The sequence below is a fragment of the Myotis daubentonii genome, chromosome 3 (assembly GCF_963259705.1).
Source record: "Myotis daubentonii chromosome 3, mMyoDau2.1, whole genome shotgun sequence".
In the NCBI taxonomy this organism is placed as follows: domain Eukaryota; kingdom Metazoa; phylum Chordata; class Mammalia; order Chiroptera; family Vespertilionidae; genus Myotis; species Myotis daubentonii.
In genome coordinates this window covers 8,477,633-9,035,586 of record NC_081842.1, presented here as the reverse complement: position 1 = coordinate 9,035,586, position 557,954 = coordinate 8,477,633, and the positions used below count along the sequence as shown (strand labels likewise).

Sequence of the window (557,954 nt, the reverse complement as noted above, 5' to 3'; positions counted from 1 at the left end):
AACTAAACAGTGTGCGGGAACATGGGGGTTTGGCTCACTGAGCAGATGGGCTGTTTGCCGTCTCGAGCTGGTTGGCCAAAGCCCTGTGCTCCACATTCTCCTCATCCAAGACCCAGAGAGACTCCGTAAGGCCTCGTGCACCGGTGCGTGCTCAGGGAGGGGGCTTATTTGGGTGGCAGAACGCCCCAGAGAGATGGCCTCCGAACCACTGCCTAGGGCAGTGATGGCGAACCTTTTGAGCTCGGCGTGTCAGCATTTTGAAAAACCATAACTTAACTCTGGTGCCGTGTCACATACAGAAATTTTTTGATATTTGCAACCATAGTAAAACAAAGACTTATATTTTTGATATTTATTTTATATATTTAAATGCCATGTAACAAAGAAAAATCAACCAAAAAAATGAGTTCGCGTGTCACCTCTGACATGTGTGTCATAGGTTCGCCATCACTGGCCTAGGGCCTGGCATCCCCCTACCCCCTGTGCCTCTGAGGCCTGTGTGCCCGGTGCTCCTGGGGGTCCCGTGATCCTCCCAGCACCCCTCCAGGAGCCCCACTCTGCTCAAGGCAAGCAGTGGAGGGAACTGGAGCACGTGAGAGAAGCAAGTCTCTTCTCGGGGGAAGGTTCAAGTGACAAAAAAGTCTCGGGGAAGAATCTCATGTTTGTCATTGTCCCCTAGGGGGTACTGGCCGGGGAGAACTCATCAGTGAGGGTGTGGGGTCACTGCAGCCCATTTGGATCCAGGCCAGGACACAGCGTGGGGGGAGGGGGGACGGAGAACATGAGGGCCTGGAGGGGGTCCGGGTGGCTGAGCTGGCGCAGGCCCAGAGCAGGTCCCAGACTCCCTTATGTCCAGGGTCCAGGACCTCAGGAAAACCCAGGCACACATTCCAGAAGGATGAGAGCATCATAGTCTATGCGGGTTTGTCTGAATGGCAGACATGCATAAGCCCAGCTCGTCTTGCTTTCTAGAATTCCACTTCTATTTTTGGTGGAATATAAAAGCTTCGACTATTTCCCAAAATGGAAGAACATATTTTTTCCTTGACTGCCTTATAGTATCTTGGTTGCCCATTCAGTCTGTGGGTGCGGGGTGAGGCCCCCTGTCCCGGTTCCCGGAGCAGGAGCTGGCTGAGTGCACCACGACGGCTTTCCCGAGCCCAACGTGTATTTCATTTCGGTGTTTCATGATCAGCATTTAATCCATATTCCACAGGCGGCTTTGCAGGAGGGCAGCAGGCATGCCCACCATCCTGTAACGGGGTGCCAGGGCAGCTTCTCGGCGAGGATTCCAGGCCTCAGGTCACAGCCTGTCCCCCAGGAGGAAGGGAGAAGAGGAGGGGGAACTGGGACAGTCCGCCCTCTCACTGCATTGCCCTAAGCACGTGGGTGGCGGGCACTGGGCACTCATGTTATGAGTGGAGATAGTTTAACAGGCTGTTTCAAGAAACTCTCAGCACCCATCAGGCTGGTAAGTGTAAGTGAAGGTGCCCAGCTTGGCTCACTCCCATTAGCGTGTCAGCCTCCATCACAACCGGTTGATTGACGGAAGGATCTGAGCTTAGTTATTTAAAAAAACCTTTCTAGAAAGTAACAGAAACTTGCTAACATCCTATCTAATAAAGAGGGAATATGCTAATTGACCCTCATGCCATCACAAAGATGGTGGCGCCCATAGCCAATAAGGAGGGAATATGCTAATTGACTGCCCCACCCTCAAAGATGGTGGCGCCCACAGCCAATAAGGAGGGAATATGCTAATTGACTGCCTTGCCCTCAAAGATGGCAGCGCCCACAGCCAATAAGGAGGGAATATGCTAATTGACTGCCATGCCCTCAAAGATGGAGGTGCCCACAGCCACAAGATGGCTAGCAGGGGAGGGCAGTTGTGGGCAATCAGGCCAACAGAGGAGGGCAGTTGGGGGGGACCAGGCCGGCAGGGGAGGGCAGTTGGGGGGGACCAGGCCTGCAGGGGAGGGCAGTTGGGGGCGACTGGGTCAGCAGGGGAGTGGTTAGGCATTGATCAGGCGGGCAGGGGAGTGGTTAGGTGGTGATCAGGCTGGCAGGCAGAAGCGGTTAGGGGCAATCAGGCAGGCAGACAGGTGAGCAATTGGGAGCCAGCAGTCCCAGATTGTGAGAGGGATGTCCGACTGCCAGGTTAGACCCGATCCCTGTGGCAGTCGGACATCCCCTGAGGGGTCCCAGATTGGAGAGGGTGCGGGTTGGGCTGAGGGACACCCCCTTCCAGTGCACAAATTTTGCTCACCAGGCCTCTAGAGTTAAAATAACAGATAGTTCATGTTTCACCCAAAAAAGAGCCTGAAGCAAGTTTACCAGAGAGGCTTCCCCCACCTCTGTTTCTCAGCAATGTCTGATGGGCATCATACCCCAGCCCATCAGACCCTCTAATCCACTTAGAGGCCTGATGCACAAAATTTGTGCACTCAGGGTGGGGGGTTCCTCAGCCCGGCCTGCACCCTCTTGCAGTCCTGCAGTAGGACATCCTTAGCACTGCCGTGGAGGCGGGAGAGGCTTCCGCCACCACTGCTGTACTTGCCAACTGTGAGCCCAGCTCAAGGCTTTTGGCCAAGAGGCGCTCCCCCTGTGGGAATGCACTGAACAACTTCCCCCTGGTGGTCAGTGCGCATAATAGTGACCAATCATTCTGCTGTTCAGTTGATTTGCATATTAGCCTTTTATTATATAGGACTAGGGGCCCAGTGCACGAATTCGTGCACCTTGAAGGACTGTGGTGGGCACAGGGGCGGGTCTCAGCCCATCCTCTGCACTCCCACCTGGCCCATCCTGCCACGGCCCCCCAGTCCCCTATCTGCTGACAGCCCCGCTCCTACTGCCGCCACTCCCACACACTGAAGGCACTGGCCCTGCTCACACATGCTGACAGCGTGGAGTGATTGGGGCTGGCGCCATAAGCGGGTGTGAGCGGAGGTGCCGGAAGCCGGTCCATCCTTGCTGCTTGACACAGTCGCTGCAGGGAAGAAACATCTGCCCAGTGTATGTTTCAAGGGACCTGACGTATATGGCATACTATTCTTAATATGTTTGCTCACCTTCTTGGCGCTATGTGTTTTAACCAAGGTCGCCTCTCCGAGAAAGGTTGTTTCCCCAGGTAGGGATTTTTCCCTGAAGTTAGGGAGGGGATAAAACCCCTTAACTAAGTGCCAGGCAGGTAGTTAATCACTTTAACTACAAACAGTCACGATTAAGCTACATAATCTTTACTCCCTGGAATGGAGATAAGAAACGTCCTAACCTTTGGAATAGAAATTGACAGGATTAAAATCAACTGGTATAAATACAGATGTAACAAGACAATAAACAACAGAACTTGGCTGGAGATCCTGGCTAGAGATCCTGGCTAGGCTGCTGATCAACTGAACGCTGTCTCCGTGTCATTCCTTCTTCGCTGACTCCGTCCACACCTTTGGGGACCCCTGGACCTGCTGGGGTTGGACCCCAACACAGAGGCTGCTGCCTCGATCGCCCCTCAGGAGCAGGGGGAGGTAGAGAAGCCCTGAGGGGCAATCGAGGCCAGCAGCCACCGCTCACACCCGCTGATGGCGCCAAGCGATCAGGGCCGGCACCAGACACCAGCAGTGGGTGTAAGTGGGGCCGGCATTGGCAGCAGGTGTGAATGCCCGGCAGGACTGCAACGCATGGGAGCAAAGAATTTTCAGTAACCACCAGAGGCTCGTCCCAATGACAGCAACTGGCGCCCCACCTTGGTCTGGCTCACCTGCTCCACCATCCCACCACGGCCAATGCCTGCCATGTTCCACGTACACCCTCTTTTGGTCAGCACACTTCATAGCAACTGGTTATTTGGTTGTTCAGTTGTTCAGTTGTTCTGCCATTCGGTCTATTTGCATATTAGGGTTTTATATAGATTGCATTGGCAGACAGTTTACCTATGGTAAAAAGCAAGTACCTCAGTGGCCTAGCTGGATAACTTGTGACAGATATATACACTGTATAACCAGAATCCTGATCACATTACAGCAGCTACCCTCAGCCCCAGAAAACCCTTTTTTAAGTCAAGCCAAGAGGAAGCCATTCTTGACATCTCTGACCTGTGGTGGGTCTATTTCTGGACTCCATTCTGTCCCCTCACCTGTTGTTCTCGTGGCTGCCTTGATTCCTGCAGCTTCGCAGCCAGCGCTGCTGTCAGTCCCAGAGGCTCTTTGTCAGCTCCGTTGGGGCTCCTCGGGGCCCTTTGTGTCTCCGTCACACTTTTAGAATCAGCTCCTCAATTTCTACAAAAAAAGCCTGCTGGGATTTTGATGAGGGAGGCATTGATCAGGAGGTTATTTTGGGGAGAAAGACGCTAAAAGGTGCTGAGTCTTCCCCCCATGGTCGTGGCACGTATCTCTGTTCATTTACTGCTTTCCTTTCTCTTGGCAGCATTCTTTGGCGTTTTCGGAGTAGAAGTCTTACATCTTACATCTTTTTGTTAAACTCATTCCCACATACCTTATGTTTTTTGCTGCTCCTGTAAACGGTGTTTTTAAATTTAACTTTCCTCTTGTGCCTTGCTAGCATTTATAAGCGAGATTGGTTTTGCATGTTGGTGTACCTTAGCCTTCTCTATGTTCAGTTACTAATTCCACTGCTTTTTGTGGGTTTTGAGGGATTTTCTATATCGACGTCTACAGCTGTGTTGTTCATGAACAGACACAGAGTTCCTCCTCTCCATTCTGTGTGCTCCCTTTTCTTTTTCTTGTCTCATTGCATCGGCCAGGACTGTGACACAGGGTTGCAGATGACACTCTTGCTGTGCCCACATGACTGAGCTAATGGGGGGGTGGAACAGATGGTGCAGGGACCCCAGGAAACCACAAGAGGAAGGTAATACAGGACTTTTCTTTTGGGGTCTGGCTGACGTCTCAATGTTCATTAAAGAGCAAACCCTAGAAGAATATCACATATTGTATAATTCATGAGACGCAGGCCAGCTATATAATATGCAGGCCCAGTGAAAAATGAAAATGTTGGCACCTTGTTCAAAATGCAGGACAAAAGCCCTTTCATTTCTTTCGAAGTCTCTCTCCCGCCCGCCCTCCTTTCTTTCCTCCCTCTCGTCTACTCTTTCTCTGTCATGATCCCTGGGGCATGGGAATATTTACAAGGCAAATGCAGACCCTCATAGGCACCAGGGATCCCACTCTACCACGTAGTATTCCGGTCCACGTGCTCATCTCCACGGCTTCCCACCCTGTGTTCAGGCCTCTGATAGAGCAGAGGTGGCAGTGGTCACTGAGTGCGGGTGGGCGGGTGATGAGAGATGTGGCCACTTTCGAGGCCAGGCTCCAAGCCCAGAACATGCTCCATCTTCAAAACACAAATTCAGCAATGAAATTACTAAACTTTCAAGGCAGTAACCACAGAGCATTAAAATTGCAAGCAGGGTCCTCCTGAGCACAGACACCCCTGAGGATGGGCCCCCCTGGGTGTGGACCTCCCTGAACATGAACCCCGGAAATGCCACCCTGATCAAACACTGACTTCCCTGCATACCTGGGCCAGTTTCCGGCTTGCTCTTCTCTCCCGGGTCTGTCTGTTCGTGCACCTGACCAGGCATGTTGTGCCGAAGGGAGGGCTGGTCCCAACACAGAGCCTTATTTTCAGTGTCTGATGACTATCTTTGAGGGATCATTCAGAAGCTATTTCTTGTGACAAAGATTTATTTATGTACCATTTAGCAGTCCTCAAATTCACTCCATGCCTTTTTCTCCTGTTATAGTCAAAGAAAATCCTACCTGCCTCTCCCTCTGCCTTCCACCTCCTCCATGAGCCGGTCATTCTTCCTTCAGTGGCGGGTGTGGGCCTGCCTCACCGGACAGACACAGGAGTTTCTCTGGCTGTGCCATTGGCAGTGAATTTTTTGGTTCCTTATCGCTTTCTCTTCGATAACTTTTGGAATTGGTGGACTCTACACGTGCACACGCCCCTCCTATAGAGAACAACCAAGTCATTATTCTTAAAAAAAAGGATTTAAAAGGAGGGAGCCACGCACCCAGATGGTTCGGGTGGAGGAGGGGCAGAAGCCGGTGGCAATCCACAAATTGGGGCCCCGTGCATTAATAGCGCCTGGAAATATCTCTGGTTCGTATCTCTGACAAGCAAAGGCTTTGTGGGAAAACCATTTTTATTTCAGGATCTGCCGAGACCGCCCTCCCGTTGGCCCTGCGTTTCCTTTCATTCTGCTGCGGCTCCATTCTGTCCTTCCACGAATAGAAGAAGCCAGAAGGTGCAGGAAGAGAGATAAACGCCGACAAACGGAGCAGCCTCTGCCCCGTGTGTCAGCTCTCAGGCTTTGTCTTCCTTTTTCGCAGAGAGGTGCCTTTCTGTTCTGTTGGCCTCTCACGACTAATGTGAGATCCCGGTTATTGAAGAGATGGGAGTGGGGGACTTAAATCTGGGCTGGGGGGCTTCCTTAACAGCCCCTCGGCGCGTGGGAGCCGGTCCTGCCCGGCCTTGCTGGGTGCGGTGTGGGCTTTTCATGCCCGGTTATGCTAATCCTGCTCGAGCCACTCGGCAGAAAATAGTCTAAAAATACCCTCCCCATCACGGTGGCTCTGGCTCAATAAAACCAGCAGGGCCCTTAGGTTGACGGCATCTGGTTATGGAAGGGCGGGCGCCGACACCACTGTGGTGTGGTGGCTGCTGGGCCCGTAGTCCAGGATGCCAGCGTGGCGGCCGCTACTCCTGCCTCTGCAGCTGCACCTGGAGTCAGGGTTCCCTCGCACCGCCCTCTGCTCCTGGAGTTCCCCCACATGCTCAGCTCTGCAGCAGCGTCCTTTCCCAGAGGCCTGGGCGCTGCCCCACTGGCCAGTTTCAATGCGGCGCCTCCCCCACCTCTCCCAGGGGCTCAGGACCCCCACATTGTCGAGAAGGACTCCCTGGGGCAGGTCCGACAGGTGCCCTTTCCCGCTGACTGAGGGTCCGCTAGGCTCACGGCACTTCCTGAGCACTGTGCCCTCACCATGACCCACTGGCAAGCTGTGAATGAAGAAGGGACAGGCATGGCTCCCCTTCCTGCACTGCCTTCCTGTCAGCCTCGCTGACAGTGACCCTGTAGAATTCTCCTTCCTCCCTGCCCTCACGTTCATCCATTCCTATCCTGGAACCCTAGTCAGGAGGCTCTGCTCACCCTCACCCCCTGGTTTCACCTGCTCGGGAGGGTAGGACGCTGCATAGTGCGTAAGCAGCAGGCACACGACTTAAGAAAGTGGCTTCCAGCCACTCCCTGCGGTTGGGACCCTCCCTGGGGGCCACCCTGAGCTCTGAAGGTTCAGAGGCTAGCTTCTGGGTCAGCTGGCTCCTCACAGCTTCTGTCCAGACGGGGGAGGACCCTCCCCTCTGCACTCCCAAACTGGCAGGCGCTGATGCTCATCCTCCACTCAGGAGCTGTGATGGTTAATTTCACCCGTCAACTTGATATTTGGCTCAGATATTTGGTTCAGCATCTCTCTGGGTCTGTGTTCGAGGGTGTTTCTGGTGAGATTAACATTTACACAGGTAGACAGAGTAAGCAGATTGCCCTCCCCAGACGGTGGGCCTCAACTGATCAGGTGAAGGTTTGAGGATGGCAAAAAGACTGACCTCCCCCAAGTGAGAAAGGACTCTTCTGCCTGCTGGCCTTTGAATGGAGACACTGGCTTTTTCCTGCCTTCAGCTGGAACGAAACCTTCAGCTCTCTTGAGTCTCCAGCCTGCTGACTCAGCCTGCAGGCCCTGACGTGTGTGAGCTTCCATCATCCCGTGAGCTAAGGCCTTATGATAAATCTCTCCCTATGTATACAGCTGTTAGTTCTGTTTCTCTGGAGAGCCCCGAGAATACAGGTGTGCCAGCCAGGAGTTCCATGGAGAGGTGTAGGCAGCAAACCTGAGTTACCACTGCAGCGTGATGAGGTCCCATGGGAGTGGCTGTAGGAGAAGCAAAGGGGTGCACGGATGAGGTCAGGGCAGAGAGAGGGGGCTGCGGGGGTGGCCAGCAGGGGTGCTGTGCTGGGAGCTGCGTCCTCTCCCTGGTCCCCACACAGAGACGCTTCCTGTCCTGTAAGGGCTTGTCCATAGTTTCCAGTTCTTTCCTCTGCAAACAGCACAACCTGAGGACCTGACGCCACTTCCTCTGGACTTGCCAGCAGTGGCTGGCAGGCGGACAGGGCGTGCTCACTCGGAATCCGACAGTGTGGGAACTCCTGCCCGCTCCGTGTGAGTTGAGCTCATCGCTTTAAGATGACAAATTGAGCAAAATTCTACAACCTAACAACTCCTAGAGTGGCCTGTGTCCACCTCGGTCGATGGGCTGTGGCTGCATTAAGGCTCCTGGACACCCGCCTGTTTGGTTATGCTCAAGGCTCTGGCCTATTACCATCCAGGCTGGGGAGCCAAGTTGGCGCCCAAAGCATGTTTCTTTGTTTAATGGACAGTCTCTGGAGGGCTCCAGCTCTCTTCTAGGTTTCCCCCTCCTCGGGGCACCATCTTTGCCAACCATTTTCCTACCACGAGGCCGCTAGTCCCCAAGGACTCACCCACCTGCAGCTCAGAGTGTCCCCTCCTCCACCCACAATCCAGGTCCAGGGTCTCGCCATGGGAGGAACAGCTATCAAAATGCAAACTCCAGTTGTACCCAGTAGGTTCCAGTTGTGTCCAGGGTAGCCTATTTGGAACTGATGACTTGAAGACTTTCAAGAGGAGCTCATAAAATATGAATTTGTGATTGAATGGAGTGAAACAACCATATACCTTAATTAAATTAAGACCAGACTCTACGATAACGTTTCCATAGTGCTTACTATGTGCCAGATGCTAATAGAAGTACATACTTTACATATATTTGCATATTTGATCCTCAACACAACCCACGAGGTTGCCATGATTACGGTTCCCACTCTCGGATAAGTAGATTTAGGTACAGAGATGCCACGCAGCCCTCCACTCAGGCACAAACAGCAAGTGGTCAATTACCATGAAAACCAGCCAACTTAGCTATAAAATGGTAAAATTAAAGGAGTAACCAGGCACCAGCTTTAGGCACCAGATTAGCAAATACTAAAAAGAATGTCATGGGGGGAGGACACTTCGGGGACATGGGCGCTTTTGTCGCTTGTCTCTGTGGGATACTTGAATGTCACCTACCAGAAACCTTAAAAACGAGTCCAAATTCTTAGAATTTGTCCTGAGGATATGAGATATGCCCCCAAATATAAGCACAGCCGTATTTTCACAGCTTTCTGACAAAAGCTAAAATCTGAACAACTTAATTCTTCATGGTCAACAATGAAGAATTAGTCAGTAAATTGTATTTCTTCAAACCACGTCAGTCTACGCAACTCTCCATTTACTGACCTTGAAAACTGCTAGTGATGTCATTGTTAAACGAAAAATCCATAGGACAGATGGTATATTACACACTCATATAGCACAACGTGCAGAGTTATCTGTGCTCAGATAGAGACAGGCATATGAGGCATTTTCTGTGGGATGGTGTTATGAGTGTCTTCTTCTTTTTGTTTATTAATTCTACTGTTTGCCATGAAGATGTGTAGCTCATGCAGCAAGCGTGGAAAAGGTGCCTCCCATGGCGTGAGCAGACTCCGTGTTCCATTTCTTAGGTCTCAGGTCTCTGGAAAACGTGGAACAGCCGACCCTCTGCAGTCTGGATCCTGCCCTGGCTCCTGCTCGGAGCTCTGCCAGCGCGCCGAGCCTTCTGGAAGGAAAGGCCTTGCCAGCTCCCTTTGCTGGAAGAGTCTGCAGTTAATTAGAGGCTCTCCTCTGAGCACACCTGTCTGGAGTCTGGTCGCTCGGCCGCAGGGAGCGCCTGCCGGGCGCTCGGGCATCCTGGGGATGGAATGTGCTGGATGTGCAGGAGCAGGTCATAGCGGGAGCTCTAGCCCAGGACGGAGGGAAAACAGCGAGTGTGAGCTGAGCCTCAACGATGGCTGCTGGGAGGACAATGACCACAACGCAGTGCTGAGAACACAAGCCCAGTGTCTGAGGACGACGCTTCTAGAGAGTTCCAGTCACAGAGCAGAAGCTGGTACCATGAGGTGAACAGAAAACCCAGAAATGCTCAGCAAGATCTCAGGACAAAGAGGTAAAGGAACTCTTACAATTGACTGGGCGTGTGGGGTGGGCTAAATGCTCCAACCAGTAGTCACAACAGTGCTTCATTGGCTCAAACACATGACCAGTGTGGTCCTTGAAAGGGGTTCATCTGCTGGGCAGCAGGGTGAGGGCCGTGGGAGGGCCTGAGTAGCACAGAGGGTCCCTTCCCCACTCAGCCATTCAGGGACCAAGCTGCCATCTTCCAAGGGACTTTGCAGGTCGCTGGGCTGCCTCCCTTCCCACCAGCTGTGGCTGCGAGGAAGAGAGCGGGGAGGCGAGGGCCCCTGGGAGCATCCTGCTCCCACAGTTTGTTGGCTAGAACTTGGTCCCGGGCCACTGGCCACAAGGAGGCTGGGAGTTGCCCCCAGAGCGCGGCCCAGGCAGGATGACGGGGTCTGTGAAGCAGCAGCTGGCATCTGTGTGCATTAACAGTTAACCGTGGAATATGCTGACCCTTGAGAAGTTGCAATGTTTTCTAGAATAAAAAAATGATTAAGGAAAGTTTGTGTGTGGCCGTGACAGGTATAGCTTCATGAGCGGCCCTGTCATTAGACAGGGTGGGTCACTGCCGCTCTGCCACAGAAAGCAAGCAGCAAGGGCACTTCTGGACCCACAAACCTACCATTTATAACATCTTTTCTCCTTTAAAAGAGCAAATGTAAGTAGTATAATTATTTTGTGAGCATAACAGAGAAACAATGATTTTAGAATCACAGTTACTGAAAGTATTTAATTATGTGGTTCTTTACCAAAATTAATGCAAATATCATAAAAATGTGAACTTGATTCCCCGGGGCCGGTGTTGCTCGGTGGTTAGAGCGTCAGCCTGCACACCCTAGGGTTGTGGGTTCGATTCCCAGTCAAGGGCATGTACCTGGGTTGTGGGTTCCCTCCCCACCCCCAGTCGATGTGTCTCTCTCACATCTATGTTTCCCTCTCTCTCTCTCCCCGCCTCCCTTCCATTCTCTCTGAAAAAGGTTTGGAAAAAATATCCTCAGGTTGACTTGAAGATTTTGTTTCTAAAAAGCGCTTTTGTGGCAAACATTGCATATCTTTGAATGGCTTTTAATTTTTAAAACACATTTTCCTGTTTTTCTTCCAATGTGTTTTTTTCTGGTTTCTTTTCTTTCTTTCTTTTTTTTTTTTTTTTTTTTTGATCCCCGTACAACTTTGCTCTGACCACACTTATTTTTCCAAATTCTTTTGTAATTGAATCCTGTATTTTCAGTTTGTACCAAAACTATGTGAAAGCTACCTCGACCAAGAAGTCCCTGGGCTAATGTTCACCAGATGGGCTGCCACATGGCCTTCTCTGCAGGACGCATCGGACTCCCGCCCAGATGGGCAGGACGCTTCCTGAAAATGGACAGGGTGGGGGCAAGACGGTGTGTTATTGCCCCTAGAGCCGCCGACACATAGAAATGAAGAGAAGAAACCGTTCCTCTGTCTAAACTGTTTTCAGGTTGAAGGACATTGGATGGGAAATCCTGATCAGAGGAAAGTACCTTTAGCATCATCATTGATAACTATTTCCACTCAACATATTTTTAATATGGGTAACCCCCCAAATATAAAATTTTTAAGTGCAGCTATTGAATATGGAACTACTTTCCTTGCAAATTATTTCTTACCAAAAGGACATGTCAATCTAGTGATGGGAGTCTATTTTAAGGGCTTACTTTCTCTCCCCAGTGGAATGCGGGGAGTCCACAAGCAGATGGAGAAAGCCGGATCCTGGTTTTACTGTAGCAGGCGGCCAATTCCTCAGGCTGAGGAGTTTTTAAATGTTGAAATGTATTCTGCAGAAGAATCTTAGGCGTTAACTATCCAGCCTCGTGTTGGCCTGTGAAACTTAATCTTCAGCAAAGAAATAAAAGCAACTCTAGGCTTCTATTGTATTGAGCTCCTCTGAGAGTAAAATTATGCAATCACATAATGGAAGTGGCTTCTTTTTTTTTTTTGGTTTTTTTTGTTTTGTTACAGCTTCTGGCTACCAGTCTTCACCACCACCGCTTTGGACACAAAATCAAAAAGACCAGCTGGAATGGAATGATATGCATACCAGCAATATTTCTTACTCTCATCACATTTTGTGCAAAATAAACACCTAATAGTTTAAGAACAACTTTGGATATATTTGGTTTACTTCTAATATGTATGTGGTTAATGTTTGCACTTTATAAGAGTCCATTCTCCCATCTTAAGCTCTGCATGCTGAGCGCCCCCACGAGTGGTGCCCAGAGGGGTGTGGTGTGGGCTCCTGGCTTCCCTCTCCTCCCCACCCCTCCCCCACCTTTCTTCATGCTTACATTTCACTTTAAATATCCTTGCACCCCCATCACCTGCTTTATTAACCTCAAATAATGCCTTTGGGCCGCTGGCCACACAGATGTGGACACGAGCACACTCTTTCTCCTGCCCACCTGCTTGCCCCTCTACGCTCCAAACCCTTGTGAGTGTTAGGATTTATCTATGGTCAGAAATTTATGACCTAACATCCTCACACATTTAGTCACTTTGTTCTGGCCTTCGTCCTGTGGTTAAACGGATTCACAGCTCACTGCTAGTTATTTTGATAATGTTTTAAAATTCATTTTTAGTTGGCTGAAATATACCCGCTAGCGCATAAGAATCCCATCTCCTGAGTGTGGCATGTTGAAAAATGTTTGTAGTTGCCTGTCCCTTAGGACACACATACGGACTATTTCTGCACTTATTTCGTTCTTTGTTGTCTGTTTGTTTTTTCATCAAAGCTTTGTGGTTTTCCTCATAATAGATCTTGTACATATTTTGTTAGATATATACCTAAATATTTCATTTTTGTGGTGCTAATGTAAATGGTATTGGGTTTCTAATTTCAAATCCCACCTGTTCATTGCTGGTATATAGGAAAACAATTGACATTTGTATATTAACCTGTGGGGAGCCGATATAGGGTTAAGCCTCGGACTGACCTGTGGGCAAAGTCACAAACAAGTCCTAGCTTAGAGGGCACAGTCCTCTTAGCATAATTAGGCTTGACCTTATAACACTCCCTAGATCTTATCTGGGAATCTAATGGGCTGAGGAAGTGCAGGAAGTATAACCATGGTGTAAACAAGTGAAACTCACAAGAAAAGTGTAATTTTGGTAACCACTACCTTGTTTACCACTCACTATAAAAAGCTTGGTGAGGCCTGAGCACAGGGGAAGTCCTTCCTCTTGAGTTGGACTCGCCGGCCTGGTCCCCCAATATTCCCAAATTATCTCTTGTCTTTTCTTTTTCATTTGTTGTGCGGCTCCTCTTCCAGACCCGAACCCTGAACCACGCAGGATGTGGAGGGAAACACAACATTAACCTTGTATCCTGCAACCTTCCTATAATTACTTATTACCTCCAGCGGGGTGTTGTTGCTTTTTAATCTTTTGGATTTTCTACAACAGGCATTCATGTCATCCACAAACAGTTTTATTTCATCTTTCCCAATCTCTCTGCCTTTTGTTTCCTTTTCTTACCTTATTGCATTAGGTAAGACTTCTGGTATGATGTTAAAGGAAGTGAGGGGGGGACACCCTTCCCTTGTACCCGATGCTAGTGGGAAAGGTTTGCATTTCTCACCATTGAGTATGATGTCAGTTGTAGCATTTTTGTAGACATTCTTTATCAAATTGGGGAAGTCCTCCTCTATTTCTAGTTGACTGAGAGTTTATACATTGTTGGCTTTGCTCTGGTAATTTTTTGTGGAGGATTTTTGCATCTATGTTCGTGGGAGATATTGGTCTGTAGTTTCCTTTTCTTGTAATGTCTTTGGTTTTGTTACTAGAGTGATGTTGGCCTCATCAAATGAATTAAAAAATAATTTCCTCTGCTTCTCTATTTTAAAGAGATTGCAGAAATTTTGTATAATTTTTTCCCTTAAATATTTGGTAGAATTCACCAGTGGACCCATCTGGGCCTGGTGCTTCTGTTTTGGAAGGTTATCAATTCTTCATTAGGTTTCCTTAATAGTTAGAGGTCCATTCAAATGGTCTATTTCTTCTTGTGTGGGTTTTGGCAGATCATGTCTTTCAAGGAATTAGTCCTTTTTACCTAGGATACCAAGTTTGTGAGCATAGAATTGTTCACAGTATTCTTTTATTATCATTTTGATGACTGTGATATTTGTAATAACGTCCCCTTTCTCATTTCTGAGATTAGTGATTTGTGGCCTCTCTTTATTCCTAGTTCGCCTGGATAGAAGTTTATTGGTTTTATTGCTCTTTTAATGAAATAGCTTTTGGTTTTGTTGATTTTATCTATTGATTTCCTGTTTTCAATATCATTGATTCCTGCTCTAATTTTTATGATTTATTTTTTCCTACCTGCGTTGGATTTACAACTTGCTCTTCTTTTTCTAGCTTCCTAAGGCAGAAGCTTAGACGCTGAACTTTAGATCTTTCTTCTTTTCTAATATATGCATTCGAGGCTACAAATGTGTCTGTAAGCAGTGTTCTCACTGCGTCGCAAACATTCTGGTACGTCGTGTTTTCCTTTTCATTTATCTAAAAATATTTTAAAATTTCTCTTGGGATATCTTCTTTGACCCATGTGTTCTTTAGAAATGTGTTGTTTAATCTCCATGTATTTGGGGATTTTTCCAGTTATCCTTCTGTCACCGATTTTTAGTTTCACTCCATTGTGGTTTTGCGAGCAGATATGATACGATTTCTCTTCTTTTAAATGTGTTAAGGTGTGTCCTTGGCCCAGAATGTGGCCTCCCTTGGTGAATGGCCCATGTGAGCCTGAGAAAAATGTGTGTCCGCTGTTGAGGGAGTCAGTAGATGTCCAGAGTATCTGGTTGATTGATGTTGTTGTTGAATTCAACTATGACCTTGCTGGTTTTCTGCCTGCTGGAGGCTCCATTTCTTGAGCCCATTATTTGAATCACTGTGACCAGTGTGCTGTGTTCCTATGGCTGCTATTGTGATTTTCTACTGATCTTTGGTTTCCAGTGATTTTACTATGAAGTACTTAGGTGTGGTTTTTATATATATATATATATATATATATATATATATATATATATATATATATATATATATATATAACTGATTTTTTTACAGAGAGGAAGGGAGAAGGATAGAGAGTTAGAAACATGGATGAGAGAGAAACATCAATCAGCTGCCTCCTGCACAGTCCCTAGTCGGGATGTGCCCGCAACCAAGGTACATGTCCTTGACCGGAATTGAACCTGGGACCTTTCAGTCCGCAGGCCGTTGCTCTATCCACTGAGCCAAACCGGTTACGGCTGTGGTTTTCTTTATATTTGTTCTGCTTAGGGTTTGCTGAGCTTCTTAAATCTATAAATTTATTTTGTCCACCAACATTGAGAAATTATAAGCTGTTACTTCTCTCCCTTTCTTCTCAGACTATAGTTAAATGTATATTACTATACTTTTTAGTATTACCTACAGGCCCTTTAAGACACACTTCATTATCGAAATCTTTTTCTGTATCTGTTCTTCTGAATGGATAAGCACATTAAAAAGTGATCAACGACATTATGTATCTGAGGCCCTGTGAACTAGAGCCTGCCCTGAGGCTGGGGAGTGTAAAATACAGGAAATTCACCCAGTGCAATCCTGTCCCCTAGTGTCCCCCCACCCCGTCCCAATCTGCCTCATTTGGGTCACTGCCCAGTGCCCTCATGGAGCTGCCTTCATCTATCATCTGAGTTTCTAGTTGTCATCTGGGACGGGAATGGACAGATTAGGAGCTGCCTGGACTAAAAGCGGAGCCTGCTAAATTTCTTCTTTTGTTCACAAGTTCCCAACGAAAATATCCTAAAATATGAGGTAAAACCAGCAGGGGGAAAATCAGCCATCGTCTGAAATTTCTCAGAGAAGAATCGTGTTCCCTGATCAAATCTTTATTAGTCCACATTCAAATTTCTTCAGATGCAAATAAGAAGCTGACATTTTACTTTTTAAATATATTTTTATTGATTTCAGAGCGCAAGGGAGAAAGAGAGAGAGAGAAGCATCAATGATGAGAGAGAATCATGGATCGGCTGCCTCCTGTGCATTCCCCACTGGGAGTCGAGCCTGCAACCGGGGCATGTGCCCTGACCGGGAATTGAACCGTGACCTCCTGCTTCATAGGTCGACGCTCAACCACTGAGTCACACCAGCCGGGCTGACATTTTATTTTTAATGTTGAAAATAGTTGGCTGATTTATATTTAGAGGGACAACTAAACCCTCCTTACACCAACGACAGTAAAGACCGTTCTGTGTCAGGCAGGGGCAGGTTCCCTCGGGCTCTGTCACATCCACTCGGGGCTCGGCATTCCCAGGGAGGCCCCGGCTGGGACGGGAAGGGCGTCTGGTGGTCACCCAGCTTTGTGGCCTCATGAGCCCTGTTGGGATAGATACAGTCTGTCTTGTTATTTTCCACTTTCTTTTGGTGTTAAATTCACTAAAAAAGGAAAAGAAAAAACCCAAAGCTGAACATCCGCACGTTCCGCATCGCTATGCTCACTTACCTCTGCTCGCCTCAGAGCCCAGGCTCCGGAGGTCACAGGTCGACATCGGGTCCCTGCCGGCTCCTCCCAGCCTCCCCAGCACTGGGCAGAGCCTGCGTCACCTTGGCCGTGTTCTCCCCTGCCTGGGTCTCCCCTCCTCTCTAATCAGGGAGGTGGGGTCTACGTCAGAAAACCGCAGCGCTGCAGTGACGCCCAGGGGCGCAGAGAAGGAGTTGGCAGTTGGCTTTGAGTTGACGGGGGTCTCAGGGGAGGAAATGGGCCTCGAAGCCAGCCTTGCTAGCTTCCCACAGGATGGATTCGGTAGTCCTGGCATGCAGGGTCCCTGACATCGAAACCAGGCCAAGAGAGAAGCGGTGAAGGCAGGTGATTTTACATACCCTGCTAAGTCAGCTCACCCATGTTACACAGCGGTGCCATCATACCCACAAAGGCCTCCCAGAGACTATCAAGTGATAAATGTGCAAAGGCCATTGGCCAGCTAACGGTTCCCTTAAGGCTGGGACAATCCCTGTGAAGGCAGTAATGTGTCAGGAAGGTAACAAGGCCTCCGGTCCACCTCACCTTGACCGTGCCTCCCTTACCTTACCAGGGGCCACCTATACAATTGCTCAGGCGGGGCCTCTGGGTACATGAATGAAGTATCCTGGTTAAAAGGATCACCTTGAAAACTTACTTGATTTTTTTTAGATTTTCTTACTCTTTCAGATTTTTACGATCCTTTTATTGTAACACAAACACATACTAAGAAAACCACACGAGACAAGCACAGCGGAATGAATTGTAAAGTGAGCACCCATGACGTAGAACGTTGACCCCGGCAGCCCCTCTGAAAGCTTTTGCAGGCTCTACCGCCCTCCTCCCTCAGGAGCCACGACCCTGACCTTTACAGTGATCACTTCCTGCACTCTGTCTAGTTTCATCACCCAGACACTGCAGTTGGGTCTTGCCTGCGCTGCCTTACAGCACTGTGTGTCGTCCAGGCCTCCTTGAACCTACAGGGCCTCCCTCCGTCCCCGTCTTGGTGCTGCTCAGCATGTTCCTCTCCCTCCTGAGCGTAGTGGTGGAGTGAGGGACAGAAACAGGCGCAGGCCCCACCCCTTTGCCAGGAGCCCAGGAAGCAGGGCAGGCCGTGTTTCTGCGGGATGTCCGCAGCCACTGATGCTTCGTACTTAACATCTCTAAATTCATTGGGTTTACAACATGGTGGCATTCTCATTTTATTATTTCTTTACCATTTGTTAGTTGTAATCTATAGTAATAAAAGCATAATATGCTAATTAGACTGGACAACCAAACGACCCTCCAGACGTCCTTGCAGATGACCTTCTGGACGAAGCCAGGGCTGTGAGGGCCGAGTCCCTTGCATGAATTTCGTGGATCGGGCCTCTAGTACTACCAAAAGAGGCGTGCCTCCCTTCTAGTATCTGGCTGCACATGGGACTGCTCAGATAAGAAAATCTTGACTTTTTCCTTCACTGACCAATTTTCAAGAAACAGATTGGTACACTATCCCTCTGATGGTGACTAGTTGCTTTTATTAATACCATTAGAGGCCTGGTGCATGACATTTGTGCACTAGCGGGGAGGGGTTCCTCGGCCCAGCCTGCACCCTTTAGCAGTCCGGGAGCCCTCGGGGGATGTCCAGCTGATGGCTTAGGCCTGCTCGTGGGGAGTGGGCCTAAGCCACAGTTGGACATGCTTAGAGCTGCAGTGGAGATGGGAGAGGCTCCCGCCACTACTGCTGTGCTTGCTAGCCGTCAGCCTGGCTTGTGGCTGAGTGGCACTCACCCTGTGCGAGCGCACTGACCACCAGGGGGCAGCTCCTGTGTTGAGCATCTGCCCTTGGTAGTCAGCGTGCGTCATAGCGACCGGTTGTTCCACCATTGATTTGCATATTACCCTTTTAGTATAAGGATTATGAATCTGTGGCATTATTTAGATTGGTTTAGACCACTGCCGTGTTCATTATTGAAGCTCAAATTGTTCCAGTAAGAACCTCTTCAAATGGGTTCCTGGGTCCTTTTTAAGTACATTTTTAATTTTCGTTTCTTTTAGATTTATAGAAGAGTTACAAAAATAGTACAGGGTGTCCATATGCCCTGTGCCCCATTGTTAGTTAAGGTTTTACTACAGCATATTTGTCACAACTAATGAACCAATATTGTTATGTTACCAAGTTTATGCATTCCTTAGATTGCTTCAGTTTTTATTTAATGTCCTTTTTTCTGGTCCCAGAATCCCATTCAGGGCACCACCCTGCATTTTGTCATCATGTCTCCTGAGGCTCCTCTTGGCTGTGACACTTTCTCAGACTGTCCTTGTTAGTGACCTTGACAGCTGAAGGAGCACTGGGCGGGCATCTTATAGAGCGTCCCTCAGTGTGGGTCTCTGTCTGCTGTTCCCCCGTGTCCTTCTGATGTGACCCCTGTGGGTATCTGAACGTCTGCTCAGGCAAGTCCTCACTCTTGGCTCTTCTCTTTCAAACTTGACTCACGTCTGTGTCAATCTCTCTTCTTTCCTATGCAGATATAGAATGTTCTATCCAAAAGAAATTCAGCTAGAATCCGATGGGGTTGCATTACCTTCACAGATCATCTTGCAGCGAATGGACAGCATTGCAGCACTAAATGTTCCACTCAAGAGCATGAGGTGACTCCATGTAATCACATCTTTTATGAATAAATTTAAATGCTTGTCTTCTTAGAAGTCTTACGTATTCTTTGTCAGGATAAATCCTAGAGATGTCATAATTTTTGCTGCATTTGAACGGGATATTTTTAAAGTGTATTTTCTAGTTTGTTACTTACTGTCTAGTGTACTTCCTAGTTTATTAGTGGAGAGAAATGTCACTGAGTTTGCAAGTTGGTCTTGTATCTGGTAACTCTGCTGCAGTCTATTATGAGACCTAACAGTTGTGTGTCTATACTGTTAGCTTCCCACCAGAGATGATCCCTTCACTGACAGATGATGAGTTTTATTCCCACCCCCCTTTCTGACCCCTACTTACCTCATTTCTTTTCCTGTTTCTTCAAGTGCAGGCCAGGACCTGTAGCCGTGTTACCCCGAAGCAGCGACACTGGGCAACCCTGGTTTCTTTCTTTCCCAAGCTGAAAGGGAAGGTGTTTCCTCACTGAGTGTAATGTTTGCTGTAGTCACTTGCTAGATACACTTGGCCAGGTTGAGGAAATCCTTCTAATTCTAGTTCCAGCCCCACCTGTCTGCCTCCACACCTGGCCCGTGTCCATGTCTGTGCACTTGACTCCCAAGGGCTCTGCCCCGGGTGCAGAGAGTGATGTGGAAACAAAGGCTGGACTCAGACTGCTTTCCCCAGTTTTATTTTTCTATAGCTTTGTTCCCCCCACCCAGACTGTAGTCACCACACACATCCATGCACACGCACACGTTCACATGTGTGCACGCGCACACCCATGCATGCACACAAGTTCACCAGGCAGCCTTCTGACCCACTAGGGCCTGGACTAGGCTGATGAAAAGGCCCAAAAATGTCAAGGGGCACCAAAAACTCAGGAATCGGGATAAATAACGTTTTAATGCAATGTCTTACAAGATCAAATTGAATAGAAAGAAACCGTGCAGAATAGAATATCAACACAGTGGGTGAAAGCAGGAGCAGTGTGACTGACCCCTTGGCCTCAGGCCCCAGTCGGCCAGGCCCTGCCAGCTCTCCCGGCTTCTCCACTGTGATTTCTAGGTGGCAAGACATTCCCGGACAGTCCCTCAGGGCCAGCTGGGACAGGAGCCAGCAGCAGCCCAGGCCGGGCCAGCATCTTGGCAGGGCCCAGAGCCGGGCTTAATTCTCCTGGTTCCTTTCTCCTAAAGTGGATTTCTGGGAAAGGGAATGAAAAGGGCATGAAGGGGGGCTGTTGTGTCCCTTTCCTCCATCACCCCAGGAGACCCGTCCCGGATCGGCTGTGTCAGCCTCCGGAAGGGGACGCGACAGTTACCACAAAACTTCACCAGCACAAACAGCTCTGACATGAGTGAGATCCCAAACTCACCCTAGCCAAGCGATTTTTCAATTACTTATAATTTTGTTTTGTTTTTTTCTTCCCAGAACCCCCGAGGAGGAATCTCAGAGAAGACCAGACAAATGAAAATTTTCAACATTGAAGTCTCGGCTCTTTTAGATTTATCTGTAGGCAAAATATCAAAATCCTTAAGACGCCTTTCAAGTACAAGCAGGGAATGAATGAATCACCTTATGTAAATTTTAAAATGAAGGAAATTGATTCAGTTTGACTCTAAAATGTGAATTTAGACTGAAACCTTCAGGCTGGAAATAAACATTCGTGGAGCCTTAAAATAAGAGTGACTGTGTGAGGGCTGTTTCCACCTTAATTACCACCTTCCCAGCCACAAATAGAGGCCTCTGTGCCGGGTGCAGGACAGAAGCCACGGGCACACACTCTTGGTGGCTTTGTCATCTCTGGCTACTGTGCTCAGTTCTCTCAGCACCTGAGCACCCAGTGTGGGCCAGGCACTAGGGAGTTTTTCACCCTTTTTCCCAAATAAAATCTTACCCCATCATATAAATCAGTTCAGAGGGAGCTCTCAGGCCACCTCTTCCCCACCCACACATGAGAGAGAGAGAGAGAGAGAGAGAGAGAGAGAGAGAGAGAGAGAGAAGAAAGACGAGAGAAGAGAGAGAGATATTGGTTGCCTCCCATATGGTCCCTGACTAGGGATCAAACCCACAACCTAGGTATGTGCCCTGACCAGAAATCAAACCTGCAACCTTCGGTGTACAGGACGATGCTCCCACCAGCTGAGCCACCCAGTCAGGGCGCAAGCCTCACGTTTATTCAAGTCCTCACTGAACCTGACCACCTGTCAGAACGTCTCTGGTTCGCCCTGGGCCAGAAAGGTTACTTCACCTATAGCTTCTCTAATCAGCACAGAAAAGAGATTTATAATGTTTTTTAAGTACCATCAGGCCCAAATGATTCATTTCAGGTTTATCTCTGAAAATTAGGCTTGTGTCCCTGTGTCCTAATTTCCATTGTCACAGAAAGGGCTGGTTTCACTCTTACTTCAGACCATGACCATGAGAAACACGTCTTTTCACGCTTTGATTTGAGTCGTGACATGGCCACGTGCCATTCGAGGCAGACCCGAGCCTGGGGCACAGGCAGGCCCTGTCACCTCACAGTTCTGCAAACTCTTGCCACATGGGGTTGGCTTCCTAGTTGGATGTCAACTCACTTGAATAGCTTGTGTTTATCTCGGAATTCCTAATTGCATTTCTTTTTTCTTGATGACAGAAATATGTCCTCACCCAGCTCATTTTGCTTCTTAATTATCCTGTTGTTGAAGGACTCTGCCTGCATTAAGAGACATCACTGGGAGGCCCAGACTCCTCCTGCCTGATGTGGATGCTGCCATAGGGACCTGGGCCACATTCCTTGACCCGGGTTCCTCTCTGCTTTGGGGTGAGGCCACTTTTGCTCAGGTCCCATGTCCTCCTTCCTTTTCCTTTCAGATTTTGTCTCAAGTAGGATGGGCGTCTGTGTCTGAGCTCTTGCATGGCTACACAAGTCTCTACTTTGTTGTTGGTCTTGGTGGCCTGTTGGGCTGGGTATAGAATTCTGGGTTCTAAATCCCTGGTTATCAGAAGCCCAGAGACCCTTCCACAGAAATCTAACACCTGCGATGCTGACGGCAGCATGGTTCCTTCCTTTGTCGATAGCTTATCCTTTCTTTCTCTTGCCAGGCTTTAGAAACTTCTCTTTGTGCTCCACATTCCATAGTTTCCCCAGGTGTGTCTGGTGTGGGTGTTCTGTCCTCACCCCACGTAGACACCAGGGGCCCGCAATCTGATAGTCTTTCTTAAACTCTGGGACATTTTCTTCTATTAATTGTTTTAGTATTTCCTCCCCCAGATTTTCTGTCTTCTCATTCTGGAACCTCTATCAGGTAGTTTTCTGAGTACCTAAATTAAGCTCCCGTACTTATTAATTTTTCCCTCATTTGTCCATATCTTTGTTTATTCTGCATTTTAGAATTTTTCGTCCTCTTCCATCCTTCTCACTAAATTTTTATTTTGAAAATATTGTTTCAAATTTAAATCCATATATGAGGGGATTCATGCATTTCAACTATAGTTATGACTTTGAGATCATGTGATTCTTTCTAATGGTTTCTTAAAGAAATTAAATCTCTAAAAAATAAATCTATTTTGTGTAAATATTAAATTACAAAAAAATATATTATTTCAAGAAACTTTATTTTTTTATTTTATTTTATTTTTTTTTAAATATTCTTTTTTTTTAATATATTTTATTGATTTTTCACAGAGAGGAAGGGAGAGAGAGATAGAGAGTTAGAAACATCGATGGGAGAGAAACATCGATCAGCTGCCACCTGCACATCTCCCACTGGGGATGTGCCCGCAACCCAGGTACATGCCCTTGACCGGAATCGAACCCGGGACCCCTCAGTCCGCAGGCCGACGCTCTATCCACTGAGCCAAACCGGCTTCGGCTATTTCAAGAAACTTTAAAATGAAGTATTTTGACTACATATTCCTCGTGGGAAATATTCTAAGGACTCAAAGAATCATGTACTCATATTGTTAGTTCCATTATCAGTGCTGTCGTTTTGAAACTATTATAGATAAACTGCCCAACAAAAGACAAGAAAGATACCCTGAGATACCATATAAAGTCAATGAAATGAAATAAAACTTCTTTATAGTAAACTTGAATAAATAGCAAGCAATGATGCTTTTATTCTCTTAAAAATATGTGCATTCCCTAAATCTGTCCACTGATACAACTCAACACAATAGAAATTTAGCAGCAATAGGCACACGGAGCACCCAAATCATGGTTTCTAAAGACCACTTCTCACTCTGGGAAGCCAGGACTTCTTAGAGAAATGACTCTTTCAGGCTTAGAACAGGAAATGTACACCATCAGCCTGGCAGAGAGCAGGGAAGGGCTGGGGGCCTGCAGGGGAGCTCATAGCGTGGCATCTGACCCATGAAGGGTGGGGCTACAGTTCAGACTGAGGACCCAAGGGTGCACCATGTGCCACACAAGGTGAGGGTCTCACACCCTCTAGGGACCCTGACATGGGCTCAGGTCATGGACAGTGCTTTCTATTTCCAACCACCCTTACTCTGGGAGACAAGAGTATTTCCACGCAGGTCTGGTTGTATGACTCTCTAGGCAGGAGTGGGGGGTGGAGGGGGAGGCACACTGCATATCCCATCATCTCTTCACAGCATGGTTCCCATCTCAGAAGGGGTCAAGATTGGGGCAGGCGTGTGACTCCAGTTCTAGGGCTGAGTCTCTCCCATGGGCTCTGCTCAGAAATGGCAGCCATTGAAATGCTGGTGAATGAAGATGGCCTGGCCACTCAGAGGGAAACACAGGGAGTGGCTACTAGTACGTGTCGGGGGTCTGGGCGTGATCCCAGTGTAGTGGTGGTTAACGACAGCAGGATGCCGTGCACAGGCATGGAGGCCCCGACAGGCCCAAGACACCACACTCAGCTCTGCCCGGGCTGTAATCCTGCCCCGAGGGAAGTGCTCCCCTGACTCGCACCCTCCACACTCTGTGATCCCCAGGAAACCCAAAGGCCCAGAGGAGCCTGCCTGCTGCATGCTCAGCTGCCGGCACGAGTGGGGCGGTTTCCTGGTCTGCAACCCATCACCCTGGGGTCGGTGATGGTCACCACTCACAGATGGCCCCTCCAGTGGGGGAATCTGTGCCCCGGCCTGAGAGCCCAGCCCCTGCCCCAGCCTGGAGAGTCGTGTGCTGCCTGGTCCCACAGAGCCTGGTCCCTCCTGGCCGGTGGTCGGGCCTCCGGACACGCGGGAAGCAGAGCATGGGCAGCTCCTGTTCGCCAGCGTGGAGCTGTGACCCCCTATAAACAGGAGCAGCCTGGGGTCAAGGGATATAGTTCTCATCTTAAAGTTGGCCCATCTTTAAAAAAATCCAAATCCTATCAAGCATCGCATTCCTAAAGCTAAAAATAAAAGTGCAGCCCGACATTTCCTAAGACCCAAACGTCCTGGCCAAGAACTTTCGTGGCTGCAAATCCCACTGCAAAGCGAGACTCAGACAGGACAATAAATCACCGTGCTCCACAACAGACACGCGGGACCAGCTCTTCGCCACCACTGGGCTCTTAGGAACTCCGCCTGTCCCCTCACACACGTCTGCAGCCATGACCCGTCCTCGGACCGCTCTGCTCAGGCGTCAGTTGGGCCAGGCTTGACCCGAGTCTCCCCGTGCCCACCGCAGGCCTGGCGTTGGCCTTGAAGATGCCCCAAGTCCTAGAATATGGGTGTCCCCACTCACAGGGGGCTGCGAACCCCACAGTGAAGCATGAAGACTGGGCAGGCTTCTGACTCATGATGTGGACGCCTCTGGCTTTTTTCCTCCCACCTCCCCAGCTCACTGGAATCACCCAAAGGGACAGGAACCTCTGTGGGGGACGTGTCTCCCATGGAAGACATTACTCAGAGTTTCTAGAACATGCGCACAGCCCAGGGTGATCGCGGGAGCGCGCTGACCCCATAATTCCTTACACTCAGGAATGGAGATGGGTTCAGTGGAGGCCCCCAGGTTCACCCCAGGTGGGGTGGGAACGAAGGAAGGCGGCAGCAAAGGGCTTCCCAGACAGTCCAGCCCCTTCCCTGGCTTAGCACGTTCTGGGGGGGACATCACCCCACAGGGGGGCCAGTGCCTACCCCGACCATTGCTGCCCCCCCACACTGACTGGAGGTTGAGTCCCCCATGAGACAGGGCCAGCCAGTGGGGCCTGAAGGTTATGATACCCCACTCCAGCACTGGGCACAGACTCTGCTTAAGCCACCCCTCAGGGAGGGAGGGGGCAGGAACCCCCACATGGGAGAGAAGGGGCCCATCCAAGGAGGCAGGACCATGACCTCTGACTAGGCCCCTCCAGGACATGGGAGCAGGGCTCAGAAACGCCACCTGTGCACCCAGCATGTCTCACAGGGAGCTCGTGTCTATAACGTGACTGCCGACGGTTGAGCGGGACTCGCTCTGAGGGGAGCACAGGGTCTTGGAGAGAAGAGATGGGCTTGTCTCCTCTGAAATGCAGCGGGAACAGCTCAGGGTGGCTTGGCCACCCCAGAAAAACAAACCCAGATATTTGGAGATGTTCGGAGATCCTCTCAGGACTCAAAAGATGGACGTAAAAAGCTGGATGTGGCAAGGGGACCCAGCTGTCTGCAGGGACAAGAGGACCCCAGTCTCTTACACAAGACTGGGGTGCTCTCTTGTCCCTGCTGACCTGGCGACGAAGCCGGGACGCAAGGCATACACCGCAACGCCTACAAACAGGGGAGGCAGAGGTGGAATCAGAGACGGAGGCCTTCCCTCTAAGGTAGAGGCAGACGTAGGTCTCAGGTTGGAAGGGCCCCTGCGAACAGAACTGATTATAAAGTATAACCCTGGCCGGGTGGCTCAGTTAGTTGGAGCATCGTCCTATACACCAAAGGGTTATGGGTTCAATTCCCAGTCAGGGCACATACCTGGGTTTGGGGTCCAGTCCCCGGTTGAGTCACATCCAGGAGGAAACCGGTAAATATTTCTCTCTTGCATTGATCTCTCGCCCCCTCCTGCTTCTTCTCGCTCTAAAATCAATAAACATGTCTTTAGGCGAGGATAAAATAATAAATAAAATAAAAAGTGAGAGAGAAGGAGAGGCAGACAGAGACAAAGAGAAACAGACAGAAAGAGAGAGAGACAGACAGACAGACAGAAAGACAGACTTATTTTAAAGGATTTAGAATAAAGAAACACCCGGAAGCACATTGCTGGTGATGAGGGATCAGTCCTCAAAGGGTCAACCCAGCTGGCTTCTGGGCCTCCACACAGCGGCACCCTCAGGCCTGGGGAGAAGGCGGGGGCGCCTGCCTGCTCCCCACACGTGTGTTTGCAGAGGTGCCTGATGAGGATAAACCTGGGGTGACCTTCTGTGGGAGTGGAGGGCGGGCCCCTGGCTTCCCCAGCAAGACCAATGGAGTCAGCGCCCCAGGAGGGGAGGCACTAAGCCACCGTCAGCTCCTTAGAAGGACTGGGGAGAACCCTCCCCAGCCTGACATCACCTTCCAGCTATGTTACGACATGTGCTGCTCGAGAGAAATTTCAGATTCTGAGACCATCAAACAGGTCCTTGCCCGCCTCAGGGTCTCAGACCATCACTCTAACTTGTTCGAACGGTTCGCGGTTTCAGTGGTACATTTAGATCCTTAAATATCAGGCTCGTTTGGGCTGCGTACGTGAGCTCGCACCTTCTGAGAGACACGTGCAAACTGCTGTCTGCTTACCCGTCATTTGGATCCTCATGGGGCCCTTGGCAGCAGCCTGCGGTGGCAGCTCCACGGTGTGGGAGGACGGGGTGCCTACGGGTACAGGGTCCATGGGCCAGAGCAAGCTGGGTGCCCTGGGAGGCAGGGACAGAGAGTGTCGCTGGTGGGGTCCACCCCAGGCCATGTGATGAGGGGGCCAGGCACACTCGGGGGCAGTGGGAGCCCATGTGGGCTCAAAGGGGAGTGGGCAGAGGGACCCTGAGTGCGCAGAACAGTGCTACAAACAGGCCTGGGGGGTGACATGCCCCATGAGAGAACGAGCAGTGTGGGGGGTTCTCCCCCAAGGGAAGTCAATGCCCAAAGCCATCCCAGCCTCTGGGTGAGTATGGTCACATCTGTGGATCCTGGACCCAAACACGGCGGGGGGGGGGGGGGGAGATGGGGGGGGTCGGGCGGGGGCAGGCTGTCTGGGGTCCTGGTGAGACCAAACCTGAAATATTCTCTGCGTTTCTCCCTCTCAGAGCCCTCAGGCCCCTGCACCCCGAGTTCAGGCTCCTGTGGACACGCTCCTGCCCGATGACCGCAGGGTTGGCTGTGTAAGAGACTGGGGTCCTCTCTTGTCCCTGCTGACCACTGACCCCACCGAACTGCCCAGAGGCAGGACCTCACTCTCCGAACCTGAATGCGAACTCCCCAAGAACTGGGCACCTCAATCCTTTCTTTGGAACCAGGTTTAATCTCTCCTGAGTTCTGGGGGGTCGGGGGGCATCCAGGACACAAGAAGCATGACATGGTGGGGTCTCTGTCACAGCAGCCCCTCCCCAGAGAGCTCATGCTGGATGAGGGTGCAGGTAGCCTGGGAGGAGCCAGGGTGTGGATGACAGCAATGGGTAAACGAATGGGAGCAGCAATTGTCCTTCCTCAGTGGCCACCAGCCCCGCCAGGTGGGGGATGGACGGCGAGGTGTGTGCAGAGATGTGCTCCCTCCGGCTCCGCTCCCTCCAGGAGCGCTCGCCCGCCTGGGAGCGTCTCCTGGCTATAAATACATGTGTGAGTCAGAGAAGGAACGCTCCGCAGCCGGCTCTCCCAGCAGCGGCTCCGCAGCCCTGTGAGGGTCAAGGCCCCTCGCTAGCCAGCCTGCCCTACTTTCCGGTGCAGACGGAGGACCGTTAACAAAGGGAGGATTTCTGCTCCTCTGCCCCGCCCCGCCCCAGGCTGGGGAGGGTAACTGTGCGCCCTGCACCCTGGCTGGAGCAAAGAGGGCCCCAGGGGCCAGCAGGGAGGTGCCTCGCTGTGCAGGGCTGGCTGCCTTGGGACCCTGCAGGCGACTGTGGGACCCCCTCTGGGGAGAGCCAGGTGTCTGTCTCGATCCCTGCCTCCCTGATTCCTTCCTCCAGACAATAAGTTCATCCATCAAAAACCAACGGAGTCTTAATGTGTCCTGGTCCCACTGTCAGGAGCCCAGCTAACAGGAGTGCAGCCCGGCTACTTCAGGGCAGGCAGAGCCAAGACCCAGACCGGCCTGGAGGGAGCTGGCCTTGTGCCCCCATACCCCCCTTTCCCTCTTCCCATCCTGCCCCAACCTGTCTTTCCTTCCTCTCCCTCCTTCCTCCAGGCTCCAGCAACACAATGGAGCCCTGATGTCCGGGACTGGTTCCATGGAGACCCTGACCTCTGACCCCTGACCTCCAAAGCAGCAGAGAAGGAGGAGGTGGGCAGAGCCTGGTTTTCAAGTCTCACAGCCTCAGAGTCTCGGGTACTGGGAACCCCGGATTTCGTGGGCTCTTGCCCCCGGCATTCATACAAGCAACTTGCAGCATTTAGAGGACACTCGGGCGCCCCATCTCTCAGGTGCCCCATGTCTTAGGGTTTGGAGAAACAGCTATTTTCCTGTCCACACCTCTCCCTGGGTCCCCTTCCCCGAACCCTGCTTCCCTGAGCCACTGACCCCAGTGGACACTTGGCCCCACCCTAGTCCCTGCAGGTGCATCCATTTAGGTGAGATCCCCAAATCCTGGACAGAATTTTAAGCCAATCTGGACGGTGTTTATACAACCACGCACATACTGTGGGACAACTGTGGGGACCACATCAGAAAATCACGTAACATAAAATGAAAGGCTGGTGTGACTTCTCTGTGTTCTCACAATGTCCCATATTCTCCACGGCCAGCGTCACCACCTGCAAGCACAGAAGGAGCACACCAGTTTCCCATGCCCTGCCCGCCGCCTCTGCCGGGTCCTCCCTGCTGCCTCTCCCCCCGCCCCATGCCCAACACCTGCCCACAGGCAGCATCTGCGTCTCCAACCAGAGTTCCTCCTCCAGGCTCCAGATGCCACCCCCACGCCTGTCGAACAGGAAGCTGCGTGTGCTCCTAAGTCCCTGGGCACGGACTCTGCTGAGGTGGGGCCGAGGGCCCGTGAGCTGCTCCCTCACCCCCAGACCAGAGCCAGAACCTACATTTCATCCAGATCCCAGCCACTCGTAGGCCCACCAGCGCCTGCGAGTTTCAGAATTCCCATCTCAGAGCTCGAGAAAAGCTTACCCGCTCGGGGCAGGGGGACAAGACCTTTAGGGAGAGGTGGAGACACCTGGCGTACCTTTGGGGGACACCTTTACAATTCCAACGCAGCTCTCTCCCAAGGCCACCGTGTCTGTGACTGCGCCAGGACGGGCATCAGCGGTACCTGGTTACACCTTCACCTTTGAGTTTGCCCTTCGCTCATTTAAACTGTTTCAAAAGGGGCAAGAGCTGCCAGGCCTGCGGAAGCCACTGCCTATTTGCTGTGCCAGTTTAAGAGGGAGATGAGACACAAACAGAACGTTTGCCGCCATGGGAGGCGCCATGGGAGGAGGCCAGGTTGGGGCTGGAGTCCCGTGGGAACAGGCAACTTCAAATAATGGGCTCAGCTCCACAAAACCCAGTCAGGCGAGGTGACCAGATGCAGGTTGGGGGAGGGGGGGAACTTGCAGAGCTGGGCACTCGGGACTGCTGACCACCCAGCCGGGAAGGATCTGCCGCCCCAGGACGTGCTGAATGCCACCTTGTCGGGCAACGCCGTCATTAATTCCATTTTCTGAGCTGTCACACAGCAGTGTCTGCCCGTCTGGGGCCTCGTTGCATTCATGGGGACGGAGGGAGGTGGGTGGACGCTCCTTCTGGGCACATGCTCAGACGTGTCCATTCAGGAGCGGGGGCTGGGGGCCCCACGGCCAGGTTGTACTTGAGATGAGGGGCTGCCCGTCACTCCTGCTCTTGGGGAGGAGAGCTGCGTCCTTGGACAGGGGCCCAGATACAGCCCGATGGGGTGGGGGGCAGGCAAGGCCGTCACCACCTGTGCCCTGGGCTCTGTGTTCACTATTAAGTCCTTATACGAAAAGGTCAGCACCTGCCCCCAGACACTGAGTGCCCCACGGCTGCGGAGGGTCCACGCTGCCCCCCACCGAGGGTGGGGCCTCTTCCCTGCAGACCCTGGGCCAGGCCTCTGAGGCGGGTGGGCAGAAGCCGGAGACAGGGTCCTGAGCTGGGCGGCGGGCTCGGTCCTCCCGCCTCTGTGGGACTCGGTTCACTCCAAGTGACCCGGTGACCCCTGCCCGTCTGCTCTTGTCCTGGCATCCTGGGCTTTGAGCTTCCAGGTGTGGGCTCACCACCCCATTCATGAGTCTGGACCACACCTGCACCTCTCAGATCCCACCTGCACAAGAGAGACCAGCCCAGCTGCTTGCCTGGCCCGCGGACAGACCCCCTTCCTCCCGAGCACGCCGCCCGCTTGTCACACCAGCGCCATCCTTAACCAACACTCGGGAAATCTGCCAGCCTGCGGCCCACGGCTCCCTGCACAGCCGCCTTCCCGTGGGCCTGCAGTGGGGACAGGGGTTCTTCTACAAAAGGGTGACTGCGGCCCATGTCGCTCCCAGGTCTCGCCCCCTCCGCCTGTCCCTGCCACCTCTGAGTGTCCCCGTGTCCCCACACTGCCTCCCGGTCCCCTCTGCTCTGCCGTGGCAGGCATAGCCCCCGCTCCAGTGTGACATGGGGCTCGTCTGTCCATGAGTGTGTGACAGACCCCTGAGGCCTCTGGTTTGGACCCTTCTGATGGGGCACGTGTGGCCTCAGTGGGACCTACAGCCGGTACCTGGGCTCGAATGGCACCACCTAGGCTCTGGTCTGCACAGTCAGGTTGCTCCTGAGTCCTCGAGCTAAAAATACAGTTGCTGAAATTACGACAAAACACAACCGTGCTCTGCGAATCTGCTAACAGCCCTCCTGCCAATACATGGACCCGGAGGCAAAACAGCTGCTCCAAGTCTGCTCCTTCGGTGATGCTGAAACCAGTGAGGTCACATGGCGCCTTCAATCCCAGGTCAGAGCTGTGACCCATCACCTCCATCACATGGCCACCCTGGCCTCCTTCCTTAGTCCAGCAAAGGGGCTGGAGGTGGGGTCGGCAGTGGATGGCAGCGCATGGCATAGCTCCTGGGTGGGGGCAGGGGGACGACCTCTGGTCCTGGCCTGGGCCGCCAGTCTGCCCCCTGCCTGGGCTCTCCCCCAGTTCCGAGCGATTGTCCCTGGGCCCCTGGCCTCATTCTCCATTTGTTCTGATGCCAGAATCCAGGTGACAAGTAAGTCTGACAATATACTCTGGCCAGTGGGGTGGAAGTGGTCAATATGCCTCTCAGGTCATGTTCAAACATACTTGTCAAGAGCAGACATACTTCCCTTTCACACAGCTTTCTCCCGTTGGCTGGAATACAGATGTGATGGCCAGCACTTGGCAGCCGTCTTAGGCTATGAGTTAGCAACCAAGTGAGGAGGAGACTGCGCAGCAGGATAAAAAGAGGATGGTGCCCATCCCAGCCCAGGGACACCAGCCTTTCTATGAAAATTCTGTCTAAGCTGCCTTTTATTTCTTGTCTCGTCTTTCCTACGAAACTTTCCTAGGACTTATATAACGTTGACAAGAATGGTGATGGCTGGCTCCTCTGCCTTGTTCCTGATCTTAAGAGGATGCTTTCAAAAGTTTACCATTCACATATGGTATAGGCTTTTCTAAAAGTCTTTTTTATATACCCTGAAATAATGAGTTCTTTCTTAAATGTTGGTAAAACTTGCCAGTAAAACCATTTAGGTATTCTTTGAAAGGTTTTTATCAACCCTGACCCCATTTAATTTGTTTATAGAACTACTGGGGTTAGTTATTTCTTCTCGGTTTGCTTTTAAGTTACACTGTCCTAGAATTTTGTCCACTTCACCCACGTGTCCAACTATAGCAGCATACAATTATTCATAACATGTCATCTCTGGAGCTCCTGTGTTGTCCTCTTCTGTTCTCACTCCCTTCACCAGGGTCACCAGAGGCTTGTCAGTTTTCTCAGCCATCTTCAAAGATCAGCTCTCAGCCTTGCTGATCCCACATGGCATGTTTATTTTAAACTTGACATTTATCTCCCCTTCCCTGTGTCTTTTCCCCCTCTCCTTTTCACCGTCTTTGAGTAATTACACTGTTCTCACTCCTTCCCTGCAGCCTCTTCCCTTTAACAAGTTTCAAAGCTGTGTGCTTGGCGTTAGGTTCTTACTGGTTATGTAACCCACCAAGATCTAAAGTGAGCCCTGCCCCGCCATCTGTGCTCTTGCGCATTCTGCATTAGCTTCATCTTGGTGGATGGGCATTCTGGCTATTGTCTTAGTCTACTTTTTAGGTTTAACTGTACATATTTGCTAATTTCTCTCCCACTAACCATGTACTCTTCACGTTTCCCATGTTTTGTTTCTGCTGAATTTGAAATAATTTCTTCAGATCTACCTTCCATTTCACTAGTTCTTTCTTTAACTGTATCTAACTGCAATTAAATCAATCCACTGATCAATGAACCTTTATTTTTTAATTTTATTTATTTTTTTAATCCATTGAGTTTTATTTCCATTCATTATATTTTTCATTTCAAGAAATTCTAGGTGGTCTTTTTTAAGTTGGCTTGATCACTTTTTTTTTTTTTTAATGGTCACACACTCTTAATTCGTATGTTAAATCCTTTTTGATTTACTTAAGCATACCTCGCTTACTGGCTATTCTGCCCTGAAAATCCCATAGTCGAAGTACTTGTGAGTCACATTCTGTTGCCTCTGGCTTTTCTGTGATGCCTTATTGCCTGCATGCTTTATGATTTTTTGCTATGATTTCATGTGTCTTGGGCTTTTACCTGCGGGAGCCCCTTGAGATGGGGCTGAGGTTGGGTCCTCCCACAGTCACTGACTACCTAGAACAACTTGAATTGAAATGCGGGGCTTTGGACCCTCAGGTACCGTAATTTGAGATGCCAACCTCACGAGGGCCAGCTGGTGGGCACAGGTTTTCTCCTCCACGCAATGCCAAAACTAGGGACTGGCATTCCCCTGGCTGGCGGGGTCAGGATGCTGTTCTAGTTCATCCTTACATAGAGGGTGTGGTCCCTTGAGTAGCAGAGGTCTCCCACTAGCCTGCCCTCCTCCAGTTGGCTTTGATCTGTCATCTTCTATCCAGGCCTCCAGGCCAAGCTCAATTCAAATTTTCAGTCCAGCAAATGCCCCCTAGGCACAGAGCTTCCCCCAGCTCCCCAGGTTCCTATGCACACTCCAGGGTCAGCCTGTGAGTGCGCATTCCTCACCGGCCAGCTCACTCAAGGGTCTGAGTAGACACCACTCATGTTTTATTCAGCACTTCTGCTTCCAGTGGGAGTGATGATGGGCAGGGAACCAAGTCCCCAGATCTGCCAGAAATCGCAGTCCTCTCTGTGTGTAAGACCCCTGGTGCTAGAAGGGCTCCCCTGCCGGGCCTGGGTGGGGGAGGGGAGGGGAGAGGATGCCTCTGCCGCCCCCAGGTGACCTGTGCTGCTGGAATCAAGGATGTTCCCGGGAGAAACGCTCTTGGTAGTTGCCACATAAGAAAATGTAAAGGCCCCTGGAATACACAGAGTGCCAGGCCAGCTTTGCTTTATAAAATGCACGTGCTGTAGCTGTTTATGTTTGCTGGGCGGGTGTTTTTGTCGCTGTTCTCACCTCACAGCATTTGAGGGGCCCGGCCCTTGTTCCCTACAGGCCGCATGCCTGCTGCTGGGATCCCACTCGGTGTGGACAGACGCTCACCCAGCCTCAGCCTCTCTGTTCCTGAGGCAGCCCAGCGAGTCATGAAATGACCTTGTATCACCCGCAAAGGCCACTGGACAAAAAGCCCCTCTGTTGGGCCACGGTGGACAGGGCCACTGTTTGCTGAGAAGTGCCTGGGTGACCCAGGGAGGGGCCTCCCTACCTGGGAGATGTGAAAGGCACAGCCACAAAACGCAGAGGAGTGCAGCCGGCACAGCAGGGTGCTCGGTGATAAAAATAAAACCGTTTCTGCACACATAGCACTGGCTGCTGCAGCCACTGCGCACGTCCTTTTGTCTTCATTCCTCCCCACTGTTCTCAACGACTTGCCAGGCTTTGCAGACTCCCCAGGAGGCCCACTTTGCAACAGTCCCAGGGCCACGTCTCCCTGGTGGGCAATCCCAGCCCAGAGCTCCTCTTTCCTCCGGTTCCACCCAAGTCCCGGGAGGATGCTCATTGGCTGGGGTTGCCCAAGAGGCTGCGTATGTATGTGGTTTGTCGTGGGCAAAGGCGACCTGCTAGGTCCAGCTGGCCGTTCATCTTGCCAGTCCTGGTCCTCAGTGTCCTACATGTCTGCGGCCTCCAGTCCAGGCTGGTGCAGTTTGTTAGCTATGGCTTTCTAATTTTTGGACACCTTTCTGTTGTCCCCCAGTTGAATGTGGCTGGGCTTGGGGGAGTGGGGGATCCCTGGGCTGGCTGGCCGGAGGAGGGGAGTGTAGGGAGTGGGGACTCTTGGGCTCCCCTGGCACTGGTCCCACAATCTCCCTTTCATTTGGCCCTTTGCTCCTGTTGGTGGGAAATCCATCCCCTCTCCCAGGGCTTACACTTGACCTTGGTGCTCCAGGGGCATTAGCCAGAACCCTGGGACATGAGCAGAGGGTCCTCCCTCCTTTCCCTAGCCCCCTCCCCACAAGCCTGACCATGGCTAAGGGGTCCCAGAGCCTCCTTCTCCTGACTTTGGCCTGGGCCTCCTGAGTTGCATTGGAGGAGGCAGGGCAGGACCCAGACACATGTAAGCCTGGCCCAGGGTCCAGCACCTGGCCATGGCTCAGGTCCACTCTCCTGGAAGTCACCTGTCCTCCTGGGGATAGGAGCAGCAGCAGCCCCTCCTCTCAGGCTGTGTGACAAGGAGCTTGCCTGCTCAGTGGGGCAGGCATGGAGCAGGACCCTCCCACAGTGAGAAACACACAGCACATGTGGTGGGCATGTCCTTGCCCCTCCTGTGAGTCCCAACACCCTGATTCCCATGGGGGTTTCTCCCCATTCTCACCTGATGAGGTTCTCTGGGATTGACCCCACCGTCTCTGCTCAAGTGATGGGCAGTGTCCTGGCCTGATTAATCAATGCACTCTACCCCTGGCCCCACCACTGTGATTGGCTCAGGATGAGCATGTGACTCAATCCTGGCCAATGAGCTTCTTCCCTGAGACTTTAGCTAGAACCAGAAGGAAAGAGGCCCTCTCCACTAGAATTGCCCTCCTGGGAGAGAGGACCTTGGGGCTGGCTGGGGCTTTTGAGAATGAGCCTAACAGAAAGTTACCAGAGCCGAGGAAAAAGCAGACAGATGACCCCTGGCGTGAAGGCACATCTATTCCTGGGGAGAGTGCCCCCTGCGTGCACTTAGCTGATTATAGCATCCCTGCCTTGAGGGTGAGCAGCCAGGGTCTCATGTCCCTGCCGTGACAGGTCAGAGTGGTGGTGTGCAGACCTCGCTTCCGGATTTGAGGCATACACCAAACATCAACGGATGAGCAACAGTACGGCCTGTAACTGTCAGAGCGCTCCACAGTCAGCAACGATGCTCTCCGGAAGAAGCAAGTGCCAGGTTCTGTCAAATCACACAACGAATATATATTTGTTACAGGAAAATGAGAAAACGTAGGCAAGCAAAACAAATATTTAAGGCCATCACCATTCCAACGTGACAGTGGTTGAAGCTTGCCCTTTCTAGACATTTTCCTGTGCAAAAATTACACCTGTCAGCATGCGCGTATTTATAGAAACGGGCCACTGCTCTGCATGCTGTGTTATAGTCCCACCTCTTTCGCTTTACGTGTCATGAGCGTTTTCCTATGACGGCAAGGATATAATGCAGCCATCATTTTTCATGGCTACATGGACTTCATCGTGGAAATCAGCGATAATTTACATGAACAATCCCTTGTTATCGGGCTTTTGAGTCTTGTTGCTTTTCCTTGTTTTCACTTTGAACATCTTGTAACTGCATCACTTTGCATATTTGTGCAATTAATTCCTTGGAGTTAACGACAGACGTGGAATCACGTGTGTCTACTGGTCGCCATAGATGGCAGGCTCACAGGCTCCGGGGCCCGGTTACGCTTTCTCATGATATTAAGACTCCACCCATCTCGAGGGTGAACTATGACTTCCCATTAGAATTTGCAATTCTTATTTCCCTGCGCATTCTTGTGGAGTTGCTGGATATTTGTGTTTCTCTTTTGGGGACGTTCTGTTTATCACTTTAAATGGGAGATATGTTTCTGTTTGATTCCCTCCGGACTAGATCCCGAGTCTTCGCAGGGTTTGCCTGTCAGTAGTTTGTTTGGGAGGTGGTCCCAGGACCCACCAGGGAGTGAGAGAGTGAGCTGGAAAGAGAAGGCAACCAGTGAGGGTTTTATAAGCTACTTGCCCCAGTCCCCCCTGGGTTAAGACATCCCTCCCAAGAGTGAGAAAGCTGGGGGATTCACACACACACACACACACACACACACACACACACACACACACACCTGCTCCATCAGGCTCTGTCAAGGCTGCTGGCTTGGGGGTGTGGGGGACATAAGACCCAGGACTCGGGCCAGCAGAGGGCAGGCCCAGAAAAGAGGCTCAGGGGGGTGGTGGCAGGTGGGCGGGTGGGGGCACCTGACAGGGTCAGCCAGGCTGCTTATCTTTCTCTTGGTCATTTGAAAGCTCTCTTTATAGCTCAGTCTTGATTGCATCCTCATTTTATGTCATAAAGGCTGAAATTCTTGCCCCCCACCAAAGTCACTTGCTGTTCTATTTTGTTCATGGGATACTTCTGCCACCCCAAAAAATTAATTAATAATTTAAATCTTAATCCTTATAGTTTCTGCCTTTATGCTGTGTTAGAGTGTATTTCTTCACTCTGAGAAAACACAAACGTTTATTTCTTGTATTTTAACCATTTTGTTTTAAAAATAAATCTTTCACCCACCTAGCACTTGGCCTTTTGAGTCTTCACTGGTTTTGGGGGGAGGATTGGGAAGAGGTGCATGCAGGGCTGCGAGACCCCAGTGACCCAATTCCGATTTTGTATCTGCAACAGAAAAGGGGGTGAATCTAGACAAAGATCAATGACATGAGATGAGAAGTCCTTCTTGTCAGCAGTAACAGCAAACATCTCTGCACAGGTTGTCCCTCCTCCGGCCACCTGCTTGGACCCCAGGGCGGGTGGTGGAGGGTGGGGGGGGCTCCAGGCTCAGGAGGAGCTGAGGCCCCCTCTGCTATCTGCCTGCAGGGGGTGAAGGGCGATGGCACGCTGAGGCTGCCCATGCGGGCGGTTCCTGCCTTTTCGGGGCAAGGCCAAGGAGGGAGCCACGCAGCCTCGGAACTGCTCCCAGACCGCAGTGGGCTGTGCTCTGCTGCCCCTGCGGCTGGGAGTCCCTCTAGGAGGGGCAGGAAGTCCGTCTTCAGGCCCTGGGGCATGTGGCCTCTCGCAGCCCCTCAGCGGCACGGTTGCAGCACAAAAGCAGCCATGGACGGTGCACACACGAGTGGATGCAGCTGCGTGTCGGTAACACTTATGAACACAAAACTAGAATTTCATGTAAATGTCACATGTTGATATTCCTGAGTCGGCATCCTCGCAGCCTCCCATCCTGTTCTTTTTTTTTTCCCAGGGAAACCTCGGAGCCCTCCGCCGAAGGCAGTGTCCTCTCAGACGACCTGTGAGGCTCTAGGCAGCGGTTCTCAACCTGTGGGTCGCGGCCCTCTCACAGGGGTCGCCTAAGACCATCGGAAAACACATCTATAATTACATATTGTTTTTGTGATGAATCACTATGCTGTAATTATGTTCAATTTGTCACAATGAAATTGGGGGTCACCACAACATGAGGAACTGTATTGTCTGTCCCACGTCTCTCCCACCTTCTCTCCCCCGAACACGTCACAGAGGGGCCTTGGATGCCGCCGGCCGGACCTCCCCGTGGACATCTCGAGGGTCATGTCCCTCCGAGCAAGGACTGCAGATGTCTCCAGGGCGCAGACACCCAGGGAAGGTGGCCTCAGACGGCGTGTGGACTCCGCACATTGGCCCACACGTGCTGCTTCTGGGACACAGCCCCACCTCTCCCCGGGGAGCTCAGGTCACAAGCTGCCAGCCCTCGCCAGCACGGCCCCGTGATGCTCACACCTGGGTGCCTGCTCTGCTCGGTGCTGCAGGAGGCACGGCACGCCACTGTCCCGCTTGGTGAGGTGGCTTAGCTGCGCCCTGTCCCCACCGGGGCTCATCCTAGTTGCCAAGGGTCAACACACAGACCCTAGGGACCCAGGTGGCATCTGGCCTGGTCGTGCGCGGAGAAAACAGACTTCCCCACGGCCTCTGCACAGACACCGGGCATCAGCGCTGGCCGCAGACTCCGCACCCCAGTTGGTCTCCATTTCCTCTGCCGGTGCCAAGTCCAAGGTCATGAAGCTTCCCCTGTGTTTCCTCCCAGGAGTTCTATTCCTTACATGTGGGTCATTGGTCCATTTTCAGTTAATTTTTGTACAGGATGTTAGGGAAGGGTCCAACTTCATTTTTGCATGGGGGCGCCCGGTTCTCCCTGCACCACTGTTGAAGGGACTGTCCTTTCCCCTCTGAGTGGTCCGGCATCCTTGTCAAAAATCACTAGACATAGATGTGAGGGTTCATTTCTGGACTCTGTGCTGGTCCGTTGATCTGTCTGTCTGTCCTCAGAAATCAGAAGGAGCCTCCGTGAGTCCTCTTCTAAGTGTGCCTGGGAGCAAGCCGTCAGGGTGCTCACCTCTCCCCAGCCACAGCGTCCCTCCCACACCCCCTGCACACCCTCCCCCCACCCCCCGGGGCAAACCAGGCAGGAGGAGGGAGACGGAGCCCTCCCTCCCGTGAGGACGGGGTGGGGGAGTGGGCCTGGCTCTCCTTGAACTTCAGAGACTGTGGGACAGTGCAGAGGGACCTGACCTACCAGGGCCTCGGGGCCATCGCGGTGACCCCTGCATCTCTCCTGTCTGGGCACTTGCTGCTCCCAGTGGGCAGTGCTGCCTGTTCCATCCCTTACGCTGCCTGCTCACCTTTAGCCGCAGGAGCCCAGTTGCTCACACTGGCCAGCCTCGGGTCCCTGCCTCGTCGTCTCATGGTCCCTTTCTCCTGTCCCCTCCTGCTGGGCATGTGTTCTGTGGCCCCACGAAGACCTGCCAGCCCCTCGCTGTTTCCTTTGCACACGTGTGTCTCCATGAGCCACGGGTGTGTGGCCTTCTCTCCATGCCAAGGTTGGCGTCCACATAACGGTCGGGGCCGGTGCCACATCCCATCGGCATCAAGTTTTGTCATCGGCTCTGTTGGAACACGCAGCGTCCAGGCGGTGCTCTGGGCTTCTGGATAACCCTCCAGAAGATGCTGGCCGCAACGAGCCACGTCGTCCAAGTTCCTGCCCGGAGGACTTCAGGGGCCGGAGACAGACAATGAGTGAGCAGACAGGTTGTTGGAGGAAAGTTTGGAGAAAGATGGAGCCGGCTGAGACAGCCAGGGGTGCCGGTGGGCCAGGCTGGGGCCCGGGAAGAGCACCTGTGAGTTCCCATGTGAGCAGACAGCTGAAGGGGGATTACCAGGTGCGACAGACGCCTGGCCAGCGGGAGTGAGGCCGGAGTGGGGGTGCGAGGTCGAAAGGGTTGGCAGGTGAGGAAGCAGGTTCTCCTGGGAAGTAGCAGCCCTGGGAAGGGGCTCTCTCCAGATGTTGTGCCCAGGATGGCAGGGGGGGGTGGGGGGGGAGGGGCTGCAAGGACAGAGCAGAGGTGGCTTGGCCTGGGAGGACGGGTGGCAGTGGGGAGGGTTCTGCCGCAGTGTTTGATTTCTCTGTTGTGAGGCTGTTTTCAGGGTCCAGCTGCTGCCAGTGGCACGGCCGTGGAGCGCGTCCTTGTCCCAGCTTCAGGAGAGGCACCCAGAGCAGAACTGCTGATGTCGGATGTGCAGGCTCAGACACGCTGGGCTTGACTCCAAGTCTCAGACACGCTCTGGACCACGTGGAGGCTGTCCTTGGTTCTGACTACCGACCTTTCTGGGCGCACCTAGCTACCGCCCCTGCTCCACCCCTTCCTGCTCCCAGCGAGGTTTCCTGCAGCATCACCGGCACCACTGGGAGCTGCTTAGAAACGCCGCCTCCCAGCAGCCCGGACCCTGCACCAGATCCGCATGGAGCCCAGGAGATGTGCACGTTACCTCTGAGAAGCTGCGCTCCATCCCGACACTAAGCGTCGCCCGCATCGTTGACAAGCACTCGGGTGATTTGATGCAGGTTGGAGAGGACCCTCCTCCCAGGGGCGCAGGTGCAGCCCCCTGCGCTCTTGTTAAGCCCCCTCCTTTTGCCCAGCACCCTGGGGCCCATGGGTGAGGTCTCAGCCCCTCCCGATGGCCAGTGTCCTCTGCTAGGTCCCAAGGCCAGCACTCCTGGGTCCCGTGCAGTCCCAGGGCAGAGCCCTGATGACGGTCGTCAGCAGAATAGCGGCCCCAAGACAGCCACGTCCCAATTCCTGGAAGCTGTGAGCCTGTTAGGTTCCATGGCGAAGGGGAGTGCAGGCTGCCATCAGCAGACCGCGATGATGGAGGTGCTGAGCGTGGAGGAGGGAGGCAGGAGAGGACAGTGACCCGAGCCGAGCCGAGCTGAGGACTCGCCCAGTGGCAGCTGTGAGATGGAGGAGGGGGCACAAGCCAAGGAGCACCGCAGCCTCAGCAGCTGGAGGAGGCAGGGAGGTGGCTCTGCCTGGAGCTGCCAGAGGAGCCGCCTGCCCACACCTCCTTGTCAGCCCGGGGGACTGTCTGAGCCACTGGCTCCGGCTTGTTCGGTGCAGCAGGAAACGCAGAGTCGATCTGGAGTCGGGACCGACCAGCGGAGGCTCCCCAGCTGACCTCTGCTTGGGGACTCTCTGCTTGCCCAGGACCCCCTCCCCGAGCCCCAGGCTACCTTCTGTCTCCCCACTGCACCCCAGCCCAAACATGCCTGCCTAGAGCCATGGGGCAGGGCAGCCCCCAGCCCCTGGCCTCGAACCCCCAGGTTTCCTGCCAGTGACCCACAAACGGGACCATAGAAAACACCAGCTCCAAGGGCAGGGACTGGCAGGAATGGTGGCCTTTTAAGCCCTGGGTGCCCCCGCCCTCAGAGATTCAAACCTTCGAGGATAGGGCTACCAGCTAGAAACACCTCGGTGACCACACCCACCCCCTAGGGAGACAGCCCACCCGGATGGACGGTGGCAGCATGTCTGCAGCACCCTCGGTCCCTCAACCACACCCACAGCCCTGCTGACATCACAGGACGACTGTCCACAGACTGGGCTGGGCTGGGCGGCCGCTGCCGGCCACGTAGGGATGAGGATGAAGGCTGGTCCCGGGAAGTGAGGCACAGACCAGCCCCGGCAAGCGGCCTAACTGCTCTTTGGAGGAGAACGTATTTCTATTTCTATTTTGCTAGGTCTTCCTGTCCAGAGCACATCACATGGCTGTATTTTTCCTGAGGTCATCCTAGTCCCACTAGGACCTCGGACTCCTTTTCATAAAGGCACCACCGAGTGCATGAGGCCACCGTCCCCTGCCTCCCTCCAACCCGGCAGCTTAGTCTCTCCATCCATGGAATCCAGGGAGGGGAAGGAGCTGCAGAGCACTGCCCAGCCTCTGCCAACTGCCCAGCTGCCTGGGCGCCGGGGCCGGCCAACCCCACACCCGAGGCCGTGGAGCTCCCAGCCAGCTGCTCCCTCCTCAGAGCCGTTCCCTGCCTGTCCAGGCAGCGGTGGCCCATGCACAGGGCTCCTCAGGCCAGCCAGGCGCTGGGGCGCAGGGTGGGAACGGAGCCCCTGGCCGTGCTGCCCACGAAAACAGAGCGGTGACCAATGGCCGCCGTGGTGACAGAGCTGGGCCTGTGGGAGCCGGAGCCGGGCCCTCTTCCCAGCACCGCCCACCAGGATGCCAGGGGCCAGGGGCCCCAAAGTGTCTGGGAATGTCCAGTATCGGCCGGGGGCGAGAGTTTCCAGCCGCCCTGGGTGCAGCGAGCCTCCAGGAAAACAGTCTCAGATAAGGCCGGCGCGCTTGCCTTCCGGGCCCTGCTGCTGACTTTGGCACTGCGAGCGCCCACTCAGGGACCCGGCGCTGGGGACAGTGGGACTGGAGGCTGGAGGGAGCTCGAACCTTCCACGTCCAGGTCCAACTCACAGGAGGAAGGGGGTCCCATGGGGGGCTGGGCCCTGCCCAACCCACACCTCACACGCTGCTCCTGTGTTCCCACCACGCCCCATGGGAGCCACTGACCCTTGTCTGGCCATAAAGGGCCTGCTGACAGCCGCAGCCTGAGCACCAGTGGAGGACAGGACAGGAGGCTCACTGGGCCCGGGGACCCTGAGCTGGGTCTCGGGCTGAGCACACTCCTGGCGGTGGGCCTTCTGTGGTGTGTGCTTTTACTGTGCTTTTAGTTTGTCAAAGCCACACCAGCACATGGGCGTAGAAGTCCCAACAGCACTAAGGAGAAAACCCACGTGCCGGCCTGGCCCCGCCACCGGCAGCTGCCTCCCTCCGCCTCTCCTGCCACCTCCCGCCTGGATCCGTGCTCCCCAGGCCCACGCTGTCTTCCTCCCTGCTCCAGGTTTCACCGAGCCACGGTGCAGTGCCTGCCCAGGGCAGTCCCTGTTGCCACACGAAGGAAGTCTGAGCCCCACTAACCACCCCCATGCCCCCACCCCGAGCTCAGAGGCCGCCAGGAGCTCAGGGCTGGCCCTGGTGACCTGCGACCCCAAGGGCGATCAAGATGGAGCAACTCAGGCCCAGCGTTGCCAGGAAGGGGTCGGGGCCACAGCCCGGCCAGGAGCTGCCAACAGCCCAGCTGGATGGTCAGAGGGGGGGCCCCCAACATTTCTGCCTCATCCTCTCAGGGGCCATGTGCAAAGTTAGCTGTCCAGTTCTCACACTGGGGGCAGGGGTCCAAGGCCACCCAGGGCTGGAGCTTCTCAGCTGCTTGTTTGTAGAACTTGGGGTTCCTGTGGTTTGACTGCATCGACTCAGTGGGGGATGGGGGCCATTACCAAAAGGAGAAAATGGTATTTGACCTCTGGCCGAGACTCTGCCTGAGGCCCTGCCTGTGTCCCTCGGCCCAGAGATGAGGGGCCACAGGCTGGGAAGGGAGGGGAGGCCCCATTCATGCACCCAATGGAGAGTGGGGCCTCCGGAGGGCGGCCCACAAGGGGGAACAGTAAGGGACCTGGGGGAGGAGGCTGTCCAAGGGGTGGGTCCGGCCTCGTTCTGGGCTCAGGCTTCCTGCCCTGGCCTCGCTTTGGAGAAGAGCACCTGCTTTCCCACCCTGAGGGGCACAGCCTCCCGCCCGTCCGCTGGGACCCCCGCCGTCCCCTGAAGGGGCTTCTCCCTCGTGGCCGTGTTCTCTCCCCCCGCCAGCGCCTGAGCAGAGCTGGGCCGATAGGAGTGCGAGGCTCCGGGAAACGGCCAAGAGAACATTCCTCCGTAAGCCCCTGGGCCCAGTCCAAGGCCCAGCGACGAGGCAGGAGGCGCACTCCGCCACGGCCTGGCGGGGCTGCCCTGCCTGGGGCCAAGGAGCCCCCCCTTGCCGGCCCCCTCCGGCGCTGCCATATGCAACACCCCACTCCTGGTACCACTTACCTGTGTCCACATGCTTCCGACTGCAGACCCAGGTCCACTCTGGGTGTGTCTCCTGCCGGCTCAGGCACAAGCAAGTGCCCTTGACAGCTGTCACAGCGACACAACGGGGACTCGGATTTGGCCCTGCTAAGTCACCGGGCCCTGTCCCCTCACACTCAGGGTCTGTTTCTCCCTCCATGGTGGCCCAGAGGCGCCCCCACGGTTGGCATGCTTCAGGAACGGCGGGCACCTCTTTCCCAGGAGGGTTCTGATGGCTGGGCTCAGGCCACATGACCATCCCTGACCCACCTCCGCCCGGGAGGAGTGGTCCAGCACACCCACATCTGAGAATGGGGATCGCCAGTTACAGGTCAAGCAGATACAAGACCTGCAGGATTCACAGAGTGAAATCTGGGAGAAACGGAGTGTGTGGCCATGGGGCTGGGCCACACTGACTCGGGGACATGCACCCAACGGAGAGTGGGGCCTCCTGTCACAAGGCCGGAGTGCAGATGGACAGGCGCTCGTATCGTGAAGGAGGAGATGGTGCCAGACGATATAAACAGTGGGGAGCCCCACATGGCTGAAGTGCCGTGTGATACAGCAAATACGCAGGGATTCTGTCTGAGTAGTTGGAATACCAACGAGTTTTAGTGTCTTCCTTTGGCCAATCTGTACTTTCTCAAGTTTCTCAAAGGAATGCGCACACATTTTGTAATAAAAAGGGGGAGCAAGGCTACTGATGACACCTTGGCAGAGGGCGGGGGGGGGGGGCGGGGGGGGGGAGATCCTGGTCCTCCCCTGGCTTTCACAGGACTGGGTGCCCCTCTGGGGAACCCGTGGCTCTGTCTTCACCCGTGACGTGTGGGCTGCAGTGGACGCTGGAGCTACTTGCTCGCTACTGGCCATCCTCCCATACGGACAAGGCGGGCCTCCAGCCCAGGCCAAGGGGCCTCACAAAGGCCCATCTCCACCAACGGTGAGCCCAGGCCCTCCCCTGGCCATGGGACTCCCCGCTCCCTGATTCACCTGGCAGGTCCAGAGGTCCCATCTGAACCTGAGGGCAGGTCCCCATGACTGTCCCTCCCACTGTCACCCATCCGCTGCTGAGCTGTGTCAGCAGGGCCCAGCCATCCTGACCCCCACAGCCCCCAACAGTGGAAGATGTGGTTATCTCGCCAGAAATGCGCCCCACTACGCACACCACCTGCCCCTGGTGCCCCACAGTTCCACGGGCACAGTCACCCCAAACCCTAGCTGGCCACGGGCTGCTGCTCAAAGCCTCTCCCAGGATCACTCAGTGGTTCCTCGCTGCCCCTGCTTGCCAGCAATTAGCGATCCTTTTAGGAAAATAAAAACTCAGAACCCAAGTATTGATCTCCTGGGAGGCTCGGTCCATTTCCTGATGAATAATTCACTGTAAAGCAGGCCCACTGCTTACATTTAAGATTCGCATCAAGCAAATGGATGGAGATACTTAATTTGACAGAGAGCATGTGCTGGCACTGGGGAGCCACTGGCCTGAGCCCAGCTGCTCTGCGGGTGAGGCCATCTGTGGCCAATCCCTAACATCTGGCCTCTTGGCCTCCCAGGGTGACAGCGGACTCCTAGGAGACAGGCTGAGTTCATGCAACCTGCCCACAAAAGACAAAGAAAGGTACGTTTTGCCTCAGAGCTCTCAGACAAATGCATCACTGCGGCGTTCAGGAACACTCCTACTTCCAGCCAAGATGGAGTGGCAGGGATCGGATTTACTTTCCTGTCAAAGAACAGACGAACCATGTGAAACCAGGGTTTTCAAGGTGCTGGACACCAGGCGACAAAGAGCCAGGAAGCCCGAGGGAAGGGAACAGAGGAGGTGAGTGCCCCAGCTGTGCCTGGGGGAGTTTCCAGGCCACAGGGCAGGGAGGGGAGCCTGGTGGACTTGCTGAGTTGGGGATGCTGAGAATCGGGGATACCCAGGCAGCTACAGTTTGCAAGATGGAGAACCAGAGAGAATCATGCTGCACTTAGGGAGACGTGGAGTTTCCCCAAGCAAGCAGCAGAGGACCATCAGCAAACTCAGTTAAAAACCTTCCCGTGAAGACAACCCCAGGCCTAGATGGCTGCCCTGGGGAATTCCATCAGACAGTCAAGGAAGAACTAGTAGCAATTCCACATAAACACTTTCACCGAATTGGAAAGAAAGAAAGCATTCCCACGTCATCCTATGAGACCAGCATTTTCCTGACACAAAAATCAGACACAACATTACAGGAGAAAAATGCAGACCAAAACCTCTCATGACGTAAATAAAATTCTAAATAGACGTTTGTTAAATGGAATCCAACAATATGCAAACAAGATAAGACATCAGAACCAAGTGAAGTTTTAGCCCAAGAATTTCAGGGTTGATTGAACATTCAAAATTCAATCAACAGAATTCACCATATTAACAAACTAAAAGAAAAACAATACGATACTCTCAGTAGACACAGGAAAAGCACATGACAAAATCCAACATTCATTTTGATAAGAATTCTCAGCAAACTAGAAATAGAAGGGAACTTCCTCCACTTGATAAAGGGTGTTTACAACAAAACCTCCCGACTGGTGAGACTGAACGCTCTCCGTCTACGATCAGGAACCAGGGAAGGATATCTGCTCTCTCCACTTCCATTTAGAATCCCAGCCAGGGCGATAAGCAAGGAGGAAAGAAAAAGCACTGTGATTGGAAAGGAAGAGATAAAACGATCTCTATTTGCAGATGGCATGTTCATCTGCAAAAAAATTAATGGGATCTACAAAAAAGCTACTAGAGCTAATGAGTGAGTTTAACAGGTTTCCAGGATCACGGTCAATATACAAAACAACTGTATTCCTATAGACTAGCAATGAACAAATGAAAATGGAAAAGAACAATGCCATTTATAATTAAGTAAAAAGTGAAATGTTGAAGGATAATCAGACAAAAGATGCATAAGACTTCTACACATAAAACAATAAAACACTGCTGAAAAAAATTAAAGAGAACCTAAAAAAAAATAGAAAATTTTTGTGTCTGTATGGGTTGGATCACTCAACATTCTTAAGTTATCAGTTCTTCCCAAATTGAGCTGTAGCTTCAAAGTCAGTCCAGTGGAGAAAAGGGAGTCTTATTTTCTAACAGATTTTTCTTTTGGCGAGAGAGGAAAGGAGAGAGAGAGAGAGAGAGAGAGAGAGAGAGAGAGAGAGAGAGAGAGAGAGAGAGAGAAACATCAATGTGAGAGAGACACATGGATCGGTTGCCTCCCCAATGCCCTGTAAGGGGGAGATCCAACCGTGCCCTCACTGGGAATCAAAACAGCAACTTTTCGGTGTGTGGGACGACGCTCCAACCAACTGAGCTACACCGGCCACGGGAGTCTTTTTAACAAATGCTGTAGGAGCAACTGGCGGGCCATATGAGGAAAAATAAACATTTATCTACACCCTGTACCATATGCAAATATCAGCTCAAAATGGACCACGGATCTAAATGTAAAACCTGTAACTGTAGTTTTGTCTTCTTTCTAGAAGAAAAAATAGGAAGAAATCTTTGTGACTTTGGGTTAGACAAAGATTTCTTAGATTCAATACCAAAAGCATGATCCTTAAAAGAACAAACTGATAAACTAGATTTCATCCAAATTTGAAACTTCTGCTCTTTTTAAAAAAATTTTAATCCTCCCCCAAAGACATGTTCATTGATTTTTTTAGAGAGAGGGGGATGGAGACACAGAGAAAGAAACATCAATCAGTTGCAACCTAGGTATGTGCCCTGACTGGGAATTGAACCCATGCCTTTTGATGTATGGGACGAAGCTCCAACCAACTGAGCCACCCAGCCAGGGCTAAAACTTCTGCTCTTCAAAAGTCTCTATTAAGAGAATAAAAGACACACCACAAACTGGAAGAAAACATTTAGAAACTATGTATCTGATAAAAATTGTATCCAAAATATATAAAGAACTCTCAAAACTCAATAATAAAAAGAAAATTAATAACCCCTTTCAAAAATGAGCGAAGAATTTGAACATACAATTCACCAAAGAAGATACTAGTACACATGTAGTAAATTAAAACGCAAAAAAATTGCTCAATATCACTAGTCATCAGGGAAATTAAAACCACAATAAGATACCACTATCTACCTATTAGAATGGCTAGAAATGACAGTCTCAGTGTTGGTGAGGATGTGGAGCAATTTATACACTGCTGGTGAGAATGTGCATCTTTTAAAAACAGTTTGGCAGTTTCTTAAAAAGTTACACATATATTGCCCTAACTGGTTTGGCTCAGTGGATAGAGCATCGGCCTGTGGACTCAAGGGTCCCAGGTTCGATTCTGGTCAAGGGCATGTACCTTGGTTGTGGGCACATACCCAGTAGGGGGTGTGCAGGAGGCAGCTGATCGATGTTTCTCTCTCATCGATGTTTCTAACTCTCTAGCCCTCTCCCTTACAATATTGATTTATTGTAAAAAAATCAATAAAATATATATATATTTTTAAAAAGTTACACATATATCTCCCATATGATCCAGCCATTTTACTCCCTAAGGTAAGTTAAGGCACACACCCAAAGAGAAACTAGTACATAAATGTCCATAACAATTTTATCTGTAAAAGCCAAAAACTAAAAGCAACCCCAATGTCCACCAACAGGGCAATGGATAACCAAACTGTAGCATATCCATACAATGGAATTCTAATCGGCAACAAATAGGAGTGAAACATGGAGTCACACAGCAACACAGATGGATCTCAAGGTAGCGATGCTGAGGGACAGAATGACTCCACTTAGATCAGACGTAGCAATGCCAACCAATCTCCCATGACAGAAAGCAGACTGGTGGTTGCCTGGAGATAGGGGGCGGTACAGGGGCGGTACAGGAGGCAGAGGGAGGGATCACAGAGGGGCACGAGGAGATTTTGGGGGTGATGGGCATGTCATTATTTTGATTGTGATGATGGTTTTATAGGTGTATACATGTGTCAAAACTTGTCAAATGGTGTACTTTAAATGTGTGTAGTTTCTGGTATGTCAATTTTATATCTATAAAGCTGTGTTTAAAATTCTGAATAATGACATCTGTAAAATGGCAGAATAAGAACATCCAAAGAGCCTCTTATTCATAAAAGCAAAGAGAACAGTGGCAAAAATTCAGTGAGTTCTCACTAGCATATCTGAGCAAGCAGAAGAAAGAATCTGCCAACTTGAAGAAAGGTCGGCCTATCCAGTCTGAGGAACAGAACAAAAACATAACGAGGAACAATGAGCAGAGCCCAGACCGGTGGATCACCACAAAGCAGACCAAAGTACACATAAGAGGGTCCCAGAAATAGAAAAAAGGAGCACAAAGAATATTTGAAAAAATAATGGCCAAATTTCCCCCAAATTTGATGGAAAACATTAATCTACACATTGTAGAAGCTCAACAAACTCCAAGAAGGATAAATGCAAATTACTTCACAACTGGACACATTTAAATCAAGCTATGAGAAGTCAAAGTCGGAGATCTTAAAATAGCAAGAGAGCAGTGACTCATTACATACAAGGGATCATTAATAAGATCAAAAGCTGATTTCTCATCAGCCATGGAGGCCAGAAGACAGTGGGAAGCCATACGCAAAGTACAGGAAGATAAAGACAGTCAACTAAGACTTCTATATGCAGTAAAACTGTCCTTCAGAAATAAAAAGAAATTAAGGGGAAACAAATCACAAAATAAAACAATAAAATTATTATTTCACTTATATTTTCACTGTAAATATATAAAATGAAAATATATAAAACTTTTCATGAAATGAACAAAATTAAATAAAACCTGAGAGAATTCGTTGCTAGCAAACCTGCCCTGCAAGAAATAGTAAAGACAGGCCTTTAAGCTGAAATGAAAGGACACCACCGGGCAACGAGAATCAACAGGAAGAAATGTAGAGCATTGTTAGTACAGGTAACTCCAGAGGTAGAGATAAAAGACTCTGTAAATGTGTTTTATCATTTGCAAACTCAAAAACAGTTAACAGTTCCCGTATGAGCCAGCAATTCCACTCTGAGGCATACACCCAAGAGAATGAAAATGTCCCCACAAAACCTTGCTCTGTATTTTTGTTGCAGCATTACTCATAATGGTGAAAACAACCCAGGTGTCCCTCGACTGGTGAATGGATAAACAAAAGGTGGTCTATCCATGCAATGGAATCTTAGTTGTGAAAAGAAAAGTGCTGACATGTTACAACATGGGTGAGCCTCAGAAACTTGATGCTCAGTGAAAGAAGCTATACACCAAAGATCACATGCTATATGAGTGCATTCATGTGAAATAACCAGAAGAGAGAAATCCGCAGAGACAGACAAGAGATTCGTGGTTGAGGGACTTCGAGGAAGAAGACGAGTGGGAGGGATTGCTAATGGGTACAGGGCTTCTGTTTGGGGTGATGAAGAAGCTCTGGAATGAGATAGTGGCGAGGGCTGCACACCTGTGTGTGAATGTTCTAAATGACACTGAACCGTATACTTTCAGGTGAATTTCAAGATCGGTAAATTATACTTCAATCTTGAAAAATGCCATAAGAGGTGATTTTCTTTTTAAGTAGGTAACTATGATTAAAGGGATGCACCAATGATAGGCCATGCCCCTCTGCTCTGTGGTCCCAGGGGGTGGGTGCTGGGCCTGACATCAGGGGAGCAATCCACCTGTGCACACAGGCAGACAGGCAGCACGTGGGGGCTTGCCCAGGGGCACGGAGGGACCCACAGAGCTGGTCTCCTCCTGTGACTCTCAAGGAGCAGCTGGCCCCATCCTGACCCCGGATGCCCTTGTGCCAAGAGCTCTGGCATCCCGCCACAGCAGCGGCAGTGTCTGGCGGGCTCCCGGCCCTCTCCTCTGCCCTCCAAGGCCTAATTTACTCTCATCTGCTATCGATTTCTGATTCTAAGGATGCTGTGTTTACAGTGCGGTGAGGTGAGTGTATTCCTGCAGGAAATTCTAGAAGCCAGTCCTCAGGGTGAGGAAGGTGGTAGGCTGGGTACCCCCTGCCCCTTGGTAACTGCCCATCCCTGGAGAACCTGACCTCAGTCCTGGGCACCTGGTGCAAGAGGCCTTGGGGTACCAGATCAGGGGGCGTGAGAGCTGGGAGCCTAGGACCATGGTTCATCCCTTCACCTTCCAAGAAAGAACCGAAGGCGAGAGGCAGGAACTTGGCCAGGTCCTCGGGGCTGGGCAGTCAGCCTTGAATCCAAGCCCCTAGCTCCCGCTCCTGGGAAATTGTACAAGAGGACTTCAAATTCCCACGTTTTAAGAAATCACGTATCTGGGCACACAGTTCCTTGGTTGTCTTATCTTCTTTCTGGGTCATGCCTAACTCTCTTGATCTCTATAAATTCTATTCTTTCTGGCATGAATGCAGCCAGGGCAGCCTCCACAACCCCCCACGTGCCAGCCCTGCTTGTGACCCCTTCCTTTTCCGCCTCTGGTCTTGCTGAAGACGTGCCCTGGAAGCTCCCACCTGCCCTCAAGGGCATCTCTTTGGTTGCAGGGGGATGCAGACGGAAGCCTCAGCTGGGCCCCTTCCAGGCAGGGCCCCCAGGGCTACCCGGCCGCCTGGTCCCAGCCCTGTGAGCTTGGCCCCACCACAGTCTCTCATTTTGTCCACAGGGGGCTACTGCAGAATGGAGGGTTTTCACCTGTTACCTTGTGTGACCCCACAACAGTGAGGCGGGGATGGTCGGAGATCCCACTTGTGGGTGATGAGACAGCCTCGGTGGCCCCGGTGGGGCCAGGACACTCGACTGGAGAGGAAAGCGGTAATAGCATCTTACTGACCTTGTGTGTTAGTTCTATTTCTCAGCCAGTTCTCTCGGGCGTTTGGAGTTAGCCGGGATCCAGCCTGCAGCAATGACTCATCCGTCATCTGTCCTGGCTGGTGGCATCACTGCAACTCCTGGGCTGTGTCTGACCCGGACGCGCTCCTTGGCGGTTTTACTGTTGGCTGCGATGCGGGCCAACGGCTCACGGTGGATTTTCACACTGTCTTAAAGGGTGTCTCTCATGCCTAATTCTCTAAGATGTTTTTATACAGAATTAAATGATCAGGACAGGGAGTCTCTTTATTAGGGGATGATCACCAGAACGAGCCCTTTATTTGCACAAACGTGAGATTGAGGCCACTGAGTTTTTTGGAGGGAACTGTAAAATCACCCTCAGGCTGCCTCTGGCTGTGTTGTGCCAAGGGGCTCACGTTCCCAGCACTGCGCCCGCCTGGCCATTCCACTCCCTCGGTGTTGATGCCAGGTGAGCAGGACACAGGGTCCCCTGCCCTCTGCAAGAAAGTGGCTGGGCTGCTTGGAGAGAACGTATGTCTTGGAAAACATCACGGCAAAGGTCTGCTTGCTACTGCAGAGTTTGCAAATATCACAGAACCATTGGAGATCACCCTGGCCTGGAAAACATTTCACACAACTGACCCACCAGCCAAAAACTGTGAGAGAGAAGACAGAGTGAAGTCCAGGCCATGGTCGTCCAAAGCTCCCCACACCCCAGAGGGAGCTCTCGTTTCGTTTCCCTCAGTTTGAAAACCCCGGTGCCTCTGGTCCCCAGCGCCAGGCGGAGCCACGGCGCCCATCCTCCTGACCCCGCTGCCTCAATCCCTGAGGCAGTCACGGTGGGCTGGGTCGCACTCAGACTCGCTCCCGGCCTGCGTGGCTGCTGGGGATTCACTCCAGGCCCAGGCGGCCAGAGCACGACCACCTGGCACATGGGGGCAGCAGAAAGAAGCAGAAGGACCCAGGGCCCTCGCGCCCCTGCCCAGAAGGGACACTTCCTTCCCCTCATTTCATCCACAGAGCGATGCCAGTGCCCAGGTGGGTGGGCCGCCAGAGACCTCCAAACGTAAGTCTGCCAACGCCCCTCTTATGGGCTGAGCGGTGTCCCCCCAAATCCTATGTGGAACCCTAGGCCCCAGCACCTCAGAACGTGACTGTATTTGGACACAGTCCTTACAGAGGTGATTAAGGCAAAATGCGGTCTTTAGGGAGAGGCCTGATCCAATTTGGCTGGTGTCCTGAGGCGCGGAGATCGGGACACAGACACACACAGGACAACCGCGCGAGGACACAGGGAGAAGACGCGCCTAGCCCCAAGGAGAGGCCTCAGCGGAACCAGCCCTGCTGACACCTGCATCGTAGACGTCCAGCCTCCAGACAGGGAGTCAAGAGCTGTCTGCTGTGCAGTCCCAGTCTGCGTGCCTGGTCTGTGGTATCTGTTACAGCCGCCTGCGCCGATGAAGACAGCCTTGAACTCTGGCAAAAGGCAGACAGAAAGAGCCAAGAGCCCGATTCTCTTCTTAACAACCAGAAACAACTCGGGGCTGCTGTATCTTCACCATTTAGCCATTTGGGAATTTGGGGACAGCTGGACAGCATGACAGACCCTGGCCCAGCCCCAGCGCCAGGCTGTGCCCTCCTCTGCACACTCAGAGCTGCTACATCACCTTTAGTAGCTCCCTCGCCTAAGAGAGCCTGGGTGCCCATAAGCCCAAGGCGTCTCCAAGAAGCACCCACCTTCGTACAAAACGGCACTCGAGCTGCTCACCCCATCCCTGTTCCCAAGCCCTCCTCACCGGCAGGAGGAGGGGCCGCCAGCACAGGGAGCCAGGCTTCTTGGCGTGGGCCTCCTCTCCCCCCAGCTTCCCAGGCCTTGTTGGCTTGGCCCCTCCCTGCAGGCCCAGTGGCCCTGGTCCCAGGGCATCAGGGTGGTGCCTGGCAGAAGCGAGGTGACTGCGCAGGCAGAGGCCAGCAGTTCCCTGATGTCCCAGCCCTGTGCAGGGAGTGAGGGTGCTGATGGGTCCCGCAGGGAATGAGGGGTTTTGTCTGATTGTCACATGGCCCTGCACCCCATGGGCTAGGCCAGGCTGAGGGGACTGCCTGTCCTCAGGGAGCAGATGACCCCAGAGCCGCCAGGGGGATTCCTGGGCCGAGGGTAAGGGCAGGGAGGGAACAGTCAGCCCTGGGGGTAGCGCAGGGACAGCTTGCTCAGTCTCCTGCAGCAGTGCCACCTCAGTCCTCACACCCCGCAGAGCTGCAAGCACAGCCTAAAAATAAAGGTGTTTCTCCTGGAGGCGCCACGCTTGTGATGCCGCCCCCACCGCGGCCAGCTGCTGGCTACACAGAGCCTGTGCTGGAAGGGGCTCCGGGGACCATGTGACCCACAGAGAGGGAACCCAGAGTGCCACTGGAGGCTGAGGGACCGGCCACAGAGCCCGGCCCAGCGGCTCGGGCATCGCCCCTTCCGGGCCCACAGTCACCTCCCCCAGGAGCACGACTTGGGGGCGTTTCCCTCCCCTCCCTGGCTTAGGAGGCTTCAAATGCAGCTGCACGTGAGTCTCACTGGGAAGAGGGGTTCAAATCTGGATTCCAGTCCCCGCCCAAGCCCTAGGGCAGTGATGGCGAACCTATGACACGCGTGTCAGAGGTGACATGCAAACTCATTTTTTTTGGTTGATTTTTCTTTGTTAAATGGCATTTAAATATATAAAATAAATATCAAAAATATAAATCTTTTACTATGGTTGCAATATCAACAAATTTCTTTATGTGACACGGCACCAGAGTTAAGTTAGGGTTTTTCAAAATGCTGACACGCCGAGCTCAAAAGGTTCGCCATCACTGCCCTAGGGTATCAGGACCTCAGGGGCCGGACCACCAGAGTTAAGTGGGAGCTGGGGCCTTGGACAGAGGCCAGGTGAGTGTGGGACTCAAGGGCCAGGAGGGGGTGGGGGTACAGGCTGATCCAGCACTGGCACCGGGCAGGGCAGCCCCTCACTGACTCTCTCCCCGGACACGGAGGTCCTCTCAGCCTGGGGCTCAGTGCAGGGCACAGCGGTTTGCAGAACCTTCCCGGACCCTTCACTCACCCCTCCCCATGGCTGCCACCTGGGCCCACACAGGAGAAGGTCCTGGGAGAGCTGGGCCAGGCTCTGCTTCCACATCTGGCTTCCAGCTGCCAAGGGCTGCAGCCTCAGCAGACAGACCTGGGGCCGAAGCAGAGCGGGCCTGCTAGTCAGAACTGTGGCTCATGTGCAAAATGAGCGAAGGTCAAAAGCCAAGAAGAGGCAAAGCTGTGTGTGGGCCGGCCTCCTGTCTCCCCAGCAGGGCTGAGGGTTAGAAAAATCCATTTTTCTACAGAATGTCTGTCCTGGGTGCGTCCTGACAGGGCCCAGGCATCGTCCTCCCCTGGGAGGCCACCAGCAAGGCAAGGTCCAGGGAGGAGGCCATAGTCCCGTCTGAGGATCCAGGCCTCCTTGTCCTGCAGCGGGGCCCATGCTCAGAGGGACTGTGAGGGCAGAGTCCCCTCTGAACAGGAGCAGGTGCTGAGGCAGAGGCTGCAGGTCCTCTGGTCTCCATGTGGCCCCAGCTCTGCCCCAGGCCACCTCTTTGCAGATGTCATCTGGGTTCCTGCTCATCCTTCCTCTGGCCCCAGGGGACAGGCTGGTGGAGCTGAGACTGGAGCAGGCCTCGTGCCCACCTGCTCCTGGGCCCAGGCAGCAGCCCTGAGTCTGCCACTGACGTTCGCAGGGCCTTTGCATGTGCAGAGCTGCCAAGCCCAGGCTCCTGTCACCGAGGTGGCCGCCGGCTGTTCTAGGTGTGGCAGCCGGCAGCTCCTTGTTTACCTTCCTCTTCTGAAAGACGGGCTGTTCCTGCTGCTTCCGGAAATTGTTATTTGGATCCTGGAAACACCATCTGATCCACCGGGCTCGCCCCGGCCTGCCAGTCAGAGGCTGCAGGCGCCCTGGGGCCTGCGGCAGAAGGAGAGGCTCTGACTTCCCTCCTGACTGACACTGAGACGGGGCTGTGTCGACAGGGAGAGGGAGGAACTGGGGAGTCTCTCAGAGAAAATATCCCCGGGACTTACCCGCCATCAACCCGCTGCAGACGCTTACTCAGCAGGTCATATCCTTAAGCAAATGAGCGCCCAGAGCCCAGGAGTTCAGGTTTAAAAACCAGCACATGGAAAGGTTGCCGGTCCACACCAAGGTTTCGGAGCACATACAGGAGGCAACTGATGGATGTTTCTCTCCCCCATCCTCTCTCTAAAAATAAAAATAAAAACAACACAAGAGTCCCATTTGCACACATGTGGATGTGCACACACACATACACATGTGCATACAAGGGGCACATTTATGCATTGTGTGCACCCCACATGCAAACAGTGCACATGTTGGGACGTACATACATATGTATGCATACAGGCATATGCATGTGGGACTGTCTCAGCACTGTAGTGCACTTATAGAAAAATTGGCCAAACACCTAATAAATAATTGGACAGAAATGTAAGTTGTTAATAAAGCCTCATCAATGGAAATCAATGGGAATGGTGTTTCGGATGCGTGGGAATGCAGGCTACACTGGCAAACACCTCCCCCATCGCCGACCCGCAATGCTTGACAGCTGTCCCCAAACATTCCTTCTTCTCTCCAGGTGCCCCAGCCCCCCAACCACAGCCCATAGCCTCGGGGACAGACCAAGACCACAGCCACCTCGCTCAGGCAGGAAGGGCTCCTTGGGAGGGACCGGGTCTCCCCTGGGCCAGTCATGATCTGGCCACGGCTCACATAGGACCTGCGTCATTGCCACATGGGAGGGACTGCACTAGGAGGTGGGGGCGACGGGGCCGGCCGCCAGGCTCCTGTGCCTCAGTTTCCTTGTCTGTAACATGCAGCAGTAATGACACCCCTGTGTGGAGCCGACAGGGTTCTGAGATACTCGGTCAACATCCCGGCACCCACTTATCACTCTTACTGACACCCAGTTAACAACCCGGATGCCTCCCACCTCCTTTCAGTCCCGCGGGGAGCAGTGACTCCAGCGGCCTTTGGAGTGTGGGCGCATGGAGTCAGGTCTTGAATGACAGCAGGGAGGCTCCTGGAACGCGATGCTCACTGGGCTGAGGTCGCGCTCACATTTTTCTAGGTGCGCATAGTGGAAACAGAACCAAAATATTATTACAAGGCTAAGTTCTGCTTTACAGTCGTCATTAATACATGACAGTCTTGTTTTAGTTTCATCTAAACACTTTCCCTGCGCTCCGGGCAGCTGCTGGTCTCTCCGCTCAAGGCCCTTGAGCTGGACACAGGCAAAGGATGGCGGTGCTCAGGCCACTTGCTCAGCTAGGAGAGAAGCCACAAGCAGACACAGGGTTCCCCAGCCAGTGTTGCCCCCAAAATGCCGGAGACCCCTGCTTTCTCCTGAGGGGGAGGGGGAGTGGTGCTTACTGAGCACGTTCCGCTCTTGGTGTTGGGAGGGAGGGAGAAGGGACCTTTTTCCTTCGGTGTGGGGGTCCCTGTGCTTTTGGAGCTGCTGGGCAGCCTACGGACTCTTGAGACGTCTATGGTCAGCTCTCCTGGACAGAACAGAGAAGACGGGGTCCCAGGACTCACCTTGGCATGGCTGTCGCGGGCACTGTTGGGCACCAGCCCCCCGCCGGACCCCCACCCCAACTGGCCCTGGATGCGGGTGCACAGGGAACCCTCCTGCTCCACAGCCCACTGCGGCCCTCAGACACCCATATGCTCAGACATCAGAGCCTCCGGCGCTCTGCTCATCACTGGGGGACCACTTGGCCATGAGAAACGACCCCTTTGGGCAGCGCAGGCCCTTGACCCCCTGCAGCATCTTGGGAGCCCCGCTTCCTGCCAACCCTTCTCCTTGGTAGAAATGGTGCCCACTGTCTGCCCTCTCCCAGCATCACCGAGTGGAGCAGAGCACTCCTGGCCAGCGAAGCAGTGTCAGGGGAAGGCCCACGCGTTCCTCCCAGCAACATACAGCGGCCACACAACCAACGCCGTCCGACTAGGAATGACGTTTGTAGAACCCGTCACTGCCCCCAGTGACGGGTATGGGGGCTGAGCGAGACACTGAGGGGTTGCCTGGCTGTAAGGGACAGACTGGACTGTGGTCCTCTGACCCCAGGGCTGGTCCCGGCAGAGCGAGGCCCACTTTCCTCACAGCCCCCAGGTCAGAAAAATCAGGTCACGAGATTCCTCGACAGGCAACTCCCAGGGGCCGTTAGGTCTTGGCTTGATGGATTCTAAGTTCTACCGTTTTCCTGTTTGCCAAACCGGCCACTTCTCTCATTTTTCCCCCACATCTTCCTCCTGCTTCCTTGGGCCGCGGGCTTTATCTCATTTTTCTTCTCGGCAGCCTGGGAGTGAGTGCTTAGCTCATGTGCTATTTATGCTCTCTTGTACATAATGAAAATATCTGAGATGGAAGGTCCCTCCTGAAGGCTCACTGGCCAGCGGGTTCTGTACTAGTGTTTCCTGAACGGGCTGTCGCGGTGTTTCCTCCGCTTGGACCACTGTCGCCTGGAAGCATGTTCCTCTCCCAAGCTGTCTGCTGGCCTCAGGGAGGCTGAGGTCACGTCGGCTCCACCAGGAGGGGCAGAGCATCGTCCTTGGTGCAGCTGGGCCCAGTGTCTGCCCGTGCACAGGCTCCTGCAGGCAAGGGCTGTCTCTGAGCTGCCTCCACAGGGGACAGCAGAGGACAGCATGCGCCAGGCCAGGGTGGGAGCCAGTGGAGGCTCCTCTTCTGCTGCTCCCCGGAAGCCTGACTTACCGTTTCTTCCAGAAAGTTCTTGTTTCTCAGCCCTCTGGCCTGACTTGATGATGGCACCCCCCCCAACCTCAGAATGGAGTGACTATTCCTCCATCTCATTGGGAACCAGAGGGGATGTGTCTCTATCACCACGTGCTGGGATGTGCTGCGTAACAAACACTACCACACGGCTGATGACTTCTTGCTGGCAGGGAGTTGGCTGGCAAGCCAAGCGGTCCGAGCAGTCCTCATACCAGGACCCGGGGCAGGCCACCATGTGAAGCATTGCCGGTCACCACGTGAGCACGGGGCATCGTGTGCTGACTCAGGAAGCTTCCCCAAAGTGTCACATGTCATGCACATGCACTTGTGTGGGCAGGTCAAGCATATGGCTGTGCCTGAGTCCAGGTGGAGCAGAGGGCACGGGCCGCTCTGAGCCCAGGAATGCCAAGCCGATTGGCACCACCACTCCCCAGGCCCCACCGCCCCTGGGCTCGGCGTCTCTTCTTGATAAAAGTGCTTTATACTTAGGCCTCACTCCTACGCAGACAGAGCACCCACTTGGACACAAATGCCTTCCTAGTACCTGCTTGGCTTGGCCCCTGAAACAAACACTCACACATGTGCATGAAACACGTGTGCACACAATGGGAGCTACACAACCACACACATGGGTACCCTTATGTGTGCACATATACACATGTACACATACACACACTTGCACACTCAGGAGCACACACAACCACACCCTCATACCCATGTGTGTATGCACATCATATATGCGTGCCCACACACACCACAGCTATGTTCCCAGGAGTGTGGGTTGATGTCACGGAACAGCCCCCTCATCTAAACCAGGGGTCTCTGTGTGCAGGAGCAGTGAGGGAGTTGGCTGTATGGCCATGTTGGGGTACCTGATCCCCTCAAGGCAGCCATCAGCCCCATCCCACAGGAGCCACCCTTCCCAGGGTGCTTCTTCCCTCCCTCTCACCCTCTTTCCCTCCCACCACATTCTCCCTCATTTAATCCCAGTAGCTTCTTTCCCATCATTCCCGTTTGGGACTGGGCTGCCCAGGATCCCCGAGGGGCTGGTGTAAGGATATGAGGAGGCCTGGGCACCAGGGTGGGGACTGGTGCTGGACATGGCAGGGTGTCCAGTACCACTCACCCAAGTCTTATTTCCAACAGTGGGTATTTCTTTTCAGCTACACAAACCGTGATCCAGTGCCCAAGCGACTGACCAGGCCCCTCAGATGGGGCATGGGGTGGACCCCGGTTTCTCTGGCCCCCAACCCACGGCCTGCCATCCTTATCCAGTGAGGAGGGCGGCCCCAGGCTTCGGAAGCAAACCTAGACACCCCCTTTAGGTGCAACAAGGGCTGTTTTCAATAGGAACTCCCCCAGAATAGGACAAAACCATTATTTCCCAACTGTCCAGCACTGCTATGAGAGAGGTTTGCATTTTAGTTTGTAGGCTTGACATTCTGATACCATGTAACACTTTACATAATTATAGAACAAATTGAATGTATAAGAAGCAATCCCTAAAAATCAAATGAGACGAAGAAAGCCAGCTGACCGATGGCAGGCAGAGTCGAGTGCTCCGAGGGTCCTGAACATGGAGAAGTGACCCCAACAACGGCCAAGAAATGGGACACTCACACGACGTGGAGGCAGAAGACCGACAATAAGACACTGTCGTTCGTGTTGTCTGGTTTGACACGGGGCCTGTGGTCGCACTTAGGAGCCCTGCCTCTGAGATGCCTGGAAACACTCCAGGGGCGGAGGGAATGCCTGCGTCTCTTCGGTGGGGCTGGGGTGGGACCTGAAGGTTTGGACACGCAGGACCGCCTTAAACTCCTCTGGCTTCTACGTGCCTAACACCTACACAACAAAGAGCTAAAAGATCCACTCAGACTGTATTTTGAGGAGCAAAGGACTATTTTTGGAAAAGACGTCCATATGGGTAAAGGGTAGGCTTTCTGGGGAGCCTGTGGAGCAGGCGCTCTGGGCTCGGTCTAAAGGCTGCCAGGGGGATGCAGAGCTGACCCCACACATTGACCCTCCCCAAACTGGGGAGGGGAGTGGGGAGCAGGGCTACCTCTGTGCTAGTGTCTTCTCATCAGGCAGAAGACACAAACAGGCAGCACGTGATCCTGGAGCCCCTGAGGCCCGTTAGGAGGCCCAGCTCCGGGCTGACCCTGGCCCCAGGGCTGGGCCCAAAATACACTTGGATAGACCCGGGTCTCTCTGAATGAGTGAGACGGAGCTGAAGATGGGTCCTGCCACGTGACAGGCCAGAAGACGAGGGGCTCATTAGCCATGGGGGGGGGGGGGGAGGAGCACCTGCAGGAGGCAGAGGGAAGGCTGCGGCTGGTCCCGAGGGAGCCCAGCAGCCAGAGGGCTGATGGTACTGGGTCCTCTAATTAAACTTTGTGATGTAATTAGAATCAGCTCCCCAGCCCAGGAGAGACGCTGAGGTGGGAGTGATCACCGCTGTGCTAGAAGCCCAGGCACAAAGGCAGGGAGAAGGCATTCCTCCCAGGGCACCCTGAGCTCCGTGCTGACCTAAACTGAGGCCAGAGCTCAAGTGTGCAAGTGGTGGTCAAGGGGGATCAGGAAGCTCTGAGGGCGGCATCGGGGAAGGCACTGACAGCTCCCAGAGCCCGGCCACCACTCAGCCTGTCACGGGAGTGGGGGGTCTCCTCCTCTCTGTGCCTCAGTTTCCGCTCGGAGAGAAGGTCCTAGCCAGTGCCCAGCCTGCCTGGCTCCCAGGGCCACCCCTTGGGTACAGGAGACAGTAAGGGTAAGGCTCCAGGCCTGTCATGAGGCCCCATGGAGACTCCATGGTCCAAAGCCTCTGGTACCAGGAAAAACACTTGTGCTCAGAAACACAAGTAATCACTGTTTTTGTACCGAGAATCTTACAATTAAGATGTCTCCAATCTTAAGAAAAACTTAAGAAACACAGGCCAACATCAGGAATATGCATGTAATTGTCATTTTAACCAACATTATTTGAACATCTTTAGAAGAAAACAGTTTGGCCAAGTCTCTCTGACTGAAATTAAGAAGCGTCTTTCTTCATGCAGACGCGCTGTCTCAGGTCCAGGAGCAGGGGACCAGCTGCCCTAGGAATACATCAGAGAAAGGCCCGGAAGGCCGGCGTCCTGCTATCTCCGCCAGCCAGCTGGCTCTCCCGATATCCTGGAAGCAGGCACCCTGGAAAACCCCAGTCACCGGGCGAGAGCCCATGGAAGCATGAAGGGGCTGAGCCCCCATGTCTCAGCACAATGACCTCAGCCCAGACTGCCGGCACCGGCTTTATCACTGCACAAGGAATGTTCCAGAAGCAGCACAGCCGCCGTTTGTACAAGAATTGGCTTCAAGCAGCACAGGACCTTGAGGGGTGCACCCCACTGGCTGATGTTGCATGGGCTCCATGCACCCCCCTGTCCAGGACAAACCTGGAGAAAGCCAGTGCGTGGAGCACACATGGGGACTGAGACCCTCTGAGGGCTGGCACGTGACACGTCAGCATGTTGGATGCCGGGAAGGTGGCCACATGCAACCCCAACGCAGCCATCAGTCCAATCGTCCAGCCGTCTGAGGGCGGGCCCCACACACCAGCCAAGGCTCCGAGGCAATTCCAGCAACCAGTGACCAGGGACCTCGAGCAGAGGACCCAGCGCCCACCCTCCTGAGCCACATCCTCCACTGCCCCTGAGGTCATGATCAGCTGGTCCCCGCACAGCACAAACCCCATCTCATTCCCGAAGGTCTGAGAAAGGCACCCACCCCCTTCCACATCCTCAGACTGAAGGGTTAAGTCAATGTTTCTACAGTCCAACCTTCAAACCCGGGACTTGTGACAATAACCGTCTTGCTCACGGAACAGCCAAGGCACAGAAGGAGGCGCGGTCCCGCTGCCTGAGTTCATGGCGTTTATTCACCCTCCAGAGGGGGCAGGAGGGCGAGGAGGCTGCCCCCAGGATCCAGGTGATAATGGCGAGGAGTCGACCCTCTCTGGCACCTCATGTGCATCCTTGGGGCTCACGGCACACCCCAGGCCAGGTCAGAGCAGGCCACCGCCGTCCAGCTGCATCTGCCGGGCCAGCTGCTGCCCGATGGTCTGCAGGGGGCTCGCTCTGTAGGCGGGACTGGCCAGTAGGTCCCGGAAGCGAGTCCTTTCTTCCTCACTGAAAAATTGAGGTTGGAGGTCAGCAGACTCCACGCCCCTGGGGCGGTGGGATGAGTATTCAGCACCCAGGACCCACCTCAGCTGGGCCCCCCCACACCCAGGCGCCACAGGGCAGGCTGAACCCTGGATTAGACAGGAGAGGCCGAATCACCATGGGAAGGGGGGGCGGGGACACCAGCAAAGGGCTGGGCGCGGGGTGGGGACTAAGGAAGGCAGCCTGAGCTTCTTGAGGGGGTGGGGCAGGCCAAGGGGGCCAAGGGCTGAGCAGGGCTTTGGGTAGGAGAGGAGAAGCTGCCTGGGCCTCCTCATGGTCAGGCAGTGACCCTGGAGCCACTGGGCCCACCCATGGGGTTGGGGTGCTAGTATCCCTGCCCCTTCCCAAGGGAGGGGACGCAGTGACCCTGGAGCCACTGGGCCCACCCATGGGGTTGGGGTGCTAGTATCCCTGCCCCTTCCCAAGGGAGGGGACTCTAGGCTCATCCCCAACCTTGACAAGGAGCTGCTACTAAAAGCGAAAGGCTGCCAAATGCAGGGAGGCAGCAGCCTGCACACACCCTGCAGACACACAGCCTTACATAAGAGGCGCCCTCCCTCCCTCTAGCGCTGCCAAAATAGACGCGGCCACTGCAGGAACGAAAGGCCAGGAGTTGTGAGCACCCACAGCCCCAGGTGGCACCACTGCCTCACAACAGAGAAGGGAGGTGATCCTTTCCTCCTGCAGGAGCCTTGAGCCCGAGTCCACAGTGCAGGCTGCTTTCCCTACACGCCTGTCTCTGAACCCAGCCGGCCCCTGGGTGCACGCTCGGTCATCCCACTTCCTGGAAGCGCTGGGACAGCTCAAGCTCTGCAGGCCCTGAAGCCCAGACATGGTCCCTGCTGCCCTGGCTAGAGGTTCCTGGGGGACAACACCTCTGCCCCCAAAGCAGAGGTGACCCAGCCAGAAACCTCAGGTGGCAGCTCCAGGACAAGTCCACATGGGCCTGCTGTGGTGGGAATGACCTGTGTGTGGTGTGTATGTTGTGTGTGTGTTGGGGGGGGGGGGGGTGCAGCCTGTGCTCTATCCTGCATGTGTGACTGTGGGCAAGGCCACACCATGCCACCAGGCCCCAGCTTTCCTGGTTGTTAACAGGAGAACTTGAACCCCACTGGACGAGTAATTACCTGAACCAGGTAACAATATCTGGGATGCCCTCCCCACCCCAAACCCAGGACCGGGCCCGAGGGCAGCCTCTGAGAGCCAGGAGCTGCTCCCCTCCCCACCCAGGGGAAGGGGCTTCCTGACCTCCCCCTGGAAACAGGCTACTTCATGCCAACCAGGCTGTGCCCCAGAGGCGGCCTGGCTGAGCTGCCCACGGCACCCGAGTGGACTGAGGTTGGGGGCCCTGGCCAGAGCCTCACTGCGGTGGGGGCGGTACTCACAGGAGCTGGAGCCTCTGCGCCGCGCTCATCCGGCTGAGCTCCGCTGGCCGGGGCTTGCTGCTTGTCCTGTGGACAGAGAACCAAGTCAGGGCCACGCCCAGTTCACCTGGACTGTCTGCCAGAGCGCATCTCTGAGGCTGCAGCCACAGTAAGGCTTTGGGATGGTACGGGATCAGCACCCTCCCCTAAGGAAGACTCTGTGAGCATGAGGCTTTGCGGAGAAGGACCCAGATTGGGGCAGGGGGGCGGAGAGAAAAACTGCCCAGTCCTGACCAACTCAGCTCCAGGTCAGAGGCCCTCATCTTTAATTGGGATTTCTTTTAAAGGAGGAATGAAAAACATTTCTGGCCCACCCAGGGCAGCACCTGCACCGCATGCTCCTGTCACCCTGGCTCAGCCCGACTTGGTCCCAACTCTGCCTGTCCAGGACATTGCTCTGCTCTTCCAGCCACTGACCCAGTCCCTGTGTCCACCTGGGTGTGGGCCCCTTGCTGAACACCCACAGCTCTCCCAGGCCTGCATGTGCAAAACTGGGCTCAGGGCTCCCTTCCCCCCGCCAGAGCCCCAGAAGGTGGCCATGCGCTAGGAGGTCCAGAAAATAGGGTCCAGCATAGCCCTACTGGCCGAAGGCCTAGGGCCCTGGATCTCCACCCCCCGTTACTAAGGTAGAATGAGAGGTGGGCTGAGGCCTCCCGCAGGTCCTCACAGCCCCAAGGTGTCTCGTCAGTGAGAGGCAAGAGGGAGCAGGACCCTCCCCAGCCTCAGGGCCTGGTAGGCAGCTCCCAAGATAGGCACAACTTCCTCCCCAACGGGCTTCCCAGGAGTTAAGGACACTGCAGACAAAGCCAGGCGGGTAAATCCCTCACTCGGTAGCATGGGGCGGGGCTTTCACCCACGGTGCCAGCCCCAGTCCTGCCCGCTGTCCTGGCAGGTCTGGGCTTCGGCCCTGGGACGTTTTTCCAGTGGAGAACCCCTGGCTGGGCTGACTCCCTTGAAGCTGAGCCATCGCAGCTTGGAGCTCTCCAGGTAGCTAAGACGGACACTCACCCTCGGGTGTGTGGCCGCCGGGCGCCAGCTTCCAGCTCCAGCAGCTCAGGGAGGGCGTCCCGGAGGGGCTGCAGGTCCCCCACCACCACCGTGGCCCGCCGCCTCCGCTCTGCCTTGAGCTTCTGCTCAGCCAGCTTTATGGCTTCGATTTCTGAGGAAGGGAAACAAGGAGTTAGCGAGGGAGCAGAAGGCTGAGGAGCCCAGCCGTCTGAGCCCAGGTCTGGGCTGCTCCCTTCCTGCCCCCCGTTTCTGGCTGGCTGGCACTTCCAAGCCGCCTGGGAACTGGGGGGCAGGATGGCTCCAAGCTATTTCTCCCCTAATCACAGAGTTACGCTTTTAAATTACAGGGTTGATGATGAGACATGGAGGACTTTTCCTCTTGAAAAGGGACTTGGTCACAGGGCCTAGGCTCGTAGTGGCTGCGGAGAGCCACACAGTCACAGAGAGGTGGTGGGCACATCCCATTCTTGCTCGCTCCCCGAGCGCCTCCTGGGGATGCACATGAAGGGAGAGTCCCCGTGGGAAGAGGTGACAGTTTGGGGAGAGGGGAGCCAGCTTCCTAACACTGAAATGGGTGAGGGGCCGAGTGCTGCGGGGGTCTCACAGCCCTGGGAAGGAGAGCGGGACAGGGGAGAAGGTGGCGGGGCAGAGCAGGGTGTAGAAGAGCTAGAGGGAGAGGCTGAGGTCAGTGGCATGCAGCGGCCTGTGCCCTAGAAAGAGGTTTGGGCAGGGCTTGAATGGAGCATGGCCTTGCAATTTGATTTCCACTTAAAAATATATTTATTTCAAAATTGCTAATAAAATACATGCTGAAAATTGCTAATAAAAAACATGTGATTTCCAGTGTGGCTTGTGGAAAATGCTGGCTCGCTGGTGGGCATGCTGATCTTGCACAAAGGCCCTCCCTTCCCCAGGGATGCAGGGGCCAGGCCCCCGACTGGCAGCCTAGATGGGCCTGAGGAGGGCCAGAGGCCGCTCTGCTAACTGAGCCTGTGCTAACTGATCTTTAACTGGCTCTGCACCAGGTTTCTCATTTATAAAAAGGCTCTGCGCTTGGAAATGAGGACAGCGATGGGCTTGGTGTGAGACCTGAGCTTGACACTCATCTCACCCTGCTTTGTTGGGCTATAAATAATGGGGTGTAGACTCTGAATCACATGTAACTGGGAACTAAAACCCCCTTCCTGACAAAGGATCAGGACAATTCACAGCCAGCTCCTCACAGAGCACCAGGTGCCCCTGGAGGGAGGCAGCCAGTGCCCAGTGAAGGGAGCGGCCTGCTCCCCCTGTGCATTCCTGTGACTCCATGGCCAGGGCCATCAGAGCGCTGCGGCTGCCGTCAGCCCCACAGGGCGGATGCAGGAGACAACGACAGGCACAGAGCAGGCACAGCACAGGGTCCTGGCTGGGAAACCCCGTGCACAAGGACAGACTCAGGACAGCCCACTGATTAGTGCAGAGAAAGTGTGCACGGCACAGGCCCCCGGCAAGTGTGTGAAAGTGAGAACCCTAACAGGCGTTTTCAAGATGTGACTTTCCAGAAACCGACACCACTCATCTACCAGGGAGAAGTGCCTGGCAGGCTTCCCAAAGGCAGCTCCTCTCCCAGCCCGCAGCCGAGGCAGCACTGACGACCCTAGAGCCCCAGGATGGCCAGAACAAGCTCTGGACGGCCCACCCTGACCAAGCCCAATCAGGGACACATCCTCTCCCTCCCCGAAGGGCCCTGTGTAGAGAGGGTTTTCTCCTGGCCCCAGATAGCTGAGTCCAGGGGACAGACTACCCACCCTCCCGGGTCCTTGTGCACCAAGCCCCATACCATCCCTCAGAGCTCGGAGTTATTAGGGCTCATGAGGGGACAATCCAGGTGTTCCCATACTTCCCAGTCAAGGGCAAACTGTTTGCCCAGCACCTTGTCACACCAGATGCCTCTTCCCGAGAGCTCAAGCACCCTGGAGGGCGGGGGTGGTGGTGTCTTAGGGTCTCAGGGTGGTGGCCTCAGGCAGGGGAAGGAGATGGGAAGGAGAGAGGATGGGTGGCACCCTGGACCACAGGCAGGGCGCCAACGCCACACCAGGACCAAGCACAGCCTGTGGCTCCCAGGAGGACAGAAGCAAACGCTAAACCAATGAAAGCCAAAGCTTTTTAAATTAACGTGTGGTGCCCAACTGGGTTGTGTCTGAGGCAGGCAAGTCTGACTGACCTGGGGACAGCTGGCAGGCAGTCCACTGCAGTGGCTGCTTCAGAGGGGAAGGCCATTAGTTTCCACAAAGTGCCACTCATAACGACAATGACAAACCACAGAAGAGGACCTTAATCTGACACATGACCTCCCAGACAGGCCGGCAGTAAGTATCACCCGTGTTGGCAAAACACTAGCCACACTCGTCACACAGCAGAGCAAGGAGAGGAGACTGCAACCCCGTGCCAGTCCAGGCAGTCAGTGTGGTCCCAGGGAAGGGGTGGACGGCAGGCCTCCGCCTGAGGACACACCAGCTGCCGTGACAGCCTGCAGGGCCAGCTCTGCAGCCCACCAACCCCAAGTCTGACACAGCCTCAGTCAGAGCCCACAGGAGTCTTACCCAACCAGGGACAGTAGTTCTATCCCAGGCCCTGACCAGGGGAGGCAACCAATTGTTGTCTCTCCCACACGTATGTTTCTATCTCTCTCTCTTTCTTCCCCTTTTCTCCCTCCCTCCCTTCCACTCTCTCTAAAAATCAATGGAAAACTACCCTGGCGGGGAGGGGGGAAGCAAACATATGCAAATCAGGTCTCTAAAACCAACCACACTGGCTATGTTGAACATGGAAAATTTTTATTGGCTGAAACCTGCATTTCAATATGGTGCCCAGGATGGCTGGCACCAGCTCCCTGAAAGCCCACCCATGCCCATAAGAGAATTCAGAAGACAGGCGACAAGAGAACGTCCCTGTCATTCCTCCTGACTTCCCACCCATGTTTGCTCATCTACAAATAACTGAAGGGAAGTTCCATGTAAATAGGGCCTGAAACAAAGCACTTGACTGCAAGTTGCCTTATGCAACACGTGCCTGGGATTCCTCCTCCTGAGCAAAGCAGGCTGGTAGGACACAGCACGGCCTCAGCCCCTGGGCCCCAAGACTAGGAACGATCCTCACAGCTTTTATCACTGCACCAAAGGTTTGAGTCACTGCAGTCAGATGACAAGAAGACTCTGAAACAAAGCTTGGAAGGACGATATACAACTGTCTCTATTTTAAGTCACATGAGTATTAGTGTAGAAAATTCTAAAGACGCTACTACCAGAACTAATATGATTTTAGTAAGGTCAAAGGACACTAGATTAATATTTAAAAATACTTTTACGTACTAACCAAAAACTGGAAAATGTAGATTCCATTTATAATAGCTTTAAAACTAGAAAACAGCAAAAAAGTTGTATTTTAAAAAAATGTGAGACCTTTACCTAGATAACACTGATGACAGAAACTACAAGAAAAACCTCAGTAACTGGGGAGCTATACCATGTCCACGGACTCGAAGAGTCAATATTGTTAAAACAAAAATTCTCCCAAAGTTGACCTATAGATTTAAAGCAATCTCAATCATAATGCCAACTAGATTTTTGTTGGGGATGGTGGTTTTTGAAATTGACTAGCCGATGCTAAGATTTATAGGGAAATGGCGAGGACCTGGAGTATTCAAAGCAACCTTAAGACTGAAGGACTTCCATATCTGAGTCCAAGACTTGCTCTGAGGTACAGCCGTCCAGGCTGCCCAGGACCTGCTCAAGTACAACAAGCAGCAGGAGGCCATTTGGTGTCACAAAGACACCAAAGCAATTGAATATCCACATTGGGGGGGGGGGGGGGGTGCGGCTCTACCACAGACAAACATTCAAGATGGATCAGAAACCTAAATATAAAAGCCAAAATGATGAAGTTTTTAGAAGAATAGGAAGTCACAGAGAGAAAATTATTTGCGAAACACACAGCTGACCAAGGACTGGTGTGCAGGACACTGGGATCCTTAGAGCTCAATGATCAAAAGGCAAAGAGCCCAGGAAACACTCGAGGGAAGAGGATGCACAAACGGGCAGCTAAGACATGAAGAGGCTGGTTCATGGCAATGAACGTGAATCCCACTATGAGCTACCACTTTGTGCTGAGCAGACGGCCACCACCACATGCCGGCAAAGCCATGCCACAGCCAGAGCTCCCAACGTCGTTGGTAGAAGTGTAAATGCACAACCACTTTAGAGAAACATCTGGTAGTTGCTTGTAAAACTAAACATACAACTACCCTATGACCCAGCGTTCCATTCCCAAGTATTTACCCAGGAGAAATGAAAACATATGTCCACAAAAAGACTTGTAAAGAATGTTCATAGCAGCCTTAGTCATAGCAGCTAAGAGAGAAAAAAGACCAGGTGTCCATCAACAGGAAAGTGGGCACTGAATACTATGTCCATATAAAGAAACGCTTCTCAGCAACAGACCGGCATGGACCACAGCCACATGCAGCACGGATGAATTCTAAAAACACAGAAAGAGTACATCCTACATGACCCCACTCACAGGAAGTCCAGAGCAGTGGACCTAAACTGCGACCCAGAAAGAGCCGCAGTGGTCACCCCTGGGCAGTCATGGGATTTCTGGGTGGGGAGGTTCTGAAGTGGAAGAGATTATGGCTGCACAGGTGTGCACAATTGTCATAAATCTCTCAATGGCACACTTAAGATCTGCATTTAATTGCATGTAAATTTTATCTAAAAATAAAAAGAACCATAAACAAATACTGAATCCTAGCCAAATTATTTGGGAGAAAGTGTTCCGTTGTCTGCACTTACTTAGGAATGAAAAGATAAAACATGGATTGGAAGATGGATAGGCAGACATGAATGAACAGTTGAACAGACGTGTGACAAAGAGTTTAAAAAATTACAGCACATACAACTGCGTACAGTACATAATACCTGATCATGATAATAAACAACTATGTTACTGGTTTATGTATTTACTACATTATTTTATTGTTTTGTTTTTAATCCTCACCCAAGGATATTTTTCCATTGATTTTCAGAGAAAGTAGAAGAGAGAGGGAAAGACACAGAGAAATATCGATGTGAGAGAAACACATAGATTGGTTGCCTCCTGCATATGCCCCGACCAGGGCCCGGGCCCAGGAGGAGCCTGCAACCGAGGCACGTGCCCTTGACCGGAATCAAACCCAGGACCCTTTGGTCTGTAGGCCAGCACTCTATCCACTGAGCCAAACCAGCTAGGGCTACTACATTACTTTAGAGCAGCCGTAGGCAAACTACGGCCCGTGGGCCGGATCCGGCCCGTTTGAAATGAATAAAACTATTGAAAAAAAAGACCGTACCCTTTTATGTAATGATGTTTACTTTGAATTTATGTTAGTTCACACAAACACTCCATCCATGCTTTTGTTCCGTCCCTCCGGTCCAGTTTAAGAACCCATTGTGGCCCTCGAGTCAAAAAGTTTGCCCACCCCTGCTTTAGAGTATCCTCTTTCTACTTCAAAAAAGTGTTATTCAGTGGTTAGAGTAGCAGCACAGGCACCAGAGGGTCTCGGGTTCAATTTCTGGTCAAGGAAACATATACTGGTTGCAGTTCGATCCCCGGCCCCAGTCCCAGTGCGTGCAGGAGGCAACCAATCAATGTGTCTCTCTCATATTGATGTTTCTCTTTCTCTCTCTCTCTCCCTCTCTCCCACTCTCTCTAAAACAAGATCAATGGAAAAAAATTTCTTGGGTGAGGATTAATAACAACAAGTTTCCTGTAAAACAGTAGCTGTGTCACAGCAGCCTCATACATGAGGTGTTTATCTCATCTCTGACGGCGTCATTTCTCCTGTGCTTGATGTACTGTAATCTCCTACACAGGCTTGCAGCCCAGGAGCCAGAGGCTGCACCATACAGCCTAGGTGTGTGGTATAGGCTGTGCCATTCAGGTGTGTATAACTGCCCCTGTGATGTTCTCCCTAATGAGGCCTTTCTCTGAGCTGCCCCATCAAGTGGCATGTGACTGCATTTTCAATCAAGGTTGGTTGAATCAAAGGATGGACACAGAAAGTCAACAGAATCACACTAAAAACAGTAAGGAAAAAAAATTACAAAACTATCTCCACAAGAAAATATTTAGAAAAACATTAGCATATACTCAGCATCATGAAAAATAACTACTGTATTTTCCAAAACAAAATTAGTGGGAAGAGTGGCATTCGACCTGTCACAAGATGTTTAGCCAGCAATGCATGAAGGAAATCCACCTTTAGAGACAGGAACTTGGAGAGAAAGGCCCTGCTGACCCCAGAAGACTCGGGACCCAGGAGTCCTGGGATCACACAGAACGCCCCGCACAGGGCATCTGCGTGCCTGGAGGCCTGAAAGGACACTCGCCAAAGGGACATGACTTCATCTACCACTTTAGACAGTTCTGTGTCCTAAAGGACTCACGACCAGCATGTGTCCTTCTGTAATTACAAATTCATCACGGAACTAAAAGCAATCATTTTTAGATGCAAGAAGCTGGGTGCAGCACCTTCGTGAGACCATTTTCTTAGGGAGAAGTAAGCCAAGGCTTTGCAGAAACTCATACAGAGCCACCTCCTCTGGGGCCATCCGCCTGTCACATCACAGGCCATCGCAGGCCCCAGTCCCCCCACTCACCAGCCATGGTGGGGCCTTGTAAGGGGTTCCAAGCCAGCCCTTGAGCATGCGTCCCCACCCCGGTCCTTGAAAGGTGCAGAGAATGAGGAAGCCTGTGCCCTCCGGGCTATGAGCGAGCCATGTCACCGCCAGGAGACAGGGGACGCACTTACTCTGCAGCCACCGCTCACGCCTCAGCTTCAGTTTCTCCTTCTTGGGCAAAATCGTCTTCGCCTCGGCACCTGAGGACAGAGCACACGTGCAGTGAGTGGAGCATCCCATTCCCGCAGGACAAAGTCTAAAGTTCCCCACCCACAAAGCCTGGGAACAGAACTGGGCAGGTTCTGACGGTGCCAGGCAGCACTGCCGCCCCATGGGCCACCGTGCCCACAGCAGCCGGGCTGCACCTGGGGGTGAGAACAGCCCCAGCCTCTCACAGACCCCAGGGAAAGATGGAGCAGCGGCCCTGCAGTGCTGGGGACACGACACTGCACGTCAGCACAATGTCAGGAGGGTGCCCTAAGCACAGGGTCCCCCTGAGGCAACAGCCTGGCACTTACCACGGGGCTGCCCCAAGATGCCAGGCAGGCCTTCACCTACCATCCTCGCCACCCCAAACCCAGGATGACCCTCAGGAGGGCTGCTGCATAAGCATGCTGACAAGAGAGGGCCACGCAACTCAAGGAGGAGCCACAAGCTGTCAAGACCGGGTGAGCACCTCAGAGCACCAAGACGTCCCTTCTGCCGAGCCCGGGACCTGAGCACACTGGGCTAGGCTCACAGTCCCCGACTGCTTGGAATTCCTCTGCACAGGTGCTGCCGGAAGCCAAGAGGACGCAGGTGAGATCAGTCTAAGCAAGTGGTGGTCCCACCTCTTGTCACTGAAATCAACCAGGATAATAAAACCCACTCCCTTCAGACATGCCTTCTCCCAGAGCCCTCTGTCCACCCTCGCCTGCCGCGTGGGGATGTCCCCAGCCTCACCTCCAGCATGTGTGGGGTACAACACACACCTTCTCCTTTGTTCCCAGCTCTGTCGTTAAACACTGGCCACCTAGCTGACCCTCCCAGTGCCCACCCTACTCCTCTCAGCTCCTGTCCCATCCCCCAGCGCTGTCTGCTCTGACTTTGTGGTGACTTCAACTGCCCAGGTCTGGGGCCTCCCCTTCTTTCATGACCCCCTCCTCACCACCATGGCCTGTCTGCACATCTCTACTGTTATGGTCTAAACTGTGTTCCCCGAATTCACATGTGGAAGACCTCATCCCAGTACCCCAAAACATGGCGGTATTGGGGGAGAGGGTCTTTAATGAGGTCATTAAGTTGAAATGAGGTCACATGGGTGGGCTCTAATCCAGTAAGACTGGTGTCCCTATCACAAGAGGAGATTAGAACACAGACATGCACAGAGCGATGACCATGTGAGGACACAGGGAGGAGGCGGCTGTCTACACACCAAGGAGAGAGGCCTCAGGAGGAGCCAGCCCTCCTGTTTGAGCCACCTGGGCTATGGTGCTTTGTTATGGCCACCTGAGCTAACTAAGACAGCCATCTTCTCTTGAATAACTGGGAGCATCGTGCTTCCCGCACTCAGGCAGGCCGAGCTTCACCTCCCCACCCCTCCCCTCCCTGTAAGCAGCCACCTGTGACCCTCATCGGCCCGCTCCCCACGAGGAAATGCAGCAATCAGTTGCCAGGCGCCAAGACCCCGTCACACTCACTAGCTATGACATTGCTAACTACCTGGAGGAACCTGATGACCGTTAGGAGCCCTGGGCACATTGTGCCAGTGACCCCGTGACTAGTCCCATTTTACAGTTGAGAAAAGCAAAGCTTAGAGGGGGCCAGGCCACGGGGAACTTCTGTGGCTCAGGCCTGGAACAGAGTGTGAGGTGGGCCCACAGCCATCAGGCCTCTGCAGCACCATGTCCTTGGCTGGGCCCCGCTGAAGCACCACTGGGACCAGACCACTGGAGGGGTGCTGGGGACATGGGATTCGGGAGTTTATTCCCCCAAATAAACTATGAACCAGGGTGTGTACGTAGGTGCAGCTCCTCAGAGCACCCAGATAATGACCACGGCCCCAACTGCAGGACACGGAGTGTCTCGAGTCTGCCTCGCTGGTCCCCAGGCTGCCATCTCCTCCCTGGCAGGCAGGGGGTGGGGAGCGAGATACAGACCCTTTGCCCCAACAGGCACATTCGGGGTGGGAGGCCCACCAACACGCGGCATGGTGCCCGCTGCACCGGGTGCGAGCCACGCCCCATGCTGGCCAGACCTGGGTCCCAGCTGAACAAAGACAGTCAGTGTGTCTGAAGCCGTGGGGCCCCAAGGAAGCTCGGTAGTGCCAGCTGGCATGTCAGGTGGCACTGGATTCCGTTTGGACAGGCTGGAGCACCCAGACAGAGCCCCCACCCCCACCCCACCCGCGGGAATGTGCGCTAGGGGGAGCAGACGGTGCCAGGCTGGCAGGTGCGCCACTCTTGGAGCACAAAGACGATGCAGTCTGACGACTGTCTGCCCGACGTCAGGGCTATGGCACGAGGGCACGCACGTGGGAGGGCGGTAGGTCAGAGACGCTGGACCTACTGACAGCTTCTCTGCTTCCAGCTCTAAAAATGGAGCAAACTCCAGGCTGCTGCACTTCCTTGGCCTTAACTGGGTCCCCAGAGATAAGGTGGCGTAAGCCCAGGACGTTCTATATGCGATGCACGTCCTGACATCTTTACTTCCCGCAGATGTTCTTGGCTGTTACAACAGATCCATGACATCTAAGAAAAAACAACGAAGGAACAAGTTCTGTCGAGAGCCAGGTGGAGATCCTGCTCATGAATAAGCCTGGGGCACATGACTTCATGGGAATGACAGCCCTTTTCCAGGAACGAGGCGCTACGTGTCAGGCCCCATGTTACCTTCTGGACACACCCCAAGTCGATACTGGCCACGGGGGAGAGGGACAGGGGAGGGGGATGAGGCATCCGAATGACAAAGTGAGAGTGACTCCACACTCTGGGCAGGTCATCCCAGCCTGAGGGCTCAACCTGAACCTGGGCAGGTACCAGGAATGCCTAATCCAGGGCAGGCCTGGCCAACCTGGAGTGTCCATGTGACCCAGCGAGCAGTCTGTTCTTATCTTAAAGATGAGTAACATTCTCCAGAACCTGAGACAAAAACATTTAAAACCATCAACCAACCAAGCTGAGCACAGGCAGGGAGGGTGGGGCTGGCCACCCTGGGCCTCCTGCTCAGCACAGCAGGCTTCTCCCAGTGCCCGAGCCTGCCCTAAGCCCGCCCTGAGGTGCCTCCATGCCGCTGGGTGCCAGCAGTAACCCTGGGTGTGGACCCAAAAGGCACCCAGCAGCCCACAGAGAAGGCCTGGTGCAAACTCAGGCACAGGCTGCTTTCGCAAGAAAAGTAGAAGGTAAGACCCTGCTGTATATAACAGAACAATGAACTTTGGAGCTTTGATTGTAGAGACACAACTTGGGCAGCTAACTGAGCCTCAGTCTTCTCATCCAGAAAACGGGAGTGCAACTACAGCAGTGTTGATGAGGTCAGTAACCCTCTGCTCTGTTCTCATAAAGGAGCCTCGAGGAACGGAATGCAAAGTTCAAGCAAGGAGATGCCCGTCTGCCTGCCCCAGTGCCACCCCTGTACCCGGGAGGCCCACCCCTACTCCCAGTCCTTGTCCAGTCACCACAGCAGCCGCCAGTGGGGATAGTCAGAGGACAGAATACGGTTTCACAGGTGTTGCATTTCAGGAGGATATGGTTAAAGGGATATCACATGAGTACATTCTAATGGAACAGTAAGGAAAATCAGTTTGTAATCAGCCTTTCTATCAACAACATCAACAACACTGTGGGAAAGGACCTGGGCACAGACAATGAGAGATAACTATAGGTTATAGCTGATGTGACCGAAGTCATAAAATACAAGGCATCTGGGATACCGACTGTCTCCTCACCACAATGGTAAACACAACCTAACACGTAGGTTTGGGAGGAAAATAAAGCAGGAATCGTTTACCTCCCTCTGTAAGGTCCCAACAGATTAATATGTAAATAAAAAAATAAAGACACAAAAGTACTACAAAAAACACAGAAGAATTACAAAACACAAATTTGGCTACACACAATTTTTTTTAACATATGTATATTTTTATTGATTTCAGAGAGGAAAGGAGAAGGAGAGAGAGATTGAAACATCAATGATGAGAGAGAATCATTGATTGGCTGCCTCTGACATGCCCCCGACTGGGGATAGAGCCACAACCTGGGTGTATGACTGGGAATCCAACCATGACCTCCTGGTTCATAGGTCGATGCTCAATCACTGAGCCACACCACGTGGGCAACCACATGCAAACTAAAAACCTCTGCAGAGAAAAAAAATTATGTGAACAAATTCAAAAAATTATGTGCAATACCAATGAGGAGGGGGGGAGGGCGGAGGGGAGACAAACACCTGCAAATAACAAACAGGTTTTTCCTACAGCTCTTTCAAACCAGTAAGAAAGAGCCTAGACGAAAACTAGGAAAAGGACATAAATGGGCCCTTTACAGAGAAACACAGCTAATGAAAACTCATACTAGCCCCTAGCCAGTTCAGCTCAGTGGATGAAGCGTCGGCCTACGAACTGAAGGGTCCTGGGTTCAATTCTGGCCAAGGACACGTGCAGGCTCAATGCCTGGCCCTGGTCGGGGCGAGTACAGGAGGCCACCAATTGATGTCTCTCTCTCACATCGATGTTTCTCCCTCTCTGTCTCTCCCCGTCCCTTCCACTCTCTCTAAAAGTCAATGGAGAAATATCATTGGGTGAGGATTAACAACAAAAAAACTCATTCTACCACTAAGAGCACATTTTACAAACCAGACCCCACTGTCCACCCTTCATATGGCAGAGAACCGAGTCTGGAACCGCTGGCACAAACCAGAGGCAGACTTGTGTGCACTGGGTAGAAGCTCCATGGCAGTGCCTTCACCAGGCAAACTGGCACCATCTACTGGCATGTTCAATGGCCGCACATATGCCTCAGCAATTCCACCCCTATGGTTTTATCTGCAAATGTATTCACTCGTGTTGACAGATGTGTGGTCCCGTCAACCCACAAACATCAACACCTGGAAAAGGAACAAGGCCTTCGTGTGCTGACCATCGCCAAGCCTGTGTGTGGGGACGTGGGGGTGGGCATGCCCGCGTGCAGGGAGAGGGGCAGAGACGGAGACCCCTATGGTGGTGAAGGCCGCACCAAGGCCCTGCGCCGAGTTTTCACACTCACGTGGGCCACATCCCAACTTACTAACGAAAAGGCAGTGGTATGGGTATCAGCTCAGGAGCCGTCAGTGGGTGAGCTCCACAGGGAAAGCCGGGGCGAGAGGACAGCCCAGCATCAGGAAGCCAGAGAAGCAGCCGAACACAGGAGGGCACAGCATTACCCGCTATGGGCATGGCTGGACACAGGTGATCACCAGCAGAGGGTGCAGGTGTATGGACTGTGTTCCCTCGTTTTTCTGTTTTCCAAGTTTTCTTCATTATTTATACTGCACACTGACCTCCCAAAGCCCTGACGCAGAAAAGCCAGGAAACAGGCCCCTCCACCACCAAGGAGGCAGGGAACCTCGGGCCCAGCCCCACTGCCATTCACCCTGCTCCAACCCCTTCCCTCTCAAAATGCCCAGGCAGTCCTCCTGGGGGTCCTTCCTTGCCCTTGCCCTTTCCTGCTTCTGTCTGTTAAAAAGAACGGGCTCCATGCAGACGAGGCGAGAGCAGCCCGGCAGCGGGGCCCCTCCCTCCTTCCCCCTATGCCACAGCAGGGTCAGAGCCACAGCATGTCCACGCCTCTGGTCCTGCACTCGGCCAAGCACACAGGCCTTCAGGCCCTGCTGGCCAGGGTGGCCTTGGAGACAGTGGATGACCTCCCCAGGGCCTGGTGGAGGCATTCCCACCGAGGACCTACTCCCCAGAGCAGACACCAGGCCCAGGAGGCATGCAAGAGCTCACAGCCAGCAGCTGCAACCACAGAGGATGTAGCCCTCTCCGACGGCTAGCAGCACAAACATGGCAGAGACAGGCTCCCAAATGCAGTAAATGCCACCCACTCGACGTCCATCCCCTGTCCTCAGGGACCCACACACAGCTACAAACAACTCTGAGGCAGTCATTCCCCCTCCATAGCCCCTCTTTGTTGGTTCCCCTTTTACAGCTGGGGGGGGGGGGGAGGGAAGCGGTCTAAGGGTCTGTACTACCCTGACTGCAAGGCTGGAGGAAAGGTGGAAAACTCCTGAACAACCCTGGAGAGCCTGAGGGTTCCCCGGGTGCTGGAGCCCGGCCTTCCCCAGCTCTCTCAGAGCAGGGCCAGCCTCTCCAACCTGGGCTCCGCTGTAGAGAGGATGCAGCTTTGCCGCCCTCTGCCGAGCAGTCCTGGGCCTGCACCTGCTTCGGACTCGGTTTCAGAGGGAACCCGTGCGGAGGTCAGGCACAGCGGGAAGCTCCAGCGTGTGCACAGGGAAATGCACGCGCAGCACTGTGGTCTGCACGGCCGTGAGGCCCGGAGCTCTCTCCGCTAGGGGGACACAGGGGTCTCAGCAGCAGTCCTGGAGACAGAGAAGGCGGGTGCACGCACTCCAGGTGTCCCTGCAACAAGGTCCCTCACCGCTTGTCCTTGTCCAGCACCACCGCCACTCACCACTGCCACTTCCCCGAGCTCTCCCGCCAGAGCCCAGCAGACATGCTTCCACCGCCGCCCCTTGGTGGCCTCCAAGTTGTCCAGCGTGCTGACCGTCCAGCGTACTGCCCAACCAGCATGGCGGCAATGCTGACGCTCTCCTCCATACTCTGCTCCTGCCTCCCTAACCAGGCCTGTCCTCCTCCAGTCCCACCCCACCCTGCCCACCTTACGCCCGGGACTAGTGATGCCCAGTTGAGGCCGCAGGATGGAGTGCTGGCCTAATACCCCAGGTGCTCATCTGAGAACTGAATGGGCTTATTCTCTGCAACCTTCCAGCATAAAGGAATATAGGACTAGAAGTAGATGGGCAGAGCAGCAATCTGTGTGGGGGAGGAACGCACAGCCACACGTCCCCACATAGGAGAGGACACAGAGGAGCGAGGAAGCTGCTTCACAATGCAGCTCCATGAGCCCCGGGACCCTGACTCTCAGGGCAAAGCCAAGCTGGCTGGTGGTGGAAGGGGGAGCTGGGCTGGTGGTGGCTGGGGTCCGTCTGCAGGGGGAGCTGGGTGGTGGTGGACGGGGTCATCTGCAGGGGGAGCTGGGTGGTGGTGGACGGGGTCATCTGCAGGGGGAGCCGGGTGGTGGTGGAAGGGGTCATCTGCAGGGGGAGCTGGGTGGTGGTGGACGGGGTCATCTGCAAGGGGAGCTGAGTGGTGGTAGACGGGGTCATCTGCAGGGGGAGTTGGGTGGTGGTGGACGGGGTCATCTGCAGGGGGAGTTGGGTGGTGGTGGACGGGGTCATCTGCAGGGGGAGTTGGGTGGTGGTGGAAGGGGTCATCTGCAGGGGGAGTTGGGTGGTGGTGGACGGGGTCATCTGCAGGGGGAGTTGGGTGGTGGTGGAAGGGGTCATCTGCAGGGGGAGCTGGGTGGTGGTGGACGGGGTCATCTGCAGGGGGAGCCGGGTGGTGGTGGAAGGGGTCATCTGCAGGGGGAGTTGGGTGGGGGACAGCCTCTAGCTTCGTGGTTCCCCCACAGGAAGTATGGAGCCTGCAAGAGAGATCGAAGGGAAACTGCGGACAGACTGGGCTCCAAAGGCTGCAGGGCTCCAAAGGCCGCAGGGCTCTGTGCAGAAACCCTGGCACAATGCCACCAGCAAAGCAGGTCCACCGGGTCCTAAGGCTGCAGGGAGTGTGAGCACATCTGCCTGAAGGAGAGGAATACACACAAGCACATGGGAGATGCACAAGGGACATTCACCCATCAGGGTGATGGACCCACAACCAGGCCAGGCTCACCTGAGTGGGCTCAGCCTCTTCCAGTCCATACCGGCTACAGGGCAGTGGCACAGCAGCCGAGACGCAGGCATAGTTCTATTTGTGACTCAGCCCAGGGAAAGATGCAAAGGAAGGACGCCTCTGAGCTAAGCAGCCAGTGTATGGGTCATCGATACGCCTTTCCACATGACCTGCACCTGCCCAGGCCACCAGCCCGGCTCAGGCCTGGAGACTACAAGACCCACTGTTCCCCTGTAGGATCAGGCACTGGCCAATAAGGAGGAAGCAAGGCTGAGGAACAAGCCAAATCAGAAGAGATGCTGAAGAGGGAGGCTCGGGTGGGGGGGAGGCTGAGACAGTCAGTCCCCTGCCACCAGGAACCTGGGGCATCTTGACTCCTTGGGGGCTCCATCGGGAGCTGCAACAGCTGTGACAATGTCTCACAGAGAACCATCCAGCAGTGCTGGAGGGAGGGCCACAGGACCCCCCTTCCCAGATGGGCTTCAAAGCTCTGAGCTCAGCAAAGGGAGGGGCCGGCACCTATGATGGGGCTTGGCCTCCCCCTGCACGGCATCCTTGTCTGTGAAAGGGGGCAGACTGGGCCAGCCCCTCAATGATATGGGGGTACCGCTGGGATGACCCCAGCCACCACCAGCCCAGCTCTCCCTGGAGATGACCCCCAGCTACCACCTGTAGTGGGCATGACTGAAGGCCAGTAGGACTTCCAGGCAGGCCCACGAAGCACACTGCCCAGCAGATGCCACGCTCATTTGATGCATGAGGAATTAACGGTCCTGGGAAGCCACACAGATGCCCCCAAATCCAACGGCCAACAAAGCAGAGCACCGGGACCTCAGCTTGGCTCCTCTGACTGCAAGCTAAAGCTTTGTCCCCTCCACTCCCTCCAAACTGCTCGGGGATACCGGCTGTAGCACAGATGGCTTCTCCTTCAGAGTGTATGCACCACCAACAGGCAGGGCAGCATGCCAACCTGGACCAAGAAGGCAGAGCCCGTTCTATGGACAGAAAGCAAACTTGGCCCCACAACCAAGGAGAGAAAGGTTGCAGAGGTGACAGGCAGGAGGGGTGAGAATAGCTGCCACAGGGAACTGTCAGGAAACGACATTGTCAGCTCTCTAGGGAAGTAACTTCCTCAGCAATTTTTAAAATCCTAGAAGAGTTTTTTGTATGAAATGACAAACAGCTAACCTCTGTAATAGGTAAAGCACTCATCCAAGGTTAAGAAAGGTGATCAGCGCTGCCCCAAATACACAGATGAGCCTTAAGAGAATTGGTGAACATACAAAACCCTTGATCGAATTGGTCACCAAAGAAATTTCTGAACAGGGGGGCAGGGTTGGGCTGGAGAGGGTCAATGAGGGGAAAAAAGGGACGTATGTAATACTTTCAACAATAAATAATTATTTTTTAAAAAAAGAAAGACGCTTCTGAAAAACGAGGACTGCTAGGAATCCCCTCTCGGAGGAAACTCATTGTGAAGGTGAGGGAAGGTCACAGCCCAGATGGAGCCTCACAAACACCTTCCTCATTCATTCCCCGTGACTTACCTTCCCACGGTTTGTGCCCTGCAAGGCTATAAACATACTGCTTGTTGCTAACATGCTATAGAAGCCAAGTTCTCACCACCCCTTTGAGTTTCTCATCACACCCGTTTCTCCTGGGTGAAGTGCACTGCACACATTAATAAACTGCTTTCCCTTGATCTGTCCTTAGTGAATCTAATTTGCAGGATCCCTAGGAGGGGAGAGGGAAAGCGTTTGCTCCCTGCAGTTTCAATGCACAAAGAATGGCAAGGAGAAGCACGTGTATCTCCCCAGTGACATGAAAAAATCCAGAGCAATGATGCAAACAACATAACCCCACAGAAGATGCTTGATGTAAGTCATACCTGTGAAATAATCACATCTTACAACTCTGAGCTGTTTGCAAACGACAGATGGAAACCTGGAAAATGATACTAAAAACCTGGATGCTGCTGAATCCTCCAACAAGAAATCATTCAATTCACTAGAGAGCCCCAGGAACACAAAGACTGTTAAAGCAGTAAGACAAAAAGGACAGCCACTTACAACTTCAAAGATGAGAACGTACAGTCAATTAAACCAATGGAAATCGATGTGCAGGTAAAGTACAGTAGGATTACAGAGACTGAGGCAAACAGCCCTGCCCGGGAGGCCTGAGTGTTCTTAACAAGGTCACACACCTCTCTTATTTCACATGCTCAGCGGCATATGTGCAGCTCACACCTACGCAGCAGTAAGGTTTCCCTCCAGGCACGGTGGTGGTGCACCCACCCAGGCCTTGGGAGCTCACTCCACCTCCAGGGCAGTGTGACGGGGAGCAGAGCTGCTCTCCTCTTCCAGGGAAGCTCAGCCAAAAAGCTCTGGCCAAGAACTGGGCTGGGTCAGAGAAACATGGTAAAGACACCAGGAGAAGGCAACCAGCAAAATCCAAAATGGGAGAAGTGCAGTCAGAAAAATGCCTTCCCCACATCATAAAAACATGAGGGAAAAGGTTGGGAGGGGGCACGTTTGCACCCTGATTTTTACAAACAACTTGATGAGGCGATCAAAAAGGTGTGAGCACTGCGTGTATATTTGATAAGAAATTACTGCTAATTTGTTTAGATGTGATAACGGCACTGTAGGTATGCTATTTAAGAAAGAGCCCTTAGAAATAGATACTAAAGAATTCATGAGGGAACCCGTTTGCTTCAAAATAATGCAGTATGTGTGTGTTGAAGATGGGTGCTGGGCACAGGGAATTTCTTTATGCCATTCTTTCTATTATAGTATATTTTAAATTTTTCCATTAGTAAAAACCTTTTAAAAATATAGTTAGCCCTAGCCGGTGTGGCTCAGTGGATAGAGCGTCAGCCTGCAGACCAAAGGGTTCCGGGTTCAATTCCCGTCAAGGGTGTGTGTACCTTGGTTGCAGACTCCTCCCTGGCCCAGGCCCTGGTCAGGCTCATGCAGGAGGCAACCAATCGATGTATTTCTCTCACATCGATGTTTCTTTCTGTCTTTCCCTCTCTCTTCCACTCTCCCTAAAAATCAATGGAAAAATATCAAGTGAGGATTAAAAAAACAAAAAGTAGTTAACTGAAATTTGCTCTTGCCTACGCATCTGAACAACTCAAAGCCAGCCAGGCACTGGAGCAGGCAAACCCTAAGGTCTCTCACCTCTCCTCATGGAAGCAACACTCCTTGTGTCCAAGTCCAGCTTCTGCACCAAGGCACTGGGGTCTATCTTGGTCCTGGCAAAGATGTCCGTGTTCACAAAAGCCCATTCCTAAGAAGGAAAGAAAGAAGACCAGGTAAGACTTGCGCCATGGCTTTGTGGTGAAATGCAAGGCCCGTCACACGGCAGGGAGACCCCTGGGCGAGAGCCTCCAGATGCACAAGACTGGCTACCACGGAGGAGGACGTGGAGAAACCAGCCTCGCACCCCAGGGAGGAGGCCCCAGGACCCTCGGAAGCTCAGACTCCAGAGCGATACGGCAGCACCTCCCTGCCCGCCTCACATCACTGGGTGGGCTGTGCTTCTGCTTTAAGAACCATCTTGGACCAGATTCAGGATCTCCTTCCAAACCTCACACCTTCTTACTTGTACAGCCCTCTCCTGTGTCACATCCCTTCCTGCACCTCACACTGTCTCTCCTAGGTCTGTTTCTGACCTGCATTCCTCCCTACATCAAAGTTTTAAAACCCTCCACGTCACTCTGCCCATCACACCGTGCTCACCCAGCACCCACTCCCCATGCCCATCTGGCTCGTTCCAGGGCCAATCTCCAGGACAGGGGCCTCGGGAGGGACCTCAGCATCCACTCCCAGGAGTCACACACCAAAGGACAGAATGGGGATGATGCAGAACTCGTCTAAGTGCCAAGAAGGTGTCGGGCTGAGTGCGCCCACCTAGCACCTGACAAAGCAGCTCTGGCTGGCTCTCCGGGACTTCTCAGGAGCAGGAAACAAGAGAGCTCAGAGAAACCGAGGGAACAGTGCTGGAGCGTGGGGGACGCAGGGCGGGCGAGGAAGGCCATATCCGCTGACACCTCCCAGCAAAGGGGAGCCCAGGTCACATACATAAATCTGTACACACTGGTGCTCAACTTCTCTCTACTCCGTCACTTGGACATTTTCTGTAGTGGTAATTTATCTCTCATAACTTCACATTTTGGAGCTTAATATAAAAGGTACTAATGGCACATTGACTGTTTTCCACAAATAACCATGTCATTATGTGACTAGAAATCAGAATTGTTTGTCTATTCCATGTTAAAGTTCAATGACCATACCCCCCTGCCCCCCTCCCCACCCCATCTTCCAAGAAGGTGAGGGCAGAAACCCAGGACTTCCTTCCCCTGCCCCCCATATTAATACAAGGTCTATGTACTGCTTTTATTGCGAGTCTTATCCTCTTTTCTCCTATTTGGTTCCTTCATGCCTTTCATATTTCAGGCACACCTATCTTGTAGTCTCTAACAATTCCGTTTTCTGACTTTACAGCTTGCACTGTCTGCTGACTCTCACTTCTGGTGGGTTGTTTCCTTATGATGTCAGCTGCAGTCTGAGTCCGGCAGGATTTTATCTGCTGAGGGAATCCCAGCTGACCTGGTCAACACAGGGCAGGGTGAGGGTGTGGCAGACCATCTCCCCAAAAACCATTTAACTGGAGAAAAGTTTAAGTCTCATTAAGAACAGAAAGAATTTACAGCATATCAGAAACTACCAAAGAAGCTTTATCCCTTCCCCCAGCTCCCAGCCCATGACTATGGTTTCACCGGGGTCAGGGGAGAGGGGAGGGGAGGCAGGCTGCCAGCAAGTTCCCTTCACCCCACCCCACCCCACCTTCCAAGAAGGTGAGCGCAGAAAACCAGGACTTCCTTCCCCTGCCCCCCAACCCCTCTTGTTGGATAGACACTCCACCCTTGGCGGAGCAGGGAAGGTCTAGAACAAGCATGTCAAACTCAAAGGCTAACACGGGCCAAATAAACAAGGCTTAAGTTTATGTGGGCCGCAAAAAAAAAAAAAAAGCCTCAATTTTCATAAAAGATTTATTTCGATAGAGACATGCTGAATACAAAGGGCTGAAATAAACGAGTAATCATTAACATAAAATAGAACATTTTAATAAAAATTAATATTTTTCCTTGAACATTAACTTACCAGACACTACATAACTGCACAAATTAATAAGGGTAATGCAAATAAACCTATTTTTCTTGTTCTCCGAAAGCGAAAGATTTCCTGTTGTGCACACCAAACAAATCAGTTCAAGACTAACGACGTGGCCATCGGCTGCTAAAATATTCGCTGCTAGTATTAGCGGAGAGAAATGGTGCGCCTGCACGTAAGGCGCGTAATGAATGCAACACGCTTATAGTAATCAGTCATTAGCGAACGTTGTAATTCGTTATTAATAATTATGTGTAACAGGATATTATAAAAATTAAGTTATGAAATTTTTATTAAAACGTTTCTTACATACCATTATATTGGCTGGGCCGCAAAAATATTCGTTGTGGGTCACAAGTTTGACATGCATGATCTAGAATACTGGGTCCTGACCCAGCTCTGCAGGGTGGAGCTACTTACAAGCCAGGGAGATTAGGGCCCACCCTCCAGCTGCACTCGAGGAGGGGCTGTCACCAGGGAGAAGCTGCACTGTCCCTGCCCCCTTCTCTAGTGTGGGCACAGAGGTCCTACCGAGGAGAGGGTCAGGCTCCAAGGAGGGGGCTGACTCTATCAGGACAGAATCCCATGCCTAAGGGTGTTGTGGGTGTGAGAACCATGCCAGGTCCCCAGATAGTCAAGGCCAGTGGGAGCACAGAGGCCTTGTTATCAGTACACCAGAATGACCAAAGGCCGCTCTGGGCATGAGCCTAAACGGAATGTTCAAGGACTCTGAGCCTGGGAATCCTAATCAGACCAAGATACCATGATGGGCATAAGGACACATGGTACACTGTGCCCTTCAGTAGCCAATATGATTGATGTAACTATTGGCATGAAGCCTTCTTTGTCTAAATGGTATAAAAGTAGGTTACTGACCAGTCTAGTCGGCTGAGGTGGGAGTGAGAAGAAGTCTGCTGGAGTATGGAGAGAGCAGCTAGGATGGAGTGTGTGAAGAAGTCTGCTAGAGAGCAGCTGGGCAGAAGAGACAAGAGAAGCTGCTGAGCCAGAGAGCTCAGGTACCACTATGATGTTAGGCAGTGAGTCTAGGAGGCAGCGTGCGGCTGCTCAGATAATAGCTGTGGGTACAGAGACTGATGCTGCTTTATGGGAAAGATATATGTTCACCAGCCAGTGTCTGGCTGCATGCCTGTATGGACTTTGCAGTGAGGACTGTTCTTTTATTATTATTATTATTTTTATTAATATTTTATTGATTTTTTACAGAGAGGAAGGGAAAGGGATAGAGAGTTAGAAACATCGATGAGAGAGAAACATCGATCAGCCGCCTCCTGCACACCCCCCACTGGGGATGTGCCCGCAACCAAAGTACATGCCCTTGACCAGAATCGAACCCAGGACCCCTCAGTCCGCAGGCCGACACTCTACCCGCTGAGCCAAACCGGGTAGGGCCGTGAGGACTGTTCTTGTCTGGTGGGTATATGGCCACTGGCTTCAGCAATAAAGACTCATTCTTATATACTCACAACCTCTCATGGCTTCTCCATCTACGACCCGGCATTCTAGGAGGTCCAGCCCCAGCAGAGGGGCTCAGACCCAACACCTGTGACTAGCGAGCAGAGGATAAAGGAGGAACTTGGACTAAGTTCCCAACAGTTAGTACAGTGGGCAGGGTTCGAGAAGAACCAGCCCCGGCGCAGCTGGATAGGAGAATTTAGAAGAACCATGGACTCACAGCTCATGTATTCAACTCAGAGCACCGTGCAGGGCTCTGGTTGTGCCCAAGCAGTGGGACACTAGGGATCTGTGCAGGCTGTGCAGCTCATAGTGCCACAATACTGGCAGCAACCAGCTACACGTCAGAGCAAGCAGAGTGTAACAGAGAGAACACCATAAAGACAGCCAAGAGCCCTCCTGGGATCAGAGTCAACCCTGGGGTCCAGGCTGCACCCCCTCAGTAGCAATCTACTGCGAGCCCTTCCCCATCACAACCACCTCTGGATGGGCACGATGGATGGCATTCCCCAAGCAAACACAATGCAGGGCGGAAGGCCCTGGGCGCAAGGGCTTAGGCACAGCTCTGAGCTAGCACTGGCTGAACGTCACCTGCTCTAGACCAGGAGCACCCCCAGGAGTGCACCCATGGCAGTCTGCAGGCCAAGGGGCTCTAGGCCATGATGGTTCAGGACAGATCAGAGGGAAAGTCAAAGCTGCTAGTCCCTGACTGAAGGTGTCAAAAATGTAAACTCCCAAAGGTAATAGCAGCCTACGGGCCGCACGCACATCCAGTGGAGATGGGCCAAAACCTAATGGGACCAAAAGGGCTTTCACACAATCTGACTAGTAAGTGATTTATGCTGATCCAGGTAGCCAGGCAAAAAGATTAAAACCATATAGATATACATCTCCTATATAATAAAAGAGAAACATGTAAATTGACCATCCCTCCAGTCACCAGCCAATCAGGACTGAGTATGCAAATTAACCCGACAAAGCTGGTGGGTTAATTTGCATACACAGGCGCCGGGTGGAGAGCAGAGTGGGAGAGCCAGCAGCTTGGAGGACTTGGCAGAGTGGGAGGCCATGGGATGGAGACAGAGCAGGAAGGGAAAACCAAGAGCACGGGGAACACCAGGAATTCTGGGAATAGTAGTTCTGGTGGCAGCCCCAGGACCGGAAGTGGAATGCTGGAAATCATAGTTCTGGTGGCAGACGGATCTCCTAGACCAGTGATGGCGAACCTATGACACTCATTTTTTTGGTTGATTTTTCTTTGTTAAATGGCATTTAAATATATAAAATAAATATCAAAAATATAAGTCTTTGTTTTACTATGGTTGCAAATATCAAAAAATTTCTGTATGTGACATGGCACCAGAGTTAAGTTAGGTTTTTTCAAAATGCTGACACGCCAAGCTCAAAAGGTTCGCCATCACTGTCCTAGACACTAGAGCAGCAATTCTCAACCCGTGGGTCGCCAATCTGTGGGTCACGACCCCTTTGGGGGTCGAATGACCCTTTCACAGGGGTCACCGAAGACCACTGGAAAATACATATATAATTACATATTGTTTTTGTGATTAATTACTATGCTTTAATTATGTTCAATTTGTAACAATGAAAATACATCCTGCATATCAGATATTTACATTACGATTCATAACAGTAGCAAAATTACAGTTATGAAGTAGCAACGAAAATAATTTTATGGTTGGGGGTCACCACAACATGAGGAACTGTATTTAAGGGTCGCAGCATTAGGAAGGTTGAGAACCACTGCACTAGAGCAAAGCGAGCCTGGAGCAAGTTAATGTTGCGGTAGGGGATGGAGGGAAAACAAAGTGAGAGACATAAGGAAAAATTAAAGGGAAGATATCCTAAAACTTCCAGGAAATCTCCACCAATGAAGCAAAGAAAAAAAAAAGCCTCTATTATTCTGTGAGCAACAAACCAAACTGAGTTGGGGTCTCAGAAAATTTGCTCATATGATTGCAAAGACAGACAGAAACTCCCACATTGGAGAGGGCTCCCCTGAGGGCTCCCAGATTGGAGAGGGTGCAGGTCGGGCTGAGGGACTCCCATACCCCCAGTGCACAAATGTCGTGCACTGGGCCTCTAGTGTGTGTGTGTGTGTGTGTGTGTGTGTGTGTGTGTGTGTGTGTAGAGAGAGAGAGAGAGACAGACAGAGACAGAGAGAGACCAAGAGAGAGATGTGAGGCTGCACACCAGAGGGAGAGTAGAATAGACTACACATAATTAGTTCAGAGCTAGGCCAATGCAAACATCAACCCTTTGGGGTGCACAATGCACTTCCCAAACATCCTGTTTTCCACAACAAAGTCTGATACATGCAGAGAAAAGTGTGATCCAGGTAGTGGCAGCTGCAGTGAGGGGCCACATGTTAGACTTAAGACTTCAAAGCAACCACTGCAAATAAGGCCACAGAACTGAGACTGTGCCTACAGAACTACAGGAGAGTACAATGACATCTCATCAAACAGAGACGATCAGGAAGAGAGAGAAACTATTAAAACATAAAATAAAATCCTGGAGTTAAAAAGTAGTGATCAAAATGAATAATTTCACTCAAGAGATTCAAAACTAGATTTGAGCTGGCAGAGGAACGGATCAGCAAATTTAAAGCAAGATTGATAGGGATGATGCCATCTGAAGAAAAGAGAGGAAAAGAACAGAGCATGACAGAAAAATCAATAGAAATAAATTTATAGAATAGGCTTGCAGAAGTGAAAACAAAGGCAAACCTGACTGAAATGGAGTGACCAGGCCAGGAGGGGAGATCCAGCCAGTACCCACCTGACATCAATCACAGGAAAATAGTCAATTACAGACTCCAACAGAAGAATCCTCCGCAGAAAGGAATCATCAATTACAGGCCCAACAAGAAACGCTGTACACGCTGAACACCGCCTCTCCTACAACAGGGGTGGGGAACCTTTTTTCTGCCAAGGGTCATTTGGATATTTATAACATCAAAATTATCAACTTAAACTGACTCCCCAGCATCTCAGCCCATGAGAAACATCACCTCCCTGAACTCCCCCTTTTCTCTCATGGCCTTTCGTTCAAAACAACCCTTCTAGCTTTCTCCTTTTTCTCCATAAAATAACTCTTCCACTTTGTTAGACTCGCCTGCAGTTTTTGCTGTAGCTAGCTTTCCCAAATTGCAATTCTTTGCTGTTCCCAAATTAAACGATTTTTGCCAGTAAGATAACTTTTATATTTAAGGGCAATGTGGAAAAATGAATGGCTTCTTAGAGTACCTTTAAGCATGCCAACATAAGTAATGGAAGTACCAGATGAAGAGACAGAGAGGGAGATAAAATATTCATAGAAACAATGGTGGAAAACTTGCCAAATTTGATGGAAAACACTAACCTACACATCCAAGAAGCTCAATAAACTCCAAATGGATAACGAACTCCAGACAGAATAAACACAAAGAAATCTACGTCACAGCACATTACAGTAAAAATACTAACCTTGAAAGCAGTAAAAAACAAACACACAAACAAAAACAGAAGAAGATGATTCATCACAATGGAGTGCACCCCTATATGATTAACAGCCGACTCCTCATCAGGAACAATAGAGGTCAGGAGGCAGTGGTATGGCATAGGCAAAGCGTTCAAACTATCTTTCCAGAATGAAAGTAAAACAAATACAGTCCCAAATAAATTAAAGCTGAGAGAATGCGTTGTTCACAGACTTGCCTTCTAAGAAATACTAAGGACGTTTTTTAGGCTGAAAGCAAATGATACCAAACAGTTCAAATCCACAAAAACAAAACAGGGAGTCTAGAAAAGGTAAACACGTAGCTAATTATAAAAGAACAATCATAACTTCAGGCTGGGCTGTCACATATAGAGGAGTGGGCACACATAGGTTAAATTGCTAGGCATCGTAAGAATACAAAATAAAATCAAGAAGACAAACAATACAAATAAATACAACAATTAATAAATAAGTAATACAAGAATAACTGTGTTCCCTGAATTCACAAGTGTAAACCTACTTTTGTCTACCCCTGTATAGATACAAGTTGTATAACAATATAGCAGGACAAGGGGTGACAGGGAATGGAGCTGTACAGATTCTATCTTTTACTGGAATTAAAACGTAAATACTAAAATATATCGAGGGCCCGACAAAGGATAACCGTTGTCAAAGAGTCTCTCCATGACCAAACACTGCTCAAGCTCTCCTGCGATTTCCTCACCTTTTCATAACACCAAAAGCACAAGCAACAAAAGAAAACAAAATAAATTAGACCTCATCAAAATGAAAACCTTTGTGCTTCCAAGGACAGTATCAAGAAAGTAAAAAGACAACTCACAAAATTCAAAAAAATATTTGCAAACCATACATATCTGATTGCCGGAAGCCGGTCCATCCTTGCTGCTTGACACAGTCGCTGCAGGGAAGAAACATCTGCACAGTATATGTTTCAAGGGACCTGGAGTATATGGCATACTGTTCTTAATATGTTTGCTCCCCTACTTAGCGCTATGTGTTTTAACCAAGGTCACCTCTCCAAGAAAGGTTGTTTCCCCAGGTGGGGATTTTTCCCTGGAGTTAGGGATTAACAGGACTAAGGAAGGGAATAAATCAGTAAAACCCCTTAACTAAGTGCCAGGTAGGTAATCACTTTACGAACAATCACGCTTAAGCTACATAATCTTTACTTAGGATAATCTCCTTCAGTTACTTCCTTGTAGCTTAACAGAACAATAGAGTAGTGACCTTGGAATGGAGATAACAAACGCCCTAACCTTTGGAATAGAATGGATAGGATTAAAATAAACTGGTATAAATACAGATGTAACAGGAGAATAAATATAGAACCTGGCTAGAGAACCTGGCTAGGCTGCTGATCAACTGAAAGCTGTCTCCGTGTCATTCCTTCTTCACCGACTCTGTCTACACCTTTGGGAACCCCTGGACCTGCTGGGGCTGGACCCCAACATCTGATAAGGGCTTGCCATCCAGAATATATAAAGAACTGCTAAAACTCAACAAAAAGACAAACACAATTTTGAAATGGGCAAAGGACATGAACACACATTTCTCTAAAGATATACAAATAACCAACAAGCTCATGAAAAGATACTCAACATCAAATGCAAATCAATGAAATACCACGTCACACCCACTAGGATGGCTATAGTAAAAAAAAGCAGTAACAAGAGATGGTGAGGATGTGGAAGAATTGGAACCCTCATGTATTGCTGGTGGGAATGTAAAACAGTGCAGTCACTGTGGGAAATAGTCAAGCAATTCTTTTAAAAGTAAAATTCAGCATTCTATACCACCCAGCAATTCCAATCCATAAATCCACTGGAAGCTCTGCATAGGAATGTTCACAGCATTATTCCCAATAGCCAACATTTAGAAACAACCTAAGTATCCATCAACTTATGAATGGACAAACAAAATGTGGTGGGTATGGTACACTACACCCATACAATGGAATGTTTTTCAGCCATTTAAAAAAAAAAATGAATGCTACAAAAATAATACTATGAGGAACCTCAAAAGTATGCTAAGTGAAAGGACCCAGATATAAAAGGCCACATATTGTATACTAGAGGCCCGGTGCACGAAATTCATGCACTCAGGGGAGGGTCCCTCAGCCTGGCCTGCGCCCTCTCGCAGTCCAGGACCCCTTGGGGGATGACCACCTGCTGGCTTAAGCCCGAAACCCCCAGGAATCAGGCCCAAGCTGGCAGTCAGACATCCCTCTCACAGTCCAGGGTTCTCGCAGTCTGGGACCCCTCGCTCCTTACCACTCACCTACAGTGGAGGCAGGAGAGGATCCTGCCACCACCACTGCACTCGCCAGCTGTGAGCCCAGCTTCTGGCTGAGCAGTGCTCCCCCTGTGGGAGCGCACTGACCACCAGGGAACAGCTCCTGCATTGAGCATCTGCCTCCTGGTGGTCAGTGCACATCATAGTGACCGGTCATTCTGCAGTTGTTGATTTGCATATTAGCCTTTTATTATATAGGATTATATAGGATTCCATTTATATGACATGTGCAGAACAGGTAATCATTGAGACAGAAAGTAGAAACATGGTTGCCTCAATTATTGATAATAGGGATTGCTTTTTAGGGTGATGAAAATGTTCTGAAATTTGTTAAAATAACAACTCTGTGAATATACCAAAAAATGCCCAGTGAATAGTCCACTTTAAATGGGTGAATTTTATGACATGTTAATTATATATCAATAGTTTTGATAAAATCCAGAACACTGGTACCAGACCCTAAGTTCAAACATCAGCTCCTCCATCAGCAGCTGAGTGTCCTTGTTAGTTTAAACACTCAGCTTTTTCATCTGCAAAACAAGGGTTAGGGAAGTGGGGAAGATATAAAGTGACTGGCACTTAAAGTGCTCAAAAAACATGGCTGGTCTCAAAGTCTTGGTTCACCTGGTCTTGTCGCTTTCCCCCTGCCAGCCCTTTGGTTGCACACTAAATGTTTCCACAGCAGCCCAAGGGTCAGCCACTGATAGATAAAATGTAGTCTACCCATACCATAGAGGGTCATCCTGCCACAAAAGAATGACGCACTCATATACACAAGGTACAATGAAGGTTGAAAAACATGAGAAGTCCAAGAACCCAAACACAAAAACCACATCGATGACTCCATCCATGTGAAATGTTCACAGGAGACAGAAAGTAGATCAGTGGCTGCTCAGGGCAGAGTGGGAGGGGAGGGGTGACTGCTACATGGCAAAGGGTTTCTTTTCAGTCCCCTCCTCACTTTTTCATTAACTTTGGAAATTTCCTTCCTATTCCTAGATCAGTAGGGACTTAAAAGAAAAATTCTGCCACATTTGTGTGGCATTTATGTTGTGGTGGTGTTACCGGGAAGTGGCCTGGTCCTGAGCAGGTCTGCCTAGGGCCAGCCTATAGTGTGCAGGTTCTTCGTGCAGGAAAAGTTTCACAACACGAGTCCAGGTGAATTTCAGAAGATGTTTATTAAAGCTGGGGACAATGAAACAAAGGAAGAACTGGGGAAATGAGCCTAGGCTCATTCTCTTAACTTCATCTGTCCTTAGGTATGGTTGGCATGAATGGCACTAACTGGATTTCTGTTACCTGTCTCCCTGAGTAGGGTGACTTAAGCTATGTACCCTCTGCTTGGAGACAAGTGCAAACCATCCTATCCTATATAATAAAAGGCTAATATGCAAATCGACCTAACAGCAGAATGACCGGTAGCTATGATGCACATTGGCTACCAGGGGGCAGATGCTCCATGTAGGAGCTGCCCACTGGTGGTCAGTGTGCTCCCACAGTGGGAGCACTGCTCAGCCAGAAGCCGGGCTCAGCCAGAAGCCGGCAGCACTAAGGATGTCCAACTGCCAGCTTAGGCCAGCTACCCATGGGGAGCGGGCCCAGCCAACAGCTGCCATCCCCTGAGGGCTCCGGGACTGTGAAGGGTGCAGGCCAGGCTGAGGGACGCCTCCCCCCCGCCCCCATCCATGATTTTCATGCACTTGGGCCTCTAGTCCTAATCTATATAGTAAAAGCCTAATAAGCAAATTGTCCCCTGGACTGGGAGTTGAAAGAAAGTTGACCGGGGCGGGGCCTTCGGCCAACCGCAGGAAGGGAGGTCCCAGTCCGCAGCCCAAAGCTGCTAGGGTCCCTACCCATGCACGAATTTCATACCCTGGGCTTCTAGCTTACTCATAAGTGTCCTGGTTGAGAGAAGACAGAATTTACTAGCTAGCTGAAACTGCTTGGCACCTTGACTTTCTAGATGGCTGCACAGTGCTAACTGTCTCCGTTTCCCTGTTCCACTTGCCCTGGCTTAACTGGCCTGTCTCAGTGGGAGGTGCCTGGTTCTCGCACACCTCAAGGCTGGGGCAAGTCAACCCTACCAGCCATCTCAACGTGGGAAGAGCCTGGGGGCCCCCAGACCTCGCCGACGGAGGTCACACAGCAAACACCGCGAGGGCAGTCCCCGGGTCGCAGGAAACCGGCCTGGGGAACCACAGGGCCGAAGCCAGCACGGGACCTCCAAAGCCGCACAGTGTGGCGCCCCAACCAACCCCCGCAGACCCTACCTACCCCCACCCCAACCGCCCAGGGCCGCCTCCTGGCTCCCAGTTTACCTTTCTCCCGACTCCGCCAGCCGAGGGCTGCGGAGGAGCCCCCTCCTGGACCGAAGGCGCGAGGCCGGGCGCGGACTCCGCCGAGAGCCTCACGGCAGCCTGGTGCACGCGGGCTCGCAGCCCCCTCACTTTCCCCATGTCTCTGGGCAAGACCCACAGTGGACCGGAAGCCGCAGGGAGCACGAGACGGAGCCTGCAAGAAGATGCCCGGGCGGAAACTGGAGCCCAGGCAGCTGGGTTCCGAAACTTAGCGGCTGCGCAGTCTCTCGGAAGGGGCGGGGCCGCGGGGGTGTGGCCGTGGAGGGGCGGGGCCTTGTGTCCTAGTCCCGCCCGGTCCCCGCCCCCGGGAACGCCCCGCCTCCCAGGCGGATGCGGTCTAATTGCTGGAATCCAGGCAGCCTCATTGTGATTTGGGGATGATGAATGTGGAGCTGGATGGAGCAAGCTTGTTGAAAACACACGAGTGTGCTCACCGCACGGCACTTGTGCCTTTCATACAGTCTCTGAGGGAGAAAAAGAATCAGAGGACTGGGTGGGGCCCGCATATTATGAGAAGTGGTGACCTGTCTACAAGGGGAGATCTGAGACTGAATGAATATGGTTGAATCTAAGAGGAGCCCCAATAACCCTTCCCTGAGAGAGACCATTTGCTTTATTAACTGTGACTGAACCTTTACTTCGTGTCCATCTTTTTTTTACAGCATTTCATTTACTCCTCAATTCCTGGAAATGGGGTGTAACTCATCTGTTTAAACTGGAAACTACATGGTAGACGAACTTGTTGCAACACACACAAGTCATGTGCTAGGAAACTCCTCGACCCGGCCCTGAGTGAGCCCTGCAGTTCACTTTCAGTCTCCTGTGCATTCAGCCCTGAGGGGGAACAAGCTGGTGTGGGTGTGACTTTCATCCTCAAAGAGCCCCTTGTTCTGTTAGGTCCACACAGGAGTCCAGGCTCAGCCAGGAGAGAGGACACACCTCCCCCTCCCCATTCAAGGGAGGCCTTGGGTACCAGCACACAGGATTGCACCCTGTTTAAGAGCCCAGCCGAAACTCAATACAGAAAATGGGCTTCGGAGAGGAATAGTCAGCCCCACACAGAGCCCCAAAAAGGATGAAAAGGTGCTTGCCCTGGTGTGTGGTCCCCCCACTGCAGGCAAGTCAATGCTCTGTTTTAGTTGTTACAGGTCTGTTCAGGGTGTGCAGGACCTGACCTGTGCAGTTCTAGAAGGTCCAACGTGGATGGGGACGTTTGTAGATGACGAAGGCCCCTGGGTACACCAGGCTGAACATACAGGAGCAAAGTCACAGCATGGATCCAAGCTGAGGCCAGAGAGAAGTGTCTCTGGAAGAACTTGAGAAGCCAGCGCCTGGTTGGGCCATCCCGCTCCTCTGTGAGAGCTCCTGGCTGTCAGTGCTTTTCCAGGCTCCAGGGCACCTTCCCAGCACCTCCCAGACCAGGGGGTTGAAAGGCGAGCCTAGCCTTCTTTGGCTGAACCTCCAGCTGGGCCGAGAGCTAGACTGGAGGAACCTCTGGGAAGTGAGAGCTTTGGCCCAGCCAGTGGGCTTTCTGGAGTGTGGAGAAGGCCATGCCCACCCCAAGTCGGGTCCCCACCAATCCCATGGAACCTCTGACTTCTTTAAGGGGGTGTCATCAGATGTGAAAGAGGCCTAGTTCCAACCAGTTATCCGAAGAAACATCTCGAGTTCCCAGCTGCTCCATGATAGAACAAGAATGCAGAGGTCATTTCTGCTCATGAAAGTCACGCAGGGGTGAGCTACGGGCATAGCACCCAGACTCAGAGACAAAGCCCAGCGGCATCGAGGACTATCCTCTTGGCACCCCTCGCAGGGACACCCCAGAAGCAGCTCCATAGGCCCAGCATCGCTAACCTGACCTTTAACACACTCTGCATCCAACCAGCTTCATTTCCTGAGTTGTCCGAGGCAGGGAGACCCCAGCTTAGCTCCTGGCAGGTGACACGGTCCCCAGCCTGACCCAGACAGTGATGTAGACACCTAAGCAGCTCCAGAGGCCTGCAGGCAGCTCAGTTTCAGGCTCTCCTTTTTGCTCCCTGTGCAATCCATGCTGTCTGGGTAAGAGGAAATGAATGTGAACTGCTCCAAAATGGATCTGTCAAAAACCCTGGGGCCCCTGATTTCCTGTCTTCTCTCATCTCTCTGTGACCAGGGCACTCCATGCCAGAAGGGTACCCAGGCCATGATCTCCCTGGAAAGGAACCCCTGACTTTGGCCTCCACGGGAACTCCCCTCCCCCACCCCACCCCCCTCAGCCGTTCTGCCCTTCCAGGCGCTCAGCCCCATCTTGATCTGTCCAAGGCTTCAGTCTCCAGGCCTTGGTGGTCCCTTGTTCCAACGCCTGGCTGGGGCCCTGCGAGGTAATTCTTTTTTCTCTCTGATTCAATTTTTTGTCGCCGGAGGGCGCTCACGGACCAAGGAAGGCACACTCTTTGCTATTCGGCAGAGGTGAGGGCAAGGGCGCAGACTCAGGGGTGCCCAGAGGATCCCAGCTTTGGGGGGTGGGAGGCGGGGGAGGACGCTTCTCTCCATCACCATGGCCCTCCAGTCCCCGCAGGACGCAGACCACGAAGGAGCCATAGAAAGAGCTCCCGGCACTGGGGCCTGGGGTCCTTCCCAATAAGGATGGTTTCCGGACAGTGCAGTGCAAACACCCCCAGAACATGCAGTGCAAACACCCCCACCAACCCTGCAGCCAGCGCTTCCCTGTGAAGCGCCAGGGTCTGCGAGGTGCGTCCCAAGCCCCCAGGCTAAGCTTAGAGCAGAGACACCTGATCTGCAAACAGCAGGGCCAGTGACAGTCCTGGAACCTGAAGCTCAGGGCCGCCAATCCCAGCCTTGCCTGACCCTGGTCCAGTGCTTAACCACAGGTGCCCTGTGCTCAGTGTCAGGCCACCTTCCTGGTCTGGTCATGGGGGCTGGCCACCAGCGTCCTGGGTGCAGTGCCCAGCCCAGCCAGGTCAACCTGGCTCCAAATGAACCTTTCTCCTCCCAGGGCAACGGTTTTATCAGCTGCTCTTCCCACTGAATCCTCTGGCCCCAATGCTGCCTGATCGGAGTCCAACCTCACTTAGGGAGAGGAGGCAGCCAGGATTGGAGTTGACTTGGATAAGGTGGGACCTTCTGAGCCTCAGTCTCCCCATCTCTATAGTGGGGATGGTAGGAGTCTCTAAGGATCAACAGCTGCAGGTAGCACGTGCTCAGTAGATTCCAGTGACTCCGGAGTCCTTAAGGAGTAAATGCAGATAGCTCCGGTGTGAGGTTTGGGGTGTGGCGGAGCCAGTGCAGGCAACAGGCAGGACGCCCGTGGAAGGTGGAGGCTCAGTGCCCTGGACTTAGGGTTCCTGGTCAGGGGCTAAGTCCTGAGTATGCCCCAGCCCGTCCTGCCCACTCCAGCCCCTGGGGCTTTCTCCCCCTCCCACCTTTTTGGGGACCCTCCCTTGCTTCCCCCAAGGAATCGGCTCTGGAAAGGAGTCACTGTGCTCTAGGACATTCTCTGAGACCTGCCCAAGCCTCAGTGCACCATGGGCTCCATCCACTGGCTACGGGTTGGGAGACAGGCAGAAGCCAAGTCCGCTGTCCTGCGCCAGGCCTGGTTCCGGAAGGGGTGCCCAGCCCCCTCCCCACCACCAGCAGCTTCTCCCTTACACAGTGGGTAAGCAGGTGAGCAGCTGCCCTTGGGGAGGTGGGGGGGGGGGGGGGACAGGTGCGTGTCACCTGTGCCTCCCTGGCCTCCGGGACCCGGTGTGCTGGGCTGCTGGTCACCACTGCCCCCTTGACCTGCAGCCTTTGACTTTGGTTTTGGGAAGCCTGGGGTTTTAAATGACCTGTTCAGTCTCTAAGAAGCAGTTCATTGTCTGAGCACCTCCTTAACTGGGCGAATTTCAGGGCATCACCGCCCCATTGGCTCCTGGGGCAGCAAGGTGGGTGCCCAACCTGTGCACCTCTACCCACAGAGCCTGGGGCCTGGAGCTCCAGGGCCGGCTGCATCCCAGGAATACAACAGGAAGTTAGATGTAAACAACTACAATTCCCAGGCTGTGGAAGTCCAGCATTTGGAACCTCCTGGGGTAAAATTCTGTGCCGGACTCAGACTCAGACTCACCGTAGAATCACTGGGGTGATTCAGGGAAGTGGGTGGGGTAGGAGGAAGAGGCCTGGGAGGAGGTTGCCCAAGCCACGATTTCGACAAGTGGTAGCTCTGCCGCCCCACCAGAGTAAGGCGTGGCCCTAGTGGCTTGTCCCCTCGTTGCCCTCGAGAAGCGAGAAGCGAGGAGCGGCCCCAAAGCCTTCCCCCCCCCCCCGCCCCCCCCCACCCCATCCTTCAGCTGCATTTGTTTCCTCTCCTTCCAACCCTCTCCTAGCTCCTTACAGGCCGGCATGTGGGGCTTGGATCCCCTCGGTTTTGTCCCGTGTCTGATTAACTTGTTTTTATAGTAACATCCTATATTAACTTCTTTTTATAGTCGCTAGGAAGATTAGCTCTTCCTAGTGACCCCCCAGCACACCGCCCACAGTCTCAGCTCTCTCTGCCCAGCCTGGCCTCCCATGCGTGGCTGACCTTCAGCGGGTCATTTCCTGCATGGGTGAGGTCACACCCAGATAAGGACAAATAGATGTTTTTATAGTAACATCTGATTATAAAACTAATATGTGGCCTTCATAGGCAATTTGGGAAAGATAGGACCCTATTTAATTTTTAAATATATTTTTATTGATTTTAGAGAGGAAGGGAGAGGGAGAGAGAGATAGAAACATCAATGATGAGAGAGAATCATTGATTGGCTGCCTCCTGCACACCCCCTATTAGGAATCAAGCCCGCAACCCAGGCATGTGCCCTTGACCAGAATTGAACCTGGGACCCTCCAGTCCGCAGACAGGTGCTCTATCCACTGAGCCAAACTGACTAGGGTGGGCCCTATTTTAAATGCTAAAACCACCCTAACTGGTTTGGCTCAGTGGATAGAGCGTCAGCCTGCAGACTGAAGGGTCCCAGGTTTGATTCCAGTCAAGGACATGTACCTCGGTTTCAGGCACATCCCCAGCGGGAGGTGTGCAGGAGGCAGCTGATCGATGTTTCTCTCTCATCGATGTTTCTAACTCTCCCTTCCTCTCTGTAAAAAATCAATAAAATATACTTTTAAAAAATGCTAAAACCCCTTTGATTCCGTTGCTCAGAGATGGCAGCAGGGCATGTGGGTGGGCAGTGCCTAGGGACCAGCCCCTCCCAGCATCTGTGCTTTCTCTCCCTGGGTCAGGCAGCCTGTTTAACGTGGAATTTTCATTGTTGCTAAACTGTGGAAAGATTCGGTCTTCCTAGTGACCACCCAGCACACCGCCCACAGTCTCGGCTCTCTCTGCCCAGCCTGGCCTCCCATGTGTGGGTGACCTTCAGCGGGTCATTTCCTGCATGGATGAGGTCACACCCAGATAAGGACAAATGCGCCTTCTCCCGCTGAGCTTCCGCTTGACCTCTGCTGAGTCAGCATCAGGGTGAAATCCCCTCTCTCCTCCCCTCTGCCCAGCTTGATCCCTGCTGGGCTGACCCCAGGCACTTGGTCCTGACCCCATCCCCTGCCATGTTTTTCTGTCTGTTGCGAGCCTCACATACCTCATCTCAGCATCCTGAGAGGCAGGCCCCTCACCCCCGTTTTACAGGTAGAAAAAGACACCTTTCCGTAGCTGTCCAGTGGGTGCCCAATGGGTGCCCAGAACTTCAGTCCAGGCTTCCCAGAGTCCAGCCACATGGGCCAGCACTGCTCACATGCCCAGCTCCTTTGTGTGCCAGAAACAAGAGGGCCCATGGGCTCCATGCTGAGAAAGAAAACATGAGGGAGAGGAAGATAGAAGAGAGCCCCCACCCCCACCCCAGTCAGAGGTGGAGCACTTCACCCCCAGGAGGGAAGAGGCCTGCCCGGCCCCCATGTCTGCAGGCGCTGGAGCAGCCACCCTCGAGGATTCTGTGGGAACAGGGGACTCATGAGGTGTTTCAGTCCACTCTGGGGAGAGGAGGTGTCCTGGAAACTGGCAGGAGAGGGCAGGAGAGAAGGTTTAGAAGAGAGGGGAGAGGCCCTTGGGGCTCCCTTCAGTGTCCCGAGGTCTCTGTTCTGCTCCCTGCCTCTCATGTTCTCCCCTTGTTCCTCCCCAGCCCAAGTGCCTTCTACTATATGCAGGCCCAGTGGGGCCGGAGACTCGGTGTGCTGGGCTGATGATCAGACCACCCAGAGTGTGTTTGTTAAACAGACATCAGGGCCAACTGCCATCTGGATCCAGTGGGTTGAGCATGGACCAGTGGATCAGATCGGCATTTCTGACAAGAGCCCAGGCCCAGATTTCCAGTTTCACATGTGCAGCTCCCTGTCCCCTCACACTATCCTCACTCCCCAGAGAATTACAGTCTAGGGCAGGGTTCAATGTTCTACCACCCACAGGCTGGCCCTCCACCTTATTTGTAAATAAAGTTTTATTGGAGCACAGCTATGTTCATTCGTTCACAGGGGTCTGAGGCTGCTCTGGCACCACAGCAGCAGAGCTGAGTAATTGTGGCACGAGCCCTATGGCCAGGAAAACCAAAGTCATGTGCATTCCGCCCTTTGCAAGAAAAGTTTTCCACTCTGCCCTAGTGGAGTCATCACAGCCAAGGTTTGCTGAGTGCTTTCTCTGTGCCAGGTGGGGTGTGTGTGCTTATCTGCTCATAACCTCACCCACAGCGACGTGCTCATTGCTCCCATTGGCCGGTGAGAGGACTGAGTTCCAGTGGGGCTGGGTATCACCATGCCCTTCACCTCTGCACAACTGACATGCCACGTGGGTGTCAGATGTCACCCAGGGGCCAGAGAAGGGACAGGTCCTTACAAGTCAGAGATACAGCAGGATAAGGGATGCCGGGGAGACAGCATTTGGGCTAGACCCTTCAGGAGGGGAAATGGGGGCCCCAGGGAGGGTTTCAGAGCCCATGGTTGTGTGAAACAACACAGGCGTGCTCAGGGATGAGGCAGGTGATTAGATGTGGCTCAAGCAAAGGGTTCCCAGTAGGAGGGGGGTTGAAAGTGTGCTTTCTCTATAGACCTTCCCAGGGATCCAGGTGGGGATTAATGCAAAAGAGAATTCCTCTGGCCCTAGCTGGTTTGGCTCAGTGGATAGAGTGTTGGCCTGCAGACTGAAGAATCCTGGGTTCGATTCCGGTCAAGGGCACATGCCCAGGTTGTGGGCTCGATCCCCAGTAGGATGGTGCAGAGGCAGCTGATCAATGATTCTCTCTCCTCATTGATGTTTCTATCTCTCTCTCCCTCTCCCTTCCTCTCTAAAACTCTCTCTCTCTCTCTCTCTCTCTCTCTCTCTCTCTCACTCTCCCTCTAGAAGCCCGGTGCACGAATTCATGCACGAGTGGGATCTGGCTGACCTGCCCTGATTGGGGCTGATCGGGGCCAGGTGGGCCAGGGGGAGGGCTTAGGGAGGTTGACCGGCCAACCCCACCCCCAATCAGGGTGAGGGGGCTGATCGGGGCGCAGTGCACGTCAAAGCAACCAGTCATTCCAGTTGGTCCAGTCGCTTGGCTTTTATATATATATCAACACTAATAAAAGAGAAAAATGGTAATTGGCGTACGACGATACCCTTTTCATTGGCTAATCGGGGCTATATGCAAATTAACTGCCAACTAAGATTGGCAGTTAACTGCCAACAAGATGGCGGTTAATTTGCATATGTAGGCACAATGCAGGGAGGCGAAAGGGAAAGCAGGAAGAAGCCCCCTGCCACTGACAGTGATCGGAAACCCAGGGGGGAGCTAAGAGCTGGGGGGGCAGGGCAAAGGTGGCCCTGGGGCCGCCTTTGCCCTGCCCCCCAGCCATGATCGGAGAATCAGGCGCCTTTTCCGCCCTGGCCAGTGATAGCAGGAAGTAGGGGTGGAGCCAGCGATGGGAGCTGGGCACGGTCGAAGCTGGCAGTCCCGGGAGCTAGGGGTCCCTTGCCTGGGCCTAAAGCGGAGCCCACGATCGCAGGGCCGCTGCAGCTGCGGGTCCCCGCTGCCCGAGCCGGACGCCTCAGCCAGAGGCGTTAGGCCTGGGCAGGGGCGGAGCCTGCAACCGCGGGGAGCTGGGGGTCCCCTGCCCAGGCCTGACACCTCTGCCGGAGGCCTCAGGCCTGGTCAAGGGGCCGATCCGGTGATTGGTGATTGGAGGGTGATGATGAGGGTCAACTCCTCTGGCCGAGGCATCAGGCCTGGGCAGGAGGCTGAGCCGGGGATTGGGGGGATATGATGGTCCCCTTGCCCAGGCCTGAAGCCTAGGTCAGAGGCGTCAGGCTTGGGCGGGGGGTGGAGCAAGCGATCAGAGGGAGATGGGGGTCCCCTGCCCAGGCATGATTCCTGGGCCAGAGGCCTCAGGCCTGGGTGGGGGCCAAAGCCAGTGATCGGGGGGAGATGGGGGTCCTCTGTCCAAGCCTGACACCTCTGGTGGAGGCGTCAGGCCTGGGCAAGGGGCCGATCAGGCGATCAGAGGGTGATGGGGGTCTACGCCTCTGGCTGAGGCATCAGGCCTGGGCAAGGGGAAGAGCCAGCAATCAGAGGGGTCTGGGGGTCCCCTGCCCAGGCCTGATGCCTGGGCCAGAGGCCTCAGGCCTGGGCGGGGGCCAGAGCCAGTGATCGGGGGGAGATGGGGGTCCTCTGTCCAAGTCTGACACCTCTGTCAGAGGCGTCAGGCCTGGGCAAGGGGCCGATCCTGCGATTGGAGGGTGATGGGGGTCAATGCCTGAGGGCTCCCAGTATGTGAGAGGGGGCAGGCTGGGCTGAGGGACACTCCCCCCCCCCTCCAAAATATCAACCTGCCTCAACTCAGATGTTCCTCCAAAATATCAACCTGCCCCAAACCCACCTTCTCCTGGGGAGGGCAGAGGCAGGGCTCCCACCCCCCCTTTACCTCCTCACCCTGGGGAAGACTTGGATGCCAGGCCTTGCTCTACCTTCTTCCTACTGCACGTTCTCAACGCTCAGAGGTCAGGGTCATGAGTGCTGTGTCCCCTGGACAAAATGGGGGAAAGAATTTGATTCCTATCTATGACATGCAAAGAACCCAATGCAGGAAAACTAAATTGTTCCCCCAGGTTCAAAAGTTAAAAGGTAGAAGCAGAAAATACAATGAGAAGAAATTTCTCTATAAGTCCAGATATAGACACTCCCCTTAAAAAAAAACAAACATATGCTGTGCTCTGCTGGTGTGGCTCAGTGACTGATCATTGACCTAAGAACCAGGAGGTCACAGTTCCATTCTTGGTCAGGACACATGCCTGGTGTGGGGCATGCAGGAGGCAGCCGATCAGTGATTCTCTCTTATCATTGATGTTACTATCTCTCTCTCTCCCCCGCTTCCTCTCTGAAGTCAATAAAAGTATATTTTAAAAACACACATGTTCTGTGATTTTTATCAAAGCTCCATAATCTCTGTGACCACGCCTCATTCTCCTTTTTATTATTTACTAGGGGCCCAGTGCATGAATTTGTGCAACTTGAAAGGAAGTTACCGTGGGCTGTGAGGCTGCAGTGGACACAGAGGTGGGTCTTGGTCCATCCTCTGCGCCCCTGCAGGGCCACTCCCGCAGTGGCCCTGGTCCCCTGTCTGTTGGCACCCCTGCTCCTGCCACCGCTGCTCCCTTGTGGAGCTATTGGGACCAGTGCCAGCAGCGAGTGCGAGTGGCGGCTACTGGCCCCGATTGCCCCTCAGGAGCAGGGGGATGTGGGGAAGCCCTGAGGGGCCATTGGGGCTGGCAGCCACTGCTTCCACCCACTGATGGCAACAAGCGATCAGGGCTGGCGCTGGGTGCCACCAGCAGGTGTGAGCAGTGGCTCCGGCACCGGCAGTGGGTGCAAGCAGGGCAGGTGCCAGGAGCAGGTGCGAGCACTGGGTGGGACCTTGGAGTGTGGGAGCAAAGAATTTTCAGTAACCACCAGAGGCTCACCCCGATGACAGTGACTGGAGCCCCACCTTGGTTGGCACCCCTGCTCACCTGCTCCACCATCCCACTGCGACCAACGCCTGCCATGTTCCACACATGCCCCCTGGTGGTCAGCCCACGTCATAGCGACCAGTTGTTGGGTTGTTGGGTTATTTGGTGGTTCAGCTGTTGGGTCTATTTGCATATTAGGGCTTTATATATACAGATGTCTTTGCATTTCTTGGCATCTGCTGTGTGCCAGGCCCTTTGCAGTACCCTTTCACCACATGTCCCCACAACATGGTGGGGCAGGGGGAGTGGCTATGGGAGGGTGAGGGGTAAGGGAAACTGAGGCCTAGAGAAGGAAAGGGACCCAGTGTCCTCAGGGTGCCACCACGGGCCCAGCCCTTGGACCTCGAGTGCAAGCTCTGTCTCTAACCTCAGCCTCTACCTCCCTCAGCCAGGCCCCTGGGGCAAGAGGAGCTTAGAAAGCACCTGTAGAAACTGAGTCCCTTAATCCAGGGTCAGAAGGGACAAACCCGTTTGACAAAGGCAGCCGGATGTTAAGCGGGCACCCATCCCCAAGGACGTCTTCACGGCTCTGTTCATCAGCATTGCTGGAAACCACAGGCTGCATGGGAAATGACAGGTTGATGAGTCCCAGGATGGAGAGGAGTGCCCTGAGCCTGGGTTAGAGTTCGGTGGCCCCTCTGACCTACCGGAGCCCCCGGGCCAGCCTGGCCTTCACACTGAAGGGAGGAACTTGATTCAAGTGTGGGAAGGCATTACGAGCTTCCTGTTCTGGTAGATAGGGATTAGCTCCTCAGCCCCCACCCATCCCCTTCCTCTCCGGGCAGCTGTATGATGCTTTGGTTTGTTTTTTTAAAAATATTTTTTTATTGACTTTAGAGAGAGGAAGGAAAAGGGATAGATAGAAACATCAATGAGAGAGAAACAGTGATCTGCTGCCTCCTGCACACCGCCTACTGGGGACTGAGGCTGCAACCTGGGCATGTGCCTTGACTGGGAATCGAACCATGACCTCCTGGTTCATGGGCTGACCCTTAACCACTGAGCCACACAGGCTGGGTAATGGTTCGGTTTTTAATCTGTGCCCATTGCTTTCCTTAGTCTAACCATGTAACTGTTGTGCATCACCGGGCAAGGTGGACATACTAAATTACATTTTCTTCCTTCTACAACTTTCTGGTTTCTTCCCAGAGTTAAATTTTCAGCCGGGCTCAGGGCATCCTCAATGATACCTTAATCTCTTTGCCCTGACAGATCTGTAATACACTTTTCAGTGCGATTTCCGACATGGTCATGCCTGTCAGAAAATCTCTGCATTCTTATAAGGATTGGGGACCCCCTCCTCAAGCCAAAGGCTAGCCCCCCACCTCACCCCAACTTTCCTGGCTGCTCTGACACCTTCCTTTGGGTGACTTAGAGAAGCAGGAATGCCACCTCTTCAGCTTGCTCCCACGGAGGGAGGAAGCCAGAAAGAGGAAGGCTAAGGAGAAGTCTGCGCAGTGGGGGTGGGGACTGGGTGGGAGGTGGGCTGAGGTGTCCAGGCCAGCGTTCAGAACAGTAGGTGGCTGGAAACTCCCGGCCTCTGGCATCTCTCCTCTCCTTTCTAAGTCACCTGGCTGCCCCCTGTGTCTACATGGCCCAGATTACACTCAGGGATCTACTGGATTACTTACCGCCTGTTTCTGTGGATCTGTGGGGGTTAGAGTGAGATAGAACTATTTGGAGCTCTTACCACAGGCCACACTGTTTCCTGCTCTGCACCCCCACCCCCAGGGAGTGTGCCTGCCTGCCCCTGCTCCCCCACAGCTGCTTCTGGCAGCTCCTCCCACCCTCTGCCTCTGCTAAGTGGCAAAGGGTGCAACAGTTGAATTCACGCAGGAGGAAGTTACTAGTGGGAAGAAACTTTTTTAAAAAAGCAACGATGGGGAGTTTCTGAGAAAGAGGAGGGTTGAGCGGCTGGGAGAATTTGCAGGCCCGCTGGGAGAGAAGCTGGCACAGAGGCCCAAGAGCGAAGGTGTGAGAGGGAGGAGCTGAGAGCTGGGAAAGGGCTGCCAGCAGCCTCCCTTCACCTGACTGCCCTCAGTCACCCCAGGTGAGATTGCTTTCTGCCTTTTGGGGAATGGGGGAGGGGGAGGAGGAGGGGGGAGCTGGAGGGCAGGCTCAACCCCGGTTTTCCCAACTCACTCAGTCCACCAGCACCCACCAACACAGCATTATGGGTTTCGGGGTCTGACTCTCTCCAATCTTCCTGCCAGCATTGACCGGTGCCAACCCTCCCCCCCCCCCACCCCCACCCCGGAGAATCTCTGTGAAGTGAGCCTAGGTCCCCTTGCTTCACAGTCTCCATTATGAAAACACTTCTAATCTTCCATCCATCACGAGGGAGCCCCCTTCCCAAGCTTTCGGGCTGTGTGCTGTTGACACATGGCTGGGTGGACAGTAGGACTGAGATGCCAGGCCTGTATTCAGCAAGGAGATGAAAAGAGCCTGCCTCTCTCTGAGCCACCCTCCTGGCTGCCCCCTGCCCCCACCACACCTGGATTACTCTCCGGGGACCCCTTCCATTCTGCCTGTATCAGAGTCACTGATACAGAGTCTCCTGACTGGGCCGTGATGTTCCGAGGGCTTGGGCTGTGCGGCCTCCGGGGATCCAGCTCAGTGTCGGCCAGGCTCAGGGCTTCCTCAGTGATGCCTGGAGAAATACAGTTCGTGTTCTGGAAGACCTAAGTGAAAGTGACAGCAAAGGGAATTTCCTGGCACTTGGCTGACTTGGGGGAAAAGGTTATTCCAGAATCCTGCCCCAAATCTCACCCGTCCCTGCCTTCCCTATGCAAGCCTTGTCCCTGAAATCTCTCCCCAGCCTGCGGTGTCTCTTTCAGCAGGATGCCTGATAAGTAGCATTTCGTACACTTCCTTTTTCTTTTCAATTGTGACAAAATATGCATAAAATAAATTTAACCATCTAATCATCTGTAGCATTTTTAAGCGCACAATCAGTATTGTTAAGTATACTCACACTGCTGTACAACCAATCTCTAGAACTTTTCCATCTTGCAAAACTAAACAACTTTATACCTCTTTTTAAAGTTCTTTTCCATCCCGGCTGGCATGGCTCAGTGGTTGAGCATTGACCTGTAAACAAGGTGGTCAGGGTTTGATTCCTGGTCAGGGCACATGCCAGGTAACCGGCTCCATCCCCCGTAGGGGATGTGCAGGAGGCAGCCGATCAATGACTCTCGCTCATCATTGATGTTCCTGTCTCTCTCTCTCCTTCTCCCTTTCTCTCTAAAATCAATAAAATACATAAAGTTCTTTTTTAAATTTACTACAGAAAATTTCACACATATATAAGAGTTGACAGAATAGTTTAATATGCCCGAATGCCCCCAACATCTGCTTTAATAATGATCAACTCATGGCCTATCTTGTTTCCTTTACACCCCTCCCCCACTGTCCCCTATCCCTCCCCACTCAATTATTTGGAAGCAAATAAAAAAAGTCATATCATATCATCTGGGATATTTCAACACGTAACTCTAAAGCAGTGGTTCTCAACCTTCTGGCCCTTTAAATACAGTTCCTCATGTTGTGACCCAACCATAAAATTATTTTCGTTGCTACTTCATAACTGTAATGTTGCTACTGTTATGAATCGTCATGTAAATATCTGATATGCAGGATGGTCTTAGGCGACCCCTGTGAAAGGGTCATTCGACCACCAACGGGGTTGCGACCCACAGGTTGAGAACCGCTGCAAAGGATGGGGACGCTTTTATATAATCACAAAACCTTGGTTACGCCTGAAAATCTATGGGACCTTCACCAGGTCTCTCTCCCTCTCCCCTCTAGCAGCCCCCTCATCCGGTGAAATTTCCTTGCTATCTTTGATGTCCTGTGACAGCCTCAGGATAAACCTAATAACAAGACCTTCTCCCTCCGTCCCTAGGGCCTGCAGACTCTTAATCTGGGTCCTCTCTCAGCTCTGGCTCTTTTGTTGTCTGAGCATCTCCTCCTCTCTGTTCACCCTTCCTTCCCCTGGACTCCTGTGGTCACGTGGACTTTGGGCATCCACAGACAGAGGGACGCGCCTTCCTCTTCCCATCTCCTTGTGCCCCCCAGCTGATCTCTCATCCTGCTCTCTGAATCGCTCACCAACCTTGTCCTTCTGTTCTTTGACTTGTGTAAACCTTTTTCATTTCCATGAGCAAGTGCTTTTCCCCAACACTCCTGTTTGCTTCTCAATGATGGAGGCACTCTCCTCGCTGGGTGCTCAGTCGCAGGCCAGGCCCCTGCTCCTAGGCACTCGCTCTGGGGTTCCCTGTTCCCTGGAGGGCACAGCTGAGACCTCCTCTGTATGTGACTGAGTCCCTCCCTGCCACCAGGGGCCCCTCTTCCCAGTAATCGCGCCTCCTTTCCTTCTCTCTGCTTCTCGCCATGACTTGCACAATGAATGGCACATCCCATCATCTGGCTTGTAAGCGTGTTCCTCTGACATCCCCCCTTGGGAGCCCGTGTAGAGCAGAGGGGCTGGGTTTCATCGGCCACATGTGGTGCAATCACCCACATGTAACTACTTCCTCCCTATTGCTGCTGTAGAAGAGGAAGCCTTGTGCCCTCAACATCCAAGTCTTGGCTGGCCAGGGTCCTCCCAGACGTGCCACAAAACCAGCCTGGTCAAGAGCGGGCAGAGGCCCCTGCCAGCCCACCGGACGCCCTGCCACATCTCCAGGACCTCAAGCGGGGTGAGTGAACGGGGCTGATGTGTCCGGGCCGGTCTTTCTAATGCTGGTCTTTCTGGGGCTCTTCCCTGCAGAGTGGCCATAGCCTTTCCCAGGGGAAGCAGCTCCAGGGGGTCCAGCCCTGGAGGGGCCCTGGCAGCCTGGCTCCCTCTTGCCTGCCCTGGGATCATCCAGCCCAGGCCTCCTGTCACTGAGATCCAGTGAGGGGTGCGGTGCCCACCGCAGGCAGAGCTAGCGGATGCTGGGAACGTCTGTGACTGAGGAGGACGGGGCCCAGCATGGCGAGAGGACCGGCACAGACCCCAGTCCTCGGCATCTGGGTCTGGGGTCTTCCACAGCCACAGACACTTGCTGAGCCCCACATGAGGGCTGCGAGGCTGGCAGAGCCAGAAGGAGGTGGGGGCAGGGAAGATCCCCCCCCCCGGCCCCCGCCCCGGCTGGTGGGTGCAGCACTGGGCAAGGCTGGCTGTGTGGGAGGGGAGTGGGGCCTCACCAGCTGTGCCTTCCTCTTCCTGCCTGAGTCAGTCCCCCTCCTCTCCTCACGCCTCCACGCTGCCTGGGCTGGTCTGTGTCCCACAGAGTCTGTGTGCGTGTCTGAGTGTGAGTGTGTTATGTTTGGTGTGTGTATATGAGGGGGAATGTGAATTTGTGGTGTGTGTATGAGTGAGTGTAGGTACATGTGAAGGAGTGTGTTAGTGTGTGTGGTGTGAGTATGTGTGTCTAAATGTGGATGAATGGGGGTATGGGGGAGCGTGTATTATGAGTGTGTATGTGTGTGTTTGTAAGTATGTGTGAGGTGTGTTTGCGTGCATGGTGCATTTTCTAGGTGGTGGGACTGTCACTTCTCTTGGATTCTCGAGGTTTCACAAGCTCAGGCCTGAGGATGTGAAAGTGCTGGGCGACAGTGCGTTTTAGGGAGACAGGCATTAGGTGTGTGTGATGCCTAAACCAGTCTCCTGGAGGGGCAGTTACTGCCTGGAGATTTCGTGGGGGAAGAAGGGGGAGCCAGTGCCTTGCCGAAGTTCTGCAGAAAAGGCAGCCGCTGTCCAGGGGATAGAGGGGCCCGTTTGCACCCAGGGAGAGTGTGACATGAGCAGGCCGCTTGGCCTCCCATCTGTGAAATGGGAGGGCTGGGCTGGGCCAGCCTGTAGTTTAAATTCCAACTGAATCTATGATCAAAGGTCGCTTCTGAGCAGGTGTGAGGGACACGTGGACAAGAGGCTGATGTGTCCAGGCTGGTCTTTCTAATGGCAACCAGCAACCTGTCAAGGACCCCCGCTCCACCCACAGCCCTCCCTGTTCTGAGAAAAGGTGCTGGGGGGCTCTTTCCTGCCTCTCCAAGCACAGAACAGCACCCCTCTCACCTCTGGCCCAGCTGCCATAGCTGAATGCAGAATCCTGCCAGCCCAGCTTTGGGGGGAGCCCACGTGTAGGGAGGAGGCCCAGCCCTCGCATCCAGTGCAGGTGACAGGCGGCCTGTGTTGTACAAGCTGGTCTTTCTCCGGCAGGTTCCGCTCAGGCCCAGGCCGAGCTCCACAGTGAACAGGGTTGTGAACAGGTACTTGCCCATGGATGGGGCAGCACCAAGCCCGAGGTAATGCCATGTGACTTGGGCCCCCGCCAGCTCTGCGGATCATGTCTGTAGGGCTCACCTTTCTGCTCACCTGTCGCATTGTGAGTGTCCCACAGTCCCACCTGAGGCAGTGTCATGGGCAGCTGGCTCCATTTTGCAGAGAGGGACACTGCCTGCAAGGCGCGGATAGCACTGTGTTCACCCAGAGGATGGGGAGCCTGGCCATGCTGAGAACGCTCCCTTCAGGGGCCTCTCTGCCCATCGCTGGGCAATCTTTGGGTGATGTCTGGGTGACAGCCACCAGGCAGACCCGGTCAGGGGCTCACTGTCTGTTTTCCTTTGCACAAACTGGACCTAAAATGAAAATGTTGAATCTGTCGTCATCTCACCCCAGACCCTGCATGTGACCGTCGGGCTGGGACCCCATTCAAGAGCATCTGCCTAAACGCTCCAAACACACCAAAGGGAAGCAAGCATCGGGGCGGGGGCGGGCCTGGGCCTCAGTGGGCCCTGTGATCTGGAGACCCCACTCGCTGGTACAACACAGGCCGCCTGTCGCCTGCACTGGATGCGAGGGCTGGGCCTCCTCCCTGCACGTGGGCTCCCCACAAAGCTGGGCTGGCAGGATTCTGCATTCAGCCATGGCAGCTGGACCAGAGGCGAGAGGGGTGCTGTCCTGTGCTTGGAGAGGCAGGAAAGAGCCCCCCGGCACCTTTCCTCAGAACAGGGAGGGCTGTGGGTGGAGCGGGGGTCCTTGACAGGTTGCTGGTTGCCATTCGCTTCTATTATTGGCTGGTGGGCGTCTTGGGGACATGGTGCAGGGAGGAGAGGCCTGGCAGGCACAGCCAGGTCCTGGAGCTCCCAGTCTGTGACCTGGGCAGGACTTCCTGTTTTGGCCCAGGGCTCTCTCCTCTGAAAGCTGAAGGTGTCTGGGCCACTCACCCTCCCAGCGGCCAGGTAGCAAGGCCCAGGGGCGTTAGGGAGCAGGCAGACCCCAGCTCCCAGGTCTGAGAAGGGTGTCACGTGGGCTCATCTCAGCTCTGGGGGAGCTGTGATGCCACAGCCCACAGCTCTGATTAGGGGGGAAGAGAAAGGGGCTCAGAAGTGCCCTCGTAGCCTCCGGAACCTGCGGAGCAGGAAACCACGGTGCAGTTGGCTTCCCTCAGCTCGCAGTTGTTAAAAACACCTCTAGCAAGTTTTTCTACAATGGACATATACCTTGGGATCTGCAGCAGCCAGGGTTCTCTAGAGAAACAGCACCAATAGGACGAGCGTGTGTGTGTGTGCAGAGAGAGATTTATTTTTTTATTTTCAGGAATTGGCTCATTGCAGTTGAGAGACCTACCAAGTCAAAACTCTACAGGGCAGGTCAGAAACCTAAGAAACGTTGATGTTGCAACTCAAGTTGGAAAGCCTTCTGCAGGCAAAATCCCCTCTTCCTCCAGAGACCTTGAGGTCTTCCGTTCTCTTTAACAAGGAAGGAAACTGAGGCTGGGAGGGCTGAGGTGGCCTGTCCATAGTCACTCAGCTGCTGAGTGTAGGTTTGAGAGTGTCAACCCTGGGGTCAGGCCGATGTGGCTTTGTAGTTTGGGGAAGGGACTGACCCTTTTGATCCGCTGTGTGGAATGGGGAGCAGGCAGCTTGTCCCCTGGTAGATGCAGCCCAGGGTGCAACGCTCCCAGGTGACCCTCTCTCTGGAAGCTTCCAGTGCGGCGGAGTCATACTACATCGGTCGAGTGTAGCCAACAGGGTGGTGCTGTGGGCAATGCCCAGTCTTGTTCCTGTGAGGTCCACAGTCCTGAGTGGCTATCTGGGCAAGAACCACTGCCCATTGGCAGAAGCTCCCCTGCAGACTGGCCGTGTCTGCTGTGATCCCCATCCCTGCATGCCAGGCCTCCCACAGCCACCGCCCTTCACCCAGGAGGTGTCACAGAGCGAGTCACACCTCTTTCCCTTTGACAGGAGATGTGGGGTTGGGGTGTGATTCGGGTCTTTTGGATGCTCAGATCCAGCCACTCTGAGATGCAGTGACCTCTGTGCCCATGTAGCATGACTCCACTGTCCTGGAAGCTTCCCGACAGAGTGTCACCTGGGAGCATTGCACCCTGGGCTGCAGCTAGAAGTAGTCTTGTTATCGGTGGAAGTGGGGTTCTTGGGGTGCTGTGAGGAAAAGAGTTTCCTGAGGCCCCCACGAGAGGATGGGGTTTTGCGGAAAGCTTTATTGATGATGCAAAATTAAGGGGATTCCCCTCCAAGGTCCCATCTCTGTTTGTCTCGCTATGGAAATGTTGTCTTCAGCAGGGCCAGAATTAAGGGCTCAGCCCAGAGTTCCTGTTCCATATGAAAACACAGTCCAATCCAGCATCTGGCACAAGCTCAGCTTGTGTTCCCAGCTGCAATCCATTGCATGTGGGGGCCCCATGGCCAGGGGCCTTGGAGTTACTTACGGCCACATGGCGATGAAAAAGAAACAGGTGAGCACCCTAGTGAGTGTGGATAAGGGAGCAAAAGAGCAAGCAGGAGAGAGGGAACCCTTTGGGGATTTTAACTTTCCAAGATTTCATGCACTTCTGATGGGGCCCACCCGCTAGCCACTCCATTGTTCCCCAGCTAGACTGGCAGGCACGTACTCCCCCTGCTCCACCTTGACTTCTACTGTGCATGTGCCCATCTCCCCTTTCCCCCTAAAATCCAGTACCAGATGGGGGAGGGCAGGGGCGTTAATCTCTTGGAGGACAATGCTGTGTGAGGCTGTCGCTTCCTGGTGAAGCTTCCCAGGTGACCCACAGTGTCTCACTTCCCTTTACGTTCTTTCCTGAATTGATATTAACTAGCTAGTTACGAGGATAACAGTCTGAAGGGTTTTCTGGTGGCTGAGGAGCTACGGCAGCGTCTAAGGCAGTGGTTCTCAACCTTGGCTGCACATTAGAATCACCTGGGAATCTTTTTAAAATCCTGATTTCTGGGCCCCATCCTCCGGAAATTCTGTTTCTTTGTTATGGGGTGGGGCCACAACATTAGTAACAAAGACACAGAATTTCCGGAGGGATGAGGTCCAGAAATCAGGATTTTAAAAAGATTCCCAGGTGATTCTAATGTGCAGCCAAGGTTGAGAACCACTGGTCTAAGGCCAGCCTCAATGACTTCAAGACCTCACCCAGCCAGGACTCCTGCCTGGGAGGAGCCGTGGGGACAGCAGGCTACTCTGGTGCCTCTGCGAGCATTGGGCCACCTGGGAGAACCCCACTGGGCCACCTGGGAGAACCCCACTGGGCAACCTGGGAGAACCCCACTGGGCCACCTGGGAGAACCCCGAGCAGGGGCCCGGCCGGGTTCTCTCCCAGCGCCTCTGGGGCTGGGGGCACTTGCAGAGTCAGCCCACGGGAGCAGCATTTTAGACAGTGTGGATGTGGCTGTGCTTCGGCTTTGGAGTGCAGAGGCCTCCGAGTGCGATGGACATTCAGTGGGAGTGTGGGGATGGGATGTGTTGAGGTCTCAGCAGAGGGCAGAATTCCAGAATCTGGGAGGCAGTGTTGGAGAAGAGACCAGCCAGCGTTTGTTCAGAGAATGAATGAGTGAGTGAGCGAGCGTGTGGGTGAATGAACCACCTACAAGCCTGTGTTCCATCAGGGAGGGCCGGACGTCGGCGTCTCAGTTCTTCCCGCCACCAGGGAGTAACCGTCCTCAGAAGTGTTGGCAGTAGGAACAGAAACTTCAGGACAATTTCCTCCGCCCCCATAGTTTGGATTTTCGCAGATGAATGGGTATTTCTTAAACCGTTATAAACGTTGACCGTAGAAAGTTTGGAAAATACGAGCAGACATAATGAAGAAAATGGAAAATACTTCTAATTGCACCACCCAGAGAGAGAAACCTGGGCAGTGCTTGCGAACTTACTTTTGCTGGTTTCCCACAGTCAGTTCTTACCGTGAAAACCGAGTCATTCACACGTTCTAATTGCTGCACAGGTTCCGCCGGGCGAGTGTCAGAAATGTTCAACACGTTTGCCATTTGATAGCGAGACAAGAAATCTCATTACCTGACCACTAAGCAGGGTGACTTTCAACCAGTTACTGACCAGGTGCCTTTCCTTGAGGAACTATGGGGTATTGGCCTTTTTGTCATTGGAGAGGAAGATTACCACTCATTTTGTTGTTGTTGTTGTTAATTCTTACCCGAGGATATTATTTCCATTGCTTTTTAGAGAGAGTGGAAAGGAGGGGAAGGTGAAAGGGAGGAAGACAGAGAGAGAGAGAAATATCGATGTGAGAGACACATTGACCAGTTGCCACTCACCTGTACCCTGACTGGGCAGGGACGAACCTGCAACCCAGGTACATGCCCTTGACCAGGAATCAAACATGAGACCCTTAGGTGTGCAGGCTGACGCTCTAACCACTGAGCACACCAGACAGGACACCATTTACTTTTTTTTATCCTCATCTGAGGATATGTGTATTTTTTAATTTATTTTGGAGAGAGAGAAATGAGAAAGAAACATTGATCAGTTACCTTCCTCATATATCCTGATCAGGGGTCAAACCTACAACCTAGGTATGTGCCTTGACCAGGAATCAAGCCCACAACCTTTTGGTGCACGGATGACACTCCAACCAATGGAACCACCAGGTCAGGGCACCATTCATCCTTTTGCATTAGATAGTAATTAAATATTTTCATCCATTCAAATTTTTAATGTACCCATTTGTTGTTTTAGAGTCATCTATCTTCTTGACCTTTTTTCCCCTTAACTTTTAAGCGTAGCCTTCCTTATGGTAAAATACACATTCGTTTATTTCTTCTATCACTTTATTTCCTGAAACGGACTTAACATGCCTGTGTTGAGAGGGGCGTGTTCTTGACAGTCGCCTGGCTCTGGGTGTGCGGTGCTCGGTGAGCAGGCTGCCTGGGGGCTGGTGTGTTCCTGCTCAGCGCCTGCGGAGGCTCCCTCTCACCCCTGCAGGGCCACACACCTTCACCGGGGTCTCCCAGACTCCCTTCTCAAAGCTTCTTAGTGCGTTTAGCGCCCCGTAAACGACACTCCCCATTGGCCTGCCTCTCCCTTTCGGAGTTCCTCGGCTGCCGCCAGACGTTCCCCTTCCAGGTGACCCATTTTCCCTTTTCCCCAGGAAATGGGTTTCAGTGTGACTCCCAGTTTTTGCCTTTGTTTTCTGATTCACCCATTTCCATCCTCATCTGTGTGCTTCCTGCCTCCGTTCCACAGCTCTGCTGCTCTTTCTCTCTCTTCTGGATCCTCTGGCCCTGAAAGGGAATTTTCCTTCCTTCGTGTTCACAATTAGGGCACCTAGGGCATCGGCTTCACGTCCCCGAGGGGCGCAGAGGGCATCACCGCCCTGCGCAGGGGATGTTTGCGTCACCTCCTGGTCTACAGTATCTACTGGTATAGATATGTTCGATTTCCTCTTTAAGACAGCAATTTTCCGCCGGTGTACTGCGGCACACTTGCAAGAAAAAACTTGCAACACCTGACTATTTAGTCAGGGGCTCTGACCTCATTCCCTTAGATTGTCAATTTGAAAATAACAACAGCCAACACAATAGCCACCTGGTGTGACTGAGTCAAAATTATACCTTTTTTTTCTGTCAGATCAGCACAAATATATATATATTGGTGAGCCACAGAATGTTAGTAATTAGTTTATGTGTGCCATGAGATTAAAAAAAAAAGTAAAAGGTGAGAAATTGCTGACTTAAGAGATGATCAGCAGCATTTTAAAATTTCTAATTAATGTGTGTTAGGGAAGGGGGGTCTTGTTTTATTCCATGGGGTCAGAAACTGTTCCTTCAAATTCCTGCTCTCCTACATCACCAATGGTGAAAGTAACAGCTGTGGCAATGTCCCTGCGACTTGAACGATGTCTTCGTGGGGCTGGAGTTTGGGAGGACTGTACGCTGTGTCCTCCTCCATCCTGTGCCCTTTTTGTCCCTGGACCAGTCTGGACCTCTGTGATCCAGGGTGGTGTGTCCCTGCCCCCGCTGGAGGCGAGCCCTGTCCAGTCTCTCTTATGTTTATACTAGAGGCCCAGTGCACAAAATTCATGCACTTGGGCTGGGGGGGGGGCTGTCCCTCAGTCTGGCCTGCACCCTCTCACAGTCTGGGAGCCCTCAGGGGATGTCTGACTGCTGGCTTAGGCCTGCTCCCCATGGTCGGACATCCTTAGCACTACTGCAGAGGCGGGAGAGGCTCCTGCCACTGCCACTGCTCCCGCCAGCTATGAGCCTGTCTCAGGGCTTCTGGCTGAGTGGCGCTCCCCCTGGTGGTCAGTGCACATCATAGCAACCGGTCATTCCACTGTTTGGTTGATTTGCATATTGGCCTTTTATTATATAGGATAAAGCAGATAAAACAGGTCCCATGCTGACACTCTGTCTTTGAGTTTAAAAGGCTGAGGCCTCTTTAAAATCCATTGCCGATGTTTGCTTTTCTTCCCCATAAAACAGCTCTGACTCATCCACCTGGGCGAAGAGGGACCCCTGCCTTCTCTTCCTTCTCACTCTCCTCCCCAGAGCATCATCTCTGCTCACAGCTCCCTGTCGCTTGGTTTGTGGTCTCTTGTCAGCTAGCACTCAGGAGGGCTTATTCTCTGACCCCAGCAGTCAAGGGCAAGCTCTCAGGGCAAGTGCTGACGGTCAGTGTGGCTGTGGCAGCTTGAGTGGCCTCATCTGAGGGTTCGTACTTTGGCAGAGCCTCCATCTTTGACGGGAAGCCTGAACTGACACCAGCTTCTCATCCTGACTCAAACGCAGTGCTTCCCCCTGCTTCTTGCCCAAAGTTGTATTTCTCTTCTAATGTTCCCTTTTTCGTCTGTCATTTACCAAATATGGATATTTTTTCATGTGAGTGAGTATGATTTGGAAGGAGTGTGTGTTCCTTCTGCTGCTCCTCTGCATCTCAGAACCCGACTGGCGCTTTGTTTGTGGTGAGGGAGGACCCCCTGTAGCTGCCTTCATGGGGTGTGGAGGGGGGGAGGGCTCTGGGCCCGGGCTCTGGGGAAGCTGGCTGGTACGGAGGACTTGGGGACACCACCTCCTACAGTTTCCCTCGATTGTGCCATCTCTCTCCTGGTGGGCAGGGTCCAGGTCCTCACTGGCCGGTGGGGCCTGGGGTTTCTCAAAGCGCCTAACTTAGGGATTTGCACCTTGAGTCTTGGTGAGGGGTGCTTCCTGGATCCAGAGAGATTGCGGCCTGGCTGGTGGGAGGGCACTCAGGCCTCTGGCAGAAGAAGGGTGGCAAGGGGCCGCCCATCGGAGGACCACCTCTGGCATGAGCTCTACCGGCCTAGGCTCAGGTGGCCTGGCCGGAGCCTGCGCCCTGCTTCCCCCTGGCCCTGCGCTCTCTCCTTGGCTCAGCCTGGGCCTCCCACTCGCCTGCTCATTCTCCCGCCGGCTGTCCTTGCGAGTCTAGGGCCCTTGGGTGCCAGGTGCCGAGGCCGCTCTACACATGATCACTCTCCAAGCCTGTCCTCTCCAGTCACACAGAGGAAACTGAGGCAGAATGAGCTGCTGAGGCAGGCCTGCCACCCAGGCTCGGGCACTGCGCCTGCTGAGGCAGCCGCAGAACAACGCCCGGAGGAGGGCTTGGTCTCTGTGTGTCCACAACCCGGATTCAGGCAAGGCCCTGGCCTCTGAGGTCTGGTTCTGGCTGGCATGCACAGCCAGTGTGGGCCTGCGCCCCGAGGTCCCATGAGGAGAGTCCTGCCTGGCCCAGCTTGCCCATCGCTGAGAGGAGGGCTGACTCCTGGGCTCCTCAATCTGCCTCCTTCCCTCCATCTGCCCTCTGAGCGCCCAGAGCCACCATGTGCCGGGTGTCCGCCCCCACTCGCCTGTGGGTTGGGGTGAGGCATCCGCAGTGGCTGTCCCTGTGCTGCAGGAAATTAGAAGTAACACTGGGGAGAGGGCAGCCCCCCTACCCACCCCTGCCTGGCTTCCTGTGGTCAAGGTCAGGACCTTGTGGCCTGTGGGCCCTGCCCTAACCAAGGTGCACTCCCCTCACTGTGGGAGGAAGTGCACTGAGCGAAATCGTGCCCAGGTCCTGCTGCTGCTCGGGCCTCAGTTTCCCTGTGTGACGACCTGGGGAGTATACAAGCTGGTTGTGGTGAATATTTGGGGGTTCAGGTCTGTGGCCATAGGAGGGAGGGCAGAGCTGCATTTGCAGGTCCTGCCCCAGACCTGGGGGGATCCGTTCACCTCGCCAGACCACAGCATGGATGGGATGCTTGGGGAGGGGACTCACTGTCTTCTGCTTGGAGCTGCCTCAGCCTCAGAAGTGGGGTGCTATCCTGGGGTCGACTGGACCTTGCACCCTGGGGCAGTGCAGTCAGCTGAGGGTTCAGTGGGCACACTCAGGCACCAGTCCAGCCGCCAACCTTGGGGTGCCCAGATGGAGAGCTGAGACCAGCCTTGGCCTGAGCCCCAGGGCCCATGATTGGGAGTCCACAAATGGGGGGCCCAGAGTGAACTGAAACCGCTTCTCAGGCTGGCCTGCTGTGGCCCAGGAAGCCAGAGAAACAGGAGTTCTGCTTTCAACCCGTTCTGGAAGAATCAAGGGTTCTGCTTTGACATTTCTGGGTCCTAAGTATAACCTTGGTGGGGAGCCTCAAAAAGACAGGAACTTGGGCAGGGTGGGAGAGGAGTGGGGAGGGAAGGATCCACCCACAGGGTGCACCCAGAGACCCACAGCAGGGACCACACTCTCCCAGAATCCTACAGGCCACGGCAGGAGCCACGCAGGCCCCAGAACAGGCAGGTGGGCTCTGGGTTGGGCCTCTGCCAGCCTGGGTAGACCCATACCGACTGGGGGCTCTGAGGCCTCCCTAGAGGCCCACCACCACCTGGAGGCAGGGTGTTGGCGGCAGGGCGCCCCAGGAACCTCAGAGGCCCGCCCCGGGGAGAGCAACTGGCATTTGCATTACCTCCAGGGTGAGCTGCGTTGATGTTTGCTTCTGATAAAGAACAGCTCCTTCCTGCCTGCCACCTCCTGGCTGCCGGCTTCTCAGCACCTTCTCCGCTTCCTTGGTGTCAGATAAAAGGTCACAGTCAGCTGCAGGGTTCTCAGAGCTGGAGACCACTCACCCAGGAAGCCCAGCCTCCCCTCCCTGGTGTTCTGAAGGGTCATTGCTGCTTTGTGCCCAGGCTGGGTCTGCAGCCCCGGCGACTTCCTTTTTCTGGCCCCTGCCCGGTGGGCGGTGGGTGAGAACCAGAAAGGAACTAGAACGCCAGGCCTCCGACCCTGCAGCCACATCGTGCCTCTGGGAGCATCAGCAGTGACCACTGCATGAGCCACTTTCCTCGATGCCCTGTCCGCGCCTCCCCCCTGGCACTGGGTTTGTAAAGACGGCAGGTGTACATCAAGGAAAGCAAAATAATGGCCAGCTACAGCTCGTGCCTTGGACAGGCAGGTCGCGGCTCTGCATAGCCCTCCCTCGCTCCTCAGTGCAGGAGCGCCCCAGGTGCAGAGCGCCTTCTCTGCTGCCGCCACCTGCCCGAGGGAGCTCAGTGCTCAGTTCACTGAGGACTCAGGGAGAACAAAGGGCGCCACGGCCCTGACCCAGCGTGTGTGGCACCAAGTGTGTGTGTGGTAGGTATGCATTTGTTTGTGATGTGTGGGGTGTGTGCACACATGTATGCATGTGTGAGATGTATGGCTTATGTGTGTGCATGTGTGTTCCCTGTGTGAATATGCATATGATGGTGTGATGGGTATGGAGGTGTGTACGTGCATGTGTGCACCTGTGTGCACTTGTGTGGTGTGGGTGTGGGTGTGGGTGTGGGTGGACAAGTACAAGTGGACCCATGTGTGCTATTGGCCTGAGGCCCCCTCTCTGCTCATCCTTGGAGGCCGGCAGGTCAGGGGTCTGATAGCTGCCTTGCAGGGCAGTCACGAAGACAGGCCTGTGCTGGCCTCACCCAGATGCCAAACGCCTCCCGCAGCAGGGACAGGGCCTCCTGGCTCTGCATCTCCAGGCTCGTGCGGAGGGCTCCGTGGGTGGTCAGCCCCAGACTCTGGGTGTGAGGACCTGTCACTGAGACCCGTCCCTCCACAGGAAATGCTGCGGCAGCACGCCCTGCTGCTCACCCTGTGGGCTCTGCTCCTCCTCGGGTCTGGTGAGTTCTGTGGGACATTCCTCGTCAGGAATGACGGGTCCTGCCCGCCAAGCCTCCAGGAGTCCCCTCCCTGGATCCTGGCAGACACACACCCCTGGTTGACCCCATCCTTCCTGGTGCTTCTGCTATCCCTCCTTCTCCTTCCACACCCTGCTAGCGGGCTTGGCCATTTGTCCACCCCGTCCATGATAGCAGCCCCTTGTGCCAACCGGCTTTGATGAGACAGAGCCGGTCTCATCTCGCCCCCAGTCCTCTCCCAGGAGTGCAACAAGTACAAGGTCAACACCTGCCGGGACTGCATTGAGTCGGGGCCCGGCTGCGCCTGGTGCCTGAAGCCGGTAAGAGCTTCCTTCCTGGCCAGTCCTTCCACCTCCCGGGCTGGACCCCCTTTCTCTGCCTCTGAAACTGCGGGCACCCAGGACCATCCCAGGCCCTTTCCTAGCGGGACAGGAGCAGAACCTCTGTGAACAGGTCTCAGGGTGGCTGACTCACAGAGAGACAGACAGACAGGCCCAACCCCTGTCCTAGGGCATCTTGGAGGCTAACCAGAAAGGGAGGCTGTGCTAGGTCAGGACAGGCCCCATGTGGGCTGCTGCTGGAGGCAGTCGCCGACTGACTGCCCCCACACTCTGATGTGGTCTGGGAGCTTGAGGGAGAAGCTATCGGAGATGGGTGTCTCCCTGGGGACTGTCCAGCTCCCCACCTCCTCCCTGTATCATAAGGATGCTTGTCTTGAGTGCCAGGGCAAACGAGGAGGGTCAGCCTCTTCAAGTGACCCTGCAGGTCAGCCTCACGCAACGCCCACAGCGTGGGCCCCCCCTATTTCTCCTCCTTCTTCGTGACTCCCCTCCCAGAACTTCTCCAGGCCAGGGGAGCCCGACTCCGTTCGCTGTGACACGAGAGTACAGCTGCTGTCTAAGGGCTGTGCAGCCGATGACATCATGGACCCCAGAAGCCTCGCTGAGACCACAGAGAACCAGCAGGGGGGCCAGAAGCAGCTGTTCCCACAGAGAGTGAAGCTCCACCTGAGACCAGGTAGGCTTGGTTAGGACTGGGGTTCTGTGGCTGGGGACCCGGGTGTCTTTCAGCCCTATGTTCTGTGTAGAAAGGAGGAAAAAATCACCTGGAAAACACCCTTCTATTCCCCTCTCAGAAGGCCAGGTACTCCTGGCCGAGTAAAGGTTCTGATAAGTCCTGCAGCCAGCAGCCCGAGTAACCATTTACACCAGCTTTGCCCAAACCAACTTGCCCCTCACTCTCTCCCATCCCCACGGCAGGTCAGGAGGCTGTGTTCAATGTGACCTTCCGGCGCGCCAAGGGCTACCCCATCGACTTGTACTACCTGATGGACCTGTCCTACTCCATGCTTGATGACCTCATCAACGTCAAGAAGCTGGGGGGTGACCTCCTCCGGGCCCTCAACGAAATCACCGAGTCTGGCCGCATTGGTGAGGTCAACCCACCGAGTCCTGCTAGACTCTCAGCTGGCCCTGCGGCCCACACACCTCCTCCCACCCACGTCCTGAGGGACAGGGGCTGGGGGCTTCATGCAGTGCTCCTGTGTGCATCCTCACCAAGGCCATACCCGGGGCCGGCTCTCCTGACACTGCCCCCCACTCCTCTCCCTCCGTCTCCTTTTGTTTGTTCTTCAATATGTTTGAAAGACAACAGTCCTACAGTGCTAGTTATTAAAAACTAAAGATCACAAACATATATAGACTGCAGAGTAATCACAGCGTTAATGAAATAACCACACACACACACACACACACACACACACTCACACACAGCCCTGACCTCAGGGCCAAGGGGCCTCAGCGCTTGACAAGCAGGGACTCGTTTACAAAGTGCATGTGTGTGAGGGAAATGGAACATCCCACCCTCATCTCTGCCCCCCTCGGGGCGGTTGTCTCCATATGTGGGGACACACACACACTCACATACATACCTAATTACAGTGGGGCCTTGACTTACGAGTTTAATTCGTTCGGAGACCGAGCTCGTTAAGGAGCTCGTTAACTCAAATTACTCTGTCAACTCAATGCAAAAAATCGGAGGAGAGACAGCTGGTATCTCAAAAAACTCGTTAGTCGGGACACTCGTAAGTCAAGGCCCCACTGTACAGATGTGCACACACTTGGACACACACACCCCACGGGCGATCTTACCTTCTCCCCTGCTCTGTACCAAGTAGGGAAACCAAGGCTCTTCCACCCTTATGGCCTCCCCCCCCCCCCCCCCCGGGCTTGTGGCCCTGTCCTCCCACCGCCTGGTGCCACCTCTGCCTCCCACACTTACCCCTGCTGTCCCTCAGGCTTCGGGTCCTTTGTGGACAAGACAGTGCTCCCCTTTGTCAACACGCACCCCGAGAAGCTCCGGAACCCGTGCCCCAACAAGGAGAAGGAGTGCCAGCCCCCGTTTGCCTTCAAGCATGTGCTGAAGCTCACGGACAACTCCAACCAGTTCCAGACAGAGGTCGGGAAGCAGCTGATCTCTGGGAACCTGGACGCCCCTGAGGGCGGGCTGGATGCCATGATGCAGGTCGCAGCCTGCCTGGTAAGGCCCTGTCCCTGCCCCGTCCCCGGATCTCCCCGATGGGGACCTCAGTCCCACAACCACAGGAGCCACCTTCACCTTGAGCACCTTAGGGCACCCTCCAGTCACCCAGAAATGTCACTATTAGTTGTGGTGTGGGGAACATCTTCTCAAGCCTAAATATAAGCAAAGGATCTTGTATGCCCACCGAGCAGTCAGATCCTGGAGGTTCCTGGAGCAGAATCACCCCAACCTCCGCCCCCCGGGAAATAAGGGCGTCCTCCGAGGCTCTACCATGTTGTGTGGCTTAGGCGGCCATGTCTGGCCTGTCCCTACCCCAGTGGCCTCCCCTGCCCCTGGCTGCCCACTCACCTGCGGAGTCCTGCCTCGTCGGCCCACTCACTGGATTTATGATGTAAATAGTACAATACCACCAACCCCATGTTTTTAACCACTCAGTCCTGATCCTTTGCAAACTGGCTTCCAATCCTCCAGCTTCTCTGCAGATTGTCCCTGCATTGCAGGCACACACATCATTTGCATGTGATGACATAGTGATAACACGCGTGTGGCAAATGTGCCTGACTCATCTCCCGTTTCGGGGCCCTTGAGTTCTTTGCTCTTTGTGTCTGCAGTGTTTTTACGTTGTGATACACATTTCTACGAGTATTTTCTTTTCTTCTTTGGGAATCGTTCCTTCGGATTTAGGCTCAGGTCTGCACTGATTGGGCCTCAGAGGACTACGTGTTTTCATATAAACAGGCATTGCAGTCCCCTCAGTGTCTGTCCTACACATTCACTGGGCATTTGGGAACTTGTCATTGTAGAGATGTACCTCCAGCCCCAGGCCCTGGAACCTGGACCCGAGTTGAGAAGCTGGTCCCGGCCTGGGTTCTGTCTCTGGGTCGTCCCACCTGGAACCCCCCCAGGGGGGAGGAGGGCACAGCACCTTGTCAACTCTCCTCTGTGAGGGCCCCACGGAGGAAACTGAGGCAGGTAACCCGCCTTCTCTTTCTCAGGAGGAAATTGGCTGGCGCAATGTCACACGGCTGCTGGTGTTCGCCACGGACGATGGCTTCCACTTTGCAGGCGACGGGAAGCTGGGAGCCATCCTGACCCCCAACGATGGCCACTGCCACCTGGAGGACAGCATGTACAAAAGAAGCAACGAGTTTGTGAGTGCCCCTCCCCGGGGTCCTCGTTGGGAGGGGACATAGCACAAGGGACTGCAGAGGAAACACTGGGCCGAAAGGGGAAGTCCAGGGGTGTCTATAGATCTATCCAGGGAGACCGGAGACCAAGGTCACTCCAGGCCAGCTGAGAGAGCACATCTGGAGAGTCAGAGGGGTGGGAAAGGGGGGTGCATCGCGGGCCTGAGCCACCACCTTTCACCTGGCCTGCTGCGAATGATGCTCTGCACCCTGAAATCGTAAACTCTGGGTGCTGCGAAGCACCTCTGAGATGGTACAACTCAGGCGATCTCCACCCAGAGCCTATAGATGCAGGGGAGGGTGTTGGTGGGTAGATTTCAGGGGTCCACAACTTGGACAGGAAAGAGACATCACCTGAGGTTCTGGTGAACCTCTGCCTGAAACTGAGACTGTCTCTCATTTATGAAAATAAGGTGCCCGGTGCTGGGGGTGGTGGGTGAGGTTTTGCCCCTGATAGAAGTCCGAGGGATTCCCTGCACCGCACAAGCACAGAGACTCCAAGATTATGTTCACTCTCATCTCTACGTTGCACGTCAGGGAGTGGTGACTGGCCGTTACGTTTCTTCTTTAGGGCACTGCTCAAAAGCAGGCCACATGTTTAACATTTTCATGTCAACGGATGGCTGTCGGTGCCAATTCCATGCCAACGGGAATCACGACGTGCAAACAGCTCAATTATGATAAAGCATGACTGTGAGGTTGCCCAGGGTGGCCCCTCAGCCCTGGTGTTGCAGCTTGGCACCCCTCGGGCTAGACACTCTGCTCTGCTCCAGTCCGCAGTGGCCCAGTCTGCTGAGTGGCTCCGCGCTGCTCAAGGGTTAGCAGCTCCACACAGGGAAACACAGCCTTTGGTGGAAAGGGAAAATGCCTCCCCAACCAGGCTAGAGGGGAGCTGACTTATACAGAGAGATGTCCCTGCCCCTGATCATTGATTGGTTCCTTCTCAGGCAAATGAGGATTCCAAATCCTCACAGTTTGATTGGTCCAAAAAGCACTATCCTGATTGGTCAGAATGGAGCCACTCTGATTGGTCAGGGAAGATGCTGATGGGGATCTATCCGTGTAGCGCCAATTGGACCTGGAAAGTCTCAGTCCAACTAGTTGAAACACAATTCCAGGAGCTTCTTTATGAGGACTGCCTCTGATGGCAGGAGCGCAGTGCAGGCAAGAGGGGGAAAAGAGGATCATCTGTAATATTTTCAACAATAAAGATGAATTTTTTTAAAAAAAAGAGGCAGGCAGTTTAGTACAGGTTTCTCCCTGAAGTGTGTCATGCATGACAGGCCCCTGTTCAGTAATGGCTTCTAGGTTCTGTTTTTAAATTTGAGCCCAGTTACACTAAGAGCCCTTCTTGCAAGTTATTGCTGGGCTCAGTGTTACCATTCTTCACTGTGTTTTGATATCACTGGTTTCCCTCTGAATCCTGCTATTTTATGCATTTGTCAATATCATTCGGAAGGACTCCATGGACAGCACGTGGACGGGCTCAGCCTCTGGGCCCCGGGCAGTCCCCTCTGCTGCGTGGTGTGGGTGGTTGGCCTGGGCAGCTTGCCTGGCCCTGGGCTACCTGACTGGGTGTCTCCTCTTCAGGACTACCCATCCGTGGGCCAGCTGGCACATAAACTGGCTGAAAACAACATCCAGCCCATCTTTGCTGTAACCAAGAAAATGGTGAAAACCTATGAAGTAAGTGGCCTTGAGGTCTTGAGCAATAGGGCAGGATAAAGCCATTTCAGCGTTGCCACAGGCTGAGTTCTGCTTCTGCGTGCCGGGCGGGCGTCTGGGGCAGGAGGCCACGCAGGGCCATGGGTTTCGGAGCATGAACACTGTGTGGTTAGGGAGTTCGAGGCCTCTTTCTGCCACATGATATTTCTGTGTGGATGAAAGAGGATGGTTTCCCTTGAAATTTAGCATATCTGTGGCATACATCTTGGCATTGGCTCTGACATTTTCATTTTGCTTCGACATAGCAAGTGTTGTGGATTAGTCCCGCTTTCTCAAACCACAGCAGAGACCCACAGCTGGGGTGGGGGCGGGGGGGAGGGAGTGGGTGGTGGAGGCTGGAGGGGGTTGGTGGCCAGGCTGTAATGGCCCTCGTGAGATCCATGGAGGTGACTGAACTCCACTCTGGCGAGTCACAGCAGGCCTTTGAGGCAGGAAATTGACCCAACCATCAATTCTGTAAGAGAAAGTGTTGGAGCAATCATCCATGAGTGATGGTGAGACCCTCGAACCAGGCTAAGGCGAGTGTGTGGGAGGAAGTGGCCAAAGGTTCCCTGGAGGCTGGCCTCAGGTCTGCCTGCATTATAGGTGCTCGGGCCTGCTAACCCACGGACATAGCTGAACCAGCTGACCCTGGCCTGCTGGAGCAGATTATCACATTATTCCTAACACGATCATTATTAAAATTGAATTACATCAACTCATTGAAATGCTCCAAACTTACCCCTAGCCCCTGCTTTGGCATATTTCCAATAACCTGTGCCCTGATTGTTTCTGCCGGTCATATCTGCGTGGTGGGAACACTGTCCAAGCCACATCTCTCCACAGCTCTATGTTCAGTGATATCAGTAGTGTGAAATCCACCCAGGGGGAGTATTTACACCAAGGAAATTGGCAAATGCTACAACTCAGGGTTTTTCCCCCTGAGAACCCGATGTTAACAATTTACCAGCACACCACTGACCATGCGCTGTCTTAACTGAAGACTGTAAGAATTCGGGTGGAGGGGGTGACAGTTTGAATCATCTTACAGGCAAGAAGGAACCCTCCGGGGTGTTGCCAACCAGTAGATGTGAGGTCTCCATGGCCCCAGAGTTCCACCTGTGACCCACCTGGTCTTCTTGCCTTGTAGAAGCTCACCGAGATCATCCCCAAGTCGGCAGTTGGAGAGCTGTCAGAAGATTCCAGCAACGTGGTCCAGCTCATTAAGGATGCCTACAATGTGAGTCCTGGGTGCTTTGCTGGGGGCCAGACACTCAGCACAGATGCCACCCCCTGAAGGTCAATAAAAGGGTGGTCTGGACAGGAGTGCATTGCAGGCAACACCCTTGGGCCTTGTCAACAAACTGGCCCTGGGCTTCCCACAGGGCAGCTGTGTCCTATCGTGTTGATGGCGTGGTATGGGCCACATCTGACCCTCCTCACCAGTGCCTTCTCTGAAACATGGACCCCAGGTTCATGGCCAAAGGTCCTGATGGCCTCCCCGAGCCAAGCTCACGGGAGCACCCGATACACACTGAAGCCATTGACTTTAGTTAGAGCCCCATTAAGGAGGTTCTGATGGCTCCTTGTATGCTCTTGGAGCCCTGTACCCCCAAAACGGGACCTCCTGCACCCCAGCCACTGCCTGTGGATGTTCCCATATTTCCTCAAATGATGCTCATTCACCATCTTTCTGCCCTCCCCCCTCCCCCACTCTTTCTTTTTCTCTATTTCTCCCCCTCTTTTTTTTTGTCTCTCTGACTGTCTTTCTGTCTCATTCTCTCTGTCTCCCATGCACTTAAATAGTTTTCCACTCCTACCTGTGCCAGGCACTGGGGATTCAGTGGTGAGTGGGATGGCCAAGCCCCTATTCTCATGGGGGTTGTGGTCAGTCTCCACGTTGGTCCTTTCATTGGCCTGTCTTGAGGGCAGGGCCGTGGTGTTGGTAACCCCCACACTTGCTGCACGGACACAGGACCAAGCACCTACCCAGCTCTCAGTGTGCCTGTGGGCGAAGGGAGAGGGATGCGAAATGGGAAGGTGTGCAAACGCATCGCCTGGAAAGGCCTGGGGATAGCAGAACGGTCCTCCTTACTCAGCAGCCACTCTTTGCCCGCAGAAACTCTCCTCCAGAGTCTTTCTGGACCATAACAACCTCCCCGACACCCTGAGAGTCACCTACGACTCCTTCTGCAGCAACGGAGTTTCGCAAGTCAACCAGCCGAGAGGGGACTGTGACGGCGTCCAGATCAACGTTCCGGTGAGGTTCCACCCCAACATGCCCCCAGGGACAGCTAGAAGGAAGTGCACCCAGGTGTAAGGGAGGGGCTCAGGAACAAGTCAGGGGCAGGAGCCCAAGGCCCACCAGAGGTCCAGTCCCCTTCCTTTAAAATCCCCGAGGAGGCGAAATGGTGGAAGTTTGTATCGTACCTGTTCAGGGGGAGCAGGTGCGGCACTTAGCACCGTCCTCCGCAGGAGCACCCTCATTATCAACACCAAAGACGTCCCTAGTGTAGCCATAATGACCGCGAGGTCTGCAGCGCCCCCTGGGAGCAGACGCTGGAACAGCGTGTCCCCGCAGAGAAGGACCCTCCTTTCACATACTACGCGTCTGGGTTGGGTTTCCTGATTTATGGTTTTGTTTGTTTGCTGAAAACATTAAAGCATGGGCCAAGCAGATGAATAGAAATAAGCACTGGCTTATTTCCCTCCTCGTATTTCAAATTGATTATGACCACAACAATTAAATTTTTCTTTCACTGGCTGCGAACTAATATTTAGCAAAATAGTTGCTTGTATTACATTTTACAACATGGGATGAGGATTTCTTCAAACGTTACTTACTAAATGTTACCTGTGAATTTTTACCAAAATATCTCCTTCTTGCCCTACGTGCTTGCTTCTTTTACACACATTTTCCCTGACATTTCTGCTTTTTGGTAATGTACCGTCTGGAAATTCATTAAAATTGATTTGGGGGTGCCTTTGCTCTCTTTTAAAAAAAATTTTTTTTATTGATTTCAGAGAGGAATGGAGAGGGAGAGAAAGACAGAAACACCAATGATGAGAGAGAGTCATTGATTGGCTGCCTCCTGCATGCATGGAGCCCACAGCTGGGGCATGTGCCCTGACCGGGAATCAAATAGTGACCTTCGGGTTCATGGTCGACAATCAACCACTGAACCTAGGCTGGGCAGGGGGTGCCTTGCTCTCGACAAGCTGGCGCTCCCTGAAGCTCAGTGCTGGTGACCACTTCAAGTGTGCGTGCGGCTGGTGGGGACTCTGCTCTGTCCCACTCCTTCCTCCCAGGCATGATCTTGACCATTTATTCAAGGTCAGAACACAATTCTGCACTCAGAACTTAGGACCTCCTGTGGGATTCGGGCACCTCAGCATGCTGGACTTAGGGACAAAGTATATGTTCTTTACAAAGTCATTTTAAAATCCTTTAGAACGCTTGTGCAATAGAAAGTATCCTAAGAACCATCCCCCCGGCCCAAGTCCCAGCCAGAGACGGGGGTCAGTGGGTCAGGGAGCCCCATGCGCCTGCTACTGCCATGTTCCAGTATCTCGCCGTTTTCTCATCTCTAGTCCCAAGTTCCAGAGAAACCCCTAGCGTTCAGCGTTCTCTCCCTGCCCCGACCTCCATCGACTCCCTCTCGGGACCCTGAGGCCGGCATCCTTCGTGCCTGGCAGCAGGGTCCTGACCTCTCCTGCGCCCTGTTCCCCACACAGGTCACCTTCCAGGTGAAGGTCACGGCCACAGAGTGTGTCCAGGAGCAGTCTTTTGTCATTCGGGCGCTGGGCTTCACAGACACGGTGACCGTGAGCATCCTTCCCCAGTGCGAGTGCCAGTGCCGGGACCGGACGCAGGACCGCAGCATCTGCGGTGGCAAGGGCTCCGTGGAGTGTGGCATCTGCAAGTGAGCCCCCCCACCCCCACCCACCCCCACCCCCACCCTCTGGGGCAGGAGCCACAGGCAGCAGGAGCGGGCCCTGTGGGAGGGGGCCTGAGCGGTGTCCCTCCTGTTCCAGGTGCGATCCTGGCTACATGGGGAAGAACTGTGAGTGCCAGACTCAGGGCCGGAGCAGCCAGGATCTGGAAGGAAGCTGCCGGAAAGACAACAGCTCCATCATTTGCTCGGGGCTGGGGGACTGCATCTGCGGGCAGTGCGTGTGCCACACAAGCGACGTGCCCAACAAGAAGATCTTTGGGCAGTTCTGTGAGTGTGACAACATGAACTGCGAGCGCTACGATGGCAAGATCTGCGGAGGGAGCGGTGAGTTCTCAGGGGTGGTGCTGGGGACAGAGGGACAGACAGACCCCCAGGAGCAGGTCCTGGGTTTGGGCCCTGGTGAGTGGAAGGCCAGCTGGCGGGGGGGCTGGCACCGGGAGGGGGTGACTCTGCGGTGACCCCGCTGTCTCCCAGATCGTGGGGAATGCCGCTGCGGCAAGTGCCTCTGCAAACCGGGCTTCGAGGGCTCGGCCTGCCAGTGCCAACGGTCCACAGACGGCTGCCGAAAGGGGGGGTCCGTGTGCAGCGGCCGCGGCCAGTGCCTCTGCAACGTGTGCCAGTGCGACAAGGAGTACCTGCTGCCCTTCTGTGAGGAGTGCCTGGGCTGCTCGTCACCCTGCAGCGAGTACATGTAAGTGCTCCCTCCACCAGACCGGTGCGCGTGCCAGCTCCCAGCAGAAACCCACCGCCCCGCTGAGGCCCCAGGGGGAGGCGGGGGCCTTCCGCACGCCTGCTGCTGTCCTTCAGCTCCGGGTCGCTGCCCATCTTGGACCCCATCTGTCAGGCTTCCAGGTCCCAGGGGCTCTGCCCACCTCCCTCCCCAGAGCATCACCTCCTCCCCCAGCCACACAGGCACCAGTGTCAGCCCCACAGCACCCAGGACCAGCCCCACCTGCCACCCTGGTGCCCAGACTGGCACTCTCTCATGCTTCACACCATCTCCCTCCCGGTCTCTCGCGTGCTCACACAGTGGCTCTCCCACAGCTACTGTGCCGAGTGCCGGAAATTCAACAAGGGCCCCTACATGAAGAACTGCACTGAGGCATGTCAGGGCCTGAAAGAGCCGAGAGAGCCCCCTAATCCGGGTCGGTCCAATAACCCCAAGCTGACCCGGAAGTGCAGGGAGCGGGACTCAGAGGGCTGCTGGCTGACCTACACGCTGTGGCAGTTGGACGGGAGGAACACATATGAAATCCTCGTGGACGAGATGCGAGGTGAGGCCCTGCCAGGTGGGACATGGGGGCCGGAACTCTGGCTGCTGCGCAGGGCCCTCTCCTTGTGCGAAGGCCGACTGGCGGGGTCAGGAGGGCGTCCCGGACTGTGGTCCGCCTGCCCCAGACCCTCTCCCCGTCTCTGACCTCACCTCCTGGTGCATGATGGGCAGTGGATGGACTGTGCCCTTGGCTCAAGGGGACAGGACGCCACTGGAGGGAATTCATGACCCAAGCTGGTGGTCACCCCGGACACTGACCCGGTCCTGGAGCCCTATCCAGGGACAGCTATGTGGCCTGAGGTGGACAATTTGCATGCTCAGAGCTCAGCCCTGGAGTGGGGGTCCAGGGGCCCTGAGCGACCAGGTGCCGCATTTCCCAAGCGCTGCTCACTGTCTGCTTGCTCAGCTCGGGGTCAGTACCAGGCCCAAAAAATGGTGAAGGGCATGGAAACACCAACCCTGTCATCACGGGTTTCATGTGCAATGGGTTTGGACCCCCTCCACCAACACCCCAGAACACTAGCGCCATGATGGGGAGGAGGGGGGCCTCCGGCTGGGGACCCAAGGTGCAAAGGCCACGTCAGCGGATGCTTCCTGAGGTCAGAGGTTAACAGGTCTCTCCGAGGACGACACATTGCAGCTCAGAGCAGAGGATGAGAGCATCCAGACATGGGGACAGAGGGTGTGCCGTCAGAGGCCTGTCCTTCGAGGACCCTGGGAGCCCTGGGAGGCCGTCGGGTCTCTTTTCAAACATAGTCAGAAGCCCTTAGCAGAATTTCAGGAGCGTGAGGGAACACGTCTGAACCGTGTTTTCAAAAACCAGACGCAGACCCGTCAGGGAGGAGGGGAGGGCGAGTGAACATAGGACTTCGAGGGGCCAGGTGGACACAGACCTGGATGGGCTGCTTGAGGTCCAGTGGCTAAATGTGAAGATGGATGGGGTGGGTTGGGCTGGGTCCTGGAGTATTGAGAACAGGGGAGGGACCTGCCCATAGATGGAACACGGGGACCTAATCAGGAGAAATGAGGGGCAGGGGCAGGATCCACAGGCCATGACAGGTGGTGGGTTAGGTTAATTTCCAGGGGGTACATGGGGTGACAGTGACAAAGCATATGTGGGATGCTGGGACTTATGGTAAACAGAGTCCCATGGGATGGTTTAAGGTAGCAGTTCTCAACCTGTGGGTCGCGACCCCTTCGGGGGTCGAACGACCCTTTCACAGGGGTCACCTAAATACATCCTGCATATCAGATATTTACATTATGATTCATAACAGTAGCAAAATTACAGTTATGAAGTAGCAATGAAAATAATTTTATGGTTGGGGGTCACCACAACATGAGGAACTGTATTAAAGGGTCGCGGCATTAGGAAGGTTGAGAACCACTGGTTTAAGGGCTTTAGACAGGCAGCATGGGGAGCCCACAAACTCTCAGCACCCCCACCCTGTTCCCTCTCAAAGAGGCAGAGGGGACACGAGCTGGGATGCCCGGCCGCTCGCACGACTGCACATGGGCCAGCAGTGCACCATGGCCCTTGCAAGACTGAGACCTTCTCTTGGCTCCCTTCCCTACAATGAGCCCTCGTGTGGCCTCGAGAGCGCAGCCTGTTCACAACCCATGTCCCATCCATGCTCTGCCTGGTTGGCTGGTAACCTGGGCCCTCTTTCTCTGTAAACAAGAGTCCTCACAGATGCATTTGGAACTGCATGGCCTGGCCTTGTCCCCAGCCTTGCCTTGACCTGGAGCGAGTCAGGTTGTTCGCTCAACTACCGGTGGCTGCAAGCTCTGTCCACCTGAGCACTGTGTGGTGACCTGGGAGGTGGGGGGGGGGGGGGGTGGGGACACACACAAGGCCTGATTCTTGGGGAGGGCCTGACACTCAGTGTGCATGTGCTTCCTCCTCGCCTTAGAGTGTCCAAAAGGTCCCAACGTAGGCGCCATCGTGGGTGGCACCTTGGCAGGAGTCGTGCTGATCGGCGTCCTCCTGCTGGTCATCTGGAAAGCCCTGACCCACCTGACTGACCTCAGGGAGTACAAGCGCTTTGAGAAGGAGAAGCTCAAGTCTCAGTGGAACAACGTGAGTGGCCATCCCCGGGGGCCCGAGGCGGCTGGTCCCGAGTGGAGGGTCTTGCCCTCCGGCCCTTATGTAACCCCCTCACTTGGCTTCCACCTGTCCCCCATCCTCAGAGCTGCTGAGTGCAAGCCCTGCCAGTGGGACTAGAACCTGCAGGAAGGTCACCCGATCTAAGCTCTTCCCTTCCCTGCGCTCACAAGTCTCATTTGCTTTTCTCACCAGGATAACCCCCTTTTCAAGAGTGCCACCACGACAGTCATGAACCCCAAGTTTGCTGAGAGTTAGGGGCACTGGAGAAGATAAGGTCGTCTGAGCCGACCTGATGGAATCACCCCCAGACCACATCTCCTCCATCAGGCTGACTGACCGTGACCCTGCTCCATGGACGTGGCTTGCAACGCCTGACAATTTCATCTATTAACTAGAAATCCACTCTTATTTTCTGCCCTCAAAATGACAGATACCCCCTGGCCAGTTTCCCTTAGTCGTTAGAGTGTTGGCCCATGCACTCAAGGGTCATGGGTTCGGTTTCTGATCACAGGCACATACCTTGCTTGCAGGTTTCCCAGCCCTGGTAGGGGCCCATGCAGGAGGCAACCAATTGATGTCTCTCTCTCTCACATCAATGTTTCTCTCTCTCTCTCTCTCTCTCTCTCTCCCTCCTCCCTCCCTTCCACTCTCCCTGGAAATCATTGGAAAAAATATCCTCAGGTGAGGATTAAAAAAAAAAAGACAGATATGACAGGGTGATTATGTGGACTCCTCAGGAGACACAGTTCCACCTTCTGACTGGTACGGCTTCTGATAGAGACTTGCAAAAGGGATCGCTGGAGTCTTATGAGGTTCGATCCATGTTTTCCTGTGTAAAAATGAGGATGGTGGTCTGATGAAAGGCGGTAAAAATATATTTATAGTTGCACTTATCAGGGTATAGAATCACACCCATTGATTCCACTGTTCCCCAATCATATGTATAGAAAACATTAATAAACTTTCCTAGACTCTTTCCATGGGAGCTTGCTCTGCAGGCTATGTCCTCCCTCCCCCACCCCACCCTCAACAAGCTTAAAGGGTTCATGCCAACCTCAATCCCTGGCCCAGGGTTCGGCTTTCTTGTCTCCTTCCTCACCTGTTGGCCATGCATGCAAGGCCTTTCTTGGTCCCATTCCTTGCCCCACATGTAGGCAGACTTCAGAAGACATGCGGCAGCCCCACCAAATAGGGTCCCTACAGAGCCTGAACAAGGGGGAGCAAGCCCAGAAATGAGCATCCCTTACCTCTTCTCCAGGTCTTACCTGCTCTTGGGGGCAAGGGGTATGGGAAGCAAGTGAGTTTAAAGTGAGTGGTTTCTCCCTAGCCATCTCCTAGGGGTACCTGGAAGTCATGGCTGATCAGTGCCATTTGGCCAAGTGAACCAGCCAAGCCTGTGTACTTACCGTCATGGCCTTATCCCAGAGTGAGAACCAGACACGTGGGCACCTGCCAGTTGGCACCGTGTCAGCAAGGTCTGGGTGTAGCCAGTGAGAGCCCGTCAGGGTGGGGAATCCAGGGGTCCCGGGAAAGGGCCAGGGTCTCCAGGACTTTAACACCCTCTGCAACCACATTAGCGTTTCGTGTTGCTCATCTCCATGTCGCACAGACAGGAGAGATGATGGATGTGGACACGGGTTGTGAATTGTGAGTCCACAATCTCATACATAAACACACTTTCAGATAATGTTAGTCCTTACTGTCTTCTCTGGAAACGTATGGCTCTTTATTACAATCCCAGCATAACTCTTGATTTTTAAAACATACATTTGTTCATAAAGCACTAATGGAGCATGGCTAAGTGTCTGTCACCGTGAAGAAAACATGGACAAACACGGATACATTCCTGCCTTCAGGGAGGTGCACGGAACACATAGGCAGTACAAAGTTGCAAATGACATGTGCTGGGAAGGAAAGCACGTGACCGACTTAGAGCAAGATCGAAGGAAACAGGATCCTAGACGGCAGCAGAGTAGGTGGAAGTTACACTCACCTCCTCCCAGGACTAACCTGGAATTACACCAAAAGTATAGATTAGAACAATCAGCCTGAATAAGCAGCTGAGGACCAGCGGAGCAAAAGTCTTATAGCCAAGGATTTACAGGAGAAGCCCCTTGGCAGCTGGTAGGAAGGGCAGAGACATAAAAAGAGCTGGCCCCCAACTCACGTGTAGCAGCTGAGAATCTGGAGGGTCATCTCAGCTGCAAAGGGAACCCCTAAGGAGCTTGGTGTCTCAACCCCACACCAGGATCCCCAGCCCAGAACACCAGGTCCGGGAAGAGGAGCTCAGGTAACATCTGGCTGTGTCAATCAGTGGGAATTCCGTCTGCCGGGGGGAGACAGAGAGTCTGCTAGAAACCCAGCGACTACTCACCTTGACCATGACAGAGATTGGTGATCAATTCATCTTCTGAGGTTACTGCCCATTACTGGTTTAATACAGAGCCCCTTTTTTCCTTCATGGGAGTGTGGTGGGGGGTGTGACTGGAGAGGGGATGGAGGTGTGTGGGTGAATGGTCAGGGATCAGGGTGCCTAGGGCAGGGCTCTGGGGAATTGGGGGGGGGGGTTCAGCGATGAATGGCCCGCTAGCAAGGGCAGCAGAGGGTTGGGGGGTGTCTTTCTTCCAGGCGGGATTCTGGCCAAGTATTTGCTCTGAGTGGCCCTCAGGATCAAGCTAGGGGAGGCTGTGGCACAGTCAGTCCCTGGGGCCACCTTCCAGGGCTTGTTCACCTTTTTAGGGTCAGGGCTGCAGCACATCCTCTACTCTTCCAAATACCACTCACAGCCATGCAGGCGAATTAAGAGACAGTGACCCTAGCCCACGCAATGTGGCTCAGTGGTTGAGCGCTGACCCATAAACCAGAAGGTCACAGCTCCATTCCTAGTCTGGGCACATGCCCAAGTTGCAGGCTCCATCCCCAGAAGAGGGCGTGTGGGAGGCAGCCGATCAATGATTCTCTCTTATCATGGGTGTTTCTCTCTCTCTCTCTCTCTCTCTCTCTCTCTCTCCCCTCTTCCTCTCTGAAATCAATAAAAATATATTTAAAAAAAAAATACTGCGACCCTAGCACAGACCCTCCCTTTCAGCCGCGCAGGGGCACTGACCCACAGGGGGCGCTCCTCGCGGCCCCCTCCTTTCCGCTGCGCAGGCGCACTGAGCCCCGCTCGCGTCCCGCGGGGAGGCGGGAGCACCCTCCGCCAAGGGTGGGCTCGAGGGCGAGGGGCGGGGCGAGTTGGGCTCGCGGCTGCGCACTCGCTAGTGCCGCCCGCCCCGCCCACTTCCGGCGCGAGTCTGTTCCTGGTCGAGGCTGCCGAGCTGACCACCGGCCCGCCGACCAGCTGGGCCATTACCACCATGGGCTCCGGCGGGGCTTGCGGGCGGACAGTGCGCTGGGGGCTGCCCCTCGGCGGCGCCACGCTGCTCCTGCTGCTCCTCCAGGCGGCCGCGCTGCAGGAGTCGCCCGGATCAGGTGAGGACCTCGGAGGGGGCTTCGGTCCTAGGGCGGGGCGGGGCCGCGGAGGGGCGGTGGAGGGGTTACGAGGGTCGGGGGGAAGATTAGGGGGGCGCGGGGTTCTGGCGCCAGGCAGGGGGCGTGGAGGCATAGGGGTTCTGGGACGCGGGGTGGTCACAGCTACGCGGGGTCGCGGCCCCACCTCCGGGCCGCGGTCTGCGGGGGCGGCCACCCGAGTGTCCGGTCACGCGGGTCTCGCCGCAGCTGGGCCCCTGGAGGGGGCTGGCCATCCCTTTGTCTTGGTTCAGCCGCTGCCGCCGCCCCGCGGGAGGGCGAGGGGGTCCGGGCCCGCGGCACTGCCCGCTGGAGGAGGGCCCCTCGGAGTTACCAGGGCATTAGGGTGAGGTGGGGATGCGTGCGCAGCGCCACTGCGGGTCGGGCTGACCCTGCCGCACTCCGGACCCGCGCGGGGCCTTCTGCATGGGTGTGTCCCACCTGTTACTAACCACCTGTGTGTGCGGGTGCTGGGAAACGGTGGGGACCCAGGGTTCCTGTCGGTGCCTGAGAAGCTGAGTTTCTGGGGAGACTGACCATGAAACAAGCTCTCAGGGTGCTGAGGGTGGGGAGGGGTGTAGGTGAGGGAGAGTTGGTGGAGCAAATTGCATGACCTGGGGGCAAAAGAGATGCAGGCCCGGAGGTCTGTATTGGTGGAGGTGCAGGGGAGGGGGCCACAGCCCCCGGCCCGGTGGAAAATGGGGAAGTGCGGGCGCCGAGACTGTAGTGTCCATCTGTTTCAAGCTGGCTGCTGTGTGTGGAGTTACCCATGTGATCACTAGTTGTGGGACATGGAGCCAGGGGCGGGCCTGTGGGTCTCCGTTTCAAGATCTTTACAAGTAGAATTGAGGCAGCCCAGCCTGAGGCCAGTATATTTCTCACCTCATGTTAACATTGTTTGCCGGTAGTTTTTATCGCGCGCTAACAGGTGGCGCGGGCCTTTTTTGCTAATTTTTTGCGCAAATGGCAACGTTCAGTAAAATTACGATAACTTTAGTTTACGTATTTATACGTTACCCGCATTCTGCCGCTAGTCTGTAAAAAACGTATTAATACGTGTCCCGCGCTCTACTACACTGGTAGCACGTATAAATACGTAAAACGTATAAGTACGTTTCCCGCATACAATGTGATTTATTAAGCCCAGGCTTTGACATTGTCTGTTTAGCACAGTAAACACCTTTCCTCTTTGTGACCTTATTGCATCCTTATTCCAGTGCGGGACTGTTGGAGTTTCTTCTGGTCTGCTTCCAGAATAATTGTGTGTGTGTTTGCGACATTGGTTAGCGAAGCAGTCCAGTTGCACTGTAGAGGGAACTTTTGGTCTGAGTTGAATTCTCAGCAGAAATTGGGAATGATTGCTTTTTAGGAAACAGAATGCATATCTGGCAAAAGAATCTAATTGCGCAAGAATCTTCTCAATGGCTGAGGGTGCGTGTCAGGAAAGGCCCTGAAGTGTTTGGGAATTAAACTAAAACTGTCCTAATATTTTTTGGTAAAAAAGCAGCTCCTTTTCTAGCCACAGCGTGAACACTTACTGTCAGTCCAGTTGGAAGCTGCTCTCATTTGCTTCAGCTCACAGTATCCCACTTTTGTCTCCTAGAGGTGCCCAGAGTCCTGGGTCAGTGGTGGGTGAACTGTTGTTTCTCTCATCAACACCCGTCAGATGGGAGCAATGGTGTCGTGTTGTTAGGGTGTTTGCTGTCCAGGTGCCCTTGGGGTCTGCATCCGAGGGGGCACTGTTAGAGCACTGAGGCTCCCCCTTCCCACAGAGTGTGTACTTAGTGTGATATTTTTTTCTGCTTGTAGTACTGTAGGAATGTGAGTACACGATTTAAAACATTGTGTCTTCCTTGTAAAGATATGAGTGTTCTCCAGAACCAACATAGCTGTAGCGAAAGAGAGTTATTGTGAGGGATTGGTTCACATGACTGGACACTGAGCAGTCCCGAGATCTGCCGACTACAAGCTGGAGGCCAGAAAAGCGGTTGGTGTAGCTCAGTCCAGATCAGAGGGCCTGAGAACCGGGAAGCCGGTGGTGTAAGCGGCAGCCTAGTCTGAAGGCCCAGCAACCAGGAACACCGATGTCCCAGGGCAGGAGAAGATAGAAGTCCTAGCTCCAGCAAGTAGACAACACTCACACGTAAGGTTTTACCAGCCCCCTGGGCATTCCTTAGCCCAGTCAAGGTGATACATAAAATTAACCCTCCGGGGTGTGTGAATTCTAAGCATACATCATGCCCATCCAAAACCAACAATTTCTGCTGTCTTCTTGTGTGCTTTGCTGGCGGGAGATGGGAGGAACCCACCAGGCATTGAAGAAACCTCCCTGTGCTTTTGGACCCCACTTGCATTGTGCATGTGTCAGACTCCATCCTAGAGTTTCATCTGCACATCTCGGGGAGAGAAGACACTTCAAAGGACCATAGACTGGTGTCTTAAACAGAGGGACCCAAAGGAGCTACCTAGAGCCTGACCGCTCCTGATAGTAGCAGCTGGGTTGGCAGGGGTCTGCAGCCTCCTTCACTGCCCACCAGGAACTGGGGCTTTCTCAGCAGGTAGTGTAGGTGTTCTCAGTAGGTTCTGTACACGTGGTCCATGGTGTTATGTACTACAGTCTTTACTCTTTTCTACAGGGATAGGAAGGTGGCCAGGGCTTTTTTGTCTAAGAGAATTTCCCGCCCTCATTTCTCATGTGAAATGGACAGTGTCAGCTCTGTCATGTGCAGTGTGGGCACAAAGCCCGAATAAGGGGCTTGTTCCACCGCCTAAGGGCTCAGCAGCTACAGCCCTTTGGCCTCTTGTATGACATATGGACCATAAATAATACACTTACTTGTTTCCTTATTTTTAAAAAACATTATCTCTTTACTCGTGCTAGCGTATGTCCTTTTGTACTTACTCAGTTGACTCACCTGAGAAGAACTGGAAAGTGGGTCATGGGTTAGTGTATCCTACAGAAGAACAATCCAGAGTGAGTGAGACCTGAAGTTCTTTAATTGTTAATAAATAGAATCTAAGTTGAAGATTTTATCAGTCATCAGATTTCAGAAGTCAGGCAGGACATTCACATTCAGCAGTAGACTTAGGAAACAGTGCTGGTGTGGCTGGTGTGGCCTATGAACCAGGAGATCATGTTTCAGTACCCAGGCAGGGCACATGCCCAGGTTGCGGGCTCGATCCCCAGTAGGGGCATGCATTGATGTCTGTCTGTCTCTCTCTCTCTCTCTCTCTCTCTCTCCCCCCCTTCCTTACTCACTGAAATCAATAAAAATATATTTGAAAATAAATAAAAAAGAAAGAAACAGTGTTGTTGTTTTTGTTTTCTCTGGCTTTGAGCACATGGTTTTCTGTATCCTGTGATGAGATGAGATGCAGTGAAGGAAAACTCCCTGTTTGAAGCGGCAGCAAATGGTTAATGTATTGTCTTTTCCTACCATGCGGGAGGATGGGGTGTTTGAGAACAGGATGGCCTTTCCCGGCTCTGAACCTGTTTAACACGGCTGTTTCTGCCTGGGTTGAAAACCTGCCCGGTTCCTGGCTGTGCTGGTGCAGGAGGCGGGCTGGGCCGTTTCCTTGGCCTCCGCCTCCCATGCTTCTTTGTTGACTCATACTGGCCCGTAATCAGAGGCTCTGGGGTGGATGAAGCTTAGGGTGTGTGCTTTGGAGCATAGTTCTTTTAGTTCACGCAAGGCCAGTTCACAAAGACTTTAAAAATGAAAATCCCCGTGGAAAAAATTCCTGTCCCACATCACCCCTGCTCCCTGAGGAGGAAGTGCGCCCTTCCTTGTAGAAGTTTTCACAAAGGACTGGAGGGGGGTGTGTTAGGTGGTATGCAGACTCCCACCTACCTCCCCTGCCTGACTCTTTATTTAGAAAAAGTTCAGAGCCACAGACAAGTTGAAGAAATAACTAGAACAATGAGTTCCGAATCCCTTCCTGCTCCCACAGCGTTTGCCACGCCTGCTTTGCCACTCCTTCTCCCTGTCTGCTTGTTAGTTTTAACCAAACCATTTGAGAGTCAGTTGTGAGACCCCTAAATTCTTGAGAGTGTGTCTCCTGAGAATGAGGACATTCTTTCACATCACGGGAATATAAGACCAAAATCTGGACAATCACCAGTGATAATGATACTTGAATATTTGACTTAACATAGGCATCCTTGTACCCAGTTTCCCAGGAATGTTCTATGTCCCCCATCCTGTCGTCTGGCCTCATCCAGGCTCACATGGTACATTTAGTGATGTCTCTTAATATCTGTTCCTCTGCAATAGCTCCTCAGTCTCCGGTGTTTTCAGAGAGCTGCTTTGTGAAAGACCCTCAGTTTGGTCTTGTCTGGGTTTTCTTTGATTTGATTCCAATGCATTTTGACAGGATTCAACCACTCAGTGACTGTCCTTCTCTCTCACCCTCTGGGAGGCACCTGCTGTCACTTTGTCCCATTGTCATGTGGTCACAGGTTACACTGGTGATACTTCGATCACTTTTCAGGTGCCGTTTCTCATGATTAAGTGATGATTAACATGGGAAATCACCACCAGTGGGCACAGTGGTCTCAGCGTCCCTGTTCACTGTGATGGTTGCAAAGTGGAAATGCTTTCACCTTTGCTAGTTGCCTTCTCTCTATATATTTCATGTCAGCATGAAACCATGGACTATTCAAGAGGTCAGAGTGCATTGCTGTCATTCACTTGGTTGTTTAAATGGTCCCAGTTTAACAAGGAGGACCCCCCACCCCAATCTGCTTCTGGGTCCTTTTACCATTTATCCATCAACTCGTGCCACTTTCTGGCACAGCAAGCTGCCCAAGGCTGATCTTGTCCTTCCTCTGTGCCAACTCTACAATCAGCCGTTTCTCCTGGGAGCCCTGGTTTCTCTTAGTGGGGAACAGCGTCTAGAAACCAAGACCTGGGCACCACACATGCCCCTTGTTATTGGGTGTTGTCCTTTCTAGGACCTTTAGTGGACAGAGCTAGGAACCGAGTTTTCCGGAGTTCATCTCATCCTGACACCACGGGGGTCTCTGCTTCTCCCTTCTCCCAGTGCCCGCGCATTGGGACCTCTGAAATGGCGGTGGCTGTTATCAAAATGCCGCTGTCGTCCTGCCTCTCTTAGTAGTATTTTGAGAAATCAAGGCATTTTAGGGGTTGTCAATTTTCTTTACTTTCCTAAAGCTAAATGAAATCTGTTGTCTGAGTACTTAAAATAGTTTAAAAATATGCTTCAACATAAACCCAATAGCACACCATTAGAGATGCTGAAAAGAACACTATTAGATAATAATTGCTGCAGAATAATACATGAAAGAATGGATTTATGTTTCATTTAAAATAAAATAGGATTTTATTTAGAGAAATGGAATGTAGAAGAACTACACTATTGAATAGAAGAATCAACTGTTTTAGAGTAAGTCCCACTTAGCAAATACAGTGAATAAAAAATGTAACTAGAAACTTAAGCTTTTTTCCCTACATTTTATTATGAAAATATTCATACAGCAAAATTGAAAGAATAGGATAGTCAACACTTATATACCCAAGAAACTCAGCTTTTACCCTTCACCTTGTGCTGTGTCGCCTCTGTACAGGTGTCCCTCCTCCCCCCATCCTTCCGTGAAGGCATTTTGAAGTAAGGTACAGACATCCTACACTTTCCCCAGTACTTCACTGCATGTCATTAGAGTTCAACATTTATTTTTCTTGAGATAACTTGTGCATACAGTGAGATGCAGGAACAGTAGTATGCCTCTGGATGAGTTATAAGATGATGCTAACCTAAAAATAAAAGGCCTTTCCAAGTGAGAGGCAGCAGCATTTAGCTGAGATCAATAAGGATAGTTATTGGTAGATGTACTAATTCAGGCAGAAGCAATGGGTATTTATGAGAAAGGGAAGGGGAACAATAACATCAGTAGAAGGAAGGCTGTTGGTGCAGATAACATAATACACTGACATTAATTCTAAACAGTGGATTTTTTTTTTAATCCTCACCCGAGGATATTTTTTCCATTATTATTTTTTTTTTTTAAGAGAGAGAGGAAGGGAGGGAGAGGAGGGGGCGAGAGAGAAACATTGATGTGAGAGAGACACATCAGTTGGTTGTGGTGTTCTAACCACTGAACCAAACCAGCCAGGGTTAAATAGTATTTTTAATTTTCAGTCCAATAGTTATAAGTATGTGCTTTCTTGTTCTCTTTACAAATAGTTTTTTGAGAAACAAGGTTGCTCGGGCCCAGTTCAAAGGTTATTTTGCCCTGTTCTAACATTCCAGAGATTCGGGAATGAAAACATGCAAGGCAGTTCCTTTGGCGTGGCAGCTCCAGCTCCATGTTCAAGTGGCTCCATTTAGATTATTGGTTACAGGTCCATGCGTGTTTTGGGATATATATTTGTGGCTGAATGGTGTTGCATTGTATGACTACGTTTGTCTGTCCATCCTGCTATACATGGACATCTGGGCTGTTTTCAGCTTTTGGCATATTAAAAATAAATTTGCTATGAACACTCCTGTACAAGTCTTCCTGTGGACGTATGTTCTAATTTTTCCTGGGTGAACTATCTAAGAGTGGAATTGCTGAGTCATAGGGTAGACATATATGTTGTTTTATGAGGAAGTGCCAGCTCTATTTTTCAAGTGGTGGAACCAATTTGTACTCCCAGCAAAACTTATGAGAGTCCCCACTTGCGCTGCAGCCTCGCCAACATTTAGGATTGTCAATCTTTAATTTTAGCCATTCTGATGGTAATGAAGTGGTATTTTATCATGACTTTAAGTTGCAGTTCCTGGTGATTAATGAGTTTGTGCAGAGCTCTTTTCAAAGTGTGTGTTTGTTTTAGGGGATAGGGTGGGGTATTAGCAGCTGCCTGATGTAATACTGGAAATGTTTCATTTATCACACGATCTTGGTGTGGGGTTTGACCCCTCCCTGGGGCAACAGTGCTGGGAGGGTCCCCAGCGCCGCTCCTGGATTGCAGCCAGCTTCTTCCCTGTGTGCCCAGAACATACCCCTCTCTGAGGGGCTGGTGGGACTGGCCAGGGGCCAAAGCCCTGGCGTTAGTCAAGTGGGCCTGGCATTGCTGTGGTCTTAGCTTCCACAGGGAGTGTCTGCTGCTGAGCTGGTGGCCTCAGCTGGCTCGTGGTCCATGGTATCGGACCCTGTGGCTCATCTCCTGAGGGTATGCTCAGTCACCTTTCCTGAAAGGCCCCCTTGGGTACAACTGTGTGTGGTGTTTTCATATACCTCTTGGCGCCCTGCTGCAGCGGGGCTCAGTAACTACTCTGTCCCTGGAGGCTCGGTGCCCAGAGAGGACCCTGTGCATCACTCACTAGCACCCTCCCTGCCCTCCCGGCTGATTTGTTGTTTTTCCCCCACAGTTTGCTCCCAGAACACAAACAAGACCTGTGAGGAGTGCCTGAAAAATGTCTCCGTAAGTAGCACGTGACTGGAAGCAGGCCCACTTTTGCTAACGGGGGTGTCCCTGGTGTGTGTTAAGGGCTCAGAGGGTGGGGATGTGGGAGATTTTTGTGATGGATATTAAGTATTACTTTATCCCTTCTCAGGCATCTCCAGCTGTCCCATGGGGACTGCAGATGCCACCTGAGCATCATTAATAGGCATATTTAACTCCTGAACAGGTATGGGGTCATAAAAGGTGTGCACCAGGCCTGTGGTGGGAGCATGCGTGGCCGGTGGGGAAGCCTCAGACCCCCGAGGTGGTGGTGAGCGTTGGTGCACAGTGCTGTTCAGACAGGGATTGCCGGGACAGAGGAGCAGATGGATGAGCGCCGGACAGAGGGGTCAACCGGTGACGGTTAACCTGTGACTAGGGCCTCATGTTGGTGTCATTAGACCATAGAGGCCCAAAGCCCTGGTCATCCACCGCTGAGGGGTCAGAGGGACATGAGCCGCCTGTAAACCTCTAGCCAGAGTCCTAGCTCTCTGTGTCCCGTGTCTGCACCAGGGCCAGGGAGATGCTTCTCTCCCAGCTCTGCACGCAGGAATGGGGAAGAGAGGCGAGAGCCAGGGGGGACACAGGCGCCAGGTCAAGGGGGGAGTTGGGGGCGTCTGGTCCAGTGGGTCAGCCTGTTCACAGCTCACTAGTCAGGAGGTGAGCCTCGCAGCCAGGATGTTCCAGTGTCTCTGGTTCTTGCAAGTCCCTGTGTGACCTTGAGCAAGAGGGTAGCTGCTCCTGGGATCTAGCACATGGGTGTGTGCAGCAGGCCATCGGGGAGAAGTAGAGAGTCACATGTGCCGCTGGGGAAACCTCCCACCGTATCTGGCCGTCACAGGGCTTGTGGGAACAGTGCTGCTTTGTTAGGGTCCGGTTGCCACTCCTCAGGCACTGACTTCCTGGGCAGCTCCCGATCCAGCAGCCTGTGAGTGTCTGGCTCCGTTTCACCGCAGCGCTGTGTGGTCAGCACCGAGGACCCGAGAGAAGCTGACCCGGGGTAGGGATGGCTGGGAGAGGAAACACCCTTTGTGGGGCCTTGGCCTAGGGCCCTGGGGGAGGCTGCTCCCCGCTGTGGCCGGGTCCTTGCGTGTGTTGGAACTACACAGCCTGTTTCCCGTTCCCTCACATTAGGGTTTAATGACCAAGGGCGGGTCAGGAAAGATGTATCAGGTGATTCCCACTTCAAGACGTGGGGCCATGTTTGGGCCTCGGGTCCCAAACACATCTGTGGGTTATAGGACTTACCTCTGCCGGTTACACCGGAAGGAGCTCGTACTGCAGTTTCAGGTCTTATCGTTGACAACGCTGAACCAGATCGGGGGGCTCTGGTCCGCAGGGTGGCATTTTCTTTTTTTTTTCTTTTTTTTAAATATATTTTATTGATTTTTTACAGAGAGGAAGGGAGAGAGATAGAGAGTTAGAAACATCGATGAGAGAGAAACATCGATCAGCTGCCTCCTGCACATCTCCCACTGGGGATGTGCCCGCAACCCAGGTACATGCCCTTGACCGGAATCGAACCCGGGACCTCTCAGTCCGCAGGCCGACGCTCTATCCACTGAGCCAAACCGGTTTCGGCAAGGGTGGCATTTTCTTGATGTTGCTTCTTTTCAGTGTCTGGGTTTTTCTATTGAAGTCATTTCAGCCATAAAAGTGGCTTAGAGTCTATGTGGCTTTGCAGTTCCCAGAGCACCTGTGCAGCACTGTCCTGTTCAGCTCTCCCCTCTCTGGGAAGGACACTGGGAGGTGCAGGTGAGGGACATGTTCAGATCACAGTGGGGAGGGCACTTCATCTGAAGTCCTGACCCGCACTCTGAACCCAGACAGATCAAGTCAGAGCTGCGGGCCACACGTGCAGGTGGGTGAAAGCCGGGGTAGGCCGTGCGTGTGTGGGTCCAGGGGTGCACAGGAGTCTCTGAAAGGATGGGCGGTGCCTTGGGGGCCTGAAGAGCCTGAGCAGGTTAGAGGGAGGCTGAGGGCACGCTCTGTGTCCTGTTGGTGTCACTCAAATTGTTTACCACGAACATACTCCTTCACTCATGTAACAACAACACCACAGAAGAGAACTTACCCTCCTAGTGAACATCTGTGGCTTTTGGAAAATCATCATATAAAATTGGAAAATTAGACATTTAAAACTTAAGCTTTTTGAAAATGGAAGATTTACCAAACATTGTTAAACCATAACAAAACCACTAAAATGCAAGATATTCTCAAACAGCCAAAATAAAAAGGGTTTTTCCTGCTGTTTATTAAGTATGCTCAACCATTTTAAACACAACACAGTAAAGTAGATGCTATGTAAAGAGGCCTGGGGAGCCTTTGTTTTAATATATTTTGCAGTAGACATTCATCCTAACCTGGGACCAAAAAAAAAAAAAAAAAAAAAATACCATGACTTTCCATCCTATTAAAATCTCAAAGGAAAAAAACACACCATAAAACTGTTACCTTTAAGATCTAAAATAAGAAGCCAAGTTCTTCCTGTGCAGGCACGATCTGCAGCCTAAGCCCCACTTCCTTTGTTGCCTACGCCCATAGTGCCAGCTCCAGACTCCCCCGCACACACGCACTGGGTGAGGTGCTGTCCCTGTCCCAGACCGCCTCTCCCCTGGCACTGTAGGGACTTAGGGGCATCTGTGAGGTTCCAGTAGGTGCCTTTGAGCCTCGGTTGCACTATCTATAAGACGGCTGGAGGAAATACTCACTTGCTGCTCTTGTAGAGGTCAGAGGTAGGATCACGGTCACAGAAGACCACTAACATACTGAGGTCCTGCCATGGGCCAGCCTTGGTCCGCCTGCGAGGGATCCCTCAGTGATGCACATGGATGCCTGTCCTCCTGATGATGGGCCACGATAGGCAGCTTGAGTGTGTCAGGAGGCGATGCAACAGCAGGGGCGGAGGTAAGGGGGCAGTTTTAAGTAGGTTGCCCAGGTTAGGCCTCATGGAGGAGGTTAGAGAGCCACATGCGTCTGGGAGGAATGTTCCAGGCAGAAGGAGCAGCCCATGCAAAGGCCCTGGGCGGGGGGAGCTGCCTGGCATCTTCCATGGCAACACAGAGGCTGTGTGGCTATTCAGGGTGCCTCATGGAAGTGGTTTGAGTGACATGGTTCTTGGTGGGCAGTTGAACCTCTGTGTTGGGGTGAGAGCCCAGGCCGTTACCATCCTCCAAGGGTGAGCAGACCAGGTGGCTGATGGTTTAGGGAATCAGGTCCTGGACCGTCTGGTTCTTTGGTGTTTACGTTGAATTTCTAACATTTAATGTTTATCTCTCTCAGTGTCTTTGGTGCATCACGGATAAAACATGCGTGGACTATCCAGTGGCAAAAATCTTGCCCCCTGCTTCTCTTTGTAAGCTGAGCTCTGCACGCTGGGGCGTTTGTTGGGGTAAGTGGTCATTTTACAAACTTGGCTTCTTGGTTGTGCTCATTAACATAAGCTGCCAGAAAATGTATTCCCAGTAGTTCTTTGATGTTCCCAGTGGGAAGTTGGGGAGCCAGTGAGAGCTTGTGGTGTCTCAACTGGGGGGTCCTTGCAGATCTGGAGGCCCCCTTCAGGCCTCAGCCTTGGCACTGGGTCTCCACACCCTTGGGGGTGGTGAATTGAAGGCTGCTCTTTGGATGGCTCAGCACCTTATGTCTTGGTGGTGTTCGTGGGCCACCTTGACCCCTGTGGTTCCTGTAGGGACTCTGACTTCCCAAGCAAGGAATCCCTGCTCAGCATGGGCCTGTGTCCCATCGTCTCCATGTGGTTGTCATCAGAAATTAGCCCTTTGTGAGATTCAAATTGTTTTCTAGTTTACTTTTATGTATATACTTATTTTTTTAGAGAGGGAGAAAAGGAGAGAGAAAGGGAGAAACATCAGTGTGAGAGAGACACATCCATCAGTTGCCTCCCATATGCACCCTGACTGGGATCGAACCTGCAACCTAGGCATGTGCCTCAACCAGGAATCAAACCCACGACTTTCTGGTGCACAGGACGATGCTCCAACCAACTGAGTCACACCAGCCAGGGCTCTAGTCTGCTTTAAATATATATATATTTATATTTATTAAATATATATTTATATATATATCATTGTGACCTCCTGGTTCATGGGTCATTGTTCAACCACTGAGCCATACTGGACGGACTCTAGTATGCTTTTATTTATTTATTTTTTTATTTTTATTTTTTTCTAGTTTGCTTTTAAATTAGTTGCTGGTATATGTTGCTACACAGAACTCATTTTTATGTGGTTGGGTTTATTAATCCTTTCTTTTTATGGCTTCAGGTTTGGGGTCAAACAGAGACCACCTTCTTTCTATCTATCTGTCTATCTACTTACTTTTAAATTGGTTTTAGAGAGAGAGAAAGAAACACTGATGTGAGAGAGAAACATCAATGGGTTGCCTTTAATACATGCCCTGACAGGGGATTGAATTCACAACCTGGGCCTGTGTCCTGACCAGGAATCGAACTGGCAACCTTTTGGTGCACTGTATACACTCAACCAACTAAGCTACACAGGCGACGGCGAGGCCACCGTCTTAAGCTGCATAAAGGAGCTGTTGTTTTCTTAGGGCACTTTGATACTTCACTTGGTGTGTCTGCAGCTTATTCCTAATTTATCTGTCTTTTTTCTAATTGAATTCCATTTTAGAATCCATCAGCCTCCGTTAGAAATACTCACTTGTAGTGCTGAGGCCCCAGGGAATCCAGGATTGTGTGTGTGTGTGTGTGTGTGTGTGTGTGTGTGTGTGTGTGTGGTTGAGGGGCCTACTGTGTGGGCGTACACGTGTGTGCATGTGCCCACATACCCTTTGTCATTTCCACCCAGTTGACCATTCTCTCTGCTGTCCTCATACCAGAAAGGCTTCACTGGGCCTCACTGCCCTCTGCTTCCGTCCTGTCCACTGTCTTCTCCATGGAACCTGTCCTTGCTCACTGTTTCACAAAGACCACTCCTGGACCGGGGGACCCTGGGACCCTGGGCATGCTGAGCATGAGCTGTTCTATTGGGGTGCACACATCTTAAGTCTCCCTCTATAGACTACAGTCTGCAACATAAACACGCATGTATACACACATACATCTACTCAGTAAACGTTTACGTGAGTATATAGCTGATTCCCCCCTTAGCAAAATATACAGACCATTTCTGGCACCCACAGCTGTTAATGCCAGGACTCCGAGGGTAACTGCTGGACTGACTTGCCATCGCATAGGTAGTGCTGCCTGTCCCTGCCCTTCACATAGAGGAGGTCCTGTGCTGCCTCACCTAACTTCACCCCGTAGTACGTATGCCCGAGGCCCTTCCTTGTGTGTTGTGTGTGCCGGTTTGTCTCCGACTTGGGGCAGTGTTCACAGGTGTGCCTCCATTCTGCTGCTGAAGGACATTTGGGCTGTTTCCGGTGCTGCTGTGGTCTTGTGTTAAATGTGTGCCAGCCCTCCCTCCACAGGGCAAATATGTAGGCGTAGAATTGCTGCCTCACCACGTGTTTATCCTTAGTAGGGCCGCAGGCATTTTTCCAGAGTGGTGTACCAGCTCATGCTCCTCTAAGCAATGTGGGGCTTCCAGTTCCACGTCCCTGCCAGTGCTTGGGCACTCAGTCATCCTCGGTGTGGTCCATCTGGTGGGTGTGAGTGGATCTCACCGTGGTTTTCATGTGCATTTCTCTGAAGGCTAATGATGATGAGCTCCTTTCCAGGTGGAGGGCAGTTTTGATAATTCTCTTGTGAAATGAAAGTCCCCCCCAAGGGCTCACAGGGATGGTCAAACCCGACACTGGACAGACGAGATCCATGGCAGTTTACTCATCACCTGTAGTCACAGCCCTGGGGGAGGGGATACTGGATGAATTAGGGGCTGTGGGAGGAGGCTTTGCAGTAACAAGAGGGTGTGGTGCCTGGGTCAGAGAGGAGATGTGATTGCTTGAGCAATTCCAAGGGCTGACAGGGAAATGACACCTGCACCTGGTTCCCAGAGTAAGGACGGTGGTTTGGCTGGGGGCCTCGCCTGTGGGAGTAAGTGGGGAGGGGAACTTGCTGGGCCACTCAAGGCCCTCCTGGTTTCACCAGCCACCAGGGTACACTTAACACTAATGTTAGGCCTATACCACAGGTGGGTTTTTGGTTTTTTCCCCCCTCACCAGAAGATATGTTTATTGATTTTGGAGAGAGAGATACATCGACCGGCTGCCTCTTGCACCTGCCCCAACTGGGGATTGAACCCGCAACCCAGACATGTGCCCTGACCAGGAATTGAGCCCACCGCCTTTTGGTGTACAGGACGACGCTCAAACCAACTGAGTCACCCGGCCAGGGCCACCACACGTATGTTTTTGTTTGTTGTTTGTTTGTTTGTTTGTTTGTTAATCCTCACCCGAGGATATTTTCTCCATTGCTCTTCAGAGAGAGTGGAAAGAGGGGAGACAGAGGAAGGGGGGAGAGAAACATCGATGTGAGAGAGACACATTGATTGGTTGCCTCCCAAATGCTCTAACCACTGACCCATGCCGGCCAGGGCACAGGCGCTTTTTACTCTTAAAATTTAGAATCCTTTTATCCAGTTTAGGCAAAAGTGTTTTGGAGTTTTAATTATAATAACCTTAAAAATATAAGTGTGCTTGGAGAAAAATGAGGACTTTGCCATTTTGAAATTTTTTCCAGAAGCAAGATGTCACTCCATCATCAGGGTCACCCGGGGTCGTTTTTTATGTCCTTTGGTAGAGTGTCATAGATTGCCATACAGGATAACAGGGAAAGGGCTCATAGTTTTGCTTCCTATTATGATGTGATTTCTGTTTTTATTTTAGGACTGGTTTTAGCTGCTAAGCAGGGAAGCTCTTTTTGGGGTAGATATATTTCAGAGCCAGTTATCTAATTGATCTCCGTCATTTTTAAAGTTGATGGTTGTAGAGTTCTCAAGTCAGAAACGACACCATCTGCTAGTGAAGGTCTCTTTCTAGTTACACCACTATTGCAACTCCAGCGCTTCTAGAGCAGGTCAAGGAAGGAGCGAATACGGTTATTGCTCAGAAGGACTTGGTCAGATGTCACACTGTTCCTGATTGTAAAATGATTGGGTAAACCCTAAGTGAGTGCTATTCTGCTGGGAGCCAATCTGAATGTGAGGTGGGTCCATACCGGCACAGAGCCCTCCACTCGCCTCCCCGTCCCCAGAGCAGAACACTCACCGTCCAAGCCTGACCCAGACCACAAGTGAGATTAGAGATTATCTGCTTCCTGTGGTGGCATTTTAACCTCATTTTCAGAAGCAGCTGGAGCTGGTATGGGGTATGCAAAGCATGGAACCCACTGTTGGCCAGGTGGCTCCTCAAGCGTCTTCAATGGCTGGTGGGGTTTTTTGTTTAAAGATTTTATTAAATTAATTTGTTTAGAGACAGAGAGAAACATGGATGCGAGAGTAAAACATCAGAAGGCTGCCTCCTGCACGCCCCCACTGGGGATCGAGCCCGAAACCCTTTGGTGCAAGACATGACACCCAGCCAACTGAGCCACACTGGCCAGGGCTTCAGTGGCTGTTTTAACTGGATGATTAAAAAACACATTCAGCCCTAACCGGTTTGGCTCAGTGGATAGAGTGTCAGCCTGCCGACTGAAAGGTCACAGGTTCGATTCCGGCCAAGGGCATGTACCTTGGTTGCGGGCACATCCCCAGTAGGAGGTGTGCAAGAGGCGGCTGATCGATGTTTCTCTCTCATCGGTGTTTCTAACTCTCTATCCCTCTCCCTTCCTCTCTGTAAAAAATCAATAAAATATATATTTAAAAAAAACACATTCACAAAAGAAGTATTAGAGTTCAGATGGAATAAAAAAATAGTGACTTGTTTTAATTTATAAATCCTTAAGAGGAGCTGAAAAGAATGTAAAACTTGTGTTAAATTTGTCTTTGTCTCAGAAGTTTGGTCTGGACAGAAAGTCATAAACTCATTGACACTGATCGGAAGCCATTTTCAAACCCCTGGGGAAGATCCCCTGTCCTTCTGCTTGCCGTGGTCAGAATTTAGTTCCTGTGCAAAATAAATGTAATGCTCTTGACTTTGACTTAAGTAATTAAATGAGCTGTATCGGGCTTAAATTTTCTTTCAGGAAAGTCCAAATACACAGCTGAGTATTCTCTTCCTTCCTGGTTTTAACTCTCCTCGGTCTTAAAACTTATCTTTTCAGTATCTGGTGGTGGACCCCAAAACTTGGATCCATCCTGATGAATGGAGAAATTGTTAGATGGCACAGCTGTGTACTAAGAAAGGCCTGCTCCGCAGGCGTGGGCCTCACTCTGACATAGCTCCCCTCCAGGAGGGGGTGTTGCTCCCCGGGGTTTCCTGCTCCAAGCAGCTCTGACTTGGCCGCTTTGCACTTACAGTGAACTTTGAGGCGTTGATTATCGCCATGTCGGTGGTTGGGGGCCTCATCCTCCTGGCGGTTGCCACATGCTGCTGCTACTGCTGCTACTGCAGAAAGAAGAAGAGCCGGAAGCCAGACAAAAGCGAGGAGAAGGCCATGAGGGAGCAAGAAGAGAGGAGAATACGGCAGGAAGAAAGGTGAGGCCACAGACTCATTCCCAGGTGATTCTAATGTGCAGCCAAGGTTGAGAACCACTGCTTTAAGGGGACTCAGATCAGGAAAGTGACATTGATAAGTCACAAGTCGTCTCCATTTTTAAAAGCTATGAACATGTAGTGTTTGTGGGTTTTCTAGGTTGTGGTACAAAGAGTGAAAAGCTACATATGCAGGGACCTAACCAGGGGCCACGACCTTCCTTGTCATAGGCCTGCTGCTTCCCTGTCCGTTTCCTCCAGTCGGTGACATCAGGGTTGCAGCTGGAGGTTGCAGCGGGCAGAGCCCTCCTGCTTACAGTCATGGTAGTGGGTTCTCATGCTGCAGGGGCAGGAGCCTTTGAAGGCAGTTTTTCAGTCTTCATTTGCAAGCAGACCAAGGCTCAGAGAGGGAGGAAAGCCTTTGATCTGGTCACTTGTCTCAAGCCCCTGGCCGAATCGGCCTTGTGCCACCAGTGCTGATCAGCACTTTCCTGGTTATAGAGCATTTGGCAGGTGTGTGTGATGCAGCCCTTGGCCACTCCCTGCCTGATTAGGAACTGAGGTGCTCACATGTCAGGAATGCAGCCAATAAGGCCTAAGGCTCCACAGGTCTCCAGGTCATCATCCTGAAGTCATGGGCCTAAATAAAAACTAGCTTTTGCATGTTCCTAATCATCTTTAGAACCTAGCATAAGGTTTTTACTGAATACTACCTTTTCTTTATATGAGAAAACAGTTTTTTAAAAAAATCAGTATTGGACATTTGAATTGCATTTATTGAAATAAAGAATTGAATAGCATGATATTGGAGCAGCTCAGAAGGCTGTGTTCAGCATCACCTTGCCTGTCCCAGTGGGAGTGTGGCCTGATGGCCAAGCTCAGCCCCACCCTGCTCTCATTCTGGAAAACGAGAACAAACCACAGCTTCTCTGCTGGGGGAAATGGAAGGCGCTTCTTTTAAAGTTACATTGTATGTTGATGCTAAACAAGATTTTGTTTGTTTTTTAGGAGGGCAGAGATGAAGTCAAGGCATGATGAAATCAGGAAAAAATATGGTAAGAATCGACTGAATCTCTGTTTCAGTTGGTGAGAAATTGCTGCCAAGCCATCTTGGTCATTGTTGACGTCCGTGAGGTCTAACTGTAGGTATGGGGACAGAAAGATGGCTCTACTTTCCAAGTGGTACTGTTATAACTAATTTCATGCAATGTCTTAAAAGATGAATATTTTTATCTCAGCCAAACTGCTCCAGGAATACTTGGCTTATGAAGTGTGGGCCGTCACAGGGGTCTGCTGTAGCCCCTTTCCTGGTCTGACATCTTGTTTGCCTTAAAGGTCTGCTGGGGGGTGGGGGGGACATGGAGGGGGTGAGTCTGATCTCCTCTGTGCCTTCCCTCCACCCTGGGGTCTCCCGACTCCTGTATGTGGAGCTGCATTCCTTCTTTAAGGCGTCGGCCAAAACGGAGGCCATGCTGTCCTTTTCCTGTTTCGGGGTGTTTTGTCCTGGGTTTGTTTCGGTTTCTGCTTGGAGAGGTTGGGGGGCAGGTGGTGAGGCTGTCTTTCAGTGTTGGAGAACATTAGGTCTGCTCCTGTGTTTAGTTGGTTCACATCCGTGGACAGCATGAGCGTTGATGCTCTTGCTCAGTGATGGCTCAGTGTTGTTGGAAATGAGAGAAGTGGACTTGCTTGGCCTGTCCTGAGGCCAGGCCCTCACTGATGACAGCCCTGGGGCCTCTAGCCTTGAGCCACTCTGCCTCTCTTGACCTTGTGACCTGGGGATTCGGTTAAGCGGACCAAGCAGCTGAGCTAAATCCTAAATCCGACCAGGAACATGTCAACATCTTATCCAACTAATGCACTTATTTTGAAGTCCTCAGTGTATATAAGGAAATACTGTGTTGTGGTGGAAGATTAGGATCCTACTCACTAAAGTAGTAAATCCTCAAGGTTCAGTTCTCTGACAGGGGCTGCTGGTACTCTGGGCTGTGCACGCTGGTTCAGCCGGCACACACGCTGGACGTCCTACTCACTGTCTCTGCGCCTCCTGAAGGACACCAGTGTGCGCTGTGCATCCTGCCCTGCCTCGGGCTGGGGTTGGCCTTGGTGGCCTCCAAGTGTTGGTTCCAGGCATGAGGCTGCTGCCCCTCTTGCCGCTCGGTCTCTGTTTAAGATGAGCGGTCCGATGGCTGGTAGAGCCTTTTTTTGTGTATTCCCACCCCTTGGCCTCCTCTGGGTGCTGCTGCACAGGCCTTCAGAATTATGTGAGGTCAGAGCCACCAATCTCTCTGCCACCTGGCCACCATGCTCTTCCTGCCCACAGCACAAACCCCAGTGTTGGGCCTTGTCCTGGGACAGGTGATGATGGGCTCCTGTGTGGGTGCAATTCCCTTGTCCAGTGGCGTCAGCACACGCCCCACTCTCCCCTGGTGCCTCTGCCTGGGTGCGTGCCCGTGCCCACCGAACGGCAGTGTGTACACTCCTGTGACGGGACAGCTTGATTTTCCATGAAAGTGAGGAACCTCGAAAGGAGCTTTGACATCTGGTTAATATTAACGTAAATAGCCCTAGCCCCAGTGCAGGCGAAACCCAGGTCTTGTTTTAGAAGGCATTTGCTTTCCGTAGCACGGAACAGTTTTCCTTCTGAACCAGAAGTAGAGCTGGGAGCTGTTTCTTTTCCTGAGACTGCTTGTACTTGGCATTTGACATGACGGTTCTTTATCAAATCTGTGCACTTTCTCCCCAAGGCCTGAGGCTCCCCTCCTCCTCTGACACGAGCACTATGTTGCATCCCCTGCCTCTCTCTCCCTTCTTATCTCTTCCCCACCCCTGCCCTAAAAACCCTGCTGTAAGCAAGTGTGTTGCAGTGGTTCTAGATAATTTCAGTGTATAGTACAGGTTCTTACCGAGAGAGAGTCTGTGTGTGTTTCCACCTGCAAAGAGAACACTCCTAGTCTGGGTATTTACTTAGCATTATAGATTCTACTAGTTAGTAAATGCTTGGCAGTTTAATTGATGATGACCTTCTTAGTTCTTTTTACAGCCTTAATTTTAAAAGTTAATCCACATTTATAAGGACATTTAAAGGAAGGTGCTTTATTTATTTATTTTGTTCTGTATAATGTTAACTAACCACTAATATGGGGGAAGAAATATTGGCTTTAAATTTCTTTTCTTTTTTCTGTGTGTGCACTCCAGTTTTCTCCTTTATTTTTAAATTTATTTATTGTTTCTATTTAATTTATTTTTTTCCCCTGGCTTTAAATTTCTTAACTTCTCTTTGAGCAAGTAAGTCTTTCTTTCTTGGGGTCTGTTTTTCTTAAAATTATTGGTTTGGGCACATTTTATTTCAGTGTTAAAGTCACTGTATTTGGACTTTCAGAAAAGGTTTAGCATAGTATTCAAACCTGCGTAGGATCCCCATTTTCCTATTGGCCTCAGTAAACCTCCTTAGAAAGCTTAGTTGTATTGCTGTCTTGAAGTTTGTTGTTGCCTAGATGCACTTGTAACCAGGTCCATTTTGTTTGCAGGTTTGTTTAAAGAAGAAAACCCATATGCTAGATTTGAAAACTAAAACACACTCCTGCCGTGTCAAGTCCCAAAGGCGCTCCTAGGGACAGCAGTCTGCAGGCCTGGCCGCCCCCATCCTGCCTGCTGACCTCGATGAAGTGAGCGTGACGCAGCTGCCCTGAATGCTGTCCGTTCTTGTGAGCTTCTGTACCCTTTCCTGATTCTGTGTTTAGTCACCTGAAATGTTAAGCCTGTGCAGGTGGGGGAAGGCTGCTTTTGTTTTTGTTGTTAATTTGAGGAGGAATCATGCACATTCCACGTCTCAGTTTATAAGCTGATTGCACACCAATAGCCGCAACACTAACGCCATCCTCCTGCTGCAGCGGCGCGAACCTTCGTCACATCCACCCACTAACAGCTCCACACAGCAGCCAGGAGAGTCATCTCTGCCTGTGACGTGGGAGCATCTGCCAGTCCCTCGCCGTTTCCCCCTAAAGCCACAGGTGTGGGCCTCAAGTCCCTGTTGCCCCGTCTCCCAAATGTCAATTCTGGTGGCTTTCCGCATCCAGGACACAGTGTCAGGGGCCCTACTTCCTAGGCTGTAGTTGCAATGAAGAACATTGAAGAGTGAATGCATTGAAAACCTTTTTTAAACCTAGATTTATTTCCCCACCTAAAAGATTTCACCAGGAAACTTCACTATCAATGTTCAGACCATGTATTGTATATTTTAATTTGTATCTTTAGCAGACCATGAAGCTTGTTATCCAGTGAAAACCTCTATTGTAAATGAAGTTTTGAAACAACCTCCCTAAGGCAGAAGATGGGTACTCCCATGTGCCAGCTTGGCGCTCGAGAGTGCTGTTCACTGCCCTGCTCGCTGTTCTAGCCCCAGTGACACAGGTGTCAGTCGAGTGTGTGAGGCGCTCTGAGATCCTCCCTGCCGTTGGGCTGTGTGCCATCCCTGAGGAGGAAGGGCTCTGTGCCTGAGAAGTGGGGTGTCCAGGGCCAGCTGAGGGGATCTCCACACACTACCCAGAAACAATGGTGACTGTCCTGCTTCTAAGATGACCCTGGCTCTGAGCCGCACTCCTTTGGCTCAGGCGTGTCATGAGACTTCCCTCTAGAGGCGGGTTCTCGTAGGTCACCTGTGGCCTCCGGGTGCCCAGTGGCACCGTACATGATGGTTCCATTTCTTTCAGAGCAAGAAATGTGGCTTCAGTAATAGACTGAACTCATGGCAGGGACAGCAGCAGACAATGAAGTGACAGTGGAAGCAGCCTTTCTTAAATCTGAACATACTCCCCAGTGCCAGATTGCTTTGAATTAAAAAAAACATGTAGCTTTGGGAAAGTAGGCCAACAGGCACATAAAAGAAGCCATGCATTCAGTCTTCACACGCCTGCTGCTCTGCCATCACATAAAGTTCACCTGCAGACCAGGGTGATCAAAACAGCGTGACACGCCTTGAACCATGGAGACTGGTGCTGGGAATTAACGTTTCTACAAAACTGAGAAACTAACCTTTAACGAAGTCTGTAGTCTTATTTCTCTGACTTGGGCATTTGACAGCAATTTACAGTGTTACGAAACATTCCTTAATATTTTAAAGCAGCCTGATAATTTTTACTTTCTGCTGTTTATTCATCGAAGAAACTTTGTAATCGACTTTAATGAACTTTTGTATTGATACAGTAGTTAGTATGTATGTAAAATCACTCAATGTAGGTTCCTGAGCTGACAGTAGAGCTAGGGATTATTAAATACAATGAGTACAGTGTATTCCTCTCACAAGACATGGAGCCCTCACCAGGGCGTCTGAAAGGCCACCCCAAGTCCACATGCTTTTCTCTGAAATAGTTCTAAAAGCAACCAAAAATTATAACCTCAAGAAACCATAACATTTGGAGTGCCTTAATTTTTAACCAGTTTCCAGTAAATGAATTAATACATGCTTTTGCTGAATACTCTGTTCCTTGTGTTTCATTTCTTAGCGGTATTAATATGGCTATAGCTTCTCCTCGACTGACGATGGGGTTGCATCCTGATAAACCCATTCATTCTAAGTTGAAAATGTGTGTGATATGCCCACCTAACAGACCCAGCATTAGAGCTCAGACAAGTTCACCACAACATGCTCAGCAACTCACCTGAGCTTGCAGTTGGACAGAACTGTTTGACAGGGAAGACAGACATGTAGGGTGTCAGTTGTTTTGACCCCTGTGATCACGTGGCTGACTGGGAGCTGCATCTCACCCCTGCCCAGCATCACAAGAGGATCACACTGCATATACTACCCAGGAAAAGACCAGAATTCAAAATGCAAAGTAGTTTCTGCTGAACGTTTCGCTTTTGCATCATAGCAAACTTGAAAAATCGTAAGTCAAAGAACCATCATAAGTTGGGGACTGTCTGAACTTGAGAGTGAGGGCAGTTAGACTTTCTAGATACAGACAGACTTCTGAACCCATCACGTGATGTGTGAGCACTCTCAGCTTTAATACCCTGACTGACGGGGAATGACCATACTATGCCCTGAAACTCCCCATGCCCTTGCCCTCAGCCCCCGCCCAGCCAACTGTTAGCTCTCTAGTCAGTGCACCACTCCCATCCCCACCCCCAACCCAGGCTTCCCTACTACTTAGCTGGGATCAGGTAGAGAGAACCCCAGGAGAAAGCAGTTCTGCCTTTGAGCTTTGCGTCCTTGGCTCCCGTTTGAAACACATAACTACCAACAGGCACTCAGACTCCGCCCCTCTCTTTTGGGGGTTCTTAAATACCTGGTTCACGGAGAGCCGCCCACCCCTCAGTTGCTGCTGAGCTGTTTTTACCATGGCGTCAGTCACTGGGACTCCGGGACTTCCTCTGTGTTGAGTTTGTGTCTGCAGATAGTCAGTCCCGTGGGGAGTGTGAGCCTGCCCCACTGGACCCAGCTGTACTCTACTCACTTCCAGGTGAAAGCACAGGGGCAGGTCAACTCCAGCTCCTTCGCCCTGAAATGTCTAGAGGTCACTGGCCTATATCTAGAATGTGGGAGGCAGGAGGCCATGTCTCCACCCCCAGGTGTGGTCACAGGGTGGCCTTGGGCCTGGTGAGTCCTAGAGTCTCCAGTCTGCGTGGGAAGCTTACATCAACCTTGGCCTCATTTAAGAAGATGGATGATGGTGAGACCTGTTTGGAAAGATAAGGACAGGGAGTGAAATGCTTCGTCATAGTGCCTGCTCTTCAGGAAAAATCACTGCCAGTTAAAAGGTGAAAATTTGGATGGGGAAACAGTGGCTGTGTCCCCATCACCTGGTTCTGGGCATCCTGGAGCTGGTCCGTGTCGCAGGGCTCCATGCACATAGCCACTGCCTTCCAGGTGGTTTCGCAGCACCTGTTCGTCTCCTTTGGGGGCCCTGTGTTCCCAAGCCACGTCTGTTTGTGCTGCTTTGGCATGAGATGTGAGTGAACCGTGGGGTCAGTTCCTAGAAGAAGAATTCTGGCTCAGAGTGTCCATGGTGCTTATTTTAAGTGTTGGTAGAATTCTGCCAAAGTGCCCACTCGCTTGAAGGGGTCTGTAATGCTTTGCAAGATGGGTGCAGGTAAGTAGCTCCAAACCAGAGCCTCATCTGGAAGTCGGTTCTCTGGGTAGACAGGAGCACAGGCCCTGCATGTGTGTGTGTTTTTGGTACAGTTGACCGTACAGGCAGATGCTGGCCTAGGCACAGTGGTCAGCAAACTGCGGCTCGCGAGCCACGTGCGGCTCTTTGGCCCCTTGAGTGCCGGGGTCCAACCCCAGCAGGTCCAGGGGTTCCCAAAGGCGTAGACGGAGTCGGTGAAGAAGGAATGACACGGAGACAGCGTTCAGTTGATCAGCAGCCTAGCCAGGATCTCTAGCCAGGATCTCCAGCCAAGTTCTGTCCAGGGTCTCCAGCCAAGTTCTGTTGTTTATTGTCTTGTTACATCTGTATTTATACCAGTTGATTTTAATCCTGTCAATTTCTATTACAAAGGCTAGGGCGTTTCTTATCTCCATTCCAGGGAGTAAAGATTATGTAGCTTAAGCATGATTGTTTGTAGTGATTAACTACCCGCCTGGCACTTAGTTAAGGAGTTTCATCCCCTCCCTGACTTCAGGGAAAAATTCCTACCTGGGGAAACAACCTTTCTAGGAGAGGTGACCTTGGTTAAAACACACAGTGCTAAGGGGAGCAAACATATTAAGAACAGTATGCTATATACGCCAGGTCCCTTGAAACATATGCTGTGCAGATGTTTCTATCCTGCAGCGACTGTGTCAAGCAGCAAGGATGGACCGGCTTCCGGCACTTGAGTGTGGCTCTTCCACAAAATACCGACGTCTGCGCATGGCCACAAAGTTTCAATCGCACTTTACGTGTGCGCCCACACATGGTATTTTGTGGAAGAGCCACACTCAAGGGGCCAAAGAGCCTCATGTGGCTCGCGAGTCGCAGTTTGCCAACCACTGGCCTAGGGCATCATTAAGAGCCCTAGGGCCATGGCGGCTGAGAGAAGCAGGCCCGGCCGCCTGTGGGAGAGGCAGGAAAAGCAGGCACAGCCAACCAGAGAAACCTGAGTGTCAGGAACTCCATCCTGTCAGCGCTTTGGCAAGGTAGTGCTGTCGGTTTCTGAGAAATAAGACCAGGAAGGAGGCAGGACAAGCCCTGGACCTGCCACTGTGAGTGGTCCCGAGGCTCCCCAACCTCCCCACTCTCCATTCTAGGACCCCTCTCCGCAGCACCCCTACTGGTCCAGCTGCTCCCTGCAGTGCTGTTGTGCAGGTCCCAGGCAGTGGCTGATTCAGTGGTCATTTCTGCTCACTCTACCAGGAAGCACAACAGCTGGCCCCTGAGTCCCCAGACAGACTCACTGCAGCCTGATATTTAGCAGAAACCTGCATGCCTCACGGTCGGCATTGCCACTACTGAACTTTCTCGGCCCACATGTCCACTTGGAGGAGCTGAAGGACCCAGCACCAGTCACCTCTTTGGGGAATGGGGACCTTACTATGTCCCCTGGTACAGGTGCCTGGCCAAGCCTGAGAGGGCACCAGAGGCACCAACTCCCGGGTGGGCGGCTGGGAGGGGCTGAGTGGGCAGTCCACCCCTTGGGGCTGGGTGTCCGGTGGGCTCTTCAAGTCCTGTGTCCCCAGCCAGCAGGTGGGGAGGACAGTGGGGAAGTGACCACTCGATTTCATTGGCAGGAGTGCACTCCTGGCCGGGCAGCCACCTGCCTCACCAGGGCCACATCAGGAGCACATCTAGCTGTCGGAAACTGTCTACTTGAGATGGTTCCATTCTACCAGCACCCCTACTTTCTCGGTAAAGCTGGTTACAGAGGCCCCAGTATGTCCTTCCCTGCACAGAGAGGCAAACTAGCCAGTTCAGTGGAGACTTGCTTGGCTTGATGGGTTTTCTCTGCAGAGCTGAAGAGCATCATTAATCCGCAGTTGGTTCTAAAGCCTGAATACTAAGAATAATTCCTAACTACAGATAAATCACCAAATACAGTCAACATAACATTCTTGAGTAATTTCACAAATTCTAGTTCTCTAAGCTTAGGGGGAGGGGCACTGAGTCCACAAAATGAATTTTCTTTGATAGTGGGAGTTGACTTGGGGTGAACTTGGGGTGCTGGCATGGCAAGAAGCCTTACATTTTTACTAACGTTTCCAAGAGAATGCTGTTCACCAGCGGCCCGTGATGATGGATGGGTGGTGAGCCCTGTCCCTGTCCTCTGCTCCCTGCTGGCCTCTGGACCATGGTGAGCCCTGTCCCTCTCTGAGGATCCCCACCAGCTGACTGGCCTTCCTTGACACTAACTCTCAGCCATCACTAACGCTGTCTCCAGCACTGCCCATCTCAGGGCTTAGCCTTACGCCCTGTGTTTTGTATGTGTTTGCTCCTCTTGTCTACTTTACAAGGGATCACATTTGGTTACGTTGATGAGTATGTCAGACAGGCTGACGTGTGCCATTTTCTTCCTGCCTCATGATTTCCAACTTTGTATCCCAAGTCACAGCGTTGCCGTTTTTGTTTTTACAAAATCACAAAGCCACTTCCAGTTACTCAGTCTCAGGGACTCATGTTCAGAGGTCACAGCAGGGAGGGTGTGGCCCCGGTGTCAGCTCAGGAGTCGGGGCTCTCAGCCGAGGAGCAGCACCAGTTTCTCTGATTGGAACCTAAACTGAAGAGTCGTTAACTCGGCATGAGGAGCCAATATAAACAGTAGTTAACCCAGTGTAAAGACTTGTTAACCAGGCATAATGAATAGTTAACTTGCATAAAGAATATTTAACTAGGTATAAAAATAGTTAACCAGGCACAAAGAATAGTTAGCCAGCCCAGCTAGCCTGGCTCAGTGGTTGAGCATCGACCTATGAACCAGGAGGTCACAGTTCAATTCCCAGTCAGGCCACATGCCTGGGTTGCGGGCTCAATCCCCAGTAGGGAGCATACAGGAGGCAGCCAATCAATGATTCTCATCATTGATGTTTCCATCTCTCTCTCCCTCTCCCTTCCTCCCTGAGCTCAATAAAAATATATTAAAAAAAGAATAGCCTGCTTGCCACAGAGGGTTGCTAACTGGGAGACTGATGGGCAGTGGGCATGCAGAGGCAAGCTGGCATCTGGGAGGGGGTTGGATGATTCACACGCAGGGCCTAAGTAGTGGGGCTGGCCCCAAGCAGGAGGCACCGCTGTCCTGAGCTTGCTTGAAACCTTGCCCCCTCTCTCTCCCTCCCCAACCCCCAGAATGAGTTCGGAAAGGAAACCAGTGGGTGGGAGCATGCAGCTTGCTCAGGAGATCTGAGCCCAAGTCCCAAGAAGGTTGCCAGGGTGTGCCCTTCCCCAGGTGGACACTGACCAAGGGAGGAAGGGAGGGCAGGGAGAGGTGGAGCCAGCCCATGAGAAGCCTGCATGCTTAGCCACAGGGCAGGGACTGAATTCCAAGTGTTCAGACACCTAAACCAGAGGACACCGGAAGCTCGTGCTGTGCTCTGGAAACATATGGTGGTGGGTTCTAGGATCAGAGCCAGCAGGCCTGGGACTGTCAGGGGCTGCAGGTGGCCCACGCCCTCACCCTCCTCTCTTCCCTGGCCCGGGCTCCAAGGCTCCCAGGTGACAGTGACTCCACAATCCTCCTCCACCAACCTCTCCCTGATCCCATAGGACTCTCACCAGGACCAGCCCAAGCCAGACCCTGTCACCAAGCCCTACTGTCTGCAGAGCACTGTAGCATCCCCGCACTGCCCTGACCAGGTCCACATCATATCCATCTGCTCCACTGGGGCACAGCTGGCACTACTGTTCTCCCTGCAGACTCTTCTCCTCCCTGGCCTGAGGGACCCCTTTAAACTGCAAATATGATTGCGGGGACCTACTCAACACGCCCGCCCCCCCATGATTTTCACAGCCCTTAGAAAAAGGCCCGAGTTCTATGAAAGCTTAGAGGGCCCCTTGCTCTCCTCCACCTACATCTCTCTCTCCTCCTCCAGCATCTTTCTCTCCTCCTTCAGCATACCAGCAGCCTCATGCCTGGAACACGCCAAGGCCCTCACCTGGAGCACCTTTCCAGGCATCCTGGCAGCTCCTGACTCCACTCACTCCATTTGAGGTCTGTGAACTTTTCCTGGCCACCTACCTGAAGAGGCCTCCTTTGCTACATTCTGTTCTCTAACTCAGGTCTACTATTCGATTCTTCTGCCCACCTAATGTAGGTTTAACCACAGAAGCAGAACCAGCAGGATATCTGTCTGTCCATCCATCCGCCCGCTACCCCCAACACATCCATCCATTCATCTATCCATTCATCCACCAATCAGTCCATCCACCTTCTATGGATCTATTACAGGGAATTGACTTTCACAGTCACAGGGTTGTATGTCAGATTCAGTCCCTGTAAGACTCTCTGCTCATCTGATGCTGGCACTTACGCTCCACAGGGTGGGCGGACAGGAAGGGAGGATCCTGAGCAGCAGGACCTCTCAAGGAAGGGCTGAGCTCCCGGACAGCACCAGCACCTGCTACGAGCACAGCAAGCACTTGTGAAATGGATTAATAGATGAGATGGGTGCATGAGTACATGGGTGACTGGGTGGATAATGGATGGCTGGGTTAATGGATGGATGGTTGGGTGAATGAGTAGGTGGGTGGATGGTGCATAGATGGATGGATGGGTGGGTGGATGGATGGGTGAAGGGATGAATAGGTGGGTGGGTAAATGGGTGGATGGATGAGTGGATGGATGTTCAGAAGACATTATTGTTGTTGTTTTACTGATTCAGTATTTAATTAGATTTACTTACATATGTATGTTCTTTATTGTATTTCCATGCTTCATTCTCTCTTGTATATCTATTTTTTTTCTTGCGGCACAAGCTTTAATTCAATGGCCAGAGAATGGAGAAGTGGGAGTTAAACTCAGATCAATTTCTCATTCTAGAGAAGCCTGGGGGAGATTATGAGGGCAACATAATGAGAGGGAGTCCTATGCATTAGTTTTCCAGTAATAGGCAGGTCTCTTCGCAGAACTGGGGCACCATCCCTTTTCTTCCCTTATGGTCCAAGTTGGATCTGTCATGGCACTTGCTATCTGTGTCAGATAGCATGCTGATGCATTATAATTAGGGTATAATGAGGTTCAGGTCTCCTGGAGGTCAGATTCAATGCCATCTTGGTTCAGGCTGGCTCTGGTCAGTTTTTTGTTCTTCGAGTCCTCTCCCTTCTTTTGTGTTATTCCAATAAAAATCAACCAACACAGGTGAAACATGATGGTAGAAGTACAAGTCAAGAGAATTGAATTGGATTGTATGTTTGCTGACAGTCTGGTGAGAAGCAGGATAGGAACTGGTATCATGTTGATTAGATTACAACATAAAGTGTAATTATATCTTGGCATTTATCTGGTTTGTTAATCATAATGTTCATATATGCACACACCAGGAACTAAGCAATATTCTTAGTATAGTCAGCCTTTTGTATTCTCAGTAATCTGTATCTTCTGGCCACCTAATGTAGGTTCAACCAACTTTTGAAGTGATACACAAGCAAATTGGCAAGAAGCACTCATTACTTAATACCAAAAACTTAAAAAAAATCTTAATTATATTGTTGCTGGGTAGTAAACCTCTTATATTTCTTTCTATGCTTCGATCTGGGATCAATTTACCTCTGCCAGAAGATATTCTTTTAGTATTCCCCTTCCTGCATGCTTTATGGCAATGAATTCTTGATGATTTACTTTATTTCACTTTTGTACAAAATTTTAATTGTTATAGAACTTTATGTTGGTAGTTATTTTCTTTCAGCATTTTGTAGATGTTATTCCATTGTCACCTGGCTTCCATGTCTCTATTGCAAAGTCTGATGTAAGTCTTTTTGTTTCTCCTTTAAATATCTGGCTGATATTCTCGTTGTCTTTGGTTTTCAGCAGCCTTACTATCATATATGCAGGTGTAGTTTTCCCTATATATATTCTGATTTGGGTTAGTAGTTTCTCTGTAATCTGTGGTGTGTTATCTTTGGTGAATTTTTAAAAATCCTCTTTTATTATCTTTTCAAATATTGCTTCTGGGATATTTTTTTCAATCCTGAGATTCCATTTTACAAGTATGTATGACCTTTTATAACCTTCCATACTTCTTTCCCTCTTTGCTTCAGTCTGAATATTTTCTTTTGACATATCTTCCAGTTTATAATCTTCTCTTCCATTGTGTCTAATCTGTTAAACTCATCTACTGACATCTTTTCATAATTTCAATGATTGTATTTTTGTTTTCAAATTTATATTTGATTCTCTTTTATAGATTCCACTTCTCTACTGAAATTGTATCAAGTAATCTATTTCCTAGAATACATTATTTAAAGCAGGGGTCCTCAAACTACGGCCCGCGGGCCACATGCAAATACAAATATTCTATTTGTTCCCGTTTTGTTTTTTTTACTTCAAAATAAGATATGTGCAGTGTGCATAGGAATTTGTTCATAGTTCTTTTTTAAAACTATAGTCCGGCCCTCCAACCGTCTGAGGGACAGTGAACTGGCCCCCTGTTTAAAAAGTTTGAGGACCCCTGATTTAAAGTGACTTTCAAGTCTGTGTCTGATAATGCCTATTCTCCTGTGGGTTTTAGATATATATTTAATATATAAGTACATTAAAGAGTATATATATATATATATAATCTTCAGTTTTCTTTGTGAACTTTTATTCAGTTCTGGATACCGTGTATGATAATCTTTTAGTTAATTCGAGGCCCTGGCTGATGCCGTTTTCCTCCAGGGATTTCCTTTTGCTTCAGGCTGGTGATGGGAAGGAGAGCCAATCAGCTTAACCCAATCTGGATGCGGGGGTTCACTCTTTGTGAGGACTGATCTACTCACACCTCAGCCCCGCTGCTTTAGTGTAGGCCTCCGTGCTTTCGCTCAAGGTTCCGGTTACTTATCAGAGCCCCCCGTCCCCCTCCCCCGCCCCCACAACAATTTATCTTGCTGTTGCCCAGTTGTTGTCTCCTCCATTCTATGAGACTCAAACGCTGTGCTCAGTGTCTTAACTTCTTGTCCATTGCCTACATTATGGACTGCCTTATATGTATCTCTCACCCTCCCTCCTTCCGTTCTTTCTCTCTTACGCTCCCTCTCTCCATGCACACACAGAGGAAAGGACACAGGGAGGCAGTGAAGAGAGGCTTCACCTGAAATCAACCCTGCTGGTACCTTGATCTCAGACTCCCAGCCTCCAGAATTGTGAGAACAAAAGTGTCTGTTATGTAAGTAACTTAGTCTGTGGTATTTTGTCATGGCAGCCCGTGCTGAATAATACACCATACTAATCACCAAATGTCCCAAAGGTAAAGATCACTTCCCTTCTCTCTGGGATCTTAGCTCCTCAGAGAAATTTTTCTGTTTTGGTAGCTATCTGATTTCTTCAAACAGATTTTCAAAATATTTCATACAGATTTTCTGGTTGTTCAAAAACCACAATACGTTTTTTCTTTCTTTTTTTAAAAAAGATATTTCGTTGATTTAGAGAGAGAGAGGAAGGGAGAGGGAAAGCGAAACATTGATGTGATAACGCAACATGGATTGGCTGCCTCCTGTATGCTCCCTATTGGGGATAGAGCCCAGAACCTGGGCATGTGCCCTGACCAGGAATCGAACCAGCAACCTTTCAAAGTTAGCAGAATAGTCACAAGAGGATCTCCTTCACCAATGTCCAACCAACTGAGCCACACCGGTCAGGGCCACAGTAGTTTTATAATTTGCTTTAAAAAATTTATCATCTATGAGCATCTTTTCCTGTTATCAACTACTGTTTTTTTACATATTTAAAATATGTACATAACCTTTCATTACATGAGTGGGCCATAGTTAATTTCTTATTGTAACACATGTAGATACTGTATCAGTTCTAAATTATATATTTTTCACACATTGTTAAGTCTAAAGCCAGGATGTGTCTTCCATCCACAATAGTTTAATGTGTATGTAGCACATAGGATGTTATATTTTGTCATTGATACTGTCTTAGAGTTGTTGATGGATCTGAACACTGCTACCCAAAGTCACACCATAGCCAACAATTTGGGGCTTGATTCCCATTGTCCATCACTGTCTTGGAAGCGGCTGGTTCCTGAAGGCTCCCCTCTCCTGGAAGCACAGCTTGCGTTGGCCATTCTACCTAGGGGTCCTCTGGCAGAGGAGGGCCACAGTCCAGATTCCAGGGTGAAAGGGACCACACCCTTGGACCTGGCTGAGAGGGGATGTTGGCTCTGACTAGACCTTTCACGGAGAGACTCCGTCAACCTGCGACAGGACAACTCCATTTTGGGGAACCCCCTTCCCTCTCCTAAATGTATCTCTAGCCAAGAAATTGAATTTTTAAGAGTCAAGCTGGTTTGTGAAATTAGAGACCATGAAAACTTGGCTCTATGGCTTAGAGATGTTAACAGGAAATGAGTGGAACCCAGTTGGCTCGGTCTTAGGCTGGAAGTGGTTCTGTCACTTAAATTCAAACCCAGGCCCTGCTATTTCCTAGCTGTCTGATCCTGTGCAGTCCACCCTCTCACTAAACCTTAGTTTCCCAACTGACAACATAGGGATCACGACTTCAACTTTCTGAGGCTTTAATAGGATGATGCAAGCTCGGTACCAGGCTTGGCACACTCTTGAGTGATAAAAGTTGGCCATCACTGGCCCAGTCCTCCTGAGAGCATTAGGATTACAGGCAGGGAGGATAGGAAGAGCCAGGGCTTTCTAAGAACGTGCATCCCAAAGTACTGAAAGAACCTCCTAACTGTGGCCCCTCTTCTCCAGCACATTTCCAGTGTCCACCTGAGCACCCACCTGGTCCATCTTGGCGGGGGGTCTAACCCTGGATTTGCCCTGATCGGTAGGGCACACTGGTCACTCTCTCAATGACCAACTGTCTGCTTTCAAATCCCAGTTGTATAAACTCTGGGGCCTCAGGTATGGAATTTACCCTCTGAGCACCTCAATTTCCTCACCTGTGAAATGGGCTGCTGTGAGGATTGGGTGCAGAGTACTAGCACCTGGTGCAGAGTGTGCACTCCAGAAAAGTTAGCAGAATAGTCACAAGAGGATCTCCTTCACCCATCGCACCACCTCCCCCAGGTGCTCAGCTTTCACTTGCCAGGTTCAGAAGCCTCAAATGGGGACCAGCCAACAGGGGAAGAGGAAGCCTCAGAGGGAAGCCGGGCTAAGGTCAGAGTGAGCACTGGACAGAGAAGGACACTCTACACCCCCAATCCTTGCTTATGCCTCTGTCCACCTGCAGCTCGGGGTGACGGCCAGACTTGAGCGTGTGTGGGCTTCACAGTGAACAAACGCAGTGTCCTCGGTGGACGGAGCCGCTGGAGGGTCAGCCCTGGCCCGCCCTCTCGGTTCCCTCTGCAGTCCTTCGTGACCTGGCATTTGGCACCTGGGTGAGGGCACCTTTTCCAGGAAGCACCCTGGCCAGGGGACCCCAAGCTAGTGCGCCTGCCCTGGCCCCCGACTGCGCACCTGGCCCGGCCTCAAGGCCTACCTCTTTGTAGGCCATTTCCCTCCCCAAACCCTCCCCTGCTCCACGTCCGGGGCGACCCCGCCCTGCATGCCCCGAGGGCCCCGGAGGTCCCAGCGCGCCCTACCCCACCCCCTCAGTGCCTGAGCGCCCCCCGGTGTCGGGGCGCGGGGATGGCGCGGGGCTCCGCCCCGTGACGCATTCCCAATCGCCGGGAACCTCGGCCCGACCGGGCGCGCGCTCCATGCCCCGGGCGCGCGCGTCGTGCACGCGCGCCCGCCACGTGACCTCGCGTCGGCCAACTGGCGCGCCAGGATTTGGGGGGCAAAGCGCGGCCCCGCGAACAGTTGCGGCGGGAGAGCGGCGGGCTGAGAGCGTGACTCGCCCGCTCCCGCGCTGTCTAATTCCCTGCCGCCGCCCCACCACCCGCAACCGCGCGCAGCCATGTCCGAGGAGAAGCCCAAGGTAAGGGCCGGTGGGCGCGGGCCGGGCTCTGCGCTCGGCCCCCGCCCGCGCCGCTCCCTGCAGCCCCCTCCGCGCATTGGGCGCTCTCCGCGGCTCCGCGCGGCCTCCGAGGCCAGGGACCGCGGCGCCGGCTGGGCCTCCCCGCGCCCGGGCCTCCCGCCCCTCCCCCCGCAGTCGCGCCGCTGGGCTCCCCTCCCCCCGTCCGGCCAGGCTCCGCCCTGCCCCGGCCCAGGCTCCGCCCCCACGACCCAAGCCGCTCCGCCCTTCGCTTAGGCCCCGCCCTTCGCCTAGGCCCCGCCCCCGGCCCCAGCCGCTCCCACCCCCGACTTAGGCTCCGCCCCAAGTGCTCGCGCCGGGCCCCACTGCTTCCCCCAGTTCCCCGCGCGCTGCTGGACCTCTCGCCCCGCTTCCCCGGCTCGGATCCGCGGAGCCTACGCGGAGCTCTGAGGTGGAGCGGGGCGACCCCTTGTCGGGGCCCTCCTCGCCCTGGTCCCCCGCAACTGCCGCCTCTTACCCGCCGGGACACGTCGTCTTCGGGACCTCCCGGCCGCATCCAGACTCCCTCTCCCGGGAGTCTCCCGCCGGGGACCCTATCCTCTTCCCGTTCGGACCCCAGTTGCGGGGATTTCGGACACACTCTCCCGCTCCCGCCATGACCCCTCTCGGGGACCGCCCCCCCCAAGACCTTCATTGCGGGGGCCGACCCCCACTACGCCCCTCGCTGGGGACCCAAGTCTGCGATCCTCCGGGCGGTGTGTAGCCTGGTCTGTGCGCGCTGCCACCTTTACCATGCAGCCCTCCGCCTGCCGCTCCGCCGCCCGCCCGGCGCTGTGCGCCCGCTCTCCTCTGCTGTCCCCCAGGGTGCGCCCACTCTCCTCTGCTGTCCCCCAGGGTGCGACCGCCCGGCCTCCCTATCGCTGTACCCACCGGTCCCTATGGCGCCCCCTGGTGTGCACTTCTCTAGGACACCGATGTTTTGTTTTGTTGTTAATCCTCAACAGAAGATAGTTTTAACATTGATTTTTAGAGGGAAAGGGAGGGAGGGAGGGAGGGAGGGAGAGAAAGAAACATCGATGTGAGAGAGACACATGGATTGGTTGCCTCCCGCACACGCCCCAACCAGGCCTGATGGAACCTTTCAACCCTCAACTGGAAGTCGATCCAGGACCCTTCCTTCAGTAGGGAGGCTGATGCTCTAACCTCCGGCCAAGGTTCTTTTTTTAATTTTCTACTTATTTTTTCTTTTTAGGACTCCCCCCACCCCCAGGGCTTCTTTAAATTTTTATTCATTTATTTATTGCTTTTGGGGAGAGAGAGAGAAACATCGATTTGTTGTTCCATGTATTTACGCATTCATGGGTGTGTACCCTAATGCAACCTTGGCTATGCTGACGACTTGCCAACCAACTGAGCTACCCAGCCCGGGCCTAGCACAGTGATTTTCAACCTTTTTTAAATCTCACAGTACACATAAACTTATCACTAAAATTCTGCGACACACCAAAAAATACATTTTTTGCCAAACTGACCAAAAAATAGGTATAATTGTGATTCATTCACACCAGATGGCTATTGGGTTTGCTGTTGTCATTTTATTTGACAATCTAAGGGAAAAGAGGTCAGTGCCCTGACTAAATAGTCAGGTATTGCATGTTTTAAAAATTCTTGTGGCGCACTGGTTGAAAATTGACGCTCTAGGGCAGTGGTTCTCAACCTTCTGCCCCTTTAAATACAGGTCCTCATGTTGTGACCCAACCATAAAGTTATTTTTGTTGCTACTTAATAACTGTAATGTTGCTACTGTTAGGAATCATGTAAATATCTGATATGCAGGATGGTCGTTTCGCCGCCAAAGGGGTCGCAACCCACAGGTTGAGAACAGCTGCTCTAGGGTTTTGGCTGTCAGTCTGTGGGGAGGTCCACAGCTGTTGTGCTAACTACTCTTATTAAAAACACTAGAGGCCAGGTGTACGACATTCGTGCACTGGGAGGGGAGGGTCCCTCAGCCCAGCCTGTGCCCTTTCGCAGTCTGGCAGCCCTTGGGGGATGTCCAACTGATGGCTTAAGAATGTCCAGCAGTTGGACAGCCTTAGCGCTGCCACGGAGGTGGGAGAGGCTCCCGCCACCGCCACTGCGCTAGCCAGTTGGCAGCCTGGCTTGTGGCTGAGCAGCACTTCCCCTGTGGGAGTCAATGACCACCAGGTGGCAGCTCCTGTGTTGAGCATCTGCCCCCTGGTGGTCAATGGGTGTCATAGCTAATGGTCGTTCCACAGTTCAGTCGATCTGCATGTTACCCTTTTATTATATAGGATAGGAAGGATGTTTCCAAAGCTTTTGGTCTGCACTGTCAGTTTGTTTACTGACCAAGAGGAAGATCTGCTGTTGAGTTGAATGCTTTGCACACAGGCTTCCTCTGATACCAGCCTGGTACTAGAGATTGCAGCCCTCAAGCATGTCACACTCGCAGGCATGCCTCGTTTAAGTATTTAAGTAAACAAGGCGTGTGCCCGCTGGCTGAGGGTGGGAGCCAGCCCCCTCCCTGCCCTGCCTTGAGTCAAGATTGCACTGTACTTGGAGCCGCCTTTGCTTTGTACATTTTGGTTCCAACTCAGCCTTTTATACCACTCCTCTCAGCCTGGTCATTTGGCCAAATATAAATGCCTTTCTTTGTTTTCTGGGTGGCTTCCTCTTACTGAAGTTTACATACAATGAGATACACACTATACTCATTTCTCCAGTGGGTTTAAACTTAACTCTCCCACATGGTCAACTTCCATGGTCCTTTCAGTTGAATAAACTTGTTTGAACCGTGTCCAACATGACTAAACAGTGTGCAGTGCCCTTTGTGCCTGCTGAGGGGCCCTCTGCTCTGGACTTGGTGAGGAGGGGGCAAGGGCCCCAGCCCTCCCAGCTGGGAGGGAAGGAGAGCGATATGACTCCTCCACAAAGCCAGCAGCCCTGGCCAGCAGCGCTATGGTGGTCAGCTCTTCTGGGGACGCACCAACAAGGGAGCATGTGTGTCAGCGGGAGAAAGTACAGAATCACTTTGAGTTCCATCAAATCTTTATTTTCAGATTGATTCGGGTCAGTTTCATCATTTTGCTCAAAGATAAACTCTTTATTCCCAAACAGTTAGTGCCAGATAAATGAGGTGGCTCTGTGACTGCAGGACCCTCACTGGCACTGCACCCTGCGGGCACGTCACTCTGGTTCGTAGGAAATGCTTCTCAGACTGAGCTGCTGCTGCAGGACACAGACTTGTGGCATCCATTCCATGTGTGGTTGCTCAGGAGCTGTGAGTGAGCCAGGAATTCCGTAAGATAAAGTACTGTGAGTGTCCCTGACCAGATGGGGCTGATTGAACTACACGGCGTCGGCAGCTAGAAGGCGGAAGGTGCTGCTGCGCAGTCCGCTCCCCCAGGAGGACGGGCATACCTTGGTTTCCCTCTGGCTTCACAGAGTCATCTGTGGCTGACGTGGACTTTAGTTTTTTCTAGATTTATTGAACAGATTTTTTTTTTTCTTTGAATTACCAATCTATGAACTCTGTAGATTTGCATTGCATTTCCTTACACATGAATGCTTAACAAGTAGAAGTTAAAAATAATTTCTGTGTAAAAATAAAACCATCACGAGTGACTGGATTGCTGGAGAGTTTTCGGAATTAGGTTGCTTTTTAATGACTTAAAAAAAAAAACCTCCAGCAATTACCTAAAGATGTGCCCTTTAAAAGAGTGGTTATTTTGGGACATGGCGTTGAGGCCCAGTGTCATGTCTCTTGCAGGAGGGAGTGAAGACAGAGAATGACCACATCAACCTGAAAGTGGCCGGGCAAGATGGCTCCGTGGTCCAGTTCAAGATTAAGAGACACACCCCACTGAGCAAGCTGATGAAGGCCTACTGCGAGCGGCAGGTGTGCCTGTGGGCTGGGTGGGACTCTGCTGTCACCCCATGTCCAGGCTGTTCAGGGCTCCACTGTCCTGGAAGTGCGCATGTGTGTCTGCACATGTGTGCATTGGTGTGATGCATATTTGTGTGTGTGCATGTATGTGTGTCTGCACAAGTGTGCGCACTCCTTGGTGGCCTTCTCTCTTCAGCCCTCTTCATCTCCAGGTTGTGCCCATCAGCTCTTGCTTCAGCAGGCCAGGCACAATGCTGCCTCTTCCTCTGGGGGTGGAGTGTGACCACGTCTGCTCTTGGATCAGTGTTTGTGCGGCTTCCTTCCTGGGAGATTGCAGAACAGGGAATTTGAGTGCAGTTCCCTGGCTCCTTCACACGGTAGCTGGAAAACGCTGTGGAGACACATCCCTCATCACAGTTTGGTTTCCACAAAATGCTTGATTCTTCCCCTTTACTTACCAGTTTTCAAAGTAATGAGCTGACTCACTTGCGTCCTCCCACAGTGACCAGTTAAATTGAGCCTTTTCAGTTGTGATTATTTGTGTTAGTGTCATGAACTTACAGCTCAAATGCATCTGTGCTTCATCCCTGCGTCTGTTTTGCTCTCATCATGCTCCATGGACTCACCTTTGGTCCTGGCCGATCCCCTCCACCTGGGCCCCTCACTCAGTGGGGGAGGGACCTCACTGCTGTGGTGTGATAGGTGCCCTGTCCTCTTCCCCAAGGAGTTCTGGGTGTGCGTGCTGCTCCTCACGTTTCACTCCAGCCCGGAGCTCCCTCTGCCTGTGGACGGCACAGCTCCTGGCCTCTTGGAGTTGGCGGCCCTGACTTGGGGTCTGATAGGAACTTCTAGGCATCACCCAAAATCAGCTGCCTGCTGCACCTCTGCCTCCCAGACCGTCTGTGCCTGCCCCTCCCCTCTCAGGGCTGCATCTTGTTGCCCCCCCTCCCACCCAAAGCATCCGGGCTTTGGAACTTGCAGCCCATCAGTAGCACCTATTTTCTGCTGGCTCGTCCCCTCTTCTGTTCTTTGTCCTGCTGACTATGCCTTTTTAATTTCTTTATTGATTTTTTTTAGAGAGAGAGGAAGGGGGGGGGAGAAACATTGATGTGAGAGAGAGACAGATCGGTTGCCTCCGGCATGTACTCCAACTGAGGATTGAACCCGAAACCCGGGTATGTGCACTGACTGGCAATGTAATTGGCAACCTTTTGGTGCACGGGACGACGCTTAACTAACTGAACCACACTGGCCAGGGCATCTTTTTTATTTTTTGTCTTTTCAGCAGGGTTTCAGGAGGAGCCGAGATGTATGTTTTAATCCCATCTCTCCTGTTTAAGCAAAATCAGAGCTGCTTTTAAAAGGGCAATGTCTTTGCACCCTGACCATGTTTACCATTCCCTCAAGATGCAGAAAGTCTGCATGCGCTCCTTTTTGGATGGAAAATGCCTTTCCCCCTGCCTTTCTCAAGGCCACAGCCATCGGGACTGCTTCCAGTTTCGTGCGGTCTTCTTGTCACATGCCTCTGCCACCTGACCTGTTTCTGTCTCTGAGAATTTTTTAAGGGGGAAGGTGGCGGTGCCAGCCGTTAGGAAATCCTACTTGGCTTCTGGAGGGAAGTGAGAGGGACCAGTAGGGGCAAGTGCCTGGAGCTATAAGTCGCTAGAACAGTAGTTTCTGAAGGTGCTGGTGTTGGCCTCACATTAAATGCATTGTAGGCCCACCAGTAGGTTTTTAATCCACTGGATCATCCACCTGCACATTCAGAACCCTCAGTCCATGTTCTATTCCGTACTTTTTATGTCTGTATCTATTGACTTGCATTCTAGTTATTCCTTTAGCCCTGTTATTCGCTTCACAAAGTCTCTTTTCAGCTGTGTCCGATTTGCTGTTTCAGTTGTCATTGAATTTCTAATTTTAATTTCTAAAATTTCATGTGCTTTTCAAGAAATGATTTCTTGCTAATTTTTGATAAACTCTTACGCAAAGATATTTTATATTACTTTTAAAAAATTATTCTAACATATCCACTTTTTGTAGGTATATTAATACTAAAGTATATTCTTCAAGTTTGTGACATTTTTAAAAGGGGAACTCAAGTGCCTTGAAACTTTATTCTTGAAATTCACTGAATCCTGGTTTAATTAAAGTGTGCTACTCAGCAAAGAACTGTGTTTGCTTCTGCAGCATGTATGGGGCCTTTACAACCTGAGGACCCATTAAATGAAAAAACGGGTTTTGGCCTTAGCCGATTTGGCTCAGTGGATAGAGCGTCAGCCCACGGATTGAAGGTGCAAGGTGCCATTCGGTCAAGGGCACGGACCTGGTCAGTGGGCGTGCAGGAGGCAACCAATCGATGTGTCTCTCTCACATGGATGTTTCTCTCTGTCTCTCCCTCTCCCTTCCATTCTCTCTAAAAATCAATGAAAAAATATCCTCTGGTCAGAATCTTGGTATTTTGGTGTAAATATTTGATGTTTTTGAATTAATGCATAACCTAGAAATATTTAATTATATTTGCCTTTTCTTTTCAGGGCTTGTCAATGAGACAGATTAGATTCAGGTTTGATGGGCAGCCAATTAATGAAGCAGACACCCCGGCCCAGGTATGAAAGCAGCTTCCGCATCTTGAGGCCATTTCAACCTGCATTTGACTAATTGCTGTTTGAAATATTCTTGTTGAGGAGCTACTGATGGGTGTTCATATGGGATACCTTACTTTTTCTTAATGTTCTTAGTTATTAGAGTATTTAACATATTAATCGGGCAGTTCAGTGTTTCAGATGAGAATGATGCCCTTTGTTGGACGTCCTCCAGGCTGGGAGGTGCAGCGGGCGGCCTGGGGGCTTAGCAGAGGGGTCCAGGCAAGATGGGCAGATGCACTCACACCCCCTGGTGGTCTGGACATGGAATTTGTAGTGTTAGTCAATTTGTGGCTAACTTATTGGCTTGCTTCTTGTGCCCTGTAAGCATTTGTGCATAGGGGTATGGATGGAAAGTAGTGTGTACCCCTTCATTATCGGTCAGGAGTTAGCTTTTGCTAAGCCCGTGACACGTCCCCCCCTCCCCCCAACAGTCTCAGTGTCGGCCCAGCATATTGCATTGCATGGCCCCACAGTGAAAAGTTTCGGATGGAGCTGGAGGCCGAGGTTCAGTCTGGTTCTTGTCATTCATCAGCTGGATGACCTGTGATCCAGAGTCACCTGCTATTGGGGTCTCACTCAGTCTTGCCCTTCACAGAGGCAGAATCCATTGGGCCGGCACATGTAAAAGAGCTACGTATTTCTGCTCAGTTGAGGAACTCTGCTGCTGAGATGGTGGTTGGCTTTGTGAGGCTTTCTGGGGGCTTGCACTGGGGTGGGGGGCTGGAACGCTCTTCTCTGGCCTGTCACTCTGGCTCCTGTTCAGGTAGTGTCCACAGCAGCACAGGGCCCGCTCACCCGGACCTACTTCCCTGTTTTTGAGAACGTTTCTGGGAAATGTTACTGCCTCCAGCCCTGTTTAGTGTCTATGATTTGGCAGAAGTTCTTTTGTCCCGAGAATGGACAGAGGTCAGGGCAGATGTCCATTCCCGTGGTGTCAGGAGCAGCAGGTGGGGAGCTTCTGCCCATCTCTGGCCTGGTGTTGAAGGGAAGGGACGGGGAGCAGGGGTGCAGCCAGCAGCTGGCCCCTTACCAAGGGTTCTTCTTTTCTGACTTGGTTTGCTTTGGAATCCGCCGTCCACTGCACCTGCTATGAAGTGCATGGCTGGCCCCTGCTGGTCCTGAGGACTTAGCACCACTCTGTGGATGTTCCTGATTGGGATCTGATTTTGTGTAATTTTCAGTAACAATTTCAGATACTTGTTCATTTTTTAATGAAACCTAGTTTTTCTGTCACTTAAAGTTAGTTTTGAATATTCGTTTGTGAATTTTGTTAGGGGAAGGTTGCAGAATAGTAGCTTATTGGAAATCCTAACCAAAGCCTCTTCTCCCTGATATGACCTAGCGACCCCGGAGCAACCCACAGAGCAAAGGTGTGGTGGGGTGTTGTGCGCCGGTGCGAGGGAGACACTGCAGTGGACATGTGTGTTCAGTTGAACAGTTTTTGTTCCTGTGATGGCGAGAAAACTAACAGATTTCCCCTCTCTCACTGTGCCTGTCACGTCGACCCTGCCAGTTGGAGATGGAGGATGAAGATACCATTGATGTGTTCCAGCAGCAAACAGGAGGCTCACGGGCGACTGGCTGCCTCTTGGGATGTGGTCTGTAGAGGGACCGGCCCACTTTGTCACCGTCCTTGCATTTGCTGTTGAATAGTGAACACGTGACCATGCCAATCACAAAGGAGTCTGCAGGAACCAAGGACATCCACAAAAATTCCTTTCCTCTCTGACATACTGCGGGTGCAACTCAAAACTGTCTGCAGGGATGAATCCTTACCTGAACCGGGCCAGCCAGTGTCATGTTTGTTTAGGAAAATGAGTTGCAAGGTTTTGGGGGTTTGCTTTTGCTCTCATTTTTGTCTTTCCCCCTCTCACAACATTTCCCTGAAGCTTGTTGTGTGAATGTCCCTTTTTAGTCTAGACAGGGATCTTATCCCAGGTATTGAGTAAATCCCCCTGCGTATTCCATTGTAGAGAGCTCACATCATCAAAGTGGGGGTGCTTTGGTGGGCCGTTTTGGGGGCATTGTGGGGAGACAAACTTCCACTTACTGTTTCTTGTAGGTCCACTTCCTGTCTTGTAGGTTTTTTCAATGCTAAATATTGCAAGTTTAAGTTTTGTGAGAATATGGTAAAGTTGAAGGGAGAATACTGGAATGCTTTTTAAAGTAACTGAGTCCCTCAGTAGCACGGGCCTGGGCACTCTGGTCCTTTAGCTCCCCTTGGGCAGGGGCAGGCCCGGGGCCCCTGCTGGTGCATGGGCAAAGCAGGGTGCAGCAGAAATTGGCTTTTCCCCTTCTTTTTTTTTTAATTTTTGAATTACAGTTTATATTCAATACTATTTTGTATTAGTTTCAGGGGTCCCCTTTTAATAGAGGAAAGCAATTGCCATGCTTCTCACTTGGCAGTAGTACTGTGGCCTCAGATTTCTTCCAGTGTTTGCTCTGATGAATAATTATGGTTTCTATATAACAAAGTACGATTAAGTATTGCTGATTTTGCAGTGACTTTTTTTGTGTCAAAGAGCTACTTCAAGTGTGGTTACAGATGGGCCCTGTGCAAAGATGACTTCACTTTGTTCTCACGGATGTGCTCTGCCGCTTTCCTGACATTAGCTGTGATTTCATTTCTGTGAAACATTTTGGAACCTATACCTATTAAACCTTCAGTTCTCCTCCTGCCCTTCTGTATGGAACCCCTGCTGCCTGAGGGCCCTGCTCTGCCTCCTGGTACCCGAACAGTGCGACCTGGACCATCATCTCTTGCTTGCCCGGAATCTTGCCTTTCCTTTGTGTTTTGCTGTTGGGGTGTGGATGTGGTGTCTGCTGGCTCTGCTGTTTGTTCACAATTTGTACATTCTTTGTTGTCCTTTACTACTGTAAACAGTAAATATAGTTTGATATTCTGTCTCTTGTATTAAATATTGCATTTGGAGTTTGCGGCTGACTGTCACAATTCAACATCTGTAATGACCATTCAGCAAGGCCACTCAGAGTTTTGTTTAAAGGCTAGTTGCTGAAAAGTAAGTATTCATCTGTTGCCTCCCCCACTCCCTGCATTCCTGGCAGAGTGCCCGTACTGGGCTGGCACCTTCTGAGGAGTCCACACACTCACGTATCCCAGAGCTCTCCAAAACTAAACTGGCTTTGTGATGCCGCATGCAAAGAGGGTGGGTTTTGGAGGCAGCTGATTTGGACATCCGTAGCCTCTCAAGTTGTTTGGTGCCTTACTGTCCGACTAGTTTTCTTCTGTGTGATTGACACCCTTGCTTGCTTTGCAGCTGAGTGAACTGCTGCTAATTTGACAGAACTTCCCAGGGGACTGTGCTGTGACAAAACCAGGTTTGAAAATGACCTAGCTGTTTTAGTTAGTCCTTCAGGTGAGGTTAGTACAAACTGAAAGATGAAGGGGAGCTGGGATATAGCACGTCCACTCTCGCACCTGATCATTTACACCAGCCAAAGAAGATGGGTTCCAGCACATTACAGGGACTGAGTAATTTGCTAGGTGCCCCGGAGAGTGGAGGTGGGGGCTCTGCATCCGCAGAGAAGCCCCTGCACTCCTCCCTCAAGCGAGGAGAGGAGAGACAGGCTGAGTTTGGGACATCAGAGCAGTGCTGCTTGAATTCCCACCCACTGCACTGAATGTAGATGGAAGAAAGAACAAGGCATGTCCTTGAGGTTATCTTCTCTCTCAAAATTTATGCAAACTGTGCATTTGGAATACTACCTCTTGGTATTAATATTTTAAAAATATTTATAGGCCCTAGTTGGGTAACTCAGTTGGTTAGAGCGTCCTCCTGCTATGCCAAGGTGATGGGTTCGATCCCCAATCAGGGCACATAAGAAACCAACCAATGAATGCATAAATAAGTTGAACAACAAATCGATGTTTCTCTTTTCCTCTAAAATTAAGAAAATGTATTTACATAAATCGAACTCCTAGGATCTTAGAGTTAAATTGATGCTTCAGGAGGAGACAGGCACTATTTATCCTGCCAGTGGTGCCAGGGTCCCAGCGGGCACAGCCCCATTTCAGCACTGAAAGGCCCTCATCCCAGGAACCTCCCTCCCAGGAAAACCCCAGTAGGTGTCACAAGCTCCCAGCTGGGGAAGCAAGATATTGAGGTTAAAACTACCTTCAACCGGGTTCAGCTGTGAGAGGCCTTTCATACTTCAGAACGTTAGTTACCAAAGGTATAAAAGACACTAACTTCATCCTGAACTTGGCCTCCCCCTGTGATGGCCCAGGAAGCCCTCACATATCACGCCTGCTCCTCAGAACCCAGGTCATGCTGGTCAGCGGGCTGGCCGAGGCTGGGGGCCCCGGGGCCCCCCAGGTCCCTCCCTCCGTGGGGCCGAGTCTGGGCACCCCCAGTGGTGGCCGCGCTGGCAGAAAAAACCCGCCACCATCGCCGACCCGCTTTCCAAACCCAACCCCGGTCGGAAGGCATTGGGGGCGTCACTGTCTTGGGAGCCGGTCTCCTTGGGCTGCCGTTGGGCCGCGTCAGGACTGGCTCCTAGCGGCGGTGGCACCACCGATGGCAGCGCCTCCATTCCGGCCCCCTCCTCCCGGTGTCTTGAAAAGACGCCCTGCCCTGGCTGGTGTGGCTCCGTGGGTAGAGCCAGGGCCTGCGGACTGAAGGGTCCCGGTTGGATTCCAGGCAGGCGCACGTGCCCGGGTTGCCGGCTCCGTCCCCAGTAGGGGGCCTGCGGGAGGCAGCCGTCAATGATTCTCTCTCATCGATGTTTCTTTCGCTCCCTCTCCCTTCCTCTCTGAAATCAATAAATATATATATATTTTTAAAAGTCCCCATCTAAACGACGTCTGCCCAGCTCGCGTCCCCCGCTCGGCCGTCGCGCCGTCCTTCGTCCCCGTCCTCCACTGGACCCTCCTGCGGCCGCCGTGACGGAACAGGCGGTTACCAAGCACCCGACCCTGGAATCTCCGGGAAGACCAGGCGCCGCAGGAACGGGGGCTGCTAGAAGCGGCTTGAACCCCACAACGCGGCCGCAGGGCCGAGCCACCCGGGACCAAGGGCCAGAGACGCGCGACCCCCTCCCCGTGACGGGGACGTCCCACTCCGCCCCTGGCCGCACTCCGCCCCTTTCTGCGAGCCCCTCTCACTTCCGCGCCTGCCCCGCCCCCGCGCGCGCCCCGCGACCCGGAAGGGCTTCTGTGCTCCCGGCAGCGACCGGAAGTAACCCCGTCCTCGGGCGGGAGGATACGAGCTTAGCGGCGACGTCCGACGGCACAGCTGTTTCCCCGGCGATGGCGGGGACGGCGCTGAAGAGGCTGATGGCCGAGTACAAACGTGAGTCTGGGGCCTGCCCGCCGCCGAGCCTCACGTCGGGGCGGCGCCCCTTCGTCCCTCCTCCCGGCTCCCTGCTCTGCGCCCCGTCCCCAGTCTGTCGTTGCTCCCAGAGGCCTGGGCGGAGTGCGGGGCAGCGGACTCCTCACCCCACGGGCCTGCCCGTTTGTTCACGGTCAGCGGGCGGAGGCGGGGGCGGGGCCGGGAACCGCAGTGGTCTCCGGTCGCCCTCCGCCACCCTGCCCGCCGCCTCCTTGTGAGGAGGACGCGTTAAAGGACAGAAGTGACCGTTACTGCTGCGCTGGTTCAGAAATGCTTCAGTTACATTCAGTCGTCGTTGGTTTGTTTTCTTTGCCCATTTTAGTAATATGGTGACTGCCTAATTCCAGCCTTGCCCACATGCCGAGAGAGAAGGGGAGGGAAGCCTAACTGCGTAATGAGAAGTTTTTTCTTTAAAAAAATTTTTTTTATTGATTTCAGAGAGGAAGGGAGAGGGAGAGAGAGCTACAATCATTGATCATTGATCATTGATCATTGATCGGCTGCCTCTTGTACGCCCCTGTTGGGGATTGAGCCCGCCGCCCAGGCATGTGCCCTAAACAAGAATCCTAAGGTGACCATGAACCTCCTGGTTCATGGGTCGATGCTCAACCACTGAGCCACACCAGCTAGGCCATACCGAGAAGTTGGTTTTTGTTCTGTTTTTTGTTTTTTTTTGCCTCAAAAATTTTTTTTTTTATTGTTTCATTGCTTAAAGTATTACAAAGGGTATTACATATGTGTCCTTTTTTCCCCCCGCCCTTGACAATCCCCTGGCCTCCCCTGCCCCCCAGTGTCTTATCCTACCGAGAAGTTTTTTTAAAAAAAGTGTCTTAAGAGAAAGAACGTATTGTGATGAGTCTGAGGTGATTAGTCCAATACCTTTATTATCTATTTACTTTTCCAGTGAGAGTTATTCTTTCATATGTGTTCTTGTTACTAACACCCTTTCTTTTTAGCTTGAAGAAGTCCCTGTAATGTTTCTTGTAACGTCTGATTGGTGGTGATGAACTCCTTTAGGTTTTGCTCGCCTCCTTCATTTCTGAATGACAGTTTTGCTGGGGAGAGTATTTTTGGTTGGCAGGTTTTTTTCTTTCAGCCTTTTGAATATATCGTGACACTCCCTTCTGGCCTGTAAAGTTTCTGCTGAAAAATCTGTTGCTAGTCTAATCTGTCTCCTTATTGGTAGGAGACAAGCCGATCAATGATTCTCTCATCTTTGTACACAAGAAGTATTCTCTTGCTGCTTTTAAAACTCTTCTTGATGTAACTTTCCACACTTTAGTTATAATGTGTCTTGGTGTGGGTTCCTCGTGTTTGGAAATCTCTGAGCTTCCTGAATCTGGGTGTCTATTTTCTTCTCAGGGTTAGGAAAGTTTTCAGCCATTATTTCTTCACATACGATTTCTTCCCCTTTCCCTCTCCTCCTGGGAGAGCTATGATGGAAATGTTAATCCATTTGATGTCCCATAATTCCTTTAAACTGTCTTCTTTTTTTAAAGTTTTTTTTTCTTTTTGCTGCTCTGATTGGGTGAGTTCCACTACTTTGTCTTCAAGTTGACAAGTTGGCTTATCTTTTATGCTTCATCTAGTCTGCTCTTGAACTCCTCTAGTATATTTTTAGTTCAGTCAATGAGTTTTTTAGCTCTGTGACTTCTGTTGGTATTTCCTATGTTTCCCATCTCATTGTTGAAGTTCTTACTTTGTTCATCCATTTTTCTCCCCAGTTCAGCAAGCATCTTTATAACCATTACTTTGAATTCATTATCATTTATTTATCTCTATTTCATCAAGTTTTTTCCCTGAAGTCTTACCTGTTCCTTCATTTGCAGTATACATTTCTCTGTTTCTTCATTTTGCTTGACTCTGTGTTGGTTTCTGTACAGTAGTAGAAACAACCACCTCTCCCATCTTGGAGGGAAGTGGCCTCTTATAGGAGATGAACCTTGTCATTCAACCCTGTCATTCAGCTCTTAGTTGTCTTTCAAATTTTTGTGCTTGTCCAAGCCGTAGTTGAATGTGGTCAGTGTCCTGAAGGAAAGGGTCTCACCTCCTGCATTCAGGCTAGTTGTAAGCCACGCTCTCAGGCAGCAGCTTTTAAAAGTAGGCAAATATATATATATATAAAGAGCCAGGGGCCATCACGACCAAACGGATGACCGAACAGGCTGAGTGGGGCAACAAGGCCAGCAGGGGGGTTAGTGAGTGGCAACCAAACAGCCGAACAGCAGGCTGTGTGGAGCGACCAGGCCGGCAGTGGGGGCAGTGAGCGCTGACCAGGCCGGCAGAGGGGGGCAGTGAGGGGGGCGCAGTTGGCGGCAACCAGGCCGGCAGGGGGAGCAGTTGGGGGTGACCAGGTCGGAAGGAGGGCTGTGAGGGGCAATCAAGCTGGCGGGGGGGGGGCAGTTGGGGGCGACCAGGCTGGCAGAGGGGGGCAGTGAGGGGTTATCAGGCTGGCAGAGGGGGGCAGTCAGGGGCGACCATGCTGGCGGGGCGGGGGCAGGTTGGCAGATGGGGGCGGACCAGGCCAGCAGGCAGAGGCGGTTAGGGGTGATCAGGTTGGCAGGGAGGCCAGTAGGGGCGATCAGGCAGGCAGGCAGGCAGGTGAGCAGTTAGGTGCCAGCGGTCCCGGATTGTGAGAGGGATGTTAGGATCGGGCCTAAACTGGCAGTCGGACATCCCCCGAGGGGTCCTGGGTTAGAGAGGGTGCAGGCTGGGCTGAGGGGGACCCCCCACCCCCGGCACAAATTTTGTGCACCGGGCCTCTAGTATATATGTATGTATGTATGTGTGTGTGTGTGTATAGTCCTATGGGCTTGCAAGTATAAGCCTCGCTGCCACCAGAGCCAGTCTCTCTGGACGCGTCCCTTGGTTGGTAGTCAGAGAGATTGTGGCTCCTGACAAATATACACTCTTTTCTGGGTGATGCAGTGAGCTAGAGCAAGGCAGAAGGAGACGGCCAAGATGGTGTCTACAACCTATGTTCCTTGAGAGCAGCTACGTAGGCCTTTAAGTCTGGGCCAAACCTGAAGCCTGCTCCTCAGGCTGAAGCTACTGGACAATTGTGTAAGAAGCCTCCTTCGTAGAAAGACTGGAGGTGTATCTCAGTTCACTATCTGGGCGTTGCCCTGGGGTTGGTAGCCTGCTAATAATCACCTCTTTGATTGCCACAGTCCTGTGAGACCTAATAAGAATGCAAGACACCCCCTACCCATTCCTAACATCACAGCAAGGTGATCAAGGGGCAGCAGACATGTAGAAAGCTCCCTTCCAGGAGACACTGGCACTCTGGAGCTCTGCAGAGGGTGAGCATGATGCTAGCACTTGCCTTCTGAGGTCTCTGGAAAGGATTACAGTTTAATTAGAAGCCTGCCTCTCAGGCTGCAGTCATGATGATTTGTTAATAGGCCTTCTTCACAGAAAGACTAGGCTCCTGGGCCTGTTGCCTCTTGCTGTGCTCTGGGGTTGATAGCTGTTTAAAAAATCTTTCTCTGGCCCAGCTGGTGTCGCTCAGTGGTTGAGCGTCGATCTATGAACCAGTATGTCATGGTTCGATTCTCAGACCAGGCACATGCCCCGCTTGCAGGCTCCATCCCCAGTTAGGGCATGCAGGAGACAGCCGATCAATGATTCTCTCTCATCATTGATGTGTTTATCTTTCGCTCTCTCTCTCCCTCTCTGAAATCAGTAAAAATATATTTTAAAAAATAAATAAAATAAAAAGTCTTTCTCTGTTGGTTACAGTCCAGAGGGCCCACCAGTGTAAGCCCCACTAGCCACCAGAGGTAGGTGATGTAGAGGCGTCCCCTGACAGCATTCACAAATATTGGGGTGCCAGACTGGGGTATGAGCTCTTTTCTGGGTGACACTGATTATTATAGTCCTATGTAACCAGGATCATAGCTCCCTTGGCCTCCGGAGCCAGGTGATCAAGGGCAGTTGCAAAAATTGGGGCATCAGGCATGTGGTAAGGCTCCCTTCCAGGAGATACGGGTGCTCTGGAGCAGGGCCGTTTTTCCTGTTTGCCTGATGTGTAGTCGTCTAGTTGTTTTTTGTTTGTTTATAAGAGGGGAAAATGTGTCTTTTCAGGGTAATGAGTTCAGATATTTCTATGTCACCATCCTCTCATTGTGGTTTTAATTTGCATTTTCCTAATGACCAGTGACATTGAGTATCATTTAATATGTTTATACTAGGGGCCCGGTGCACGAAATTCATGCACTGGGGGTGTATGTGGGGGAGTGTCCCTCAGCCCAGCCTGCCCCCTCTCACATACTGGGAGCCCTCAGGCATTGACCCCATCACCCTCCAATCGCAGGATCGGCCCCTTGCCCAGGCCTGACGCCTCTGGCCTAGGCGTCCGGCCCGGGCAGTGGGGACCTGCAGTGGCAGCGGCCCCACGATCGTGGGCTTCACTTTAGGCCCAGGCAAGGGACCCCTAGCTCCTGGGACTGCCAGCTTCGACCGTGCCCAGCTCCCATCGCTGGCTCCACCCCTACTTCCTGCTATCACTGGCCAGGGCGGAAAAGGCTCCTGATTCTCCGATCATGGCTGGGGGGCAGGGCAAAGGCAGCCCCAGGGCCGCCTTTACCCTGCCCCCCAGCTCTTAGCTTCCCCCTGAGTTTCCGATCACTGTCAGTGGCAGGGGGCTTCTTCCTGCTTTCCCTTTCACCTCCCTGCATTGTGCCTACATATGCAAATTAACCTCCATCTTGTTGGCAGTTAACTGCCCATCTTAGTTGGCAGTTAATTTGCATATAGCCCTGATTAGCCAATGAAAAGGGTATCGTGGTACGCCAATTACCATTTTTCTCTTTTATTAGTGTTGATGCCATCCATAATATCTTTTTGAAGGTGTGTCTTGAGTTTTTTGCTCATGTTTTAGTTATGTTTGTTTTATTAAGTTGCAAGAATTCTTCATATAATGTAACCTCTCCTGAGCATATAGACAGCTGTCTTCTCCCTGTGTCCGTATGTGGTAACCTTTGTGTCTGTGTCCTCATCTCCTGTAAGGACACCAGTCAGATGACATTAGAGCCACCCCAGTGACTTCATTTAACCTGAGTCACTTTTTTAGAGATGCAAGTTACACATTTTCCTCCTCTTTGTTTTTTATTTTATACTAGAGGCCCAATGCACGAAATTTGTGCAAGAGTAGGCATGCCTTCCTCCGGCTGCTGGCACCAGCTTCCCTCTGGCACCTGGGACCCGGGCTTCCCTCTGGCCACTGGCAGGCACCCGGGACCTGGGCTTCCCTCGCAGCCCCTTAGTCCGGAAGGATGGTCAGTCTAATTAGCATGTTATGCTTTTATTATTGTAGATGTCCTAGAGTTTATTCTGTGTTGGTGCATAGAGGTGTTCATCATTCCTTTTTACAGCTGCAGGTATTCTCTAGGTAGATGTAACATGAGTTGACTGGTCCCCTCTGGATAGTGTTGGAATCATTTCCAGTTTTTTTGCCATTACAGATGGTCCTGAAATGAATAGCTTTATGCATGTATCTTTTCTTATTTTTACCAGTTTTTCTGTGGAATCGATTCTGAGACATGGGATTGCTGGGTTAAAGGTTAAATTTATATTTCATTTTGTGTGGCAGCTGTTTTTTAAGCCACTTTTAAAAAATGCTTTTAACAACATTGTCAAGCAATGAGTGGCATGGTCTTTGCAAATTTCTCTGGCATTGTTAAGATTTTGTTTCTCTTTTTGAAGTTGTTTTATCTGTAAATACAAAACTGTAGTGTGTGTGCGCGTGCCTATGTGTGTGTAGTCCACAGCATTCCTTCTATGTAGTGAACTGGGTTACTGTAGTTTCATACTGACCAGTAGATGCCGCTGTTGAATAAGAATGCTGGTGGGAAGGCTGCTGCATGTGGGCTGGTTCTCCAGCTAGTTAGACAACCCTTTGCTCTCTCCCTAAAGGGAGGGTGGCACAGAGGGAAGTTCCAAGGGGGAACTCCACAAATGAAGAAAGCCAGCTCTTTTTGGTGTAAGCTCCTCCTTGAGATTCCATGAGAATTATTGGTGTAATTATTTCTCTGTGTTGCTCTTAGGCACTCTTCTCCATTAACATTGACATTGTCATCCTTCCAACCCCAGCCCCCCTGTTCCCCTTAGCAATTTATAACCCATCTGCCTTAATCTGTTGTTTATTTCTTTTTTGTTGTTGTTGTTTTTACAAAAATGTGATTTGACATAAAAACCAGATGAGATTTCAGATGACTAGGTATATAAAGCCTGGGGTTACTTCTCCAAGTTTACTACTGTGAAGAGATACAAAGAGGGGCTGAGACAGCCAAGGTCTGTCTTGCCAAATCCAGCGGTCTCAGTCTCCCTGGTAATTGACCTCATTTGCACTTGGTTCTTCCCTCCTTGAAGTATTTACTAAAGCACTTGGTGTTTGGAACCAACACTTAATTTGTGTTACTTCACTGGCCTCACCTAACATCTTCTGCTGTCCCTTCCTCTTCATCCTTAGTAACAGACGTCCCTTTACTAGTTTCCTGGGTCACGGTTTCTCCACAGGTGTTACTGGCATTTTGAGTGCGATAATTTTCCCTTGTGTGGGACCCATTTATGGAAGAATGTTAAGTGCTCCTGGTCACTTCCTACCAGATGGCAGTAGCATTCCCCAGTCACTGTGCAATCTAAAAACAACCCCCTGTATTTCCAAATGTTCCCTGGGAAATACTGCTCTGGAGAATCCCATCAGGCCCTGGGGGCTCTGTGCACTCCCCATGCAGTAACTCCCCACTTTCTGCCTCCAACATCCATCCTTCCTGGAACTTCAGACTCATTCTCGACTGCTTGCTAGTCACCTCTGCTTGTCTGTTTACGGATGTCTCGGCCTTCCCATGTTTAAGTGAGAACTCTCCCATTCCAGTAATGGCGCCACCACTCGCTCAGTGGTTTGGACTCCCTTTGTTTGTCCTCACATAGCACATCAACTTTATCACCAAGCCCTGCCACCTCTGCCTATGGGCCACTTTACCACTTTCACAGTTGCCATTCCCGCCTAAGGCATCATCTTCCCTGTCAGAACTGTTGCAGTAACAGCTTTTAAAACTATTTACTAGCTTGAAATATAATGGGACAAAGAAAAAAGTACAAGGAAGGACACATTCAGCTTAGGGAGGTCTCAGAGAGAGCATTCCCAGCCAGGGGAAGTGAGAAGGCTGCCAGCCCTCTAGAACCCCATGGGGTGGGCCTCCCACCCCGTGGCAGCTCTTCCTCACAGGAGAGTCTCCTCCTTGTTTAGCTTTACTTTTCCATCAAAGCATGCATTCTTTTCTTTTTTAATCTGAGGATTTAGGGTCATCACATGCTCACTTGCTTAAGCTGGTATCCTCTGTCTCTTTAGGGAGCATGCCAGAATGTTAAATATCAAGCTCCATAATTAATCCAGTGACATTTCACCTAGTATTTCCCTGTATTTTTCCAGAGGTGGATTCATAGGGGATTTGTTATAATTTGGTATAAGTTGTTCTGCATAGAAGCATGTTGGTTGCTACTTAGAATCTGAAGCTCTTCTGAGTGATGACATCAGCAAGTGGGAAAAAAGATTCATAGACATGTCTCTTGATGCACATATATCTGTGTTCGTACTCCTATGAGGAGTTGCTGGGTCTTAGTAGGTAATAGCAACCTCATTTCCAAAATACCAACTTAAACTCCCTCCAGCAATGTGTTTTCATTGCTCCTTATCTGTACAGACACTTCTTATTTCAGTTTTCTAAATGAAGGGAGAGGGAGAGATAGAAACATCACTGATGAGAGAGAATCATCAACTGGCTGCCTCCTGCATACCCCCCACTGAGTATGCAGGGCATGTGCCCGACCTGGAATCAAATCATGACCACCTGGTTCATAGGTCCACGTTCAACCACTAAGCCACACCAGCTAGGCTGTGGCTTACCTTTTTGCTCTCTTAAGTAATCTTTGGAATATTTTTTTTAAAAAAGAGGTATCTTTTGATGTCAAGAGTTTCTTACTTTTAATGTTCTTAATTTTTTCAGTCTTTTCCTTTATGGTTAGTACTTCTTGGTTATTAACTGTATTATTACTTTTACTAGAGCATGAAGATATTCCCCTATATTATCCTCTAGGAGATTTATTGTTTTATATTTCATAAAACAACTGCAATTAATTTTGGGGGTGTCAGCTTATTGATAAAATTTACATTTTTTTCTAGCGTTTCATATAAATAGATTTCTTTCACTTAGTCTTTTGAGAGTAATTCATTTTTTTGGGTGTGTCAGTGGCTTGTTCCTTCATTGCCAAGTGCTGTACACAAGATCACACCTTGTTCATTTACAGAGGATGGACATTTGGGTTGATTCCAGTTTGGGTTTATATGAATGAACTTGTATGAACATTCATGTGTGCACCTGTGGGGATATATGTTTTCATTTCTCTTAAGTAGATATCCACCAGTAAAATTGCGGGTCTCAGGGTAAGTATACGTTTAAATTGTTTTTATTAGAAATGGTCAAACTGTTTAACAGACCATTTTGCATTTCTGCCAATGATGCATCAGAGATCCAATTGCTAAACTTGCCAATACTTGGCATTGCCTGTCTTTTTTTAAAATTTTTTTTATTTTAGCAATTCTGTTTTGAATGAATAAAGGTATTTTTACAGATAAAGATGTAGAGCCACATCTTTTTGTGGTTTTATTTTTCCTTTTCCTTATGACTCACAATGTTGAACATCTTTCCACGTGCTGACTTTCCATGCATGCCTTCTTTGGATGTCTGTTCACATCTTTTGCAGTGTTTAGAAAACTATACTGTGTGTCACAACACTTGTGAAAGTAGATGTGGGGGGTCTCCCTCCACCAGACAATTCTGTGACACCAGCTGGGTGCCCTCCAGTCCTGACACCATTTACCTGGAGATGATGTCAGATGCCAATTGTAAGTCCAGGTTGTCACCTGTGCTTCTGACTGATTGGCTATAAATTGACCCTCAGAGGGAAGAGATGGGTAGGGCAAGATACGGGGAAAGGGTGTGCAGCTTTGGTGCCCTCTCTGGGAGTGCTACTCTCCTAGCTCCTCTGCGTGGTCAACAGCCTAGAACAGGGGTGGGCAACCGTTTTGTGAGTGCATGCCAAAACCAGCAAAATCTCTGACTCAAAATACTTCCGCGTGCCAACCCTAAGTTTTTGAGAACATGTTACGCCTACTTGATATCTCTTAAGGTGTATGTATGTGAAGAACCTTGAAGAAATAATAAAATTCATTTGAGCGACAAAAACACAGTATATGATGATGAAAAATACATTTATTTTTAATGTATACATGTACACTGATAGTCCGACAGAAAACTTTATGACTCGGTTTGATATTATCACTGAGACTTTTGCTGCTGTATCACTGATGACAGAGATTTTACATCAGGTCTATATTTTGTGACTTTCAGAGATATGCATGAGCTACTACTTTCATCCATCAGGCTACTCCAATTATGAGACTTAACAAAATTCATCACTGAGAACAAAGATTCACAAGCGTATGTGGATAAAACCAAAACACTGGTCGGATCTAGGAAGGCAGGGAGAGTTAAGGCAGAAGCATAGAAATTGCTCTTCCCCTCTTTCGTCAATCCATGTCTATGGTCTTTAAGATAACTTGTTATGTAAAATTATTTATTTATCTAAGATGCACTTACAGTGAATTTATCTGAAAAATAAAAAAGTTGATATTAAGAAAAAAATTGTAAATGGAAGATTATAAGAGAGGGTTTCGCATGCCAGCAAAAGTTACTGGCGTGCCGTGTTTGGCACGCGTGCCAGGGGTTGCCCACCCCTGGCCTAGAAACTCTCTGAGCCTCATGCTATTGGGATTCTATGGAGTCCTCTCATAGGCATGATGGATCATTACCTACATCTCCCTCGGCGGGGGAGGGGGGGCTGAAAGTTCCAGGCTTATATCTAGTCTTATTTCTGTCTTTCTGGGAACCAGCCCTCATCCAGGAGCCACCCAGGAGCCCACCTACAGTCACCTCATTAGAACAAAAGACTCCTGTCACCCAGCGAGTTCAAGGGATTTAGGAGCCTTGTGTCAGAGACAAGGAGTTGGGCAGGACAGGAGCAGAGCCCTAATAGAACCAAAGATACTCCTGATTTTCTTATCACTTAGGAATGAATTTCCCAGGGTTTCAGGAGCACTGAGCCAGGAGCTGGGAACAGAGACCAGCATATATTTTTTATTATCTCACGTGTCCCTTCTCTCCTTTTTCTTATATATTTTGTTTTTTTGTACATAGTGTGAAATGGAGGGAAAGTTTTATTTTTAATAATTTTTAATTGATTTTTAGAGAGAAGGGAGGGAGGGAGGGAGGGAGGGAGAGAGAGAGAGAGAGAGAGAGAGAGAGAGAGAAACATTGATGTGAGAGCGAAACATCTATCAGCTGTACCCCCTATATGGGGGACGGAGCCCACAAGCCAGGCATATGCCCTGACTGGGAATGGAACCGACAACCTTTTGGTGCATGAGACAACACCCAGCCGATTGAGCCACACTGGTCAGGGTGAAAAGTGCTATTTTTTTTGTCTAAAGATTAGCATCATTTTTGGGAAAGCCTGTCCTTTCCATCTGTTCTGTAGTACTGCCTTCAGAGTGAATTGAGGGTCTGTATTTCCATGTGTCTGTTTCTGGTTGTGCTCTGTCCTATTCCATTGATTTATGGAACTCTGTGCCAGCAGAGTAGGGGCACGAGCGGAAGGCAACCAATGGATGTGTCTCTCTCCCATTGATGTCTCCCCCTCTCCCCCTCCCTCTCCCCCTCCCGCCTCCCCTTCTCCCCCTTTCCCTCCCCCCTTCCCCCTCTGTCTAAAAATCAATGGAAAAATCTCAGGTGGGGATTAACAACAATGAAATTATTTTTACATGTTTCCCATTATAATTGGTATCATTTTTATTACTTCCCTTTTCTAACTTGCTAATATATAGAAATACAACTCAGTTATATATACATCAAACTATTCAGCAGTATTGGCAAATGTACTTTTTCTAATAATTTTTCTTTAGGTTCCTTTGGACTTTCTGTGTATATTGGCACAGCATCTATGACTAATGACAAATTATTTTTTCTTTTCCAGTCCTTAGGCCTGTTTATTTAGCAGGGATTTGTTAATTTTATGTCTCTTTAAAAACCAGTGTTTAGCCAGGCAGGCGTGGCTCAGTGGTTGAGCGTCAACCAAGGAACCAGAAGGTCACAGTTCAATTCCTGGTCAGGGCGCATTTCCGGGTTGTGGGCTCTATCCCTGGTGTGGGGTGTGTAAGAGGCAGCCGATCAATGATTTTCTCTCATCATTGATATTTCTCTCTCTCTCTCTCACTCTCCTTCCTCTCTGTAATCAATAAAAATATATTTTAAAAAAACAAACAACGTTCACGTTTATAGATCTTCTGTTTGCATGTTTCTTACTATTTTAGTGATTTCCTCAGCCCAAATGGGGCATGCTTCCTTACTCCTGTTTGCCATCCTTATTGCCCATGAGTTTTCATCTTCTCGTATTTCTGGATTTGTTCACTGGGAGTATCTCATAAAAACTAGGAGGCCCGGAGTTAAAATGACATTTCTTAGTGGCAGCTTCTAAGTCCCAGAGCTGGGCCTCACCGTTTTCAACAACTACATAATAATCTTAAATTGCTGAGCAGTGCTGCCTCTCACTTATTTCTTAGTATTTCTGCTGTCAGTGCTGAAGTCTGATACTCTGTGGAATATTACATTTGTGGGGCTCATAGATTGTGCAGTGATGTTAGAGGCTGGCAGCTGGTCTGTGCAGTGCTCGATGTGCTTGGTTCAGAGTTAAGCTTTTGAAGCCTCAGTTCTCCTCACATCTCTAGTTTGTCAAAAGTTGGCATATAATATACTGTGTTTTTCAGTTGGAAAATAGTATACTGTGTTTGATTTATGAGCTTTAATCAAAATAACCAGCAGGAGTATTTTGGAAAGACAGTTAACTCTTTCTGTTTGTTTCTTCATCTGTAGAATGAAAGGGTTTTTAGTTCTAAAATTCTGCTGCTTTGCTGGAATAAAGAATTATTCACATAATCTTAATCAGAAATGTAACTGGAGCAGTCAGTCATTCACTTTGTACAAAGAATTTTGATCTGCTAATATGTATACTATATAATTTATAGTTTGTATAGTTTTTACAGTTGTTTTGTTAAAATGCCAACGTAATATTCATTCTGTTTCATTATGGTGTTACTTTTTAATTTTATAGAATTAACACTGAATCCTCCGGAAGGAATTGTGGCAGGTGAGACACTAAAGTTAACCTTTTTCTAATTTACTTTTAATAGCCAAAGCTGCCTTCAAAGTTACAATGTGGCTATTTTTCTTTTTCTGCAGGCCCCATGAATGAAGAGAATTTTTTTGAATGGGAGGCATTGATCATGTAAGTTAATCCTATGTGTTGTTAGTCTTTAAGACTTTACTGGAAATTAGATCTGCGCATTATGTTTGGCAGTGCAACTGTACTAAGAAGTGTTGATCAGAAAAAAGGGCAAGTGTGTCTGAAATTTAGCTCTTCTCTAGTCTGATAATCTGAAGCTGGGAAACACAAACATTTATCCATAAGAAATGAAAGTGTTTCCTTAGCACCACCAGTAAAAGGTTTAGTAAGCATTATATATTTGTAGAGTTTAAAATAAATGTTGAATGGTCTGTGTTGTGCTGAATTAGTTTCAAACAGCATGGGTGGCTTTGGCTTCAAGAACTTCTGAGAACCAAGGCTTTGAGGTTGAAAAGGCTCCTTCGTGTGGGGGTGGCCACCCCACCTGCATACCAGGACTGGTCTTGCCCTCTGCCTCTCCTGTGTGCATTGTCTGGCCTTCCATCGTCCCTGACCGGGAGACATGCTCAGTTCTTCTGAGATGACTGACCAGTGCGGTTCCTACCCAGTCTAGAAAGATTGTAACTGTGTTTCATGTACAGTGATGTTGCTTAAAGAGCAACAAATAGACCTCTGACTCTAGAGTCTTCTATGGCTCTATGACCCAGGCTCTTTGTTTGCCTTCTTTATACCTTAGATGTACAATTTTTTGGCTATTCTTAGACTTAGTGTATTTCAAGAAAATGTGGTCAGCTAACGTTTAGGTAGTTGAGATTTATAATCAGTCCTCAGTTTTCTCATGAGATGAGGTCTTCAACTAGCTAGGAAGTTTTCCCGTTGGATGCAGTGCCTTAATGGGAAGGGACTGGGAGAAGCTTGAAGCTGCTGCATCAAGAGTGAACTCTGATTTCCGGATGTAATTTTAAATGTAATCAGACTTTCTAAAATTTCCTGGCACTTGTATGACATTAGTTCCTAATATTTACATGTTAGTTTGAGAAACAAGTTGCTGCTGTCATCTATGAGTTAGATTAATACTAATATGTGAAAATTGATGTGAAGATAAGTTTTTTTTATACGCAAAAATGAGTAAACACTATCCAGAGACAGTACAGCATGCTAATGTTTCCTGATCATTTGTAATATCTTCATTGCTTGGGTCCATGATACCCATAGTGTTCCTGTGTTCAGTGTTTCTGGCATGAGCATGTCTTTGCAGCGTGTATTTGTAACTGCATTGTGTCTTTCACCCCACAGCATGGGCTCCAGGACAGCAATGACCTACATTCAATGGAATACTGTACTCATGTTAGCGTAGCTGTTTGTATTTTTAAAGAAACAAGATATCACACTGTAGGAACTTGTTCTGTAACCTGCTTTTCTCACTTACTGTATCATGTGCACTCCTTTGTGTTAACAACGACACATACACCAGGCAGCAGGCCTGGTTGTAGGGACAGATTTTGGAAGTCCCTCTGAGTGCAGGTCTGTGGGCACCTGATAGGCCTTTTGTCTCTGGGAGGTAGTGACTGTGCACAGCCCAGGAGACTATTTAGAAGCCCTTAAAGGGACACATGAGCCTCTCACTATGGCTTTTCAATAGTGTTTATTGTTTAAAATCTGTTAGGGTAACTATTACTAATTTTAGATAAACAGTATAAAATTAAATCAATATTATGAAAACCTGTCTTAAAAAGTAATTAGAACTGTTTTTTAGGTAGAGCACTTCTCTGTTTGAATAAAGCTTTTGCTTTAATGTGGAATTCCCCTGCTTCAGGATCTTGTGAGTTTGTGGGTTTTGGTCCTGTTCCAGATCCTTTCACAAACAAGAGGCCGTTCACCAGTGTGCTTAAAACATCTATTAAGGAATTAACTGTCCTCCCATTGATTCGGCTCACCCTCCTGTCTTGGCAGACAGCTGGCTGAGTTTCTCTACTTAGTGATAGGTTTTCTTTATTTCTTTTTATTCTTTGACTGTTTCTAGAGTTTCTTCCATACCCTAGTGTTTGTAAAAGTCATGCATGTCTCATTTTCCAGTTTGCAGCTTACCTTCAGAGCCTCCATCCCAAATGTGCCGGGAAGAAAACATCTTTTCACATGTCCCAGACACACAAACACTGAGAGCCTGTTATTAGTACTTGTTCACAGATATAGGCATAGTAGGGGTGACCCTGAACCTCCATCCTGAAAGAACAAGACTGGGGGGCTGGGGTGGGAGCACAACACATTAATGAACAAAGAAGAACTAAATAATAAGATCACCACTGCCCGTTGTCTGGTCAGTAGGGGAAAATAACTCTGGTGACTCTCTGCGGAGCTTATGTTAGAGTTGAAGCCTATATTCAGTAAGAAGGGCAGGGGCTTCCTATCAGACTGAGGGAGGTGGGCCAGCAGGGCATATGGCTGCCGTGGCTTAATGGTCTTGGGCCAGTCACTCTGCTTCTCTTACCTTCACTTATCTGGATCAAAACAAAGAAGTTCAGCATCCTTTTTTTTCTTTATTTAATGTTTTTTATTGAATTTTTTTTTTTTTGAGGGAGGAGGGAGATCTATTGGTTGCCTCCCATATGCACCCCAACCCGCAACCTAGATATGTGCCCTGACCAGGGATCAAACCCACAGCCTTTTGGTATATGGGACGACGCTCCAACCAGCTGAGCCACTTGGCCAGGACTTTAGCATCCATGAACTAGTGGCTTCATGTTCCAGGGTCTGGCTGTGTGACCTCTTTGGCCCCTGGCTGTGGGTTTGGGGAGCTATCTGAGGTCCTTAACTGTGGAGGTTGGACATGCTTTTTCTTTGGAGCCCTGTAGTATGGGGTACAGGACAGCTATTATATCCTCAATGGCTGGAAAAAACATAAAGTTCCTAGGAATTTTGCCACCTTGTTTCTGTCCTATCCCAGCATTCTTTTTTTTTAAAAAAAATATATTTTATTGATTTTTTACAGAGAGGAAGGGAGAGAGATAGAGAGTTAGAAACATCGATGAGAGAGAAACATCGATCAGCCGCCTCCTGCACACTCCCTACTGGAGATGTGCCCGCAACCAAGGTACATGTCCTTGACCGGAATCGAACCTGGGACCTTTCAGTCCACAGGCTGACTCTCTATCCACTGAGCCAAACCGGCTACGGCCCCAGCATTCTTGAAGTAGTTGGCAGTGGTGACCTCCCTGCCTGGTCCATGGCCTAGCTGCTGTCCCCTCTCTAGACCAGGGGGATCTGTCGGTTGTGACAAAATGACAAGGACTTCCTCTTCCTGAATGGTTGGGGACCCTTTGCTGACTCTACCTCCATGTTACTGTGGCACATTTGGGCCCAAGCTGGGTTACCACCATGGGTGCAAGGATCCCCAGGCTGTTGCTTCTCCCTAGGACTGGGCTTGACTTACATTAGGTGTGAACATCATGGTCACAGTAGCCACCCTTACATTAGGCTTTCTTGTTGACAGAAAAGTATCATAGAGCTTCTCTTATGGGTGTTGTGCTACCAAAACAGACCTGAGACATTAAGATAGATGCTTATAATTTGTATTGTATTCTCTGACCAAACAGTCCCAAGTCCAAGAATTTCTTCAATAGAAGTGCTATTGCAATGATGATCTCAGCATGAGCCCTGGCCAGCTTGGCTCAGTGGTTAGAGTGTTGGCCTGTGCACCAGGAGGACACAATTTCAATTCCCAGTCAAGGGCATGTACCTGGTTTGCAGTAATATGGACATGTCATTGTCCAGTGTAATTTACAGATCATCCATACAGTGGAATGCCATGTGGCTCTGGAGGGGCTCAGGCAGAATCCACATACTGCCCTAGAGATGTGTCCACAGTGGCTATGGAGAGGAAGAAGCAAATTATGGAACAGCAGGTATAGACCAGTGGCAACTGAGGTTGATTCCCTCCCCCCCCCCCCCCCCCCAACCACCATGGGACGTTTGGCAATGTCTGGAGACATTTTTGGTTGTCACAACTGAGGGGTAGGGGGAGCTCCACTACTGGCATCTGGTGGGACACTGCTAAACACCGCACAGTGCACAGGATGGCTTCCAGCACAGCACGGGGTTGTCTGGCCCAAGATGCAGCAGTGCTGAGGTCAAGAAACCCTGGTATGGCTTGAGGCGTTGCCCCAGTGTAAAATTTTTCACAGCTTTGTCGAGATGTAATTTATATACCATAAGTTGTCCTGTATTAAGTGTATAGGTCAGAGTTTTTCAGTCATCATCGCAATCTAGTTTTAGAACATTTCCAAGAAGGTCTTCATGCCCATTTGCAGTCAGTTTCCATCCCCACCTCAGCTGCAGGCAGCTCTACTCTACTCTCTACCTTAATAGATTTGCCTTTTCTGGACTTTTCCTGCAAATGGAATCATAAAATACCTTGTCTTTTGTGTCTGGCTTCTGGCACTCGGTGTACTGCATAGATTGCATTCCTCTGGGTCACAGAGTGTCAGTGGTTCCTCCCTTTTTGTTGCTGAGTCGTGTGATGGGCTCCATCTGATGTGTCCGCTCATCAGCTGATGGACACTTGGGTGTCGCCATGTTTGGGCTAGAGTGCTGCTATGAACTGTCTGTGTGGACATGCTTTTCTGTTTCTTTTGGTTGGATACGCAGGAGTGGAGTTGCTGGAGGATAGAATAAATCTGTGTTTAACAGTTTAAGAAACAGTCAAACTGTTTTCCACAGTAGCTCACTCATCATTTTATATTCCTACCAGCCGCAGGTGAGGGTGTTCATTTCTCCACTCTCCCCGCACACATACTTGGTGTTGTCTGGTGTGAAGTGGGATCTTATTGTGGAATTTATCTGCTTTTCCTTGAGGACTACACGTGTTGACTGGGTTGTATTGCCGGTTCCCCTCATGGCCTGCCAGGCTCTTTGGGACCCACCTGGAAGTGGAAGGTGTTATGAAGCCGGGTGCCTTTCTTTTTTATGCTTCAGGCGGTTATGTCTTTGGAGCGTAACCGTCCTTAGTAATCCAGTTCAAGTTTAAGTACTAATGAATGGGTTTACAATCTTTATTATTTAAACCCTTGTCACATGTATGAGACATTTTGTTCGTGCGCTGTGACAAAACTGAAAAAGGGAACAGCAAAAGCAGCTTCTTCACCACCTGCCCCAGCTGGAGAGCCATGTGGGCTGTGGTGCTAGGACATGCCCAAGGGCAGGTGGCTCACACCACGCGCGCCTAGCTGCACAGGTGATTGATTGTTATGGATGGTGCAGAATTGGGGCGCCAGGACTCCAGGAGGAAGCAGCAGGCAGCTGTTCCTCAGGCAGAGCGGACACTATGAACAGTGGTCAGGGTTAGACCTCCATGTTGCTCTCAGTATTTGCTCCTCAGCATCTGACTCACCTGAGGTAGTCATCAGAGGAGCGATTTGGAACAATTTCCTTTATAGAGTGCAGCGTGGGTATTTTGCTTTAATACTCGTCTCAACAAATAAATAAGTACCTATCTCAGAGCTCTGAAATAATTTAGGCCATTATTTTAATTAATAAGATAAAAAATAATTTTCAGGCTTTGAAGAATGTATAGTTGCCTCAGATAAATAAAATGTTTTGTTTCCTTGGTTTTTCTTGTACATTTTTTCCCCCTGAAGATTTTCAGATGAGGCATTTAGTGAAGAAAGGAGGCTATCACTTCTTTATTGCCTGGAGTATGGCACTAAAAGTTGTCCAAAAATAATACTAATTATGTCTCTCTGTCTTGCTTCAGGAATTTACTCGCTAGTGTTTTCCATCAGTCAGCTGGCATGCCACTGCCCACATGGGCCCAGCTGTAGGCTTGTCCCAGGCACCAGCACCTCTGGAAGAGAAAGGATCCCTGGTTTTAAACCAGTAGCGAACCAGAACATTTGAAAATCACTTTGATATTTAAGATGTGGGAACACTTTAGGAAATGTTTGATCATGTTTCTGAGGCTGCAGACGATCCAGTGGATTTTTTATTTTAAAGAAAGCTCTATTATGAGAAACAAAGAACTGTTATCAGAGTATTGAGCAAGTACCATTTGGCTCATTCCAAAAACATTACCCAGACATTTTTTTCCTCTACTAAATCAGAGGTGCCAGAAAGACTGAAGCACTGGCACGCATTCCTGACATAGTAACACTGTTGCTTTTAAAGATAATATCTCTGTTTGCCCAGCCTCTGAGTTAGCAGTTTGAACTGTTCTACTCTTAATTCTGGGACTGAACTGATTTAAGACCTTGACTAAGTCATTTCATCCTTCGATATCCCAGCTTTGCTTAAGTGAAAGCAGCACTTCCTGACAGCTTTCATCAGAAGGACATAAGGAGTGAGGACAGAGTGGCACTTCTGTCTGCTCTGAGGTCTTCTGGAAAAGAGCCGTGGGCCGATGGGAAACCTCACGTGTGTGGTCTGTCCTGACCCTGTGTGCAGAAAGAAAGGCTTCCAGGGCACCATTCAGGAAGAGCACAGCTCCTGGTGGTGGTGGCCTGCAGTCCTGTCCCAGGCGTCTGCCCTTCCCTGCAGCTTTGCTGGGCCACCTCTCTTCCAGGAGCCCACCCCATTCCTGCCTCTTCTTGTGGCTTTCCTGTCCTGGTTTCAGGCCAAGGCCCTGGGCGCTGTTATGCAGTGACACCCTCCAAAACAAAGTACCTATTCACTGTGGCTTCCCCCTAAAGTAGCAAGGACACAGTTTTCAGAATCAAGATTAGCCTCTTAAATTGAAACTATTTAGCTCCACTGAACACTTCTTGCGTTGTTCCTGTCTTGAGCATTTTACTACAGCCCAGCCTCCAGGCTTGTGACTCGGTCCTGGCGTCCACTATGGTGGTGTCATTGAAAGCCCTTAGTGTTGGCACCAAATGAAAATAAAGCTCTTTTCCCCAACCTTCCTCCCTCCCTCCCTCCTTTCCTTTCCTTTCTTTTCCTTTCCTTTCCTTTCCTTTTCCTTCCTTCCTTCCTTCCTTCCTTCCTTCCTTCCTTCCTTCCTTCCTTCCTTCCTTCCTTCCTTCCTTCCTTTAAATATGTTTTAAAATTGATTTTAGAGAAAGGAAAGGAGAGGGGGGAGAAAGAGAAACATCTGTGTGAGAGAGAAACATCGATCCCTCCTGCTCACACCCTGACCTGGGACTGAACTCTCAACCCAGGCATGTGCCCCAACCTGGAATTGAACTGGCAACCAGGACAATGCTCACTCAACTGAGCCACACCTGCCAGGGCTAAAGTTCTGTTTTTGAATTTTTTGACTATTTCCTTTAATTGTAGAGATAAGTGTTGTTTCTGATATTTGCAAATCTACTTAAATTTTTAAAATTTCACTGAATAAAAATAATTTTATCAAGATTTAAAATAAATTTATACTTTTAAAAGACAATTTCTAAATGTATATAGATCGTTTTAGAATATTTTAATTTTTTTCCTGTGCTATATCTTGTATTTATTTATTTTGAGAGGCAGCAGGTCTCCTGTGTTGAACTGCTTCTGCAGTGGCCAAGGCTTTTGTCCTTGTGATGGTACTCACTACCCTGTAGAATTAACATGCTGGGGTCATTGCTTGCAGTGGTTCTCAACCTTCCTAATGCCACGACCCTTTAATACAGTTCCTCATGTTGTGGTGACCCCCAACCATAAAATTATTTTCGTTGCTACTTCATAACTGTAATTTTGCTACTGTTATGAATCATAATGTAAATATCTGATATGCAGGATGTATTTTCAGGGGTCGCGACCCATAGGTTGAGAACCGCTGGCTTAGAGAAAGACAGGTGTTGCTAAAGAGACTTCTCGGTTCATAGGAATAGAGTGGAATTTCTTTTCTTATTGAGTTAATGGGTCATACCGAAAGTGGTTGCTGCTATTGTAGTGTTTAGTTGTTTAGCAATTCTGTTTTCTATAAAAATGTACATAGGAAAAATGGTCTGAAATCTGTTAATGCTACTCTAATGCAGATTTTATAAATGACATTTGTATGGGGTGGAGGCGTTCATCTCTTTTAAGTTTCAAGCTGGTGGCTCTCACTTCTCCTCTCCTGCCGGCCATGGTATTGTATATTGATCAAGAGAGTGTTCGTTTATATGCGTAGAGTTTTAAAGTGATAAGACTTCTGAAGTAGTTTAGTCTGTTTCTGCTACTTTCCACATGAGTTGGTAAACCCAGGTAGACAGGCATGCACGTGCCTGGTGACACTGAGTGCTTAGGTGACCGTGTAAGTGCAGGGTGTGGCCCCGAGCTTAGGCCTGCAGGTCAGGGCTTGCTTGCAACACTGCTGCACGTGTGCATACCTGGCCTTCTGTAGGAACCTGGCAGGGACCACACGTATGCTCTTTACCTGTTTCTGGAAGGTTAGAAAAACTACTTCTGAGGCTCATTTAAAAATTAAAAATAGCCTTTAGAAAACAACTCTCAACCCCTCATTTATTTACTACAATAGAATCTTGCTCTAACATGTGCCATAATTTATATCTTCCTCCTAAAATGTAATTGTATCACATATACAGAAAAGCAAAGTGTCCTCAGGGTCTTGCAGTGCTGGCCTTAGTTGTTTTCTCTAATCCTGTGATGATAGAGGTTCTGTGGCCCCACTGTTACCTCTATTAGTGTAAAAACTACCTGTGACTTTGTCTTTGTGCTCGTACCTAAGATTTAAACCAGGTTGGAACGCAACAATGAGACAGGATTTTCCATTCAGAAAAAGAACCAATTCATCATTAGTATTTAGATAATCTTTTCATGTGTAATTAAGCAAAAATGTCTTGAACTCATTTCTAAAGCGTGGTAGACATTGAAAAAATTACCTTCAAGTTCTGTGTATTTATGTCTTTCAGGGGCCCAGAAGACACTTGCTTTGAGTTTGGTGTTTTTCCTGCCATCCTGAGTTTCCCGCTTGATTACCCATTAAGTCCCCCAAAGATGAGATTTACCTGTGAGATGTTTCATCCCAACAGTGAGTACTTTGGGAAGTAGTTTTAGTGATTCCAGGAGGGGCCTAGAGTGACTCCATGAAAGGTAGTGTCAGTGAGTGACATAGACCACTGAAAACACTTTTATGTTCTGAACTTCAGCAAATTAATCATGGTGGTATTGACATCGTGGTTTCAGTTTAGAAGGACAGTTTAACGTAGATTAAAGGGTAAGTTACCAAGAGAAATCCGGTGTCTTTTAAAAAATACTTAAATAATTTCCGTTGTCTTTGTCCTAGCCATGTGAACATTTCTCAGGGATTTAATAGTAGAATTATTGTGGACAATCCTGATTATATTTTGGTGAAATATTTGATTGCCAGATAACCTTTCCTTTACTCCTTTTGGATGTAATATTTTTAAAAAACAACCATTTGACAGTGGAATTGTCCCATAATGACTAGAACTGGACAGACCAGCCTAGAGTCCGTCAGGGGGTGAGCAGTGACCTGAGCGGTCCGTATAGGCCCACCAGGACCATGTGGCTGGGAGCGTTGTGGATGGGAGCTTGACACTTGGGGCCTCAGGCTGTGTTCCAGCTGTACAGACAGCCGTTCTCGGTGTCTGCACCTCCTGCTCCCTGCCTCTGTGGCTGGGTCACTGGCCCGTTACCGCTCACCTGGTGTGTTCTGGCCCCCACAGTCTATCCTGATGGGAGAGTCTGCATTTCCATCCTCCATGCTCCAGGCGACGACCCCATGGGCTACGAGAGCAGTGCCGAGAGGTGGAGCCCCGTGCAGAGCGTGGAGAAGATCCTCCTGTCGGTGGTGAGCATGCTGGCAGGTGAGGAAAGCCTTGGCCACTGTGGGCTCGCTGCTAGTAGAGGAAGCCAGATAGCTCAGTGGCTGTGCCTCCTCCCTCATTTCATCCTCGACTTCATAATCCAGCTTTATGTCTTTGACGAGTTTATATATATACTTTTCTGCCTTTTCATTTCATGTTATTTGTATACACTGTTCCAAGCATAATCCCTTCTGTGTTTCTGACCTGAGTGCCTGGGCAATGGGGTGCTGTCTTTGGGTACAGGAATCCAGAGGGAGCATAATTTTTGGAAGGGAACAGTTTGGGGCATGAGTGTCTACCCTCCGGAAGCCATTCATTTGAGGGTGGGTCGTGGAAGTGAGGATATGGGATCATCTGTGGATAAGACAGTCGGTGACAGGTAGGACAAAGGGGATAGTGGAGGAAAGGGCACATAGAAGGAGAAAGGTCCTCACAGGAGTGGGGGAAGTGGTCTGGAAAATTAGGAAATGGAGGCATGTCAGAAGGAGAAAGGTGACAGTGCTGTCGGAGGTCCCAGCTGGAGGCCAAACTGAGCGGCCACTAGGTTTGGGCCGTTGGAGGTCCTTAGCTGACTGCTTAGGATTCAGTCAAGTCCAGGAACCTGAAGTCAAAAATTTCAGTGTATATGTTTTTTTTTTGTTTGTTGTTGTTTTAAAGAATAGTTTATTGATTTTTAGAGAAGAGATGAAAGAAGAAGAGGGAAAGAGAAATATCTATGTGAGAGTGCAGCATCAATCAGCTGCCTCCTGCACGCTCCTCACCAGGGATCCCGCCTGCAGCCTGGGCTTGTGCCTTGACCAGGAATCGAACCAGTGACCTCTTGGTGCATGGGACGATGCCCAACCAACTGAGCCACACCAGCATGCGTGTTTTAAGCTGGAGACTCTCTCCATTCTCACATGAGCAAACAGAATCAGACAAAAGGTGTCTGAAGACGAGAGAGAGGCTTTGACTTGGCTATCTTCAGATGTCAGCTATAAGTTCTATTATAAACATTTTTGCTCTAAATTATTTTCCTTTTTTGAAAGTTTTTAATGTAGTCTTTACACACTCCTCTTGGAATACCAGTCCCCTGCTCCGAGCTGCTTTTCCAGCACCGTCACCGCGCTTAGTCTGGCCAGGTGGTCTCCCGTTCAGTTATGTTGTCTGTCCCGGTGCTGCTCTAGGAGAGTATGGTCCTTGGGCCTCTGCAAGCCATTGGGGCACTGGAATTTCCTTGGGCAGAGGCTGTGGACAGGGATTGGGGGCTGGCTCTGTCTGTGCTTAGCTGTTCCCTGCAGTCTGGCTCAAACAGGGGTCCCCTAAGTGCCACATTCTCTGAGAAGCCTGCGTACCCCCAGTCATCCTGCCTCCTGCTGTCCTATTCTTCCCTTTGTAGCACTTAGTTTGACATGAGGCATTTGTGGGTCCATGAGAGGGTGTCTCTCAGAGGGCCCAGGTCATTGGGCCCCCTGCATAGCCAGTGTCCAGAATGAGGCCTCCCACCCAGGAGCTGGTGAGGAAGTGTTTGTTGAATAATGGAAGAAGAGAGGGAAACAGTGCTATTGGTTGGAGGATCACAGACGCTGTGGCAGCTTAGGGAAGGAGGCAAAGGGCTAGAGTCCATGCTAAGCTCAGGACTGTACTCATTGTTCTGCTGGCCTCTAGGCAGCCTTCTCTATTCTGATCTGGTTGCTTGTCGGTTTCTACATGGTGGTGACTGCTTGTACCTCTGTCACTGCTGGTTCCCCTGTCCACTTCCCACCGGCCCTGCCTACCTCTCTATGTCTGCTGATTCTATTCTGGAGCCACTGCTGGCCCTGTGTGGCCAGCCCATGGACTAGTCTGGGGCCAGATGTCCACATGGGCTGAAAGACCATGTGGGGCCACATCTGCCTGGCCATGTACTCTGGTAGTTGCTAGGGGGAGCTGCACCGAGAAGGGCTCTGAGAGAAGTGTCTGCACAGAGCAAGCCCTGGAGGAATAAGCTGGCGGGTGGGTAGTCTGTGACTCGCTGTCTGGGCGCTCCGCAGGTCATGTGCCAGTTGTCCTATGTGCTAAGCGAGGTAGATGACTTCTGTGGGCACATTTAGACGCTCAGAAGGTAGGAGTCATGAGAGTTGATCTTGCCTTGAGATGTGTCTCTCCACTGACCTCACGCCTCTTCTCAGGCGAGGGGCTGTTGTTTGTTTCTTAAACAACAAGCTTCCTCCCCAGCATTTCAGTCATCAGCATCTCTTATTTATTTCTGGGACGCATCTTGGGGGTGGAATGAAGATTTTGTCAATTCAGACCTTACTTTAGGAGCCCCTTTCATGTGGACAACGTCTGCCTTCTCTTCCAGAGCCCAACGACGAAAGTGGAGCTAACGTGGATGCTTCCAAAATGTGGCGGGATGACCGAGAGCAGTTTTACAAGATCGCCAAGCAGATCGTGCAGAAGTCTCTGGGGCTCTAAGGCCTTGCCCGTGTGTGTGCACACGCACCACCAGGCAGTCTCCAGTGTTTCTCCTCCAGGACACTGAGCGACAGGGACACTCTGTGCTGGTACCAAAAAAGGAAAGCTTGTGGAACTGCAGCTCTGGTCTTCTTTTCCACCCCTCCCACCCCAAACGGGCTTCTCTTCTGAAATTACAATTCACGTAGGATAATGACAGTTGGATGCAGCTTTAGAGTGTTCCAGCAAGGTGGTTCAGGTAGATTGTCAAAGCTGTCACCACTACCTCTCCCAGCTGAAGCGCCTGCGAACCCAACAGTTAGTAGCTTCCCTTCCCTCCTGAGTGCTGAGGGGGTCTGTGCTGGCCTCCTCAGGACTGGAGCCCAGGCAAAGGGCAGGGCTGGGCGTCTGTGGTCCCTCTGGCTCCTGTGTGCCCCACGAGCAGTGCGCAGCTGTTTCAGTGTGTTGTCTTTTACAAGCAGGTGTTTTTGTTATCTAGTTACATCTTCTTCATTTGTTGTGAATTCAAACTATCACACTTAATAATACTTTCAGGAAATAAATACTTTTTAAAATGTGGATGACTGAACATTGGGGCACATGGAGAAGCTCACTGCTACCACACAGACCAATGATCTTTCCTGATCACATTTATCAAAGATGACAGTCATGCCTCAGTTACTAATACAGGAAAATAGGAGGCTGAAAGTTTTAGTCACAGTTTCTTCTGGATCTATAGGAGTTTACCTTTTCCAGTCTCAAAACCAGGGAGTTTTAGGCTTTTGCACATTGTGGTTGCAGCAGGAACTTTGACTTATTGGGACAAAATTATTCTTTGCAACTTGGAAGGGATCTTTTGTTAGCGCAGAGCAGAGGCGTGCCTTATCTCCAAACTTGACCTGCGCTCACTTGTGGAAGTGTGGCACGCGGGGTCCCAGGCCCCAGTGGACATAAATCACTTACGTGTGGATTACAGTCAGTCTTCTCCAGTATGGGCGGCTCAGCAGTACGATGCCAGGGGCCATTATGAGCAATAACAGATCTGTTGCTTGCAGAATCACACATTCAGCCTATTTCAAACAGGTTACATTTAAATAGGTATTTCTATTTTTAAAATAAGGGACGGCCTTCAAGACATAGAATAGATCTTTCCTTTGTCCCTTCCTCCCCTTTCATGATGTGTCTGGTGGGTAGGTGTGGTGTGTGTTGCACTGCCACCTCACACATAATTTCTTGGGTTAACAAATACTGGCTAAAGGGGCTCCGTATTGGGCTTCATTGGAAACCAGATTCTCTCCTCAGAAGGGCGCCTTTTGAGATTTGGAATTAGTACAAGGACTTGTATTTGGAAGGGAGGGAAAGAGGTGTTGCACCTAAACAGTATTTGTAGGCTCATTTGCAGGAGGCCGAGCCTTTTCCACAGAGAGGGAAAGTGTGTGGGGATGTGATCTGTGGACACGGCTGGAGCGTGGGCATTGCAGCCACTTTAGCAGGTGGCCACGGGGGCTTCCAAGAAATCTGGAGAAAGAAGAGAGATGGTCTCTTTGCAAAACAAAGTATTTTTATTAATTTGTATTTATTAAATGGAAAGAGAATCCCCTGGTTAAAAATAAAGTTATATATTTTCCCCATTCTGCAGTGTATTTTTATTTGTTGCATCTATACTAGTAAAAGGCTAATTAGACCGGACATCTTCTATACAGCCTTCCGAATGTCCTTCCGTACAAAGCCACAGTGGTGGGGGCCAAGGCAGAGGTGGTTAGGGGTGATCAGGCTGGTAGGGGAACAGTTAGGGGCATCAGGCAGGCAGGCAGGTGAGCGGTTAGGATCCAGCAGTCTCGGATTGCGAGAGGGATGTCCGACTGCTGGTTTAGGCCCAATCCCAGTCTGACAGCCCCAGAGGGGTCCCAGATTGGAGAGGGTGCAAGCCGGGCTGAGGGAACCGCCATTGTGTCTCCTCTCCCCCCCCCCCCCCCGCACAAATTTCATGCACTGGGCCTCTAGTTTTTATATGATGATATGGAGACCCACGACCAAGTGTCTGCTGTGGAATATGCCAGAGGCCCCTCAGTAGAGCTGCCCTCCCATGGGCATTGTGCATGGGCACCAAGACTCCATGTCAGGACTGTTCAGAGGTCACTTTATTCTGGACTTGTGTGAGCCTTGGAGGGGTTCATTCTCTTAGTCCCTTTGCTCCATTCTTCGTGTCTTTCCTTCTGGAGTTCTCGCGTTTCCTAGCTGGGTCTGTGGCAGCATCAGACTGTGAACTTGTCCAGAGGAGATGTCTGTTAACCAGCCTCTGATTCTCATCGTACCATCAAGTCACAGTCCCTGTGGGACTTGCCGCTGAAGCTCCTTGCTTAGTGTGTAAATTAGTAAAGGGGCCCAGGTCCCAGCTTTGCTGACCTTAGTACTGTTTGGTGGCTGTCACGGTATGCTTTTCTTTTTCGTCCCCAGGCCTGGCCTTTCTTTCCCACCCTGGGCCCTGGGCCACCTGAGGTGCTCCAGGCTCAGGTCTTGGATCCCCCGCCCCAGCAGTGCTCACTCTGTCTACTGTTGAAGGGCTTTCATTTCTTTAATGTCTGATCTCTGGTGTGATTTCGAATTGGGGTGCCCAAGACCAGCCCAGGTTTGGTGACTTGCTGGACTCACAGCCATGATGATACAGGACAGTGAAAGCATACGAGGCACGATCAGCACACGGAAGACCTGTGGGAGGATTCGGGGGCACCAGGTGAGTGATTAGAGCCCGTCCTGGTGTTTCATGCAGGATGCACACAGCAAGGAGTGTGACAGCACCTGTGAGATGTCTACCAGGGACCTTGTCAGAGATCAGGGACCAGGGTTTTTATCCGGGGCTGGTCACATGGCACCTCTGCCTGGCACTTCCTCAAATTCCAGACTCCCAGAAGGAGAGCAGGTGTTGGCACAGCCATCGTCAGCACAGACGGTTTAGGCCCAGTGAGGCACCCTAGTCACACATGCTGGGAACTCTCCTGGAATCCACATTCTCAGGTGCCAGCCAAGGGCCCGTGTTGGGCGGGTGGGAGAGGCCATGCTGGCTGAATTTGCTGGTGCTTAGGCCCCTTCAGCAAGTCCCAGGAGGTCTGATTGCAGGGGAGGCACCCTCGTGGACCCTACACCACACATCCCCTTCCATGCAGGGAATGGTGTTCCTAGGCTGAGCTGTGTGGCCAGAGGCCCAGTATTACAGCCCCCCAAATCTGTTCAGGTCATGCTCCCTCCCCCGGGACTGGGCTTTTACAGGGGACAAAATTGTTCACTCCCTCAGAGACCCGTCCCACCACCAAACCAGAACCCCGGCCCAGCAGCACCTTTAAGATCCCCTGCCACCCGGGCCCCATGGGTCATCAGGCCTTGTGTCCTGGGTGTGAACCACCTGGTGTCCACTGCCTCCCCACTCGACTGAAACCCAGCTCTGGTAGATGCTGGCACCAGCCCAGTCACATGGAGGCGGCTGCTCTACCCTCCATATCGAGAGGCATGCCACCCTCCCCTCAAGGCCATCTGCCTTGGCCACCAACACCTGTCACCCCAAGTCCTAGGAACCTTGGTTTTAGGTGTGGCTTGGGCATTTGCCGAGACTTCCTCTCCACCTGGCACCTGCCCTATGGGGTGTGGCACAGTGTCCCATATGTGACCAGAGTCCCCAGGCTACTCGGGGGTGCAAAGATACCCGCAAGTGTTCACAGGTTTTGCCCAGGAAAGCTGGGCATGGCTGTAGATGCGCCCGCCGCGGCCATTCAGCTGTGCGGGGTGCCTGGACCTGCCTGGCCAGAGTGCAGCTCACTGTTGAGTGGCTCAGGTGTCCGGTCAAGGGGCCGTGCTCTGGAGCCAGAAGTCCCTGATGGCCTCCCGGGCAAGAACCAAGGCTCTGGTCCCGGGGGTGAGGGACATGGGCTTCTGCCTCCAAGCGCTTGTCTATAAGTCGGCTCATCAGGCCAGGGTTGGTTTTGCCCTCAGTCTCTGGGACAAAGCCCCTCTGCCCTCCATGGGAGGTGGGTCTCTCTGTGGCTGCCCGAAGCCCCTGGCTGTGCAGCTGGGGCCCAGGTCCATCTCAACCCAGGGACCTGTCTCACTGCTTCCAGCCCCTCCACCTCAGCTTCTGCCGCTGGCTCTTGGCAACACTAACCCTGTCAGGTATCAGCCACTGGCGCAGGGTAGGGTGGGCCGCGAGGAATCAAGACCAGAGTGCGAATCTCGCAGAGTGCAGGTGGCGGGTGCTCAGTGCTCGCCCCTTGGGCCCCAGTGGATGCGCGGCCAGCTGTGTGTGTGACTGTGTTGATGGCACTGACCTCACGTCCTGCCTCAGTCCTCCTGACTCCTGTTTGCTCCAGGGTAACGGTGGCGACAAGTTCCTTTCAAGTTGTGTATGTGTGTGTGCGTGCACGTGTGCGCATGTACATGTGTGTGCGGGTTTACCTGTCTGGCAGAGGACCTGACGTTGGCCCAGATTCAGGTGGAAACCAGGGACTGAGGGATTGTCTTGCTAATGGCTCTTTGAAATCCTGGATAATACACTAAATGAGTTGGAACCACATGAAACAGTTGCTGCTTCAGGGCAGAGCAGGCTGGGGGTTCTCACGGGTTTCTCCCTCTTGGACCAGTTCCCGCCCACGGGAGCAGCTAAGCGGGGATGGGGCGGCAGCAAGGTCCCACCCACCAGACCTCTGGGCGCCACCTCACCCAGCATGGCCCTACCTTCGTGAAGACCTGTGCACACACACGTGAGTGCACATGCACTCACCCGTGTGCACAGCTCATACATGCATACAAATGTGTACACATACATATCACTCAGGGCAAGAAGCCCCAGTGGCTTTGAGGCTGGGTACCCGATTGCCGCCTCCATCTTTATTTTCCCAACAGTGAAGTCCCAGGAGGCTGCGGGCACCTGAGGTCTGCCCGTGCGGGCGAGATGGGGCTTGGCTTTCACAGCTCACCGCTGCCAATCCCTGGGCACTGCCTGGGACCCCACTGGGCTGGCAGGTCCTGGCAGGGACAGATGGACGCTCAATGGGGTACTTGGAGGGTTTGTGGACAGAGGTGTGGGCAGGTTTTGGGGGGCCAGGGCAGGCTTACATGGGCCTGGGCTGCAGGGACAGGGTGGAAGGCGGTCCAGACCTGCTGAGCTGTAGCTGAGGAGAGGGGCCCTGACAGGTGAGGGCTGCAGGGGTGGAACCAACCCCTGCCAACTAGAGCCCAGCGATGCGGAGTGTGGGGGCGAATTCCATGCCCATTCTCTTTCCACCCACAAAACTATGCTGGACCCCAGGAATGCAGGTCCTGAAGCAGGCGGAGGGGTGAGCGGGTGCAGGGAGGGGGAAGGGCTCTGAGCACACAGCATGTGGGTCTGCAGTGAGGCTTCAGGGCAGCTTTCCTGGGCTGGGGCCATGGGCAGTCAAGGGAGAGGACAGGCCCATGGATGTGCCCCAGGGCCCTGGGGTGTCTGAACAACCTCCGGAAAACGCACATCTCTTTGTTCTGTAGACTCTCCCCTTCCTCTTCCCCAACCCATCATCTGTCTGGGCTGCTTTTTAGGGTGTCCTGTCCCATCAGCCCTGACTGCTGTGGTTCCCGGGACCTGGTCCACTCGAGCTCCCCAGTTCTGTTGCCATATGTGGATGGTAGAGACTGGGCTGGAACAGGGCCACACCAGGTACCCACTCCCCTGGGACCCCAGACCAGCACAGCCTGGTGGCCGGCCCACTGTTTGAATAGGTTCCTCTCCTCCTGCAGGCTCTGAGTGGATTCAAGTGTGGCAAGAACTCGACCACTGAAACCAACGGGGTGTGTGTGGGGGGGGTGTCAGGGCATACACGTGCCCTCAGCAGGTCCCTGTGGGCCTACAGAGTTATGTCCAGGGGTCCTCAAACTACGGCCCGTGGGCCACATGCAAATACAAATATGGTATTTGTTCCCATTTTGTTTTTTTACTTCAAAATAAGATATGTGCAGTGTGCATAGGAATTTGTTCATAGTTTTTTTTTTTTAACTATAGTCCGGCCCTCCAACGGTCTGAGGGACAGTGAACTGGCCCCCTGTTTAAAAAGTTTGAGGACCCCTACTTATGTCCCTGGGCCTTGGGGTGGGCGTGGGGGAGGGATTAATGGCTCCTCCTCTTCTTTTAAAACCCTCACCCGAGTTGATTTTTTTTAGAGAGGAAGGGAGAGAGAGAAACATCAGTGTGAGAAACAATGGGTCACCTTCCATGCATGTCTCCACCTAGGTATGTGCTCTGACCGGGAAGGGAACTCGCAATTGACCCACCCGGCCAGGGCGCCTCTGCCTCTTTTAAAGTGTAAGCCTCCCTGTCTCCCTCTGCCCTGCGAGAGCACCAGAGCCTGGGCCACTGCTCCGCCCACAGGGTCTTCCCAGGGCATTTTCCAGGGCACTGCTGAGACGAGGCTCCCTGTGAGCACCTGTGCTGCCTGCCCCACCCGCCGGCATCCTTGACGCCCTCTCTCTGTTCATCTGTCACAGTGAGTTACATTTCTGGATTTTCTGGATTTAAACCAACTTCTTATGTTTCTCGGTAATCCAGTTTGATTGTGGTAAGTTACTTGTTCAGTTTGACTTGCTGGTGTCTGTTGAGGGTTTTGTATTCGGATTCAGGAGTGCCTGGGGACCTGACTTTCCCTCTCTTGTCTGTTTGGTTTGGGCATCAGTTTTACAGGCCTCAGAGACTTGGAGAGTGTGGGGTTTTTTGTTTTGTTTTTTCCCCCTTATAGGATTCCCTATTCCTTGAAAGTCTGGTAGAACTTACCTGTTAAGCCACCTGGGCCTGCTGGTCTCTCTGGGGGAAAACGTTTTTGTTAACATGTAACCCATCTGCAGCATTGTTTTTAAAGTGGGTTTCTTTACTGAGATCATTGGATTTGGGTCAGCAGTTTTACTGTTTGCCTCTCTGTCCCTCTGGTGTTTGTTACTTTGTATCAATTTTCCTGCCTCCTTTTTGGATTATTTGTATGTTGTTTAGTGGGAACAGGAGTGCTCAGCAGAGAAATGGAATTGTACGTAGAATGTGGAAGTTAGGATGGTGTATTATTAAACCTAGAGTGGGCCACTAAAAAAGTAATACAAATTAATACTACATACAATTCATATTTTATTTTACTTCAGATGCTGTATTTTTTTTAGTTCTGAAGTTAGGTTTTTCTAATGCTTTCCATTTCTCTGCTGAGCACTCCTGCTTCCACTCAGTTCAGGTGGCTCACCACGCCTTGTGGAGGGCGCTCGTGAAAACCACCTTCAAGTCTGGGAATTCTGACACCTGCGTCTTGTGGTTGGCGCCTGTTAAATTGTCTTTTCCCGTGGGAATTGTTCATTTTTTAATGTATGTTGAGGAATTTTTTAATTTTACATGTTTATGGGCATTGTCCTGCGGGCCCCTGACCCCGTGTTTATTTCTCTTCAAGCTCCTTTTTCTCTCTTCCTCGGGTTGGTTCGTTTTTAATAATCCGGTGAATTATTCATTTTGGATATTCCAGAACTGAGAAGTAGGATTTGCATGACAGTTTCTGTGTATCTGCGGAGACTCCTTTTCTCCATACCAGCCTCTGCCTCCCTGTGTTCCTGGAGCCTGTTTACCACACCTGCTTTCAGTCTTTCCCGAGTCCCACCTTTGGCCCGTCTCAGGGCTGTTAATTGACTTCCTTATTCCCACTGTCCTCTCCTCCCCCTGCTCCTCCTCATCTCTGCTGAACTTGGCTGCGGAGGTCGTGGAGACTCTGGGTTCCTGTCTTCCTCTGAAGAGTGCTGGTTTTTATCTAATTGGCCCTGGATTTGTGTGAGTTTGGTTTTGTGCTTTGTTGGGTTGGCTCTGAGGCGTGTCCTAGGTGTTCTCCAAGCTCCTGTAACTGGGTGGGACTCCACTGGCAGCCCCTGACCCCGTGGCTTCTTACGGCTTTGTGGGGGTGGGTGTCTAGCATGGTCCTTTCAAATGCTGTCCCCCCTACAAGGCGTGACCTTCCTCAAGTCTCAGGCATGGCTGTCCTGGTGTCTCCGCTGGATTCCCGGGGGCTGAGTGAGGGCCGAGGGCTGTCCCCACGCCGCTGGGCTGGACCAGTTGACTTCTCGGTCTCTGTTCCGGAGCAGCCTCTCCGGCAGTTCCCACGTGCTCACGCTGGTAGGTGCGCCAAGGAGTGGGGGCCCTGGATCTGGGGCCCCATTTGCATGCAGCTTCTTTGGTGCACATTCCCCTCTGAGCTCCACCTGCCATGCTCTGCCTGGAGCCCAGCGCTGAGCCCCGTGGGAGACCGGGCCCTCTCTCCCTCTCTGGGGTCACAGTCTCGCACCAGCCCTCATCCGCTACCTGGAGACTGGCCTGTGTATTCTGTCTAGTGTGTTGGTTTGGCAAAAGCGCTGGTAGGACCAGTTGCCATGGTGGCTGCAGTGGGACGGAGGCGATCACCTCCCTTGCTTTGCATTGGTCCCTTGTTACAGCCGACACGTGCTGCCTTTAAAATTTGATAAAGATTAAGACGTTGGTAAAGCTGGTTCCCACCCTGTGCAGGTGCATCTGACGGGGTTTCAGGCTGTGCGCTGGCGCTCCTGGACGTAGTGAGGGGGAGCCAAGGAATTCCACTATTTACCCGTCAGCCTGCTGCGGGGACGGGCCGCTGGGGGAGGGGACGTGGAAACGTGCAGTTTTGTTTGGTGCCCGAGCTGTCGCGTTACCTTTGGGCTTTAGACCAGCCTCTGAGAACCATGCTCTGTCCGGCCTCACATGGCCTGTCAGTCCACCCGAAGCAGCGTGACCCAGAGCTCACTTGCACGGCCTGTGCGGGGTGCCTGGCCTTGTGGGCCAGGGGTGGTGGTGTGTGGATTTGGACAAGAGGGAGTCTGCTGTCTGTGCGGCACAGTCCCTGGGAGCAGAGCAGGGTTTCTGGCCTGGTGTTTGAGGGAGAGAATGGAGTACACTGGGTCAGTCACAGGGCAGCAGTGGGTCCCCTCGGCTTCTAGAGCATTCTGAGTTGAGACATGGGAAGAGCCTGGAGGGTGTGCCAGTATGGCCAGCGCTCTCTGACTGTGGCTGTGGTGGCCATGTGCCCCTTGGAGCTCCTCTGTGAGGGGGCAGTCCCTCACTTCCATGGTCAGCTGAGGAGCCAGACAATTCTGCCAACAACTGTGAGTCAGAGTGATGGCTGAGCCAGTAGTTGCCCAGCAGAGGCAGGGCTTAGGGAGGCTGAAGTCTAGTGGACGGAACCAGATGAGGATCCTGGGGAAGCCAGGTGAAGTCCTGGGGGAGCCAGGTGAGGGTGCTGGGGGGGAGGGGGGAGCCAGGTGAGGTTGTAGGGGAAGCCAGGTGAAGTCCTGGGGGAGGCGGGTGAGGGTGTTGGGGAAACAAGGTGAGGGTCCTGGGGGAGCCAGGTGAGGGTGCTGGGGGAGCCAGGTGAGGGTGCTGGGGAAGCCAGGTGAGGGTCCTGGGGGAGCCAGGTGAGGGTGCTGGGGGAGCTAGGTGAGGGTCCTGGGGGAGCCAGGTGAGGGTGCTGGGGGAGCCAGGTGAGGGTCCTGGGGGAGCCAGGTGAGGGTGCTGGGGGAGCCAGGTGAGGGTGCTGGAGGAGCCAGGTGAGGGTCCTGGGGGAGCCGGGTGTGGGTGCTGGAGGAGGCGGGTGAGGGTGCAGGATGAGCCAGGGGAGGGTCCTGGGGGAGCCGGGTGAGGGTGCTGGGGGAGCCAGGTGAGGGTCCTGGGGGAGCCAGGTGAGGGTGCTGGGGGAGCCAGGTGAGGGTCCTGGGGGAGCCAGGTGTGGGTGCTGGAGGAGGCGGGTGAGGGTGCAGGATGAGCCAGGTGAGGGTCCTGGGGGAGCCGGGTGAGGGTGCTGGAGGAGGCGGGTGAGGGTGCAGGATGAGCCAGGTGAGGATCCTGGGGGAGCCAGGTGTGGGTGCTGGAGGAGGCGGGTGAGGGTTCAGGATGAGCCAGGTGAGGGTGCTATTGCAGCTGGGGAAGCGGCAGCAGTTCTGGAATGAAGCTCGGAAAGGCAGGGGCGTTAAAGCCCAGACTGGTGGGGCTGGGTCTGGGGGCGGGAGATGTGCTGGGAGGCGCTGGCAGCACAGCTGGGCAGGTTGACATTTCTGGGTTCCAGAGTGACTTTCTGGAAAGTTCAGTTGTGTGGTTGATGAGGAGACCAGGGAGAAGCGTCTGTGGTGGGATCCCAGCTAGAGGGCTCCCCAGGTCCCCATGTCTCCGGGTACTGGCTTATTGGGTGAGGGTCCAGGGGAGGGAAGGGGGCTGCAGGGCTGGGCAGGCAGGCAAACTGCACACATTCATGCCTAAGTGTCCAAAACCCCACACGGCTGCCAGTTGGCATGCTGGACAGCGATGCCTCAGGTTCTCTCAGGCTGGTGACCCCGGTTTCCCCACGCGCAGGGCAGGGCCCGCACCACCAGGCTGGCATCGGGTCCATCAGATAGCAGCGACGGAGCCTGTGGACCGTGTCAAGTATCTTCATGCACCCTCGGGAGAATGGTTAAAAAGTAATTAACCTAAATTTAGCCTGATTGTCATAAAGAAATGAGCCACATGAGTCATCCGTGACTGCCAGCCTGCACACGCTTGCTTCCAGGTGAGCGTCACCCGGGGACAGACAGCTGCCCACCGCCAGGAGCTCAGGCCTGCAGCTTCAGTCAGGGGGGCACGGATACTTGCACACACCTGCTGACTTCTTGTCAAACCCTAGGTGGCCACGCCGGTCACCAGGCTGCCATCATTCCCAGGTGCCTTGGTGGCTGAGGCTGTGGTCGGGCCTGCCGCTCCTGCGTGCCAGCAGAGAGCAGAAGCCCATAGGATTGCCTGGCTGCTGGCCAGCCCTCTGTCCAGCTGATGGCCGAGGGGAGTTCGCACTGCAGCAGGACATCCTCTGGCACAGGACCCAAGGGTCTCAGGGTCTGGCCTGGCTGGCTACTCGAGCTGCCGTCAGATGTCACAGACATGCCCGTGGCTCTGTGGGGATCCAGGATGGAACGTGCTTCTTTTAGCCAGGATGGGCCGGTTCACGCTGCAAAGATGCCTCCAGAACTCAGGGCTCAGGGAGGCTGACTCCCCACGTTTCACTGTCCAGGTGGTCCTCAGGGGTGCACCCCACTCAGCCGCTTCTCCCTCCATGTGCACACAGAGGCTCAGGGCGAGTGTGCAAGGGAGGCCACTGCCAGATCCACACATGGAGACAGCAAGACCCCACAGCTGACAAGCTGCGAAATAAAAAAGCTTTTGTCCCCTTCCTGCACAAAGATGTATAAAGAGCTGGTGTTCCTACCGACAGCAAAGTGTCCACACATGTCCGTTACACTGGACGTGTAATAAAATATAGACACACACTAAAGTTAAACATAAAAATCTGAAAGTATTTTTTCAGTGCTTTCAAAAAGTTATTTGCTTCTGAGGTAGTTAAAGGTATATATTAAAATTAAAATACAAAGTAAATTGATTAATAATTTGCAAAATATGAGTTATAATGATTATAAAATATAAAGCCAAGTTATGAAAATTAGGCTCTTAAAAAGGTAATTCTTTTTAAAACTTAGTTAAATTTTATTGAAGAGGCTTTAAAGAAATATCTGCAATCTGAACATTCACGTGAAGTCACATGTCGGGCATGCCCGCCGTCTACAGGTGATTCATGATGTGCAATGTTCCTGGTGGCAACAGCAGCTTGCAAGTCCTGCACTGGCACCTGAGGACCTGAGCCACCACTCAGGATGCAGAGAGAAGCAGGGCAGCAGCTGCCAAGAGCTGACCGGATAATTCACTAGTGTCTGCTCTCACCTACGACTCTTCCTCCCATCAAGTCAGGCCCATGTCCAGCTCTGCAGCTGAACAAGCCACAGGCCCACCCCATCTCGGGACACGGCTGAGACCCCAGCTGGGCCGTGGTGCCAAGCGCTCCCTCCCTCATCCTGCAATAAGTGTTGTTCCGTGTTTGTGACCTGCAGGCATCTGAAGTGTTCCCCGAACAGCCTCCCTGCTGGTTGAGAGCTGACCTCTGAGCTGAGCTGCTGGTTGTGAGCTGAGCTCTGAGAGGCTGCAACATTGAAAACTCACCCTAGGCCCACACATCTGAGGTCAGACCATGGCGTCCCCATCAGGGCCTTGTAGAGCGGCCTGAGAGCCCGTTAAGAACTTGGCTTGAGAACCAGGTAGACTTGGGTTTGGTTCTGGATCCACCTCAAAAGAGCCTGGTACTTAGGGTGTGTGTGATCAACAGACCATTCTTGTCATTATTATCACTGTCATAGTTGTTATTACCATTGCTGCCCACTGTGGCTCCCCAGGAGACCTCCAGGGCTCAGGGGCTTCGACAGGAAAAGGCACTTTCTATTAAAGTGTCTTCCAAGTGCTGTGCTCCCCTGGATGACGACACAGTGACCGGCCTGTCTGGCCAGAGAGACACTGGAGCAGGGCCTGGGCCCCTGAGCAGCCCCGACAGCGAAGTGTGCGAGTTCCACGGGGGCCCTTCCTTCTTCTTTTATGGGCACAGACACGTGTTGAGACGAGTTGTGAGCCGGCTCATTAGCGATGGCACTGACGACGTCGCTCCCGGTGCTTCCCCCTTCAGAACGGGAGTCACATTCGGAACGCATCCAGCTTCCTCCCCTTCAGCCACCTGGAGATGCAATCACTCACTGTCTGCCAGATCCTATCTTCCCGTTCAAAGCCACAGGCCTGCCCCAGTGCTCAGTTCCTGCAGCAGGAGGTGACTCACGGCCTCGGATTTCACGGGTGGTTGTCCTTACTGGTTAAATGGCCACACACACACACACATGCACATACACACATATGCACATACACGCATGTGTGCACACATGCATACACATCACATACAGACACGTGTGCACAGGGAAGGCTGAGAGTGGCAGCTTCCCCAGGTGGGGGCGGACAGGGAGCAGCCCAGCCATTGGCCTCGTGGGCAGCGGGTCCTGCAGTGTTCTGGTGAGTTGTGTGGGTACCTTCTCCGCATCGTGCATCCCTCCCTGTCCCCAGGTCCCTCACTAGAGGGAAGAACGGCCCCACCCCAGGCCGTTTACCCCAGGGAGCCGCGTTTGGTCGCCTCTGTTTGCTCTGTGCACTCAGGGCCCTGGCCTGCTGTGCTTCAGGAACTCGCTTGGCTGGTGAGCGCACACCTGGCATTTCATTCACCGTTTACGCACACCACCTCACCCAGCCACGGTGGGGCGAGGAATTAGGCTGCTCTATAAACCACCCTAGACTGGAATAGGAAGCCAGCCAGCCTCCTAAGCAATGGTGTCCAGGCACAGACCTAGCGCAGAGCTTGGAGGAAACGTGGCTCAGAGTCACGGCTGATTCACGGTCAGATCATAAGTGGAAACATGATGAGCCAGAGCTGTGTCTGGCGGTTTGACACCTGGTGAGGCCTCTGAATGGCGCAGTCGGGAAGCCCAAGTCCCAGCTCTACCGCTCAGAGCCAGTGTGAGCGGGTGGGGGTTCCTGCTCCAGCCTGGGCCCTGGGCCCTGGGGCTTCCCCGGGTGCGGACGGGTATGGCAAGGGAGTTCCAAATCCAGTGGCGGGCCGTGCTCCCCAGTATCGCCAGCTTACCGGGAGGGCGTGGCAGGTCCTTGCAGAGGAGGTGAGGCTGGAGCAGGGGACGACACAGACACAGGGCGGGGCCGCCTGACAGCCGAGGCAGAGGTTGGGGTGATGCCGCCATAAGCCAGGAACACCAGGGATTCTGGCAGCACCAGGAGCTGGAAGAGGCAGGGGGATCCTCCCCAGGGCCTGGGGGTCAGGGAGCGTGGCTTTGCCCATGCCTGGATCTCCACTGGCTGCCAGACTGTGAGAGGAGGAATTTCTGTTCTGTTAAGCCCCTCAGTTTGTGTTCGTTTTTTCCGGCTGCTCCAGGAAGCAAATACACCTGTCATCTCGTGTCTTATCCCTGCCTACCTGGCCAGCACCTCTCTCCCTGTGGTGCCCACCCGGTAGGCAGCACCCCCAGGACCCCATGGGGAATGAAGACGCTGTGTTTTCTGAGAGCAGCCGACACATGATACACCCGATCGAGAGAGGACAGTCAGTCACTCCTCTCCCACTGCGGACTTCAACTTCGCAGCTTTGAACCGGCTAACGGCCGAGCGGAGGTGTCTCAAGTGGGAAAATCCTCCACAGGCTCTGCCCTGCTTTCGCTTTGGCTCTGAGCCCAAACACAGCATCGCTTTCCCGCCTCCAGGGAGTGGGGGTAAGGGCTTCTGCTTGGTAGATGGGAGCCGTGGGGCCCGGAACGGGCGTTTGCTCAGCCAGGCTGGCTGGGCAGGAGTTGCTGGAGCCCTGGACACCCTCGAAGACCGTCCCCCAACTCTTCATCCGACCCAGAGCACCCCTTCAGACTGCACCCTAACGGCCTGTCTTTCAGATAACTTCAGTGACGTCGTCAGGGGGCCTCACGCAGGTTCTCTGGGTCTCACAGAGTTCCTGGGCCCCCGTTCTCACGAGCATTCACCTGCCGCCCTGGGACGTGGACTCTTCACATTGAGAAGTCGGAGAAGGAACCACAGCTAAGGCCCCTCCAGGACCAGGGAGCCCACGCTGGGCTGTGCACAGGGCGGCCGAGATAGTGAAGCCCCTGCTTGTCCCTCCCCTGTCCCTGCTGCCCCACCGCACCAAGTTCCCCCCTCGCCCCCAGCCCTTTTGCTCAGGAGCTGCCACTTTCCCTGATGGCATCTTGTCGGTTCCTGGAGCAGCTCCCAGGCATCTGCCTCTGGGGCTGGGGTCTCGAAACCCCAGCATCCTGTCCCGGCACTGCACAACGGGGTGGGAGTCTGGAGCAGGCGAGGGAGGCCAGGCAGCAGGGAGGGTTCCAGCTTTGGATAGAGAGGAGGCTCCAGGGGGAGGCTGGGCCTGGGGGGAGGCTAGAAGAGGGAGAGAAATTGGAGAGGCAGGTGGGAGAGGGCAGGGCCAGAGGCATGCACCTCAGAGGTGGGCCCGTCCACCATCTGGCCTCCTTCCTTCCCACTCCAAGTCTAGGGAAGTACAAGAAAAAACGTGTGTCCTGAAGGCCTGGACCATGCCCTGCACCTGGCGTGTGGGGTAGGAACTGTCACATGAGACAGTAAATCCGCATGGAGAGAGACCTCCATGTGCCAGGCGCAGGGAACCGGCCTGTGCCCTGCTTGGGGGACTCCAGGATGGAGGTGTGAGCGTCCAGGGGCTGCGTGCCTCTGAAAGTATCTGCCGCGCTTTGTACTGACAGAGTCAGCCCGATCCTTTGTGGTGATTCCCTTCTCCCTGGAGGGAGCTGGGCGAAGACCCGCCCACAGAGGGCCCCGGTCACCTGCTCTGCATCCACTCAGCCAGGCAGGGCGGCCACCACGGGTGTTCCTGTTGTAGGACCAGGAAATGGAAACAGCAAGGCAAAGGGTCTTGCCCTCCCTCTCACCTGTGGGTGGTGGCCCCCACCCCAGAGGCCTGGCCTCAGGCAGAGAGCCACAGGGCCTGGCAGGGAGGCCAGCTTCCATGGGCGCTGCCCCTTTGATGAAATGCCCTGTCCCCTGCAGGGGAGGTGGATGGAGGTGCGGGCCCCGGGTTGCAGGGAGCATCTGCTTGACTCTGACCAGGGAGAGGGATGCACAGGGGCCCGGGCTCACCCAGAACTGCAGCGCCAGCTCTGCTCAGCCCCATGGGAGGAGCTGGGCCTCCTGCACCCCAGGGTGCCCCTCTCTGGATCCCCATAGAAATGGGCACAGCAGCGTGTCCTGCTCGGGGGCCGGGGCTGTTTACAAGGACGGCCTCAGTGCTCAGGCTGCCTCACATCGCCAGCTATACTGTCAGTAAGAGGAGATGGCAGGAGAGGGTGTGTTGTATGCTGATGACGCATATGCAGTATATTGTAGTATATGATTCTTGCTGCATGCTCCGCCATGCTAAGTGATCACCTGACAGTGGGGTTACGGATCATTTTCATTTCTTCCTTTTGGTCATCGTGATGAGGTTTCAACAACAAACCTACTTTTACTTGTGTCATCAGAAAAATGAAGTTATTTTTAAAAGCACCTGTATGTCCAAGTGAGGTCATTTATTTGCAGGCTGTAAGAGACGAGGACCGTCCTAGACTATTGAGAAGGCCTCTCGGCTGACAGCGCCCCTCAAATCTGTCAGCGGGGAATAAAGCTGTAAATGCTCAATGGCCTTTCTGTCACTGTTATTTTAACAGATTACACAAATAAGACATGAGCGCATGCTTGTTGAGCCACACAGAAGTGTCTCCCTCGCATGGGTAGGACCTGTGCTCCAAACTCAGTGTGATTCCAGAATTCCAGCTGAGAAAATGCAGTCATTCCAGTCACAACACACTCCCTGTATTTGACGTGTGCAGTGTGCAAGGAGCGTGCTTACCGTGGCGCCTGCCGCGCTCATCACGCCTCCACACCCCCCACCAAGGACACCACTCAGCCAAGGCGAATATTTAGTTATCGTGCTGCCAATGTTATTCCTGACACCGAGAAAAGGACTAATACCAGGTGTGCTTTTACGTATTTGCTTTTGTCTTAAATAAATAGTGACTTAACCTCTCTCTTCTAGGATGGTGGTTTTTATGGGCTAAGTTGAAGCCCTAACCCCCAGTGCCTCAGAGTGTGACCGTATTTGGAGACGGGTCTTGGAGAGGCGATGGAGGTGAAATGGAGGTGGAATGGGCCCTGATCCACCATGACTGGCATCCTTATAAGAGGAGGATATTAGGCTGCAGACACTCGGAGGGATGGTCGTTTGTCAGGCACGGTTCACATGGGGACCTGAGCCTCCCTGCCCCCGTGGCCTCTGGTGGCACACAGTCCTCCCATTGCCTCAGGCCCTCCCCTCCCTGTCTCCTGCTTCTCTCCCTCCCCTCCCTGCCAGGGGCTCGGCTCCTTCTAGAACCCTCCAGCTCCTCCTCCTGTCTTGAGGTTTTCCCTTTGCGGGAGAAGCACATGCCAGCTCCGACCCCTGTCCTCAAGAGGGGGGCCCACTCTCCTGGGGGGTGAGGTCATCACACCTGACCTCACCCTCTGCTGGGCGTGCCCCTCTCCCAGCCCAGCCATCACCAGCGAGCAGCCTGGGCCTGGCCATCGGGCAAGTGGCCAGTGGTCGGCCACCAGGAATCTCATGCTTCCTTCTCCCCGCATGGGCCCTTGGGGAGGCACTCCAGCCAGTGCTTCCCCTCTGCAGCGCTCAGGTCCCCTGGCAGGGAGGGTGTGGCCTCTGCTCTTCAGGCCTCTTCCTACGCAGGTGCCCATGGTGGGCCTGACCAGAGAGGAGGTGCGTTGTGCGGGGGTCCTGGGTGCAGGGCGGAGGTGCACACCCTCCTCCCGGACTCTGGGTGATTCACATCAAACACTGGGCGCCTTTGTTCCCGCCGGCTGTGCGTGCGCACGCGGGGCTTTGGTGCCCGGCGGCCTGGCTAATTACAGCTCTGCCCGCGCCCGCCCCTCACGCCTTTGAAGTGGGTGCTGCTGCCCGCAGGCCTCGCACCCTGGTAATTGCAGCTTCCCTCCAGGCCGGCTGCCGGTTGCTAAGTTTCCCTGGGTCTTTTCAGCAGGTTGTTGGGGAAATTACAATGCAGCTCGGAGCAGAAGGCAAAACCTATGCTTTTATCGGGGTTAGATTACTGTAGGTTAAGCTGTAAAGAATTTTAAGAGCATGCTCTGTGTGGTAAGGATAGGTTTTGCCTGGAGGTGGGACTGGTGCCCCTCACAAGCTGAAAATGACAGGCTTGGTGAGCCAGGGACAGGAAGCAGGCTGGCGGCCTCAGTGCGAGGCCCAGGCAGCGCCATTTGTCGCCGCGGCACACGTGTACCCGACACCCCTCGTCCTGCCTTCGGAGCTCAGGAACAGCACAAGGCAGCAAGCCCTCCCGGCTGGGCCACTGGGCCTGTGCTCCCTTCTCATAACCAGCTAATAAGACCAACTCGACTGATTCCACAAATGCAGTTGATGGTATATGAAGCTAAAAGCCAGTTATGGGAGAAAATGAGGGAAATATTTCTTTCTTACCCCCCCCCCCCCATTTGGTTTCCTATGAGAAAGCATCATGGGCGAGGCCTTAGCGATGACCTTCAGCAGAGGGTTTTGGTGTTCAGAAAAGTAGCAAAGAGAGAGTCAGTCTGCTGTCCTTTGTGGGATGGACGGCCTCCTTCAGCGCACGCCACATTTGCTCCCCAAACATGACTGTGACACCCACTGTGAGCAAACCTGGCTGAGCCCAGAGCCTTCGAAGGGAAACTCCCAGGGCCCTCCTTGAATCGCAAATAAGACTCCATTGCTGAGCCCTCGGACAGGGCTTGCCTGGGTGAGTCCATACGAAAGACCTCTTAGACTCTATGGCATGTTATTATAGGACCGAAGGGTGCAGAAGACGGCACACAATGCCTCGGGCACGCATCACCTACTCGGGAAAGAGGGGCTCGTTTAGAAGAGATCCCCCTGCTGGCACCCGCGCAAATGAGTCCCACATCGAAATTCCCAGAACAGTGGTTTCCAGACTTAAATTTAATCTAGGGGAATCTCTCCCCCTAGAGTGACATCACATGGGACTCCAATTTATAGGAGTACTAAAAGCAAGGCTGCTTCACTTTCTCAGCTCAACTTCCTCCGCCTCAGACCATGATTTAAGAAGAACTGCCTTAGCTGTAGTAGTCAGGGTTCTAGAAATAGAACAACAGGAGACATAGCCATATATGGACATATCTATATATTCTATCTATCTATCTATCTATCTATCTATCTATCTATCTATCTATCTACCTACCTACCTACCTACCTACCTACCTACCTATCTATCTCTATCCATCCATCTATCTATCTATTCATCTCTGTATTATCTACCCATCATCTATCTATGTATCAGGAGAGATATTTGAAGGAATTGGCTCACGTGATTGTGGAGGCTAGCAGGTTCACGAAGTCCAAAATCTGCAGGGTAGGCTGGCAGGCTGGAGACCAGGGAAGAGCTGGTATTGCAGCTCAAGTCTGAAGGCCGGTTTCCTCCCTCCTGAAGGAGCCTGTCTTTTTCTGGTCTTCAGCTGATTGGATGAAGTGCATTCACATTAAGGGCAAAGAGGAGACCCTGGTATTACCCCACCTCATAAACACTTTAATTCTAGGTCAGCACTGGGATCTTACTCTACCAGTTCCTACCAGTTCGTCTGTGCAGGCCTCTGGCAGATCACGTTCCTCTCCCCGTAGGCCCCTTTGCTGAGCGCTCTTCCTCTCTCCTTGTGGCGTGTGTGAGGCGCGGGCTCTGTCCATCTTTATCTGTTATTGCTGTGCTATCTTCAGGGAGCAAGTCAATTTCTGCAACATCGAGTGATCCGCCCAGATTAGAAAGAGCACCAACACTGGGCAGCAAGACAAAGGTGCAGTTTTTTTAAAGATACAAAAGAAAAAGGCACCACAACCAAAGCAGCAAAACACGTTCAACAAACCTGTAGAAATATAAGACCTTTTGGATAAAAAGGAATGTTCTGTACCAACCAGGAAAGAAATAACTCAGGAGCATATAGTGATCACAAACATATATGCACCTAACAACATGGCACCGGAATTTATGGTGCAATAATGGGCAGAGTTACAGGGAGACGTGGAACAGGACAGAGAGCTTGGGAACACACACACATTCACACACCGTATGAGAATATAGCATATAAGTAAGTTTAGAGGATATTTACAGGAATAACACTAACATTTTTTTGATGAACTTAATTCAAGATGGAAATAAACAGAGATATATGTGTTATGAGACAGAAGATGTCGTATCATAAAAATGTTCATTATTCTGAAAGTGATCTACAAACTTATACCATACCAATGGGTATTCCTATGATTTTTTTTTAATTGTTTGTTTGATTTTGGTTTGGGAGGTGAAGATGAGAACCAATAATTTTTAAAGTGCGTATGGAAGAGAGAATATGTGAGAATTGCTAATACATTCGTGTAAAGGGAAGGCTGATGCATATGTCCTGTATCTGTAGGCATGAACCCTTACTATAAAGACTGTTATTGAGATAATATGCTGACAAAGGAAAGAGACCAAAGGATTTTAAAACAAAGGTTAATGGACTGGACCCCAGTGTACGTTGGAGCCTAATCTATCCTAAATGTGACATTTCCAGGTGGCGGGGAAGGGGAGGCATTTAATGAACGGTGCACGACAGCTTCTGGAAATGGAGTCCCACTCACTGCATTGCCCATGTTCATGCTCACACTCCAGACAGAATGGAGAGCGAAACATAAACACAACAAGACCCTGGAGACATTTAAAAATTGTATTTTAAGATCCATAGGTCTTAAGAAAATGTTACTGACTAAATAAAAGCTTAAAATACCTGGCAAAAGACAAAAGCACCAAAAAGCATTCCTTTAAAAAAAAAAAAAAAGCAATTAAACCAAAGCATCAAAAAAGAGGTGACAGGGATGAAATATTTGCAGCAACCGTTCAGCAGACAGAGAGTTAACGGCCTGCTGATCCGAGGAAATCTTTTGGTGACCGGAAAAACCAAGTCTTATTCTCTTATTCAATAACCTCACGAGACCGCTCTCATGAAATCACTTTCAAAATGGAATTCTAACCTGCGTCTCCTGGAGACCCCGGACCTCACATGCGCCCCTCCAGGTGTCAGCGGCTGATGGACCCACGCTGGGTGCCAGGTGGGAGCCCAGGTAGGTGGCCATTGCTCACTATCCAAGCCTGCCGCCTATTCTAGTCTATCTAGACCCGTGGTCACATTTCCCCCCAGTATTCCACATCAGTGACAGGTTAACTTCATATAACCCCAAACTGGGGGAGGGCATGGCTTTAGCATCTTATTTTTGTAACATGGAGTTATTTCCAATTTCTCCTTTACCTGTCACTTCATCTCATTTTCCTAGAGAAAGTGTCATTCCCTGGCTGGGGCATGTCGAACAGCCCCCGAGGAGGTGGGGACCCACGAACGGCCACCTTCCGCCACATGGTGATGCTCTCAGGGGTCGCGCCATAAGGAAGCCCAGCCGGTGCCTGCGGGGCAGACTCATCCACGTGGGTAAATAGCCTGTCCCAGCGGCGGCATGGCCCTCCTCTCCACCAGTGAGCGGAACGAGGTGAGAGCGACAGAGGTCTTCAGCGGAAGCAGCAGGATGCGCTGGGGGGGAATTCTTGGGAGATGTCCTATTTTCTCATGGGAAGGCAGCTGGCGGACCAGGGTGGGCTGGTCTTCTGGCCCGATTTGGGGGGCTCTCGGGGCTGTGTCTGGCTCCCGGGAGGAGATGTAGCCAGCCTGCTTCCTGGGGGTGACGCCCGGGGGAGGGGAGGGGAGTGTGCGGAAGGTCTGAGCGGGTTCTGGACAGTCGTGGCAGGAGCTCTGGTCTGTGACACTGTGGCAGGGCACGCTCTGCCCTTTACACCTGGGCCGGTCTAGTGGGTTCCCGGCACCTCAGTGTGTGGCAGGGGGCAGTGAACTCAGCGGAGAAAACGGGCGGGAAACCTGAAGCACATTCTTTGTTGGGGGGCCTCAGAACCTACATCGAGTGGCTGTGCTGGTGTGTCCCCGGGAGGAGACCTGGAGGATCCCACAGCGAGTCTCCTGTCCTCACTGGGCACCTCGGAGCCTGCGTGCGGCAGCGTGTCTGCAGAAAGGCTGGCGCATGTAGATTGCACTCATCACTTAATTTGCAGGCTCTCCCTCCCATGCAGGTCCCCCGACCAGGCACAGAGCCTGCAAATTCAGGGACTTGTCCAGGGCCATACGGGGCCCAGTCTAGAGGAGGCAATTCTGAGCACTCTTCTGCGTGCAGGCACGTCCGTTAGCATTTTAAAATAGGAACGAGATCCCACTAATTACCCCGTATGTCATCAAGAGCATTACTAGCATTACTGGGTCGGATGTAAGAGAGGAAACCTTTCCTGGGAGGGTTCAAGGCACCACAATTCTGATGCTTCAAATCTGGTTGTTAAAAGATGACACATGATCTCATTTTTATCAACCCATTAAAGGTTAGTGAGAGACTTGGAACCAGAGGTCAAGGGTCACCTGGTGAGGTCGACAGGAGTCACAGTGACGGGGCCTGGGTTTGTGGCCTGCACAAGTGACATCTCCCGTCCTGTGGGGAGCCCCCTGCCCTCCTGGCCTGCCCCTGCCCCACCCAGGGCCACTGTGACCCCCAAAGTTCTCAATCGGGAAAGAAGAGGAAAGCTGGATTATCCAGTTTACACAGCTGCCTTTCCCCCAAGGATCAGCCTTTCACATCTGGGGGGCCGTGTCCTTCCTTTGATCAGATAGTGGTTCTAATGACTGTTACTGGGAGTGTGAGGTTCACAGCTCCTAAGATCCAGAGGGTCAGAGAGACTTTGTCCTCACACTGTGTGCCAGCCAGGCCTGCGGGTCCGGGGGGGAGGGGCTCACCTGGGGCTGGGGATGGGGTTCTGTGTAATAAGAGCCACTTCCAGGTTCTCTTCACATGCAACCCCAGATAACTGAGACCGTATGACCATATGACCAGGACGAAAACTCTCTTAGTATCTGTTGAATATATATGTATACATATACACATACACATATACATATATCTATTCACATATATATGTACAGATATATATATATCTTCAACAGATACTAAGAGATACACACACACACACACACACACACGTCTATCATCTATCTGTATATTGACAGAGAGAGAGAGAGAGAGAGAGAGAGAGAGAGAGAGAGTCTCCAGGCACAGAGGTTGCTTTACAGAAAGAGCCTAAGCCTCCCTCCCTCCCCTCCCTCCCTGCCTGTCTCTCTCCTGGTTGCTGCCTCTGTCTCCACCCTCCAGCAAGCCCCAATCTCGGGTGTGTGCTTTTCACAAACACCTGTGTCCCGAGCAGCCTCTGCCCAGACCTGGAGCTGGGGTTCCCCAGGGGCGCTTGGGGCTCACACGGCAACCCTGCATTTCAGGGGCCACTGAGAGGGGTCCCACTGACCCAGGGGCCGCTGCCAGTGCGGGACTGGGATGCCAGGGGTCTCCTACAAGGCCATAAGCCCCTTGCCAACCGCTGGGAACTCCCTCCCAGGCTGTCCCTGAGCCGTTGGGAGGGGCAGGCGGGCAGGCTGCTTTGTAAAGACCAGCCTCACTTAACGGGCGTCCGCCTGGAGCGGCACCTCACGTCGGCTGCGGTTTGGAGAGGTCAGACTGGAGTGACCCTGGGCCTTGAAGATGCGAACCACCCGCTGCACACGCACGTGCACACTCCCCTCCCCCGGGCGACTCTCTTCTCATTAGCTGTTCCCTTGAAGGACTGACTTCCCTCCGGAGGGAAATTCCTGAAACCCAACAGTTGACAAACCCACACACCCTCCGGAGAGCCGGGCACCAGATAAAAGGGGGACGTCCACTGCCGAGAGTGGGGACCTGCCGCTGCCACCGGGGGACCCAGCAGGGCGCGGGCACCTGGGGCTGGGGCCCCGGCAGAGCGTGGGGGCCTGTCGTCGGACCCCAGCACAGTGGGGCACCTGCAGCGGAGCCCAGCCAGCGCCCTCGGGGATCTGCTGCACCCCCCGCCCCCAGCTGGTGGCCGAGCTCAGTCCCAAAGGCTGCCAGCGGAGCGCTGCCTGCGAGGAAAACTGGTTCTCTGAGTTTTTCTGGTTTGCTCTCCGCTCTCCCCTGGACGATCTATTTCTGTCTTTCCTTTGGGAAAAATGTGCTTTGCCAATGACTAATCGAGGCCCGTGCGGAGATGTTATCAGCTGTCACCTGCACCGCAGGACCCGAGCCCATGCGGAAATGAGGAGATAGACGCGGGCGGCTGCAGCCCGACCTGCCAGCACCACCTGCCTCCCCAGCAGAGCGGCTAGACGCGGGCTGCCGCCAGGGCCGCCTCTGTCCCTGCCGCAGGCCCTGGCATGTGGCCATCCCAGTGACGGCCAGGGGCCCCCGTGCAAGGGCTGACCCAGGCGTCTGAGGAGCAGCTGCCTCCCCTCGGGCCAGGTGCGCGCCCTGGATGGAGCTTGGGACCCAGACCCCTCATGTCTATCCTGCTGACGCTGTGCGCCGTGCTCCTGCCCCTGGTGCCTCCAGGCCGAGGTGGCCGGCGATGGGAGCCCTGCACAGGTAAGGGGGCTGCTGCCCTGGAGGCTGGGAGGGGGTTGCTATGCACTCAGTGCCACTTCCTAACGCGATTCAAGGTCCCAGGTGCCCTCGGACAGGTAGGGGTGGGCCGGGCAGAGGTGGAGAAGATGAAAGGGAGCAGGGAGGCAATCACAATGGAAACTCGTCTTTAACTGCTAACAGGGTGGGGACTTGGTTCAAAGAGTGAAGCAGCCGCCATCGGAGGCCCTTCACATGTATTTACCTGCTTGCCCTCCTGGGGAGGGGCCTTACTTACACCTGCTTTAGGAATGAAGCCCTCGAAGGAGGCGGGGAGCCCAGGTCTGCACTTAGCAACGCGCAGGCCGCCCCCCACCTCCCCCCCCCCCCCGCCCGGCCTGGTAGTTCTGTCCCACGAGAAGTGAGGCAGATGGGAACAGCCCCAAACACACCTTCTGGGGTCGTGTCCATCAGAGCGGGGCTCCACTGGCCAGCTCACCAGGGCGGCCGGGTGGGCAAAACGGGAGGGGGGCAAATTATGACTTTCAGAGAGGCCGAGTGGAGTTGCTAATGACCATGACACCGTCAGACCTTCCTGGATTATCTACCAAGAGATTAAAAAAATAATAATTAAACAAAGCAAAGTAACAGGGAAACGAGGCCTGGTAGCCAGAAAGCCGGTTGCTGGACCCTGAGCAAGTGATGTAGGCACGTGCGGCCTCGTGACCGTGGCCATGTGGGTGTCACGGGGCGTCACCGAGAGGGGTTGCTGTGTGCTTCTGGCTTTATTTGAAAATTATTCATCCCGGTTCCCTGGAGTCAGCGAAGCCCCTCCATGTCATGGCTCTCTGCTCTGATGGCACTTGGTTCCCAATGATGAGACCAGGGGATGCCCGATGATGACCTAAGTTGGAGCACTGACTGGCATGGGTGGGGGTGTCTATTACAGCCCCCAGCCCCCACCCTGAACAGCCAGGGCCCCCGAGTGGGAGGTGAGCAGCCCGTGGGGCGCTGGGGCAGCCGCTGCGTGGGGTGTAGGGGCGCCTGAGCAGGGTGCTGCACCTGCCCCTTTACTGTCTTGGGCACCAGATTTGAAAATCATGCAGGAGCCCGGTCAGCCTGTGAGAAATCCCCGGGCTTCCCGTGATTGGAGCCCAGCTCCCTCCCGGGCACAGGGAGCAGCACGCGGGGTCCCAGCAGCCCCGGAAGGACCCCGCGCCGTCCTGAGTTCGCGGCAGTGTCCCGGTGGGGATGAGTCACTGACATGTACCTTCACGTTCCCTTCAGCGCTGGGAACAGAATCAACCTGCATAATAATAAAGGTTATTTATAAAGCCCGCCCCCTCTCCCCTGAAGGTACATTGCAAATAGTTAAAAGATGACCCAGTTCTAAATACCACCATCGAGAGAGGAAAGATAAAAGTCACGTAAGTAATATTGAACTACATTTGGAACACTCCCAAGACACTTGCATAAAGGCGAGTCAGGAGCTCAGGGAGTTAAAAACACCGCTTTGATTGCATTCAGTTTTGCAGAGCGCACGAGTGACGCTGCAGGGGTGTGTGTGCATGTGCAGGGGCTGGACTTCACTGCCCTTTGGGCTTTTGTGCACGGACCTGTCATTGCGTGCATGGGAGATGCCGGGGCCGCGGCGGTGGTGCCGGGATTTGAAATCCTGGCCCCGACTCTGTCCGGGTTGGAGTGGTGGCTGGTGGCTGACGTGCAGGTCACAGGGCAGCGGTAACGGCTTCCGCTTGTGCGCTCCCTCTCGGGAGGGTGCTGGCTGGGAGGAGGCCGCTTTGCTTGCCACCACTGTGCCTTCGCTCTGTCCTGGTCACACTCTCTCCCTAGTATCAGGTTGTAATTCAGGCCACTGCAGGGCTGTGGGGGCCTCCAGGCTAGGATTTTCAGGTCCCCAGGCAGTGGGGCAGCAGAGGGGAGAGAAACGCGCCTTACAAAGCCTGGGCAAATGCAGAGGCTGGAGTGGCCCAGGAGTTGGGAGAACAGGGGATTATGGCTCAGAGGGACTTGGTGTCTGTATGGCTTCAGGAGGTACGGGGAGGGGTGGTGCAGGAGGCCAGGGGTGGGGAGGGAGGGCCTTGTCTGGACAGGAAGCAGGCCACTTCAGCTGGCTTTCGTAGGGTTGGGACTGCAGGAGCTGTGTTCCAGTTGAAGTGGGCATGGGGTCTGGGCAGGGGTCGCTGGGAAACTGGCCAGGACCATTCAGGTGTGGACTGACCAGCAGCTCCCCAACTGATTAGCACACTGACCAGCAGCAGATCACCAGGCCCTTCTCGGGCAAGCTCATGGCCAGGGACACCTCCTGCGGGAAGGCGGTGTGGCTGGGACCCTCTGCAGAGGGGTGGGGCCTGGGGACTGGCTGGCCCTGCCGCACAGTTTGTCTGGTGGTCAAGTCTCCGTCTCAGCCAAGCAGGTGGTCAGCATGAACAAGCCGCCAGGGGCCAGGGGCCAGGTGGGAGGTGCAGCCACTGGACCAGCCTCAGGATGGGAGGGGGCTCCGGGTGGCCTGGGGTGTGTTGGGTGGGCTCCCTGGGTTGAGTGTGGCTGGCAGGATTCTGGGCCAAGATGCCTTTCATGCTATCGGCCTCCCTGACCCTTGGAGCCAGCCTGTGCCCTCTGAGGCTGGACCCCTCAGCAGGGGCCAGTTGCCTTGGGATAGAAAAGTTGAAATAGGGATTGCGAAGATCTACTCAGCTCCTATAAAAGGCCTGTGGTTCCAGCTGCATGACATGTGTGTGGGTGTCCTTTGGGGAGACACCTGGGTGGGCATGTTTTAGGGGGAGCTCTCCATCAGGGAAGGGGCAGCGGTCATGGGTGGGGGCTTGGTGGTGCTGGTGGAAAGTCCCTGTTATCCATCCCAGCTCAGCTTGACCCAACCAGGCAGGAGGCCAAGGTGGAGAATTCTGTGGGAACAGCTTGACCCAATGCATCGGGGTCACTGACAGGCTTAGGGGAGCCGGGCAGGGAAAGGGGTAAAGTGGGGTGTCTGATGGGGATGGGGAGTCAGGAGAACCGTGTCCCGCCTTCTGTGTTGTGTCTGTGAGTGTTGTCTGTCACCTGGAACCAGTCAGAGGTGGGTCCTCACCCAGGACTCAGGGCCTAATCCACACGGCACCCTTCCACGCCCCCTCCTTCCCTCCTTCATTTGTTCAATATCTAGGCAAGGACGGCGGCTGTGCCTGCCGCTGGGTCGCAGCAGAAGGCAGTGCGTCCCAAGGGCTGGGGACTTACACCTCCATCGAACTGCAGCTGTGCAGAGCAAACAGCTGTGGCCCCCTGGGCAGGAGGCCGGGAGAACCCGGAGGCGCCACATGGCCTAGGCTTTCGGCCGGGGCCCCAGGGTGGGCCGAATGCAGGAGCGGGTAGAGCGGTCAGACCTGGTGTGCCCTGCATCCTTGGAGATGGAGAAATACCAGGAAACGCTGGGGACAGATTTGCATTGGAAAGCCAGCTGGCTGGGAGGCAGTGGGCATTTGGCCCCTTTGCAGCTGGGGCAGTAAGCAGGGTGGGGAGCGCCGAATCCTTTCAGGTTCTTTGTCCTTGGACTCCCTTACCAGGAGCTCTGTGCGGTGGGTGCTGCTTCAGTGGGTGACTCCAGGTGTGAGTTCAGGCCCTTTGCTGAGAGGCCCCTGAAACCCGGTCCTGGGAGACGCCCCCTGCTGGTGGCTCACATCCACAGATTAAGCCTTTCAGCCTTTTGCAGTTAAGGAGCCGGTTGCTTCTCTCTCCTGGTCCGCTGTCCTTTGTGCGGTGCCCGCCGGCCCCTGGGAATCTGAGCAGCAGCCCCAGGCCCCACTGGAGGTCCCGGAGGCCGGAGGCCGTGGAGGAGGAGGAGGCTGACCGTTCCACTGGGCCCCGGAGTGGTTGGCAACTAGGGACAAGCCAGTCCCAACACCCGCAGCGCTGACGCTTTTTCACGTATGTCGCTTTCAGCAAAAGTTCATACGTGACATTAAATGTATGACAACCCCTGCCCCGTCAGCGACCTGCACTCGGGAGGAGGCCCCAGCACACCCCTCCCCTTGTCTTGCCAAACACAAGTCTGAGGGACACCCATCCCCTCCTCCCCCCAGCACAGAGGAGGCCACGCCTTACACCAGGGCACTCCGTCACCCTGACACCTGTTTTCCTTTTAAAAATTCTCAGCTGTTAGGACAGGGGTATTTTATAATTTTTTTTGACTGCACAGAAATCAGAAAACAAAGAATATTCATTTTTTCTAATGGAACCTCGTAAAGATCAGAACCGCTGACTCTGTGGTTTCGATCTTTAAAAGTAAATCATGGATTTCCCCACGGTCTTTTTCCACAGTAAAGGCGCATGCTTCGGGTCTGGGCCGGTTTCCTGATGGACCACCCCATTTCCCGTCCCCTCTGCACCCCCTCCCGCGCCCCATCCTCCCAGGTGGATTCTGAGCCCCGGGCTTAGAGAACTCCGTGTTGGGGCAGGAGGCACCCCCTACCCTTCTCATTCAAGTCTGGGTGGGTGGGGGGGGGGTGTGGCGGGTAGGAAGATGGGACAGGATGCTTGGCTGTCACCCTCCGCACCCCAACCCCGCATCTCCGACTGCAGGAGCACCCCGAATGCGGGCTCTGGCCGTTAGAGCCCCTCCCTTCCCTCCCCGCGACTCTGTTAGCCTTTGCCCTGCGGTGGAGAAACTTGCGGGGTGGGGGGGGGGGGGGGGGGATTCTCGGAAGAATCCAACCTAAGGAGCATCTCAGGCAATGCCAGGCGTACTTACCTGCCATTGGTGGTGGTGGTGGTGGGCGGGGGGTGCCAACCTCGCTGCCCAGGTGACTCCAGGGTCAGCGTGCAGCCCGGGAGCCCCCTCCGCGGCCGCCTGGGTCGCTGGCGATGGAAGGGGGAGGCGGGGCGACCTGGAGGCGGGAGCTGCCCCCCTGGGGCGGGGGAGGGTGGGGTGGAGTGGCCCGCGGTCGGGTCTGCGGGCAGGGCTGGGTCCGAGGGGAGCACGGGGGACGGGAGGGTGTCGTGCTACTCAGAGGGGCAGGCGGTGTGTGCGTGTGAATGTGCGTGTGAATGTGCACGCGCGCGCCGCGGAGAAAAACCCGGAGCCTATCCACCCAGGAGATGAAATTCGTTTCACGCTCTTCCGCGGCTGGAACGGCGCCCTGGCGATAGGGGGGTGAGGGGCCTCCCCGGCTCGGCTGCAGCTCCACAGCGCCCCCTGGCGCGGGAGTGAGAAGCCGGTAGAAACGCTGCCCAGCGGGTGGGCGCTCGGGGAACCCCTGCGCCGGGCATCACCTTCCCTGGGAGTCTGCATGTCGCGCACGCGGGGCTCGGGGCTGGGGGGCACTCCAGGGGCACCAGTGGCGGGGGGGGGGGACAGGCCGCGGCCGGCGTCCGCAGAGCGGAGCAGAACAGCGCCCAGGCGGCGGCTTCTCTGGCCACTGTTTCTGCCTGTTGTCAGGGCGGCTTCAGGGACTCTGACTGCGCTGGGGGCACCGGGCGCCGGTGGGGCATGGAATTCAGGGCCGTGAACTGGGGTGGGAGCTACTGCACCTTTGTCGTCGCGACTCCAACCCAGCAGCAGCCCTGCAGGGATGTGCGGGTGTGCGCGGTGCTGGCGGCACCTGGGACTGTCACCCGCATCCTGTGGTAGATTTGGGGGGACATCTGTCCCCCATCCTCACGAGGCCGCCTTTCCTCTTGTTGGTTAATACCTTAACGAACAGGCCACCTCACTACATACTTGTTTTAAAATATTTTGGGCCCTAGTGGACTTCGCTCAGTGGAGAGCGCGTGGATGGCCCTGGGTACCGATGCAGCCAGGTTTGATTCCCGTCAAGGGCAGGCATGTACTTACCTCATTACAGGCTGGAGCCCAGGTCCTGGCCGGGATGTGTCTGGGAGGCACCCAATTGGTGTGTCTCTCTCACATCATGTCTCTCTCTGTCTCTCCCCTTTCCCTCCCACTCTCTCTCGCTAAAAATCAATGGAAAAATATCCTTGGGTGAGGATTAACAACAAAAAAGTATTTTGGTAACTATATTTTCAAACAATTGTCTCCCCTTGAAATCTAGAGTATTATATTTAGGCTAGAGGCCCTATGAACAAATCCATGCGAGAGTAGGCCTTCCTTCCCCCGGCTGCCAGCCCCGCTTCCCTCTGGCACCCAGGACCCGGGCTTTCTTCGCAGCCCCGGCTTCATCTGGAAGGTCATCTAGAAGGACGTCCAGTCTAATTAGCATATTACACTTTTATTATTATAGACTAGAGGCCTCGTGCACGGATTCATGCCCCGGTGGGGTCCCTCAGCCTGGCCTGCAGGGATCTGGCTGAAACCGGCTCTCTGACATCCCCCTGAGGGTTCACGGATTGTGAGAGGGTGCACGATCGGGGCCCGGGAGGGACCGCGGGGGGGCTCCAGGGCATGTCTGGCCTACATGCTCGGTCCCATTCGGCTGGACCCCAGCAGCAAGCTAACCTACCGGTCAGAGAGTCTGCCCCCTGGTGGTCAGTACACATCATAGCAACTGGTTGAACAGTTGAACGGACAGTCAGATAAACGGTCAGACACTTAGCATATTAGGCTTTTATTATATAGGATACCTGTTTCTAAGAAGTGTCTTATGGATTTCCAGTGCCCAGAGAGGTCCAGGCCCACAGGAGGTTGAGTCCCTGGTGGGGGGAGGGGTTGCAGATGAAGTTGTCCAGAGGGAGGCTGCTAAAGGCTACAGTGGACAGAAGTCCAGGGAATTTTCTGGGCCCATAACAGCTGGGGAAATTGATTTCTTACCAGCCCTTTCATAGTAGGCTCCCAGGGGGAAGGGCCAGGGTTCCCCCAGGAGAGTGGTGGGGGTGGGCAGGGCAAGGTCCCCCAGGGAAAGCGGTCTCAGAATGTAGGAGGAAGGACGGTGGGCACCGGTCTGCATGAATCCATGCCATCCAAGTCTCGTTCCACTGGCAGGTTCCCTGAGGACCCCCACTTTGTGTGGGCGACTCTGGAAAAGCCAGCCCAGAGCAGGGGGTCTGGACCAGGTTCTCCAGGGGAGAGTACGTGAGGGTCAGATGATCTCTTAAACCTGCTCTGAGGGTGGGGGCGCTCACGTTGACCCGCCTTTGAAGAGTGTTTGCTGGGTTTCTTGGCCTCCTCGGGGGGACAGGGTGTCATGTCAAGAGCAGGGGAGGGTGGAGAGCGAGGAGGTGGCATTGGCTGGAGTATGGAGGCAGGAGGACCTCAGTTAGGAAATTGCTCTGTCCAGGAGTGAGGGCTGGGCTTGGGAAGTTTGGGAAATGTGGGGCCCCCAACCAGACAGGCAAGGAAGGAAAACCCTCCAAAGGCAGCAGGCCTGGACCCCAGAGTGTGAGCCTTTGAATCACCTCCCCTCTGGCTTTCCCCTCTGACTTCTGCCACACTCAGGCTGGACCTAGGGCAAGGGTCCCCGTGGCTGCTGCCACACCCACTGGACCTGGGGCCGGGGGAAGGATGTTGCCATTGGCCTGTGCAGGCACAGTCAAGTAGGTTTGGGACATTTGAATGAAATGAGGATGTTCGAGGGGAGATGGAGGGACAGACGCAGACATCTGGTTGAGTGTAGAAACCCTCTGTGTCAGCTCTGGCCCAAGAATGTCCTGGTCCCACAGCCTCCTGGCCCAGAAGCCAGCGTAGGCCCTGCACCCTGGGGTCCTCACCCTGATCAGGAGGGACCAACAGCGCCTGGGACAACAGGGTCCTCCCGCCAAGGGCCTGCTGTCCAGGGGGCTGCTGGCCATTTGAATCCCAGACATGCAGCACAGCCGCCCAGAGCTGCCCAGAGGTGCAGACACAGGAGTACGGGCCGGGGACCGTCCTGGGTGGGCCTCAGAGAACACTGTTGGAAAAGCTCCCAAGCTGTGCCTTGTGTCTAAAGATGCAGAAGCCAGGGTTCTGTTAATCTGGAAAGGGGACAAAACCCACAGCTAGGCCCAGAGAGAGGACAACAGTAGCCAGGACAGCAAGTTTATTCACTCAGCTCAAGACACATGTATGAAAAGAGGAGGGCAAACAGCAGCTGGGGTGCAGGGGTCAAGACCAGGCAGGGGCCTCAGTAAGGCTATGGGAGAAAGGCCAGGAGCCATGCCTGTCAGAAACAACCTGGGACCCCCAGTAATGGGGAGCGTCATCTCAGCTTCATGGGGGCCTGATGTGGAGGCTGAGACAGGCTCAGCCTGGTTGTTGGGGTCTGAGGGTAGCGAGCGTTCATGCTGAGACACGTCCCAGTGCATGTGCTGGGTTAAATCCTGAAGGCAGTTGTGAGAGAGTGGGGGCTGGCCCTGGGGGATGTGCTCACTCAGCAGCAGGCCGGGCGGGAGCACACGGGGCGGCAGAGCAGGGACATGCAGGAGGACGGGCGGCAGCAGCTGGGCTGGCAGGAGGAGGCAGGGCCACAGCAGGAGGAGGCGGGCACGCAGCAGGCAGGCCTGCACACGGGGCGGCAGATGAGGGACACGCAGGAGGAGGGTCTGAAGCAGGAGGAGGTGCAGGGGGTGGGCTGGCAGCAGGAGGAGGCCCCAGAGCAGACGGGCACACAGCACAGGGGCTTGCAGCAGACGGGTGTGCAGCAGGCGGGCACACAGCAGGCCGGCTGGCAGGGGGAGGAGGTGCAGCAGGAGGGCTGGCAGCTAGACTGCTGGCAGCATGAGGGTGTGCAGGAGCTGGTGCAGGCTGATTGGCAAGGGCTGGATCCACAGGTCACCTGGCAGCAGGGGCTGGACACGCAGCTCACTGGGGTGCAGACAAGGGTCAGGCAGGGGGCTGGGGCACAGCAGCTGGGGACACAGCAGGTGGACTGGCAGCAGCTGGGGACACAGCAGGTGGGCTGGCAGCAGCTGGGGACACAGCAGGTGGGCTGGCAGCAGCTGGTGGAGCAGCAGGAGGGCTCACAGCAGCTCTCTGGACAGTCGTCCACCTGCCAGGAGGAGTCTGTGCAAGAGTCACCAGAACCAGGCAGGCAGGCACGGTTGCCATAGCTCAGGTTGCTGGAGCAGACGGACAGGGCAGATGCGGCCATGGTGGGGCGGTGGGGCTGGAGGCGAGCTGGGAGGAGGGTGTAGGTGTGTGAGTGTGAGTGTGAGTGTGAGTGTGAGTGTGAGTGTGTGAGGTGCCCAGGGCTGTCAGCTTTTATACCCTCCTCTGTGTGTGTGTGTTGCCCCAGCAGGAAGCTCACCACGCTCTCCCTTCCTTGTTGCTGTTTGGAGCCTGTTCTTGGGGAACCCTCATTAGGGCTGGTTTATTTTCTTAGGAGATGCTGGCCAGCTCGTAAAAGTCCTGCCTGTGCTTGAGGTTGGGTGGCCAGTCCTGACCAAGCCTGCTGAGTGGGCCTGAGAGACCAGGTTGGGGTAGAGCTGAGGCAGGTGGACAGAGGGTGGGCTGCTGAGTGCTCATCGCAGGGACTTGGTGATGGGGGAGGGTAACTTGGATTCTGGGTCCCAGGAATGGCTCCTCATGGGAGTGCCTGTCTCTGGGGCATGTGGTCCCCTTTCTCTTGCATTGTCACCTAGTTCCTGTAGATGACGGAGAGGGGGAGGGTTGTGGCCAGTTCTGCCTGTGGTTGGCGCCAGCTGCCCCGGCCTCGGGTTGTGGCCTGATAGACAGGTGCAGCTTGGAGATGAGTGTCTTTGTGCTGTTCCTCCTCTAGCCGCGGCTCAGGCTGGCGGGGTTATGCTGTGGGCAAGGGCAGGGCAGTCAAGACACATGTAGGAAGGGAGAGGGAGAGAGAGATAGAAACAGCAATGATGAGAGAGAATCATTGATTGGCTGCTCCCTGCACGCCCCCTACTGAGGACTGAGCCCACAACCTGGGCATGTGCTCTAACGGGGAGTTGAAATGTGACCTCCTGGTTCATAGATTTCTGCTCAACCACTGAGCCACCCAGCTGGGCTCAAGGACATTTTAACCAGAATCCTTAGAAAGTATGAAAGCTAGCCCTGACCGGTTTGGCTCAGTGGATAGAGCGTCGGCCTGCTGACTGAAGGGTTGCAGGTTCGATTCCAGTCAAGGGCATGTACCTTGGTTGCGGGCACATCCCCAGTAGGGGGTGTGCAGGAGGTAGCTGATCGATGTTTCTCTCTCATCGATGTTTCTAACTCTCTATCCCTCTCCCTTCCTCTCTGTAAAAAATCAATAAAAAAATATTTTTTAAAAAAGAAAGTATGAAAGCTATATGTATCATGCAAAATTTGTGATATGCAGCAGGTCCTCCAGCAATGATATTTCTCATTATAACGTTGATGAGATGCCGTGGGAACTTAACTCTTGTTTGTCTCGGTGCCTGTGGTTAAGTTGACGTTGTTATTTGTCATTTCACTTAAAACTGCAGAACCTCCCCACAACGCTCGGCGAGGCTGACTGTACATTCGATTCCGTGTCCTGGGGCTGTAACAATTGACCATAGACTTGATGGTTTAAACTGACCGACATGTGTCCTCTCAGACTCTGGAGACCACCTGTGCCGTTTCCTGAGCTGAGACCCCAGGGGTCGCAGCCCCCCCGCCCCCCAGGAGGCCCCAGGGGTGTCTTTCCTGCCGCTTCCAGCTCCTGAGGCTCCGGGCATGTCTGGCCGTGATGCCGGCGCTCCGAGCTCTGCCTCTGGTTCTGTGTCCGCCTCCTTGTCTGTGTGAGAAGGAAGTGCAGCCTCTCTCCCTGTGAAGCACACTGTGAGGCCCCGGGGCCAACCTGGCTGACCCAGGACTGTCTCCCATCTCGAGAGTCTTAACTTAATCAGCAGCCTCTGGTCAGCCCGCAGAGTCCTTCCTCACCAGGTGACCCCCACAGGTGTGGGGTTAGGACCAGGCTGTCTTTGGGGACGTTCTTGGCACACGGCAGCACTCTTCGCAAACACTCCATGTCTCACCCGCCCCACGTGGTCTCTCTCCTGCTCCACCCACCCCTCACTCTCACTGCCTGATTCGGTGTGTCTGACCCTGGCAGGTCACTGTGGGCCCCCACTTCCTCTTCAACAAGATGGGGCCCCAGTGTACCCAGGCCATTGTGCGATTTATTGATTTATTATTTGTTTTTGTTAATCTTCACCCGAGGATATTTATCCATTGATTTGTGTTTTTTAGAGAGAGTGGAAGAGAGGGGGAAAGATAGAGAGAAGCATTGATGTGAGAGAGACACATTGATTGGTTGCCTCCTGCACGCACCGTGACCAGGGCTGGGGATTGAACCTGCCACCGAGGTGTGTGCCCTTGACGGGAATGGAACCCGGGACTATTCAGTCCACAGGCTGATGCTCTATCCACCGAGCCAAACCGGCGAGGGCTGTGGGGGTTTAGACACGTTCAGTGCTTGGCGCTGACTGGGTGCTTCACAAGGCCCCTGGCCTTCCTGCGCTTTCATCGGCCACATGGCAGCATCGCGCTTAGCGGGGCAACTCCAATTGCCGTTAGAAGGACCGGGATGCATCCTGCTGCTGGGCCAGCAGGTGGGTTTGACCAGAACCGGCACAGCAGGGGGCTGAGGCTTCAGGCCCAGTGGCGAGTTCACACTACCCGCCCTGCAGTAAGATTCGAAGCACTGACTTCCTGGGCGTCTGGAGCATTCTGATGGAGCAGGAGGCCTTGCCCATCCTTCCAGACACGTCTTTCCCAGGCAGCTGCCTGCTGAAATAAGCTCCCAGGCTGCTGCTTGCGAGGCAGGTGGCTTTGGGTGGCAGGAGCACCCCAGGCGGTCTGTTCTCTCCGCTTCTCTTGCTCAGACTCCCCTCCATCCTAGCTGTTCCTGCTCGGAACATCCGGTGAGGGCAGGACCACAGGACAGACAGATGGCTCTGCCCAGCCAAGCGCAGTGGGAGCCCGCAGGGCCGCTCCTCTCTGCCGGCGCTCCCTTCGCTCATGCTGTGCTGTGATGATGGGGGACCCTGGATGGCAGTTTCTCCCAAACCTTTCAGATTCGCCATCATCCTTCTCCCGATCAGCATCTCCTACTGGACAAAGGCTCATTTTCTTCCCAAAATGCATGTGCCCCTGGGAGCCCCCAAACACCAGCTCTGCTGGGGAGGTCTCACCCCAGAGCCTGGCAGCGGCAGCCTTGGGGCGCTGAGAGCTGGGACCCGGCCTGTCTGGGCTGCCCAGAGTCGTCTGGCAAGCAGGGGAACAAAGACCAATGGGAAGCACCTCGGGCTCAGTGGCAGGACCGGATGTATGTGTGAGGGGCAGGGAGTGGGGGCAGAGTCCAGAGGTCTGGGCAGGGGTCCCCCTCTGAGGCAGGGGTAGGTGGACTGGCAGAGGTGAGTGTGGAGGAAGTTCCCGTCTGAAGGTGTAAGTGCCCTGAGTCTGGGAGAGGCCCTGGGGGTGTGTCAGGCGAAAGAGCCAAGTCCCCATACCCTAGGGAAGTGGGCGGGTGATGGGCACAGGACGGGCAGAGAGTGAAGGGGCAGGAGGGACACCTCCTGGGGCTGAGGGCCAAGCTCTGCAGGGACAGGGCCCCAGGAGAAGGGACGAGAGCGAGGCTGGTCTCGGCAGTTGTTGGCAGGGGCAGCGGCGCGGTGTGCAAGGGGAAGGGAAGGGTGTGTGGTGCAGGGGTGAGTAGGGGAGAAATGGGGCAGCCCTCTGCAGGGGTGCAGGCAGCACCGAGCGGGAGGGAGGACAGCTGGCTTTATTTATCATTGTTATGTGGGAGGAGACTTCGGGATCTGTGTGATCCCAGCAGAATGCTCCAGAGAGGGGCGGGTTTAGCAGCGAGAGGAGGAAGGTGGGGCTGGAGGGCTTGGGAGGCAGGTCACAGTCTTGCCTAACCCCAATCCTCCAGGCTTGGCAGAGCGGCTGCTGCATCTCCGTGGGGGAGGCACTGAACCCCATGCCTTGCCAGGCCCTTCTGCAGGGAGCCTCCCCCTAAGGGGGCTTCTGAGGGAGATGCCCGGGGCAGTGTGATGACTGTGTCAGGACTGGCCACTGCCAAGTGCCTGAGGACTGACCGCCGGGTGGGCTCCTGGGAAGGGGGCTGCCCACACCGAGGACACCATTCCTGGCCTGGCCCAGGTCCTGCGGGATGGGAGCCAGGGGCCAGGCCAGCACAGGCAGGGCCAGAGTAGGGTGCCTACAGCTGGGGTCTGGCAGGGCAGTGAGGGCAGGAGTCCGGCCTCTGTGGGGACTGGCCGGCAATTCGAACAGAAATGGCCAAAAGAGAGCCAAGTGCCATCAAGGTTAAATGCAGGTGAGTTTATTAGGTTTTCCAAGCAGCTTCTGAGGCGGTGAGGCCACTGAGGCTTGCACTGTGGACAGAGACCCCATCCTGAGCCCTGGGGTCCCAGGCGGAGTGTGGCAGTGGGCCTGGGCCATCCTGCACCTCAGGAGTTCCTAAGTTCCCCATAGTGCCGGGATGGCCCTGGGGGTCGGGGGGAGGGAGTCATGCCTGCTCAGCAGCAGGACTTCTGGGCCGAGGTGGGGACACAGCAGGCCGGGCGGGAGCACACGGGGCGGCAGAGCAGGGACATGCAGGAGGACGGGCGGCAGCAGCTGGGCTGGCAGGAGGAGGTGGGGCCACAGCAGGAGGAGGTGGGCACGCAGCAGGCAGGCCTGCATACGGGGCGGCAGATGACAGACATGCAAGAGGAGGGTCTGCAGCAGGATGAGAGGCAGGGGGTGGGCTGGCAGCACGAGGAGGCTGGGCAAGGGGTGGCCCCAGAGCAGATGGGCACACAGCACAGGGGCTTGCAGCAGATGGGTGTGCAGCAGGCGGGCACACAGCAGGCCGGCTGGCAGGGGGAGGAGGTGCAGCAGGAGGGCTGGCAGCTAGACTGCTGGCAGCATGAGGGTGTGCAGGAGCTGGTACAGGCTGATTGGCAGGGGCTGGCCCCACAGGTCACCTGGCAGCACTGGCTAGACATGCAGCTCACTGGGGTGCAGATGAGGGTCTGGGTGGGGACCAGGGCACAGCAGCTGGGGACACAGCAGGTGGGCTGGCAGCAGCTGGGGACACAGCAGGTGGGCTGGCAGCAGCTGGGGACACAGCAGGTGGGCTGGCAGCAGCTGGTGGAGCAGCAGGAGGGCTCACAGCAGCTCTCTGGACAGTCGTCCACCTGCCAGGAGGAGTCGGTGCAAGAGTCACTGGAACGGGGCAGGCAGACGCGGCTGTCGTAGCTCAGGTCGCTGGAGCAGATGGAGAGGGCGGACGCGGCCATGGTGGGGCGGAGTCTGGAGGAGGGTGTGAGTGTGTGAGTGTGAGGGAGTGGCTGTGAGGTTGTGTGAGCTGCTCAGGGTAGTCGGGCTTTTATATGGCTCAGCGGTGTGTGTTGTCCCGTCACGAGGGCACAGAAGAGCCTGCTTCCTTGTTGCTGGAGCAGGTCCCTGAGGACGCTTGTCATAGACCCATGACTGCTCAGCTCATTAAACCCCTGAGAGGTTGGAGGCCAGGGGCCCTCAGAGCTGGGATGCAGGGGAGGCCTCACCACTGGGGCCGACCTGGGCATGGACACAGGAGGGCCAGGTGTTCCCCACAGCCCCCCTCTGAGCAGCTTTCTGGGGCTTCTTACTATTATTTCTCCTATTTCTCAACGCTCAGTTGAATCATAAGCATGTTTTGTTCTTTTTTATATCCTGTTTATTTAGGGGTGTAATTCTCTCCTGCATCCACAGCAATGAATGGTTTGGGAGCTGTGTTGACTTTTCTTGTATTAGCAAACATTTCAATAATAGCTCTGGCTATGCCAGCATCTATTCTGAGCAACTTCATAAATATTAACTCCACAACCCTCACAACAGCCTTGTGAGGTAGGAGCTGTTGTTATTTCCACTTTACAGATGGGGAAACTGAGGCACAGCTAAGAACTTGCACGAAAGCCACACTAGCAAGCAGAAGAGCCTGGGTCAGAACCCAGCGGCCTGTGTCCTTAACTATAAACTCCGCTCCCCAGAGAACAGAGACAGGGAAAGCCACAAGAAATCTGGATTCTGTGGGAGGGGTGGGGGGCGGGAGAAGCTGGATTAGAACTGCGGTGTGAGGTTTACGTGGAAATGTACCGCGGGTGCCCGGAGAGCAGGGGCTAGCTCTGAGAAAGGAGCCTCTCCGATGGAATTTGAGGAAATGAGCACTAATTTACCTGCAGGGAGGAATGTGGACAATATGCCGGTGAGGGGAAGCCACCACCCAGCGGGGTGTCTAGGAGGCTGGAAGGTTTCCTTTCGGGAGGCAAGTGGTTTGTAAAGTTGAGAACAGAGACATTTTTGTCAACTGTAATCGAAAAATAAAGTAAAATAAAAAGAACAAAGACATTCTACAGCCTTCTGTGTTGAGAACGCTGCGGCCCACGGCTAGGATGGCTAGGACGGGGCTGAGAGTCAGGGGGGCTGCTTGGCGGTGCCCAGAGTCAGAGGGAGCCTGATGCCCACAGGCAGTGGGAGAAGCGAGGGCTGACCGAGTGGACTGGCCCCTCTGAAGTGAAAAGCCCGGACTGGCAGGGTGGCCAGTGACGGTGGCATGAATATTCCCGCCGTGGCTGACTTCAGGCCAATAGTGGTTTAACAACTGGCTTGCAGACGTCCTGACGGTTGCACATCTGGTTCTTATAAACCAATGAGCTGGCACGCCTTGGGGGCCAGGGACTTGGAGATGAAAGGGGTCTCAGATGTGGGGGCCCTGGCACGCTAAGGGATTCTGAGCCAAGTTGGGGTAAGGCCCCTGGAGTGTGGCCTTAGCAGAATGTCCTCAAGGTCCATGTGTGTTGTAGCATGAATCAGACGTTCTTGTATTTTCATGGTTGAATTATATTCCACTGTGTGGACATCCCCGTCGTGTTTATCCATTCCTCCGCGATGGACACTGGGTTGTTTGCACTTCTTGGCTACTGAGAGTAAGGTTGCAGGAAAAGTTGAGTCCCCTTTTTCAGTTCTTGTGTGTATTAACTTGGGAGAGAAATTTCTGGGTCATATGGTAATTCTGGTTCCTTTCTCTGGTTCCTCTCAACACGTCCTCTCCCGTGAACGTTCTGGTTTCCACTGCCTCTCATCCTACTGCATGGACGTTTCTCTTTATTCTCATGTGTGTTGTGCTTTGTGACTCAGAGGTACGTGTTTTTCTCATTCCCTGGAAACAATCTACATTCTCGAATGCTGTCTTGCTGGGGTCCAACCCCAGCAGGTGCAGGGGTCCCCAAAGGTGTGGACGGAATCGGCGAAGAAGGAATGACACAGAGGCAGCGTTCAGGTGATCATCATAGCCGGGTTCTCTTGTCAGGATCTCCAGTGAAGTTCACCAGGTGCCGGGGTCCAACCCCAGCAGGTCCAGGGGTCCCCAAAGGCGTAGATGGAGTCGGCGAAGAAGGAAGGACACGGAGACAGTGTTCAGTTGATCAGCAGCCTAGCCAGGATCTCCAGCCAGGATCTCCAGCCAAGTTCTGGTCTGGATCTCCAGAGAGATTCTGCTTAGGATCTCCAGCCAGGTTCTGTACAGGTTCTCCAGCCAGGTTCAGTCACCAGGTTCTAGTCAGGTTCTCTTGCCAATTTCTGTAGTCAGATTCAGTCCAGGATCTTTTGCCATGTTCTCTCCAGCGAAGTTCTTCTGTCTTTAGGTTCTGTGGAGGTTCTGTCTTCTAAGTTCTGTGTGTAGGTTCTGTCTTGTTACATCTGTATTTATACCAGTTGATTCCAATCCTATCAATCTCTATTCCAAAGGTTAGGGTGTTTCTTATCTCCATTCCAGGGAGTAAAGATTATGTAGCTTAAGCATGATTATTCATAGTTAAAGTGATTAATTACCCGCCTGGCACTTAGTTAAGAGGTTTTATTCCCTCCCTAACTTCAAGGAAAAATCCCTACCTGGGGAAACAACCTTTCTCAGAGACCTTGGTTAAAACACATAGCGCCAAGAAGGCGAGCAAACATATTAAGAACAGTATGCCATATATGCCAGGTCCCTTGAAACAGCAAGCATGGACCGGCTCCCAGCACTGTCTTTTCCCGGGTCTCTCTGGCCTGTTCCTCTGGAATGTCAATTAATTGAATAGTGAACCTTTTCTATCTTCCAAGTCTCTTAGCCACTTTTTAATTTTTAAAAAATACCTTGTTTTTGTATAATTTTCCAGGTCAGCATTCTAATTCATGCAAACTCCATGCAGCCTGTCTATTCTTCCATCTCACCCAGGCAGTGGGCTTTATTTCAATGACTTTACATGTTTTACCTTTAGAAGTTGTATTGGATTCTCTCCAATATATCTTTCTAGAGCAGTGGTTCTCAACCTTCTGGCCCTTTAAATACAGTTCCTCGCGTTGTGACCCAACCATAAAATTATTTTCGTTGCTACTTCATGACTGTCATGTTGCTACTGTTATGAATCGTGATGTAAATATCTGATATGCAGGATGGTCTTAGGCGACCCTGTGAAAGGGTCGTTCGACCGCCAAAGGGGTCGCAACCTACAGGTTGAGAATGTTGTTCTAGAGCAGGGGTGGGCAAACTTTTTGACTCGAGGGCCACAATGGGTTCTTAAACTGGACCCGAGGGCCAGAACAAAAGCATGGATGGAATGTTTGTGTGAACTAATATAAATTCAAAGTAAACATCATTACATAAAAGGGTACGGTCTTTTTTTTCAACAGTTTTATTCATTTCAAACGGGCCAGATCCGGCCCGCGGGCCGTAGTTTGCCCACGGCTGTTCTAGAGGGTATCTTGTCCCTTTCTTATGTTTCCCATTCTATTTTCTTTTCATAAGCACCTGATTTACAATTCTGTGGTCAAGATTCCCACCTCAAGGAGTCCTTGGAACGTCTGTTGTTCTTATGACCCTTGGCCTGTGTGCGTACATGCTCTCATGTGTTTTGTGTTTGGGGTTGTGGGCTCACACGTGAGGTTCTTGCATGATGTATGTTAACTCTGAAAAGCTCAGACTGAAGGTGTGCATGCCTCTAGAAAACGCGAGCCAGGATCTATAAATGGTGTCCGACTGAGCATGACAAGCTCCTGAGCCAAGCACGGGTAACGTGTCCTTGTTCCGGACACACGCTTAGCTGTGTCAGGTGGGGACACTGAGGCCACAAAGAGGCAGACTGTGCCCCAGGTGGCTATGTAGAAGGTAGAGCTGCAATTCACACCCAGCTCCACCTGACAGCACAGCACTGAGCCCCTGGCGAGGCAGATGCCAGCCTCCTGAGGGAAAGGCGAAGGAGAAGGCTGTGAGTCCAACAGTGTGAGAGACACCACTGCTAGACTACAGGCTGAGAGAAGGCCAGGATGACAGACCATGCAGGAGGGCGGGCTCCTCTGTTCTGCTTCAGCTGAACGTTCACCCTGACCTGCGTGGTCACTGAGAGCCACCTCGCCCCCCACTGGACTGGGCTGGGCTCTGCCGTCCCAGCTCACGCTGTCCGCCCTGGGCTGGTGCAGAGGTGCGTGGGAAACGTGGTCAGGCAGGAGGGCCTGGTGTCCTGCTCTTTATCGTTTTGGAAACCATGGCATCCCCAGCCAGCTGATGGCAGAGGCCAGCATACCAGCATGCTGCGCAGGGAGCTGGACGAGGAGCCCATCGGTGCTGTGTTTGGAGAACGCACCACTTCTCTGCCAAGAGCCGGTCCGTGGGAGAAGTGAGCTGCTGGGGAGTGGAGAGGGTCATGGCTGGGCTGTCACCACACCCTGTGCTGTCTCAGTGTCAGTCTCCCGGTGGCGGCCCTGCCCCTGAGTGCTCTTTCACAGGTGTGGCCCAGGGCAGAGGCATGCCAGCCGCCTGCAGGAAGGACAGAGGTGGGCACCAGGCTCTGGCTACACTCACCATCCTCAGGAGGATGGGCCAGCCCAGCCCTTCATCCCCGACCCTCTTTCTGGAGGGTGCACTACCCCTTCTCGCCCCAGGGGAAGGTGCTAATGGCGATTTCCAAGGAGAGAATGCCAGATTAGTCAGTGTCTTAACCAGCCACCGGGTAGTTCCTGGCTCAGTTGTCCAGTTGGAGCCATGCAAAGACCGTGGTCATTAATCAGAGACCAGTGATGGTGCCTGGAAAGGGTGTTCCCCTGCAGGGCACAGCTCGGCTGTCTGACCAGGGAGAGGCTGGTGTGCCGGCCACGGCATCAGCAGCAAACAGGGGTGCAGCAGAAGACAGGTAGGCAGGCCATGGTGACACCAGAGGAGGTCTCGCACATGGCGGGCTGGCAGCAGTCCGGGCTGCAGGCAGGCTGGCAGGAGGCAGCCGACCCGTCTGCGGGCCAGCACAGCAGACAAGGGAGGGGAAAGCAGCAGGAGCTCCCGCAGCCCATGAGAGAGCAGCAGGCAGGGACAGGGACGGCAGATGGTTAGACCTGGGAGCAGCGAGCGTGGCACACGGTGGTGGGGGGGGGGGGGGGAGGGGGCTGGTCTGGAGGCTCCTCCCCCAGGGTGGCCTTTATTACCCGGGCCTTGTGTCTTGGCAACATGTCCACTGTTTGCTGTTATTGCTGATGTCACGTCCCTGTTTCTGTTTTGGGTGCCCCATGAAGCCAGTCCAATAAAGAAAGCCCATGTGTAGAGGGCAGTCTCTGAGCTGGAGTGTCCAGTGCCAGGGTGGGGTTTTATTTTCTAAACTAGAGGCCCGGGGCATGAAATTCATGCATGGGTATGGTCCCTAGGCCTGGCCAGCTATCGAAGCGTGAGCATCTGGTGTGGAAGGACAGGTCCCAGCTGATCTCTGGGCCCTGGGAAGCACTTGGGCCCCCAACCCCCTGTACGCCCCCCCCCCCCCGGCTCCCTCAGCGCCTGGGAGTCACTGCCGCCACTGCAGGGCGATTGGGCCCTGCTCGCGTCCGCCTTGGCCTGGCGCCACCCGCTCACCTACTCCACCATCCCGCCATGGTCCCACTCTCATCAGGGCCAGCAGTGCCTCCATTGTCGCCTGCTGCCAGTGCTGCATCACCGATGCCCGCCATGTTCCATGCCCCCAGCCCCCAGTGGTCAGCATATGTCATAGCGAGCGGTTGAACTCTTGGTCAAAGGGACAATTCGCATATTAGGCTTTTATTATATAGGGCTAGAGGCCTGATGCACGAAATTCATGCAAGAGTAGGCCTTTCTTCCCCCGGCTGCCGACACCAGCTTCCCTCTGGCACCGGGGACCCAGGCTTCCCTTGCAGCCCTGGCTTCATCTGGAAGGTCGTCCGAAAGAACATCTGGTCTAATTAGCATATTACGCTTTTATTATTATAGATAAGTCCACCTGGGACTTGGAGAGCCAGGCTTCCTGCTGCTCCTCCCTGGGACGGCCAGGCTCCACTCTGTACATGGCGGGGTCTGTGTGAGAGTTTCCTGCCCTCCCTGTTGTAGCAATTCTATTTATTTTTATTGTTGAGAGTATTACAGATGCCCCCCTTACCCCCTCCCATTGCTCCCCTTTACCCAGTTCCTGCCCCACCCCAGGCCTTCACCACCCTACTGTCTGTGTCCATAGGTAAGATCTTTTTTTTTTTTTTTTTAATCTGAACAATAAAGATTTAATTTAAAAAAAAGAAAAAAATGGGGCAATGGTATCACGGCCATCAGGGATTGAGCTCAGGCGAGGCAGGGCGGGCGCTGTACCCCTGTCATGGCAGCCACAGCAGCCTGGCGGCAGGGGGAAGGGGGCCTGGCTGTGGGGGGCCTGAAAGGAGCCCAGGCTGTCAGCATCATCCCTGGACAGGAGCGAAGGCTCTGGCCCAGCTGGTTCTGTGAAAACCTCAGGGCAGGCACCTGGTGGCTCCCAGAGCCTCCTGAGCTTAATTACTTAATCACACCCTGGGAGTACGTAATGATACCACGGGAGTGAGCCTGCGAGCTGAGGGAGCCTGCGAGCTGGAGGTGGGTCGGGTGTGAGCTCCATAGGTAAGATCTTTAGTTCATCTCTTCCCGCCCCACCCTCCACCCTTCCCTCTGAGTATCATCAGTCTGTTCCATGTTTCCATGCCTCTGATTCCATTATATTCACCCATTTAGTTAATATTGTTCATTAGATTTCTTGTTCATTTATTTTGATTTTTAGATTTGATTATTGATATATATGTATCTGTTGCCATTTTATTGTTCATATTTTTTCTGTTCTTCCTCTTCCCCTTCTTCTTCCTCTTCCTCTTCTTAAATAATACCCTCCAACATTTCATATAATACTGGTTTGGTGGTGATGAACTCCTTTAGCTGTCTGTGAAGCTCTTTATCTGACCTTCAATTCTAAGTGAGAGCTTTGCTGGGTAGAGTAATCTTGGTTGTCGGTCCTTACTATTCATCACTTTGAATATTTCTTGCCACTCCCTTCTAGCCTGCATAGTTTCTGTTGAGAAATCAGCTGACAGTTGTATGGGTGCTCCCTTGTAGATAACTAACTGCTTTTCTCTCGCTTCTTTTAAGATTCTCTCTTTGTCTTTAACCCTTGGTATTTTAATTATGGTGTATCTTGGTTTGGGCCTCTCTGGGTTCCTCTTATTTGGGACTCTCTGTGCTTCCTGGACTTGTAAGCCTATTTCTTTCACCAGGTAGGGGAAGTTTTCTGTCTTTATTTCTTCAAATAGGTTGTTAATATCTTGCTCGCTCTCTCTTCTCCTTTTGGCACCCCATAATGCTGCTGTTGGTACACTTGAGGTTGTCCCAGATGCTTCTTATACTTGATATTTTTTTATATTTTTTTCTCTTCTAATTGGGTATTTTTTGCTTCCTCATATTCCAAATCATTGATTTGAATCTTAGAATCCTCTACTGTTGAATCCCTATAAATTGTTCTTTGATTTAGTTAGTGTGTGCTTAATTTCTGACTGGTCTTCTTTCATGTCTTTGACATTCTCACTAAGATCCTTGAAAGTCTCATGAAGATCCTTGAGTAACCTTATAACTATGGTTTTGAACTTTGTCTCTAATAGTTTGCTTGCTTCCATTTCTTTCATTTGTGAGGTTTCTTTGTCTCCTCATTTTGGCTGCTTCCCTGTCTTTGTTTCTATGTATTGGGTAGAGCTGCTATGTCTCCTGAAATTGAAAGAGTGGCCTTGTGTAGTAGGTGTCCTGTAGGACCCAGTGGCTCAGCCTCCTCAGTCACCACAGCTGGGCACTCTAGATGCACCCCTGTGTGGGCTGTGTGCAGTTTTGTTGCTGAGCCTTGATTGCTGTTGGCGTCTCTGGGAGGAGTTGACCTCCAGCCCAATTGGCTGGGAGGACCTTCTGTGACTACAGTGGGAGAGCTGCCGTGCAGGATTCAAGGCCCAGCTGTGAAGCAAGGCCGGCTGGTGCTAGTGCCAGGTCTTGGACCTTTTATTCATAGGTTTGGGGCTGCCACCAGCTGCAGCTTGTTTAAGAGATTTTAGCAGAGCCTGAGCCAGGACCAGCCATTCATTTGGAAAAGCTGCTGCATACCACTTGGGTGGGGCTTCAAATTGGATTGGGCAGAACAAACAGTGTGGGCCACACTGATATGGCTGCCAGTCAGCCCTGCGACAGAGGAGACCCCGGTGTGGGAACAATGAGCCTTGTGAGCACCCCTGTCTGGAAGAAAGCCACCCCTGGATTCCTGCCCGGATGCCAGACAGTCCAGTTCCTTCATGTATGTGTCTGGGTCCCCCAGAGCCACCTGGTGCTGGAGCTCAGTGGTATCGAGTCCAAGTAAGTTTGTGCGCCAGCCCTTTAATAGGAACAGCTGGGTCTCCAGCAGCCTCCATATCTCTCAGCCACAATTACTGCTGGATATTACAGCCTGTAGTTATGGGGACTTTTCTTCCCAGCTCTGGACCCTGGGATGGGAGTCTGATGTGGGCCTGGGATCCTTTCCCTTCTCTGGCAGCTTCCACAAAAACAACCTCCCTCCTGATTGAAAAACTGGCACACGTGGGTGTTGTACCAGCCTGCTCAGCCTGGGCTCCCCTCCAACTAGTCTCATTGTGCTTTCTTCTTTACTTCTCTAGTTGTAGGACTTCCATTCAGCCAGCTTCCAGGTGGTTCTGAATGATGGTTGTTCTGTATTTTAGTTGTAATTTTGATGTGGTGTGGGAGGTGGCGAGTACAGGCGTTTACCGATGCCACCATCTTGGTTCTTTTCACCCCTGTTGTAGAAATTCTGGAGTTCAGAGGGCAGTGCTTTTCATCTGCCTCATGCAGAACCTGGAGGCCCGCTGAGGACTGGTTGTGGGAGAGTGCAGGTGCGGCCCGTCTGCACTGGGAGCAGCTGGGGAGGAGGCTCGCGGTCAGCAGCAGGAAGGGGTGTCACAGGAGATGGGTCTGCAGACCAGGGTGGGGCAAGAGGGCTGGATGCACCCAGAGGACTGGCAGGAGGAGGCCACACACACGGCGGGCTTGCAGCTCACGGGCAGGCACACGGAGGACTGGCAGGAGGGAGCCATGCACACCATGGGTTTGCAGCTCACAGGCCAGCAGGGTGCCTGGCAGCTCACGGGCACATACACAGCTGGCCTGCAGCTCACAGGCAGGCACACGGAGGACTGGCAGGAAGGGGCCGTGCACACAGTAGGCCTGCAGCTCACAGGCAGGCACACGGAGGACTGGCAGGAGGGAGCCATGCACACCATGGGTTTGCAGCTCACAGGCCAGCAGGGTGCCTGGCAGCTCATGGGCACATACACAGCTGGCCTGCAGCTCACAGGCAGGCACACGGAGGACTGGCAGGAAGGGGCTGTGCACACAGTAGGCCTGCAGCTCACGGGCAGGCACACGGAGGACTGGCAGGAAGGGGCCGTGCACACGGTGGGCCTGCAGCTCACGGGCAGGCACACGGAGGGCTGCAGGAAGGGACTGTGCACACGGTGGGCCTACAGCTTCTGGGCAGGCAGATGGAGGACTGGCAAGGGCTGGGCGAGCAGCAGCCAGCCTGGCCGTCTGTGTGGCAGCTGGTGTGGCACATGTTGTTGTGGGCTGGCTGGGATGGGAGTGAGGGCAGAGATGTCTGCAGGTTCCTTCTCTGGCAGCCTTTATACCCAGGCTGTGGGCGTCCTGGCAACATGGAAGCACGACTGTTGACTTTCTCCTGCTTCCTCACAGCTGCTTCCTCGTGTTTCCAGCACCTTCTTTCCCGGAATGCGCTCTCCTGTGTGAGGCTCCACATAAACAAGCTTGGCTCCGAGGCCGGGTCCCCTCTGTAAGCAGGGTGTTCTGGTTTGACTCCGTGGGCTCCTTGGGTTCCTCCAGGCCATTATTGTGCACAGAGCACCCTGGCTCGCTCCGAGAACCGTGTCCTTTTAGCCATTTGTGTCTCATGCCCTTAGTGGAGACGTGAGGCAGTCATGTAGGCTGAGCGTGTATTCCGCACAGGAGGCATTAGAGCAGGACTCTGCAAACCGAAGTCTGCAGGAAGGATCTGGCTGCTGCCGTGTGTGAATAAAAGCTTTGTTGGATGCAGTCACGTCCCTGTCCCTGCGTCTGTCTAGGGCTGCTTAGGCGCAAGCTGCTGAGCAGTTATGGGAGAGACCTTGTGGCAGCAAAGCCCGAAATGCTCACTATCTGCCCTTTGCAGAGGGTTTGCCCAAAATCTATGCAGAAATTGACTTGTTTATGCAACAAACAGTCCACACCGTGTGCAGGCAGTGGGGCCATCCTGGCCTCAGGAGCCTTCCAGGGCAACGAGTGAACGCGCGGATGGAGAAATTAATGCGCAAAGTAACTCCAGGGAGGAAAGCAGGGGCAGCAGAGAGTGAGGGTGCTGGCGGGCGGCTGGGCCTCTGTGAGGAGGCGATGCTGAGCAGCACTGGGTGATGTGAAGGGCAGTGTCCCAGGCAGAGGCACCCGGGGATGTGAGGGCCCTGCTGCAGAAATGGGCACGCTCGGGGAGCGATGGGGAACCCCATAGTCTGAGGTGCTAGGGCACAGGCACAGGTTGAGCGATTCAGGTCATGCCACCCGAGCTGATGAAGAAGAAAGAGTTGGTGAACTCGAAGACACTCAGCAGCAAGTATCCAATCTGACGAAGAGGAAAAAGAAAAGAAAAGGACCTCTGAGAGAACATAAAAAAGAAAAAACTAACATAGAGATACTTTTAACCCAAGAGGAGAATGGCATGGAGACATAGGAATGTCTTGAAGAAATATGGACAAAATCCCCAAGTTTGATGTGGAAAACCCTAACTGATAGATGGAAGATCCCAGAACCCCAAAGCCCCAGCGTTACTTGGCACTTCGGACTCCAGAGTGAAACAGCCATTTCGCAGGCCTGCTTCTCTGTCTGCGGTGACCCGGCGGGCACGCGTCACCCATCCCGGAAGAGTGCGGGATGGATACGTAATCAATTAGGAGACAGCGCGTGTAAAACACTTAGCACAGACCTGGCACCACGCTACATCCGTTACTATGTCACTGCGGTGACGTGGTCCTTGCGCTCGCCCTGGGGAGCCCAGCAGCGTTGGGAAGACCTTCTGAATCATTGAGTTTCCACATGTAAACGGGGGACCCCCAGTGCAATGAGTGCGACTGTGCTTACGTGGACAGAGGACAGGGTATGTAAAACTGGGGAGGACCTTGACAATCATTGCTGGGTCCCCTGTCCCCCAGCGATGGCCCTTCGCTATCCAATCTGGGCTCTGGTTCCAGAAATCGTAGGACCACTGGGTCACGGCGACCTGCAGCCAAGAACGAGCTTCCTGAACACCCGGGGTCACTTCAGCCAGGAAGAGGCGCACGAAGCGGGAAGAGGAGGGGAGCCCGGCGAGGCAGCCACGAGGAAGGCGCCATGCGGCTGGTTGCAGGGACACTGCTGCCTGGTGTAACGCTCGCCCCGGGAAGGAGCCTGCAGACCAGCCCTGTCCTCTGCCACCATGTGCCGCACCAGCTGCCCCACCAGTCCCCTGGGCTGCGGGGGCTCCTGCTGTGCCCCCCATGAGGCTCTGCTGTGCCTGCCAGTGTGCAGCTCAGCCACCTCCTGCCAATGGGCCTGCAGCTGCCTGTCCCCATGTTGTCCAGCAGCCCTCCTCCTGCAGCCTGGCCAGCTGTGTGCCCAGCCCCTGCCAGGCGACCAGCTGCATGTCCCTGGGCCTCCAGGCAGCCTCCTGTGTGCCCGTGAGCTGCAGGCCCATGTGTGTATGTCCCCTCCTGCCAGTCCTCTGGATGCAGCCAGCCGTCCTGCCACACCCTCATCTGCAGACATGTTCCCTGCTGCACACCGTCCTGCCACTGAGCCTGTGGCCTCCCAGGATCCCTCCTCATGGGGCCAGGAGCAGCCGGTTGCACGGACTCCTCTGAGTCGGTCCAGACGTTCACTTCCGACCTCCTGGATCCCACAGACCACTCTGTAGCACGGCCACTGGATCTCAGCGAGCCAGGCTGAGGGACTCGCCCCCAGTTCAGCCCACCAGCAGGTGCCGCAGTGCCCAGGCCCCGCACCCTCCAGCAGCCAAGGCCTAATAAATATCGGAGTGTGATGCTCACCGAATGTGGCTGTGTCCCTCCTTCAGTGTCTATCCCTAAACTCCTTCTGGGTGTGGTTTCCGAGGATTCTGGAAAGTTCCTTCTGCAGAGAGGGCAGGGACTGACCCTTTAAAGGCCACCTCAGAGTGATTGGGGTGCTCCTAGTGTCCAGCCACATGGCTTCCTTTGTCCCACATTGTCCCTTGAACTTATGAGTTCGGTTCTTAGCCAGCTCTGGGTGAGACTGAAGGCAAATCTCTAGCTTGCTGACCTGACCCCACTTAGGTAAACAGGTCCCCTGCTCCCCTTCAGCTAAAGCCAAAACTGCACGTTCCATTGAAAAATATGGCTCTGCCTTAGTTGGTTTGGCTCAGTGGCTAGAGCGTTGGCCTGCAGGCTGAAAGGTCTTGGGTTCGATTCCGGTCAAGGGCACATGCCCAGGTTGCAGGCTTGATCCCCAGTGTGGGGCATGTAGGAGGCAGTTGATCAATGATTCTCTCTCATCATTGATACTTTGATCTCTCTCTCTCCCTTCCTCTCTGAAATCAATGAAAATATATTTTAAAAACAAAAAGTAAAATAGGGCTCCTTCCCCCAGTCAGCAGAGAGGGCTCGATGGGCAACTTCCGTGGTCCCCAGAGATGTCCTTGTCCTAATCCCAGAACCTGTGACTATGATGCTTGTAGGCAAAGCGACTTGAAGATGGGAGCCAATGAAGGGTTTTGCGATGGGAGATGATCCCGGGTGATCCAGGGGCCCCAATGTCATTACAGGGACTTATGAGGGGACCGGGCTACAGAACAGGAGGCCCCGGGAAGATGGAAGCAAGACGCTAGGCTGCCGGCTTAGAGCATGCAAATGTGGAATGTGGGGGAGACCTCTAGGGACAAGGGATAGGTTCTTCCCCGGAGCCTCCAGAAGGGTCCAGTCCCGCCCACGCCTTGCCTTCAGCCCAGAGAGCCCCATGGTGGGCTCTGGCCCCCAGAGCTGTGAGACAATACATTTGCTTTGTTGTAGCCACTGTGTTCATGGGCACTTGTTCTGGCCACAGGATAGGCCCAACCTTCGTTGCACAGTCGCCGATGTCCACTCTTCCTCCGTGATGCTGGTGGCTGCCGTGTGACCGTCAGGGGGTGGAGAAGCCCAGGGGAGGAGCAGGTGGCATCCGCAGCGGGTTGCCGCTGGCTTCCCTTGGCCCAGCTGTGGGGACTTTGAGCCCCTTCTACCTCTGTGGGCTCCTCCTGCTGGCCAGGGAGGAAGCCCCACTCCAGGTGATCTGTTCCCTTCTTAGGTGCTTAGCAGCAGGGGGGCTCCTGGTCAGGTCTGTCCTGCTCCAGGCTCTCCCCTGGCCTGCGCGTCCACCCTATCCTGGGCCCCAGGGACTACCCGGATCATGGGGACTCTTGGGCAGCATCGCCCTTAGTCCTCCCACCCACGGAGCCTCCAGCACAGATTCCGGCCGTGTCTGACCCAGGCCGTGGTGGTCCTCCTGCAGGGGACACTGTCACACAGCTCTTGGTCAACAGGGTTTCTGCTGCTCCCAACTCCCCTTCACCTGGATGGGCAGGTGGACAGACATGGGCAGGAGCCCACGTCCCTCAGGGTCCAAGCCTCCAGCACCCACACCTGCCTCCTGGGCCCAGCCTTGGAGGGCTGCCCACTGCGGGGAGGGGGGCCACTGGGTCGGGAAGGGAGACGAGTGTCCAGCTGCTCTGAACTTGGACTGGAGAGCGTCTTCATTGCCTGGCTCCTACCAGACGGAGCACCCAGAGCCCAGATTTGGAGTGGCCCAGGGGGCGCAGGGGAGGAGACAGCAAACACACATTTCCGGCACAAACATTTTATTGATTTAGCAACTGGCTTTTGTCACATGGAAAGCAAGTCACCAGTCCTGCAGAGGAGGCTCCTGGGGCCCCAAGTGCACCCAGTGAGGGGTTTGTGGTTCCTCTCTGCTCAAAAACGCCTGGGGGGCATGTTCAAATCCAGCAGAGGGTAGGAGGGGGAGGGCCTGGCACCAGTGGAGGGGGGGGAGGGGGAGGGCCTGGCACCAGCAGAGGGGGGAAGGGGAGGGCCTGGCACCAGCAGAGGGGCTCTGGGGGCTCCCAGGAGAGGAGACCTGTGCTCAGGAGAAAGGAGAGCAGCTCCAGAGGCAGAAGATGGAGCTGCTCAGCAGCAGGACTTCTGGGCCGAGGTGGGGACGCAGCAGGCTGGGCGGGAGCACACGGGGCGGCAGAGCAGGGACATGCAGGAGGATGGGCGGCAGCAGCTGGGCTGGCAGGAGGAGGTGGGGCCACAGCAGGAGGAGGCGGGCACGCAGCAGGCAGGCCTGCACACAGGGCGGCAGATGAGGGACACGCAGGAGGAGGGTCTGCAGCAGGATGAGGTGCAGGAGGTGGGCTGGCAGCAGGAGGAGGTTGTGCAGGGGGTGGCCCCAGAGCAGACGGGCACACAGCACAGGGGCTTGCAGCAGACAGGTGTGCAGCAGACAGGTGTGCAGCAGACAGGTGTGCAGCAAATGGGCTTGCAGCAGACAGGCACACAGCAGGCCTGCTTGCAGGGGCAGGAGGTGCAACAAGAGGGCTGGCAGCAGCTGGGGACACAGCAGGTGGGCTGGCAGCAGCTGGTGGAGCAGCAGGTGGGTTGGCAGCAGCTGGGGACACAGCAGGTGGGCTGGCAGCAGCTGGGGACACAGCAGGTGGGCTGGCAGCAGCTGGTGGAGCAGCAGGAGGGCTCACAGCAGCTCTCTGGACAGTCGTCCACCTGCCAGGAGGAGTCGGTGCAAGAGTCACTGTAGCCGGGCAGGCAGGCGCGGTTGCCATAGCTCAGGTTGCTGGAGCAGACGGACAGGGCGGATGCGGCCATGGTGGGGCGGTGGGGCTAGAGGTGAGCTGGGAGAAGAGTGTGTGAGGGGGTGAAGGTGAGTGAGTGTGCGAGGTGCTGGAACTGTCCAGCTTTTATACCCCTCCCTGGGTGCCTGTGTTGTCCCCGCAGCAGGCTCACGCCCTCCCTTCCTTGTTGGTGTTTGCGCTGTGAGCACCTTCATTATGGTCAGTCCTCTTGTCATGAGATGTCCTTGCTCAGATCATCAATGTTTGTCCTGGACGGGCTGGTTTCCCGGGCCCGAGTCTGACCCCTGCAGGGATGCCTGGAAGGAAGCCACAGCTTCTCCTTGGCTCACCCTTCGGTTTCCACCTGGAGGGCACCTGGGGCAGCTGGGCCCTGGGGACGCACTCTGTGGGCCCAGCCTTTGGTGCCCTCACCTGGGCTGGAGGCCTGGCCTGTGATTGGAAAAGAAGCTGAACAGGCCTGGCCTGTTCTGAGGGAAAGGCAACGTGAGGACAGGCCCTTCCTGGGGGTGGTCTGTGAACTTTCATGGTGTCAGCCGAGGGCTGTGAGGGCGATGAGGCTGAGGACAGGGAGGGACCTCCTCTCGCCAAGAAGAGGCAGCTTCCAGCGGGCCTGGCCCCTGGGTTGTTAGGGGACCAGGTTCACAGGCGGACCTGTGGGTCCTGAAGCACGTGCCTGAAGCTGTGGGCAGCTCCTGGGAGAGGCACGTCCCGGGCAGCACCTGTGGGTGGGGTGGGTTAACCTGGAGGAGGCAGGCATGGACGAGGCTGGGGGACAATTCATCAACCACAACCCAAAGGGAACCTTCATGAGATATAGATTGAGGATACTGAGCTTCCGGAAAATATTTGCAATATGCATGTTTAGTGTGAACATTAAAAAGTCCTTACAACTAAAGCAGAGTAAGATACAAAAGGATCAAATACAAAATTCAAAACACTCAGATTTTTAATAACCATAGGCAAAGCTATTCACCTTGTTAATAATTAAAATTTCTCAAATTAAAACCTAGCTGTTCCCCCTGTAAGATCAGCCAAGATTTACAATATGCTCATGTGCAGTGCGGCTGAGCGGGGGGCCTCGCTCTTGGGAGCACCTAAAAGGCGTGTTTTCATGCCTGTGTGATAACACATAACATTTACCAATGTAACCATTTCAAAGTATACAGTTTAATGGCATTTAGTGCAGTCACAGTGTTGTGCAACCATGACCCCTCTCTAGTTCCAGAACATTCTCATCACTTAATAGTAAATCCTAAGCTATTAAGCAGTCCCTTCCTGTCCCTGCCAACCACTACTCTGCTTTCCTTCTTATGGATTTGCCCATTCTGCACATTTTTGTGGAAAACGAATCATACACGATATGGCCTTTTGTGTCTGCTTATTTCACTGAGCACAAAGTTTTTCAAGCTTCATCAGGTTGTAGCAGGTGTCAGCGCTTCACTTTATGGATAAATGATATCCCATTGTATGGACATACCACATTTTTTTATCCCTTCATTAGTTGATGGGGGCATTTGAGTTGTCTCCACCTTTGGCTGATATGAACAGTGCTGCTGTGAACATTTTTGTGTAGGTTTTTGTTTGACCACCTCTTTTCAGTTCTCTCGGGTACACGCCTGGTAGTGGAATTGCTGGGCCGGACGGTAACTCTATGTTTAACTTTCCGGGAGCTGACAGACTATGTTCCACAGTGACTGCATAATTTTGCATTCCCAGCAGCAATGTGTAAGCGTTGCATTTCTTCACACGCTGGCCCACACTGTTGCTGTTTATTTAGTTTTTAATTAGAGTTACCCTCGTGGGGAGTAAGTGGCGTCTCATGGTAGTTTTGATTGGCATCTCCCAAGTGACCAATGACATTGGGCTTCCTTCCGCGTGCTGTTGGCTGTTTGTATGTCTTCCTCGGAGAAATGCCTATGAAAGTGCTCTGCCCGTTTTTAACCATGTTGTCTTTTTGTCCTTGAGCTGTAGGAGTTCTTTATGCCTTATGCAGACTGGACTCTCCTCAGGATTATAATTTGCAAGCGTTTTCTTCCATTCTGTGCGTTGTCTTTTCACTCTCTGGATACTGCCCTTCAATATAACAAACTTGAAAATCTTGATGAAATCCAGTTTTGTTGATTGTGCTTTTAGCGTCATATCTAAGAAACCATGGCCAAATCGAAGGTCATGCAGGTTTGCCCCTATGTTTTCTCCTTGAAATTATAGTAGCTTTAGCTTTTATATTTAGGCCTTCAATCTATTTGAGTTCATTTTTTCTTTTTGGTTGTCAAATGATCTTTAATTGAAATATTTTCCTTTGTAGTTCTTAACTAGCGGGGCATTTCCCTGCACCACTGCTCATGTCATCTATGATGTCATGAGTGTGACGGCATCAACATTGCAGCCCACAGACTGGGCAGTCCCCAGGATCCCTTAAATGGTTCCAGAGAGTTCTCTAGCTAAAGATCGGTGCTGCATCCGTTGGGCAGTGCTGACGATCTCATCAAAAGGGGCATTTCCCCTGTGCCTCATGTTTTCTTGCTTCTTTCTGTCTCGTTGCAGTTCTTTGAGGGCTGTGATGATCAGGGCTGAGGCAGAGGCACTACCTCAATCTGGGCCCGTCTGTCCTGAACAGGCAGTTTCATTGTAACCTTAAGATCCTTCCCATTGGTTGCCTTAGTGATGTCGTCACCAACCTTTTTTAGAGACAGGCCCAGAGGTCAGTCTTGGGGGCCAGCACAGACATAGCACCGATTTCCCCCTGCTGCTCAGGTATCTGACTTCAGTCTTGTTGGGGTTAAAATTCGGTAGCACGGTGGAGGTGGCTGATGTCAGATAAACCCAGATTTGTATGAAGAAACTTGCACCTAAGGCTTCTCTGAGCCGAAACTGAGTTAATTTTTATATATGGTGTGAGCTAGGGTTCAACTTCACTCTTTTGCATGTAAATATCTAGTTGTCTCAGTAACATTTGTTGAAGAGACGATTCTTTCTCCATTGAATGGTCTTGACACTACTGTTAATAATCAATTGGCCATATATTTGTGGGGGGTTTTTTCTGGACTCTCAATTTTATTCCATTGATCTATATGTCTATCCTTATGCCAGTACCTCTGTTTGGATTACTGTAGCTTTGTAGTAAGTTTTCTTTCTTTCTAATTTGGATGTCTTTTCTTTTCTTTTCTTTTCTTTTCTTTTCTTTTCTTTTCTTTTCTTTTCTTTTCTTTTCTTTTCTTTTCTTTTCTTTTCTTTCTTTTCTTGCCCAATTGCTCTGTCGAGAACTTCCAGTAGTGTTGAGTAGAAGTGGTAAAAGTGGGCATCCTTGTCTTATTTGTCTTAGATGAAAAGCTATTAGTCTTTTATCGTTGAATATTGTCAGCTGCGGGTTTTTCATAATGTTCTCTGTTATGCTGAGGAAGTTTCCTTCTATTCCTAGTTTGCTGAGCATTTTTTATTGTGAAAGAGATGGTTTTTGTCAAGTGCTTCTTCTGTAGCATTTGGGATGACATGGTTTCCCCCTACATTCTACTGACCTGGTGCATCACACTGATTGGTTCTCACATGTTGAATTATTCTTGCATTCTTGGGATAAATCCCACTTGCTCGTTGTGTATAATTCTTTTAATATAATGCTGGATTTGGTATAATTGTATTGGATACTGGTCTGTAGTTTTCCTTTGTTATCTTTCTCTGGCTTTGACCTCAGGATAATGCTGACCGACCTCATAGGGTAAGTTAGAAAGTGTCGCCTCACATTGTGTCCTTTGGGGTGGATGAGAAGGGTTGGTGCCACGTCTTCTGTAAATATTCAGCAGAGTTCAGCATTGACATCTCTGGGCCCTGGGCTTTTCTTTTCGGGGAAGGTTGTTTATTACCGATTCAATCTCATTGCTTGTTTTATGTCTCTTCAGCTTGTCTATTTATTATTGAGTCAGTTCACTCACTTAAGGTCCAAAGGTACAAAATATATTGAAAACGAAAGATTGAAAATAGATATTTAATGCAAATAGTAGCCAAAAGAAATCTGAATGGTTATAATAAAATGGCAAAATAGATTTTAAGTCAAAATTATTGTCAGAGACAAATAAGACTTCAACTATTGATAAAAGGTCAATATATCAAGAATATTTGACAATTATAAACATATATATCTAACAACAGACTTCCAAAATACATAAAGAAAACATTTACAGAACTGAAGAAAGAAATAGACAATTCCAATTCTATAATAATACTTGGAGACTTCAATAAGTCATTTTCACTAATTAAAAAAAATGAAATGGTAGAACAACTAGATCAAAGATCAGCAATGAGCCCTAGCCAGTTTGGCTCAGTGGATAGAGTGTCGGCCTGCAGACTGAAGGGTCCCGGGTTCGATTCTGTCCAAGGGCACATGCCCTGGTTGCAGGCTCGATCCCCAGTAGGGGGCATGCAGGAAGCAACCAATCAATGATTCCCTCTCATCATTGATGTTTCTGTCTCTCTCTCTCCCTCTCCCTTCCTCTCTGAAATCAATAAAAATATATTTTAAAAAAAGATCAACAATGAAATAGAGGACTTGAAGAACACTATAAGGCAACTAGACCTAACCAACATGTATACAACACTCAACTCAACAGCAGCAGAACACACATTTTTCTTAACGGCACATGGGATATGCTCCTGATTAGACTATATGTTAGGCCACAAGGCAAATCTCAATACATTTAAAAATATTGAAATCTCACCAAGTATCTTATCTGATCACAATGAAATGAAACTAGAAATCAGTTACAGAAGGAAAACTGAAAAATTTACAAATATGTGCAAATCAAACAACAAAGAAACAACAAATGGGTCAAAAGAAGAAATAAGAAGGGAAGTTGAAAGTACTTTGCAATGAATGCAAATGGAAACATAATAAACCAATATTTAAAGAATACAGAAAAACAATACTCAGAGCAAAATTTATAGCTATTGGCACAATTAAAAAGAAGAAAGATTTCAAATCAATAACCTAACTTTACACCTTAACAAACTAGTAAAAGAAGAGCAAACTAAACCCAAAGCAGCAGAAAAAAGGAAATAAAGATTAGGACACAGATTAATAAAATAGAGACTAGAAACACAATAGTGCGTTCAATGAAACCAAAGGTTTATTCTTGAAAACAACAACAAAATTGACAAAACTTTAACTAGATTGGCTAAGAAAAAAAGAAAGAAGACTCAAATTACTAAAATCAGATGTAAAAAATGGGGCATTTTTACTGCCCTTACAGAAATAAAAAGGAGTATAGGAGAATACTGTGAACAACTATTCACTAAAAAGTTAGACCTAGACATATGGGAAAATCCTTAAAACACACACACTACTGAAACAGATACCTTACTGGTGCTCTTTATTTCTTCATATGGCTCCAAGTTACTGATTAGTACCCTTTTATTTCAACCTGAATTATTATTTCTAGTAGGGCAGATCTACTAGTAATCAACTCCTTCAACATTTATTTATTTATTTGGATATGTCTTAATGACTCCTTCATTTTTAAAGGACTTTTTTGCTGGATAGAGACTTCTTGATGGACAATTTTTAATGCACTTTAAATATGGCATCCTACTGCCTTCTGGTCTCACAGTTTTTAGATGGGAAATTGGCTGTCAATCTTCTCTCTTGCGTTTTTTAAGATTCTCTCTTTGTCTTCTAGTAATTTGATTATAATGCATCTCAGTGTGGATCTCTTTGAGTTTATTCTGTTTGAGTTTATTGAGCTTCTTGGATGTAGAGTCCTGTTTCATCAAATTTGGGAAGTTTTTGACCATTATTTATTTATTTATTAAATCATCACTCAAGGATACGCTTTTATTGACTTTTAGAGAGAGGAAGGGAGAGAAAGAAACATTGCTATAAGAGAGAAACATTGATTGATTGCCTCTCATATATGCCCTCATTGGGAGTCAAACCTGCACCTTTTGTGCATGAGACAATGCTCCTACCAACTGAGCCATCCAGCCAGGGCTTGACCACTATTTCTTACAATTTTTTTCTGCTCTTTTCTCTGCCTCATCTTTCTGGGACTCCATTTAGTATATGTGGTTGTGCTTGATGGTGTCCCACAGGTGCCTTAATCTCTATTCATTCATCTTCATTTCATTTATTTTATCTTCTCCTCAGACTACAGTATTTCAGTTGACCTATCTTCACTCTCACTAATTCTTTCTTCTGCCCGCTCAAATGTGCTATTCAGACCCTCTAGTGAAGTTTTCATTTCAGTTATTGTACTCTTCAACTCTGAATTTTCATTTGGTTCCTTTTTATGTTTCTGTCTCTTTATTAACATACTATATTTGGTGAGACATAATTTTCTTGGTTTCTCTTAACTCTTTATCCATGGTTTTCATGAACTCTTAGAGTATATTAATAAAGTTGATGTAAAGACTTTGTCTAGTAAATTCAATTCCTGGATTTTACGTGCCTTGTAATTTTTTTGAAAACATCCTGAATATTATAATGTGACTGGATGCCCAGTGCACAGATTCATCGAGGGGCACTGATGAGGTCCCTCATCCTGGCCTGCACCCTCCCGCAATCCAGGACTCCTCAGAGGATGTTGGAGAGCTGGTTTCGGCCCGATCCCCGCAGGTCAGGCCGAGGGACCCCACCTGTTCATGAATCTGTGCACCAGGCCTCTAGTATGCATATAAGATCTTTGTATAATCTCTTCCCACCCTCCCCCTCTCCCCTTTTCTCTGAGATTCATCAGTCTGTTCCATGTTTCCATGCCTGTGGTTTCCACTCCTGTGTTGAGCATCTGCCCCCTGATGGTCAGTGCGCATCATAGCTACCGGCCAGTCAGCTGGTCACTTAGGCTTTTATATAGAGAGAACTTTTATATAGAGAGATAATTGACATCAGATTCTCCTCCCTCCATATAGTTTGTTGTTGCTGATTGTTGTGGCTTTTTGTTTGTTTGTTTAACAACTCTTTTAAACTATTTTGTAGTGACTGTACTCTTTGTCATGTGTGGTCTCTGTTAGTAGTCAAATAGTAATTTGACAGATAGTTCCTTAAACACCTGGATCCCCCAATTTTATTTCCCCTCCCAGTCTTTTTAGCTGGGTTCTGTTGGAGCATGCCTTCAACCCTCAACTAGACAGTTTACAATTCTGCCTTTACCTTCACTTTCTGCTTGCTCAGAGCTTGAGGTGCAGTCAGAGGTGAGTCTTGAAGGCCTTCTCAGGTCTTTTCTGAGCACGCACCCCCTCATATGTACTTAGGGCGCTTTGAGACTCCCAGGAATTGGTGGAGGCTTTGAAAACCATATTCTTGAAAGCATCTCATTCCCCAGCTTGTCATTCTAGGCTTATCAGGGTGTCTTCTGTTTGCCACAGCTGATACTCTTCCCTCGGGTGCCTTAACTTGTTTACTTGACAAACACTGCCCATGCGCATGCCTCTACGCCTTGAGGAAGTTCTGAGTTGGGAGAAATAAAGGCAAGCCCTTTGCGTGAGTCCTTCAACAAGCCACCAGGCAGGTTAAACAAACAACCACGCGTACAGCGGTTCTCAACCTGTGGGTCGCGACCCCTTTGGCAGTCGAGCGACCCTTTCACAGGGGTCGCCTAAGACCATCCTGCATATCAGGTATTTACATGACGATTCATAACAGTAGCAACATTACAATTATGAAGTAGCAACAAAAATAATTTTACATGAGGAACTGTATTGAAAGGGCCAGAAGGTTGAGAACCACTGCTAAGACAAGGTCTGCTGTGCTCCCTCCAGCACCAGGACTCACCGGGAACAGCACAGGCTGCTGAATTCAGACTGCGGCTGAGCGGGGATGGGGGTGGCGCAAGGGACTGCTAACACGCTGCAAAGTGGTTCTATGTGGCTGCACCTGCTTTTTCTCTTGACAAGGCATTTCCTTGGCTGTTTTAAACCTTTGACCATTTTCCAGAGTTTAGATACAGCTGACTTTGCCCCCCTCCCCGCGCCCCCCCCCCCCCCCCGCCCACAGTGTTTTGGGCAGGGGAGCTTAGAGTTTCCTATTTTCTATGTTTTCTGACATTTTAGTGCACAATTTTGAAAAGCCCTTAGAAGGGCATTTGTCAGTATCTCTCAGAATTTTAAATTGGCGAACATTCCGACCTAGAAACGCCACATCAAGCAATGTAAGCGCCATGAAAACGTGCGCTGGGGCACATGGGTATACTGTACGTGAGGACCCTCACAGTGGTGTTTGTAATACCCAAGACTAGAGAGACCTTAAATGCCTGTCCATCTGTACGGTACATAAATTGATAATGGCGTGCCCACACTTTGGGAGGATGCATACCTCGGCAAAGGAATCATGATAAAATATGTTTCTTATCAAACTGGCAAAGATAGAGAAATGTGAGTCTCCATGTTGCAAATCTGTGCTATTTAAAGAAAAAATTTAATTCCTCACCTGAGGACATGTTTATTGATTTTTAGAGAGAGTAAAGAAGAGAAGGAGAGGGAGAGAGAAAGAGACAGAGAGAGAGAGAGAAACATCAATCGGTTGCCTCCTGTATGTGCCCCAACTGCTGATCAAATCTGCACCTAGGTATGTGCCCTGATGGGGAATTGAACCCACAACTTTCTGGTGTAGGGAGCGACACTCACACAACTGAGCCACTGGCCGGGGCAGTCTGTGCTATTATACAGACCCAGAACCGCTTATGGGCAGTGTGGTGATCTCCACGTCACCAGTGTCTGCACACTTTGCTCTGCAGTCCTAGTTCTGGGAGTCTGTTCTCAGATTTGCTCAATCGTGCGTGAACCTGCATCTGGCCACATCTGGACACACGTGTTCACATCTACCTCCCACTTCATGGTTTGGACTCGCTCCCACACGTTCTGGACGTTCCACACCATTGCCGCCCAGGATCTTCCCTTTCCCACCTGCTCTCCCTCCGCCCAGCCCGGCCCAGCAGGTGGAGCTCTGAAGGCTGCGTCCTGTCTCTGCCCTCGGTGTCCCAGTAGCTGGCTCGGTGCCGGGGCACAGGGTGTGTGTCCCAGTGTCTATGACTGTGTGTGAGTTCCGGGTGCCCAGCCATCCCGAGAGGCCAGTCTGGGTGCTAGGCCAGGCGGTGCCCACAGATCGGGCCCGTAACAAAGCCAGGACCCTGCACAACCTGTGATGGTGGTCAAACAGCCGAATGGCATGAAGGGGCATGGGCTTCCAGGTGTCATGTGCAAGAGCCCTCAAAGTTCCTAAAATGGTGATATCATGACAGCCGAGGGCACAGGCCTCAGCACTGTCCCGCCCACCCCCAGCTGTGTGCAGTCTCATGAAGGGCCTGTGAGGGGAGCAGCGTTTTTATTGGTGCTCAGAGGTTGAGTGACACTGCTCTGTGCAGGACCAGGGTCAGGCAGGGCCCATCCCTGACCAAAGGAGGGCTACGGCCTTGAGCCAGGAAGTGTGGTCTGCAGCCAGGGCAGCCAGGACCATGGTCAGGAGAGGAGCTTCATGAGCTTTCAGGGCCCCAGACCTGGGCTGGGCTGGAGGAAGTGGGGCTGAGCTACACCCAGACAGGGTGAGCCAAGGAAGCTGGCGGGCAGGGGCTTCCAGGGGCTTCCAGGGGCTTCTAGGTGCTGGTGAGTAGGGAGAATCCTTGGGCCTGCTGGCCCTGGAGAGAAGTCTGCTCAGCAACAGGACATCTGGGCCAAGGTGGGGACACAGCAGGCTGAGTGGGAGCACATGGAACGACAGAGCAGGGACATGCAGGAGGACGGCGGCAGCAGCTGGGCTGGCAGGAGGAGGCAGGGCCACAGTAGGAGGAGGTGGGCACGCAGCAGGCAGGCCTGCACACGGGGCGGCAGATGAGGGACACGGGGCGGCAGATGAGGGACACGGGGCGGCAGATGAGGGACACACAGGAGGAGGGTCTGCAGCAGAATGAGCAGCAGTAAGTGGGCTGGTAGCAGGAGGGAACTGTGACCCCAGAGCAGACAGGCACATACAGCTCTCATGGCAATTGTCCACTTGCCCGGAGGAGCCAAGGCGAGTGGTCGGGGTGCAGATGTGGCTGCCACAGCTCAGGTCTCTGGAGCAGATGGACAGGGTAGACGTGGCGATAACACAGGTTCTGGAGCAGCAGGTGTCTGCCAAGCCAGACTTCTGAGTGGGGCTGGTGATGACTGGTCACTGGAGGAGTGTTTGTGCCCTGAGAGCAAGTGCTGAGACGCAGAGATCCCGAAGGACAGCTCAGGAGGTGGGTGTGACTCTGAGGCCTAGCCCCTCTGTGCACCTCTGGCGTGCGTTCCAGGCTCGGGGTGCTTTGCACCAGCAGATGCTGCACTTGTGTCCCACACCGTCCTCCATGGAGCAAAGGGGCCTCGGCCAGAGGAGTGCCCCCTTGCCTGTGACCCACAAACCCCATAGGGTGTCCATGGCTCTTCTCTGGGTGCTTCTCTCCCAATGTCCGTCCCGGACCCTGTTCTTAGTTCCCCTTTTATCTCAAAATTACCAAATACCGTGCACATTCTGTTATTTCTTGAGTTTTCAGTTTCAGATACGAGCTGATTTCTGTGGAGGAGGAAGGCACTCCTTCTTTGCCACCAGCCCCGCGAAAACCCCCTCTTCCCAACCCCAGAAGGCAGCCTGACCCTGATATTGGTTACATCTGTGTTCACACCCGTATTATTTTAACTGAGTGTTGCTCATAGCCACGTCTGTGTAGTGCAGTGGTTCTCAACCTTCTTGCCCTTTAAGTACAGTTCCTCATGTTGTGACCCAACCATAAGATTATTTTCCTTGCTACTTCATAACTGTAATGTTGCTACTGTTATGAATCATAATGTAAATATATGATACGCAGGATGGTCTTAGGCGACCCCTGTGAAAGGGTCATTCGACCGCCAAAGGGGTCGCGACCCACAGGTTGAGAACCGCTGGTTTAGTGGAACAGATGTTAACATCCTTACGTGCACGTGTTTTGCCTCTTGCTTGATTTTCCTTTCGTAGGATTAACGATGGCTCCTTGTGTAGGTTTGCTTGTTGTCCTGTGTGCCTGTCCTCAAATCGTCCCCGAGCTCCGCTCAAGAGGTTCACACGCATCAGGTGAGCGGTCAGCTTCACTGAGAAACCCCTCCTGGAGCCCCTGTGGCTGCGGCTGTCCACCCACCCGTGCAGAGGCGTCCCCTGGCTTCCCGCTCACTGTTTGTCTGGGTGCTCCCTCCTCTCCCCAGTCACGGAGCTCTGACTTCCTGGATGGGATGTGGTTTCCTCCCTGGGTTTTCGCCTTGTTTTGGTGGAGCACACCCTCCAGAAGCTTCTGAAAATGGTGCATCTGAGGGGAATGTTTGAGCCCAGCATGGTGACAATGCCTCTGTTCTGCCTTCGTAGCTGATGGATAGCCTCGATGAGTATAGTCCTCCGGATTAAAGAAGTTTCCCCTTAGACCAGCGGCTCTTAACCTGTGGGTCGTCAACCTGTGGGTAGCGACCCCTTTGGGGATCGAGCGACCTTTTCACAGGGGTCTCCTAAGACCATCGGAAAACACATATATAATTACATATTGTTTTTGTGATTAATCGCTATGCTTTCATTATGTTCAATTTGTAACAATGAAAATACATCCTGCATATCAGATATTTACATCACGATTCATAACAGTAGCAAAATTACAGTTATGAAGTAGCAACGAAAATAATTTTATGGTTGGGGGTCACCACAACATGAGGAACTGTATTAAAGGGTCGCGGCATTAGGAAGGTTGAGAACCACTGCCTTAGACTATTTCTTGGAGATGTGCAACGTTTCCAGAAATGTAAACGTTCCTTGTGCTGTTTCTCAGTTCACCCACCTCCCCAAGGAGAAGTCATGATTCCACCTTCTCTCCTCCTTAGTTAGTTCTGCCTGTCTGTCTGCTCTTTCGTTTATGGCCCATATTGCAAAAAAAGAAAAAAAAGAGAAAAATGCCTATGATAAACACATGTTGCTGCGTGAATCAGTAGTTCTTTTTTTGTGTTTGTTTGCTGTGAGGTAAATCATTGCATTTCAAACCCTGCTTTATGTTATTTATCCATTCTCTTTGTCAATGATGGAAATTTTTATTATTTCCAGATTTTGGCTAATATTAATAATGCTGTTATGAAAAATCTTGTACAATTTGGTTTTGATAAATATATTTAGTAATTTCAGGGTACAAATGCAAATAGAATTATTGGTTCACACGACAGGGATGAGTTTAGTTTAGTATATACTGCCCAACAAGTTTCTAAAGAAATGTACCTTCCCATTAGGCAATTTTATGAATTCCAATTGCTGTATATCCTGTATACATGGAGGTATTATCAATCTTTTAAAATCTTACTCATTTTGGAAAGTGTGTGAGGGAATGGGGTTGTTGCATTAATTTGCTTTCCCTGATTAGTACAGCTGCTCACTGAACATTTGAGTATCTTTTCTTACAGGTGCTTGTTCAAGCCAATTGCTAGTCTTAGTTAAGTAGGGTTATTGTACTTTCTGATTTGTAGAAAATGATTATATATTCTGACTCTGAGTTCTTTGTTGCCTATGTGCGGGGTCTGCTGGAAAATGTTTAATAACTGGCTGCCTGTGAAACAAAAACAACAAAAAAGCCCCGATTGAGGTGTTTGCCCATTTCCATGGTGTAACTATTCTCACAGTTGCTCCCAGTGTGATGTTACTGAACACTGAGCTGGGAAGAGAGGTGCCTGGTCAGCTCTCAGGAGCTGGGCAAGGCGGCCTCGGCGCACCCCTGGGCGTCTCTGCATTGCGAATCTCTCCTCCCCGCCTGGGGCTGTGTTTTTCATCCTCCTGGTCATACTCTTTAAACAAGTCAGTGTCACTCAAGTGGGATTTACATGTTGTAACATGTGCCTGTCTACCCTCTAGGCCTGTTAGTTATTATCAGACTTGAACATTGTTTTCATTCTGACGGGTGTTGGGGTCCTCAGCCCCCCCGTTTCGATGACTCTCTAGAGCTCTTAAGACTCGGTACACAGAGCTAAGTCAGCGCAGGAAAAGGCTCCTGGGGAGGTGGTGGGGACATCAGGTGCAGCTTCCAGGGCCTGTCTCGGTGGATCATGCAGGAGGCACGGAACTGCTCACAGAGAGTGTGACAGCACCTGTGAGATGTCTACCGGGGACCTTGTCAGAGATCAGGGCCCAGGGTTCTATCGGGGGCTGGTCACATGGCACCTCTGCCCAGCACGTCCCCAAACCCCAGGCTCCAAGAGGGAGAGCAGGTGTCATCACCAGCGGTTTCGGCCCATTGAGCACCCTAGTCACATGTGCTGGGGACCTGCTGTGCGAACCCCTTCCTGAACCAGCCCTTCTGAGTGGGACGCTGAAGACAGCCCGAGTCACCCCTGAGGAGTAGCCCCTCCCCAGGGCAGGCACCCCTGTCAGATGACCCAGCTTTTGTGTCCAGAAAGTATTCCACCTCCTGGACATAGATGTGGTCAGAGTGAGGGAGGGCTCCCAGGTCACCACTGAGGGGCAGGAACATGGTGGCCCAGGGAACGGGCTGGGGCCAACCTTACCTGGGGGTGTCAGGTAGGGGACTTTGTTGTAAACAACAGAAATGAATCCTGTAAATGCATCAGCACGGACTTTATTGGAGGCGACAGGCCGTACACAGAAGGGGGTGGGGGAGTGAGGAAGCCAGCACAGGAGACAGTGGGGTGCTCAGCCACACGGGTGAGGTGGCGAGGAGAAACCAGCTTCTCTCCCTTCACTCCTCTCAAGGCCCCAAGGCCTGGAGCGTCCAGCTGGCCTCGCTGGGTCACTGCCAGCCGGGCTGGGTGTCAGGGCCCGTTGCTTTGGGGGAAGTCAGTGGAGACATGGGTGACCTGTTTCCAGAGGGAGAAAGGCACAGCGGAGGCCGGGCGACCACAGATGCCCAGTGCATGGACCCATGAAGGGACTTGGCAGCTGTCCTGGCTCTTAGTAAAGAATCCTGGGGTGCAAATGGCTTGAGCTCTTGAGTGTTTGGGTGCCCTTAAGAAGATCACTCAGCAGCAGGACTTCTGGGCCGAGGTGGGGATGCAGCAGGCCGGGCGGGAGCACACGGGGCGGCAGAGCAGGGACATGCAGGAGGATGGGCGGCAGCAGCTGGGCTGGCAGGAGGAGGCAGGGCCACAGCAGGAGGAGGCGGGCACGCAGCAGGCAGGCCTGCACACGGGGCGGCAGATGAGGGACACGCAGGAGGAGGGTCTGCAGCAGGAGGAGGTGCAGGGGGTGGGCTGGCAGCAGGAGGAGGCCCCAGAGCAGACGGGCACACAGCACAGGGGCTTGCAGCAGACGGGTGTGCAGCAGACGGGTGTGCAGCAGACAGGTGTGCAGCAGACGGGTGTGCAGCAGGTCTGCTGGCAGGAGGAGGAGGTGCAGCAGGAGGGCTGGCAGCATGAGGGTGTGCAAGCGCTGGTGCAGGCTGATTGGCAGGGGCTGGGATCACAAGTCACCTGGCTGCAGGGGCTAGACATGCAGCTCACTGGGGTGCAGATGAGGGTCAGGCAGGAAGCTGGGGCACAGCAGGTGGGGACACAGCAGGTGGGCTGGCAGCAGCTGGGGGCGCAGCAGGAGGGCTGGCAGCAGCTGGTGGAGCAGCAGGAGGGCTCACAGCAGCTCTCTGGACAGTCGTCCACCTGCCAGGAGGAGTCGGTGCAAGAGTCACTGGAGCCGGGCAGGCAGGCGCGGTTGCCATAGCTCAGGTTGCAGATGGACAGGGCGGAGGTGGCCATGGTGGGGCTGAGGTGAACTAGGCGGAGGGTATGAGTGTGAGTGTGAGGGTGAGTGAGAGGGTGAGTGTGTAAGGTTCCTGGGCTGTTGGCTTTTATACCCTCTCTGGCTGTGTTTCCCACAGGATGCTTGCACGGCTTCTTCCTTGTTTGTGTTTGGGACACAGGGAACTCTCATTAGTGCCGGGTTTGTGTTTTTGTTCTGTGAGTTGCTGCTCAGCGATAAAGCTAAAAGGGCAGTGATGGCGAACCTACGACACGTGTGTCAGAGGTGACACGCGAACTCATTTTTTGGTTGATTTTTCTTTGTTAAATGGCATTTAAATATATGAAATAAATATCAAAAATCGAAGTCTTTGTTTTACTATGATGGCAAATATCAAAAAATTTCTATATGTGACACGGCACCAGAGTTAAGTTAAGGTTTTTCAAAATGCTGACACGCCGAGCTCAAAAGGCTCGCCATCACTGTCCTAGGGTGTTGTGTGCTCTGCTGATGCATCCCCAGCTGCCTTTAGTTCATAACATTGAGGAAGAAGGCGTGTGTGTCTGCAAATAGCATGCCCCGGGGTCTGAGTTGGCCTCACGAGAAAACCATCCCTCCTAGTCCTGCTGCCCTTTCTGGACACCTGGGATGTGCTGCGAACACCTGGGGATTCTGAGCGTTTGGGTGCCACGGCTCCCCTAGTGCCTGGCTGGGGAGGCCTGGGCCAGAGAGGGAAGAAGGCGGCAGCATGTCTAACTGTGGTTCCCCAGCATGCCCTCCGGTCAGGGACTCCCCAGGGCCAGGTGGCAAGCAGGGAAAGTTGGCAGGTCAGCCAGTGGCACCTCCATGTCCCTGGGTGCGCAGTGCACACCCCTGTCTCCCGTCCAAGCGCTCAGTGAGGGACAGACCCGGCGCCTGTCCACAGCCTCCCCCCGCCATCGGCATGTTCCCGACCCTGAGAGCTGTGTGTGAGCCAGAGGTCTCTGTGCGCCTCCCTGCAGAAAGCACCGCCAGCACGGCCAGGCCTCTGTATGGAAAACGAGCCTGCTTGTGCCTCCTGTTTACTTTCTTGATTGTTAATCCTACAGAATAAAAGGCTAATATACAAATTGACTGAAGACCAGAACGACTGCTTGCTGTGATGCGCACTGACCACCAGGGGGCAGACGCTCAGTGCAAGAGCTGCCCCCTGGTGGTCAGTGCGCTCCCACAGGGGGAGTGCCACTCAGCCACATCCCCTCAGTCAGACATTCCTCGAGGCCTCCAGGACTGCTAAAGGGCACAGGCCAGGCCCAGGGACGTCTCCCACCTCCCAGTGATCTTCGCATCACCGGTGCCTGCAGGCTTTGCTCTGCAGTCCTCGACCTGGGAGTCTGCTCTCAGGTTTGCTCAGTCGTGCGTGAACCTGTTAAATAGGGTTATTGTACTTTTTGATTTGTAGAAAATGATTATATATTCTGAATCTGAGTTCTTTGTTGCCTATGTGCAGGGTCTCCTGGAAAATGTTTAATAACTGGCTGCCTGTGAAACAAAAACAACAAAAAAGCCCCGATTGAGGTGTTTGCCCATTTCCATGGTGTAACTATTCTCACAGTTGTTCCCAGTGTGATGTTACTGAACACTGAGCTGGGAAGAGAGGTGCCTGGTCAGCTCTCAGGAGCTGGGCAAGGTGGCCTCGGTGCACCCCTGGGCGTCTCTGCATTGCCAATCTCTCCTCCCCGCCTGGGGCTGTGTTTTTCATCCTCCTGCTCATACTCTTTAAACAAGTCAGTGTCACTCAAGTGGGATTTACATGTTGTAACATGTGCCTGTCTACCCTCTAGGCCTGTTAGTTATTATCAGACTTGAACTTTGTTTTCATTCTGACGGGTGTTGGGGTCCTCAGTCCCCCGTTTCGATGACTCTCTAGAGCTCTTAGGACTCAGTACACAGAGCTAAGTCAGCGCAGGAAAGGGCTCCTGGGGAGGTGGTGGGGACATCAGGTGCAGCTTCCAGGGCCTGTCCCGGTGGATCATGCAGGAGGCACTGAACTGCTCACAGGGAGTGTGACAGCACCTGTGAGATGTCTACCGGGGACCTTGTCAGAGATCAGGGCCCAGGGTTCTATCGGGGGCTGGTCACATGGCACCTCTGCCCAGCACGTCCCCAAACCCCAGGCTCCAAGAGGGAGAGCAGGTGTCATCACCAGCGGTTTCGGCCCATTGAGCACCCTAGTCACATGTGCTGGGGACCTGCTGTGCGAACCCCTTCCTGAACCAGCCCTTCTGAGTGGGACGCTGAAGACAGCCCGGGTCACCCCTGAGGAGTAGCCCCTCCCCAGGGCAGGCACCCCTGTCAGATGACCCAGCTTTTGTGTCCAGTAAGTATGTCCACCTCCTGGACATAGATGTGGTCAGAGTGAGGGAGGGCTCCCAGGTCACCACTGAGGGGCAGGAACATGGTGGCCCAGGGAACGGGCTGGGAACAACCCTACCTGAGGGTGTCAGGTAGGGGACTTTGTTGTAAACAACAGAAATGAATCCTGTAAATGCATCAGCACGGACTTTATTGGAGGCGACAGGCCGTACACAGAAGGGGGGGGGGGGGAGTGAAGAAGCCAGCATAGGAGGCAGTGGGGTGCTCAGCCACACGGGTGAGGTGGCGAGGAGAAACCAGCTTCTCTCCCTTTACTCCTCTCAAGGCCCCAAGGCCTGGAGCGTCCAGCTGGCCTCGCTGGGTCACTGCCAGCCGGGCTGGGTGGCAGGGCACGTTGCTTTGGGGGAAGTCAGTGGAGAAATGGGTGACCTGTTTCCAGAGGGAGAAAGGCACAGCGGAGGCCGGGCGACCACAGATGCCCAGTGCGGGGACCCATGAAGGGACTTGGCAGCTGTCCTGGCTCTTAGTAAAGAATCCTGGGGTGCAAATGGCTTGAGCTCTTGAGTGTTTGGGTGCCCTTAAGAAGATCACTCAGCAGCAGGACGTCTGGGCCGAGGTGGGGACGCAGCAGGCCGGGCGGGAGCACACGGGGCGGCAGAGCAGGGACATGCAGGAGGACGGGCGGCAGCAGCTGGGCTGGCAGGAGGAGGCAGGGCCACAGCAGGAGGAGGTGGGCACACAGCAGGCAGGCCTGCACACGGGGCGGCAGATGAGGGACACGCAGGAGGAGGGTCTGCAGCAGGATGAGGTGCAGGGGGTGGGCTGGCAGCATGAGGAGGCCTCAGAGCAGACGGGCACACAGCACAGGGGCTTGCAGCAGACAGGTGTGCAGCAGACGGGTGTGCAGCATACGGGTGTGCAGCAGGCCGGCTGGCAGGAGGAGTAGGTGCAGCAGGAGGGCTGGCAGCATGAGGGTGTGCAGGAGCTGGTGCAGGCTGATTGGCAGGGGCTGGGATCACAAGTCACCTGGCTGCAGGGGCTGGACATGCAGCTCACTGGGGTGCAGATGAGGGTCAGGCAGGAAGCTGGGGCACAGCAGCTGGGGGCACAGCAGGTGGGCTGGCAGCAGCTGGGGGCACAGCAGGTGGGCTCACAGCAACAGGTGGAGCAGCAGGAGGGCTCACAGCAGCTCTCTGGACAGTCGTCCACCTGCCAGGAGGAGTCGGTGCAAGAGTCACTGGACCCGGGCAGGCAGGTGCGGTTGCCATAGCTCAGGTTGCTGGAGCAGATGGACAGGGCGGATGCGGCCATGGTGGGGCAGTGGGGCTGAGGTGAACTAGGCGGAGGGTATGACTGTGAGTGTGAGGGTGAGTGAGAGTGTGAGTGTGTAAGGTTCCTGGGCTGTTGGCTTTTATACCCTCTCTGGCTGTGTTTCCCACAGGATGCTTGCCCGGCTTCTTCCTTGTTTGTGTTTGGGACACAGGGAACTCTCATTAGTGCCGGGTTTGTGTTTTTGTTCTGAGTTGTTGCTCAGTGATAAAGCTAAAAGGGCAGTGATGGCGAACCTATGACAGGGCATGCTATTTGCAGACACACACCGGTGAAGTTGTCAGGTCAGCCAGTGGCACCTCCATGTCCCTGGGTGGGCAGTGCACACCCCTGTCTCCCGTCCAAGCGCTCAGTGAGGGACAGACCCAGCGCCTGTCCACAGCCTCCCCACACCATCGGCATGTTCCCGACCCTGAGAGCTGTGTGTGTGAGCCAGAGGTCCCTGTGCGCCTCCCTGCAGAAAGCACGTGAACCACTGACACGCGAACTCATTTTTTGGTAGATTTTCCTTTGTTAAATGGCATTTAAATATATAAAATAAATATCAAAAATAGAAGTCTTTGTTTTACTATGATGGCAAATATCAAAAAATTTCTCTATGTGACACGGCACCAGAGTTAAGTTAAGGTTTTTCAAAATGCTGACACGCCGAGCTCAAAAGGCTCGCCATCACTGTCCTAGGGTGTTGTGTGCTCTGCTGATGCATCCCCAGCTGCCTTTAGTTCATAACATTGAGGAAGAAGGCGTGTGTGTCTGCAAATAGCATGCCCCGGGGTCTGAGTTGGCCTCACGAGAAAACCATCCCTCCTAGTCCTGCTGCCCTTTCTGGACACCTGGGATGTGCTGCGAACACCTGGGGATTCTGAGCGTTTGGGTGCCATGGCTCCCCTAGTGCCTGGCTGGGGAGGCCTGGGCCAGCGAGGGAAGAAGGCGGCAGCATGTCTAACTGTGGTTCCCCAGCATGCCCTCCGGTCAGGGACTCCCCAGGGCCAGGTGGCAAGCAGGGAAAGTTGGCAGGTCAGCCAGTGGCACCTCCATGTCCCTGGGTGCGCAGTGCACACCCCTGTCTCCCGTCCAAGCGCTCAGTGAGGGACAGACCCGGCGCCCCACAGCCTCCCCACGCCATCGGCATGTTCCCGACCCTGAGAGCTGTGTGTAAGCCAGAGGTCCCTGTCCGCCTCCCTGCAGAAAGCACCGCCAGGGACATGCAGGAGGACGGGCGGCAGTTTTCTGTATGGAAAACGAGCCTGCTTGTGCCTCCTGTTTACTTTCTTGATTGTTAATCCTACAGAATAAAAGGCTAATATACAAATTGACCAAAGACCAGAACGACTGCTTGCTGTGATGCGCACTGACCACCAGGGGGCAGACACTCAGCGCAGGAGCTGCCCCCTTGTGGTCAGTGCTCTCCCACAGGGGGAGTGCCACTCAGCCACATCCCCTCAATCACACATTCCTCGAGGCCTCCAGGACTGCTAAAGGGCGCAGGCCAGGCCCAGGGATGGCTCCCACCCCCCAGTGATCTTCACATCACCGGTGCCTGCAGGCTTTGCTCTGCAGTCCTCGACCTGGGAGTCTGCTCTCAGATTTGCTCAGTCGTGCATGAACCTGTTAAATAGGGTTATTGTACTTTCTGATTTGTAGAAAATGATTATATATTCTGAATCTGAGTTCTTTGTTGCCTATGTGCGGGGTCTGCTGGAAAATGTTTAATAACTGGCTGCCTGTGAAACAAAAACAACAAAAAAACCCCAATTGAGGTGTTTGCCCATTTCCATGGTGTAACTATTCTCACAGTTGTTCCCAGTGTGATGTTACTGAACACTGAGCTGGGAAGAGAGGTGCCTGGTCAGCTCTCAGGAGCTGGGCAAGGCGGCCTCGGCGCACCCCTGGGCGTCTCTGCATTGCGAATCTCTCCTCCCCGCCTGGGGCTGTGTTTTTCATCCTCCTGCTCATACTCTTTAAACAAGTCAGTGTCACTCAAGTGGGATTTACATGTTGTAACATGTGCCTGTCTACCCTCTAGGCCTGTTAGTTATTATCAGACTTGAACTTTGTTTTCATTCTGACGGGTGTTGGGGTCCTCAGCCCCCCCGTTTCGATGACTCTCTAGAACTCTTAGGACTCAGTACACAGAGCTAAGTCAGCGCAGGAAAAGGCTCCTGGGGAGGTGGTGGGGACATCAGGTGCAGCTTCCAGGGCCTGTCCCGGTGGATCATGCAGGAGGCACTGAACTGCTCACAGGGAGTGTGACAGCACCTGTGAGATGTCTACCAGGGACCTTGTCAGAGTTCAGGGCCCAGGGTTCTATCGGGGGCTGGTCACATGGCACCTCTGCCCGGCACTTCCCCAAACCCCAGGCTCCAAGAGGGAGAGCAGGTGTGAGCACAGGGGGTTTCGGCCCATTGAGGCACCCTAGTCACATGTGCTGGGGACCTGCTGTGCGAACCCCTTCCTGAACCAGCCCTTCTGAGTGGGTCGCTGAAGACAGCCCGGGTCACCCCTGAGGAGTAGCCCCTCCCCAGGGCAGGCACCGCGGTCAGATGACCCAGCTTTTGTGTCCAGAAAGTATGTCCACCTCCTGGACATAGATGTGGTCAGAGTGAGGGAGGGCTCCCAGGTCACCACTGAGGGGCAGGAACATGGTGGCCCCGGGAACCACCTGGGAACAACCCTACCTGTGGGTGTCAGGTAGGGGACTTTCTTGTAAACAACAGAAATGAATCCTGTAAATGCATCAGAACAGACTTTATTGGAGGCGACAGACCGTACACAGAAGGGGGTTGGGGGGGGGGTGAAGAAGCCAGCACAGGAGGCAGTGGGGTGCTCAGCCACACGGGTGAGGTGGCGAGGAGAAACCAGCTTCTCTCCCTTCACTCCTCTCAAGGCCTCAAGTCCTGGAGCGTCCAGCTGGCCTCGCTGGGTCACTGCCAGCCGGGCTGGGTGGCAGGGCACGTTGCTTTGGGGGAAGTCAGTGGAGAAATGGGTGACCTGTTTCCAGAGGGAGAAAGGCACAGCGGAGGCCGGGCGACCACAGATGCCCAGTGCGGGGACCCATGAAGGGACTTGGCAGCTGTCCTGGCTCTTAGTAAAGAATCCTGGGGTGCAAATGGCTTGAGCTCTTGAGTGTTTGGGTGCCCTTAAGAAGATCACTCAGCAGCAAGACTTCTGGGCCGAGGTGGGGATGCAGCAGGCCGGGCGGGAGCACACGGGGCGGCAGAGCAGGGACATGCAGGAGGACGGGCGGCAGCAGCTGGGCTGGCAGGAGGAGGTGGGGCCACAGCAGGAGGAGGTGGGCACACAGCAGGCAGGCCTGCACACGGGGCGGCAGATGAGGGACACGCAGGAGGAGGGTCTGTAGCAGGATGAGGTGCAGGGGGTGGGCTGGCAGCAGGAGGAGGCCCCAGAGCAGATGGGCACACAGCACAGGGGCTTGCAGCAGACGGGTGTGCAGCAGACGGGTGTGCAGCAGACGGGTGTGCAGCAGACGGGTGTGCAGCAGGCCGGCTGGCAGGGGGAGTAGTTGCAGCAGGAGGGCTGGCAGCATGAGGGTGTGCAGGAGCTGGTGCAGGCTGATTGGCAGGGGCTGGGATCACAAGTCACCTGGCTGCAGGGGCTGGACATGCAGCTCACTGGGGTGCAGATGAGGGTCAGGCAGGAAGCTGGGGCACAGCAGGTGGGCTGGCAGCAGCTGGGGGCACAGCAGGTGGGCTCACAGCAACAGGTGGAGCAGCAGGAGGGCTCACAGCAGCTCTCTGGACAGTCGTCCACCTGCCAGGAGGAGTCGGTGCAAGAGTCACTGGAGCCGGGCAGGCAGGCGCGGTTGCCATAGCTCAGGTTGCTGGAGCAGACAGACAGGGCGGATGCGGCCATGGTGGGGCAGTGGGGCTGGAGGTGAACTAGGCGGAGGGTATGAGTGTGAGTGTGAGGGTGAGTGAGAGTGTGAGTGTGTAAGGTTCCTGGGCTGTTGGCTTTTATACCCTCTCTGGCGGTGTTTCCCACAGGATGCTTGCCCGGCTTCTTCCTTGTTTGTGTTTGGGACACAGGGAACTCTCATTAGTGCCGGGTTTGTGTTTTTGTTCTGAGTTGTTGCTCAGTGATAAAGCTAAAAGCGCAGTGATGGCAAACCTATGACAGGGCATGCTATTTGCAGACACACACCGGTGAAGTTGTCAGGTCAGCCAGTGGCACCTCCATGTCCCTGGGTGGGCAGTGCACACCCCTGTCTCCCGTCCAAGCGCTCAGTGAGGGACAGACCCGGCGCCTGTCCACAGCCTCCCCACACCATCGGCATGTTCCCGACCCTGAGAGCTGTGTGTGTGAGCCAGAGGTCCCTGTGTGCCTCCGTGCAGGAAACACGCGAACCTCTGACACGCGAACTCATTTTTTGGTAGATTTTTCTTTGTTAAATGGCATTTAAATATATAAAATAAATATCAAAAATATAAGTCTTTGTTTTACTATGATGGCAAATATCAAAAAATTTCTCTATGTGACACGGCACCAGAGTTAAGTTAAGGTTTTTCAAAATGCTGACACGCCGAGCTCAAAAGGCTCGCCATCACTGTCCTAGGGTGTTGTGTGCTCTGCTGATGCATCCCAGCTGCCTTTAGTTCATAATATTGAGGTAGAAGGCGTGTGTGTCTGCAAATAGCATGCCCCGGGGTCTGAGTTGGCCTCATCAGAAAACCATCCCTCCTAGTCCTGCTGCCCTTTCTGGACACCTGGGATGTGCTGCGAACACCTGGGGATTCTGAGCGTTTGGGTGCCACGGCTCCCCTAGTGCCTGGCTGGGGAGGCCTGGGCCAGAGAGGGAAGAAGGCGGCAGCATGTCTAACTGTGGTTCCCCAGCATGCCCTCCGGTCAGGGACTCCCCCGGGCCAGGTGGCAAGCAGGGAAAGTTGGCAGGTCAGCCAGTGGCAGCTCCATGTCCCTGGGTGCGCAATGCACACCCCTGTCTCCCGTCCAAGCGCTCAGTGAGGGACAGACCCGGCGCCCCACAGCCTCCCCCCGCCATCGGCATGTTCCCGACCCTGAGAGCTGTGTGTGAGCCAGAGGTCCCTGTCCGCCTCCGTGCAGAAAGCACCGCCAGCACGGCCAGGCCTCTGTATGGAAAACGAGCCTGCTTGTGCCTCCTGTTTACTTTCTTGATTGTTAGTCCTACAGAATAAAAGGCTAATATACAAATTGACCAAAGACCAGAACGACTGCTTGCTGTGATGCGCACTGACCACCAGGGGGCAGACGCTCAGCGCAGGAGCTGCCCCCTGGTGGTCAGTGCGCTCCCACAGGGGGAGTGCCACTCAGCCACATCCCCTCAGTCAGACATTCCTCGAGGCCTCCAGGACTGCTAAAGGGCGCGGGCCAGGCCCAGGGACGTCTCCCACCTCCCAGTGATCTTCGCATCACCGGTGCCTGCAGGCTTTGCTCTGCAGTCCTCAACCTGGGAGTCTGCTCTCAGGTTTGCTCAGTCGTGCATGAACCTGTTAAATAGGGTTATTGTACTTTTTGATTTGTAGAAAATGATTATATATTCTGACTCTGAGTTCTTTGTTGCCTATGTGCGGGGTCTCCTGGAAAATGTTTAATAACTGGCTGCCTGTGAAACAAAAACAACAAAAAAACCCTGATTGAGGTGTTTGCCCATTTCCATGGTGTAACTGTTCTCATAATTGCTCCCAATGTGATGTTACTGAACACTGAGCTGGGAAGAGAGGTGCCTGGTCAGCTCTCAGGAGCTGGGGAAGGCGGCCTCGGCGCACCCCTGGGCGTCTGTGCATTGTGAATCTCTCCTCCCCGCCTGGGGCTGTGTTTTTCATCCTCCTGCTCATACTCTTTTAACAAGTCAGTGTTACTCAAGTGGGATTTACATGTTGTAACATGTGCCTGTCTACCCTTTAGGCCTGTTAGTTATTATCAGACTTGAACATTGTTTTCATTCTGACGGGTATTGGGGTCCTCAGCTCCCCCGTTTCAATGACTCTCTAGAGCTCTTAGGACTCAGTACACAGAGCTAAGTCAGCCCAGGAAAAGGCTCCTGGGGAGATGATGGGGACATCAGGTGCAGCTTCCAGGGCCTGTCCCGGTGGATCATGCAGGAGGCACGGAACTGCTCACAGGGAGTGTGACAGCACCTGTGAGATGTCTACCGGGGACCTTGTCAGAGATCAGGGCCCAGGGTTCTATCAGGGGCTGGTCACATGGCACCTCTGCCCAGCACTTCCCCAAACGCCAGGCTCCAAGACGGAGAGCAGGTGTGAGCACAGGGGGTTTCGGCCCATTGAGGCACCCTAGTCACATGTGCTGGGGACCTGCTGTGCGAACCCCTTCCTGAACCAGCCCTTCTGAGTGGGTCACTGAAGACAGCCTGAGTCACCCCTGAGGAGTAGCCCCTCCCCAGGGCAGGGACCGCTGTCAGATGATTCAGCTTTTGTGTCCAGAAAGTATGTCCACCTCCTGGACATAGATGTGGTTGCCGGGAGCCGGTCCATCCTTGCTGTTTCAAGGGACCTGGCATATATGGCATACTGTTCTTAATATGTTTGCTCACCTTCTTGGCACTATGTGTTTTAACCAAGGTCACCTCTCTGAGAAAGGTTGTTTCCCCAGGTAGGGATTTTCCCCTGAAGTTAGGGAGGGAATAAAACCCCTTAACTAAGTGCCAGGAGAGTAATTAATCACTTTACGAACAATCATGCTTAAGCTACATAATCTTTACTCCCTGGAATGGAGATAAGAAACGCCCTAACCTTTGGAATAGAGATTGATAGGATTGGAATCAACTGCTATAAATACAGATGTAACAAGACAACAGGACACAGAACCTAGACACAGAACCTACAGACAGAACCTAGACACAGAACCTAGACACAGAACCTACACAGAACCTAGAGACAGAAGAACTTCGCTGGAGAGAACATGGCAAAAGATCCTGGACAGAAACTGGCCACAGAACCTAGAGACAGAACCTAGCGAGAGAACCTGGCTGAAGAACCTAGAGACAGAACCTAGCTACAGAACCTGGATAGAACATGGCAAGAGAATCTGACTAGAACCTGGTGACCTAACCTGGCTGGAGAACCTAGACAGAACCTGGCTGGAGAACCTTGCTAGAGAACATGGACACAGAACCTGGCTGGAGATCCTAACCAGAACTTCGCTGGAGATCCTGACCAGAACTTGGCTAGAGATCCTGGCTAGGCTGCTGATGAACTGAACGCAGTCTCCATGTCATTCCTTCTTCGCGGACTCCGTCTACACCTTTGAGGATGCCTGGACCTGCTGGGGTTGGACCCCAGCATGTGGTCAGAGTGAGGGAGGGCTCCCAGGTCACCACTGAGGGGCAGGAACATGGTGGCCCAGGGAACGGGCTGGGGCCAACCCTACCTGGGGGTGTCAGGTAGGGGACTTTGTTGTAAACAACAGAAATGAATCCTGTAAATGCATCAGCACGGACTTTATTGGAGGCGACAGACCGTACACAGAATGGGCGGGGGTGGGGGAGTGAAGAAGCCAGCACAGGAGGCAGTGGGGTGCTCAGCCACACGGGTGAGGTGGCGAGGAGAAACCAGCTTCTCTCCCTTCACTCCTCTCAAGGCCCCAAGGTCTGGAGCGCCCAGCTGGCCTCGCTGGGTCACTGCCAGCCGGGCTGGGTGGCAGGGCACGTTGCTTTGGGGGAAGTCAGTGGAGAAATGGGTGACCTGTTTCCAGAGGGAGAAAGGCACAGCGGTGGTCGGGCGACCACAGATGCCCAGTGCATGGACCCATGAAGGGAGTTGGCAGTGTCTTGGCTCTTAGTAAAGAATCCTGGGGTGCAAATGGCTTGAGCTCTTGAGTGTTTGGGTGCCCTTAAGAAGATCACTCAGCAGCAGGACGTCTGGGCCGAGGTGGGGATGCAGCAGGCCGGGTGGGAGCACACGGGGCGGCAGAGCAGGGACATGCAGGAGGATGGGCAGCAGCAGCTGGGCTGGCAAGAGGAGGCGGGGCCACAGCAGGAGGAGGTGGGCACGCAGCAGGCAGGCCTGCACACGGGGCGGCAGATGAGGGACACGCAGGAGGAGGGTCTGTAGCAGGATGAGGTGCAGGGGGTGGGCTGGCAGCAGGAGGAGACCCCAGAGCAGACGGGCACACAGCACAGGGGCTTGCAGCAGACGGGTGTGCAGCAGACGGGTGTGCAGCAGGTCTGCTGGCACGGGGAGGAGGTGTAATCACAGGAGGGCTGGCAGCATGAGGGTGTGCAGGAGCTGGTGCAGGCTGATTGGCAGGGGCTGGGATCACAAGTCACCTGGCTGCAGGGGCTGGACATGCAGCTCACTGGGGTGCAGATGAGGGTCAGGCAGGAAGCTGGGGCACAGCAGCTGGGGGCACAGCAGGTGGGCTGGCAGCAGCTGGGGACACAGCAGGTGGGCTGGCAGCAGCTGGGGGCACAGCAGGTGGGCTGGCAGCAGCTGGGGACGCAGCAGGTGGGCTGGCAGCAGCTGGGGGCACAGCAGGTGGGCTGGCAGCAGCTGGGGACCCAGCAGGTGGGCTGGCAGCAGCTGGGGGCACAGCAGGAGGGCTCACAGCAGCTCTCTGGACAGTCGTCCACCTGCCAGGAGGAGTCTGTGCAAGAGTCACTGGACCCGGGCAGGCAGGCGCGGTTGCCATAGCTCAGGTTGCTGGAGCAGATGGACGGGGCGGATGGGGCCATGGTGGGGCAGTGGACTGAGGTGAACTAGGCGGAGGGTATGAGTGTGAGTGTGAGGGTGAGTGAGAGGGTGAGTGTGTAAGGTTCCTGGGCTGTTGGCTTTTATACCCTCTCTGGCTGTGTTTCCCACAGGATGCTTGCACGGCTTCTTCCTTGTTTGTGTTTGGGACACAGGGAACTCTCATTAGTGCGGGTTGTGTTTTTGTTCTGTGAGTTGTTGCTCAGCGATAAAGCTAAAAGGGCAGTGATGGCGAACCTATGACACGCGTGTCAGAGGTGACACGCGAACTCATTTTTTGGTAGATTTTTCTTTGTTAAATGGCATTTAAATATATAAAATAAATATCAAAAATATAAGTCTTTGTTTTACTATGGTTGCAAATATCAAAAAATTTCTATATGTGACACGGCACCAGAGTTAAGTTAAGGTTTTTCAAAATGCTGGCACGCCGAGCTCAAAAGGCTCGCCATCACTGTCCTAGGGTGTTGTGTGCTCTGCTGATGCATCCCCAGCTGCCTTTAGTTCATAACATTGAGGTAGAAGGCGTGTGTGTCTGCAAATAGCATGCCCCGGAGTCTGAGTTGGCCTCATGAGAAAACCATCCCTCCTAGTCCTGCTGCCCTTTCTGGACACCTGGGATGTGCTGCGAACACCTGGGGATTCTGAGCGTTTGGGTGCCACGGCTCCCCTAGTGCCTGGCTGGGGAGGCCTGGGCCAGAGAGGGAAGAAGGCGGCAGCATGTCTAACTGTGGTTCCCCAGCATGCCCTCCGGTCAGGGACTCCCCAGGGCCAGGTGGCAAGCAGGGAAAGTTGGCAGGTCAGCCAGTGGCAGCTCCATGTCCCTGGGTGCCCAGTGCACCCCCTGTCTCCCGTCCAAGCGCTCAGTGAGGGACAGACCCGGCGCCCCACAGCCTCCCCCCGCCATCGGCATGTTCCCGACCCTGAGAGCTGTGTGTGAGCCAGAGGTCCCTGTCCGCCTCCGTGCAGAAAGCACCGCCAGCACGGCCAGGCCTCTGTATGGAAAACGAGCCTGCTTGTGCCTCCTGTTTACTTTCTTGATTGTTAGTCCTACAGAATAAAAGGCTAATATACAAATTGACCAAAGACCAGAACGACTGCTTGCTGTGATGCGCACTGACCACCAGGGGGCAGACGCTCAGCGCAGGAGCTGCCCCCTGGTGGTCAGTGCGCTCCCACAGGGGGAGTGCCACTCAGCCACATCCCCTCAGTCAGACATTCCTCGAGGCCTCCAGGACTGCTAAAGGGCGCGGGCCAGGCCCAGGGACGTCTCCCACCTCCCAGTGATCTTCGCATCACCGGTGCCTGCAGGCTTTGCTCTGCAGTCCTCAACCTGGGAGTCTGCTCTCAGGTTTGCTCAGTCGTGCATGAACCTGTTAAATAGGGTTATTGTACTTTTTGATTTGTAGAAAATGATTATATATTCTGACTCTGAGTTCTTTGTTGCCTATGTGCGGGGTCTGATGAAAAATGTTTAATAACTGGCTGCCTGTGAAACAAAAACAACAAAAAAGCCCCGATTTAGGTGTTTGCCCATTTCCATGGTGTAACTATTCTCACAGTTGCTCCCAATGTGACGTTACTGAACACTGAGCTGGGAAGAGAGGTGCCTGGTCAGCTCTCAGGAGCTGGGGAAGGCGGCCTCGGCGCACCCCTGGGCGTCTGTGCATTGTGAATCTCTCCTCCCCGCCTGGGGCTGTGTTTTTCATCCTCCTGGTCATACTCTTTAAACAAGTCAGTGTTCCTCAAGTGGGATTTACATGTTGTAACATGTGCCTGTCTACCCTTTAGGCCTGTTAGTTATTATCAGACTTGAACATTGTTTTCATTCTGACGGGTGTTGGGGTCCTCATCCCCGCCGTTTCAATGATTCTCTGGAGCTCTTAGAACTGGGTACACAGAGCTAAGTCAGCGCAGGAAAAGGCTCCTGGGGAGGTGGTGGGGACATCAGGTGCAGCTTCCAGGGCCTGTCCCGGTGGATCATGCAGGAGGCACGGAACTGCTCACAGGGAGTGTGACAGCACCTGTGAGATGTCTACCGGGGACCTTGTCAGAGATCAGGGCCCAGGGTTCTATCGGAGGCTGGTCACATGGCACCTCTGCCCAGCACTTCCCCAAACCCCAGGCTCCAAGAGGGAGAGCAGGTGTCAGCACAGGCGGTTTTGGCCCATTGAGGCACCCTAGTCACCTGTGCTGGGGACCTGCTGTGCGAACCCCTTCCTGAACCAGCCCTTCTGAGTCGGACGCTGAAGACAGCCCGGGTCACCCCTGAGGAGTAGCCCCTCCCCAGGGCAGGCACCGCTGTCAGATGACCCAGCTTTTGTGTACAGAAAGTATGTCCACCTCCTGGACATAGATGTGGTCAGAGTGAGGGAGGGCTCCCAGGTCACCACTGAGGGGCAGGAACATGGTGGCTCCGGGAACCACCTGGGAACAACCCTACCTGTGGGTGTCAGGTAGGGGACTTTCTTGTAAACAACAGAAATGAATCCTGTAAATGCATCAGCACAGACTTTATTGGAGGGGACAGACCGTACACAGAATGGGTGTGGGGGGGGGGAGTGAAGAAGCCAGCACAGGAGGCAGTGGGGTGCTCAGCCACACGGGTGAGGTGGCGAGGAGAAACCAGCTTCTCTCCCTTCACTCCTCTCAAGGCCCCAAGGCCTGGAGCATCCAGCTGGCCTCGCTGGGTCACTGCCAGCCGGGCTGGGTGGCAGGGCACGTTGCTTTGGGGGAAGTCAGTGGAGACATGGGTGACCTGTTTCCAGAGGGAGAAAGGCACAGCGGTGGTCGGGCGACCACAGATGCCCAGTGCATGGACCCATGAAGGGAGTTGGCAGCGTCTTGGCTCTTAGTAAAGAATCCTGGGGTGCAAATGGCTTGAGCTCTTGAGTGTTTGGGTGCCCTTAAGAAGATCACTCAGCAGCAGGACGTCTGGGCCGAGGTGGGGACGCAGCAGGCCGGGCGGGAGCACACGGGGCGGCAGAGCAGGGACATGCAGGAGGATGGGCGGCAGCAGCTGGGCTGGCAGGAGGAGGTGGGGCCACAGCAGGAGGAGGTGGGCACGCAGCAGGCAGGCCTGCACACGGGGCGGCAGATGAGGGACACGCTGGAGGAGGGTCTGCAGCAGGAGGAGGCCCCAGAGCAGACGGGCACACAGCACAGGGGCTTGCAGCAGACGGGTGTGCAGCAGACGGGTGTGCAGCAGGTCTGCTGGCACCGGGAGGAGGTGCAGCAGGAGGACTGGCAGCATGAGGGTGTGCAGGAGCTGGTGCAGGCTGATTGGCAGGGCCTGGGATCACAGGTCACCTGGCTGCAGGGGCTGGACACGCAGCTCACTGGGGTGCAGATGAGGGTCAGGCAGGAAGCTGGGGCACAGCAGGTGGGTGCACAGCAGGTTGGCTGGCAGCAGCTGGGGGCACAGCAGGTGGACTGGCAGCAGGTGGGGACACAGCAGGTGGGCTGGCAGCAGCTGGGGACACAGCAGGTGGGCTGGCAGCAGCTGGGGGCGCAGCAGGAGGGCTCACAGCAGCTCTCTGGACAGTCGTCCACCTGCCAGGAGGAGTCGGTGCAAGCGTCACTGTAGCCGGGCAGGCAGGCGCGGTTGCCATAGCTCAGGTTGCTGGAGCAGACGGACAGGCTGGATGCGGCCATGGTGGGGCGGTGGGGCTGAGGTGAACTAGGCGGAGGGTATGAGTGTGAGTGTGAGTGTGTAAGGTCCTGGGCTGTTGGCTTTTATACCCTCTCTGGCTTTGTTTCTCCGCAGGATGCTCGCACGGCTTCTTCCTTGTTTGTGTTTGGGACACAGGGAACTCTCATTAGTGCGGGTTGTGTTTTCGTTCTGTGAGCTGTTGCTCAGCGATAAAGCTCCTAGGGTGTTGTGTGCTCTGCTAATGCATCCCCAGCTGCCTTTAGTTCATAACATTGAGGTAGAAGGCGTGTGTGTCTGCAAATAGCATGCCCCGGGGTCTGAGTTGGCCTCACAAGAGAACCATCCCTCCTAGTCCTGCTGCCCTTTCTGGACACCTGGGATGTGCTGCGAACACCTGGGGATTCTGAGCGTTTGGGTGCCACGGCTCCCCTAGTGCCTGGCTGGAGAGGCCTGGGCTAGAGAGGGCAGAAGGCTGGCGCATTTCTAACTGTGGTTCCCCAGCATGCCCTCCGGTCAGGGACTCCTCTGGGGCAGGTGGCAAGCAGGTAAAGTTGGCATGTCTGCCTGTGGCACCTCCATGTCCCTGGGTGGGCAGTGCACAACCCTGTCTCCCGTCCAAGCGCTCAGTGAGGGACAGACCCGGCGCCTGTCCACAGCCTCCCCACGCCATCGGCATGTTCCCGACCCTGAGAGCTGTGTGTGAGCCAGAGGTCCCTGTGCGCCTCCCTGCAGAAATCACTGCCGGCACAGCCAGGCCTCTGTATGGAAAACGAGCCTGCTTGTGCCTCCTGTTTACTTTCTTGGTTGTTAATAGAAAAATAAAATGCACAGCAGTGTCGACAGTCAGGGTGAGAAGGGTAAACGGAGTTGGTGTTCTGAGGTCTCAGCAAGCTTTGAAAGTGGAAAGAGTACCCATGTGTACTTGAATAGCCAAGACTGCACACTAGGTCACCACTGGAAGGGCAGTGAGTACAGTGGGTAACTAATCGTGAGTAGAAAAAGGGAAGTGGTCCTGGCTGGGGGGCTCAGTTGTTTGAAGCGCGGGCCTGTGTACAGAAGGCTGCGGGTTAGATTCCTGCTCAGGGCACTTAACTGCATTGCTGAGTTGATCCCCAGTCAGGGCATATGCAGGAGGCAATGGATCAGTATTTCTCTCTTACATCGATGTTTCTCTTTCTCTCTCCTTTCCTCTCTCTCTAAAATCAATAAAAGCTTACCCTTGGTGAGGACTAAAAAAAGGGAGATGGATTATAAAAATACTCAATTAACCCCAAATAGTCAGAAAATAATTTAAAAGAACATTTTGGGGCAAATAGAAAACATATAATCAGGGAGTAGATATAATAGGCATGTGTGTTGTTTACAAAAGATTGAAAGTAAAAACATGGATAAGAAGACATCATGCAAACACCAACTTTGGAAAGCTGGCGTGCCTTATTAATATCAGGAGAAATAGATTTTAAGGCAAGAAGCACTATTTGAGATAAAGACATTTTATAGAGCTATAAACCCACCAGGAAGCTATAACAATTCCAAATATGTATGTACCTAGTAACATAGCCTAAAACATAGAAATAAAAAATTGCCAGAACTAAAAGTAGAAATAGATAACGATAAAGTCACAGTTGGGGACATTGATACACCTATCTCAATAATTGAAGGAAAAGGGGACAAAAATAATGTGAGTGGAAGTGGCTCTTTTAAGTTTGGAGTAAAACAGTGGTATCTGTGCATTTTGTGGCCCCTCCCCTCAGAGTGTGGTCAGGACCTGTGACGTGCTTCAGGCACAGAGGTGATGGGATGTGTGTGGTCACATTGTGTAAGATGGTTATGCTGGTCTTGGGGGGAGACTCTGTCCTGTGCTGGCTGTGGGAGTCCCATGTGAACTGTCCATGGACAGGTCCTTGTGCCAAGAAATGAGAACAATCCCAGTTACAGCCACCAGGAAACTGAGGCCCTCAGCCTGACCACCTGCAAGGAACTGAATTCCGATGAGAACGTGAGCTGGGAAGCAACTCCTTCCCCAGTCGAGCCTCCAGATGAGACCCCATGATGTGAACCCACAGGAAACCCAGCACAGCATGACCCCAGAGACTGAGATGACATGTGCATTGTTTTAGGCCAGTAAGCTTGTGGTAATTCGTTACCAGCAAAAGGAAAGAAGCACCCAGACCAATAAGGAATTCTAGGCAGCTATCAACAAGGAAGAGAAGCCTTCATGTATTTACAGGGAAGGAGCTCCACATTATTAAATTTAAAACACACACACACACACACACATAGTGGGTAAACTATGAAGCAATTCGTATTTTAAAAAGTTATACACAGACTTTATCTATACCCAGATAGATAGATGATAGAGATGTGCGGTCAATCCTCATTATTCAGGGATTCCTTATTTGTGAATTCACCTAATCACTACAATTGATTTGTAACCCCCAAATCAACACTTGTGGTGCCTGTGTGGTCATTTGTGGGCTTGTGAAGGGTGGCCAAAAATTTGAGTTCCCAGCTGAGGCTGCACAGGCGACACGGCCTCTTGTGTCAGCTCTCGGTCTGTAAACGTGTCCTTCCAGGGTCTCTTTGGGGCCGTGATTTTCCACATTTGGGGGCTTTATGCTTGTGACTTGGCTGGTTGAAATGGCCCGCAGCATGGAGCCAAAGTGCTGTCTGGTGTCCTAAGTGCAAGAAGGCTGCACTGTGCTTCACGGAGGAAATACATGTTCGCACGGGAGTGAGAGTGCAGATGGCTTTAATCCGATTTTGCATGAGATGTATATTAAATATACATTAATTAAATAAGAAGTCTTTAACCAGAAACATACATCAAACAAGGCTACATATTGATGGGCTGATGAAAATACTGTGCCTAGAGGCACACAGGGTCCCAACCCTGCATTTCCCCCAGCGCCATGGTTCCACATTTGCTAATTCAGTGTTTGCGGCAACTTCATAGAACATAACTACTACGAATAATGAGAATGGACTGTGTGTAAGAGTGTGTGTGCAGCACACACAGACACACAGATGGAGAGGCAGGGACAGAGAAGATATAGGAGTGGAAGTCGCTGCTTCCAGAGCAGGGATGTGGGTGCTGACAGAGTGAGGGAGACACGCTCTTGGCCACATTTTGCATCTCTTTTGTGTTCTGTGGCCTGTTCTTCTTAGTGACCCTGTGGGCTGTCTGGAGTAGGCAGGCGGGATATCCGACCGGCAGGGGGCTGGGTAAAGGCTGTGGGGGGCTGTCTTGGAGGAGAAGCCGGGCTTTCCCACACAGAAGGCCACCCAAGAGAGAGGCCAGAGCACCCAGGAAGCTGTCATTTTCCTGTGGGGAAGGGAGCCACACGATTTTCCCTAGAATACAGTCCTGAGGTCTCCCAAGCTCAGGGACAGGTAGAACGTGGACACGCGGGCAGCTGGCCTCGGAGAGAGGCGCTTTAGTGATAAGAAATCCCCCTGAGCTCTGGCCAAGAGGCCCAGGTCCTGCTGCACCCATATGGCCCTGGAAGTCACCCAACGCCCTGGCCTCTCGGTTCCTCCCACACAAGTTGCCAACAGTCCTGCGTCCCCACAGGATCGGGTGTTTGAACCACAGGGAAACTCTTCCTAGTGTGGCTGCCTACAGAGTGAGCCAGGCACTGAGGCTGCCCTGGCAGCTGACCAGACGATGCCCCAGCACATCCAAGACGGCCTGAGGCAAGACCCCACCCTCCCCTGTCTGAGGACCCAGACTGGGACCTGCCACCCACTTCTATTCCCCTGGGGACACAATGGGGCAGGCTCCTGAGCTAAACAATCTAGGAGATTTACAAGCTGGACAACATCCCAGACAAACAAACATCCTGTGCCTCTGGGAAGCGGAAATGGGACACAGAGCCAGGAGGGTATAAAAGCCAACGGCCCTGAGCACCACACACATTCACACCCACACTCACACTCACACCTCCTCCCAGCACACTCCAGCCCCACCGCCCACCATGGCCGCATCCACCCTCTCCGTCTGCTCCGACTCCTCCTGGCAGGTGGAAGACTGTCCAGAGAGCTGCTGTGAGCCCTCCTGCTGTGTCCCCAGTTGCTGCCAGCCCTCTTGTTGCACCTCCTGCCCCTGCCAGCAGGCCTGCTGTGTCTCTGTCTGCTGCAAGCCCGCGTGCTGCACACCTGTCTGCTGCAAGCCCGCGTGCTGCACACCTGTCTGCTGCAAGCCCGCGTGCTGCACACCTGTCTGCTGCAAGCCCGCGTGCTGCACACCTGTCTGCTGCAAGCCCGTCTGCTGCACACCTGTCTGCTGCAAGCCCGCGTGTTGCACACCTGTCTGCTGCAAGCCCGTCTGCTGCACACCTGTCTGCTGTAAGCCCGCGTGCTGCACACCTGTCTGCTGCAAGCCCGCGTGCTGCACACCTGTCTGCTGCAAGCCCGTCTGCTGCACACCTGTCTGCTGCAAGCCAGTCTGCTGCACACCTGTCTGCTGCAAGCCCGTCTGCTGCACACCTGTCTGCTGCAAGCCCCTGTGCTGTGTGCCCGTCTGCTCTGAGGCTGGCCCCTGCGCAACCTCCTCCTGCTGCTAGCCCACCCCCTGCACCTCCTCCTGCTGCAGACCCTCCTCCTGTGTGTCCCTCATCTGCCGCCCCGTGTGCAGGCCTGCCTGCTGCGTGCTCGCCTCCTCCTGCTGTGGCCCTGCCTCCTCCTGCCACCCCAGCTGCCGCCGCCCATCCTCCTGCATGTCCCTGCTCTGCCGCCCCGTGTGCTCCCGCCCGGCCTGCTGCGTCCCCACCTCGGCCCAGAAGTCCTGCTGCTGAGCAGGCATGTCCCCTGGGCCAGCCGGGCTCAGGTCTTACCCTGTGATGGTGGTTCTCCCAGCCGCCCCTCAGTCAGGTCCTGACCTGTGTTAGATGGCTGTCCCTACTCAGGATGGGGTCCCCCAGTCTCCCCTGTACTGAGCTGACCTCTGCTCCCAGGAGCCCTGAACCTCACTGCTTCCTGGGCTCTTGCCTCCCAGGAGGCATCTCCACCTGCCCCTGGGTCACCTGTCCTTTTGTTCAAGTTTCTCTGTCGATTCACTTGATCTCTCCTCTCAGCCTGTCAGCATCTCCTTGGTCAACCCAATAAACTTGCTTCATCATCTGAGCGCTTCTTTCATCTGATTTTATGGGGTGGGGTGGGGGGGAGAACACAGGGTTTTCACCAGACATTGGCCTCCTCCAGCCTCAAGTATTTCTAGAAATGAGTGAGAGATCCCAAAGGGCAGTGTCCTAACTGTTCTGGGCAAGGCGACCGGGTGGGATTCCTGCCCTGACTGACGAATGTCTGTGTCTGGGGGCCCCTGCCCCAGGCTTACCGGAGGCTGGTCACCTGCAGACACATCTAGGGGTTCTCAAGTCCCCTGGACCATTTCCACCCACTGTCCACCTGGGCAAACCCACCCTCAGAGTTGCCCATCGGGGAGCTGCCCTGGGACTCCGTGCCGCACACCTCTGGCTGTGCCTCCTGGTCATCTCCCTGCAGGTCTGCACTGTTAGCACAGACGGATGGAGTGACGGAGCTCACAGGAGTAAACACCCGGATGTGGAAACAAAATATGAAGGAGCGGGTGGCAGGACCTACAGCCCCGAGGGCCTCCTCTGGCAGCTCCCGCCTCCGTCTGGGAGTGTGAGGGACACCGAGCCACGAAGAGGGCTCCCATGGGACCTGAGTGCTCCTGTCAGGCCTCCACGTACCCAAGGGCTATGGGCAACAGCCTACTCTGACATCAGGATGACATTGACACCACCCAAGGGCACATGTTGACAATGTGCAAATACCCCAGCGAGATCACCCCCTAGGGGCCGTGGCCAGAACTGCTGCAGGAAATAGACCACTGTCCTCAACCCGGAAAGGATCGCCAGTGTTCAGCCCCTCTTGGGTCTACCAGGTGGACAAAGTGCCGCCTCCCTGCTTGTGAGCCCCTCACTCTTCCTGCAGCCAGTGACATGGCCAGAACCCCCAGAGGGAGCCCCTGATGTCCCTGAGGTCTCTGCCTCCTCCCCTGAAACGCTGGCCACCTCCCACCCCACACCATGCCCTGCCTGCTGCACATTGCACGCCCAAACTTCCCTCTTGTCCTGCTGACCAGTTTTTCACCCACTTCTGCTTAAAACCGGCTTTGTTGAGATACAACTTACATGTAATCCAATGCACACAATTTAATTATACACTTCGATGAGTTTTTTAAAAGGTCGCTACCCTGTTGCCTCCACCTGTGTCAAGATATAGAGCCCTGGCCAGTTTTGCTCAGTGGAAAGAGCATTGGCCTGGGGACTGAAGGGTCCTGAGTTCGAGTCTGGTCAAGGGCACGTACCTCAGTTGCAGGCTCTATGCCCACATGTGTGAAGGCAACCAACTGTGTCTCTCACATTGATGTTTCTCTCTCTATGTCTCTCTCTCTCTCCCCTTTCCACTCTCTAAAAATCAATGGGAAAATATCCTTAGGTGAGGATTAACTAAAACAAAAAAGAGAGATGTGGAACATTTGCTTCAGGCCAAAGGTTCCTGGCATTCCTTCCCAACCCACCACTCTCCACCCGGAGCCCAGCCACCGCTGAGCCACCGTCTCACTAAAGACAGGCCACAGGGAAGGAATCGTGCAGGGTGTGCCCTCACTGTCTGGCTCTGCTTACCTGTCTCTGTGGTCGTGTATAACCACAGGTGATTCCTTTTTAACGGCTGAGTTGAGCTTTATTGAATGGATGTACCACAGTTGACCCACTCACCTGTTGAATATTTGGGTTGTCTCCAGGTTATGGGGATTCTGAATGAAGCCACTGTGAACACCTGCACTCAGCGTGTTTTCATTTCTCTTGGGTAAATGCCTCGGGCGGCATTGCTGGTCACGTGGTGGGTGCAGGGTGGGTCGTGGTATTTTTATTCCCCTGATGACTAATAATGGCGATTATCTCGTGTGCTTGTTTGCCCTTTGTCCTAGTATGTCTTCCTCAGTGCAGTGCCTGCTCCAAACCTCTGCCCATTTGTACAAAATCAGATTGTTTGTCCTTATTACTAACTTGTGAGTGTTATTCATATAGTCTGGACACCAGGCATGTGTCATATTCATAAATTGAAAATCTCTCTATCTGTGACTAGCCTTTTCATCTTCTTAACAGTGCTTTAATAAGAGCTGACATCTTTAATTTTGATTAAATTCAATTGGTCATGTTTTCTTCAATGGTTCTAGCTAAGAAATCTTTGCCTAAACCTAAGGTCACACAGATTTTGTCCTATGCTTACTTCTAAATATTTTACAGTTTTAACTTTCATGCTTAGCTCTATGATCCATTTCAAGTTAAATTTTTTCAAGTTAATTTTTTAATATATTGTGAGTTGTTCCAGTATCATTTGTTAAGATTATTCTTTCTCCACTGAATTACCCTTGCCAAAAAATCTATTAACCGTGTATATAGAAGATCTATTTCTGCACTTTTTCATCTACTTTATTCTTCTATGTTTATTCTTACACCAATAATAAACATGTTTATTATTATGCTAATAACACACTGTCTTAATCAATGTAGCTTTAAATTAAGTGCTGAAATCAAGCAATGTAAGTCCTCCAATTCTGTTTTTCTTTTTCCAAATTGGTTGGCTAATCTAGATCTAGAGAGAGAGAGAGCGATAGAAACATCAGTGATGAGAGAGAATCACCGATCGGCTGCCTCCTGCAAGCCTCCCACTGGAGATCAAGCCCGATACCCCAGCATATGCCCTTGACTGGAATCAAACCCGGGACCCTTCAGCCTGCAGACCAATGCTCTATCCACTGAAACAAACAGGCTAGAGCTCCTATTTCCTTTTTAATGTTTTAATTCATAGTAAGATTTTTTTTCATTTTTGACTATTTATTGTTGTTTGGTAAAAATACAATTGGCTTTTGTATATTGATTGACCTTGTATCCTGTAACCTTGCAAAATTCACTTGAATTTCGTGGCTTTTTTTGTGTGTGTGTGTCTATTTCTTCCTTAGGATTTTCAGTAGTCAAGGTATTTGGGCTCGATGTCTTCTCTGTGGGAAAGGTTTTAACCATGAATTCAATTTCTTCGATTGGCAGAGGGCTACCCAGGTTTTCTACTTCATCTTCTATTAGATTTTACCATTTATATCGTTCCAGTTATTTGCCTACTTCATCCGAGTTGTTGAATGTATCAGCATAACGTGTTTGCTTTCATCCTTTTATTCCTTAGCCAATGGGATCTGTGCTTGTGAGCCTTTTCTTCCATTCACGATATTAGTAATTTATTTCTGTTCTCTTTTTACCTGACTGATAAAGCAAGAATGTATCCATTTTATTGATCTTTTCCAAAAAACAAATTTGGCTTATTGATTTTCTCTCTTGTCCGTTCATGTCTCCATTTGGTAGATTTCTACACTTCTTGATTATTTTCTTCCCTCTACTTATTTTTGGATTCAATTTATACTTCTTTTTATAGCTTCTTACAGTAGAAACTTAAATAATTGATCTCAATCCTCCCTTCTTTTTAAATATACATTATTAAAGCAGTACATTTCCCCTATACACCGTGTTAGCTGCATTCCACAAAGTTTATTTTAATTTTATTCAAAATATTTCCTACTTTTCTTGTGATTTCTTCTTTGACTCAAGGATTAATTTGATGTTTGTTGTTTAATTTTCTAATATTAGACAATTTTCCAGATAACTTTCTATTACTGATTTCTGATTCTGTTGTGGTCAAACAACATTCTCTGTATGATTTCATACCTATTAAATATATTGAGACTTGTTTAATGGCCTAGCATATGATATATTTTGGTGAGTGTTTTTATATGGTATTTTTTTATAAATATCAATTAGGTCAGGTTAATTACAGTGTTTTTTAAATTTTCTGTATATTTATCAATTTCATCAAATTAAAAAATATTTGGCTATTATCTCCTAAAATATCTTTTGCCCTCTCCCCCACCTTTTTTTTTTTTTTAGATGCGCCAGATGTGTTTATATTGGACCACTTAATATTGTTTCCCAGTTCACTGAGGCTCTGTAAAGTTTTTATTTTTTTCTCACTGTCCTCTGATTTGGATAATTTCTATGGCTATGTCTTCAGGGTTACTGCTCTTTTCTTTTGCAGTATCTAAACTACTTTAAGGTTCGTTCTTCTAATTTTTTATTGCTAATGTTATATTTTTCAATGTTTGGAATTCTGTTTAATTTTCTTTTGTAGCTTCCATTTCTCTCCCCATTATGTTCATGTTTTTCTTTAAATCCTGAACATATGTATAGTGGCTGTTTTAGCTACCTTGTCTGCTAATTCCATCAACTATGTCTGTGGTTTTGTTTCTATAAACTGTTTTATCTCTTGGTTATGAGTGACATTTTCCTCTTCTTCATGTGTCTACTGATATTTTATTGAATGCTGGAATTCAATAAAATAAAACCATAATACTGCTGAATGCTGCCTCATTCTCCATGAACTCTGATTCCTATTCTGTAAAACCTCCACACTATTAGTGACCCTCCATGTGCTGCAGTCTGGAAACTCTCAGCAGCGAGCCAGAGCAATTAAACAAGACTCAATATATATATTTATTTTTTTATTGATTAAGGTATTACATATGTGTCCTTATCCCCCCCATTGCCCCCCCACACACACACACCCTGCTCATGCCCTCACCCCCCTGGTGTCTGTGTCTATTGGTTATGATGCTTATATGCATGCATACAAGTCCTTTGGTTGATCTCTCCCCTTTACCCCCACCCTCCCCTACCTTCCCTCTGAGGTTTGAGCATATGATCGATGCTTCTCTGTCTCTGGATCTGTTTTTGTTCATCAGTTTATGTTGTTCATTATATTCCACAAATGAGTGAGATCATGTGATATTTATCCTTCTCTGACTGACTTATTTTGCTTAGCATAATGCTCTCCAGTTCCATCCATGCTGTTGCAAATGGTAAGAGTTCCTTCCTTTTTATAGCAGGTAGTATTCCATTGTGTAGATGTACCACAGTTTTTAATCCACTCATCTGGCTGATGGGGACTTAGGCTGTTTCCAAATCTTACGTATGATAAATTGTGCTGCTATGAACAAAGGATGCATATATCCTTTCTGATTGGTGTTTCTAGTCTCTTGGGATATATTCCTAGAAGTGGGATCATTGGGTCAAATGGGAGTTCTACTTTTAGTTTTTTGAGGAAACTCCATACTGTTTTACACAGTGGCTGCACCAATCTGCATTCCCGCCAGCAGTGCACGAGGGTTGCCTCAATATGTTTAATAGTACTGAAATCATACAGAGAATGTTGTTTGACCACAATAGAATCAGAAATCATCAACAGAGGGATATGTATAAATTGTCCAATTGGGAAATTAAACACAGGGCTCCTTCCTTTGTCTCCCTTCTCTCGGGGACCTGAGTCCTGTACTGTCAGCTGTCCAATGTCTGAAACCTGGCTTCTTATATCTTCCATCTCATTTTCTAATTACTTAGGGTGGGAGGACTCTGTTTCTCTTCTAATCCAATCCCTTGCTTCCCTCTTTGACTCCTCACATTCTTTCCTGGCTCTGGAGCTGAGTCTGTCTGCTTCCTCTCTGGGAAATACTCTAGCTAAATTCAAGCTCAACCTGAGACATACCTACTTCCCCAAGGACTGGGCCATGCAGCCAACATTCTCCGAGGAGGAATGGATCCTGGAGACCCTAACAGTGGGTCCTGGAGAGACATCAGAAACCACAGCCTAACTTTTAGGGGCTCTGGGCTCCATGAGAGATGTCACCAACCCCCATTCCACCCAAGGCTCCATGGCTTGCACAGACCCCGTGGTAAATACGTCTGTAGAGACGTCACAAAGTAAGATCAAGAAAAAGAACTACTAGTATTCAGTGAGTAATAGGACAGCAGGGTGAAGGATGTATTCAAGATGGCCCCAAATGGCCAAAGGACTGTGACGCCTGCTCCACCCTCTACTGCCCAGCTGGGAAACCTGGGAGCCACAGGAAACCACAGGGTCCTGCTGGCTGGCAGAGTGCCGTGTGCAAAGGAGAAAGTAGACGTGCAATCTAACTGAGAAATGACAATGAGGACACAAGGACAACAGTGCAGAGCTCAATTCAGGGGGTGTTTATTGGTCAGTTTACTAAAGTGCATCAGGGTTGGAGACTGATGGAGGCTGAGCTGGTCCTCAGGAGGGTGGGAGACGTGTAAGGGGCACTGCCATGAAGACTTCCCAGGAACCCCTTAAGAGCCATTGCATTGAGTCTGGTCCTTTAGTTCTTCCATGTGTCCAGCTCAGCAGCAGGCTGGACCAGCAGTCCACCAGGTCTAAGTGCTGGAGCATTTCAGGATGGGGAGTCAGCTTCCAGATGGGGGCAGCCTCCTGACATGGGTTGGGACTGGATGAGGGGTGGCTGGGAGAGCCACAGTCCTGCGGTGGGACCTGAGCCAGGCTGGCCCTGGGGGATGTGCCCAGCCAGCAGCAGGACTTCTGGCCAAGGCAGGGACTCAGCAGGCTGGGCGGCAGCACACAGGGCGGCAGAAGCAGGAGGATGGGCGGTAGCAGCTGGGCCGGCAGGAGAAGGCGGGGCCACAGCAGGAGGGGACAGGCACGCAGCAGGCAGGCCTGCACACCGGGCGGCAGGTGAGGGACACGCAGGACGAGGACCTGTAGCAGGACGAGGTGCAGGAGGAAGGCCGATAGCAGGATGAGAAGTAGGAGGAGGGTCCGTAGCAGCACAAGGGGGCTGGGCAGAAAGTGGCCCTAGAACAGATAGGCCTGCGGCACACCCGTTTACAGCAGACTGGCACACTGCAGGAGGTGCAGCAGGAGGGCTGGCAGCTAGGCTGCTGGCAGCATGAGGGCGTGCAGGAGCTGGTGCAGGCTGATTGGCAGGGGCTGTATCCACAGGCCACCTGGCAGCAGGGGCTGGACACACAGCTCACTGGGGCACAGACAAGGGTCAGGCATGAGGCTGGAGCACAGCAGGTGGGGACACAGCAGGTGGGCTTGCAGCAGCTGGGGACACAGCAGCTGGGGGTGCAGCAGGAGGGCTGGCAGCAGCTGGGGACACAGCAGGTGGGGGCACAGCAGGTAGGGGCACAGCAGGAAGGCTCACAGCAGCTCTCTGGACAGTCATCCGCCTGCCAGGAAGATTCAGTACAAGAGTCACAGGACCCGGGCAGGCAGGCACGGCTGCTGTAGCTCAGGTCACTGGAGCAGACGGACAGGGCGGATGCGGCCATGGTGGGGCAGTGGGGCTGGAGGAGGGCGTGAGCGTGTGAGCGTGTGAGTGAGTGTGTGAATGTGTGGGATGCTGAGGGCCGTCCAGCTTTTATGCCCCTGCCTGGCTGTGTGTGTTGTCCCAGCAGCAGGCTCACGCGTCCCTTCCTTGTTGACAGTGAGAGTGGCTCCTGGAGAATCAGCAGCAGATGTTTTCTTCCCAGGAGGCATTGCTCAGCTCACAGGACTCTTTACCTTGGCGTGGGGTGCGTTTACCTGTTTATCGTCCTGGAAATAAATCTTGTCTTGATGTGTTAGCGGGATCACTGGGGGCCCAGGCAGAGCCCAGGTGTGTGGGCGGCTAGATCTGGCCCCTGGTCGGGGGAGCCCCGAGGTTGCTGCCCTGCGGGCGGAACCAGGTCGTGTGCCTTGTGGTTGGAGGTGTATTTAGTTTCTAAACAAAGACAGTGTGAGTCATAATGTGCACGCGACACTGTATCGGTGTCCTGGGGCTGCGTACCACGCGCCGCAGACAGCGGGCCTCGCACCGCGGGAACGCATTTGTCACAGTCCGGAGGCGGCAGCCCCGGTCCCGGTGGTTCTGAGGCTGTATTGAAATAAATAACAGTCAGTCCTAAAGGGCTGGTTCTGAGGCTGTGAGGGAGCGCCTGCCCCCGTGCTCTCCCCCAGCTTCTGGTGGCCGCCGGCCATCTTTGGGTTCCTTGGCTTGTAGAAGCAGCACCCGGATCTCCGCCTCCGTGTTCACAAGGCCTTGTCCGTGCGTGCCTCTCTGTCCAAATTCCCCTTTTCGGAAGGACATCAGCCATACCGGATTAGGACCTCATTTGAACTTGACTGTATCTGCAAAGACCCTGTTGCCCGATAAGGTCACATTCGCAGGTCCTCGGGGAGGGGGTGTGGCAACACTTGGGGATGCGATTCAACCCATCACAAGTACCCCCCGATGGTCAAAGTTGGGGTGACACAGTGCCAGGGTCAGGGGTGGAAGGAGAGGCTGAGTGGGTCTCCTTTCTTGGGGCTTTGGGTCTGCGGCAGGTAAAGGATGGGGTGCAGGTAGCACGCACCTGACTTCTGCTTGTCCACAAATGGCTTGAGCTCCTGGGATGATTTTTTTAAAGTTTATTTTATCAAATAATCATAAAAAGAGGACAGAGAATTTACCTATACCCCTCGCCCAGCTTCCTCTGGTGTCGCCATCGTACATAGCCATAGGTCAATTACCAAATTTTAGAAACCACACTGGTGTTCACTAAAGGGCTGACTGTATTCGAGTCGCCGGTTGCCCACGAACGCCCTCCCTCCGTTCCCTAACCCCGCATGGCACTTGTCAGGCCTCCTTCTTCTCCTGCCTGGGACACTTGCTCAGTGCCCTTGGCACTATGACCTTGACACTTCCGAGGAGCGCCGGTTGGGTGGATTGTAGAAGTCCCTCAAGTTGGGTTTGTCTGATGTGCTCTCACAATTCGTCTGGGGCTGCTGTATTTGGGGGCAGAATCTCACAGAAGTCATGTGTCCGGTGAAGCAGAGGTGCAGGCTGTCCACGTGTCTTATCTCTGGGAACGTGACCATTTTCCCCTTTGTAATTAGTACCTATGGGGGGAGATTTTTTTTAAGACTTTGCAAATACGTGGTTTCTACTGAAACCTCGGCTCAGGGGCTGCGTTGTTCGCCTGGGGACTGCGTGCAGCCAGTCCCTGCAGCGCTCTCATGGTGATTTTCCCCCTCCTCCATCCATCGCCATTTCCTGGCTAAAATTCTTCTCTAAGAAAGAGTGGTCCCTTCTCCTCCATTTGCTTATTTGTTGTTATTTATTTCAATATGGACTAAAAAGTACTTATTTTATTGAGTTTATGGCAACGTTACCATTTTCTATTTTTGTTGCTCGAATCATTCCAACTTGGACCATCGGGGGCTTCTTCGTTTGGCTCTTGGGCCCCTTGGGCCTGCCACCCTCCCTGACGTCTCACGTTCTGGTGCGAGCTCACCTGGAGTTTCCCCTGTCCCCTCCCTGGAACCAACCACTTCTCCAAGGACCGCTGGTCCCTTTTAGTGGAGGATGGCGTGTAGAGACCAAGGTCTGGAGCCAGGTGTGTCACTGCTGCTAGCGTGTCGCTTCTCCCAGGCCCTCCCCGTGGACAGGGCAAGGAGGCACGTGCACGTGCACTCACACGTGCCTGAACTTGGGAACACATTTAGTCTTTCCCGTACGGACCCTGTTAGCTGCAGTGTTTTCTAGTTCAGCTTTCTCAGGCTGGAAGTTCCCTTTTATTGCTGAGAGATTCTATCAAGAATGGTGTTGGATTTCATGAAATGCTTTTTTGTGAGGGATTTTTTTGTGTGTGTGGTTAATCCTCACTGGGGATATTTTTTCCACTGATTTTAAAGAGAATGGAAGGATAAGATTTCCATCCCCCCCCCCCCCCACATCTGGCTTATAGTTCAGACCCTCGGCCTCACAGCCCCTTTCTCCAGTATCAACTGCTGCCCACCATTCCCACTGGCACTGCTGCCTGACTCTGTGCTTCCTACAAAAATGGCTGGAAATGAACCCAAGACTCTCCATGGCCCTTTTGGGCAACAGCCCAAGAAAGGTCACTGCTTCGACCCCTAAGGGCAGGTGTCCCTGGGATTTCTGGATCATCCATGGGCCATTGTGCTTTGCAGGGACACGTGTCTGCCCAGCTCCTGAAGTCTGGTCCAACATGACTGCAGTGGGCAGCGTGTGCCTCATGCCCAGTGCAGGGCGACGGCGAAGCTGTCCTCTCTGACTGGTCACCTGTGTCCTTGCCCACATTCACGGAGGAGAGGCCTGAGGAGGGTTTCCTCCGGGCAGGGATGGAATCACACCCCCTGGTATGCCAGCCTGGGCTGGGCACGGCAAGATGAGCTGGGATGGCCCGAGGGAACACCGGGACCTAGAAAACGCTGTTCATCATGCCAGCAGGGAGTGGTGGCATCGGTTCTGGTACAGGCAGGAAAAGAGCGCCTACTCTAGGTATGTGCAGGGGGACAGACCAGCCAGTGCCTGTAAACTGCCTGGGACGGAGGAGCCTGGCGTGGCTGTGGCTCCTCACTCTGTCAGTCTCAGCTTCAGGGACCACTGTTGTGCCCCCATGTCTGGTTGGCGATGTGGCACTGCTGAGGGCACCAGGGATGCCAGGCTTGACCTCTCATCTCTCAGCCCCAGATGCCTTATGTGTGTGAGCCTGTCCCCTGTGGGACCATGCACTCCTGGGGGCCAGGGCTGGGACTTGTCCCTCAACACAGCCAGCACAGCCAGGTCGTGGGGGTGGGCAGGAGAGGTCACCGGCAGGCCCAGGTGGGTGGTTAACTGGCGATAATCGCGATACCAGCCCTTGGGGTCCTTGCAAGGATTCTGTACCATCTGAGACCCAGCCAGCCACACGGCTGCCCTGTAAACATCCTGGCATAACCCGCCTGTGATTTCCTTGACACAGATCTGCGCCCCCTGGACATCCTGGCAGAGGCGGTCCCTCCGAATGGCGCTGAGAGCGGCATCAGCGTGACACGGGTTCAAGGAGCTCTGGGACTCCAGCTCTCCAGCCCCCACGCCATGAGCTTCCCTGCTTCGAGGATTTTCGTCAGATGTGACCTCTTCCCTGAAGAATTTTCCATCGTTGTAACCTTGAAAGCTCCCCCTCTCCCCCCTAAGGTCAGTGACGCTTCTCATCTGCGTGTTAGGACAGTGGATGTCCTCAGTGCAGCGTGCGAAGGGCACGGCTGACTCAGGGGCAGGAGGCACTGATCAAGGTCTCCCAGGCCGTTGGGGTCAGCGTGCCGGCCTTGATGGGTAGCGAGGTCCCCGTCACTTGGAGTGGGCAGGCAGAGCCGGTGCGGCCATTTGCTCAGGGTTTGTATTAGCAGTTCTTGCCGTTCTAATTTTCCTGGTGTGCTAAACTGTCAAAGGCTCGGCTGGAAATGCTGCTTAGAGTTTTGAGTTTGACATCATTTAACAGGAAAAGTAAACTGTAAACTAACAAAACTTACCCTTTGGGGGCCTGATTACCTGTGCCTTGCGGTCCGTCCACCCCACACCCAGCTAGCACCGCCTCCTCCCTGCTGGGCTGGGAGCCCCAGAGAGGGATGTGGCACCTCCCGCCGTTCCCTGTGGGTTCCAAGGCACCGCGCTTCCTAGGTGTGTGACAAGCCCTTTCTGTTGACAAGCCCAAGTCCTTGCTCTGCCATCACTGTGATCCTCCTTGTGGGTTTTGTCTGTGGACTGTGATCCTGTCTGATCTTTCCCGGGACTTCTGCTCACTAACCTCTCTCCTTTCGCTCCATCGAATCGGCTGTCACACCCAACTGCTGAGTTTCCTATCGCAGCCAATGTGTTTTCAGTCCTGTCATTTCGATTTTCTTCTTTTTTTATATGAATTCCAGCCCCAGGATAAAGTCTCTGTCTTGTCAGCTACTTTCTTCAATGTGACTCCTATATTTGGAAGCAAGAATTCCTCTCTGTGGAGGGCTCCTACTGTGGCTCCCCCGAGGACTGGCTCTGCTTCATCTTTTCACTTCTTGCCGTGCCCAGTCCTTTTTAACAGCCTGATGGAGACCCGATAAACATACCACACATTTCACCATTTACAGTCACAATTCAGTGATGTGTAGTACATGGAACTGGCAGGACCAACCCTCATCACTGTGAATTTGGACATGCTCATCACCCCCAAAACAAGCTCTGCAATATTTAGCTCTGACCTGCTCCCTGACAACTCACTTACTTTCTGTACCCATAGGTTTGCCTGGTCTAGACATTTCATATAAATGGAATCACATAACATAGAGCTTCTTCCGTGGAGTCTGTGCTCAATACCGAACATATTGTAGCACATGTCAGCGCATCATTCCTTTTTATGACCAAATCATATTCATCGGTACAGACGCACTACAATTTGTTTATCCACTCATGGGTTGACAGACACTTATGTTCTTTCTCCCTGTTGGCTGCCGTGAGTAATGCTGCTATGAACATTCAGGTACATGGTTTTGTGTGGACAAACATCTTTATTTTGGAGCTTACACACCTGGGAGTGGGATTGCTGGCTCATGGTGACTCTATGATTCACTTGGAGGAACAGGCGGATTGCTTCCTGAGGCAGCTGAGCCATCTTACACTCCCACCGGCAGTGACTGGGGGTTGCGGTTTCTCCACATCCTCGTCAACACTTGTTATTGTCTGACTTTTGTATTCTAGCCGTCCTCATGCGCCTGAAACAGTATTGCATTGAGGCTTTGATTTGCATTTCCCTGATGAATAATGATGTTGCGTGTTTTTCACGTGTGAATTTGTGTATCTTTTTTTTGAGAAATGTCTTTTCAAATCCTTCACCCAGTTGTTGTTTTTTAATCCTCATCCAATGATATGTTTTTATTGATTTTGAAAGAGAGAAACGAGAGGCATCAATGTGAGAGAGTAACGTCGATCGGTTGCCTCCTGTACTGTGGGTTCCAAGACAACGCACTTCCTAGGCGTGTGACAAACCCTTTCAGTTTACAAGTCCAAGTCCTTGCTCTTCCATAAGTGTGGCTGGGGATTGAACCTGCAACCTAGGTATGTGCTCCAACTGGGAATCAAGCCCAAAACCTTCTGGTGAAAGGGACGATGCTCCAGCCAACTGAGCCACCTGGCAAGGGCCCTTTGCCCAGTGTTTCATTGTGTTATTTTAGTTATTTTCCTTTTTTATTAGTGAGTTATATGAATTTATATATTCTAGATAAAGTCACCTATCACATATGATTAGCACATATTTTCTCCTGTTCTGTTGGTTGTCTTCTCACTTTCTTGGTAGTGCCTTTGAAGCACAAAACCACCTTTTAATTTTGGTAGAGTCAGATTTATCTTAGTTTTCCTTTCTTGCTTATATTTTTAGTGTCATATCTTAGAATCTAGCACCAAATCTGAGGTCATGAAAATTTACCCCAATGCTTTCTTTTAAGAGTTTTATAGCTTTACCTCTTATATTTAGGTCTTTGGCCAATTTGAGTTAATTTTTTGGGTATGGTATAAGGTAGGGGTCCAATTTCTTTCTTTTTGCCTATGGATTTCCAGTTGTCCCAACCCCATTTGTTGAAGAGACTATTCTTTTCCCATTGAATGGTCTTGGCACCTTGTTGAAGTCAGTCAGCCATACATGTATGGGTTTATTTCTGGACTTTCAATTTTATTTCATTGATAAATCAATATTGTCTGTCCTTATGCCAGCACCACACTGTCTTGATTCCTGTAGCTTTGTAGTAAATTTTGAAATTGGGAAGTGTGAGTCTTCCAAATTTGTTCTTTTTCAAGATTGTTTCGGCTATTCACTCCTTGTAACTCCATATGAATTGTAAAATCAACTTGTCAACCTTTACTAAGAAGTCAGCTTGGGCTCTGAGGAGGACTGCACAGATATGCAGATAGATCGGGGAGTGTTGCCTTCTTAGCAATGTTGTCTTCTGATCCATGAACATGGGATATTTCTCACTGATTTAGAACTTCTTTGACATAAAAACAATGCTTTGCAGTTTTCAGAATATTAATTTTGCAGTTCTTTTGTTCCTGAGTACTTGTTCATTTCATCTAGTTTATATCATTTATTGGTAAGTCATCAAATTGGGTCCAAGTTCTCCCCTCTCTCCTCAACCTGCTCCAATTCCTGCACCTTGTCAGTCCTGTGAAAGGACATGCTCATCTGGTTGATAAACTTTCCTTCCTTATACCATATACTTACTCACGTTTTCTGACCTGATCCTAGTGCACTGTGGTGGGGGCTGAGGAGCAGGGTGCATGCACAGGTCCCCCGGACTCCTGACATAACCTCCTGTGACCTTTCATGGGAAAAGAGAACCAGAAAAAGCCAGAAGTCCAAGTGTGGCATGGCCATGGAACAGCCACCCTATGCTTGCCTAGCACCTCCACATGCACGTATGGTTGATCATAAGGCCTCTGGGGGCCTAGTGCTGCTGGAACCCACTCCCACACCTGCCCTCTCCTCCTTGGCACCCCATGGCCCTCCCTCCTGGTGTGGGGTCCTGGGGGTGGTGAACACAGTGTTTCCTTCACAGTCAGCTGCTGCTTATCAAAGGGACACTAGGCTGTCCCTGTGGGCACCACCGGAAGTCCCTCAGGAGAAACCCCCATGAGAGCGTGGTTGGTGTACACTCAGGCACCATCCCTCATGCACCTCAGCTCCACCCAGGCTACTCTCGGCCACTGACCAAGCACAGCAGGGGACCTGCAGGGCACACGTCTCCTCTCACAGGCCCCTTTGCCCCAGGAACCCCTGCCTGTTGGAGGCCTTCTCAGAGCTATGTCGTGGTCTGAGGTGCTGCTCACCCGGTCTTCTGTTCTCCGCATCCACTCAAAGAAGGCAGCTGAGTCTCAGCCACTTGGGCTCCCTTCACCTGCTTGGCTCCTCCCACCTGCTCAGCTCCTCCTTACTCTCTCATGGACATGCCTGCAATCAATCCCTGGCAGAGCTATCCTGCTGGCATCTGCTCCGTAGAGAACCCACACTGAAAAGTCAACCACTGCTCTTATAAAGAAAGAGAGGGCGGGGCCAGTGTGGCTCAGGGGTTGAGCGTCGACCTATGAACCAGGAGGTCATGGTTCAATTCCCGGTCAGGGCGCATGACAGGGTTGCAGGGTGGTGGGCTTCATCCCGAGTGGGGGGTGTGCAGGAGGCAGCCAATCTATGATTCTTTCTCATTATTGATGTTTCTATCTCTCTTCCTTTCCCGTCCTCTCTGAACTCAATAAAAAATATATTTTTTAAAAAAAAAGAAAAGAAAGAGAGGGAGGGAGAAAGAAAACATGACCAGTTTAGCTATGACCCAATAGTAGATCAATATTCTTGTACATGATACGTGAAAAATTCACACCAGCTTCTTGTTGCCTGTAAATTACTCCAATCTGTTCTAAGAAGATTCTGGCAAAAATTTCTCCGAAACACCGGAGTTAGCTGCCTCGAACAACCACTTTAAATATATAACTAAAAGACAGAACGGACATCACCCAGAACCACAGGAAGACTGGCTGAGGGGAAATTCTTCAACTAGAAGGAAAGAGAACAGCATACGAGACTCAGAGGAGGCGCAGTGCGGAAAATACAAAGGTGCGGAGGTACGCGCGGAGTGGGCTGGCGGCTGAGGGCGCGGTTGTCGTTTTCAATCGGGAGGGAGTCTCAGATTCTGTGCTCCAGTTCTGGGCGAGTTTCTAGGGACCCAGACTCAAACAGGAGAAGCGGGACTGTCTGGCATTGGTCGGAACGAGAGGGCAGCTTTCTCTCTGAGGTTTGCAGTGGTTGCTGGGACTCTGAGAGGCAGAGTCTCTGGGGACGGGACTGAGAGCAGCCATCACTGCTCCCTCCACCCGCTCTGTTGATCCCGTGCGACCAGCCCCGCCCAAGCCCTGTGCAGAGCCATTTGCCGGATAGCCTCAGGCAAAGGCTAGATTAGCACCTCCCTAGAGGACAGAAGTTTTCCCACTGCAGACACAGCTGATTCTCACAGCCAGTAGGTCAAATCCCCCTACTATTAACTACAACAATCAAGGCTTAACTACAACAAGACTGCGCACAAAGACCACTAGGGGGTGCACCAAGAAAACATAAAAAAATGCAGAGACAAAGAAACAGGACAAAACTGTCAATGGAGGATATTGAGTTCAGAACCACACTTTTAAGGTCTCTCAAGAACTGTCTAGAAGCCGCCGATAAAGTTTTTGAGATCCTCAAGAAATCTAATGAGACCCTCGATGTTGTGATAAAGAACCAACTAGAAATTAAGCATACACAGACTGAAATAACGAATATTATACAGACTCCCAACAGCAGACCAGAGGAGCGCAAGAATCAAGGCAAAGATTTGAAATGCAAAGAGAAAAAAACACCCAACCAGAAAAGCAAAATGAAAAAAGAATCCAAAAATATGAGGATAGTGTAAGGAGCCTCTGGGACAGCTTCAAGCGTACCAACATCAGAATTATAGGGGTGCCAGAAGATGAGAGAGACCAAGATATTGAAAACGCATTTGAAGAAATAATGACAGAAAACTTCCCCTACTTGGTGAAAGAAATAGACTTACAAGTCCAAGAAGTGCAGAGAACCCCAAACAAAAGGAATCCAAAGAGGACCACACCAAGATACATCATAATTAAAATGCCAAGAGCAAAAGACAAAGAGAGAATCTTAAAAGAAGCAAGAGAAAGAAACTCAGTTACCTACAAGGGAATACCCACACAATTGTCAGCTGATTTCTCAACAGAAACTTTGCAGGCCAGAAGGGAGTGGCAAGAAATATTCAAAGTGATGAATGCCAAGAACCTACAACCAAGATTACTTTATCCAGCAAAGCTATCATTCAGAATTAAAGGTCAGATAAAGAGCTTCACAGACAAGGAAAAGCTAAAGGAGTTCATCACCACCAAACCAGTATTATATGAAATGCTGAAAGGTATCCTTTAAGAAGAGGAAGAAGAAAAAGGTAAATATACTAATTATGAACAACAAATATGCATCTATCAACAAGTGAATCTAAGAATCAAGTGAATAAATAATCTGATGAACAGAATGAACTGGTGATTATAATAGAATCAGGGACATAGAAAGGGAATGGACTCACTATTCTTGGTGGGGAAAGGGGTGTGGGAGATGTGGGAAGAGACTGGACAAAAATTGTGCACCTAGGGATGAGGACAGTGGGGGGGTAAGGGCAGAGGGTGGGGTGGGAACTGGGTGGAGGGGAGCTATGGGGGGAAAAAAAGAGGAACAAATGTAATAATCTGAACAATAAAGATTTACTAAAAAAAAAAAAATCTCCATTTGCATGTAGCTCAGTTTAAAAACGTAATGTCTTGCCCAGCTGGCGTGGCTCAGTGGCTGAGTATTGACCTATGAACCAGGAAGTCATGGTTCAATTCTGCCTTTTATTTCTCTGTCTCGCCCGATTGCTGTGGCTAGAACTTCCAGGACAATGTTGAATGGAAGTGGTGATAGTGGGCGTCCTTGTCTTGCTCCTGATCTTGGAGGAAAGGCTTTCAGCTTCCCACCACTGCGTGTAATATTAGCTGTGGGTTTGTCATGTACGGCCTTTATTATGCTGGGATATGTTACTTTTACACCCACTCTGTTCAGAGTTGTTATCATAAAAGGGTGTTGGAGTGTGTCAAATGCTTTTTCTGCATCTATTGAGATGATCATATGGCTTTTATCCTTTATTTTTGAGTGGGATATATTGCAGTAATTGATTTATGGGTGTTGAGCCATTCTTGCATCCCTGGGATGAATCCCACTTGGTCATGGTACATAATTCTTTTAATGTATTGTTGTATCTCACTGGCTAATATTTTGTTGAGAATAGAATAACCATTCTTTTTAAGTGTATGAAAAACCGGGACCAGTATAGACCACACTTACTAAGATAGACCACATTGTGGGCTGTAAAACATGTCTCAACAAATGTAAAAGAATTTAAATTACACAGTGCATGGTCTCTCATCACAATGTAATTAAATTAGAACCTCAGTATTAAAAAGATTATGTGAAGCCCCCAAATATTCAAAAATAAGACCGACTTGTAAAGAGCATGTAGATCAAAGGAGAATGAGAGGGAAAATTAGAAAATATTTGAACTACACAAAAATTAAACACATGTCAAAATGTGTGGCATGCTGCTAAAGCAATACTAAGGGGGGAATTTAGAGTACTGATGTCCTTTTCAGAAGACAAGAAAGTTCAGTCCTAGCCAGTTTGGCTCTGTGGTTAGAGCGTCAGCTCGTGGACTGAAGGGTCACAGGTTTGATTCTGGTCAAGGGTATTCACCTCGGTTGCAGGCTTCTCCGGGCCCCAGGAGGAGTGCTTGCAGGAGACAACAAATGGATGTTTCTCTCTCACGTCGATGTTTCTCTCTGTGTGTCTCTCCCCACCCTTACACTCTCTCTCTAAAAATCAATGGGGCAAAAATATCCTCAGGCGAGGATTAACGAAACAAAACAAAAATAAAACTACTTAAAATAAAATGAAAATAATAATAATAAAGAAAACAAAAAAGTTCTTAAATAAATGACCTTACCTTCTACTTTAAGAAGCTAGGATGCGAATAAAGCTCAGAGCAGAAAGACAATGCCAAAGATCAGTGAGGAAAGCAATGAAATGGGAAAAAAGAAATGGGATACCCAATGCTGTTTCCTTGAAAAGATCAAACACATTGATAAATCTTTATCCATACTGACCAGCAAAAGAAAGAGAGACGACACTAGTCCCCAGTATCATGTGACATCATTAGAGATACTACAGACACTGCAAGTATAATAAGGACATTATGAACAACTTTATGTCCACAAATTTGACAACCTAAATAAAATGGACAAATTCCTTGACAGAAACAAACTGCCAAACCCACTCAAGAAGAAATATATAACCAGAGTAGCTCTCTATCTATTGAAGATATTGAATGTGTAGTTAAAGACCTTCGCACAACCCAGCTAAATGGTTAAGCAACCTGGACGTCCACACCGTACAGCGTCATCCTCAGTAGAAAGGACCGAATCAGTGACATCCCAGCAGCTTGCTTGGGCTGCAAGGGAATTACGCCGTCTGAGAAAGTCCCTCTGGGAGAGTGACACGGTGCGTGACTCCATTGATATACGTTCTCGGCATAGCTGAGACTAGAGATGGAGAAGTGATAGGTGGTTGTCAGGGATGAGGGGTGAGAGTACGGGGGAGTGTGGTCTAAAGGGGTGGGTGTGGGAGCCTGGCAGTGATGGTACAACACTGTGTCTGATGGTGGGGGTGATTATATGATCTTCAAATGTGAAAATACTGCATAGAAACACACACACACACACACACAGACACACACAGACACAGTGCATGTATATCTAATGAAATCTGTATAAAACCGGTGGATTTTCAATCTCCTGGTTGTGATTTCTGCTAAGGTTAGGTAGGATGCTATCAGAGGGAAAGAGGGTAAGGGTGAGGTTAGGGCCCTCTCCCCCAGTGCACACCACACAGGCGTGCAAGCAGGGCTGAGAAAGATGCTGTCCTGGCTCCCTTCCGAATTCCCAGGACTGCCTGTCGGCCCTGGGACCACTCCAGGCCAACGTCCACCCCACCCCACTCCTCACCTACGTGTGGGTGTGAAACTCAGCAAACCAAGCAGAACCTGGCCCAGTCAGGGTCCAGAGGAGAACGGCCATCCCCGAGGTCCTCTCCAGGCGCACGAGGAGCAGGTCTCTAACAATCCGCGGGACCCAACAAAACCACAAGCACCCCTACCAGCCACCACCTCCACCATCTGCCTGAGAGAATCGCGGCCACACATAGCCCGGACCCATCAGGACCTGCAGGAGGAACCGTCCGACCACAGCAGGGCCCTAGCGCCAGCTTCCCCGAGGGCCAAACAGGGGTCAGGCTCCCATCACGGTCCCCACGGGCATCTGACTCATCTAATGAGGCTTCCGGGCCCCTGCACTGGCCCAACGAGGAAAGGGGGCATGTGAGCCTTTTGTGGGGACAACAAAGGCCAGGGACCAGATATAAAAGCGCTGGAGTCCTAGGACAACTTACACACACTCATAGGCACTCCCATACCCGCTCAGTCCTTCCAGCTCGCCTCCAGCCTCTGCCCCACCATGGCCGCATCCACCCTGTCCGTCTGCTCCAGCAACCGGAGCTACGGCAGCCGGGCCTGCCTGCCCGGGTCCTATGACTCTTGCACGGACTCCTCCTGGCAGGTGGACGACTGTCCAGAGAGCTGCTGTGAGCCCTCCTGCTGCGCACCCACCTGCTGTGTCCCCAGCTGCTGCCAGCCTTCCTGCTGCACCCCCACCTGCTGTGTCCCCAGCTGCTGCGTCCCCAGCTGCTGCCAGCCTTCCTGCTGCACCCCCAGCTGCTGTGCCCCAAGCTGCTGCCAGTCCACTTGTTGTACCCCGACCACCTGCCTGACCCTTGTCTGTGCCCCAGTGAGCTGTGTGTCCAGCCCATGCTGCCAAGTGACCTGTGGGTCCAGCCCCTGCCAGTCAACCTGCACCAACTCCTGCACGCCCTCGTGCTGCCAGCAGTCTAGCTGCCAGCCCTCCTGCTGCACCTCCTCCCCCTGCCAGCAGGCCTGCTGTGTGCCCGCCTGCTGCACACCCGTCTGCTGTAAGCCAGTCTGTTGTAGGCCTGTCTGCTGCACACCCATCTGCTGCACACCCGTCTGCTGCACACCCATCTGCTGCAAGCCTGTCTGTTCTGGGGTCACCCCCTGCCCAGCCCCTTTGAGCTGCTGCAGACCCTCCTCCTGCATGTCCCTCATCTGCCGCCCCGTGTGCAGGCCTGCCTGCTGCGTGCCCGCCTCCTCCTGCTGTGGCCCTGCCTCCTCCTGCCAGCCCAGCTGCTGCCGCCCGTCCTCCTGCATGTCCCTGCTCTGCCGCCCCGTGTGCTCCCGCCCGGCCTGCTGCTTCCCCACCTCGGCCCAGACGTCCTGCTGCTGAGCCGGCATGTCCCCCAAGTCCAGCTGAACTCGGGTCTCATCCCGTGACTGTGGTCCTCCCGCCGCCCCTCAGTCTGGTCCTGAGCAGTGTCAGGTGGCTGCCGCCACTCAGGACGGGGAACCTCAGTCTCCACCAACCTGACCTGACCTCTGCCCTCAGGACCCCTGGACCTCACTGCTCCCTGGGCTTCTGCCTCCTACACGAGGCCTCCACCTGCCCAGGGCCACCTGTCCTTCCCTCCTAGTTTCTCTGTTGAGTCATTGACCTCGACTCTCAGCTGGTCAGCACCTCCTCGGACACCCAATAAACTCATCTCAGCACCTGATGGCTTCCTTCATCTGATTTCATGCGGGAGGGGTGGGGCCAGTGCTTTTCACCAGACATTGTCTTCTGCAGCCACGGATATTTCTAGAAATGAGTGGCTGACAGATCCCAAAGGGCAGTGGCCTAACTCCTGGCGGGGTGCCAGGGCCCGAGGTCAGTGCCTGCCGGGCCTGTACCAGGACTTCCTCAGGCTGGTCTCCTGCAGCAAGTCATGGTCTGGGAGTGTCAGGCCCAGGCACCGTTCACCCACTGTCCCATCTGAAACGCCGGGGGCTCCTTGCAGCACAGACTGTGGGCCTGGGGCCTCCCCTGTGGTCCGCCCACAGGTCTGCACTGTGAGCAGAGACCTGATGCGGGGAGGCAGGGAGCGGCTGCTCCAACCCTGATAGAGTCAGAGGGACTGGATGACCTTCCTGCCAGGGCCACACTGAACAATTAGCCAAATCGTGGAGCCATGGTATTCAGATGCTGGACTTGAAGGTCACAGAACAGGAATCCCTGAGGGAGGGGAACAAAGACAGTGAGTCTCACAGTTGGCCTGACTCACCGCCATGAGAGCATGTCCAGGCCCTGGTGCAAAAATGGAAAACCCAGGCGCTCCATGCACCCCTGAGTCAGAGGCGGCCCTGGGATTTGGGGGAGCCCAGGGCAGCTGGTGTTTATGGCCAGAGTGACAGAGAGCGGAGACCTGCCCTGATTAACTCTTGGTCCTCAGAGGGTTTCCCTCAAGTGTCAGCTAAGTAATGATCAGCAACCCCATGTGAGTCTGGGATTGGGGAAACCCACAGAACTAGAGGGCTCATCCCAGAAACCAAACATGCCTACAGCAGCGCCTATTCCCACCTGCCAGGTGGAACATGGTCCTGATTCAGGACATCGGGGAGACCACTCAGGGGGCATTGCCTCCGTTGTGGGTAAAATGAGCCCCAGTGGTTCAGTCCTACCTGACAAAGCTGGTAGGAAACTTTAAAGAATGAGCCATTCCCCAGGAACTTCACCACATCCTAGCACAGTGATGGCGAACCTATGACACGTGTCAGAGGTGACGCGCGAACTCATTTTTTTGGTTGATTTTTCTTTGTTAAATGGCATTTAAATATATAAAATAAATATCAAAAATATGTCTTTGTTTTACTATGGTTGCAAAAATGAAAAAATTTCTACATGTGACACGGCGCCAGAGTTACGTTAGGGTTTTTCAAAATGCTGACAGGCCGAGCTCAAAAGGTTCGCCATCACTGTCCTAGAACAATGGTCAAGGGTATTCATTTGAACACACAATATCCAGCACTCAACCACCTGTTATTTTCTGTGTATTTGTTTTTTTAAAATGCAGTCGCTATCCTAATGGCTGTGAGGTGGTAGCACACGGTTTGGATTTGCTTTTCTCCAATGATTAGTGATGTTGAGCTTCTTTCCATGTGCTTATTGGCCATTTGTGTATCTTCTTTGGAAAAAGGTCTATTTAAGTCTATTTTTGGATTTTTTTATTGTTTTGTTTGTTATTCTTTTTTAGAAGTTCTCTATCCATTCTAAACATTTATCCCTTATCAGATACATGCTTTTCAAATGTCTTTCTCATTTCCTCAGGTTGCCTTTTTTCTCTGTTGATATTGTCTTTTGATGCAAAAACATTTGAAATTTTTCACCAAGTCCGATGTGTGTATTTTTCTTATGTCGTCCATGCCTTTGGTGTCACATCCAGGAAACCACTGCCAAATCCAATGCTGTGATGTTTTGTCCTGTTTTCTTCTAAGAGTTTTATAGCTTTAGGTCTTGCATGTGGATATCAGTTTACCCAGCACCATTTGTTCAAAAGACTGTCTTTTCTCCATTGAACGGACTACGTGCCCTTGTCAAAAACGATGTGACCTGTTGTGTGAGGGTGTATTTCAGGACCCTGTGTCCTATTCCATGGGTCTACATGTCTTTATGCCAGTGCCACCCTCTTTTGATTACTGTAGCTTTGTAGTAAGTTTTGAAATCAGGAACTGTGAGCCCTTCAGCTTTGTCCTTTTTAAGGATTGTTTTGGAGACTCAGGGCCCTTAAGATTCCATATGGCCCTAGCCGGTTTGGCTCAGTGGATAGAGCATCGGCCCGAGGCCTGGAGGATCCTGGGTTCGATTCCAGTCAAGGGCACGTGGCCTTGGTCCCTGGCCTTGGTCCAGGTGTGTGTGGGAGGCAACCAATTGATGTGTTTCTCTCACATCCATGTTTCTCTCTCTCTCTCTCTGTTTCTCTCCCTTCCTTCTACTCGCTCTAAAAATCAATGGAAAAATACCCTCAGGTGAGGATTAATAACAACAACAAAAATATTCCATATGAATTTTAGGATGGATTTTATATTTCTGCAAAAACACAAAACAAAAACAAAAGTTGGGAATTTGAATATGATTGCATTAAATCTGTAGATTATTTTGAGTAGTATTAAAATCTTAATAATATTAATTATTCCAATTCATGAACATGGGCTGTCATTCCATTTATTTATGTCTTTTTAAAATTTCTTTCAACAATGTTTTGTAGTTTACATTGTACAGGTCTTTCACCTCCTCATTTGAGTTAATGTCTAAGTTTTTAAATTCTTTTTGATACTATTGTAAATGGAATTGTCTTCATAATTTTGGGGAGGACTGTTCACTACGAGTGAACAACAATGCAACTGAGGTATGTGTGTTGACTACGTATCCTGCTATTTTGCTGAATTCTTTCATTGGTTCTAACAGTAGAATTTTTAGGATTTTCTACATTTAATATGATAGCATCTGTGAACACAGATAATTATACTTCTTTCCAATTTAGATGCCTTTTATTTCTTTCATTGTCTCTCTGCTTTCCCAGAGTTTCCAGTCCTATGGAGAACGGAGGTGGCAAAAGTGGGCACCCTTATCTTGTTTCTGATCTTAGAGGAAAAGCTTTCAGTTTTTCAAAATTGAGTGTGGTGTTTGCTGTAGGTTTTTCATACATATTCATCTATATATTAATATATATCCTCCTATATAATAAAAGGCTAATGTGCAAATTGCCCAAACTGCGTAATGACCGGTTGCTGACGTGCACTGACCACCAGGGGGTAGACCCTAAACACAGGAGCTGCCCCCTGGTGGTCAGTGTGCTCCCACAGAGAGAGCGCTGCTCAGTCGGAAGCCCTGAGCCGGGCTCACAGCTGGTGAGCACAGTGGTGCTAAGGATGTTCAACTGATGGCTTAGGCTAAGTTGTCAGTCAGATATTCCCCGAGGTCTCCTGGACTGCGAGAGGGCGCAGGCTGGGCTGAGGGACCCCCCCACCCTGCGAGTGCATGAATTTCATGCACTGGGCCTCTAGTATATACAAAAAAGCCTAATATGCTAAGTGTACGGTTGTCAAGTCGTCTATTCAACCAATCAAAGCGTAATATGCTAATGATATGCTAAGGCCGCTCAACCGCTCACTATGATGTGCACTGACCACCAGGGGGCAGATGCTCCAACTGGTAGGTTAGCTTGCTGGTGTCTGGCCAATAGGACTAAGCAAGATATGCCCTGGAGCCCTCCTAAAGTCCCTCCCCAGCTGGCCAACCTCCCTCGTCCCTCCCTGGCCCCGATCGTGCACTGGTGGCACAATCACTTGGCCTGGCCCGTGCCCTCTCGCAATCCAGGACCCCTTCGGGGATGTCGGAGAGCCGGTTTCAGCCCAATCCTGCAGGCCAGGCCTCGGGACCCCACTGGTGCACCAATTCTTGCTGGCCTCTTTTCTTACATTCCTAGTTTGTTGAGCATTTTTCTCATGAAAGGGTGTTGAATTTTTCAAATGTGGGTTGTTGTTTTTTTGATCAATTGAGATGTTCATGTATTACTCGCCTCATTCCGTTAATGTTGTATATTACATTGATCAACTATCATATGTAGAACCATCCTAGCATTTTAGCAATAGATCTCTCTTGGCTAAGGTGCATAAATCCCTTACTCTTCTGCTGAATTTGATTTGTTAGTATTTGTTGAGGGTTTTGTTGTTGTTGTTTTTGTTTAAAGTATTACATATGTTGCCTCCCCCGCCCACCACCACCACTCCCACCCCCAAGGGCAAGCCCCCACTGACCCAGTGTCTGTGTCCATTAGTTATGCTAATATGCATGCATACAACACCTTTGGTTAATCTCTAACCCCCCACCCTCCCCTGCCATTTGTCTCTGGATCTGTTTTTGTCCATCAGTTTATGTTGATAGTTAGATCCCCCATATGAGTGAGATCATGTGATATTTGTCTTTTTCCAACTGGCTTATCTCACCATAATGCCAGTTCTCAACCTTCCTAATGCCGCAACTCTTTAATACAGTTCCTCATGTTGTGACCCAACCATAAAATTATTTTCATTGCTACTTCATAACTATAATTTTGCTACTGTTATATGAATCCTAATGTAAATAACTGATATGCAGGTTGTATTTTCATTGTTACAAATTGAACATAATTAAAGCATAGTGATTAATCACAAAAACAATATGTAATTATATATGTGTTTTCCAACGGTCTTAGGCGACCCCTGTGAAAGGGTCATTCGACCCCCAAAGGGTTGCGACCCACAGTTTGAGAACCGCTGCATAATGCTCTCCCGTTCCATCCATGCTGTTGCAAATGCTAAAAGTTCCTTCTTTTTCACAGCAGCGTAGTATTCCATTGTGAAGATGGACCACAGTTTTTTAATCCACTCATCTGCTGATGGGCACTTAGGCTGTTTCCAAATCTTAGCTATTGTAAATTGTGCTGCTATGAACATAGGGATGCATATATCTTTTCTGACTGGTGTTTCTGGTTTCTTGGGATATAGTCCTAGAAGTGTGAGTACTGGGTTAAATAGGAGTTCCATGTTTAGTTTTTTTTTTTTTAATATATTTTTTATTGATTTTTTACAGAGAGAAAGGGAGAGAGATAGAGAGTTAGAAACATCGATGAGAGAGAAACATCGATCAGCTGCCTCCTGCACATCTCCCACTGGGGATGTGCCCGCAACCCAGATACATGCCCTTGACCGGAATCGAACCTGGGACCCTTCAGTCCGCAAGCCGACGCTCTATCCACTGAGCCAAACCAGTTTCGGCCCATGTTTAGTTTTTTGAGGAAACTCCATACTGTTCTCCACAGTGGCTGCACCTGTCTGCATTCCCACCAGCAGTGCACGAGGTTTCCTTTTTCTCTGCATCCTCGCCAGCACTTGTTGTTTGTTGTTTGATGATATGATAGCCATTCTGGCAGGTGTTAGATGTTATCTCATTGTTGGTGAGGGAATTTACAACAATGTTCATAAGGAATATTGACCTGTAGCTTTCTTTTCTTGTAGTGTCTTTGTCTGGCTCTGGTATCAGAGTAATACTGGCCTCAGAGAATGAGTTAGGGAGAGTTCCCTCTGAAGTTTACAGTGACCTCCGGATGAACAAAAATCCTTAACTCGATATAAGGCATCTATGAAACTCTCACAGCCAACACCACACTCCATTGTAAGGACAACACTTTTCTGAGACTGGGAACAGATGCAGGTGTCCCCTCCCACCACACTATTCAGCCTCATACTGAGGGTCTGAGCCAGAACCACAAGACAAGAGAAAGAAGCAAAGGGCAGGCATATTGGAAATGCAGAAATGAAATGGTCTCTATTCACAGAGGACATGATTGTCCACATAGAACACCCCCAGGAATCTACACAAGGTCTCCTGGAAATATAAGAATTTGGCAAGGTTGAAGAATGCAAACTTAAAATAATAAAAATTAATCATAGTTCTATACAGGAGAGAGCAAAAGTAGATTTACAGTTATGAGTACATGAAATACCTTATTCTTGTGTTATTATTTGTTTATTAATAACTGTATTATTTATTTTTATTACTTGTCTCATTATTATTGTTATTATTTTGTATCCTTACCTAAGATTTATATTTTAGGTAATGATGGCTGGTAATTGAACCTACCTTTGTCCACCTCCGTAAAATATTAGTAAACAATTGGAAACGTTTTGTTTTAAAGTATGACTTACAACAAAATAAAAAATGAAAAATAGCATAAATCTAACATTATGAAAACACTGATGAAATGAACGGAAGAAGGCATGAATAAATGGAGAATTAGACCATGTTCATGTGTGGAGACATTGTGATGTCAGTTACCTTCACACCGATCTGTAGATTCAAGAAATCCCAATAAAAATTTCAGCAGGATGTTTTTTGGTGTCAATAAGCTGAATGTAAAGTATTTGGAGAGGAAAAGGAGCTCAAATAGCCAACGCTATTGTCATTCTTGCTGTTGGAGACCCCCGTCCGTCTACCTTCCCCTTTCCTGCGTTCCTGTGGCTGGTGCCCCTCCTCAGCCGCCTGTGTGTGGGGATGTCCAGCAGCGATGAGCAGCAGAGCCCCAATGTCAGCCCCTGCTGCCCAGCCTCTGACTCTGGGATTCAAACCGTCCCTTGCAACGTCAGGGAGAACAGCTGGCAGTGGAGCACGGCAGGGCAGGGGGGCTGCCAGCGCTCCCCCACTCCAGATGTTTCCGGGGTGTTTGCTTAGGACACACACAGGGCAGGGGGGGCTGCCAGGGCTCCCCCACTCCAGATGTTTCCGGGGTGTTTGCTGAGGACACACACACAGGGCAGGGCCAGCCCCCTCTCCAACAAAACAGGCTTTTCACAAGCAGCAGCCTCTTTCCTGGAAACAAACCAGAGGAAATATCGGCGCCCAGGACTCAGCTCAAAATACCAACAAGGAAACGGGGCGTGGGGAGCCTCCTGCTTGGAAAACAAACACCAGGAGGGTATAAAAGCCAGCAGCCCTGGGCATCTTACACACTCACACTCACTCACACACTCACACCCTCACAGCCTCCTCCAGCCCCACTGCCCCACCATGGCCGCATCCACCCTGTCCGTCTGCTCCAGCCACCGGAGCTATGGCAGCCGGGCCTGCCTGCCCGGGTCCTATGACTCTTGCATGGACTCCTCCTGGCAGGTGGACGACTGTCCAGAGAGTTGCTGTGAGCCCTCCTGCTGCTCCCCCACCTGCAGTGTCCCCACCTGCTGCCAGCCCTCCTGCTGTACCTCCAGCTGCTGTGTCCCCACCTGCTGTGCCCCCAGCTGCTGCCAACCTTCATGCTGCACCCCCAGCTGTTGTACCCTGACCCTTGTCTGTGCCCCAGTGAGCTGTGTGTCCAGCCCCTGCTGCCAGGTGACCTGTGGGTCCAGCCCCTGCCAGTCAACCTGCACCAACTCTTGCACACCCTCGTGCTGCCAGCAGTCTAGCTGCCTGCCCTCCTGCTGCACCTCCTCCTCCTGCCAGCAGGCCTGCTGTGTGCCTGTCTGCTGCACACCCATCTGCTGCAAGCCTGTCTGTTCTGGGGTCACCCCCTGCCCAGCTCCTTCGAGCTGCTGCAGACCCTCCTCCTGCGTGTCCCTCATCTGCCGCCCCGTGTGCAGGCCTGCCTGCTGCGTGCCCGCCTCCTCCTGCTGTGGCCCTGCCTCCTCCTGCCAGCCCAGCTGCTGCCGCCCATCCTCCTCCATGTCCCTGCTCTGCCGCCCCGTGTGCTCCCGCCCGGCCTGCTGCTTCCCCACCTCGGCCCAGACGTCCTGCTGCTGAGCAGGCATGTCCCCCATGACCAGCCGAACTTGGGTCTCATCCTGTGACTGTGGTCCTCCCAGCCGCCCCTCAGTCTGGTCCTGAGCAGTGTCAGGTGGCTGCCGCCACTCAGGACGGGGAACCTCAGTCTCCACCATCCTGACCTGACCTCTGCCCTCAGGACCCCTGGACCTCACTGCTCCCTGGGCTTCTGCCTCCTACACGAGGCCTCCACCTGCCCAGGGCCACCTGTCCTTCCCTCCTAGTTTCTCTGTTGAGTCATTGACCTCGACTCTCAGCTGGTCAGCACCTCCTCGGACACCCAATAAACTCACCTCAGCACCTGATGGCTTCCTTCATCTGATTTCATGCGGGAGGGGTGGGGCCATGTGGTTTTCACCAGACATTGTCTTCTGCAGCCATGGATATTTCTAGAAATGAGTGGCTGACAGATCCCAAAGGGCAGTGGCCTAACTCCTCCTGGCGGGGTGCCAGGGCCCGAGGTCAGTGCCTGCCGGGCCTGTGCCTGGACTTCCTCAGGCTGGTCTCCTGCAGCAAGTCATGGTCTGGGAGTGTCAGGCCCAGGCGCCATTCACCCACTGTCCCATCTGGAACGCCGGGGGCTCCTTGCAGCACAGACTGTGGGCCTGGGGCCTCCCCTGTGGTCCGCCCACAGGTCTGCACTGTGAGCAGAGACCTGATGCGGGGAGGCAGGGAGCGGCTGCTCCAACCCTGACAGAGTCAGAGGGACTGGATGACCTTCCTGCCAGGGCCACACTGAACAATTAGCCAAATCGTGGAGCCATGGTATTCAGATGCTGGACTTGAAGGTCACAGAACCAGGACCCCTGAGGGAGGGGAACCAACAGAGTGAGCCTCACAGTCGGCCTGACTCACCGCCATGAGAGCAGGTCCAGGCCCTGGTGCAAAAATGGAAAACCCAAGAGCTCCATGCACCCCTGAGTCAGAGGCGGCCCTGGGTGTTCAGGGAGCACCAGGCAGCTGGTGTTTATGGCCAGAGTGACAGAGAGCGGAAACCTGCCCTGATTAACTCTTGGTCCTCAGAGGGTTTCCCTCAAGTGTCAGCTAAGTAATGATCAGCAACCCCATGTGAGTCTGGGATTGGGGAAACCCCACAAAATTATAGGGCTCATCCCAGAAACCAAACATGCCTACAGCAGCGCCTATTCCCACCTGCCAGGTGGAACATGGTCCTGATTCAGGACATCGGGGAGACCACTCAGGGGGCATTGCCTCCGTTGTGGGTAAAATGAGCCCAGGTGGTTCAGTCCTACCTGACAAAGCTGATAGCAAACTCTAAAAGAATGAGCCATTACCAAGAATTTTTAGGATTTTCTACATTTAATATGATAGCATCTGTGAACACAGATTATTTTATTTCTTTCCCATTTATATGCCTTTTATTCCTTTCCCTGTCGATCTGCTTTCCCAGAGTTTCCAGTCCTATGGAGAATGGAGGTGGCACAAGTGGGCATCCTTATCTTGTTTCTGATCTTAGAGGAAGAGCTTTCAGTTTTTCAAAATTGAGTGTGATGTTTGCTGTAGGTTTTTCATACATATTCATTTTTTATTCATATATATTTATATATGCTGTTTCCTTCCAGTTCTAGTTTGTTGAGTATTTTTACATACAACTATCATATGTAGAACCATCCTTGCATTTCAGCAATAGGTCTCTCTTGGCTGAGGTGTATAAATCTCTTAATCTGCTGCTGAATTTGATTTGTTAGTAATTTGTTTAGTGTTTTTACATCAATGTTCATAGGGGCTATTGACCTGTAGCTTTCTTTTCTTGTAGTGTCTTTGTCTGGCTCTGGTATCAGTAATACTGGCCTCAGAGATTGAGTTAGGGAAGGTTCCCTGTGAAGTTTACAGTGACCTAGGAATGAACAAAAAATCCTTAACTTGCCCTGACTGGTTTGGCTCATTGGATAGAGTGTCGGCCTCCGGACTGAAAGGTCCCAGGTTCAATTCCAGTCCAGGACATGTACCTTGGTTGTGGGCACATCCATAGTAGTAGGTGTGCAGGAGGCAGCTGATCGATGTTTCTAACTATCTCTCTCTTCCTCTCTGTAAAAAGTGAATAAAATATATTAAATAATAAAAAAAGAAATGCTTACTGCATGCCCTGGCTGGTTTCGCTCAGTGGGTAGAGCATCGGCCTGCGGATGGAAAGGTCCTGGGATCGATTCCCGTCAAGGGCACATGCCCGGGTTGTGGGCTTAGACCCCAGTGGGGGCATGCAGGAAGCAGCCAATCAGTGATTCTCTCTCATCATTGATGTTTCTATCTCCTCTCCGTCTCCCTTCCTCTCTGAAATCAATAAAAGAATAATTTTTTTAAAAAATCCTTAACGTGATATAAGGCATCTATGAGACTCTCACAGCCAACACCACACTCCATTGTAAGGACAACACTTTTCTGAGACTGGGAACAAGATACAGAAGCCCCCTCCCACCACACTATTCAGCCTCATACTGAGGGTCTGAGCCAGAACAACAAGACAAGAGAAAGAAGCAAAGGGCAGGCATATTGGAAATGCAGAAATGAAATGGTCTCTATTCACAGAGGACATGATTGTCCACATAGAACACCCCCAGGAATCTACACAAGGTCTCCTGGAAATATAAGAGTTTGGCAAGTTTGAAGAATGCAAACTTAAAATAATAAAAATTAATTGTCGTTCTATACGGAGGTGGGCAAAAGGAGATTTACAGTTATGAGTGAACGAACAGAGCTGATTCTTATGTTAATGTTTGTTTTTTAATAATTGTATTATTGATTTGTATTACTTGTCTCATTATTATTGTTATTATTTTGCATCCTTACCTATGATTTTTGTTTTAGCTAATGATGACTGGTAATTTAACCTACTTTTGCCACCTCCATATACTATTAATAAACAATTAGATTTCTAACTTTGTGTTTAAAACTATGACTTACAACAAAATGAAAAATAGCATAAATCTAACATAATGAAAACTATAAAAACACTGATGAAATGAACGGAAGAAGGCATGAATAAATGGAGAATTAGACCATGTTCACGGTGGAGACGTTGTGATGTCAGTTACCTTCACACTGATCTGTAGATTCAAGGCAATCCCAATAAAAATAGCAGCAGAATTATTTTTTGTTGTCAATAAGCTGAATGTAAAGTATTTGGAGAGGAAAAGGAGCTCAAATAGCCAACGCTATTGTCATTCTTGCTGTTGGAGACCCCCGTCCGTCTACCTTTCCCTTTCCTGCGTTCCTGTGGCTGGTGCCCCTCCTCAGCCGCCTGTGTGTGGGGATGTCCAGCAGCGATGAGCAGCAGAGCCCCAATGTCAGCCCCTGCTGCCCTGCCTCTGACTCTGGGATTCAAACCGTCCCTTGCAACGTCAGGGAGAACAGCTGGCAGTGGAGCACGGCAGGGCAGGGGGCTGCCAGGGCTCCCCCACTCCAGATGTTTCTGGGGTGATTGCTTAGGACACACACACAGGGCAGGGGGGCTGCCAGGGCTCCCGCACTGCAGATGTTTCCGGGGTGTTTGCTTAGGACACACACAGGGCAGGGGGGCTGCCAGGGCTCCCCCACTCCAGATGTTTCCAGGGGTGTTTGCTTAGGACACACACACAGGGCAGGGGGGCTGCCAGGGCTCCCACACTCCAGATGTTTCCGGGGTGTTTGCTTAGGACACACACAGGGCGGGGGCCAACCCCTCTCCAACAACACAGGCTTTTCGCAAGCAGCAGCCTCTTTCCTGGAAATAAACCAGAGGAAATACGGGCGCCCAGGACTCAGTTCAAAATACAAACAAGGAAAGGAGGCGTGGGGAGCCTCCTGCTTTGAAAACAAACACCAGGAGGGTACAAAAGCCAGCAGCCCTGGGCATCTTACACACTCACACTCACTCACACACTCACACTCACTCACACACTCACACACTCACACCCTCCTCCAGCCCCACTGCCCCACCATGGCCACATCCACCCTGTCCGTCTGCTCCAGCGACCGGAGCTATGGCAGCCGGGCCTGCCTGCCCGGGTCCTATGATTCTTGCACGGACTCCTCCTGGCAGGTGGACGACTGTCCAGAGAGCTGCTGTGAGCCCTCCTGCTGCTCCACCTGTTGCTGTGAGCCCTCCTGCTGCGCCCCCACCTGCTGTCAGCCCACCTGCTGTGGCCCTAGCTGTTGCCAACCTTCATGCTGCACCCCCAGCTGTTGTACTCTGACCCTTGTCTGTGCCCCAGTGAGCTGTGTGTCCAGCCCCTGCCAGTCAACCTGCACCAGCTCCTGCACACCCTCATGCTGCCAGCAGTCTAGCTGCCTGCCCTCCTGCTGCACCTCCTCCTCCTGCCAGCAGGCCTGCTGTTTGCCCGCCTGCTGCACACCTGTCTGCTGCACACCCGTCTGCTGCACACCCGTCTGCTGCAAGCCTGTCTGTTCTTGGGTCACCCCCTGCCCAGCCCCTTCGAGCTGCTGCAGACCCTCCTCCTGTGTGTCCCTCATCTGCCGCCCCATGTGCAGGCCTGCCTGCTGCGTGCCCGCCTCCTCCTGCTGTGGCCCTGCCTCCTCCTGCCAGCCCAGCTGCTGCCGCCCGTCCTCCTGCATGTCCCTGCTCTGCCGCCCCGTGTGCTCCCGCCCGGCCTGCTGCGTCCCCACCTCGGCCCAGACGTCCTGCTGCTGAGCTGGCATGTCCCCCAGGACCAGCCAGGCTCAGGTCCCACCCTGTGACTGTGGTCCTCCCGCCGCCCCTCAGTCTGGTCCTGAGCAGTGTCAGGTGGCTGCCGCCACTCAGGATGGAGTCCCTCAGTCCCCACTAACCTGACCTGACCTCTGCCCTCAGGACCCCTGGACCTCACTGCTCCCTGGGCTTCTGCCTCCTACACGAGGCCTCCTCCTGCCCAGGGCCACCTGTCCTTCCCTCCTAGTTTCTCTGTTGAGTCATTGACCTCGACTCTCAGCTGGTCAGCACCTCCTCGGACACCCAATAAACTCACCTCAGCACCTGATGGCTTCCTTCATCTGATTTCATGCGGGAGGGGTGGGGCCAGTGGTTTTCACCAGACATTGTCTTCTGCAGCCATGGATATTTCTAGAAATGAGTGGCTGACAGATCCCAAAGGGCAGTGGCCTAACTCCTCCTGGCGGGGTGCCAGGGCCCGAGGTCAGTGCCTGCCGGGCCTGTGCCTGGACTTCCTCAGGCTGGTCTCCTGCAGCAAGTCATGGTCTGGGAGTGTCCAGCCCAGGCGCCATTCACCCACTGTCCCATCTGGAACGCCGGGGGCTCCTTGCAGCACAGACTGTGGGCCTGGGGCCTCCCCTGTGGTCCGCCCACAGGTCTGCACTGTGAGCAGAGACCTGATGCGGGGAGGCAGGGAGCGGCTGCTCCAACCCTGACAGAGTCAGAGGGACTGGATGACCTTCCTGCCAGGGCCACACCGAACAATTAGCCAAATCGTGGAGCCATGGTATTCAGATGCTGGACTTGAAGGTCACAGAACCAGGACCCCTGAGGGAGGGGAACCAACAGAGTGAGCCTCACAGTCGGCCTGACTCACCGCCATGAGAGCAGGTCCAGGCCCTGGTGCAAAAATGGAAAACCCAGGTGCTCCATGCACCCCTGAGTCAGAGGCGGCCCTGGGTGTTCAGGGAGCACCAGGCAGCTGGTGTTTATGGCCAGAGTGACAGAGAGCGGAAACCTGCCCTGATTAACTCTTGGTCCTCAGAGGGTTTCCCTCAAGTGTCAGCTAAGTAATGATCAGCAACCCCATGTGAGTCTGGGATTGGGGAAACCCCACAAAATTATAGGGCTCATCCCAGAAACCAAACATGCCTACAGCAGCGCCTATTCCCACCTGCCAGGTGGAACATGGTCCTGATTCAGGACATCGGGGAGACCACTCAGAGGGCATTGCCTCCGTTGTGGGTAAAATGAGCCCAGGTGGTTCAGTCCTACCTGACAAAGCTGATAGCAAACTCTAAAAGAATGAGCCATTACCAAGAATTTTTAGGATTTTCTACATTTAATATGATAGCATCTGTGAACACAGATTATTTTATTTCTTTCCCATTTATATGCCTTTTATTCCTTTCCCTGTCGATCTGCTTTCCCAGAGTTTCCAGTCCTATGGAGAATGGAGGTGGCACAAGTGGGCATCCTTATCTTGTTTCTGATCTTAGAGGAAGAGCTTTCAGTTTTTCAAAATTGAGTGTGATGTTTGCTGTAGGTTTTTCATACATATTCATTTTTTATTCATATATATTTATATATGCTGTTTCCTTCCAGTTCTAGTTTGTTGAGTATTTTTACATACAACTATCATATGTAGAACCATCCTTGCATTTCAGCAATAGGTCTCTCTTGGCTGAGGTGTATAAATCTCTTAATCTGCTGCTGAATTTGATTTGTTAGTAATTTGTTTAGTGTTTTTACATCAATGTTCATAGGGGCTATTGACCTGTAGCTTTCTTTTCTTGTAGTGTCTTTGTCTGGCCCTGGTATCAGTAATACAGGCCTCAGAGATTGAGTTAGCGAAGGTTCCCTGTGAAGTTTACAGTGACCTAGGAATGAACAAAAAATCCTTAACTTGCCCTGACTGGTTTGGCTCATTGGATAGAGCGTCGGCCTGGGGACTGAAAGGTCCCAGGTTCAATTCCAGTCCAGGACATGTACCTTGGTTGTGGGCACATCCATAGTAGTAGGTGTGCAGGAGGCAGCTGATCGATGTTTCTCTCATCGATGTTTCTAACTATCTCTCTCTTCCTCTCTGTAAAAAGTGAATAAAATATATTAAATAATAAAAAAAGAAATGCTTACTGCATGCCCTGGCTGGTTTGGCTCAGTGGGTAGAGCATCGGCCTGTGGACAGAAAGGTCCTGGGATCGATTCCCGTCAAGGGCACATGCCCGGGTTGTGGGCTTGGTCCCCAGTGGGGGCATGCAGGAGGCAGCCAATCAGTGATTCTCTCTCATCATTGATGTTTCTATCTCCTCTCCGTCTCCCTTCCTCTCTGAAATCAATAAAAGTATAATTTTAAAAAAAAATCCTTAACTTGATATAAGGCATCTATGAAACTCTCACAGCCAACACCACATTCCACTGAAAAGACACTTTTCCCTGAGACTAGGAACAAGACACAGGTGGCCCCTCCCACCACACTATTCAGCCTCATACTGAGGGTCTGAGCCAGAACAACAAGACAAGAGAAAGAAGCAAAGGGCAGGCATATTGGAAATGCAGAAATGAAATGGTCTCTATTCACAGAGGACATGATTGTCCACATAGAACACCCCCAGGAATCTACACAAGGTCTCCTGGAAATATAAGAGTTTGGCAAGTTTGAAGAATGCAAACTTAAAATAATAAAAATTAATTGTCGTTCTATACGGAGGTGGGCAAAAGGAGATTTACAGTTATGAGTGAACGAACAGAGCTGATTCTTATGTTAATGTTTGTTTTTTAATAATTGTATTATTGATTTGTATTACTTGTCTCATTATTATTGTTATTATTTTGCATCCTTACCTATGATTTTTGTTTTAGCTAATGATGACTGGTAATTTAACCTACTTTTGCCACCTCCATATACTATTAATAAACAATTAGATTTCTAACTTTGTGTTTAAAACTATGACTTACAACAAAATGAAAAAATAGCATAAAAGTAACATAATGAAAACTATAAAAACACTGATGAAATGAACCGAAGAAGACATGAATAAATGGAGAATTAGAGCATCTTCACGGTGGAGACATTGTGATGTCAGTTACCTTCGCATTAATCTGTAGATTCAAGGCAATCCCAATAAAAATAGCAGCAGAATTATTTTTTGTTGTCAATAAGCTGAATGTAAAGTATTTGGAGAGGAAAAGGAGCTCAAATAGCCAACGCTATTGTCATTCTTGCTGTTGGAGACCCCCGTCCGTCTACCTTTCCCTTTCCTGCGTTCCTGTGGCTGGTGCCCCTCCTCAGCCGCCTGTGTGTGGGGATGTCCAGCAGCGATGAGCAGCAGAGCCCCAATGTCAGCCCCAGCTGCCCTGCCTCTGACTCTGGGATTCAAACCGTCCCTTGCAACGTCAGGGAGAACAGCTGGCAGTGGAGCACGGCAGGGCAGGGGGCTGCCAGGGCTCCCCCACTCCAGATGTTTCCAGGGGTGTTTGCTTAGGACACACACAGGGCAGGGGGGGCTGCCAGGGCTCCCCTACTCCAGATGTTTCTGGGGTGATTACTTAGGACACAAACACAGGGCAGGGAACCAACTCCCTCTTCAACAAAACAGACTATTCACAAGCAGCAGACTCTTTCCTGGAAACAAACCAGAGGAAATATCGGCGCCCAGGACTCAGCTCAAAATAGCAACAAGGAAACGGGGCGTGGGGAGCCTCCTGCTTGGAAAACAAACACCAGGAGGGTATAAAATCCAGCAGCCCTGGGCATCTTACACACTCACACTCACTCACACTCACTCACACACTCACACCCTCCTCCAGCCCCACTGCCCCACCATGGCCGCATCCACCCTGTCCGTCTGCTCCAGCCACCGGAGCTATGGCAACCGCGCCTGCCTGCCCGGGTCCTATGACTCTTGCACCGACTCCTCCTGGCAGGTGGACGACTGTCCAGAGAGCTGCTGTGAGCCCTCCTGCTGCGCCCCCACCTGCTGTGTCCCCAGCTGCTGCCAGCCTTCCTGCTGCACCTCCAGCTGCTGTGTCCCCACCTGCTGTGCCCCCAGCTGTTGCACCCCGACCTCCTGCCTTACCCTTGTTTGCACCCCAGTCAGCTGTATGTCCAGCCCCTGCTGTCAGACGACCTGTGGGCCAACCCCCTGCCAGTCAACCTGCATCAGCTCCTGCATGTCCTTGTGCTGCCAGCCCTCCTGCTGCACCTCCTTTACCTGCCAACAGGCCTGCTGTGTGCCTGCCTGCTGCACACCCGTCTGCTGCAAGCCCCTGTGCTGTGTGCCCGTCTGCTCTGGGGCCTCCTCCTGCTGCCAGCCCACCCCCTGCACCTCATCCTGCTGCAGACCCTCCTCCTGCGTGTCCCTCATCTGCCGCCCCGTGTGCAGGCCTGCCTGCTGTGTGCCCACCTCCTCCTGCTGTGGCCCTGCCTCCTCCTGCCAGCCCAGCTGCTGCCGCCCGTCCTCCTGCATGTCCCTGCTCTGCCGCCCCGTGTGCTCCCGCCCAGCCTGCTGTGTCCCCACCTCGGCCCAGAAGTCCTGCTGTTGAGCAGGCATGTCCCCTGGGCCAGCCGGGCTCAGGTCTTACCCTGTGAGGGTGGTTCTCCCAGCCGCCCCTCAGTCAGGTCCTAACCTGTGTTAGATGGCTGTCCCTACTCAGGATGGGGTCCCCCAGTCTCCCCTGTACTGAGCTGACCTCTGCTCCCAGGAGCCCTGAACCTCAGGGCTCTTGCCCTCCCGGAGGAGCCCCCACCTGCCCCTGGGTCACCTGCCCTTCCCTTCCAATTTCTCTGTCCATCACTTGACCTCCACTCTCAACCTGTCAGCACCTCCTCGTGCACCCCAATAAACTCACTTCATCACCTGAGCGCTTCCTTCCTCTAATTTCATTGCCGCGGTGGCGGTGGGCGAGAAACAGGGTTCTCACCAAGCACTGGTCTCCTCCAGCCACGAGCATTGGGTGGGACTCTCACCCCAACCCAGGAAGGTCCGTGAAGGAGTGGCCAGAAGCCGGGGACCCAATCTGAGCCAAGTGGATTTTGCTGATTAGGCATTAAATTAATTATGAGGAATGTGGAGGCTTTGAACTTCTTTAGAATAATAGTTGCCTGGAATTTGGGTCGCAGTGTGGTATGGGCAAAGGCTTGTGAAGAATGACACTGTAATTATCGTCCAGGTTTCATCACTTTCAATTCTCTACTCTTTCAAGTGTGTTAGGCTAGGCATGTATAGGCTCTACATCGCAATTGCTTATAGGCGTGTATACATTTCCCTGCACAGTTCGAGTGGCTGGGGTGGCTGGGGTTTGGGGGTCACCTTGTGTTTGAAGTCACCGTTGTGGAGGGGGGTGGGGGTTTTAAATGGTGGTAAAGCACACCGCACCTGAAGCTCACCGTTTTGATCATCTTTACGAGTTCGGCTCAAGGGCACGAAGCAGTCACAGGTGGTTGTTGTTGTGCAGCCATAACCACCCTCCATCTCAGAACTTTCTCATCTTCCCGGGATGACTCTGTTCCCATTAAACATCGGCTCCTTTCCCGGCCCCCGGCCCCTGGAGCCCACCTCTGCACTCAGTGTCTGTGGATGCCACGGCTCCCGGGTCCCCGAGTTAGTGAAATCCTAAGCCTTTGTCCTTTGGTGACTGCTTGTTTCACTCAGCGCAATGTCCTCGGGGCTCATCATGTCGATGTCGGACCTCCCTTTTTACGGCTGAAGACGCTCCATTTGGTGGCTGGGCCGCATTATGTATGCTCCTCCCCTCATCGTGGGCAGCTGGGTTGCTTTCTCGTGGATAATGCCTTTCTGAGTAACGCTGCAGGGAGCACAGGTGTCCACGTGTCTCTCCGAGACCCAGCTGGCCGTCCATTTGGATTTACAGCAGATGGAATTGCGGGATCATACGGTAGTTCCATTTGTAATTTGTGGAGGAAACGCCATACTGTTTTTTATAGGGGCTGCAGCATTTTGCCTTCCCACCCGCGAAGCACCAGGCTCGCATTTGTCCAAGTCCTCACCCACACGCTGCTTCCTGTGTTCCTGATACCAGCATGGTCATGGGTGTGAGCAGTGCTCCTGGCTTCATCACACACACACAGGGTTGTGGCAGCAGGCCCTGGGCCGTGAGCCCTGCCCTTCCCTGCCCACCGTCACCTCCCACCCTCACCGCCCGCCCTCTCTTGCAGAAGAATGAGTACCTGTTCACGGTGGTGGCGGAGGGGCCGGACGCGCTGCTGCTGGGCCTGCGGTACTCGCCCACCCGGCTGCACTTCCTCTTCCTCAGCCAGGACGCGGCGGGCGCCTGGCAGACCCGAGTGTCCTTCCGCAGCCCCGCCCTGATGGACAGCCAGTGGCACACGCTGGTCTTGGCTGTGTCTGAAGACTCCTTCTCCCTCACCACGGACTGCGGCGTCCCCGTGGACATGTAGGTACCGGGACGCGGGGAGGGTCGCATGGTGCGGTGTGCTGCCCGACATGGAGTCCCGAGTGGACATCCGGGGGCAGCTCGAGTTTGCAGGGCGGGCCGGAGGGGTCCGGCTTGTGGAGGAGCCCTTGTGGCAGGAGTGCCTGGGTCACCAGCAGGTGGACAGCACACCTGTCTCCAGCGAGGACGTGGTGAGGGGGGACAAGGGCAGGCATCAGTCTGAGAGCGGAGGGCGGTGGGGGGGTCGGGGAGCTGATGCCTGGCCCTGGGCTGGGGCTGAAGTGAGTCCAGGCTGAGCTTGCCCAGGGGATGTGCCCTGCAGGGCGCTGTTACCATGACGAAAGGGCCACAGAGGAGGATCATAGGAACTTGGGTACCACAGCCAAGCGGAAGCTGTGCCCCAGCCTGAGGCCCAGGTCTTGCCATGTGATTTTCAACACGTCATCTAACCTCTCTGACTCCGTTTCCTCATCTGAAACAAGGGGATAAGTATTCATTAAAACTCCAGATAAACATGCCGAGGAGTCCTGAGTAACTTTGACACAGCCCCGGGCACGGGGAAGCCCAAGTTCGTTTCTTGCCCTTGCCAGCGCCTCGTTTTGGACCAGGGCCAGTGAGGCCCTGCGGCCTGGCCAGCTGCTGACCCACGGGCCTCTGCATCCATCCTTGCTGAGTGGGGCTGGAGACATTTGCATGGCGAGTGGTCCAGCTTACTTTAAATCTATCCTTATACCAAATAGTACTTTCAAAGGTAGAATCTTACTCTGCTTTGTTATTACGACACTGATTCCGTAATAAAAAGAATCCATAACATTTATACACTTGGTTTAAACATGTCTTAGTCACCACCCCTCCCCACCACACTCTCAGCTACATCAGAGCTTTTATAGGGCAATGGCTGCTCAAGGCCGAGCGCCAACAGCTGACAGCTCCATGCGGAGAGGGTGCAAAAGGCCCAGCCGGGGCGGGGAACCGGGGCTGGAGCCATGGTGGCCCTGGAGGATTTCAGGCCCCAGCCTTCAAGGGCCTTTCAGGTGCCATGGAGGGCACAGGCCAGAACTCAGGTGACCTGGGAATTGCGTGGACACTGGGCTGATCTCACCACGGCCAGCAGCAGCCAGACGGCAAAGACTGGAAGGAGCAGAGGACCTGGCATCAGGCCCGGGAGACGCTGGGCAGCGAGGAGAGAGCCCGTGCCTGGCTTTCCGGCCCCGGGAGCTCCAGCCACACAGTCCTCTCCATGGGGCGCCCGCCTTCTCACCTTTCCCCAGGGTTTGGCCTCCCTGCCCCCTTGCACATCAAGACCCAACTCCGGCCACACTTTCCAACAGCCTCAAGTCACCAGAGAGGGAACCCCATTCTGCCCTGACACCTCTGTCCCCCACCCCCAGGGCTCAGTGGAGGGTGAACGGGCTGGAAACCCCATGCCCGTAGGAGCCACTGGATGTTCCGTGAAATGGCGAGGAACTCCTGGCAGCACACGCTCTTGCAGAAGATCCTCGTCCTGGGGCGAAGGGGGGCGCCCTAATTCATGTCCCATCGGGCCTGGGACCTTGTTTAGGACAACACCTTTGCAGGTGTGAGCCAGCTCAGTTGAGGTCACCCTGGAGAGGGTGGGTCCTGACCCAGTGACCGGTGTCCTCATAAGAAGAGAAGAGGCCCAGGGGAGAAGCCATGTGATGGTGAGCGCAGAGAGTGAGTGATGCAGCCACAGCCAGGAGCCCCCAGGAGCCCCCAGGAGACCCCAGGAGCAGGAAGAGGCAGGAAGGACCCCCCTGGAGCCTTCTGCAGGAGTCCGGGCCTGTCAACACCTCAGTGTTGGACTTCTGGCCCCCAGAACTGTGAGGGAATGGATGTCTGTGGTTGAAGCCGCCCAGCCTGTGGTCCTTTGTTACAGCTGCCCCAGGACACTGGCACGTCCTGCGCGCGGCACTGCTCTGTCCTTTTCTACACTAATGGCCTGCACTGCTGCTCTCCCACGGCTAAACCCCCACCCACTGTTTTCAGAACTGCCGATGTGCCCTTCCCAGCCGCCCTATCGGTGCAAGGAGCCCGGTTCTTCATCGGCAGCCGGAGGCGGACCAAAGGCCTGTTCACGGTGAGTGTGGAGGGGCTGCCCGCCTGGCCTCCCCACGCAATGTGCACAGAGGGGCTGTCACCACAGGCCTGCTCTCCCAATGCTCTGGCTGCACAGATTGTCGTGTGTCAGACAGGAATGAGGAACAGGAGGCTCAGTGGAGTCCCACACACGCCAGGCACACCTGCCACAAGGCCTCTGCACTCCCTGTCCCCTCTTCCTGGCCCACCTGGCCCCTTTATTGCCACGGCTCACACCCCCCACCCTCAGGGCCCTACCCCATGTGCTCTTACCATGGAGGCCTTTCCCACCACTCTGAGAAGATGACCCCGCACCCAGCCCTCCCAGACCTGACCCCTGGCTCTTCATCATAGCCCTGACCACCTTCAGACCAGCTGTGTGTTTGCTCATTGTCTGTCTCTCTCCTAGAGCCTTGTTCCCTGTGTGTCCTTGTCTAGAACCATGCCTGATGTATAGCAGGTGCTCTGTGAATATTCACTGATGGCATGCTTGGATGTTTGGATGGCTGGCTGGATGGCTGGATGGCTGGATGGATGGATAGGCGGGTGGATGGATGGATGGATGATTGGATAGATGGATGGTTGGATGGATGGTATATGGATAGATAGATAAATGAATGGATGGGTGGATGAATGGATGGTTGGATGGATGGGTAAATAGACAAATGAATGGATGGGTGGATGGATGGTGTATGGATGGTGTATGGCTGGATGGCTGGATGGATAAATAGACAAATGAATGGATGGGTAGGTGGATGGATGGATAGATAAGCCATGTTGGCCAGTAACTCTAGATTCGTCCACAGGAAAGTCCCGTTGTGGTTCAGTGACCTTAGAAGAGTGTCTAGTTCTCCACTGATGCACCCAATGCCCCCCCCCCATAACTTATATGCAGACTCTTCCCTCCTAGCTCTAGAGTGGTTAGCCCCCATGGCATTTCCACCATCTCCCAGGGTCTGAACACACTGTCCCTCTCTCCGCAGGGCCTGGTCAGGCAGCTGGTCCTGCTGCCCGGCTCCGACGCCACTCCCAGGCTGTGTCCCTGCAGGAATGCGGAGCTCGTGCTGTCCATCCCCCCAATCCTGCAGGGTCTCACGGGGAAGCCGGAGGATAATGAGGTGCTAAAATATCCCTATGGTTAGTAAGCCAGGCCACCTGCTCCCACTCAGAGTCTGCTTCCTCTCGAGCCTCCACTTCCACCTGCTGCCTGCTTTGTCCCCAGAGCAGCATTGGGGCCCTTTCTCCTCATCCCTCCCCGAGAGACACCACACCTCAGCCCCCGCCCCAGTGGGGGCCCCACCTTCGCAGGATACATTTCTATTTTCCGTGAACCCCCTGCTCAGAGGGTCCCCAGCTCCGCTTTTTCAGTTTCTGTTTGCACCTTCCCAATCTGAAGGTACAATGGTGACTGTTTATTTATTATTTTTAAAACTATGTTTTTATTGATTTAAGAGAGAGGAAGGGAGAGGGAAAGAGAGATAGAAACATCAATGATGAGAGAGAATCATTGATTGGCTGCCTCCTGAACGCCCTACACTGGGGATCTAGCCCACAACTCAGGCATGTGCCCTGACCGGGAATCACACCGTGACCTCCTGGTTCATAGGTCGACGCTCAGCCACTGAGCCATGGTGGCAGGGCTATTGACAATTTATGTAAACCACAGCCCCTGCCAGGGAGAATCCAACCCCCTCACCCATCCACCTAACCCCCCACTATTCGGCAACCTGCTCTGTGAGGAGGACAACCTGGCCACCTCCCAGCTTCACTGGGCACACCCCGACCTTGAGCGGGTGACACTGAGAGCCAGTCCTGTAACTGTGTTTTCAAGCCCCTGGGCAGGAGGCCTCTGGGCATCTTCCTCAGGCGACATGGACCGCTGTAACCGAAGGGGTTCTCAGGGGCAGGACTCGGCCCCCAGGCCTCTGCCCCAGGCTGCGAGGGTCAAGGGCGTGCTCAATGTCACAGCCTGGCCTCGGGCCTGGGCCACAGGGCAGATATCACTCTGAAGTGGCCAGTAGCGACATTAGGACGCGTGTGTTTGACCTGAGATGGAGGCGTAATTCCAAGGAGAGATGGGCTCAAAATGCCACCGAACTAAGCAAAAGGGAAGTTCAGATAAACTCATGCCCGTTGGTCACAGATGTGGGAGGTGAGAAGGCGTGCCGTAGTCACGAGGATGTCCAGAAGAGCAGAAGGTCCAGCGGGCAGTGGACATACTCTGGAGCCACAGGGAGCTTTGCCCGTCCTGCCACGCAGACGCCCTGGGGCGGGCCACATGTCCTGGGTCCCTGCCTCCTGGGACCCGTTTGAGACCCTGAGTGGGTCCTGGAAGCCCAGCTTCAGGGACAAAGGCAGGACCGCCTCCTCCAGGGAGTGCGTTTCCACTGGACACTCACCAGACACTTCCTGTCTCCCCCAGAAACTGACATGAAGGTGACTCTGGGATCCCGGCCTCCGTGCACCAAAGTGGAGGATGCCCAGTTCTGGTTTGACGCCGGGCAGAGGGGGCTGTACCTGTGCGTGGGCAGCGAGTGGGTCTCCGTGCTGACAGGTGAGGGGGACAGGGAGGGCGTGGCTTCAGGGGCTCTGGAGACTTAGGGGCTCTGCTCAGAGTCAGCGTTACCTGAGAATAGGAGGCACCCCCACTCAGAGCAGCAAGCCCCCATGTTTCCTCTGGAACCATGCGCCCTCCTGGGCACACAGGCTGGCAGGGCTCGTCACCTCCTCTCACCCCTGTCCAGGGAAGAGCTCGGGGCTCCCTGGAGCCAGCTTCCCTCGGTGGGGCCTTGCCTGCTCTCCCTCCTCGCACCCTGCCTGCGCTCAGGTCATAGATTCAATGTGACAGGCCTGGGACCCGAGGGCATTATTGCTGCAGCAAGCCTTGCGGCTATCATTCCTTTCTTTTTTTTAATTCTCACACAAGGATATTTTTTCCACTGATTTTTTTAGAGAGTGGAGGGGAATGAGGGGCATGGGGAAGGAGAGAGAGAAACATCCATGTGAGAGACACATCGACGGGTTGCCTCCCATTCACACCCAGACCAGGGCAGGGATTGAGCCTGCAACCAAGGTATGTGCCCTTGACTGGGAATAGAACCTGAGACCCTTCGGTCCACGGGCTGATGCTCTAACCACTGAGCAAGCCGTCCAGAGCTCCATTCCTGGTGTGGGAAGGGGAAGTGAGGTAGCCCTGGGTGTCCTCAAAAGGGGACCAGCTCCAGCTGGGCTGCTCTCGAGCTCCTGACTCCTCTGGGTCACCTTAGGGGACAGCCTTTTGTAGCCGCAGTGAGCCTGGGAGATGTCCCATAAGGACCCAACACATCGGGTCCCCCCAGTGAGTACCACTGGGGGCTCGCCGGACCCTGAAACCCACACAAGCCGAGAGGGCTTCTTGGCAGGCCTCTGGCGGTGAACAGGCGCTCTGAGCAAACTGCCTGTGCCCCACGCTAAAGCCCCGGGGTCACAGCTCAGGGCCTGGGGTGCTGCTCCCAGGAGGGTGCCTCCAGGCTTCCGTGCTGGGAAACGCTGACCATTAACCGCGTCTCCGTGTCTCTCTCACAAGCCAAAGAGAGGCTGGACTACGTGGAGGAGCACCAGCGCCTCTTCACGCACTCGGAGACGCTGGGCATCGAGGTCTTCGTCATCCCCGAGGCCGGGCTCTTCATAGCAACCGCCAACCGGAAGGCCACGTCCGCCATCTACAAGTGGACCGACGGGAAGTTCGCCTCGTACCAGAGCATCCGCACACACCAAGCGCAGTCCTGGCGGCACTTCACCATCGGGAAAAAGGCAAGTCTGCGTTCGTGACTCTCTCGTCCTCTTAAAATTGCAGAGTCCGGGGGTTGGGCTCCTGACATGGCTTCTCCAGGAAACCGTGTTTGTCAAGGCTCCAAAGCCTTTGTCGGGTTCCAGACGGCTTCCCGGTCAGACACCTGGCTGCGTCTCTATTCCCAGACGGGGCCTGAGAAAGTCTGCTCAGCTTCCGACACACCAGGAAAGGCCGTCGCTAAGATGCTGCCCAGGTCTGTGCGGACCCTCATTGCTAACTTAGAAACCTGTGGAGGTCATTTAACCTGGACCCGTCAACAAGGCAGAAGCCATGAGAGAATGCAACAGATCCACCTGGTGATCCTGCCTTTCCCCCCCAAACAGGCCCCGGAGGCAGAGACCCTTGAGGGCAGCCCCCCCACCCTCTTCCAGGCAGGGCTGCACTGAGAGGGCCTGTGGGTGGAGGGTCTGAGAGGACCCCCATCCCCGTCCAGATGAATTTTCTCCTAGCTCCTTCTGCGTCCTCCCTTCGAAATGACAGTGTCTTGGGGACATCTTCCCATGCCTGTCCTGAAATCGTTCACTCACCTACACACGCATGCTGGGTACTGCCCTGCCCCCACCTGGACCCACCCACTGCGGGTAGAGCAGTGAGCAAGCAGACAAGCCCCTGCCCTCCTGTGGCTGGCAGCCCGCCATGGTTCTTGCGCCCGATCCAACATGGTGAATGAATGACTTGCTCTCTGGTTATTTGGTTGATGATGTTTTAAAGGGGCTTATGTTTTAATTATCAAAAATAATAACTTTACATAAAAGAAAAATAGGGAAATTTGGAAAAACAAGGAGGAAATCATCTGTCTGGTGGCCTAAACAGATGCAGGAATTACCTAGGCATTCTGGCTCCTAGTTCCAGAGCACACGCCCAATAGGCCAACCTCCTGGCCCCCGTTAGAGCCACATAAGCATGCGATCATGCCCGCTGGTCACGTCACATGTAGGGGGTTTCTGTGTCCTACTCGGCTGCATGGCAAACACCACTTTCTGGAGGTGGGGGGAGGGGGGAGTAGGGCATTACGGCATTTCTTACTCCAGTGGGTGATGAGGAACACTTTTGTGATGAAGCTTTTCCTGGGGTTGGGAGGTAGACATGGCAGTAATGGACTGGGGCATACGGCACATTTAAGGCTTTTAAACGTAATGAACGGGTCTGGAGACACGTTCCCAGGCCGTCGAGGCCATCAGTAACAGAGGGTGGGCTCAGCTCGGTCCCTGCACCTACACACATGTGCTGGGTACAGCCCTGGCCCTACCCCGACCCACCCACTGCGGGTAGAACAGTGAGCAGACAAACGCGTGCCCGTGCGGACAGACACGGCTCCTGGGAAGCCTGCACAGACCCTGGCTGCGGGCAGGGAGCCGAGTGTCCCGGTCCTCTCTTGCAGATCTTCCTGGCTGTGGCCAACTTTGACCCCAACGAAAAGGGCCAGGAGTTCTCCGTCATCTACAAATGGAGCCCGAGAAAGCTGCGGTTCACGCCCTACCAGAGGGTGGCCACCCACAGCGCCCGGGACTGGGAGGCCTTCGAGGTGGCTGGGGAGCACTTCCTGGCCGTGGCAAACCACAGGGAAGGTAGGGCTGTGACCTGCAACCCGAAGGTGACCCTCCCAGGGGAGGGCATGACTCACCTGCCAGGCTCGTCTTCATCTCATTAAAAACGACAATAAATCACAGCAGCCTGATTCCTTGGGCTCGGCCACCTGTTGTGGCCTCTGAGGGTGAGCACACCTAAGCACCTCCCAGCTGTCCAGGTAGGAAGTCAGGTGGTCTGTGTCACCCCCAGGAGAGTTGCCACGAAAATAAGGGCCACTGGCTGCCCAGACTGCCTCATTTAACACTAACTAACTGATTAACTGACTGACTAACTAACTGACTAACTAACTCACCTCCTTCTGGGAGGATCTGACTGACATGGTGGGAAGGTGACCTCTCTGACCAGCAGGCCCAGGGTCAGCCCTGGGGACGGGGTATGGACAGGTGGGGGTGTCGCTGGAAGGATGTGGACCTGGTTTCTGAGAACAGGTCATCGTGTGCACACAGACTCTGTGAATCGTGGGTGTGGTGGGGGACAGGCTGCGAGGGGCCGGCTAACCTTGTTTCTGGGCCAGCAATCACCATCCCCCACTAGTGACCTCTGCAAGCCCTCCCCATCCTGTGACTCAGGGCCGGACACGTCCAAGGTGGCCGCGGCCCTGCAGGGCATCTCTAGCTCAGGCCTCAGTGGGCTCCATGCTCAGAGTTTCCCTGAGCCCGAGACCCATGAGGGAGCTCTGTGGGGGCCTGAGGAGCCCCCACCACCCGCTGATGGGCAGGGCGACCCCAAGAGCCTGCTCACCAAGCTCTCCATGGAAGTGAGAGGCTGGCCAGGGGGCCCCAGGGAGCATGCGGCCTGACCTGCGGGAGAGGTGGGAGCCAGGGGGCCCTGGGCTGTGACAGGTGAGGCTGGGAAGAGGCAGGGGGCTCCATCTTCAAGACCCTGAAGGCCATGGGGAGGGTCCTGAGCCACCCAAAGGGGAGCCCCCTGAGGGCTTTCTTCTGGGCAGAGGCAGGAGTGAGCCGCCTGAAGGGTGTCCTTGCTGGGGAGGGCAGGAGAGTGTGGGGTGAGTGGGGGCCACACCCAGAGTGGCCCAGGCCTGGCTGGGCTGGACAGGCAGCAGGGGCCTGAGGCAGGGTCCAGGGGGGCCAGAGCTCTGTCGAGGCTGCTATGAGGCCACGGTAGTCTGTGCCCCTCCCTCAACGCAGCCACTTGGCTTCCAGGAGACAACCACAACATCGACAGCGTCATCTACAAGTGGAACCCGCGGACGCGCCTGTTCGAGGCCAACCAGACCATCGCCACCTCCGGCGCCTACGACTGGGAGTTCTTCACGGTGGGGCCCTACTCCTTCTTGGTGGTGGCCAACGCCTTCAACGGCACGTCCACCAAGGTGCACTCACACCTGTACGTCTGGCTGGTCGGCTCCTTCCGGCTCTTCCAGTCTTTCCTGGTAAGGAAGGGCACTGCGCCCTGTGCCCCCAGGGCCTACCCGATCCCACACAGCGCCTGGTGATGCCGGTTGGGGGCCCCAGCCAGGACCGGTGCCGGTCGGGACCTTCACCCCTGCGCCTCCACCCCAGGTGCCTCCCCCGCCCCTGAATAAGGCTCAGGCTGAGTCATGTTGCACACGGCAGCCTCCCCCAAAAGAGCCTGGGGAGCCCTAACCTGAGAGAGGGGTGCGCTGGCTCGGCTGTCCCTCTGTCACAAAGGTGTCCTGGCTGCACCTGCTGCTCAGACTGGCCTCCTGACCCCCGCTGTCTGGCCACCCCTGGGTGTCAGGCTCCTGCCCTGGGGCAGGCGGACAGCTGACCGCTGACCTGGCCACATGTGGCGGGTGGGGGCAGCACTCTCCACGTTCCCTCAGACCTCGAGGTCCCTCAGCTGGTTCCGGTCGCCATGGGCTGGTTAGCAAGACCTGTGATCAGGCCGCAGGAGTATTTATTAGGGTGGGACAGCATTAGACACCCTGCGGACCGCACGTGTCCCAGGCGGCTGTGACGTGGACCATGACAGGAGCGCAGGGGCAGGGCGGGGCGTGCATGTGCCCATCGCAGGGCAGGAGCTGCGGCCCTGGGCGAGGGAGGTGGCAGCACCATCTGGAAGCTGTGGAGGCTTCTAAAGCACGTTCACGAAGCCGAATTCACGAGAGCTGTTGACTGGACCAGTGAGGCCGGGAAGAGCCAGCATGACTCCAAGGTTAATAATCAGGGTGCTGTTTCCCAGGTGGGGTGGGGGGATTCACTGGGGGAAGCAGGACTGGGGTGAGGCGTCATTCTTTTTCTTGTTTTGTTTTGTTTTTAAATATATTTTTATTGATTTCAGGGAGGAGGGGAGAGGGAGAGAGAGACAGAAACATCAATGATGAGAGAGAATCACTGATCGGCTGCCTCCCGCACGACCCACACTGGGGATCAAGCCCGCACCCGGGCATGTGCCCCAATCAGGAATCGAACCATGACCTCCTGGTTCATAGGTTGACGCTCAACCACTGAGCCATGCTGGCGGGGCTGTGAGGTAACTTCTGTCACTCGTCCCCTCTTACTCACGGGAAACGGAGGCTCAGGAGTTATCGGACTTGCTCTCGACAGAACTTGGATTGGAACCCAGCTGTGCCGTTGCTTTATTCAGCGTTGGGCAGGGTCTTTCTCGAATGCTCCTTATGGTCATTGCTGTGGTGCCTACGCACGCGGAGACTCGGGGACAGCGCAGCCGTCCTGTGAGGGGAGGAGGTGCTGGGGGCGTGCGTGCTGGTCTGAAAGGGCCCAGCAATCGGCGGGCCTGGGTCTGCCCAGGGGGACGGGATCTCTGACTGGAATTAGCCTGAGGAGGTGCAAATGCGTCTGGGTTGGGGGGGACGGGACAAGGCTGCTGTGGGAAAGCAGGTTCCCAAGGACGCCCGACTGGACTAGCGGGGACAGAATGAGAATGTGGCCTGGAGCCGCAGGGCAAGGGCCGCGTGGAGGTCCGGGCAGGGGTGCAGGCAACAGGCCGACGGCTGTGTTTGCGGACACTCCGTAGGCTCTAAGTTAATTGCATGCGTCACCGAGGCCCCATGGTGCCTGGGAAGCAGGCGGGATGGCAGCGCCCCGGTGAGCGGTGAGGTGAGCAGTGAGCGTGCCCGCCCAGGAGGGCTTGGGGCTGTGCAGCTGCAGCTCGGCACCCTGGGAGCTTGGGGAGGTGGGCGGTCTGGAAGGGATTTGAGTGGTATGGAAGGAGGGACAATCGTAGGAACCGGAGACTTTGTTCTGGAAGAAGACTCAGGTGATGGTTTCCACGTCTCCAGCAGGCGCGCTGGGGCCGGAGCAGAGCTCTGTGGTGTCCTGGGAGCAGGGCCGCAGCCTGGCACAGAGGGGCAGCTGGTGGCTTTGGTCAACCAGGCCAGGTTCTTGGCAGGGCCAGTCCATTATGTGATGGGGGGGGGCGGGGGGGGGGCGCCTCCTGTGGTGGGTTGGGGGTCATTCTGGAGATTGCCATCCTACGGCTACCAACACGGTGATCCTAAATCGCCTACATTTGAACAGAAAGGTGCAATACGACAAAAGGCCGATTTAGGAAGGTCTTCCTTGCAGCACATCCCCCAGGGCCACTACCGGAAGCCCCAGGCCCCAGGACACGCCTGCCGGCAGCAAATCCAGCCACAGCCTTCCTCACACTCAACAGACTCAGACAACTCAGGGTGCCCGGGGGTCGGACAGGAGACCTGAGACACGGAGGCTAAAGTGCACACACAGACCCTCACAGGGAGAAACTGAGCTAGTTCCCGAAGCAGAAGAGGATTCGTACAAATTGTCATTGTCACCCTGGCTGGTGTGGCTCAGTGGCTAGAGAGTCAACCCATGGACTGAGGGTCCGGGTTTGAGACTGGTCAAGGGCACACACTTGGGTTGCAGGTTCGATCCCTGGCCCCAGTCAGGGTGTGTGCGGGAGGCAACCAATCGATGTGTCTCTCTCTTTCCCCCTCCCCTGCTCTTTCCACTCTCTCTAAAAAGCAATAGAAGAAATATCACCGAGTGAGGATTAACAAAACAAAAAAAGGGCCAGGACAAGACGCTGAAGGGAAGGCAGGAGGAGGGGTCCGGAAGGTGGTTACAGGACCCACCCATGGGGATGTCGATGATGGCAGACAAGCCGGCCTGGAAGGAGGTGGCCACTGCATTTTCAGGTGGCATCTGTGAGCCAGCTTAGTCTGTGCCCAGTCCTGGACAGGGGCATCCTCAGAAGGGAGGCGGAGGCAGAGGGCAGAAATGGGCCAGCTGCACGAGGTGAAGGCCCGTCCCTGCGATGTGACCCTGAGGAGCGTGGGCCGAGGGCAGGAGAGAAGCATCCAGGAGCAGGTGGTGGGAGCAGGACCTCTGTGGCCATGAGGGAGGTCTCTAGCCCTAGGGCAGAGCTGTCCCAGGAGCCAGCACTGCTGCTCCGATGGACGCCCAGGGCACTGCGGCCGCCCAAGCTCTGAGGGCATCCACCAGCTTTGTTTCCTGCCTGAAGGCCTCCTCTTACAAGCCGCATCTGTTCACACCTCGCAATAATTCCTCCAACTCCACAGAATTCCACTTTGCTGTGTTGCCAGCATTTTGTATTGTGTTTAAGTCCTTTCAAGCCTTGGAGATGCCTCGATGTGTTTACTGTTTGGTGTGGAGTTTGGTGTGACCGTGAGCTTTGAAGCAGGAGAGGCAGGGTGCTCGGAGACATGTGGGGGGAGAGGTGCTGGCATCGCGGGGGCCCCTTCGCAGGGTTCGGGGCGCAGGTTTGGGCCGTTTGCAGAGCTGTGCACCCTGCCCTCGCTGGCAGGAGCGGCGGTGGGCCTGGGGGACGCGGAGCTGCTGCTCCTGGGGAATCCGGGCTCGCAGGGCTTTGGGTCCAGATGTGAGTGGAGGCTGGCTGCCCACCCACCAGGGACTCCAGGACCCTCCCTCCAGGTGGCAGAAACCCAGGCCCCAGCCACTGGTCCTCATCATCTGGGACCAAAGGAGGCCTGAGCTGGGCGTGTCCAGGAGGGAACGGCTCTGTGCATGGAGCCCAGCCTCCGGCTGCTGGGGTGTCTGCTCCCTGAGTGAAGGCAGTGGGGTTGCGGGGCTGTGGTCATGTGATCAAATGGAGGCCCAGGTGGAGGGGGCAGGGATGAGGAGGGGACATGGTAAGGGCGGGGAGAGGGGCGCCGCTGACCAAGGTTCTGGGTTCAGGGTTCGCTGCCTTGGGAGGTGGGGCTGATGGCTAAGTCCCTGGTGGACCTGAGGGCCCAGAGCCGGGGAGGCTTGGGGCAGAGGGTGGCTGAGTGCCCAGGGCCCCCAGGAGAGGGTCAGTGATGGAGGGAGCGTTGAGCCAGGCAGGTGGATGGGGCGCATGGAGCTGCTGCACGGAGTGGCCAGCGGGTGTGCAGGTGGCGGGGAAGCTGTGGGCTTGTTGGAAACTGTCTCCACCAAGAATCTAAATGTCCAGAAGCAAATGAAAAGAAAGAAAGAGGCAAGAAAGTTGGTTAAGATCCACCTCTGTAAGGAGGGTGGCGTGAGAGAGCACCCCCTGTGGTCCCCACGCCCAGGAGGGACCTGGGAGGGGCCGGGCTCAATGCAGGCGGATGCTCCAGGGAGAGGGTGCTTTCTCCTGTGACATCCGCTGGCTCTGGGAGGCAGGAGCTGAGAGTGTCCCCACCCCCCTGCCCTCTCCTGGGCACTCCCACCCCCTTGGTTCTTTGCTCCATCCAAGCTGGAACCCGAGGACCTTGCCCACACTGGTCCGATGACCCCGGGAGCCCACCCACCCTCGAGGGGGGCTGTCAGGGGCTCCAGGGCTCCAGGCGGCACCATCCCCCCAAGAGGTGCTCCCGAGCCCCCCGGGCGCCATGCCAGGCTGGCAGGGCAGAGCAGGGCTCTGGGGGGATTCCCTTGGAAGGAGGGAAGGAGGGGAGAGCCGGCCCAGCCCAGCAGGTGCCTCAGGCTGGTGCAGCCCCAGGCAGCTTCAGACCTGCTTCCCAGTGTGGGGAGCCCAGCCTCTGGCCCAGGGTGCAGGTGTTGGCCCCGCTCTGGGGTGCTCCTGGCAGCCACGCTGTGGGGATGAGGGATCGCTGACAATAGTGACTGTGACCCAGCCAGCCCCATGCAGGTCTCTGCTAGCCTGTGGCCAGATCAACTACAGAGCGCCTGTTCCATTTGAATTCTAGAGAAACAAGGAATGATTTTTTAGTAAAAGCATGGCCTGAGTATTGCATGGGATACACAAGTCCCGGAAAATTGTTTCTCTGAAATTCGCATGGAACGAAGCTCCTCATATTTGCTGTATTGGCTCCAACTGGCTGGGCACACGGAGCAGAGGCGGATGACAGCCCCTCTGAGCCACGCCCACCTGACACTCCTCCCTGCCCCCCCCCCGCCCCCGCCACACCTCAGGGCCTCTTCTTCCCCTGCTGCCAGTGCCCCAGCACCCTCCCGGGTCCCCTTTTGTCACCCTTATGCTGGGGCTCAGGAGAAGGGAGCGGTCTGGTCCAGTGGCTCAGAGCCCCACGAAGTCCTGGGGGAAATCCCCTCTTACAGCTCCTGGCCCCTGAACTGTGGAGGAGTGCCCGTGTGCACGCATGCATGCAGGAGTGTGTGCACAGGTGTGTGTACATGCAGGTGTGTGCACACAGGTATGTGCATTTACTCGTGCACACATGTGTGCTGTTTCCCATTGACATGGTCTCCCCAGCACAGGTCAGAGGAGCTGGGATCTACTAGTAACAGTCTGACATCTCCTGTTGGGTTTCTGCGAAGTCACCGCCGTATGCGTGTGACTCTCTGCCCCGTGTGGGTCTGTCACTGTCGCTGTCTGTGAATAGCCACCGGGCGGGTGATGCTGAAGGCCCCTACGGCGCCCAGTGTCCGAGCCTGCTGCTCAGAGGTCGTGGGGCGCCCCAGGGGAAGAATGGTGCCACCTCCCGGAGCCGCGTGTAGGAGAGGACAGGCTGATCCAGAAAGGCCTTACCAAGCTGCTGGCCCCCGAGGGATCAGGGACCGCCAGGTGTCTGGTTCCGGTCCTTGTCCTAGGGAGTCAGCCTTTGGCTTAACCTTACTTGGCTCCGCTCCTCAGGACCCATCCAGACCTGTTTCTAGAGCTCCTGGCTCCGAGCCCAGCTTAGGGGCCCCCAGGAGTGTTCTCAGACAGCAGCTACCTGGGCTGGGCTGGGCCGAGGCGGACAATGTCGCCCTCTGCTGGGCGTGGGGCAAAACACTGTCCCCTGCCACAGTGCCCTGCCAGGGTCTCCCTCTCTCACCCCTGGGCCTCTCCAGGCACCTGCCCCTCGCTCCCCAGGAAAATGTCTCCTTTCGTTTCTGCCCTGCCCTCTCCCCAGAGCTCAGCCAGGGCCTGGATCTGGGTTTCTCTGGTCCTCCCCTCCCCCTGCACCAGCACCGCCGCTAGGCCCGAGATGCTGGCCGTGAGCTGCCCATCACCTTCCTCCTCGTGGGCCCCACACGCAAATCAGCTCATGCAGCTCGCGGTCGGGGGCACAGGCTCCACAGCTGGCCACTCGCGCCAAAGCCCAGCCCTGTTGACCCTGCACACCTCAGCCTCGAGGGTGACAAGTGATTTGGGAGCAACAGTGTGCACGGGAACCCAGAGATGGGGCTGTGGGGAGACCCAAAGGAGAACCGCAGGCAGGAACAGCTCATAGTGAGAAACACAAGAGGCACCTACAGGTTGCTTCAGAGTTCAGGGCCAGACTGGAGGAAGCAGGGAGGGCTCCCTGGAAGAGGTGTGGTAGCAGCTAGACCTTGAAGGAAGGGCAGCACTGGGGCTTGGGGGAGTGGGTGGCACAGATGGCTAAGAAGCAGTCACCCCAGATGTGGCACAGTTCAGGTACAGGCACAACTGGCACTCCTGTTTGTAAAGGGAGTGAGAGTCGCCGCCTTGGGAAACTGAGCGAATCCAGGCTGGAGAGCGGGGACCTTGCCCGACGAGCTCGGCGGGGTGTGTGTGTGTGTGTGTGTGTGTGGCGTCACTTGGCGGCTCCTGCCGTCTCTGTTCATGAGTGTGCCCTGCCCCCCTCTCCTTCCCGCCCAGACATTTGGCGCCGCGGACTGGGAAGTCTTCCATATTGGAGACAGGATCTTTCTGGCTGTTGCCAACAGTCACAGCTACGATGTGGAAATGCAAGTGCAAAATGACTCCTACGTCATCAACTCGGTCATCTACGAGCTGAACATCACCGCACAGACATTTGTCAAGTTCCAGGAGATCCCGACCTGCAGGTATGCGGAGCCATAACTGGCTGGGAGGGAGGGCGAGGCCGGCGGGCACAGGATCGGCTCGGCCGACAGCGACCTCCCCCGCTGCGCTCCCCACCGAGCCCACCCAGAGGAGGCGGCAGCCCAGCCTCGTGACGGTCCCCAAAGCCACACGCCGTGGCCACCAGCACAGAAGGCTGCCTGCGTCCCTCGTCGGTGGGCGTGGCCTCACTCCTGCATGGTGAATGGCTTCTCCAGGGCCAGTGGAGGGATTGGGTGGCTCATGTTTATAATCTTGACTCTAATTCCTTTGAAACAGTGTGGTTCGTTTGTATTAAATTCACAGGTATGTGCAACCATCACCACAGGTGACTTTAGAACATCACATGCCTGAGAAAGAAGCCCCTGCCTTTCACTGTCACCCCTCCCCCTGGTCCCCAGCCCCGGGCACCCCCCGTCGGCTGCCGGTCCCCGCGGACCCCTGTGGTGGACATTCACACACAAGAACACGCGTCATGCTACGTTCCTTGTGTGGCCAAGTGATAGGCATCGTGCGGACAGGCCACATTTCTCTCGCCCAGTTGTCCGTTGATGCACAAGTAGGTCATTTCCACCTTTTGACTAAATGCAGTTGTTCTAAAGAATAAAAAGAAAACCCTCAGAGGATAGTCAGGGTAACTGCTGTCACGCTGCTCCAGCCAAGCAGGGCGCCACCCCGCCCACGGTCTTCCTCCCGGCGAGGCCAGGCGGCCCCCGCGGTGCGCGGGGTGCGGGCTGTGAACGGCTGCTGCTCGCGGCTTTCCCACGGGTCTTGGTTTCAGAACCCAGTTACGACTGGAGGAACAACTCACGTGGAAGGACACCACGGACCCTTCCCAGGGCCACGCCTCCCAGGCCACTCCTCAGTGAGCACAGTTGTGGCCTCCACTTTGGGGCTGAATCATAAGTGGCCATGGCTGGAAGGGGCCAAGACGTGATCCTGGCCAATGGGAGAAGGGAGGTGTGAGGTGCGCCAGGGTCCCTGCCGGCCTCAGCCATCCCTGCATGCCCCCAGTACCTCCTAGACACCCCCTCACTCCCGGGGTCCTGCCTGAGCACCCTGCTCTAGGCCAGAGCTCTCAGTCCCCACCGGGAGGGAACCTGCAGTGAGTCTCCACCAGACAGGGGCCCTCTGCTGCCCGACCAGGCCTCCGCCCACGGCCACCAGACACAGACTCACTGGCCGGGCCTCGGCGTCTGACTGACTAGGGTGTGGCTGCAGCCTCAGTTTCCTCACCTGTAAAGTGGGCACAGGGCCTGCAGTCACCAGAGAGGTGATGGTGGGGCCTCCCGGAGGGACAGGGCTCTGGGTGGTCTCCCAGGAAGTTATCTGCCAGAGCCCTCAGAACTGACCAAGTCCGTGCACAGGCTCATCCTTCGCCGATTCAGGAGCTTCTCGACTAAGAATGCACGTGTCCGTTTGCGACAAGAAACACAGCTTCCCAGTGTAGGGGCGTTTCTACGTGGGCACCTTATTGGTGTCCGGGAAGGAGTGGGAAGGGGAGGGGGGATGGCCACTTTCCTCACGTGTCCACCTCCAGGGTGCTGCCAGCCCTTAGGAATGCCCCTGAGCTTGGCACTTTTCTGATTATATCAACCTCTTCAAAGCGAAAGACTTTGTACCCGTTTCATAGCAGCACCATTCACACTTGCAACCCAAGTGTCCATCGACGGGTGAAGGGATAAGCAACTGTAGATAGTATTCAGCCTTAACGAGGAATGAAATTCCAACAAGGCTGCCGTATGGGAAAACCTAGAGGACAAGATGCTGAGTGAAATAAGCCGGACACACAAAGACTAGAACGTTCCGGAGATGGATGGTGGTGGTGGTTGCACAACACTGTGAATGTGCTTAATGCCACTGAGCTGTGCACTTAAAAGTGATTAAAATGAGCCCTGCTGGAGTGCTCAGTTGGTTGAGCATCGTCCCATGCACCAAAAGGTTGCCGGTTCAACTCCCAGCCAGGGCACATACCTGGGTTGCAGGTTTGATGCCCGGATGGCAGCCCATCGATGTCTCTCTCTCTCTCTCTCTCTCTCTCTCTCTCTCTCTCTCTCTCTCAGCACATCCTTGGGTGAGGATTTTTAAAAATTGTTAAAATTTTATATGTATTTTACTACAATTAAACACTTTTTTTTAATTTCAAGTGAATGACTAAACTCCCTGTGTGGCTGAGAAAATCACTCCCTTCAGGCCTGGCCCCTCCTCTGTGGGTTTGAGGTGGGGCCTGGGCCCCAAGTTCTGGGATTAGGAGAACTGGCTGGAAACTAGCATCCAAGCTCTGGGGTACCTCAGGCTCCATGCCCTAATGCTGTCCCCTAACATTGGCCCCTAGTGCCTGTCCCCTAACATTGCCCCCTAGTGCCTGTCCCCTAACGTTGGCCCCTAGTGCCTGTCCCCTAACATTGGCCCCTAGTGCCTGTCCCCTAACATTGCCCCCTAGTGCCTGTCCCCTAACGTTGGCCCCTAGTGCCTGTCCCCTAACATTGCCCCCTAGTGCCTGTCCCCTAACGTTGGCCCCTAATGCTGTCCCCTTGTTCCCGCAGTGCCCTGGATTGGGAGTTCTTCTCAGTGGGCGAAGATTACTTCTTGGTGGTTGCCAACTCCTTTGACGGAAATACCTTCTCAGTAAACAGTATTATTTACAGGTAAACAGCTTGGGAAGGCGGCACCCTTCTCCCCACCTGGTTCACCTGGGGTAGACTCCCCTTCCCTGCCCAGTCCCGGTCATGCCCTGGGTCAGCCAGGTGACCCCAGTCAGGCCGATGCTCACATCCTTGAGCCTGGCCGGGTGCAGTGTGCAGACACAGGATCCTATCACATGTTCCCACCCAGGACGCCGCAGGTCTCCGCACGTGTCGCCCGCCTTCGGGAACAGGTCACGTCCTCACACGGGCACGGCGCCACCCTTGCTCCGTTCACTCTGGCTGTGGCTCACGTATTGTAAGCACAGCGCTTGGGTTTTCCGGTCCCGTTTCCAGCTGCTTTTTGTGACAATTTCTGTGTCTAGCCACCCGGCCAAACCACCAAACGATCAACTCTGACCGTTTTGGGGAGCAGAGGCACGAGGGAGTCCTGAGAACACAACTGCCTCTGTGAATACCAGCCACTTGGCCTCTTTCCTGCTCGCGTTTTCGCTGTTTGCCTGGTGTTCCCAGGAGCTGGAGCCTCCAGGAGACCCGTGAGGCCAGCAGTGCGCCCGGCTGACGCGGTGAGCGCAGGCTCAGGCCGCGGGGCTGAGCAGGACGGAGGACGGGCTGAGTCCGCTGGTCCCGTGGGCCGGCCTTCCCCCGCCTGCGGCCTGGCTCTTCTCTGTTAATCGGTTGACGCAATGACTTCTGAGAGGTTTCCTCGAATTCCTGGGACCAGTGCCACTGGATCCTATGTAATTACTTACTATGCCAGTGGCTACCGATTGTTTCGGAATGATTTAAGAGCTTTGCGTCTTATTAGGAACTGAAATTGCTCTGTGGTTTTCTTCTGGGGCCGTACCTCTACCCAGGTTGAGGTGGAGCCTGACTCAATAGGTACCTGCTACCAACTTGTCCGCCCACGCCTCTGGGCGGGAGAGCTTCGATAGTGGGATTTAGCTATTTCCTTTGTGATTAGGTCACACCCCGTCCTAAAGCCACCTGGGCCAGGTCCCTTTTCCAGCGTCTCCCGTGGTCACTGGCGTAACCAGGTTTTCCGTCTCTTCTTGAGACAATTTTGGTCACCTATGTTTTACTAGGAAAATCAACTTTCTTTAGGCTTTCTAATTTTTTTTGCTGTAGAGTGTTCAACATGGCAGCATAATTTTAAAATTAATTAAAATTTAGTAAGACTAAATTTTCAAACATGGCCAAGAAAGATTGGAAGAATGAAAACAGCGAAGGAGGCTCTGACGGCGTGCCAGGAAAGCCGTGTGGCTTTCGCAGAAATGAACCTGTAGGGGGGGTGTAATACACTCCACAAGAAAGCCAATAATTACGGCCATTTAATGTGATAAACATTGTATTTCAGTTCAATGAAAAAAGGATGCAGTACTTAGTAAAATAATTTGTATATCGTTTTCTGTCCATCTGGAAGAAAATAAAGCTCTATTCCTGCTTCATATTATATAAAAAAATAAGTTTTATGAGGATTAGGCATCTAAATGTAAAAAAGATGAACTATAGAAATATTAGGGAAAAGCTAAGATGATTTTTTATAACCACAAAGTTGTACAAGAAGACATGGTGATCTCCTTAAACAAGGCTGGAAATAGGTCACCTGGCTGGCTACCTACCTTTAAAAGTTTTAAATGGAAAAAGACATCCTATTCAAAATCAAAAGACAAACTTTGCCCTAGCTCAGTGGTCGGCAAACTGCGGCTCGCGAGCCGCATGTGGCTCTTTGGCCCCTTCAGTGTGGCTCTTCCACAAAATACCACGTGCAGGCGCGCACGTATAGTGCGGTTGAAACTTCGTGGCCCATGCGCAGAAGTCGGTATTTTGTGGAAGAGCCACACTCAAGGGGCCAAAGAGCCGCATGTGGCTCGCGAGCCGCAGTTTGCCGACCACTGCCCTACCTGGTTTGACTCATTGGATAGAGTGTCAGCCTGCGGACTGAAAGGTCCTGGGTTCAATTTCGGTCAAGGGCACACGCCCAGGTTGCAAGCTCTATCCCCAGTGTGGGGCGTGCAGGAGGCAGCCGATCAATGATTCTCTCTCATCATTGATGTTTCTATCTCTCTCTCCCTCACCCTTCCTCTCTGAAATCAATAAAAATATATTAAAAAATAAAAATAAATAAAAGACAAACTTTACCACACTTACGACAGAAAAGGAACCCCTACAAAGTAATAAAATATTTTTTTAATTCAGAAAAATGGGCAAAATATTATGAACAGGAATTTTCAGACGAAAACAATGAAAGATGTGAATAAACACTGGATGTTGTTATTCTCAAAGCAGGAGGATGACACATTCTCTTTCCTGCATTCTTCTGGGGGTGGTGCGTGGAAGCGGGGGGGGGGGGGGGGGGGGCGGGGGGAGGGGGCGGGGAGCGGAACCCCGGCCCTTTCCCATCAGGGCAGGGACCGCCGGCCTTTCTGGAAAGTAGTCTGGAAAAATAACAAAATTAAAACGACTCCTGCCTTTGAGCCCGGCACCCGCTGCGAGAGCGCCACCCTACAAAAGTTGGAACCACCTGCCGGTAAATCCCTTTTGAAGGCAAAACCCGGAAGCCGCTGACGGCATGAGCAGCGGGCCACGGGCCGGGTTCCGGGTCCAAACTGGGGGGGCAGGGAGGTGCAGAGCAGTGTGCGGGGAGCGTGCTTCCTTCGCTGAAAAGCAGGGTGCCGTACCCATGTGGTGGCAGGTGTGTGTCTGAGGGCAGGCGCCTCGATGTCAGCTGTGACCCAGGAGTGGGGACGGTGTGGGCTTAGTTACCCACCAACACTGCCAGGACCCTTCCCTGCCACTGCCCCCTCCCACCCCCACCCCCAGGTGGCAGAGTCCCCAGGGCATTCTGGCTGGGACCAGTGTCTGGGTGGCTATGAGGAGCTGCAGGGTGGTGGACAGGGCAGGTTCCTCCTTCCAGGCCTCAGTTTCCCCTTTTGCAGGCTCCTCGTCTAGCTCTCTGAGCGTATAACCAGGCAGCTGTGCCGCCCGGGGACATGTGGCCCCTCCGTGCTGTGCACAGCGGGGAGGCCGGGGGAGGCCTGGGGAAGAGCACGGAGGGCCAGGCTGCCCACTGGGTGGGGCAGGAGCCGGGGAGTCACAGCCTGGACGTGCGGGCAGCTTCTCCCCGCCCTGCCAGCCGCCCGGCACAGACCGCCCGCCCCAGGCTGACGTGTCTCTCCCGCAGGTGGCAGGGGTACGAAGGCTTTGTGGCTGTGCACAGCCTCCCGACCTTCGGCTGCCGGGACTGGGAGACCTTCCGCACCACGGCCGGCTCCTACCTCGTCTACTCCAGCGCCAAGGAGCCCCTCTCCCGGGTGCTGAAGCTCAGGACAGGGTGACGGGCCTGGCCCCCGGGAACAGGACCCACCTCACTGCACCCCAGAGCCCCCCGAGAAGCCCTGGGGCCTCTGGGGAGATGCTCCTCGCTTCCAGGGCTGCCGTCTCGCCGTCCTGGCCCTCCCCCAACCGGAGACGTCGGTCACCTCTCTGGCCTGGTGCCCCGCGTGGACAGATGCCGGTGGCTCGTGGGTGTTCGCCTGGAAACCAGAGCTGCCCTGCGGGGGTGTCGCTTTACAGGAAAGTTCATACAACTGTTTACCTCACACACAGAAGCCGGTCACCTTCCCTGCGGCGTCAGTTTGGGGCCCGGCCACGCGGCCCTGGTTGTCGAGCCCAGACGGGGAGCAGGCGTGAGGCTGTCCTACACGTTCATGCAGCTATTTATTGTTCGTTGTCTACACTGAAATATATTTATGACTCTTTACACGGAGCAGGGCTGCGTCTGCATGTTTCTGGGGGCCTCCGCGCTCTGTGAGCACGCCCTGGGGCCTCGCTCTGCCACCAAAGCAGAGGACCCCTCAGGCCCCTAGTCACCAGTGCCGTCGGGGGACACCTCTCCTACACAGAGCTGCTTCCTGCAGCCTCAGTTTACCCCTCGCTGCAGCTGGTGGGTGTGCAGGATGGACTGGGCTGCCTCCTCGGGCCAGTGCTCCCTTGGTTCCGCCTTAACACCCCGAACCCTCCACCAGGGGGCCTCCTGCCTCCCTGGGATGCTGCTGGGGTGACAGGACACCCTGGGAACCTGGAGGGGGAGGAGGGGCGGGGCCGGCACCACCCAGGCCTCGGGCACCAGCTTTGCTGGGGAGGCCGTGGGGTCCACGTGGAGCCAGGAGACCACCGGTGGTCACAAGGCCAGGCCCATCCCGCTGTCCACGCCGCCTGCCCTGGGAGGCGACTGCCGCAGGAGGGATGTGGGAGCCAGAGCTGAGCAGCAGGCAGGCCCCACGCTGGGGTGAACGCTCTGCCGTTTCCTCGTTAAAGCTCTCAGTGATTTTTGCCCAAGATCACACAGCCAGGGCACAGTGGCGGCTCCGGCCCCCAGAGCCCTGGCTCCCCGTGGTCCGTTCCCCACGAGGACAGGGCGGGCGCCCCACAGCCGGGGGGGGCGGGGGGGGAGGCCTACACTGCGTCCAATCAGATCGGGGTTTCCAGGCCCTAAGCAGGGCCCTTCTGACTTCTGAAGGCTGAGATTTTTCTAGAGCCTCGTCCATGCCTTGGGGAGGGTGGGGCTGACCCCAGACAAGGATGTCCCCACCCCAAGGAGAAGAGCAAAGGGCAGGGGTGGGGGCGGGGAGAGGTCTGGGGCCAGGCCAGGGGACCTGTGAGAGAGAAGTCCCGGCGCCTGCACCCCCTGGAATCCCACAGGCGTGGACCTTCCCCCACTCCCACCCCCGGACACACTCATTAGTCATTATTTTGGAGAAGGAAGATGTGCCCTTCACCCCAAGTCAGGCCCCACTGCAGCAGCCCGTGTCCCTGCGAGACCCCACATTTCTGCCGTCGCTGTCCCTTAGGCCTGGCAGTATCCCTGCCCTGGGCAGCCAGGGCCCCAGAGTGTTTAGTCCCTCCCACCTGCCACTTCCCAATCCCTGAGCCTCAATGTGCCCCTGGGGGAGGGGCCAGCTGGGCACTGCCCATGGCCTCCAAGCACGCCCCCTTCACAGCTTCTCTCTCTCTGGGTAACCCAGGCGTCCAGTTTTCTCTCTGCCCTGAGGGTGTCACTACAGGGTCTGGCTCACCGCAGGGACAGGGTAGGGGGGTGGGGGGGAGGGATTGGCGCCCAGAGAGGAAGGAGGCAGGCACAGCGGGGAGCCACCACGACCCTGCCGAGGACTTCCTCCGCAAGCCACCGGTGCCACCTCGCCTCGGCACAATATCCCATCTCTTCTACTGGGTGGAAACAAAAACCACACATCAAGACTTGTTTAGATTATGGATGCAAACAAGAGAAGGGAAATGCAGAGAACACTGAAATATTTACGTCTTTTCAAGTAAGGCGGTCTGGTTTTTGTCCGGCTGATAAACGGGTCGCAGAGCAGCTTGCGATTGCACGTGAACTTGCGTATGGTTTGACGTGCTACGTTCTTGTCTTTTTGACAAGCGTGTTGTGTTTCCTGTGCAAGAGTCCCCACTCCGCTGAGCTGGGCACCTTTGTAAATCCACGGGGATTCTTCTCAACAGTCTCCACTGAGATAAACAGCAAACCCTTTAAGGACATCTCAGCACAAATTGTATTTTTATTTGGGGTGGCTCCTTCGAGGTCCCGGTTTCGGGAGAAAGGTTGTCCACAGCAATGTTTGCATCTGCTCCTGACTTCCAGGGCTCCCCCTGAACCCCGAGCAAGGCCAAGCACGGCCAGATGTGCGGAGCGGCCCCTGTTCCGTTGGCCCTGCCAAGCCGGGCGCTTCTGTCTCACCATCTGCCAGGTCGGGAAGTGGAGGGCTGCTGACCAGCTTCTCTTGTTCTCACCGTGGCCATCGCTCCTGGTGTCAGGGGCTGGGCTTTTCCTGTGGCGCCCGTTAACTTTGGCACCACCAATACCCTGCCCTCCGCCACACACACACACACACACACACACACACACACACAATGCCGGTCAAAATCCCAAAGCTTGCCCTTTTTAAAAAATATATATTTTATATTGATTTCAGAGAGGAAGGGTGAGGGAGAGAGATCTGGAAACATTGATGATGAGAGAGAATCATTGATCAGCTGCCTCCTGCATGCCCCCTACTGGGGACTGAGCCTGCAACCCAGGCATCAACCCAGGCCCGGAAACAAACCCGGGACCCTTCAGTCCTCAGGCCCGACGCTCTATCCACTGAGCCAAACCAGCTAGGGCCCAAAGCTTGCCTTTTTAATTAATGAAGTGATCCACGGAGCATTTCAAAGAATTAACAAGCAGGGCAGTGGGAAAAAACTTTGAAAAAATGAGGGAAAGCTTGGCCTCCAGGTATTAAATTCTACTAACATTAAACCATTCAACCTGGTATTGGCATAATTTGGTAAAGTTAAAGTTACAGATATTGGAAAGCAAAAGGTTCTAGAATAGATTCCTCCCCATCCCCCGCGCCCCCAATTTGGAGGAAATGCTTTACCTTTCTAAAGGTAAGACAATGGGAGAAAATGAAAGGGAAGAGGGAGATGACAGATAGATGGTTTCATATCCGTGGAGCATATACTGTTACGTTAATACATAAGGAAGTGGAGGTGAGACACCAGCACAGATGGTGATGCTCTTGGCACGCCCAGGGCTAAATTCATGCACAGTCCTCAGGGTCTGAGGAGCTCTAACAAACTAATGGACCCAATGCCCCACACAGGACCCAGAGCAGAGGGTGTGGGCAAACTTTCCCAACAGAAGACATCCCAGCGATGAAAACAGACTTAAGTTCTGACGAGTCACACCCACAGTCAAGAGTGAGTGCCGCATCAGCAGGCATCCCTGGGCCGGCGGCCATCGCGGTGACCAGGACCTGCCTGGGTCCTTCCCGGGGGCTGCTCAGCAGTTAAAATAGAGCCGGCACTTCCTCTTGGTTCGCGATAAGAATGCAAATGAGTGGCTTGAAAAATCTCAGTCTTGGTGGCCTCGTTGCTGTGACGTCCAGACCAACAGACTGATTTTTGAAGACGACTTCTCAGCCCAGGGCAAGGACAGGAAGCTTGGCGACCATTCTGAACCCTTGGTCCAGTGGCTTCTGCGGGGGCCACGGAGAGACCGCAAAGCACCCGGGAGCCTGGCGGGGGGCGGGGTCCAGCTGACCACCCGCAGGGCGACCCTCTGGTCAACACCACTAACTCCGAGATCTTCCACAGAGAGACAGCAGGACCCGGCCCGGGCGTCCAGAAGTGGGCGCAGAGAGGGTGGCAGCTGAGCCAGAGACAGTGGGGGTGCTGAGGGCTCTCAGGAGCAGGACAGCAGGTGCCTGCCCAAGGGGGGCACCTCCAGCTCACCCGGTGGATGGGGAGGGTGCCCTGGTGGGGCCTGGCAGGGCAGCACCTCAGAGCGGTGCTGGAGGGCCTGGCCTAGCTGCCCATCCTGCACGCGGCCCCCTCGGGGAAGTCCAGTGCAGAGGTGTCCGCTGCTCAGAGACGCCGCCAGGCCCTCGCCACTGACCTTCTGGAGGTCTGAGTGTGTGCGGTGGGCAGGGGTGAAGGAAGGAGGGCTGCAGGGCTGAGCAAGCATTCTCATCAGATCCCTGCCCCGGGCTGGCCGGGAGGCGGGAGTGGCTGTGACTTAATGTGATAAGAGACTTCAGTGGCTGACGGCTCTGTCTCCTGACTGTCTGGGGGCTCGCCTGCCGCAGTGACAAACTGAGTGAAAGAAGAGTCACCACGTCTGTAAATAAATGCGCTGGTCTCCCTTCGGGGTTTTCTCCGCATCTTAATCGCTCCGCCTTCCTGCCCGGCTGCTGACGTCTGCCTGCCGTCCACGGCTGCCTGGAGCCTGGTCACACCCCAGCTCAGCATTCACCAGCCCCTGCGACCTGGGACAAATCGTCTCACCGATCCGTGCCTCAGTTTCCCCAGCCATAGGGCCAGCTGTTAACACAGCCTCTGGAACCCGCTTTCCAGCTGGGTGGCCGCTCTCCACGACTCCCTGGTTTCTCCCTCCGCTGCTCTGCGGCCCTCCTTCCTCTCCCAGAGCCGCTGAGCTGGCAGGGAAGGTCCGCCCGGCGGCTTGCCACTCGGGGATGCTCTCTCCGCCTCTCTTTGCACAGAAAGCAGGCCAGCGTTGTCAGCTGCGCCTGGGAGGGGGGCCTGGTGGCCAACCCAGGTCCACTCCCTTTCCTGCCCGTGCTGTTGCCATGGTTACAGATGCAGCAACCCAGGGGCTCCGACGCTGCATCCCAGACTGGACTGTGAATCCGGCTGCCCTGCCTCCTCCCGCGCGGGCCCCTCCTCGGTCTGGGGTCTGGGGCTGAACCAAGGACTCACCTCCCGTGTTGGTGGCGCTCCAAGGCTCGTGTTTCCTGAGTGAGAACTCCCAGGCCCAGACGTCAGAGAGCGGATTCCAGCCCAGCTCTGCCCCAAACAAACCGCCTCCTGACTCGCCATCCCCCTCCAGTCCTCACAGCCTCGGGTTGAAATGGAAATGTTCTCTCTCGTGCCAGCCACTGTGAGCATCAGCCCCGGGTGGGCTGTCCAGGGACTTCACAGCTGCTGCCCCCTCCCCAGTGGCCGGCCGGCCCGGGGCCACCCTGAGGCCTGAGAGCGGCTGCTGACCTCCTTGCTGTGTCCCACAGGGTGTGCGTTTGGCCTCACCCCGTGACCCAGCCCCTCACGCCATGGGCTCGCAGGCCTGGCTCCGCTGCCTGGTCAGGTCTGCAGTTAGGGGGGGGCGGGGGCCGCAGAGGTGCAGACAACAGAATCCACTCCAGCCAATTTAAGCACAAGGAGATTTATTGAGGGCTCAGCGAGGCGGGAGGACAGTGGAATCAGACTTTAGACGGAACTTCCAGGAGGACTCCCAGCGCCACTCCAGGCTGCTGCCATGGCCGAGACCTGCCTCGAGTCCAGAACATTCCACCTCCCACAGCCTGTGCCAGCAGCCCTGCCTCCCCAGGTAACTCAGTCTAGGATCAAAGTCCCTGCAAATGCTTCTGTTGAGGACCCGCTGCAGGAGAGCCAGTCAGCAGGCAGGGCCGGTGCCCAGCGCCCATGTGGGTGCCCAGGGGCCTCTGCTCACTACACCCCTCTACCCCATGAGGAACCCCAAAGTTGTCTGGCCGGGACCCCCAGACCCTGTGAAGGGCCAGTTACCTGGATGGCAAAGAGAGCCGGGGAATGGGCCGGCGGAGGCACCCCTTTTTCCATGTCACCACCATTGTCAACACTGGTCCCCTGGACAGGGCCAGCCTGACCCTGGCCTCTACAGATGTAAGATGGGGTCAAACACTGGACTCAATGGTGTGGGGTGGGGTGGGGAAGGCTGCGCCAGTCAAGGGCCAGGAGGGCACCCAGGGGCCCATATTCAATATGGCAGCAAAGAATGTGGGGGTGCAGGCAGGGCATCATCCTAAGGGGTTCCTTGAGGGAGAGGAAGGAGGAGGGGAAGGGGGAGAAGAAAAGGGAAGAGGAGAGGGCTGTGCCCTGAAACCGTTCTCAGGCACCAGGGCTGGGAGCTCCATGAGCAGGGAGGAGCTGGGGGTCTTGGAGTTGAGGTCCTGGGGGTCTTCCTGGAGGGAGGTGTCCTCCCCTGGGAGACTCCATGAGGGGCGAGGAGCCCCAAAAGGCTGGAGGTGGGCAGCCCCTGATGGCTCTCGATGCAAGGGAGAGGACCCTTGAGTGCTCTAGGTCCTCGCCCACTACTCGCCCACCTCCCCGTCCCCACAGGGTCCACACCAAGGGAAGGTGGCCTTAGGCTGGGGGCCAGCAAAGGGGTGGGGAGGGGGAAAGCCCACCTACTCTCCATGCACCCCCTGAAGAGCCACGTGTGGTGACATCAGGCGTTGGATGATTTGGGGGTAAGAGCAAATGGAGTCCCTAGCAGCAAGGAGGGGCCCCCCAAAGTGCTGAGGCTGGCAGCACCCACAAGAGGCCTTGCAGGACCCTGACACTCCCTTCTACCCCTGGGCCTGTGCTGCTCTCTTCCCCTGACCCCGGGGTCACAGCCATCAGGGAGGCCCACAGGAGGTGAGCTCCTTGTGGGGTGGGACCCTGGCCCCCCCAGTGCACATGGGATGGGGGGAGGGGACCCAGATCACCCAAGGAGGCTGTGTCCTGCTGGTCAGCCCGCAGCGGAGCCTACCTGCTCCACACAGCCTTTGTCACACACGTGGACAGACATCTTGGTTTCAGCTGTCACTGGAAAGGTGGGCAGGGCTGTGGGCTGGCGGCCTGTGGAGCAGCAGGTGGGCATCAATGGCCGAGTCACCCTGCCTCCCACGGCCACTCTGGACAGTGAGCCCCTCTCTTTACCCTGCACGGGCTGTGCACGCCCCCACCCCCACCCCGTGAACACGGCACAGCGCCTTAGGGTGTGGGAGGCATTGGGAACCTCTTGGCGGGTCCTTGTTTATGCACCGTGACTGAGAAGTCACAGCCGCGTTCGGACGAGCCTTTCGGGTCTCTGTGCAGCGGCTGTGCCTCCGGGTCAGCGTGTAAATGCGACCCCACATTCGTTTCCCACGTCAAGTCACTCGGAACTTTCCAAGTACCAACCACCCGCCATCATTCATCGCTTCTGAGCTTCTGCTTGATGAGGCTCCTGTCCTTTATACATTCAGTTCCTAGCAATTTATCCCTATTTGCTCCCCCCCCCAAAAAAAATATTCAAAGTCGTGTAAAATATAAACACTCATACAAAAGACAGTAACATAAAACTGGGAAGATGAATCAGAGTCATACAGGTGGAGGTAACGTCTGCCCTGGACGTGTAGCTATAGTATAAGAAAATCGAGCACTCAGTGAGCTCTGAGAGTCCTGGAAGCAAAGGTGGAGAGAGAGAGAGAGAGAGAAAGGGGGAGGGGGGAGGTAAGGGAGAGAGAGAGAGAGAGAGAGAGAGAGAGAGAGAGAGAGAGAGAGAGAACTTGTTGGAGAAAAGGAGGAGTCCCGTTGATTGGCCTTGAAACATCACTCATCGGTCCTGTCCTTTGAAAGGAGCTGCTTTAGGTGTTGGTGAGTAGAAAAGCAAGGCACGGCGGCGACCATGATGACCGGCCTTCCCACAAGCCAGGCAGACCGCGTGGGACTCGGGCCGAGCTTGTCCTGTGGTGTTTCGGTTTCAGGTTTTGGGGTTTTCCCCCTCTCGCCGGGCTGAAATTTGGGTCCAAGTGTTATTCCTCACAATCATTTGAGAATAAACACGGTTGTTCACTCCCTTCCCTCTCCTGGCCTCTCCTACTTGGCTCCGGACAGATGCTGTGGTCCAATGTGTTCAGGAACTACTAGGGGAGCAGAGGCGTGTCCGTTCCGCAGTGCGGGGTCACCTGTGCCTTCGACGGGTGAATCTGCACCCCAAACTCCACCGGGGGTATTCGTAGTCATGGACACAAGCCCCTCCTTCTCTGAATGCGTTCGTTCCCACGGTGCCACACGGGGGAGGCCTGCGAGTGGAAGGGGCATCTTAGAGGCAGCCTGGTTTTAAGTCCCGACTGGATCGTTTCCTGTGACATCACAGGCAAGTCAGTCCGTTCTCTAAGCTTTCGTTTCTTCCTCCCTCAGCGGGTCTGATAGAGTCTCCTGGCTCGAAGGGCACTGCGGCGACTCAGTGCAATTGGAGGAAGTGTTTGATCAGAGTGTGCACTGCACAGAAGCAGCTGTGACTATCACCTGGCCCGGGAGACACCAGGAGCGGAAGTCAGTCACCGCCTGCCACAGAGTGATGGCCCTCAGCGGGCACTAGGATGCAGGGCTGAGGGGGTCCTTGGACACGGGGGTGCTGGGCAGGGATTTCAGGTACTCCAGGTGCCTCCTGGCATCCTCCTGGTTCTGACGCACATAGTACACGACGTAGGTGATCACCATGGCGAACCAGCCGAACATGGTGACCAGCATGGCCACGTCGGTGGTCTTGTGGTGGGTGCTGCAGAAGCTGATGCCGGCGTCCAGGGCCTGGATCAGCGGCTTCCCCACGTACTCCTCCTGCACGGAGGTGTGGCAGGCGATCTCGTCCACCGAGTCGGGGTCCAGCTTCAGCTCCCACAGGGCCTCCTGCAGGGCACACTCACAGTGCAGGGGGTTGTGGGACAGGCGGATCTTGGCGCTGAGCTTGCCCAGGGCGTCCTTGGGGATCCTGCGGATGCGATTGTGAGACAGGTCCAGCAGCCGCAGGCCGCCGGCCAGGCCCGAGAAGGCAGCGGGGCCAATGGTCTCGATGGCGTTCTGGGACAGGTCCAGCTCTCTCAGCTGGCTCAGGTGCTGGAAGGCTCCGTTGGGGACGCGGGCGATCTTGTTGGCGTCGAGCTTCAGGAACACGGCGTTGGCGGGGATGTCCTTGGGGATCTCCTGCAGGCCGCTCGCACTACAGTGGACGGCCACGGCCCCATCGTGGTCGGGGCACTGGCAGCTCTGCGGGCAGGAGGTGCCCAGGCGAAGGCAGAAGAGGAGGAGGAGACAAGACCCTCCCATGGGGGCCGGCACGGACGAGAGGCTCTGCTTGCCCGTGGGGCCCATCCTGACCGCACCTGGGGGCAGACGGCGCGCTCCTCCAGCCCGGGGCTGTGGGCCTACATCCTTCCCCGCTTCCCTGGACGCTGCTTCCGACAGGGACATAAACTCTTGTCCTCGCCTGCCAGGAAAACGTGAAACAGAGGAGCAATGGGCATTGTCCACGGGATTCAGCCGGCACCCAGGCACACTTTGACTTTGAGGAGATACCACAGGCATATTGAAACCTCTGAGCAGTGGGGGTCTCTCTAACTTATTTCTGGGGACTCCCAATGCCCCCAGAAGAGCAAGAGCAGGCTCTACTGACCCCTGGTTGGGGGGAGGCACCCATCAACATGGTGGGACAGCCCTGCCACCTAAGCTGGACACACCCTCTAGACACCCAGGGACCAGGGGCCTGGACAGCTCTGGGTGATGGCAGCCTGGCGTCCACCCTCTCCCAGCCCCTCAGGGTGGGAACGGGGAAGACTGAATGCAGAGTCCGAACCAACCCACAACCACCGGGAACCAGTGGCTCATCACTCCCGGCCAGGCTCCTGCAGAAGCTTAGCACTTTGCTAATTGTGACAACCCTTAAAAATTATAATAATGGATAAAGCTCTTCTCTGCCCGCCCTAACAGGAACAGCCACCCGGCACCTGCCCTGGGGTGGGCGCCTTTTATTTCCATTATGCTTGGGAAGGAAGGAAGAGGAGAACAGAGAAAAGCCAAGCCCTGGGCGCGCGCTGCGCTGGGGCGTGGAGTGGCGGGGCCGCGCGGGGCCTGGGCTGGAGGGGCTCGGACCCCGGGACCCCGAGACCCCGAGACCCCCGGGGACCCCCGGGATCCTGGGAACCACGGGCGGGTAATAGGGACGCGGTGTCCACACTCCCGGGAGGGGCGGGGGCTTTACCTGCGCGGCCGCGAACGGAGGCTGCTCTGCGCGAGGATCTCCGTGGCTCGAGCCCGACCCGGCGCCACACCCTGGCGCGGCGGGGACCCCGAGGCCGGCACCGAGGGCTGCCGGGGCTCTGCCTGCACTTCGCGGGCGGGGCCCGGGGGCGGGGCCTCGGCGAGGCGGGGCAGGGCGGGGCCAGGAGGACGCGGGAGCCTGGTCGAGGGCGGAGCCTGGGGCGGGACTAGAGGGCTATGGGGGCAGGGCCCTGGGCGTGGCCTGTGGGAGAGCGTGGGGCGGGGCTGGATCTTTTGAGTGGGTGTGTCTCAGGGGCTGTGGGCGGGGCCTACGGGCTGGGCGGGCCCGTGAGCACACAGAGCCCCGCCCCTCCCGGGTCCACCCAGCTGCGCGCCGTGGGGAGTGGGGGCGCGAGGCCCCTCTTGGCGCTGACACCTGCACGCAAGGGGCCTGAAGACCCTCGGATCCGCGCCAAGCCCTTGCGGTGAGTCCCTCTTAGGGTGCGTCCCTCGGCCCAGAAGCTGGGGAGTGCGGTTAGGTCTCCACCCACCCGCGTCCCCTCCTGCCCAGGACTCTCACTGCACCCCCACCTTCTCTGTATTAGGGTCCCTGCACGGGGGCCTGGAGAAGGATGGGGACTGTGTAAGCCGGGGCATTTAAAAGCGGCTTTATTGTGGTGTGGTTGGTATACAAGAAACCACACATCTAAATTTGGTAAGTTTTGACATTTGTATACACTCGTGAAATCATCACCATCATCCACGCAGTACACACTCCAGTCCCACCCTTGGTACTCCCTCCCCTCCTTACCCCCGTCCCAGGCAAGCGCTGATCTGTCTGTCGCTGTGGATTAAGTGGGCATTTCTTATCATTTATGTACATGGAATCACAGGTATGTGCTTTTTCGGTCTAGTTTCTTTCCCTCAGCAGAATTATGTGTTTATCAAGTTGTTCCTTTTAGGGCTGACTAGTCATTCATCCTAGGAATGTTCCAGTTTCCGTATCTGTTTGCCTGTTCCTGGACATTTGGGTTGTTTCCATTCATTGCCTGTTACAAATAAAGTGATACAAACATTGTGTCCTACCCGTTGTTTGGACAAATACTCATTTCTCTTGGGTAAATATCTCGGCGTGGGATGGCTGGGTCACAGGTAGCTGTAAGTTTAATGTGAAAGAAACTGACGGGGTGATTGTACAAGTTTACATTCCTGCCCATAGTGTGTGCTCACACCCTCACCAGCACTTGGCATGTCAGCCTTCTTAATTTCAGACACTCTACTAGGCGTGTGCTGGAATCTCATTGTGGTTTGAATTTGTACTTCTCCAGTGACTAATGATGGTGAGCATCTTTCATCTGTTTTTTGTTTTGTTTTGTTTTGTTTTTGCCATCTATTTTCTTCAGTGAAGTGCTCTGAAGATTTTACCCATCTCTAAATGAGTTGTTTTCTTATTTTGAGTTTTGAGAATTCGTTATATATTCTGGATACAAGTCCTTTATCAGATATGTGATTTGTAAATATTTTCTGTGAGTCTGTGGCTTGTCTTTTCATTCTCTTAAGAGCTTTTCAAAGAGAAGGTTTTCATTATTATGAAGTACAATTTACCAATTTTTCTTATATGGATGGTGCTTTTGGTGTCCTATGTAAGAAATCTTTGCCTAACTCAGCGTCACAAGGGTTTTTATAGTGTAAGTTTTGCCTTTGGTTTTAATATCCAACTTTTTGATACATGGTGTGAAATTTGAGACCAAGTTTATTTTTTTGTGTGTGCATATGGATATTCAGTGTTCCAGAACTGTTGAAAAATTATTATTTCTCTACTGGATTACTTTTGTACTTTTGTTGAAAATCAGTGATCCGTATCTGTGTGAGTCTATTTCTGTACACTCTGTGTTCATTTGGTCTATTTGCCTATTTTGTGCAAATGTTCCAAGCTGTCTTCATAGCTGGATCTTTATAATAATTCTTGAAATCAGGAAATATAAATTTTCCAACTTTGTTCTTTCATAAAATTTTTTTGGTCATCCAAGATATATTTCCTCATTTTCCCAACTTCTACTAAAAACAGCCTAGTAGGATTTTGTTTGGGGTTGCATTGACTCTATAGATCAGTTTGAGAGAATTAACATCTTGACAACATTAAGTCTCCAATCCATGAACATGGTATATCCTTTCATTTATTTAGAGCTTCTTTTATTTCTTTCATCTGGGTTTTATAGTTTCTGGTTACAGACCTTGCACATCTTTTGTCAGATTTATCTCTGAGTATTTATTGTTAATGGCATTTTTGTTTCAATTTCTGGTTTTTAATTACTAATATGTAGAAACAAAATTGATTTTTGTATTCTGATCTTAACTTTGCTAAACTCATTTACTAGTTCTAGGAACTTTTAAATAAACACTTCAAGATTTTCTACATATGCAATCATCTTCTCTGTAAATAAAAAGATTATGAGTCCTTTCTCTTTGAGAATATCCATGTATTTAAAATACATCAGTTTGGATGTGTTTTAAATTCCTTTTCATGCCCAATTGCACTGGCTTGAGACTCTAGTTTAATACTGACCAGAAGTAAGAGGAGATCTCCTTGTTCCTGATATCAGGGGGAAAGGAAAGCATTGAGTCTTTCCCCATTAAAAACAATGTTGGCTGCAGGTTTCTTGTAGCTATCCTTGTCCGTGTGAGGAAGTGTCCTTCTATTACTAGTTTGCTGAGAGTTTCTATCAGAAGTGCTTGTTGGACTTTGTGAAATGTTTTCTGCATTTATTGAAAATCTTTTTTTTTTATTCTGTTAATATTATGGATTATACTGGTTGATTTTCAAGTGTCAAGTCAACCTTGTGTCATTGGGATAAATCACAAGAAATCTTTGCCTACCTCAGATTCACATGGTGAGTATCATTTTATATGTTGTTAAACTATTCAGTAGAGATGGAACTTCTGAGGTTATTTTTTCCTTGATTGAATGTTGATAGTTTGTATTTCTTAAGGAATCGTCCATTTATCTAAATTGTTGAATTTATCATCATGAAGTTGTTCATAATATTCTGTTATTAATCTTTCCATGTACAGTGATGGCACCTTTCTCATTCCTGGTATTGGTCACTTGTGTCTTCGCGCTTTTCTTTTACTCATCAGTCAGGAGAGAAATTTGTCAATTTTATGGATATTCTCAAAGAACCAGTTTTTTGTTGCATTGGTTGCTCTATTGTTTTCCCTTTTTCATTGACTTTATCCACTATGATCTGTATGCTTTCTTTTGCTTACATTGGGTTTAAGTTTCTCTTCTTTTTCTGGTTTCTTAAGGCGGAAGCTAGGTCACTAATTTGAGGCCTTCTTTAATACAGGCTATAAATTTCCCTCAAAGTCCTGTTTTCTATGCACCCCAAAAATTTTGATATGTTGTATTTTCTTTTCTTTTCTTTTTTTATTGATTTCAGAGAGGGAGAGGGAGAAACAGATAGAAACATCAATGATAAGAGAGAATCATTGATTGGCTGCCTCCTGCACACTCCCCACTGAGGATCGATCCCGCAACCTGGGCATGTGCCCTTGGCTGGAATCGAACCCAGGACCCTTCAGTCCGCAGGCCAACACTCTATTCACTGAGCCAAACCAGCTAGGGCAATATGTTGTATTTTCATATTCATTGGGTTAAAAATATTTTCTAATTTGCCTTTTGATTTCTTTTCTTTTTGTGATCCACGGATTTAGAAGTGTGTTATTTTGTTTTCAGACATGTGGGTATTTTCCAGAGATCTTTGTTTTTTACTTATTAATTTAAATCTATTGTTGTTGGAGAACATACGCTGTATGTTTTGAACCCTTTTACATTTGTTGAGACTGATTTTATGGCCCAGAATAGGGCCTTTGTTAATCATTGTTTTGTGTGCACTTAAACGTGAGTTCTATTGTTGCTCAGTAGAATGTTGATGAGGTCACGTCTGCTGATGGTATGATATTCACCTCTATATTATGACTGACTTTCTGCCCACTTGCTCTATTAATTATTGAGAATGGGTGTTGCAGTCTCTGACTCTGATTGTAGATTAATCCTTTTCTCCTTGCAGTTCTGTTTTGTTTTTGTTTTGTTTTTTTTTTGCTTTATGCATTTTGGAAGCCTATATTCAGATTATGTCCTCTTGATTAAATGGTCACCTTATCATTGTAAAATGGCCCTTCTTACCCCCAGATTCTTTGTCTTGAACTCTGTTCTGACTCTAACAGCCACCCCAGCCGTCTTTTCATTAGGTTAGCATGGGCTACCTGTTTCCATTGTACTCTTAACCTCGAGCGTCTTATACTTAGCTTCCTTCGGGATTTCCATAGCATTCAAGTATCTTTTTTAATATATTTGTTAACTACAAAGGTGAGAATAACAACCCTCCAGCGGAGAAACCACCTGACTCTGTGACTAAGGTTAAATCATCAGTAATAAGACAGACAGCCATCATGTAGCCTCTTGGTGCTATGGACTGAGACTCAGCAGCACTTTGTGGTGTTCTTGCCCCAAATGCACAATCTGCAATCGTGAGAACACTACAGACGCACATTGAAAGACGGCTACAAAGGACTGATGAGTACGCTCCAAAAATGAAGGAAGCGGTCGTAAAAGACAAGAAAGGCCTGAGTCACTGTTACGGACTGGAAAAGACGAAGGGGAAATAGCTAAGTGCAGTGTGGGCCTCGAATAGACAAAGACGTTCGTGGAAAAATGAGTGACACTAAGGCCGGTCGTCCCGGGTCGCGCTTTCCCACGGATGACGTCCTGCTTCAAAGCTCATGTGAAGGGATAATTGGGGCAGTTGGGCGCCAGTCCGTCTGCCTCTCTTTCTTCCCCTTTGATCCCGTGTCCTCTTTTCCTGACTTCCCTTGGATTGAACATTTTTTGGTCCATTTTCTCTCTTTAGTTGTCTCCTGTCTGTAACGGTCGCTGTGTCGTTTCCTGCTTCGGGGGATAGCGTCCAGCATCACAGTCCTTCGCCAGGCCACCCTGGGCCACTCCACCAGTGAGAGCCCAGCAGCCGTGCCGCACCCCTGGGGGCTGTGCTGTGGTCGTACGGTTTATGTCCACATGTGCGGGAACACCACAGACATTATTCTTTCTGCCTCACACAGCCAACGGCCTTTTAAAGAGATGAAAGTACTGTCAGCCAGGAAGCTGTAGCCACCCGGCCAGACACAGGCTGCAGGTATGTTTATTTTCTGGACAATTGAAGAGGTGCCAAAGGGAGCCCCCAAATTATGGAATATTTTTAATATTTAAACAAAGTATATGGTGACCACCAAGAGGACAGTGTGGATGCGTGTGAGTGGGAGGGGCCCGACACTCAGCGCTCACACTGTGTGCTTCTGTTTATGGAAAGCTCAAGAGCAGGCAACACTGCAGGGTGGTGGACCTCAGGATGGGGTGGGGCTCCTGGGGTGGGTGTTGTGTATCTGGATCTGGGTGCTGCTTGTTAACATAAAAAATCCACCAAGCGGATCACACTCACATGTGTGCAGTGACGAAGGTGGGCCTCTCACAGGGAAGTCCATGTGTGAATGACGAACACGTGGACGGGTGGATGGATCAGTCAGTCCCAGGTGCCCGTGTAAGGCTGTGTTGAGCCGTCTCCCGGCCCTTGGCTCTGTGGCCTCCTGACTAGTGATGATGTCAGAGGTCCACAGAGGCTCTGGCTGCCGGCCAGGCCCAGGCTGCAGGGCCCTGTGAGAGCCTAGCTCGCTGTTCATTCCAGGCCATGAGTCAGTGTTCCCAAACACACCAGCACCTTCCAGTGCCATCCCGGCCACGTGCTCTGCCCACCGGGCCACCCTTCTTACTGTAATTGGACTATGCGCTGATTATCTGGCCTATTTATCCACCCGGAATCCGGCATCGTGGCCCCAGGGAGCGAATGCAGCTCTGCGGCTGGTTAATTGCCTGCCCATCAGGGAGGCTGTTTTGCAGGGTGAAGTCTGAGTGCTGCTCTCAGGGGAGGAGGGAGGAGGAGCCGAGCGTGCGGCACCACCAGGGCCGGATGAAATCAGGCAGATGAACAAACATCCGGGGAGGCCCAGACACTGCCCGCCCCACACAGACCGAACAGGGGCCTGGTGGGCCCTTCCTTGGGCCATGGCCAGTGTCCAGGGCTGTGCCGGCTGCTCCCCCTCCTGCCCTTCCACTGTGCCTGACTCAGCCCTCTGCTGCCCAGGCTCCACACTGTCCCCACCTGCCCATGGGGACCCTCAGACAGAAGCCCAGGCTGCTGGGCACCGCGAGGTCAGCCAACCCCCAGGCAGGGCCGGAGCAGCCAACTCAGAGGCAGGACAGGGCAGCTGGCCGAGAACCCACTTGTTGCATGGGAAGCAAAAAGCCAAGGCCAGGGACCCCACGCTGGCCAAGAACCTTCGTGGATGGATTGCCTTTGGCAAAACTGTCCCCAGCAGCCTTGGCCACACTGACCGCCCACGACACTCAGAGAATTCCTAGACCTCTGAATTCCTGGCTCTTCCAGAATTCCTGGTTCTCTGCCTGCTCTTAAAAATCCAGACTAGAAAACCTAAAATCAGGCCGGCAATGGTTCCCCTTCCAGGCTTCCCAGGCGCACAGGGCCTGAGCAGTGTCTCCCTGCCTGCACCAGCGCCCCAGACCTCCCCGCAGGGCCCTTCAGAACCAACTGCCCCCCGCCCCCCAACCCCGTCCTGGCTGCTGAGTTTCACTGCAGAGCAGAGGGCTGCCTTCACCTCCTCTAGTATTGCTCCCGGGGTGTCCAGGCCTGTCCCCTCTGCCGGCTCTCCCTGCACACGCTCACACACTCACACACACATCCTCACACGCACTCACATATACACACATACATACACTCACACATACATACGCTCACACACACATATATACACGTACTCACACACCCATTAATACACACACAAATACACATCCACATCTATACATGTACACATATACTCACACAGACACACACATCCACATCTATACACTTACACACAGAAACACACACAGACACATCTACACACACATACACAAATATACACACACACACATACTCACGCACACACATCCACTCACACATACACACGCACACATGCCCACAAACACGGGAGACGGCCACAGGAGAGGCCCTCGGGCCACGGGAAGCGTGGCCGTGGGTTGGGAGAGGTTTCGGTGGCCCAGACACGGCTCCTGACCACTGCACCTCTGGAACTTTATTTGCAGGAGGCACAGAAGAGCTGGCCGGGTGGCACGGGGCGGCCGGGTGGCACGGGGCAGCGGACTTAGCGTCGGGTTTGACAACCTTCCTGGTCCTGATGCTCCTGATGGCTTATGCTGATGGTCTGTGACTCGCTGACACTAAACGGGGTGCCCCCATCCACACCCACACTCCCTGGGCTCACAGGCAGGGACCCTCTGCGTCTCTGGAGCAGGCCTGCACTCACAGGCCTCCTGCCCCTGCTCAGCCCTGACGGTGGCCCGGGCTGTAAACTGGGGTTCCCACAGGGCCTGCCCCAGACCAGGCGAGGGTCTGAGTATGGCCACGGTGGAGGCCATCTTGGAGGCATGGGCCTGAGGAGGAGGCCACACGGGAACCCCAACGCTCCAGGGGACACAGGCCTTGGACCGATGTACCTCCGGCAGGGGGTGCGCTGTGCCTGACAGCGTTACCAGGGGAGACTCGACTCAGGCCAAAGGCCAAGGCTGCAGGAGGCTCCGGTCCCTCAACCGGCTGCCTGCCGGCTCAGGAGAGGCAGTGATGGCTGGCGGGGTCCCCGTGGCCACCACAATCCTGAGGAAACGCCGTGTGACCGGGGCCAGCCTGTCCCCGGCCTTGGCTCCCTTCTCAGAGCGCCTTGCCAGTTCACGAACTCGTCCGGTGGGGGACTCCAGTTGGCTGAGGGGTAGCAGGTCTCCAAACCCCATCACGCTGCACCCCTGGTCTCCCCGAGGTCCACAGCTGCGTCCCCTGCAGCCTGATCTCCGAGGGGCTGGGGGCAGACTGGCCCTGCTGAGCCCGGGGGTCAGTAGTAGGCCCCGAACAGGGTGGCCACCTTCTGCAGGATGGCCTTGTGGTTGGCATACAGCGAGATGCGCTTGTCCACGACCTGCCATCGGACGGACATCCCGGGGTCGCAGGCCTGCAGGTGCTGCAAGGAAAGGCACATCCTGACCCCGGAGTCGCCGCCAGCACCCAGCACCCCGGACGTTGCTCTGACCCCCATCTCTGGGCCTCAACTGGGCTTTTATCACATGGGAGCAAAACACCCACTTCAGACGCAGCTCAGAAAATGCCTGCGGAGCCCGAAAGCCCTCGGGCGAGAACAGGCAGGCACCTTGCTCGGAGGTTCTATCCTGCCGACGACGGCCTGGTTTGTTCCCTGGGACATTGTGGTCCCAGGTCTGGATTAGAGACGTGTCGGACTGAGCTAAATTCAGGCGACAGTATCCCCATAAAGGTGTATAAACCAGCCGCCCCCAATGCAAGCTTGGGGGCTCCTGGAGGACCCCATCTCAGGGTCCCCAGCAGCTCTGGCCCTGGCCCAGGAGCCAGCCCATCAGACCCCTCCCTACAGGCCCTGCACCCTCCCCTCCTGGGAGCCTGCGGCCCAAGCCCCATACAGAGTTCAGCCTCTTCAGTTCCACGTCGCTCTGGTCTGGGAAGTGGACACTGACGGCCACCGTCTCGATCCAGGCGTTGTCCGTGTTCCGAGGGTCGTCCACGTAGCCTTTGTACACCTGGGGGGCAGCGCAGGGTGAGCCAGATCCCCCAACCGACCCTGAGCCTGCCGGCTTCCTCCAGACCAAGGGCCCCCCTGTCCCAAGCTCGGCGGACCCTGGGACACTCTGAGCACAGCTGCATGGCACCCGGGCCCCTGGCCTGGCTCTCCCCTTGCCTGCCCAGCTCCTGCCACCCCAGCCTTCAGCCTTGACCAGCACCCTGAGGCAGCGCACAGGCTCACGCATGTCCCTCCTGGCCTCTGGCCTGCCATCCGGGCCCACCTGGACTGTCCACGGAGGGTTCAAAATGACAGTGGGCCTTGAAACATTACAGTGAACCAGACGCCAGAGACCACATGCTGTGTGCTCCACGGAATACAAGTGTCCCGCCCGAACAGGCAAACCCAGAGACAGAAGACAGATGAGGCGGCCAGGGGCTGGGGGAGGGAAGGAAGTGACCGCAGATGGGGTGCGGGGGCTCTTTTTGGGGTGATGGAAATGTTTCGAATTAGACAGAGGTGATGACCGCACAGCACTGTCGATGTACTAGATGCCACGGAACGGTCTGCTTTAAAATGGTTAATTTTATGCTGTTTGGATATCACCTGGATAAACTGACTATTTTTACAAAGTAAGGAAACGGGAGACGGCAGTGTCCCAGAGGTAAAAGCATGGGACAGGGACGAACCATAAGGCCCAGCTGGTGCAGGTCAGAGCCGTAAGTACCAGCAATCGCCTGTTTCATCCCCAACATGCGTAGAAACAGGACCGGTGACCACTTAGATGCCACCTAGAGGACTGTTTAAGCAAATCATGGCACAAAATACATAAAGTCTGCAGGACGTTATATAGTCGTGAAAAACAAGCCTTGCAAATATGAACCTAGAAATACGACCATCGCCGATTACGTGAAAAAGCAAGGTGCAGAGAAGGAGGCCAGCGGCCGTTCTTATGGAAGAAGTGTGTGTGTGTGCTCCCGTGTGGACGAAAGCGGCAGACGGAGCCCGCCCGGTGACCCTCGAAGCCACCTCTACCCTCACACGCCCGGGGGGCCGCGGGGGGCATGAGAAGCAAACAGGTGTCTGTGCCCGGCGGCACCTGGGCACGTGCGGGTAGATGGCTTTGATGTTCAGCGTGGACCGGGCTGCATTTTTGATGCTGTAGCAAACACATGTTGCTTTTGTAATTAAGAAAGGATTCAGCCCTAGCCGGCTTGACTCAGTGGCTAGAGCGTCAGCCTGTGGACTAAAGGGTCCCAGGTTCGATTCCGGTCAAGGGCACATGCCTGGGTGTGGGCTCAATCCCCAGTAGGGGGCATGCAGGAGGCAGCCGGTCAATGATTCTCTCCCATCACTGATGTTTCTCTCGCTCTCTCTCCCCCTCTCCCTTCCTCTCTGAAACCAATAAAAATACATTTAAAAAATAAAAAGGAAGGATTCAATAAGGCAGACAGGCCTGACGTGTGTGAGGACTCAGCTGCACGTTCCCGACGGGTCTTGGCGAGCACCCCCAGCCCTTCTGCCCTGGGAGGCGCAGGGGCTGGGGGCCCCTGGGAGCCCGCTGTGCGCAGGGCCAGGGTGAGTGGGAAGGAGAGGCCGAGCCCCATCGCTTTAGAGAAGAAATGGGGACAGAGAGGAGAGGCGAGGGGCCCCCCAGCCACGGCCCGGCCCCTGGTCCCAGCTCCTTCCTCCGGGAGCGTGGAGATGGGGGCCGGGACAGGCTCCCTGTCCCCTGCCCATCCTGCAGCCTCAGCACCAGCGCCCCGCGGGGCCCGGGACACACAGGCCACCTACCTCCGTGCCCTGCAGCAGCAGGTTCTCGAAGGAAGGCCAGAACTCTCTCTGGAGGACCTGCTTCAGCTTCCGGGGCAGCGTCTCTCCGGGTTCCCGGGAGCCCTGAGCAGGGAGGGAGGCAAGGCTCGTCCGCAAGGCCATCCGGGGACCCACCTCCACTGGCCACCTGCCCGGCATGGGCCGCCGGGCCGCCAGCCAGACCCCAGAGCCGCAGGCCGACGAGCGTCTGGCAGGCTGACTGTCTCGGGCCAGAGTGACATTGCCCAGAGCCCACTGTCCACGTCAGCCCGCTCCACAGCAGGCTGTGAGGCCCCAGGCACAGCCTTGGAGGAGTGCAGGCTGGACACCGGTGCCTCTCGGCTCCCTGTAAGGTCGCCGGCGCCCTGACCTCCACCCCCTGGCCGCCATCGGGAGGCTGTTTTTATTGTTTGTTTGCATTCCTCAGACCACACCTCACCACGCTGGGCTCCTGGCCACTCGGCCACTCCCGAGGCCACCTGTCTATGGACACGACCCCTCGCTGTCCCCACCCACCTAGGGGACCCTGCCAGTTGGTCACAGTCCCTCACAGCCATGTCCATTCTGCCTCAGACTTCGGGACCAGTGCAGGCTCAGCAGACACCCCCCCGTGCCCGGTGCTCAGAGCCACGCTCCCTCACGTGGGAACCATGGGGCTCGGGGTGCAGGGCTAGAGCCGCCCAGCGCCCTGGAATCGATTGGGGCCCAAAGACCTGCAGCACTGCCCAGTCCCTGGCTTTGTCATTAGGAACCAGGGACAGCGGCTGCAGGTGGGTGCCGTTCAGTCGGTGGGCAGATGGATGAAGGACGAGTGGCAAGGGGCACGTGGGCAGTTGGTGGCTCACCCCTGGCAAGGCCCAGTGTTCTGCCAGGTCGTGCTTGACCACCAGTACCTCCAGCACTTTCTTGATGCTTCTCCGGCAAATGGCTCCGTCCTGGTTCCTCCTCCACCTGCAGGGGGACTGGGCTCACACCTGCCCTCCCCAGGCTCTGTGCCAGCCCCGCCCCCCAGCCTTCCCGGGGCCCAGCCCTGTGTCCTCCGAGGACCTGCTCCCGTCCGGCACCATCAGGGTGTGCCCCCACTCCCATGGCCGCTGGAGGGCTAGCACGGCCATGGCCAGCCTTTGGAGAATATTTTTTAGGGATCCGGCTGGGCCACATTTTGCATATTTTCGGTTCGTCTGTGGCAGTGGGCCCTGGCCACCTTGTCCCTCCTCCCACAGGCCTCTAAGGGAGGGGACCCAAAGGGAAATGAGGGGAGCTGTGAGGGGAGCTGTGAGGGAGCTGTGAGGGGGTGGGGGACGGGCCTGGGCGGTCCAGGGGGCCCTGACATTCCTGCCCTGTGTCTCGGGGTGCGTCATGCCGAGGCATGTACCAAATGAGAGCTGTCCTCGGGGCTCTCTGGGCGCATGGGAAGGGCCCGGAAGTGAGTCCCTCATGGGGTGCGTGGGTGCCCTCATCAATGGCGGACTCACCGAGTGACCACAGGCTGCAGCGTGTGGTTGGGTCCGAAGCAGCAGAGGGCCCCGCGCCCTCGCAGCCCGGTGCGGCCCATGGGGTTCCTGGGGTGGGGAGGGGTCTGCTCAGCCTGCCGCCGGGAGGACCAGCCCATGGGGACCCCAAGGGGTGAGGCGGGGGCTTCAGGTTACCAGGGGGTCAGTTGGAAAAGAAAAGGGTGTCCTTGGGAGCACAGGTCTGGTCCCACTGCAGATGCATAAGGCGTCCAAGTGGCCTTCCTGTGCCCCGAGGGCGGGACTGACCCATCGTGCCACCCACGCGTGTGAGGGGAGGGGCAGCGGGGGTTCCGGGCCAGGCACCAGAGGAAGGAGTCACCAGCGGGGACCCTGCCTGGGAGCACATGGCTTGTCCCTGCTCCCCGAGCCCAGGACCCTGACACGGAGACCGAGGGTCCCCACTGGCCAGGGCCAACTCCTCCACCCTGCCCGGTCCTCTCAGAGAGAACAAATGCTGGACACTGGGCGGGTTCATGTGAATTCACCACTAGAACAGGAGGGACAAGCCCATCGCCCAGGTCTGACCCCGTCCCCGTCCCCGTCCCCGCGGCCAGCCTGTCCTCTCGATCCTGGCACACCTTTCCCAGAGCATTTCGCTGAGGCCGCCACTGCCTCCTCCCTCAGGCCCTGCTCCGCCTGCTCCTTGGGGCTCCCCGTCCCCAGCCACCTGTCGTCCTCCTCGGACTCTGACGGCCCCCAGCCGGTCCCTTCCTCCTGCTCACCCCAGGCAGGAGGCCCTTCCTCCCAGGAGCCTGGCTGGCATGCACCAGCCTTCACCAAGGGCTGCAGCCTAGTCACCAAGAGGGGAAACCTGACCCCAGAAGGAACGCCCCAAAGGCCCCAGGGAGGCCGGGCACCGTGGGGGGACGGGGGGGGGGGGGGGGGACAGGGCCGCACTCACAGAGGGAACCCGTCCTGAACCGCGTAGCTGCCGTGGAAGCTCCGGCGGTCGGTGGGCCCGTCCACGGCGTTGTAGGTGATCCTGGACAGAGGGTCCAGGGCGCTGGGAGAGGACAAGCAGTCAGGTCCCGGATCAGAGAGGGCGAGAAGGGAGGGCAGAGCGCTGGGTGATCACACCTGAGAGGCAGAGGACAGGAGGCCCCACAGGCCACAGGCGCCCCCAGCCCCCTGCCCCTCTCAGCAAGTCCCCAGCCCCTGGGAGGGCAAAGCGGCCGGCAGGAAGCAGGCCCTCGCCCTGGGTGGGCTCCCGCTCCCCATCTCCCGGCCCACCCCCCCGCCACCCCCGGCCCTGGGTGTGAGGGGGGGAGGAGAGCACACTCACTTTCCCACCAGGTCCACCAAGTCCTTGTCCTTCCTCTCGGCCGAGTAAAAGGGGGGGTCGTAGATGAGAAACTCTGTCTGCACAGAACAGGGGCCCCTCAGACTGTCACCCGTCCACAGCGCAGGCCCAGGCACCCAGAGGACTGTGGCGGTGGCTGCTCCTCCAGGCGCACACAGCACGCAACCCTGAGACCACCCCAGGTGCCCGCGGCAGCTCTGAGCTGGGCAGACCCAGGCCCAGGGCCAGAGACAGAACTGGTGTCTAGGGGAGGCTTCCCAGGTCGGGCGGGGGTCTAGGGTGGACGGAGAGGTGAGGATTTCCACAGGCAGGGCTGGAGAGAAGGCAACGGAGGTAACAGCCCGGAATGTTCCGGGAGGGCCAGGGACAAAGCCTGCGGGTTGGGGTGGATGCCATTACCTACGTCTCCCTCTCGTTCCCTCTCTCAGATGCTCCTGCTCACCTGGCACTCGGGAAAGGGGGCACTGACCATGCACTGGGGACAGTGGGACCCGGGTAAGTGGGGCGACCAGAGGTGAGGGGCGGTCGGCTCTCTGTGGATCAGAGGCTCATGGGGCTCCCTAGGCTGTGTGGACCTGTGCTTCGGGGTCCGCATCTGTCCAGCTTGCCCCTGTGAAGCTGCGTGGGCCAGCCCACCTGGTGCCCGGCCAGGTCAGAGGGTTCAGGCCGGACAGCCCTCCCAGCATCCCGGCCCCCGAGCCTGGTGGGGGTGCAGCCAGGACAGCACTCACCTCCCAGGGCACCTTCTCGTTGGGCACAGGGAAACGCACGATGGGGGAGTTGGGGTAGAGGAGGTGCCGGGCGTTCACGTGGTGGGCGTCGCCCAGGTCCTCCGCCTTCTGCCTGCTGTCCAGCTCCGGGTCCTGCCCCTCCGAGGCCGGCTGGGAGGCTGGGGACAGCCACACGAGCGTGGGCAAAGCTGGCCCGGCTCGGGCATCTGGCCCACAGGCCAGGGCACCCTCCACGTCCTTCCTCCAGGCCCAGCAGGATCCCTGCTCGGTGCCTCTCCGCCCCACAGTCCCCAGGCTCAAAAGAACAGCCACCCACTCACCCAGGGAGGGGGCGCCCTCTTCCGAGCCGAAGCCGCTGTCCCGCAGGGTCTTCACGACCCAGTGCAGCGCTCTGGCCGTCTGGGCCACCTGCGAGGAAATCCCAGACCGCCTCTGGTCAGCACCTGCCCCACACACAGGCTACCCCTACGGCTGCGCTCCCCAGGCGGCCGCAGAAGCCAGCAGAGCTCTGCCAGGGGGGCTGAGGCAGCCAGGTCCGGGGACAGGTCGGAGGAGGCCGAGGAGGGGACGAGGGTTTACTCCTCAGACCGGCCCCTAGGTGGTGCTCGCAGTGCAGTGTGTGGAGCCCGGCCAGGGGACTCGGGCGGAATTTCCCAGAGGAAAAGAAGGCGCCTCTTCCCATGAGGAACAGGTGCCCCACGTTCCCCACCTCCTCTTGGTCGTTCCCAGGGTGCTCATTCTCAAACCAGCCGGGCACCACAGAGGCACCAGCCAGGCCCGTCAGACCTGTGCCCCAGAAACGCAGGCCCCGGCCCGAAACCCACCTGCCTCTCCAGGGAGGCCAATCTCTGCTCCATGGAGCCCGAACCCTTCAGTCGGTCCATTTCCAGCAGGTCCACCATGGTGTCCACCCTGGAAGAGTGTACAGCTCAGCCTGGCGGGCCTGCCTCGGGCCTGGACGTTGAGGCAGCACGGGGCCAGCTTGCCAGTGGCGGCCTCATCCGAGTCAATAGCTGGGGCTTAATTTCAGGCATCTTTCTCTTAATTTGAAAGTGTTGCCGAAACCGGTTTGGCTCAGTGGATGGAGCGTCGGCCTGCGGACTGAAGGGTCCCAGGTTCGATTCCGGTCGGGGGCATGTGCCTGGGTTGCGGGCACATCCCCGGTGGGAGATGTGCAGGAGGCGGCTGATCGATGTTTCTCTCTCATTGACGTTTCTGGCTCTCCATCTCTCTCCCTTCCTCTCTGTGAAAAATCAATAAAATATATTTAAAAAAAAAAAAAGTGTTTATAGTACATATTTCTGTATAGACTGCCTGGTGCCCAAGGAGGGAGATCTCTTAGCCAGCGGATGCCTCAGGCTCTCACCGCCACTCCAACGGCCCACAGAGCATCCTGGCGAGAGATGCAGGTGGGAGGTGCACACATACCTGAGCCCCTCACCTCAGCCATGAGCTCCAGAACCTAAGTCACACGCAACAAAGCTCCTGCTGGGCAGTGCTGTCATTTGGGGAACGGTTGCTTGGGTTTTGTCTTATTTTGCTACAATGTGGGAATCTCGCCCAACTCTGGCTGGCTGTGTTTATGGGTGAAATAATTCCACCGCCCAGTCCACCCAGACTCTCTGGCTGTGGATGGCCAGGGGTCTTCACTTCCTGTCTCCTTCGGTGCCAACCCTACATTGTTCTTCTTTAATGACATGGGCAACCCTTTTAGTAACCACTGCACACTGAGCTGGGCTGCAGCTCACTGTGAAAGGCTATCGAGGGAAAGGGGAGACAATTATCTCACTGAGGGCCCGGCAGTTAACTTGCGCCCTCGCTACGTATTGCTTAATTTCTGAAAAGCCACGTAAGTACTCCACGCCCTGTCCCTGGCCAGCCTTGTGAGTGTGCGACCTGGCTACTGGAGGGAAGGCGACAGCACGCGATTGGCTGGCTGTGACTCAGTCCCTGTGACAAACAGGAACTGTCCCCACCACCAAGGTGCGCCCTGAGGTGTGGGCGCAGCGGGGCCGGCTCAGCCCGGGTGCCAAGCTGCCTCTGGGCCTGGAATCCCTCGCCCGCCTCAGGGAGAGAAGATGCCCATGATGCACCATCACCATCACTCCTGCGCAACGGTGACATAAAGCCACACACAGCCAGTGTGTGCTGGCGTCTCCAGCCCAGGAAGTGCTCACACGTCACACGTGCGCCCATGTTCTGGAGGTGACTCCAGGCGATGGATACTGTCACTGTCACCATTTCACAGATGAGCCAAGAGATGGAGAAAGGCAGCTGCCCGTCTCTAAGGAGAGGTCGGGGGGCATGCTCCCCAGAACGCCCTCTCAACGGCCTGTGGGAACCTCTGTGCCAGGGCCAGGAGCTGCCATGACTACCTGTCCCCGTGCCCCCTCCTCCTGGCCCACAGCGAGACACACACAAGCAGCAGGACCAAACTCTTCCACGTCTGTGTCCCGGGCAGCCAGGCCCTCTGGTGCCCACGGGGCTGAGGGCGGGTGGAGAGAGGGAGTGAGAGACTTCTCCCCCAACACGGACCTCGCACCCTGGAAGCAAGTAGGGTGGGAAGAGCTGAGCAGGAACTGAGATGTGCTGAGTGGGCCTGAGAGTCAGGCGGGCTACCCTATGGGAGCTGCGGTGTGGTTACGTGCCAGCACGCTCACTGTCCGCCCTCCAGGCCTCCAGATGGCCTCCTGCGGGCCCACCTGTCCCTCCTCCAGCCCACCCCACCCCACCCCGGCCTTTCAAGGTCAGCCCCACACACAGTGGCCTTCCCAAGACCCAAAGGGAGGGCTGTGGGTCAGCTGGGAGAATTGCTCGGGCCATGGCACTGAGGTTTCCCGTCCCAGGTGACCAGCTGCTGGGCCTCCCCCAGGAGGGCCATGTCCCTGGTATGTCTCAGAACCGAATGGCCTCCCGTACCTGTTGCTAATGTCTTGGATCTTCTGCTCCGTCCTCTGCTTCTGCTGGTACTGCTGGTTCTGCAGGTAGTTCTCCTTCAGGTAGATCTCCCAGGACAGGAGCGCGGCCTCCTCGTTCTTCTCCAGCTTGTTCTCTGCGTGGGGAGGGCGCATGAGGGGCTCCGGCCCCCTCCCAGGCCCTCCCAGGGTCCTGCACCTGAGCCACGCCCACCCCCGAGGGGCCTGCTGGGAGCTCAGTGCCCTGCATGGTCTGTGTTCTTCCCAAACTCCTCGGACTCATCTAGAAGGAGTCACCATAGCCACCCCAAGCCCACATGTGGCCCCAAGACCCGCGAGGACAGACACTCTGGGAGGCGGAGGGCGGCTCACTGAGCTGCTTGTGCCGCTTGGCCGGGATCTTCAGGATGACCCTCTTGATGAAGAGGTGCAGGTGGCTGAGGAGGATGAAGGGGGGCGGGGCTGGGGGCCGGCCCTGGTACTCCTCGATCAGGTCGTGGCGCTGGAACTTCCAGATCTGGTCCGTGTGCTCCTGGACCTGCTGGAACGTGTAGCTGGCGGGAGGCAAGGAGCACGCCAGTTGCAGAGAATGACCAGATGCAGGGCAACGAGGCAAGAACAAGCACACGCCATCTCACTGCCCCGGGGGCCGGTGACGGCCCCTGAACAGACACACGCCTCCCAGGGTGACTCGAGGGGCAGAAAGAGACAGCCGAGCAGCCGGACGCAGAATTCCGAGCTGCCTGCGGGGCCAGGGGAGCAGGAAAGAACGCCAGGATCGTGGTGTAAGTGCCTCAATGGTGATAAAAAGCAAGCGGACATCGTGGGAGGGGGACCCTGTCGTGGCGCTGAACTCTCAAAGGAGTGTATCGGTTCAGTTCGACAAACGAAGGGACGGTGTCTGCAACAGGCAGACCCGCTGACTCAGAAAAGCACCTGCTTTCCGTGCTACGGGCTGAGCCCCGCCCGCTGGTCCCCTAGGGCCTCGTATCGAGTCCCAGCACATGTTCAGGGTCTGTCACAGCAAATCAGAGTGACAACCTCAGCAAGTTGGCTGACGAAGGGGAAGAGGAAGGGGCCTGACCAAGCCAGGGCCCGGTCCCGGGAGCGGCATTGTCACTAGTGCTGACACGCACTCCTCCACCCGGACGGCCTCCGACAGCCGCCGCCCCGCCCAGCGTCCCGCCTCTGCACAGTGGGAGGCCTGCGCCAAAACTTCCCCCCTCGGGACCTTACTTCATGCACCAAACACCCTGCGGAACGGTGCTTTCTCCCAGAGCACCGAGGCTGCGCGAGCACCTGCATGTGAATCCCGCTGCCCCCGCTTGTGGCTGTGCCCGGCCCCTCGGGGAGGTGACTTCTCTGTGAGACGCCCAGCGATTCCTTGACCATGAACCTGGAGTCCGCCCCCTACAGCCCCCTGACCCCAGGCACAGGGAGGAGTGAGCCTTTGCCGGCCCCCAGCCACCATGTCCTCCCGCAGCCTGGCTCACAGCTGAATGACCAGACCACTGGTCCCCAATAGCAGTGCCCCGGACAGACAGCAGGGCCCCGGACAGACAGCAGGGCCCCGGACAGACAGCAGGGCCCCGGACAGTGGCCAGGGAGAGTGGCTGGCACAGTCCAGCCTGGGTTGAACAGGGCACCTCAGAGTGCCTGTGTCCTGGGTCCCGGCTCAGGGCCCGTCGGCACCGATGGCGGTGACGGCGGGGGCGGGGGCAGCGAGCTGGCTGGACGAGCCCCAGCAGCACTCACTTGAACATGGCGATGAGCAGGTTGAGCAGCAGGATGTTCGTGAAGAGCAGGTACAGGCAGAGCAGGATGACCGTCAGCCACTCGGGGAAGATGGGCCGGTGCCGGGTGGCGTCGCTCTCGGGGCACTTGGGCTTGTAGGGGTCGGTGCCATTGGGGCTGCACTGGTCCAGGCTGAAGTTCACGCCTGGCATGGGGAGGGGCAGGGAACAAATTGTATGCTAAACCACGCAGGCACAGGCCTGGGCACCTGCACATCGGGGTGACCGCAGCGGGCGGCTCAGCCCCAAAGAGAGGCGTCCGTCTGCACCCAGGCATCCCCTGGGGCAGGACATGTGGCTGCCAAGGGAAGCCCCCCAAGCCGGCCTCCTCTGCAGGCTGGCACAGGACCCTGCCCAGGACCAGCCCTCCCCACCAGCACCTCCCAGCCCCGAGCAGGGCTGGCTCCGGGAGGGCACCGTCATTGCTAACACGCGGGTCCCAGCCTGGAGAGCCCCATGAAAATGAACAACTAGTGAAAAGAGAAGGAGGATGAGAAAACAGGGCTTCAGAGGCCATGGACTGGCAGCAGGTGGTCACAGCCAGATGCAGTGCCACGCTGGCAGAGAAGAGGACATTCCATAAAACTCAAATTTCAGTTGTGCATGAAAAGATATCTAAGGAAGCACACAAAGTCGTTAACAGTGGTTAGCTCTGGGATGTGGATTAGGGGCCACATTTTTCTTTGCACTTAGCTTGAATTTTTAAAACTTTTCAATAATGATTATGCACTGTTTTTTTTGTAATCTAGTATGTTTTTTAAAGTGTTACTAACTTTCTGAGATAGAAACTCACTATAATAGTTATAAATATCTATATAAAAAGAAGAGCTCAAAATAATAACGTAACCTTCCACCTCGGTGAACTAAAAAGAGAAAAGCAAACTAAATCCGAAGCAAGCAGAAGTAAGTAATAAAGGTCAGAATGCAAACAGACAAAATAAAATATATATTTTAAAAACAAGGAAAATGAACAAAACCAAAATCTGGTTCTTGAAAATGAGCGACAAAATCACAACCCTTTATCTATACTGATTTTATCTATACTGATCAAGGGGGGGGGAGGCGGGGGGGATGGCTCAGATTACTAAAATCATAAATGAAGAGAGGACATCACTACCAATGTTACAAAAATAAAAAGAACTATAAAGACATACTACAAAAAATTGTATGCTAACAAATTAGATAACTTAGAAAAGTGGACATATTCCTAGAAAGACATAAACTACCAACTGAAGAAGAAATAGAAAATACAAATAGACCTACAACAAGTAAAAAGATTGAATTCGTAATTTTAAAACTTAACACACAGAAAAATTCAGGCCCAGATGGCTTCACTGGTAAAGTCTACCAAACGTTTAAAGAAGCATTAAAGTAAATCTTTCACAAACTTTTCCAAAATATAAGACAGGAGGGAATACTTCCTAAGTCACTCTATGAGGCCAGCATCTCCCGATACCAAAAGAAGACAAAACATGACAAGGAAACTACAGACCAATACCCTTTGTGAATATAGATGCAAAAACCCTCAACAACATGCTAGGAAGCTGAGCCCAGCAGCATAGAAAGAGAATATACACCAAGACGCAGTGAGATGTATCCCAGGAACCTTGAGTTGGTTGACACCTGAAAATCAGTGAATATAGTAACATTTCAATAGATGCGGGAAAGGCATTTGAGAAAATCTAACATCCTTTCATAATAAAAACACTCAAGAAACCAGGAATAGAAGGGAACTTCTTCAACCAGATATAAGACATTTACAGGAAACCCACCACATCATAATAGTGAAAGACTGAAAGCTTCCCGCCCCTAAGATCCAGAATAAGATAAAGAGATGTGCTCTCAATACTTATACTCATCATTGTACCAGTGATTCTAGCACAGGGGTGGGCAAACTTTTTGACTTGAGGGCCACAATGGGTTCTTAAACTGGACCGGAGGGCCGGAACAAAAGCATGGATGGAGTGTTTGTGTGAACTAACATAAATTCAAAGTAAACATCATTACATAAAAGGGTACGGTCTTTTTTTTTTTAATAGTTTTATTCATTTCAAACGGGCCGTAGTTTGCCCACGGCTGTTCTAGCAGGATAAGTAGGCAAAAAAAAAAAAAAAAGAAATAAAAGGCATCCAGATATGAAAGGAACAGATAAAAGTATCTCTATTTGCAGAAGACATGATCTTCTTTAGAGCAAATCCCAAGCGACCCATTACAAAATCTACTTGAGCTAATAAAAAAGTTTGGCAAGACTTCAGGATACAAAAATATAGTATATTTCTATACAGGAGCAACAAATAATCCAAAACAAAATTAATAGAACCATTCTATTTACAATAGTATGGAAAAAAAAACCATTAGGAATCCTATCTAATAAAAGAGAAACATGGTAATTGGCGTACGACCGATACCCTTTTCATTGGCTAATCAGCGAGATATGCAAATTAACTGTCAGCCAAGATGGCGGCCGGCAGCCAGGCAGCTTGAAACTAACATGAGGCTTGGTTGCCTCATTGATGGAGGACGCCAACGTTCCCCGCCTGAGGCTGCAGGCCTCTGAGCGGGCAGTTTAAGAAACTCTGTAACAAATACGCCCAACTTCAGCCAGCAGATTGGCAACATTGTAAGCAAAGGCCAGAAACCTACTTTCAGCCGGAGGCCTAAGAGCTGGAGCCAAGCCTCAAGCTAAAGCTGGCCCAGAATTAAAAAAAAAAAAAAAGGAAAAAAGGAGCGTTTGGGAGTTCAGTCACCCCCAGCCTGAAAACAGCCCTCAGCCCCTCACCCAGGCTGGCCAGGCACCCCAGTGGGGACCCCCACCCTGATCCAGGACACCCTTCAGGGCAAACCAGCCAGCCCCCACCCGTGCACCAGGCCTCTACCCTATATAGGAAAAGGGTAATATGCCTCCCAGCACCGGGATCAGCGGAGCCGTGAGGCCTCCCGGCACTGGAATCAGCGTGACAGGGGGCAGCACCCAAACCCCCTGATCGCCCTGCGGCTCTGTGTGTGACAGGGGGCGGGGCCACAACCTCCCTATCCACCCTGCTCTGTGCCTGATAGGGGGGAGCTCCCCCCCCCCCCACGGGCCCTGCTCTGTGTGTGATGGGGTAGAGCCATAACCTCCCCATCAGCCCTGCCCTGAGTGTGAGAGTGGCGGCACCCCAACCCCCTGATCCGCCCTGCTCTGTGGGTGATAGAGGGCAGCACCCCAACCCCCTGATGGGCCCTGCTCTGTGCGTGACAGGGTACAGAGCCCCAACCCCCCTGATGGGCCCTGCTCTGTGTGTGACAGGGGGTTGCTCCACAACCTCCCCATCGACCCTGCCTTGAGTGTGACAGGGGGCGGCGCCCCAACTCCCCAATTGGCCCTGCTCTGAGCCTGACCAGGGGCTGCACCTAGGGATTGGGCCTGCCCTCTGCCACCCGGGAGCAGGCCTAAGCCAGCAGGTCGTTATCTCCCGAGGGGTCCTAGACTGCGAGAGGGCACAGGCCAGGCTGAGGGACCCCCCCTCCCCCCCCGAGTGCACAAATTTTTGTGCACCGGGCCTCTAGTAAATTTAATAAAAGTAGAACGACTTATACACTGAAAACTACAAAATGTTATTGAAAGAAATTATAGACCTAAGTAAGTGGAAAGACATTCCATGTTCACAATCCAAACCCTAGCTGCCTTTTTTTTCTTTTTAGAAATTGATCAGCTGATCCAAAAATTCATATGGATCCAAAGGACCCAGAGGCCAAAACAATCTTGAAAAAGAAGAACAAAGTTGAAGGGCAGACTCAAGCTTCCTGATTTTTAAACTTAACGTAGAGCTATAGAAACCAAGAGAGTGTTATACTGGCACAAGGACAGACTTACAGATCGATGGAATGGGGTGGTGCCCGTATGTAAAGAACTCTAACAACTTAATAAAAAGACAACCCACTTGGAAAACGGGCAAAGGCTAGGAATGGGTATTTCTCCAAAGAAGATACAGAAATGGCTCCGTAAGTACATGAAGGGGTGCTCAACATCATCGGCCATCAGGGAAATGCAAACCAAAGCCACAGCGAGACACACTTCACACCCACCAGAGCTGCTGGGACACAAGAAGCCGGCCAGTGACGAGTGTTGGAGAAGAGGCGGAGACACGGCGCCTCGCGCACGGCTGGCAGGATAAAAACGGCCCAGGCGCCATGGGATACAGTTTGGCAGTTTCTCACGGAGTTACCACTAACCCCGTAGTTTTTCTGGTAGGTATGTATCCAGGAGAAATAAAAACATATGTCAACTCATAGCGACACTGTTCCTAGTAGCCAAAGAGGGAAAACAACTCAAATGCTCACCCACGTAGGGAGAAACAAAACGTGGTCTAGCCACACAGTGGAATATTATTTAGCCACGAAAAAGGAGTGGAATACTAACGCAGGCTATGATATGAACGAATCCTGGAAACATTATGCAAGACACAAAAGACTACATGTCACGTTATCCAATTTACATACAGTGTCCACAAAAAACACTCTACAGAGATGAAAAGGAGGTTCCCCATGGCTGAGCAGAGGAGGGAATGGGGGTGACTGCTAACTTGTGTGGGTGTCTTTTTGGGGTGATGCAAACGTTAAATCAGATTCTAAAGGTAAGTGCATATTTGCAAACGTAAAATTAGATCCTACATTTTAGATTCTAAAATTAGTAAATAAAGAAAAAACTCAGTATACAAAAAGTGCTCTTTCCATCTGGGAGGGAGGAAGTTATTTCTGACTGGGGTGGAAGAGAGGGAATACGGTGGCACTAATGTTGGGGAGGAGGTGGCACCGATGCCCAGTGCCCCAGGCCACGCCCTCGGTCCGCCGGGATCTCAGCCGAAGCTTGGAGGTGCAGCTCAGCACCCATCCCCACCCCGGCTGGTGCCTTCCCCGCTCGGCTGGACAGTGTGTGCACCTGCCCTTTCTTTCCCCAGGGGAACCCCGGGAGCTCCCACCCAGGAGCAGTACTGGGCCCTCCCCTCCTCCCAGGACCCCTGCTGGCATGGGGGCTCCTTTCCCACCGCTGTCAGGACCTCGTCTTACCGTCGATGTAGGCCGGCATCTGCCCGAAGATGGTGAGGTACGACTGGTACACGACCCCCCGGAAGATCCAGTCCACCCGGCTCTCATTGTGGATGAGGATGGCCTGCTTGGCCACCCCGAAGGACACCACCCACACGGCCAACAGGAAGAGGAAGAAGAAGACATCCTTCATCTGCAGAGACAAGGCGGCGCCGGCTGCAGCCCCACACACGCCTTGCTCTCCCTGACCGCAGGCGGACCCCAGCCTCCATGCCCGTCTGTGAACCCGGCAGTGGAGGGAGAAGTAGCTGACACCCACACTGCAGGCGCTCCGGGGACACGGCCCTGGGGGACTGCTGCCATGTGCTAATGGGGTCCTGAGCACACCCCAATGTGTAGGAGGGGTTGGATGTGACTGTGACCCACAGAGGGGATCAATAGGAGCTGTAACAGGGATCAGGAATGTGCTGTGGCAATCAGGGAAGGCTGCCTGGAAGAGGCGATATACAGGAAAAGACCTGAGACAGGTGTGCCAGGAGGTGAGAGCCCAGGGCCAAGCAGGGATGTGGGACGCTGGGTGTATGTATGCTTAAGCCCTGGTGCGCCTCACTTGCAACTGGCATCAGGCCCCTCATCTCCTTACCATCCGCTTCACGATGATTATCTTGGGCCCCAGCGTCTTGCTGATGGTAAATATGTGCATCAGCCGGAGGCAGAACATGATGAAGTCCAGAGAGAGGACAATGCGTCCGGGGTACAGCAATCCCGGGATCAGCCTGGCCAGGGCAGAGTCAGGGACCTCAGCCTGCTGCTCCCACAGCCTGCCCCCAGCCACCCGCTCACCTGCCCATGCCCCTGTGTGGGCCCTGGAGGCAAAGGGCTCTAGCGACTCCTGGGCCCTGAAGTGCTAAAAACCGGGTGCGCGCTCAGGGGACCGAGTCTCCCGTGGGGTGTGGCGCTTATTCTCCAGAAAGACCTAGAAGCCCAGCCCCGGGCAGGTAGCCAGGCTGTGCAGGCATCCTGGGACAGGAGCCTGGAGGGGTCCCTCAGCTTCACGGAGAAGGAGACCGTGCACGTGGCAGCCATCCCAGGTGGGCAGGGTCGCCCACTGGACAGACGACAGACTCCTTCCGAGGCAGCTAAGCCCCCGAGGGCGGCCGGCTCTGGTCCAGGCTCGAGCCCACCCCTGTGGGCAGGCGCCTGGGGGAGAGGCCGCTCACCGGCAGGTCAGGCCCGCTATGAAGAGCAGGATGGCCGCGATGTCCAGCTTGTTCCAGAAGTCGCTGAAGTACAGGAGCGCCATCTTCACCAGCCCACACTCGTCAGGGTCGTAGAGGAGCTGCGAGAGGATCGCTATGGGGGCCTGGCTGCCGTCACTCTCATCTTACCCAAACTAAAACGCTCGCTCCCCCTGGAGAGCGAGGCTACTGGGGGGGGGGGGGGGGGGGCGGATTCCCAGCGCGGTGGGTCAGGAACAGCAGGAGAGGGGCCTGGGCAGGAGGTGCCACTGAGCACTCCAGGTGCAGGACCTCAGCCCCGCCCAATGTGCAAATGAGGGTCGGGGAAACCCTCCCCACCGGCTCCCTGCAGTTCCAAGAGGAGGGGGAGACCCTGCAGTGACCATGAGAGCCTGGCAGGGGTCCCCACACCCTCCTCTGGGTGCCAGGCCCCAGACCCAGGCAGCTGCAGGGTCGGGCAGGCAGCCCCATGGGAACAACCAGGTCCACCGGACCACCAGACTGACTCGGGGAGAAGGGTGTGCCCTTGGTTGTGGGGCGGCCCCTGTGAGCCTGGCCCCTCCTGGGAAGGTCTGGCTGCAGGAGGCCGTGAAGAGAGGAGGGCAGAGGGGAGGCTGGCAGACAGGGCGGCAGCACCGCGTCACCCGCACCTCCTTCCATTGCTCAGGTCCTGACAGGTGGCAACGTTTACAGTGTGAGCAACGTGGCCCAAGGGCCACGTGAGACAGTGGCTGTGGCGGGTGGGAGGGGACCAGTGGGCAGGGAGACACCCCCCCCCCAGCCCCAAGGACGGAGAGGGAGGGGTGGACGCACCTGCCGCAGCTCCTCGCAGACCAGGGAGAAGAGCCAGAGGTAGATGAGGCGCTCGCACCAGGAGGGCGAGGGCTGGAAGTCCACCATGAGCACGTAGGCGAAGAGGCAGAGGAAGGAGAAGTAGGACAGGATGTTCAGGTGGAAGATGACCACGGGCGCGTTGAAGAAGGCGCGGACCCGGGCCAGGCCCCGCACCGCCTGCAGCCTCCTGTCCCTGCGGCAACAGCGAGGCCGTGAGGGGCCTGGCAGCCTGAGGACCTGAGCCACCTGGCCCAGCCCCATGTGCTCAGGCAGTCCCTGCATGTGCGCACACCATGTGGCAGGGAAGGGCAGACACGGACCTATAGCCCTGCACACACAGCTACAGCAGAGGCCCCACCAGACACCCCGAAGAGCAAGGACCCCAACAGAGCCTGGAGCCTGGTTCCCGGAGCTGTAGCGGGTCCTCAGCCACTCAGGGCAGGTGGGTGCCCAGAGCAGGTGGGTGCTCAGGGCAGGTGGGTGCCCAGGACAGATGGGTGCCCAGAGCAGGTGGGTGGTCAGGGCAGGCAGGTGCTCAGGGCAGGTGGGTGCCAGGACAGATGGGTGCCCAGAGCAGGTGGGTGGTCAGGGCAGGCAGGTGCTCAGGGCAGGTGGGTGCCCAGGACAGATGGGTGCCCAGAGCAGGTGGGTGCTCAGGGCAGGTGGGTGCCCAGGACAGATGGGTGCCCAGGGCAGGTGGGTGCTCAGGGCAGGTGGGTGCACAGGGCAGATGGGTGCACAGGGCAGGTGGGTGCACAGGGGCAGATGGGTGCCCAGGGCAGGTGGGTGCTTAGGGCAGGTGGGTGCCCAGGACAGATGGGTGCCCAGGGCAGGTGGGTGCCCAGGGTAGGTGGGTGATCAGGCAGGTGAGTGCCCAGGGCAGGTGGGTGCACAGGGGCAGATGGGTGCCCAAGGCAGATGGGTGCCCAGGGCCGGTGGGTGCCCAGGGAAGGTGGGTGCCCAGGGAAGGTGGGTGCTCAGGGAAGGTGGGTGCTCAGGGAAGGTGGGTGCCCAGGGCAGGTGGGTGCCCAGGGAAGGTGGGTGCTCAGGGAAGGTGGGTGCTCAGGGAAGGTGGGTGCCCAGGGCAGGTGGGTGCCCAGGGCAGGTGGGTGCTCGGGGACAGCAGGTGTTCAGGCACAGGTGAGGCCCTTCCCTCTGCCTCCTGTCTGAATGCATCCCCACCACCTTCCAGTCACAGCCCTGAGGATACATGCAACTTGCCCCTGGTGAGGGCATTTGGGATCACCCGCGGCCCTGCAGCCCCGCATCCTGTAGCTCCACAAGCCCGCAGCCCTGCAGCCCCCAGCCCCGCAGCCCTGCAGCCCCCAGCCCCGCAGCCCCCAGCCCCGCAGCCCTGCAGCCCCCAGCCCCGCAGCCCCCAGCCCCGCAGCCCTGCAGCCCACAGCCCCGCAGCCCTGCAGCCCACAGCCCTGCAGCCCCGCATCCTGTAGCTCCACAAGCCCGCAGCCCTGCAGCCCCCAGCCCCGCAGCCCTGCAGTCCCCAGCCCCGCAGCCCTGCAGCCCCCAGCCCCGCAGCCCCCAGCCCCACAGCCCTGTAGCCCCCAGCCCCGCAGCCCTGCAGCCCCCAGCCCCGCAGCCCCACAGCCCTGCAGCCCCCAGCCCCGCAGCCCCCAGCCCCGCAGCCCTGCAGCCCCCAGCCCCGCAGCCCTGCAGCCTCCAGCCCCGCAGCCCTGCAGCAGGGTGGCACCTGAAGGAGATGAGGCCGGTGGTGAGCAGCGGGAAGGCCAGCATGCACAGGATCACCCGCCAGAGCCCGTTGTCCACGGAGAGCTGGCCCCACCACACCTTAGTCAGGAAGGCCTGTGGACAGAGGGCCCAGCTTCAGGACAGTGGGCCCCTCACCCCATCCTGACCTGGGGCTCCCTGTGCCCCCCCCTTGAGGGGGAGTCCACATGCTCCAGCACAATGTCCTCTGGGCCCCTCCAACCACAAGTGCCGGGGTCCAGCCCCAGCGGGTCCAGGGGTCCCCAAAGGTGTGGACGGAGTCGGCGAAGAAGGAATGACATGGAGACAGCGTTCAGTTGATCAGTAGCCTAGCCAGGATCTCTAGCCCGGATCTCCAGCCAAGTTCTGGTCTGGATCTCCAGAGAGGTTCTGCTTCGGATCTCCAGCGAGGTTCTGTAGCCATGTTCCCTCGCTAGGTTCTCCAGCCAGGTTCTGTCCAGGCTTTCCAGTCAGGTTCAGTGTCCAGGTTCCAGTCAGGTTCTCCTGCCAATCTCTGTAGTCAGGTTCAATCCAGGATCCCTTGCCATGTTCTCCCGCTAGGCTCTGTCTCTAGGCTCCGAGGCCAGTCCCTCTCCAGGATCCTCCGGCATGCTCTCTCCAGCAAAGTTCTTCTGTCTCTAGGCTCCGTGTAGGTTCTGTCTTCTTGATTCTGTTCTAAGTTCTGAGTGTTTCTGTCTTGTTACAACTGTATTTATACCAGTTGATTCAATCCTATCAATCTCTATTACAAAGGTTAGGGCGTTTCTTATCTCCATTCCAGGGAGAAAAGATTATGTAGTTTAAGCATGATTGTTCGTAGTTAAAGGGATTAATTACCCGCCTGGCACTTAGTTGAGGGGTTTTATTCCCTCCCTAACTTCAGGGGAAAATCCCTACCTGGGGAAAACAACCTTTCTCAGAGACCTTGGTTAAAACACATAGTGCCAAGAAGGTGAGCAAACATATTAAGAACAGTATGCCATATATGCCAGGTCCCTTGAAACAGCAAGCATGAACCGGCTCCCGGCACACAAGATTCAGTGGGTGGCACAGGGCAGGTCTGCCACCTGCCAGCTGAGGGGCAGCTCCAGGTGGGCCAGGCTGGGCTCGGTAAGGGTGGAGAGAGGGGGCCCATACCCTGGCTTCTGGCTCAGGGCCCATCCTCCCGGCTCTCAACAGCTGGCCCCGCTGAGCACTGTGTGGAGGCGCGGGGGGGGGGGGGGGGGGGGGCGTTGACGGGGGGGGCGGGGGAGCAGGGGGTAAAAGAAGGGACAGGACTCCTCCCCACCGTCTTCCCAGGCCCCAGCACAGCACCGGGCATGATAATGCTCCCCGGACCTGGTGACAGCACAAAGCGATGCTCAAGGAAACGCTGGTGTTCTGAAGGCACCTGCCAAACTCCAGGCCTCCGGAGCGCGTGGAGGAGCTCCCTGCTCATGGCTCTCTGCCCTCTCCCGAGGCCCCAGGTGGGGGACTGACGCCTGGCCCTGGGGTCACGAGGGGGTCAGTGTTCCAGGTAGGAACACCCTGTGTGGAGGTGACTCACCTCCCGCCTCTCATTTAGCATCAGTTTCCTTCCCCATAAACGGGGGAGGAGGGCCTCCGGGTGGGGCACCATCCCTGTTCCCAAGGGACCTGAACCTGGTGAACACGTGCGCCCTCTACTGAGCGGAGGCCGCCTCTCCACGCCAGCACCAGGGCGGCTATTTCTGGGAGCAGGCCCCCCTCCGGTCACCTGGATGCCCCCGTGGGACACGAACTTCATGTCCTTGGCCTCCAGGGCCAGCTGCAGGCAGGTGGTCTTGCCCCAGGCCTCTGACACCCGGGTGAGCAGTTTCTGTGCTCTCTCCTCGTCCTTCCGGTAGCACTCGGTGAAGACGCCTGCGGAGAGGGGGACCCTGTCACAGCAGCAGGGCCCCCACAAAGCACCCCCTCCGGATGGCACAGGCGGGACAGGAGTGGAGCTGAAATCTGGGCAGGGACCTGGGCAGGGACACCGAGGGGCTGGGACCAGGGCGACTCAGGTGCTAAGCGAGCGGGCGGCCCAGCCCTTGACTCACCGATGGCTCTGAGCTCGTACTGGTCGGCGAGGGCCAGCATCTCCTCGGAGCTGTCCGTGTCCTCCTCCTCCTTGGAGAGCTCCTTGAGGATCTTGCTGCAGGCCAAGGCCGCCGCGATGCAGTCCTGGCTCTGGGCCAGGGGAGCCACCGTCAGGGCCCGTGGGGTCCAGCCAGGGCCCCACAGGCACACTGCCCGGGGTGATGAAAGCAGAGACCCCGGGGCAGCAGGGGCCCCTGGGCGTTGCCTGCTGTGGCCCCTCTCCTTATAGACCATCTGGATCACCCACATCAACACAGATACCGTTTCTGAGGCCCGGCCTCCTGCACTGGCCAGTGGAAGTGGTCTTCTTGCCAGGCAGCCACCTGCCCACCCAAACACAGACTGGACACAGGGCACCAGCCCAGCACTGCTGGCGGGAGGCACAGGCTCCCAGGACATCTGGTCAACCCCAGGTGTGGTGCTGAGGGCCAGAGAGCACCAATGGGGAGAAACAGGACCAGGCCCTGCGGGTCTCCGTCCGGGCTCAGGGCTCCCTGCCTCAGTGGTACCGCCAGGCCCAGGCCCCAGAGGGCGACTGAGAACATCTCAAGGGGGTGCTGGGTCTACGGGCAGCACCGGCCCAGCATGAGGGCTGGTGTCAGAGCCTGGGAGTCTGCGTTTGGCCTTCCACCCCCAAGCCCCACAGAGCACCTGAGGCCACAGTCAGCCCCGGCCCAGCCCAGCGCTGACCACCCTGCCCCCTGGGAGAGGACAAGCCTCCCAGGACCACCACCAATGCCACGCTGCTGGTGACAACGGGGGAGAGAGCTAACTCCTCGAGAGCAATTTGGAAATCCCTAAAAACAGGGGCCTCTCTGAGAAAAACTTATTAAATTTTACTTTCCCCTAAAGAGGAGAATCAGCTGGAGCCAGGCTCAGGCAGGGGCACCAGGGCCTGCTCCCAACCACACAACAGATGGTCTCCTTGAGACCCCCAACAGCCAATGGAGAGACACAGCCCCTCCCAGGACAGAGCCCGCCCTGCAGCCTCTGAACGGAACGGCCACAGCTCAGGCGCTGACCCCCAGAACCCACGGGGCCACGGAGGATGGCTCTTGCTGGCCAGCCTCCTCCCTGCATAGACCTGCAGGAGTTTGTGTGTCTTGCCTTTTAAACAATTATTTCCTTGCCTAGAGCTAAGCCCTCTGTTCTCAACACTGGACACCCCGAGTCCCTCCAGGTGTTGTGACGCCCACTGCCCTCCCTCCACGGCTCTGGCCACCCCACCTGCTGTCAGTGCTGGGCTCGCCGGCCAGGCTCCCTGCTGGAGCCCTGTCACTGGCCCACTCACAGCCACATGTCTGGTTACCTGAGCCCAAATGATTTCTGCCAGCTCCCGGCGGTTCTGGACGATGGCCCAAATGAGAAGATCACGGACCGGGTCCATGGTGAAGGCGACCTGGCCTGATGAGCGTTTGTAGAGGGACCGGAGGCTCACTCCCTGCACCTGTGAGCAGTGGACAGTCAGAGGCCCTGCCGGGGTCCCCCGAGCATCAGGCTCCCCAGGGGTGAAGGCCCTGCGCACGGCCCACATCTTCTCAACCTCTGTCCCCGGGGGACGAGCCCTGCGACCTGCGTTTTCAACAGCACCCTGAACACGGGGTTATAAGCCTATCACTCTGGACACATGTAGAAACATCCAGAAAGTGGGATACCAGTGGCTCCTGCACCAACATTTGCAGATCCTGTTACACTCCAGGCAGCTCAGGGTTCCTCAGTCCTACCTGACCCCATCCAAGCCCCTTCCTATGAAGAAAAATTCTACCACAGGGTCTGTTGCCAGAGCCATGGCTATGAGCTCCTCAGGGGCCCGCACCGTGTCTTGTAACAGAGAAAGCAAGGAGGAAAGGCTGCTGAACAGACGCTGAGGGTCTGTGAGAACAGGAAGGCACCTGGGCTGCAGACACACTCAGGCCACGTAGGGACACAGGCTCCCTGCTGGTCAGACAGCCTGGAAACAATTCCCAGAGATAGAGCTCACTTCGTCCATCTCACACACAAAGCGGCACTTTCTGTAAGTGGTTTTGGAAGTTTCCCAAATGCCCATCTTTATTAAAAAAAAAAAAAAATCAGTTTATCTTCTTAAATTACAGACATGGTCAAGTGTGAGCTTCCATTTTGGACTTTCTAAAGCACCTTCCCACGGGGTAGCTTAAATACCCTGGAATCACGAAGAGCAGAACCGCAAACACGTAAATCTCGGCCACAGTCACGTCTTTCTCGGGGGCCAGGCACAGCTTGACTGGGACAACGAACAGATGCGAAAACCTAAAAGAAGTGGGTCATTTTCTAGCAGGAAAAATAAAACCAATCTGATCTTAGACAGATTGCAGGACCACCACCAATGCCACAAAGAAATCATCAGGATAGAAAATGAAGAGCTTCTACCCAAAAAAGGCCCCGGGCCCCGACAGGCTCCAGGGGAGTCTGCTGAGCTTGTAAGAAGCAGTGAATTCCGGCCACATAAACTGCTCCAGAGCAGAGAAAGAAGGAAGGCTGCCAGCGGATTCTACAAGACGAACACGGAACTGGTACCAGAACCTGACAAAGACAGCCCCCAAAATAAAAGCACAATCAAAGCCTTAAACATTCTGATGCAAAAACCCTGGACATATTGGCAGCAGAATCCAGTGTCATATTAAACACATCTTACGCTGCCATCAAGGTGAGAGTCAAAACAGCAATAAAAACATTTCACTATCAGAAAATCTATTAAAATAGTCCCTGAAGGTCAAAGAGCAGTTCAAGTTCTCAAAGGGAAACTGACAAAACGGCACTGAGTCTTCGCTTGTAAAATCTCAGTAACAGGAGACCAATACTCCCTGAGATACACAGCGCCGTGCTAACACAGATGAGGATGAGACTAGCAACACCCGCTCCTGGCGGTGCTGGGCACCTCACACAGACACGGTGGAATATCCTGACCTGCCTGTGAGCCCACCCGGAAAGCCAATTACCGCCGGTGAGCAGGACTGGGGGTCCAGGGCCCAGTGGGGATCATTTTCCTTACATAACCTTGTGTATCATTCAAAATTTTCAGAAAGACTGTATTTGGAGACAGGGTCTCTAAGGAGGTGGTTGGGGTTAAATGAGGTCATATGGGTGGGGCCCTGACCCAACAGGATTAGAGTCTTTATAAGAAGAGGATGCAGCACAGAGCGCTCTCTCCTGATGGGCACAAGCAGAAGAAAAGCCGTCTGCAACCAGGAAGGAAGGCCTTACTTAAACCAGCCCACTGGCACCATGGTCTTGGGCTTCCAGCCTGCAGAGCTGTGGGAGAACACACTTTTGCTGTGTAAGCCCCAGTCTGCTGTACTTTGTTATGGCAGCTGAGCAGAGGAAGGCAGGGAGTGTATTTCTTTTCTAATAAAAATATAACCTATTTTTTTAGAAAGCGCGAAGGACACAGCAGTGGCCCAGCATGCAGGCCACGCCGAGCGGGGGCCACGTTACCAGCACGCACGTTGAGCTTGATGTGGGGCACGGGCAGCAAGAGCCGTGGCCGGTCGCTGGAGCGGGGCCGGGGGTACAGCAGCTGCGTGGAGTCGCCCAGGAGCTCCCGCAGCACCTGCGCCACGTGGTGCATCTGCACGGCGGGCAGGGCGGGCGCGCAGGCCACGCGCTCCGGCTCCTCGGCCAGCACCTTCTGCAGCTTGCAGTGGAACAGGCAGGAGGGGTCCAGGTTCTTGTACAGGTAGAGCAGGGTGTCCCACGTGACAAACTCCTTCAGCCGCAGCCCGTTCTCCAGGAAGAGCTTCACAAACTCGGGCTTGTTGGAGATGAGGGCGGCCGTCATCATGGGGTGCAGCTCTGAAGGCTGAGAGAGAGTGCCATGGGGTGGGGGGGCCTGCATCTGGACACTGCCCTCCCCCCACCCCCCGTAATCCTGGCTTCAACTCCCTTGGACAGGATGACTGTGGTCTCCAATTTGGGGAGGAGAAACTTGGCTGGGCCACCCTCCACCAAGGGAAGGGCCGGATCTAGACAGAGGCCATCCTGCTCCGGTGGCATGATTCCTGTGCGCCCAGCGACACCCCCTCCCCTCGCCACCCCCAGGGCAGCCCCGAGAGGCCATACCTTCCACTGCCGCTCATCTGTGAAGATCTCGCTCCGGGCAATGTCCACGCGGTTCCACGCCACGGCCAGCTTCAGCTGGTGGTCCCAGTTCTCGTGGCCAAAGTGGTCATGGCTCCGAGAGGCTGCAGGTGAGAAACCCAGCACCCCAGGCTTCAAGCTGCACCTCAAAGCCTCTGCCCATCAGCACCCTGCCCTCTAACAAAGCCAGAGAGGAGGGCTGGGCACCAGCCTCAGCGCTCAGTGATTTTAACTCAACAAGTACAGGACTCCTTTGCAAAGTCCTCCCCCAACACACACACCTTTAGAAAAGCTTTTCCTTCCACTGTTCAAATTAGGGATTTGGGTTTTGGTCGCCGTTCTGGCTCCCCCCAGCTCCCCTGCCCAGCCCACCTCCTGGTCAAGCCCTAAGTTGAAAGAACACACAGTCTCCAGTCTCCAAAAGGTGTGCACTTCCACGTTCACACTAACATGTCACCGCCACACTCCTTTTCAATCTTGACTACAAAACCACCACCTCACCCAGGTCAGTACAAGTATTTTGCCCAAGCAGTTTATGTTCTCTCTTTCGGGTTTAACATTTTAAATAAAACATGGGCTGTTGTTTGGGGAAGGAAAAAAAAAGAACTCTGACCCTTACCTCACACCACACACAAAGTTAACTCGGGAGGATCATAGACTTAAGCATAAGAGCTGTGCCCTCAGAGCTGCCATGATGAACAGAAGGAAGTATTTGCAACAGTGGGATGGGCGCAGATTTCTCAGGGTGCAAAGAACATGAACATGAAAGGAACAAGTTGGTAAATTAAAATGCCTTAAAACTTAAGCCTTCTGCTCTTCAAAGACACCCTGAAGGAAATATAAAAGCCAACCAGGAGCCGAGAGAAAATATCCCAGCACCTGTATCAGACAAAGGATTGGTGTTAGGATATATCAAGGCTCTTACAACACAAAAATGAAAAGACCAACAACCAAGTGAACATGGACAAGTGATCTGAGAGACAGTCCACCAAGATGCTATCCACATGGCCCACAAGCCCAGGGAAAGACGCTCACACCGTTAGTCATCAGGGGACCACTGGGAGAGGCCACCTCCCACCCACCAGGTGGCTGCAGCCTAGGGCTGACAATAGATGCCACACGTTGGCAAGGCTGCACAGAGGTAAACTGTACCGTTTTTGGAAAAGGTTTGACAGTTTCTTATAAAGTTAAACATACACTCACCCTAAAGAACCCGTCATTCCACTCCTAGACGTGGATCAGAGAAATGAAAACAAATGAGCGTGTTCATAACAGCCCCAGACTGGAGGCAGCCACAATGCCCAACAACAGATGAATGGGCGAGAGGATACCGCTCCTGACAGAATAACATCAGCAGCAAAAAGGAGCTGAGTTCTGACACCTGTGACAACGTGGAGCTACGCCAACATCATCTCGCTAAAGCTTCTCACCGAGGTTAACGGAATTCTATAGTGCGCAAATCTCAAACGTATAGCTCGATGGCTTTTTACTGCTATCGACACCTGCGTGGCCACCACCACGATCAAGACGGAAACATTCCAATGCCCTGGGGCTCGCACGCGCCCCTCCCACTCAGCACCTGCACAGAGGGGACCACGACCACAGCGCTAGCTTTGCTGGCTCTGAGCACCGTCACAGGCTGCCGGGACTTGGTGCCCCACGCCCCTGGGGTCCATCTTTTTTCCCTTTTTTATTGATTTCAGAGAGGAAGGGAGAGGGAGAGAGAGAAACATCAATGATGAGAGAGCATCACTGATCCGCTGCCTCCTGCACGCCTCCTACTGGGGATTGAGCCTGAAACCCAGGCACGTGCCCTGACCAGACTCAAACCCGAAACCCTTCAGTCTGAGGCCGGGACTGTCTAGCCACTGAGCAAAACCAGCCAGGGCCCTGGGTCCATCTTGAGCCACGAGTAGGGTCCTTCCTCTCCCAGCCGGTCACCGATGGGCAGACTCAGTGTCCCCCCCCTTTGTCTTGGCCTTTGAAGGCCACAGCAGCCTGGGATGTCCCCAGGGATGAGCTGCCTGGTGTCCCTCTCTTGGACCTTTGGTCCCGCAGGAGGAGGAGGCAGGGAACAGACAGACGCGATGCTTCCGCGCCCCGTCTGTGCTGGGACACCCTCAGACCCGCCTCCACCAGACAGACAGGCGGTGAGTCGCGCCTCCTTATTCCAGCCCCACCCGTTGGTCTGCTGCCGCCAGGACGGAGCAGCTCTGGTTCTGCTGGACCCGCTCTCCCCGGTTCTTCTCTGTCCCAGCAAGAATCTTTCTGAACAAAGGCCTTTACACCGAAGTCTCCAGTCTAAGGTTAACCATCTCGTTGGTTAGGTGAGGTTTTATGGGCGACATTCAGGCCTTCGGTCACAGAGGGGCAGGGAGTGGATGGACGTCCAGGAAAGAGGTCACGTTTGACACTGTCTCATGGGAGCTTCTGCGTCAGCCACGTGGAGCCAGAGGACAGGAAGGACAGGGAGGTACTCACTTCCCCAGCAGAGGGAGAAGAGGCAAGAGGGAAGTGTGGGCCTGGGAAGAGCGGCCAGAGGGCAGAGGCCGGGCCAAGGAGAGTCAGGACTCATGCCCAGAGCTCTGTCGGTCATGAGGACCCCCTGCGTGCTGACTCTGCTGTGGGGGGCAGGGAGCTCAAGCATGGAACCAAGTGTGGGGAGTCAGGAGTGGGAATTCCAAGGTTCTTTCTTTTTACCCTGAGGTTTTACGAGAAACCAGGATGACCACAAAGGGATAAATTAGTGTGAACCACGCTCAGATTTTAGTTTAAAAGACAAGTTGAGAAAGACGCCTGCACCCCCACGTCGGCAATGGGCACCCATCCGCCAGCTGCCCTCCGACCAGTGTGTCCAACCCACCAGAACTCAGGGCCTGAACACCCTTGTTCTAGCTTCTCCCCGTGGCCCCTCCCGTGCCGGCCCCTCACCTTTCAGCAAGGCCTGCAGGATGGCCACGTCCACGTCCTGCTGACCATCCTTGCCTTCCCGGAAGATGGTCAGCAGCTGCCGCCTCCGGACAATGTCTTGGATCTGCAACAAGCATTCCCCAAGTGAGGTCCCAGTGATGAGCGGGCCTCCTGCCTCCTGGGGCACCCAGAGAATGGAGGCCTGGACTCAGAGCCAGAGCCCTGGGCATGAGTCCTGCCTGCCTGTGTGGCCAGGACCACCACCTGGACTCCCCACGCCCTGGACAGTGAAGATGAAGAAGCTTAAGGACCAAATACGTGATCTTTGCGAGTGGCCTGTGGTGTAGAAAACACAGACACAGTGTAAAGAGTGTCCACGCTGCCCATGAGGTGGTGTTGCTTAACTTACGACTTCTCCCCTTGGTCCTCCCACCTGGGCCCTGCTGTTCCTCACTCTACCTACCTACCTACCTACCTATATACCTATCTATCCATCCATCCATCCATCCATCCATCCAATTATTCACCTACCTATCCATCTATGAATCCACCTATCTATCTGCCCACCCTACCTGTCTACCTATCTACCAATCTATATGTTTATTAACCTACCCACCCAATCTATGTATCCATCTGTTTATCTATTCAGCCCATTCTCAGAACCCACTGTTAGATTCAGTTCTGAGAACTGGCTGAACTGATAGATAGATAGATAGATAGATAGATAGATAGATAGATAGATACCAGACATATACCTATCATCTATCTATCACCTGTCTGTCTATGACATCATTTCCTGCCTGCTACCAGTTGCTGCTCCCTGTAACCCCTTCACCCTGAGGCCAGAGTTCACACTCCATGGGTCCTTCATGGCCCCCAAAGCTTCAGACACTACCCCCAGGCCCTCAGGCCGACCATACCCGGCCTCCCTCCTTCCCCTTCCTCGTCCAGCCTGTTGCTCATGCTTCCGGGCCGGCCACTCCCCACCTAGAAGGCACCCTCGAACACCCCACCTCCACCCCTAAAGCCCCAACCTTCCCCATCCCGCAGGGTGCAGCTCTCATGGCAATTCCAAAATAACCCCTGGCCTCCCAGTCAAAGTGCCTCCTGAACTTAACCGCCTTCAGTTCACATCACAGCTACCATTTTGGCGTGCGCATGTGGAGACGAAAACGAAGCCCTTTGCAGAAAGGCTTTACACACGGTCATTCGGTGCCGGCTGAGCCCCGGATGAGAGCCCGTGGCTGGTGTCCACGTGCACCAGGGGCAGCGTCGGGGGGAAGGCCACCCGCTCACCCTGCCGCCCGCCACAGGGTAGACCCAGCCCCGGGATTTGCTGAATGAAATCACTGGTTTTTGTTTGTTTTGTTGTTTTTAATCCTTATCTGAGGATATTTTTCCATTGATTTTTAGAAAGAGTGGAAGGGAGGGGAAGAGACAGAGAGAGAGAGAAACATCGATGTGAGACACATTGATTGGCTGCCTCCCACACGCCCTCCTGACCAGGACCAGCGATCGAGCCTGCAATTGAGGCATGTGCCCTTGACCGGAATCGAACCCGTGACCCTTCAGTCTGCGGGCCGATGCTCTAACCACTGAGCAAACCGGCAGCTCTGAATTACTATTCCTGACCATGAAGCTGGGGGTCCCCTCCTTCGAACCAGAGTAACGATGAGGGGCCACCCCTGGATGGCTGAGACTGCATTACATGAGTGCCATTTTCAGGGCCTGACTCACAAGGAAGAGTGGAAAAAAACAGGCACCTCTGGACCACAGTGGGTGAGATTCAGTTCTGAGAACTGCCTGAATAATTTATAAACTAGCCGAGGAAAGGCCCTGGGCCTGCCCGCCATTCCCCATGGCTCCGTGGGGAACCGAGCGGACGCTCACAGCCGACTTCAGTCTTCACAAACCGACCTGCCCACCGGCAAACAGGCTCCAGAGCATCCACATCCAACAAGGTCACCCTGAGGCCAAGGAAGCACCGACAAGAACAGGGCCCTGTGCCACCACAAACCCGAAGCAGGGCCCTGCTCCCATCCACGGAGAGCTGGCTGCCTTGGCCTCCGCCCCCGCCGGGGCCCAGACCGCCAGCACCCGCCCCCCACCCCATGGCTCCCGAGGGGGGCGTCCTCCTCCGACGTGCCCCTGTGGTCTCTGGCTGGTGGGCATGACCGCCCATGTGGCCTGAAATTAGACATAGTGAGGGCTATGCTGCTCCACAGACTTGCCCTGGAAAGTATACATCAGGCACTTAAGACTGAATTTCCAGGAATTCTTGCAGCCTGGCCCATCGTTCATGGAGTTGGATAAAGGATATAGACCCGATGACTTTGCAGCCCCACCTTGCTGTCGGGGAAACGGGGATCAGAGAGGTACTGAGTGCCCTCGCTGAGAACCCTGCCAGGAGACAGGGACCATGTGAGCTCAGGATGGCTGACCCCCGACCCCGAGGCAGCAGTCAGCATGCCCAGAGGAACCAGCGTGCAGGGCGCTCTCCCTGAGCTCACCCCGCTGGCCACGGGGTTCATGGGATGCTGAGGGCTGAGCCAGCCACACTCCCTCACACTCTTGGAGGCTGGGGTCATGGCTGTGGGCTTGTTGGGGCCCCCTGAGATCTGGATTGGGAAGATGGCTGCCTCTGAGTCCACTCCAAGTGACCCAGGGCTCCCAGCTGAGCCAGACAGCCTCTAAGTATTGGAGGACTCCTGCCCTACAGTCTAGAGTAGGGGTCCTCAAACTTTTTAAACAGGGGGCCAGTTCGCTGTCCCTCAGACCGTTGGAGGGCCGGACTATAGTTTAAAAAAAACTATGAACAAATTCCTATGCACACTGCACATATCTTATTTTGAAGTAAAAAAAACAAAACGGCAACAAATACGATATTTGTATTTGCATGTGGCCCGCGGGCCGTAGTTTGAGGACCCCTGGTCTACCCACTCCATCTGTCTATAAGGGGTCCTTGAAGCTTCTCGCCCATCTGTAGCTCCCTCCCAGGCCTTCAAGTCTCCCCCACACTCTGGAGTGTGCCCTGGAATACTCCCTAAACTTGAAGGTCCCCAGGCGAGGCCCAGGCCCACTGGTGCCGCTGAGGAAGCATGGAGGTGCCTCCCAGATCACCTCATGGGGTGGGAGCCATGGTGGTCCCATCTAGACACGCTCTGCCTGCCTCCCTGTCCGATCAACCCCGGAGCGCCTCCATGAACAACCGAGAGGCGCTGAGCTCCCCGGGCTCGGGGCTGGGCAGGACCGGGCAGCACCCCGGCTGCCCTCATCTCGGCTCCCCACCCCTCCGCCCCCCTCCTGGCCAAGCACCAGCATCCTGGCCTCCCACCCAGGAGCTCCTCTTCCCGGAACAGCTGTGCTCCCGACCTGCAGTGTGCAGGCTGGGCACGAAGTCCTGCGGGTGACAGGTTCCAGGCACGCCCTCTCGGGAACAGCGTGCTTCCTCAGCTGAAGGCCGCCCGCCTGCCCCGGCCCTCTGTCTGCCCAGCGCAAAGCCCCCACCCTCTGCAGATCACTCCCGTGCCCACCCAGGCCCCTGGGGCCCTGTTTCTGGGTCCCTCGTGCCCTGGTCCTGTGTACCAGGCCACCGGCACCTGGGAGCCAGCAGCTCCTGGTGACCACCGTGCCCGCCCGCCTCACCTTCTTGGTCCACTCCACGATCGTGCCCTCGGTGAAGGTCTCGAACATCTCTTGGAAGAACACGGCCAGCTTCTGCTGAATCAGAGCGATGGTGATCTCGGAGATGGGCAGGCCGGCCACCTGCGCGATGACGTCAGCCACGCGGCCCGAGCCCTCCACCACCACGCACGGGGTGCCGTGGGTGATGGCGTTGTAGATGGTCTGCAAGTCAGGGGCCGACCGTGAGCGGGACCTGATCCCTCGCTACTCTCACACTTTCTGAAAAGGAGAAATCTCTGACAGCATTTAACGCCAGAGCTCAGGGCTTCAGTGAAACTCACTGAAAATACTGGTCAGTGCAGCAGCAGCCACTGCTCAGAGGGAAGAGGCGGCCAAGCCTGAGAAGCTGGGGAGTGCACAGCGGACACACCATCTCCTCCAGACCTGCCACTCAACAGCGCCAGAGCAAGAGCACACCAGGGCATCTCCAGAGAGAGGGTGCCGCCTGGGCCAGAGATCCCCTCCCTCACTGAGGCCCAGGGCGAGACCAGGACGACGAGGGGGGGCCCCCAGGGGCCCAGTGTGATCGCAGCTTCAGGAAGGGCCCCTCAACCAGCGGCAGGATGCCTGCCGAGGAACAGAAACTGCGCCATGAGCGGGAAAACCACGAGGAGGAGCCAGGAATGGAGGGAGTGGGGACCAGATGTGTCCCCATCTCCCCGGGAAACCCCAGAGTTTCATTTTCACCTCCTGGGATTACTGAACATTTAACGACATTTTCTATGCTCCTGCCCCACACTGGCAGGCTGGGGTGTCATATCCATTCCTGCACCGAGATACCACGAACGAGGTGAGCCACACACTGTGGAGTGGGTTCAGAGTAAAGGCCCGTGGGCAGCATGTTAACACCACTGAGGAACCTCCGTTACCTTCAGCTGCCACACCCATGGCTGCCCGGTCCTGGAAGCAGGGGACCGTCACCCCCATTCTTGCTGCAGTCCCCTCTGGAGCCCCTCTTACTGACCCACCGCCCAGGGCCAAAGCCAGTGCCCCGTCCCCCGTCACCTGGAGAGGGCCCGCCGCATGGGGACTGCCCTTTCTCCATCTCCTGGGGCAGCTCCTCACCCTCTCCTGCCAGGGACCCAATAGAACGCTGGTAACAGCGCTGGGTCAGCTGTCCCACCTGCAGCAGGACTTGACCCCCGGGGCCCCTCACCACCTGGCCAGTACTTACGTGCAGCGTGCCAGGTCCTCCCTCCAGCACCACACAGACGATGGGGATCTTGATGGCCACGCCTGGGACGAAGCACAGAGCCCAGGGAGGGAACGTGGGTCTCCGCTCCACCTGGGCGCTTCCCCACCCCCTGCAGCTCCAGGCTAATTGCGAGGAAGTGTCACAGGGCTATGCAGCTTTCAAAGGCTGACACTCTAGCCCTGGCTGGTTTGGCTCGGTGGTTAGAGTGTCGGCCTGTGGACTGAAGGGTCTCGGGTTTGATTCTGGTCAAGGGCACATGCCTCAGTTACAGGCTCAATCCCCCAGGAGGCAACCAATTGATGTATCTCTCTCACATCGTTGTTTCTCTCTCTCTGTCTCTCCCTCTCCCACTCTCTTAAAAATCAATAGAAAAATATCCTTGGGTGAGAATTAACAAAAAAATAAAACAAAAAAAGGCTGACGCTGTGGAGTCACACGTCGTCTGCTTGTTCTACGTAAGGGAGCAAATTCAAGAGCCGCGTGATGGCTCCGCCACAGGACCTCCCTGCTTTTCTCTGCAGCCCCTTCATGGCGCCTCAAGTCTGGGCAGGCCTTGGGACACCTCGAGCAGGTGGGCATGACGCACCGTGTGGCCCGGGAGCACAGCATCCGAACCACAGGGACCAAACCTCAGTCCTCTCCCCAGACGCTCGCCCCACCATGAGCCTTTCACCAGCCTGCAGCCAGGGGTCCTGTTAGAAATGGCTTTCCCCAGCGGCAAACCTGCTCTCGAAGAGCTGCCAGTCACACTGTCCCCACACACTCTAGCCTGACACTCCCACCTGGGTCTCTCAGTCAAAGCAGGGGGCCCAAAGGGTCGCCCCGACCAGCAAGTCAGTGTCACCTGGGAGCCTAGAAGCAGCTCCTGCCCACCTAGACCTGAGTCACAGACCAGGGGCGGGCCCGTGGGTGATTGACAAGCCTTCCAGGGGACTCTGCTGTGCAGCCACACAGACCAGGGGCGGGCCCGTGGGTGATTGACAAGCCTTCCAGGGGACTCTGCTGTGCAGACACACAGACAGGGGCGGGCCCGGAGGTGACTGACAAGCCTTCCAGGGGACTGTGATGTGCAGCAAAGCTTGAGAACCTCTGCTCTCAAGGTGCCTGATGAAGCCTGGGACAGAGCTAGAGCCTCCGTTATCCCAGGTCCTGCCCGCACCCCTCCTCACAGCACGTGTGAAACCCTGTCTCTGACCCCCATTGTCCGAGAAGCCATCCCATCCCACCCACAGGGGAAAAGATGCCAGGGTCCCCCAGGCACACTTTCTTACTTCTGACCTCAGGTCGAGCTTGTAAAGTGACCGCAGAATGGTCTCTGACCTGAGAGTGAGCAGAAGAGCCGGGGCCTGCCCTGACTTCCTGCCCCTGGTTACGCGGGGCACGAGGAGATGACCTCCCGGACTAAGTGTAAAGACATCCAGGTGTGTTCGGACTGTGCCCTAAGCGCCCCGCCCCGCCTGTGGGACGTCCTGGTCGCCGCCAGCTGTGCCCCGTCACTGTGACCAGCCTGCTCCCCTCTCCACCGCGGCGCCCCTGGAGTGCGCCGCCTCACCTCCTCACCTCCTCTCTCCTTTGTCTGCTCCGAAATGAACTTCTCCAGCTTGGACCTCAGGGGGATCTCGACCCCATAGCGGCCGTGGGTCCCATCGTCCACCAGGATGAAGTGGGAGTGGTTGCTGTCCAGGCAGGTCAGGTGGCCCTGCCCTTCCTCGTCCATGATGTACTCGGCAGGGAAGCCGCCCTGGGGAGGCCAGGGAAGAGTCAGACACGTAGACGGGAAGTTCTGTATCGAGAATGCTAGAAGTGGGGGCTGGGGGGCAGGTAATAACCCCGAGAGACTTCAGGCCCTAACCCCCGCCCCCCCACACCCCGAACCTGTGAACAGGACCTTATTTGGAAAAAGTCTTTGCAGGTGTGACCAAGTTACGGATCTTAATGTGGGAAGATTATTCTAGACTGTCCAGCTGGGTCCTAAATGCCACCAGAACCATCTTCAGCCTGTGACCACAGAGGCAGAGGCTGGAGTGATGGGGCCCCAAGCCAAGGAAACCCGTCAGCCACCAGGAGCTGGGAGAGGCAGGAATGGGTCCTCCCTACAGCTTAGGAGGAAGCCAGCATCTTGATTTGGGCCAAGAGATGCTGATCTCAGAGTTCTGGTCTCCAGGCTGGGGGGAGGGAGGGCCATTTCTGTGGCTTTAAGCCACAACGTTGATAATCACTAATGATGGCAAGCCCGGGTCACGAGCACAGAGCCCTGCTGTCCACAGACAGTGGCAGGTGCTCACCACCGTGTGATCTGGGCCATGCCACTTCCTCCTGCTCCATCCGGTTCACATCGGACAGCCGTTCAGGTGGCCGGTGGTGGCAAGTTAGGGACCTTTTATGAACCTATCCTGGAATCTTACGGCAGGAAACCAGAGTCCAACCAACTTGGCTACTTGTCCCGGGTCACCAGGGTCTGTGACGTGGGGGACTTGAGCCCGTGTCTCCTTTATTCCTGCCCAGCCTCTTCCCTCCATGGTGCATTTATGCCAGTGCCCAGATGATGGCCTGTCCACGGCAGCACCCCTAAGCTCCCAGCAGCACCCCCTCTGAGCCTGCCCTCCCCGGGAGGGGCCGTGCGCTCACCAGGGGGTGGACCAGGCCCTCGCGGTTGTGCACGGTGCCCCACGTGGCAATGCCAATGGTGACGACTTCTCCTTCGCTGCAGCTGCTGCTCAGGCTGAAGTCGCGCACGGCCTCGCCCACCTGCTTCATCACGCCAGTGTGGGACCCCCCGGTGATGATCCAGGCCCCTGGGAAGGAGTGGAGGGCAGGCAGGCCCCTGGGTCCCGGTGTGCACCCGGCCATGCATACACCTGACACCTGGGACCTGTGCTCCTGACACCCTTGCCCCGTCTCTGCAGGGCTTCCAAACCCATTCTCGGGTGTCAGTTCAAAGAGATACATTGACAGAGAAGCGCTTCACCGACACCTCATGGTTAACACAGCCTCCTCCGGCCTCCTCTCCATGCCCAGCAGGGCACCACCATCGGGGAGCTGCGGGGAGCCACGTCTGCCCCACTGAGCAAGCCCAGGGCTGCAGCAGGGGGTGAAGGAAGGTGCTTCAGGCAGGTGAGGTTGGGTGAATCTGAACAGACACTTCTCCACCCGCCAGGTCTGGCCTGCTGTCCCCGCCCACCTGTGGTCTGGCCTGCTGTCCCGCCCACCTGTGGTCTGGCCTGCTGTCCCGCCCACCTGTGGTCTGGGCCACCTTGACCAGGCCTCTGCGGAAGACGCTCTTCAGCCGGGGCTTCATGTTGAAGTCCTTGGCCCCGCCCGTGACCGAGATGAGCAGGTTGGGGACATCCAGGCCCCAGTGCTGCGTCATGAGCTGGTAGGTCACACTGGAGGGAGTGTCCTGGGAGAGGCGGACGTACTGCAGGGGAGTCAGGAGACAGCAGAGGAGCCCCCGGGTCAGCAGGCACCACCCAAGGCCCCAGAAACCCCACACCAGCCATGTCCAAGAGCCCCTGCCCGGTGTGGGGGCCGCACACCTGGGTCTGGGTCCAACGAGTACAAGGGGCCGTGCCCAGGCAGGACTCGACTATAGAGAGAAGAGCGAGGCCACGGCCGGAGGGGAGGCCAGCCGGAGTGACAGGAGCCTGCGGCGCCAGCTGTCACCCTCACCCCCCCTCCCGGCCCAGCTCCCCAGCTGGGGGCCACAGCACCCTCTCCTCTCACTCCTCCTCGGCCCAAGGCCCTGGGTCCCCATCCCAATGTCGCTGTAGAGCCACAGCTACCGTTGACTCCTCTTAGGTGGCACTGGAGTGTCATCCCTTCTCCTCATCCAGTGCCACCTCCCTCACGGCAGCACCCTGTCCCGGGTCCCCATATCTGGCTGTCATGTGAGGTCAGCCGTCCTCAGACTCGTGTCCAGACACCTCGCTCTTGCTCTGAGCGCGCCCCCCAATTCCATGTTGCCGAAGACCCCCCGCCCTGGCTCCTCAGGGATTCCTCCTCCTGTCGGGGTAGAGGCCGCCAGCCTGCAATCTCCTGGGAGCAGCTCCACGGGACAGGGGCTTGGGGCGCACCCCACATGGCGGTGCTGATGCAGCTCTGGGGTGGAGGAAGCTGGGGCCAGTGTGACACCACCCCCAGGACTCTCCTGGCTCCACCTCCCTGGCCATGTGGGCAGGGTCTTGGCAGCTCGGAGGAGCTGAGGGGAAAGGTGTCACCCTGCTGGTATGAGGCTCAGGGGTTCCAGAAACCCGACTCAGAACCCAGTGGCTGCACCAGACCCCACAGGGCAGTGGTGCCAGGAGCTGTGGCAGAAGCCTCCAGAAGGCTGGTGGAAACACAGGTGAGTGGGCTCCCAGTTCTGCAGGTCTGGGGTGCGGCCAAGGCCTTGCTTAGTGATGCTGCTGGTCCAGGGACCACCCTGAGGTCCGAGGTTCCACTGGGATCCCGCCCCACCCTGCTCGGCCTCCTGGTGAAGCTCTCACCTCTGCTACCAGCCTCCCCAGGTCCCGTCCCACCTCCTCACCCAGTGCCTGTGCCAGGTGCTCCCCTGCCCTCCCAGGCCTGATGCCTCCAGGCCTCCCAGCCACTCCCCCGGCTGCAGCCCCGCCTGCTGTGCAGTGACCGAGGACACTGAGAGCAGGTGTCCCCTGCTCACCCTGCGAAGCCCCCAGGCACCCCGTCCTTACACCGGGAGGGTGCAGTGCCCCCAGGGTTCCAGCCAGCCTCCCACTCCCACCCCAGGCGTCTGGCCCCTGTGGGTCACCGGTGGCAGGCTCTGGTCTACAGGAAGAGCAACGGGGCGATGGAAACCAACCTTTCCCACCTTCTGGCTCAGGCCTGTGAAGACGATGTCACCGAAGGCATCCGTCGGCATCTCCTGGACGTGCTTTTTGGGGTCCCACTCGTTGCCCTGGAAGGCCTGGGGCCTGATGGCCTCCTCCAAGTGCTGCTCGCGGGTGTAGCCGCACTCACACACCACCTTCCTGCAGAGACGCCACGGTCAGCACGGGCCCTGAGGTGCCCCTGCTCCCCGCTGAGGGTGTCAGAGGGAGCCCAGGACTCACCCGCACCCACAGCCAGAGGCCGCAGCCATGGCCACAGTGTCCGTGCTGGCCACGTGGGGCAGTAAGGAGGCACCCCTGCCCCACCCAGCCAATTACACCTTGCTCCACGACAAGTCTACAAATTTTCTACATTCCTTCTCTCTGATTGTTAACAAATGACCTAAAGGACTAGACACAGATGAGACCAAAAGAAAGAGTCTAAAACCTGAGCCGGATGATACAGGGAGAGACTGCTGGACCAGGAGACACAAGACAGATGTCTTGACACTTGCTAAGCGTGTGATCTTATCAGTGGTCGGCAAACTCATTAGTCACCAGAGCCAAATATCAACAGTACAACGATTGAAATTTCTTTTGAGAGCCAAATTTTTTAAACTTAAACTATATAGGTAGGTACATTGTTATTGACTTAATTAGGGTACTCCTAAGGCTTAGGAAGAGCCACACTCAAGGGGCCAAAGAGCCGCCTGTGGCTTGCGAGCCACAGTTTGCCGACCACGGTCTTAGGTGCTTTGAATGTCAGGCATTCCATCATTAAATGGGAAAAATAATACATTCCTTGATACCAACCCTGCAAAATTTGTGGAGGTCCAATGAGGTTGTAGGTGGGCAATCATTTATGAAGTTATTTTATTAATGCAAATTAACTAACCAGGCAGAGAACCAAGGGTGGTTCAGAGACGCACAAGTGTGCTGTCCCCCAGCTGTCCTTTCACTGCTCGTGAAGTGGGCCCCTTGGCACCCGTGTTTCTGTGGGGGGTCGTGGGGCTGTGAGCACAGGCCCATCTGACCCTCCCCTCCAACCCCTCCGGCAGACGCAAGGCACTTTCAGACTCGCAGGGACCTTTGGGAACACCTCGTGTGGCCTCCTCAACGTATGGGCCAAGGCAGGGAAGAGAGGGGCCGGGATGAGGACCTGAGCTCCCATACCCTGGCCCAAGGCTGCCCCAGATTTCCTTATGTTTCTAACAGTCAGCCTGTGGCAAGCTGCCTCCTTTCCCTCCTCTGACCATTGCCCTCTGACGAGATAAGAGCTTCAATCTACGTGGCGTTTCCAAGCCTGACACAGTGCAGGAAACCACACGGAAACCGCCGACCCAGAAATTGGTCAGAATGGCTCCCAGCGCTTGGCCTAGATGGGCATAAACGGGAACATCTCTGCTAGCAGCCGTGGGAGGCACACCTTCCCCGCATCGGGGGCGCTGCCTGCAGTCTGACGGAGCTGCTACAGGCAGACACACACACACACACACACACACACATACACACACACACACACACACACACCCTCTCAGGCAACACCTGGACCAACAGGCCACTCCACCTGTGATCTCCCTATAGCAGCTCCTTGCATCGAACCCCATATTAATAAAGGGGCTTCTGGAAGTTTTCAGAACCAAACGCATACTGAGCGCTACTTCTTCGAAGTGGACAGAAGCACCACAGGAGCAGAAAGCCCCATTTCTGCCACAAATCCAACCTGTCTCCCCCCGCCCAGCCCTCACCAACCCCTGTCAATATGTCTCCACTGGTTCAGAGTCCAGAGGAAAGAAGGTTCCAGGGTTCCATCGGTGGCACCCCTGAACCCTACAAACTAGAAACCAGATTACAGTCTTCAAAACGTTTCTGAAACCCATGATTCCTATACGGGAAGCCTTCCTGTGTATCACACGTTCCCTCCCAGGCTATTTTTATAAACCTATTTTAAAATAACTAAGACTGGAGAACTCAACGCAAAGCCTGCAGTCTGTTGTCAGAATGTGTGGTAAACCTGAAACTCCGACCATGCACCAAGTATATTCAAGGGCACCAGCCACAAGCTGTCAGCTGGAGCTTGGTGGCAACTTTCCCTAACTCGGGGTCTGCCCTAGGACCCCCTGGGAGAAATGAGGCTCTTATCTGAGGAGGAGGAGCCAAGCCAGGGTGTAAACCCCCACACAGCCATGGGGCACTTTTAGTGAGAACACCCTGGGCATATCACAGCATCCCAGAAACCAGTGATCATTCACATCTGATTCCGAGTCATAATCCTCCTCTATCTTCTCCACCCAGGACACGCCTCCTCCCATATCATTCAGCAAATGTGAGCTGGATGCTATTTGTCCATCATGGGGAGTAAGAAGTGACCTTGCCTTGGTCAGAGGTCAGGACTCAGAGAAGACAACTACACAGAGTGTGGTGGGAGGAAGAGGTTACTCCCTGGGGAGTGGTACAGGAGGGCTCCATGGCAGAGGCGGCATCAGGCCCTGAAGGATAGATAGGAGTTCTTCAGGTGACAAGAAGTAAGAAAGAGTGCGGCCCACTTGTGGCACAGCACAGCCTACGGTGTCTGGAAGGGAAACGCAACCTAGAATCTATGCTCTGTTCGTCCTCAAGGAATACCACCAGAGAAGGGTTTCTGGGTCATATGGTGGCTTTACTGTTTCCCAAGTGGCTGTACCATTTTACATTCCCACCAGCAACGGATGAGGGTTCCGTTTCTCCTCGTTCTCACTAACACTTGCCGTGTTGAGAACAGCCTTGCTCACAGGTGTGTTTTGATTTGCATTTCCCTGATGTTTAGTGACGTGAAGCGCCTTTTCATCTATCTATTGGCCACGTGTATGTCTTCTTTGGAAAAGTGTCTGTTCAGATCCTCTGCCCATTTTTAAATAAGATTGTTTGTTTTATATGGTTTGTGGCATGAGCTCTTTATGTATTTTGGATATCAGCTCCTTATCAGAGGTGTGGTTTGCAAATATCTTCTCCCATGCGGTGGTTGCCTTTCTGTCTGTTGATGGCGCCTTTCGCTGTGCAGAAGCTTTTTCGTTTGACTGGTCTGTTCGTTTGTTTTTTCTTTTACTTCCCTTGCCTTTGGGGTCAAGTTCACAAAAAACCCTCTGAAACCATACGCTTGGTGCCCATGTTTCATATAGACAATGGAACAGTACTCAGCCATAAAAAAGATAAAATTCTGCCATGTGCCACAGCATGGATGAGGCTTGCGAGTATTGTGCTAAGTGAAGTAAGTCAGATGGGAAACGAGAGAACCAACCAGTGGAGAGAACCAAGATGGCGGCATAGGTTAACACCAGAGTTTGCTGCTTTGAACAACTACTTCAAAAGTGAAACCAAAAAACGGAAGGGACATCACCCAGAACCACAGGAACGCTGGCTGAGTGGAAGTCCTACAACTAGGAGGAAAGAGAAACCGCACACGGACACTCAGAGGAGGCGCAGTGCTGAAGTCAAATTCTGAGGTGCGGAGTGCGCGGAGCGGGCTGGTGGCTGAGGGCGCGGTTGGCGTTTTCAATCGGGAGGGAGTCGAGGACTCTGAGCTCCAGATCCGGGCAAGTCTTTAGGGACCCAGACTCAAACGGGAGAAGCAGGACTGTCTGGCTTCGGTCAGAGCAAGTGCAGCTTTCTCTCCGAGCTTTGCAGCAGGTGCTGGGACTCAGGCAGAGCCCCTGGGGACAGAACTGAGAGCCGCCATAACTGCTCTCTCCGGCCCACCCTGTTGATCCTGTGCGACCCGCCCTGTCCAAGCCCTGCACTGAGGCATTTGCTGGATAGCCTCAGGCAAAGGCTAGATTAGCACCTCCCTAGAGGACAGAAGTTCTCTCACTGCTGACACAGCTGATTCTCATAGCCACTTGGCCTGGAGGTCAAACCCTCCCTGGTATTAGCTACAACAATCAAGGTTTAACTATAAGACTGCGAACAAAGACCACTAGGGGGTGCACCAAGGAAGCATAACAAAATGCGGAGACAAAGAAACAGGACAAAATTGTCAATGGAAGATATAGAGTTCAGAACCACACTTTTAAGGTCTCTCAAGAACTGTTTAGAAGCTGCCGATAAACTTAATGAGATCTACACGAAAACTAATAAGACCCTCGATCTTATATTGGGGAACCAACTAGAAATTAAGCATACACGGACTGAAATAACGAATATTATACAGACGCCCGACAGCAGACCAGAGGAGCGCATGAATCAAGTCAATGATTTGAAATGCGAGGAAGCAAAAAACATCCAACCGGAAAAGCAAAATGAAAAAAGAATCCAAAAATGCGAGGATAGTGTAAGGAGCCTCTGGGACAGCTTCAAGCGTACCAACATCAGAATTATAGGGGTGCCAGAAGATGAGAGAGACCAAGATATTGAAAACCTATTTGAAGAAATAATGACAGAAAACTTCCCCCACCTGGTGAAAGAAATGGACTTACAGGTCCAAGAAGCGCGGAGAACCCCAAACAAAAGGAATCCAAAGAGGACCACACCAAGACACATCATAATTAAAATGCCAAGAGCAAAAGATAAAGAGAGAATCTTAAAAACAGCAAGAGAAAGAAACTCAGTTACCTACAAGGGAATACCCATACGACTGTCAGCTGATTTCTCAACAGAAACTTTGCAGGCCAGAAGGGAGTGGCAAGAAATATTCAAAGCGATGAATACCAAGAACCTACAACCAAGATTACTTTATCCAGCAAAGCTATCATTCAGAATTGAAGGTCAGATAAAGAGCTTCACAGATAAGGAAAAGCTAAAGGAGTTCATCACCACCAAACCAGGATTATATGAAATGCTGAAAGGTATCCTTTAAGAAGAGGAAGAGGAAGAAAAAGGTAAAGATACAAATTATGAACAACAAATATGCATCTATCAAAAGTGAATCTAAGAATCAAGTGAATAAATAATCTGATGAACAGAATGAACTGTTGATTATAATAGAATCAGGGACATAGAAAGGGAATGGACTGACTATTCTTGGGGGGGAAAGGGGTGTGGGAGATGTGGGAAGAGACTGGACAAAAATCGTGCACCTATGGATGAGGACAGTGGGTGGGGAGTGAGGGCGGAGGGTGGGGCGGGAACTGGGAGGAGGGGAGTTATGGGGGGAAAAAAGAGGAACAAATGTAATAATCTGAACAATAAAGATTTAATTAAAAAAAATAAATAAAAATAAAATTTAAAAAAAATTAAAAAAAAAAAAAAAAAAAGATGGGAAACGACAAGAACCATGTGGTTTCACTCACACACGGGATATAAAACAGAAAGCAACAGAGGAGCAAACAAAGCAAAACAAACTCACAGACACTGACAACAGTATGGCGGTTCCTAGAGGGGAGGTTGAGGAGGGTAAAGGGGGTCAAATACACATTGACAGGGGACATTAGATTTTGGGTGGTGAGCACACCGGAGAGTACAGAGATGTCAAATTATAAAGTTGCATAATACCTGAAATGTATACAGCGTTACTAACCCACGTTATCCCAACAAATTTAATAAAACAAGGGCTGCCACTCCAGGGCTCCCGGGAACAGGAATGCGTGGGCTCCCTCCCCAGATGCCCTCAGGTTTACACAACTCAGGGGCACCCTGCTGGGGAGCCCTCAGCCAGGAGAGCAACTTCCGGCAGCTCCGAGGCCAAGTGGCCACAGTGGGGCCCACGGAAGCGGCCTTGGTGGCCTTACCCATCCCCACTCTCAGAAGTCTGAGCTGTGGAGGTTGCCCGAGGCCCCTCCCGGTCCCCGAGCCCCATGACCCTATTCCAGAGGGGACATGAGCTCTTCTCGAGGTGGGCAACGTGGAGCCCTGACCACAGTGGGTCCAAGCACCTATGATCGCAGAGTGACCACGATCTGACCCTGAACAAGCTCCCTAAAATCTCTGCACCTCAACTGCCAAGCAGGGTGGGGCGAGCCTCCTTCCCCACGGCAAGTTGCTGGGGTAGATGGGAGGCTCCCAGCACCCCGGGTGCATACGGGGCCTGTGCCCGGCTGAGGCCCTGGTCAGCCTTGCTCTCACCAGCCTCTGCCTGTGGGGACGGACAGAGGGTCCTTACCCAGCATCAGACAGCTTGGAGCTTTCCACGAAGTACATGCATTCTTTCTTCTTGATGTTTTCCGGGATCCACGAGCTCAGGTTCTCCTGCTGAGGGTAGAGAACGATACTGGGAGCTCCTCAGGCATCAGATCAACAGCACTCACGCCTGCACACCCTACACCTCCCTCAGACCGCACGTTCCCACCCCAACAGGCTCCAAGGGGCGCTTCGGAAAAGGGAGCCCCGGCCCTCCCACGCGGTGAGAGCCACCCCGGCGCCCGGTGTGCGCTCGGATGGAGGAGGGACCCTGCCAAAGCTCCTCCTCTTGGGCCCAACCTGAGTTTGCACAGCCCCTTCCAGGCTATGTCAGCCCTGGCTGCCTGGAAACACCTTGGGGCGGTGGAAAGGCAGTGGCTGAGAGCTGGACACTGGCCCTGGTCCCGGCGGGACAGCAGCTGACAGGGACTGTGACACGCACCCGGGCTCAGCCCCCATGGTCTCGTCCAAAGCCTTCCGTGAGCTGGCCCGGGACTTGGGTTGCGCTCGGGGCTTCCCAGTCAGATAGAGAAGGAAGTCACTGCTCTACGCGGTCAGGGTGACAACTTTCGGTGCGTCCCAGGGCAGTGTTTACCCAACGCTTCCCAATCGGACCAAGAACAGGACGTGGCCGTGCACCCACTCGGGGGTGGGAAGGGGGGACAAAGGGGCGCCTGCTCTTCTCTCCGGTTCTCTCTCCTCCGGGGTTTTCTGGGCTGCAGCCCCCAGGGCAGGAGTCTCTGCCCAGCAGGACACCCCCCTCCGTGGTCACTGGGCCCCAGAGGGCTCTGGGACCCCCGGCCCCTGGCAGCCTACCTTCTCACAGCTGCTGAAGGCGTACTGCGACCTCCTGCTCCTGCAGAGGCTGCTGCTGCTCCGCTGGAGGCTGGGGACCCGGCCCAGGTCTGCCACCCTCCTGGGCTGCACCCCGAAGCCGTCCTCCTGCATGGAGCCAGCTTTCAGGGCCGAGGGCTCCATCCTGACGGCCAGCTCCAGCCTCCACGGTCTCCCGCCTCCCACGACGGGCGCTGCTCAGCCTGGCTAGGCGGAGGGTTCGGGGAACACGCCGGGGAGGGGGCGCTGAAACACACAGAGGAGAAAAGAGGCAGGTGTCCTGAGCGGGCCCGTCGGGTTCCTGGGGTGGAGCCCGGCCGTTTCTCCGTCTGCCCGGAACCCTGTCCCTCAGTTGAGGTGCCTGGGCCGTTTGGAAGCACAAGCACATCCCCAGGCCCCAGGCCCGTTCCTATGGTGACAGCTCAGGTCAGTGCGAAGGGCCAGAGAGAGAGCTCCACCCGCACCCTCCACTCAACATGTCCAGTCACACCCAGGAGCCGGGCCCGGGAGGGAACTGGCCCGTCACACGGTGCACACACCACATCCTGTCTCCGCGCTCCTAACGTCTGTCCACTACTTTCATTTTCCAAAAAGGAAAAGACCCTACTAAGCACAAAGTGGTTTCGAATTGAGGCACAGCTCTCCACCCACGAGACAAGTCCCTAAAAGGAACCAGTCTCCTTTTCTCAAACCCTTTGCTCCGGGTGCTAATGCCACCGTCGCCATCACTGAGGCCACAGTGAGCAGCGCAATGACTTCCTGAAAGCCATGATGCTGGAGATCACATCCTAGAACGTCACCCCCAAGTCACCCCACATCACCCCATAACGTCACCCCCAAGTCACCCGTCACCCCACAACATCACCCCAAGTCACCCCACAACATCACCCCAAGTCACCCCACAACATCACCCCAAGTCACCCCACATCACCCCATAACGTCACCCCCAAGTCACCCGTCACCCCACAACATCACCCCAAGTCACCCCACATCACCCCATAACGTCACCCCCAAGTCACCCCACAACGGCACCCCATGATGTCATCCATGGAGTCACTCCCCCACCCAGTGGCTCTGAAAGTGTGAAAGGAGCCTCCTGGGGCCAGAGAATCACAAGGGCTCACCTCCCTCTCCCACCTGGAAGCCCTTTCTGGCCACATCGCCTTCCACCTCACAAGATGGTCCCTCACGGACAGGCCTCCCCCTGTCCATTCGTCCAGCTTCGACATGTGGTCACTGTGCTCTGGGGAGGTGCGAGGGACCTGTCAGGAGCCAGGTGCCCACCCAGCCCTTCCCTGGCTCAGCCCAGTGCTAGGCACTTGCGGTTCAGGCACCTGGCCGCTGACCTTGGGGAAATGCTCTCAGTGACATGCAGGGCTCCAGCCAACCCTCACCCCATCCCCCCTGCCCCTTGGCCAGGCTCACTCCCAGACCCCAGACCTGCCCAGAGGAGGCCCACTTCCCTTCATGAATACAGAACACTGGCACCAGGAGTGGGTGCTGCTGTGACAAACCGTACACATGTGGACGTGGCCTTAAACCAGGGTGATGGGCAGAGGCTGGAAGATTTTGGGGGTGGTGCTAGGAAAAGCCTGCGATGCTGTGTGAAGAGTGTACAAGCCTGGGGCACCCAGAGCTTCGGGAACATGAGCCCAGGCAAGGGACACTGCAAGGCCAATGCCTGGTGGAGCCGTGGGGGCAGGCAACCCAGGCCGGCAAAGCCCCGGGCATGCAGTTCCAGCCCAGACCCCACCCCAGAGGCTGTCCTTTGCCTGTCCCACCACTGTATTTTGGAAGCATATGACTCGTCCGGTTTCATAGGTTCACAGCTGGAGAGGAACATACATGCCTTGGGAGGAATCTGCCTCAAGTCTCACCCACATCTGATATATATATATATATATATATATATATATATATATATATATATACACACACACACATACACACATACATACGCACACACACACATTGATTGATTTCAGAGAGGGAAAGATAGAAACATCAATAATGAGAGCAAATCATTGATTGGCTGCCTCCAGCACACCCCCCACTGGGGATCGAGCCCGCATGTGCCCTGACTGGGAATCAAACCATGACCTCTTGGTTCATAGGTCTACCCTCAACCACTGGGCCACACCGGCCAGGCTCACCACATCTGATTTAGATAAGGTTTAGATGGGAACTTGGACTTCAGAGTTGATGCTGGAATGTGTTAAGACTTTGTGGGCTGCTGGAATGGAATGAATGTGTTTTGCATGTGAGAAGGACATGGCTTTGGAGGGAACAGGAGTGGAATGCTGTGGTCTGAACCTGGTCCCTTAATGTGTTGAAGCCCTAACCCCCAGGGTGATGGTATTTGGAGGTGGGGCCTTGGGGAGGTGAATAGGTCAAGAGGACGGAGCCCTCGTGATGGGATTAGTGCCCTTAAAAAGGAGACCTCAGAGAGCTCCCTGTCCCCTCTGTCATGTGAGGTCACAAGGAGATGTCTGCATCCTGGAAGGAAGCCCTCACCAACCCTGCCAGCACCCCAATCTCAAACTCCCAGCCTCCAGAGCTGTGAGAAGTAAACTTCTGTTTATGAGCCACCCAATCTGTGTGTTCTGTTACAGCAGCCGAAATGTACAGAACAGGAACCTATGCTGGCCCAGCGGTCCCCCAGGTCCTGGCCAGCACTCATGTGGAGGTGACGCCTTACCCCTGTGTGGCCCTGGCAGGGCTACCGGCTACCTTATGCGGCAGCTCACCTGCCTCACAGTTAGCTTCCGATGGACACAGGTGAGCTAGGAAGGTTCCCAGCTCCCAGAGAGGAAAATGAGGCCCAGAATCTCACAGGCAGACAGCTCCTCTGTCGGGGGCCTGGGCTAGAGATGGCTCCCGCCCCCTCTCCAGGGCTGGGCTGGGCACAGGACAAGGACACAGGATGGTAGGCATGAAATGGGCCGAGTAGCAGGCGTATGTGCCATGAAGGACCTTGTCTAAGAAACTCGGAAGCGCTGGTTCACGCATCCTTCAGACAGTTGCCCAACTGAGCAGTGTGGAGAGTGCTCTGAAATGACTGACTTCCAGGAGGATGGATGGATGATAGATGCAAACACACAAAGAATCTGGCACACAAAATGCACACCATCAATGTCACCTGGCACAGGGCACCTGGCAAGAATGTGGTGCTGTTGCCATCGAGGCCCAGGTGTGGTGAGTGTCGGATGCTGAGCGCTGCAGGGAGCCATCCCACAGGATCAGAGCACCGTGCACCGGGGAGGGGCCGTCCACCCCCACGGGTTTCAGCTCAGAGCCCTCAGAGCCGGGGTTCCTGCGTCCCAGGTGCGGGGGCGGAAAGACCTCATCCCCGGTGTAAATCACCGGTCCCTCGGGGACAGACACCAAGGCCAGAAGAACAGAGCTCCTGGGCACAACTTTTTACAGCTGCCACGTGGACCCAGGACCGTGGGAACTCACAGAGACAGGGGCTCCGTGTACCCCACGCACCTCGGCCCCAACGACCAGGAAACAGAGCAATGGAACTACATGTGGGGCCGGCGTGCAGCCGCCCCTACTTCTCTCTCTAAACCGGGCAGCTGCTCCCTGCCCCGTAGACTCCCTTTCCGGGTCTTCTGACCTCCCGGTTAGGAAAGCATTTCGAGACCAGAAATTGCTACACACACCTGGGGCGGAGGAAGTGGGTGCTGTGGTCTTGTCCGGGGTCCAGAGCAAGAGCCCAACATCCGCTAAGTCTATCCCCCCCGGCTCCTGGTCGAGGCACTGCAGGCCGGGCGGACCGTGCCCCGTCCCGTCCTGTCGCAGCGCCCGGGGCACCGCAACACGGCGCGCGCGCCCGCACGGACCCGGAGCCCGCATCTTCCCTGCGACCGGCCGCGTCCAGCCGCGCCCCAGCTCGCGCCCTTGCTGGCCTGAGCCCAGGTCCCCGCAGCCCGCGGCTCCGCACGCTAGCCCGCGCCCCAGGAACCCCGCGCCCTCTCTGCGCCCGCGCCTCCGCCCAGCGCGGGTCCCCGCACCTCGCCGCTGCCGCACCCGATGGTGTGCACCCCGCCAGAGCGCGTACCTGCCGGTGACTCGCGCTGCTGCGCGGACGCGCCCCGGCCCGGCAGGGCTGCCCGAATCCGGACGCGGAATCCCGGGCCAAGCGTGCACCCCGCGCCGCCCGCACCTTCCGCGTGGCCCGCAGCGCGCCCTGCGTCACTCGGCTGGAGAGCGCAGCCTGCCGCGTCCCGCACTGGAGAGCCAAGGACAAGCCTCTGCGCCCGGCCTTCCCCAGACTCCTGACCTGGGCAAGAGCTTGTTTCCTAAGGGGCTAGTCAGTGGCAAGTTTCTCAGTTAAGAGTTCTGCTCAAGCTCTAACCCTTGCGGGGAGGGGGGAGGCGGGCCAGGGGGAGGGGCGTGAGACCCCAGTGGACCTGGGCTGGGTGAGCCCCTCCCACAACGGCCCCCTGCCAGACCCTGCAGCTGCCCTCACTCGCTGTGGCAGGTGCCCGCCCCCCCGGGGAGCTCTGCCCCTTCTCAGGGGGACTGGCCGGCGCTGAGTTCTGATTCCTGAAAAGCTGACCCAGCTTTCCCTAAAGGCCCAGACCACGGTTCTCTCACCCAGCACAGGCCCTCTGCCCTCTCCTTCCTGGCTGCCAGCTCCAAAAGCCCCATGACCACTCCTGGGCCCGCTCAGAGTCCAGGGAAGTGAAGTGTCCTGTCTGTGACTTCTCCAATCAGGGCCCGAAGGCTGCCAGCTAACGCCTGGCCAACCAGCTTCCCCTCATTTCCTCCCCTGAGTTCACTGACCGCAGTGCCCAGACTCCTGCCCAGAGCGCCCTCTGGAAGGCCCCTACCCTCCACCTGCCCCTGCTTCCCCACAAAGCAGCCACGGGTCCACGGGCGGCGGATGTCCCCTGTCTCACTATCCCGCCGTCGGAGGTCTCCAGCAGCGGTGGGGAAGGTGCCAGAACCCACCAGAGCCCCGTGTACAGGGCAGCACTTGATGGTTTATTCACACACTTTGGGAGCACCGCGGAGTGGAACAGGCAGCAGCAGGTGCGACTGGGGACGCGGTGGCTCTCCTCTGCTGGACCACACACAGCAGGGCACAGCCCTCCGCCCATCACTGCTGCGTTCTCAGAGCCGGGCCACCAGTTAGCACCAGGAGGTTGCCTGCTGCAGGAGAAAGCTTGTGACCACCTCCACAGCCCGGGGAGGGGTTTGAGACCTGCCCGTGTCGGCAGCTGGGCGTTAGCAGCTGTGTCCAGACCCTCATCCAATTCACCTTCCCTGGGGGGCCATCTCATTGACCGAAGCATGCTGGGCCGTTAATATTCCACGGGACAGCGGTAACGGCAGAGCGGTGTGATGGGCAGGCACACAGCCTTTTTCCCCAACTATCCCTGGCCCCCGTGGGAACCTCGCTTGAGGTGAAGTAGTTCAGGAAACAGGCTTCTGACAAAACATCTGTGCCCACGCTGTCCCCGAGTGGCTCCTTCCTCACTGAAAAACCACACGTTGCACAAGAAGGCCCCGTGCCATCTGCCACACGCCGCTGCAAGAGCAATTATGAAACATCCTTCCCATAAAAATAAAAAGCGTGACTGTAAAGTAGGAACACAGCATGTACTGGTCTTGATTGAGGGTTGCTTCGAGTTCAGATAAAGTGCCAAGCAGAGGGCTTATTCGCAGCAGGAACATCTTGCCCAAGATAAAAAGCCTCTTGCTCTGGCAGCCGGAGGAAAACCGCAATCAGGGAGCAGGATGGCAATCTGACCGTGTGGCATCAACATGGTCTGGCTATGAATAATACACAGGAACAGAGCAGAAGGCGGGAGGGCGCGGGGCGGGAGCCAGCGCCCAGAGCTAGAGCCGCGGCTGCAGACTTTCCCGCACGAGGCCGGATGGTAAATATTTCAGGCTTTGCCGGTCCACGGTCTCTGTACCCAACTCTGCCACTGCAGCCAGAAAGCGGCCATTAGCAAAACGTGGATGGGGATGGTGGTGTGCCGATAACACTTTATTTACGAACACAGGCAATGGCTGGTGCTGGCCTGTGGGCTGGTTTGCTGGCTCCTGGTCCAGCGAGAGAGAGCACTGGAGAAAAGTGGGCTTCATGTTGGGGACACCATCGATTTTCTTCATCTCTAAAGTCAACAGGTCACTTGCACTCCAGAACCATCTTATGACCAAAGACTTCCCGTGAAATGCAAAAGTGAACGGAGCCACGGCGCTGCCCGGGGGGAAGAGGGGTGGTGTAGAGACTGCAGGCACTGGTGTAGCTACTGGGGACACTCTCCTTGCTGCCTGCCTGCTCAGGACGCTCTAATGGGGGGCATGTTTCCATAGTGACAGTGATGACCATGGAGCTGGAAATGACCCCTCACCTGTGTAATCTCTCAGGACACTTCATCAAATCATAAGTGCAGGTCACTCTTCTCTTCTAAACGTCTGTTCCGGGTCTGGATGCAGGTGTGAGCCTGTCGACAGTCCGCTGTCCTTCCTGACCTCTCAGCACCAGCCCCAAGGTCCCTGGAGAAGGTCACCGCTCACACGCTCCCTGCCAGGCGCCATGCTAAACTCCCCATGTCTGCAGTCAAGACCCGCTGTGGCAGGGAACCTCATCCCCTGTTCGTTGTGAGAGAGCTGTGTCTCCGGGAAACTAAAGAACTTGCCCAGGGACCACCAAGGAGACCCGCCCTCTCTCTGTCCCTCCCCTACCTACCTCCTCACTCACTCTGGGAGGCCCTGTGGTGAAAGTAAAGACCCCACTTGGAAGACCCCACTCAGGGCGTCAGAGACGGCAGCCCGGCCCACAGCTTGACTTCATGGGAGGCCCCGAGCCAGGCCACCGAGCCCCGGTGCTCCCAGACCCCCAACCCTCAGAAATGGAGATGATAGTTGTCCGTGGCCCTGAGCTGCTAAGTCTGAGGCAGTTCGTGATACAGACACCGATAGCCCACCTGTACAGCTAGAAAGATGAGATGCTGTGGCCTGAACTAGGTCACCTGGGATGGGGGTGGGGAGTGTGGATGGAGCAAACAGGAGGCCCAGGGCAGGGCCTGGGCCAAGGTGGGGTGGGGAAGCATTGTGTGGTCAGAACAGCTTCGCCAGCAGGGCCCGAGTGGAGCCCTCTCCCGGCACCAGCACCCTTGGTGGCACCAGCACCCTTGGTGTGACTGCTAGCAACACCCTCCCCCCCACTGTAACCCCTGGGAGTGCTGGACCCGCCCACCTGGAGAGAGCAGAGTTCTCACCTCAGCAGCTCCAGGCCGTGTCCCACCACGCAGGTGGAACTGTGCACACTGAGCCACAGGGCCTGCCTTCGTGCTCCTGCAGGTGATTCTCAGAGGGCATGCCCTCGGGCGGGCAGCAGAAAGGAGAGCAGGCCCCTAGTCACCCCTGCTGGAGCAGCACCATCACCAAAACTGCACAGCAGCCCAGAACCCTGCAGGCCATCTGGCAACAGGAAGCGTCTTCCGTTTCCATGGTCCCAAAGTCTTCAAAGAGCCCGTAAGGAGGAGCCGCAATAGGTACACGCACAGGAAATGCTGGTTGGGAGGCTTGGGGGAGCCAGGCAGGTGTGGGCACCTGGCGTGGGCAGAAATGAAGCTCATGACTCAGCTGGATTAGAACTGGACTCAGACGGCACGGCCTTTAGAGATGCCAAATTACTTTTTTTTTTTTTAAGAAAGAGAGCAGAGACCATGAGGGCCACAGTGACAACCCCAGAGCACCGTCCATGTGGGAATTCTGTGAACGGGGCCACCAGAGTGACCACTGGGAGGGGAAAGTCACTGGAATAACACAGTTTGAGTAGCGGACTCGAGCAAAGGGCGTGGTGCTCACCTTTCCCAGGGCCACGAAGGCCCAGAAGCAGCCATGGTTTCCCCTTCGTCCTGGATGTTCCTCGAGATCTCTCGCCTCTCAGGTCAGCAGTCGGGCATTGCACAGCCTGCCACAGCCACAGGTTCTAGGTGACATGGGACCCAAGCCAGGCCAATCCCCAAACTTCCACCTGACTCACTGGGAGAAAGCATTCTTTCTGCTGGACTCGCTGTCAGAGTAAGGCCTGGATGGAGGGTGTGGAGAACCTGGGTGTGGCCATTGGAGGGGTCAGGGCGGGTAGAGGTCCAGCCTGATAATGAAGACTGAGATGCTAGATCAAGCCACCTGAGTCACCGGGACCTCCAACTAATTCACACCCAGCCACCTTCTCGACCAGCCCACGTGAGCAATTCTGTGTCTTCCTTCTCCCCTCTGTGAGGAGGCCTGACAGGAGCCCGGCCCCAGCTTCAGCCAAGAAGAGGAGCAGATGTGTCCTGCTAGATGCCCAGGCCACCCGGACTCAGGGGAAGTGGTCCCTGCTGCCTGGTGATTCCTCTGTGCTGGAAAATCACATACCCTGAATTCGAGTCCTTGACCCACTCTGAGCAGACCTATGGGGGTCTCCACACCCCTCTTCCTCACCCCCATCACCTACGCAAAACCCTCCAGGCGCAGTCCTCTCCTAGGGACTGCCAAGGGACAGGGGGCAGATGCCACTGCCAAGGGACAGCGGGCAGATGCCACTTTTCATAATTGGCAAGGCTAGAGAGTTGGGACCCAGGCCAAAGCCCTCCCTGAAATGGCTTGCCCCAAACCTGACTGGTCCCTTTGCCTGGGCCACACCAGTCCATGCAGAAGGAGGAGGGGGGCCAAGCCTGGGTCCAACAACCCTAAAGCCTTTTTCTCATCAGCTGCCAACTCAATGGCATCTGTCACAACGCAACATCCGACACCCTGTCACATGCCTGCTCGGCCTCCCCCAGAACCAACTCCTGCACATGCTTGCTTCCTTCCATCGGCCAGCAGCTTCCTTACCTGGAACAGTGGATGCTTCTGCACGACCTCCCGGCCCAGCCTGCTCTCCACAGTTCCTGGCAGCCCCTGCTTTGTCCCTGTCACTTGGTGTGGTTTCCCAGTTGGGACAGCCAGAGACCCTCTGCAAGCTCATACAGCCTGGGCCTGCCAGAGGCTTCCCGCCACTCTATCTGCAGCCGAGCCCAGTGTCAGTACTTTTCTTAGCTCAAGCCTCATTAGTCAGATGGTTCTCTGCCTGCTTGCCAGGTAAGAACTTGGAACGCACTGCTCTGAGATGCCCTATTCTCCAAAAACTTACACTGACCCAACAACCACTCATCCCCGCCTGAGCACGGCACCCTTCCTCATTCTCCAGCCTCCAGGCCATCATATACCTGGACCATTTCCTCCCTGTGCTGGACCCTCAGGGCCCCTGCAGGCCACCACCAAAACCTTTAGCTCTCTGTGACTGCAGGCTTACAAGAGCCATCCCCTCCTACAGATACCTGGGGCAAGTCCCCAGGAAGCCAAGACTAAAGCCAATGTCTGTTTTAAAGCTCTGACTGGCAGGCCAAAGCCAGGAGAGGGACCTAGTGGGAAAGAGGTCTCAGGGTTTGGTCTTGTCATCCCTAATTCATCTGAGATCCCCAAAGCCTGTCTTAATGTAACTTGCAGCCCAGGTAACCTTGAATTTCTAAAAGGTTTGAGTACTTGTGAGGTTTCTGCTAGGGCTGGCCCCCGTCTTTGGCACCCACCTCATTTCCTTAAATGCCGAAAGGGAGGGAGAAAAGAAATCAACACACCCTAGGCCTGTTCTGCACATCTTAGTTCAACAGGATAAATTGTTGTAATTCAGGAGAGTTAAGAGCATCGCGTCTAGTGCTCAGGCCTGGGACTGGAGCTGAGGGCTGGGGCTCGGGACTGGGGGCTCGGGATTCGAAGGTTGGGGGTGGAGGGGCTGGGGACTCGGAACGGAGGGATAGGAGGTCAGGGTTAAGCTCAGGGCTCCGGACTGGGACTCGGGGCTAAGGGAGGGTCGCCGAAAAATGACGTCAGGGACCCGCGTTTTCCACGCCGCGCCTGCGCAGGACCGGGCGCTGGCCCCGAGGGGCGGTAGAAGACGGCTCCACTGCGCTGGCGCAGCCCCGCCCCCTCACCGGGAGGCCAATAGACTCGAAGGACACGCCCCTGACGACGCGGGCCCCTCCCCCTGGAGACGCGCCGCGGCGGAGCCAAATCCTCCGGGATAGCGGGCAGGTCCAGGGCCGGGCTGGTGGCTGGGGTCCCGGCGACCCATCGCCATGAAGCTAACGCGCCAGATGGTTCTGTCCCGGGCCAAGGCCTCGGAGCTGCATAACGTGAAAAAGCTCAACTGCTGGTGAGGCCCGGAAGCCGGGGGCCTCCCCGCTGCCCAACCCCTGCCCTGGGGTGGGGACCCCTGTCTGCCCCACCTCCCCGGGATTGGGGCCTCCCGTTCGGCACCTCCGCCGTAGAATGGGGCACTCCGCCTGGCACCTCCGCCCTGGGTTGGGCCTTCCCCGCTGGGCACCTGCGCGGTGAGATGGGGCTCCCAGCCGACAGCTCTGCTGTGGGGCGGGGCGGAGAAGGGCCTCTTAAGGAGCCGGTTGGAGGAGGAGGGCTCCTCCAGCCTTCAGCCTCCTGTCCCAGACTGGCCTTCCGGGTCCCAAGAGCCCACAGCCTCAGGGAGGTGCTGCCACCAGCTCAGGTGGCATTGGCTAAGGTCATTCCAGAATTCTCACCCCCACACACCCCACCCTTCCCCGCGGCGGTGTTTCAGACCCAGGCTCCAAACCTGCTATCCTTGCCGGAAACAATTGGGATTACCTGGAGGACTGTTATGGGGCTTCTCCATAGGCAGTGGTTCTCAACCTTCCTAATGCCGCGACCCTTTAATACAGTTCCTCATGTTGTGGTGACCCCCAACCATAAAATTATTTTCGTTGCTACTTCATCACTGTAATTTTGCTACTGTTATGAATCGTAATGTAAATATCTGATATGCTATATGTGTTTTCCGATGGTTGCGACCCACAGGTTGAGAACCGCTGCTAGAGGGACAGCTGGTCCCTCTGTGGACGGTCTGGTTTCTGACATTGCCAGTCATTGGGAACCAAATCTACTAACAAGGTGGGAGATTAAGGTGATTGAAACCATTTCTAGGAGAAAGTAAGAGAATTGAGACTCTCCAGCAATGATTTAGCAGTCCTTTCTGTAACTGAGTCCTCTGGGAGAGGAGCTGTCCCCAGGTGACTCGCTGTCTGGGAGGTGATGATGTAGGTGCTGTGGGGTCAGTGCAGGCTCCAAGGCAGGACCAGAAGCGCTTCATGAACTCCTGAAGGAGGTACAGGTGTTCACCGGGGACTCGGACGGAGGCTTCACACGTGACTGTGAACCGGACAGTGCAGGTGGGAGTAGGGAGCTCAGCCAAGAGCAGCCCTTCCTCCCGCTGGTGCCCGAATATTGACTGCAGTGTAGGCGCTCTGCTTGTTCATTAAAAAGCTCTTCTTGCCCTGGCACATGTGCTACTTTGGCCACAAGGTCCCGTCCTTCCTTTTCAATAATGCATGACTTTGTTCTGCATGGGCTGGTCATACTTTGCTCTCAGCAGGGAGAAACGGCAACTCTAATTCGGGCTTTCTAAAGTGTTTCATGAGTTGCTTGTTTAGCCTTTGAACTTGGCCTCTTATGAAGACTCCCTCGTTTGTTTACATCGCGAGGGCCATGATCCCGCTGCCACAGCCTTGAGAGCGAGTCGGTCTTGTGTCCTGCAAGTGGAGCAGCCTCCACTGCTCCTCAGCCTGAGATGCCGCCCTCAAGCACCAAGCCTGTACCCTGTGGTTTTGTTGATAATCCGCCATGACAGAGTTTTGACACCTTTGTCAGTTGTCTGGGCAAGCTTTTCCTCTGTCATTGAAGTCATGGGATCTTAAAATTTGTAAGCATTTATTGTTTTTTTTGTTTTTTGCTTTTTTAAAAAAAATTTCTTTATTGATTAAGGTATTACATATGTGTCCTAATCCCCCCCCATTACCCCTCTGTTGTCTGTGTCCATTGGTTGGGCTTATGTGCATGCATACAAGTCCTTCGGTTGATCTCTCTCCCTTACCCCCACCCTCCCCTATCTTCCCTCCGAGGTTTGACAGTCTGATTGATGCTTCTCTGTCTCTGGATCTGTTATTGTTCATCAGTTTATGTTGTTCATTATATTCCATAGCATTTATTGTTAATTTTTGGAGTTATTTCTAATTTTTTTAATTAACCTTAAATAAAATTAATGTACATATATCTCTTCTTTCCCCAGGGGCAGCCGCCTCACAGATGTAAGTATGTAATGCTGATCCCTGATCCCAAAGTTGTAGCCTCTTCCACAAGAAACTGTTAGGCTGCAGACCTGCACCATGCAGTTCAGGCCGTAGGCGGGTGCTTTGTTCGTTTAGCAGTTGTTGTAAGGCAGAACCACTAGTAAAAATAACATTCTCTAGTGCCCAAGTTTAAATTCCTGTAAACAGTTGCTTTAGACACGTCGTTGAGAGGCTCCTGTGTCCATGCGGGTCTCACAGAAGAGGGAGCAGATCCCAGTGCAGTCTGCTCTGACCTAGGGAGGAATCCGGGCCCTGGGGGCCTCTGTGGGTTCCTGGACTTCATGTCACCGAGGAGAAGGTTCCTCACTTCAGCTTCTGCTCTTGGTCACGTCCAGCTTCACGCTCCCCGCCAATGGCAGGAAGAGATGGGGCGGGGGTGGGGGGCAGTACACAGGGCTGAGTGAGCTGTGAATAGATTTCTTCTTTTCTTTCTCACCCCCAGAATGAACGCCCCCAACTTGTGCAGAGCTGAGTGCCAGTCATTCAGTTCTTATCTACTTTTGTAACTTGAACTGTGCCTTTCCTTAAAAACAAAGTTTGAATGTTGCTGAGTCACTGGACTGTCCAGAAAAGCTGATTCCACCTCAGGCAGTAGCGGAAGAGCTGCATATTTAGTAGAAAACACACACACACACACACACACACACACACACACACACACACATACACGAAACCCATCACCATTGCAGCAGAAGACAAACCCGTTGCACTATGAAGCATCCTGACCAGACCGTGAACTTGCTGTGGTCAGGGACCATCGGGCTTCATGCCCAGTGAATGGCAGACACTTAGACACTTGGCGGCTGCACCACTCAACAACCTGACGGGTTAGGGAGCTTGACGGACCCGCCTGGGCCTCTTGCTGCCTTTCCCACTGAATCAACAGTGTTAATACCACCGAGATCCCGTTTTCAGTTCTGTCTCCCTCTTGGCCCAGCTGTGTTGGTGAGAAGGGGTGTCCGTGCTTTTCCTGTAGGTCAGGGACGGCAAGAAGGAAGGTTCTCTGTCCAGCTCCCTGAGGTCCTTGGAGGGCTTCTGAAGCTAGGACCGCTCTGTCTTGGCTTCCGGCAGTGTCTGATGGCAAGGCTGTTTGAAAGCTTGAGAGAGAGCACATGTTTCTCCTCCAGGCTGAGGGAATATCTAGGCTGCAGGGTGGGGGGCATGCAGAGCCCACGTGCGCTTGCATAGATAGTGCCAGGTGAGGGGGAGGCCACTCTCCGTAGGCCCTGGAGGTGGGGTTGACTGTGGCTCCAATCTGTTGGGCTGCTAGACCTGATGTCACAAGGCCAGGGCCAGCAGTGTTTGCAACCGCTTTCTCTTCCTCCCTAGATCTCCATATGCCGGGAGATGCCCAGCCTGGAAGTGATCACCCTCAGGTACCTGAATGCCTGCTGTCACTCTGTGTCACTGGGGCTTGAAAGGAGGGGAATCTAGATGACCCGAAAACCCCAGGAAAATATGGGAGGGCCGCTGGCTCCTTGGCTCCGCCCGAGCTCCACCCTCCTTTCTGCCCCCAACAGCCCCAGCGCCCCAGCCTTTTCTGACCCGGTTCTGTCACTGCTGGGAACTCTGCCAGTTTCTCTGTCACATGCTCTGTCCTCCATGACTTGCCTCTTTTTGCATCATTGGCCTTTTAACAGACTAAGGAAACCCTGAGTGAACCAAATTCTGTCATTGGGGTTCCAGGCAGCTGGGCAGCTTGGAGGAATGCCCCCTACCCACTCTGGGCCCAGGGACCCCTGCTGCTCGATGCTGGAGAGCTTTCTGCAGGTCCCCCTGTGTAAACCTGACAGGGAAGACAGACTCTCCCCGTATGGCAGTTCCGAAGGTTCTGGAACTATAGGCCCTGGGGTCCCGTGCAGGCTCCCGTGACTTCACTTCCTGATCACAGGGCTGGCCACCCTACTGGCCCCTCCCTCGCCCTCTGCTCGTCCTTTGGGCCTTTCTCGGTCACCTGGTGGATGCCTGTGCTGCCCACGTGCGCTCACAGCACCCATCCCTGGCCCAAGCCTCTTTGGTGGGTGCCTTCTCGTGGGATGAATGAGCGAAGAATGGGCTACAGCTGTGCCCAGGCTCAGTCCGTTCCTCCCACCTGGGCAAGGCTCAGACCCCTGTGCCTCGGTTTCCCTCTCTGGAATACAAGATAATATCAGACAGAGGCTCACGGCGCTGTCTCTGTAGCGTCAACAGCGTGTCCACCCTGGAGCCCGTGAGCCGGTGCCAGCAGCTGAGCGAGCTTTACCTGCGGAGGAACCGCATTGCCAGCCTGAGCGAGCTCTCCCACCTGAAGGGCCTGCCGCGCCTGCGGGTGCTGTGGCTGGCCGAGAACCCGTGCTGCGGCGCCGACCCCCACCTCTACCGCATGACCGTCCTGCGCAACCTGCCCAGCCTGCAGAAGCTGGACAACCAGGGTAGGTGTCCACGCCGAGCACGCCCAGCGCGGCCTCCCTCCTCTGCCCTTTCTGCCAAACCCTGACCCCTCCGGACCTCCCAGACACCTCCTCCTCCAGAGTCTCCCAGAAGGACCCCCGGGCTTGTCCCGGTGATCCATTACGGGGGTGCAGCCCCACGTGCAGAGCGCAGGATCTCCGGTGAACCTCACACTTGTCTGCCCCACTGCCGACACGCACTGGGCTGCCACACACTCACCCACGTGCCCTGGATACATGTGAGGTCTGGGTGGGCCGAATGGTGTCACTGCTGGTCCACAGGACCCAGGGGTAATGCCCCTGAGCTCCCTGCTTTGGCTCACCTGGTGTGGCCTCTCCCTGTTGGGGGTGTGGCGTTTCGCCTGCACCTCCATGGCCCGCAGGCAAGCCTCTGCCTGTGCCAAGGGCGCCTGTGCCAAGGGCGCCTGTGCTCCGCCTCTGGTTCCGCCCGTTCCGGGGCTGGACCCTTTTCTGGGTTGTCCGCCTTCTCTCTGTGCTGGCTCCTAATCCTAGTCTTATGTGCAGTTATTTTCTCCCAGATGAACAATTTTAATATAAATAAACTCCAGGGCAATTAAGTCAAATGGAATAAATGCAGTGAATGCTGTTTCTTTTTAAATTTTAATTTGAGGTTTCTTAATGAGTATTTGCTTTTGGGAAGTGCTGAAAGTCAGGTTCAAAAGCAGTCATTGGCCACCTGCCATGTGTCCAGCTCATGCGCGGGCTGGGGCATGGCTGTTGGGGTGGACAGACAGACACCTCTTCTCTAAGGCAGGCTGCTGTGTGCCGCGGCGTGGGGCCTGCATGCAGGCGGCCGCTCTGATGCTTTCCCCCTCCTTCCCCTCGAAGCTGTGACTGAGGAGGAGCTGTCCCGGGCGTTGATGGAGGGAGAGGAGGTCACGGCCCCCAGCAGAAAGGGCATGGGGAACGGCAGGCCCGAGCTGTCCTACGCCCTGAGTGCCATGAACGCCGCTGCCGAGACCCGAGGGGACGCGCTGAGCTATGGCGAGGAGGTGGCGAGGTGCGCAGGGGTCTGTCGGGGTTCGCCCTCTTGAGGAGAGCCAGCAGCCATGTCTCCCTTCTCTGGGGAGGGAGGGGAGCGAAGTGCCCTGGGTGGTCCTGTCTCACCTGCCCTGTGTCCGGAGAACGCTCCAGGCACAGCAAGTGCGCGTGCGGAACCAGCCCTTCACGGGTGGCCTGGAGGTGGGGCTCGGTGAAGGGGATCAGTGGGCACCTGGGGGCCAGCTGGCAGAGGGAGTACCAGCTGGAGGAGCCTACAGGGCAGCAGAGGGCCTCTGAGGACAGTTGTCTGATTGTCATGGGCGTTGTAGAGACGGTGGTTTCCAGCGGGGCTGCCAGGCTCCGTGCACAGCAGGCGAAGCGCTGTCTCCCGCATCGTGTGTTTAGTCCCCCCACCCTTGACCCGGAGCAGGCACCCCAGGGCCCCAGGGAACCCGAGAGAAATGGGTGGAGCACCTTCCCCCCTCCAGTCGGGTGCTGCTGTCGCTCCAAAAGTGATGGCACGTGGTAGGCGTGTGGCTTCGTACTGGCGGGTGGGAGAGCCACTGTTCAGTGTCTCTTCCTCACTTTGCTCTGGGCTCTGGGCACTGACTCTGCAGAAACGGGCCCTGAGCTGCCCAGCCCTCATGCACTGTCATCACCCCCACCAGCACACAGGGACAGCTCGGCCTGAACCCCCCTGCCCGGGACCGGTTTCCTTCCTTCCCACAGAGGGAGGCTGTGAGCAGCCGCAAGAACAGGGTAAGTGTGATGGGGTGGCCGTTGGCTGCCTCTGCCCAGGGTGTGGGAATTGTGGGAGTGGGACGGGGGCTGGAGACACCACAGGGACTAACAAAGCCAGGCTCAGGCGCGGGTCTCAGGAGGTGGGGCTCCACAGTCCCCTTGTATTCTCTGAGAGCACGGTCTCACGGCGCGGTGTGCTGAGCCACGGCCATTCCTGTGGGCATCTCACAGGAGGAATCAGCTCACCTAGCCCCACGTGTGCAAAATATCCCCCAAATCTTCATAGCAGACATGGCAACGTTTCCCTGCTTGAATGCAGGTAGAAACCGAGTACAGACACATTGACACACACATGCATCACACATGTCTGAGCACGTGTTACTGGGTCGCCCTTGGCCGCTTCTGCTCGACCACTGACCAGCTGTGTGATTGAGGGCCAGTGACTCAGCCACTCTGGGCTTCCAGGCTGTGAGCATGAGAGGAGATGGCATGCAGGGAGCCCCCAAGGCAGTGAGCGCCACCCCAGAACTGCAGCTGGCACTTTAGGCTGCACGAGTCTCCATCTTCCCATATGTCAGCGGGTTGCATGGAAGGCCGATCCCCATGACATGGCGTGCTGCTGGCCAGGGCTCTGGGCACGTTATGGTGTGGGCAGCCTGGCCTTGCTGGGAGTGGCACTCAGCCAGTAACTCTGTGCCCCCAGAACAACGTCCTGACTGCCATCCTCCTGCTGCTTCGGGACTTGGACACTGAGGGGCTGGAGGCCGTGCACCAGACCGTGGTCAGCAGGCTGCAGGCTCTGCACAGACAGGAGCTGCAGGAGGACATGGAGTGACCCAGCGGGGACCTGCCCTGTGAGAGACCTTCTGCTGAAGTCCCAGCATCTTCCCGAGCACCCAGGAGGTGAGGCCGCTTGCCACAGCCGCAAGCACTGTGGGACCCTAGCCCGAGTCCCAGCACCTGGGGCTCGGTCCTCAGGAAGCCTCAGCCCGCCCTGGAAGACCGAGCTCTCACTCCGGTGGCACCTGGAGAGGGCAGGAGGGCGTCAGGCGCTGGCTGGGCAGACCCCGCTCCCTTGCCCTCCTGTGGGAGACGCCCTTCTCCCTAATAAACATTTTCCAAAGCCCGGCCTGGAAGCAGGTTTCCTAAACGATAGGCATGGCCTTGGCATTCACGCATTTCCCGCAGGCCATCTCTGCCTCGGTCATGGGGTGCATTTCTGGGCTCAGGAGCCTTCCAGTATTATGGCCTCCCTGCAGACAGACACCCTCCTCAGGTTCACATCAGCAGAGGGTGTGTGCAGACTGTGTGACAGGCCTGCCGTCTGCTTGGGCATCCAGGTGCGGCCACAGGTGGAGCCGCTGGGCGGGGTAGGACGGCCTCTGGGGAGGGCATCTACCCTGTGTTCCTCTGGGAAGAGCAGCAGGCCTTTCCGTGATGCCCAGTATCGGCGGGGATGCTGCAGCCCTGGGGGCCTTCCTAGTGCCTCCAAAAGCTGGGGAAGTCCCTCCGTGGAAGGGGAGCAGGATGAGCCCCGCCCCCCTCATGCCCCAACCATTAGAGACAAGTCCGTTCTCGCTGCTGTTGAAACGACTGGAGAGGGAGACAGGCTCTTCCCTCTGCTCTTCCTCCCTTTGGGGTGGGGCTGTCCGCATCCCTGAGAGCTGAGCTGCCAGCTGTGTGAGAGCCACACAAACCAGAGGCAAGAGCCACGTGACAGCCGTGACGGGCCAGCGTCTGGAAGACCCCGGCTTTCCTTGCTGAGGCTGCACTGTGGGGCCAGCTCTTTGCAAGCCGCTGAAGACCTCCAAACTCGGACTGGGGAGATGAAGCAGAGGCGGGGCCTCCTCTGGCGGGACAAGGGGTGAGCTCTGAGCAGTGGGAGGCAAGGGGTCAGTGCGCGGGGTCGTCTGGGAGGGTGGCACAGGCCCGTGCGTGTGCCTTCTCGTCACTGTGGGCTGTTGCTCCCAATAAACCTGTGCCTTGGCTGGAACCGGCTGGGTGTGGTCCGTTGATTATGGACACCCTCTGTCCCCCACTCACACCAGCGTCCCTCACACCCTGGTGCCTCTCACTTGGGGACCCTGGAATCGGACTCGGGATGAGCTGCCCGCCTCAGCCCTCAGCCCCTCACTCTTCACCGCCGCCCCCCCACGGTCCACGCCAGAGCAGAGGCTGCCAGCTCACTGGCCCCACTCCCTGCCACCTGTTCTCTGCATTTCAAATCTTTGACTTGATTCTTGCACTCCTCTGGTCTGCTGTTGGGAGTCTGTATAATATTCTTTATTTCAGTCAGTGTATGCTTAATTTCTAGTTGGTTCTTTATCATAACATTGAGGGTCTCATTAGATTTCTTGTAGATCTCATTAAGTTTATCAGCAACTTCTAGACAGTTCTTGAGAGACCTTAAAAGTATGGTTCTGAACTCTATATCTTCCATTGACAATTTTGTCCTGTTTCTTTGTCTTCGCATTTTTTTTTATGCTTTCTAGGTGCACCCCCTAGTAGTCTTTGTGCGCAGTCTTGTTGTAGTTAAGCCTTGATTGTTGTAGTTAATACTGGGGGGATTTGACCTCCAGGCCAACTGGCTGTGAGAGTCAGCTGTGTCTGCAGTGGGAAAACTTCTGTCCTCTGGGGAGGTGCTAATCTAGCCTTTGCCTGAGGCTATCTGGCAAATGGCTCTGTGCAGGGTTTGGGTGGGGCAGGTCGCACGGGATCAAACAGGGCAGGCGGAGCGAGCAGTTATGGCTGCTCTCAGTTCCATCCCTAGGGGCTCTGCCTCACAGAGTCCCAGCAACCGCTGCAAACCTCAGAGAGACAGCTGCCTTCAAGTTCCGACTGAAGCCAGACAGTCCCGCTTCTCCCGTTTGAGTCTGGGTCCCTAGAGACTCGCCCGGATCTGGAGCTCAGAGTCTGAAACTCCCTCCCGGTTGAAAACAACAACTGCGCCCTCCGCCGCCAGCCCGCTCGCGCACACTCCGCACCTCAGTATTTCACTTCAGCACTGCGCCTCCTCTGAGTCTGGGTATGATATTCTCTTTCCTCCCAGTTGTAGAATTTCCACTCAGCCAGCCTTCCTGTGGTTCTGGATGATGTCCGTTCCATCTTTTAGGTGTACCCTTGAATTGGTTGTTCGAGGCAGCAATCTCCAGCGTTAACCTATGCCGCCATCTTGGTTCTCTCCGATGTTTCCCCTGCCACCTGTTCTCGGTGGCCTTCAGATCCCTCGTGCTGGACCCGGGACAGCACGTTTACCCATGACCTCTGGTCTTCAGCAGGGCGCCTGGCGGCCCCCACCCTGAACTCCCGCACCCTGAAAGCAGGGATTTCGAGCCCAGCAGGCTTGGCATACACCCCGTGTCCTGTTAGCCCCGTTAACGTAGGACAGGAGACCCAGGAGGGCACAGCCCACACTCACGGCAGGCGGAGCAGACCCGAGGCCCAGCTCCAGAAACGAGACCCAAGAGGTGAGGCTGGTGTGGCCCCGGCACAGGGCCAGTCCCCCAGGCCCGCTGTCCCCCTGGAGTGACCGAGGCTCCCTGCCAAGGCCTGTCAGTACATGAAGGCAGCCGGAGGGATGAAGGGCCCAACCTGGTCCCTAGAGCAGTGATGGCAAACCTATGACACGCGTGTCAGAGGTCACACGCGAACTCATTTTTTTCGTTGATTTTTCTTTGTTAAATGGCATTTAAATATATAAAATAAATATCAAAAATATAACTCTTTGTTTTACTATGGTTGCAAATATCAAAAAATTTCTACATGTGACACGGCACCAGAGTTAAGTTAGGGTTTTTCAAAACGCTGACATGCCGAGCTCAAAAGGTTCGCCATCACTGCCCTAGAGCCACCGAGCCAGGCCCAACCAGGAGACCTCTGCCCAGGACCCCCCCACATGGCCTGTGGGCCCCCAAGGCCAGGGCCTCCCCACCAAACCTCACAGGTCCCAGCCCTTCATCCTGAGCCTCTGCGGACACTGAGGGCAGGGGCCCAGGCCGGAGCATCCCTGGACGAGGTGCCCTGGTAGCCGCTGTGGGGAAAGACGTGGACAGTGCAGTGAGCTCAGGAGACAGGTCCCGCCAAAGCGTTACCTCGGTGTCCAATCAGCTCATCCCCCCGGAGCCAGCGCCACGCTACAGATCGAGGCTCTCGCTGCCCCGAACTGATGGATCAGCCTACCGCCCGTGGTGGTGGTGGTGAAGTTTCTGGCTGTGTCCCCCTCCCATTACTCACCTCCATCAGGGTGTCCCAGCAACCTCACTCATCAGCCACGGCCCTGGCCGGGACCCCTGGCTCTGCTTCAGAAACCCCAGTCCAGGCTAAGTCTGGGGGACCGTTCAAGGTCAGACTCGGAGCCCAGGAACCAGGCTCAGAAGTCCTCATCCTGGGGGAGGCCAGGCATGTCACCTTTAGGACGGCTGGGGGCACACAGGTCACCCCTCGGAACAAGGCTGAGGGGTGTCAGGTCACCCCTTAGGACAGAGATGAGGGGCTCAGGACAGGGCCAGTGGAGGCTCAGGTCACCCCATCGGCAGAGGAGCCTGCTGGTCTGGGAAGCGAGTGTGGGTCCTGGGAAGAGGGTGCATGTCTCCAAGACCCCGACTGGCCCTGGAGCCACAGGACAGCCCCGAGCCAACCGGTTGCCGACCACCATCAGGCCCGACCTCCCTCCAGTCCCACGGGCCCTGCTCTGCAGAGATGGAGCGTCCACTGTCAGGTGAGTTTATTCCTACAAAAGATGGCAGGCTCTGCTCAGCCAGTGTCCAGTGCACAGGAGCAGGGTCACAGCAAGGCCCCTGGGGACAGACCCCCTTGGCACACAGATGGCGCTGGACCCCAAGGGCCGGTGAGGGCGAGGGCCACCGTGTGGAAAGACTCAGGACCATGCAGGGGTCCAAGGAGGAAGGACAGTGTTGTCCAAGCTAGGACGTCCCGTGTCCCCCTGGAATGGAAGGTGGTACCCGGGGTGCTCTGTCCTGGAGGATGGGGCCATGATCCCCCAGGGCAAGGCTGAGAGGCCACAGCCTGCCCACTGCCCGCCTGCCCGCAGGCGCCAGGGGCAGCAGCCTGGCGGGAGGGCGGGGCGGCCTCAGAAGCCCTTGTCGATGCTCAGGGTGCGGCGGGTGACGTGCTCCAGCTCCCCGGACACGTAGTCGGCCATGCTGATGCGGTAGTGCGCCAGCATCTTCAGCATCAGCCGCAGGTTCAGCCACCACTGCTCCCGGGGCATGCGGTGCCTGGGGCCGGGTGGGACCGGGGTCAGGGCACCTCCTTGGCCAGAGCCCGACCCGGGACCACACCCCCTCCTCTGAACCCTGGACCCTGCCCAGCCCCCGACATGAGTGGCCCCTGGCAGTGGTGGCCCTCCGGGGCCTGCACCCAGGACGGGCTCAGCACCAGGGGCAGAGTGGGAAGCCTGTGCATTCGGACCTGACAGTCCGGCTGGCACACCCCAACCCTCCCCTGTCCCAGCACACCAGCCCGGGGAAGTCAGGGCCCCGGGGTCCACCCTCACTTCGGAGGGACTCACTCAAAGTCAGTGTCCTTCTTGAGCTCGGTGACAGGGCTGAAGGCCACCGCCTTCTTCTTAAGGCCAATCACGCAGGCCGAGTCGGGGGCGTTGGCGAACACCCGCCCTGTGGACACAGGCATGTGCTGCAGCCACCCCCAGGGCCTGGCCGAGGCGCGGTCCGCCGAGCCGCCACCCTACGTACCGTTGCGGTAGACGGCCCGAAGCTTCTCGGACATCCAGAGCATGGCCTTCACCCCCAGCTTGGTCCCGTAGTTCCGGTCGAATGGGGTTGGAGCCCCGCCCTGCAGACACAGTGCGTGAGACTACCGGCCAGCCGAGGCAGGCCTAGTCCCCACAAGTCCCACAACTGGCCCCGCTGTGACCTCAGGTGAGCTCTCACACAATACCCCTGCCTGCAGCACCCCTGTCCCTCTTCCACCTCAAATCTGGCCTAAAAGCCACTTCGAGAGGCCAAGGCAGTGGGCTAACTAGTCACCAGATGGGATGACTTTGTGGGACTATGCATGTGGCAGCAGATAGGTCCCCGTGAGCCAGGAACCCCCAGGGGAGAGCAGCCTCGGGGTGCACACAGCCCTCACATCGGGCTGGGAAACCCCACAGCTCCAGCTCCTTGCAGGGCCGCTAGGAGGCTAATGCAGGGTGAGGATATGGCATGGAGGTGACCACAGGGGCCCTGGCCCTGGCCCTTCCTAGCTGGTGGGGAGGCCTCCGCAGACAGGAGTGTGGTCTCCCCACCTGAAGATGATGAGCACTTTGCCAGGGGAGTGAGGACGAAGCAGCCAATGACCTGCTCCACAAAGATGTGCATAAAGGAAGGTCTCATCCTGCTGTGTCCTGACCCCTCGCCCAGGTGCAGAGGGAGGCAGGGGGCCAGGGGCCGCGCTCCCCACGCCCTACCTGCTGCAGGTGGCCCAGGACATTGGTCCTGCAGTCGAAAATGCCCTTCCCCTCGGAGGAGTAGAGGTTGTACAGGAACTCCGTGGTGTAGTGATCGTGGCATTTCTCGTTTCTGGGGAGAGGAAGAGGGGGCCTGAGTGAAGTGGGGGCCGGCTCAGGCCTCGCTCACTGCTGAGCCTGCTGAGCCAGGCCACGGGCCCCTGGGAACACTGACCCCACCCACCCCTCTCCAAGGCCACTTCCACCTTGTTGACCCACAGCCAGGGTCTGGAAGCACCTGCCTCGCGAGGCTTGGGCCGACCCTCCCCCAGCCGGGGCCCAGGCCCACCCGCGGCCTCACCGCAGCACCAGGCCCCTCTGGATCTCCGTCTTCATCTTCTCCGTCATGTGCTCCACATTGGCCTGCAGGAGTGAGTGACACGGTGAGCCGGGGCCGGGGCAGCAGCCATCACTGCCCCGCTGCAGCCAGAAGGCAGGCTGTCTGGGCAGGAATATTCCAGGCTGGCTGACAGCTGGAGCCAATGTGACCAGGGGTGATGGGGGGACCCGGGGCCTGCAGGTGGCAGAGGGCGCTGAGAGGTATCGGTTGGGCCATGAGGCCACGGGAGCCACAACATGGACACAAAGTGGGAGACGCAGGAGGAAAGGGTGCAGGGTCACGGCCAGGCCCCCTCACCGGCAGTGAGCCCCGCCTGGCCGGGCCCAGCCTCTGCACCAGAAGGGGACCTGCTCAGCCCTGCGGAAGGAGGAGGCTGAGGCTCAGCTCACCTTTAAGTCTTGGATGTTAAAAGGGTCCTCGAAGATGTAGGCGGCGTCGGCCCCCACGGCGATGCCGGTCACGGTGGCCAGGTAGCCACAGTAGCCGCCCATAGTCTCCACGATGAACACCCGGCGCTTGGTCCCCGAGGCCGACTGCTTGATTCGGTCACAGCTCTGGGGGGGCCAGGGGTGGTCAGCGTCCTCCCCAGTGGGCAGCTGGAACCCGCTATGCTGCGGAGACCAGGTCTCCCCCCAGAGCTGACTGAGGGTCACAGGAGGCCAGGGCAGTCCCACGCCCCACGTGCCCTGGGGACGACAGGAGCACCACTGGCTTCTACTAGGTGAGGCCAGGGACTCGCTAAGAGGTCTTCCCTGACCTGCAAGCAGGGTCACTGCGGCCGGTGTAGGTCACTGTGAACTGTGGCCTTGGATGCCAAGGATAATGTGACACAATAACCCTAACTCGGAACAGTTCAGCGTGTGAAAGAGAATTGTCACGTTAAATAGAGAATCGAGCAAAAGGAAATAAAACGCCTAGGTTCCTGGGGTCTGGACCAGGAGGCCCTCCCTACCTCCATGGCGGCGTTGACGGCGGTGTCGGAGCCCAGGCTGAAGTCTGTGCCGGGCACGTTGTTGCTGATGGTGGCTGGGATGACGCACATGACGATGCACAGCTCCTCATAGGAGCCGCGCGCCTCCACCAGCTGCAGCACCCCCTCGTAGGCCTGTGGGGGCGGGGCGCAGGACCAGAGAGGCTGGGCTGGGGCCGGGGGACGGGCCCCACCCAGGAGCTCTGCAGCCCCTTGGGCCAGGGAAAGTGGGGCCCAGGGAGGACAGGAAGGAGGCCGGCAGGGCCTGCCCGGACCCCGTCCACTCCCTGCAGTCTGCAGGGGGCTCAGGCTCCTCCGGGGAAAGCAAGAGCATCTGCCAGTCACGAGGGCTGCCAGCACCCGGGTCACACGGCGGTGCCCACTGCTCAAAGTCCACCTAAGACCACCCCGTGCACGGCCACCACACAGGCCTCCTGCCCAGAGCGCCCCACCCCCACCTCAGGGGCCAGACTGCGAACTGCTCCCTGTCCTTCAGCCACAGCTGCCCTGCTCCCCCCCCCCCTCGTCCTGCTCCCCCCACCCCAGCGCCTGGGCTGCCAGCTTTCATCTGAACTGCGAAGCCTTAAGGTAAAAACCCTCCCCAAACCAAGACCCTGCCAAGAACCTCCCTGCACACGGGGTTCCTGGAAGAGCCACCTCAGCACCCCAGGCAGCACCCCTGCGGCAGCCTCACCTCGAAGCCTCCGATGACCAGCAGGGCGTGGATGTTGTACTTGCGAATGTTTTCCACGATTTTCTCCATGTAGCTCTTGGGCAGCGTCCTGCAGTGGGAGACAGTGAGACGAACACTCGGTGTATGCACAGACCACCAGGCCGGAAGTGCACACACTGCACTGACCTGCGTCTGACCTGCGCCTGACCTGGTTACAGGCGGAAGCAGAGGCTCCGTGCCTGAGGCATATGGGGCACGGGGCCCGCCAGTGCCCCTGCCAGGCACTTGTCAGGTGATGGAGGAGCCCCTCCCCCCTGTGGCCTAGGTGAGCTCTTAGCAGACGTGGGCCGCCCAGCAGCCTTCCCCTGCGCAGGTGACCCAGGTGAGCCCTCAACCAGGAAGCCCAGGCCGGAGGCTCACAGTGGTTCTCAACCTGTGGGTCGTGACCCCTTTGGCGGTCGAACGACCCTTTCACAGGGGTCGCCTAACACCATCCTGCACATCAGATATTTACATCACGATTCATAACAGTAGCAACATTACAGTTATGAAGTAGCAACGAGAATAAATTTATGGTTGGGTCACAACATGAGGAACTGTATTGAAAGGGCTAGAAGGTTGAGAACCACTGCATAGCATGCCCTGGCAGGTCACCAGCCAGAGGGGGACCTAGCCCAGGGCCCAGGGTGGGTTTCCCCTTGCAGCCCCCATTCTCCCCGCTGAGTTTACACTCTGATCTCCCAGCCACCCATGGCGGCCAGCTGCCAGCCACTCACCTCTTGGTGCCCAGCATGGAGCCTCCACGCCCCAGCCAGCCGGCCACATCGTGCCAGCCCACCTCTTGCACCTGCAGGAGGGAGGCACAGCTTCAAGGGGACAGGCCAGAGGTGCTCGCGGATTCCATCTCAGGTGACGGACGTGTGCCCAGGGGCAGCATGCCCACAGGGGAACAGAGCAGGGTCCCGGGAGCCTAGCCCAGGCAGCCGGCCTGGACCCATTCCCCTCCCCGGGAGCTCACCCCTCGCCCTCATCCTCTGATCTATCTTCTTCATGGGCCTGAGTTGGCCAATCCCTGTGTTTCGGCATCCAGAGCCCCTGGTTTGTTTGTAAGCAAGCTGGGGAAGGGGGGGAGTCAGGGGGGTAAAAATCAGCCAATGACCAGGACACCCACCACCTGGCACCTACCTGACCCTTGGCCAGGCCTTCAAAGCCGTCGTGCACCACATACACCGTGTGACCCTGGGAAATGCCGGAACGCACCGCCGAGCGCACGGCCGCGTTCATGCCAGCCGCCGGGGCCCCCACGTTCAGGATGGCCAGGGAGAACTGGGTCTTCAGAGAAGGGGACAGAGACAAGAGCATGAGCTTGGGCTGGGAGAGACGGCTGACCACACAAAGGTCAACGAGAGCCACCAGGCCCCCCAGGAGTGACACGGATCTGTCCTCAGGGCGCCACGAGCTGAAGAGCAAAAAGGCCGCAGTGCAGGCCGCGCTCAGAACCTGCAGGCCCGGCCACAGGCATTAGCAGGATGTGGTCACTAGGGGGCTAGAGCCCCTGTGGTGGCAGCAGGGAGGGTTCGGGCCAGAGTCCACTCCTGCCCGAAGCCTCGGCTATCACCCCACACTCAGGGGTCAGCATCCAGCACCTCAAAGTCCTTGGTGAGTGGTACAGAAGCAGAGAGAAAGGCCTCGTTAAGTACAAAGAAGCAGGTGACACTACTCGGGCTAATTTAACCTGATCTAGCCAAAATAGTATCACCTCAACCTGGAATCGACATAAGAAATTACTAACAGCCGAAACCGGTTTGGCTCAGTGGATAGAAGGCCTGAGAAATGAAAGGTCCCAGATTCTATTCCAGTCAAGGGCACATGCCCAGGTTGTGGGCTCGATCCCCAGTGGGGGGTTTGCAGGAGGCAGCCGATCAATGATTCTCTCTCATCACTGATGTTTCTAACTCTCCCTCTTCCTTCCTCTCTGAAATCAATAAAAATATATTTAAAAAAAACAAAACACAAATGTTTTATTAAAAAAAAAAAAAAGGAAGAAATTATTGACAGGCTATTTCACATCCATCTCCCACACCGTCCTGGGAACGCGGCCTCATGCCCAGTGCTCTGTGGCCACATGTGGCCAGGGTTTCGCCAGGCAGTGCGGCTCCAGTGGCCCTGGTAGCGTCCCGTTGCCCCAGAGGGGGGCACACCCCAGCCAGTTCCGGGAGGGGACTGCAGCCCCCTCTGCTGTGTGGGGCCTGGAGAGATGGACCGGGAAGGAGATGCAGAGAGGGTGAGGCGCTCCCCAGGCTAGACACACTCTGCAGGGGTGCCCTCAAATCGGTGACGTTAGTGACAATGGCCACAGCATTTACCCACCCCACGGCCTCTGCCGAGAGGCAGCTGCCACTCCCTGTGTCGGCCCCCCCTGGCCGAGGCTCCCAGGGCAGCAGATCCAGGACCCCACCCTCCAACACTGTGTTAAGGGGACCCTGTCCTTGCCCCCCAGGACTTCAGAAACAAGTCCTGCTGTCATCCTCATCTTGAGGAGAGGCCATTCCCCAGGTTTGTAGTTGTCTTGAAGGGGCTCATGAATGTTGGATCCCTTTTCTCCTGAGCTAAGTCTACAGGCCTGACTTAATTTCTTGCAACTGTCTGGTAAGCAACTGGCCACCATAATCCCCAGGCCCGGACACTGGCTGTCTGACATCTGCTGGTCCAGCAGAGGCCGAGCCTGACCCTCCCAGCTCACAGTTCAGACCCCACACAGGAGGGAGGGGCCCAGCCCAGCTGAGTCAGCTCGGAGCTCTGCTCCCCATGGACAGACCCTGACCCCGCAGGCTCTGCGGCTCACACCACCTCACCTTCTCTTTGGAGACCTTCTGGTGTGCAAGCAGCTTGTAAATGTTCCAATTGTTCTCAAAGCTCCTGGAACGAAAGCCGGACATGCACCATGAAGCCCACACCCACAGCCCACTCCCAGCCCCCAGCCAGAGCCCCCAGCCACAGCCCATGGTGCACCCCACCTCCTCTCTCTTGTTGCCCCAAACCTGGGCCGGATGCCATCACTGGACGGTGGAAGACCCCATAAAACACGCAATGCCTCTCAGCTAAGCCAGGACCCACATCCAACCTGCCCGGAGTGGGCAGCTCCAGCCCACCCCACCCCACAGCCTGCCTGCTTCCCTCCGCAGGGACCACTGAGGCCCCGTGGCTAACTGCAGACTGCTCGGCCACACACGCGTGGGAGGAAGGGTCTCAGGCGATGCAGAGGCCATCTCTACAGCCCTGATGTCCCGCATGTCAGGGGCTGGCTGTGTGCAAGCTGCCAGGAGTCTGCGTGGAGCCAGCCCATGCGGCTCTCACCTGCCACGGAGCTGGATGGCCTCGTCAAACCTCTTCTCATCCATGGCCTTCTGCACCTCCTTTGTCTTAAAGAAAAGGACAAGCACAGACTGCAGGAGGAGCCTGGAGCATACACAGCCGCCACCTGGCTCGGTGGGCCTGTCCCAGGCCTGCCCAGCAGCGGTCACTGCCAAGGCCAGCAATCAGGAAAGCTGGCCGAGGCCGAGTGGGCCCTACCTGGCCTGGCCAATGGTCCTCCCTGGCCACCCTCGCTCCTCCTCAGCCCCTGGGGCCCCACCAGGGAATGAAGGCTGAGGCCCATCTGGCCCCCAGGCCCACAGCCAATGCCCAGCCTGCTCAGCAGCAGAGCTGGTGGAAATCATGGCAGGAGGTTCTTTCAAGAGAAGCCTCAGGGAGGCCCAGTCTCCCACTCATGTGCCCTCTTACCCCACCCTCCCCTGGCTGCAGGGCCCCCCAAACCTGTGGAGCCAGGGCGAGATCCCCACACCCAGCCTCTCAGCCTCTCTGCTCTCACCTCCCACTCTCTCTTCCAGTGGCCCCTGCTCCAGCCACATTGAATGTCCCCACACCGTCTGCCAGAATTTACCCAGTGGCTCCGGCCACCCACTCCTCCTCCCTCCCATCTTTGCCCCAAATGCCTACCCCAACCACCCAGTTTGCAAGGTGGGTCCATGGCCGCTGGCTCTGGGAAGCTAAGTGACCTCAGCTTAGCTCCCCCCTCTCTCAGGGCTCGTCCCACGCTGTGGACATGCTCATTCCCCTCCCCAGGACTGCAGGCTTCAGACACCCTGAGGCCCGCTTGGGGGGGATGGGGCGCACACCCAGACAGCCGGGACATGTGACACATGAGGAGGCGAGGCTGGGAAGGGGCTGTGCGGGCAGACTGCTGGAGCCCTGAGAGGCCTGGAAGGACAGGTAGCTCTGGGGGGAGGGGAGAGCCAGAGAGACCCCAGGCCGTATACTCACCACCTGCACGCACTCCATGAGGGGCAGCCGTACAGACTGGTTCCCTGACAGGCTGACCACGCAGGCCGGGGTGTCAGGTGTGCCCTCCAGCAGCGCCATCACCGCCTCCATGCCCATCTTGCTGCTCTGAGGGGGAGGAGTGGGGCTCAGGCAGGTGCAGCCCACCCTCAGAGTGCACACGCACACAGACACAGGCACGTGCACACACACATGCACACAGATACCGGCATGTGCACACACACATGCACACGCATGTACATGCAGACTTGCTTGGCCCTTCTCCGCTCTGAGGGCCACACTGAGCCAGCCCCCACACCATGTACAAACCCTCAATTTTCAGAGCTCCCCCCCAAAACACACACTGGCCAAAGCTTCTAGAACAAATGGCGACAAACAGTGACTTAGTATGACCACCATTCACAACAGCCCATCCAGACACCGCTTCACGGAGCCAGGTTTCCAGGGTTCTTTCTACCATGACGAGGTTTCTGAGGGGGCTCCTGTATGTCAGGGCTTTCCTGTGTGCGTGTAAATGATGAACACGGGCTGGTGGGCTGGGCCAGCTAAACCATGTAGGCAGTGGTTCTCAACCTTCCTCATGCCGTGACCCTTTCATACAGTTCCTCATGGTGTGGTGACCCCCAATTTCATTGTTACAAATTGAACATAATTAAAGCATCGTGATTAATCACAAAAGCAAGATGTAATTATATATGTGTTTTCCGATGGTCTTAGGCGACCCCTGTGAAAGGGTCGTTCGACCCCCCAAAGGGGTCGCGACCCATAGGTTGAGAACCGCTGACGTAGGGGCTGTCCTCCATGGGGACGAATCACAAATGCAGGTCCTGGCCCAGCCAACAGGGACAGACAGACAGGTGTGCAAGAAAGCGAGGCTGAGCTCTGCTCAGGGAGAACGGCAGGCTGGTCCCGCCTCCTGCTGCTCCCGCAGACAGAGCCCGGGTCTCTGGATTTCTGCACGTCCTGGGAGCAAGTCTCCACCTGCGCGGGTTTGTTTTAGTAACGGCCACAGAAGGAAGTGCCTGTCCCCCTCAGAGCACCATGCTGTAGCTCGTTCGGGAAGACTGGGGTTCCCTGAGCTCAGGCGTCTCCCCTGTAACTCGACACAGTGTGTGTGCAGGTGTCACCCTAAAGAACTGGCTCAGGGACCAGTGAACAATGCCGCCGCTCTGGCTGCGAGAACAAACTGCCCTTCGCCTCTGACCCAGGCATCTCGCTCGTGTCTCCCACAGGCTCCCACGAAACGGCAGCCGGCCTGCTCTCCTGCAAGCCGGGGAGGCCCCGGACCCACCCCGGCCATCTCTGCTGCCCAGGCTTGGTGGAGGGTGGGCGCCTGGCCCTTATGTCCCAGACCCCTCAGGAGACTGTCCCCAAGGCCTCGCATAGAGTGCAGAGGTGCCTGGCCAGGTGGGCAAGGCCCTCTGAGGCCAGTGTCCCCACTGCTCTGTGGGGGACTGAGGAGGCCATGGGCTGCTCAGGGCAGTAGAGCGGCCTCAGCTCTCCGAGGGTCAGAGCAGGCGATCCAGCCTCATGCCAGCACAGGGGCCCAGCCCTCGCATACAGGCTCGTTACCACCCATGGGGCTGCCCCTGGCCAGGCCCTGTCTCCATCATCTACAACTAGATTCCCACTTTGCAGAGGACAAGAGGGGCCCAGCAGTAATCAGAATGACAATAGCACCCTCAGGCCATACTCCAGCCCCCCTCCCTCCCCACCCTCCAATCCCCCCACTCCCCAGCGCCTCAGTGCCCCCCGGATAGGAACTATGCTATGGACTGGACTCGGAACCACCAGACTCGGACCCCGGAGGACCCTGCGCAGGCCTGGCCCCTGCCACCCTGCCCTCCTCCCCCCGGGACCTGCCACAGCAGTTCCCAGGAGGGCCGGGAGCTGCTGACTCATGGGGCAGGGACGGGCTGGCCCGGAGGCAAGGTCCCCACCCAGGTCTGCGTTTCCCCCACAGAGAAACGGAGGGGCCACACCTCGGTCTCACCCATGAGCACCGGCACAGTGAGGAGATGTTCGCACACACCACACATGCACGCCCCCTCCGACGCCCATCACACTGGGACCAGAGCAAAGGCCCACCTACCAGGATGCGGTCGAAGGCCGAGGGGGTCCCTCCCCTCTGCACGTGGCCCAGCACGGTCACACGCGTGTCAAAGCCCAGCCTCTGGACCACCAGCTGCTCATTGGGAGAGAATAAGGGAGTCCCTGGGTTCGCTGCCCACCTCCACTGTCTCACCACCCACAGACCCCAAGCCCTGGTCCCTGCCCCTCCCCACCAGGCCTCAGGGATTCTGGCATGTCAGGGTCCTCAAAGAGCCAGCCCAGGGTTCATGCCCACAGATGTGTTTCTGTGTACGTGTGTTTCTATGTGTGGATGTGTTTCTGGCTACACGAGTGTGTGTTTCTCTGTATACGTTTCCATGTGAGTGTGTGGGTGTTATTTCCATATATAGGGTGTATGTCTCTATGTGTTTCCATGTGAGTGTCTGGATGTGTTTCCACGTGTGTGTATTTATGTTACCCGTGTGAGTGTGTGGACATGGAGTCCCAGGCGGGCCTGGCCTGCAGGGAATATGTCTGAATGAAGGCTGCGGCTGGTTGGTGACGGCCAGGCCCAGGCAAGGGAAATGGCCTTCGGCCTTAAGAGCAGAGGTCAGTGAAAAGCAGCCAGTGGGCGGGGACACCCAACAGGTGTGGGGGAAACCTTGGCCTCTGGGGCCAGGACTTCTTAGGGGGCCCAGGCACCCCCCACACACATCTGTTGTCACTGAGGAAGCGCTCCAGGAGGGGAAGGAACCCAGCAGATGCTTGGGGACAGAGATAAAGGGAGCCCGACCCGCTGAGCCCCACCCCTCTCCCACCCACACGATCCAGGCCGCTCTGGGGCCCCTCCTGCACTCACGTCCTTCACGTAGCGGGAGGTGATGGGCTTCCCGTTGCGGTCGATGGCGCCCTCGGCGATGATGATGATGTTCAGCCGGGACCCTCGGCTTCGGGTCTGGGTCAGAGACATCCGGAGCTCAGCAACCTCAGACACCTGTCCCGACACCCACCTCCCAGGGGTCCACACCGCAGGGACCACCCCCCGGTGAGGAGCGGCCGACAGGGACCCTGTGGCCCTCCTGGAGGCGGGGAGAAGCAGGTGGGGGGTCCTTGCCACAGGCTTGGGAATTGGGGGGCAGCAAGGGAAAAAGGGAGACGAGGCAAATGGTACAAGTGAGCACGCCCTTCCCACTCACTTGGCCGAGCCTCTCGCACATGCAGTTCTCCCAGCCGTCCTCAGGGGGCGCCTCGGGGATGAACAGCCAGTCGGCCCCAGAGGCCAGGGCGGATACCAGGGCCAGGTACCTAGAGGAGCGGAGGGGCCACCTGCTCAGGGCTGGACCCAGCACCCCGGGCCCCGGGCCCCAGACCCGAGTCCCCTGAGCCTCACCTCCTTTGTCCTCCCTGCATCCAGCCCCAGAGACAGACTCCCACCCCCCAGCGCACACCCAGTGTTAGATGAGCACCTGCCCTGTGCCAGGGGCCATGGAGGCGCCACACCCTGGCTCCTGCTCCCCATCGCCCCTGCACCCCTAGATGGCAGGACCCCCTTACCCGCAATGCCGCCCCATCACCTCCAGCACAAACGTCCTCTGGTGGCTGTGGGCACCGAACAGAGAGAAAGGTCAGTGTCGAGCCTCTGGGAACTGAGCTGCACGGCCTGCCTCACAGGCCAGCAGAACCAGCCTCCCTCGAGCCCAGGGGCCAAGCCACGCTCCAGCAGACCAGTCCCCTCAGGAGTGCCCGGCGACACTGGACACCAGAGCAACAGGACCGACCACTCTCCTTATTCCCATGGTGGTCACGTGTCTGAGCAAAATGTGGCCTTGGGTTCCTGACCCGCCTTCGTGCTGGTTTTCACTGACCTCTGCTCCGAGGGCTGAAGGCCATTTCCCTTGCCCGGGCCTGGTCGTCACTGGCCAGCGGCAGTCGGATGACCCCCCTGGGGATGTGCCAATCCCCAGGGCCCCTGCTGACCCTGCAGAGGGCGGCCTCGCCCCTCCCAGGAGGACAGGATCCCCAGCCTGCCCGCCTCGCTTGCCCGCCTGGCAGCCTGGCCGGGCCAGTGGGGGCTGCGGGCCTCGCTCACCTCTGGGCGGTGGTGGTGATGGCGTCAATGACCTCCATGATGCGGTGCAGGGCCGAGTCCGTGCCGATGGTCATGTCGGTGCCACAGAAGTCATTGTCGATGGAGCCCACCAGCCCAGCGATGTTCAGGTGGGAGTAGGTCTGAGCCGTGCTCTCTGAGATCTTGCCTGGGGAGGAGCAGCGGAGGCCAGCTGAGGCCCCACTGGCCACGATGGGGGCAAGAAACCCCACCTCTCACCCCCGTCCACCAGGCAGTGTGGCCCAGTAAGGTGCCCAGGCTCAGCTCCCCCTACCCAGGTCCTGCAGTGGGACTCCCAAGAGGGGAGGGGCCACTGAACCCCTAAAGCTGTGTAGACTCATCACCCTGAGCAGGAGACCTCCAGGGCAGTCTTAGGGTGACCGCACCCCACTTCCAGGCTCCACACGAGCGGCACAGACTGAACTCCAAGCGGGCTTTCCAACTGGCAACCTTGCAGCTATGTGTCTTTGGGTGTTATCAAACGTTAACTCTTACACTTCTGCAAACTACGACAACGTCCGTAACCCATGTCCGGAATCAATTACAGACAAGACTTGTCCACACAGCGTGGGGTGAGTCAGCCTGGGACTGCTGTCCACCCTGCCTGGGGGTCCCTGATGCTGGGCTCCAGGGGCTCCGGCTCAAACACTGACCTCACTACCAGCCAAACCCAGCCGACAGCTTCTGCAGTTGCCCAGGGTCACCTGACCTTGGGCTGGGCCAGGCCCACTCCTCCAGCCAGCAGCCAGGCAGCGTCTCCCCGCCTCCCCTCGTCCTGCCTATCCCACTGCCACCAGCAGCGAGGCAGGCAGTGAGGCCTCCGAGCCGCCCCCCCACCCCCACCCCGTGCCTGACTCCCCTGCCAGCCGGCTCTGGCCGCTGACCCACCTTCCTTCACCAGCTCCTCCAGCAGGCTGCCCCACTCGCTGCGGAAGATGTTGGCGCCCGTGAGGCTGCCATCCCCACCTATGACGCACAAGTTGGTGATGCCGCGATGGACCAGGTTGTAAGCGGCTGCCAGGCGCCCCTCCCGCGTGGTAAAGGCCTTGCAGCGGGCACTGCCGATGATGGTGCCACCCTGTGCAAAGGAGAGGGGAGCCTTGACCAACAAGGCAGCAGAAGGGACCTGTGCTGGGGGGTGTGGGGGGGACGGTGGACCCTGCAGAACTGAGAGGGTGAAGTCCAGGGCCTCCTCCAGAAGCCTGGGCCGGGGTCCCCCTCCCCGGGGAACATACCAGGAGGAGAATATCCACCTGTCAGTCTTGGGAAGTTCAAAAAGGGTAACCAAGTGAGCAGGCCCCCTGCCCACTGCGCCCACCGACCCATTTGTGGCTCGTGATAATGACTGGCCACTTGAATACGCCGGGTGTCACCAGCTGGCCTGGGGTGAACAGGTGACAAGGCCTGCACCCCTGTCCCAGCTCTGTGGGAGGATGAGGGTCTCCCCACAGAGACATGATTCCAAAACCACCACTCCTAGGAGTCCTGGCCCAGCAAGGTGCCCGCCCCTGCCCAGTCAGCTGGAGGGAAACCTGGGCCTTGGCCACTGGGTGGGTCAGAGTGGTGACGAAGGGGAGGCTACTCAGATGCCACGCCAGGCCGTGTCCAGCATCCCCTCCTCCCTGCACCCTTAGCTGGAGCTGAGAGTGAGCTCTTGTGGTGGAGGCGCCCCAGGGCCATTGCCACTCCACAACCCACGGCAGCCAGACGACTTGGTGAGCCTGAGCCAGCCCCTGGGGGACGGGGACGCTTCTGTGCATAGTCTCTGTGTGCGTCTGCGTGTCTGTCTCTGTGTCTGTGTGCGCACACACGTGCTCACAGGTGGAAAGGGCTCACGGCAGGCCTTACCAGCTGGATGATGTTAGAGACGCTGAGCCAGTTGGCTGGCTTGATGTTCTCACCTCCTTCCACGAGGCCCTCGTAGCCCTGAAACCGAGGAGCACAGGCATGAGGCAGGCACCCACAGCAGCCGGACAGCACCCTTGTCCACGAGCAGGGGGCTGGGAACCCGGCCAACACCCCATCCGGCAGGAAGCAGGCTCCTGGGTCCTGACCACGAGGCCCCAGGGCCTTGGATGATGAAGCTGGGGGTGGCCAACAGTCAAGGGGAGAGGCCAGGGCACCAGGTGGGCCTCCCGGAACCTCTGCAGAGCTGAGAAGCTACTTGTTACAGAGTGTGACTCAAGGGCAATGCGCTCCCGTCACAGGTGGCCCACCTGGTGAGTGCCCAGCAGCGCTCTGCCCTTCCAAGACCACCCCCCCCGGAGGAACCCGCTGTCCTGCCTCCTCCGGGCATCGATTACATGTAGAAGTGACAGCAGCGTCTGCTCTGTGTGTCTGGCTCTAACTCAACCTGGCGTCTCCGAGGCCCCGCATCGCCGTGCACAGCCGTGTCTCAGCTCGCTCTGTGCCCCAGGCCGCTGTGTGTGCCCCAGTCATGGTCCGCCCACCGATGACGGACATGGGGAAGGTCTCCAGCTTAAGGCTATTAGAAATGAGGCTGCTAAGGACGCACACATCTCCTGCGAGAGGGCTCCTGAGAGCTGGGTGCCTGAGCAGCTACCAGAGGCTCAGGTGGCGCCCGCTGTGCTGTGCTGACCTCCTCACCCGCCAGCCACACAGCCGGGCTTCTGTGCTCCAGCCCTCAGTGCCAGCCGTGCTCGTCTTCATCCCGGGGTCTGCATGTGGGTCCCTGCAGTTGGTTGTGTATTAAATTTCCCTAGTGACCACTTACTGTTTTTCTTTTTAAAAAAAATGTTTTTATTGATTTTTAGAGAAAGAGGGAGAGGGAGAGAGAAATAGAAACATTGATAAAAGAGAAACATCAATTGGCTGCCTCCTGCATGCCCCCTACTAAGGATCAAGCCTGCAATCCAGGCATGTGCCCTGACTGGGAATCGAACCAGTGACCTCTTGGTGCATGAGTCAAGGGCCGATGCTCAACCACTGAGCCACACCGGCCAGGCCACTTGCTGTGTGTCTATGACATAAGCCACTGATCATCTGGACCACGTCTGTGAGAAGTACTTGGTCAGGTGCCCTGTCGGTTTTCTGTCACATGACTACTCCTTCCTTATCAGTAGGAGTTCTTTATACAGTCTGGATAGAGGACAGGGGCATTTTATTAATGGTGAAAAGACAGGGCACCACCATGCTGAGATGAGCAGGGCCGCCTCCTCCAGGCAGTCCTCCAGTCCCCCCACTGAAGTAGTAGATGAGCCACTGCCCCTGCTTGGGGCTAGAGCCCAGCTTGGCTCTGGGCATCTACCTCCCCTCTGCCTCCTCCCTTTAGCTGTCCCACCTTGTTCTGTCACCTATGCCTGTAGGGTCCTGGGCAGCGAGGCCCCGGAGGCAGTCTGGGGCAAATGCTCCCACCCCTGGGGTGGAGGTGCAGCACTACACAGGAAAGAGTGCAGGGAAGTCCCAGGGAGGAATATTTCTTCAACTCAGGACATAACAGGTTCCCTCACCAGCCCCACAGCCCAGCCGGAGTTTTGCAGGGCAGTTGCCCATTCTTCCAGGAACCAAAATTAGGGGAAGGTTCGCAGGGCCACAGGAGGAGTGAGACCCCCAGGCTGGGGACCACCAAGCTACCTTCCATGGCTTAGGCCAGGCTATGTCCTTCCCTTCCTTCCCTTCCTTCCCTCCCCGATCCTTTGGTCAGGAATTTGGCCACAAGGATATGAGCCAGCCCTGCCACCACCAGCCCAGCATAGAAAAACAGGAAAATGACCTGAAAAGCCACAGCAGGCACTGTCTGGAGCAAGCAGCTACAAAACAGGCAGGTCTCAGTCTGCAAAACCCAGGGCCAGGCACAGAGCCAGAGCACAGCGCCAGCCTGGCCCCTGGCCACTGCGTACCAGCTCGAATCCAAGTCCCCCACACACAGCTCTGCTGGAGCTGGGACAGCGGCAATCGATCGTGGTTCCCAGGCCTCGGAATCAGACTGGGAACGGGGCTTGTACCACCAGCTTTCGTGGCTCTGCACCTTGCAGACGGCAGATCATGGGCTTCCCAGCCTCCAAACCATGCGCCTGGGCTAAGATGGCATGAACAACAGGAACTGAGCAGGCGGCTCCGAATGGTCAGCCTGGGCTACGCTCAGCATGGCCGCCTCAGAGCAGCTGGGCTTCTAGGGCACCTGGCTGCCCCCACAACATCCATTCTAAGAGACCTGGGAGGGGGTTTCAGGCGTCTTTTGGGGTGGCCCTGTAAGCTCCAGAATGCCACTTCTGCTGAATTCAGAAGGCAGAGGACAGAGATGACAGCTTCCGGTCAAGATGGCGGCAAAGGCAAATGTGGTCCTCGCCTCCTCCCACAACCACAGCAAAATTACAACCAAACGACAGAGCCACCATCATTCAGAACTGCCTGAAACCCAGCTGAACAGAAGTCCTCCAATTAAAGATATAGAGAAAAAGCCACATCAAGACTGGTAGGAGGGGTGGAGATGCTGAATGCTGGTCCCACACCCAGATGTGGAGGCTGAAAATCAGGAGGGTGCCCTGGCTGGCTTGCTCAGTGGTTAGAGCAGCAGCTCAAAAGGCACCAGTACATACGGGGGATGGGGGTGAGGGGACTGAATTGTCCATCCAGGGCTGGACAAAGGCAGCTTTCTCCACAACATAAGTGCTGGCAGAAGCCATTGTTCCTTTGCTGAGCCCCCTGACCACAGAGCCAGCAGACAGGCAGCATATCTGAGTCTCCATCAACCTGGTTAACATTGTTCACCCCACCCTGGTGATTCCCTACGACCCCACCCCACCCAACTTTCAGGCCCTCTGAAGTCACTTCCAGTGACTTTTCCATACAAATGGCCTGTCTTGGCTCGTGCTTCAGATTTCCTAAAATCTCTCAAACAAGCAGCATTTGGCCTAGGCATACTACTTGCTAAGTGGCCCCAGGCTAGGCACTAGCTGCAGGCAGCCTTGGTGCACAGTTGGCCTCTCCCAAGCACCTCCAAGCCCAGCACAAGTAGCAGCCGTCTGCAGATTATTTTGTAACTCAAGCTGGGGGTTCCCAAGCAGGACATGGGCAGTGGCTGACCTTGGCCTGACCTCCCAGGCAGCCCCGAGCTAGCGCACCCAGTGGATAGCTTCAGACCACATCAAAGCACCACCCAACCACCTCCACAAGTGCAGACTCAGAAGACAATATTGTGATAACTACATATGGTGTCAGATGGGTCGCTTTACCAGGGTGGTCATTTCATAGGTTATATAAATGTCTAATCACTCCTGCTCTACACCTGGAACTAATATAATATTGTATGTCAATTGTAATTGAAAATTTTTTTAAAAAATTATTTACAAAGAAGTCTCACAACCCTCCTCTTCTAGCCTTGGAACCTTCTAAAATGTCTCTCTCACCCAGCCAACGTGGCTCAGTGGTTGAGAGTAACCTATGAACCAGAGGTCACGATTCGATTCCAGTCAGGCCACATGCCCAGGTTGTGGGCTCAATCACGGGTGGGACGTGCAGGAGGCAGCCGATCAATGATTCTCTCTCATCATTGATGTTTCTATCTCTCTATCCCTCTCCCTTCCTCTCTGAAATCAATAAAAATATTTTTTAAAATAAAATGTCTCTTGCACACCTCTACCCACTTAGTGTCACTTCTCCCTTCCCCACCCCCAGGGCAGGCGCCCAGGCAGCCCAGAGCTGGCTGCAGGCCAAGTGCACTGCTGGCAGCTCTCCTGTGTCAACTTTGAGCCCACGGGTCCAGTTTGGACTCCTGGGTGAATAAAAGCCATTCCTGTTCACGGAGCCCTTCTCGCTGTCGGCTGTGAAAAGTGCTTTAACTCACAGCACTGCATTAGCTTTGTGCCTTAATCCCCACAAAGAATGAATTGGTACCCTCATTTAACAGAAGAAGAAACTGAGGGTCAAGGAGGTGAAGGAACACATCTGTCACAGGTGGGCAACCTCAGGCAGGGCTTGGACCCACCTGTCCCTGTCTGGAGGCCACAACCCGAGGCCCCTCCCAAGAGCCTCCCCAGAAGACTCTAGACCAGCGGTTCTCAACCTGTGGGTCGCGACCCCTTTGGCAGTTGAACGACCCTTTCACAGGGGTCGCCTCAGACCATCCTGCATATCAGATATTTACATGACAATTCATAACAGTAGCAACATGACAGTTATGAAGTAGCAACAAAAATAATGTTATGGTTGGGTCACAACATGAGGAACTGTATTGAAAGGGCCAGAAGGTTGAGAACCACTGCTCTAGACCATCATCAGGGCATGGGCCCCACCTGCCCAGCAGCTGAGACTCTGAGGAGACCTGCTTCCCAAAGACAACCTGAGGCTTTGCAGGGTCCCAGCCCCCCAGTCCTGGGCTGAGGGTCGGAGCCCTGCAGGGGGCAGGGGCCTACAAATAACTGTTCATTCATTCATGCGGCCGGAGCTGGGTGTGGCCCTGGGCAACCTGGGGCCAGGGGAAGGGGCAGGGACAGCCCACAGGGGAAGAGGGAGGCATCGGGAGAGCAGAGGGGCTGGGGTTCGCTTCTGGTTGCCTAAAACGTGATAACAAAATAACACGGGGTCTCCAGAAAACCACAAGACAATGGAGGATTCCTCCGTGTGTGCCTGTGAGCTCGTCAGCCCCAACGTGACACAGGCATGGGGGGCGGGGGCATGAGGCGAAGGGGGCACCAATTTGGTGAGAACAAAAGAGAACACTACTCTGCCACTTGTCCAAGGGGGCTGTTTGCTGTTGTTGCCTGGGTGATCCACACGGTGTGTGTGTGTCAGGGGTACGGGGGTGCTGGAGGGAGGAGGGGGACCGGGCTGGAGGATGACAGGTGGCGGCTGAGCTCCCCGGCCTCACAGGAGGAGGACAGCAGCTCTATGCCCTCCTATCTCCACGTCACAAGCACCCAGACTGGGGGGAAGGCTCCTCGCCCCACCCCAGAGCAGGGGCCGGCTCCCTCCCATTCTGCCTCTTCATCACCCTCCCCTCCCTCTAGGCCTGAGCCTCAAGTTGAACAAGTGACCACTGTGAGACAGGGAGGTGTCCCCCACCCTCCCCCCCACTCCCCGCTGAGCACGAAGCCCACCAGTGTGGGGCCCGGACCCCGCCGGCCTCACCTCGTAGATGAGGAAGACCTTGGCTCCCACGTAGATGCCCATTCGCGTCACGGCCCTGACAGCGGCATTCATACCTGGGAGGGAGGCAGGGGACACAGTCAGTGGAGATGCACGGATGTCAGGGCCCGGGACCACCCTCCTCAGGGGGTGCCGAGCTGGAGTGGGAGGTCCAGCCCCAGGTCTCAGGGTGAACCCGTCATTGTAGCTGTGGCGCATTCGGAAATAAGCTGCCCAGAGTTAAGCCAGGAAACTTCCCATCGGGCCTCATGCAGCCTGAGTGTGGGCACCAGGTGTGTGCAAACACCCATCACTTCAGGCCTCATCCAGCCCCTGCTCCCCCGCAGCCTCCACTATGACATGACCGGGGGGGGGGGGGGGGGACAGCTCAGGAGCACCCTGAGCATCAGCCCCTGCCCCAGGCCCCGAGGGTGGGCTCCGTGAAACAGGAAGAGGGCAGCGACCCCAGGGCATGGGGTGTTGGGGGGTCGGCAGCCTCAGGCAGTGTGGCTGAGCAGGCTGGCACTCCGGCCCTCCTGCCCGCACACACACAGGGGAGCTGCCAGGCTGGGGTGGCCACCCCTCTTCCCTGTCCCCGTAGCCTCGCCCTTGTGCCTAGCAACTCCCCTGCAGATTAGGTCCCTGGAAAGGGACATTCATGGTGCTGGAGGAGGCAGCACGTGGGGTGCTCCGAGCCCAGAGGAGCCTCAGCCCCCTTCCCCGACAGCCGGTTCCGAGACCCACAGAGGGCAGAGGTGTCCACCTGCGGCCCCTCCATAAGGTGCAGCCTGAACGAAGCCCTCATGGGAGGCCCTTCGCGAGACACAGAGCACCAGAAGTGGGCCTGCGTGACCGTCCCCCTCCCATGTTTTGAGGGCACTTTGGGGCCTTGCCCAGGGGACAGGCCTCCAGGTGGCCAAACAGCCAGGACTGTAGCTGCCACAGGCCGGGAGCATACCAGGTCAGCTACCCCAGCCAGTGGCCCCAGTGTGGGCATCCTGAGTGGGCCCAGCCCCCACACTGACCAAAACCTTCTTTACCGAGAGTCCATGCTGCAAGACACCTGTGGCTCTGAAAAGAGGCAGGCAGGGACCCTATGTCTTCAGAGAGAAAGGAAGAATGACGGCCACGACCCTGGCCGGTGTGGTTCCGTGGATAGTGTCAGCCCACAGACTGAAGGGTCTCAGGTTCAATTCCTGGTCAACGGCGGGTACCTGGGTGGCAGGTTCCATCCCCTGCCCCGTCAGGGCCCACACTGGAGGCAACCAATCGAAGTGTCTCTCTCACATAGATGTTTCTCCCCTCCCTCCCTTTCTTCCACTCTCTCTAAAAATTAATGGGAAAAACATTCTCAGGAGAGGAGAGGATTAACAACAACAAAAAGGAATGGTCACCACCCAGGGTCCCGCCCTCTGACTCTGCGTCCAGGGCCAGATCACAGGAGACCCGTGCTTGGTCTCCCCAAGGACCTCCCTGCTCCTCCCCGCTAACCCTCCCCCTCCCACCCCGCCTTTGTCTCTGGCACCGAGCCAGAGCACATGGGCTCATCCTGTGGTCTGACCCTAAGCTTTCAAAAGCCTTTTCCCTGGAGGCCTATGCAAATGCCCCCGTGGCCAGGCCCCCCAGGCACCCCCCCCCCCCCCCCCGCCTTCCTGGTCCCTGAAGTCATGGAGGCTGGTGGTGCCCATCTGCTTGGGCATCCTGCAGGGGCACCATGGCTTCCAGGGTCCCAACACCTGTGTGGTCCACATGGTGACTCCAAGATGAGGACTCCCAACCTTTACCCTGTCACACCCCTCTCCCTGGTCTCCAGGTCTCCAGCCCGGGAGGCAGGGCCCAGGGGAGCGAGCAGCAATGAGACAACGTGAGGGGGCCTCACAGCACGTCAGGAGGACCCAGTGGACAGGCAGGGCCCCTGCAGGCTCAGGACTCCAGGCTCCTACAGCAGCAGAGAGGCATGTGCACCATCCCATCTACAGATGAGAAGCTCGGGTCTCCGGGGGAGGGTGGGGACCGGCCAGAGCCCCAGCAGATGGGGGCACCAACCCCTCCAGGGGCACAGTGAGCCGCCCTGTGTCCACCCACAGCAAAGGCTCCCACGGCCCCACATCCAGTGCCCAGGGCTCCTGGCGTGGGGCACCCAGACGCCAGGGCAGGCAGACCACAGAGACCACACTCGCAGCTTCCACACTGGGGTGAAGTCAGAGAACCCCAATTCTGAAGAAACTGTGAATGTCTCATGTGCCCCAAATGCATGGAACTAGGATAGCAGAGGCTGAAGTTGGGGGCAGGAGCCAGGGGGCACCCCCCTGCCCAGATAGCTGGGGTGCCCCAGGAACCTGGATCAGAAGTTGCAGCTGAGGTCGGGGGGTTCGAGGGCTGCAGGCTCCCCTGGCCCCCTGCCTTCTCGGGTGGGGTGGGGGGCACTGAGGAAGATGAGACAGCAGTAAAGCTTCCTGCTCTCGCCCCCAACCCCGCCCCAGGGGGCCCTGAGCCGGCAGCAGGTGGTTCACTCTAGGCTATCTGCCTCTCCCAGCCACCTCGCTAGTGAGGCCGCTGTGCGCCCATTGCAGGCTCAAGGTCCAAGCCCCACCTCTGCCAGGCAGGAGGGGGCCAGCAGCCGGAACAGGGTGAGGAGAGCGGGTGGGGGTGGGAGTCAGTGGCCAGGGACTCAGCCCACCGTCCAACCCAGATGTCTTCCCAGTCGCCCACCCCTGACTTGGCCAGCAGCTGGACAGGCCAGCCTGGGGCCAACGCCATCTCACTGGCCAGCCCGGCAGACACAAGGGAGCCCAGCGTTAGGGTAACATTTTCAGCCCTCAGAGGTGAAACCAGACAATGTTAAATGAAAACTCTCGACTGTCAGCCCAGAACCGGATGCCATGGAGACGGCAGCCCGAGGGCATGGATTATCTGGTACACCTCACTGTGTACGGAGCCTTCTTAAAAGGCATTTTAAATGACTCTTTCATCTGTTTTTTGTCCTCAAAATAAACCCTGGGCCAGTGAGAAGAGTGGGCAGGGGAGTAGCTGGGTGTGCCGGCTGAAGGGGCATGCGACCCACACCCCACGCCCCACGCCCGTCCGAGAGGGCCAGGGAGGCGCATCCCATGACTTCCTGTTGGAGAAAGTCCACGACGTAACCAGAGTGACTTGGTCCCAGTCAGCTCCCAGCGTACAAGAGTGCGATCATGAGACGCTGCCGGGCTCAGCAGGACACTACAAGTGACAGGTGACATGTAGACACTGAGCCTGGCTGGGACATACGAGATGGGAGGGGACTCGAGGAGCGAAATCTTCACCTGCAAGTATAGGACATCAATGTCCTACTGGTCACCAGAAAGAGGCAGGTCCTGACTGTTCTTTAGGGGCTGGGAGGGGGTGCCCCACTGGGGGCGACCGAGGGGTGGAAGGGTGGACAAGCCGGGCTATTTTACATGTCTCTAGTTCCTTCTGCAAAGTCCTCTGATATCTTTGAACAATTGACACTTCCTGTGGTCACAAGGAGAGAGAGGTCCCTGAGCGGGCAGAGGACGCCACTTCCAGGCTGACTGGAAGGAACCTGCCAGGTGGCCTGTCTTGCCTCCTCCTCCCTGTTTACAAAAGGGGAAACCGAGGCCCAAGGGAAGTGCTTGGGCCGGGCCACAGGGCTGGTCAACGTCGGCTCAACCAGGACCCAGGTCTGGCCCTTCGCTCAGTGAGGTTGGCTGGTTTGCACACATTCCGACCAATGCAGACTGTAGCACCTGGGAGGTAAGTTTCATCCACCCCAGCTGCTGTCAGCCCAGCACCCACAAGGGAGGCCACACAGAGGACAAAGGAGGACAGGCATGGGACCCAGGAAGGCAGACACCTTCTTCCCAGGATTTGCAGAGCCCGAAACTGGGGGCGTCTGTGCAGTCCTCCTCCATGCAGCTCCAACCAGAAACCATGGCTACCACCTGCACGTTGGAGAGAGCACACAGGAGAGGCGTGGAGGCTGCCAGGGCTCTGGGGGAGAGGCGACACTTGCAGAGAAAAGCACGAGGCCAGCCAGCAGGTGCACTGACGGCCACACTCCAGCCGTGTCCAGGAAGCGCTGCCCGTTCTGTGTGAGGCACCAGGGCCACAACTAAGACTTTACACCCTGATCTAAATGCATGTCGTTTATCCTGCCAACCCCCTTGGGTGCTGTTGTCTCCACTGCACAGACAGAAGCCTGGGGTGGAGACCACTCTGCCTGCAAGAGCCGTGGGAGTTGGGGGCCTCCTGGGCCTCTGTGCCTGTCTGGCGAGGTGGGTCCTGCCCTCTCAGGGTGTGTCCTTTCCCCTCTAATCTCACAGGATGATGCTTCCCCAAGGCCACCCTCCAAGCCCGCTCACCCCAGCCCGGCCTCACTCGTCAGGCTCTAGGGAGGAACCGGCAGCAAGTGCTCTGGCCATGAGGGGCCGTGGACGTGCAGGCACGCTGAGTGCCAGCCAGGCCAGGCCCTGAGGGTTCAACCTGAACCTGCAGGAGGGCCCCTGGCAGGCAGGGACACACACAGAGGCCAATTTGTTCTGCCTTCCCTGGCTGGTGAACGCCTCTTCCCTGTTCTGAGTGGGGAATGGGGAGTTGGGGGCCTGAGGAAGGGATGGAGGTGTGTGTCTGCACTCGAATCTGGGGGGAGGCCGGTCAAGCCCGCTGTGCAGCTTGAGGGTGCTGGCTCTATCCCTTGCAGTCCTGCCCCTGGTCTCCTTAAGGCCTCTCCTGAAGTTCAGGCTGTATTCCCAGCTGTGGTGGCTCAGTGGATTGAGCATCGTCCCATGGACTAAGAGGTCCCAGGTACGATTCCCAGCCAGGGCACATGCCCGGGTTGCGGGCTTCCTCCCCAGTAGGGGGTGTGCAGGAGGGAGCCAGTCAATGATTCTCTCTTATCACTGATGTTTCTATTCCTCTCTCCCTTCCTCTCTAAAATCAATAAAAACATATATTTTTTTAAAGTTCAGGGTGCAGCCACATGGCCCAGCACAACAGGTGCCAAACTGGCCATCCCAGGTCAGAGCCCGGCTCTCAAGGTAGGCAGGACAGGACCAGGCTGCCAGGAGGGGGGCTGCTGGGATAGACACCCCCCTCCCCCAGGCAGGGCACCAGCTCAGCTCTGCCAGGCCCCAACCGAAGGACCTTGGCAGGCCACCACATTGGGCTTCCCCTGTTCAGGGGTGAGAACGAGTCTGAGCTAAAGGAAACTCCCTAAGCCCCAGACAGCGCACCTCCCCAAGGTACCCTCTTCCTCACTAGGCCTCAAAAGGAGAGTGAGGAGCTGTTCTGGGTAGGCACGCCACCCCACGCCTGCCAGCCCGGATGGATGGATGGGGAGGGGTGGGCGGGCGTTAGAGCCGCCCTGGAGGCCTTGGTTGGGGGAATGGAAATGTCCCCAGGTCGCGGTTCAGGAACCAGGAAGAGCCCGGCTCTCAAGGTACGCGGGCACCTGCACAGCTCAGCACGGCCTTCAGGGAAACAGGCCTCCTGAAAGGCGCCACCGGGAAGGGGCGCGGGGTCTCCAGGTCGGCAGGAGGGGCGACAGCGGCCAGTCCTGCGCCGGCCCCGCGCGCCCTGTCCCCAGGCCACGCCGGCGCACGGACACACCTCCGGCGGGCGCGCAAGGAGGGGGCGGAGCGCGGAAGCCGTGGCGCGCGGCACGTACGCGGGCGACCGGGCGCGCCGGGGAGGCTGGGGGACCGGAGGCCCCGCGCGGACACGGGGAGCCGCTGACCCCAGGTCCCGGGAAGGGTGGCGGGTGCGCGCGGAGGGGCCCGGGGACAGGGGGACGCCCCCGCCCGCCGCCCCGCGCCAGGTCCCGCTCCCCGCCTACCTTGCGCGTCGCCGCCGCTGGTCAGCACCCCGATGGCCTTGCCGGCCCCGCACATCCGCAGCTTCTCCAGGTCCACGGTGGCCATGGCGGCGCCGAGACTGATGGCTCGCTCTCCGCCCTCACGGCTCGCTCTCCCCGGCCCCGCCTCCGCCCCATCCTGGCCCCGCCCCCGTGTGAGGTCACCGCTGCCCACGCCGGCGGAGCGGCCGAGGAAGGCGTCCAGCGCCCCCGCTCGGAATGCGGACGCAGGTGTCCCCAGGGTGCACGCCGGCCACCTGAACCCCCAACAACACACTAGCCAGAGCCCCGCTCGTGGGGATCTGCAACTTTGGAGAACCGCGGTCCTAAACCGGTTCCACCTCACCCAGGTGTCCGCGTATTGAAGTCTATTCCAGTGATGGCGAACCTTTTGAGCTTGGCGTGCCAGCATTTTGAAAAACCCTAACTTAACTCTGGTGCCGTGTCACATATAGACATTTTTTGATATTTGCAACCATAGTAAAACAAAGACTTCTATTTTTGATATTTATTTTATATATTTAAATGCTATTTAACAAAGAAAAATCAACCAAAAAAATGAGTTCGCGTGTCACCTCTGACACGCGTGTCATAGGTTCACCATCACTGGTCTAGTCCATAACCGTCCAGGTGCTGTTAAACCCAAACCCGCCCTAGAGCTTGTCAAGGCGTTAGAAGCAGCCTGACCTTAGCACAGCCAGACATACACACATTTGTTCTCTTTTTACATATGTTCTCCCTTCTCCCTAGATACAGGGCCGGGCAAAAGTAGGTTTACAGTTGTTCCGATGGAAAATAATACAATAATTAATAATTAAACATAATACAAGAATAAACTCTGTTTTGCATACTCACAAATGTAAACCTATTTTTGCCCAACCCTGTGTATATTCTCTAAATATATACACACACATACTTTTTCCTAATAAGTAGACAAAGTATATACACCTCTCTGTTTCTCTATGTATGTATGTACATATAAATATATATACACATACTTTTTCTTTATACATACATAGGAAGATAGACTATATACACCTCTATATGTGTGTGTGTGTGTATATACACACAGCTTATGTGTGCATAGATAAATATTATATATTTAATAAATGAATGTAATGTAATACTTATCTATGTTTACCCATCAGGCTTGTGCTGTCATTCTTTTTTTTTTAATATATATTTTTATTGATTTCAGAGAGGAAGGGAGAGGGAGAGATAGAAACATCCATGAGGAGAGAGAATCATGGATCAGCTGCCCCCTGCACGCACCACACAGGGGATCGAGCCCACAACCTTGGCATGTGCCCTGACCAAGAATCAAACCCTGACCCCCTGGTTCATAGGTCAATGCTCAACCACTGAGCCACACCGGCCAGGCAGCTGTCATTCTTATTGACTGGATAATACCCCAGTCTGTGGCTATAACATCATTTCTCAAAATGTTCCTTGAATACTGGACGTTTACTCATTTTCAAAGTCTTATTCGCTTATTCTGGCAGTGCTCGCCAGTGGTCCCTGTGCCCGGCTCTGGTCAGCCTGGGCTCTGCCCTGTCAACAGAACATACCTGCCCCAGGGACAAGTCTGGATAGGAGGTGGAAAGTGAACAGGTAATTCCACAGCCCTAGCCTGTGCACAGAAGGGTCTGGGTTCGATTCCAGTCAAGGGCAGACCTCAGTTGCAGGTTCCTCCCCGGCCCCGGCCCTGGCCCTGGTGTAGCAGGCTCATGCAGGAGGCAACCAATTGATATGATTCTCTTACATCGGTATTTCTCTCTGTCCTTCCCTCTCTTCCACTCTCTCTAAATATCAATGGAAAAATATCCTCTGATGAGGATTAAAAAAAAAAAAAGTAACTCCAGCCCTAACGGGTTTGGCTCAGTGGATAGAGCGTGGGCCTGCAGACTGAAAGGTCCCAGGTTCAATTCTGGTCAAGGTCATGTACCCAGTGGGAGGTGTGCAGGAGGCAGCTGATCGATGTTTCTCTCTATCCCTTCCTCTCTGTAAAAAATCAATATATATATATTTTTAAAAAAGAGTAACTCCACAAAAGTGGACAGTTGGTCACAAAGGGACTGTGCCCTGCAGCGATGGCGATGGCGAGAGGCTGTGGCCAGAAGGCAGGAGGCTCCTGGGCCTGGGGAGCAGCTGCCCCGTCACTTAGGGAAGGGCTTTCCTGTGTGGCTGTATCTCTCTGAGGGGCTGAGGGGCTGCAGCTGGGCACACAGCGCCTTGTGGGACCAGGTGATTATCCACCAGCTGGGAGTCAGGGTGCAGGCGGGCCGCTGGGGTGGAGCAGAGCGGCCTCTTCCACACTGAGCAGCCTGTGCCTGGGAGCCCTGGGACCCCCCGTCTCCTCAGGGGCTGCCACTGACCGCCCAGAGGGCGCTCTCGGAGTCCTGGGGGGGGGGGTGCAGCCTTTCAAAACTGTCCTTGAGCACCAACTCAACTGTCAGGCCCGGAGCTCCAGTTCCAGGGGCGGCGTGTGCGGCGTGCGCTCAGTCCAGTGCAGGTAACCAGCCCAGAGCCAGGCCTGCCCGCCGCCTTGAGCATAACTGTGTCTGAAATGCTGTCTTTTTCTGAGCCCACTGGGCACATCCACATGCACCAGGTTCTTCACCCGATTCTTAGCCATGACCCCACATCGGCCAGTCCCTCTGAGACTCCAAACAGGACCAGGTGCTGTGAGGCAGGGGCCCAGCACAAAATGCGATTCATAAACTGTTCATAATTTCAAAGACAGTGACAGCTGAGCCTCCGACCTGACCGTCAGCCGCCCTCACGCTTTGAAGGCCGTCTCCTAAAGAGAAGCTAACTTGGAGGAAGTAACCCTGGACCGCCCATGGAAGCACGGAGCCCCTGGGGACGGCCTCCATGGACTTGTCTTAGAGGGGTGGGCTCTGATGAAGCTGGGTGTCCGGTGCCCTGAGACCCACCAGGTGAGACCCAATTATGCCAGGACTGCACTCAGCTGAGGAGAGGGCCGGACCCACCAACAGAGGATTTCACGGTGAGGCTGCACTGGGGGAGTGTGGACACTGACGGGCAGGGAGCCCGTGGCATCTGGGTTGCCCTGGTCAGCTCCCCAACATGCACCCCAATGCCACGGTCCCCACTATGCCGTTCCCACTGGCCTCTGCAACTTTCACCCAGCCTGGTTCACTATGGGGTGGGAGCAGGGCTCAGCAGTGCTGGGATCTCAGGGGGGCGGGGGAGGGCTCCCCACTCCACTCCCTCCTCCCCTGCTCTGGGTGAGTGAGCCTGTGCCTGCTGTGGCTGCTCCCTCCCAATCCTCCTGTCTGGACCCGTTAGGGGCAAAAATAGAATATTGGGGACTAGCTATGGTTATGGGAAATATTAATCATGCTTTGTTAACCATGACTGCCTTGTGTTGGTTAAAGGAAGGACATTCTGACCTGGCTGGGAGTTGTACCCCGCCCCCCTCCCCCCTCCCTCCACCCCCGCCCTCCGATGTGGGAGACAACCTTGGACCTTCCAGTCAACCTTGGACCTGCCAGTCAACTTTGGAATGTGGTCCATTCTCATTCAAGAGCTGCCTTTTATCATGGAAAGATTAACAATCTTGTCCAAACAATGGAGTCCCACATTGCCTGCACACCCATGCGGGTAATCCTTACTTTCCCATACCTACAATCCCTACTTCCCCAAGGAATCCTTGTCCTACCCCATACACCAGTAAGCAGCTGGCTCATGGGGGCTGCAGAGCAGGTTTTTGTGGATGACCTGCTGCTCTCCCATACTGCCGGCAATACTGGAATAAATGCTTATACACGATTCAACCCTGTATCCGCTTAATTGGCTCAAGTAGTGACAGGCAGCACGGACCCATTGGTTGTCTGGTTTCAGTCCTTCCCTTCTCTGTGTCTCCTTGTCCAGGATCCAGCCTCCACGCTGGGACACGCCCAGTGCATTCACGGCTCCTTCATGAGCTGTCCTAGGGGGGCCTGCCCTTCCCTCAACCCACCCTGTAGGTGCTGCCTAAGGAGCCCGTGTACAGGCAGAGGGTCCCCAGAGGGGCTGTGTGAGCCAGCCAGACCCCAGAGAGGCCGGGGGCTGAGTCTTGACTGGGACCCCTATTCCTGCTGTCACTCCCTGCCTGGGCCTCCCTGGGTGGGAACAAAAGCCATGTCCCAAGTCAGCACAAGTCCTAGCTTTGCTGCCCACTCACAGGGAGGCCTGTGGCCGCTTCCCTTCCTCCCAGGCCTCTGACCCCCATCTGGGCCTTCTGTCATGGGTTCCTGCGGGTGAGGGAGCTATGACAGCCCTGCCATCCCCTCCCACCAACACGGACCCAACAGCTGTGCCAGGCCCTGGGGACATGGCCAAGAGCCAGGCAGGGCCCCAGGACCCCCAGCTGCAGTTCTGGGAGACAGACACAGCTAGGAAAGAAGACGACCAATCCAGAAGCCGGCTTCAGACCGAGGCAGTTGCCAGGAGGAATATGAGGGCAGAGGGGCTGGATGCTCCATCAGGGAGCCTTCCGAAGCCACCTGGTCCTTTAGGGCCCTGCTCTGAGGCCCCTGGAGCTCAGTCCCCACTCCTGCCCTGACCCCACACTTCCCAGGGCTTCCTCCCAGAAACCTGGAGCCTGCTGCCCTGCTTGGCTAGACCTACCCCACTGACCTTCCCTATCATTCATTTATTGTGTGGCCTAAGGGTTGAGGTGGGGCTCTCACATGACTTGTTTACAGCTGGGTGTGACTCAGTGAAGTGTGCCCCAGTCACACGACCTCCGATTTGTTGCACAGACACACTGGCCCCTCCCCTAGCATGCTCTGCCCTCTGACCCCAGTCCTGCCTCTATCATAGCAGTTACCCGACCTGAGGCCACCTTCCTCTTGTACGTGGTCCATCCCACCACTGGAATTTCCCCCTGGGCCCCCACGGCTGGAAAAAGGCTCAGTGCATAGAAAATCCACAAGGAAGTTTCTTGAATGAATGAATGATTGAATGAGTGAGTGAGTTTGTAACTGGATGCATGAGGTGGCATTGGAGCTGAGCTCTCAATGCTGAGAAAACAGACCGCAAAGCATCCAGGGAAAGAAATCTGAGCAGAGGGAACAGCCCTGCAAAGGCCCTGGGGTGGACGAGCTTGGCCCCTCAGAAACAGAGGCAAGCACGGTGCGGGCAGAGACAGAGGCGGGCGGGACGGGGCCTTTCCTCCCGGCCAAAGGCAGCACCCGAGCGCTCCCAGCAGAGGGCAGAGTGGAGCTGCTCACAGGCATTTCTCTTCCCGTTTCTGTGAGTTTCCAGCCAGCCAGCTCCGCCTACACTTCAGGCACCAGAAACATGGGTTCAGACCCCCCAAAATAAACACACCCCATCCACTGGAGAACATGTTAAACCCACACAGACGTGACTTTAATTTTAGGGCACATGATGGCTTGTGTTTTACAAAGACGGGTTGTGTTTACAAGCGGCATTGACAATACTTGGAACTTGTCAGCTCCTCTTGGCTCCAACCTGGACAGCTCCAGGGCGAGGGAGCTTGTCCCTCCGTCCCTCTCAGAGCACAGTCACTGTGAGCACAACCAAGTGGGCACTCACAGGGATGGGAGGATCTGATCTCGCTTGGCCCCTGCCCCTCCATGCTTCTAGGCTTGGGCCTCTGGATCACGAGGGGAAGGTGGGCACCTCAGCCAGCGGGCGGGACATGCTCTGGATGGCCCACTGCAGGATGCCATCGAAGGAGTGCTGCAGGACAGAGCAGGACCAGGGCACTGGGACCCGGCCAGAACCTCCCAGGAAAGGTATGCCCGCCCCGCCCACATCTGGCCACCTGGGACAGGGGAATGGCTGGAGGTGTTGACCTCCTGTCCAAAGAAGATGAGGCCCCTAAAAGCCACATTTCTTCCCAGCAAATCTAGCTGCGCATCTTCAGGCAGAGAGGCCTGGGTCAGGAAGAGGAGGGAGAGAGCCACAAACAGCAGAGCTCCTGGGCCCCCACCCGCCCTGGGAAAAGGCACGGCCACCAAGTCAGGCTTTGGCAGCCCTGTTGCTGGGGTTCTGCAACCCCCCATGTCTGGGCACCAGGACCTGCGAGCCAGCTAGAAGCGGGAGCAGCTCAGGGTCCCCTTTTTGCATTTGTGTGCTCACGTGCATAGAGGGGTCAGGGCCATGCTGGAGCATGTTGCCTTGGGGTGCTTGGAGGGCCCAGAGCCAGGGCTCCTTGCCCCTCCTGTGGCTCGGGTGCTGGCTGGCTTGGGGGTGGGGGTTAGGGGGAGCAGTAAGGACAAGGTGGAGGCCAGGTGATGTGTTACCTCGCTCAGGAGGGACTCCAGGTCATCCCTGTGCAGAACGGGCTCGTGACCAGTAGAATCATCCCCTGCCTGGAACCCAGGAAAGGGAGGTCACCCCAACTTCCACACCCCAGTTAGGGACATCCCCATGGAAGCAGAACTCCCTGCAGAGGCATCAGGGGCTGGGGGTGGGTGGCAGGTGCCAGGGCAGTGGAGGCACTGCAGGTGCTGGGGGGGCTAAAAACTGAATTCTGACACCTAGCTCCTCTGGAGGCAGTGGGCACGGGCAGGGTGGACAGGAGTGAGCTGGGAGCTGCCTGCCCCCAGCCCCCAGATGTGCCTGCCTCCACACGCTGTGTGGCCCTCTGGGGAATGTGAGGTGACTGAGAGAACCCCATCACTGATGGAAAACTGAAGTCCCGAGAGGAAAGTGCCTGGTCCAAGGCCAGCCAACCATGCCCCTGGGCAAGGTGCCAGAGCAGGGAATGAGGCTCCCGGCCAGGAGGGGAGAAGTCCCTACTACAGTGGAACCAAGTGAAAGTGCCCGGTTTGGAGCTCAGAACAGGAAATACCAGCATTCCACCTGGGTGGGTCTGATAAGCACAGGCCCACAGCCCCAAGGTGTGCCGGAGCTTTCAGGAAATGGTCTGGGGCAAAGGGAGCTGCAACTTTTGACTCCAAAATGGCAGGACATTTTACATCACAATGAAAAGAAACCGGCCTTTGCTGTTAAGAGGAAAGAAACCAGGTCTCAATAAAGGAAGCAGATTCTGGAGGGAGGCACCCCCTCCTGGGAGACCCACCCCCCAAGGCTGCCTGGAGGCAGTGAGCTGACTTGGGCACACCCTGTGCAGATGGGTGGGGACCAGGCAGCTGTGAGCCCTGCCAGGGGGTCCCAAGAGCCTCCTGGGCGGGGCCTGGATGCATTATGGGCCTGGATGCGGGCAGGACCTCTGGGGCCCCCAAAGATTCCTCCAGGCCAGGGATGTGGTCAGGGAGGCCTCTGCATAGGGCAGCTAGGGCAAGAGGCGCCACCCTCTGGGGGCTCCTGACTGGGGGACACGGGACCCCCCCCAGATTCTGAGGGAGCCCCAGACGCCTGCTGCTCAGCTGCTGGGGCCTTGGCTGCATCTCCTCCTGGACAAAGAGGATGGAGAGAGTGACTTCTCCCCAGGGACTCGTGGCCGCAGAATGGGGCTGGGAAGGGTCCCCACCCAGGGCTGCTGGAGGAGTGGGGTGTGCATGGAAATGGGGTTCTATGGAAAGTTCCTCACAGGACGATCTGACCATAAACTCCTAACCGTGCAGGTCATGGTGGACAGTCAGAGGCACTGAACCTCTTTAGTAAAAGGCTTTTCTTGGCCTTAAACCAACCCATCCATTGTGCATCTAGTTAGCAGGCCTTTGAAATGCCCCGTCAGACCCCTCCTTCTCAAGTGTGACCCCTCTAGACGGCACAGTCTTAACTACCCAGTACTCCCAGCCGGGCCTTGCTTTCTGCCATCTCCACCCAGTCTTCCCTGTGGTCCCTCCTGGACCTCCGTGCAGAGAAGAAACCGCAAAATTTATTCTGTGGAGCATTTTTCTCAGTCTGTTGAGATCTTGCTTCCAGGCTTATCCTGTTTTGAGCCAGATAAATTTTTATAAAAAGCCTCTACGGTCCTAGCTGGTTTGGCTCAGTGGATAGAGCATGGGCCTGTGAACTGAAGAGTCCCCGGTTCAAGTCTGGTCAAGGGCACATGCCTGGGTTGTGGACTCGATCCCCAGTATGGGGCGTGCTTTAAAAAAATTTAAAATGCTTTTAAAAAGAAATGATCTAGCCAGGCCCGTGTGGCTCAGTGGTTGAACATCGACCTATAAACCAGGAGGTCAGGGTTCGATTCCCGGTCAAGGCACATGCAGGGGTTTTGGGATCCACCCCCCAGTGTGGAGTGTGCAGGGGGCAGCCAACCAGTGGTTCTCTCTTATCACTGATGTTTCTATCTCCCTCTCCCTTCCTCACTGAAATCAATAAAAAAATATTTTTAAAAAATGCTCAACAAGTTTGGACTTCCTTGGGGGGGGGGGGTTTGCACGGGTGGTTCATCCTATGTCATCGCATGCGCATGTTCACCTCACCGTGGGGTCTCCTTTCCGCTCGCCCCTCGCCCCAACCCACCCCTCACCCCATCCCACCCGGCACTCCCGGGCTGGGGGAAGGACACGGGGGTCAGGGGAGCTCTGGGCACAGACGTGATCCAACCTGGGGCCATTGCTGGGGCGAGCTTCCTTTTCCAATAGATTTAAGTTACCAACAAGGAGTCTCTTTAAACAAAACCACTGCATAGAAATACGGAACACGTGTTGCGGGGTGTGATGAAAACCCGCGAAATTGGCGCCAGAGCTGCCTCTCCAGATGCTCCTCCTCCACCTCTCCACCCCGCGGGGCCCCTCCCCCAGGGGGGCACTCACCTTGGCCGCCCCGGGAGCCGGGCGGGCAGGGCTCGGGGCGGGCGCCGCCTCCCCGGGGGCCGGGCCGGGGTCTCCGGAGCAGGACCTGCAGCGCAGGACGGCTCTGCGCAGAGCGGAGGACAGGCTGCGGGCGGCCCGGGCTCGGCCGGGGGCGGTGGGGTGCAGGAGGGGCCCTCGCGGAGCCGCTGGGCGCGCCCCCACCCCCGGGCCATCGCACTCACCCTGGCCGGGCGCCGGCGGGGAAGTGGCAGCGCCAGTGGAAGGCGGCGGCGCAGTGCGCGCACCGCAGCGCGTCCGTGCCGTCCCCGCACACTCCGCACCGCGCGCCGGACGCCGGGCCCTGCGGGGCGGACCGCACCGTGACGGCGGCCGGGAAGGGCGCGCTACCCATCCTGCACCCTCCCCTCTCCCAGGGACCCGCTGGGGCTGGACCGCGGGATGGGGCGCGCGCAGGGGAGGGGTGGTTTGGGGTCCCAGCCCCCGAGGGAGGGTGCCTGGCCGCAGCCCGGGGAAACCAGGTGCCCAGGCCTCGCTCCTTCTTGGTGGGACTGGGCCCCCTTCAGGGCTGGCCAAGGGGTCTCCGAAATGGCACTCTCCAAACGAGGCATGAAGAGCTGGGGTGCATGGGGACTCCCCCAAATGCCATCCCAGCCCCTTTTATCGTCCAGCCTCTTTTAGGGCTGGGTGTTTCAGGAACAATAAGGATGCCTCAGCCCTGAAGGCATCCCTCCAGAGCCCCACCCCTGTTCTGGGTGCTCTCCCACCACACCCACCCCTGTGCCTCCTCCAGCTTCTTCCCACCTGCCCTCCCCATGGTCAATCTGGCTGCTCCTGGCAGAGCCCCACCCCCAGCCCTGACTCCTAACCCCCTTAGACTCCAGCCCACTTTCCCCCTGTGAGTCACTTTCCTCCCACTTCAGAATGCCCTGCGGGCCCTGAGCACCCTCAAGGCAACACCAGACCCCAGGGCCCTCGCCCCCTCACCTGCTGCCCCTCAGGGCCCACACTGAGTAGGGGGCGGAGGGTGGAGGGGTCCAGGATGGGCAGGGGGGCCCCTGAAGGTGGGTTCAGCAGGTGCTTGTAGGCGACAGCGGTGTCCATACCAGCGGGGAGCTCCCTGAGCGGGCCCTTCACCTCCTCTCCCGAGGACCGCAGTCCCAGGATGACCTGGAACCAGGGGCTCGGGACTCAGAGGGGCTGCAGGGACCTGCCCGGCATCACCCAGGGAGTTAGTGGCCACGGGGAACTGGGGCTGGTGTGGAAGGAATGCCGCATGGGTCAGAAAGGCCGGGGTGCAGTCCCAGCTCTGTGGTCCTCTACCCTTCACCCTTTCCCCATCTAAAGATGGGGTGCCCAAAGGCCTCAGGGACTGTGGAGGTGAACCCTCCACCTACATCCAGGCATGTGTCATGTCCTTCACGTCTTTGCTGCGTCAGACACTAAAACATTTTGGGGGGAACATTATCAGTGGTCAAAGCACATCCCTCGTGTTGGGCTGACAGAGCCGAGGCACCCCAGTTCAAGCACTGAGAAACGGGGCCACTGTAAGGGCAGCGGCCCAGTAGCTGGTACTCCTCAGGCCCTACTATAGAAAGCTGAATGGATGTGGCCAGGCCAGGGTGGGGGCACATGGTGCAACGGCTGGGCAGGCCCGACCCCAGGCGTGGCCAGCGGGCAGGGACTCCAGGAGGACGGGGGGCCTGTGCTTACCGGGGTCTCCGCAGGTGGCTCCTTGGCCCCAGGCAGGTCTGGCTGGGCTCTTCCCTGGAGGCAGCTGGAGCACCTCCAAGTACCACTGCTCATTTTGTCAGCGGCCAGAGGCATGCAGAGCAAGGCAGAAGGCTTGTAGCTTCCCAAACCCAAACTCCAGGGAGGCCCGAGGGCTCGTCCAAGTTACCCTTCCCTTTTACAGGTGGGGAAACCAAGGCCCGAACAGGAAGTGGGCGGAGCCACAGTGGAAGGGCCCGCCCAGCCAGTCATCAGGAGAGCCAAGGATGCCCAATATTTGCCTCTGGTGGGATGGACCTCACCAACAAGATCAGTGTCCTCATGGTACTTCTCAAATGAGCCCCAAGAGTGCCCCACACCCACACCTGCAGCCGCCTGTGCCTGCTGTCAGGGGCTTGGCCTGCAGGTGGGGCCTCCCTGGGCTGGTGTTTATACCCTGGACCCACCACATCGTTAAGGGCAGGAAGGAAGAGAATGGAAGAATGATGGACAGTCAGTGTCTGGGGCGGGGGAGCTGGACAGTGACCTGGGCCGAACCCCCTTGTTTTAGTGCAGAGGCATCTCAGAGAGAGATGTGACCTGGTCAAGATCACACAGTGAGCAGGGGCAGAGCCAGGGCGACAACTCCTCCTAGGCCCTCCCTGCAGACCACCATGACCTGTGATCACGGGTAGTAGAGGGCAAGGCTCTCCTGGTGGGCTGGGGAGGGTGCACCAGGAGGTAGACCGGCCCTTGGGGTACAGGTTTGTGGCCCACTTCACCTGGGGGAGGAGGGGTCAGCTGCTTGTGGGAGTTTGCCCGGGAGTGTGGAGTGAGATGGGACAGGCTGGCCACTCTTTGCTTCCGCCGTCCATTCTGCTTCACCACCCTCAGGGCCCTGCTGGCCAGGCTGGGTGCTGGTCAGACAGTGTGACCGTGCAGGGAGGTGGAGTGGGAGCAGCCCAGGCCGCAGCCCCACTGCCCAGTGACGTGAGCCAAGGCCACCCTGAAGGTGGGCCTCACTCCCCACCCGTGGAACGAGAGACGTCCGGGAGGCCTCAGGGTCAGTGGGTGGAGGTGGCTGTGAAGCCAGATGGGGGTGGACGGGTGCCGCGGAGGTGACCAGCATGCTGCGCTCACCTGGGGATCTCCTGGAGCGGTGGGGACAGGCAGGCCAGGTGGAAGGCGCGGGGGCAGCCGTCACAGCAGATGAGCTCCCCGCCGTCCCGGCACACGGCACACTCATCCTCGTTCTTCTGACCGGAAAGAGACCACATCCTCTGGTGGACAGGGGGTGGGCCCAGCCTCCCCCCGACGGCTGCACTGCAGGCTCCCAGGGGCACCAGGTCCGCTGGCCCCTCTGCTGCTGGCCAATGCCTGCTCCCGGGGCCTGCCCTCGACCCCTTCCATCTCTGAGGTTCTAGTCCCTGCACACCTGCCAAGTCCATCTCTCTTGGGAAGAACCTTCAGAAAGCCGGGTTTCTCCTAGGCACCCACCCCCTTCCTCACAGGGCAAGGAGGGCTAGGCCCAGAGGTGTTCCTGTTCACCCCAGGTACCTGCTGTCCCCTCTACCTGAGGCCTCCAGTCTGCTTGTGCCCTTGCCTGCATGTACCCATGATGCCCTCCTAGATGCCACCTCCTCCAGAAGCCCCCTGAACTGCCAGGCTGGCAGCCATGCACAGCAATGAGCACGCTCATTGTAACAGTCCTCCCAGACCTGCCAGCCAAGAGCGGGCATGGGTCCTGCTGGATCCTGGGGCCCAGACAGGGCCTGGTGTGGAGGGGCTGGGATCTGGGACTAGTTCTGCCTCAATAAGAAACGCTGCCGGGAGCCCAAGGATGTGCTTGGCACTCGGGTTCCTGGCTCCCAGCAGGGGCAACCACCATCCATGGGCCAGGGACAGCTGGCATCTGGACCAAACATTTTTAAAAGCCCGTCAAGACGCACTTTCTCTGACTTATTTTTATTTTTACAATTGTGTGTTATCAGAAAAAAAGATACTATTGAAAAAAAGAGCTCCCCCGTGAACAGGGGCGTACGCCTGTCCTGCAGTCACTGAGTGAGTGCCCTGGACAAGTGGCAAGCCCTGGCATCATGGGGATGAGGGCACCCTCCCCCCACCCACACGTCTGGGAGTTACCTGGTGGAGCTGGGGCTCGCTGGGGAGGGGGAGGGGGAGGGGGGCCGGGACCCTGTCTTGCTGGCCTGCTCGAGGGTCCTCTGCAGCCTGCCAGGGAGAAGACAGGGTCACCAACAGGGGAGACAGTCCGGCAGGGAGCCCCCGCAGCCACTGTGTGTACTGGAGGTGGGCACCAAGGAACCATGTGGCTGCACTTACAGGGGCTGCAACCTGGGGACCCTTTGCTCGGACCAGGGTCTTCAGGCTGCTGCCGCTGCGGGCTTTGCTCTTCCCCCCACCGGGGTCTTCAAACTTGCTGGGAGTGTAAACACCACCAACCTGGATGCACTTCTGGGTGCCACCTGGGAGGAGAGGCTGACTGGCCGGCTGCCTGCCCAGGTGGCCCTGCTCAGCTGCACCGCAGGCCCAGGCCAGTGGCCAGCAGGCGGCAGAGAGGCCGGGAGCTCTGCAGCTGGATGCTCCTTCTCCCCCACCCGCCCCAGTCAGGAGGGTTCTCTGCTGGGAACTGTATTGTGTGTCCCCCAAATCCATGTCCACCTGGAATGTGGGTGCGGGACCTTATTTGAAAGTAGGGTCTTTGCAGATGTAATTAGTTACAATGAGCTTGCACTGGAGCCTATGTCCAATGACTGGTGTCCTTGTGAGAAGAGGAGAGGACACAGAGAGACAGGGAGGAGGCCCCGTGAGGACGGAGGGAGGCGGAGGCTGGAGTGACTGGACTCCAAGCCAGGGAACCAGGGAACCAGGGAACCAGGGAACCAGGAAACCAGGGAACCAGGAAACCAGGGAACGAGGATCTGGGAGAGGCAGGACAGCTTCTGCCCTGAGCCTCCTCGAGAGTGGCTTTGCAGACACGGAGATTTTGGAATTTCTGTTGCTTTACGCCACCCAGTTAGTGGTAATGTGGCCTAACAGCCCTGAGAAACCACTGCAGGGCCCTTGGGTCCCTCCCCAGTGAGACCAGGCCCCCAGCAGCTCCGAGGGGCCAGCTGGGCCGGGCTGTCCTCTGTGTCCTCAGCGGGTGCCTGCACAGCGGATGGAGTAAGGGGGTGCAGAGAAGGGGTGCTGCAGGCTGTCCTGCAAGAGAGCAGCCCCGTCCCCGGAGGTCTGAGCAGCACAGGCCTCAGACTTGTCAGCTGAGGACGTTCAAGGAGGTGAGCCTGTGATCCTGAAGAGGCCCGTCCAAGTGGACGGAGGTTACCCCTGGACCGCTGGCCTCTCAGACGTTCCCTGGCCTGCTTGTTCAGGAGCCCCCACCCCCACCTCGGGGAGCCCTCATGCCGCCCACCCTCCCAGAGCCAGAACCACTAGGGGGACACTGGCTGCCTTGTCCATGGTCCTGTCTGCTCTGAGGCCACCAGAGAGTTAAGGGGGGACGCAGATCTCAGGGGCCAGCACCGTCTACCTGACTCAAACACCTGCTGGATGAGGATCCCCTCCACAGCCCCGCAGGCTCCTGGGACATCCCCAGACGACACAGCCACGGCTCTCTGGACCGAAGCGGACATAGTCTGAATTCCTAGGGAAGGGAGCAGCAGGTGGGGGTCACCAGTTGGGAAGATGGCCCCTGAGCACCTCCTCCATGCGGGCAGTGGGGAGCAAGAGGCACCTGGCGGCAGAATGCTTCTTTCCTTCCACTCAGGGCGGGCCTTGGAGGGGGCCCAGCCCCTACACACACACACACACACACACACACACACACACACACACACAGCCCATGTGTCAGAGCAGAGACTGTGTGTGTGAGTGTGTGTGCCAACTGAACATGGCAGGCAAGCAGGAATGATCAGGCTCCCCCGGAACATGCCCCTGGGTTGTGCTGGGAGGGAGGCACCAGGGGACCACAGAGGGTCTCTGGGGCCCTGTGTCTTGGGGCAGGAGGGGACAAGGCCAGGCTGAATCCAGACAAAGGACCAAGGAGGCTTCCCTGGAGGAAGCAGAGGGGAGCTAGCCCTGAAGGAAGGGCACAGGAGGGGTAGCCCGAGGCGGGCCCTCTTTTCTGGATGTGGCTTTGGGGTGAGATGCCATGGTCCCAGGTCCCAGGACAAGTCCTAGAGGACAGCCCCCTCCCCAGTCCACCTGCTGGACCCCCACAGCCTGGCCCAGGAGCTGGGGGCCTCGGGCCTGCTCACCATTGCCCAGCGGGAGGCACTGCGGCTCTGAGGTGCTCTCCTGCTTCTTCACGTGCTTGGCCTTCACCTGGGAGCCTGTGGGGGGAGCTGCGGCAGCGGGCCCTGCCCTCCACTCAGGGGCCAGGGGGCGGGCAGGGTGGAGAGCTCCGGCGAGAGGGGGTGGTCTTCCGACTCCCAGGGGTCCCCCCTGGCTTTACAGGGCTCTGGTGTTCACATCAGTGAAAAGGAAGTGCCACCCACCCGCCTACTTCATGAGCACGGGGCCACCTGCCCTGGAAAGGACCCCTGCTGCCCCCAGGCTGGCTTCTGTGATCAGGTGGGACAGATGCTCCCAGAGCCGCTGGGGAGAAGGTGTGGTGGGGACTGGGGTGCCCGCCTCTCAGGGGATCTATGGCCAGAACTGCTCTTCGAACTGCGTACCTGGGCTGGAGGTGCGCCTGGGGGACAGGGCTGCTGGCGGGGCGGCCCGAGGCTCCTCCAGGGCCTTCCTCTTGGTGGGGGGTCTGGGCAGCGGTGCTGGGGCCTTGGGGCCGGCCGGGGGCTTCCTCCCTTTCCGGGGCTGGCTGAGGTCCACATCTGCAGGGCATGGGCAGAGGCGGGGCCAGGCCTCAAGCCCAGAGCTGACCTCTGGGCACCGTGAACGAGGCCTGGGCCTTTGCCTCCTAGAACTCAGGGCTGTCCCAGGTGAGGTCCAGAGTCTCCCTAACACTCCCCCCCCCCCCGCTCCCCCCCCCCCACACCCGCTACTTCTTCCCACTTACAGTCCCACTGGGGCTCAGCGACAGGGCTCCAGGCCCTCAGCCCGCAGCAGGGCGGCTGGCCTGCAGGGACCCGGCCCCGCCCCAGCCAGGCCCCACCTTTGGGGAAGCTGTCCAGGACGGGCTGCAGCCGGGCGTATCTCTCCAGGTTGTAGTCCTTGAAGAGGACCCTCCAGAAGTCCAGGATGGCGGCGGAGTCTTGGGTCAGGAGCCAGGAGAGGAGCGCGTGGAAGGCCTGCGGGCAGCCCTCCTTCTCCTTCAGGCGCAGCGTCTCCTGAAGCAAGACCGGGGCGTGGGGGGCCCTTCTGCACCTCCCCAGTCCCCCCTCCTCCCGCCTCCACTGTGGGGCTAGAGGGTGGATGCCAACCCAGGGGAGGCTGCTGGAGACCTGGGCACCAGGTCCACTCCCTGGCTTGGGCAGGCTTGGGGCGCTGGCATGGGGTGCTGGGGTGAGGGGGGCTACTTGGAAGTCATCTTAGGGGACCATGGCTTGGGAGGGTTGGGAGGGGATTTGGGGATCTGCGTTGGGGGCACATCTGGAATTTGCCCTGGAGACCGACCCCCAGGCTGGTGGCTGGGGCTTGGAGAGGGCTAGGCCCAGGGCATTGGGGGCAGGGCCAACCTCAACTGGCCCTGAGGGCCTGTCCATCTGGCTCGTGGGCGGGGCGTGGGAGGGGGGGTTGGGGGCCTTACAGTGGCGCTTAGGGGCCGGAGGGGCCGGGCGGAGCCATCAGGGACCTTTCCCAGGAGCTGACCGGCTCCTGGGCGGGGGTGGGGAGTCTAGAGGTGTGTGGGGTCGGAGTCGGGGCTCACCTGGAACTTGTCCTCGGGGACCACGTCGTGGTCGGCCAGCGCGTGCAGCAGCGGGAAGGCGCTGTCCACGGCCACGGCGATCTCGGTGCGGTGCAGCCTCAGGAGGCGGCGCAGCGCCGCGTCCCCGCCGCCGCGGGCCTCGCCTGCCATCCGGTCGTCCGGGCGCGCAGGCCTGGGGGCCCCCTCTCCCCGTCTGGGGTCCCGCGGCCACGGGGTGCCGCCGGGCTGGTGGGACGTCTGAGCCGTGTCTGCCTCCCGCTCTCCCAGCCTCGCCGGACACCTGGGCGGGCACGTCCCTCCGCGGGGCTGAGGCTGCGGGCGCCCGGCCGCTGTTATACCGACCGACTCCCCCAGAAAGAGCAAAGGCTGTGCTGCCCCAAAGCCAATCAGGGCCCGGAGCTGCCCGAGGGGCAGGACTGGAAACTTCCCTGTAACCCAGTAGGACGCGGCCGCCGGCCCGAGCTCTGCACCTGCCAGCAGTCTGTTGGCCTTTCTTTTCTTTGCCGAGGAAGCTTCTAGATCAGCGCTCCCAGTCCCAGTCCCCAGCCCCGCTTCATGTCACATCTAATGGCGCTGCCAGACCAGCAGGCAGGGGTGCCCGGGAACCGAGGCTTTCGGGGTCACCCCTGAGCATGGCCTCCAGTAGCTCAGCACCCCTCTCCTTTGAGCATCCTCCTCCTCCCAGGTCACCCTGCGCCCCACCCCAGTGGGCTGAGGGACCCTTAGCCATACACAGTGGTCCCAGGGGAATTAAAATTGTCCTCACTTCACTTTTTTAAAGCCATGAACCTCTTGCAAGTGCACCTGTGCCCTCCAGCCCAGCCTGCCCCATGCGGGCGTCACCCAGCCACTTGCTTGGAGATTAGCAAAGAGACTCTTGTAGAATTCTGGACTTTCCACCGAGGGGGTTTCCATGACAACCCCTTCCTGCAGGTGACCTGCTGCCTGGAAGAGTGAGGGTGGCCTGGGTGACCCACAGAGGGAAGAGGGGCCTGGAGCCAGGGACTGGGTGGGGCTGAGCCTCAGTTTCTCTATGAGGCACTGGGTGCAGCGACATGCCTGCTGCTTGGTGAGCCACCTCTAGGCCTCTGTCCTCCCCTGCAAGTTCCTCAGTAAGTTAGCATAGAGCTGCCATATGGCCCAGCAAGTCCACTCCCAAGTGTACACCCTGAAGAATTTAGAGCATGTAAAGACATGTATATGCATGTTCACAGCAGCACTATCACAACAGCCAAAAGGGGGTGTGTGCGTGTGCAGGGGGGGGAGACACCCCAAATGTCCATCTATAGGAGAATCAATAGGAAAATGTCCAGCCATGCAATAGCATATATTCAGCCAAAAAAGAGATGAGATTCTAACACATGCTACAACGTGGGTGAACCTTGAAACATTCTGCTAAATGAGTAAGTCGGACATGAAAGGTAACCTATTGTATGATTCCATGTATATGAAATGCCCAGAATAGGCAAATCCATAGAGAGAGAAAGCAGATGATTGGTTTCCAGGAGCTGAGAGGATGGGGAAAAGAGGGGGGCTGCTTAATAAGTATGGGATTTCCATTGGGGTGATGAAAACATTTTGGAAATAGTAGTGATGGTTGCACAATCATGGTGTACCAATTGTTACTGAATTTTAAACTTTCAAATGGTCAAAATGGCAGATTTTATGTTATGCGTATGTTACCATAATAAAATTAATTAATTTAAGAAATCAGCTCTTCAATTCGTTAGTTCTTAAATTCTACTTTTTTTAAAGAATAGTTTATTGATTTTTAGAGAGAGAGGAAGGGAGAAGAGAGAAACATCAATATGAGAGCTAAACATTAATCAGCTGCCTCCTGTACACCCCCTACTGGGGATGAGCCCAAAACCCAGGCATGTGCCCTGACCAAGAATTGAACCAGCAACCCATCAGTCCACATCCTCCTTCTACCAGGTCAGCATCCAGCATGGAGCCTTCCTATCCAGCCTTGGCCTTCAGTGGCCTCTCCACTACCAGGCCCTTCACCCACCCAGGGGTCAGCCAACGGGGCACTGGGAGGACACCCATCTCTCCTTCACCATGTGCTTCAGTCAGCACCAGGATTGTAGCAGGAGCTCCCACTGCCAAGGGGGTTAAAAACAAAACAAGCCACAAATAGTTGGCACCCAGAAAAGCCTGGAGCAGAAACACAGGGCACTGAACAAAGAGCAGAATCACAGAGCAGCTGGGGTCTGGCTGGGGCTTGCCCAGAGCCAGCGCACCCAGTGGGCAGCTTCTGACCATGTCAAAGTGTCACCACCCAACCTCCTCTACAAGCGACACACTCAAGGGTGGACTCAGAGGGCACCAGAGCCCGTTGAAGTAAGTCCTGCTCTGTGGGGTGGGCCCCTCTACAGCTGATCCTCCATAGTGGTCGGTGGTCACAGCCAGTCCTTGCAGCTGATCAGCCCAGAGTTAAGTCCCTCCCATTGACAGGCCAACAGCAATCAAGTTTCAACTACAAGAGGAGGGTGTACACACTCCACACGGAGGTGGGGGTGGGGTGGGGTAGGGTAGGGTGTGTGTGTGCACATTGGGGGCCCAGCTTGGGTGATTAGAAAGGCTGTGCCACTGGACCCTACAGAACACCTATTACATTAGGCCACTCTACCAAGCCTGGGAGACCTAGCAGCTCGACCTAATGCACAGAAACAAACACAGGAAGGCTGTCAAAAGGAGGAAACAAAGAAATATGTCCCAAATGAAAGAAGAGAATAAAACTCTAGAAAATGAACTAAACAAAAATGGAGCAAGCGATCTACGAGATGCAGAGTTCAAACACTGGTTATAAGGGTGCTCACTGAACTTAGTGAGAACCTCACAGCATAGAAAGGACCAGTTAGAAATGAAGGATACACTAACTGAAATGAAGCATCATCTACAGGGAATCAACAGTCGAGTAGATGAAGCTGAGATTCAAATCAGCAATTTGGAACATAAGGAAGCAAAAAACAAAACAAAAACAAAATAATCAGAACAGCAAAAAGAATAAAAAATAAATAAATAAAAAGAAAAGAAAACAAGAATAGTGTAAAGAGCCTCTGGGATAACTTCAAGTGTACCAATGTTTGCATCATGGGGTGCTGGAAGAAGGGGGGGGGGGAAGAGAGAGAGAGAGAGAGAGAGAGAGAGAGAGAGAGAGAGAGAGAGAGAGAAAGAAATTAAAAACCTATTTGAAAAAACTAACAGAAAAATTCCCTAGCCTGGTGAAAGAAATAGATATACAAGTCCAGGAAACGCAGAGGACACCAAACAAGATGAACTCAAAGGGACCCACACCAAGATACATGATGCTTAAAATGCAAAAAGTGAAAGACAAAGAGAGCATCTTAGAAGCAGCAACAGAAAAGCAGTTAGTTACCTAAAAGGGAGCTCCCATCAGACTGTCAGCTGAAACCTTGCAGGTCAGAAGGGAGTGACACAAATATTCAAAGTGATGAAAAGCAAGGAGCTACAAACTAGATTACTCTACCCAGCAAAGCTATCATTTAGAATCAAAGGACAGATAAAGACCTTCCCAGACAAGGAAAAACTAAAGGAGATCATTACCACCAAACCAATATCATATGAAATGTTAAAGGGTCAAGAATAAGAAGAAGGAGGGAAGAAGACAGCGAAATATGAACATTAAAACAGCAATACACACATATCTATCAACAATTGAATCTAGAAAATAAAACGCATAAACAAGCAAAGCAGAAAGAGACTAATCAAGAGAATTTTGACAGTTGCCAGATAGCAGGGGGTTGGGGGGTGGGGAGGGTGGGGGCAGGGCAGGGGAGCGGGGTAGGTGTAAAAGCTGAAGGGATTAAACAATACAAATCGGTGGTTACAGACTAGTCATGGGGATGTTAAAGTACAGCAGAGGGAATATAGTCAATAATATTGTCATAACTATGTATGGTGCCAGGTGAGTGTGAGTTTATCAGAATGACCACTTAGTAAGTTATGTACATCATGTCTAATCGCTGGGGTGGACACCTGAAACTAATATAATAATGTATGTCAACTGTAATTGAAAAATTAAAAGCAATTCAAAAAATAATAAATAAAAAAGTTGTTCAAGAAAAAAGAAAGCTGCAAAACTTATCCCAAAGAGCACCTGGGATATTGCTCCCTGGCATATGTCCTCAGTTTGGCTCAATTAAACTCTTACCAAAAATTAAAAAAAAATTCTCTTCCCTCCACTTTTAAAAAATAGTGAATTAACTTGACTATATATTCTAAATAATTTATATATATTATGTCATACATTAAATATACAGTATGTATTTAATATGCATTATATAAATGTATGTTAAATATATTTATGGGTTGAAAGTATTAATATTGTTATAACCATCCATACTATCCAAAACAATCTGCAGGTTCAATACAACCTCTATCAAAATTCCAATGACGTTTTTCACAGAAATAGGAAAAACCATCCTAAAATTTGTATGGAACCACAAATGATCCCAAATAGCCACAGCAGTCTTAAGAAAGGAGAACAAAGCTGGAGGTATCATACTATCTCATTTCAAATTACATTACAAAGCTTTGGTAGTTAAAACAGTGTGATATTGGCATAAAAACAGACAATGATTAGTAGAACAGAATAGAGAACCCAGAAATGAACAAACACATATAGGAAACAAAATGAGTGAGAGAAGATATTTACAAATAATATATGTGATAAGAAGCTAATATCCAAAATATATAAGGGACTCATGGGGGAAAATCCAATTAAAAATGGGCAGAAAATGTAAATAGACATTTTCCCAAAGAAGACATACCGACGGCCAACAGGCACATGAAAAGATGCTCAACATCACTCATCACCAGGGACATGCAGGTCACAGCCACAGTGAGCTTTCATCTCACACCTGTCAGAATGGCTGTTACCAAAAACAGTCAGGAAGAAAGTATTGGCAAGGATGTGAAGAAAAGATAACCCTCATGCACTGTTGCTGGGGATGTAAACTGGTGCAGTCACTGTGGAAAACGGTGTGGAGATTCCTCAAACAGTAAACGTAGAATTACCATATGACCCAGCACTCCACTTCTGGATAATTATCCAAAGAAAACAAAAGCACTAACTGGAAAAGATATCTGCGCCCCCATCTTCACTGCAGCATTATTTTCAGTATCCAAGAGATGGCAACAACCTAAGTGCCCACAGATGGATGAATGGATAAAGACATTATGGTATAGATGGGTACAACGAAATACTATTCAACCATAAAAAACAGAAACCTTGCCATTTGCAGCATGGATGGACCTTGAGGGCACTATGCTAAGTGAAATAAGTCAGACAGAAAGACAAATTCCGTATGATCTCACTTATATGTGGAATCTTAAAAAAAAAACACAAAAAAAACCCCCTGACCTCAGTAGATATGAAGAACAGATGCGGGGGCCGGTAGGTAAAATGGATGAAGGAGGTCAAACTCCCAGTTCTAAAGTAAGTCATGGGGCTGAAACCGGTTTGGCTCAGTGGCTAGAGCGTCGGCTTGCGGACTGAAAGGTCCCAGGTTCGATTCCGGTCAAGGGCATGTACCTGGGTAGCGGGCACATCCCCAGTAGGAGATGTGCAGGAGGCAGCTGATCGATGTTTCTAACTCTCTCTCTCTCTCCCTTCCTCTCTGTAAAAAATCAATAAAATATATTTAAAAAAAAAAAAAGTAAGTCATGGGGACGTAATGTACAGCATGGTGACTATAGTGAGTAATACTGCATATTGTTTAAAAAAACAACTTTAGAAGTCTCCTATTTACAGAAATTGTGCAAAGCCATGCAGTTACCATGAACCTCGCAGGTTCCCCTACTAACGTCTTGCATTCGTGTGATGCATCTGTTCCATTGAATGAACCAATACTGATACATTATTATTAACCAAATGAATAAGCCATAGCTGACTGACATTCTCCCCTCATGTCCGTTTTCTACCCCAGGATCCCCCTGGACAGTTAGTTGTCACCTCCCCTTAGGCTCCCTGTGACAGTGAGGGTTTGTCACACTGTCTTTGCTGTCGATGGCCTGAGCAGGTTAAAGGAATACAGGCAGGCCTTTTGCCCAGTGGCCCTCTACGGCAGCGGTTCTCAACCTGTGGGTCGCGACCCCTTTGGGGGTCGAACGACCCTTTCACAGGGGTCGCCTAAGACCATTGGAAAACACATATATAATTACATATTGTTTTTGTGATTAATCACGATGCTTTAATTATGTTCAATGTGTAACAATGAAATCGGGGGTCACCACACCGTGAGGAACTGTATTAAAGGGTCGCGGCATGAGGAAGGTTGAGAACCGCTGCTCTACGGGAATTTTCTGGTGCTTTCTCATGGGTAGAGGCAGGAAAACCACAGAGGTGACCTGCCATTCTCATCACCTCACATCACAGCCCATCTTGGGTGCACCCTGTCAAGCCAACTTGTCCCTGTTGATGTTGACCTTGATCACCTGGTAGAGGTGTTTGTCAGGGGAAGTCAGGAGGCTTGGCCAGCAGGCACCCAATGGGGTCAGAGGGCTATGCCCCCAGGGTCTCCCCTACTCCCAGCCTCAGCCCTGAGACCCCCAACTCCTCCCCGCACCGCCCCCCACTGAGTGCCGTTTGGCCCATCCCACCGAAGTGAATGCCTCCTGGCTCCTTCTTCCTCACCTCTCACCTCCACCCCCACGGTGGACACCACCCAGCTTCCTAAGCCCCCAAGGAACTCCCTCCCCCCGCCCCTCCTCCTCCTCCCTCCCCCTCCTCCTCCAGCCCTGCCCCCACCACGCCCGGAGCACTGAGCCCCCTAAGCCCCGCCCAGGAGTGCCACGCCCCTCCCCCACTGAGCTCCAGCCCTGGCCCGCCACCCAGCTCCATACTTCACTTAGCATCCCTTTACTGAGCCCCCTCACCCTGCCCCCAAGCCCCTTCCCTCCCACTGAGCACTTAACCCCACCCCACCTCTCCTCCCCCTCCTCCCTTCCGGAACCTTCTATCCCACCCACCCATATAAGCTGCCTGCAGGAGCTCCTCACCCTTTCACCCAACACACCTTCACACAGAAGATTGCTCTGCCCTCCCCCGCACGTCTGGGGGACCCTGCGCCCCCTCCCCTAGTGCTCCTCAGCCCCCGCACCCAATGGCCCCCGGGCCTCCCACCTGACCTGTTCCTGCGGGTTCCTGGGAGGCCCCTTCCCCGGTCCCATGGCCCTCTCCTCCCCTGGGACCCTGAGCCTGGAGCGCCTGGACAGCCCGGACCCTGACCCCGCCGGGCAGCTGGAAGAGGAGCCGTGGCAGTCGCCCTGTGAAATCCGTGAGGCCCTTTCTCCTTCTCCCTCGCCTCCTGCCTGAGGGTCCAGCAGATCTGGGGGACATTTGCGGGCTGGAGTACGGGAGTGGCCGGGGGGCTCACAGCTGTTGGTGGGTGCAGACGGAGGCGGTGGGTGCAGATGGAGGCGGCGGCTGCATGGGTCTTAGCTCTGGACCCCTCCAAGGCCTCTCCCTTTACTGCTCGCTGTGGCTGGGGCCACGGTGGGGAGGGACCTGGCACAGGGGCCACACCAAGCTCTCTCAAGGTTGGCTCTCACCACCAGCCTTCCTGCCAGGAAGACCTTCCTTGGGGTTGGGAGGGGTGGGTGTCACTGTGGAAGGTGGGTGGGGGCCGAGCTGGGTGCTGGGCCCCTTCGCCCTTGCAGGGGGGCCAGGGGCTCCAAGGCAGAGGCTGTGGGACCATTTCCTCCCCCTGCTTGTGCCTGTCCTGTCTCCCGGACGGTGTCCAATGGCAGCTGCCCCAGACATGGACCCCGAGGCGGAGTGCAGCATGGACATCATCGTGGTGGGCTCCAGTGAGCAGTCGCCCACCCCTTCGCCCGAGGCCCGCAGAGGTGAGGGCTCCTCTGGGTGCCGGGCCCATCGCTTGGGATGCCAACCCCAGGCCTGGGTTCCAGGCTTCTCGAATATCCACACGTAGATCAGATGCTAGGGCTGGGGTAGGGAGGGCCCCACCCAGGGGCTCTCCCCACCCTCAAGCTTGGGGTGGGGGGTAACATTGCAGGAAAGGTAGGTAGAGGCCACGGGGTGGGGGTGGGAGTGGGGTCCTCTGGCTCCTGTGGCTTCAGAAAATCAACGTGTGACACTCACTTGTGGCTGTGTTTAAACGACAGGCAGGGAGAAGGAGCAAGGCCCCACTTAACTTTCTTTTCCAGATCTGATTGCATATGAAGTCAAGGTTAACCAGCGAGCCATAGAAGGTGAGTGGTCGCACACGTGCCCACACCCCCAGGTAAAGGGGATGTCAGCCAGCTCTGGCCCCGCTGGCTGCAGCCTCACACAGGCCTCCATCCAGGAAGGAGGCAGCGGGCGTAGCTGGTGCCCTGCTGCTCATCTCCCTCCGAGGGCCCCAGCCCCCATGGCTCCATTTAAGGTACACAGTTCCCTGTCTTACATTCCCGGAGTTGTGCAACCATCACCACTATCTAATTCTAGGACATTTTATCACACACACACACACCCAAAAAACCCAGCCCCAAGTCATTCCCCATTCCTCCTCACCTCCCCCTTGCACATTAGACAATCGCAAATCTACTTGTTTTCTCTGCGGCTTTGCCTATTCTGGGGTCCTTGCATTTCCATATGCAGTTCAGGATCAGCTTGTGAACTTTGGCGCGCACACACAGAAGGCAGCTGGGATTTCGAGAGGAAAGTGTAGTTCAGTTTGGGCAGGCTCATCCTTTTAACAATGTTCCATCCGATCCGTGCGTTAGGGTCACTGAAGGAGGAACGCGCGAGGCCAAAGGGGTGAGGGATTATGAATTCATTAGGTCCTCAGACGCCCTAAAATGGCGCCAGCACCCAGGGACGGGCAGTCAGGTTTGCCAGGACCGAAGGCGGGCTTTCTCTGGGCGGAGAGTTCTCTGGGCGGGTCCAGAGCCTAGGGAGGTCCTGGAGGGGAGAGATAATGGTCTTATTAGCAAGTGGAATGTGGTCTAAGCAAAAAGGGAATGTCCTTGTGACGGGGCCTAAGGGTCAGGCCCCAGGGAGGGGGTGTCCCTTCAATTATTTGATCAGACGTCACACCATGACCTGGGACACGGCTTCCCAGTTGTCCAGATTTTCCTTCCAACGGCGTTTAGTGGTTCCCGTGTAGGGGCCTTGCACCTCTTTTGTTAAGTCTCTCCCCAAGCCTGTGGCCCTGCCTGGTGGGGTCGTGACCCGTTGCCCCTTGGCTGTCCCCTTAGAGCTGTGCATCTGCTGTGGGAGCTTCCAGGTGTGCAGGCAGCACCCCCTGTTCGAGGGCGGGATGTGCTGCCCCTGCAAGGTAAGCCGGGAGCCGAGGGGCGGCTGGGGAGGCCCCCGGGAGCAGAGGGGGCACCGGCTGCTTGGCTCTCTCCCAGGACAAGTTCCGGGACTACTTCTTCCTGTACGATGAGGACGGGTACCAGTCCTACTGCTGCATCTGCTGCGCGGGGCAGACGCTGCTCATCTGCGAAAACCCCGACTGCACGCGGTGAGGCGAGGGGTGCCCGGGGGGGCCGGGTGAAGGCCAAGGACCCTGGGATAGTCCATCCTTCTCAGCCACGCACCTAAGAATGGGGGGGGGGGGGGGGCGGGGCCACAAAGGGATGACTCTCTCCAGAGCTCTCAATTTCCATCTCACACATTTCATTTGATGTCGAGCCTGGACATATGGGAGGTGGGGCGTCAAAAGACTTGTGTTTCCAATTTTTCTTTTTATTATTGTTCTCGCCAAGACGTAGCTGCTCCCCCAATCATGACGGAGGGCGGACACCCTGCACCCTTGGGGGCTGCTGGTCAGGGCGGGAGGAAGGGGGAGACAGGCAGAGGGGCATGTTCATGCCTCCTTACATGCCAACATGAGCTCCATTCATAGTCCCCTCCCCTTCAGTCCCCTGGGGCTATCCTTGCACTTGCCTTCACCCCCCCCCCATGTCCTCCCCCCCCCATCACACCGCCCCCGCCCCCCCCCCCCCCCCCCCCGCCACTGATGTTGGAAAAGCTTAACTGTGTCCCAGGCTCCAGGGTTGGGGGAAGACAGGTGGCTTAGGAGGTTCTCTGAAATCTGTCCTTGCCCATAAACAGCCCACTGTCTTCTGCAGATGGCTTGGTTCCCATCCCTCTAGGTCCCTAAGAGGGACAGCCCACCCCCCCCCCCCCCCCCCCCCCGTCCACAGTGTCACCGTCCCACTGTGTGGGTGCAGATGAACAGGGCCAACTTTGTCTTTCCCAGGAGCCCGGGTGCGGCTCTGAGAGCTCACTCCAAAGTGAGGGCAGGCTCTCCTGGGCCTGCAGGCGGCCCGTGGTGTCTGTCGGTGGCCAAAGCAAAGTCACCTCAATCACTGGCTTTCTGTGTGGCTCTAGGTGCTACTGCTTCGAGTGCGTGGACACCCTGGTGGGGCCCGGGACCTCGGGGAAAGTTCAGGCCATGAGTAACTGGGTGTGCTTCCTGTGCCTGCCCTCGCCCCGCAACGGGCTGCTGCAGCGCAGGAGGAAGTGGCGGGAGCGGCTGAAGGCCTTCTATGACCAGGATCCGGTAAGGAGCCGCTCGCTGGACAGGACGGACCGGTGCCAGGGGCCCCAGCTTTGCTGGCTTCCTCTGGCCACTAGCTGCAGGATGCCCACCTGCTCTGCTACAAGGTGACACGAAAGGCCTTTAAGCAAATGTGCTTTCTCTCTGACAGCAGGTTCCACGAGCGATGGTCTGCTTTCCAATTACGTTAGCAGGCGGTGGGGCTTGTGCCAGCCTGGGAATCAGGTGTTTGTAGCGGGCAGGAGACGGGCACAAACGCCTGGGCAGCCGGCTAGACCAGGGCCTCTCGAGGGCTGAAGTCACAGCCAGGAGCCAGGATCTAGGCAGGAGCAGTGGGCTCATCACAGTGGGATGAACTGTGACCCCAAAAAACACATCCAAGTGCTAACCCTGGTGCCTGTGAAGGTGACTTGTTTTGCAAATAGGGCCCTTGCCAATGCAATTGAGTTAAGGATCTGTGTCTCCTGGATTAGGGTGGGTCTGGAATGCAGTGACCTGTCATAGAGAGAATGGGGAGGAGACTGGAGACAGACACAGCGGGGAGGGCGGCCGTGTGGCTCTGGGGAGAGAGGTCGGAGTGTGGTCTACACGGCCAGGCCCCAAGGACTGCCAGCCCCTCAAGACGCTGGGGAGAGGCCTGGGTCAGAGTCCCCCTCAGACTCTGAGCGGGAACCAGTGATTAAAGACTTCGGCCTCCTGAGTAAATTCGTGGCCACAGTTTATTCCCATTTGTTGTGGTTGTGCTAGAAAACTAAGACAGGAGGGCGAGGGAGGGTGCTTGGCGATGCAGCAGTGGACAGGGGCCCACAGCCAGAACCGGTTCTGGGGACTTGCACACAGAATTGTCGGGCCCACCCATAGGGGGCACAGGCGGGCGTGCCGTCCCACACTCTCCCTGACACGGGCTGGGGGCATGTGTGCATTTACAACGACCTTTGCAGGTGTCTTTATGGTGCTTTTTGGAGAGCAGGCACTGGTACTCCTCATAGAACCTCCTTGGGGCCATCTAGTGGCAGAAACCGTCCATCTCAGTGTAGGACGACCCAGGCTTGCAAGTTGCAGGACTTTCCACTTTGCAAGAACATGAAGTTGACATTTGGAAACGTCCTTACGCCAGCCCAGTGCCAGGTGCAGGGGGCAGCAGCTCTGCGCCTGCAGTGCAGCCGGGGACCAGGACACGCGTCCCACAGTGTCCCTCAGTCACAGCTGCCCCTGTGCCCCATGGCCCACCTAGTGGCAGAAACTGTCCACCTCGGTGTGGGACGACCAGGCTTGCAAGTTGCAGGAGGACTTTCACTTTGCAAGAAAATGCCCACGCTCCTCTGCGTGGGCACACCTGCCCTGCCCAGGATCCCCTGCCCATTCACTCGCTGCCTGTGTGGGTGCTGTCCTGTCTGCTTGCGCCCAGGCAGGCCCTTCGTGTGGCTTGGGGTTCCCCTGCCAGCCTCCCACACAGGCAGACCCCCCCACTCAGGCCTGGTCTCGACAGTGGGCGGCTTGATTCCGTGCTTGCAGGAGGCCAGGTTCCCCCACGTGCACCTCCTGGGGGCTGGGGTCTCTGTGGGGGCTTGTTTGCCAAATGGATCAACAGTCTCCCGGGCGTCCTGGGAGGGAAGGGGAGGGCAGGCATCATCCTTTGTCTCTGGTGTGGCTTCTGGCTTCTTCGTGGCTGAGACAGGGCAGAGGCCTCGGTCGTCGGCCTGGGAGGGCCTCCCGCTAGTGACGTTCAGGGTGCTAGGTGGCTTGGGGCTGCGCTCAGAGCCCACACAGGAAGGAGAGGAATGGGGTGGAATAGGTGGCGTGTATTCAGAAGCCCCCGATGGGAGGCTCTCCCCAAGACATGCACAGGAAGTGTCCCCCACGGAACTGTCTTCCTCACACAGGAAGGCCACACCTGCCTTCCTTTCTAGCGATGGTCTGGGGAGGGTTCAGGGCAGGAGGCCCGGCCTGGGGGTGCGCAGTGAGGTCAGGGCGGGCCAGCGCCTGGGCAGGGGTGCCCCAGGTGTGCCTCTGCTCAGGGGACCCCTCTGCTGGCCAGAAGGGAGCCTCCCTGTGATTCACGGGCTCTGTAACCACTTCCGCCCAGAGCGTCGTCTTCTTTTTTTTTTTTTAATAAATAGGAGAGTCCCCTTGAGATGTATAAAACGGTGCCTGTGTGGAAGAGAGAGCCCGTCCGCGTGCTGTCCCTTTTTGGGGACATCAGGAAGGGTGAGTGTGGTGATGCGCCTGCCTATCCTGGGGTGTGTGTGGGGGGGGGGTGAGGGGGTTGTTAGAATGTTCCCAGTGTCACTTGCTGAGCACCTGGGGCGACTCCAGGGGCTGAGGCTCCCTTTGGGGGTGGGGGGAGGGTGCAGGAGCCCTGGTGCTCACTCCCTCAGGAGTCGTGCCTTGGAAAGGAAATGCAGACGTTGGCTCTCTGCCCACGGCCACCACGCACAAAGTCCACTTCAGAGACCAGCACACCCCTGGCCACCTTGCAGGGCCGCCCGCCCCTCCTGGGGCTCCCAGCACCCTCACTCGCAGTGAGCCGTCCGGCCCAGCACTGCTGCGCTCCAGCCTTGCCCGGGTGTGCCTCTCTGGACCCCCAGCTGACCGCCCCCTGCTGGTGCCGTTGGATATCACAGATTTTCTGGGCTCTGCAGCCACAAGAGTGAATGCATGGAAATACATCCCAGTCCCAGGCCAAATGGCATGGGAACCCGCCCCACTTCTGGCCTGTGCTCCCCGCCCTGAGCAGTGGTCACTGAGCCTCAAGCACCGAGTCACGCCAGGGGCTGAGACTCACGGTGGGCACAACTTCCAGCTGAAGGCACCCGGGAGCCAGGCCACGCCCCCTGCCTTCATCTCCCGCCAGGGACACATCCCCGAGCCCATTTGTAAGGTCCTTTCCGGGCTCTTCCTGTCCCCCCCCCCCCCCCCCCCGGCCACAGACTCTCCAGGGCAGGGCGGGCCGGGGCTCCAGCAGCCCACCCTCCGCGTCACTCAGCCTGGCCGGGTGCCATCTGGATTTCCTAACCCAGGGTGCGGCCGACATCGCACAATCCGCCTGACTTTCTCAAATCAGTACTCGGGGAGTTGGCTTGCTTCGCTTATGATGCAACACACCTTCATCCTTAGTCCCTCCCCAGTCCCCATCGAGTCACTGGAAAGATAAAGCTTGCTTTTTGGGTCATTTGTGGGCCTTTTGGTTCCGGTTGGGCTCAGAGTCAACGCGTTCTGTGCCCTTATTTTTCCTCACCCAGAGCTGACGAGTTTGGGCTTTTTGGAAAGTGTCTCTGGCTCAGGAAGACTGAAATATCTGGATGATGTTACCAACGTGGTGAGGAGGAACGTGAGTACAGCATGTCCATCCAAGCGCCAAGATGGAAGAGGGTGTGCATGCAGTCCCGGGTGGGGGTGTGGGCAGGGGGATGCGGACAGCCCAGGTGCTGCCCAGATGCTGCCCAGCTCTGGCCCCAGCCTGGCCGACGTGAGGGTCTCACAGGAATTGGCACTCATCCTCACAGTTGCTGGCGGTTCGCCCTGCTGTAGGAGAGATGAGAGGGGCATTTTCCTGGCCCCCACACTGGCCACAGCCCAGAGTAGAGCGATCGGCCAAACCTCCTGTTCAACTTGCTGGAATCCGAGGGGCCAGTCCCGCCACCGGTGATGGTGCTGCCCAGAGAGGGGGCGAATCCCCACCCCCCTCTAAAATGAACCTGGGCCGATTGAAAACGCCCCCCAGACATACATTTCCACCATGAAATGTCTTGGCTCCTTGAAGGCCATCTCCTGTGTCCTGGACTGAGGCCTCGGACCAAGTGCCTAACAGCATCCAGTGTGGCTGGAGCACTTCACAGCCCGAGTCCGGGGTCAGTGCACTGACGTTCCCGGGAGCCACCTGCAGGGTGACGCCTGCCACGGGCAGTCACTCGGGCTCCCAGTGACCGGGGAGGGCCAGCCCCTCTGCAGCGATGACAGGCAGCCCCGAGGGTCCCGAGGCCGATGGTGACTGACAAGGTCACTGGTGGGTCTGACCCGGTGGCCTCACTGCCCGCCTGTGGGTGCCACCGCTGGGCACACGGGAGCCTGCTGCTGGCACAGGCCGCCCACACTGCACGCGTCCCCCTGTCCCGTGTCCTGCAGGTGGAAGAGTGGGGCCCGTTTGACCTCGTGTACGGCTGCACACCCCCCCTCCGCCAGGCCTGTGACCACCCTCCGGGTAAGAGCACCCTTTGCCCCAATACCTGGGCCCTCTCATCCCAAACTCCCCCCGCCCCATGGCCCACCAACCCCCCTCTGGGAGGGCGGAATTACAAACTGACAGCATTTTATAAAAACGGCTTCATTGAGGGATCACTGATTAATATCCATGAAATGTCCACGTTCAGCAAGTACCGTGTGATGTGCTCTGACATGGGTCCCCTGTGAGGCCATTGCCCATCCCAGGCCCCTCTGACCCTGTCCTGCCCCTTCCACCTGCAAGCCCTGCCTCGTTTTAACCGCCTCTGCACCTTAAAGGCGGGCGCTGGGTGAGGCTGGGTCAGCACACTGGGTGACAGCCGGCCCTAGGGGCACAGAACTATCCTGGGCAGTAGCGGGCGCTGAGGGCCCAGACCGGCCACGCGGAACAGGTCCTTCCGCAGCCCCCACCCCTCCCTGCCCCTGCGCCCGTGCCAGCGCCGGGCAGAGCCAGACGCGCCCGATGTCCCCCAGGCTGGTACCTGTTCCAGTTCCACCGCGTCCTGCAGTACTCGCGGCCCCGGCCCGGCGGCGCACAGCCCTTCTTCTGGATGTTCGTGGACAACCTGATGCTGACCGAGGACGACCGCGTCATCGCCACACGCTTCCTGGAGGTGCGTGCAGGGGGTGGTCTCTGGACGCCAGCTAGGCCGGCCTCCTCCAGAACACTCAGCCTGGGTCTAGGGTGGCGGTTTAGGGTCTGACCCCTGAGGCCTCGGGTTTCAGGGTTCACAGGGACCCTGAGGGTCGCCTTGCCATTAGGGCATGACCCCTTCACGGTGGCCTCAGAGGGTGTCCCCTTCACACTACGCACAGGATACACCACCGGGCTCTCCACCTGTGCACATGCGCACACGCACACACGCACACACCACGTACACCACCGTATGCGGTGCACAAACGACTGGCACACACTAACATCTAATCCCACACTCACACACACACACCCCCTTCGACTGGCACACACTAACATAATCCCACACTCACACACACGCCCTCCGACTGGCACACACTAACATCTAATCCCACACACTCACACACACACCCTCCGACTGGCACACACTAACATCTAATCCCACACACTCACACACACACCCTCCGACTGGCACACACTAACATTTAATCCCACACTCACACACACACCCTCCTACTGGCACACACTAACATATAATCCCACACTCACACACACACACCCTCCTACTGGCACACACTAACATCTAATCCCACACACTCACACACACCCTCCTACTGGCACACACTAACATTTAATCCCACACTCACACACACACACCCTCCTACTGGCACACACTAACATCTAATCCCACACTCACACACACACACCCTCCTACTGGCACACACTAACATCTAATCCCACACACTCACACACACCCTCCTACTGGCACACACTAACATATAATCCCACACTCACACACACACACCCTCCTACTGGCACACACTAACATATAATCCCACACACTCACACACACCCTCCGACTGGCACACACTAACATCTAATCCCACACACTCACACACACACCCTCCGACTGGCACACACTAACATTTAATCCCACACTCACACACACACCCTCCTACTGGCACACACTAACATATAATCCCACACTCACACACACACACACACCCTCCGACTGGCACACACTAACATCTAATCCCACACACTCACACACACACCCTCCGACTGGCACACACTAACATTTAATCCCACACTCACACACACACCCTCCTACTGGCACACACTAACATATAATCCCACACTCACACACACACACACCCTCCGACTGGCACACACTAACATAATCCCACACTCACACACACGCCCTCCGACTGGCACACACTAACATCTAATCCCACACACTCACACACACACCCTCCGACTGGCACACACTAACGTGTAATCCCACACACTCACACACACACACACCCCCTCCGACTGGCACACACTAACATCTAATCCCACACTCACACACACACCCTCCGACTGGCACACACTAACATCTAATCCCACACACTCACACACACACCCTCCGACTGGCACACACTAACATCTAATCCCACACACTCACACACACACACCCTCCTACTGGCACACACTAACATTTAATCCCACACTCACACACACACCCTCCGACTGGCACACACTAACATCTAATCCCACACTCACACACACACACCCTCCTACTGGCACACACTAACATATAATCCCACACTCACACACACACACACCCTCCGACTGGCACACACTAACATCTAATCCCACACACTCACACACACCCTCCGACTGGCACACACTAACATATAATCCCACACTCACACACACACACCCTCCTACTGGCACACACTAACATATAATCCCACACTCACACACACACACACCCTCCGACTGGCACACACTAACGTCTAATCCCACACACTCACACACGCACACACCCCCTCCGACTGGCACACACTAACATCTAATCCCACACTCACACACACACCCTCCGACTGGCACACACTAACATCTAATCCCACACACTCACACACACACCCTCCGACTGGCACACACTAACATCTAATCCCACACACTCACACACACACCCTCCGACTGGCACACACTAACATCTAATCCCACACTCACACACACACACACACACACCCTCCGACTGGCACACACTAACATCTAATCCCACACTCACACACACACACACCCTCCGACTGGCACACACTAACATCTAATCCCACACTCACACACACACACACCCTCCGACTGGCACACACTAACATCTAATCCCACACTCACACACACACCCTCCGGGGCACTGACAACTGTGTTTTCTCTCCGTGTATCTGAATCCTGACCCTGAGGGCAGCCAGGACTCAGGGCCAACTCTGCCCAGGGCTGAGTCCCTCCCCACGCACAGGGCAGCCCCCGGTTGAGCCTGGTGTCCTCTCCTCACAGGGCGCGCGCTCCACATCCAAACGTAAGGCCAACAGTGCCCTTGCCGTCCTGACCCCCATCTGTCCACCCTCCAGTCTCTTGGTCACCTCCAGGGCTCTTTATGCAAATGCAGCGGCTCTGCCCACGCTGCCCCTCCTCCGTGTCCTCCCTCTCCTCCTCCTCCTCCTCTGCGTCCGGCTCATTTTCCCAGAACCAGATCCTCCCGTACGGAGGACCTCCTCTTTCCTTGTTTTAGTTTGTGTTTTGTTTCGTTTCACTTTCCTCCGTTTGACTCTGCATGGACATACCAAATGAATGAACCTGCTCCCACAGGCACAGATGCGATGAAGGAGTGCATGCGAGTGCTTGTCACTTCCACAGGTGGCCCGGTGGCCTCGGGGCGGCAGGGGCAGGGTTGTCCTGGCCCCTGCCACCTCCCCCCTGCCCGCTTTCCTGGCCCTGCCCAGGTGGCACCAGCTCTCTGGTGCAGCTCTTGTTACTTTTGTCCAAGTGCCCTGTAGCAGCTGGGATCTTCGTCTCTTCTTCTAACTGGTTTTGCCTTGCACATAGGAGGCTATTGATTGCTGTGCCTTAATTTTGCTTCTGCTGCCTGTTCGAATGACCTTCTAATTTATCGTAGTTTTCAGTAGGTTCCATTAGACTTTCTAGGTGTTTGAGCAGATCACCTGCCACTTGAGACGGTGGTTTCCTTCGAGTTTTACACCTCGGGCACCTTTCTCTTGGCTCCTGCTGCTGCCTCTGGGACAACATTGAATCACAGCAGCGGTCTTTCTTGTCCCTGACTTCCATGGAAACGCTGCCAGTGTTTCCCGGCTAAGCTGATGCTGGCCTGAGGGTGAGGTTGGTAGATTTCACTAGGCTAAGGAAGTTTCCATCGATTTCTATTTTGTGAATAATTTTATCAAAAATAGCTGGTGGATTTTGTCAAATGTTCTTTCTAATGCCAATGGAGATAATTAGATAATTTTTCTCTTTCAAGGTACTAATAAGATCCTATATAATAAAAGGGTAATATGCAAATCGACTGAACAGCAGAACAACCAGTCGCTATGACACGCACTGACCACCAGAGGACAGACGCCCAATGTAGGAGCTGCCCCCTGGTGGTCAGTGTGCTCTCAGGGCTGGCGAGTGCAGCAGTGCTGGTGGGAGCCTCTCCCACCCCCACGGCAGTGCTAAGGCCATCAGTCGGACATCCCCGAGTGCTCCCGAATTGTGAAAGGGCTCAGGCCGGGCTGAGGGACCCCCCTCCCACACCCCCCACCAGTGCACAAATGTCATGCACTGGGCCTCTAGTATAATATATTAATAGATTTCCTAATAATGAACCGTGCTTGCATTCCGGGAAAAAAATCCACTTAGTGGTGCATGATGTATAGTCTGCTAACATAACGTATTGCTGAATTTTGGGGTTTTTGCTGTGACCAGCATGAGAGAGAGAAGTATGTGGTTTTATTGTTTTGTGCCATCTTTGTTGGGTTTGGGTACCATTGTTAAGCTTGATTCATAAAAATTATTTGGAAAATTGACAGAATTCTCCTGTGAAATGGTCTGGCTTAGTTGTTCTTGCTGTTATTTTATATATATATATATATATATATATATATATATATATATATATATATATATATATTTCAATATATTTTATTGATTTTTTTTACAGAGAGGAAGGGAGAGGGATAGAGAGTTAGAAACATCAATGAGAGAGAAACATCGATCAGCTGCCTCCTGCACACCCCCCACTGGGGATGTGCCCACAACCAAGGTACATGCCCTTGACCAGAATCGAACCCGGGACCCTTGAGTCCACAGGCTGACGCTCTATCCACTGAGCCAAACTGGTTAGGGCTGTTGCTGTTATTTTTAAATGGGAGTTAGCTCTTCTGTGGGAACAGAAATCTGTGAGGATTTTTTTGGAGATCAATTTGGCAAGTTCTGTTTTCCAGTTCTGTTTTCCTAGAACATAATCCGTTTCATTTTAATTTTAAAAAGCTTTTCATGGAGTTGAGCAAGGTGGCCTCGCAATTCTTGTACTTCCCTGTCTGTACTTATTTCTCCTTCTTAACGACTCTGGGATTTTCAAAACTCTAACATGTTGCCACATAACAGCAGTCAGGTAAGCAAAAATCCTGATTTTTATTGTTTTTTTATATACATTTAATAGATCCAAATTGGTTCCAAATTAGAAGTAGCCAAAAAAGGGAACTTCTCTTATTTTACTTTTTGTAATGGACATTGTTGGCTTTGTGTATTAGCTTTCCTTAAACGCTTCATCTCACTACTCTCGTCTCTTCATTCTTAATCAACTTAGGTGTGGAAATCAACCTCTTTTTTTAAAAATTATTCTCCCAAGGATATTTTTCCACTGATTTTATTTTTAGAGCGAGTGGAAGAGAGGGGAAAGACAGAGAAACATTGATATGAGAGAAACACATCCGTAGGTTGTCTCCTGCACATGCCCTGACCAGGGCCCGGGATGGGGAGGAGCCTGCAACCAAGGTATGCCCTTGACCGGAATCGAACTCGGTACCCTTCAGTCCGCAGCTGATGCTCCATCCACTGAGCCAAACCGGCTAGGGCTTCCCTTACTTTCTATAACTGCTCCCATCTTGCTGTGGAACCTTGTCCCTGCTGGTGGCTGGGAACATCTTAACCTGCTAGCTGTAGGTACCGTTCCCGTGGGCTCCGGCCACCGGCCACTGACGGTGCAGCTGTCTCTCCTCCCAGGGTGGTGCTGATACAGGAGGAGGCTGTGTGTCCAGGGTGGTGGGGTCTGCATGGGCCTCTCTGGAGCCCCTGAGTCTGGGGAGGTAGAGTCAAGGCCACCTTTCGTTGTGTGTTGGGGGATGATGACCTCTTGCCTCAGTTTCTCCTATATGCCCCTCTCCCTTCTGAGGCTCCTCCTCCCAGTGGTGGAAGGTCTGTCCCTCCTGTTCTCTCCTCCCTTGTCCTTCCAGGGCCTTTTAGGGAGACAGTGACCCCAGGGCCGGGCGGCCACTTGCGCCGTGAAGCAGAGGCCCTTTACGATAGCCTCCTCTGCCAGCACCGCGCTCATGTCCCTGAGACACACACCCCTTGACACAAAGACCACAGACTCTTGATCTGCATGGCAGGGCGTCCCTGGGTCACATGACCCTGGGAACAAAACACCAACAACCAATTAAACGTTTTAAAATAATATCTCAGTTTCCCCTCCCTCATTAGGGATTTATAAGGAAAACTAGAGGCCCAGTGCATGAAATTCATGCATGGGTAGGGTCCCTAGGCCTGGCCAGCAATCAGGGCCGATCCAGGCCTTCTGGCTGCAGGCCAGGCCTTCCTTCGTTCCGCGCCACCCCCTGGTGGTCAGTGCACATCACAGCAAGTGATAGAACTCCAGGTTGAACTCCCAAGGGGACACTTTGCATGTTAGCCTTTTATATATAAAGGTAAGATGTGATGTGCAGCAGTGTGGACTGGGGAACGTAGACAGTCTGGGAAGACTGTTGACCCAATTCGGAGGGCCACACATGGTTCCCACAGTGGCCAAGGCCTGTGGGCCACCCCAGGGGACAGAGGCTATTGTCCAGGTCACCTGTATCCACAGCCGATGTTTCCACCCCAGACAGACCCCGTGACCATCCTGGACACCTGCGGCAGAGCCGTCCGGAACGCCGTGCATGTGTGGAGCAACATCCCGGCCGTGAAGAGGTATTTCCTGTGACACTGGCCATCAAGGAGACAGGAGTCTGAGGGGGCAGGGAGCCAGCCATGCCCAGCAGTCTCTCTGCCCAGGTCGGGACCTATGTCTGGTGGGTCTCTGAGGCAAACCCAAGAATTCTGGGCGTGCTCAAGGTCAGGGACACCCCTTCCACTTTGGGGACCTGCTCCCCAAAAGCTGTTGCACGGATGCTCCTGAGGTTCTCACCCCAGGACTTCGCAGGGTTCGGCAGCACAGCCCACCCTACACACCGGACACTCACCCCCACAGCCCGCTCACTCTCTCACCCCCACTCATTGACACACAATCACCCCCACAGCCCGCTCACTCTCACCCCCACTCATTGACACACAATCACTCACACAAGCTCCCGCACTCACACCCCCCACCCATTGACACACACTCACACAAGCTCCCGCACTCACACCCCCCACCCATTGACACACACTCACACAAGCCCATGCACACCCCTCCGCACCCACCAGACACTCTCCCGACTATTCCTGCTCCTGAGCATTCTCTCTGCTCCACCTCCTCCCGCAACACCCCCTCCCCCTGGGCCGTGTCAACCTGCTCCTCGGGCAGCCTGCTCCGGGACACCTGCCCGGGCTCCCTCTCATCCCACACGGTCCTGCCCTGGAGGGAGCAGCTGGCTCCCCCGTGGCACCCCGCCCCGGGCAGCCCCGTGTGAGTCACTGACGCACCTTCGCATCTTCGGGGGCAGCGGGTCCTGTCTCCTCCCCACAGTGGCTGCTGGAGCCTTCCCCACCCACCCCAGGCCCAGACGCTCCCCTCGCCAGGCCCACGCCTAGGATCAGTGTTAGGTGCGGCTAATGTGGGGCGGCTTTCCGGGCTGTGTTCTCCCTGAAGCCAGGACGGTCCTTCTGCGGGTGGTGCTTACGCCTGTTCTCCTGCCCTGCCCACCAGCTGGCTCCCGCCCCAGCTGGTTCCCGGAAACGGGCTGGAAGCCCCTGCTTTGAAGGGCAGGTCCGCTCAGGCTCCTGCTGTCCTAACAGGGAGGAGGGGCCCCTCACCGAAGGCAGACTTCATCGTGCTGAGAGGGTGGGCGGCTGCCAGTCAGGGGGGGTTGGTGGGGGGAGGGGGGTTGCCAGGAGGAGCCCTGCATGTTTCTGGCACCTCATCCCTGGCCTTCCAAAGTGAACCAGGGAATGTGTCTGACGGCAGTGGGGGCCTGGGAGCATGAGACCAAGTGCTGGGCGCCATGTTCACGAAGCCTGGAGTCCCAGGGGTTGCATCACATTGCAAGTTGGGGTCCGGTGCTCTCCCACCCACCTGCCCCTCAAGCAGGGTCTGCAGCACGGGCCCTGCTCAGGTCTCTCGGTCTTGGGTAGATCAGGATTCCTTGGGAAAGACTTTGTTCTCTGTGGGGTCTCTCCATCATGCCGGCTTCTCCCTGAAAGGGGGACTCCCCATGGGGGCCAAGATCTGTCCTGGGGGACCCTCGGCCTCGGCCTTTCAGCAGCTTCTCACAGGACCGAGGGAGGTGGGAGGGGTGGGGCCATCTCGTCCCCTGAGGACCAGGACATGCAAGCAGGACGGGGTGTTTATGGGAGAGACTGAATAATCTGGAGAGACCGGCACCAGCCAGCCCCCCGCCCATCGCCGGCAGCCCTGCCCTGGGAGCGCGTGGAGCTGGTGGGTGACGGGCTGCCCTCTCCCCCGCAGCAGGCATTCGGGCCAGGTGCCCCCCGAGGAGCTGTCCCAGCTGGCCCAGGACCGGCAGAGGGCACGGGCCGCTGCTGCCCCCGGGCCGGCCTCGCTGGTGAAGAAGTGTTTCCTCCCGCTGAGAGAATATTTCAAGTATTTTCAACCGAACTCACTTCCTCTTTATAAGTGAGTCATTATACCGCGAAAAGAGAAAAAAGACTTTTCTTAGAACCGAGATAACTTTCCTGATATTGTCTCCATTGTCCTCTTCAAATGATTATTTTATTTGCTTGACCTTGGATTTCCCGTGGTGGCCCCAGGCCCCTCTCCCTTTGGGTCTGGAGATGGAGCCGCCGCCCCTCCTCCCCACCCCCACCCTCCTTCCCGGGAGGGGGCGAAGTGCCCGGCGTCTCACCAGGGACAACACCCTGATGTCCCAGTGCACGTGTGCTGCTGAAAGTGTTTCTGTGTGCTGTGTGAGGAATTAAAAACACTCTTATTACGCGGGCTAGTGGTCATTTTTGGCGTTTTGATGTGTACGCACGGCCTTTATGCTGTAGGGCACGGGCTGTGGGTGAGAAAGACGAGCAGGACACGCTGCCCAGGGGCCTGTGGCAGGCGCCCCACAGGTGCAGGAGCGATGCTGTCACGCGACCACGCAACCCACTGGCAGCCACACAGCAGCCCAGGCCTCAGCAAAGTGCAGAACTCCGAGCTTGGTGAGCAAAGGGAGGGAGAAGGGATGAGGAGACAGCAGTGAGGTGGAGGCCAGATACCCTAACCCGCTGTGCAGTGTGCAGCCTTCCCATCCTTGCTGGGCTCCGCGGAGGGGAGACCCTTGCAGAGCATGGGTTCGAGCTGGAACCTAAAGGGATCTTTCCAGATCAGCCAGGAACCCCCCAAAGGGACCTAGGCTGAGGTCACTGACCACTCAGCTTGTCCTGGGCATGACGGCCAGGGCTTGGTACTACTGTTCGTGGGATGTGAGACACTTTGTGGAAGAAAGGTTGGGCTAAAATTGGATCTTTTGTTGAAGATTTTTAAAAATACGTACATTGTTAAGGAGACTAGCTGTGTCATGGCTCATTTTCTGTCAACTTGGCTGGGCCAGGCGCCCAGACATGTGTTCGAACATTGTTCTGGGTGAGATGGACATTTAAGTCGGGGGACTCCGAGTAAAGCAGACCGCCCTCCATACGGTGGGTGGGTCCCCGAACCTCATTCATATGTTGAGGTCCTAACCCCACATGAAGGTGTGAGGAGGTGAGGCCTTTGGAGCGGACTCCAAACTGAGATCAGCGCCCGAGTCAAAGAGGCACCAGCGAACCTTCCACCATGTGAGGACCACGAGAAGGGCTCCTACCTGACTGTGCTGGCTCCCCGGCCCCCCACTTCCAGCCTCCAGCGCCCTGTGTGTGGTGCTCTGTTCTAGCAGCCTGATGGGACCGAGACGATGGGCCTCATGCAAGCCACTGAAGGAACCAGGGCTGACCTCGGCGTTCTGCACCACCTGTGGGCTCCAGTGTCCTTAAAATAATCTCTCTCTCTCTCTCTCATAATGATACTAAGGGGAAGACCCAGATGCTCCCCTAGGCCCCTGCGGATGAAGCCTCCTTTTTTCCCTCCTCTTCCTGTCCCTCCTTTTCCTTCCTCTGGTTTAGAAGCTCTTGAACTAGATTATTTCCTAAAAACAATAGGATTTATTGGAAATTTTCCTGCTGTAATGTGCTCTGTGAGTCCGTTCTTGCTCTTGATATCTTCCCGGTTTGTCACAAAAACATTCCTCCTGAGGGTTTCCTGGAGGATCTCGGAACACATCTCTAACCCAGGCATGATGCTAACATGAGGGGAAATGTTTTGATCTTCACGGCGGGTGGTAGAATTCTTCTCAGGCAGGAAGCAGTCCTTGTTGGGGAAAATGTTTTGATAAGCTGAAGGCATCGGAGAAGGAGCCGGGAAACTGTCTCTCTGGCCACGCACTCAAGATATGGTGCAGACAGCTCTGCCTGAGACCAAGAGGGCGTCTGGCCTCTGAGAAGGAGGAGAGGAAATTCAGGGAAGCCAGGGGAGGAGTAGGAAGAGAAGAGAGAGAATTTATATATATATATATATATATATATATATATATATATATAGTCCTGTTGGTTTTGTTTCTCTGGAGAGCCCTGAGATACAGACGTCTTCATTGGTCAATGTGAACCTCGACAGTGGACAGGACAGTCCTGGGCTCTGAGGCAGGTCCTATGTCCAGGGGTTAATTTAGCAAGATCTGCAACGAAACCGAGGGCAGTGCACGGCAGCCCCAGAAACGCAGAGGGGGCAAGGGGACGGGTCATCCAGGCACAGATAAGACCTCCCTGGGGGTCAAGCGGTGGCTGTTCCCTGGAGGGCTGGCTCCAGGATGCTTCCACTCCAGGAACTGACGCCACAGAGTTCATCCTAATTACTGTCCACTTCCCATCAGAGTGCTCCCCGGGACAGCTTTATGCATTCAGTTCGCTCACAGATACCTGGAGATCCTCCTCTAGCTATTTAAACCCCATCCACAGAGCCCCTTTCTGGGACGCTCTGAGTTTGGCTGAAAGTGGCCCCTCTGGCTTCCACATGTACACCCAGAGCTTCAAGTCCCCGGCAGGAGCACAACCCCTACTTGGTCCCCAGGTCTGCCCAGCTATTCCTCCAGGCTGGGTTCTCTCCCCACTGCCCCCCACTGTGGTCTTTTCCCATTTGTCTCAAAGCTCTGTAATCCTTGCCCTGACCGGTTTGGCTCAGTGGATAGAGCGTCGGCCTGTGGACTGGAGGGTTCCGGGTTCGGTTCTGGTCAAGGGCATGTACCTTGGTTGCGGGCACATCCCCAGTGGGGGTGTGTGCAGGAGGTGGCTGATCGATGTTTCTAACTCTATCCCTCTCCTTTCCTCTCTGTAAAAAATCAATAAAATATATTTTAAAAAACAACAAAAAACTCTGTAATCCATGCATTAGCTCAGCTGCTTTATGAGGGACACCTTATCACTCCCCCCACTTCACAAGGGGACAATGCAGGCACAGAAGGTTAACTTTCTGAGGTCACACAGCCCCTGAATGGCAGAGCTGGGAGAGGAAGCCAGCATGCACTTCTCCAGTGGGGGGTTCTGGGGCTGGCCTTGGTCCCACTCCTGGGGCGCCCCTCCCTCCATGGCAGCTGCACTCCCTGCCACTTCACTGCCTGCTCAGGGCACAGTCTCTTCCTCCATCCAGAGTTCCCCACTCCAGTGCGCCTGGCCTTCTGGGTCTGGGGCTGCCCGGGAAGCAGAGCTTGGCTCCTCCCGCACCAGCCTCAGCTCCTGCCAGCTCTACCTTGTGGGCCCCGTAAAGGCCTCTCCCCTGCCTCCCACCTGCTTTGGGGCAGTGCCCAGGCTGCACTGAGGGCACTTTCCCTTCTTAGCTCCACAGGGGGGTTCTCCCTCCCCCAAGCCTCGCTCCTCCTCAACAGCCCCTGAGATTGTACATGGGGTCCACCCCTTCCCATTCAGCATCCCTGAGGGCAAAGCAGGGATTCGTCTGGAAGCGGGGAAGTAAAATGACAGCCTGTCAGTGAAGCCTAACCAATCGGAAAGCTTCCCGGATTAGAGGGCGGGGCTGATCGCGGCCAGGTGGGGGATCGCGGCCAGGTGGGGGAGGGGAGGCGCACCCAGCCCCGTCCTCCTGCCCCGTCTGCGGGAGAACCTGAGGCCGGCCCTCCCCAAACTCTGTCTTCCTTTGCCAGCTGCTGCCAACCCATGGGGAGAAGAACCGAGGCCACAGAAATCATGTCCCCTGCGGCTCCACTGGGACTGATGAGCTGTCCCCGTCCCTCGCCCCTGCCTGCATTTGCTCCAGCTGCGGCCCTGGGCAGATTGGTTTTCTGGCTCCAGGAATGGGGTGAGTCCGGTACTCACACCCGCGCGCCATTTGATGTATGCCCACGCCCTGCGCTCCTAGCCAAATCTTATATTTCCTTCCCCCCTCCCCCCAGTTCAGATGATATCTGCCCTTCCGGTCCCCCGTCCCTACTCTCCACTCGCCCGGCCGGGTGGAGCCCAGGTTTGAGAACCGCAAGTCCAGCCCCTCCTGGCAGCCAGCCCTCTCGTCCAGGCTTGTCATCTGCAGCCTGCGTCCCGTCTCCCAGCAGCTGTGCACTGAGTCTGTGGGGTGAGTGACAACGTGCAAAAGGTGGCTGGGGCCAGGGAGGCCCCTTGGCTCCGCCCTCCCCTTACACCTGGCCTCTCCCGCCCCCCAGAGGCGGGCCTCTACCTCTGAATCAGCCTGGGCGCCCAGACACACCCCTCCTGCCTGCTCCACGGGGACCTGGGCCCCAGACCTGAGCTGGGGGCCTTGGATCCCAGGCCCTTCCCGGGGCCTCTGCAGGGAGGGCACCCTGTTCCCTCGTGGCCCCACCTCCCTCACCTCCCTCACCTCAGTGGCACACACCTGACCCGTGAGGGCGGGAGTGGGGAGCACTGGCCCAGGGGGCCCAGAGGGCTGGGCGGGGAACCGAGCAAAAAACAAGAGGGCCAGGTCTCACCAACGTGGAGGAGCCAAGACCAAGTGGTTTCTACGCGGCGGGCCTCTCAGAGCCTTCGATGTGCAAACGCGTTGCAGGACCGGAGAGCAAAGCTGGGGGGCAGGAGGGGTACACCCAGGGCCTCCCCTCCTTCCATCCATCCATCCATTCTTCATTCCAGGTGTGAGCTCACTTCACCTGAGAGCTGCAGGTACCAGGGGGGGGGGGGGGCGGGGCGGGGGGAGAGGGGGCCCTAGGGCGGGAACCTGGGGCCGCAGGGGCGGTCTGCGCGACTTCGGGGGGCAGCACTTAGCCTTCCAAGGCCCTTCCACTCGGGCGGCCCTTCCACAGCGCGCACGGCCGCCCTCTCCCTGGGGCCCACTCCCCACAACTTCCCGGGCACCTGCAGCACCCACGCCCGTGGCCCGGCGCCCACGGGATCCACTTGAGCGCCTGAAGACTGGCGGCCGAGCTTCCGTTCCGAGGCGCTCCGCCTAAGGCTGGGGGCGGGGCCGTGGGCGGGGCCGTGGGCGGGACCGGGGGCGGGGCGGGGGCGGGACCGAGCCCCGTTCGCCTTCCGCGCCAGAAACTGGTGTCCAGGCGGGCGCGCAGCACGCAGTCGGAGCCCGGCTCGGCGGAGGCGGAGGCGGCGCGAGGTCCCTGCGCTCCGAGGTCTCCCGCGCCCCGAGGTCTTCGCTTCCACCATGAGGCTAAGAAGGTGAGAGCCATTGGCCGGCCCTGCGGGAGCCGGGAAAGAAGCGGAGGGGTCACCGTAGGGAGCTGGGTGCCCAGGAGGGACCGACCCAGGGCGCCCCGCCGGGGATCGCGTCCGGGGACGCACTCATCTGGCGGCGGAGCGGCGGGTCCGCGCGGAGGATCGGCAGCCAGGAGCCCGGCGGCATCGGGCAGGGCCGGCACCGGGCATCGGGCAGGGCCGGCATTGGGCATCGGGCAGGGCCGGCGGGTGCGGTTACCTGCTAGTCGGTGGCATCCGCCCAGGGGTGGCGTGGGGACCGACGGCAGTGCGTGGGGCGGAGGGCAGTGCGTGGGCGGAGGGCAGTGCGTGGGTGTGCTAGGAGGCGGGTCCCTGGGAAGGGAAGGGAAAGCGCTCGCTCCCCCCACCCCTGCCTCACTCCTTGCCCCTCCCTCCTGGCCCCAGAGGACTGCCGGGTGGAAGAATGAAGGATACGATACCTCTAGGCCAGCGGTGCCGCCCTGACTCCCAGAACCCATGGGGATTCCCCCTCCCCTATCAGCAGAGCCAAAATGGGAAGGTGGGCCTGGGTGGAGTGGGGGGTTGGGGGGGCAGCTTTGTTCCTAGCTTTTTGCCACAACACCACCTTCAGGGTGGTACGGCTAACAGCCTTTGACTCCCTTGATAAACGGGTGAGGCACCTGGTCCCCAGGTTCCCAGCCACACAGCCCACAAGCCTGCCCACACCCGGGTCCCGCAGCCCAGCCTCCCCAGTCAGACATGTGGGTAGCTTTACAGTGTTCTGTTTGCTCAGAAGAGAAAAAAAATCGTACTAGACTGTCACAGCCACCAGCCACCCTCACCTGGGAACCGTGCCCCTGTCTGTCTGACTCAAGGAGGGTGGGCTGGAGCGGGAGGCAGGGTGGTGACGGGGTACAGGCAAGGGTGGTGGGCCGTGGGGGGGGGGGCAGGTAGTGTTTGACAGCAGGGATCCGAGGACCAGGGGGAGGTACAGAGAGACTCGCATGCAGGCAGCACCCAGAACAGGGCTCACAGGAGCCCAGAGGTCCTGACAGGTGCATGCATGTGCCTTGGACCCTGAGCACAGACAGGGCGGCCTCGTGAGCACCCGTAGGTGGGCTTCATGGGAGAGAAATGGGGGCCACAGAGGCGTCCTCATAGCTCTGTATTTTAGAAGGCTGCTCTGGCTCAGAGGAAGACGGCTGGAGGGGTCAAGACTGGAGGTGGTCATCACAGCTGACCCCACAAACAGGAATGGCAGCCCCAACAGGGACAGTGAGAGAGGACAGCCCCACCTGCAGGCTGTGCCCTCCGTGGGGCATGGGGAGCCCCTGGTGGCAAGGGACATGCCTCTACAGAGTCAGACAACAGCTGTCAGGGGTGGGGCAGGGGTCTCTGCCCAGAGCTCAGGGCTCACAGCATACTGGGAGGTGGTAGGAGGGGGTGGCTGGGTTGAGGGCACCAGGAGCCTGGGAGTCGGGGAGCTTTCACCCCCGCAGCCCAGCTGCCCACCGGCTGGGAGGAGCCTCCCGTTTGGTTTCAGAATGAGTTCCTTCCTCAGAGGGTTGTCCTGCAGCTCCCTGACTGCCACTGGGCATCTTAGCTCTTCTCTTTCTCCCCTAAACTAAATGCAGCTCTTGCCGTGAATACTGTGGAAGTGATTTTTTTTTCTGATTTCATACAATTTCTTGGACCCTGTTCCTGTATGGCTAGGTCACGAGGGTGTCCTCGCTGTGGCCTTGGGAGTGTCTTTCACTACCTTTATCGCACTTTCATCATCGTGTTGGGGGGTTAACATGGGGGCTGGCTGGTTGTGGGGGATGCTGGCCCCTCGGGACTCGCTGCGCTGGGCAGGGAGGGGGCGCCTCCTGCCGCAGGGGCCTGGCTGATGGGCTGGCTGTCAGTGGGTGTGTGACCCGCTCCTGCAGTGGGCAGGCGTCTTCACCTTCTGGAAGAAGGGGCCTCACCTGGCTTTCTGGTTCCTTTCCAGTGCTGGCCTGCTCCTCCTGCTGCTCAGCGGCCTGCAAGCCGGTAAGTCCGACAGCCCTCATCGTCCGGAGGCCAGTTCCCAGCCCTTTGGTGTGGGGAGTGGGGCCACGGGGTGCAGGAGTCAGTTGGGGGCCTTGCCATAGCCCTTCTTGTTTTTCCAGGGACTCCTGTGAGGTCGCTGGGCCCCAAGCCTGGGTCACGGGTGGGACTGAAAGCCACAGAGGGGTCGCTTGTCTAGACCCTGTAGCTCTCGTTTATCTGCGTTAGTTGGGTGTAGGCGGAATGCACCGCCTCCCGCGTGTTTCAGTCCTCTGCCCTCCCGAGGAGCTGGGAGCAAGGAACAGGGAGGCACCCAGCTCGGGGCGAGGCAGGGCAGAGCACGGCCACTTCTCAGCCCTCCAAGTGTTGGCACGGATGGGAAAGCCAGTCTGGACACGTCACGTGGGCCTGCCTTGGCGCAGTGCGAGCAGCTTTATAAGTCTGTTGTTGAGAAACTGATGTTTTCTTTTAAATGTCTACATTTTTACAAAACCCTTTCAGTTGAATTAAATATAAGCTCCCAAGAAGCAGCAGTCAGAGTGCAGCCTGGTCCCAGGGGCCACCCCTGCTTCTCCCATCACTGGCCTCTTCCATTGTGACAGGAAGTCAACATTAGGCAATACATCGCAGGAGCTTTCCGCAAATTCCGAATTTTTAAAATATTGCATTCCTATGTGTATCTCAGGAATACATTCTTTTTCTACTGAAATGAGTCAGAATTGGTGTGTGAGAGAGTTCCCCCAAACTTCCCACTTCGCAGGAGAGGTAAGAGTCAACCTCCTAAAATAAATGCATTTTTTGAATCACTGCAGATAGTCAAGGAAAAGAAGTCAGAGCGATGGTGGGCAGCGACGTTGAGCTCAGCTGCATTTACACCGAAGAAAAGAGTTTTGATTTAAATGAACTTTATGTTTATTGGCAAATCCCGCGTACTGGCAGCAAGCCAGAACCTGTGACTTACTACCTGGGCTGGAACAGCTCCACGGGCCATGACAACAACCGGTACAAGGACCGGGCCCAGATGTCACTGGACAGCATGAAGCAGGGCAACTTCTCTCTGCGTCTGTACAACATCACCCCGCAAGATGAGCAGAAGTATGACTGCCTGGTGTTTAGGAAGATGACAGAGCGAATTTTGAATGTTACGGTCACGTTGCACGTGGCAGGTAAGGGCGTTGACGCTGACAGCTGACTTCATCCCAGCCCCTGGCCTGGAGTGAGCATTAAGGAGACCCATTTTCTGGCTCGTTCACCTGATTGTTTCTAGGAAGGAAATCCCAGTCTCAATGAGCAGCCTTCTGCTTCACTGTGCATGAAGCTGAGCGGGTTGAAGCATCAACCCGTAAGAAAGCTTTTCCTAACCGGAGGCTCCCTGGTCTCACAGAAATACTCCTAATCTTGCTGTCTTTGCCTTGAATGAGCCAACTCAACTCAAACTAGACTTTTAAAATATATATATATATATATATATATATATATATATATATATATATATATATATTGATTTGAGAGAGGGAGAGAGAGATAGAAACATCAATGATGAGAGAGAATCATTGATCGGCTCCCTTCCCCACACCCCATACTGGGGACCAAGCCCGAAACCCAGGCACGTGCCCTTGTCCGGAATCGAAACCAGAATCGAACCTGGGACCCTTCAGGCTGATGCTCTACCCACTGAGCCAAACCGGGCAGGGCTCAAATTAGATTTTTGAAATAAAATTAGGAAGGAGTTTTGAGGTCAGAATGTAGGGAGAAAATGAAAGCCAATCAAGATGCTCAGGGCACTGCTAGTTCAGAGATGGGCGGTTCCTTTCAGCTGACGGCACGCTCTCCGTGTCACTAGATGCAAGTGGCCGGCCTCTTTGGAGTGGGGAGTGGATGGCAGCCCCTGCCCGCAGGCTCAGTAACTCCCCTGTTGGAGCGGGAGGGGGTGACCCTTGGGCAGAACAGGGCCAGTGTCCGCTGCCCAGACCAGAGCCCTGGTCCTGTCTCTCTACCAGGGCCAGGGGCACGGCGGGCCGCCTCCCCTCTAACCTGGCCCTGGGCCCCGACACTGGGTACCCCTCCATTTCTGACCTTCAGAACCTGGCACTCCTCACCTCCGTTTCTCCCCCTGCAGCAAACTACAGCATGCCCGTGGTCAGCGCCCCCACGGCCGCCCCCCAGGACGAGGAGCTCACCTTCACGTGCACGTCCAAGGATGGCTACCCCCGGCCAAACGTGTACTGGATCAACAAGACGGACAACAGCCTGCTGGACGAGGCCCTGCAGAACAGCACCGTCTCCCTGAACGCGCAGGGCTTGTACGACGTGGTCAGCGTCCTGAGGATCCGGCGCACCCCCCACGTGAACGTCGGCTGCTGCATTGAGAATGTGCTGCTACACCAGAACCTGACTGTCAGCAGCCAGAAAGGGAGCGGTAAGGCCCCCCAGGATCTGCATGCTCGCCTCAATCACGGTTCTGGGCCCGGGGTGCTGGGAGATCCTCTCAGGCAGAAGACAAAGCCCCTCTGAGGTGACCCGGCAGCGGCATCAGAAAGGGGTTGGAAGGGAGAGGGGGGAAGAGTCAGGTGGCGATGGGCACGGGGCTGGGTGCTCAGTGCACACGGCTTGACTTCATCTTCACTCATGGGGCCAGTTTGGTGACCCATTTCACAGAGGAGGGACTGAGGCTCTGAAAGGCCGTGTTACAGATCAGAAGCACCAGGGCGAGGCAGCAGCAGCGTCAGGATTGAGGCCCACCCACCTGCACTGCCCCCACCCAGCTTTTTGCTTTTGGGTGTGTGGCCCCTGAGAAGACTACCCTCTCCCCTCACCCCCGTGTTTGGGTTCGTTTTTCTTTGCATAATCCCAGGAATCAGAGCACGCCAAAGCCAGTGGCCTTGCCACCACCAAAGGGGGTTCCGAATCCAAACACAAAGATGGCGTCAGGTGTGGTCGTACACACGGTGGCTAGTTTTCCCCGGGTTTCGGTCTTGGGGACTGTTGCCTTCCCAGCGTGAAGGACATCAGTGGCCATTTGCTTCCACTGAAGTAGCCTGTTGGCCGTGAACTTCCTGGTTCGGATAGTTACCGGGCCGTTCATGGTGAAGGTTGATCTTCAAGCAGTGAGGGAGGAAAGAGCCACTTGGATTTTGTTTTTTAAGTCAGCAATAAAGCCAGGCAAAGAGTAAATTACGTTAAATGTGAAAAGCCAGGAAGAACCTGTGCATCCTGCCACCACCTGGGGCTGGGGTTGCACATCCGGGGCAGGTGGGGAGGAGTGGCCCCTGCGAGGGAAAGCCCTTCGGCCACCAGCTTCGTGTCTGAAAGGCACCGCGTGATGCCAGGGACGCGCTTCAGAAGGAGGGCTCCCCGCGTGCCTTCTTTCTCTGAAAGTCTGGGCTGTTTCCCTCTTTCTTGCAGAACCAACCCCGGGAACCACAGTCGGCAACACAGACATCCCAGGCGACGCCGAGGCGGGGAGGTCCCGGACCCTGGTGGCCGCCATCGCGCTGCTGCTGATGGTGGTCGTCGGGGTGGCTGCAGGCTGGTGGTGCAAGAGCCGGTGTCCTGGCCGCCGGGGCTACTACACAGGTACCAGGCGGGGCGCACGTGTAGCTGCTGGCGTTTGTTTATTTGGTGGGAATCGGTGCTTTTGCCTTTCTCAAGATGTTTATAAACTCTGCAAGGAGGTGGTTTCGTCTCAAGTGCAGTTTTAGTGGCGTTAGCATCCTGAGCGAGCACAGCTCTGCCAAAGCTCCCGCGCGTGGATTTGAAGCCCGCGTCTGGGCCCCAGGTTCCTGACGCCGTCTCCCAGGGGTGGGGTGCGGGGAGAGGACGGGCCCCGAATCTAGAGGTCAGGGTGGAGTTCGTTTCTGCGGGAGCCGAGCTGCCCATGGGCCAGGCCGCAGAGGGCGCCCTGAGTCCGGGCACAAAGCATCTCAGTGTGCTTCCCACGCTGCCCTCCTACAGAGCAGAGCGTCCGCCCTGAGAGCGGGGTGCCCCCGGGGAGTCTGTTCTCGGCCCAAGCACTTGAGCCATGGGGGGTCTTTAGACCGCCCCCCGCCCCCCTCCAGGGCCTGCCCTGAGCATTCCTGGTTTGTTCCAACAGGTGCCCAGGCTGCGAGGCCAGAGCGGGGGTTCACAGGTGAGTTTGCCAGAGGCTCGGGGAGGAAGCGGGCAGGTTCCGTGGGCCTGGGCGGCCTGGCAGCCGCTCCCTCCACGTTCGCCACTCGGCACGAGCGTTACTTGGTGACTGGGGCAGGCACAGGGCCTCTGTGTTCAGACACTGAACCCCAGTGCAGGCACTTTCCCCCGGCCCTGCCGCCAAGTCCTGCCCGCGGGGCCACTGGCTGACGCTGGAACATTACACGCACACACACAGGACAGGGAGAGCGAGCAGGATGAGGGCCCCGCACCTCCACCAGCCTCCATTCTCCTCCCTCACTGCCCTACCCTCCCACCCCACCCCTACGGGGCGGGGGCTTAATTGGGTTCAGACACGGAGTTCTTCCTAATAGAACAGTATCTGGTGTTTCCCGGGGAACCGAGCACCCCACAGTCCCGGGAGCAAAGGTCGGTGTGACTCCCACCCCAAGTCGGGAACAGTCTTCACCCACAGTCTCCAATTCCCAGCAGCTGCCGCGGGCTGCGCGTGGCTTTGCAGTCAGACCAGCCCTCACTCGACACCGTAGGCAGACCACTGTGCTGCCTGAGCCCCTCCCTCTACCTGGGGAGCCTGGGGAGCCTGGGCCCGTGGCCCACTGCGGCTGCAGGAGGGGCGCTCCGGCCCGCAAGCCAGTGGGGATGACACACCCCTCAGACAGCGCGGGGCGGCCGCTGCAGGCGAGTGTTCACATCCCTCTCCCTTCTCTTCCCTCCAAGTCCTTCACGTTTGACAAGAACTCACCACCCAGGACGGACCGGGCTCCCGAGAGACGCCACCCGGAGGGACCGCAGAAGGCTGCTGGGGAACTGCCTCTGGCAGGCCGGGGCCAAGGGCAGCTCAGCCTGCGCCCTTAGCAAGGAGCTTCATGGACACGAAGCCTCTCTGGCCTGGGGTCCCTTCCCCTGGAAAGACCGCACTTAACCCCAGGGGAGCGGGCGCCCCAGCTTCGCTGCCAAACACAGCAGAAAGGGACCCCGAGACGCCCCTTCCCGCCTCCAGCCCTTCTCCGGTCCCGACGCACGCTGTGGGGCGAGGGGTCTGAGCGACAGGAGGACAGGCCCGTGCGGACGGAGGAGGGACGGCGCCCGCTCTCCCCCGGGGGCCTGCAGGGTGAGGCGCGGAGGGCGTTTGCGGGCCCGTGGTTGCCTGTGCACGTGTGCGCATCCCGCCTGCAGGGAACGGTCAACACGGAGACCCCGGGGTTCGCCTTCCTCTGGGACCCTCCGGGGGAGAAGCAGCCTCCGGTGTTTGGGTGAAAAGCTCGGCTTCCCTCCTGCAAAAGCACAGCCGAGTCCACGCGAAGGCTGCTGCAGGCGCCCACGTGCCGGGCCCCGGGCAGGAGGCCGTGCCCTGGAGGGACCGAGGACGCGCGGCCCGCGGACACGGGCGTGTGGCCGCCAGTCCGTGAGGGGGGCGGCGGCATGGAGAGGCTCTCCGCTCGGCAGCCTTCAGAACAGGGATTTCCTCCGAGTGTGGTCTGGGCAGCTCCCTGCACTGCTGCCACGGCCTCTCGCCCGGCCGCCCCTGAGGACCTGCAGGGGGTGATGGAGACCCCGACTCAAACACCGGTTCCTCGGAGCCCACGGCCTCACGGGGATGCGAGTGGGCAGCGTCCTGGCCTCCCCGGGCAGTGCCCACGCTGTGGCCTGGAATGAATCTTGCAGTTTGATGTCTCCAGGACGTTCTGCGAAGGAGGCTGCCGGGTGACCCAGGTGTGCACCCCCCCAAAGATGGGGCCGGAGGTCCGCCATGGCCTTCAGCACAGGATGGGCCCCAGACCTAGACTTGGGGCAGCAGTGAGGACCGGGCTCCGGGGTGAAGCCGAGTCCCACGCTTGTCACAAGAAGTCCTTGGTGTGTCTTGTGGCAAAAAGCCCTCGTGTGGCTTTTACGTGAGGGCGACAAGGGCCCACCAGACTTTTCACATGGAAGCATTAGAAGACACTTGTCATCCCTGAAACAGTGACAGAAGGGCCACTAACTGGCATCTGGAGCAAAGCACTGGGTGTGGCGCCCACCCTCCGTCCCAGGCCCTGGGGGCCCGGGAGGTGCTGGGGCCGGTGTCCCCAGCGGATGGGGCAGCTGCGAAGAGAAGCTGGTGTCCTTCTCGGAGGCGGCGGCAAGGGGGGGCCTCCCTCAGGCTTCTCCCAGCACGTGCGGACCTGGGCCTGGGCTCCCGAGGCCACCAGCACGCTCTCCGGCTCCGTGCCAATTCCTCATCTCGCCGCTGGTCCCGATAACCCTCAGCCACAGCCCGGCAGCCCCCTGCCCCGCCCCCGCCCAGGGAAGGCGACTGGCCTTGGGACCCAGCGCACTTCCGAGTCCTCCAGGCTTGCACTGTACCCCCCACCCCCACTGCCATTTGCTGCCTGTGCTGTAGACCCACTGAGTCCCCGTGCTCGAGACCTGTTCCCACAAACCCAGTTGGAGAGAAAGAAGAGAAGCTGTGCCGTGGCTTGGTCAGCTCAGCTCCTCCTCACAGCTGATCGGCTCTCGCTCTGGGGGTTCCTGCCCCCCCCCCCAGGGACCCTGGGCAAGGTCTGGAGACATTTTAGTTGTCTCAGGGGGGATTGCTACTGGCCTCAGGTGTGGAAGGCAGGGGCGCTGTTTCAAGTCCAAAAACACACAGACGGCCCATCGCAGAGCAGCGTCCCCCCTGAAGGCCGGTGCAAGGGTGAGTCCCTGCCCTCCGGGGCCACTTTCCCGTCCACACTGGGTCTCAGAGGAGGCGTATGGTTAGCAGGATTAGGCCTGGAGGGTCCAGGTCAGGGCTGTCAGCCTCCCCCCGAGTCCCAGTCGACACCGGGCCCTCTGCCTCATCCTGACCAGGGCGGCCGCCCCTTGGTCTCCAATATCCCAGATCCCCAGCGGTGAGTCTCCTTGGCGATGGCTAATGCTTTCCTCAAATCCATACTGGTCCTGCTTAATCAGGGAGAAGTGCCAAGCCGGGGACTTCGGTGAGGGGAGGGCGGGGCCAGGCAGCTCCCCACTGTGCAGGGCCCACCCGGGTCCGAGGATCCAGTGGTTTTTAATTAAATGCAAATGGAGTAAGTGCTCCCATCAGAAGACAGGCTGTGGCTGAACGGATAATAAAACAGTCTCCTTACATAGTCTGTCTGTCAGAGACTCACTTCAGATCAAAAGACACGCTCAGACTAAAAGTACAGGGATGAGAACAGATAGAAAAGTCAAAACAAAAAAGCTGGTAGCCATCCTCACGCTGGAAAAAACAGACTTTAAAACAAAGGCTGTAACAGGAGACGAAGTCCCAGCAATTCCACTTCTGGGTATTTATCCAAAAAGCCCAAACCCTAAATGAAAAGACATGTACAACCAAATGTTCATTGCAGCATTATTTACAAGAGCCAAGATATGGAGATGACCTAAGCCCATCAGTAGGTGAATGGATAAAGATGTGCGGAGTGCAGTCCTAGCTGGTTTGGCTCAGTGGATAGAGGGCCGGTCTGCGGACTGAAGGGTCCTGGGTTTGATTCCAGTCGGGGGCACAATTGTGGGCTCAGTCCCCGGTGGGGGGCATGCAGGAGGCAGCCAATCTATGATTCTCATCATTGATGCTTCTCTCTCCCTCTCCCTCTGTGAAATCAATAAAAACATATATTTTTTAAAAAGACGTGGCGCGTATACACAATGGAATACGACTCGGCCTTAAAGAAGAATGAAATCTTATCATTTGCAGCCACATGGATGGACCTAAAAGGCATTGCGCTGAGTGAAATAAGACAGACAGGGGAAGACACGTGTCATGTGATTTCACTGACACGTGGATCTGAAAAACAAAACGAACCAGCAGACCAGAAGCGACTCAGATACAGAGAACATTTTGACAGTTGCCAGGTGGGAGGGGGGTTGAGGGTGGGGGAAAACGGTGAAGGGATTAAGCAGTACAAATGGGTGGTTACAGAATAGTCATGGGCAGCGTAGGGAATACGGTCAATAATACTGGGGCAACTGTGTGTGGTGCCAGGTGGGCATGAGACATCACTTTGTAAGCTACATAAATGTCCAATCCCTAGGCTGCACACCTGAAATGAACATAATGTTGTACATCAACTGTAACTGAAAAGTAAAACATTAAAATTGTAAAAGCCATTTTCTAAAAAGAAGGTGGGAGGGGTGTGGATAGTGTAGAGGCTCGAACCTGTGCGTGATGCGCAGCATCCGAGGGGCCCCGCGTCCGAACAGGCCTGGCCATGAAGCGGGCACGTGAGGTCTGGTGTGTCCAGGCCTCGAAGATACAGCAATTCCTGCCGTGAAAGTGGTGTGGTCTGTGGAGGGGACCCCAGGCCGTGGCAACTACTGGGAAAGGCTGGAGGCGCCCCTGTGGGGGGAAGGCAGGCCCGGCGAGGCGCAGGCCGGAGGGCAGCACTGCCATCGCCAGGGACGTGGCGGTCTCCGGTTCTGCTCAGCTGCCCGGGAACCTGGCACCTGAGCCCGCCAGGGACTTTCCACGCTGCCCTCAGCGCTGAACGTGCAGGGCTCTTTGCAAAAAGGCGTCCAGCATCTCACACGTCCGGAAACGTTCCATTTGTCCCCGTGTCTGCGTCATAAACCTGACTTTTGTTTTTATAACTGATTGGGTTCTCTGTTCATCTTCCAATACACCCTCCAAATGTGAAAAAGAAAAAACTTCCTGCGAGACTAAGCAGACCCCTTTGGGAAGGACGAGAGCTCACGTCACCGTCTATATTTAATGTGTCCCCGCGGGGTCAGGCGGGGGAGGGATGTCGGAGGAGAAGGGCCCAAGCCAGTGGGGTCGGTGGCTGGGGGTCAGGGACCGTGGGAGAGCCTGCAGTCTGTGCTTCCAGGACCGTGAAATCTCACAACTGGGAGGGGTTGTGTATAAACATTACGTCTCCGTGGGACACATCCAGGAGTCCCTTCCCTCTACAAGCTACAAGCACCAAGTAAAAACTAGTAGGAACAGGCAGCGGTCAAGGACACGGAAAGAATTGTGAATTATGAGGGCCCAGGCCTGGGCAGGCCACTGGCTGTAGACAAGAGACCCACAAACAGAAGGGGCCCCACAGTCAGAGGGAGACCCCACACACAGCAAGAGGCACCCATAGAGGGGGCACCATATTCAGAAGGAGACCCACAGTCAGAGGGTGACCTGCGGTGCATCGCGGAGGAGATGGACCTGGAATCGCTCCATCGAGAAGCGTCATGGCCCGAGTCAGCATTCGTGAATCGGCTCTTGGGCGTTCCGGCACAGGCTTCCCGGAGGCCCCTGCCAGCTGGTGTCCTGGCCCCAGAGTGGCCCCCTCGTCCTGGGGAGACCTGGGCCTGCCCCCGGGGCAGTGAGTTCTGTGTGAGTGGTTGCTTCCGGGAGGGTTCTGGGTTTTGGGGACCACTGTTTGAGCCCCAGGACAGATGTGGGGGGTCATGGGGGTTGCTCCACAATAGGCTTTAAGCATCATGCACCTTCTGCGTGGCCAGGGCATGGGCGACGCCACTGAGGGCGGGGCAGCAGCGCCAGGTCCCTCCTGGGCCCCGCTGTGGTCCTGCAGAGGAAGTGTGCGTGCCCAAGGGGGGCTGCCAGGGCCACCAGCAGGTCAGGAGGCAGCCAAGCTCCAGGGCCGGTCCCCATCAGGCCACAGGGGCGTCTGGGCCCTGCCCATGTCAGCAGGTGAGGTTTAGCAGGGCCACGGGTGAGTGAGGGAGGGACGAAGCAGCCGTGTAGGTTAAGTTTTACACAGGAAATCATGGTGAACCAAAGAGTATGATGAGGCAATACATGAGCTAGTTTTAAAACTCTTTGCATTAAATTCCAAAAAGCCCGCAATATTTTTTCTGGAAAAACTCCAGACTCACTGCTCTAGGCTCTCTGGCCCATTTCCATGACAAGAACAGCTTAGGGCAGTGATGGCGAACCTTTTGAGCTCGGCGTGTCAGCATTTTGAAAAACCCTAACTTAACTCTGGTGCCGTGTCACAGATAGAAATTTTTTGATATTTGCAACCATAGTAAAACAAAAACTTATATTTTTGATATTTATTTTATATATTTAAATGCCATTTAACAAAGAAAAATCAACCAAAAAAATGAGTTCACGTGTCACCTCTGACACGTGTGTCATAGGTTCGCCATCACTGGCTTAGGGGTTGCACCCCAACCAGGGCCTCTGTCCCGGGGCCACTCCCAGCCCTGTCCTTCCCCAGTGGTTGGGACGGGCAGAGCGGACGGGTCTCCCCCAGCTCCCTGGCGAGAGGTCAGGCTGTGCCCGGTGAAGGTCTCCATCAACAAGGTGGCCGCTCTGCGGGCGCTCACCACTCAGCCTGTCACGCTCTGTCACTTGTGGGCCCAACACCGCACCCCCCCCCACCCCCCACCCCGCCTTGAAAACAAACCCCTGCATTTAGCCTGTGTGTCTTCCTACAGCCGCAGCGTGAATGGCCTGCATTTGCATGACACAGCAGAAGTCAGGGCTCACTGGGCGTCCACAGTAACATTGTCATGCCATTGCCCCTTCCCAGAACCTACCAGCCCACCCTCTGGATGGCAGCATCTCCTGACCCCAATATGGGCTTCCTTTCACGGCAACAGAATGAGGTCCCTGTGATTTACTGAGCGAGGACAGGGCTCAGGGGCTTGTGCCCCGGGCGTACCTGGCTGAGCCAAGCAAGGCACCCAGGGCGCAAAGCCTAGGGCCACGCTCCCTCCAGGGGCCGAGTCTGCACTGGAACCTGCCAGCTGGTCCTCCGTCAGCTGGCTCTCGGAGGGGGCACCACACTCCCTTCACCTTTGGTCTGGCCCTGCCTGCCCGAGGCCGTGGGAAACAGTGACTACATATCTGGGAATTTTGCATAATACCCTGTAGGTTCATCCGTGTGGTGAAAATGGCAAGATTTCACTTTTTATGGCTGAGTAATATTCCATTGTGTATTGATCCCACATCTTTGTCCGTTCGTCTACCAGTGGGTACCTAGGTTGTTGCCATATCTTGGCCATTGTAAATAAGGCTGCAATGAACATGGGGGTCCATTTATGTTTTCACATGCGTTTTCCTTTTCTTTGGATTTGTACCCAAAAGGGGGGCTCCTGAGTGGTATGGCAGCTCTCGTTTTAACTTTCTGAGGCGCCTCCCTGCTGTTTTCCATGGCAGCTGCGCCAATTACAGGAGGGCTCCCCTTCTCCACACCCTCCCCAGTGCTTAGCATGTGTTGACTTTCTGATGACAGTCATGCCAACAGGTGTGGGGTGACACCTCATTGTGGTTGTGATTTGCATCTCCCTGAGGGTGAGTGCTGTTGAGCGTCTTTGCGTGTGCCTGTTGGCCGTCTCTACGTCCTCTTTGGAGAAATGTGTCGTGTTACGTGAAATAAGTCAGAGAAAGACAAATACTGTACGATCTTACTTATGTGTGGGCTCAAAGAAACGAAAGAAAATAGGAGCAAACTCAGAGATATAGAGAACAATCGATGGTTGTCAGACGGAGGGGTTGAGTGAAATGGGAAGGGACTGAGAATTACCAATCGCCAGTTATAAGCAGTCACGGGAGGCAACGTGTCAGCACAGGGAACATAGCCAGTGATATGTAATCACTATGTGTGGTGCCAGGTGGGCACCAGTCATCGGGTGACCCCTTTGTTGCCGGGGTCCAACCCCAGCAGGTCCAGGGGTCCCCAAAGGCGTGGACGGAGTCGGCGAAGAAGGAATGACATGGAGGCAGCATTCAGTTGATCAGCAGCCTAGCCAGGATCTCTAGCCCGGATCTCCAGCCAAGTTCTGGTCTAGATCTCCAGAGAGGTTCTGCTCAGGTTCTCCAGTCAGGTTCAGTGTCCAGGTTCCAGTCAGGTTCTCCTGCCAATCTCTGTAGTCAGGTTCAGTCCAGGATCCCTTGCCATGTTCTCCCGCTAGGCTCTGTCTCTAGGCTCCGAGGCCAGTCCCTCTCCAGGATCCTCCAGCATGCTCTCTCCAGCGAAGTTCTTCTGTCTCTAGAGAACGTTCTGTGTAGGTTCTGTGCCTAGGCTCTGTCTCTCTTGGTCCTGTCTTCCAAGCCCTGTCTCCTTAGTTCTGTGTTCTGAGTTCTCTCTCTCTGTCTGGTTACATCTGTATTTATACCAGTTGATTCAATCCTATCAATCTCTATTACAAAGGTTAGGGCGTTTCTTATCTCCATTCCAGGGAGAAAAGATTATGTAGTTTAAGCATGATTGTTCGTAGTTAAAGGGATTAATTACCCGCCTGGCACTTACTTGAGGGGTTTTATTCCCTCCCTAACTTCAGGGGAAAATCCCTACCTGGGGATTCAACCTTTCTCGGAGAGGTGACCTTGGTTAAAACACAGTGCCAAGAAGGTGAGCAAACATATTAAGAACCGTATGCCATATGTGCCAGGTCCCTTGAAACAGCAAGGATGGACCGGCTCCCGGCACTTTGTAAGGCATATAAATGCCCAATCACTATGTTGTACACCTGAAACGAACAGATATTATATGTTAACTATAATTGAAAAGCCAATGGTCTAAAAATCTGGGAATTTTGCAGGCAGTTGTGAAAGGGCCGGTAGCTTGCGCAGGCTGGGGGGGGGAGTCAGGGGCATCCACCCGACAGGAGTTGGCACGCAGGTGGGCGGGCTGGGCGCACGGCTCAGTCCCATCCCGGAGAACCAAGGTACCAGCAACACTCCACCATGGTCTCTGACACCCAACTCTTAGCCCAGGACGCTCCCCAAATTATTTACCTGGACCTGTGCATTTCCTGTCCAAATCCTACCTGCTGAAGGGCCGTTCTGTCCGAAAAGTCCTCAGACCAAGTTGGCCAGAGGCCTTTCCCCCAAATAACAACCCTTTCCAGGGGCAGCCCTTTACCTGCAAACTTGTCAGGAAGGCACTGGCAGTGTCTGTTCTTAAGTGACGGTTGAATGACTAATTTCAATGGGACGGCACCTGAACGCAGACCCCTGGGTGGGATGGGGGCCTCTCCTCTCACACGCTCTCCCCAGGGAAGCCGACTGTTCCCCCCCCAACCCCCACCCCAAACATTATTAGCTCAAGAAACAGTTCTCGGCTCCTGGACATAGCGTTTTTGTGGCTTGATTTATAGCAGTTCCTTTGACAAAGGGAATTTCCATCAGTTCGTTTAGAAAATTTTTGTTAACGGCTTCTATTTTTAGCACTCTCAGCTGAGGTCCCCAGCTTGCCTTTGTGAGGTCCAAGGTCCAAGAGACGCCCCTTCTCACGAATCGGTTCTGTGACAGCACTCGGCGCTGCGCCGTGGTGGCTCCCTGTTCAGTCATTCGTTCCTCCATTCAGCATTCCTCCATCCGACACTCACCCAGCACTCATCTGACACTCATTCATCCCTCCAGCGTTCACTCGGTCATTCGTTCCTCCGTCCAGCATTCCTCCATCCGACACTCACCCAGCACTCATTTGCCACTCATTCATCCCTCCAGCGTTCACTCAGTCATTCATTCCTTCATCCAGCATGCCTCCATCCAACACTCACCCAGCACTCATCTGCCACTCATTCATTCCTCCAGCGTTCACTCAGTCATTCGTTCCTCCGTCCAGCATTCCTCCATCCGACACTCACCCAGCACTCATTTGCCACTCATTCATCCCTCCAGCGTTCACTCGGTCATTCGTTCCTCCGTCCAGCATTCCTCCATCCGACACTCACCCAGCACTCATTTGCCACTCATTCATCCCTCCAGCGTTCACTCGGTCATTCATTCCTTCATCCAGCATTCCTCCATCCGACACTCACCCAGCACTCATCTGCCACTCATTCATCCCTCCAGCGTTCACTCAGTCATTCGTTCCTCCGTCCAGCATTCCTCCATCCGACACTCACCCAGCACTCATCTGACACTCATTCATCCCTCCAGCGTTCACTCAGTCATTCATTCCTTCATCCAGCATTCCTCCATCCGACACTCACCCAGCACTCATCTGACACTCATTCATCCCTCCAGCGTTCACTCAGTCATTCATTCCTTCATCCAGCATGCCTCCATCCAACACTCACCCAGCACTCATCTGCCACTCATTCATTCCTCCAGCGTTCACTCAGTCATTCGTTCCTCCGTCCAGCATTCCTCCATCCGACACTCACCCAGCACTCATCTGCCACTCATTCATCCCTCCAGCGTTCACTCAGTCATTCGTTCCTCCGTCCAGCATTCCTCCATCCGACACTCACCCAGCACTTATCTGCCACTCATTCATCCCTCCAGCGTTCACTCGGTCATTCATTCCTTCATCCAGCATTCCTCCATCCGACACTCACCCAGCACTCATCTGACACTCATTCATTCCTCCAGCGTTCACTCAGTCATTCATTCCTTCATCCAGCATTCCTCCATCGGACACTCACCCAGCACTCATCTGACACTCATTCATCCCTCCAGCGTTCACTCGGTCATTCATTCCTTCATCCAGCATTCCTCCATCCGACACTCACCCAGCACCCATCTGACACTCATTCATCCCTCCAGCGTTCACTCAGTCATTCATTCCTTCATCCAGCATTCCTCCATCGGACACTCACCCAGCACTCATCTGACACTCATTCATCCCTCCAGCGTTCACTCGGTCATTCATTCCTTCATCCAGCATTCCTCCATCCGACACTCACCCAGCACCCATCTGCCACTCATTCATCCCTCCAGCGTTCACTCGGTCATTCATTCCTTCTTCCAACATGCGCCCCCAGGAAGGCAGGATTGTTCCCCGAATGCCAAGTGCTGGGGCCGTGGCAGGAACTGTGTCCCAGGCACAGGGATGTTGGTGAACTTCAGAGAAGACAGGGAAACGAGACACTGTCAGAGCGGCCAGCGTTCCGGAAGAGGATGAAAGGGGTGAGCTTCCTGAGGAGGTGACATGCGTCCACATCTATTCCCCTGCACCGTTCGTTCATTCATTCATTCACTCATTCACTCATTCACTCTAGGCACAGGACGTGCAGGCCTCCCACTGCACAGCAGTGACCGACTGAAGTCTCGACACCAGCTCAGTCATCACTGGGTCCCAGGGTAGACTCGGGCTGACAGCCGGGCTGACGGAGAAACCAGATCGTTCTCCCACGGTGGATGGGCAGGCCTACAGAGGGGGGCCGTCGGGGGCTGGTCTTGCCCAGTGGGGAGCAGGACTGGAGGCCCCCAGCCCATTCCCCATGATGGAGGACAGTAGGGTGGTCTCGGGGTTGGGGGTTTCTTTGAAAAGTTAGGACGTATTGTGGGTCAGTAAGGACGCTCACTCACTGACGGCGAATGCTCCCTGCTTCCCCTCCTCGCGCCCACTCCCCGCCCCCCCCCCCCCCCCCCCCGCCATGTGTTACTGTGCCCAGATCCTCAGCTGCTCTCCAAGGAGGCTCTTCCTGCCACAGGGTCCTGGGCTGGGCCTCATCCCTGCCTCCCTGGTCCAGCCTCATGCTCATGAATCTTACCTGGGGTGTTATGGGCCCCCCAAACTTGCAGGGTTCCATGCCTCCTGCAAGACAAGACCTGCCTTTGAACCCCACGTGGCCACCAGTGCCCATGCTCCCTCCACCCCACTCCACGGGCGTGGGCCATCCCGGGCCCTCCGAGGAGCCTGATCTCACCCACCACGACTTCCCACCAAGGTGTCCCCTCGCTGCCCTGCCTCTCCCTCCTGCAGACACCCAGCGCCCAGGTGCCTCAGGATCCCCAGAAGCCCCATCTCCCCGACAAAGCCTTCTCCGTGGCTCCGCGGCAATGGTATGACAGGACCCCCCCTACCCCGCCACCGGCACAGGAGTCAGAGTGACAATCTGGGCCCAGGGGTCACCCAGCACTGCCAGCCTTCAGGCGGTGGGGTGTGAGGAGCAGATGAGGTACTGACCTAGCTCTGCCCGCACCAGTGACATGGGCGTCGCCGCCCTTACCCGCTGAGGCTCACTCTGACACTTGGTGTGTCCCAGGAGAGAGGTCGGAAGGACACCAGAGGGGCCAGCAAGATGGGGTCGGGCCAAGAGCATCTTCTCAGGGTGGGGAGGGGGAGATGCAGACATGGATGGAGGGCCCACTGTGCCGGGCTAAAGAGAGGAAAGGTGGGTTCGTGGGGGCCCTGCTAGAGAGAGTGGGTCACAGACGGCGGGAGATGGGGGTCACTTCACAGACAGGGAGCGACACGTCCGCCCACAAGCCTAACGCAGGCTCCGACCGCAGCCAGAGCGGCCTAAGCAGGGCTTCTCCCCAGCACACGGACAGCTGTCCACTTACTCGTCCTGGGCCTGCAGTGCGCTGGCCTCCGCTCTCTACGGGCCGGCAGCACCTGCCCCGCAGTGACAACCCAAATGTCTCCAGACTTTGCAGATCAAAGTCATCCCAGGTGAGGAGCCTGGTGCAGACCCAGCTGCGTCCCCAGAAAATGACTGTGTCCGCTCTGCCTGCCCCTGAGGGTCTGAGTCACCGGCCAGGCCACTGGTCGTGGTTCTGGTGGTTCTTGACCCTGAGACAGTATCAGGGACGAACACAGTGAATGAACAAATGAAGGGAAGGATGAACGAACCAACCAGCACACGAACAAACGACCGAGGGAGGCAGGGAGCGCTCTCGGGCGGCACGGCTGCGCCTGTGTGCTGTCCTTCACCACAGAGGCCCATCCGAGCCCTGGAGCTGAAGTCACTTTGGAAAACCCCTTCAGAAACGTCTAGAAGAAGAGCAGGTGTGCAGTTTGAGGGCAGGAAATAGCAAACAGGTGCTACATGAGTGGCCGGCAGGCAGCCACCTGCAGGCCCTGCGAAACAGGATCCCTGTGACCCTGTGCACCTGCTGGGCCTCCGTGTCCCACGGACTCAGTGACTCTGCTACTGGCCTCAGGTGGTCGTCTGTGCAGTGGGCATGGCCCCCAGGCCTGCAGCTGGGGGTGAGTGGGGAGGGACAGGACAGAGGGCACAAGTGACTGCCCGGGGTCTCCCTGAGGCCCACAGAGTGATGCTGAGCCCAGCTCACTGACACCCTGTAGAATTACTATTATTGCCTTTGCTGTTGTTGTCAGGGCCATTACTGATTTCAGCAGCTCGGGGCTGGGGCGCTGGCAGCTGAGTGTGGGGAGAGGGAAGGAGCCAGGTGGGAGGCAGGAGGGGAGGAGGCTGGTGGCCGTGCTGGGACAGGGCTGCAGGCTGCTGGCCTCCAGCTGCCTGGAGAGGGCCCAGGCCCAGGCCCCCAGCTGACTTCCCTGCACTAGGGGGTCCCAGGGGAGCAGCGGAGCCACCCCATCGGGTTCAGGCCGGGACGCAGACTGGCCATCGGCCCCGCATCGCCCTGGTGTGGAGGCCCTGGGTGGGCCCGGGCCCTGCCCTGTGACCTCACTGGTGGGCTGTCACATCAGGAAAGCCCCATCTCCTGCCACCGGCACCCCGGACGCTCTGGTCCCCGGTGCTTCCTGAGGCCCCCGTGCGTGTCTCCTCCTCGCGGCCACATCCGGGGCCTCGCCAGACCCGAGCAGACTGCTGGCAGGGTCCACTTCCGTCCGGTTTCAGGCTGGTGCGTCTCATGGGGTTAAAACCATTTCCCCACGAGAATTTGAACTTATTATTTTCTTAAGTCACGAGTGAATCACATCTGCCACAAGCACTTGGATCAGCCCAGAGAGACTGACTACCCAGAAGTTTCTATTCGCAATCCCTAAACTTCACGTGCGAAGATAACCTTCGCCAGGAAGAAATCAGGACTCAGACGGACGTAAAGTGAATTCACGCATATGAATGTGTCAGCCCGTTCCCAGTGAGGGGACAGTCGGCGTCCCGGCCGGTTCACAGGAGCAGAGAAGAAAGCACAGATGCACACGCGTGAAGGAACAGGGACTCGGATTCAAACACGGTGGAGCTGGCTTCCTGGGGCCGGGGCGGGGGCTGACGGCCCCACGGACAGGATGAATCTGCAGGTTCTAGTCCTTTCCCGGCGCTGCTGGGACCAAGTACACGGACGGACAGAGCAGCTTAAAATAAGAGACGGGAGCTCTCCCTGCCCTGAGACCGAGTGCCGGCTGGTGCCATCGGAGGCACTGGGGGGCCTGCCTGCCTCTCCCCAGCGCCCCGTGCTGCCAGCCTCCGTCCCCCAACCTCTGCCTCCACCTCCATGGCTTTTCCTCTGTCCTGTGCTCACATCTCCTTCCTCCTTAAGTGCACAAGGAACTGAACTTCAGCCCCACCCTCAATCCAGAACAATTTCATGCTGAGGTCCGTAAATGAATGACATCTGCAAAGACTCTGATTTCCAAAGGAGGTCACGCCCATGGGGAGGAGGGTGAGGGCGTGGACATATCCCCTTGGGGGCCTCTCTTCAACCCACTGCCTGTAAGCGAGAAACAGCTGTATTGCTGTCAGTTATCCACAACGTGCAGAGCAAGAAGTGTTCACAGGCAATCAAGGCTAGAACCGGAAACCCTAGGAGGCAGTGCAGGGAAGACACCCTGTCATCTTTGGAACCTTGCTTCTTACTCCGAATTTCCGTGCACTGAGGTCTCAGAAATCATCTCCAGACTCTGGGTGACAGCCAGTCTTTTACCCTCACTGGCCTGAGAGCTGCAGGCACGGGACAGGGGGACCTGGTGCGCTGTGTAATGACAGGGCTTCTGAGGCCTGGGGCTGAGTGGGGGGCTGGGATTTGGGCAGCCTCGGGGTGTGGGGTAGGGTGGGGGGATGGGATGGAACCTTGGGAAGGACCTGCACTGAGAGCCCAGGCCCCTCTGGTTACTCCTTCTCTCCCAGCCTTTGCCCTTCTCCTCCTTCCCTGCATCTGTCCCCCAACACCTCAGACTGCAGGCATCACCCATCTGCAAAGGCCAAACCACCACCAGGAAACCCCAATCCCTGCCCTCCCCTCCTCCCCTTTCACACGGCCTTTGCTTGCAGAGGGTCTGAGGCCCCAGGGCCTTTGCACTTGCCTATCCCTCTCCCAACACTCCTCCTCAGGTACCTGAGGGCACAACCTCCTTCCTCTAGTTGGTCTCTGCTCTGAGAGGCTCCCTACCCCCTCACAGTGGGAAACACACACACACACACACACACACACACACACACACACACACACACACACACACAGAGCTGGCATTTGCCTCAGGCCTCGAGCTCTACACAGGACCCTGTCTTTTCCACCCTGCGTCTCCAGTGCCTGTCCATAGCCATCACCATCAACACCATAAGCTCAGCAAAGGACACCTGTCGATGGATGAGGGATGAGCCCTCGCTCCTCCAGCCTGGGGGAGAAGTGGCTCCTCCTTGTCTCCCATCCCGGGCCCATTTCAAGGGCAGGCCTGCTGGCCTCACTCCCTATCTGGGTGGGCCCTGGGCGAGTGATGTCTGGGTCCCATCTCCCTGGGGACACAGCCAGCAGGGTCTGGGAGGGAACAAGGCTGGGTGGGGGTGCTGGGTGGGGTGGAGCAGGACCAGCGGAGGGACCACAGGAGAGGGCAGCGGTTTCAGGGTGCTGGGACCTGCTCTGATGGCCATGACCTAGCGGGTGCCCACTGGGCTCACCCTGGTCCTGGGGCACCTTCCATCCTGTAGGTGCTCTGGAGCCAGAAACCCACCTTTCACACAAAATAACCAGCTGCCCAGACCTGGGCTGGGAGCGCGCGCTTTCTCACGGCTATGAAATCTTCCTGTCTGCTTCATAGGCCATGGTGGGAAGGTTTGTTTTCTTGTAAGAAGCAGCAGGGATGCTAACAGTTACACCCCAGTTGCCACAATAACCAGCATTCCTAGGGAATTTCGCATTCTGGGGGCGGCGGGGGGGGGGCAGTGGGACTTGGCTTCACCCCCACAAACAAGCTCAGCTGTTGTGCTGACTGCGATATCACTCCCAGCTCTGCAAGGGTACTGGTGGCTTTGGGGAGCACCTTGGAAGTTGGGGAGCTTCCTTGAGGTGTCAAGGGCTCCCCAACAGCTCCCTGTGGCCACGCACCCTGCACTGTGGTAGCTACATTTTCTGGGGCTCCAGGAACCCCAGCGATGTGGGGGCAGCTGGGAAGGAAAGGGGCTCTCCCTGCCCCCCGCCCGTGCAAACGCCTTCCTGGCTCAAGTCCCAAGGTCTGTCTCTCGCTGGAGTGGCCACTCCACCGCAGGGGAAGTCGGCTGGAGCCCGGTTTCTTGGACACGGGGAAGCCAGCTGTCTGGGCTCGGACGGGTGTGTTTATGGTGCAGCTGCCAGCAAGAGCACAATGTTGAAACATCCTTCTTAATGCAGCTGCAATGAAAGCTATCGGAGGTGGTGAGACAAATACCCGCGTCAAGTTCTGGACGGAGGCCACACTCCATTTGCTAAGATGGATGGGCAGCTGTTTACTGGGACGCAACTGAAATGATAATGAGTTCTTGTTTTCATTCGGCTTTTTTCTTGTGATCTTGTTTCCCAAGTGTTCCCGTTCCCATGCTACTCCCGCATATTTTATGGAAATTTTTATAATAGTTTGTGCATTCTCTTCCTGCAGCGGCTGGAACAAATCACCACAGTCCAGAGGCTTACAACAACACAAGTTTATTACCCATGGTTCTGGAGGTCGGAAGTTCACAGTCAGTCCCCACGGGCTCCTCTGGAGGGCGGGGGAGGGGAGCCATGTCCTGCCTCTTCCAGGTTCTGGAGGCGCCCACCTTCCTTGGCTACTGGCCTCTCCCTTGGTCTTCAGAGCAACAGGGTACCATTTCCTCCCTCTCCGGCCTCTGCTCCCGTCACTGCATCTTCTCTCTCTGACCTTCCTGCCCCCTTCTCTGTGGATCACCTCCCATCTCAGGACCCTTAAACTCATCCCAGGTGCAAAGTCCCTTAACCCGTAAGGTCACATTTTCACAGGTTCTGGGGTTAGAACTCAGACGCCTGGGGGCCATCGTTCAGCCTTGTTTCAACTAGATTCTTCCGTTAAATAGGAAAGTAATCGACGATGAGAAATATAAAGGACAGCAGCAGCAAACCTCGGGAAAGAGCTAGCAGTGGTCATCTCTGGGGGACACAGACAGCTTTTCTCAATGAGCTCTTCAGATTTCAATTTTATTTTCTTTTTGTTTAAACTAAGTGCAATCACTACTTAGTGACATTTCTTCAATTAAAAAAGGAAAAAGAATGTTACGTCCATCCCCAGATGTTGGCAGTGGGTGGAGGAGTGCCAAGGGCCAGGAGAGCCTGGGGCCAGGACAGAGGGGCTCCGGGCTGTGGCCTTCCCACGGGGGACGGGGGACGGGGGAGGGGGGAGGGGGGAGGGGGGAGGAGCAGAAGCACCTCACATTTTCCAGGGGCAGAGCTTCAGCTCCCACATGTTCCTTTCTGGAGACGACTTTCAGGGGGTCCCTGGCCCGGTCCCAGAGAGCCAGACCCAGGTGGCGGGTGGGGGTGGGGGTGGGGGAGTCCCTGAGTCACAGCACAGAGAACAAGGCACAAACCCTAACTCCAGGGCGCAGAGCCCGACCTCCTCAGCTGCTCTCAACACCCCTCTGGGGGGACGACAGCAGGCCAGCCGAACGCTGCGGGCCAGTGCTCCTGACGCCGCGAGCGTGGGCGTGCTGACTTCCTGCAGGGCCACGGCGTCACGCCGCCTGAACACAGATCACGTGGCACACACTCTGCCCACCGAGGGAAGGCGCCCTCCCTCCCCGGCCGTAGCGTCCTGAGAGTGCTGCCAAATGCCCAGGGCGCTGGGCTCTGTGGTGAACGGACAGCATGTTAACCTGGATGACACTGGATTCTGATGGAATAGCTCCCAAAGCTGGACGTGGAGTTGAGTCCCCTCAGCACGCGGACACTCACGCTCAGGCTCACACTCACCCTCTCGCACTGCTGCACACAGTTCACCGAGGAGTTCCAGCCGAATGGCTCCCTCCTTTCCCAGAGCGCATCCTTGCAGCCAGGCCTCCCCCCCCCACTACTCCCCCCCCCCCCCCCCACACACACACCAGGGAGGAAGCGCACTGACTTGGCTTCTGTTTAGATTTCTCCTGAGCACTTAGGGGGTGACACGGGACGATCATCACTCCTGCCTCGGCGGCTGCTGGGCTCGGACAGCACACCCCGCAGGTTCTGGAATCTTCTCTGAAGCTCATGTTAGCCCATGTCCATAAATTGACAGATGAAACCAGCTGGTTTCTCGGACAGAAAGCTCCATTTGTCAACTGGTGTGCAAGAGGGAAGTGACGGGAGGATGTTTTCCTTCGTGGGGCACAAAATCTGCAGCTCTGTGTTATTTTGGCAAGAATAAAATGCAAAAATACTGAGCAGAGAAATGAATAAAACTTTTAAAACATGTTTTGCCCGACCTTTTGTGAACAGGCGAGGTCACAGTCGGCGCCCCCAGGTGAGCGTCAGACTGGCCTGGGAACAGCAGCCACCTCCCAAGCTCAGCAAAGCCTTGCTGGCTTCGGAGGTTAAGACACCAGGTCCGGCCTGAGGCCTTTGTACACCAGGGATCCCACAAGGACAAGGGAGGGGTCCGCACCGCGTCGGCACCTGGCGGGACCGCACACATCACGCATCCCATGACTTTGGGCACTTTTCTAGGAAAGAATTCATAGACTCAATTTTTTAATTTTAAATTTTTGCTGCTACAAAGCCCTCACCCCCCCCCCCCCCCGCCCCTCAGAGAAATGAAGGAGGGGACAGAGTTGTGCTGAGCTCTGGGTGGTTGCAGCACCTGGAGAGCTCATCGCTGGAAACGTGAGCTCAACATGAGAAGACTGGGCGCCAGCACCTCACAGGGAGAGGCTGCCCTAGAAGCTCTGGCTCTCACGTGTACCAGTAACGTGTCTACATGGTAACAAGTTGGCTGTTTTCGTCAAATGCATAATCATTATTGTAAAATGCCCACAACCCAGAAAAAAAATTTAGCACCTACAGCCTCATTGGTCACAGTCAATAAAAGTGACTTTCATTTTCCATTGATTTGCATATTTAGCTGCAGAAAAGTAAGAAGGAGATCGAGACTGTTAAGCATAAAATTATGTTAGGAGAAGTTCACTGGGAAGAGACGAATGAGCATGCATGGCCTACCCTCCCCCGCCTTAGGGACCCACCCGGGTGCACTGGGTGTCACCAGCACTGACAGGGACAAGGATGATGGCAGGTGGAGCCCTTAGTCTCAAGGAGTGTCCAGCCCAGGAGGGGGAACAGGGGCCTGACACCGGACTGAGCGGGAGCTGCCTGGCCTGGAGGGAGAGAAAACGGGAGCATGGCTGAGCACTGGCTGCTCCCTGAGTCCACACACGTGGGCACACCCAGCCACAGACACCCTCACACACAGCCTGGGTCAGTCACAGGGGCAGGGGGCACACAAGCCACGTCCCAAAGTTAACAGTTCTCTCTCCGAGATGGTGACCATGGGGCGAGGACAGGACTGTGGACAGGCGGGCGGAGGTCGGCAGGAGGGGCCATGAGACAGCCTAGGGCTCAGGTGGGTAACTCCACAATGATAATAAGGCCAGAGCCCACACATCACCTACTTTCACACGGCCCCTGAGCACCCCAGGAGCTGAGCAACGGCGGCCGCGACGTAACGTTTACATTGTCAAATTTCTGTCTGTGTGGGTTTTTATTGTTCCAGCTGAGATTCATTGTGTGATTTTTAGATGCCTGTCTCTAAGTGGACTCACAAACCTAAGCCAAGTTTAAACAAATGGCCTTGATTAAACATTCACTCTGCCCCAGCTCCGTAGCCTGCGAGGGATGCAGCCAGATGCAGAGCAAGACAAGAGCGTCGGGACATCTCCAGAGGAAAACACGGTGAACTCTTCCTGAAAGAGCCCCAACGTGTCCATGGGCAGAAACGTGAGGCTGGAGCCTCAACTCACACCACGGACAAACATGAACTCAAACCATTCCCAAGCCCTAAGTGAGAGCTAAGACTACAAAATTGTTAAACAAAACACAGGGGGAAAAGCTTCATGACACTGGGCTGGGCAATGACTTCTCGGATATGATACCAAAAGCACAAGCAATGGGAGAAAAAATAAATAAACTAGATTGCATCAAAATTAAAAACTCCTGTGCACTGAGGAACACAATCAACAAAGGGAAAAGGCAATCCACACAATATTTGCAAGTGGTATGCCTGATAGAAGGCTAATACCTGGAATATACACAGAACTCCTAAAATTCCACAACAACAACAAAAAAGAAAAACAAACAACCTTCATTTTAAAATGGGCAAAGAACTCGAATATAAATTTCTGCAAAGAAGTTATAAAAATAGGCAATAAGCATATGAAAAGATGCTCAACTTCACTAACCATTAGTGAAATGAAAATCAAAACCATAATGAAACATAATGACTTCACACCCATTAGGATGGCTATTATTAGAACAACCAGAGTCCTGGTGCACAAAATTCGTGCATGGGTAGGGTCCCTGGCTGGCGATCATGGCTGATCGGGGCCTGCCGGCTGCCAGCCAGTGCCTCCCTTCCCCCACTGCTGGCAGGGCCTTCCTTCGCTCAGCGCTGCCCCCTGGTGGTCAGCACAGGTCATAGTGAGCGATCGAACTCCTGATCTCCAGGTCAAACTCCTGAGGGGACACTTTGCTTATTAGCCTTTTATATATAGACATAACAATAAAAACAAAACAAGACAACAACACAGAGAGTGTTGGCAAGGATGTGGAAAAATTGGAATCCTTGTACACTGTTGGTGCGAATGTAAGATGGCGTACCACTATGGAAGACAGAATGGTGGTTCTTCAAAAAATCAAACACAGAGCTGCCACGTGACCCAGCAATCACAGGGTATACAGCCCAAAGAAGTGAAAGCAGGGACTTAAATAGATATCTGTACACCCATGTTCATAGCAACACCATTCACAACAGCCAAAAAGTGAAAGGAAACAACCCAAATGTCCATCCACAGGTGACTATGATACCATTGTAATTAGTTATTAATAACAGGAGAGGAGCAAAACGGAGGCCAGACATTATAACCTGGCCATTTGGGCAGCTTCACCAGGAAGCTGCAATTTCACACTCCCCAGGGAACCACTGGCCTGTTTCCTGAAAATTATGGTGAAAGGACTGGACAAAGGGGAAGCTGGGTGCATATGCACTGAGTCAGGGTGACCTAAGGGAAGGTGCTTGTCAATCAAACCTGGCAACAGAGAGTAGGCAGGACCACTGCAAGCCCACGAAAATTTGGAGATACATAATCTGCTAAACAAAGGAGTTCACTCTCTTAGCTCTGAGCTCACTCTTGGCTCTCTAGTTTCTTTGGCTTTGCTCCTGCCCGTGTTTCCTCCATAGCCATGGCCAAGTGGAGCCCATATGGAATGGACTGGTGGACTGCAGCTGGGAACCCAAGCTAAGCTAGCCTGATGCTCCCACATGGAGCGGGAGCCCTGGGCTCGGGCTCTGACACTAGCTCTGTGAAGCAACCACTACGCTTCTTCCTTGCGGGGACAAAGGGAGATGGGCACCTTGGAAACTCAGGGGTTTGATAGCTCTCATCCACTTATGGGGGCTCCAGAAATTCTTATTCCAGCAGTACCCCCCAAAACCCCACTTCCACCAATAATAACTGGGTAAGTAAAATGTGGTCCACCCATACAGTGGAATACTATTCAGCCTTAAAAAGGAAGGATGTTATGCTAAATGAAATAAGCCAGACACAAGAAGACAAATACCGCATGAATCTACTTAGATGAGGTACCTAAGATGGTGAGATTTATGGAGACAAAAAGTAGAATGGTGTTTGCCAGGGAGTGAGAGGAAGGGAAATTACTTAATGGGTACAGTTTTAGTTACAGAAGATGAAAAAGTCCTGTAGGTCGACGGTGGTGATGGTTATACAACAATGTGAATGAGCTTAATAACATTTAAGTATATACTTAAAAATAGCTAAAATGATAAATTATGTGATATATCTATATATATAAGACAACTATTTTAAAAATTAAGTGCCTAAACATAACATATATATTTTCATAATAAAAATGTTAAGCTTTATAGCTCATTAAATTCTTTATAGTTACATCAAGTTAGCATTAAACTGTACTTCACTGAAACAAAAAAATTAATAAAAATAATGCACTGTGTCAACCTCTTTGTATTAGATATCTTTAAAGTGAAGTTTAGGAATAACCTAAATGTCTATTTCTGTTAGAGTTGTGATTTTAAGCTGAGATGTTAAATAATTTAAGTTTGAAAAACAGTATTAGGATGTGTGAGTGGACTTTATTCGTTATAAGCTTAATAATATACTAGCTAAAGAAGAGTAATTTACCTGTTGGAGACGTTCGGCTTGTGTTGTAAATACCTTGGCAGGTACTTAAAATGCGGAAAAAGAAAAATGCACACATTAAATTATAACTGAACTTAAAATGTTAAAGGAAATCACCTTTAATTACGAGCTGATCAACAACAATCAACCTGGGGCTAGGGAATCTCCCAGCTTGCCACCCTGAGCTTGACTAACCAGCTGAACTTGTTTCCAAACAGTAAGATGATCTGGTGAGGGACGGGTGAGGTAGGACTAGCATGTGCTGATTAGGAGGCAGTCCTGGGAATAAAACGTGTGTGAAATCTAGATGCCTCACACGTATCCACCCTAAGGGGTCTCTTATCGGCACCGCCAAGAGAACACATCCCATTCACTGTGTGCTTCCGGAGTGAGGGGCCGCTCAGTGGGCACAGCCGTGTGACAATCCAGATGTGGGCCAAGGGAGCCCTGCTGGTCCTGCCCAGGCCTGTGCCTGAGGGTGGGCAGAGAGCCTGTGCCAGGACTCATGAGACTGTGAGGAAGGAAGTCAGGCCCATCCCATGAGAACAGGGAGGAAATGGCTGCTCTTCAAGCAAAACAGAAATTACCAAAATCACTCCTGGAAGAACTGGAACATTTGAATAGTTCAACTTCCATATTAGAAATTAAAGAGCTGATTAAAGACCTACCTTTGGGAAAATTCAGTCCAATTGAATTTTATTTACTTTTTAAATAGATATTTCATTTTTTTTTGTAAATATTTTTAGACAACAGGAAAAGGTGGAAAGCATCCTTTAATTTATGAAAACATAACTTCATAAATTAGCATATGAAAATGATGCTACTTTGCCCAGTTCAGTGGTTGAGCATTGACCTATGAACCAGGAGGTCATGGTTTGATGCTTGGGTTGCGGGCTGGATCCCAGTGTGGGGTGTGCAGAAGGCAGCTGATCAATGATTCTCTCATCATTGATGTTTCTTTCTCTCCCTCTCCCTTCCTCTCTGAAATCAATAAAAATATTTTAAAAAAGAAAATGCTGCTACTTCAAGTAAGCCTATAGATGCAAACACAGTGGATAAAATAGTAGCAAAATGACTACCAATGTAGCAAATGTGTGTCAATGTATCCAGTTGATAGATCCTCTCTTATTAGGCCCACTGGTATTTATTCTTTTAATTTTGCTTTGGCCCCTGTCTCGTGTGCTGTTTTACTAGATTTTTGCAGAACAGAATGCAGGCGTTCGCCAACCAGAAGGTGGAAGAGATCTATCTGGCCTTGAATTCAGAACCTAGAGACACCTATGTCACTGGAATCTTTGAGACCCCGGGTAGATGCCCCTGACGACACCCCCTCTCAGCAGGAAGTAGCTATGGAAGACGGACCCTTGCCCCCTGACCTTGCCCGAACTCTTAATTTTTTTACTATTACCAAAAGCCTGGAATGATAAATCCTCTCTTCCCCCAACTGGTGGGCGGAGTATGACATAACCTGCAGCCTGGAAATACCTGAGTGACTAACCAGGTACCTTATATGGACTATACATTGGACCACCAATCCACACCTGCCAAATACCCTAAGCCCTTGTCCTATATGGACAATGCAGTAAGCCACCAATCAGTGTGCGCCAAGTACACTAAGCCCCCCACCCCTTCCCATTCCGCCCATCAAAAGGCGTGCCCACCCCTGCACATGCTACTGTCCTCCCGGCAGGTCCTTCTCCTCTAATAAAGCCTGTAGTCCTGGTTTTCAGCCTCTGTCTGATCTTTCACCAGTCATCTACACCACCACCAACCAGGGTCTGCTCAGCAGTGCAAGGATGGTTCAAGAGCAGAACGCTGATCAGCATTAAGAAGAAAAATTCACAAAAGAAGAAAGATGCAGAGAGCCTACACTAAGAAATCAGAGAACAAATGCCCTTTATCTACTCAGTCTGCTCCTGGGAAGTCTGAGGGAGTCTGGAAGGGTGCAGGGCTGAGCCGGGGTGAACAGTGGTGGCGAGTGCCAGGAGCATGGGGACGGCTTGCTGAGGAGTCAGATCCGTCGTGCGATAGGCTGGGAAACTTCAGGGCCACAGAGAACATTGTGTTGGTGGAGGGGCTGAAAGGTGGGGAAGGTCTTGCTCTTGGTTGTGACGGTTTGACTGCAGGTCACAGACACCCAACTCAAACTGTCAGACGTGGACAGGGAACTTACTAGAAGGGTGACTATGGGCAGCTGAGCTCAGGGGCATCTGCCACCAGACTCCAGTCTCAGCCCTCCTCTCTGCTCCTCTCCGGGACTGGATGGCACCCTCCTGTGCCCCTGCCAGCCACTGTTCTAGTCCATGGGCAGGGACCTGGGCCGTCTCTGAAAACGTCTCATCCTCCCGCCCAGGTGCATAGCAGGTGCTGCAGCCACAGATCCACACCCCTGCGGAAGGCCTGAAGGACCTGTCTGGGCCCCGCACCCATCCTGGTCAGAGGTCAGAGCCAGGCTGTCCCAGGGACAGGAGTTGAATAGCTCAGTTCAGCCCTCTCCCCATTCTCTGATCTTCTCCTGGCTCCTCAGAGGAGGTGGCAAACAGCATCCAGGCACACTGGGCTGAGATCGCATTAGCCAAGGTTATGCTGGGGCCTCGAGGAGACGGGATTTTAATACTCCCACCCCCTTGGTGGAGGAAGTGCTGTGACAGCCTCTATTTCACAGATGGGGAAACTGAGGCAGAATTTGCCCACAGACAACTAGCCACCCAGGTAACCAACCTCTGGGGGGCTCCTAACCCCGCACCTGTCTACTCACCTGTGACAGGTAAGGACAGTGCAGTGTGTTCGGGAGAGGCTCGCTGACCCCAGGCCCCGCCTCCTCACCACCATATTCTTCCGGGTGTGTCTGTGAGAGCGGGGCTGTGCAGGCCCGTGGGCGCAGCAGGAGGAGGAGCAGGAGAGTTGGATCCTGGGTGGGCGAGGGTCTTGGGTCTGCAGGCCGTGGGCCCTCTCCCAGGTCTTCAGGTCTCAAAATACTGGGACAAGGGGCCAGGCCTGGAGGCAAACTGGTGCCGGCCACAGGGGGCACTTCTAGGTGGGGGTTGAGGTGGGGGGGGCATGCTGACAGTGACCCCTGCTCTGGTTCCACTCAGACTCACCTTTTTGCTGGAACACTTCCTCCAAAGGCCCCCAAAGCACAACCACACCCCACGGCCTGCGAGCCCCCGTGTCCCCAAGCCCACCCGTGCCTGAAAGCCAGGCGAGGTGGGCCTGGAGCGAAGGGCTCCTGGACATGGGTGTCCAGGGGTTGTTTGAAGGAAGATGACAGCACCAAGGAGGGGAGCGGAGCCCAGGACCTGAGCCCTGGTGTGGAGGCTGAGCCCCGAAGGCATCAGGGCTGGACAGAGAACTGCAGCACCTGTGGCACGGGTGGCACAGGTGGCACAGGGGCGTGGGGCCGGGCAGGAGGCCTCTCCCGAACAGCAGAGTTCTCCCTGATCCGCGCCTGGAGCAGCTCGCGGGTCTGGGAGAGCGTGGGCTGCCCAGGGAAGCAGGGCCCAGGCGGGTGGGGGGGGTGGAGGTCTGCTGCAGGCCCAGCCCACACTGGGCTTCACTCCACAGGAGAGAAAGCCACGGAGACGTGAAGTCCCCCCAGTGGAATCCCCCTGCCCCGGAGCAGCTGAAAACCAAGTGCCAAACACCACCCACCGAAGGAAGAGCAGGAACCGGACCCCCAGATGGAAGGGAGGGGAGCGGGAAGAACCACTCCCCCAGCAGGGGAACACCAGCCTCCGCAAAACTCCGAGGCCACCGGGAGGAGTAAAGAGAAAAATAAAACCACAGGGAACCATTCAAGGGTCTTTTTCACAAACCCAGGAAAACATAGCACCTACTTGTGAAAACAAATTTTTGAAAGAAAAAGAATACATTCAGGCTACTAGTTTCACGCAGTAAAACTTAAGAAACCCTTACCTGTAGGGAACAAGGACTGAGGAGGAGATGAGTCAGATAGCAGGTGAATGGGAAGGTAGGCAGGTGGAAATGAGCACGGATGGAAATAAGCAAATAATGTGGAATGAAGATGTGATGATGACTTTAGGGACATTTGGAGACAAAAACTAGAGACCCACCAGGTGGATAACTGATTTTCCAGCTGAATAAACAAAACAGAGACAATAATCAAAGAAATAATAGAAGAAACTTTCTTGGGCTGGAGATAGATCTCAATCTATTTAACAAAAGAACTTGTTGGATATCAAACAAAATTAATAAATATTTTCTATTCAAATATAAAATATCAGCAGAAAAAGCACAGAAAGACAGAGTGGCCCAAGAGAGTTCTGGGCAAACACCAGGAGACAATGCAAATGGCCACAGTGTCCCGGCTGCAAACCCAGGCTTCTGTGCACAGCCAGGTCATCACAGGGTGACCTGCTGGATGTCAGCTACACGGGGGACCAGAAACTGTACTAAGAACATTTCCTCCCTGAAAAACCAACTCAAACAATTATCCAGCAATCAGGGGTGACACAAAATAAAGACCCACAAACGAGGGATGGTTGGGTGGGGGAAGAGAGGTGAAACTAGAGTTAAGTTCAAGTAGATTTTGTGAATAAAATCTGAAAAACTGCAAAAGAACTACCCTTGCCCTGGCTGGTTTTAAAGGCTGATGCTCTGGCTCTAGCTGGTTTGCTCAGTGGTTAGAGTGCCAGCCCACGGGCTGAAGGGTCCCTGGTTTGATTTCAGTCAAGGGCACGTACCTTGGTTGCAGGCTCGATCCCTGGCCCCAGTCAGGGCACATGAAGGAGGCAACCAGTCAATGTGTCTCTTTCACATTGATGTTTCTCTCTCCCTTCCATTCTCTCTCTCTCTCTCTAAAAAAAAAAAAAAAAAAAAAAAATCAATGGAAAAATATCTTCAGGTGAGGATTAACAACAACAAAAAGAACTATCCTTAATGCTAAAACCTTCTCCACCTGTTAGAAACGATGGTTCTTTGGGGGTCTCACTGCAAAGGAGACGAAGATGCACACGGCAGGCAGCACCCGGGAGGGGTGTGGACGCCATCATGTCCATAGCCAGCACCAGAGTCTCAGTGCCCCCTGCCCACCCCAGGGCCCTTCTGACCTGGCTCACATAAGCAGAAACACCGGTCCCCATTCTACCCCACGCCCTGCACCCTGAGCTCAGCCAACCGCCTCCTGCCAGGCCCTTCCACACCTTCTCGTGCTTTGTAGCTTCGTAACATTCACTCTACCCACTTCCCTTGTGTAGTAGTCAGGGTTCTCCAGGGAAACAGACCAATGGTGATATATCTCCATCTCCATCCATCTCCATCTCCATATTTAGAGACAGATTTCGTTTAAGGAATCACCTCATGTGATTGTGGTGCCTGGCAAGTCCAAATTCAGAAGGGTAGACCAGGGACCCAGGGAAGAGCTGATGGTGTGGAGGGAGAATTCTTTCTTCCTCAAGCAATCTCAGTATGTTTTCTCTTAAAACATACCCACATCTGGAGGGCTTTACTTAAACACTACTGATTCCATGCTAATCTTGTCTAAAAAAATATCTTCCAGGCAACATCCAGATGTGTTTGACCAAATATCTGAGTGCCATGGCCCAGCCAAGTTGACATAGATTAACCATCAGGCCTTGTCGTTCCTTTAAAAATTAAGGTTTTAAGCAGCTATAAGGTCAGGCAAACATTTCCCTTTCCAAGGAATAAACCATCTAATCTTACTTCGCACAACATGGGTTATTTCTACCATTTATGTGTATAGTTATTATGTTTCATAAATATAATTTCATTCTGAATTACATAGTCAGGGCAGGGGGAAGGGACCACTAAAGGCATTAATCTCCCCCTTAATATTGGCATATCTTCTTTCTACTTACTTTTTAAAAAATCCTTACCCGCGGGTATGGTTTTATTGATTTGAGAGAGAGGAAGAGAAAGAGAGAGAGCGAAACATTGATCAGTTGCCTCCTGTACACGCTTCAACCAGGGATTGTACCTGCAACCTGGGTATGTGCCTTGACCAGGGATCAAACCCACCACCTTTTGGTGACAACACTCAACCAACGGAACCTCCCGGCCGGGGTTTGGATACTTTTTTAACGCTGAGGAATTTGACAGCAAATCACAGACATCGTGGCATGCCTTCCGGAAATATTTCTGTGTGCATCTCTAAAAAAATACAAATATTTCCCCCACGACCAAATAACATCCTCACACTTAACAAAACCAAGACGAATTCTTTCATACTAGTTTCCTCAGACTGGAAAGAATATCGCCAACAGCTGGTCTCTGCCGAAGAGGACTCTGCCGGGGCCTCCTTGTGGATGATGTCCCCGGGGTCAGGCCCGGAGCACATGTTGTTTCCACGACTCTGACAAGCAGGAGACGGGCCAGCTGTCCTGTGAACGGGAAACTCAGATCGAAAGGCTTTCAGATTTCAGTGAAACACTTTTGGCCAGAGCGCCTCATAGCTGATGTTCGTTTGCAGAGCTGTTTCACAGTAAGAAACACAAAATCCAGCTGCTGCCCTGTGTGAGGCCAAGACTGCCTTCAGGGTCAGGCCTGTGGTTTCAAATCAGGACACTGAAATTGGCTGGATGAGCTAAAAAAACCCAAAACAGCCTCATTTACAAAGGAAAATGTGTATAATCCCTAACCAGCCACTTGAATCTACAGTAACGCCGTCGGCAGCCCTCATAAATTTACTTCCCATTGCCCGGCCGCTCTGGGAAAAACTCAGTCTGGGTTTCACCCGAGAACACCAGTGGGAGACCTCATTCTGTGGCTGGGCCGGGTGCTGCCACGTCGAAGCTGAGGAGCCTTCCCACATGGCCCAGAGCCCAGCGGCCTCTGCTCCCGCCTCGCCTCCACTCTGAGAACTGCCCTGTCTGGGGTCCCTCCCTCACTCCTGGGGCCGCAGATCTGAAGCCTCTGGACTGTCATGTTCCCCTCCGGCCCCACAGCCCCGGGCTGGCCGGGCCTGCGCCTGTCATAAAAGGTGGCTCACAGCTGTTGCTAAAGAGGCCCAAGTGCCGGCACGGAATGGCAAGACAGGCACGTGTGGGCGCTGGCGGGGCCTGCTGTCACCGGCGCCCTCAGCAGTGTCATCAGCGTCATCACCGTGGCCTCCTGAGCCGGCTCCGCCCCTGCAGGGCCTTTCCCTCGCCCTGAGCAGGGCGATGACCTGCTGAGGGGGGCGCGTTAGCTAATTCTGTCCACTGCAGCCGCCCCGCCCAGGCAGCTCCCGCAACGCTGCCCTCCGCCCACCTCAGGGATCCCCCACCCCAGGGATCCCCACCCATCCTGGGCCATCCCATCCTCAGGCTCCTGCCAGGACCCGAGCACCCTCACAGTGAGGCCAGCACAGGTCCCGTCACCGAGTCGTGTCTTGAGAAACAGGGCCTTTTCCTGTTGAACAGCCGATAACAGCGGGGATGGCGCTGGTCGAAGTGTCAGACCTCCTCTCGCTTTTCCACATTATGTCTTCATGTCCCCCCATAAGCCCCCCAGCTCATGAGCCAGCAGCCCAAGGTGAGGCAGCACCTGAGCCAGCCCAGCTCATCCTCGTCCACCAGGCTGTGGGGGAGGGTGAGCAGAGACGGCCCAGACCCGTCCTGGAGATGGCCAGAGAGAGATGGACGGCTCCAACAGAGACCCATCGGCTCTCCCGGGAGAAAGCCCCGGTTTGTGGCATTTGCCCATTTCCACGGCATAAATACACTCACGTGGCTGATGTCAAACTGCCAACGTGACGACATGGCTGCGCGTGGGCTGGGAGAGTTGCCCACCTTGGGCTCTCATGAGCCACGCACGTGGGGTCCAGCTGGCCCTGCGGCTGCCCCTGGAGGGTGGGGTGGGCAGGTCTGACCAGCATCCACAGGCCCAGGGCCCCGGGAGTCTGTGAGTGTCTACAGGATAAAAGCAAAGGCCAGAGCCAAGGAGATGGAGGCCCGTCCCTGAAACCTGACCTTCCACCTTCCTGAGTTTGCCTTTCGGCTGCATTCTGCTCACCTAGTGCTTTGAAACAAACATCCCCGATGTAGTGGCTCTAACAACCACATTAGCAGCTCAATAGCTGTGATTCGGCTCCGTGAGGCCAGCTCCTCCGTGGGGCTTCAGCAGGAGTGACTCCTGGGCTGGCCAGACCCCTCTGCAGGCCAAACTCAAACCTGGGAAGAAGGACGGGCACGCTGCAGGCCTCCCTGGGGACCCTACCTGCAAGCCTGCGCCCGGCCCTGCGAGCCAGGGCTGAGACCTCAGGACCCCTTTCCTCGACAGGCGTCCACCAGGCACAGAGCCCCGCGTGCCTCGGGGACCCAGGGTCCTTGGTCTTTCTGTCCACATCCCATGAGCTACCTGCCCACCTCACCTGCAGTGTGTACAGGGTGTGTAGTTGTTTGGGCGGATCCATTGCTGCCCAAAAGGGAACTGCTGGCACCCTGCAGACGCAGCTCGAGGGGTCACTGAAAAGGGCCACTGTGTGCCCAGACCGGGGCCTGAGTTTGGCCTCAGATGCTCCTGTGCAGGACTCAGGGGTCTGGAGCAAGTGAGCACCAAGCAGGACAGGCTGGGCAGGGCTGTGCTGAGTCCAGCGGGCAGTGCCAGCTGTGGCTCTTCACCAGTCTCCCCTGGGCCTCCCTGGACCCAAGGCAGCTTGTGAGAGATTGCGTGAGCTACAGCACACACGCGTGCACACACACAAAGATGCACGCAGACATACACATGCGGACACATACACACACGTGGCATCCGAGCACAGCAGTGGTGGGGGGCTTTATTCTGATGGGGTTGACATTAAGTACAGCCTAGGACAGGAGAGGGGGCCTGTGGGCCCCCAGGTCAGGTGGAGGGTGTGTGAGTGCTCATTGGAGGAGGCGTGGTGTGGGCATGAGCTCTAGACGCGATGCTCACAGTGTGGGCCCCGGGTAGCAGCCCAGACCGCGGAGCCAGCACCACTTTTGCGGGACCCGTTGACTCCGTGCAGTCACTTCCAAGAAGGCCAGGAGTGGCCGGGACTCTGAAAGGACAACAAGCCTCAGTAACTGGGCCATCAAGGAGGCTGGGGCAGACCTCCAGGCGTGGCCCCTGCCCCTTGCTGCCCGTGAGCCTGGGTCAGGAAGGTGTGGTTAAGTACCGACCAGCTGCCCTGCCACGAGGGAGTCCTTGGGCTGGCTCAGCAGGAAAGCCAGCTTGGACCGTGGGGCTGGCTTGAAGGTGGAGGGGCCCCTCGGCCAGGACCCAGGGCGGCGTCCAGGAGCTGAGAGCAGTCCCTGCCCGACCAGCAGCAGGAAACAGGGCCCTGCCCTGCCCCCCAGGAACCGAACTCTGCCACAGCCTGAGTGCCCCCGTGGCACCGCGTTGGTTTCAGCAGGTGAACCTTGAGCAGGGACCTGGCCGTGCCGCACTGACTGCGGACCTACAGGCGAAGCTGACGAACGGGGCTGGGCTCTTCCCACTCACTCATTCCTTGTTGCTGTGGTCACGTACACCCAACATCACATCTACCGTTTTACCGCTTTTAAAGTACGCAGTCAGTGCCTCGAGTACATTCACAGTATTGTGCAACCATCACCTCTACATAGGTCCAGGACCTTCTACCCACCTGGACTCTGAGTGAACCCGAATTCAGGTCACTGAGGACACCGCTGGAGAAAGTGGTTGTGGGTCTCTGCCTGAGGCCACTGGCCTCGGGAAGCCCCTGGGGGACGTTCACCAACGACCTGGCCACAGGGGCCGCTTCCTCCAGACAAGCCCGACCTGCTCACTTTCTCCTCCCTGCCCAGGGGAACTCCACGCCCGCAGGGAGACTGGCTCCCAGAACATTCTGCCCAGGACCAACCTCAGACGCAGCGAGGAAGTGGATGACCTTTCTCCGGCCCGAAGATCCCCGTCAGCTCAGGCTACCTGGCAGGAAGAGGAAGGCGTCTGCCCTGCTCTTGACTTGGGGCATCTGGAGTCCGCAGGTCACCTCCCCTGGGCCTTTCCGGACATCCTGGCTGGCATCTGTACCCTGGAACTCCGCCAGGGGAGGGGCTGGGCGCCAGGCTGTGAGAGGGGGGCTGGTCAGCACGTGGCCTGTCTTTGGAGTGGGTGGGGGGTCTGGCAGGACCCCCGGCACCACCTCGGGCAAGCACTGCTGGTTCACGGCAGGAAGTCTGCAGGAAGGCTGCAGTCGCTGACCTTCCCCAGCACCGTCACCACGGGCACTTCTGATCTGCTGGCCCATGACAGGGCCCTGACACAGGCGCCCCCTGGAGAGGAGAGGAGGTTCAGCAAAGCGCCTCTCTCTGGCCAGGCGTGAGTCTGTCCATCTACATGAGAGCTTGCGCATGTAATGGATATTCACACGTGGCCCCGGTGGTCTGAGAAGTGGGCGAGTGTGGGCCAACACATCACGGTGGCCACCTGCCTGTCCCCTCCCACAACCAAATGGGACTAGGGTGGGGATCTGGTGGGGGCATTCTGGGCCCTCTTTTGACCACACCAAGACCCTTGTCCTAGAACAGTGGTTCTCAACCTTCCTAATGCCACGACCCTTTCATACAGTTCCTCACGTTGTGGTGGCCCCCAACCATAAAATTATTTTCGTTGCTACTTCATAACTGTAATGTTGCTACTGTTATGAATCGTCATGTAAATATCTGATATGCAGGATGTATTTTCATTGTTACAAATTGAACATAATTAAAGCATAGTGATTAATCACAAAAACAAGATGTAATTACGTATGTGTTTTCTGATGGTCTTAGGCGACCCCTGTGAAAGGGTCGTTCGACCCTCAAAGGGGTCGCGACCCACAGGTTGAGAACCACTGTCCTAGAATCTTCTTTCTGCTCATCAAAATAACTGGGAATGCAACGAACCCAGTCCCAACATTCCCCACCCCCTCAGGTCTGTCAGCCTCAGCTTTCTTAGTTAACACCTTCTCCATTTTTGCAGGAGACCCAAATGAAGGCCGAGGCACCCATGGGGTTATGGGCTTGGCTTAGTGCCAGCTGCTGGCTCAGCAGGCCCCTCATCTGTTGGAAAGGCCCATTCGCTTGTCACGTGGGTGAGATGGCGCTCGCTTTGCAAGGTTGAAGAGGAGCCAGTGTCTGGCCCTTCTGAGGGGCTCAGGAAACCTCATCTGCCATCCTCACCCCTGCTGGAGCGGTCCTGCGCGTCCCTGGCGAGGCGGCGCTGGGGAGAGGATGTGAGCTCTCCCACGGGACCCAGTGTCCTGTAGGAAATGTTAGTTACAGAGATGAGAGCGCAAATACCTGCCACACGTGTGAGGCTTCCACGCTCCCCTCTCCACTGTGGCGACAGGAAACAGTGTTCTCCCTGATTGTGTCTCGGTCTGTGCACGTCCTGGGGAATTTGGAAAGTACAGAAGAACACGGAGAATAATCTAAAAACCACCCAGTTTGTGGCCAGCAACTGCCAGTGTGTGTGTTTCTTCCCAGAAAGACTTGTAGAGAGAACAAACGGACGGTTCCCAGATGGGCAGGCGCTTAGGGGCTGGGTGAAAAGGGGAAGGGCTTGCCCTGGCCAGTGGGCTCAGTCGTCCCATACACCAAGAGGTGGCGGGTTCGAGTCCTGGTCAGGGCACATACCCAGGCTAGGGGTTTGATCTCCGGTTGGGGAAGGTGTGGGAGGCAACCAATCAATGTTTCTTTCTCACATTGATGTTTCCCTCTCTCTCTCTCCCTCTCTCTAAAAATCAATAAAAATTTAAATCAAAATAGAAAGGTGAAGGGATTAAGGAGTACAAACTGGTAGTTACAAAATAGTCACAGGGATGTGAAGTACAGCGTAGGGAATGTACTCAACAATACTGTAATGCCAGCGTACGGTGCCAGGTGGGGGCGAGACTTACCGAGGGATCGCTTCGTGTAAGGTGCATACATGTGTAATCACTATGTTGTACACCTGAAATTGTATGTGATATTGAAGGTCAACCATAACTGAAATATAAATTTAAGTTTTTAAAAATAAAATTTAAAAATTAAAAACAAAAAGAAGTTACCTGGCTGGGTTTGGTAATGTGTGAATTCTGTCCCTAAGTGAAGCGGGTGATGGCTTCAGGTCGCTGAGGTGTGCAGCTCTCTGCAGAAAGCGTGTGTAAGCGTGTGTGTGGGGGGGGGGGCGTGTTTTCGCACAGCGAAAGGCAAGCCCGTGAATGTCACACCCGACATCGGTTCGTTCACCAGGGACAGCAAGATGCACAGAAGAACATCACAGAAGATGACCCGCAGGACCAAGTCCATGCCTTCTGTCGATGCATAAGTCAAGGTGACTCCGTGCACCTCTGTCCTGAATCCTGACTTTTATGGAAGATCGAGGTAAAATCATATGACCCCTATCCCGATAAGGGATAGATAGAGCTGCGTGTACGTGTCCCAGGACAGAGCAGCCAGAGCGCTAACAGCGAGGTGCCGTGGGGACCAGGGCTGGGCAGGTGGACGCCGGGGAGAACCGGACCTTGAGCGGCTCCTCTGAGCCACCCTCTGAGCACACGGGCCGCCCAGATCGGTCCAGGTTCACGGAATGTCATCTGCCCAAATTCTCCGAGAGGGTTATTCTATAAAATCAGACAGGTGTTGCCTGATCATGGCAGGGCCCTTTCCTGGCCCAGCGGGAAGGCTGCCTGGCAGAGGCCAGTAGACCCATTGGATTCGGGACGGACACGAGTAGGGACACCTTCCCCACTGAGACCCGAGGCCGCTGAGAGACGGTGCCGTCTTCCCAGCTGCCTCTTCCAGGAGCTTGGCCCTCTTACCCACAGGGCCAGAGCATGCACCCCGCCTGCAGATTCACCTCCCACCTTGTCCAGGTGCTGGACGCCACGCACCGTGGGCACCCTGCAGCTGGGGTGCGCACGCAGCAAGCACACTGCAGTGGGAAAGGCCCGGGATCCCGGGGCAGGAGCCACAGTGGCCATTGTGGATGGAAAACCACAGACCAGCTGACCACCTGAACCACCTGTGAAAGTGACCCGAGGTTGCAGGTTACACTGGGAAACGGAGGCTTGGTCAAGTGAAGAGTCATGTCCCCATTCCAGGGGGGAAACTTGGGCTGCCAGGACCATATTCTGAGCTCTTCAGCCCAGCAACAAGCCACCTTCCAACCTCCCAGACCAGCAGCTAAGGGGGCCCCCCAAGCCTGCCCAGACCCACACCCACGCCCTCTGCTCTCAGAAGCCAGGAGCTGAGAGCCAGTGCAGGACGTGGGGCTGCGAGTCGGCCCCTCCTCAAGTGTGGCTGATCCCGCGCCCAGTGCTTCGCTGGCAGGGACACTTCCCCGCACCCAGCGGCGTGCCAGCCGGAAGCCTGTGAGAACAGATCACTTCCTCCGCCGGGCTGTGGGCCAGGTTCCCACGTGGAGAAATGAAAGTCGGGGCAAGTCCCAGGCTGCTTCCCAGGAAAGCCCCTGCAGAGCCCCACGGCAGCGGGCTCACCGGCTCATGTTAGCCCAAGTAGGAAAGGGGATTTCTCTCTCCCAGAGTCTGCAGGCATCACCTGCCTGTCCCATGTCCCAGTCCAGCCCTAACGCTGGCCGTCACCAGCGTGTTCTACAGCGTCCAGGGAGAGGGGATGAGGAGCCACTCCACCAGGGCCAGTGCCTGCCATACCCCCTGACTGGGGGGCACTAGAACACGCCAGCCTGCACCACACCTTTCTGGGCCTTTCTTGGGGCGCAGGTGTCTGCACATTGAATTCTGCACTTACTCGGGCAGGGCCTCCGCTTCCTGTGGGGCCTTGTGAGGCCCCCTGGTCTCAGCCCCCAATTCCAGCCTTTCCCGCCCATAGTCACCCATCTCTCTCTCATCTGGGATGTTTCTCTTTGGTCTCCAATCTCTTTAAGTCCCAACTAGTCTGTATGGACAACGTTCACTGACCTTCATCCAACAAGCCTGTAATGGGCATCCACTCTGTGCCAGGCCCTGGGAGTGGAAACAAACCCCCAGGCAGGGGAACAGCCCGTGCAAAGGTCCTGGGGCAGAGGTGCTTGGACAGGGCAGAGTGGCTGAGCTCAGTGAGGTCCAGGGTCAAGGCCGGGAGAGTGTGGCCTGACCAGACAGGCACTATGAGGGTGTGAGCTGGGAGAGTGAAATCTGACCCAGGTTTTGGGCGGTGCCCTCCCAGCTCCTGGGACTTGGGTGGGTCTCTCCCAGGGGTGTTGGCCCAGCCTGTGCTCTCCCTGGCCTCTGGCTGTGGGTGACTCCACTTTCACACGGGGTTTCCCCGGGAGCGGTCTCTGTGGCAAGTAGCCTGACCAGGAAAGTCCCGGACCACAGTCAGTGAGGAGAGGCTGCTCCAGGCCAGGCCAGCGGTGCCTGCAGAGGCTCCTGAGGGCACGGGCTCTGACACCACAGGGGCTGCAGTCCGGAGCCTCCATCGGGCTCTCTCCTGTGGGATAGCAGGACACCTTTGCGTCAGGCTGGTGTCCCTGCCTTGGTCCGGCCTGGCCCTCAGTTATGCAGGGACACTCAGGGAGGCTGGTGTGGCCCACCATCCTGAGGGGGGCAGCCTCCCCCTCGCCTGGTGGACGGCTGTGTCTACAAAGGGAAGTCGAACCCAGGTTTTGGGAGGTGCCCTCCCAGCTCTTCTGCACGGCGTCATCCAGGGGGCAGACTGGGCCAGCAGAGAGCTCAGAGAGACACGCTTTCCACAGAGACGGGAATGGCCTGGGGGACAGACGACCAGCTGACCGATGGCCGGTGTAGGCGTTAACTAAGCCCTGCTGTCGGGGGTGACAGTGAGCCCCTTCCTTCCCAGGCAGGGCCCCTGCTCTCCCCCAGAGCTCGCTGCTCTCACCGCCCTTGGTCCACGAAGAGGAAGTTGGGTGCCCTGTGCCCCCTCTGTGCCCTTCGGGCCCGTCTCCCTCTCTCCTCCTCGGACCCTGAGCTCCCTTCACGACCGTGACCTCTGCACCAGACAGCTGGGTCACAGTGACAAGAACACGACAGGGGAGGTGAGTGGGAGGCCCTGGAACATGTGCTCCTGTGCCTGTGCCCCACCCAGGACACCGACTGGCCACGTTCTCCGGAGCCCTCAGGGCAATGCCAGGTGCAGGGACACATGCTCCCTGTGTTTAGAGCATGACCTTCACTGCCCCTCTGGATGCCCGAGTACTGCCTCCCAGCCCCTGCTCTGTCCACCAAGGCACCCCATCCAAGACCTATAACCTCCTGCACTCCCAACCCACAGACTTTGGCGCTGCCCTCACTGTCCCCTCCTGCCCCTGACCTTCATTCCATTGCACCCAGCAGGCTTGCCCTTGGCAGGGGCTGGCATCCTCTTGTGAGCAGTAGCGATGGACACCTGCCATTCAGACATGAGCCAATCCAATCCCATTCTATGGAGTCCACTCCAACAGCCTGGTCATGTCCGCATGTGCCAGGGTCCATAGCCCAACGCCTCCATGCCCCTCGCCTGTGGTACTCACTAACCCACCTCAGCCCCATGCACCCAGCCAGTAGCCTCATTTTCCCATTTCACAGGTGAGGAAGTTGAGGCCCAGAGAGCTGGGCAGCTGCTTCAGGCCACACAGCACAGAGGGTGTTGCTCACTTAGAGTAGATCAGCCCTGGCCACCCCCCTCTTCAGCCCCCCTGTGTCCTTTGGGCCCCTTTCTCTCCAGCCAGGGAACCTGCTCTCCCCACTAACCAGAGGGGACACCTCCAAAGGGAGGCATGCAGTTTGGGAGAGAAGGCCCGAGCCACTGCGGGTTCCTGCTCACACAAGACCGGGAGATCAGGCTCCCAGACGCAGGCGGCTGGCGCTGGACGGCAGCTGGGATCCAGGCCGCGCCCTGCTGTGGCCAGCCAGCCCAGGCCACAGGGAGCTGGAGAAGGACCGGGAAAGCCTAGGACAGCCCCAGCCTGACACCGTGGGCTAGCCCTGCAAGATGGAGGTGCCACTGATCGCTCCCAGGTGGCTGGGCCTGGATGCAGGCACCGGACAGCCCCCTGGCCGGCAGCAGGCGGGGACTCCAGGGCGGCCTGGCCACTGGCTGTGTGGGACATGGGGGCGCCGGGAGGGCAGATGTGCTGGCCTCAGGTTCTGGGGTGGGGCCAGGTGTGGCATGTCTTCAAAATATTTCCAAGATTTGAAAGGCAAGTGTCTGTGTGAAAGGCATTATTTTTGGTAATTTGAGGGAACCGATAACAGCCACTCTGGGAAGAGTGACCGCTGAGGCGGTTCTGGCTGCCGCCCTCGGCTGATAACTCGGGGAAATCTTCGCCTCGAAGGGCCAGGGCCCAGACGTGCTGAGCTGTGGGCGCGGCTGAGTAATAAGGTGACGTTCTTAGAAACCCAGGGTTTCGGTCTAAGCAGAGGGTGACGTAGACACACAACACGGGAGGTGAGACGTCCTCATGCTCCTTCAAGTCGGGATGTGATACGTGCTTTGCGTTCTGTGTATATTTATTTCATATTCTAGCTCTACCCAGGCTAGTCCCGTGGGAAGCCCGAGAACCGTGCCACCAGGAGCCCTCCCTCCGCCCCGGGTGGGGTTTCGCAATTCCATTCCCACATGAAAGGCAGCAGGAGCAGCGAGGCCCAGCCCGAGGGCACAGGCAAGCCTGGCACCTCAGACACAGGAGGGCGTGCCAGGGGCTAAGTTTTGGACAATCTGAACTTCAAACAGAATAATGATTGTAACTCACTGAAGGAGTGAAAGTCCACAAGTTCGGAGAAACACTGTTTACAAGTCTAAAACGGAAACAAAACAGCAAAGGAGACGGGGAGAGAAGGGGGGAGGGAGGCTCTCTTTAAGGTGGCGAGTCAGCCAGTGGACGCAGAGGTGCTGATGAGGTCAAGCATCTCATCGGCAGCCCCTGCGATCACCGCTGACCGGGACCAGGGTACCTGTGGGGCTGGAGCAGAGCTCCTGTGACGTGGTAGTTGCCCAGGCGGGAATACACCTGCACGGTGGAGGCCCAAATGGGGGCCGGGTCGGCTCCCGAGCAAGCACTCGGGACACACTGAGGGTCTGCCCAGCGCTGCCAGCCAAGACGTTTGGGGTGGGGATATCTGGGGGGCCCAGGCTGCACTACACATTGTGGGTGTTGAACAGCACCCTCGCCAGGGTGACAGCCCCAAACTCCCCCCGATTTGGCAAACATCTCCTGGGGGGAAAAGTTAAGGTTAAAAATGGCGGCTCCAGATCCAACCTCCAGGTTACAGGAAGCCAGGGAGGGGACAGCAGACAAGTTAAAGACCCCAGGAGGGGCGGGGAGACAGATCCAGAAGGTGCGACGCAGCCCACAGTCAGGTCATCAGGAAGAGTCTAGACAGATGGATGGAGAGGCTGGGGACCCAGCGTGGAACCCGGCAGGCGGGGAGGAGCGGGGACCCGTGGACGGCGACTGGAATGGGCACTGCTACAGGACGTTCTGAGGGCGGGAGGTGGTGCGCCCATGTTCTCCGCACCCCAGAGGTGTGCTAGCACCAGTGTGCAGTGTCTACATCTGCTTCCAGGACGGCTCACTGGAATGCATGCACCATCAGCGCTGAGGGGGGACGCATGTGCCATCTTCCTGGGGAGGGTGCGGCCGTTCACACTCCTATTCTTTAAACTTTTTATATCAGTTTTCACAACACCCCCCCCCCATTAGAATGGTTATTACATAAACACAAAAATGAAAGATGAGAAATTAAAACCCTCATGCACTGTGGGTGGGAATGTAAAATGATGCAGGCACCTGAAAAATATTATGGTGGTTCCTCAAAAAATTAAAAATAGAATTATCATATGACACGGCAATTCTACTTTTGAATGTACACTCAAAAGTGAAAGCGGGGTCTTGAAGAGATAGTTGCACATCCATGTTCACAGCAGCATTCATCACAGGCGGCAAAGGCAGAAGCAACCCGTGCCCACCATGAATGACGGATCAGCATGTGGTCCAGACGCACAGTGGAATATCATTCAGCCTTGAGGAGGAAGGAAATGCTACACATGCCACAGCATGGATGAACCTCAGGACACCACGCTCAGTGAAATAAGCCATTCAAGAAAAGACAAATACTGTGCGATCCCACTCATGCGAGGTCCCTGGAGTTGTCAGATTCATGCAGAGAGTAGGATGGTGGGTATCAGGGTCTGGGGCAGGGGGATGGAGAATTCGTGTTTCATAGAGACAGAGTTTCAGTTTGGGAAGATGGAAAGTTCTAGAAATGGGTGGTCTCAATGCCACTGAACTGTGCACTTAAAAATGGTTAAGATGGTAAATTTTATGTGATGTGTGTTCTCCCACAATTTTTGAAAAGGTAACGTGGGTTCCAAAAGGTGGGAGGGTCCTGCAGTCAGGCCCCCAGACCCCGGCCCCTCGCCTGGCCCTGGCCCTTCACTGGGAAGCACCCACAAGGACCAGCTCACACTGCGAGAACCTTCCTACATGGTGACGTGGCTGCAAAACACTCCCAACTTTGAGTCTGCAGCCCCGTTTCTGGGAAAATACCCCGAGGAAAAGGTCTCTGAGGACAAAATGTTCTTCCCAACATGATTTTAATCAGGAGAAGCTGCCAACAACG

At 54.4% G+C, this 557,954-nt stretch overlaps 27 protein-coding genes, 4 long non-coding RNA genes and 1 pseudogene across 61 annotated transcripts in view; 16 read left to right on the top strand and 16 right to left on the bottom strand.

The window, feature by feature from the left end:
• The window catches only part of LOC132229974 (uncharacterized), a 7,020-nt gene extending 5,081 nt beyond the window's left edge, over positions 1–1,939 (top strand). Inside the window, exon 3 of the long non-coding RNA XR_009451773.1 lies at positions 1–1,939. This exon is cut by the window's left edge and continues 1,114 nt beyond it. This is a non-coding gene — a long non-coding RNA (uncharacterized LOC132229974).
• A 1,615-nt stretch (positions 1,940–3,554) lies between these two features.
• LOC132229973 (uncharacterized) lies at positions 3,555–12,247 on the top strand. Its single transcript, XR_009451772.1, has 3 exons — positions 3,555–10,119; positions 11,359–11,631; positions 12,114–12,247. It is a non-coding gene; the product is annotated as an uncharacterized LOC132229973 (long non-coding RNA).
• Positions 12,248–61,492: 49,245 nt separating this feature from the next.
• SLX9 (SLX9 ribosome biogenesis factor) lies at positions 61,493–94,827 on the bottom strand. 2 transcript variants are annotated; one of them, XM_059686688.1, is made up of 6 exons: positions 94,583–94,824; positions 82,986–83,094; positions 72,008–72,076; positions 65,182–65,332; positions 64,135–64,200; positions 61,493–62,713 (listed from the first exon to the last, which is right to left on the bottom strand). In XM_059686688.1, the coding sequence occupies exons 1-6, from the start codon at positions 94,718–94,720 to the stop codon at positions 62,590–62,592; spliced, it is 657 nt and encodes a 218-aa protein (XP_059542671.1). In that variant the 5' UTR covers positions 94,721–94,824; the 3' UTR covers positions 61,493–62,589. The 2 variants fall into 2 exon arrangements, with proteins under 2 accessions (XP_059542671.1, XP_059542672.1); XM_059686689.1 differs by lacking the exon at positions 72,008–72,076 and having other exon boundaries at positions 94,583–94,827.
• An 11,654-nt stretch (positions 94,828–106,481) lies between these two features.
• Positions 106,482–134,785, top strand: ITGB2 (integrin subunit beta 2). Of its 2 annotated transcripts, XM_059686685.1 has the most exons (18): positions 106,482–106,674; positions 109,179–109,324; positions 113,196–113,368; positions 120,959–121,019; positions 121,269–121,357; positions 121,874–122,054; positions 122,297–122,467; positions 123,334–123,575; positions 124,574–124,729; positions 126,356–126,451; positions 127,620–127,709; positions 128,589–128,729; positions 130,205–130,392; positions 130,505–130,749; positions 130,900–131,116; positions 131,470–131,699; positions 133,612–133,778; positions 133,998–134,785. In XM_059686685.1, exons 3-18 carry the CDS (start codon positions 113,315–113,317, stop codon positions 134,058–134,060), a joined length of 2,391 nt encoding a protein of 796 aa, XP_059542668.1. In that variant the 5' UTR covers positions 106,482–106,674; positions 109,179–109,324; positions 113,196–113,314; the 3' UTR covers positions 134,061–134,785. The 2 variants fall into 2 exon arrangements, with proteins under 2 accessions (XP_059542668.1, XP_059542670.1); XM_059686687.1 differs by lacking the exon at positions 113,196–113,368 and having other exon boundaries at positions 106,483–106,674.
• Positions 134,786–137,076: 2,291 nt separating this feature from the next.
• Positions 137,077–158,782, top strand: PTTG1IP (PTTG1 interacting protein). The gene is made up of 6 exons (XM_059686684.1): positions 137,077–137,276; positions 144,687–144,739; positions 148,043–148,151; positions 153,136–153,313; positions 154,319–154,365; positions 156,838–158,782. The coding sequence occupies exons 1-6, from the start codon at positions 137,162–137,164 to the stop codon at positions 156,879–156,881; spliced, it is 546 nt and encodes a 181-aa protein (XP_059542667.1). The 5' UTR covers positions 137,077–137,161; the 3' UTR covers positions 156,882–158,782.
• An 11,356-nt stretch (positions 158,783–170,138) lies between these two features.
• On the top strand, positions 170,139–179,751 carry SUMO3 (small ubiquitin like modifier 3). The gene is made up of 4 exons (XM_059686683.1): positions 170,139–170,302; positions 174,087–174,215; positions 176,738–176,809; positions 178,362–179,751. Exons 1-4 carry the CDS (start codon positions 170,282–170,284, stop codon positions 178,452–178,454), a joined length of 315 nt encoding a protein of 104 aa, XP_059542666.1. The 5' UTR covers positions 170,139–170,281; the 3' UTR covers positions 178,455–179,751.
• Positions 179,752–182,012: 2,261 nt separating this feature from the next.
• UBE2G2 (ubiquitin conjugating enzyme E2 G2) lies at positions 182,013–208,288 on the top strand. 2 transcript variants are annotated; one of them, XM_059686681.1, is made up of 6 exons: positions 182,013–182,160; positions 194,428–194,463; positions 194,556–194,601; positions 203,325–203,443; positions 204,102–204,242; positions 206,566–208,288. In XM_059686681.1, the coding sequence occupies exons 1-6, from the start codon at positions 182,118–182,120 to the stop codon at positions 206,676–206,678; spliced, it is 498 nt and encodes a 165-aa protein (XP_059542664.1). In that variant the 5' UTR covers positions 182,013–182,117; the 3' UTR covers positions 206,679–208,288. The 2 variants fall into 2 exon arrangements, with proteins under 2 accessions (XP_059542664.1, XP_059542665.1); XM_059686682.1 differs by lacking the exons at positions 194,428–194,463; positions 194,556–194,601 and having other exon boundaries at positions 182,059–182,160.
• Positions 208,289–225,121: 16,833 nt separating this feature from the next.
• Positions 225,122–225,952, bottom strand: LOC132229200 (uncharacterized). Its single transcript, XR_009451650.1, has 3 exons — positions 225,800–225,952; positions 225,537–225,684; positions 225,122–225,306 (listed from the first exon to the last, which is right to left on the bottom strand). It is a non-coding gene; the product is annotated as an uncharacterized LOC132229200 (long non-coding RNA).
• A 13,064-nt stretch (positions 225,953–239,016) lies between these two features.
• Positions 239,017–244,852, bottom strand: LOC132229198 (keratin-associated protein 10-3-like). 2 transcript variants are annotated; one of them, XM_059685956.1, is made up of 3 exons: positions 244,679–244,852; positions 244,329–244,585; positions 239,017–239,614 (listed from the first exon to the last, which is right to left on the bottom strand). In XM_059685956.1, exons 1-3 carry the CDS (start codon positions 244,850–244,852, stop codon positions 239,017–239,019), a joined length of 1,029 nt encoding a protein of 342 aa, XP_059541939.1. The 2 variants fall into 2 exon arrangements, with proteins under 2 accessions (XP_059541939.1, XP_059541940.1); XM_059685957.1 differs by lacking the exons at positions 244,329–244,585; positions 244,679–244,852 and adding an exon at positions 239,697–239,736 and having other exon boundaries at positions 239,017–239,494; positions 239,576–239,648.
• Positions 244,853–253,823: 8,971 nt separating this feature from the next.
• On the bottom strand, positions 253,824–254,497 carry LOC132229128 (keratin-associated protein 12-2-like). Its single transcript, XM_059685890.1, has 2 exons — positions 254,421–254,497; positions 253,824–254,388 (listed from the first exon to the last, which is right to left on the bottom strand). The coding sequence occupies exons 1-2, from the start codon at positions 254,495–254,497 to the stop codon at positions 253,824–253,826; spliced, it is 642 nt and encodes a 213-aa protein (XP_059541873.1).
• Positions 254,498–259,154: 4,657 nt separating this feature from the next.
• On the bottom strand, positions 259,155–259,850 carry LOC132229963 (keratin-associated protein 10-3-like). The gene has a single exon (XM_059686676.1). The coding sequence runs from the start codon at positions 259,848–259,850 to the stop codon at positions 259,155–259,157; it is 696 nt and encodes a 231-aa protein (XP_059542659.1).
• Positions 259,851–262,145: 2,295 nt separating this feature from the next.
• On the bottom strand, positions 262,146–268,696 carry LOC132229127 (large ribosomal subunit protein uL11-like; annotated as a pseudogene).
• A 5,109-nt stretch (positions 268,697–273,805) lies between these two features.
• Positions 273,806–274,534, bottom strand: LOC132229960 (keratin-associated protein 10-12-like). The gene is made up of 2 exons (XM_059686673.1): positions 274,409–274,534; positions 273,806–274,333 (listed from the first exon to the last, which is right to left on the bottom strand). The coding sequence occupies exons 1-2, from the start codon at positions 274,532–274,534 to the stop codon at positions 273,806–273,808; spliced, it is 654 nt and encodes a 217-aa protein (XP_059542656.1).
• Positions 274,535–277,463: 2,929 nt separating this feature from the next.
• LOC132229962 (keratin-associated protein 10-3-like) lies at positions 277,464–278,183 on the bottom strand. The gene has a single exon (XM_059686675.1). The coding sequence runs from the start codon at positions 278,181–278,183 to the stop codon at positions 277,464–277,466; it is 720 nt and encodes a 239-aa protein (XP_059542658.1).
• Positions 278,184–281,354: 3,171 nt separating this feature from the next.
• On the bottom strand, positions 281,355–282,074 carry LOC132229961 (keratin-associated protein 10-3-like). Its single transcript, XM_059686674.1, has one exon. It carries the CDS (start codon positions 282,072–282,074, stop codon positions 281,355–281,357), a length of 720 nt encoding a protein of 239 aa, XP_059542657.1.
• A 3,988-nt stretch (positions 282,075–286,062) lies between these two features.
• LOC132229964 (keratin-associated protein 10-3-like) lies at positions 286,063–286,890 on the bottom strand. The gene is made up of 2 exons (XM_059686677.1): positions 286,662–286,890; positions 286,063–286,544 (listed from the first exon to the last, which is right to left on the bottom strand). The coding sequence occupies exons 1-2, from the start codon at positions 286,888–286,890 to the stop codon at positions 286,063–286,065; spliced, it is 711 nt and encodes a 236-aa protein (XP_059542660.1).
• Positions 286,891–289,825: 2,935 nt separating this feature from the next.
• On the bottom strand, positions 289,826–290,560 carry LOC132229959 (keratin-associated protein 10-7-like). The gene has a single exon (XM_059686672.1). It carries the CDS (start codon positions 290,558–290,560, stop codon positions 289,826–289,828), a length of 735 nt encoding a protein of 244 aa, XP_059542655.1.
• A 3,975-nt stretch (positions 290,561–294,535) lies between these two features.
• LOC132229958 (keratin-associated protein 10-7-like) lies at positions 294,536–295,466 on the top strand. The gene is given in 1 exon segment (XM_059686671.1): positions 294,536–295,466. A coding segment is annotated over 1 exon segment (819 nt). The 3' UTR covers positions 295,355–295,466.
• A 6,456-nt stretch (positions 295,467–301,922) lies between these two features.
• On the bottom strand, positions 301,923–303,144 carry LOC132229965 (keratin-associated protein 10-12-like). The gene is made up of 2 exons (XM_059686679.1): positions 302,599–303,144; positions 301,923–302,508 (listed from the first exon to the last, which is right to left on the bottom strand). The coding sequence occupies exons 1-2, from the start codon at positions 302,777–302,779 to the stop codon at positions 302,042–302,044; spliced, it is 648 nt and encodes a 215-aa protein (XP_059542662.1). The 5' UTR covers positions 302,780–303,144; the 3' UTR covers positions 301,923–302,041.
• Positions 302,159–357,350, top strand: TSPEAR (thrombospondin type laminin G domain and EAR repeats). The gene is made up of 12 exons (XM_059686680.1): positions 302,159–302,248; positions 306,236–306,450; positions 335,016–335,254; positions 337,262–337,352; positions 338,335–338,488; positions 339,774–339,905; positions 340,917–341,143; positions 342,565–342,751; positions 343,937–344,166; positions 350,751–350,938; positions 353,501–353,602; positions 356,784–357,350. Exons 1-12 carry the CDS (start codon positions 302,242–302,244, stop codon positions 356,935–356,937), a joined length of 1,926 nt encoding a protein of 641 aa, XP_059542663.1. The 5' UTR covers positions 302,159–302,241; the 3' UTR covers positions 356,938–357,350.
• On the top strand, positions 315,363–316,254 carry LOC132229194 (keratin-associated protein 10-3-like). Of its 2 annotated transcripts, XM_059685952.1 has the most exons (2): positions 315,363–315,570; positions 315,694–316,254. In XM_059685952.1, exons 1-2 carry the CDS (start codon positions 315,412–315,414, stop codon positions 316,252–316,254), a joined length of 720 nt encoding a protein of 239 aa, XP_059541935.1. In that variant the 5' UTR covers positions 315,363–315,411. The 2 variants fall into 2 exon arrangements, with proteins under 2 accessions (XP_059541935.1, XP_059541934.1); XM_059685951.1 differs by having other exon boundaries at positions 315,363–316,254.
• On the top strand, positions 323,446–324,171 carry LOC132229195 (keratin-associated protein 10-3-like). The gene is made up of 2 exons (XM_059685953.1): positions 323,446–323,567; positions 323,658–324,171. The coding sequence occupies exons 1-2, from the start codon at positions 323,446–323,448 to the stop codon at positions 324,169–324,171; spliced, it is 636 nt and encodes a 211-aa protein (XP_059541936.1).
• LOC132229197 (keratin-associated protein 10-3-like) lies at positions 328,130–328,840 on the top strand. The gene has a single exon (XM_059685955.1). It carries the CDS (start codon positions 328,130–328,132, stop codon positions 328,838–328,840), a length of 711 nt encoding a protein of 236 aa, XP_059541938.1.
• Positions 332,663–333,382, top strand: LOC132229196 (keratin-associated protein 10-7-like). Its single transcript, XM_059685954.1, has one exon. It carries the CDS (start codon positions 332,663–332,665, stop codon positions 333,380–333,382), a length of 720 nt encoding a protein of 239 aa, XP_059541937.1.
• A 6,798-nt stretch (positions 357,351–364,148) lies between the features above and the next one.
• On the bottom strand, positions 364,149–367,103 carry LRRC3 (leucine rich repeat containing 3). The gene is made up of 2 exons (XM_059686669.1): positions 366,942–367,103; positions 364,149–366,170 (listed from the first exon to the last, which is right to left on the bottom strand). Exon 2 carries the CDS (start codon positions 366,152–366,154, stop codon positions 365,282–365,284), a length of 873 nt encoding a protein of 290 aa, XP_059542652.1. The 5' UTR covers positions 366,155–366,170; positions 366,942–367,103; the 3' UTR covers positions 364,149–365,281.
• Positions 367,104–374,128: 7,025 nt separating this feature from the next.
• On the bottom strand, positions 374,129–424,947 carry TRPM2 (transient receptor potential cation channel subfamily M member 2). 16 transcript variants are annotated; one of them, XM_059686613.1, is made up of 34 exons: positions 424,873–424,947; positions 424,334–424,582; positions 420,253–420,516; positions 419,420–419,508; positions 413,340–413,508; positions 411,761–411,941; positions 411,152–411,318; positions 410,084–410,264; positions 408,503–408,564; positions 407,290–407,490; positions 403,666–403,768; positions 400,717–400,838; positions 400,103–400,456; positions 397,949–398,086; positions 396,600–396,729; positions 396,275–396,420; positions 394,523–394,635; positions 392,794–393,007; positions 391,963–392,120; positions 391,386–391,518; positions 390,764–390,935; positions 385,677–385,860; positions 384,294–384,475; positions 383,926–384,058; positions 381,831–381,918; positions 381,327–381,414; positions 381,007–381,164; positions 380,258–380,334; positions 379,877–379,978; positions 378,937–379,023; positions 378,307–378,412; positions 377,444–377,545; positions 375,552–375,668; positions 374,129–375,079 (listed from the first exon to the last, which is right to left on the bottom strand). In XM_059686613.1, the coding sequence occupies exons 3-34, from the start codon at positions 420,412–420,414 to the stop codon at positions 374,954–374,956; spliced, it is 4,545 nt and encodes a 1,514-aa protein (XP_059542596.1). In that variant the 5' UTR covers positions 420,415–420,516; positions 424,334–424,582; positions 424,873–424,947; the 3' UTR covers positions 374,129–374,953. The 16 variants fall into 16 exon arrangements, 13 of the variants coding, with proteins under 13 accessions (XP_059542596.1, XP_059542597.1, XP_059542600.1 ...); XM_059686614.1 differs by lacking the exon at positions 424,334–424,582 and having other exon boundaries at positions 424,873–424,944; XM_059686617.1 differs by having other exon boundaries at positions 413,349–413,508; positions 424,334–424,925.
• A 5,338-nt stretch (positions 424,948–430,285) lies between these two features.
• On the top strand, positions 430,286–438,645 carry CFAP410 (cilia and flagella associated protein 410). Of its 5 annotated transcripts, XM_059686608.1 has the most exons (9): positions 430,320–430,474; positions 430,895–430,977; positions 431,170–431,244; positions 432,419–432,437; positions 433,809–433,855; positions 434,661–434,890; positions 435,758–435,929; positions 436,579–436,669; positions 437,355–438,645. In XM_059686608.1, exons 5-9 carry the CDS (start codon positions 433,827–433,829, stop codon positions 437,484–437,486), a joined length of 654 nt encoding a protein of 217 aa, XP_059542591.1. In that variant the 5' UTR covers positions 430,320–430,474; positions 430,895–430,977; positions 431,170–431,244; positions 432,419–432,437; positions 433,809–433,826; the 3' UTR covers positions 437,487–438,645. The 5 variants fall into 5 exon arrangements, with proteins under 5 accessions (XP_059542589.1, XP_059542590.1, XP_059542591.1 ...); XM_059686606.1 differs by lacking the exon at positions 430,895–430,977 and having other exon boundaries at positions 430,286–430,474; positions 431,152–431,244; XM_059686609.1 differs by lacking the exons at positions 430,895–430,977; positions 431,170–431,244 and adding an exon at positions 431,723–431,864 and having other exon boundaries at positions 430,335–430,474.
• A 2,712-nt stretch (positions 438,646–441,357) lies between these two features.
• PFKL (phosphofructokinase, liver type) lies at positions 441,358–466,668 on the bottom strand. Its single transcript, XM_059686598.1, has 22 exons — positions 466,523–466,668; positions 460,693–460,766; positions 455,452–455,529; positions 454,492–454,681; positions 453,586–453,751; positions 453,051–453,095; positions 452,693–452,801; positions 452,356–452,451; positions 451,537–451,629; positions 449,427–449,552; positions 448,461–448,525; positions 447,959–448,022; positions 446,289–446,435; positions 445,880–445,950; positions 445,125–445,212; positions 444,413–444,565; positions 443,850–444,014; positions 443,422–443,483; positions 443,082–443,193; positions 442,366–442,465; positions 442,182–442,287; positions 441,358–441,888 (listed from the first exon to the last, which is right to left on the bottom strand). Exons 1-22 carry the CDS (start codon positions 466,605–466,607, stop codon positions 441,741–441,743), a joined length of 2,343 nt encoding a protein of 780 aa, XP_059542581.1. The 5' UTR covers positions 466,608–466,668; the 3' UTR covers positions 441,358–441,740.
• A 5,243-nt stretch (positions 466,669–471,911) lies between these two features.
• AIRE (autoimmune regulator) lies at positions 471,912–483,084 on the bottom strand. The gene is made up of 14 exons (XM_059685950.1): positions 482,804–483,084; positions 482,090–482,264; positions 481,653–481,808; positions 481,233–481,307; positions 480,506–480,619; positions 479,299–479,441; positions 479,101–479,187; positions 478,099–478,214; positions 476,962–477,046; positions 476,236–476,418; positions 475,473–475,591; positions 475,252–475,354; positions 472,822–472,890; positions 471,912–472,255 (listed from the first exon to the last, which is right to left on the bottom strand). The coding sequence occupies exons 1-14, from the start codon at positions 482,951–482,953 to the stop codon at positions 472,175–472,177; spliced, it is 1,656 nt and encodes a 551-aa protein (XP_059541933.1). The 5' UTR covers positions 482,954–483,084; the 3' UTR covers positions 471,912–472,174.
• A 7,488-nt stretch (positions 483,085–490,572) lies between these two features.
• Positions 490,573–506,256, top strand: DNMT3L (DNA methyltransferase 3 like). The gene is given in 12 exon segments (XM_059685949.1): positions 490,573–490,678; positions 491,000–491,044; positions 492,032–492,111; positions 492,188–492,300; positions 493,173–493,344; positions 495,462–495,549; positions 496,584–496,672; positions 497,467–497,542; positions 498,037–498,176; positions 504,123–504,208; positions 505,905–506,044; positions 506,047–506,256. Coding segments are annotated over 12 exon segments (1,161 nt in total). The 3' UTR covers positions 506,073–506,256.
• Positions 506,257–509,530: 3,274 nt separating this feature from the next.
• On the top strand, positions 509,531–510,629 carry LOC132229937 (uncharacterized). The gene is made up of 3 exons (XR_009451762.1): positions 509,531–509,786; positions 509,881–510,056; positions 510,590–510,629. It is a non-coding gene; the product is annotated as an uncharacterized LOC132229937 (long non-coding RNA).
• Positions 510,630–510,968: 339 nt separating this feature from the next.
• On the top strand, positions 510,969–523,158 carry ICOSLG (inducible T cell costimulator ligand). Of its 7 annotated transcripts, none has more exons than XM_059686600.1 (7): positions 510,969–511,126; positions 513,114–513,154; positions 513,964–514,317; positions 515,271–515,570; positions 516,557–516,727; positions 517,245–517,280; positions 520,931–523,158. In XM_059686600.1, exons 1-7 carry the CDS (start codon positions 511,113–511,115, stop codon positions 520,978–520,980), a joined length of 966 nt encoding a protein of 321 aa, XP_059542583.1. In that variant the 5' UTR covers positions 510,969–511,112; the 3' UTR covers positions 520,981–523,158. The 7 variants fall into 7 exon arrangements, with proteins under 7 accessions (XP_059542583.1, XP_059542582.1, XP_059542587.1 ...); XM_059686599.1 differs by lacking the exon at positions 520,931–523,158 and adding an exon at positions 517,772–517,967; XM_059686603.1 differs by lacking the exon at positions 520,931–523,158 and adding an exon at positions 518,018–520,929 and having other exon boundaries at positions 510,970–511,126.
• The last annotated feature ends 34,796 nt before the right edge of the window (positions 523,159–557,954 follow it).

Coding starts and splice junctions, on each gene's coding strand:
- SLX9 (XM_059686688.1), bottom strand. CDS start 94,720: ATGGGGAAAGTGAGGGGGCTGCGAGCCCGCGTGCACCAGGCTGCCGTG. Junction 65,333..72,007: donor GCGTGAGCGGTGGCTGCAGA/GTAAGTGCGTCC, acceptor TCCCTTCCTCAG/AAATCGAAGCCATAAAGCTG. Junction 64,201..65,181: donor CGGCGGCCACACACCCGAGG/GTGAGTGTCCGT, acceptor CTCTGTCCACAG/GACAAGCAGCAAGCCCCGGC.
- ITGB2 (XM_059686685.1), top strand. CDS start 113,315: ATGGCCAGGGGCCTTGGAGTTACTTACGGCCACATGGCGATGAAAAAG. Junction 131,117..131,469: donor TCACCCTGCAGCGAGTACAT/GTAAGTGCTCCC, acceptor GCTCTCCCACAG/CTACTGTGCCGAGTGCCGGA. Junction 133,779..133,997: donor TCAAGTCTCAGTGGAACAAC/GTGAGTGGCCAT, acceptor TTTTCTCACCAG/GATAACCCCCTTTTCAAGAG.
- PTTG1IP (XM_059686684.1), top strand. CDS start 137,162: ATGGGCTCCGGCGGGGCTTGCGGGCGGACAGTGCGCTGGGGGCTGCCC. Junction 137,277..144,686: donor GCAGGAGTCGCCCGGATCAG/GTGAGGACCTCG, acceptor TTTCCCCCACAG/TTTGCTCCCAGAACACAAAC. Junction 144,740..148,042: donor AGTGCCTGAAAAATGTCTCC/GTAAGTAGCACG, acceptor TATCTCTCTCAG/TGTCTTTGGTGCATCACGGA.
- SUMO3 (XM_059686683.1), top strand. CDS start 170,282: ATGTCCGAGGAGAAGCCCAAG. Junction 174,216..176,737: donor AGGCCTACTGCGAGCGGCAG/GTGTGCCTGTGG, acceptor TTTTCTTTTCAG/GGCTTGTCAATGAGACAGAT. Junction 176,810..178,361: donor AAGCAGACACCCCGGCCCAG/GTATGAAAGCAG, acceptor CGACCCTGCCAG/TTGGAGATGGAGGATGAAGA.
- UBE2G2 (XM_059686681.1), top strand. CDS start 182,118: ATGGCGGGGACGGCGCTGAAGAGGCTGATGGCCGAGTACAAAC. Junction 182,161..194,427: donor GCTGATGGCCGAGTACAAAC/GTGAGTCTGGGG, acceptor TTAATTTTATAG/AATTAACACTGAATCCTCCG. Junction 203,444..204,101: donor TGAGATGTTTCATCCCAACA/GTGAGTACTTTG, acceptor TGGCCCCCACAG/TCTATCCTGATGGGAGAGTC.
- LOC132229198 (XM_059685956.1), bottom strand. CDS start 244,852: ATGGCCGCGTCCGCCCTCTCCATCTGCTCCAGCGACCTGAGCTACGAC. Junction 244,586..244,678: donor GCTGCCAGCCCACCTGCTGT/GTCCCCAGCTGC, acceptor GTCCCCACCCAG/ACCCTCATCTGCACCCCAGT. Junction 239,615..244,328: donor ACCCCTTGCCCAGCCTCCTC/GTGCTGCCAGCC, acceptor CTGTCCAGAGAG/CTGCTGTGAGCCCTCCTGCT.
- LOC132229128 (XM_059685890.1), bottom strand. CDS start 254,497: ATGTGCCACACCAGCTGCCACACAGACGGCCAGGCTGGCTGCTGCTCG. Junction 254,389..254,420: donor TGCCAGTCCTCCATCTGCCT/GCCCAGAAGCTG, acceptor CCGTGTGCACAG/TCCCTTCCTGCAGCCCTCCG.
- LOC132229963 (XM_059686676.1), bottom strand. CDS start 259,850: ATGGCCGCATCCGCCCTGTCCGTCTGCTCCAGCAACCTGAGCTATGGC.
- LOC132229960 (XM_059686673.1), bottom strand. CDS start 274,534: ATGGCCACCTCCGCCCTGTCCATCTGCAACCTGAGCTATGGCAACCGC. Junction 274,334..274,408: donor GTCCAGAGAGCTGCTGTGAG/CCCTCCTGCTGC, acceptor ACCTGCTGTGTC/CCCACCTGCTGTGCCCCAGC.
- LOC132229962 (XM_059686675.1), bottom strand. CDS start 278,183: ATGGCCGCATCCGCCCTGTCCATCTGCTCCAGCAACCTGAGCTATGGC.
- LOC132229961 (XM_059686674.1), bottom strand. CDS start 282,074: ATGGCCGCATCCGCCCTGTCTGTCTGCTCCAGCAACCTGAGCTATGGC.
- LOC132229964 (XM_059686677.1), bottom strand. CDS start 286,890: ATGGCCCCATCCGCCCCGTCCATCTGCTCCAGCAACCTGAGCTATGGC. Junction 286,545..286,661: donor CAGCTGCTGCCAGCCCACCT/GCTGCGTCCCCA, acceptor GCTGTGCCCCAG/CTTCCTGCCTGACCCTCATC.
- LOC132229959 (XM_059686672.1), bottom strand. CDS start 290,560: ATGGCCGCATCCAGCCTGTCCGTCTGCTCCAGCAACCTGAGCTATGGC.
- TSPEAR (XM_059686680.1), top strand. Junction 306,451..335,015: donor CTCCCCCTCTCCCCCCTAAG/GTCAGTGACGCT, acceptor CCTCTCTTGCAG/AAGAATGAGTACCTGTTCAC. Junction 350,939..353,500: donor CAGGAGATCCCGACCTGCAG/GTATGCGGAGCC, acceptor TTGTTCCCGCAG/TGCCCTGGATTGGGAGTTCT.
- LOC132229965 (XM_059686679.1), bottom strand. CDS start 302,779: ATGGCCGCATCCGCCCTGTCCGTCTGCTCCAGTGACCTGAGCTACAGC. Junction 302,509..302,598: donor CCCCACCTGCTGTGTCCCCA/GCTGCTGCCAGC, acceptor GCTGTGCTCCAG/CCTCATGCCTGACCCTTGTC.
- LOC132229194 (XM_059685951.1), top strand. CDS start 315,412: ATGGCCGCATCCACCCTGTCCGTCTGCTCCAGCAACCGGAGCTACGGC.
- LOC132229195 (XM_059685953.1), top strand. CDS start 323,446: ATGGCCGCATCCACCCTGTCCGTCTGCTCCAGCCACCGGAGCTATGGC. Junction 323,568..323,657: donor GTGGACGACTGTCCAGAGAG/TTGCTGTGAGCC, acceptor CTGTGTCCCCAC/CTGCTGTGCCCCCAGCTGCT.
- LOC132229197 (XM_059685955.1), top strand. CDS start 328,130: ATGGCCACATCCACCCTGTCCGTCTGCTCCAGCGACCGGAGCTATGGC.
- LOC132229196 (XM_059685954.1), top strand. CDS start 332,663: ATGGCCGCATCCACCCTGTCCGTCTGCTCCAGCCACCGGAGCTATGGC.
- LRRC3 (XM_059686669.1), bottom strand. CDS start 366,154: ATGTCCCTGTCGGAAGCAGCGTCCAGGGAAGCGGGGAAGGATGTAGGC.
- TRPM2 (XM_059686613.1), bottom strand. CDS start 420,414: ATGGAGCCCTCGGCCCTGAAAGCTGGCTCCATGCAGGAGGACGGCTTC. Junction 396,421..396,599: donor GTACGAGCTCAGAGCCATCG/GTGAGTCAAGGG, acceptor CCCTCTCCGCAG/GCGTCTTCACCGAGTGCTAC. Junction 393,008..394,522: donor ACCGGCCTCATCTCCTTCAG/GTGCCACCCTGC, acceptor CTGTTGCCGCAG/GGACAGGAGGCTGCAGGCGG.
- CFAP410 (XM_059686606.1), top strand. CDS start 430,398: ATGAAGCTAACGCGCCAGATGGTTCTGTCCCGGGCCAAGGCCTCGGAG. Junction 435,930..436,578: donor TATGGCGAGGAGGTGGCGAG/GTGCGCAGGGGT, acceptor CACCCCCACCAG/CACACAGGGACAGCTCGGCC. Junction 436,670..437,354: donor TGAGCAGCCGCAAGAACAGG/GTAAGTGTGATG, acceptor CTGTGCCCCCAG/AACAACGTCCTGACTGCCAT.
- PFKL (XM_059686598.1), bottom strand. CDS start 466,607: ATGGCCACCGTGGACCTGGAGAAGCTGCGGATGTGCGGGGCCGGCAAG. Junction 442,466..443,081: donor TCCTGGGCCACCTGCAGCAG/GTAGGGCGTGGG, acceptor CTGTGTCTGCAG/GGCGGGGCTCCAACCCCATT. Junction 442,288..442,365: donor TCGGGCCGTCTACCGCAACG/GTACGTAGGGTG, acceptor CTGTGTCCACAG/GGCGGGTGTTCGCCAACGCC.
- AIRE (XM_059685950.1), bottom strand. CDS start 482,953: ATGGCAGGCGAGGCCCGCGGCGGCGGGGACGCGGCGCTGCGCCGCCTC. Junction 478,215..479,100: donor GCGAGCCCCAGCTCCACCAG/GTAACTCCCAGA, acceptor CTTTCCGGTCAG/AAGAACGAGGATGAGTGTGC. Junction 472,891..475,251: donor CGGCTCCCGGGGCGGCCAAG/GTGAGTGCCCCC, acceptor CCTGGGTTCCAG/GCAGGGGATGATTCTACTGG.
- ICOSLG (XM_059686599.1), top strand. Junction 514,318..515,270: donor GGTCACGTTGCACGTGGCAG/GTAAGGGCGTTG, acceptor CTCCCCCTGCAG/CAAACTACAGCATGCCCGTG. Junction 515,571..516,556: donor CAGCAGCCAGAAAGGGAGCG/GTAAGGCCCCCC, acceptor TCTTTCTTGCAG/AACCAACCCCGGGAACCACA.